Here is a 576716-nt window from a genome sequence, read left to right on the forward strand (position 1 = left end):
GTTGTGTTTTTCAACTCCGTTAGTTCATTTATATTCCTCTCTATATTGTCTATTCTTGTTAGCATTTCATCAAACCTTTTTTCAAAGTTCTTAGTTTCTTTACATTGGGTTAGAACAAGTTCTTTTAACTCCCAGAAGTTTCTTATCATCCACCTTCTGAAGCCTACTTCTGTTAATGGCACACAGTCCTTTTCCATTAGGGCTTGTTCCGTTGCTGATGAGGAACTATAATCCCCTGTAGAGGGAGAGGGGTTCTGATTTTGGGTATTCTCAGCCTTTTTAGGCTGGTTTCTTCCCTTTGTTATAAATTTATCCATCTGTTGTCTTTACGATTACTGCCTTTCTAGTTGGGTTTCTGAGTGGATGCCCAGTTTATTGATTCCCAGTGCTAGAATCCAAGCAACCCACTGCGCCGGCCAAAACAGCAGTGATAAGACTGATGGTGCTCTTCTGCCCAGGAATCTCCTCCGGTTGACTCTGCACGAAGAGCTGCCATGCCGAGGCACCGGCAAAACCGCTGCGCCAGCCACAAGAGTCGCGTTGGTGACCCCTGGGGCCCCTCCACTGGGAATCTTCTGGTCCGTGAGCGACGAAAATTCATCTGAAAGTGTGGCGTCCTCTCGTTCTCTGCACTTTCACTGGGAGCTACAGTCCCGAGCTGTAACGATCAGCCATCTTGGATCTCATTGCCCTGGCCTGGCTCTCTTTCTGTGCTGGGCCACAGGTCATAGGTTGCTGGCCAGCCTGAGTTGGCCGTCCTTGGACAACCAGAGACAAGTGGGACAAAACACCGGCTGAGGAATGTCCCCTTCTTTCAGCCAAGGCTGTTTGTTGAATTCTTCCTTCTAAAGCGTCTGCTGGCCTGAGGCAGGAACACAGCCTGATAGGCCCTTTCTAAATAAGTGTTTTAACTGCTAGAAACTGTTTGTTCTTTATAAATAAGTGTTTTAACTGCTAGAAATGACAACTTACAATACAAAGACTCCAACTTTCACTATGGCGTGATCCCCTTCTCTCTCTTTTTTTTTTTTTTTGAGACGGAGTCTTGCTCTGTCACATAGGCTGGAGTGCAGTGCACACTCTTGGCTCACTGTAACCTCTGCCTCCCAGGTTCAAGCCATTCTCCTGCCTCAGCCTCCCAAGTAGCTGGGACTACAGGTGCCCACCGCTAACTTTTGTATTTTTGGTGGAGACAAGGTTTCACCATGTTGGCCAGGCTGGTCTGGAACTCGTGACCTCGTGATCCACCCACCTCGGCCTCCCAAAGTGCTGGGATTACAGGCATGAGCCATCTCACCTGACCAAGCATGACCCCCTTCTCTTTCAGACTCCTCCCCTCACCCCAAATCTGTCTCTGGGAGCCCCCAACGGTGACTCAGGGGTTAGTCCAGTCTGCAGCCGACCGCCTCCCACTGCAAATACTGCTGGCCCCACGATCTCTGACACTGGGTTTTGGCAGTGGTCACTCTGTCTCCTGGCCCCAGAGTTGCCTCTGCCAACACCCTTAGCCTATCTAAGCCCTGCCGTGATTCAAGGAACAACCATGAGGAGAGCTCTTCTCTCTGTTTGCAGGTGTTACCCTCTATTCAATAGGATTTTAATACTCTGCCTGGATGGCTTAGAGGTTTGAATGCTTAGTTTTTGCTCCAGCACTCATGCTCAGGATCCAGCACAAGTGCCTGTGAGGCCAGGACTGGGGAGGCTGGGACAAAGTTAAGGGCGACAGAGGGCCTTCCTCTGCCTTGGCCTGGGGTGACCGTGCTTGACTTGATTCCCCTGGGAGAAGTTATTTCCCCACGGACTCCTTGGCTTCCTGAGCTGTAGACTTGGGATGGGCCTCCCCAGAAAGTGTGACCCTCAGGAGTGAAGGGGCTTAGAATGGAGCACCCACCCACACAGTCTCCCCACCTGGAGTGGAAATAGTCAGGACCAGCTTTTCTCTCTACGTAGAACCTGGTAGGCCAGGCATGGTGGCTCAAGCCTGTAATCCCAACACTCTGCGAGGCTGAGGTGGGCAGATCACGAGGTCAAGAGTTCAAGACCAACCTGACCAACATGGTGAAACCACATCTGTACTAAAAAAGTACAAAATTAGCCAGGCGTGGTGGTGTGTGCCTGTAATCTCAGCTACTCAGGAGGCTGAGGCAGGAGAATCTGTCTCTCTCTCTCTCTTTTTTTTTTTTTTATTTTTGTGCACAGTCTCTCAGGATAGAGAATCTCTTGAACCCAGAAGGCAGAGGTTGCAGTGAGCTGAGATTGCACCATTGCACACCAGCCTGGACCACAGAGCAAGACTCTATCTCAAAAAAAAAAAAAGTAGAGGGAGAGACCAAACAGCATGGCAGCATGGCCAGGGGCCCGGCCCTGGGGGCAGACAAGCCTGTCCTCTCCTGCCAACCCCCTCTCCAGCTGGCTGTTTGGCTTCTCTGAGCCTTGGTTTTCTTCTCTGTAAATGGGGGATAATCTTTCCTCATGGGGTCATTGTGGGAATTAAACTGAATGAGGTCATGCACCTAAAGCACCAGAGCCTGTTTTGTCTGGTCCCTGATGAGAGCTGTATGGATGGAGATGCTATTAATATTACAACCCTAGGGACTAAAGTCAGATTTGGCCATGTGTGTGAGGCCCAGCGATCCCACTGCAGCAGCTGTCCTGGTCATTGCCTCCCAGGAGGAGCAGGAGGGAGACTCTTGGGATGAAGAATACCATGCAGCCAGTGCCCAGCCCCAGGGTTGGTGGGAAGGTGATGAGGAGAGAAAGAGGCTGGCCTTTAAGTTTATACATGTCCCTTCCTTTGGCACCTCTCTGCCTGGTCTTGGAGTCACATGAGAAGTAGAAACAGGGTAGGATACATTGGGTGGGAGGGATAAGGGAATGGGAGGCTGGCAGCAGTGGACCTGGGGCAATGGGTTAGGACTTCAGAGGTGCACTGTGCATCTTACTGAGTTGATCGCTCCCTGGCAGCCCCTTTGTAAGGGACATGAGCCTATCCCTTGGATGTCAACTGCAGATGGATGGTATGTTATGCTTAGGAATACATTTTCAGGAGCCAGACTGTCTGCACTGAAATCCCAGCTCCACCATTCACAGGCTGTTTGACCTCGGACCAGTATCTTAGTCCATTTTTGCTGCTATCACAAACTACCTGGCCGGGAGCAATGGCTCAGACCTACAATCTCAGCACTTTAGAAGGCCAAGGCTAGAGAACTGCTTGAGCCCAGGAGTTTGAGATCAGCTTGGGCAACACAGCGAGTGAGACCTTGTCTCCATGAAAAATTTAGAAATCACTGGGCATGGTGGTGCATGCCTGTAGTCCCAGCAACTTGGGAGGCTGAGGTAGGTGGATTGCTTGAGCTCAGGAGTGCAAGGTTACAGTGAGCTAAGATTGTGCCACTCTACTCCAGCCTGGGTGGCAGAGTAAGACCTCATTTCAAAAATCAACCAAACAAACAAAAAACTGAAAAACAAAAATATCTCTGAGGCAAAGGAATTTATAAATAACAAACATTTATTTCTCACAGCCTGGAGACTGGGAAGTCCAAGATCAGGGTGCTGGCCAATCCAGTGTCTGGTGAGGGCTGCTGTCTGCTTCCAAGACGGCACCTCGTGCTGCCTTCTCACATGGCAGAAGGGGCCAATAGCTCCTCCAGCCTCTTTTATAAGGACCTTAATTCTATTCCTGAGGGGTCCACTCTGAAGGGCATTACTCACCTCTTTTTTTTCTGAGACAGTGTCTCATTCTATCATCCAGGCTGGAGTATAGTGGCACAACTCAGCTCACTGCAACCTCCAAGTCCTGGGTTCAAACAAGTCTCTGCCTCAGCCTCCCATGTAGCTGGGATTACAGGCACATGCCACCACTCCCAGCTACTTTTTGTATTTTTAACAGAGATACAACATGGTTTCACCATGTTGACCAGGCTGGTCTCAAACTCCTGACCTCAAGTGATCCTCCTGCCTCCGCCTCCCAAAGTGGTGGGATTACAGATGTGAGCCACTGCGCCGGGCCCTCTCACTCACCTCTTAATACTGTCATATTGGTGATTACGTTTCAACACATGAATTTTGGAGGAATACCTTCAGACCACAGCAGCCAGCTCCTCCAAGCCTCAGGTTCCTTATCTGTGAAATGGGAGTCACAATAGTACCTTTTGTGTAAAACCGTTGTGAGCAGTTAATCAGGTAATACACATAAAGTGCTCAAAACAGCACCTGGCACATGGCAAATGTACTCATTAGTTGTATTGAATTCACCTGTGTCTTACCTTCTCTAAATAGATTGCAAGTTCCTCAAGGCATTTTAATTTTTTGTTTTTCTCATTATAGACCAGTGTTGATGATGAAAAAAATGAATGAATGAAAAATAAACTTACACATTTCCAGTGAAGAAGACTTTTATTAACAGGGCTTAGACAGGTGTGGTTTCATGCATTTAGAGAGGCCCCTCCCTTCAGTGTGATGCAATGTGACACAGACCTACACCCACAATTTTCCCACCTCCCCCCCACACTCTCCACCACCTCCCATTCCCATATACCTACCCACATCTACCCACCCACAGGCCCACTCCCGTTTTCACACAGTCCCCTACACGCACACCCCACTTCCATACTCCTCACGCACAAGCCCACACTGCCCCTCACCGCATCCCACATCCGAAAACCCACACCCATTTTCCCACATATTCCCCCTTCACAAACCCATCCACATGAGGGCATATGTGGGCACATACACACACACACACACACACACACTCTCTCTCTCTCTCTCTCTCTCTTTCTTTCTCTCTCTCTCCCCCATCCTGAAGCAATCAAGGAAAAATCTTTTCCTTCTGTATCCCTTAGAGGAAGTCAGGAAGAGGAAACCAGCCCTGCTGAATGTTCTGAGTCTTCAGCCTCTTACCCATTTCTGCCCCTGCTCCCCTTCACATCTTCCACCCTCTCATTTGAAAGAACAAGCCCTGGGTGGTCTGGACCTGAGTCTCTCATATGCCGCTGAAATGATGCCGTGGTTCAGAGGTCACCAAGAATAGGAGTCCTCTTCCATTTCCTCCTGAGAGGAAAATTCATTTCCTTTTTGAGAATACCTGGAGGGAAAAGGTTCTTTTCTCAATCCCAGAGGAGTAGAGGGAGGCCCGCTACAGTGCAACTCAGCTATATCTGTTTTTTTCCCCTTCAGGGAAAATTCCAACCACTCTTAGTTCATCTCTGCAATGACATTTGCATTGCCTAGGAGAGAGAGAGAGAAAACTGATGTATTTAAGGTCTTCTATTTGAGCAACCTCACTGAAAGCTCATTACACTGTGAAGTTGGATAGGTCTCCATTTTACAAATGAGGAAGGTTGCTGGGAAGCAGGAAGTTGAGGTTAACTTCCCCACCTGCCCCGCAGACTCTGTATCTCAGGAAGAGGAAGCTTGTCCAATGTGGAGCTATAAAATCCTCCTATGGGGCTTTGATGTGTCTTCTCTGTGGGGAGCCGGGGCCTAGTTTCAGGGGGAAAAGAAGATGAAAAGGTTAAGGCCTGGGTTTGGGCTGCTATGAAGAAAGCTGGCAAGGCTGCGGCCTGGACTGACTCCTGAAGATGGTGGCAGTGAAATGGTTCTACCTGACACTGGTACAGCAGTTCAAAGTTTGCACAGAGTTTGCACCTGTGCATGCGCCACGCATCACACCCGTGTGTCAGGAAAGACAGGCAGGCTTTTTGTTGTTTTTTTTTTTGAGGCAGAGCCTTGATCTGTCACCCAGGCTGGAGCGCAGTGATGCAATCTCGACTCACTGCAACCTCCGCCTCCCGGGTTCAAGCAATTCTCCTGCCTCAGCCTCCTAAGTAGCTGGGATTATAGGCACATGCCACCATATCCAGCTAACTTTTGTATTTTTAGTAGAGACAGGGTTTCGCCATTTTGGCCAGGCTGGTCTCAAACTCCTGACCTCAAGTGATCTACCCACCTCAGCCTCCCAAAGTGCCAGTATTACAGGCATGAGCCACTGCACCTGGCCAAGACAGGCATTTTTATACTCATTATAAATAAGAAGAAACTAACACTCACTGTGACAACTGGATATCCACAGGGCACCCAGGCTTTACCTCTGCTCTCCTGACTTTGCCTCCAAAGCCCTCTGCCCCGTTCTAGAGGTCCTCTTTTGACATGGCCTCTAGACACTGGGAGAAAGTTACTTCACCATATCTTGGGCAGCCTGTAACTTCCAAAATTGTTTGGAGAGAACCCTCTTAGTCTGGTTGCTGTTGTTGTTTAAGTTTTAAATTAATTAATTCAAATTGATTTTACAGAGTACCCGCCACATGTCTGGGAGCTCGGCATTGAGTGCAGTGAACTAACCAAATGCAGACAGTTGCAATTCAGTGGATGGGAGCCAGGATCCGGGAACTGGCCACCCTGGGAACATGGAGTTACCTTGCCAAGAACATCCCCAAAGTGACTCAGCAGCTGACAGGTAGGAGAGACTCGGGCAAAGGAAGAGAAGAGGGTCCTGGGAAGAGGAAACCCCACTGCAAACACCAGGAAGCAAAGAAGTGGGTGAGTCTGGCAAATTGAAGGAGGTTCAGTAGCTGGAGGGAGGGGCGGCAGGAGGCTGGAAGAAGGGAAATGGGGAGTGGTGAGACCCCAGGCTGGAGGAGGTCAGGGACCAAGGCTGGAGGACCTCGGCGATCGGCGATCACATCAAGGATTTGGTCTTCATCCCAGGAGCAATGGGAAGCCCCGGAAGATTTGAGCAGGAACTTCAGATGGCCGCATTTGTGTCTACTGAAGTGTGAAGAATGGCTTGGAATGCAGGAGAAATGAAGACCAATGCCAGTAAATTTTTGTTTTTCTGGTTTTTGTTTTGTTTTGTTTTTGTTTTGCGACAGAGTCTTGCTCTGTCACCAGGCTGGAGTGCAGTGGCGCGATCTTGGATCACTGCAACCTCCGCCTCCCAGGTTCATGTGATTCTCCTGCCTCAACCTCCTGAGTAGCTGGGAATACAGGTGCATGCCACCACGCCCAGCTAATTTTTGTACTTTTAGTAGATGGGGTTTCACCAGGTTGGCCAGGATGGTCTCAATCTCTTGACCTTGTGATCTGCCCACCTTGGCCTCCCAAAGTGCTGTGATTACAGGTGTGAGCCACTGCTCCTGGTCCTGATGTTTTTTGTTTTTTGTTTGTTCTTTTTTTAAACTTGTCTTCACCACTATATTGAGAACACCTGAAAGTTAGAGAATGAGTCAAAAAATATGGTCCTGAGATGTCCAGGGCTCCCACAGAAGCATGCTTCTGGGAGACACAAATCTTTGCAATCACTGCTAGGTTGGGTGCCCACCGTGTGCCAGGCAGAGCTTAAGTAGACCCAGACCCCCAGACCTTAGGGGAGGTGACAGCTGAACTGCATCTTGAAGCATGGAGAAGAGTTTGTTGCTGGTGGCTATTGTTTGGTCAAAGAACAAAGATCTCACCTTTCTTAAAGGACAGTAAAGGAAGAGGTTATTTCTGTCCCTTTCTAATAAGAAAATCTTTGCCTGTAGAGCTGGCAGAGTCAGTGATATGAATGTCAGCTTCACAGCAGAGCTTTTCAAAGCCAGTAGATGTTCAGTGGCATGTTGGAAGACTGTCAGGACTGCCCCATGCCTCAGTTCCCCACCCATCTCGTCACACCGAAGCTCTAACCTGACAGCACTGGGCCTGAAGTCTGTTCTGTCCTGACATATTTTGTACATAAACATGTGAAGGAAACTTGGTAGAACATAGCCATTAAGAGTGAGGGAGACCAGGCATGCTGGCTCATGTCTGTAATCCCAGCATTTTGGGAGGCTGAGGCAGGAGGATCACTTAAGGTCAGGAGTTTGAGATCAGCCTGGCCAACATGGTGAAACCCCATCTCTACTAAAAATGTAAAAATTAGCTGGGCATGATGGTGGGCACCTGTAATCCCAGCTACTTGGGAGACTGAGGCATGAGAATTGCTTGAACCGCTTGAACCTGGGAGGTGGAGGTTGCAGTGAGCCAAGATCACACCACTGCACTTTAGCCCGGGCGACAGAGTGAGACTCGGTCTCAAAAAAAAAAAGAGCAAATGGACCTGGCTTCACATCAGGGCTCTGCAACTTGAACTTGGCTAGACAAGTTACCTTGACTTCCCCAGACCCTCAATTTCCTCATCATAAATAAGAGTAATAGCAGTGTATTACTGCATCGTGGCATTGGCGGGAAGATTCCTGTACCGGTTGTGCAGTCATGAGGTCTCAGTACTCTGTACTCTGTACTCTGCTTTGTGCTGCTGGGCCTGGGACTCTGCAAACCCCATTTCTACTAAGCCAGCTGACTCCCTCTCAAGTTCTGCCAGTCGGGGTGCTAGAGAGAGCCACGCATTTGGAGAGGGAAACAGACTTGCTCCCTCTTGTGTGAGTCCTGTGGGCTTCTTGTTTACTTTCCTCCTAGGAGTAGCAGCACCTCAGCAGTGCCTTTTAACCCTGACAGGCCTTCCCCATGGCAACAGCGGAAGCCAATTTGCAGTTTTTCCAATGCTAGCGGAACCAGCTTCATCACATCCAACTCAGAGACATCAGCACCCGCCAGCAGTATCCCTTCCTCGGGGGTCTGAGTTTCAGCTCAGAGTCCCCCCTTGAAGCCTCTAAATGTTAATCATTCTAACTTTTCCCCATGAGGCCTCATCCCTGGGATGATCGCTGCTTTCTGCTGTTACTGTCTCTATTATTTCTTATAGTTCTTGTTTGTCTGAGTATAGCCTGAAGGTTTATGTCCCCCAAAATCCAGACGTTGAAATCCTAACCCTCAAAGTAGTGGTATTAAGAAGTGGGGCCTTTGGGAGGGGACCAGGTCATGAAGGTAGACCCTTCATGAATAGAATTAGTGTCCTTTTTGTTTTCTTGAGACGGAGTTTCGCGTTTGTTTCCCAGGCTGGAGTGCAATGGTGCGATCTCTGTTCACCACAACCTCTGCCTCCCAGGTTCAAGCGATTCTCCTGCCTCAGCCTCCCGAATAGCTGGGATTACAGGCATGCACCACCATGCCCAGCTAATTTTGTATTTTTAGTAGAGATGAGGTTTCTCCATTTTGGTCATGGCTGGTCTTGAACTCCCGACTTCAGATGACCCACCCACCTCAGCCTCCCAAAGTGCTGGGATTACATGCGTGAACCACAGTGCCTGGCCAGCATTAGTGTCCTTCTAAAAGACCTCAGAGAGCTGCCTTGCCCCTTCCGCCATGGGAGAAGGTGCCATCTATAAGCCAAAAAGCGGGACCCTCACCAGACATCAAGTCTGCGGGCACCTTCCTCTTGGACATCCTAACCTCTAGAATGGTAAGAAAGAAATTTCTGGTGTTTATGAATTATACTGTTTATGGTATTTTGTTGTAACAGCCCAAACAGACCAGGCCAGTTCTTGTTTCTTTTAGTTACCTAGTTAGCAACTTTATACCTAGTTAGCTACTTAGCAACTTTCAATTAGCTAGTTAACAACTTTATACCTAGTTAACAATCCTTTACATGACATTCACTCTGTGCAAGAAACTGATGTGGTCTCTGTCTCCTGACTGTCATAACTAATTGTCTGTAAGATGTTTGGTTCATACTAAACTCTGAATAAATACTTTGTGTTGTTATGCCTTTATGCCTAGTGTTTACTCACTTATTCACCTCTGTTGGTTTCCTGTGATGTTTCAGGCCCCGTGTGAGGCATTGGGGTGCAGAGCTGGGGAAGACACAGTCCAGGCCTCATGGGTCACAGTCGGAGTGGAGGAGCCCACCAAGGACATAGACCACCCGGGCTAGTTCTCGGCATCTCCTCCCAGAAACTCTCTTTGATGACTTCACTGCCCAGTTGCTCCCAGATCTCCCAGAATCCTGATGTCCAGCCACACAAACATTCCCCCTCTGGCACATTTTCAAACACCTGGGTTGACATAGCTCCACAGATAATACTTAATGGTGAGGATAACTGGATTGTATTTGATGTTATTACTATTATTTGCACATCTTACCCTCCTTCTTAGATGGTAAATTGCTCAGGACTGATTTCCCCAAATGGCTCATTTCTGTATCAGCTTAAAGGCCCAGCGCAGTGCCTAGGACATGATAAGAGATCCAAAAACAGATGGTGAATAAATTCATTCATCTAACAAATATTCCTTGAGTTTTACTCCCAGGCAGGCACTGAACCAGGTATCAGGGACACAGAACAAAGAAAACCTACAAGGTCCCTGCCCCTAGTGAATGGATGTCTGATTTGCTGGCTGAAACTGACCAGCCTCAGAGGACCCAGACCTCCATGGGGCTGGAAGTGGTGCCATCATCCTGGCGTTCTACAGACTTTCTGGGATGTCCTCTGCCTCCTTCCTGCGGAGCTGGCTGAGCTCTGGAGAGATGGGTGCCCGCTGTGGTTTACCTGATGTCCTGAACACTCTGAGCTGGCGGCCTAAGGCTATATTTAAATAGCAAACATTTGCATTTTTAATGTTGACTGGAATTGGAAAGGCAGTGATAACCTTTCCAAACTGATATTGGTTTTTACAGGATTGAGACAGGCTGGGCCTGAGGCATTTCTTAAATGGAAAATTTAAAGTATTTTCAATATCAGTGAGAGTGCAGAACCTTCTTGAAACATTGTGCCTGTTTGGATTTTCTGAAAATGTCAGCTCCCTCCGTTGAGCACACTCCGCACTTTTGCCCCCTTCACATTTCAGGGTCCTTCCTTCACTGGGTCCTCCTAACCTACTGAGAGGCAGACAGCTGAGGCCTGCCAGGCCTCTGTCACTGGCAGGGAAGAGTTTAGGGAAGCCTAGAGGGAGTAGAAAGGGCTCTGGCCTTAGAACTGGCTCCAAGTAACTTCCCTACACCTCACCGCTTAGGTCTCTCTAAGCCTCCTTTTCTCACCTGTAACATAGTAATAAACAGACCTGTTTAATGGTTTATTAGTTCATTTCCACACTGCTATAAAGAAGTACCTGAAGACAGCGTGGTGGCTGTAATCGCAGCACTTTGGGAGGCTGAGGTGGGCGGATCAGCTGAGGTTGAGAGTTCAAGACCAGCCTGACCAACATTGAGAAACCCCGCCTCTACTAAAAATACAAAATTAGCCTGGCGTGGTGGCACAAGCCTGTAATCGCAGCTACTCAGAAGGCAACAAGAGTGAAATGTCGTCTCAAAAAAAAAAAAAAAAAAAAGGAATACCTGAGACTAGGTAATTTTTTTTTTTTTGAGACACAATCTTGCTCTGTCACCCAGGCTGGAGTGCAATGGAGCCATCTCGGCTCACTGCAAACTCTGCCTCCCAGGTTCAAGTGATTCTCCTGCCTCAGCCTCCTAAGTAGCTGGGATTATAAGCATGTGCCACCATGTCTGGCTAATGTTGTATTTTCAGTAGAGATGGGGTTTCACCATCTTGGCCAGGCTGGTCTTTAATTCCGCCCACCTCATGATCCACCCACCTCAGTCATCTGCCCAACTCAGCCTCCCAAAGTGCTAGGATTACAGGCATGAGCCACCGTGCCTGGCCAAGACTAGGTAATTTATAAAGAAAAGAAGTTTAATTGACTCAGAGTTCTGCGCGTCTAGGGAGGCTTCAGGAAATTTGTAATAATGGCGGAAGGCAAAGGCGAAGCAAGCACCTTCACAAGGTGACAGGAAAGAAACAGAGATAGAGAAGAAAGAGGATCCACCATACATTTATAAAACCATCAGATCTCGTGAGAACTCACTCACTATTATGAGAATAGCATGGGGGGGAACCACCCCCACAATCCCATCACCTGCCGCCATGTCCCTCCCTTGACACATGGGGATTACAATTCAAGATGAGATTTGGGTAGGGACACAGAACCAAACCATATTACATGGGTTTGCTGTGCTGTTCAAATGTGCTCATCTGTAAAAGTGCTCACCACCCCACACCTGGCACTTTGCTAATGCTCAAAGGTCACGAGTTCTTGTCCCTTCCCTGGCAGTGATCTGCCTAAGGTAACACGTCAAAATCAAGTGAGAACTCTAGGCTCCTGGCTCCCAGACCTCTTTCCAAGAAGCCAGTGGACACAGGAAGGTTAAGACATGCATAGCTGGGTTAAAGCAGGACTCATTCCATCATTACTTTATTCTGACCACCATCATTAACAAAGTATGTCATGACATCCTGTCTGAAGACATCTTGGCAACTGTATTTTCCTCCTGTTTTTTTTTTTTTGTAGTAAAAATTGTCGCACTGTTCCATATGGTCAATCCCACATGTAGCTATTTAAATCTAAATTAAAATTAAACACAATTTAAAATTCAGTTCCTTAGCCACAGTAGCCATTTTCAAGGGCTCAGTGGCCACATGTGGCTAGTGGCAACCAGTGCGAATAGAGGGTATTTCCATCATGACAGCAAGTACTAGTGGCCAGTGCTAAGTGAGAGGAGGGGAAGGGAGAGAAGAGGAGGGGAAGAGAAGGGAGCAGGGGAGGAGTGAAGAGGGGAAGGGTGGGGAGGGGAGGAGGGGAGTGGGAGGAGTGAAATGGGGAGAGGAGGGAAAGGGAGAGGTGGGAATAGAAAAGGAGAAGTGGGGAGGGGAGAAAAGGGAAAGGGGTGGAAGGGGAGAGGAAAGGGAAGGGAAAGGTTGTTGGGGGGGAGAAGTGAAGAAGGGAAGGGGAAAGGAGGGGAGGGGTGAAGTGGAGAGGGGAAGAGGAAGGGTGGGGAGGGGAAAGGAAGTGAGGGAGGGGCAGGGAAGGGGGAGACTGGAGGGGGAGGGGAGAATTGACGGGAAGGGGAGGGGAGGGGAGAAGTTAAGAAGGAAAGGGGAAGGGAGAAGTGGAGAGGTAAAGGGAGGGGAGGGGGTGGAAAGGAAGGGAGGGAGAAGAAGGGAAGGAGAAGGGAGACATTGAGGGGGAGAAGTGGAGAGGGAAAAGGTAAGGGAGGGGACGAGAGTTAGGAAGGGAGGGAGGGGAGGGCTGGAGAAGAGGAGGGGAGGTTAGAGAAAGGGTGAAAAAAGAGGGGAGGGAAGGGGAATGGAAAGGGAGAAGAAGGGGAAGAGGTGAGAGGAAGGGAGAGGAGAGCAAGGGAGGAGGGGGGAGATGGCTTATGAGATTCCTACTGTTGCTGTAACAAATTATTACAATCCTAGTGGCTGAAAAATCACAAATTAATTATCTTAAAGTTCTGGATGCCAGAAGTCCTAAAATCAGTTCTCCTGGGCTAAAATCAAGGTGTTGGCAGTGCTGGTTCATTCAAAGGTCCAGGAGTGAGTCCACTTCCTGGCGTTTTCTAGCTTCTAGAGGCCACCTGCACTCCTCAGCTCATGGCCCCTCTGGTATCACTAACTCCAGTCCTCCTCCTCCTCTCTTATAAGGATTCTTGTGATCCTATCAGGTCCACATGGATGATCCAAAGTAACCCCCTAATCTCAAGATGATTAATTTAATCACAACTGCAAACGCTCTTTTGACGCATAAGGCAGGATTTATAGGCATCAGGGATTAGAATATGGGCATCTTCATGGGGCCATTACTTAGCCTACCACAGATGGAAAGAAGGGGAAGTGGAAGGGAGGGAAAAGGAGAGGACAGAAGAGGCAAACTGGTTTTCCAGAGCATTCCTCATTCATGCACATCCTTGCATGTGTTCATCTAGGCATGGAAATCCATTTCTGATATTTGCACAATCTGATGGAAGAGGAACATTCTCTTCTCCGAGAGAACCAGTGCTTGAGCATTTTTCAAATTTAATTTAACTCAACAAATATTATTGTTTAAAACTCAGATGTGATCATTTCATTCCCTGCTCAAAATAGATGCATGATTCTTCACAACCTACTGTAAAAGCCCCAAACCATCAACACACAAACACATGCGGGCATATGCCACACTGGGCTGATAACCTGCCTTCTCTGATCTACCTTGCGCTTTGCAATCCTTGCCGGATCCACTGAGGCCATCATCTCCACCCATGGACATTGGTCAAAACAGAGCTCATAGGCTTTCTCCCCCCCTGCTGCCTTCTCCAGCTCTGCTGGGCTGATGTTCTCATCTGACCAGCATTTATTTCATCTGTTTTGCAGAGCATTTGCCTGGTTGTGCCCTCTCTCTCCCCCACTCTCTGTCCACTGCATTCCTCTTAATCAATGGTGACTCTCAAACTCCATGTGGAAGAAAGACTAGGGGTGTGTGCGTGCGTGCATGTGTGTGTGTGTGTGTCTGTGTGCGTGTTTGTTTTCTGAGACAGAGTCTCACTCTGTAGCCCAGGCTAGAACATAGTGTCACAATCAGCTCACTGCAGCCTCTGCCTCCCAGGTTTAATCGATTCTCGTGCCTCAGCCTCCTGAGTAGCTGGGATTACAGGTGGGTGCCACCACACCCAACTGATTTTTAGTAGAGATGGATTTTCACCATGTTGTTCAGGCTGGTCTCGAACTCCTGATCTCTAGTGATCTGCCCACCTCAACCTCCCAAAGTGCTAGGATTACAGCTGTGAGCCACCATGCCCAGCCAAGACTCATGTTTTTTTTTTTTGGTGTTGTTTAGTTTTCATTATAAAAATTTCCAATCCATTGCATACCTATGATTTTGTAAAATAAAATGAAAGACATAGGTACAAAATACAAGCTTTTGTCTTTGTTAAAAGAAAAAGCAGATATATAGAAAGCAAGCTCCACTTTATTATTGTATTCAAATTGGCCTAAGGATTTCTAAATCCTTACTCTCAATTTTCATACTTTTACCTTCTTTGACCAGCAACAGTTTTCGGCCCACACAGGTCTCTGGGCCACACCTGAAGGAGCACCATCCTCTGGCTCCCAAGACAACTCTGTACCTGGCCAGCTCCTGATCTGCTTTATGGAACCCATTTGAATTTTCCTGCCAAGTGCTCTGCCAGGTGTGCAAGGCGATGAGATTTGCAGAAGAATGGTCCTTGTGGAGAGGCCCTCAGAATGAGGAGGTCCCGGCTGGTGATGTTCACAGGCAGAAGTGGTTGTGGTCCCAGTTCTGCTGTATAAGCCGCTTCAGGATCCTAGGCGTGTCACCTGAATGTGGCCCGGACCTGAAGCTAGACCAAGGTTCTTTTTTTTTTTGAGACGGAGTCTTGCTCTGTCACCCAGGCTGAAGTGCAAAGGTGTGATCTCAGCTCGCTGCAATCTTTGCCTACCAGGTTCAAGTGATTCTCCTGCCTTAGCCTCCCAAGTAGCTAGGATCACAGGCACATTCCACCACACCCAGCTACTTTTTGTATTTTTAGTAGAGACAGGGTTTCATTGTATTGGCCAGGTTGGTCTCGAACCCCTGACCTCAAGTGGTCTACCTGCCTCAGCCTCCCAAAGTGCTAGGATTACAGGCATGAGCCACCGCACCCAGCCTAAACCAAAGTTTGTAAGCTCTCTGTGCCATGGACTGCTCCGATAGTCTGGGGAGGCCTAGGGACCTCATCTCTGGTGGTCACAGAAAGATGCCTGCCTCTCTAAACCCTTCCTGGTGCTGGTTGGGAGAGGCCTCATTCCATTGAGGGACCGTGACTCTGGGTTTCAAGTAATGGCCAGTGGTAAAAAGGGTGGCCCACAGAGGAACTGGGAGCAACTGGGAAATATGCATGGCACCTACTGTAGTGGACAAATGGGAGAGAGGCCAGGAGCAGACCTGTGAGCCTGTAAGTTAAAGATGCTGCTCTGTGAAAGGGGAAATCAGCGCCTCAGTGTCTAGGTTGCAGTATTCTGTACCCTCCCCCACCATCACCCTCTACACCGTGAGCTTTTTTTAGAAATAGGGTCTTATTCTGTCACCCAAGCTAGAGTGCAGTGGTGTGTTCATAGCTCACTGCAGCTTCAATCTCCCAGGCTCAAGCAATCCTCCCACCTCAGCTTCCTGAGTAGTTGGGACCACAGGCACATGCCACCACACCTAGATAAATTGGTTTTGTTTTCAGTGTTTTGTTTTTTGAGACAGTCTTGCTCTTGTTGCCCAGGCTGGAGTGCAATGGCACGATCTCGGCTTACTGCAACCTCTGCTTCCTGGGTTCAAGCGATTCTCCTGCCTCAGCCTCCTGAGTAACTAGGATTACAGGCACCCGCCACCATGCCTGGCTAGTGTGTGTGTGTGTGTGTGTGTGTGTGTGTATTTTTAGTTCAGACAGGATTTTGCCATGTTGGCCAGGCTGGTCTCGAACTCTTGACCTCTTGATTCACCCTCCTTGGCCTTCCAAAGTGCTGGGATTACAGACATGAGCCACTGCACTGGGCAGGAATTTGTTTGTTTGTATTTGAGAGACAAGTTTCCACTATATCAGCCAGGCTGGTCTTGAACTCCGGGGCTCAAGCAATCCTGCTGCCTGGGTCTCCTTGTTGGAATTACAGGCATGAGCCACCATGCCCAACCTCTTCGAGCTTCTTGAAAGCAGAAAAAAATTCCTTATTATCTTCAGTATCCCCAGTGCCCAGCCCAGGGCCTGGCACATAGGAAACCCTTAATAACTATTTGAAGGATGGAGGAAAGAAAGGGAAGTAGCCAAAGTCATCCCAAGCAAAAACAAACAAAGCTGGAGGCATCACACTACCTTACAGTGAGTAAGCTTCAGGGATAGTGTGCAGGGCCACAGTGGACAAAATCAGTAATTCTGCCAAGCAGGCAGGTGGCCAGGGCTGGAGGAGAGGGGAAAGGCCTCACAGAGCCCACATTTGTGTTGGGCTTTGGGTCTGCTGGGGTGAGCACAGGAGAGGAGAAAGGATGGGAGTCAAGAGGCTAAGAAGAGGAAAGGCAGGAAACAAAGGCTTGTTTGGAGAATGGCAGGGTGACCACCTGACTGGAGTTTCAGAGGCTTGGGGGATGGTGGCAGTGGGAGTAGCAGGAGGAGTACAGGAGGTGACTCTGGAGGGGCCAGCAGGCAAGTAGAGAGCCCTGAAAAGTTTTCGAGCAGGAAAGTGGAAGGAACACAACTGTCCTTTAGAAAGATGGCACTGCCAGGTGAAGAGATGATGAATTGGAGGGAAGAGAGGCTGTATGTAAGGAGGGAAAGAAATTCCCCTAAATGGGGCAATGGACTGTGGCAAGGGCAGAGATGGCAAGAGTGTGGGAAAGAGATGCAGCTGAGAGCCGTTTCTGATGACAGGATTCATGAACCCTGCTTCCCACTTCACTGTGCACACATCCTCCTGGCTGGGTTCTGCAGGTGGGGGCGGGGCTGGCATTGGAGTCCCAGTGACTGAAGTTTCAAGTTTGGATGAAAAAACAGATGTTGATGTCATTCCTTAAGAGAGAGAATTCAGGAAGTACTGAGTTAAAGGCCAAAAGGCGGAATTCCATTTTAGACATTCCCACAGGAGAACTGGGAAGACGCCCAGTTTCACCTGGAAATACAAATCTAAAGCTCAGTAGAGTGGAGTTGAGGGTCCTCAGGGTGTAGGTGGCAGTGGAAGCCATGAGGATAGACAACTCCAGGCTAACTGGGGACGGGAGGGCAGCCCCCGTTGAGCAGCTAGAAACCAGCACCTGATGGAATGCATAAGACAAAATGTCCAAATAAGTGACAGAAATAGTAAGTTCTATTGTCAGGAAGAAGAGGGGTGATGAACAGCTGGAATAGCTAAAAAAAAAAAAAAAATTTCTTCCTGGAGAAGGTGGCTTGAAGAGAAATAGCCGGATGTACAGGATTAGGAGTCAGGAAGGAGGGGAGAGAGGACTTTGGATGGGTTTTGCTGGTGGCTGAGCAGGGAGTGCAGCCACAGGGCACTGAGGATGCTTGCTGCCAAATTACAGCCCCAGGATGGTGCAACTAAAGAAAGAAACAAGGAATTGATTCAGAATCCACTTTGAAGAAACCGGTCTCCATGGTTGCCTCTGGGGAGAGGAAATGGGAGTCCAGAGAGTAGGTTGAGAGGGAGACATCTCTCTATACCCTTTTGCATCTTTTGGGTATTTTTACCTTGTGCACCAATTACCTTTTTTGAAGGTTTAAATAAATTGTTTGGTCCTGATGCTGTGGCTTACATATGTAATCCCAGCACTTTGGGAAATAGAGATGGAAAGATATCTTGAGGCCAGGAGCTCAAGCCTAGCCTGGGCAACATAGCAAGACCCCATCTCTATTATATAAAAAAATCATCATCATCATAAAAAACTTTTTGGTTTTGGCAGAACAAGAGGTGAGTCTGGTGCCAAAGGGAATCAGGTGGATCCCATGTCTTTCAGGCATGAGAGCAAGACCAGTCTCTGACTGAGGGACCAGCATTGGTGTCTGTAGCTGTGAGTAGTCCTCAGACAGCTTTTTTTTTTTTTTTTTTTGAGACAGAGTTTCACTCTTGTTGCCCAGGATGGAGTACAATGGCGCAATCTTGGCTCACCACAAACTCTGCCTTTGGGGTTCAAGTGATTCTCCTGCCTCAGCCTCTCAAGTAGCTGGGATTACAGTCATGTGCCACCACATCCAGCTAATTTTGTATTTTTAGTAGAGATGGGGTTTCTCCATATTGGTCAGGCTGGTCTCAAACTCCCAACCTCAGGTGATCATCCCACCTCAGCCTCCCAAAGTGCTGGGATTACAGGCATGAGCCACCATGCCTGGCCCAGATGGCTCTTTTCCACAAATTTGGTTGAATAAGTGAATGAGTCATTCAGAGAGCAGATGAGGACAGAATGAGAAGTGGCTGGACACTGGAGCTGGCCAGCTTCCAGGGACACAGCAGTATGCCTCAAAGGTGGACTGATGAGCCAGTGCTGGATCCTAATCTTATGACTTTTGTGGCTGGGGCCAGGTGAGGTTGCAGGAACAGTGCTGAAATCTCAAGTTTTGCTGTCTTAGTCCATTCTCACATTGCTATAAAGAAATACCTGAGACTGGGTAATTTATAAGAAAAGAGGTTTATTTGGCTCACAGTTCTGCAGGCTGTACAGGAGGCATAGCAACATCTGCTTCTGGGGAGGCCTCAGGAAGCTTCCAATAATGGGGGAAGGACGGGGGAGCAGGTATATCACATGGTGAAAGCAAAAGTGAGACAGAGCAGCAGGGAAGGTGCTACACACTTTTAAACAACCAGCTCTCACAAGAGCTCACTCACTATCACAAGGACAGCACCCAGGGGATGTACTAAAACTTTCACGAGAAACCTACCCCCATTATCTAATTACCTCTTACCAGGCCCCACCTCCAACATCAGAGATCACATTTCATTATGAGATTTGGGCGGGGACACATATCCAAACTATATCACTTACATAGAGTTGTTGTGAAGGTTAAATGAGATCAGCATCATGACCATCAAACATTTCTGAGGACCTGCTCTGTGTCTGGTATTGAGCTAATTACTCACATGGTTTAATCCTCACAAAAATCTTATGAGATAATTTCCAATATTATCCCCATTTTACAAATATAGGAAATAAGGGCCAGGCAAAGTTGCTCACACCTGTAATCCCAGCAGTTTGGGAGGCTGAGGCGGGCAGATCATCTGAGGCCAGGAGTTTGAGACCAGCCTAGCCAACATGCTATAACCCCGTCTCTACTAAAAATACAAAAATTAGCCAGGCGTGGTGGCAGTCTCTTGTAATCGCAGCTATTTGGGAGGCTGAGACAGGAGAATCACTGGAACCCAGGAGGCAGAGGTTGCAGGGAGCTGAGATAGCACCATTGCATTCCAGCCTAGGTGACACAGCAAGACTCTATCTTGAAAAAATAAATAATATAGGAAATAAGGCACAGAGAAGTTTATTGATTTGTCTAACATCACAAAGTGAGAAAGTAGCTGATCAGGATTGAAACTCAGGCTTTCTAACTCCAGAGTTTAGTTTCTGTGTGAAAGAACTCACTTAGCCCTGGGTGAAACATACACAGAGCATCAGTCAGAAGAGGCCAGGTAATGCTGCAGCAACAAACAATGCCAAATCTCAGTAGCATCCCACACAAAGGTTTATTCCTCACTTATGCCGCATGCCTAGTGCAGGGTGGCAAGTATGGCTCATGAGAGTGACTCATAAGCACAGGGGAGCGAGGCTTCACCTTGAGTGCTTCTGCAACAACTGAAGCAGGCGAAGGCCAGGGGAATTCTCTCCATCCAATATGACACACATTTCTTCTGCTTTTCTTTCATTTGCCAAAGCTAAGGCAGTGGGAAGTCAAATTTGACTTTATGTCCTGAAGGCGAGAACCAAAATATTCATTAATGTAGGCACCCACTGCATATTGATTGAATTGAAGTCGAATGACTAGTTCAGAGAGAGATGAAGAGAACTCTGCCTCAGCCAGCTGGATTTGTAAAGAGAGTTCGCAAACATAAGCACTATCAATCCTGCCTTGAAGGCCACCAGAGGACCACTGCATCACCAGTTCTGTATGTCAGGCATTTCTCTGAGAGGCCTGCATGTTGCCAAGACAACACAAATAATTCTGGTTACAGGTCAAAGCATTCCAGGAAAATATCATTATTATATTCCAACCACTGTCATTTATCCATTCGGCCCATCTCAGACCACTCTTTCGTGTTGGCTTTTTCCTTTTGCCCTTTTTAGGGTTTCTCTTGTCATGTTCTTCCATAAACTCACATGAGGCACACACAGAAATGTGGCAAACTTGGCTGGGTGTAGTGCCTCATGCCTGTAATCCCAGCACTTTAGGAGGCTGAGGTGGGTGGATCACCTGAGGTCGGGAGTTCAAGACTAGCATGACCAACATGGAGAAACCCCATCTCTACTAAAAAAATACAAAACTAGCCAGGTGCAGTGGCAAATGCCTATAATCCCAGCTACTTGGGAGGCTGAGGCAGGAGAATCACTTGAACCTAGGAGGCAGAGGTTGTGGTGAGCTGAGATTACACCATTGCACTCCAGCCTGGGCAACAAGAGGGAAACTCCATCTCAAAAAAAAAAAAAAGAAAAAGAAAAAGAAAAAAAGAAATATAGCAAACTTGTACATTACAAAATTTTTTTCTTTCTTTTTTTTGAGACAGTCTTGCTCTGTCACCCAGGCTGGAGTGCAGTGATGTGAGCATAGATCACTGCAACCTCGAACTCTCAGACTTGAGCAATCCTCCCTCCTCAGCCTCCCAAGGTGCTGGGATTACAGTTGTGAGCTGGTGCACCCAGCCAGAAACTTTTCTAAACCATTTGTAAGTGTACATTTTAGTGGCAGAAGTTACATTCACAGCATTGTGCAGGAATCACCAGGAGCTGTTCCCAAAACTTTATTATCACCCCAAATAAAAACCCTGTACATTAGGCAATAACTTCTGATTAAGGTAGAAATTGTTATACTCACTTTAAAAATAAGGATATTTAAGGTTAAGAACTTTGCTCAGCATTATGCTGAAAATAAATGACAGAGACGGGATTTCTGACTTTGAAGCCAATGGTCCTCTTGGCGCAGTCAAGCCTCTCTAGAAGATTTCTCTCTGGTCACTCATAGCAGGCAGTGCGGACCGTCTGCTCGAGGTGGAGTGCAGTTCCTAAAGTTGGAAGTGCCCCTGCACTGGCCTGAGGAATAGACAATCCTTCAGCCACTCAACTGCATTCCAAGATGTTTCTGTATTACTGAGTGCCTATTAAGTACTGGAGAGTCAAAGGTGAATAAGACTCTATGCTGCAGCAGTTCACAGCTGAGAGAAGTTATGGAGATGCTGCTCATTTCCCCCAAAATCATTTCCCTTCTTATTTAGTAAAGAACGAAAACAAACAAACAAAACACAGATTTTTTTAGCTGGGTTCATGACTTCCAGGTGCAAGACTACATTTTCTAGTCTCTCTTGTAACTGGCCATGGCTGTGTGACTAGGTTCTGGAAAATGACCCGTGAGCATAAGTGATAGGTATGTGAAACTTCTCAGGGAGTGTTTGTAAAAGACCAGGGACGATACCCTCCTTTCATTACCTCCCCGTTTATCTCACTTTCTACTGTCTTGAAGTCAAACTGCAATGGCTGGAGCTTGGGCAACCACCTTGGCTCAGGAAGTATAAGACTGAGGATGGAAGAATAACAAGATGGAATAAGCCTTCATTCTTAACAAGGTGGGGTGCTATATCATCCCTAGGCATCATAGTTCTCATTTAGAAGGGAAAGAAAACAAGTTTCTATATTATATGTATCTGTTAGCTTTTGCTGAATAACAAACTACTTCAAAGCTAATGGCCTGGCTGCATGTGGTGGCTCACGTCTGTAATCCCAACACCTTGAGAGGCTAAGGCAGGCAGATAGCCTGAGGTCAGGAGTTCGAGACCAGCCTGGTCAAGATGGTGAAAACCCGTCTCTGCTAAATATACAAAAATTAGTCAGGCGTGCTGGTGGACGCCTGTGATCCCAGCTACTTGGGAGGCTGAGGCAGGAGAATCTCTTGAACCCAGGAGGCAGAGGTTGCAGTGAGCCAAGATTGCACCACTGTACTCCAGCCTGGGTGACAAAGTGAGAACTCTGTCTCGAAAAAAAAAAGCTAATATGCTAAAACAACAGCCATCTTATTTAATTCCTGACACTATGGGTCAGCTGGGTGCTGGAGGATTGGCTGGAGCTGAATGACCTAGGCTGGCTCTGTGTGTCTGGTGGTTGGCAGGCTGGTTGGTCCAGGCAGGGGGCCTCAGCTGGGATGGGGCACCTTTACTCTGTCTGGTCTCACTCTCCGTTAGGCTTAGCCTAAGCTTATTCACATGACAGTCTCAGCCTTCCAAAACAAAAAAGGCAAAAATCAAGAGAAGCCCCAGTATGCAAGTGCTTTGCAAGCCTCTGCTGGTGTCACATATGTTAATATTCCCCTGATCTAAGCAAGTCACCCACAGGCACAGTTACTGCAAGGAGTGATTTATTGGAGGTCGTTACTGCAACAATTGCTATTGTCTAAGCCACTGATATTTTTGGATTTTCTGTCACATGCACCCGAATCTAGTCCTACCTTGTACAGGTGGTGACATGCCTGCGTATCCTCTATGTTTACATTCGTCAGCTCCAGAGGATAAACAGCAGTCAGAGTATTTTTCGATGTCAAGGTCACAATGGTTTGAAAACCTCCACATCTTACTTGTCCTTATCTCCTTATCACGCTCATTTTACAGTATTGAGACTAAACTGGGGAATGAGAAAAAACAGAATTATAGTTTAATTTTCAAGCAATATTAAGAAAACATGAAAAGGTCACTGACTTTTTGCTGTTGCATTTTTGGTTGTTGTTTAATGATGATCAAAAATAAAGAACCTCACGGTTTTGTGTGGTGGCTCACATCTGTAATCCCAATACCTTAAGAGGCTGGCGTGGGAGGATCACTTGAGCTCAGGAGTTGGAGATCAGCCTGGGCAACATAGTGAGACCCTGTCTCTACAAAAAATTAAAAAAAAAAATAGCTGGGTGTTGTGGCACGTGCCTGTAGTCCCAGCTACTTGAGAGGCTGAGGCAGGAGGCTGAAGCAAGAGGACCACTGGAGCCCAGGAGATTTCAGCTACAGTGAGGTATGTTCCCTCTGAGGTATGCACTGCAGCCTGGGCAAGAGAATAAGACTCTGTCTCAAAAAACAATAATAATAGACCGGGCGCAGTGGCTCACGCCTGTAATCCCAACACTTTGGGAGGCCAAAGTGGGACCACTTGAAGCCAGGAGTTTGAGACCATCTTGGCCAACATAATGAAACCCTGTCTCTACTAAAAATACAAAAATTAACCGGGTGTGGTGGCACCCACCTGTAGTCTCAGCTACTTGGGAGGCTGAGGCAGGAGGATCACTTGAGCCCAGGAGGTGGAGGTTCCAGTGAGCTGAGATTGTGCCACTGCATGCCAGTCTGGGAGACAGTGAGACTACATCTCAAATAATAATAGTAATAATAATAATAATATACGAAGTGCTTTATGAGCCTTTTTTAACATAAAAAAGTAAATTTAAATTCTTTATTTTAAAAAAAATTTAAGGCTGGGTGCAGTCGCTCATGCTTGTAATTCCTGAACTTTGGGAGGCCAAGGCAGGTGGATCCCTTGAGGCTAAGAATTTGAGACCAGACTGGCCAACATGGCAAAACCCTGTCTCTACTAAAAATACAAAACTTAGCTGGGCATGGTGGCAGGCACTTGTAATCTCCACTGCTCTGGAGGCTGAGAAACGAGAATCACTTGAACCCAGGAGGTAGAGGTTGCAGGGAACAGAGATCGAGCCACTGTACTCCAGCCTGAGCAACAGAGAGACCCTGTATTTAAAAAAAAATTAAATAAATACAGAGCCTCGCAAACATTCACACTCCCATCTAAGCAATCTCAGGGGTTCCTACAAGGGTATCTCCGCACTGGGGCCACTCTATGTCATTGTCAGGTGGCAGGTCCTGTTTTGCCATCTGCTCAGGAAGCAGGCTGGAGAGGGAGAACTTCTGTGATCACTGCTGACCATGTCCATGAAATCGCCATTGCTGTCACCTGCTGCCCCTGAAGCGCCGTTGCCTGAGATGACCATGTAGCACTGGGCTCCACGTGAGGGACTCTTCTTGGTCTACGCTGAAGCCTCGCTATCAGGGCTTACCATCTCCAGCTGCAGGTATGATTTGCCCCCGGTAACTGAAGTGCACCTGGAATTTTCCATCACATGTCCCAGAGCCGGGAATCTGCCAGCTCACCTTCTGTCCTCTGCTGACCACCTTCTGTAACAGTGGGAGCTGGTCCAGGCCCATCGAGAGCTGGCAGCACATCAGTGGCAGTGACAGGTCTGTTCAAACATAGCCAAGAAGCAGCTGTCTCTATCCTTTTCCTAGCAAAGCAAGAGCTGGGATATAGTTCTGTGGCAATGACACACAACAGTGTCTATCACCAAGTGGGGTGTTTGCTTCCCAGTCTGAAGTATCTACGAATAGTGTGTTTGCTATTTTCCCCTGAGATCCAGGGGGGGACACCTGGCTTATATCCTGGTGCCTTACATCTAGAGGGTACACCCTGGCGATTCTGCCAAAGCAAAGGAACACTCCACTTCAAAGGTGAAGTCAACCTCCATCTCACAGAAGACTGAAAACCATGCCCAGCTCCACAATGGCAGGTTCACCAACACTCACTCACTGAGGTTTCTAAGTCATAGAACTATGTCACAGACAAAGCTCCTTTGGAACAGAATTATTACAATATAGGATAATGAGTGCTTCCACAGAAATGTGAGCGTGGTACGATGAAGGAGAGTCCCTGCTTTGAGCCTCAGTCTTCTCACCTGTAAATTACTGATCTCATCAACTTAATGTACAGTTTAAAAGAGACAGTGTCCCCATGTGCCACAGCCAGCTGGAGATTTTGCCAAAGCAAAAATGCCTAGCACGCACACCTGGTGGCCAGGGGCTGCTAAAAGTCATTGTTATGGCCCTGCAGACCGCCAGGACTCTTCCTGTTTGTCCACTGAGTGTCCTGTTTGTTGCTTTTGCAGGACAGCACAGATGTGGGCTTTGGGAGCCAGGACTCCTTAACTTGGCTTTATTAGGAATTTAATTGAGTGACCTTGGTCATGTCCTTCAGGAGCTAAGAATTCAAGTCAAGTCGTATCTGTGTACTTCTCCGAGCCCTGGCTGATGTGCAAACATTCAGGCCCCATGGCTTTCCCACAGGGCATCTCTTTCCTCTGGTCTGCATGTGGTCAGCATGGAAGGGGTAGGAGGAGATGAACAATAGATCCTTCACTGCTTTCCCTTGTGGATTAATCTAATCCCGTTTTTCCGTTAGTAAATATAAAGCAAGAGTTTCCTGACAGAATCTGACTCCGAACACCTGGCATACAGTTGGTTTAAATTAAGGATATTACATAAATAAAACAGCAGCAAACATCCAGCCTGCCGTGGCGAGGAAAGGCGGGGGAAGGAAACGCACGGATGGTTTGTCCACACACAGCAAAGTAACCAGCTGGTTAGGACCGTGTGAACTTCCCATGGATTTTTTTTTTTCCTTCTTTTTTTGGCAGACATTTATTTCACACTACTCTGGAAGGCGGTGGGGCACAGCAGTTAAATATGAGCTAAAGAAACCAGTTTAGAAAGCAGACCCTGCTACTTACGGACTGTGAAATGAAGGCGAATGACTGATAAGGTGCCCGCTTCCTCACCTACAAAAGTACCTCTTCCCAGCATTGAGCTGTCGCAGGAATTACATGAGAGATACACGCAAAGACTTTAGAATTACCGTGGACTCACAGTGAGCCCTCGAAAATATTAGCTACCACTGTTACGTGCTGGGCCCTGAGCCAGCCAGTGTTTCCCATAACATAGTCCCTGAGTCAAAGTGGTAGCTCAAGATGTTGAGAAGGGAAGGGGATCCACTAGAAAGGATGCTCTATGAGGGCAGGAATTTTTTGTTTCTGTTTAGTTTTCTATTGTACTTTCAAGGCCTAGAATAGAATAGTGCCTGACACATAGAAGGTACTTATTTTTTTTTTTAAGAAATGGATGTTTATTTTCCATCAATCTTATTTCCATGTTGCTTAAGAGCTATGCAAGAACAGCTTAAGACCATTCAGTGGTTGCTCCTACCCATTCAGTGGCCTGAGCGGGGGAAGCTGCAGACTAGTCTTCCGTGGCAGGCTGAGCTCTCCAGTCTTCAGTAGGGAACTGCTGGATAGGCACAGAGGGCATCTGCATGCCTCAGACCAGTCTGTGACCTCAGGCTGAGTAGCAGTGAACTCAGGAGCCAGGCAGTTTATTCACCCTGAATTTCCTCCTTGGTCACGACCTTTTCAGCAGCAGCCTGCTCTTCCTTTTCAATCTCTTCAGGATCTCTGTAGAAGTAGAGATCAGGCATGACCTCCCGCGGGTGTTCACGGGAAATGGTGCCACACATGTGCAGAATTTCCTGAGCCAGCATCCACCATATCAGACCCACTGAGTGAGCTCCCTTGTTGTTGCACGGGATGGCAATGTCCACATAGCATAGAGGAGAATCTGTATTACACAGAGCAATGGGAGGTAAGTTAACATGCCTCTGTGAGAGGCTGATGATCAGCCCTGGGGTCAGTAACCACAAGAAGCTGTGGCTCCCGGACGGTTGCCTGGATCTGGTTAGTGAAGGTTCCAGGAGTGAAGCGGCAGCGATTGGAGTGGCTCCAGCGGCAGCAGCAAACTTCAGCACAGCCCTCTGGCCAGTATTCCTGGAGGATATGACACTGACATCAGCAGGGTTTTCAATGGCAACAATGGCACCAGCTGCCAGCAGAAACTTCTCCCAGGTCCTCTTCAGATTTATGATGTAGATGCCATCACTTTTCCTTTTGTAGATGTACTATTCCATCTGGCAGTCAAGATTGGTGCCACATAAGTGGGTTCCTGCTGTAAGGAACTTAAGGACATCCTCCTCCTTCATTTGCAGGACATCAAGGGCTCCTGACATTGTGAATGTTTCCCTTTAAGTTACCACGGGAATCCAGAACACCATATGGACCCCTTTGTGGATACCGCGGAAAAGCGAAGGTATTTCTTAATATATTCTGTTTGAATGAATACATTGAAACCGTTCTTTCAGGAGCTATGCTAGACTGTGTAGGATACAGGCAGGACACAAAGGAAGGATGTTAATAAAATGATTTTACAAATTAATCAGTGAGATAGGCAAGGACTTAAAATACTTGAAGAGTGTGGAATCTTATCAGGCAATAGAGTTGTAAAATAAGTTACAGTAAAGGTTTAAGAATTTGACTAAGCCCAGCACTTTGAGAGGCTGAGGATCGCTTGAGGTCAGGAGATCAAGAACAGCCTGGGCAACATAGCAAGATTCTGTCTGTACAAAAAAATAAAAACAAAGAGCTGGGCAGGGTGGTGCACACCTGTAGTTCCAGATACTCAGGAGGCTGAGATGGGAGGATCATTTAAGTCCAGGAGGCAGAGGCTGCAGTGGCTGTGATCACACCACTGCACTCCAACCTGGATAACCATACAAGACCCTGTCTCAAAATAAAAATAAAATTAAGAAAAAAATGTGACTAAGTGGAATAACTTCGTCTTGTGACTCAGCATCCATGTCATAACAAAAGTTGGGAACTTAAATTCCCATGATCTTAAGACTGAGTTAGAGAGGTGAACCTCAGTCTTGGGTACCATCAGCGTAGAAGTACTTTCACAGTTGCAGGCCAGCACCTCTGACTTCCAACTTGATCCTGTAACTCAGTTGCAGGCCAAGACCATCGGTTGGCCTGAAATGGTACATCTGCTTCATGTAGTTGGGGAACTGACTTTGCAACTCAGGAAAGTTAATAACAAACTACAGAGATGATAAAGCAAATGAAATCCATTTGCTTTAGAACTCAGGCCCTGTTACTTACGGACTGTGAAATGAAAGCAGATGACTGAATGCCGACATGCCCGCTTCCATGGAATTAAGTCTTCATGGGATGTTGAGGAATAAATTTGGAATTCCTTAAGAAAAACAGCATATAATGGTTATTTCAGGTGTTTAAAACATTTAAGAAAATCTGACATATTAATTGTATGATTTTAATTTGAAATGTTTAATTATTATTAAACATCATTTTATTTTAAAACATGCATGAAGGTTTGTTTAACTTACAAATAGTATTTAACTGTCTAAAAGACTGAAATGTTCTTAAGTCTATGGGAATATCGTATTTGGAACTAGAGTTTCCATGCTAAAGAGTTCTTTGTTTGTCTTATGAGTAAATCGGCCTTCTAGGGTATTTGACATACTTGAGAGAATCAAACATAGTTGACCCTTGAACGATATGGGGGTTAGGGATTCCCCACACAGTGAAAAATTTGTGTATTACTTTTGACTCTCCAAAAACTTAAGTACCAATAGCCAGCTGTTGACCAGAAGCCTTACTGAACTTGCTTGAACCACCTCCCAGGTTCAAGCAATTCTCATGCCTCAGCCTCCCAAGTACCTGGGATTACAGGCATGCACCACATCCAGCTAACAGTCAATTGACACATATTTTATACATTACATATATTATATACCATATTCTTACGGTAAAGTAAGCTAGAGAAAAGAAAATGTTATTAAGAAAATCCTAAGAAAGAGAAAATATATTTACTGTTCATTAAGTGGAAGTGGGTCATAAGGGGCTTCATTCTCCTTGTTTTCATGTTGAGGAGGCTAAGGAGGAGGAAGAAGAGGGGCTGGTCTTGCTGTCTTAGGGATAGCAGAGGTGGGAAAAGGAGGGAAGGGTAGAAGGGAAGGTAGGAGAGGTAGGCATACTTGGTGTAACTTTTATTAAAAAAAATTCATATTTTTAGGGAGATCCTTGCTGTTCAAACCTGGAATGTTCAAGGATCAACCATATATTAAATTTGGGATTAGAGTTTAATATTTAGTTAGTTTAGTTAGTTAGTTTAGTTTTTGTTTTTTGTTTTGTTTTTAGACAGAGTTTTGCTCTTTCATCCAGGCTGCAGTGCAGTGGTACAATCTTGGCTCACTGCAACCTCCACCTTCCAATTTCAAGTGATTCTCCTGCCTCAGCCTCCCAAGTAGCTGGGATTACAAGCGGCTACCACCATGCCCAGCTAATTTTTGTATTTTTAGTAGAGATGGGGTTTTGCCTTGTTGGCCAGGTTGGTCTCAAACTCCTAATCTTGTGATTCACCCTCCTCAGCCTCCCAAAGTGCTGGGATTACAGGCATGAGCCACCTCACGCCCAGCCTATTTTTGTTAGTGTTTTGAGACAGAGTCTTGCACTGTTGCCCAGGCTGGAGTGCAGTGGTATGATCTCAGCTCACTGCAACCTCTGCCTTCCAGGTTCAAGCAATTCTCATGCCTCAGCCTCCCAAATACCTGGGATTACAGGTGTACACCACCACATCCAGCAAATTTTTAAATTTTTAGTAAAGATGGCGTTTCACCATGTTGGCCAGGTTGGTCTCGAATACCTGACCTCAAGTGACTCACCCTCCTCAGCCTCCTCAAGTGCTTGGATTACAGGCATGAGCCACTACACTTGGCCTAACATTTAAAGGGATTTAATTAGCCATGATGGTTAAATTAGGTTAATTATTTAAGAAAATATTTGTTGGCCGGGCACGGTGGCTCACGCCTATAATCCCAGCACTTTGGGAGGCTGAGGTGGGTGGATCACGAGGTCAAGAGATCGAGACCATCCTGGTCAACATGGTGAAACCCCATCTCTACTAAAAATGCAAAAAATTAGCTGAGGCAGGATAATTGCCTGAACCCAGGAGGCGGAGGTTGCGGTGAGTCGAGATCGCACCATTGCACTCCAGCCTGGGTAACGAGCAAAACTCCGTCTAAAAAAAAAAATATATATATATATATTTGTTAAACTTAACTGAACATTAATTAAAGGAAAAATGAGAGTGATGTTATTTTTATACAAAATGACTAGATTCACGAGTAAATTAACTAGATTGGTACATTGAGCTTTAAGGCTTATGAAAAAGGTATAGTTTAAACTTGCAACTTTATTACATTGAATATCAGTGAAAACCAAGCAACTGTAAGTATCCCTTTTCATGCAGAAAAGCTTCTGTCTGATATCTGAAAACGTGAATTGACAAGGGAATGCTTATAAAATCCAGAAGGGCTTGACTGAGTGGTCCTGTTAAAACTGTTGCTATTGTGGGTCTTCCTGGAATATTTTGTATTATTAAAATAAATTAAAAACTGAGGTTTATATACCTGCTATGATATGAATGTGTCCCCCCAAAAAGCATGTGTTGGAAATTTAATCCCCAGTGCAACAGTGTTGGGAGGTCTAATTGGAGGTGTTTAGGTCACAAGGGCTCCAACCTTGTTAACGGACTAAGCACTGATTATAAAAGGACTGTGAGTTCAATCTCTTGTTCTCTCATGCATGTGCTCTCTTACCATGTGACACCTACTATGTGATGCCTTTTACCATGTTATGACACAGCAAGAAGGCTACCAGATGCAGATCCAGCCCCTTGATCTTGGACTTCGCAGCCTCTAGAACCATGAGCCAAATAAACTTCAATTGTTTATAAATTGCTTGGTCGGTGGTATTCTGTTATAGCAGTACAAAATGGCAAAACTTCCATTTCAGTGCCTTTAAAAGACTCTTCTGTTATTGGCTCACTAGATTGTCAGGCTCTCTGGAACAGAGATTGTGTATCACAGATTTGCAGCTCCCTGCAGGAACCTTGACCCCAACCCCACTGACTCCAACCCTCACCCTTTCTCAACTGCCAGATACACAAGGCACCCCTGGGACCATGCATTTGTTCAATCTCCTGCATGGGGGAGTCAGCAGGTCTGGTGCTAATCCTTAGGGAAAACTCTGGAAATTTGTGGGAATATTTTAAATAGGGTGAGTGCAAAGCATGACTATCATTAAATGGGTGGGAACTCAGGATGCTAGATGTCCTGTGATCATGAGACACTCCTATATATGAAGAATTGTTTCATAAATGATATGATTTTCAAATGTTTGCTAGACATTCATGTAGGTGAGAAACTCAGTTATAGTTTTTTGAGGCTAGAATCTGACTCTGTTTCCATATAAACTAAGATGTTTTTCGCATGACTTTAATATATGCTGAATTTTTAATATATGCTGAATTTTTAAAATATATGCTGAAGAATGCAATTACTATGTAAATCAAGAGAAGATTGTACTTTATTATATTTGAAACTTTACCAGGAGTTATTTACTATTTTGGAAAATGTCACATCACCAAAGGCAAAGTAGCTCATAGTATTTGAGTTATCAATGCAATACAACACTATCTGTCTGCATTTGTGGGTGTCCATCATCCATGGCGATTCTGTATACAAATGTAAGAATATCACCACTTTATCCTAACACTGATTAGGGCATTTCCAAGCTTTTCCATACTGAAATACACATTATTTAATTTAAAAATAATGTGCATTTTATTTATCTCCTTTTATTTCTCCTTTATATGACACTTGGGTGTTAGATTCACTTTACAAAATCATGTGTATATGCAGGGTAAATTATCTATGAATTTCAGAACAGTGACAGATATTACACAGTGATTGTTGTGTCACTGCACTGCTCTCCACCCTCAGTCTCTTCTCTGGAAGTTCCTTTTACCTTCTTGAAATGTGGCTCTCCCCTGAGAATCTTGTTTCTTCTGTAGCCCTCACAACCGATGGTTGCTTTCTCTCGTACATCCTCCTACCACTGGACTCAGAAGTGGGCTAGGTGTCTGCTTCTTCCCCACTAAGAGTTCCAGACCTTTGTTCTCCTTCCCCGAAAATCCACAGCTCTGAAGTCCCTAGCCTCAGGCAATAGTACTTCCTTCCTCAGAGCTCTAGGTTTTTGCTCCTTGAGGATTTTAGCCTATGTTCATTGTCTCTCTCTCCAACACTGTGTCTGTCTCAATTCTTAGTGATTTCAATATTCACGGAAATAGTGCTGGATGTTCAAGTAAAGCATAGGCAGTGAAGTCAGAAGCAGCGTCAGTCCTCTGGAGGGTCTCCTGCTGGACATGGTATTACAATTTAATTGCTGGATCAGATATTAGGGTGGTCCTGGGTCCAGGAACAGGAGCCGGGGTAGCCGAGGCAATGGAGGAGCACTCATGGGTCTTAAGCAGTGGCCATTAACCAACTGATATGAAAGAATTTTAACATTTTAACAACTGAAATGGACAGACTGATCCTACCAGGTGATATCAGCCCTGAGTGGAGATGATCCTCCCAAGTTTCTTGGTCTCTCTCCTCCTGTGACTTTGTCCTCCATGACAGCTCAGCCACCGACTCCCATTGTCCTATGCTGGATCCATGAACATAGCTGCACCCCCTCCACGATGTAAGCATCATCCCACTCTGGACCTCTAGCTTCTGTTCTTCCAGCTTACTCCACCTACAGCCCCAACTCCAACATTCTGCCACTTAATCAGAGCCTACTATTCATTATATATCACAGTTTCCACTATGCCTCATGTCCTTCACGCCTTCCATTCTTTTCTAATATAATCACCCAATTTAGATTAGACTAATCTAATCATTCCTTCTAATCTAATCACCAAGATTAGATTCCACCAAACACCCCCATAATCACGCCCTTGTGTACACAAAATCCCCTTACTCTACTCTTTCGGTTTTTTTGTTTTTTGTTTTTTTTTTTTTCAAAAAAGCCTGGCTTTGCCAGGCTGGTCTCGAACTCCTGACTTCAAGTTATCTGCCTACCTCAACCTCCCAAAGTGCTGGGATTATAGGCATGAGCCATTGCACCAGCCTCAAACTCCAAAAAATTTTAATGAGAATAGAAGCACTGTTTTATATTTTTATAAAATCTTTTTCATGTTTGGCTTAAGAGAAAACAACTAGATTTTCATATCTGCTTCTGGATTCAAATTGTTATAAAACGTAGTTTTGAATGAAGTATATTTGGAAAATTCACAGACACAAATAAGTCATTAGAAATGGGAGGAATATTTGATAGCCTTTTCAGATAATTGAGAATATTCTTCTTTGACATTGTACACAAACTTGACAGGTGGTAATTTCTTAAAGGTTAGTCATAGTTTAGATTTTCAAATTTTCAATTTTTCATACTCTGTTACATTAAAATCTATTGATTTATCTTGCACTTTGAATGGGCTTTTTTCACCCATGCATGATTTTGTAACATCATGCATCACCCATTTGAAAATATTGGTTCACAGAACTATGCAGATATTCTAAATGTTGACATATTTAATTATACAAGAGTGTTAAAAAGTCACAGCCATTAGTATCATCACTGATCTCATCAGGAATCTTTAAATATCGAGGAGCTGCCAAGCTCATGGGGACAGATACAAGTTTTCCAAAACTCTAAAGTTTTTTGGCAGAGCGTGAATTTTGTCATTGTCAACAAATGGTTCACAAATAACTCCTGTCAAACAGACTCACTTTGTTCATTTGTTGGTGTCTGCCAAATACCCAAATCTGAATAATCAAAGTTGGCCTGTCAGTTATTCCTTCAACTGGTGTTCCTGTGGTAAAGAGGCAAGGTCAGCTGTCAGTGTCAAACAATCACTCGAGGGCTTTCCCTCGAGACAGCTCTCATACTTTAGTATGTATGCAGCGTAAGTGCTCTATGCATACTTCCTATTCAACAGAGAATATTAAAAAGACATGTACTTTAGGGATTAAATTTCATAAAATTCATAATTTTACTTCTTCCTCAAGGATATTCTTCAGCAAAACTCTTTCCCCCCCACTCCCCACAAGTGCTTAGTGATGAAAAATATAATGACCACTAGAAGAGTTTGGCACCACTGCCTTGATTTGTGCTAAGACACCAGCAGTTTTACCAACCATTGCTTTTGCACCATCAGCCCAATTGTTAACACAGTTGTTACAGGATAAACCAGGCAATTCAAAACAATTATTTAATCCTTTGAACGTTTCAGCACCACTGTGTTTATTACATCCACATCCACATATACAACATCAGTCTTTGATGATTGGTTGGTGCTGAACCTGAACAAATGCAAGCAAAATTGCAAATCTAGGCACATGCATAGATCTGTTTATTTTAAGGCAAAAGTTTAATTTTACAGAGGAGATATTAATTTAGTTTTTATGTTTGCAGATAACTCTTTACTTGGACTTATCGTATCCTCAACCTCCTGCGTTCAAGAGATCTTCCTGTCTCAGCCACTGGAGTAGCCAGGAGCACAGGTGCATGTCACCACATCCAGCTAATTTTAAATTCTTTGTAGAGACAGGGTCTCACGATGTTGCCCAGGCTAATCTCAAAATCCTGGGCTCAAGCAATTCTTCACCTCGGTGTTCCAAAGTGCTGGGATTACAGGGGTTAAGTTTAGCCGGAAGCTACCTCCTTAAATATTGTGTTTTTTGTTTGTTTCTTTTATTTTTTAGATGGAGCCTCATTCTGGTGCTGGGCTGGAGTACGGTGGTGAGATCTCAGCTTACTGCAACCTCTGCCTCCCAGGCTCAAGCAGTACTCCTGTCTCAGCCTTCCGAATAGCTGGGACTACAGCCGCACACCACCACGCCTGGCTAATTTTTTGTATTTTTAGTAGAGACAGGGTTTCACCATATTGGTCAGGCTGGTCTCAAACTCCTAACCTCAGGTAATCCACCTGCCCCGGCCTCCCAAAGTGCTGGGATTACAGGTGTGAGCCACCACACCCAGCCATCCTTACATATTTTGAGTTCAGTCTAAAGGTTCCTCTGTACATCATGAACTATAACCTAAATGGAATTGTAAAGTGGTTGTGGCCTATTCTTGGGCCAATCACTGACTTTTTGCAATCAAATGTGGCCAACTGTTCAAACTGTGTTCAAATAAGGCAAATGCTGAGCTATAGCCAATCTGGTTGTTTCTGTGCCTCACTTCCATTTTCTGTACATCACTTTCCTTTTTCTGTCCATAAACCTTCTTCCATGAGCCTGCTCTGGTTTGGGAGGCTGCTTGATTAGCAAATCATTCTTTGCTCAATTGAACTCTTTTAAATTTAATTTGGCTAAGGTTTTTCCTTTAACACAGGCACGAGTCACTACTCTTTTCCTATAATTTATTTTAATGACTTTTCATCCAGCAGGCATTTAACAATGTCAACTATATAAGTTGTTATTAATCTACTACTGACGTACTTTTCTGGGCAATGTAATATGGTGTATTACCTTGAAATATGCTTCAGTAGCTTTTTAACTTCTAGTTTGAAAACCTGTAACAAACAAGTATTGGATTCTAAACAGTTTATTATATCTCTGTTCAAAATATCCCATTCATTTTGATTTATATTCTGTATGACCAGCCCTAATGTGGTATATCCCTAATGTGATATTTTGTTATGGCAGCACAAAATGGTCTAAGATAAAGATCAATGTACAATAATGAAAGAAATAGTCCACCAGAGAGATGTTAACAGGCCGGGTGCTGTGGCTCATGCCTGTCATCCCAGCACTTTGGCAGGCTAAGGTGGATGGATTACCTGAAGTCCAGAGTTCAAGACCAGCCTGGCCAATGTGGTGAAACCCTGTCACTACTAAAAATAAAAAAAGTAGGTGGGCATGGTGGTTGGCACCTCTAATCCCAGCTACTTGGGGAAACCGAGGCAGGAGAATCACTTGAACCTGGGAGGCAGAGGTTGCAGTGAGACGAGGTCGTCCCACTGCCATCCAGCCTGGGCAACAAAAGTAAAACTCTGTGTCAAAAAAATAAAGTAACAATTATGAACTTGTATGTACTTTGTGCTTATTTAGAAAATTGTCTTCGTTCACTCATGGCTCTACAACAAACTACTCTAGACTGGGTAATTTGTTTTTTAAAAAATGTATTTCTCACAGTGCTGGAGGCTGGGAGGTCCAAGATCAAGGCACTGGTAGGTTTGGTGTCTCGTGAGGATAGTTCCTCATGAATGGTTCCTTCTATGTGTCCTCACATGGCTGAAGAGATGGAAGGGGAAAGCACTATAGTGCTCCCTCCAAACCTCTTTTGTAAGAGCACTAATCCAATCGTGAGGGCTGAGTGTTCCTGATGTAATCACTTCCCAAAAGGCTGCATCTTTTAATACTATCACCTTGGAGTTTTTAAGTTCTAACATGAATTTTGGAGGGACGCACACATTCAAACCATAGCATAAATCTTGCACTATCTCTGTATTCCAAATATATTTTTCTAAATTTTGTCTAAGAATTCTAAAGTTTTGTTTTCATAACTGAAGCTTTAGTATATTGAGAGCATAGGCCAGGCATGGTGGTTCATGCCTGTAATCCCAGTATTTTAGGAAGTCAAGGCAGGCAGATTGCTTTAGCCCAGGAGTTCAAGACCAGCCTGAGCAGCATAGCAAGACTCTATCTCTAAAAAAATTCAGAAAAAGAAAAAAGATAAGAAACATCAAAAAAAGAAAAAGTTAAAAAAAAAAAAAGAAATACATTAAAAGCGTATTTTTTTTAATTGTGAGAAGTAGGGAATTTAGTTGATTACTTTAATATTAAAAAAGCCATTAATACCATTAATTGAATAGTTCAGTGTAATGACTCTATATAATATTCTGAAGTCTGGGCTGGGTACTGTAGCTCATGCCTGTAATCCCAGCCCTGGAGGCCAAGGTGGGTGGATCACCTAAGGTCAGCAGTTTGAGACCAGCCTGGGCAACATGGTAAAACCCCATCTCTACTAAAAATGCAAAAAAATTAGTTGGGCCTTGTGGCTCACTCCTGTAATCCCAGCTGCTTGGGAGGCTGAACCAGGAGAATCGCTTGAACCTAGGAGGCAGAGGTTATAGTAAGCTGAGTCTGTGACATTGCACTCCAGCCTGGGCAACAAGAGTGAAACTCTGTCTAAAAAAAAAAATCTGAGGTCTGATATATGCTATGCCAATGTGAATTTATAGTAGTCCCCTTCTGTTTTACTTAATTATTATTTTTTATTTAGAGATTAGGTCTTGATATGTTCCTCAGGCTGGTCTTGAACTCCTGAGCTCAAGTGATCTTACTGCCTCAGCCTCCCAAAGTGCCAGGATTACGGGTGTGAGCAACCATGCCTGGCCTATTCTGTTTCATTTATATATTTGCATATATCTAACCCATACTAGATTATCTTAATGAATCAAGCTTTGCGTCTCTGTTGTGTAACTAATAATGGCATAGGTCAGAGTAGGTTTCTGTTTAATATTTATTATATTTGCTGAATAGTTTTGTATTCTCTATCTTGTCTTCGTTTTATTTTAGAAATAAATGTGAGACCATTCTCCACTAAAAAGAGCTAGGGCTCCTGAGAGAATGGCTGATTCCAGGACTGTGCAGAGAAGGTTGAGTTTGAGCCTGGAACAGCTTATCTCAGGGAGAAAGGGAATGCTCAAAAACAATGGTGCATGTCAAAAGAGCCCAGGGGCCAGCCTAACCTGGGAGAATATGTACATCAAATAAGTAATGATATTAACAGATTACAATTCCATTGACTCAGATAATAATTCAAGTTCATGCTAATGTAAAGAAATACATTACCAAGTAAATAGGAGAAAAAGAAAACAATATTCCTAGAATAGAATGCCAACTAAGAAATGCAGAATGAATGATAGAGTTAGAAAATCACTGATTGGCAAGTATCATAGTAATAATTTAAGCAAGAATTTTCAATGAATGCTAAAGTTTATGGGTGAAAATTTGATAAGGAACAGGATATTTATACGGTCTCAAAGTAGTTCCCCACAAAATACTAATTGCAAAGCGGAAAATAGTAGCTTCACAGTGGAGAAGACTGGCCGATACCAGCTTGTCTCAGTGATCCAGGTTAGCATCATCAGTAATGGAACAGACCAACATATGTGACCTTTTTGAGACAGGGATGATTCAATCATAGCTCACTGCAGCCTCCACCTCCTGGGCAGTTGATTCTTCTACCTCAGCCTTCCAAGTAGCTGGGACTACAGCCACGTGCCACCACGCCCGGCTAACGTTTGTATTTTTTTTTTTTTTTTTTTGTAGAGACAGAGCTTCACCATGTTACCCAGGCTAATCTTGAACTCCTGAACTCAAGCCATTTGCCTGCCTCGACCTCCCAAATTGCTGGGATTATAGGCGGGAGCCAGTGTGCCCAGCCCATATGCGACTCTTGATATGGTGCACTGCAGAAGACACAGCATCACTTCCCTGGTAATCCTGCCAAAGACACAAAATCTAAACTTAATCACTAAGGAACATCAAATAAACCTGAATTTAAAGACATCCTACAAAATAATTGGCCTCTACTTTTCAAAAATGTCAAGAAAGATGGAAGAACTGTTACAGATTGAAGCAGACTAAAGAGATTATATGCTGATTATGTGCAATAATTTTTAATATTTAAAATAATTTTATAATATTGAACCCAGGATTACATGTTGATTAAATGCAACATGTAATCCTGGGTTCGATATTTTAAAATTATTTTTCGATTACTATATAGATATTACTAAGGTAACTAACAAATGTTGAATGAGGTCTATGGATTAGATAATAAAATTGTCTTGCTGTTGATCTGATTCGGACAACTGTATGGTGGTTATGTAAGAGAATATCTTTGTTCTTAGGAATTACATACAGAAGTATTAAGGAGTAAAAGGGCATTACGTCTGCAACTTACTCTCATACATGTAAAAGCAAATGTGAGGCCATGTAATTCCAGCACTTTGGGAGGCCAAGGTGGGTGGATCACAAGGTCAAGAGATCAAGACCATCCTGGTCAACATGGTGAAACTCCATCTCTGCTAAAATACAAAAATTATTTGGTCATAGTGACAGGTACCTGTAGTCCCAGCTACTCAGGAGGCTGAAGTAGAATTGCTTGAACCTGGGAGATGGAGGTTGCAGAGAGCCGAGATTGGGCCACTGCACTTCAGCCTGGTGACAGAGAAAGACTCCATCTCAAAAAAAAAAAGAAGAAAGAAAGAGAAAGAAAGAAAGAAAGAAAGAAAGAAAGAAAGAAAGAAAGAAAGAAAGAAAGAAAGAAAGAAAGAAAGAAAGAAAGAAGAAAGAAAGAAAGAAAGAAAGAAAGAAAGAAAGAAAGAAAGAAAGAAAGAAAGAAAGAAAGAAAGAAGGAAAGAAAGGCTGGACAAGGAGGCACGCACCTGTAATCCTAGCACTTTGGGAGGCTGAGGCAGGTGGATCACAAGGTCAGGAGTTTAAGATTAGCCTGGCCAAGATGGTGAAACCCCGTCTCAAAAAAAAAAAAAGCGAATGTTAAAGTTTGGGGAATTTTAACAGAGTATCCAGTAGTTCTTGGTATAACTTTTAAAACTTTTGTCTAAGCTTGAAATTATTTCAAAATAAAGAATTACAAAAAAAAAAAAGGTACATTTTCTTTCCCACCAAAATATCTATATTTTAAATGCGACACTTAGCTTTAAAAAAAAAAAATCCCTCTTTGGGACTTCAGTAGTCTTTATTCAATGTATGTTTTGGGCATCTATGTGCTAGAATTTAGGGATGTAGAGGTGAACTAGAAAAAATTTAGCCTTGCCCACATGAAGTTTATAATCTAGTGGGGAAATCCACTATTGCATAAATAATTCTGTAAGTCTAGTGATTATGTGATTCATTTCTGCAGCAACATATATACTTTGCAAAGTCTTGCATATGGGCAAACATTATTATATTCCTTCTTTATGAAAATATGAACTCAATCTCACTTTTTCTTTTTTTTCCTGAAGGTCCTCTCTGTCTCACAATGACACTGCAACCACAGGAAGCCATTAAGAGTCCACCCAACTGATTCGTTCTTTCACTAGTGTTTCTGTTGGAGGGAAGAGAATTAGAGAGGGAAATGGTGGTGGTTATTCTTTTGAAAGCTAAAAAGCTTTCCGTCTTGAAAAGCATTAAAGTCTGTTGCAGAAGTGGGGCACATTTTCAAACCTCCTGTTCATTACAGAGATATGCATCTAAGGAACTTTGGGCTATGTTGTGGGGTGACTTTTGAAATTCAAACAAAAGGGAGTTTGTTACAGAGCTCACAAGGGCAGTTCTAAAAGCGTCCTTTATTTTTGTAATAATTTCCAATTAATCTATTCGTCACATCCTAATTTTCTGAAATCATTCATTTTCTAAGCAGCTACCTTTAACACTAAATGAAATTGAGAAGGCTATGATTTTAACGGATCCAATCTAACCTAACCATTTAGCCATTTAGAAAAATGCAAAACAGAAGCCTGGGCCCAGGTCTGAGATGAGTAATTTGCAATAATACTCTTCATACATTCATCCTTTGGAATGAAGAACCCTGACACTTCCAGGGGATATTAAGGATCTAGGAATAAATAGAATTACACCAGGTGCTTCTCCTGGCTTGAGCCCAAGGCATGATAACAAAGGGGATATCAGTGAGGCCATGATGAGAACATATTCAACATTCTCCAGTTCAACTCACCCATTGAAAATATAGCTCTCTAGTAGAAGTGAGGGGGTGGAGACATGGGGATGGAGATGAGAATGAGAATGTGTGGCACAGGGTTTGGAAGTTCGGGCTGTTCAGGAAGCTTCCCTCCTGCCATTGTAGACCTTGTTAACTGCTGTGCTCACTAGCAGCCCCTCACTCTGTGTCTGGGGTGTGTCTCCTTCCTAGGGTGCCGCCTCCCTGCTCAGACCTGGCCCCATAAGGCCTGCCTTGCCATGGCTACGGTGCCTCAGAACTATTCTGGAATCAGCTGATGTTTTCACTGCATTCCCTGGTCCCCCAACCTCCGGCACTTGGCCCTGTCAGCCATCATGCATAGTTTTTAGCTTAAATGCAGGTGTCTCTCCATTTTTGGAAAATGAGTCACGGAAATACCTCAACCCACTAACTCATAAATCGAGAGAGGAGGCTTTGTTCTATAAAAGGATTTCCCAGAAGATCTTCTGAAAGCTGAGCTTTCCTGATTAGCACAGAGGCAGATTTACCATGAAGCCAACAAACTTACACGACAACATCACTCATTTTTGAAGCACCTCCAAGGCCATGGAAGTTCCCTAATAATCCTAATAGTGCCATTTCATAATTTTTTTTTTTTTTTTTGAGACAGAGGCTCGCACTGTCACCCAGGCTGGAGTGCAGTGGTGTGATCTCGCCTCACTGCAACCTCTGCCGCCCAGGTTTAAGCAATTCTCCTGCCTCAGCCTCCCAAGTAGCTAAGATTACAGGTGCCGGCCACCATACCCAGCTAATTTTTTGTATTTTTAGTAGAAACAGGGTTTCACCATGTTGGCCAGGCTGGTCTTGAACTTCTAACCACTTTGGAGACCTCAACCTCCCAAAGTGCTGGGATTATAGACATGAGCCACTGTGCCAGGCCCCATGGTCATATATTTTTTTAAACAAACTTTCAAAGGCATAGTATCTGAACTGTAACTGCTTATAGCTACCGTCTCCTTCCCCTATATGCCCCTTTCCCTGTGTCCATGGTTTTAGGTGTCTGAGAGCAATTTCAGGATCCAGGTAAAGGAAGCATGAGTTGGGTCTAATCCTATTTACTCTGGGTTTAGTGGGACATTTTTATGTACATCCAAGTCACTTTAATGTAGAGTTTAGCTATTGCTAGACATCCTGGTGTGGGAAAAGGCTCTCAGGAATGTCCCTACCAACCATATATTGACACCCTTCAGACTCATAACAGAAAGAGACTACACTCATAAGTATTAAGTAATGGAGGACAAACATGTTAGAATCAAAACCGGCCTGGCTGGGCCAAGGCCCTTTTGAAAGGAAGGTTCCCTCCAGCCAGGTCTCACTTTCCCCACCAAGGAAGGCCCTTGCCTTCTAGGTATGGAATTCTAGAAGCTTCTCCTTTCAAGGAGACAGGAAGCTCCTTTGCCTCCTCTTCACGGGAGTGAGCTAGAATCGGCCCTTAGCAGATTCTCTGTGCTGGGCTAGTAGAAACCACTACTCCTCTTCTTGAGGCTGTAGGAGCCATTTCTAAAAAACTAAATTTTTGTGAATAAAATATTTAAATAATCTTGAGAGATCTCAGTACTTAAAAGAATCTCAGGATCCTTGGATTGCTCATTCCAAAGGCTGCATGTATGAAGAGTATTATTGCAAAGACTCTCAGGGAGAATCTTTACATAAAATGGATACCTGCTTCCAAATTACTCTACTCTGAGTTCTAGGGTTACAAATAATAGCTAAAATATTTTGGAAACTTGCTTTGTGCCAGGTACTGTGTTAAGTGTATTTAGTGCACATTATTTAATCTGCTTATTAAGGCAAGGAGAAAAATCATTAAAGTTATCCCAATTTTAGAGATGAGTTAGTTGGGGCTTGTTGAGGTTATGTAACCTACCAAGGGCCTCCCAGTTCTGAAGTGGTAGAAGTAGTCTTCAAAAGTTATGTTCTTTTGAGTTTTAAAGACTTTTTTCTTAATATTGTCTTATAATTATGTAAAAGTGAACATGGTTCTCAAGTCAAATCTATAAAAATACAGTCTCTATTCTTTTCCCCCCGTGATATTTTATTCTACCCGAAAAGTAACCTCTTTTTAAAATGATTTATCCTTCTTCTAATTTTTAAAAAATATTCAAGCAAATACCTTTCTTAGATAAATGAGAGCACATTTTTCTTCATTTTGCTAAATCTGAAGGACATACAACCAAATGATGCACTTGAACGTAAATTGTGGATGGTTTAAGCCTACTATAAAGTGACTTTAAAACATAGTTATGGCCGGGTACGGTGGCTCAAGCCTGTAATCCCAGCACTTTGGGAGGCCGAGGCTGGTGGATCACAAGGTCAAGAGATCGAGACCATCCTGGTCAACATGGTGAAACCCCGTCTCTACTAAAAATACAAAAAATTAGCTGGGCATGGTGGCCTGTGCCTGTAATCCCAGCTACTCAGGAGGCTGAGGCAGGAGAATTGCCTGAACCCAGGAGGTGGAGGTTGCAGTGAGCCGAGATCATGCCACTGCACTCCAGCCTGGGTGACAAGAGCCAAACGCCAACTCAAAAAAAAAAAAGAAGAATCAAGACTTTATCCTGCCATTCATTCCTTAAAAAAAAAAAAGTACTCCAAATATGTGTGCGTGTTTACTTATTGATTTACTTACATAAAATATGTATATTTACTTATTTATTTTAATAGTACAAACTACTGACAAGAAGTTTCTCTTCATAGTCAGCTCATATTAGAAGGAATGAGAATCAGAAGAGTATCACTTTACAGCTCCTGTGAATTACTCTACATAGGCGAGGATCACCAACAGATACTAACATCACAAAAAGGAGACAGCTAGATATTACCAGCTGTACCATTTACAATGAAAATAAACACTACCGCCTACAATCAAACCTGATTCTCATCAAGCCTCGTAACCTCACTATCAGTTACAGAAACTACGAGAAAAAGGGAACATGTTAAACAACACGATGGGAGCATAGGACATAATGGGCAAATTCCAGGCCATGGGAAATTCTGCAGGAAAAACAACCTGATTTTTTTGACAAGTAAGTTGCAAGGAATAAAAAAATAAGATGAAAAGGAAAACTCATGAATTGAAAGAAAGTTAAGAGACATAATCAATTTCAATGTATGACCCTTACTTTGGTTCTGATTATAACAAACAGTCAAAAAATATTTTTAGGACCGTAGGGAATTCACAGCAACTACTGAATGGGTATTTGATCAAAATCAAGTTCAGTTTTTCAATATGTTAATGTTATTGTGGGTTTTTTGATTCTTTATATTTTAGATGGAAATATTTATGGGTGAAATATCATATTTTCTGGGATTTGTTCCAAAATGATTCACTGGGGGAGAGGAGTGGCTAGAAATATGGATGAAACTAGATTGACTTTGTGTTTATAATTTTTGAATCAGAATGATGAGTACATAGGAGTTTTTTATATTATTCCCCATTTATATAGATGTTTGAAAATCTTCACACAACAAAATTTTTTATTTTTATTTATTTATTTATTTGCTTTGAGACAGGGCCTTGCTCTATTGCCCAGGCTGGAGTGCAGTGGTGTGATCACAGCCCACTGCAGCCTTGACCTCCCAAGCTCAAGCAATCCTCCTGCCTCAGCCTCCAGAGGCTGGTACTACAGGTGTGCACCACCCACACCCAGCTCATTTTTCTGTTTTTGTTGGAGACAGGATCTGATCTCAAACCTGGCTGGTCTCAAACTCCTGGGCTCAAGTGATCGTCCCACCTCAGCCTCCCAAAGTGCTGGGATTACAGGCATGAGCCCAAAACTTTTTAAAGATTTTAAAAATTATGCTCTTAAACAGTAAGTTGATGCCATCTCATCACTCACCTATTAACCCACAAATGTAGGGTGATTAATTTTCTCCCAGTTTTGAAAAGCAAACATTTATCAATATTATTAATATATTCAAGTAATTCCTCACAAATTATAACAACTTTCCTCCCCTCTTTCGTATTCATTGAACATGATTTACCCTCACTCCAGTGAAAATATCACATAATTCCCCTCTCTCCTAACCCAGCTAAGAGAATTGAGAGATTCCCAAACGCATTCTCAACTCCTTAATGCTGGAAAGGTGAGGCTGAGCTGAGGGAAGTTGGAGGTAATAGATACCAGAAGCTTTTCTCTATTTCTATTAATGTGTTCCCCTTATAGAAGCTTAACAATAATTTTTCAGCTGAGTGAAAATGGTCCCCTAAGTGATTCTGGTGGTCGTAGAGATGCACCCCCCAGATCCCCTTCCGGGAAGGACTTGGTGGGTGTACAGTCAGTGGACAGCTTCAGAGATTGTCTCAGTTGAGGAGAGATGCCTTCTCCAAGGCTATGCCCTGCCAGGGGCAGCTCACATCATGCAGTGTGACATGTGGTGACCCAGCCATAGTGACTCAATGCAGGAGAATCCTTGACAGGCTGTTCAGCTCCGGGGTGGTGGTTGGGGTGTCAGTTAAGGCTGCCACACAAGTGGGCATCTCCTCTATCCACTCCTGTTTCTGTCTCTTCCCTTCCACAGCTGTCACGCATTGAGGTTCTAGCAAAGTAGTTTGACCTGAACACTTATGATCAGCTGGATTTGTGTCACAGCATCTTAGACCTGACCAGTGATCCCAGAGTAGGGCAGGCCTTTCTTGGTGCTCTTTCTTGCACTTCTTTGATGAATATTGATGTTGGCAAGTGTTTCGCTCACCTGCTTATGCATATGGATTCCAAGATTCTAGGGATGTAGCAATCCCTTTATGGATGCAAGTTCACCCTTAAGAGAAACTCTAGGCCTCACACACATTTAGAAATTATTTGACATTGCCAGAAGTCTCACACGGAGTGAACTTGAAGAGTAAATCATTCCAAGTCTTGTTGTAGCTGCCATGTTTTCCCTATAACTGGATTGTGAGACACAGTGAGTATCTGGGTTGTCAGTAATCAAGGAGAGGAAAATGTCATGCTTAGTTTATTTAGTGTAGTGTATTTGCTGGTTTAATTTTAGTTGAGGTGAATATGCAGAAGGGCTTCATTCATTAGTTTGGTCCCTTTTCACATGAGATCTTCTGTCCTTCAACTGTGAATTCAATTAACAAAGAGTTTCTAAGAAATGTAACCATCACGATCAGAGAGGGAATAATGTATAAATCTTGATCATTTCCATTTGCAGATGATTTCATATTTGATTTTTATATCAGAGGCAATGGTTTGGGTCTTTTTCTTTTTCCCAAATGGCACCTTCAGGATGGTAAGGGATATTTCTTTGCCTGAGTGTTCTAATTAACAGTAGTTATAAAAGTAAAGCAGAATAAAAAAGAATGAAATTCTGATATATGTTATAATATGGATGAACTTTGAAAACATGCTGAGTTTTCAGAAACATGAAGTTTTCAACCGCCAAGACCGCGTCTGTCTCGCGAGCACAGAGCCTTGCCCCAGGGGCCGCCCACCCACACCTGCTGCCAGCTCACCATGGATGTTGACATCCATAAACTCTTTGACAATGGCTCCGGCATGTGCAAGGCCGGCTTTGTGGGCAACGATGCCACCAGGGCCATCTTCCCCTCCATCCTGGGGCACCCCAGGCACAGGGCATGATGGTGGGCATGGGTCAGAAAGATTCCTATGTGGGTGACAAGGCCCAGAGCAAGAGAGGCATCCTGACCTTGAAGTACCCCACTGAGCATGGCATTGTCACCAACTGGGATGACATGGAGAATATCTGGCACCACACCTTTTACAACAAGCTGCTTGTGGCTCCTGAGGAGCACCCCCTGCTGCTGACCAAGGCCCCTCTGAACCCCAAGGCCAACCACGAGAAGATAACCCAGATCATGTCTGAGACCTTCAACACCTCAGCCATGTAGTGGCCATCCAGGTCACACTGTCCCTGTACACCTCTGGCCATACCACTGGCATCACGATGGACTCCAGTGATGGGGTCACACTGTGCCCATCTATGAGGGGTATGCCATCCCCCTCGCCATCCTGTGTCTTGACTTGGCTGGCTGGGACCTGACTAACTACCTCGTGAAGATCCTCACTGAGTGTGGCTATAGCTTCACCACCAAGGCCGAGTGGGAAATTGTGCATGATATCAAGGAGAAGCTGTGCTACGTCACCCTGGACTTCAAGCAGGAGATGGCCACGGCAGCCTCCAGCTACTCCCCAGAGAAGAGCTATGAGCTGCCCGATGGCCAGGTTATCACTATCAGCCTTCCTGGGCATGGAATCCTGTGGCATCCATGAAACTACCTTCAACTCCAACATGAAGTATGACATGGACATCCGCAAAGACCTGTACACCAACACAGTGCTGTCTGGTGGTACCACCTGGCATCGCCGACAGGTTCCAGAAGGAGATCACCGCCCTGGCGCCCAGCACAATGAAGATCCAGATCATTGCTCCTCCCAAGCACAAGTACTCCCTGTGGATCAGCACCTCCATCCTGGCCTCGCTGTCCATCTTCCAGCAGATGTGGATCAGCAAGCAGGAGCACAAGGAGTGTAGCCCCTTTATCATCCACAGCAAATGCTTCTAGGCTGACTGTGACTTAGTTGTGTTACACCCTTTTTTGACAAAACCTAACTTGCGCAGAAAGCAAGATGACATTGGCATGGCTTTATTTGTTTTTTTTTTAATTTTGTTTTGTGGCTTGACTTAGGATTTAAAAACTGGAGCAGTGTCGGTTAGAGCGAGCATCCCCCAAAGTTCTACAATGTGGCCGAGGACTTTGATTGTACATTGTTCTTTTTTTAAATAGTCATTCCAAATATCATGAGATGCATTGTTACAGGAAGTCCTTCCCCGCCCAAAAGCCACTGCATTTCTCTCTAAGTCGAATGGCCCAGTCCTCTCCTGACTCCACACAGAGGAAGTAATAGCGTTGCTTTCATGTAAATTGTGTAACGCAACATTTTTAAAATCTTCGCCTTGATCCTTTTTTATTTTGTTTTATTTTGAAAGATTTTAGCCTTTGTGGCAACATCTTTTTTGTCCCTCAACTTGAGTTGTATGAAGACTTCTCAGTAAGCAGCCAGGGCTTACTTGTACACTGACTTGAGACCAGTTGAATAAAAGTGCACACCTTAAAAAAAATGCTCTCAAAAACATAAAGCCAGATACAAAAAGAACAAAATATTGTGTGATTCTCGTTACATGAGATACCTGCAGTGGTCAAATGTATAGAGATGGAAAGCAGAATTGTGCTTACCAGGGGTTGGGGTGAAGAGAGAATGGGGAAATTCTCTGCTATTATTGTTTTAAAAAACCCATTATTGGCCACACGTGGTGGCTCACGCCTATAATCCTAGAACTTTGGGAGGATGAGGTGGGTGGATCATGAGGTCAGGAGTTCAAGACCAGCCTGACCAACATAGTGAAACCCCATGTCTACTAAAAATACAAAAATTAGCCAGGTGTGGTGCCGTGCCTGTAATCCCAGCTACTTGGGAGCCTGAGGCAGGGGAATTGCTTGAACCTGGGAGGCGGAGGTTGCAGTGAGCTGAGAGTGCACCATTGCACTCCAGCCTGAGCAAAAGAGCAAGACTCCATCTCAGTTTAAAAAAAGCCATTATTGCTTAATTGGTACAGAATTTCAGTTTGGGAAGATAAAATTGTTCTGGAGATGGATGGTGGTGATATCAGGCTGTACAACAATGTGAATATACCTAACGCCACAGAACTGTACACTTAAAAATGGTTAAATGATAAATTTATGTCATATATATTTTACCACAATTAAAACAAAAGTAAAGCAGAAGGTCAGAAGGGCAGTTAGTACCGTGGCACCTGAGGGCCTTGGGAGTTAAACAGACCTGGTCCGAGGTCCTGCTTTGCCACTCAGTAGCCGTGTGACCTTGGTCAAGTAAACTAGCCCCGTGGGCTCATCAATAAAATGGGGCTACCCCACATGTTTGTTGGAAGGATTAAATGAGATGGTGTAGGTGATGCCCTTGTCACAGAGCCTGGCACCTGGCGAGTGCTCAGTAAATGCTGGTTGGGATTAGGAAGCAGAATGCACAGTGGTTACACCACCCTGGAGTTGGACCACTTGATGATGAATCCTGGCAATCCACCTTTCACCATCAGAAGGATTGGGCAAATTACTGGACTTCTCTGTGCCCCAGCAGTAAAGTAGAGAAAATGATAGGTCCACTTCAGAGCGTTGTTATAAGGATTACAGCATTTCCATGAATGAACACATACATTAACACGTGAAGCACTCAAAAACATGCATAGCAAGCACTATTTAATATTCACTTTCATTACTAAGAGCAATTCTGGGGTAATGGACAAAAATGATCAAATAGTCTTATTAGAATACACACACCAAGTATATATTTAGGGTATTATGATTTGACTTGTACTGCCTTATTTTAATTGTTGTTTGATATGGTTTGGATTTGTGTCCCTGCCCAAATTTCACGTTGAATTGTAATCTCCATTGTTGGAGAAGGGGCCTGGTGGGAGATGACTGGATCATGGGGGCAGATTTACCCTTTGCTGTTCTTGTGATAGCAAGTTCTCATGACATCTGGTTGTTTAAGTGTGTAGCACCTGTCCCCTCGCTCTCTTCCTTCTGCTCCAGCCATGTAAGACATGCCTCCTTCCTCTTCGCCTTCTGCCATGATTTTAAGTTTCCTGAGACCTCCCCAGCTATGCTTCCTGTACAGCCTGGGGAACCGTGAGTCAGTTAAACCTCTCTTCTTTACAAATTACCCAGACTCTGGTACTTCTTTATAGCAATACGAGAACAGACTAACACATTGTTATTATGGTCAGTTAGCACTTCTTAAATGCTTACTATGTCCCAGGCACTCTGCAAAGCACTTTCTAAGCATTGCCTTTTCAAATCCTCTCAACATTCCCCATTTAACAAGACACAGAGCAGATGAGCAGCTTGCCCAAGAATCAGCCAACTAGAACCACCATGTGTCTGACTCCAGGTTACATCACTCCACTCTACCTCTTATAATAGCCTGTAGCTGTCACCAATGAAAACACATGTATGATAGAACACGAAAAAATGAATAAATAAAGCCTTTGGGATGGGGGTCAATAACTGAGACTGGAACCTGGGATAAAATTGTTATTGCATTAAGCATTAATTTAGAACTAAGCCTCCCAGAGACCAAGGCAAAATGTCATATGGTATCTGATTTTTAAAGAGAAGCCCTGCTCTTCCGTCCCTCACCCCAAACCTGGCACATTCCTATACACATTTACTCATAATTAAAATCTAGGAGCAATCTATATTTGCCAGGCACTTTTCAGTTTTTCAAAAGATATACTTGTTCCTGACACCAAAGTCTCAGCTAAATTGATGGTGTGGATTCTCATAGGAGGAATATTGAGGGACCTGATCAATGATAGCTTCATGAGAGTTGGTGCAGGGACTGTGTGACCGCAACCCAAGTGACTATTCTCGGTGTCAGCCCTAGATAAAGGCAGGCAGCAGAGTGTTCGGTCTGTGGGCCCCGGCAGGGTAGGTACCAGTGGATCACAGGCTCTTTGCCTGACAATGAGCTACTGTGATCTATTCAACTGCAAGTAACCATCAACACCGTTGTGCGGAAAATCATGCACTGCTTTATACTGCACTCTTAAATGGACAAGGAATAGCAGGTCCAAAGATTTAAGAAGAAAGTATAGATGAAATTAAAATTTAAAATGATACCCATTGGCCTAGTGTATTTTCCTGAAAATTGGGGGAAATACAGAAGCACTAGATTTTAGTAGGAGAACATCTTGGAACAGCTCAGAGAAAAGTAGTGATCATAAAATAAGGTTACATGTGAGAGGACAAAGTTCCTCAATGTCTCCCTTAATTTTCATCGGGGCAGGCGGGGGGCAGTCTCTGAAGTGGGAGGTCAAAGCAGTCCACAGGTAAGGAGGAACTGGCCAAGCTGGAGGAGGCAGAGCTGTGGGCTTGCTGCCCTTCCAATCCCTAGAGTAGGGCAGGGGCCACTAGCTCTCAAAGGTCAGCCTTCTTCCAAAGAAAGGATTCCTTTCTGTGCCATAGGATAGGTATTCTATTTCTTACTCTGCCATTGGGGCTAACAGCAGTGAGCTAATGTGCTTTATGAATTTCCAAGACAGAGCAGCTTAATGCTGTCTTTCCCAAACTTTGATCAAGGAAAATCTGTATTGGCAGCACATCTATTAATATCCACAGGACAGGGTTCCTCGCAGTACATTGATCTAATGTAATGGGCAGATACAGGTGAATAAACTCTGGCCAATGACCAAGGTAAAGGAAACATAATCCTTGTATTGTGCTTTCATCTTGCTATTTTAAATGTTGGTTTCTCTTTAAATGAGGCCCTCTGCCCTACAGGGGTCCTTTGTGCAAGAAAGTGTGTTTGCATTTCAAAGTCTTACATTTCCCAATAAAACCAACTTCTGAGAACACATTTTACTTTGATAAAGACCTTCCTGAGATTAGAAAGCTAAACAATAGTACAGTGCATTAAACAGTTCTTTACTATGGAATTAGCCATGATAGACCCATAAATGCTTACTTATACAATCTTCTTTGTCTGTGAATCCACTGGACAACTGCATAGCCAAGATGCTAAGGAAATACGTGTCCATCCATATGTGGGTGGGTTAATGGGTAGTAACTGTGAGGCCTGTGTCTTCCAGGAATGCTAACTATGCACCAGCTGGGTGACTTTCACAAATCATTTCCCCTACATGCATCTTAATTTGGCATCTGAGAAATGAGTGTTGGATTACAGTGTTTCCAAACTTCTCCAAAGATAAGAATCCCTGGGGTAGCGGTTAAACATTGAGATTGCTAAACCAACATTGAGATTACTAACCCTCCATGGGAATTCTGATGAAATGGATTTGGGTTGGGGCCCAGTGACCTGGTTTTTGTTTTTTAGTTGCTTGCTTCTATGTCTGCTTGCTTGTTTGTTTTTAAACAGGAGCTTTAGGTCCCTATCTTCAAGGAAGTTGGGGAAACCTTGGCTAGATGACTGAGAGACTTTCTAACCCTGCCAGTCTGTAATTCTGTGATTCTGCAAGGTAGGTGATCCACCAGCCCCCTCACTACAAGTTAAAATAAGACGTTGAGAATTTTTTCTTTTGTAGGTTCTCCCGATGATGGGGGCGGCATCTGGTTACGTTTGTATGAAATAGATATCTAGTTCTCACAAGTCAGCAACACCATAAGCCCTGTGGGAAGCCGCAAAGTGTGGTTGTTTGTGCTTATTAAAACTGTGAGGGTTCTTCCCATAAACTCTTCCGAGGTTCTAAACTGGTGTCCCACATAGGGTGCTAGTGTCTGTTCTTTTCCCCAAACCTCACATTTACAACTTTCGACATCCAGAAATGGTTTCAGAACCTCATAGCTCCACTAATGGCTCCCGAGGTAAGACGGTGACCTCTTGGTCAAACTTCAAACTCCTACACGCACCAAATCTGTTTGCTTCCTCTTGCTTCTCTGGAAGCCAGTGGGTCCTTGGGACCAACTCAACCATTTGTGAGAACTGGTTGGGAAAATGAAGGCTGCTTTTCCAACCAAACCCTTGAGACAATCTGAAGGCAAAAGGCTAAAAGTTCCTGCAAGTATAGCTTCTTTGAAGGAAAATCTAGAGGATGCTTCCAAACAGTCATTTCTTTTTTTTTTTTTTTTTTTTTTTAGACAGAGTTTCGCTCTTGTTACCCAGGCCAGAGTGCAATGGCGCGATCTCGGCTCACCGCAACCTCCGTGTCCTGGGTTCAGGCAATTCTCCTGCCTCAGCCTCCTGACCAAACAGTCATTTCTATTTGAAGTTTAAGCATTTTTAAGATGCACCTACACTTTCTCAAATCAACGATGCAAGATGGAAAGAAAGCAGAAGATTTTAGAATCTCTTTGAACATCTTTGAAAACAGTAGCTATCCGTTGAGAGAAGAGTTGACACTGGAGAAAGGAAATGTAAACGTAAGACTGGTGAGTGAAATAAAAACCGTGAAGTCCTGAATTAGAAATGCGAGTGTTGGCATGAACCCATGATTTATTTTATCTTTATATATATATATCTCATATATATATATCATATACATGTGATATATATGATATATGTATATCTTATATATCTCGTATATATATCTTATATATAATATATACGTATATATTATATATATCTTATATATCTTATACTGTAAGATATATATAATATATACGTATATATTATATATGTGTATATATGTATGAGATATATAATATATATGAGATATATCTCGTATATAAGATATATGATATATATGTATATCTTATATACGATATATATGTATATCTTATATATATGATATATACATGTATCTTATATATATGATAATGTATATATGATATACATATATCATATATATATCTTCTAGCTCTGTCCACTGAAAAAGGCTAGAAGCAAATGAGTAGAATTTGCAAATGAGTAGAATTCCAGTAGAATGAGCGCAGCGAATACTCCTTGTAATCTCTAAATCCTATTTTCCGTGGTGGCTCATGCCTGTAATCTCAGCACTTCCGGACGCTAAGGTGGGAAGATTGCCCAAGTTCAGAAGTTAAAGGCTGCAGTGAGCTATGATGGTGCCACTACATTCCAGCCCGATGACAGAGACAGACCAGATCCTGTTTCTAAAAATAAATAAATAAATCCTATTTTCCATCAAAAGGAGCCGCGGCTTTTTGGAGAAATAGCTGATTCCAAATCTGGGACAGAAAATTGCAAGATGAGCCTGGATTGCTTTGTCACACTAGAAAGCAAGGAAACTATCAAAGACTAGTAGGGTTGTTTCAGAAAGACTCAGCTGCTAATTTAAATATCATCTCACTAGCCAAAGACGGAATAATTTGAACACCAATGAGAATAATCACTGCAATGTATTTAAACCAACAAATGTATTAAAAATCCATTAATTTATTTAGATAACATTTAAAGTTCCATTGGCCAAAAAAAATGCATTGGTTACATTTGGAGGATCCTAGGGATACGCCTTATTATTTTGAATATTGGTAAATAAAGAAAAAGAATCAAGCACTTAGCCTCATTCCTGCGTAATCTGTGTTTTAGTCAAACAGTGAATAAAAAGAAAGTTTTTTTAACAGAGTATTTTAGCTAACTAAATTACAAAGGAATGATAGAATTTGACTATCATCAATTTGCACTTCCTAATGGATATGGATAGGAATCATTGACAGCTGCTATTAATAATATCACACAGGAGAGGAGACAACCAAACATTATGTACCTCCTGATGGAAGTACACAGTATCTATGGAGTATTCTCACCACAAAACTTAAACTGAAATCTGATCAAGTCTTTAGATCTAATTAAAAATGTATAGGACTTACAGGGATCAGAGGAAGATGAAATCAGCAGAAGACAGATTATAAGGAAAACACTATGACATTGGTCCAGTTTCTCCAATGAATAGGTTGCAAGGAAAGAAAAAAGAGAAAAAGAAAATAGGTGAAGCCTGTAAATTAAAACAGACTTAAACAACCAGGCGCGGTGGCTCACACCTGTAATCCCAGCACTTTGAGAGGCCAAGATGAGGGAATCTCCTGAGGGCAGGAGTTCGAGACCAGCCTGATCAACGTGGAGAAATCCCATCTCTACTAAAAATACACAGTTGGCTGGGTATGGTAACACACACCTGTAATCCCAGCTACTCGGGAGGAGAATTGCTTGAACCCGGGAGGTGGAGATTTCGATGAGCCAAGATCAAGCCATTGCACTCCATCCTGGGCAACAAGACTGAAACTCCATCTCAAAAAAAAAGAAAAAAAAACAGACCTAAACATATCAATTGTACAATACATAGATTTTATTTGGGTCCTGATTCTACCTGAAAATTGTCAAACAGTGATGAGACTTTCCTGTATTCAGGAAAGCTAAATACAGACTGGATGTATAACGATATGAAGGACTGTTAATTGTTTGGTTGGTTGGTTCTGTTTTGTTTTGAGACAGTGTCTCACTCCGTTGCCCAGGCTGGAATATAATCTGTGATCTCGGCTCACTGCAGCCCCGACCTCCTGAGCTCAAGTAATCATCCCACCTCAGTCTCCCGAGGCTGGGACTACAGGCATGCACTACCACACCCAGCTAACTTTTTGTAGAGATGGGGTCTCGCCATGTTGGTGGTCTCAAACTCCTGGGTTCAAATAATCTGCCCGCATTGGCCTCCCAAAGTCTCCCAAAATGCTGGCATTACAGGTGCGAGCCAACCACACCAATTTTTTTGTTTGTTTTTGTTTTTTAGAAACAGGTCTCCCTCTGTAACTCAAGATGGAGTGTAGTGGCACAATCGTGACTCACTGCATCCTCAACTTTCTGAGCTCAAGCGACCCACCCTGCCTCAACCTCTGGAGTGGCTGGGACTACTACAGGTCCACACCACCACACCAGCTAATTTACTTTTATTTTTTGAAGAGATGGGGTCTCAATATGGTCTGAAACTCCTGGATCAAAGAATCCTCTTGCTTCTATTTTTTGTAGAGATGGGGTCTCCAAGCTGGTCTGGAACCCCTGGCCTCAAAGGATCCTCTTGCTTCAGCCTCCCAAAGTGCTAGGGTTAACTGGTGTGAGCCGCTGCACCAAGACTATTAATTTTTTACAGTATGGAAATGGCTCTGATTATGTTAAAAAGTTCCTATATTTTAAACATTTATACATATTTATGGGAAAAAATGATATTGTGCCTGAGATTTGCTTCAAAAAATCTAGTTTGGGGGGGAATGGAAAGCATGGAGGAAATGAGATGGCTGTGAGTCGATTACTGTCAAGCTGGATGGGAGTTTCATGGAGGTTCATTGTGTTATTCTCTCTACTTTTGCATAGAGTAAAATTTTTCTATAATAAAAATAAATGTAGGTAGGATTGATCGTTCCCTCTCTTGAAAGGATTCACCTGGCACATTCTTGAAAGGTGGCCAAGGAAGCCACCCCTTGTCCCCGTTCCTGTGGGATGAGGTATCCCTGGAGCCAGCAGAAGTGGGTGTGACTCTACTCTGTCACTCACATCTATTGAAGTCTTGAAAAATAACAGAACCCAATAAACATTCAAAAGCCACTTTCTCCAACATCAAGTTATTATACCGTTGTCTGTAGGGTAGGGAGCAACAAAGTGCCATGATGTTAGACTCCAGAACTCAAACATTTTTTCCCTGATCTTTACTGAAAACTCAGATCATCTTCATATATTCTTCTGAGACCAGAAGGATGATCTGGGGCTCTTGGCCAGCATCTCCTCCATGTCAGGATTGGCCTCTTTCTTTCCATTTCTTTAAAGAATGAAAAAGAGCAGAAGAACCTGGAAAACATTATGCACCTTTCACAGAAATAAAATACAAGCATACTATGTCAATTTCTCACAGACACTGGAGCCAGGCACTCATTTTACTTTCAGATATGTGGGAGAATCTTTTGTTAGATACTCCGCCCAGCACAGTGGGGAAAAAACAGGATATACATATATGGTAACTAGGTTGTAAATAGATTTTAATCCCTTGAGCCAGCCTGCCTTTAATTCCTAATGCCCTGCCCCACAATGAAATTACATGGCCAATATCCTAGATCTCAGGTTTTCAAAGTTTCCTTCTTTAAGCATCCCTGGAATTTCTTACGTGCATAGAAACAAAAACAATTTTATGATAAATGACTCAAAAAAGAAACAACCTTGCAATAAACTTTCAACATTTTCCTGAACAGGAAGAGTAACAGTCCCAAACAAAGCCACCCAAATTGTTTTTCTTGCTTGCTGAGGTGCAAATCTTTGCTCTGCACACTGATTTCTGGTCCATGGTGACCTTTTCATTAATTTGCTGGCAGATTTGAAGCAAATCTGATTCCCATCCTTTTCACAAATCCTCCGATCTCTCCTGAGAGCCAAAGTCTTGGCCCAGGAAAGTGCAGTTAGAAACAAAAATGAATTAACACTGAGTAATAAAAATACTGAGTAAGGCATGCTTAACCTTCTTCATGCCTTCTTTCTTTTAATACTCATCCGTCCCTCTGAGGTGACTGCTTGAATTTTCTTCATTTCGTACATGAAGAAACTGGAGCTTAAAGGGTTTACAACCAGTGAGAGGCTGAGCTATGACTCAACAAATTTCTTTTTGACTCCAAAGCTCAAGTTTATAATCACTGTAATAAACCTCTTTTATTAGGAGGCTTTGGAAGGACTTTTTTACTTTAAAAGTAGCAGAACTTTGCAGGAAAGATGCCAGGGCAGCAAGACATAGTAAGAAAGGGCACGTATGGTTGTGCATGCTGAGCCCTACAGAGGGCGCTGTTTGTACTACAATTTATGGAACTAGTGTCCTCGGAGTTGTGCTGGGCACTGGCTGCAGCAGGACTACCTGCCTGAATGAGCATGAGCTTTGAAGTTTCAATAAGCTTCTGTGTTCTTTGACCGTGCGTAAGTTGCTTGGGGTTGCCAACAAATGTAGAACAGACAATTCTGCTAAGATGACTGCTACCCTAGTGGCTATTGCAGTGGTTATGAATACGGATTTATGAGTACTGTACACAGAAAACAACCTCTCCCAGTGTGTTCTTCCTGAGGGTAGAAGATCACTTTGTATTATTTGGCCAAGTGCAAGTTCCTTCTCCTCCCTCTAAGCCTCTGAATGCAGAAGTGCTTAATCTCAGTCATTGGGCAGCTCCTCTACCTATACTCATTTTCAAGGTGATCTCATCTAGCCCCGTAGCTCAAATGCCATCCACATACAACTCCCAAATTCTGTCTCCATCTTAACCTCTCCTCTTGGGCATCTGATACAACCCTGAAGTGACACATGACCTAAGACATCTGGGATAGAAGTCTTGCTTTCCACTCCTCACCTGCTCTTCCCCCAGTCTTTCTCAACCCTGTAAAAGACACCACCCGTCACCCATCTGGCTCAGTCAAAAGTCTACAAGTCATTCCTAACTCCTCTCCTTTTGTTAAGTCCGATTTCAGTGCAAGTCTTATCAATTCTGCCCCCCAACATTTATCTTTATTTGGCCTCTTCTCCCCACGTCCACTTGCTGCTTTTGTGTGTGTGTTGGTAAGCTTCATGAATCATATATTTTATTCTCCCAGTATTAGAGACTAGATGTTTATGGCTTTCCAAAATTCATACATTGAAACCTAATCCCCAAGGTTATGGTATGAGGTGATGGGCCTTTGGGAGGTGATTAAGTCATGAGGGTGGAATCCTCATGAATAGGATTGTGCCTTTATTTTTAAAAGAAGGCTCCAGAGAACTCCCTTACCTTTCCACTATTTGAAGACACGGTAGAAAGATGGCCATCTACAAACCAAGAAGCAAGACCTCACCAGATACCAAATCTGATGGCATCTTGATTTTAGACTTTCCCGCCTCCAGAACTATGATAAATAAATTTCTGTTGTTTCCAAGCCCCCTGACTATGCTAGTTTATAATAGCTGCCCACATGCACCCAGATAAATTTTGTCTTTCAGTATGCGGGTTATAATTTTCCCTTTAAAACAGTGTCTTTAGGGGTGGGGGCTAAATATAAAACTTTTATTGCTCTCAATTTCAAACCAATATAAACACCTAATCCTAGTCCTGCTTTGACCACAAGCATCTTATTTTTTTTTTATAGGCAGGATCTCACTCTGTTTCCCAGGCTGGAGTGTGGTGACAAGATCATAGCTTACTGCCACCCTGAACTCCTAGGCGAAAGTGATCCTCCCACGTCAGCTGTCCAGCTACTTCAAAATTTTTTTTGTACAGGTGAGCTCTGTCTGTGTTGCTCACATTGGTCATAAACTCCTGGCCTCAAATGATTCTCCCACCTCAGCCTCCCAGAGCACTGAGATTACAGATGTGAGCCACTGTGCCTGGCCTGACCACAAGCACCTTGAAGGAATTTGTCTCTTCTCACACCAACTGCTTCTTCCCAAGCTGCTCACTATTCCATCCTCTGTAATCTACACTGAACATTGACACTGCTCTTGATGAGGCAATGACCTCCTAATTGCCAAATCCAAAGGCTTATCTCCAGACCTAATCATACTTGACCTCTCCAATGACTGGAAATTGCTGATCCTTTTTTCTGCTCTGAATCCTGTGGCCCCTGCATCCTGCATTGCTCCTTCCCCTCTGGCTCAAAGGTGTCAGACTTATTTGACGACTCTCCTTGCAGACTCTACCTTTGATCTTCCTCCCTTCTCATTCTTCACCACTGGTTCTGAAACGTATTTTTTCAAGGACACCTTTGAAAACGTGCTGAAAGCTATGAGACAGTCATCCCTAAAATAAATAAGTAAGAATGCCTATATTCATGGACACATAATGCCCTAAGTACTTTCAGGAGGTTCTGCACACCCTCAAGCCATGTTAGACCCGACGCTCTACTTTCTCAGCAGGAGGGATGCCAAGCACTCCCGGGGCTTCCATTGTCACGCATATGTTGATGGCTTTCAAATGTGTACCTTGACCAGCAATCGTTTTTCAAAACTCTAATCTTGTACCCCAAATTTCCAACTAAAAAATCTGTTTATACCAAAGGATCTTACGTTCAATGTGTCAAAAACTGGCCTGAATATCTCATAGCCTCTGTCTGATTCTCCTCCAGATCTGCCCATTGCATGATGACATCACCATTCACCCCATCACCGAGGAGGAATTGGCTCTTCTCCCTCCTCTTGCTGCTTCCCAGGCTCTAGCCTTTCTCGTCTCTTTCCTGGATTATGGAAGGAGCCTTCTGCTTGATCTGCCTGTCTCCCTCATTGCCCTCTTTAAACCCACCTGCTGCACTGTGGTGAAATTTGTCTTCAACCTTTCCCTCCATCAAACCCTATTGCTCACAGCGGTACTTCCCCAACCATGTTTCAAAGCATACAAACTCTCCACAATAGTATATGGAAGAAAAACGTTTTCATGGTCAATTAAGTTGAAGAAAAGAATGAAAATTAATTAGGTTTAATTACATCTCAGAGTCTTCAATATGCTAACACACATTTTGGAGCTCCAACTGGGAGATATGAAATAAAGCCGTTGTCAAACTGTGGCAACAAAAGAGCCCAGTGTACCTCAGATACACTTTGGATGTGACTGGTCTCCGAGCTGAACTTGGACTTCCTTGTCCATCTCTCTTCCCTTCCAATTTCTAGCTGCTATTTTTGATAACGTAGACAACAGGAGGAAGGACATCAGTGGCTTCAGGAAAACTAAGGTTTAAGTCTCTGGTCAGATTATTTCTCACTACATCTGCCGACTAGTGTCCCTGGGCCCCTGGAGAGGCTGAGCTCTGTGAGCTGTGCCACTGGGCGTCATGGGCCTCTGGCTTCCCGCTGGGTTTGGCCAATGGAAAGCAGTGGTAGCAGAGGCGAGGGGAGGGTGTTCATGCCTTCCCTCTGGTGGTTCTGCAGTGCTCCCACCCTCTCCCCGCCCCAGCCCTTGACTGGTAGAGGTGACTCGCCCTCTCTTCCCCTTGAGGCCTGGGGGTGATCATGGCTTCCAGCTGCTAGTAACCCCTGGGGGCTTTGTCATCTCTTGTTAGTCCCCTTAATTCCTTAGACTCTCTTCAATTAAACCTTCTGAGTACACCATCCTGTTTTCCCTGATGGAGACAGGACTTTAGCCTCCTTACAAAATGAGGATGGTAACATCTACCTGGCGGAGCAGCTGAGGATGTTCAGTGAAAGCACCTGAGATGTGATGCACCCAGTACAGTGCCTGACTCCCAGCAGTGCCCACTGAATAAGAGATGGCTGCCCCGGTCCTGCCAGTTCTCCAAGTAGCCAGCTACTCAAGAGTCTCTCTGCTCCCTTGCCAGTGATCCAGGCTGAGGTGGGAAGAGGGAAATTATGCCAGATCCCAGTCTGAAGAGACCAAGCTGTCGCCGCGGCGCAGGGTCCAGTCAGCAGTCACAGAACAGGACTGACCTGTGGGTCCCACTCCAGGGCCCCAGAACAGAGGATCCTAACAGGGACTGGAAGAGCCAAGGGTCAGGGCGCCTCTGTGCTCAGCATTCCTCTTGGAAGAAAGCAGCCTCTGTGCCGGGCCCAGATGGTCTGGCCCCCCACACTGGCCAATTGTTTTCCGAGGAGGAAATCCTTCCAGCTTCCAGTCTACTCCTTGTCCCCCACTGAGGTGATGAAGTGGCCTGGAAGAGGTGGTGCTGTTTGGAAAGGGACGACACTTGAACTAGCTTTCCAGTATATTTCCCAACATGAATACACTGGGGAAATTTTAAAAGGGGTTAATAAGCCAGGTGCAGTGGCTAGTGCCTGTAATTCCACCTACTTGGGAGGCTGAGGCAGGAAGATCATTTGAGGCCAGGAGTTTGAGACCAGCAAGACCTTGTCTCTAAAATAATTTTTTTTTAAATAGTAAAAAAAAAAGACCAAGTACAGTAGCTCACACCTGTAATCCCAGCATTTTGGGAGGCTGAGGTAGGCAAAGGACTTGAAGCCAGGAGTTCGAGACCACCCTGGCCAACACGGCAAAACCTTGTCTCTATTAATAATACAAAAATTACCTGGGCATGGTGGTGCATGCCTATGACCCCAGCTTCTCGGGTGACTGAGGCACAAGAATTGCTGGGATCCAGGAGGCAGAGGTTGTAGTGAGCTAAGATCGCACCACTGCACTCCAGCCTGGGTGGCAGAGTAAAACTCTGTCTCAAAAAAAAAAAAAAACATAAAATAGGAATAAAAAAATAAAAGGGGCTAGGCACAGTGGCTCATGCCTGTAATCCTAGCACTTTGGGAGGCCAACGTGGGCGAATCATCTCAGGTTAGGAGTTCAAGAACAGCCTGGTCAATATGGAGAAAGCCCGTCTCTACTAAAAATACAAAAACTAGCCAGACGTGTTGGTGGATGCCTGTGATCTCAGCTACTTGAGAGGCTGAGGCAGGAGAATCACTTGAACCAGAGAGGTGGAGGTTGCAGTGAGCCGAGATCACGTCACTGCACTCCAACCTGGGGGACAGAGTGAGACTATGTTTCAAATAAATAAATAAATAGAAGAGCATTAATGGAAATGATACATTAGAGAATACTTAGTGAATCTGCAGGCTGGCAAATGTATTTATACTAAGCCCTCATAAAGGAAATTAATGTATTGGGTGCATTGAACCAAACACACCTGACTTATGGCACGTAATCAAAATGCAGTTTTATTTTGTTTCCTACCAACTCCTTAAATCAATTCAATGAGTAAAATCTTCACAGTTTCTCAAAAATCAGGGAGTTTTTCCAATCACTCCTAAAGCCAGGAACAGATAGTCTAACTCAGAAGCAAAACAACACAGTATGGTGCTCAACACCTCAAACTTCCCTTAGGGCAAGTCTTCTTTGACTTCTCCACACCCAGGTGCTCTCTGGTAGAAAACTGTCTCCCAGGGCTAGGAGCCCTCCTCTGGCAGAGGTGCCAGCTGAAGGAACTCAGTTCTCCATCACCCTGGGGCCTCAGCGATTTAAAATGTAAAATTTCTCCCAGCATCAGGGAGTCCCCACATTGATCTGCCACAGAGAGACATGACTAGTCAAATGTCAAATGGGAATGCAGAAAAAGAAGCCAGGCAAGGAGTGGGGCAGGCCTCTGCCTGGAAGGGGAGCAGGGAAGGTTTCACGGCTCTCTACCCTGAGGTTCTTTGCCTTCCCATTCCAAGGTGGGTCCAGAGGCCCTGAGGCTCCTGAGGCTCTCCTGGCGATGCAGAGGATCTAGCTATGGTATCACAGGATGCCCTGATGTCAAGCAATCCACGAGTAGGATAGTGAGGTTTTTAACTCCCCAAAAGCCATAGTAAATGCAAGCTTGAGAGCCAGGAGGAAGGAGGTAGAAGGAGAACGTGTCACACGCCAGGGCCAAATTAAATGTCTCTCTCCCTCAAGACACTCTGCAGGACTTCCCGTGACATACTGGCTCAACAGGTGAGTCTCAGCTCCAGAAATCTATTTTGAGAACTGCAGATCTCCGGAGATGGTGAAATTGCAAGTCTAAACAAATGTCTGTGTCAAGCGAGGGCACCGGTGGGTTGTGGATGGTGTCCAGACACCTGGCTTGAAAGTATTTGGGAGGACAGGCTATGGAGGAAACCCTTGGCCCAGGACCTTAAATATTTTTTTAACTTAGAATGAGAAGGTACTGGCCACAGCCCTTCCACTTGATCCCAACCCCTTCAACCGCCCCCCACCAGACCCACTACCTGAAGCCCCTGGTGTAGTGGGCAGAATAATGGCCCCTCAAAGATGTCCATGTCTTCATCTGCTGAACTGGAGAATGTTATCCCACATGGCAAAAGGGACTTGGCAGATGTGATTAAATGAAGAATCTGGAGATAGGGAGATTATCCAGTGGGTACGCCCAGTGTCATCACGAGGGTCCTTAGAAGAAGGAGGTGGGAGTGTGTGAGAGTCAGAGAAAGGATTGACAGCAGAAGCAGAGTCAGAGGGAGGGGACTGCTGGCTTTGAAGATGAAAGAGGCCATCAGCAAAGGAATGGGCAGCCTCTAGTAGCTGAGAAGACAAATAAATGAATTCTCCCCATGGAGCCTCCAGACAGTGCAACACGGCCGCCTCCTTGACTTTGAGCCGGTGAAACAGGCTTCAGACTTCTTCAGAACCGTAACATGATAAACTTGGGTTGTTTTAGGACACAACATTAGTACTTGTTACAGCCGCCACAGGAAACGAACACAGGTGGTAAGAGAACATTGATATGGTCCTTTCAGGTTCCGGAAGCCCCAGTTAAAAATAATCCTGATGAGAAGACATCACCCCACCTCCCCACCCCACCCCTGTCCACTTTACTGTAGGAGATCCCACTTCCAAAAGTTGGATGATTCATGGTCGCTCAAATCCAGTCCTTAGAGTCACAATCAGGGACACCACAGGGTGTTCCAGTGCAGAGTATGGCTGTCCCACTTCATGATGCTCCATCCTGGAGTGGATGCATTTTGATATGAGGATGAATTCCCTTTTAGAAAGAAAGCCCCAATCCAGACTTCTTTTCGCCAATTATGAGGCACTCCCGGCAATGCTGAGGATCTAGCTCTGGTATCATAGGATGCCCTGATGTCAAGCAGTCCACAAGTAGGATAGTGAGGTTTAGTTCCCCACAAGCCATAGTAAACGCAAGCTTGAGAGCCAGGAGGAAGGAGGTAAGAAGGATTAAAAGATCATGGTGACTCATAGGGTGGTGGGAAGAATGAATGGCCAGCCTACATAATTTCCCGATGAGAAACATCAGCAAGTGCTAGATGGAATTGGAGTATTTTTTTTTTTCTGCCTAACCAATGTGCTAAGGTATTCGAGTATTCTTTTCTTTCTTTCTTTTAGAGATGGAGTCTTACTCTGTCATCCAAGCTGGAGTGCAGTGACGCGATCTCGGCTCACTGCAACCTCCACCTTCCGAGTTCAAGCAATTCTCCTGCCTCAGCCTCCCAAGTAGCTGGGATTACAGGCATGTGCCACCATACCTGCCTAATTTTTGTATTTTTAGTAGAGATGAAGTTTCACCATGTTTGTCAGGCTGGTCTCAAACTCTTGACCTTGCGATCCACCTGCCTCGGTCTCCCAAGTGCTGGGACTACAGTGAGTATTCTTGAGGAAGACATCAGAAACAGGAAATACTGGGGATAAAAACACATGCCAGCCTAAGATCAATACTCATGTTAACATTATTAGAACCATGTAAATATTATTCCCAGATGAGCCATATGGTGCATTGTGATTAATTTCCTATATTATACAACTTTTTGTTTTCTGTCAACAATTGCCTTTGTTTTGTTCCATTTCTTAGGTAACCTTCACAATTTAATTTTCAAACTCTGGAACTAAGTATAAATCTCCTAAGATGTTTAAACACATGAGGCAATCTAACCTAGAAGTGTTTCTTTCTTGGTTACTCCTGAATCCTTCCATCACCTGGTCCTCTGGACCATTCCTCTGTAGGCTGATTGATAACGATACCTCTTATGATTAGCTTTGCTTCTGGACTGAGAGTGCCACATGGGCTGAAAGGTATCCTAGAGGAAATTGCCTTCGAGTATGTGTCAATTCCGATTTTTTCCTGAAGAGAATGAATCGCCTCTATTCATACAGGGAACATTCTCAATCATATTCTATTTAGCCTCATCCTGGACCAACCCTCAAACTTTTTAAACTGGCAATGGGTCAAGTAGATTTGGCCAAAGATGGCTGGCAGTGTCTCAGACTTCTTGGAAATAAGTGAACACAGACCTGAAAAGAAGAGGCTGTTAATTGTACCCTGAGGGTAGACCTGGCTCCCACTGTACAAGGGGGCTTAAGCCCAGACCTGGCTCATCACCCAAAGTGGGCAAGGGTAGTGGGGCTTTCACCCAGGAAGGGGAGCCACATTATCAATGGAGTCCCTAAGATCAAATAAATAAATGAGGGTCATGTTAAAATGGTAACATAATGGGGCCAGGTGTGGTGGCTCAGGCCTGTAATCCCAGCACTTTGGGAGGCCAAGGCAGGCAGATCACTTGAGGCCAGGAGTTCAAGACCAGCCTGGTCAATATGGTGATACCCGGTCTCTACTAAAAATACAAAAATTAGCTGAATGTGGTGTGGTTCCAGCTACTTAGGTGGCTGAGGCATGAAAATTGTTTAAACCCGGAAGGTGGAGGTTGCAGTGAGCCAAGATTGCACCACTGCACTCCAGTCTGGGTGGCAGAGTGAGACTCTGTCTCAAACAATAATAATAAAATAAAATAACATGCTGAATTATTTTTTCCTTTTTTCCTAATTTGTTAGCCAATTGTCCTAGAACAGACATTCTCAGTGGGGGTGACAAAACCATTACAATGGTTTGTGACCTTGCAAAGGGCCTTGGTACATACACAGATACACAGTATATCTGTGATATTAGAACTTTACCGGGAGAAGGGTGTTGTTTTTTTTAAAAAATTGGCTAAAAAGCTTCCTTAAGGGGGCAATAAAAAAGACTGAGAAATGTCATTCTAGAGATTACTGAATAAATGCTGATTGTAATTATTGAACTCTTTATAGAAGGCTTTTTAGTTTAATCATTAAAATTAGAGTTGGGGCTGGATGCGGTGGTGCATGCCTGTAATCCCAGCACTTTGGGAGGCCAAGGCTGGCAGATCACAAGGTCAAGAGATTGAGACCATCCTGGCCAACATGTGAAACCCCATTTCTACTAAAAATACAAAAATTAGCCAGGCGTGGTGGCGCATGCCTGTAATCCCAGCTACTTGGGAGGCTGAGGCAGGAGAATCGCTTGAACCTGGGAGGTGGAGGTTGCAGTGAGCCGAGATCTCCCCACTGCACCCCAGCCTGGCAACACAGCGAGATTCTGTCTCAAAATTTTAAAAAATAATAAAAATAATAAAATAAAATTAGAGTCGGAAGTTTTCTGATTTTGTTCATGATTGGAAAAATAATTCCTACAAAAACTACCTCATAGCAGAATTCTTTAACGTCATGGCCTAGGAAACTGAGGTAGAAATAAGAAAGCCTGGTGTTACCTATTGGTAATTGTCCAGGCTAAAGAAACCAGAGAATGAGGGAAAATCTTATTTATGAAGCTCACCAAGTTATGAGATGAGGGATAGCTGTCCTTTCTCCAGGACACCTGGTGGTGAGGCGGCTACTCGTATTCTCAGCAGTCGTCTGGAATAAGATACTAGTGCTAGTGGGTGGGCCTTTCATTTTAAGTTGTGCCATCTGTGGGTGTGACCTAAGGACCCTAACAATCAACTATACTGCCACTTTTGAAAATCTTACAGTAAAAATTGGCTGAGAATAATTATACGTAATCGGCTGTCAGAGGCAAACAGGAGCCCTGGGGTAAAATACTTGGTAGCTTGAATTCATTAATTGTTTAGAAGAAAGAGGTCAAGCTGTACTCAAACCACAGGGGTCTGCAAGCTTTCTGTCAAGGGCCAGAGAGTGAATATTTTAAGCTTTGTGGGCCGCGCATCTCCATCACAACTGTTCAACTGCCATCACAGTGCAAAAGGGGCAATAGACAAATTGTGAATGAATGGGCATGGCTGTGTTCCATTAAAACTTTATTTTTAACAAAAGAGGCAGCAGGTGAATTTGGCCTGCAGGTCATAGTCTACCACGCCCCGCTCGGTCATATGACCCTTTGCTACCATGGAGTTTGCTTTCTTTAAAGGATGTAGCTGTCATCTATGCAAACACTTGTTAGAATGTTCTGGTATTTTTCCTGATGAAAATTGAGTAGAACAAAAAACTGGAAGCTGCAGTTGAGTTTGGTTGAAGCCCCAGAGGCCCATTTTGATGCTAATATTCCTTAGCAAAAGCCCAGCCCTGGGTACCACTCTGAGAAGCAGATATAAGGTAGGTGGGAAGTTTATGATGTGATTATTATACATTGCATGCTTGGATCAAAATATCTCATGTACCCTATAAATACATATACCTACTGTGTATACACAAAAATTAAAAATTTTTTAAAAAAAGAGGTGGATGTAATCCCAGCTACTCAGGAGGCTGAGGCAGGAGAATTGCCTGAACCCAGGAGGCGGAGGTTGCAGTGAGCCGAGAACGCACCATTGCACTCCAGCCTGGGTAACGAGAACGAAACTCCGTCTCAAAAAATTTAAAAATAAATAAATAAATAAAAGAAAAGAGGTGGAATAAGCCTGGGTCAGAGGTGTAAATTTTTTGAGGGGTGGGAAGGTTTCAAGGTCCACACATAGGCCCTTCTTTTGGCAAATGATACATTCTGTGCAGCTATTACACGTGCCAGTTTGTCTGTATATTTCATTGAACTGTATATGGAGAAGGGGAGGATAAGAAAATATGTCTTGCTTCTCTTTGTATCTCAGCCCCTAACACCGAGCCCACCACAGTGGTAGCACTCAACCAAAAAAGGGACATGCAGATCAGGCCTAGGACTCTAAAGAATATATCCTCAGGCAACCAGAATTTTGGGTGAAAGCTCCTTAGGGCCCACTGACCTGAGGCCAGGAGTGACCCAGAGTTTGTGTTGTGTCTGAGATGAAAAAAAGAAAAAAAAGTGGGTCTTAAGTGGTCCCAGCTGTGGGGAGAGGAGGGCCTGAGAGTCTGGGAGCCAGGTGGGGCTGGACAACTATTGTTCTACTTTACTTATTTTTTAGAGATGGGGTCTCACTCTGTCACTCAGGATGGAGTGCAGCGGCGCAATCAGAGCTCACTGCAGCCTCTAACTTCTGGGCTCAAGCAGTCCTCCTGCCTCAACTCTGAGTAGCAGGGACTGCACATCCTGCTAATTTTTACAATTTTTTTTGTAGAAATGGGGTTCGACTATGTTGCCCAAGTTGGTCTCGAACTGGGTGGCAATAAAAAAAGATTGAGAAATATCGTCCTAGAGATTACTGAATAAATGCCAATTGTAATTATTGATCTCTTTATAGTAGGCTTTTTAGTTAATCATTAAAATTTGAGTCAGGGCCGTGTGCAGTGGTGCAAGCCTGTAATCCTAGCACTTTGGGAGGCCAAGCAATTCTCCTGCTTCAGCCTCTCAAAGAGCTGAGATGACAGGAATAAACCACCATGCCTGACTTGTTATTACTTGATGAATGCTTGTTACGAATAAAACCTGGCCAGGCGTGGTGGCTCACACCTGTAATCCTAACACTTTGGGAGGCTCAAGTAGGTGGACCACCAGCCTGGCCAACATGGTGAAACCCTGTCTCTACTAAAAATACAAAATTAGCCAGGAATGACAATCACTTGAACTCAGGAGATGGCAGTTGCAGTGAGCCAAGATCGCGCCACTGCACTCAAGTCTGGGCAACAGAGCAATACTCCGTCTCAAAAAATAAAAAGAACAAAACCTGCAAAGAGAAGCTCATAATTCTCATTCCAAGACCATTTCGAATTCCAAATACATGGATCCAAAAATGTCAAGCCCTCTTAAATGTGGGTACTGTCTGTCAGACTAGTTAGTGAGGTTAGCCTTTCCGTTCCATCTGCCCTCTCTCCCCTCCCAGCTGGGAGTGGGCGGGAGTGAGAGCCTCAGAGGAGGCTGGATTTCCCTGGTGTGCTTGCAGCTAAAGTCATCACTTTGGTGTGCATGTTTCCTGAAGGGAGAATGACATACGAGTTCACCAGTGACAATGTCTCTACAGAGTCCTGTCAGCAGTCAAAAACAGACCCACTGAGTAACTTCTAACATGATTAACTGGTAATAGTGGATGTCAGTGAAATCAAAGCACCCTGATGAGATAAATGCTGGCAGGTGTGGGAAGGTCTAGCAGTCCCTTCTCATCAGCGGACGCCTGGTCTCATCAGGGCACAGCTCCCCCTCTTCTGGCCCTAAGGGAACCTGACCTCCTAGCAGATGAGGACTGTGAATCCGCCCCTAGATTTGGCAAAATTAAGGAGGTTTCTGTGGTGACCTGGGCAAAAGCCTGATTAGAGTAAGCTTAAGGAAGAATGGGAGAAGAGAGAATTGGAGACAGTGAGAACTCACAGCTTTTTCAAGAATTTTGATGCAAAAATGATTAAAGAAACGAGACCAGGCCAGGTGCGGTGGCTCACACCTGTAACCCCAGCACTTTGGGAAGCCAAGGCGGGTGGGTCATGAGGTCAGGAGTTCCAGAACAACCTGGCCAATATGGTGAAACCCCGTCTCTACTAAAAGTACAAAAATTAGCTGGGTGTGGTAGTGTGTGCCTGCAATCCCAGCCACTTGGGAGGCTGAGGCAGAATCATTTGAACCTGTGAGGCGGAGATTGCAGTGAGCCGAGATCATGCCACTGCACTCCAGCCTGGGCGACAGAGCAAGACTCTATTTCAAAAAGAAAAAGGAAGGAAGAAAGAAAGAAACGAGACCGTAATTGGTAGACAGGGGGAGGTGGTGAGAAAGTGCTGGGACCAAATAAGATATAAGATGAAAGGAAAAATGGCACAACTGTATGCTCATAGAGAGTAGAGTAGGAAGAACTAATGTCAGAAATGGATGGAAGGCCCCAGTGGAGTGGTAAGATTATTGAGCTGGGATATTAGAGGGAGAGAGCTGGAAAGATAAGAGACTGTGAGTGGCAAGTGGGATGTTTGACACTGAGATCAGGAAGAGCACAGAGGCCGGACACAGTGGCTCACGCCTGTGCAATCCCAGCACTTTGAGAGGCCAAGGCAGGAGGATTGCATGAGCCCAGGAATTCAAGACCAGCCTGGGCAACATTGTGAGACCCCCATCTCTACAAAATTAAAATTAAAATTAAAAAATAAAGAGCACAGACACTATCCTGAACCTACAGTAAGGCCAACAGAGAGTTGGCCTTACTGCCCGTGTTTGGGCTCCTTGTTGACTTCTGCTGACAAGGCTTCTAGTTCAGCACAGGATCACGAGGATGAGGGGTGTGCACTACGGATGACTGAGCAGTGAGCTGAAATACCTAGGTCCCCAAGACTCTGAAACAGGGCCATTCTATTCACCCTGGGCTGCCTGTCACAGGACTTCCACCTGAGAGAAAAAGCACCTCTCTTTCCTTAGGTTCCTGTTATTTTGGTTCTTAGTTCTTTGCAGCTGAACCTAATTCTACCTAATATGAATAGTAATAGAAAAGAAGCCACTGTAACAAAATTATCCCAAGTAAAATAGAATTTAGGGCTAAAAGTAAAAAACAGAAAGCAGGACAGTATCTGATGGTAAAAGAAATGATCAAAAAATCATAAATCTCAATGGACTTCTTAATATAGCTTGTTAATTTTAATAGACTTTTACCAAAAATGATAGTTTAAGTGAACAAAAAATAGTATTAAATAAGAAAGAGTGTACATATACAAAAATTACCGTGTATTATGTCCTAAAGTTTATTCTTAGTTGCCAAAAAATTAACCTACTCAAGCTAATTTAAGCAGAGAAGAGCTAATAAGATATTCGGTAACTCCCAGTTCTCCAGGTAGGGCTGACAGCCAGGTTTGTATATCAGAACCCATACAGCTAGGAAAAATGCCTGCTCACATCATGAGACTGTCCTAGCAGAAATGTCACTGCCATTGCCTCCACCACTTGACACTCTGCACCTTTGACAGTAAGGACAAGATCCCAGTCCGTGCACCCTGCAGGAGGCGGCAGCCTCATTCTGTCCAGTGCAGAATGGCTGGTTGATGGAAGCTAGTTCAGTAAAAGTCTCACCACGCTCAAAAAGCCACCAGCCCAGACAGTTTTATATGCAAGCTCTGTTACACCTTCATAGAAGAAGTAAGCTCTAAGAGATGTTTTTATAGAATAGAAAAAGAGGGAGTGCCATCTAACTCATTTTATGAGACTAGTATGTTGATACTCCCCAAAATAAGAACAGCACAAGAAAATACAATTGTAAGCCACACTCTCTTATGAATGTAGATGCAAACCTTTTTTTAAAAAGTTAATGAATCAGAAAACAAATGTAGCACGTTCTCATAAGTGGGAGCTAAACATTGAGTACACGTGGACATAAACATGGGCGCAAGAGACCCTGGGGACATGAGAATGGGGAAGGAGGGAGAGGGGCATGGGCTGAAAAACCACCTATGGCTACTGTGCTGACTACCTGGGTGCAATATACCCATGTCACAGCCTCAACATGTGCCCGCTCTATCTAAAATAAAATTTGAAAATTTTTAAAAGTGACAAAGCAAATTTAGTACCATATTAGGAAAAAAAAAAAACCCTTCCTGGCCAAGTAAGGCCCTTGAGAACACCAGATAGAAAGAGGTAATGCAGCCTATGGTTAAGAGACAGGTCTGGAGCCGGTGCATTTGCTACTGTCTCGCTGTGTGGCCTGGGGCAATTTACCTAACTCTCTGCACTTAGGTTTTCTTGCCTATAAAATGAATGTAATAATAGTTCCTACCTGATAGAATGGTTGTGTGAACTAAATGAGTAAAGTAAGTAAAGAACATAGAAGAGAACCTTAATCCGTTGTTGTCACCTCACCAAATGCAGTGGAGACAGAGGCTATTAACAAGGATGCAACACAAGACTGACATCGGCAGCTGATGCCGGCCAAAAATGACAACAAACCAGAAACCTCCTTCTTCCCTTCATGCCACATGAGACTGCGGAACCTGGATGCTACCCTGGGGACCAAGTCGAGCAGGATGGGTAGAAGCTGGAATTAACCAAGCACTGGCTGTGACTGAGATTTTCTGCTATGCTGTTCCTCTACTGAGAATCCCTACTGATCCTGAAACGTGGTCTGTGTCTGGAATCTCCTCCTGACCTGTGGAGTATTGCTATTAGAAGCAAGAAGACTAGAGAGGAGGCAAGTAATGATGGCCACTTGGACCACATGGTGACAGGAGATCTAGAGACAGGTAGATAAATGGAGGGATATTTAGGGGGCAGAACTGACCAGATGGGGTGATACATTGGATATGGGAGTTGCAAGAAAAGAGGGTTACAGTTACAGAGGGTGACTAATCTAAGGTGCAGGCTTATATAACTGGCTGGATGGTGGTGCCATTCATTAACCAGAGAAGATCGGAGAGAACCAGCTGTCCTACAGTAGAAGAAGATCATGAGCTTGGTTCTGGGCAGTTGGAGGTGCATTGACACGTTCAAGTGGAGATATCAAATAGGTGGTTGTATAAATGGCCCTGGAGCCCACAAGAAAGGTGGGGACTCTGGTGGGAATACGTGTGTCATCTGCATGGAGTTCAGTAATTGCTGCCATGGGGCGTAGATGAGCTTGGTAAGAAGAGAAGATGGAAGGAGTAGCGGGTCTAGGACTAAGCCTTAAGGAGCGCTAGTTGGCCAAGCAGAAAAATAAACAACAACAAAACCAGAAACTGAAGAGGTGATGTCCAGACTTAGGAAGAAAGCCAGGAAGGTAAGGGAAAGGTATTAAAGGGGGTTCTCAGTGTGGAAAGGAAACATGGAGGTCTCCAATCACCATAGGGAAATGGTTTTTGATGGAATAATGGAAGTGAAAACCATGCTGAAGAGTAAATATTAACAAAGGGTTTGGTATCCCTTTTTTACATAACTGTAGGTCTACCTAATTCCAAAGCCCATTCTCCTCACTTTTCAACATCCTCCTAAATTGTCCACTCTTCCTTCCTGCTTTTCTTTTCTTTTTTTTTTTCCAAGACAGAGTCTTGCTCTATTGCCCAGGCTGGAGTGCAATGGTATGATCTCGACTCACTGCAACCTCCGCCTCATAGGTTTAAGCAATTCTCCTGCTTCAGCCTCCTGAGTAGCTAAGATTACAGGCACATGCCACCATGCCTGACTAACTTTTGTATTCTTGGTAGAGACAGGGCTTCACCATGTTGGCCAGGCTGGTCTCAAACTCTTGACCTGGTAATCTGCCCGCCTCGGCCTCCCAAAGTGCTGGGATTACAGGCATGAGCCACTGCACCAGGACTTCTCCTGCTTTTCTTAGGCAGTATATTAATTAAACCACACAAGTGAAGAAATGCCCAACTGCCTAGAGTACTAGCTAACAGAATCTGGATAAATTATTAGCAATACTTACTGTTTAATGCAATTCTCTTTTTTGTCCTTATAACAATTACACTCTGCCCTCCACATACATAATGAATGTGGAGAACCATCTTTTGGCCTCCCCAAGCCACTGTCTTTTGGAAAACCAGCAAATTTCAAGACCAGCCAACACTATGATGTGAGCGCCACCTACTGCTGAGAAACTTAAAAGCACATCTCAGAGAGTCCTGTCTTGAATTGGCTCAAAGTGTTATAGCCCACATGTTCCAGAGAGCCTTCCATGGCTGAAACATAGGTGATACTTATTTTCAGTTAACTAGTTAAAAGGTTAAAACTTTAAAAGTTCCCTTTAATTTTCTTTTTTCTGGAGACAGAGTCTCACTCCATTCCCCAAGCTGCCATGCAGTGGCACGATCTTGGCTGACTATAACCTCCATCTCCCAGGTTCAAGAGATTCTCATGCCTCAGCTTCCCAAGTAGCTGGGATTACAGGCACCTGCCACCATGCCTGGCTAATTTTGTATTTTTAGTAGAAACAGGATTTTGCTATGTTGGCCAAGATGATCTCGAACCTCAGGTGACCTGCCCACCTCGGCCTCCCAAATTGCTGGAATTACAGGAGTGAGCCACCGCACCCGGCCAAATTCCCTTTAATTTTTTTCTCTTTAATTAGTAAACTGGTCAATTATCTGTGCATATTCTCTCTTTTAACTAGAAAGCTCTGTCTTTTAACTACTTAAGACATTTTAAGTTTTACAATGTAAATTGTTTTATATGTAATGTTGAATGTTTTAAATAGTGGACATTTTTAAGACCTACTTGGTGGGCTTGCACTTAAAAACTTGAACTAGGCTGGGCACAGTGGCTCACGCTTGTAATCCCAGCACTTTGGGAGGCCAAGATGGATCGAGCATCTGAGGTCAGGAGTTTAAGATCAGCCTGGGCAACATGGCAAAACCCTATCTCTACTAAAAATACAAAAATTAGCTGGGCATGTTGGCATACACTTGTAATCCCAGCTACTCCAGAGGCTGAGACAGAAGAATCACTTGAACCCTGGAGGTGGAGGATGCAGTGAGCTGAGATCACGCCATTGTACTCCAGCCTGGGTGACCGAGCAAGACTCAGTCTCAAAAAAAAAAAAAAAATCTTTAACTCAATCTCTGTTGATTGCTTTTCTTATGCCAGGCCCTAGATACTAGAGATCTAGAGTTTCATAAAATTATCTCAATGTAGAGCAAACAATATAAAAATGTAATAAAAGGCAAAGTGGTATAATGGAAGTCTCTATGAAGGAAAATCAGAAAAGCTTGGCGTAGGCTTTTCTACACAGGCGACTTTTGAACTACAAAATATCAGAACAGGTAAGAATTTATTCATTTGTCCATTTATTTATTAAGTACTTACTGTATTCACAAAGATAAGTATGCAGGATTCATTTTCTAAAAGAGGCCACAGCCTAATAGAGGAGGTAGATACATAAACAAATTATTTATTCCTCCCCATCTCTTTGTATAAAATCAGAATAAAATGTGTTAATTAGGAATGGAAATATAAACATCAAGAGACTCAGATACTCATGTACTCAGAGAAGTCAAGACTTGGTATAAAGTACTATAACAGGAGTAGGTCCTCTGTGAAAGGATAACATAAAGATGACTTGATTAACCTCGTTACTTGGTGAGTCCTTTATGAGTTCCTAAAGAGTGAAATTCGATCTTATTAATTTTGTAACTCCTGCACCAGCATTGGGGCTGGAACGCAGTGGCCAATCAAAGCTGGCTGAATTGTGCTCAGAGGAGGGAAAGGACAAAGAAGGCTCATCAAGAAGATGATCAGCAGGCCGGGCTCTGTGGCTCACACCTGTAATCCCAGCACTTTGGGAGGCCAAGGCAGGTGGATCACGAGATCAAGAGATCGAGACCATCCTGGCCAACATGGTGAAACCTCGTCTCTACTAAAAATACAAAAATCCGCTAGGTGTGGTGGTGCACACCTGTAGTTCCAGCTACTCAGGAGGCTGAGCAGGAGAATCACTTGAACCGAGGAGATGCAGGTTGCAGTGAGCTGAGATCATACCACTACACTTCAGCCTGGCAACAGAGTGAGACTCTGTCTCAAAGAAAGAAAAAAGATGATCAGCTAGGTACAGTGTCTCACACCTGTAATCCCAGCACTTTGGGAAGCCGAGGCAGGTGGACTTCTTGAGCTTAGGAGTTCAAGACCAGCCTGGGCAACATGGTGAAACCCTGTCTCTACTAAAAGTACAAAAAAATAGCCAGATGTGGTGGTATGCACCTGTGGTCTCAGCTACTCAGAAGGCAGAGGTGGGATGATCGCTTGAGCCTGGGAGGTTGAGGCTTCTGTGAGCCATGACTGCACCACTACACTCCAGCCTGGGCAACAAAGTCAGACCCTGCCTCAAGTTTAAAAACAAAAACAAAGCCACAACACAACAAAAAACAGGAATTTAAGTTAAGGAGTTTTCAAGGTTAACAAATGGAGATGGGAATGAGAAAAAAGAATACTCTGAGTAAAGGAATCAGTATGGGAAAAAACAGATCTGTTGAACAGCATAGCTAACTGGGGAAAATGTGAATAACTCAGTATATTTGGAGTGTAGGGTGGGAAAAGGGAAATGACTAGATTGGAGAAATAGGGGTAAACCTACACCATGGAGGGGTTTGCATGCCAAACACGGGAGATAGGACATTAACTATACATAGATGCATGTCTTAGAAAGACAGCCATTGTGGTAAAGGACAGGATGAATCAGAGTGAGAGAGAGACTAAATAGGAACTTGACAGGCAGGTGTGAAAGTAGAGAGTGGAGACTAAACTAAGTCCACAGAGAGCAAGGGACAGGTTCAAAAGTTTTTAGTGATGTCCCTTTTGTTGCTATGAAAGACTAGAGATTCTTAAATTCTTCTGCTGTATATAATCTAAAAATACTCAACAAAATACACACACACACACACACACACACACACACACAGTCTCTGACTCTTAGATGATCAGAAGGAAAGGGAAACCTGAAGAAGGTAGGGATGAAATGGGAACATAAAAGCAGGGAGGGGAGTATGAATGAGGAAATTAACCTGAGAAGTGGATGGTGACACCATCAGATACCCTGGAGGCATATATGGACCAAGGGCAGGTGCACCACTGCACAGAGGAACCTGGGAATAAAGCCTTGGGCCCACCCAGGGCAGAGTGCCAGAGACCACCGCAGAAAAAGCTAGAACACAGAAACAGGAAAACGATCCTGGAAACCTGGGGACAATGATCTTCCCTACAAAGATAGAGAACAGGAAAAATTATTTTGCCCTTGGCTTAGAGAGAAAGATTTAAAAGTTCCCTGAGAATTTTAGTGATTATCTGACTCTCACACAGGTAGTTTGGGGCCTGAGACTGCAACCTACCTTGCCCCATACACACACACAATAAATCATTATTTAAAATGGACTAGGTCTGGAGTGCCACAAGCCATAAGTGAGAAATTGAAGAAATCCTCCTTGGGAAAAATACGGGTGTTTTTTTTTCTATAGTTGCTGTAAAGAATTGCCAAAAATGTAGTGACTTCAAACAACATACATTTATTACCTTACAATTCTGTAGGTCAGACCTGGACCCCAATAGGCTAAGATGAAAGTGTCAGCATAGGGTGCAAACCTGTAATCCTAGGTACTCCGGAGGCTGAGGCGGGAGGATCACTTGAGCCAGGGAGTTTGAAGCCTGCCTGGGCAACATAGCAACCAGCAAGTTTGCATTCCTCTCTGGAGGTTCTAAGGGAGAACCCATCTTGTTGCTCTCGCCGGCTTCTAGAGGCTGACCATATTTCCTGCTTACAGCCCTCTTTCTCCATCTTCAAAGACGGCAACTTTAGACCTGTCTGACCCTTACTCTCTAGTCATATATCACCTTCTCTCATTACAGCTACAAAAAAACCTCCATTTTGGGGGGCTGATTTGATGATATTGGGTACACCAGAGAATTCAGAATAATCTTCCTATCTCAATGTCCTTAACCATAATCATATCCGCAAAGTCCCTTTTGCCATGTAAGGCATTTTGTTCACAAGTTCCAGGCACTAGGACATCAGTGTCTTTGGAGGACCATCATTCTGCCTGCCACAAGGACCCCTCAACCCATGCCTCAAAATATTTTTGAGCTTCCAATTAAAAAAAAAACCAAACCCAAAAAAGCAACAAAACTAGACTAGTAAAGATTTCAGCTACTGGAATTATAGGATAAAAATTTTAAAAATAAGAATATTTGGCCAGGTCTGGTGGTTCATGCATGTAATCCCAGCAGTTTGGGAGGCCAAGGCGGGTGGGTCGACTGAGCCCAGGAGTTTGAGACCAGACTGCGAAACATGGCCGTACCCTGTCCCTACTAAAAGTACAAAAAATACCCAGGCATGGTGGCACGTACCTGTATTCCCAGCTACTTTCCTTCTGCCAAAGTGCTGGAATTATAGGTGTGAGCCACCCACCTGCCTGCCTGCCTTTCTTCCTTCCTTCCTTCCTCCTTTCCTTCCTTCCTTCCTCTTTTCTTTCTCCCTATCTACTTTTTTCTTTCTTTCTTTTACATCTTGTTTAAGAAATCTTTTCCTATCCTGAGGTTAAATGGTTTTTTCCCAACATCATCTTCAAAAAGTTTAAAAATGTGGTGGCTCACACTCATAATTCCAGCACTTTGGGAGGCTGAGGCAGGAGGATCACTTGAAGCCAGGAGTTCAAGACCAGCCTGGATAACATGGTGAGACCCCACATTTCTATAAAATCAAAATGTTGATTAGGTAGGTGTGATGGAATGCACCTGTACTTAGCGCCACTCTGGAAATGAAGCAGGAGGATAGTGTGGGCCCAGGCACTCAAGGAAGCAGTGATCTGTTGATACAGGAGGGGCAGGGAAGTGCTGGGTAGAGAAGGGTGGGGTCCCTGGCAAGGGCTCCACCCTCAGGCCTGTGTCCATGGACCTAAATGAGAATAGGCACTCCTGTTTTCATGCATGAAGATTAGATTTTGTAGAACCACTCTGGTCCACCATGCCCCGATCCTGTGCCCATATACACCGGAGACCTTAGGACCACACACACAAACAGGCTGAATGTTGAGAGGAGCAGAGGGACAGACGGGCAGAGAGAGGAGGAGAGCAGCAGAGCAGCATGGCAGAGACAGAGGGAAGAGGCATCTGAACATCAACCAAGAACAGCCAAACGCTAAGGGAGGAGTATCTTCTCCCTCCCTCCACCTTCTATCTCCCCATTCATCTTGCTGAGAGCCATCTCCACCACTCCATACAACCTTACGTTCATCCTTTGACTCCATGTGTTCTGATCTGATTCTTCCGTGACACTGGGCAAGAGCTTGGGATACAGAGAGGTGTCACATTGGCCCTCTGCCCTTATGATAAGACAGAGGGTCCACTGAGCTAATTAACACACAAGCTGACTGCAGACAGCAAAGCTGAAAGAGCTTTGTAACACTGGGGTTGCAGGCACCCACCCCTAGACACTACTCTGGGGCTGAGGACCTAAAGCACTCACTCCAGCCTCTCCACCTGCTTGTCTGCATGCTCCCTCTATGGGTTTGAGCTTCAAGGCAACTGAACAGGTAAGCCATACCTATGTTGCACATCCTACAAGGAGAATCAGGAAACCCTCCCATTTCACCATTGCACTTCAGCCTGGGTGGGTGAGAGTGAGACCCTGTCTCTAAAAAAACAAAAATTAAAAAAAAAGTTTAGGCCAGGTGCGGTGGCTCATGCCTGTAATCCCAGCACTTTGGGAGGCCAAGGCAGGTGGATCATGAGGTCAGGAGTTCAAGACTAGTCTGGCAACATAGTGAAACCCCGTCTCTACTAAAAATACAAAAATTAGCCAGGTGTGGTGGTGCGTGCCTCTAGTACCAGATACTTGGGAGGCTGAGACAGGAGAACTACTTGAACCTGGGAGGCAGAGGTTGCAGTGAGCCAAGACTATGCCATTGCACTCCAGCCTGGGTGACAGAGTAAGACTCTGACTGAAAAAAAAAAAAAAAAAAAAAAGCTTAAACGTTTTTACATTTGGATTTTATAAATTTTTGTTTTTAAACTGAGGTCTAAACAAAATTTTATTTTACTTTTTGAGACAGAGTCTCACTCTGTCACCTGGGCTGGAGGGCAGCGGCGCTACCTTGGCTCACTGTAACCTTCACCTCCTGAATTCCAGTGATTCTCCTGCCTCAGCCTTCTGAGCAGCTGGAACCACAGGCTTATGCCACAATGCCCGGCTAATCTTTGTATTTTTAGAAGAGACGGGGTCTTACCATATTGGTCAGGCTGGTCTCGAACTCCTAACCTCAGGTGATTCACCTGCCTCCGCCTCCCGAAGTGCTGGGATTACGGATGTGAGCCGCTGTGCCTGGTCTCCCCTATTTTTAAAAAGAAAAAAAATTTTTTTAATCTACTTATTTATTTTGAGACCAGGTTATGAAGCTGGCTAATTTTTGTATATTTGGTAGAGAAGAGGTTTCACCATGTTCCCAAGGCTGTTCTTGAACTCCTGGACTCAAGGAATCCACTACCCTTGGCCTCTCAAAGTTCTGGGCTTACAGGTATGAGCTGTTGTGCCTGGTTGAATTTAAATTTTTGTAGAGACAGGGTCTCACTATGTTACCCAGGCAGGTCTTGAACTCCTGGCTTCAAGCAATTCTCCTGCCTTGGCTTCCCAAAGTGTTAGGATTACAGGAATGGGCCATCATGCCTGGCCTTATTTTTCCATATGGATAAAAACTTATCCCAGGCCATTTATTAAATAGTTTATCCTTACCCCAGGGATCTGTAGTTCTCCTCTGTTACATTTCTACTTTGCAAATATGAGTCTGTTTCTGGATTTTCTGTTCTATTACTTGTATAATTACTATAGCTTTGTAATAAATCTTGATATTTGGTAGGGAAAATAATTATACTGTTTTACTTCAATCATGTTTTTCTAATTTTAGCCTTTACATTTTCATGTATATTTAGGAATCAACTTGTAAAATTCCATTAAAAACCCTGCCTAGCTTATGTGGGTTCGATTTCTTCTTTTGAATTTGGTCTGGCTTTGTGACCTGTATTTCCTGAGAGAATGCAGTAGAAGTGGTAGTTTACCATTTCCAACTTGAGCTTTAAGAGATCTGCAGTTTCTTCTTTTGCTGCTTAGAACACTCTCTCTTGGGATTGAGCTGTTGTTAAAGAGAGCCCAAACAAGCTATTCGAAGAAGAACATTTGGAGAAAGACAAAAAGGTTCCAATCTTCTAGCCACCCCTGCCAAGGCATCAGACACACATGTGAAGTCATCTTGGTGCTTCAGCTCTACCTGCTATCTGACTACAACTTCATGGGACATCCCAGTGAATGCCACGCAAAGCAAAAGAACTATCCAACCAAGCTCTGTCCACATTTTTCACCTACAGAATTGTGAGCAAATAAAATGGTTAATTTTGGGCTGGGCATGGTGGCTCACAGCTGTAATCCCAGCACTTTGGAAGGCTGAGGAGGGGGGATCGCCTGAGGTTAGGAGTTCAAGACCAGTCTGGCCAATATAATGAAACCTCATCTCTACAAAAAAATTTTAAAAAAAATTAGTTGGGTGTGGTGGTGCATGCCTGTAATCCCAGCTACTCAGGAGGCTAAGGTAGGAGAATCGCTTGAACCCGGGAGGCAAAGGTTGCAGTGAGCAGAGATTGTGCCACTGCACTCATCTGGGTGATGGAGCGAGACTTTGTCTCAAAAATAAAATAAAATAAAATGGTTAATTTTAAGCCATTATGTTTTGGTGTGATTTTTATACAGCAGGAAAAGCCTGAAGAACAATACAGTGGCAAAATATTTGGCAATACTATTACCTATAGCAACATAGAAGATAGAAATGTATCTAATAGGCTGGGCACGGTGGCTCACACCTGTAATCCCAGCACTTTGGGAGGCTGAGGTGGGTGAATTGCCTGAGGTCAGGAGTTCAAGACCAGCCTGACCAACATGATGAGAACCCATCTCTACTACAAATACAAAAATTAGGTATAGCAGCAGCTCACGCCTGTAATCCCAGCTACTTGGGAGGCTGAAGCAGGAGAATCACTTGAACCTAGGAGGCAGAGGTTGCAGTGAGCTGAGATTGTACCATTGCACTCAAGCCTGGGCAACAAGGGCAAAACTCCATCTCAAAAAATATATATATACCTAATAAACTCCTCTAACTCTGCTCTCAATGCTTCTTAATTTTTCTCTATATTTTTATGCATATGATCTACATTCTGCATAACTTCTTGATCTATCTTCTATTTCATCAACTCTCTGTTTAGCTGCATCTAGTCTGCTGTTCACCCTGGCATTGAGTTTTTAATTTTCTTTGTAACTTCTTTTCTTTTTTTTTAAATTGAGACAGGGCCTTACTCTGTTGTCCACGCTGGAGTGCAGTGGTGCCATCAAGACTCACTGCAGCCTTGACTTCTTGGGTGCAAATAATCTTCTGGCCTTAGCCTCCCAAGTAGCTGGGACCACCACACCCAGATAATTTTTGTATTTTGTTGTAGAGATGGGTTTCATCATGTTGGCCAGGCTAGTCTTGAACTCCTGAGCTCAGGTGATCCACCTGCCTCAGCCGTCCAAAGTGCTGGGATTACAGGTGTGAGCCACCGCGCCTGGCTCCACTTCAATCTCTTAAGTAAACTTGAGGTTATCTGATACAAGCAGCACAAGCCCTCATGTTTCTTATACAAACCTTTTAAACAGACCTAGCAAAAGTTAGGTAACAAATTTAGCTAGAATTGGCTTGAAAAATCAGGATTCCACAGCAGGGAAGAAAATATGTGGCAGAGGGAAAGAAGTTTCAGAAATTTAAAAAACTTCACCCATAACAGATTTATTCCCACTATGGTAACTTTTATGCTAGAGTTCTTCCTCACCCATTTAGACAACTTTGCAAATATTTTCTACTTATTATGAGCTATTTGAGAGATATGAAAGAATAAATAAAACATGCATGTAAATTATGAATTATTAATAATAAATTAAGTACCTGTGGAGCCACTAACCAACTTAAAAACTGTGCATCAATTGTACTGGAGTCCTGTACTGGGCCCCTTCTCTCTCCCAGCCTCCTGTTTTCCTCCTTTAGGAAAAGCCTCCTCTACTGTTTTGAGTGGCTTTTTTTTTTCATTCCCCTCTTATCTTTATAAATCTATAAAATATGTATGTGCTCTGGGATAGCTATCCCCATATGTTTGTTTTTTTCAGTTATGTAAGTGATATCATTCTATAACTTGTCCTACATTTGCAAAATTCAACTATGTTATTACATGCAGCTATGGTTGATTTAATTTGCAATGCTGTGTGGTATTCTGTTGTGTGAATGTACCTTTATTCCCCCATCAATGAGCATTTGAATTTTTTTTTTTTTTTTTTTAGAAAGAAAGAGAAAGAGAAAGGGGGAGAGAGAACAGGAGTCCCGCTCCCTGCCCATGCTGGAATGCAATCCAAAAATAGGTATCAAAAACCTCCCCCATGCCAACAACCCTGCTCAACAGCGGAGACAGGAAAGAACAAGGGAAGAAAACAACAAACAAACAGCCAACCAACATCCCATCCAAGTCTGCGAAATGCCATGCAAACACTGAAGAGCGATTCACCCCCAACCATGTGGTCACCTTCAAAGCAGGTGCAATGCAACACAGAAAAATGCACGCTCTGTAGACCTGGGGTGAAGAACTCTACAAACATTCGCCGAGTCTACACCTTCCAGGCCGGAGCCCAAATCACAGACACCCCCGTCAATTCTCTATCTCGTTGATCCGTCAAATACCAACAATGTGGTGTCAAAGTCTCCCGCTACCACCATGCAGGAGTCCAAGTCTCCCTACAAGTCACCAAGAACCTGTCCTATGTATCTGGGTGCTCCTACACTGGGTGCACATACATCCACGATCATTGACTCCCGCTGTTGCATTGATCCCCCCACCACTATGCAATGTCCCTCTTTGCCTCCTCCAGTCCTCATCACTATCAAAGTCTATTTTATCAGAGACGAAAGTTACAACTCCTGGTTTTTTTGTTTTTTGTTTTTTGTTTTTGCTCTCCATTTGATTGATAAGTCTTCCACCAACCCTTTGTTTTGAGTCTTTGTGTGTCTTGCTTATGAGATGGATCTGGATACAGTGTACCGATGGGTTTTGACTTTTTATTCAATTTGCCTGTCTGTGTCTTTGATTGGGGCATTTAATCCATTTAAATTTAGGATTAATACTGATATTTGTGAGTTTAATATTGTCACTTAATGTCAGCTGGCTATTTTGCCCATTAGTTGATAAAGATTCATTATGGAGATAATGTTTACCTTTTGGTAAGTTTTTGGGATGCCTGATACTGGTTGTTCCTTTCTGTGTATAGTGCTTCTTTCAGAAGCTCTTGTAAAGCAGGCCTGGTGGTGATGAAATCTGAGTGCTTGCTCGTTCATGAAAAATTTTATTTTTCTTTCATTTATGAAGCTTAGTTTGGCTGGATATGAGATTCTGGGTTGAAAATTCTTTTCTTTGAGGATATTGAATATTGACCCCCACTCTCTTCTAGTTTGTAGGGTTTCTGCTGAGAGATCTGCTGTAAGTCTGATAGGCTTCCCTTTATGGGTAATCTGACCTTTCTCTTTTTTTTTTTTTTTTTTTTTTGAGATGGAGTTTCGCTCTTGTTACCCAGGCTGGAGTGCAATGGCGTGATCTCAGCTCACCGCAACCTCCGCCTCCTGGGTTCAGGCAATTCTCCTGCCTCAGCCTCCTCTGACCTTTCTCTTAAGCTGCCCTTAGAATTTTCTCCTTTATTTCAACCCTGGTGAATCTAATAATTATGTGTCTTGGGGTTGCTCTACTTGAGGAATATCTTTGTGGTGTTCCCTGTATTACCTGGAGTTGAGTATTGTCCTGCCTTACTAGATAAGGAAAGTTTTCCTGAAGAATATTTTCCAGCTTGGATTCATTCTCTTCATGACATTCAGGTACACTATCAAACATAAATTAGGTCTTTTCACATAGTCCCATATTTCTTGGAGACTTTGCTCATTCCTTTTTACTCTTTCTTCTCTAATCTTGTCTTCTTGTTTTCATTTCATTATGTTGGTCTTCGACCTCTGATATCCTTTCTTCTGCTTGATCAATTTGAGTGCTAAAACTTGTGCATACTTTGCAGAATTCTTGTATTGCATTTTTCAGTTCCATTAACTCACTTATATTCCTCTTTAAATTGTCTATTCTCGTTAGGATTTCGTCAAACCTTTTTTCAAGGTTCTTAGTTTCTTTACATTGGGCTGGAACATGTTCTTTTAACTCACAGAAGTTTCTTATTATCCACCTTCTGAAGCCTAATTCTGTTAATGGAATGCACTTGTTCTCCATCAGGCCTTGTTCCCCTGTTGATGAGGAACTGTGATCCCCTGTAGAGGGAGAGAGATTCTGATTTTGGGTATTCTCAGCCTTTTTATGCTGGTTTCTTCCCATCATAGTAAATTTATCCACCTGTCATCTTTGTAATTACCGACTTTCAAATTAGGTCTCTGAGTGGACGTCCAACTTGTTGATTTCCAGCGCCGGAATCCGAGCAACCCACTGCGCCGGCTAAAACAGCAGCGTTAAGAGTCATGGTGCTTTTCTGCCCAGGAATCTCCGGTCTGGCTTCCTTCTTGAGTCCCTTTTTCAATCAGCTGAATAGGTGACTCTGCCTTCCCAGAGCTCCAAACGTCAACCAAAAGGGGACCCCGTCCCGTTTACTCTGCACTAAGAACTGCCATGCCAGGGAGCCGGCAAAACCACTGCACCAGCCACAGGAGTCGCAACCCATGGGGCTCCTCCACTGAGAATCTCCTGGTCTGTGAGCAACAAAAATTCATCTGAAAGTGTGGCGTCCTCTCGTTCTCTGCACTTTCACTGGGAGCTACAATCCTGAGCTGCTAGTAATCAGCCATCTTAGATCTCTCTAATCTGAATTCTTTCCAGTGTTTTTTTTTTTAAACATTACAACAATGCTACCGGAAACATTCTTACGTTTCTCTTCTGATGTATGAGGGTATATATCATCTTTGCTAGATAATGTCAAATGTTTTTCTTTTAATTTTAAGTTCCGGGATACATGTATAGGATGTGCAGATTTGGTATATAGGTAAACGTGTGCCATGGTGGTTTGCTGCACCTCTCAACGCGTCGCCTAGGTATTAAGCCCTGCATGCATTAGCTATTTGTCCTTATGCTCTTCCTCCCCTCAAACCCCCTGACAGACGCTGGTGTGTACTGTTCCCCTCCCTGTGTCCATGTATTCTCATTGTTCATCTCCCACTTATGAGTGAGAACATTTGGTGTTTGGCTTTCTGTTTCTGTGTTAGTTTGCTGAGGATGAGGCTTCCAGCTTCATCCATGTTCCTGCAAAGGACATGATCTCATTCCTTTTTATGGCTGTATGCCAAAAGTTTTTCCAAAGCATCTGTACCAGTTTACACTCACACAAACAACATACAAGAATTCCTGGTTCTTTGCATTCTCACCAACACTTGATATTGTCTAACTTTTACATTTAAATTTTTCTTAAAATAGAAAAACGGTAACTTACTGTGGCTTCAATTCATATCTCCTTAGTGACTCATGATGCTGAGCATCTTTTCATGTGCTAATTTTCCATTTGTACATTTCTTTAATGACATTTCTGCTCAAATCTGTATTAGACAGTGTTCTCCAGAGAAACAGAACCTATAGGCTATATGTATATGGATGTACATATGCTGATGTACATATACATGAAGGAATTGATTATAAGGAATCTGCTGATGTGATGATGGAGGCTGTCCCATGATCTGCATTTGGCAAGCTGGCGAATGGTGGTGTAGTCCAGCCTGAGGTCAGAGAAGACCAATGTCTCAGCTCAAGCAGTCAGGCAGGTGGATTCCCTTTTAGCCTTTTTCTTCTATTCAGATCTTCAACTGATGGGATGAGGCCTCCTACCTGCATTAGGGAGGGGAATCCACTTTATTCAGGTTACCCTTTCAAACATTCCTCTCATCCAGGAACATCCTCACAGAAACACCGAGGATGATATTTGACCAAATATCTGGACACCCTGTGACCCACTCAAGTTGACACATAATATTAATCATCAAAAAGTCTTTTGCCCATTTTTTTGAAAATTGGGGTTTTTTTCTTTCTTAAGTTCTAGGAGTTCTTTTTACATTCTGGATACAAGTCTTCATCAGATATATTTGCATATATTTCCTCTCATTCTGTAGCTTTCCTTTTTTATTAATGTCTTGAAACATTAAACTTTTCAATGAATTCCAATTTGTCTTGTTGTCTTCCTTCATGGTTCTTGCTTTTGGTGTATCTAAGAAATGTTTGCCTAACTTGAGTTCAAAAAGATTTTACCCTATGTTTTCTTCAAGAAGTTTTATAGTTTCAGCTCCTACATTTAGTTCTACTTTATATTTTAAACTAATTTTTTTGTCTGTGATGTGAAATAAAAGTTGAGGTTACCAAAATTTAAATACGCAATATTCCAGCACCATTTGTTGAAAAGCCTACTTTTTTCTCCTTTGAATTACCCCGGCACACTTGTTAAAAATCAGTTAGCCGTAATAATGCAGGTCTATTTCTGAACTCTATTTTGTTTTAGATATCTGTATGTCTATTCTTATACCAATACCACACAATCTTGACTGCTGTAGCTCTATGGTGAGTCTTGAAATCAAGTAGGGAAAGTCCTCTGACTTTGTACTTCCTTTGCAAAATTAGCTGTTCTAGAGTTGCTTTGCATTTCCAAGTAAATTTAGAGTTAACTTGTCAATTTATTTTTTAAAAATTCATCTGTGAGATTTGCCTTTTCACTTTTTATGTTTCACTTTGTTTTGAAGTTCCTAATTGCAATATGGTCAAATTTATTAGTCTTTTTCTTTATGATTTATTTTCTTCTCTTTTTTTTAATTTTTTTGTTTGTTTTGTAGAGATGGAGTCTTGCTATGTTGCCCTGGCCACTCTTGAACTCCTGAGCTCAGGTGATCTGCCTGCCTCAGCCTCCCAAAGTGCTGAGATTACAGGTGTGGCTACCATGCTTGGCCACAAATAATGTTTAGACTTAAAAAAAAAATACAGCCTCAATGACGGGTCTCCCTGTATAAATTGAGATATAGTATAGCCACTTCTGATTATGTAAATACCTGAGGCAATAGGGTAAGACTGTGGACTCAACAAGGCAACATTCTTGAATTCTCCCAGAGATGCACTTGCCAGCGAGCCCCAGCTACACTGCTTCAAGGGGTCTTTAGTGAAGAGGATCGGATAGTTTGTCTTCACACTGAAAGCGTCTTGAGCTAAAAATAGACTCAGTTTGAGTGTGCTGCTACCCTGTGTGAACTGAGAAAATACCCTGGATAAACAAAGATTGAGTAGTCTGAACATGTGTGCTTTTGTGAGAACTGAGATACAGAGGGTAGTTCAAGGACATGTGCATCAACATATGTAATGTTTATATAAATGTTTATTTATAAATGGTGGAAATTAGTGTATCGCAGGTAATTTGGGACAAGTTGTTGCTGTCTTAAGCATACATCTAAAACTCAAGGAGGACACTCCAAGACAGCTGAGAGGATTCGACTGTTAATGGATGAGGAAACAAGGAGTGCTTATAGAAATCTCAGCTGAGGGCCAGACACGGTAGCTCACTCCTGTAATCCCAGCACTTTAGGATGCCAAGGCAGGTGGATCACCCGAGGTCGGGAGTTCGAGACAAGCCTAACCAACATGGTGAAACCCTCTCTCTGCTAAAAATACAAAATTAGCCGGGCATGGTGGTGCATGCCTGTAATCCCAGCTACTCAGGAGGCTGAGGCTTGAGAATTACTTGAACCTGGGAGGTAGAGCTTGTGGTAAGCTGAGATTGTGCCACTGCACCACTCCAGCTTGGGCAACAAGAGCAAAACTCCACCACACACACACACACACAAAATTCAGCTGAGGAGGCTTCAAGAATAGAAAACCAGGTCAAAGTTCTTCAGCAAAACAAGGTAGTCAACCCAGCCTGCTTTTTTTTTTTTATATCCCAGCTGACAAAAAGACAAGAGGGTGATCAAGAGATAGCAAAAATTGTTGTAGAATTTGTAATTCCAGAGGAAAGCAAAACATTTTAAAAACTATATATAGGAGTAACTTTTTTTTTTTTTTTTTTTTGAGATGTAGTTTCGCTCTGTTGCCCAGACTGGAGTGCAATGGCGCAATCTCGGCTCACTGCAACCTCCACCTCTCAAGTTCAAGCGATTCTCCCACCTCAGCCTCCCGAGTAGTTGGGATTACAGGCATGTGCCACCACGCCTGGCTAATTTTGTATTTTTAGGAGACGGGGTTTCTCCATGTTGGCTAGGCTGGTTTTGAACTGCCAATCTCAGGTGACCCACCCACCTTGGCCTCTCAAAGTGTTGGGATTACAGGTGTGAAGCCACCACATCAGGCCAGCATTTTCTTTTCTTTTCTTTTTTGAGACAGAGTCTTGCTCTGTCACCCAGGCTGGAGTGCAGTGGCATGATCTTGGCTCACTGCAACCTCCGCCTCTTGGCCTCAAACCATCCTCCTACCTCAGTCTCTCAAGTAGCTGGGACTACAGGTGTGTGCCACCATGCCCAGCTAGTTTTAGTTTTTTGTAGAGACTGGGTTCCCCTATGTTGCCCAGGTTGGTCTTGAACTCCTGGGCTCAAGCAATCCACCCACCTTGGCCTCCCAAAGTGCTGGGATTACAGGTGTGTGCCACTGTGCCCAGCCCAATATGAATAACTTTTAACATGAGTTAATATGTTTTTCACTTTTAAAGACAAAGATTTGAAAGAGCATGACCCAAAAGCCGTGTAGTTTGTGCAAACGTTTTACAAACTGAGTTTTTGAGAGGTATCTGGATATCACAAGATCTCAAAAAGTGATTGGTTAAAAAGGTTCCTTCCAAGCAGCCAAATAAAATCCTTATGTAACATAAATCTTCCATTGATAAAAGGTATGAAACTAAATTATTGTAAAACATCTGTTTGAAAGAATAAATATGGATAAGCATGTTTATATACAGACCTAAATATACAACTTTTATTGATATTGTGATTAATCAGTAAGGCAAAGATATTATTATGAGTTAAATTGTTTTAACTATTTATCCAGCATACTCTTACAGAAGAAAAAAAATTAACTTACCTGCTCCAAAAAAGCTGAAAGCATTCATACAGAAAAATTATATTACAGTGTAGTAATGAGATGCCTTTACATGGTCATGTGCACACACATACCTACATATAAGATAACATATACACAGTTCCTCCAAGTTGTCACTCTGAATCTTTATACCCAAACACCATAGCTTCTGAATTGAGCATAGGGATGGTTGCCACTCCTTTTCTTTTTTTGATAAAGAAAGAAAAATCATATATAGTTTCTATTTTTGTCTTTCATGCAAATTTTATAATTTCAAATCTTAGAACTTTTATATTGTGTTTAAGTTCAAAGGTAATAAAATATATGGCTGCGTGCAGGGGCTCACACCTGTAATCCCACCGCTTTGGGAGGTCAATGCGGAGGATCATTTGAGGCTGGGAGTTTGATATAAGCCTGGGCAACATAGCAAGACCCCATTTCTCAAATGAAATAAACAAATTAGCCTTGTGTTGTGGTGCACACCTGTAGTCCTAGCTACTTAGAAGGCTGAGGTGGAAGGAGTGCTTCATCTCAGGAGTTTGAAGTTAGTGAGCTATGATTGTACCACTGAACTCTAGTCTGGGTGACAGCATGAGACCCTGTCTCTAAAAAAAAATAATAATAAGGTGAAATAAAATAAAATATATGCTATAACAAATGTAGGAAAATTAACATTTTTTATTGTGGATATTTCCTTAATGGTAACAAGTTAAAAAGAAAATAAGCAGGCAAGGTGGCTCATGCTTGTAATCCGAGCACTTTGGGAGGCCTAATATGGTGAAACCCTGTCTGTACTAAAAATACAAAATATTACCCAGGCAGGGTGGCACACACCTATAGTCCCAGTTACTCAGGATGCTGAGGTAGGCGAATTACTTAAACCCAGGAGGTGGAGGTTGCAGTGAGCCACGATCATGCCACTGGACTCCAGCCTGGGTGACAGAGTGACCCTCATCTTATAACAACACAACAACAACAACAATAAAACACAGAAAAGGAAATTTATTGGTAAAATTAAGCTTTTAAAAATGAAGTTTAGGCCAGGCTTGATGGTTCATGCCTGTAATCCCAGCACTTTGGGAGGCCAAGGAGGGCAGATCATGAGGTCAGGAGTTTGAGACCAGACTGACCAATATGGTGAAACCCTGTTTCTACTAAAAATAGAAAAATCAGCCAGGTGTGGTGGTGCGTGCCTGTAATCCCAGCTACTCAGGAGGCTGAGGCAGAAGAATTGCTTGAACCCGGGAGGCAGAGGTTGCAGTGAGAAGAGATCATGCCGCTGCACTCCGGCCTGGGCTACAGAGTGAGACTCCATCTCAAAAAATATAAAAAATAATAAAAATAAATATGAGCCTTAATATTTTAAATGTGATTTTGTGGTTCACATCATCAGGGAAGATGTAGACCTACAAAAAATAAAATTGGGAATACAAACATGGTTTATTATATTCTTTGCAAAGATTCAGATATTTTTCCTAAAGTAGCTAAAATATTTAGTGGCCATATTGAATAAGATATAAATGTAAGGAATTACATGTAAACATGGGACTACTCTTGAAATGCAATTCACATACCTGCTGTCTTATAAATTAGTTCTGAATCACAGATGAAATGTTAAAATATAAACACAGAAAGCATTTTGCTTAATTTTACTGTGTAGTTTTTAAACTGTGATTTTTCTATGGTAATTCTTAATTTCAATATAAATTATATCATATTTTAATAGCAAATTGCTTCAAAAATTTCTTAATTTGGCTTTGGGGGTGTAGGTGAAGTGAATGTATACATTTATTCGAAGACTTAAAAGAAAAAAGTTAGAGTGCAACACTGAATTCTTTGGTAAAAGATAAAAATGACACTAGGGATCCTGAAAAAAAAGATGGCGTGGTAGAAGCAACTCAGGATTGCAGCTCTCAGTGAAGATGCAGAGGGTGAGTCTAAGCTGCATTTCCAGATGGATCTTTGTTGCCCACAGAATGGGGAAATTCCAAGGTGTAGGAGAGACACAGGATGCCAGCGCAGCCCTTTCAGCTGGCGTAGCCATTTTGGCCGGTGCCACAGCGCAGCGGCACTCCGCACAAAACACAATGGTCTGGGTGCCCTGTTAAACCGGCAATCTGAGATTTGGGTGGGCAGATTAGCATATCCATCTGATTAAATGGGACTTGGACAGTGAGCCAGACCAGGAGATTCCCGGGAAGCGACATGTGAGCCGGTGCAGTGGGTTGCTGCACAGGAAATCACACAGATCCCAGTGTCCTATCAGCAGGCGACTGAAACACCTGGGAGAGAGTCAACCATTCAACTTAAAAAAAAAAGAAAAAGGGCTCTGAGGCAAGGAGCCAGGTGATCAGGCTCGGCGGGTCCCACCCCCACAGGGACAAACAAAATGGCGATTCGAAACACTCGGGGTTGAGAGTTTCACTGCGGGCACAGCTGAATCCAGGATGGTGCAGCTCGGTGGGGGAGGGGCCTCCACCATTACCGAGGCATTCCGCCCCTATTGAGGTACATGCCCATTGCTGATGCAGCCTGCCATTGCCAAGGCAACCCACCACAACAGAGAGACTCCGCCAACAGGGCGGAGCCCATGACAGCAGGGCGGAGCCCATGGAAACAAGGCAGAGCCCACGACTGTAGGGCAGAGCCCACGGCAGCAGGGTGGACCCTGCAGTAGCAGGGCGGAGTCTCGGCAGGCAAATAGTGACTAGACTGCCTCCTAGCTGGGCAGGACAGTGCAATGGATACTCATAAAGAAAGCCCTAACTCCCCAAGACAGAGCATCTGAGGAGAAAAAGGGGTTTTATAAGTTCTGCTGCAGCAGATTTAAACACACCTGCCTAATAGCCCTGAATGAACAACGGAGCTCACAGCTCAGCACTTGAGCTCCTATAAAGTACAGACCATCTCCTCAAGCAGCCCCCTGACCCCTGTATATCCAAAGAGTCACCTCAAAAAGGACTGATCAGACTGACATTTGGCAGGCATCATTCTGGAACAAAGATAGCAGAAGAAGAAACTGGTAGTATCCCTCACTGTTCCACAGCTGCTACAGGTGTACCCCAGATAAGCAGGGCCTGGAGTGGACCTCAGAAGTCATACAGCAGAGGGGCTAGACTGTTAGAAGGAAAACTAAGTAACAGAAATACTTCAGCATCAATAATCTGGGCACCCACTCAGAGACCCAATCGAAAAGTCAGCAACTACTCAGACGACAGGTGGATAAATCCACAAAGATGGGAAGAAACCAGTGCAAAAAGGAAGAAAACACCCAAAACCAAAAGACCTCGCCTCCTACAAAGGACCAAAACTCCTCACCAGCAAGGGAACAAAGCTGGATGGAGAATGAGTGTGATGAAATGATAGAATCAGACTTCAGAAGGTGGATAATGAGAAACTTCCATGAGCTAAAAGAACATATTCTAAATCAATGAGAGGAAACTAAGAACCTTGAAAAAAGATTTGAAAAATGATTCGAGGAAATGATAACAAGAATGGACAACTTAGAGAGGAATATGAATGAATTGAAGGAGCTGAAAAACAAAACATGAGAACTTCGTGAAGCATGCACAAGTTTCAACAGCCAAATTGACCAAGCAGAAGAAAGAATATCAGAAGTCGAAGATCAACTCAAGGAAAAAAATGAGAAACCAAGATTAGAGAAAAAAGCGCAAAAAGGAATGAACTAAGTCTCCAAGAAATGTGGGACTATGTGAAGAGACCTAACCTACGTTTGATAGGTGTACCAGAATGCGACGAAGAGAATGAATCCAAGCTGGAAAATACTCTTCAGGATATTATCCAGGAAAATTTTCCCAACCTAGCAAGGCAGGCCAATATTCAAGTCCAGGAAATACAGAGAACACCACAAAGATATTCTGCAAGAAGAGCAACACCAAGGCAAATAATCGTCAGATTCACCAGGGTTGAAATGAAGGAGGAAATACTAAGGGCAGCCAGAGAGAAAGGTCGGGTCACCCACAAAGGGAAGTCCATCAGACTCACAGCAGATCTCTCGGCAGAAACTCTACAAGCCAGAAGAGAGTGGGGGCCAATATTCAACATCCTTAAAGAAAAGAACTTTCAACCCAGAATTTCATATCCAGCCAAACTGAGCTTCATAAGTGAAGGAAAAATAAAATCCTTTGCAAACAAGCAAGTACTCAGAGATTTTGTCACCACCAAGCCTGCTTTACAAGAGCTCCTGAAAGAGGCACTACATATAGAAAGGAACAACCAGTACCAGCCATTCTAAAAACATACCAAATGCTAAAGAGCATCAACAACATGAAGAATCTGCATCAACTAACGGACGAAACAGCCAGCTAGCATCAAAATGGCAGTATCAAATTCACACATAACAATATTAACCTTAAATGTAAATGGACTAAATGCACCAATCAACAGACTGGCAAATTGGATAAAAAGCCAAAACCCATCGGTGTGCTGTATCCAGGAAACCCATCTCACATGCAAGGATACACAAAGGCTAAAAATAAAGGGATGGAGGAAGACTTACCAAGCAAATGGAGAGCAAAAAAAAAAGCAGGAGTTGCAATTCTCATCTCTGATAAAATAGACTTTAAAGCAACAAAGATCAAAAGCGACAAAGAAGATTATTACATAATGGTAAAAGGATCGATACAACAAGAAGAGCTAACAATCCTAAATATATATGGACCCAATACAGGAGCACCCAGATATATAAGGCAAGTTCTTAATGACTTACAAAGAGACGTAGACTCCCACACAATAATAGTGGGAGACTTTAACACTCCACTGTCAATATTAGACAGATCAACCAGACAGAAAATTAACAAGGATATCCAGGGCTTGAACTCAGACCTGGAACAAGCAAACCTGATAGACATTTACAGAACTCTCCACCCCAAATCCACAGAATATACATTCTTCTCAACACCACATCACACCTACTCTAAAACTGACCACATAATTGGAAGTAAAGCACTCCTCAGCAAATGCAAAAGAATGGAAATAATAACAAACAGTCTCTCAGACCATAGTGCAATCAAGTTAGAACTCAGAATTGAGAAGCTAACTCAGAACTGCACAGCTTCATGGAAACTGAACAACTGGCTCTTGAATGTTGATTGGATAAACAATGAAATGAAGGCAGAAATAAAGAAGTTCTTCAAAACCAATGAGAACGAAGACACAACATGCCAGAATCTCTGGGACACATTTAAAGCAGTCTCCAGAGGAAAATATATAGCAATAGGTGCCCACATGAGAAGACTGGAGAGATCCAAAATTGACACCCTATCATCAAAATTGAAAGAGCTAGAGGAGCAAGATCAAAAAAAAAAAAAAAAAAAAAAAAAAAAAAAAAAAAAAACAAAACTCAAAACCTAGCAGAAGACAAGAAATAACTAAGATCAGAGCAGAACTGAAGGAGATTGAGACACGAAAAACCCTTCAAAAAATCAATAAATCCAAGAGCTGGTTTTTTGAAAAGATCAACAAAATAGACCACTAGCCAGACTAATAAAAAAGAAAAGAGAGAACAACCAAATAGATGCAATAAAAAACGATAAAGGGGAAATCACCACAGATTCCACAGAAATTCAAACCATCATCAGAAAATATTACAGACAACTCTGTACATAAATTAGTAAACCTGGAAGAAATGGATAAATTTCTGGACACCTGTGTCCTCCCAAGCCCAAACCAGGAGGAAGCCAAAACTATGAATAGACCAATAACAAGGTCTGAAGTCGAGGCAGCAATTAAGAGCCTACCACACAAAAAAAGCCCAGGTCCAGATTGGTTCACAGCTGAATTCTACCAGACAAAGAGGAGCTGGTACCATTCCTTCTGAAACTATTCCAAATAATCCAAAAAGAGGGAATCCTTCCCAAATCATTTTATGAGACCAACATCATCCTGATATCAAAACCTGGCAGAGACCCAACAAGAGAAGAAAACTTCAGGCCAATATCCATGATGAACATAGATGCAAAAATCTTCAATAAAATACTGGCAAGCTGATTGCAACAGCACATCAAAAAACTTATCCATCATGATCAAGTAGGATTCATCCCGGGGATGCAAGGCTGGTTCAGCATACACAAGTCTATAAACGTAATTCACCACATAAACAGAACCAAAAACAAAAACCACATGATTATCTCAATTGACACATGAGAAGGCATTTGACAAAATTCAACAGCCCTTTATGCTAAAAACCCTCAATAAACTCGGTATTGGTGGAACGGATCTCAAAGTAATAAAAGCTATTTACGACAAACCAACAGCCAATATCATACTGAATGGGCAAAAACTGGAAGCATTCCCTTTGAAATCTGGCACTAGACAAGGATGCCCTCTCTCACCACTCCTATTCAATATAGTACTGGAAGTTCTAGCCAGAGCAATCAGGCAAGAAAAAGAAATAAAGGGTATTCAAATAGGAAAGGTGGAAGCCAAATTGTCTCTATTTGCAGACGACATGATAGTATACCTAGAAGACCCCATCGCCTCAGCCCAAAAACTCCTGAAACCGATAAGCAACTTCAGCAAAGTCTCAAGGATATAAAATCAATGTGCAAAAATCACAAGCATTCCTATACACCGATAACAGACTTAAAGAGAGCCAAATCAAGAATGAACTGCCATTCACAATTGCTATAAAAAGAATAAAATACCTAGGAATACAACTTACAAGGAACGTAAGGGACCTCTTCAAGGAAAACTACAAACCACTGCTCAATGAAATAAGAGAGGACACAAACAGATGGAGAAACATTCCATGTTCATGGTTAGGAAGAATCAATATCGTGAAAATGGCTATACTGCCCAAAGTAATTTACAGAATCAATGCTATCCCCATCAAGCTACCATTGACTTTCTTCACATAACTGGAAAAAACCACCTTGAACTTCATATGGAACCAAAAGAGAGCCCACATAGCCAAGTCAATTCTAAGCAAAAAGAACACAGTGCAAGGCATCACACTACCAGACTTCAAACTATACTACAAGACTACAGTAATCATAACAGCATGGTACTGGTATCAAAACAGAGATATAGACCAATGGAACAGAACAGAGGCATCGGAGGCAACACAACATATCTACAACTATACAATCTTTGATAAACCCGACAAAAACAAGCAATGGGGAAAGGATTCCCTGTTTAATAAATGGTGTTGGGAAAACTGGCTAGCCACGTGCAGAAAGCAGAAACTGGACACCTTCCTGACACCTTACACTAAAATTAACTCCAGTTGGATTAAAGACTTAAACATAAGACCTGGCACCATAAAAGCCCTAGAAGAAAATCTAGGCAAAACCATTCAGGACATAGGAGTAGGCAAGGACTTCATGACCAAAACACCAAAAGCATTGGCAACAAAAGCCAAAATAGACAAATGGGACCTAATCAAACTCCACAGCTTCTGCATGGCAAAAGAAACAGTCATTAGAGTGAATTGGCAACCAACAGAATGGGAAAAAATTTTTGCAGTTTACCCATCTGATAAAGGGCCGATATCCAGAATTTACAAAGAACTCAAACAGATTTACAGGAAAAAAACAAGTCCATTCAAAAATGGGCAAAGGATATGAACAGACACTTTACAAAAGAAGACATACATGAGGCCAACAAACATACGAAAAAATGCTCATCATCACTGGTCATTAGAGAGATGCAAATCAAAACCACATTGAGATACCATCTCATGCCAGTTAGAATGGCGATCATTAAAAAACCTGGAGACAATAGATGCTGGAGAGGATGTGGAGAAATAGGAACACTTTTACATTGTTGGTGGGAGTGTAAATTAGCTCAACCATTGTGGAAGACAGTGTGGCGATTCCTCAAGGCCTTAGAAATAGAAATTCCATTTGACCCAGCAATGCCATTACTGGGTATATATCCAAAGGACTATAAATCGTTCTACTATAAGGACACATGCACACGAATGTTCATTGCAGCACCGTTTACAATAGCAAAGACCTGGAACCAACCCAAATGCCCATCGATGATAGACTGGACTGGGAAAATGTGGCACATATACACCATGGAATATTATGCAGCAATCAAAAACGATGAGTTTGTGTCCTTTGTAGGGACACGGATGAATCTGGAGAACATCATTCTCAGCAAACTGACACAAGAACAGAAAATGAAATACCGCATATTCTCACTCATAGGCGGGTGATGAAAAATGAGAACACATGGACATAGGGAGGGGAGTACTACACACTGGGGTCTATTGGGGGGAATAGGGGAGGGACAGCGGGGGGGTGAGCTGGGGAGGAATAGATGGGGAGAAATGCCAAATGTGGGTGAAGGGGAAGAAGGCAGCAAAGGGGAAGAAGGCAGCAAAACACACTGCCATGTGTGTACCTACGCAACTATCTTGCATGTCTGCACATGTACCCCAAAACCTAAAATGCAATAAAAAAATGACACTAGGAAGTACATATTTGTATATAAAAACTATAGTTAAAAAAATATTTAGACCAAATTTCATAAAATTCTATATAAATAGTAGGTCATGCTGGGCATGGTGGTGCCTGCCTGTAGTCCCAGCTACTCAGGAGGCTGAGGTGGGAGGATCACTTGAGCCCAGGAGTTCTGGGCTGTAGTGTGCTATGCCAATCGGGTGTCCGCACTAAATTTGGCATCAATATGGTGACCTCCTGCGAGCAGGGACCAGCAGGTTACCTAAGGTGGGATGAACCAAGCCAGGTAAAAATGGAGGTCAAAACTCCCATGCTCATCAGTAGTGGGATCACGCCTGTGTATAGCCACTGCACTCCAGCCTGGGCAACGTAGCGAGACCCATCTCTAAAAAAAAATTTTTAAAGTAGGTCATTGAGCTCAGGAGTGCAAGACTAGTCTCAGTAACATGGTGAAACCCCATCTCTGCAAAAAATATACAAAAATTAGCTGGGTATGGTGGCATAGACTGGTCGCCCCAGCTACTTGGGAGGCTGAGGCAGAAGGATTGCTTAAGCCTGGAAGGTAGAGGTTACAATGAACTGAAATTGCACCACTGCACTCCAGCCTGGGCTACAGAGCAAAATCCTGTCTCAAAAAATTAAAAGATAATATAGGAAGACTGGGGTGAACTATAACATTAGGGACACCATATCCATGCCCTTGTGAACTCCCTCCCACATGGACTTTTGGCTTGGCTATGAGATTTGCTTTGGCCAAAGATGCAATAATACTGAAATATAGGCAGAGGCTTGGCATGTGCTTGTGCATGGGACTTTCCCCCTTGGAATGCTGCTGCCATCACCGTATGGAAAAGCTGGATCTGGCCCTCCTGAGGTGGAGTAATCACAGGGAGAGAGAGGCCCAGCTGACCCACTAGCTGAATGCAGCCACTGAGGGAGCCCAAGCAAGATCAGCAAAACTATGTGGCCAAAACAGAGAATTGTGAGGAATACTTGTTATTTTAAGTTACCAAATTTTGGGGTGATTTCATACCAAGACATATACAAAACCTAATTCCAAGGTATTTCGGCTAAAAGAAGGAAAAATACATCATAATCATCATACAATCCACATATCAGAGCCTATATACTTCTGTATACTATACACTTATGTTGTATATTTCTCTAATTGAAAAATACACAGGCTATTTTCGAAGTCCAAAATGAGGGCCAGATGATATAATTGCCCAACGTGTTCTTCCCACCCACTGCACAGACAAAATCAATTCACTGAGACCATGGCATTGCAGTAGAAAGTTTAATGAATGCAAGGCAGCCAAGCAGGACTGGAGTTTTCACTCAGAACAGTCCCCTTGAGGGCTCAGAGGCTGGGTTTGTCAAGGATAGTTTGGTAGGCAGGGACAAGGGAATGGATGCTGCTGATTGGTTGGGGATGCAATCAGAGGGGTGTGGAAATCAATCCTCATGCACTGAGTATCCCTCTGGTGGGGGACCACAGGACTGGCTGAGTTATGAGTCACAATATGTATGGGGTCAGTCATCTGCCAAAAGTCTGGCAAACATCAAAGAAGAACAATCTTGGGTTCTATAATAGTTATGTTATATATAGAAGCAATTGGGGAGATCACAAATCCTATGATTTCTGGACCTGAGCAGTAAGAGATTAGCAAAAGTGATGCAGGGCAGGTGAGTCCCTAAGTGGAACTTAGCTTTGTCCAGGGAAGAATTCAAGGGCAAGCCAGAGGTAAAAGAAAAGAGCTTTTTTCTTTTCTTTTAAGAACTTCAGAAGAAAACAGCTTTACTAAAGAGGCAGTGTTACATGCAGAGCAGGGCTACCTCTAGGCAGAGAGTAACAGCTCAGGGTAGTTTTGCAGCCATATTTATACTCACTTTTAACTGTATGTAGATTAAGGGGAAAGGTATGCAGAAATTTCTAGGGAAGGGATAGTTGTTATACCTGAGCGAGTAAAGGAATACGCCACACTCTGAGATTTGAGTTGCAAGTCCTTTATTGCCTGGTGACCAAGAGATGGCTAACATCCAAAATTCTCAGCCCCGAACAAAGAGTTAGGTAGTTTCCTTATACCCTAATTTTAAAAGGGAGGGGAAACCTAGCTGAAGCAATTTTTTCCACAGAAGCAGAGCAAGCAAAAAGTTAAAAGATAAACTAGTACATAAGAAGTAAACAGTACCAGGTGCAGGGGCTTAAGCTGTCACAAAAGACATACAACTTATAGATATGGGGCTCTGGGTACTTAGCAACGTCTGCATTCCCAGGGGCTGCTGGTACCGCTTGACTCGGTATCTTATCAGCAAATGCATTCGTGGATGTGCCTGGTGTCATCTGGTGTCATCCTGCCCAAGCCACACACTATAGCTACATACTTAATGGAGGGAAAATAACTATAAGTGAAGAAGCTAAGATGGAGTTTGTCCGGCTTCCTCAATTAAGAATGAGTTGGTAAGGCCAACACAAGTTAGGAGAACACATTCCCCACTTGTGTTTTGGGGGATTTAAATTATTGATTCCTCAGTTATGGTGAGGGGGTTATAGTGGGTTCTAAGATACGTAAGTTTAACAGAAGCTATGTGCTATTTTACAAAATTAATTAACCAATTTAATATACAGGGCCGGAAAATTAAACCCAACAAGAGGAGAAGAGGTCCTGCAAATTCAGTTATCAAAGTAGTTAGCCATGGGTTTTAGTTAAACATGATTTCATACCATGGGGTGTTATTTTCCCACTCCTGTTGGCATTTATCTAGAATTTCTCAAACTCTTTGAAGAGTTTTCTTTATGACTTTAGACTGGTTAGCATAAAAACAGCAACTTTCCCCCAAAGTGGCACATAAACCTTTTTCGGAAAGGAACAGCAAATTTAACCCCCAGCGGTTTGGAGAACCACATTAGCCAGGGATTTTTACCTGGGTATGTAGCATATTTATGGCTGATTGGAGATTTTTAAAGTCAGCATCTACTTGTTGAGTTAGGGACACTGGTTCAGTTTTTTCTTTCACTAGAGCAGCAGTGCTGATTACTGCCAACCCAGCTACACTAAGGCAGGCCGGAAGGGGCACTAGGAATAGGGCACCCTGGCAGATCCTGGGGTGCAGTTCAGGTGGGGTGATAAGAAGTTGTCCATCTGGTCTGCTGTACACGGGGAACTACGTGAACTAACATGCACAGGAGAGGTCCAGGTTCAGTTCCACTGATGCAGTGGGTGAGGCCTGAGGTGCCTGGTAGGAGACTGAAGGGTTTAGGGAAGTAAGCAGAGACTGGTTACAGGTGGCCCGAAGTGGAGAAGCAAATAGGTTATACCCATTACTGACTAGGCAGGAGGAGTTTCCTGAAACGTCTTCTTGTGTAAGGTAACAGGGACAGGCATGACAAGAAAAAGGGCCAATATTAAGCTTAACCGCAACTCCCAATCCAACATAATACAGGGTTTTTTTCCTTTAGGCATAATCAACAATCTTGGGCCAGTTTAGGCTGAGTAACATTACGAAGGTAATGTACTCCATTTAGAATGGACATTAAGCTGGGCTGGAGGTGTTGATGCTGCAGCCGAGGTTGAGGAGGTTAGACTGACAATGGGACAGTTTGGCCAATGGGGCTGACTCTATCTGGGTGTGGACAGAACATAGGGTTTCCTAAATTAGTTAAGGGACCAATTGGTTTAGGGGGGCTCCAGGGGATCAGGACCTTCTTCTGAAGGATAAACGTAGTTCCGAGATTAAACCCTGTGATATAGAGTTACAGTCCCCATGTTATGCCATAGTACCACTGAACTGAGCTAGGGTTATGGACAGTACAGTAATAGAATTACAAGCTCCCATAGTACGTGGTTTAGGATTAGAGGTATGAGCTATAGAAAGGGTCGGGGACCGAATCAGTCCCCCCGGTAAGTAGCCAAGGGGGCTACTCACATGACCAGAAAGGGCAGAAAAACTTGTAATGATCCTGGCAGGTGGCGTCAGGATGATTTCCGGGACAGAGGTAAAAATTTACACGTTGGAGTCCCTTTTCTGCAGCCCTAGAGCTGCCGTTACTCTTACTTATGGTACGTCCAAACCCGGCAGCAAGGTTGACAAGTCCTGCTCCTACCCAGAGGGGCAAACTTCACTGCTCTTTGAGGGTACGGCTCATACCCTCAATCAAACACATAAATTGATTGTAAAAGAGAATTTATCGGAGGTACTCTCCTTCCAGGTGGTGTTCACAAGCACATGGCCTGTTGCAAAAGAAGTAAGGAGGAAGGAGTAGGAGGGGACAGAAGGCTTAATGACCAGAAGCAAACAAGAAAAGTGAATAAGAGGCACTAATTTGACAGCTGCACTTGACTTAGGCCTGACCCAGGCTTGGGGACCGATATTTCTTGCTGCATTTTGTTGGCCTTCTTGATACAGAATGATGAATCCAAGCAGGAATGCTGTCCACTTTGAGGGCTCTGGGGGTGGTGAGAATGACAGTGTGAGGTTCTTTCCAAGTAGGAACAAGTCCTTCCTCCTGGAACTTTTTGACATACACCAGGTTACAGGGACGGAAGGGGTGGCAGGGCCCCATCAGGTCAGGAACCAGATTACGGTGTGCTCCCCGGATGAGTGGCCGGATGATATTTTGAACTTGTTGGAGAGTACTGTAACAAGTTAGCTTGAGATATCTCTGCTAACTGGGGGTCCCTCAGTTTAGGCAAGGTAGGTGGGGCCCTCCCATACATGATTTTAAAAAGAGAGAATCCCACCTTGTAAGGGGTGCATCTAACTTTTAGAAGGGCTAAAGGAAGGAGCTTTATCCAATTTTCACTGGTTTCCAGGATTGATTTGGTAAGAGTACCTTTTAAAGTACGATTCATGCATTTTACCTGTCCAGAGCTCTGGGGGTGACAGGCACAATGGAGTTTTTACTGAACATTCTACGCTTTGCTGACTGACTGCGCTATAGAAGAGGTGAAGGCCAGTGCATTATCAGACCCTATGGCTACAGGCAGCCCATATAGAGGGATGATTTTATTAAGTAAGAACTTCACTACCATAGTGGCAGTTTCATTCTTGGTGGCAAATGCCTCAGTCCATCCGGAAAAGGTGTTTACCGGCACCAGGAAGTACTTATACCCTGCCTGGTGTGGTTTTACTTTGGTAAAGTTAACTTCCCACCTCTCTCCTGGGCTACATCCTTGGAGACCATGGCCCAGTTCAGGTTTTGGACCTCGTTTGGTGTTCACCTGGGCACAAGCCGTGCATTGGGAGGCCACTTGGCCAGTTAAGTCCTGGAGGTATGGAATTTTAAAATGGCTCCTTAAAAGCTGGGCCAACTTTGTTTCTTCCCAGTGGGTGGAAGAATGGAGGCGGCTGATTAAAGTTTCCCCAAGGGACCGGGACAGGAAGATTTTGAAGTCTGGGAGAATCCATCATTCATCCTGATTTTTACTGGCCTGAAGATTCAATGCTTGCTTTTCTTTTTCAGAGGAGTACGTTGGGTTGTCGGGTAGATCAGGCTGTGGGAAAGAGATGGTTGGAAACACAGTTAATGGGGTAACCAGGAGTTCAGCAGCTTTGTGGGCTGCAGAATTTCCCCTGGCAGCAGCCCTGTTTTCCTTCTGGTGTCCTTTACAATGAATTACAGCCACCTGTAGGGGGAGCCAAACAGCCTTTAGCAGGGCTAAATTTTTTTTTCTTGCTTTTAATAGTCTTTCCTGCTGAAATGAGTAGCCCATGCTCCTGATAAATGGCCCCATGAACATGCACAGTAGCAAAGGCATATTGGCTATTGGTGTAGATGTTAACACTTTTGTCCTTACCCCATTGGAGGGCTTGAGTGAGGGCAATTAACTCAGCCTTCTATGCACAGGTACCAGCTGGCACCACCTGGGCCCACAGTACATCAGTCTCCATGGTGATGGCCACACCGGTTTTTTATTTCCCTTGCTTAAGGAAACTGCTACCATCTTTAAACATGGTGGTGTCCACCTTTTCCAAAGTAATGTCCTGGAGATCAGGTTAACCTGTTTCTGTAGTTTCTAGCAGTTCCTGGCAGTTATGGCCAGGGTGGTGAAGTCTGGATTAGGGAATAGAGTAGCTGGATTTAAACGCCTTGTGGGGGAGAAAGTTAACTAAGGCTGATTTAACAGCAAACTCTAATATTGCAGGATATGGGCATTAGACATTCATTTGCCAGGAGTACCTTGTAGTAATGTCTCTATGGCATGCGGTGCCATGAGGGTTAAATTCTGCCCCAGAGTGAGCTTATTGGCCACATGAACTAGGCTTGCTGTTGCTGCAACTGCTCACAGACAACTTGGCCACCTGGAGGCCACAGAGTCCAATCTTTTAGACAAATATGCCACAGGGCGTTGCCATGGCCCCAAGGTTTGAGTGAGCACCCCTTTAGCAACTCCCTGATTTTGATAGACAAATATGTGAAATGGTTTTGAGATATGTGGGAGGGCTAAAGCAAGGGCCTCAGTTAGTGTCTTTTTAAAGTTTTTGAAGTCCTGTTCTTCTGTGTCAGTTCAAACCAAGGGGCCATCTCCTCCTATAGTGGTGTACAGAGGCTTGGAAATTTCCACAAACCCCAGTATCTACAGTTGACAGTATTCCACAGCCCCCAAGAATTTACATACCTGTCTCTTGGTGGTGGGGGTGGGGATTCACAAGATGGTCTCCTTCGAAGCATTGGTGAGTGCTCTTTTTCCTTGGTTTAGGTTATATTCTAGATAGGCACCCTAAAAAGACAAAGCTGGGCCTTTCTGGCTGAGACCCCATACCCAAACTCCTGAAGGAGGTGAAATAAATCTGCCTGTATGTTGCAGGCAGATTTTGGTAGTCTCAGTAGCCAATAACAAGTTGTCCACGTATTGGAGTAAGGTACAGTTGGGATGGCTTGGAAGCTGGCTTGGAAGCTGGCTTGGAATGTTACAAGGTTCTGCTGAAGATCTTCCCCAAAAAGAGTGGGGGAATTTTTAAAACCCTGAGGTAACCAAGTCCAAGTTAATTGGGTTGTGTCTCCTGAACTGGGATCTGTTCATTCAAAAGCAAAAACATATTGGCTCCTAGGAGCCAGAGGAATGACAAAGAAAGCATTCTTTAAGTTAAGGACAGTATACACGGTATCCTCTGACAGAAGCAAACTGAGTGGTGTGTATGGGTTAGGGACAGTTGGATGGACTGTGACTGCCTGATTGCTAACTTTCTGTAAGTCCTGTACAGGCTGGTAATTATTTGTCCCAGGATTCTGAACTGGCAGGAAGAGAGTGTTCCAAGCAGACTGGCAAGGTGTAAGTATATTGGCTTGTAAGAACCATTGAATATGGGGGCTGATTCCGTCTCTAGCCTGCTAACTTATAGGATCTTGCTTGACTCGAACAGGCAGGGCAGTAGCCAGAAGTTTTACAACTACCAGCGGGTGGTGCTTTGCCAGTCCTGGAGGGTTTGATTTTGCCCAGACCCAGGGAAAAAGAATTTGCAGATTTAGTAGAAGAGGGTTAGTTTTGGTTTGTTTTCTTGTGGTGAGGACAAGACTAAGAGATATTCCTCTGATAGAGGGGAAGTTAGCAGGAGCTGAGCAGGAGAGCGCTGTGTGTCCCCTAACTTGAGTTGAATTTGCTGAGCTGAGAAGATGGATGCCTGCAACTTGTGGAGCAGGTCTCACCTGAGGAGAGGGAAGGGGCACTCTGGAACCACTGGAAATGAATGGGTTACTTTCTTTTTACCCAAGTTTACCTCATGTAGAATGGGTGACAGGATATTCCTGAATAGCTCCAGTAGCCCCCTGTACAGCCACCGTCTTGTTAGAGACACTGCCCAAGGGTGCTTGCAGTACAAAATGTTCAGTCCCCATGTTGATTTAAAAACATACAGGCTGGCCCCCGACAGTAGCAGTAACCATGGGTTCCCAGAGGCCAAGTGAAAAGGAGCCCCAGTCCCATCAATCATCAGATTCCTCTGCTGCAGGGAGGGTGAGGACCCTTTTCTGTTCTGGTTTCTTCTCTGGCTTTAAAGGACATTTATTTTTCCAGTGTCCAGTTTGTTTACAATAGGCACACTGGTCCCTTTTAGGGGAGCCTGCTCACCTTTCTGGGCCTTCTGGCAGGGATCTGGGGTTCTCTGGCTGGTGCTCTGTGATGGAGGATCTTTTAGTTCCCTGGAGGGAAGCCACTAAGATTGCTGCCTGTTTTTTTCTGGCTCTGTCAGCTGCCCTATCAGCAGCTTGGGCTGCCTGCTTTTTTGTTTTTCAACCTCTCGATTGTTAAAAACTCTCTGGGCTATTTTTAAAAGCTGAGTGATGTTCATTCCAGCAAATCCTCTAGTTTTTGTAACTTTTTTTCAAATGTCTGGAGCTGCCTGGGCCACAAATATTAAATTAATAGCATGGCTATTTTGGGGAGCCACTGGATTAAATAGGGTGCAAATTCAATAGGCCTTCTGGAGGTGCTCTAAGAACACTCCAGGTGACTCAGCAGGCCCCTGGACAACTTCAGTGATCTTTGACAGGTTCATGGGTTTCTGAGCAGCCCCTTTAATACCCTCAAGGAGATACTGGTGGAAATCTTCCAAAGCCCTCCTTCTCCCTGTGGTATTGGGATTCCACTCTGGTTGAGTAGAAGGAAAAACCTCCTCAAGGAGGTTTTGGGCTTTTCCCTCTGGCCTACCAGCTGAGGTAAGAAAATAATTTCTGACTGCACTTTGAATTTGGTCCCTCTTTTTAGAAGTGGAAGGGTTAGAAGGAGTTGCTGGTAATTGTCCCAATTGGGCCTATGGGCTGGAGCCCTGACTCCATCAGTGAAGTTAGGACCTGGGGCTTTTCAGAAAAGGGAGGGTTTTGGGCCCTCCAATTGTACAGGTTAGAGGTGGAAAAGGGAACATAAACCAGAAAGGGAGCAGAGGAAACTACCTCACTCCTCCCCTTAAGGGAGGCACCACACCCACTCATTACCCAACGGGGGTGGTGCCTCCCTTAAGGGGAGGAGTGGGATAGCTTCCTCTGACAGAGGCCATGGCCAAGAGGCAATAGGTGGAGAGACCACAGAAGACAATGTCTCAGGGGCTGGTGGCAGCAGAGGGGCCACAGGAGGTGCTGACAAAGAAACTGTTGGGGGATCCTTGGGGAGCAGGAGGATTGTTAAGGCAGAGACAGTGGGTGCAGGTAGCTTTCCTCTTTTTTAGAGGAAGGCAGTACAGGAGGAGCAGAAAGTACCACTTGAGCAGTAGGTTGAGGCAGGGAAGGGGTTTTACTTAGAAGGACCTTAGAGATGGGGTTATGAATGGCGCCAAGACTGGAGCCACGGGGAAGGGTTCTTAACCAAACTAAACCATTGATTAATGTAAGGAAACTGATCAGGATGTCCAGGTGTTCCAATAACAACTCGCCACACAGCTTGAACTGTTGTGGGGTTCAATGACCCTTTTGGGGGCCACCTGGTTTTGAGTTTCAGCCATTTCACTTTACAGAGAGTCTGGAGTTTGCTTTTTTAAAGGCTGACTCTGTAGTTTTCTGAGAAGCCCAGATTAAAAAATTTTAACACACACTGCAGAAAGCTTAGCAATTGGGGACGGGAGGAAGAGTTTCCCATTTTGGGAAATAAAGTCAAGAGGATTTAAGCAGAGATATTAAACCCAGAACAGACAAAAGTATTTATGGCCTGTGGGCAGAGAGAACTGGAAAAACAGATTATGACCAGGAGAAACAAGAAAACAACTATAGCCACTATTTTTTGCCACAACATCAGGTATTTTTGAACCTCAAATTATGGGGAGAAGGCAGGATGCCGAGGCCAAGGGGTTCCCAGTTTATAGGATCTGGGTGGCCCCTTCCTTGATTTATATCCAAGATACCTTAGATGCCTCCATGTCTTAAAGGCAGAGTGTTTAAATTCAGCCCTTTCTTTTAAGAGTTTTAGGAGGGATAACAAAGCCAAGTCCTGGAAACGCTGGACTTGCTGAGACACAGGAAAATTAGATGTTTGGGGTAAAGGATGGGGATGAGGAGGAGCTTTGAGAACAGCCATGAGGGAAGGTAGCAGGTGTGCAGAAGAATTAGAGCATTACAGGCATAGGTTTTCCTACACAGTACGCTATTTAGGGGCACTGGGAAAGTTGTGGGGTGACAGAAAAGGTGGGCAAGGAGATCTGCAGGATGGCTATTTTGAATCCACCACTGCTCCAAGAAGAAGGAGAAATGTAACCAGTTGTTGGGGTGTGGGGTGTGACAATCCAGGTGCCAACAATCTTTGTGGTGCCAGAAATCCCAAACTGGTGAATGTTTTTTACAATTTTCCCCATAACAACATCTGATCTGTTTTTGACAGAAAAGACAGAACTGGGATGGCCAGCCCAACCGGCAAATAAGGGACTTGACCTCCTCAGATAGGAAGTTTGTGCTGAGTTTTTTTAAAAGAAGTTTTTCCCCAGTCACTTTGGACAGTAACGATGACAGGACATACAAATTCAGATGTTAGGAACAAACAGGACACCAGACACTTAGGTATATAACCACTTAGGGCAATTTAAAGACAAACAAAGTGGGGAGTCCCATATTGGAATTCTTTAGATGCCCACCTGGCCACGCCCCTTATGGGGACTTAGGCTCCTCTTGGTATCAGCAGGTTGGTATAAACCCCCAGCTCGGATTGAGCTAGGCTCGATACTGCCATAAGCCTTATGAGGTTGCCATGGAACCACAGGTTAGGGCACACTTGGACTCCATAGTTTTCACCATGGAGCCACAGACTGGAGATTCAGGCACAAGCCCCTGAATTCCAAAGTCACTCACTCATGCAGAATTTATTACAATTCCAAAGTAGAGGCCTCTTTAAAAGAAAAAGAGAAAGAAAGAGGGGAGGAAAAGAGAAAGAGAGAGAGAGGGAGTGAAAGAAAGGCTAAATTTAACAAAAAGCTTACTGACAGAAACCCGGACTCTGTCCTCCAGTGTTCTGGAGTGTTGACAGAGTCATGAGGGAGGACCCCCATCAGTGTTGATTCCCTCCCAGAGGCAGACAGAGGCAGATCTGACTTACCTTCCTGAGACCAGAGACCGAGAACTCAGGGGCTGAATTTGGTGGGCACACTAGCAGTCAATCTGTTCCCCTCTGGAAGGCCATGGCCTACAGGGCCCTGGAATGTCTCGGGGGTGCCTCCCCTATAGCCTGCCATTCATCCAGGGAAGACCAGAATGAGTCTGGCCATGCCCAGTGGTGATATAAAATCTCACTGGGGCCTCCAAATGTTATACCCGAGTGAGTAAAGGAATGCGCCACACTCTGAGATTTGAGTTGCGAGTCCTTTATTGCCAGCAAACAAGAGATGGCTAAAGCTTAAAATTTTATCAGCCCCGAACAAAGAGTTAGGTGGTTTTCTTATACCCTAGTTTGAAAAGTAAGGGGGAACCTAGCTGAAGCAAGCAAAAAGTTAAAAGATAAACTAATACATAAGAAGTAAACAGTACCAGGTGCATGCACTTAAGCTCACAAAAGACAAAAAATTTATAGATATGGGGCTCTGGGTACTTAGCAATGTCTGCATTCCCAGGGTCTGCTGGTACTGCTTGACTTGGTATCTTATCAGCAAATGCATTCCTGGATGTGCCTGGTGTCATCCTGCCCAAGCCACACGCTACAGCTACATACTTAATGGAGAGAAAATAACTACAAGTGAAGAAGCTAAGATAGAGTTTGTCCACTTCTTTAATTAAGAATGAGTTAGTAAGGCCAACACAAGGTAGGATAACACATAATAACTTTTGATCATTGGGTCATCACCATGGCAACAGTAAATTGACATGGCACACTGGTGGACATGTCTGATTGAAAGCTGTTTTTGCCCTGGCCTTATTTTAGCTAGACCTCAATCTGGTCCCATGTCTTAGTTCCACCTCTGAGTCCTGTCTTCTACCTTAAAACTATGACTACATTTTAGCAGAATTCAGGCCCCTCTCATAATCCTAATCTTTTGGCCTTTTATTAGTTTTACAAAGGCAGTTTCAGTCCCCAAACTCAGTTTTAGAAAGAGACTATTATTCTCAATTTTTAAAATTCCCCCATGGTTAGCTTGGCCTACCCCCAGGAGTGAGGCAGAGACAGCTAGCCTGCAGCCTGTGATACTAGAAGCAAGATAGAGACCAGTCTGGGCAACATAGCAAAATTCTGTCCTTAAAACAAAAAATTAGCTGGGTATGGTGGGGTGTGCCTGTAGTAGCAGCTACTCAGAAGGCTGGGACAGGGAGGATCACTTGAGCCCAGTAGTTCAAACCTGCAGTAAACTATGATCATACCACTGACTCTAGCATGGGTGACAGAGCAAGACATCTCAAAAAATAATATATAAAACAAACAAAGTCCAACATAAAATAGCAAAGTAATATATAATGAATAGTACATTATGAGATGCTTAAATAAGATTTATTTTTAAAAACTAAGGCTTATAAACCTTTAATAATATTGTGATTTGAACATATAATATGGTAAAACAATATGTTATATGACATCCTCAAGTTAGTAAGAAAATTTCTTTTTTATGATTTAAGACCTTATTAACAGGTGCTTGCAGTTAGTTGACCTTTTTGAAAAAATCAAGTTGTAAACTTTTATTACAAATTAAAAATGAAGTTCTTAAAAATCTCAACTCGACCAGATATGAAACAATTTTAAAACCTTTAAAGGTGTTTTGAGAAAAACCAGGCTTTTTAAAAAAACACATTTGTTATTACCAAAAAGAGACATCTGTTTTTAAAGATGAACCTGGAATTTGCCAGAAGGTAAGGATGCTTTCAAAATGTGAGAGACCCAAAGCTAGTTGAAAAGCAGTTCCCACATATTAAATTGTGACCATTTATGTTTTGCTTCAAAAAGGAAATAAAAATTATACTTAATTAAAGCAAGTTAAGATTGTAAAAAGCCATAGGTCTTTGAGCCATGATACTAGAAGAAAATAAGAATTTATTTTCTCTTCAAATACCTAGTATTATAGCAAATTTTATTCAGAGAAGAAAAAAATATTGTTTAAGTGTAGGTCTCTTGTCAGGATGGTTTAAACATATAACAAATAAGGGAATGTTAATGGCATGAGAAAGACAAGATTCCTCCTGTATAATATAAATAGGTTCATGAGACTTCCTGCAACCCCCTCAGCACCTGCCCACTTACCGGACATTCATCCACTAAATTGTTACCAAACGTTAAGGAAGTGGAGCAAGGCATTCCTTTCCTAGGCCTGAGAGGTCCTCCCACCTGACCCTGGGGCTTGAAACTGAAAAAGAATTTAAAATTCTGAAGCCAAGTGGATTTTACCTTTTTATTTTTATGTTCTCCTTTTTCCTCTAAAGCAACCAGAAAGGCTGAATTTTTACCTTTTAAACAGATTTTACTTTGTGGATTAATCTTCTTTTGCTTAAATTTAATTGCTGAGTAGTGATTTCACCAGTTGTTTCAAGGTTGGTTACCTTTACTAAAAATGCCGGATGAAGGCCAATGGGTCACACACTGAGCCTTTCTTTAACTTATAACTACAGTGTTGGAAGAACTGTCACTCTAATCCAAAAAATCGTCCTTCTCCTGTTGTGCCCATTTGCTCTGACCTTTCTCAGGGGATGAAATAAGAAAACAATTCATTTACAGTGCTTTTTTTTAAAAAAAAGTTTTTTGCCTTTTTCAAAGTTATACATAGGCCAGGTGTGGTGGCTTATGCTTATAACCCGAGCACTTTGGAAGGCTAAGGCAGGAGGATCCCTTGAGGCCAGGAGTTCAAGACCAAATTGGGCAGCATGGCAAGACCCTGTCTCTAAAAATAAAAATAAAAATAAATTCAAAGTTATACATGTACATGAGTTAAGTTTCAACATGTCTTCCTATTCTCCAAGGCAACCACTTTCAACTTCTGACTGATTCTTTGCTATTTACCTTCACATATCTAAATAACATGTATTAGGTCAGGTGTGGTGGCTCACACCTATAATCTCAGCACTTTGGGAGGCGGGGGTGGGTGGATCACTTAAGCTCAGGGGTTCGAGACCAGCCTGGGCAACATGGTGAAATCCTGTCTTTACAAAAACACCACCAAAATATTAGCCAGGTGTGGTGGAGTGTGCCTGTCGTCCCAGCTATGCAGTAGCTGAGGTGGGAGGATCACTTGAGCCTGGGAGGTTGAGGCTGCAATAAGCCATGATTGCACCACTGCACTCCAGGCTGGGTGACAGAGACACTGTCTTAAACAAAAAACAATATGTTTATATTTCTTCCTGATGTTTTAGTTACCATTTTCTGTTTATTTCCCAATATGAGAGATGAGGATTTAGCTTTCTTTTGCACACTCCTTTGCATCTCCACCATACATGTAAACTTTCAGTTAATTCTCCTGAAACTTATAATTTGCTCACCCTGCACAATCAAGAAGTTGTAATTGATGTAGTAGATCAATGTGATGGAGGATGTCCAGAAGGTCCAGAACTTTTCAGGCTATTTTATGATAGAGCGCAGAAATACTGTTAACATAGCCCTGGTGCCAAACTGTAAATGTGTACTTTTTTTGGAGGGGGGGAGGGAGGGAGGAAGGCAGGAAGGGAGGGAAAGAGGAAGGAGGGAGGAAGGAAGGGGTGACGGAAGGAAGGAAGGGAGGAAGGGGGGAGGGAGGGAGGGAGGGAGGGAACAGAAGGAAGGAAATCAAGCAATGAGGGAGACATTGCCAGCCTGCATCTAGAGGTTTACAAGTTGATTTCTTTTTTTTTTTTCTTCCTTTTTTTTTTGAAAGAAGGAAAGAAAAAAAATAAGTAAAGGAGAGGAAGAAAGAGGAAGAGAAAGAGGGAGGGTGAATGAAAATATTGCTTTATTCTGAAAAAAATGGGTATTAATATTGGCCAATCAATGTTTCATTTAAACCTATGAGTAGGTGTGATGTGGTATTGACAAGAATGTATATTTTGTGTATTTGAAGTGGAGAGCTCTATAAATATTTATTAAGTTTACTTGTTCCAGATCTGAGTTTGAGTCCTTGATATCCTTATTAATTTTCTGTCTCATTGAATCTAAGTCTCTATGTATCTGGGTGTTAGGATCATTAGCTCTTGTTGTTGCATTGATCCTTTTACCATTATATCTTTGTTGCTTTAAAATCTATTTTATCCGATACGAGAATTGCAACTCCTGCTTTTCATTTATTTATTTATTTATTTTTGCTCTCCATTTGGTTGGTAAATCTTTCTCCATCCCTTTGTTTTGAGTCTTTGTTGTATCCTTGCATGTGAAACAGGTCTGGATGTAACATGCCATTGGGTTTTGGCTGTGTCTTTTGATTGGGGGATTTAGTCAATTTAAATTTAGGATTACTGCCATTTGACGTTAACTGGCTGTTTTATCCATTCGTTGATGTAAATTCTTCTTTATGTTGGTGCTCTTTACTTTTTGGTGTATTTTTAGAAAGGCTAATACCGGTTGTTTCTTTCTGTGTGTAATGCTTCTTTCAGAAGTTCTTGTAAAGCAGGCCTGGTGGTAATAAAATCTCTGAGTTCTTGCTTGTTCATAAAAGATTTTATTTTTCCTTCAGTTGTGAAGCTTAGTTTGGCTGGATATGAAATTCTGGGCTGAAGGTTCTGTTCTTTGAGGATGTTGAATATTGGCCCCCACTCTCTTCTGGCTTGTAGAGTTTCTGCTGAGAGATCTGCTGTAAGTCTAATAGGCTTGCCTTTGTGGGTAACCTGACCTTTCTCTCTGGCTGCCCTTAGTATTTTCTCCTTCGTTTCAACCCTGGTGAATCTAATGATTATGTGCCTTGGGGTTGCTCTTGAGGAATATCTTTGAGGTGTTCTCTGTATTACCTAGGGTTTAATATTGACCTGCTTTGCTAGTTCAGGAAAATTTTCCTGAATAATATCCTGAAGGGTATTTTCCAGCTTGGATTCATTCTCTCCGTCGCATTCAGGTACACCTATCAAACGTAAATTTGGTCTTTTCACATAGTCCCACATTTCTTGGAGATTTTGCTCATTCCTTTTTATCCTTTTTTCTCTAATCTTGTCTTCTTGTTTTATTTCATTAAGTTGGACTTTGACCTCTGATATCCTTTCTTCTGCTTGAACAATTCGAGTGTTTAAACCTGTGCATACTTCTCAGAGTTCCTGTATTGTATTCTTCAGTTCCATTAATTCACTTATATTCCTCTCTAATTTGTCTATTCTCAACAGGATTTCATCAAACCTTTTTTCAAAGTTCTTAGTTTCTTTACGTTGGGCTACAACATGTTCTTTTAACTCACAGAAGTTTCTTATTATCCATTCCCTGAAGCGTGATTCTGTTATTGGGATGCGCTCGTTCTCCATCAAGCCTTGTTCCTTGTTGATGTGGAACTGTGATCATCTTTAGAGGGAGAGGCGTTCTGATTTTGAGTATTCTCAGCCTTTTTACACTGGTTTCTTCCCATCATTGTACATTTATCCTCCTGTCGTCTTTGAAATTACCAACTTTCAGATTAGGTCTCTTGAGTGGACATCCAAGTTATTAGTTCCCAGGGCCAGAACAGCGGCGTTAAGACTGATGATGCTTTTCTGCCCAGGATTCTCCTGTCTGGCTTCCTCTTGTGTCCATAATAGGCGACTCTGCCTTCCCGGGGCTCCAAATCTCAGTCAGAAGGGGAACCAGTCTCGTTTACTCTGCGCCAAGAGCTGCCGCGCCGAGGTGCCATCACAGCCGCTGCGCCGGCCTCAGGAGTCATGCTGGGGACCCGTGTGGGTCCTCCAAACCTCGGTCAGAAGGGGAGCCAGCCCTGTTTCCTCTGCTCCGAGAGCTGCTGTGCTGAGGTGCCGGTGAAACCGCTGCGCTGGCCACAAGAGTTGCGCTGGTGATCCGTGTGACTCCTCCACTGGGGATCTTCTGCTCCATGAGCGACCAGAATTTGTCTGAAAGTGTGGCATTCTCTAGTTCTCTGCGTTTTCACTGAGAGCTGCAATCCCGAGATGTTAGCGATCGGCCATCTTGGATCAGTCTCCTTTTTTTTTTTTTTTTTTTTTTTTAATAAAAAAGAAATAGGGTCTAGCTCTGTCATCCAGGCTGGAGTGCAGTGGCACGATCATAAGCTCACTGTAGCCTCAAACTCCTGGACTCAAGCAATCCTACTGCCTCAGCCTCCTGAGTAGCTGGGCAGATGCTCACAACTCTAATTTAAAAAAAAATTTTTTTTTTCATAGCAATAGGGTCTCACTCTGTTGCCCACACTGGTCTTGAGCTACTGGCTTCAAGCAATTCTCCTGCCTTGGCCTCCCAAAGTGCCGAGATTACTGGCATGAGCAACCACATCCAGCCAATGTGCACTTTTGTCTGTTTCATGGAATGCCACTATTTCTGATCCTTTCTTATGATTGGAATAGAAAAGAATACATTCACTAAAGTCAGTGGTGCATACCAAATATCTGAGGATGTATTAATCAACTCTAGCAAATACACCACATCTGTCATGACAGCTGTGATCAGACCTACTAATGGGTTGAGCTTGCAGTAATCTACCATCATCCTTTAGAGTCCATCTATTTTTTGCAGGGCCATATGGTGAATTAAACAGAGATATGATGGGAATCAGCACCTCTGTTTTCTTTAAAATCTTAAGAGTGACATGAATTCCTGCTATCTTCTCTCAAGATATAATATTGCTTGATTTCCTGTGTGTGTTTCCTATGTGTTTCCTCAAAATTCATATGTTGAAGCCCCAACCTGAAGTGTGACAGTATCTGAAGGTGGGGGGTCTCTGAGAGATAATTAGGTTTAGACTATGTCTTAGTCTACTTGGGCTGCTATAACAGAATACCACAGACTGGGTGGCATATAAACAACAGAAATTTATTTCTCGTAGTTCTAGAAGCTAGGAAGTCTAAGATTGAGGCACTGCCAGATTCTGTACATGGTGAAGTCTTCCTGGTTCAAAGATAGGTATCTACTTGGATCCAACAAGGCATGGGGAAAGGGGTGAGGGCACTCTCTGGGGCTCTTTAACAAGGGCACTAATATCATTTCTTAATCACCTCCCAAAGACCTCATCCCCAAATACCATCATGCTGGGGATTAGGTTTCAATGTGAATTTTGGGGGACACAAACATTCAGTCTCTAATAGATAAGGTCATGAGGGTAAAGCTCCCACAACGGGATTAGTAGCCTTATAAGAAGAGGAAGAATTCAGAGTTCTCTACACACTCACACTGAGAAAGGGCCATGTGAGGACACAGCAAAAATGTGGTTGTCTGCAAGCTAGAAAGAGCCCTCACCAGAAACTGAATCTGCTAGCGCCTTGATCTTAGACTCTCTAGACTCCAATACTGTGAGAAGTAAATGTCTGTTGTCTAAATTTCCTGGTGTATATCATTTTGTTATAGCAGCCTGAGATGACTAAGAGACTGTGCCATGTTTCGCTGGAGCTGGGAAGCAGTTTCAAAGGCTTTCACTTGGCCTTCCCCACCATTATGGCTTTTACTCCATAGGCAAAGTCCTAATGGAGTTGCATCAGCTGCCAAAAAGGACAACCCATTATACATTTGAAGGGTGGGGAAATGACCATTAAGTGTAGTCACAGATCCAGTAGTAAACTCACTCTGAGCTGGTCCTTGCCATGACTCCATTTATTAACTGGCCTCTTTATGCCCCCATTATAACAGAGGACCACGATGATGCTTGTGGCCTGTGGACAGCAAGTTAAATTAATAACCTGTTTCACAATCCTTGGAAAGTTTGGGTATGCTCATTTCACCAGGGTACAATGACCCAAGTAAATGACTGAAGATCCCTTTGGGGAAGGACTGGGGAAACCATTACCATTTATACTATTGAGATATAGCAAGGTCTCTTCAGTCAGTGGGTTCCAGGTCTAAAAATGCTCTGGTCTGGAAACTAATTGACTATTGCGTGGTTATCCTTAGCGTCCTGGTCATCTATCCTTGTTTTCCCACTAGTACAAAATAATAGAGCTTTGTTGATTGTCTATTTTGCCCCTAAGGACATTACCATCTAGTAACCATTTCTATAACTCTCTTGGTCAGGTCCCCTTGGTAGCTCATAATAACTGCAAGCTCCTGGCTTCTGGTAATTAAGTACTGCCACTTGGTCTGTATTGTTTTGGGGTCTTATCATCTCCATTGTTATCAGTGAGTATAGGTCTGGGAGGCCTCTGCTACCATCAGTCCTGGCTTGCAGAGAGCCACCACTGAACTTTTTAGTGATGTTTATGTCCTTTGCACCAGTGCATTCCTTATGGCCTTGGTAAATGGTGTGTCCTCTGGGCCTTCCCTCAGAACATAATGATCACAACCTTCTGTACATAATATATTCACTCTAGCAGACCCATTTCTGGGAGCCTTTTAATCCCTTTTTGAGCCACCTGCCTACCCTGGCACTTCTGGCATTTCATTTTTTCTCCCATGCTTTTAGGAGCCACTGTAGTAGTGAGTGTTCACATCAAACTCTTGGGGGTCCTTGGCAGAATATTAAATCCTGTATTTGGAAGAATACTCCAAATTCGATGTAACTTTCCCCATTCAATTTTACATTCCAGCTCCCCTTGCTTAAGCATCATCTGAATCCAGGCCCATGTATTCTTCCTAAGTTCCTGTTGCTACATGCTTGTCTAGGTCTTAAATTTTGGGAAACAGTCCTTTACCTATACTCACCAGGCACAGCACCTTCCCAACTAGGTTATGCTATGATTTAACCCTAATTATAGGTCCACTGGCCAGAAGACTAGATGAGAGGTGTGAGTGCTGGGGGAAGGGAGAAGGAAGGGAGGACATGCCTTTCAAGTAGAAGCCTCTGTAATGTTTTCTAATACAGGAAAGTGATAGCTCTTAGGAGGGAGGAGGGGCCACACTTCAGGCATCAGAGGAGCCAGGGGAATTGAAATTTTCATGATCACTACCCGCATGTCCTGTGTGTCAGGGTGCTAGATTTTCTCAACCATGGCCCTGACTTTGACACAACAGACCTATTTTAGGCATTTAACCATCTTTTAAGTTTGGCCACTCTAAAGTGGTCTTGGTGCTCAGCTTTCTCCACTCTTCCCCTGCAGATGAGAGCTGCTTTTTGAGCAACAAAGAGGAGCTCTGGTTTTCACACCAGACCTTCAATTGCTTATTACCTACCCTCAGCTGTTCTTTATTTTTCTGTAATCAATGGAGTTTAGCAATAACCATCCAATTCTATTATCCTCATAGCTACAACTTCCACCGTACATCTTAACTGCCAGATATATCACACCTACTAGTGCATTCTCTTCCACCTGGTACATCATCCTGATTGGACCATTATCTTGTGCCAGGAGCTGACTATGCTTCACCTACCACCTCCTAGGTAGTCTATAATTAAGCTCCCAAACCCCATCTGATTGTCTACTTTTTCCAACCAATCCTTGTACTAACTCATGCAGGCAGGCTTCTTGAGGAGCAGATGTGGAGAGAGACAAAGCTGGAGTATGAGATGTGAAAGGAAGGGAGAGGAAGTAGGACTGGGAAGAGAATGAAGTCAAATTCTAGTACAAGTCCAACAAAGCTTTGGCCAGCTTGGCCAAGAGTTCCGGAGTGAATACTGACCATCAGAGGTGTCCAGTGGTGGGCCATAATGGCTGAGCCTTTATAGTCCAGTCTTGCTTAATCACCCAGTTTAGGCTGCAAAGCGCATGACTGTGGGCAAGGCCACTGTCTGTGGTTAAAGCAGAGCCTGATGGAACTGACAAGTGGAGGTACTCTTTGCAGCTTGGGAACAAGTCCTTCCTTGAAGGGGGATCTGGGGAGCACATCTTCATATCTACCACAAGGGCATACAGATATCCAGCATATTCTCTTTTCAAGGAACCAAAAGGTGTACAGTACTTTTCCATTTTTCACCTTTTGGGGTATCTTCGCCTGCTGACGATTTTTTTTTTAACTTAGTACAGGGAAGCATAGCAGAGAATGCTATTTGTTCCCTAATATCCATTTTATTATTCTTCCTTAATATTATAACCCTTGATTTTTAGTTGGGTATATGGCCACCCAGAATAATGCTGTCATATGACTTAAGCTCTGGCCAATGAGCTATAAGTAGGAATGGTTTGTACAGCTTCCAGGAAGTACCTTTAAAGAGAGGGGACCATGATCATCTTTATCCTTTTTTCTTTCCTGCATAGGAGTGTAGACATGATAGCTGGAATCCAAACAACTATCTAGGACCAAAAAATAGAAGCCACATGTTGAGAATGGAAGAAATTAGGTCCCTGATGGTCATGGAATCACCATACTAATCTAGACTGCCTACTTCTGCTTTCTGTATACATGATAAATAAATAAATGTTAATTTTAGCTAAGGCCACTTAAAAATATTCTGTTACTCATAAACGAACCTATGCCTATTGGATGCAAAGTTTGGTTCCTATAAATTTGTGTTACACATAACCTTAAAAGAAATGTGGTGTTTGTTTAGTAGAAGCATTTGGGCAGTGGGTGGTAAAGACTCAGATACTGCAAGATGAAAAACTGGTGACCCTTGTTGTCCAGTTGCCAGACATTTGGTAAACCTGTTGCCAGCTTTAGAAGGCAGATCACATACCAATCTGTGGCATGAAGGGAATAGTGACGTCGGCGTTGCTGCCGAGCAGCGTGCTTGCATTGCTGGTGCATGAGGCGCGGCACGGGTCCTTCAGTCAAAGCCATTTATCCGTGTGCCGACGCTGTCTGCCAGCCTCCTCCCTCACCCGCCCTCCTTCCCCACATTCCTCCTCCTCCTCTCCTCCTCCTCCTGCTCCACCTCCTCTTCGTCGTTGTCGTCCTCCTCCTCCTCCAAGCTGCTAGCTGACAAATACAATTCTGAAGGAATCCAAATGTGACTTTGGAAATCGTCAGAGAAAACAACCTTAGAAAATGGCACAAAATCATTGTGCACCAGGAGAGAATGTGGGGGCGCAAACCCTTTTCCTCCCAAAGGGTTGTGGCATGAAGGGAAATGGTTGGAAAAGGAAGGAATCCAAATGTGACTTTGGAAATCGTCAGAGAAAACAACCTTAGAAAATGGCACAAAATCGTTGTGCACCAGGAGAGAATGTGGGGGCACAAACCCTTTTCCTCCCAAAGTTGTGGCATGAAGGGAAATGGTTGGAAATGGCGGAGACTAGCCTGGCCAACATAGTGAAACCAGTCTCTAATAAAAATACAAAAATTAGCTGGGTGTGGTGCATGGTGGCGTGCACCTGTAATCTCAGTTACTCAGGAGGCTAAGGCAGGAAAATTGCTTGAACCCAGGAGGCGGAGCTGCAGTGAGCCAAGATCATGCTATTGCACTACAGCCTGGGTGACAAAACAAGACTCGATTCCCAACACCTCCCCCTAAAAAACACCTCATAATTTGAAACTTTAAAGGGCGGGAAAAAAACCACACTTCTTCTTGCCTTCAGACTGAAGTACAGTTGGCCTTCCACATTCATGGGTTCCAAATACATGGATTCAACCAACCACAGATCAAAGAACCTTATGAAAAAAGGTACACAAAGTTCCAAAAAGCAAAACTGGAACTTGCCACATGCCAAGTGTTAAATACTATGTTAAATCCATGTGAATGAAGTGATGTGTAGACATTGTATTAGGTAATTGAGTAATCTAAAGATTATTTAAAATATATGCAGGATGTGCATAAGTTGTATGCAAATTTATGCCATTTTATATATGGGACTTGAGTATCCTTGGATTTTGATATCGACAAGGGTCCTGGAACCAATTCACCATAGATACCAAGGGATGACTGTACATAGAAACAGTGCCTGTGAAACTTAGGAAGGAAATATGCCTGGCATTTACCCATACAAGACTGACAAATATAGGATTAAGAATGCTGTGAACCTATTAAATCCCATTTTTCCAGTGGGATTAGCTGTCATTAAGAGTAGGGTAGCTGAGGAGTGCACAGAAACCAGGAAAAAAGTTTCTGGGCTTAAAAACTAAGCAAGAACTGTGGCTAGAATTTCTCCCACAAAGAACTGACTGAGAGCAAAAGGATGAGAAGGATATTAAATTTTCACATGAATTATATTGCCAGAGATACACCAAGCTTCTGCTATGGCTATTGACAAGCACAGGTGTGGAGGTGTTTGATTTTTCTGAAGCAGCATTAGCAGAAATCTGTGTCCAGCCACTTGTCCTGTGGGTATTGACAGGCAGGACCTAGGACATGCATGGCACTGGTGCAGATCATAGTGGATATAGTGAGGTTCTAGGGTCAGCAGTGCAAGCAGCTTTCTGATGGTGGAGGTTTCCGAGGCATTGCAGTAGCAATGTGATTCAGAGACATCATTTCCGGATCATAGAAGAGTCATTGCTGAAAAACTAATCTAGAGCCTATTTAATCAACCCTCCCAAGTATGCGATACCATTGAGTTTCTACTAGCTGAAATGGATTCTATTTTCTGCAACTGAATCTTAACTGATACCACATATTGAATACAGGAAGAATAGTGGCTGCAGACAATAGGATCTCAGGGATATGGGAAAATAGAATTGCTTATCCGTTCTGGTAGAGATTGAAAGTAGCAGTAATTCTGCTAGTACTAGAAAATGAGACACTGCCAGTCTGTGATACACAATGGCTAAGAAAGACTGACTTACATATTTTCTAATCTTGTCCTTGTGTATTTTGTTATATGCTGGCTCAACATCTGTATGTTAAATAAGCATCTCAATCTTAATATTCTAATGATGATCCCTCCCATTTAGCCCACTAAGACCCCCATTTTAGCAAGGACCAATAGTTATCTAAGTTGCTCAGATGAAACAAGACAAAACAAAATCATTGTTATCCTTGCTTTTTCTTTCTTTTTCTGGGGGGGGACATATGACAAGGTTTCGTATTCTCACCCAGGCCAGAGTGCAGTGGTGCATCTCACTTCACTGCAGCCAGAGATCCTCCCACCTCAGCCTCCCGAGTAGCTGGGACTACAGGCAAGTGCCACCACGCCCGGCCAATTTTTGGAGTTTTTTTCATAGAGATGGGTCTCACCGTGTTGTCCAGGCTGGTCTTGAACTCCTGGGTTCAAGTGATTCACCGACCTTGGCCGCCCATTGGATGCCCGGCCTGTGTTTTCTTACATTATCATACAGCCAATCTATTAGCAGAGCTCATTGGCTATACTCAAAATATAGCTTGAACGCTACCAGTTTTCAGCAACCCACCATCTTATTCCAAACTATCAAAATTTATTTCTTGGCTTATTTAACCAGAATTTTGGCTGATCTTTCTGTTTCTACTTTTTTTTGAGACAGAGTTTTGCTCTTGTTGCCCAGGCTGGAGTGCAGTGGCGTGATCTTGGCTCTCTGCAACCTCCACTTCCAGGTTCAAGTGATTCTCCAGCCTCAGCCTCCAGAGTACCTGGGACTACAGGCCTGTGCCACCACGCCTGGCTAATTTTGTAATTTTAGTAGGGACAGGGTTTTACCATGTTAATTAGGCTGGTCTTGAACTTCTGATTTCAGGTGATCTACCTGCCTCGGCCTCCCACAGTGTTGGAATTACAGGTGTGAGTCACCGCGCCTGGCCTTCTGCTTGTACTCTTGAAGGTCAACGTGTATCCTGCCATTCCCCAGCTCAGAATCATCCAACCACTCCCATCTCCTTACTCAGCTTACCCAGGGCCCTGCCAGTCTCATCCATGTCCCATCTTCTTATTCTTCTTTTTTTTTTAGTGATGGAGTCTTGCTCTGTCACCAAAGCTGGAGTGCAGTGGCACAATCTCGGCTTGCTGCAACCTCCGTCTCCCAGGCTCAAGCGATTCTTCTGCCTCAGCCTCCTGAGTGGCAGGGACTACAGGCGCATGCCACCACGCCTGGCTAATTTTTTGTATTTTTAGTAGAGACGGGGTTTCACCGTGTTAGCCAGGATGGTTTCGATCTCTTGACCTCGTGATCCACCTGCCTTAGCCTCCCAAAGTGCCAGGATTACAGGCATGAGCCACAGCGCCCGTTCTCCCATCTTTTCTTAAACTCACTGTGCTCTAAGCGCCCTGGCCTCGTTGCTCCTTTCCAAGACACCAAGCACATTAAGCTTCAGGACCTTTCTAACTTGCTGTTCTCTCTGCCTGCACCATTCTTCCCTCAGATTCCTCCAAGGCTCGCTCAGTTTTATTCAGCTCTGCTCAAATGTCAACTCAAAGAGATCTTTCCAGACTACTTATACGGATAAGTATCCATCACTTATCTTAGTGTCACTTGACTCCCTCTCCAGAATGTAGTGCTCCTTTATGGCAGGGAATGCATTTCATCCCTCAAGCCTTGAAAAATGCCTGGTACATAGTAGGCGTCTTAAAAATATTTGATTAAATGGATTTGGACTGAACATAACTTACTTAACGGCAGCACTCGCGTTGAGGTCACCTCACCAAAGCAAGCACACAAACACAAAACGAAGCACAAGCAGATGAGGCCTGCCTGCCGCTCCTGCACCCTTTGGGAGGGCCCGCGCGGGAACGCTGGGAAGCTCCTGTGGCCGGAGCTGGGCCTGAAACTGTTCTTTCGTTTCCTTCTGCGGCCGAGGAGGGGAAGGGTTAAACAGGCGCACCGAAATGGGAAAGGGGTAAATAAGAAAAAAATGAGGCGTGGAGGGGCTGAGGATGGGGCCTCAGCTCTACAGCATTCGCCTGAGAATGTACTGTTATCTGTGGCAGCACCTTGTCTCACTGGATGGCCCTAGGCCCACTGGGGCTGCGACTCAGAACCGAAAGCCTCAGCGTGGCGCCAGCGGCTACCCTGGCAGCCATTTTCGGAAGCTGCTATCCTAGTAACCCCGCCCGGGCGCGTACGCACGAACGGGAGGCGGGGCTTGCCGCGAGGGCCTCGCTCCGGAAGCCGCACCCTCCGCGGCGTCCCACCGTCGAAGATTAACAAAACGCCAAACAAGATTTTAACAGTCGGAAGCGAAAGCGCGCACTCGAGCGCCAATGAGAGCGGAAGGAGGGGCACCGCGCCTGAGGAACGCACCGTATGTCGAACAATGATTGGCTAGAGCCCTCCTTTCTTCTTTTTTTTCTATTAGCTGGGCTTGCTGTTCCCGCCCATCTAATTGGCTTTGGTCTAGGTACTTCTGATTGGCTTCCCCCGGGCGGTGGGGGGCGCGGTTTTGGGGACTATTCATCATGGATTGGTGAATTTGGGCTCCTTCTCGAGGCGGTGGCCCGTCGGTCTTTTCTCTGTCCCGTCTCCCGACCCGTACGCTTTCCCTTAACTCGCGCGCACGAATGGTTAAAAAAAGGGTGTGAGGCTCGAGCCCGCCAGCCAGGCCGCTAGCACTTCGCGCGCGCCCTCAGCGAGGACCCGCACGAGCTGCCCGGCTCTGTGCCTGCGCTGTTTGAAACTGCGGAACCGGTTAGGCTATTGGGGAACTACCGTCCCAGTTGGCTCCGGAGCCCGTGCGTGCCGGGGGTGAGTGGCCGTCGCGAGGCAGCTCCTGACTTTCGCGTCTCTGCAACGTGGAGACTAGAACCGGCAATTTCAAAGGACGCCACCTTCAATCGCAGCGCTGGCGCGGGCGGAGGCTAAAACACGGGGGTCCTGAGACTGAGGAAAACGCGCCAAGTTCCCCTCGGTGGTGGAGTGCGAAGGACCCTAGCGGTTCAGGCGCTCAGCGAGTGGGGCCGCTGCTTCTTGCGTTCCTGGCCGTCCCGGGGCGGGCGCGGATGGGCGCAGCTCCGGGGATGTAGTTCGTGCCGGTGCAAAGCGGGACCGAGCGGTGGCCCGGGTTCCCGCTCTTGGGAGCGGATGGTCACTCCCCCGCGGGGAGGGCGATCCGACCAGATTTTCCTGGGGCCGGGGATCCGGCGGGCTCGGGGCAGGGACTCACCTGTCGCACCCACACTCATTCGGGTTGGACTCGCCGGCGTCACCGCCGCGGAACTCGCTTTTGGCCATGACCAGGTAAGAAGGGCCTGGGAGGAGGGCCCGGCGCTCGGGCGCGGGGGCAAGTTCGGCCGGCGCCGGAGAGGTACTGCCAGGGAGACCCCGGGAGTGTGTTGGCCCTGCACCCTGACCAAGCTGCCAGCGGGAGCCGTGTGTGCCCCGGGCGGGGCGCCTGTCTTGCCGCCACCGGGACCCGAGAAGGCAGGTGCGGGCTGGGCGTAAATAGGCCAATTCCACGGCGAGGGCGCTCGGCGCGGGGGTGTGGGCCGAGGACGCCGCCGCCAGCCTCCCCCGGCCCGGTGGCCCGGTGGCCCGGTTGCTGCACGTCCTTCCAGTTTCTTTTCCGTTCCCGAGAGCGGTGAAGGATGGGGAGAAAGAAACGTTTCCACGCAGCTTGCACTGTGTCGGTAATTGCGAAATTTTACCGCGCATTTTCTTTCACTTACACTTTCACCAGAAGTATTTAGAACGCCACGTGTCTTAAACCTTGGCGAAGATATTGTCCTTGTTGTAGATTTTTCTCGAGAAATCGGAATCGAGTCGTGTCATAAAGGAAAGAAATTAAAACTGTTGGGACTGAGTGTTCACGCTGTCAACAGATAATGGTCGATTCGTTGTGCTTTCTGCGGAAGTTGAGTTAGTTACAGGAGAAATATTTTGGATGTAACAGTCCCCCAGTTATAAGGAAAGCTAGGAGCAAGAAATAATAGCGCGGAAGATACTGCATCTGGCAAAATGTTGCATTCTCGGTGTGAGCATTGCTTTGAGGGACCAGGAGTTTGTTTCGTTGATTAAGCTGACGATCCGCTATTTCACCCCCCTAATCATTCTTCTGTGAAGTCCGGTTACTCTGTCAGTTTGAGATCCAGTTTCTATCATCCATTAGAATGGGCTCTCGAGAAAAACCTTTTATCAGAATCATTAATGCTTGGCGATCCCTGAGAACTTAGCGCAGGTTGGTTTATCAGTCAGAAGACAGCGCTTCCTGAGAAGCATTGGATATGAACAGGAGAGTAAGTGGAGTTGGTGACAGAATGGGGAGATTGGTCACTTTACAGATCATCCTGACTTGGGTCTCAAAAATGATTTCAGTGCTGAGTTCAGTGTGAATTCCTAGATCGCTGTCAGCCAAGTGAAATGCCTATTAAGGATGGAATTTGAATGAGTTTTGTCTAGTTCATTTTATCACTCTGCATTTCAAATTTGAAAGTCGTTGCTGAGGTTTTGGGCTTTAAGTAATTTAATGACAATACTCCAGTCAGACAATTTTTCCTCATTTGTTCTACTGAAATATAGGACTGAAGTAGAAAATGTTAACTCCTACAAATGTTGCCATTATTTTTTCATGTGAAAGTTTTACTTTAAAACAGGGTAGGAAAGTTGCAAATGGCAAACAAGATCATCATTTTTCCTACTGAAAGCACTATTTTTAAAAACCAAAGTTTTTTTTTAAAAGTTTGGAAAACGAGTAGAATATTGTAGTTTCTAGTGCATTAAGAGTTTGATTTACGGGCCGGGCGAGGTAGCACACGCCTGTAATCCCAGCACTTTGGGAGGCCGAGGCGGGCGGATCATGAGGTCAGGAGTTGGAGACCAGCCTGGCCAACATGGTGAAGCCCCGTCTCTACTAAAAATGCAAAGAAATTAGTCGGACGTGATGGTGCACACCTGTAATCCCAGCTACTCAGGAGGCTGAGGCAGGAGAATCGATTGAACCCGGGAAGTGGAGGTTTCAGTGAGCCGAGAATTTGATTTACACAGAGTGCATCAAACAGTTTTTTATATCACTGTCTCAACTTTGCATATGTTTTATTATCTTTCACTTGGGTTTTTAGGTATAACTTAACACCATCCCTATGCCTTGAATGCAGATTATACTTTAATAAGCTTTTTAGATACTGATACCTTATTTTCATGTATTCATGTTAGTAACTAGAAAAGGCCTTGGAAAAGGGGACTCATCGTCCAGCACTATGATTTTCTGTTCATCCTTGTTTCCCACCTTGTACTTGGGAATTAGAGGTGGTAGTGCTCAGTCAGTATTTTCTGAATGCATTATTATAATGAAATACTAAGTTTTTACTAATACTACCTTACTGTAGGTCTATTAAATAGGATATTTTGTAATGCGACCCTTAATCCATAGCAGGCTGATTTAAAAAATTCAGTAGCTTTTATTTTTTGTTCTTTATGAATAGTGTGGCAAGCTCCTTCATTTAAACAATAAATATTGAGTGCTTATTGGCAGGCATGAGGTTTTCAAATATTAATTTCTAATGTATCATTCCCTTGGTAAATTTGTTTTCAAAATTGATGATTTTGTTACCTAAAACTGATACAAATTTTTCTCTGCGGTTAACAGATATAATTGGTGATTACAACTTTTCCCTATAAATTTGTTCTTGACAACTCCTTGGGATTTGAAGAAAAAAATGCCTGGTGTCATACCTAGTGAAAGTAATGGACTTTCAAGAGGTAGCCCATCAAAGAAAAACAGACTTTCTTTAAAGTTTTTTCAAAAGAAAGAAACTAAGAGAGCTTTGGATTTCACAAATTCTCAAGAAAATGAAGAAAAAGTTTCTGAATATAGAGCATCTGAAATGTATGTATCTTACATTTCTGTACTGTTAAAATTCTATGGTGAAGCAGCAGTGAACTTGATTGACAACTCCAGTCTGACTTTATAGAGGCAAAAAAAAGTACACCTAAGTGTACTTTTTAGTAAGTCTAGTAGTTTATAGTAGGAACAGCAAAACTGGTGGTTCCCATAGGGATCACATCCATAATGTTTAACTCATGAACACTGTGCTCAGGCATTTAGACTAACTTGGAGAAATATTTATTGACTAAAATTGTCTTTCTGAGTTTAAATTTGATTATTTGCAATGCAAAACATTTGTGTAGGGATAAAAGGTGATATATATTTGTTTGGTTCAGAAGACTTGGCAGTTTACATTTTAAACTTTGTAGTCATATATAATTAGTCATACCTGTTGGAGGCATACGATTGTAAATCATAAAAATAAACCTATAAATAAGTAATGCTTTTGATGCAAATAAATTCTTTAGCTACTGAAAATAAATCAGAACAAAGTAGAATACTTTATTTCATCAACAGCAGCTCTAGCTGGAGTCTGTACTCCTTTCCTGTTTAACAAATAAGCACTCTGCTGGGTGACTAAGGTGGATTTGGTCCCATGTGTTAATTTCCTAATAGCTACCAATAATCAGTTGAGATTGAGAGAGAACCTTTTGTTTATCAGCATTCATGCTTCTAAATACTTTAAGATGCTAGAGTAATGATAGCTAGCAATCGTAAAATAAATGAAAATACTGGGAGGACCTAGTGGGGTTTTTTTTTGATTGTTAAGGAAGTAAAAGAATAATAAACTTGAACTTTTTTTTTTGGAGACAGGGTCTCATTGTATTGCCCAGGCTGGTCTTGAACTCCTGGGCTCAAGCAGTCCTCCCAAGTAGCTGGGATTACATGTCAGTGCCACCACATCCACCTTCTGAACATTGTGAGGAATAGCTATATAATTTTTCTTTTTTTGGCCAGCAGGAAGTCATATATAATTCTCTTCATAGACTTTCTTTCCTCTGAATTCTGACTGATAGAATCTTACTTAGTGCAGCCTCTCCCAAATATTGTCATGGTTAGTTTATTCCCAGGTTTTTATTCAGTAAAACTACTTGATTAAAATGTCAAAGTAGGTGAAACAAATCACAGTCTTAGTTCCTCAATTTCCTACTCTGTAAAATAGGATTAACATCCTTCTGAGGGAATTGTTTTGAGGCTTGTTAAGTGTAATAATGTTTTTAAATACTTTTAAAACTTATTCTGGGCATGTAGCAGTTTTTGAGCCTGTATTTTTTAAAATGTCATGTGAACAAGGTTCACATACTTTTTAGATTATACAACTTTTGGGAAAAGACTAAATCTACGGAAGTAATATTTTCTCCTTGTTTAAGATGCTGCTTGATTATCCTTCTCCCTTCTATACTTAATAGTGATCAAGTTGTTCCTGCAGCACAGTCTTCACCTATAAACTGTGAGAAGAGAGAAAACTTGTTACCATTTGTGGGACTGAATAATCTCGGCAATACCTGTTATCTTAATAGTATACTTCAGGTAAATTGACAATTTTTCTATATAATAAAGCTTTAGTCGGCAAAGAATGATGTAACAATGTAACATTTAATGTTTCTGAGCTATTGAAGGACTTTAATGTTCATACTGTCTTTGCCTTTGATTGTAAATATAGTAGGCTAAAACAATATGTTGCATGTTATTAAACTTTGGGGTAAGAGAAAGTGATACACTAAATAAAGGTGGGATAATAAAATTGAGTAGACCTTGATAAAATGGAAGATGTCTCAAAGCTTTAATTTCTTTCTCTGATTCCTGGTGCTACAGTGATATGTATCTTATCCCTTGGAAATAATGTTGGCATTGTGTGTCCTTGTAACCTTAAAGTCTTAGCAATATCTGCCCAGGCTCAGTGCTTTGTGCCAATGAGGGAAGACACTGGGCTACTACTGATGGGGTGGAGAACAAATTTTGACACAAAGCTTAATCTCAGAATTTTAGGTAATACACATTAAAAGTGCGCTATAGAAAGCATGATATTGTTTTAATGATTTTATGTATCTTGTTGGTTCAGTAAACACTGACACAATCTCACTTTTTATAGGTATTATATTTTTGTCCTGGTTTTAAATCTGGAGTGAAGCACTTATTTAATATTATTTCAAGGAAGAAAGAAGCTCTAAAGGATGAAGCCAATCAAAAAGACAAGGTAGGAAAAATATATAAAAGAACAGAAAATAACATAAAATGCCCAAGTAAATGAATGGAAATTCATTTGCCTGGAAACGAAGAGGATTTTGAGGGGAGGATGACAAAGATTATTTCTCTGTTAATGAACTATTGTCAGAAACGCAGTTGTTTTTCATTCTTTCAACTTAGCTAACTAGATAATTCCCTTTTACTGAGTGTTTGCTCTAGTCCTCAAATCTGTTTATCATACTTTCCTCGTTTGTATACTATAATCACCATGTTATACCCATGTATAACCTATTTACCCATTGTGTTTTCAAATTGACTTTTTAAAAAATTTAAATACACTGTATTTAAAACCATTGTAATTCACATGAATAGTAATTAAAAATTCCTCTTAAAATTACAAAAAAGACCAGGCGTATTGGCTCACACCTGTAATCCCAGCACTTTGGGTGGCCAAGATGGGTGGATTGCTCAAGCGCAGGAGTTTAAGACCAGCCTGGGTAACATGGCAAGACCCTCTCTCTACCAAAAATGCAAAAACTAGCTCGGTGTGGTGGTGTGCCCCTGTAGTCTCAGAGGTGGGAGGATTGCTTGAGCCCAGGAGGTTGAGGCTGCAGTGAGCCTCGATCAAGCCATTGCACACTCCAGCCTGGGCAACAGAGACTCTGTCTCAAAATAAAAAAAAAATAAGGTTGATTTGTCTATCCCATAAAATTAGTGCTATAATGCAACTTAGAAAAGCTAGTAAAGTGAGACAAAGACAAATGAAGAAGGCACTTAATTTGTTCACAAATAAAATTATTGGTTTGTGTGTTTCTTTCTTGACAGGGAAATTGCAAAGAAGATTCTTTGGCAAGTTATGAATTGATATGCAGTTTACAGTCCTTAATCATTTCGGTTGAACAGCTCCAGGCTAGTTTCCTCTTAAATCCAGAGAAATACACTGATGAACTTGCCACTCAGCCACGGCGACTGCTTAACACACTCAGGTATAGCCTATGATATAATTTTAGGGTTTCAATTTAGCTACTTGTTTATATCCTTGGAGGAGAATGATATGTGAACAAACAGAAATAAAGGGCAAGGAAAGTAAGAAACTCTAGGTCCACAGTCCTTTATATCCCAGAGGCTCTGAATACTGGAATTTTTTTTCATAAATTTGGTGCTAAATTCGTTAGATCTGAATATATTAGGCTTTTTATAGTCATTATTCATATTTATCTCTAATGTGAATATTCATACATCCTTCTATAGAAATAGGATCATGTTTAATTATAGAGTACTACCATATCATGTTGGTGATAAATATTTTACTTATACGTCGTATTATCTTTGAATCTGAAAATGTCTGAATTTCTAAATGCATGGTCCTCAGATTAGGAGTTATAGAACTATATTCAAAATATGTGTAAGAACCGTAAGTTCCAAATAATGTATTTTTGTTAATATGTGATTAGAGGAGAACTATTGGATAACTGGATTAGATTGCTTTTTGTTATTTTCTTAAAAATGAAACTTTATATATATAAAATAGCCTTATTCAAATAAAGTTATACTAATAGGGCAAGTCTTTAAAACAATCACTTAAGCATTTAGTTTAGAAATAGAACTAGGTGCAGTGTATTGCTACACCTTAGTTAAGAGGTATTGTAGGCTGGGCATAGTGGCTCACACCTGTCCCAGCACTTTGGGAGGCTGAAGTGGGTGGGTCATTTGAGGTCAGGAGTTCGAGACCAGTCTGGCCAACATGGTGAAAACCCACCTCTACTAAAAATAGAAAAATTGGCTGGGCATGGTGGTTCACACCTAAAGTCCCAGCTTCTTGGGAGGCTGAGGCAGGAGAATTGTTTGAACCCAGGAGGTGGAAGTTGCGGTGAGCCAGATTGCAACACTACAGTCCAGCCTGGGAGACAGAGCAAGTCTCCTGTCTCCAAAATAAAAAAGTATTATAACATGGTAACCAAGAGTGGGGTTTGACTACTGGCTTTTCATCCTAACTAGTTCTGTGACCTTGGGCAAGTTATTTAACCGCTGTGTGCCTCAGTGGCTATATCTATCTGACAATAGTGGTGGTGTAATAGTCCCTTATAGGGTACTATTGCTATTATGAAGATAATGTATATGTAGGAGATAAAGCATTTTGACTAAGACCTTGTATATGGTAAGCACTGTTAGTTATTAATATGTTTAGAAGAGGATCAAGTATATTAAATACATTATAAAATATATAAATATATTAAATATATTAATATATTTGGAAGAGGTTCAAAGTATTATAATGAAAAACAGATAAAATTTACTCTTTTAGTTTCAGGTAAGAAATTTCAAATTAGTGCTGAATGAGATTTAAAAATTAAATAATTTACAATATTCCTTACATGAATTCATTCCTATGTAGAAATAGTTTTATGTACTATATCTTTAAAACTAGAATAGATGAAATGGAAATTTTTATTTATAGGGAACTCAACCCTATGTATGAAGGATATCTACAGCATGATGCACAGGAAGTATTACAGTGTATTTTGGGAAACATTCAAGAAACATGCCAACTCCTAAAAAAAGAAGAAGTAAAAAATGTGGCAGAATTATCTACTAAGGTAGAAGAAATACCTCATCAGAAAGAGGAAATGAGTGGTATTAACAGCATGGAGATGGACAGTATGAGGCATTCTGAAGACTTTAAAGAAAAACTCCCAAAAGGAAATGGGAAAAGAAAAAGCGACACAGAATTTGGTAGCATGAAGAAAAAAGTTAAAGTATCCAAGGAACACCAGTCATTGGAAGAGAACCAGAGACAAACTAGATCAAAAAGAAAAGCTACAAGTGATACATTAGAGATTCCTCCTAAAGTAATTCCCAAGTATATTTCCGAAAATGAGAGTGCAAGAGCTTCACAAAAGAAATCAAGAGTTAAAATTAATTGGTTAAAGTCTGCAAATAAGCAACCCAGCATTCTTTCTAAATTCTGTAGTCTGGGAAAAATAACAACAAACCAAGGAGCTAAAGGACAATCTAAAGAAAATGAATATGATCCTGAAGAGGACTTGGGGAAGTGTGAAAGTGATAACACAGCTAATGGACTTGAATCTCCAGAAAATACTGTTATACCTGTAAATGTTAATGAAGTTAAACCCATAAACAAAGGTTAGTATAATTCTTAGACTTTGATAGGTAGGAGCATTAACAGCTATAGAATTAGAATTTTCTCTTCTTAGATACATATATAATATAATCTATGCATAAAATTGTTTCAAGAGAAGGAAATTTAACACTGAATGTGAACTATGGTGTTCTAAGTGCTATGCTTAAATTAGTGTGTGTGTGTATATATATATAATGTCATGAAAGTAATTTTAACTTACAGTTTATAAAGTAGGGAAGTTCAGCTGGGCCACGGTAGCTCACACCTGTAATCCCAGCACTTTGGGAGGCTGAGGCAGGTGGATCACCTGAGGTCAGGAGTTCAAGACTAGCCTGGTCAACATGGCGAAACCCCATCTCTACTAAGAATACAAAAATTAGCCAGGCATGGTGCATGCCTGTAGTCCCAGCTACTCAGGAGGCTGAGGCAGGAGAATGAGGCCGAGGTTGCAGTGAGTCAAGATTGTGCCACTGCACGGTAGCCTGGGTGACAGAGCAAGACTCTGTCTCAAAATAAAAAAGTAGGGAAGTTCAGTATATCTTAACGTACATTTAAAAGTACATTTCCCTTTATGCAGTGTTTGATGTAAACTCATGAAGGACATTGTATTCAGTGAAATATTTAAAGTAGAGACGAAGTACAGTCATGTTGCTTAACAACGGGGATATGTCTTGAGAAATGTGCTGTTTCATTGTGCGAATGTCACAGTTTACTTATACAACTAGACGGTAGAGCATACTACACAACTAGCCTATGTGGTATAGACCAGGGGTGTCTAATCTTTTGGCTTCCTTGGGCCACATAGGAAGAAGTGTCTTGGGCCACACACAAAATATACTAATGGTAGCTGATGAGCAAAAAAAAAAAAAAAATCACAAAAAAGTCTCATAGTGTTTTAAGAAAGTTTATGAATTTGTTATGGGCTGCAGGCAAGCTTTGAATGGCCTATTGCTGTTAGGTAACCTGTACATCATATAACTATAGTGAATACTGTAGGCAACTATAGCACAGTGGTATTTGTGTATCCAAAACATCTAAGTATAGATAGGTAAACATAGGTATGGGACTACTGTCATACGCAGTCCATTGTTAATTGAAATGTTAGGTGGTACATAACTGTAACTTACGTCATACTTGAACTAAATTTTTACCTAGTTTTGTCCAGATCTACAGATCTCAGGGAAAATGTGTAATATTAACATGATGAATAGTTTTGCTGAAAATATCATCCTTATTCTGGGTTTATTGTATGGGGAGGTGTCTTTAGGAAGGGAGTTACAATACAACTGACTTTTTTTTTTTTGAGACAGAGTTTTGCTCTTGTTGCCCAGGCTGGACTGCAATGGCACAACCTTGGGTCACTGCAGCCTCCGCCTCCCAGGTTCAAGTGATTCTCCTGCCTCAGCCTCTTGAGTAGCTGGGATTACAGGCATGCGCCACCACGCCCAGCTAATTTTGTATTTTTAGTAGAGACAGGATTTCTTCATGTTGGTCAGGCTGATCTTGAACTCCTGACCTCAGATGATTCTGTCTACCTTGGCCTCCCAAAGTGCTGGGATTACAGGCATGAGTCACTGTGCCTGGCCTACAACTGACTTCTTTTGGAGACAGTAGTAATTCATAGTCAAAGTTTTATCTTTACAGGGACCTTAAATTTCATTAATAGGGTACCTCTTATCTAATAATGTTAATAAGCTGATAGATGAAAATGGAACTTTTATTCATGATATACTTTATTTAAATGGAAAATTGGTTACTTGGAGTATAATGAGAAACTAATCTGTATAGACTCATATTTTCCTATTTTCATTTTAGGTGAGGAACAAATTGGTTTTGAGCTAGTGGAGAAATTATTTCAAGGTCAGCTGGTATTAAGGACTCGTTGCTTGGAATGTGAAAGTTTAACAGAAAGAAGAGAAGATTTTCAAGACATCAGTGTGCCAGTACAAGAAGATGAGCTTTCCAAAGTAGAGGAGAGTTCTGAAAGTAAGCAAAATTGGACTCTTGTATGGACCATGGAATATTTATAATTTTTTAACAACACAAAGTCTAATAGTAGCTGGTATAATTAGGGAGGGGGAAAAAAAGCTAGCTTTTGGTATTGATTGTAACCTTTCTGCTTATCTGGTTTCACTTGTAAATAGCATTTGGGAAATAGTGACATTTTTATTTTGACATAGAGTATGTTAGAATGGAAAACTGAAATGCTTTAATAAGTGTACTTTTGGGGACCTGGGTCTTTCAGAGTTATTGAGGTTATTTTTAACACAATAATTGAGCCACTGTTGTGTCTAGTGCTTACCACAGAATATGGAAATACCATAGGAGATAATCATGAGACAGGTTTATCTGTCAGATATTGAAAATTTGTAAACTATTTTGTTACACACCGAGGCACAGAAACTAGGCTTATTTTGTTTTTGCTGTCTCTATCGTAATTTTTTTTTGCTGATCAAATATAGATATTTAAAAGATATGCACTATTGGATGTGCTTATGAAAATAGTTTCTGAAAGTAAAAATCTCTTTAGTTATTTAGGAATGGGTTGGTCAATTGAAATTAAATGGTAATTTTGAACATGAAACTTAGTGGTTTATTTTTGAGTCTGAGAGAGATATTTATTTGTGAGTGAAAGGATTCTCTTTTTTAGTTTCTCCAGAGCCAAAAACGGAAATGAAGACCCTGAGATGGGCAATTTCACAATTTGCTTCAGTAGAAAGGATTGTAGGAGAAGATAAATATTTCTGTGAAAACTGCCATCATTATACTGAAGCTGAACGAAGTCTTTTGTTTGACAAAATGCCTGAAGTTATAACTATTCATTTGAAGTGCTTTGCTGCTAGTGGTTTGGAGTAAGTATTGTAAATAAGAGCTATATGAAGAAAATTAGCTGCTGTAGAAGATAAGTCTTGTTCAAAATGCTGTAATAGAAGGAATATAAAGTACTGAAGTAGATTGTAAAGATTGCTTTAGTAAAGTTCTGTTCTCTTATTAACAGTTTCCCTATAAAAATGCATCAACCTTAAATCCTTTGGATATGAATACATAATCTACTACTAAGTAAGATTTCTTTTTCTTTCTTTTTTTTCTTTTTTTGAGATGGGGTCTTATTCTAGTTGCCCAGGCTGGAGCGCAGTGGCACAACCTCAGCTCACTGTAGCCACAACATCCTGGGCTCAGGTGATTCTCCCACCTCAGCCTCCTGAATAGCTGAGACTACAGGTGGAAGGCACTACGCCTAGCTAATTTTTTGTATTTTTAGTAGAGAATGGGTTTTGCCATGTTGCCTAGTCTGGTCTCAAACTTCTGGACTCAAGCAGTCCACCTGCCATGGCCTCATAAAGTGCTGGGATTATAGGCAGTTTCTTTATACATCTTTTCATATTCATTCCCTCTTAGATGTTAGTAGCAGAATTCAGTAGAACTGACTAGCAGGGAACAAATTTTGTATACATCAAGATTTTTTTGAAGGGGTGGGAAAGGCTAAATTTTTCTTAGTTGTAAGGTAAAGCAGGAAATCAAACTAGTCTTTCAACAGTTTGAAAAAAAATGCTAATTGTTTTGGATAGTCTGTGTTTTTCTGACATGTATAATGTCATTGTGTATGTGACTCCTTTGTATGTTAGTTGCTTGTTTGAAATTACCATGAGGGCTTCCCAGTAGCTCTCTCACACTTGATTATGTCTGAAAATGACATATAGTCCCTTATTCAATGGACCTTCCCTTTGCTAATAGTATAAAATACAATTTTATTTACTTTCCTAAATTTTGGTAGAGAAAAAGTTCACACTAAAAATGACTAAAATGGGCTGGGCATGGGTGGCTCACACCTAGTAATCCCAGCATGGGCAACATAACAAAACCCTGTCTCTACAAAAAATACACAAACTAACCCAGTGTGGTGGCGTGCACTTGTGATCCCAGCTACTCTGGAGGCTGAGGTGGGAGGCTCACTTGAGCCCAGGAGGCTGTGATTAGCCATGATTATACCACTGCACTCAACCTGGGTGACAGACTCTGTCTTGGAAAAAAACAAAAACAACAAAACCACACACAAAAACTAAAATGTAACATTTGGGTTCAGGTTCAGTCTATTTAAAATACCATTTCTCTTCTTACTGCACAAAATTAGGAAAATAAAGGAAAAAATACTTTATCTCCACAGAAATGCCTGAATATTAGAAGTTACTTCAGTATTTTTTTGTTTCTGCATGTATTACAAATATTATTCAAAGATGGGTTCTTGTTTTCTGCTTTTCTGATTGTTCATATGAACACTGAATATTAAGGGTTTACTCAGATTTTTACTTGGTTTCAGACTGGGGTATAACATTTTCAATTTAAAATGGAACTGCAGGAAATCTTTTCTTTTTTTCCTCCCAAAGGTTTGATTGTTATGGTGGTGGACTTTCCAAGATCAACACTCCTTTATTGACACCTCTTAAATTGTCACTAGAAGAATGGAGCACAAAGCCAACTAACGACAGCTATGGATTATTTGCGGTTGTGATGCATAGTGGCATTACAATTAGTAGTGGGCATTACACTGCTTCTGTTAAAGTCACTGACCTTAATAGTTTAGAACTAGATAAAGGAAATTTTGTGGTTGACCAAATGTGTGAAATAGGTAAGCCAGAACCATTGAATGAGGAGGAAGCAAGGGGTGTGGTTGAGAATTATGATGATGAAGAAGTGTCAATTAGAGTTGGTGGAAATACACAGCCAAGTAAAGTTTTGAACAAAAAAAATGTAGAAGCTATTGGACTTCTTGGAGGACAAAAGAGTAAAGCAGATTATGAGTTATACAACAAAGCCTCTAATCCTGATAAGGTTGCCAGCACAGCATTTGCTGAAAATAGAAATTCTGAGACTAACGATGCCAATGGGACCCATGAATCAGATAGAAACAAGGAATCCAGTGACCAAACAGGCATTAATATTAGTGGATTTGAGAATAAAATTTCCTATGTAGTGCAAAGCTTGAAAGAGTATGAGGGGAAGTGGTTGCTTTTTGATGATTCTGAAGTGAAAGTTACTGAAGAGAAGGACTTTCTGAATTCTCTTTCCCCTTCTACATCTCCTACTTCTACTCCTTACTTGCTATTTTATAAGAAATTATAGAGTGAGTGTATTTTCCTTGTGTATATTTAAACATACCCACACAAACATTGGTAAAGTTGGTTACATGAAAGAGTCTTTAGCTTATCTTTTGAAGCTATTGGATATTATTGGTCTCTCTAGGTTTTTCTATTAGTGAAATTTGAATTACTGAAAACCATGTTAATTTTTAGAATTCATTTTCCTCAGTAGAGACTAGTGATGCATTAGCTTCTGGGAACAAACTTGTATAGGTTCTTAATTAAATTATCCAAAACGGAAGCATTTAAACACTTTCGGATTTTGTGTTTGCTTTTTAAAATAAAGTCTTTTGTGTTTGCTTTTTAAAATAAAGTGCTTGTATTTGTATTCTCCATATTTTGGAGTAATTATCTACATGATGTTTATACGTCCTGTGGTTTTTCACCCAAGAAGCAGAATCTCATTCAGTACATTTAGTTTTATAAGAGTCATGAAGCTAAATATTTGGGCTATGTCAGGGGCACAAAGTCTAGAATGTGTGTATTCACAATGTTGTACATTTTGTGCCTTGAATCACTTAGAAAAGTGTCTCAGAAAACCTGGACAGTTCCCTTCTATCTTCACAAGAATTTTATATGTATTTATGAAGATGATTCTGTACTCTAGTATATCTTTTTGGGCATGGACTAATTTGTATCTCTTTAACTCATATTCTGCACGATCTGTATATAGTACATCAAATTTAGAGGTGTGACCTTAAATTTAACTTTTTTTAAAAACTGGGAGGTCAATAAAATTTAAACTGTTTAACAACTATGTATATGAATATTTGAATTTTTTTACTTGTATATTTTTATAAATACAGCTGAATTTTCTTAAAGAGATTAAGTATGTGTATATATATAAGAATGAATATGCATAATTACCTTTATTATTGAATACTTTGACAGTGCAGGAGAAGAGTTTTTCAAAGAGGAGAAATTATGCTTAGTTCATCCATGCTGTCATACTTAAAAGAGGTTTATAATGAAATTTGTTGCATTTGATTGTCCTTTAAGGTAGACATGATTTAATGGAATCCAAAACTGGAAAACTTAAGATGATACTTTGGGTACACATTAAAAATGTGGTTAAAATTTCATTTTAAAATGGTATGCTGAATTGGTAAGTGATGAATTATTTCATGACTTGTTAAGGGACATTCTTGGTACTAAGAGTTTTTCCTAGAAATGATTCTAAATATATAAATGCTATTGGGATAACACTAAAATACATTTCAACGAGTACCTTCATCAACTAAAAAAAAAAATCACAGTTTACATAATGTCTTACGTTATTCCATAGGATGATGAGATGATAAAATCATGGTTCTCCCCACCTTTCAGAATCACTAATGGAAATTCTTAAACAGCCCTGAGCACTACCCATAAATTTCTAATGGAATGGGCCTAGGATAGACAATGGGCCCAGAATACTGAAGAGACAGCCAATGTTAAGAAGTAATACAAATTCCTGATGTGAGAAAGTTGCATTTTAGGAAAAATGAAGTTTGTAAGAAGTTAGGCAGTATTCAGTATCATGCGAATGTTTAAGAGGAAGCCTCTGTTCTGAAGCATATTAGAAAGTAATTGGTTTTGCATGATAATTAAATCAACCATACAAATCATAAAGTCCTTGATACTGTTACTGAGATGTGTGAGTTTTCTCCAAACCCTTAAATAAATGTAACCTAATGAAAAGTGACCCTTAAAGGGTTCCTTATTCTCTCCCTTATGATGTCCATAACACCACTGCCCCCCAAAAAAGGGGGAAATGTCACTTTTTTGGTGGGGGAGGGGTTTCCATTCCCGACTCCTTACCTTTCCTTATTGTTCATCTGGCTCCTCAAATACAGTTTTGAGGTTATGCCCTCTGACTCAGATTTGGCCAACAATGTAGACTCATCTGAAAAACCTTTTTGTGTTTCAGTCTTTGAATTGATGTAGATAAGAATTTGAGATAATATTGCCCATTAAAGTCACATGGAGTGGGATATCAACCATCACTTAGGCTCTCAGATATTGAGTATCATGTTTTTGAATATCTACTGCACTGACTATAACAAAGGCACTACATTAAATCTGACCAGTTCTTGTTTTTTGTTTTAGAGTCACTCTTTCCCAGGCTGAAGTGCAGTGGTGCAATCTTGGCTCACTGCAACCTCCACCTCCCAGGTTCCAGTGATTCTCATGCCTCAGCCACCCAAGTAGCTCAGATTACAGGTGTACACCACCATGCCTGGCTTATTTTTGTATTTTTAGTAGAGATTGGGTTTTGCCATATTGGCCAAGCTGTTCTCAAACTCCTGGCCTCATGATCCACCTTCCTTGGCCTCCCAGAGTGCTGGGATTATAGGCCTGAGCCACTGCACCCAGCCAATCTAATTTTTTATTTTTTTCTTTTTTTTGAGATGGAGTCTCACTCTGTCGCCCAGGCTAGAGTGCAGTGGTTCTTATCTTGACTCACTGCAACCTCTGCTCTCTGGGTTCAAGCAATTCTCCTCCCTCGGCCTCCTGAGTAGCTGGGATTACAGGCTTCTACCACCATGCCTGGCTAATTTTTGTAGTTTTAGTACAGATGGGGTTTCACCATCTTGGGCAGGCTGGACTTGAACTCCTGACCCTGTGATCCACCCGCCTCAGCGTCGCAAAGTTTTGGGATTACAGGCTTGAGCCACTGCACCCAGCCTCCTTGTTCTTAAAAGATTCATGTAACTGGTTAGTAGAAGAAAAGGATTATAAATGATGCCATTCTGTAAGCTGCACTACTACCCAAAAATTATTGGTCTAAACTGTTCCGGAAATCAATATGCACTATTTTGGAATAACTTCCCAAGAAATTAAAATGCTACTTCCCAGTTTTTTTTTTTTCTGCATGACCTTTTCATATAATTTTAGAAGAATTAGTTAATTAAAGCAGCAAATTTTACTTTTTATATGCTTCTAAACTCTATGCTAGTGTCCGAAAATATGTGACTTCTCTCAAACTCAAGCTGTGTTACTTCATGGTGGTACCAAATAGCTTTACGCAGATTCTGTTTTACTGGTTTGCATCATCAAAAACTGATGGCTGGCTTTAATTTGAAACACGGGAATCATTCATTTTAGTTGCCAAGGGTCATGAAGTCCATAGTATTATCATTGGTATAGTAAGATTTAATCATAATGTCAAGCTGTTGTCACTGATACTAGTTATCCCAGTATTTAAATTGTTTTAGACAAAAGTTTTACTAAGTTCTACAATTCTGATTTCCTTTTTTTGGTATGTAAATGGAAAATAACGTAGAAACCAGTTACCAAACTCATTTATTTGATTTGGGGCTATGATTTTTATTTAGCTAGGTTTGGAACTAGTTCTTGAGTCAACTCTTAAATTGTTCTCTGCCATTGTCAATAAATAAAAATTTTAAAGTCCCACTCAGTAAAAGTAGTGTAAACATTCACATATTTAATAGTACCTTTAAAATAAGCATTACTACATTTAAAATGGTTCCAAAATGAATCTATAAATGGTAATATAAATTAAAAAATATGAACTTAAAGTAAATAAATTTAACGTTAGCTATGGTATAAATAATGGTAAATGTATAGTGTACCTTTGAGTCATTAAAATGTCTTAAACGATAACAACTTGTTACCAGAACATTAGAGACCATAGCCATGATTCTCAAATGTTAATCTACATTTGATATTTTCTTGGTCACTGTATTGTTCAATGAATAATAAATTAATTTCCAGAATTCCATTCCATGTTGTTTTCCAATAGATCTTTTCACACTCAATGTTGAATACATGGCTCTTTGCAGATGAATAAAACAAGTGCATTCGGTTTAGAGATCCATTTTGCGAAGGCTCATTCGACTGAAGGAATCTCTGGGAAAAAGAGGACATAGTTGAAACAATTTTTGCTTATACCTTCAAAATGTCTTACATGCTTATTTTCTGCTAGTTACCTCAAAGTTTTGCCACCATTTCTTACTAACTTCCAAGTTTGATGCTCATCCTACATACTCTGCCTTACATATTTTGGCTTATTGATTTCTCTGTAGAGTGTGTTATAGTCACCACTTACTGGTCGTTTGTATTCATTTCTCCAATTGATGCTGCAGATATTGTAATAAACAAGACAAGGACTTAAGGGATAATGAGAGATTTCAGGAAAAGTGTGGAGTTTTTAAATGTCAAAAGGCAGGTGTTTATTTAAATATTAAATTTAAGTCTTAAACCAATTGTTCTCAAACTTTGTTTCAGGTCCTTTTTACATGCTTAAAAATTATTGAGAACCCCAGGAATCTTTTATATGGGCTATATATGGATATTTATCATATTAGAAATTAAAATTAAGAAAATCTTAAGTTAGTATAAAACAATCCATTACATGTTACTATATATAGCATTGCTTATTAAAAATGACTTGCAAGAAGCTTTAGGAGAGGTACTCAATATAAGACTGTAGCTTAATATAAGGCCTATGTTCTTACATCTGATTCTGTAATCAGCCTTTTCCAATCTGTAGAAAACTCCATTGTACCCTCACAAGAGAGTAAGTGAGAAAAGGCTAATATTTGGCATTACTATGAAATTAGTTTTGACTTAGGGAGATTCTTTAAAGGATCTTAGGGACTCTCCTCTCATGGGTCCAGGATCCCTACTGCAAAATATTCCTGATTTCATAAACCAGCAAAATTTAAAATTCAAATCCTAAAGAAGAATTTAAAACTTAAATTCTAAACAAGAGTGAAGGGAATGATATTCCTGGAATACACTTAATGTATTTTCTGTTATCAGTTGGTTTCTTGTGCTTATCCTTCCTGCCATTAAGGTTAAGCCATATTAAGAAGCTTAATAACTCCAGGAAAGGAAAAGGCAAATACAGACAGATCACATAGGCTTCAAATCTCAAAGCTTGCTTTGAAGGGAAACAGCAGTCTTGAAAGCTAGATACTATTCATCAGTAAAAGGTTTCCTTCTAAATTCCACAAAACTGCCTACAAATATTAAGAACTAAAGCTTGGAGGACTGGCCAAAAAGCAGATCGTAGAGGCCTTAAGGCAAAACTCGGATATTATAAGGCAAAGTTTCCTTCAGGAAGAATACAGCCTTTCCAATGGAAAAGAGTTGGAGATCTGAAGGAACTGAAATGAGGATTAGGCAGCTCTATCTCAGGGACTCAGCACCCTGGCTCTCTAGGATCTCTGACCTGGAAAGTATAAGCCTGGGAGGGGAGCGGTGTAAGTAGCAAGAAGGAAAAACTTCCAAAAAGACTGAAGGGGAAACCAAAAGAGGGGATTAGTGTGTTTCCTACTGGGAATTTTGAGGAAACCATCTTCAATACTAGTATGTAAATTTGATTTCAAAATGTAAGAAAGTTTACTTTCTGCAGTTACTGTGTGCTTTCCAGAATTCTGGTAGTACAAAGTGAAATGTCAGGCACTGTCCTAGGAACTTTACATCTGAAATGTCATTTAATCTCCACAACAATCTCTTTAAGTTCTATCTCATTATACAGAGAAGAAATCTTAAAAAATTATCTGCTTAAATAATAGAACTAGGATTTAGTTGTAGAAAATTCCAAGTTAAGGACAGGACTTTGTGCGGTGTCCCAGTTAATAAGAGTACCAACTTTTTGATTTTCAAGTTATTTACCTTGTAGATCATTATAGGTGATATAGGTTGAGTATCCCTAATCCAAAAATCTTAAATGTTCTAATATCAGAAACTTTTCAAGTGCTGACATGATGCTCAAAGGAAATACTCATTGGGGAACTTCAGATTTTTTGGATTAGGGATACTCAACCAGTAAGTATAATGTGAATATTCCAAAATCTGAAAAGGAAATCTGAAGCCCCAAACACTTCTGGTCCTAAGCTTTTCAGATAGGAGATATTTGAGCTGTAAAAAAAACTTACACTAGTTGAACATGTTAGGGTTCAGAGGAAAGAATATCTAAAACCATGTAAAAATAAGCATACCTGTGGCAGGTAACAGGCAATAATGCCTTGTATAACTGAGGGATCTTTCTGTTGATCAGTGGCTGTAGGGCCTCTTTAAGGCGATGATAGTTTCGCTCCAGTTCTCTTTGATACTCCTTTTGATCTGGCCCAATTAAGCTCTTATTTTTTCTTAAGGCATCTTCACACCTAGGAAAAATAGCATGTTATCAAGAGATTACTTCTGGCATAGTTTGTGGGTCTAATAGCATACACACATACACACATGCTATATATATGTGGGCTTGACACAACACACTATAAATGTGGGCTTACACACACAATACAGGCCAGGCGTGGTGGTTCATGCCTGTAATCCCAGCACTTTGGGAGAGGTCGAGGCAGGCAGATCACTTGAGAGCAGCCTGGGCAACATGGCAAAACCTCATCTTTACAAAAAAATGCAAAGATTAGCCAGGCATGGTGGTGCACTCCTGTAGTCCCAGCTATTCATGAGGCTGAGGTGGGAGGATCGCTTGAGCCCAGGAAGTGGAGGCTGCAGTGAGCTGAAATTGCACCATTGCACTCCAGCCTGGGCAACAGAGTGGGACTGTCTCAAATTATGTGTGTGTCTATTAACCACGATGAAGTCATTTAGGTTTTTAGCTGAATGTTAAATAATCCTCTTTTGTTTTAGGTTTAAAGCTGAGTTCCTTTAAAATCTACTACACATTACTTCTAGTTGTCATTAAATTGAAAATTATCTGAAGGTATTTTTTTCATATCACCACTTGACTAGAAGCTCTTTCAGGGATGTAATCATGCTCATTTACGTGGCACAGTGCCATCTTAGCACAGTGCTTTTGCCTGTGTTCAAATATTTCTTAAATGAATAGATTGTGATGATAGTCCTTTATCCAAGTTATTCAAATATTTGAGAAAAATATCTGGACCCAGAGAGACAATGAAGAAAAGGATATTTAAAAATAATAGATCTCTCTCTGTATGTTTGTGGAATGTCACTAAAGTGATGCTTAGTAGAAAATGCATAGCCTCAAATGCTTGTATTAGAAGGCTAAAACTGAAGAGCTGAGCAACTTAAGGTATTAGGAAGGAAATAAAATTTTAAAATATATGAGTATCAGAAATTACAAAAGTTGGTTCTTTGAAAAAACTAAAAAAAAAGACAGCTCTAGCAAGATTAAATAAAAGAGGCCAAATATCCCCAACAGAAACTTAAAATGGGACATAAAGTTAAATACAGCAGAAGTTTTAAAAGGCATAGAAGATATTATGTACTTTTTTTTTTTTTTTTTTTTGAGACAGAGTCTCTCTGTCGCTCAGGCTGGAGTGCAGTGACATGATATCTGCTCGCTGCATCTTCTGCCTCCTGGGTTCAAGCAATTCTTGTACTTAGCCACCTGAGTAGCTGGGACTACAGGCGTGTGCCACCATATCCAGGTAAGTATTGTATTTTTAGTAGAGACGGAGTTTCTCCATGTTGGCCAGGCTGGTCTCTTCTACTGGCCTTAAGTGATCTGCCTACCTTGGCTATCCACAGTGTTGGGATTACAGGGAGTCAGCCACGGCAGCCGGCCAATAAAATTAAACAGTTTAATGTACCCTCCCAAATTTATATTAATTGATAATAGATTAATGTAGATATTTTGCTAAATTATTAATACATAATCTGTTAATCTAGATTAATTTAGCAAAACAGAATGAAGAAAAAATGTCACTAATACTAAAATAAATAAATTGAATCAACTGTCACAAATCTACAAAGAAAACACTAAATTCTACTAAACATTCTAGGGACCAACAACCCCAATGTAACACAATTATTCCAGAATAAAAAAAAATTATTCCAGAGTATTGGGGAAAATAACTATTCTTGAGGGGAGTTCCCAACTCATATTTCAAGGCTGGGATACCAAAACCTAATGGAGACTATAAGAAAAAAATTATAATCCAAGCTCATCCATAAAAAAAATTGTAAAACTTCCAAACATAACACAGTTGGCCTTCCCTATCTGCATTAATGAATTAGACCAATCAGGGACCGAAATAATAATTAAAAAACAAAACTGTGTTGAACATATATAGACATTTTTCTTGGCCTTATTTCCTAAACAATACAGTATTCAACTATTTACATTATATTAGGTATTTTAAGAAGTCTAAAAATAATTTAAAGCATACAGGAGGAAGTACATAGGTTATATGTGCATTACACCATTTTATATAAAATATAGAGCTCATCTGGATTCTGGTATCCACAGAAGGCCCTGGAACCAATCCCCCATCGATACTGATGGACAATTTTAGTACCAATGTATTAAACATACAGGCACACATACCCCCAAAGTATTTTTCTTTTCTTTTGAGACAGTTTTGCTCTTTTGCCCAGGCCAAAGTACAGTGGCTTGACCTCAGCTCACTGCAGCTTTGACCTCCTGCACTCAAGGGATCCTCCCACCTTAGCCTCCCAACTAGCTGTGACTACAGGCATGCACACCATGCCTGGCTAATTTTTATATTTTTAGCAGATAGGGTTTCGCCATGTTGGCCAGGCTGGTCTCAAACTTCTGAGCTCAAGCGATCTGCCTGCCTTGGCATCCCAAAATGCTGGGATTTACAGGTGTAAGTTACCGTACTAGCCAAATTTTTTAGCCCTGGAATAAATGGTTAGGTTATAAAACCAATAAATGTAACTTACCCCATTAAAAAATTAAAGGAGATGCAGAAAAAAAAGCAGTTGATAAACTTTTTAAAAACGTGTCATATTAAAAACTCTTTGCATAACTACAAATAGGTGGGTAGTCCTTTAACCTAATTTAAAATCTACAGGCCGGGCACAGTGGCTCAAGCCTGTAATCCCAGCACTTTGGGAGGCCGAGGCGGGTGGATCACGAGGTCAAGAGATCGAGACCATCCTGGTCAATATGGTGAAACCCTGTCTCTACTAAAAATACAAAAAAAATTAGCTGGGCATGGTGGCACGTGCCTGTAATCCCAGCTACTCAGGAGGCTGAGGCAGGAGAATTGCCTGAACCCAGGAGGCGGAGGTTGCGGTGAGCCGAGATCGCGCCATTGCACTCCAGCCTGGGGGTAACAAGAGTGAAACTCCGTCTCAAAAAAAAAAAAAAAAAATCTACAAAAAACCTTTAGCAAGCATGCTCAGTGGTGAAAACCCTTTTAGATGAGGAACAAGAAAATGTCCTCTCTATTCCTAGTCAACACAATACTGGAGGTACTATCATTATAAGACAAGAAAAAGATTCTACATATAAATTATCAGAATTTATACGTAAGTCTGGTAAAATTCTCACGTAAAAGTAACATATAAAGTCAACTGCAGCTGGGCATAGAGGCTCACACATGTAATCCCAGAGCTTTGGCAGGCTGAGACCAGAGGACTGCTGGAGCCCAGGAATGAGAGATCAGCATGGGCAACATAGTGAGACCCTGTTACTACAAAAATAAAGTAAAAATTTGGTACAGTGGTGAATACCTGAAGTCCCAGCTACTTGGGAGGCTGAGACAGGAGGATCACTTAAATCCAACAGGTCAAGGCTGCAGTGAGCCATGATCACACCACTGCACTTACTCCAGCCTGGGTGACAAAGTGAGACCCTATCTCAAAAATAAATAAATAAATAAAGTCAACTAATTTTTGGTATAGTAGGAAACAAAAAAACATAATTTTAAAAGCTAACTAATAAAATCATTACTAAAGAATAAATTTTAAAAATGTATAAGACCTCTACACAAAAAAGTTTAAATAGCCTTAAGAAAACATTTAAAAGACCTAAGTAAATGGAAAAATATGCCATACTCATGGATTGATGTCAATTCTCTTCCAATTGATCTATAAATCCAGGTTATTTTTGGGTGGAGTGACAAATTGATTCTAAAATTTAAAATTTATGTAAAAAAGAAAAAAGCCAACAATAGTCCTTCAACAAAACAAGGTGAGAGGAATTGCTCTGCCACACAGCAAAGCTTATAAAGTGGCAGTAGTTAAGACAGCATGACATTATCTCAAAGATAGATAAACAGAATACTGTAGGAGAATAAAGATCCCAGAAACATATGCACATAAACATGGGTGCTTAGTTTATAAAGTGATGACATCGCAAACCAGTGGAGAAAGGGCAATCTTTTTAAGTGGTAATGAGTCAACTGGATATCCATAAGGGAGAAAAAAGCCCCTAAACTATATATTATACCATATTCAATAAATGATACTGAGATCATTATCAGTTATCGGTATGGACAAAAATCAAACTGATCCCTACCTTGAACCATATATAAAAATAAATTGCAAATGGATTTTTTAAAGAGATAGGGTCTCACTATATAGACCTGAACTTCTGGCCTCAAGCCATCATTCTACTTTAGCCTCCTATGTAGCTGGGACTACAGCATTCACCACAGTGCCTGGCTCTTGCAGGCACATTTTTTTTTTTTTAATAAAAAAAGCTTGCTTTCTTTTCTTTCTTTCTTTTTCTTTCTTTTTGCCTCCCCCTCCCTTTGTTTCCCTACATAAAGGAAAAGATTGACTCACTTAACTAAATTTAAGGACTTCTGTTTGTAGGGAAAAAAAATGACATCTCAAATTAAGAGAAGATATTTGTGATATTAACAAATGATAAACATCCAGAACACACAAATACCCTTAGAAATCAGTAAGGAAAATAAACCAATTGGAAAACGGCAAAAAACTTGAATATGTAATTTACAAAGGAGGGAAGAAAAATGAGTAACAGACACATGAAGAGATATTCAACCTCTTTGGCAATCAGGGAAATGCAAATTTAATCCAGGACTACCTATCATTTCACATCCATTAGTTGGTAAAAGTTACAATGTTAGATAATATCAAGTATGGGTGAGGATATATTGTAATAGGAACTCAAATGCTACTGATGGGAATGTAAATTTGGCTTAAACACCTTGGGAAAAAAAAAAAACAAAAAGTAAACACATGGAAAAGTGCTTACTGTTTTTAGTCATAAAACAATTCTTTTTTTTGGCTAGAGTCTGGTTCTGTCGTCTAGTCTGGAGTGCAATGGCGCCATCTTGGCTCACTGCAACATCTGCCTCCCGGGTTCAAGTGATTCTCCTGCCTCAGCCTTCCGAGTAGCTGGGATTACAGCCACGTGCCATCACACCTGGCTAATTTTTATATTTTTAATAGAGACGGGGTTTCAGCATCTTGGCCAGGCTGGTCTTGAACTCCTGACTTCATGATCCACCCGTCTCAGCCAACCAAAGTGCTGGGATTACAGGTGTGATCTATCATGCCCAGGCTAGAAATACCATTTTATCTCATACAGAAAATACAGCTTTAATGTGGGTATGGGATTGCTATAAAAAAAAGTACACCTATACACTAATGATTTGAGAAAAAGTAAAGTATGACAAAGCAAAGGGAAGGTAAAGGATCTAAAGCTGGAGGATTTAATGCCAGCCAAGGATGGTTTGATAATTTTAGAAAGAGGTTTGACTTTTTACAATGCCAAAAAATAGGAGAGGCAGTTTCTGCTGACCAAGAAGCAGCTTCTGCCAACCAAGAGGTAGTAGACAAGTTCCGAGATGCCACTACAAAAATCACTAAAGAGAGAGAATATTTGCCTGAACAGGTTTTTTGTTGTTGTTGTTTTTTCTGAACGGGCTTTTAGTACAGGTGCAAAGTGCCCTATTTAGGGGGAAAAAAATGCCACAATGGACACTTATTGGTAAAAAAGAGAAGTGAGTACTAGGATTTAAGGCAAAAAAGGGATAGGCTAACTTTACTATTTTATACAAATGCAGTCAGGTTTATAATCAAGACTGCCCTTATTTATAAAGCTACTAATCCCTGAACCTTGAAGGCAAAAGGTAAACACCAGTTGCCAGTCTCCTGGTTGAACAACAAGAAGGTCTGGATGAGAACCCATTTTCTGGATTGGCTCTATGGGTGCTTTGTCCATGAAGTCAGGAAGTTATTTTATTAGTAAGGGAATGCTCTTTAAAGTTCTTTTGATATTGGACATTGCTTCTGGCCACCCAGAACCCCAAGTTTAAAACCAAAGGTCTTGAAGGCATCTACTTGCCCCCCTAAAAACAACATCTTGACTGGGCACTGTGGCTCATACCTGTAATCCCGGCACTTTGGGAGGCCGAGGTGGGAGGATCACCTGAGGTCAGGAGTTCAAGACCAGCCTGATCAACATGGTGAAACCCCATCTCTACCAAAAATACAAAAATTAGCCAGGCGTGGTGGCAGGCACCTCTAATCCCAGCTACTCGGGAGGCTGAGGCACAAAAATCACTTGGACTTGGGAGGCAGAGACTGCAGTGAGCCAAGATCACGCCATTGCACCCCAGTGTGGGCGACAGAGCAAGACTCTTATCTCAAAAAACAAAAAAAAACCAACCAACCAACCAAAACAAAAAAAGACAAAAAACAATGACAAAAAAAAAAAATCTCTAATTTAGCTTCTAGATCGAGGGTCCTAAGGACCTATAAGGCTCATTACACATGGTACTTTATATTAATAGAAAGGAGTATCTGCACTATGGAAGAGAACTCAGATAGAGAGAACATCACAAGTCTGGAAGAATTATACCATTGAAAATGTCACCAGTTTACAGAGAAAGCCATGAAAGCCATCAGGCCCAAGACAATTCCTGCCGGAGAAAGCTGAGTCCAGAGATTATGCATTACTTTACAGGATTTACAAGAGGGCCAATCAAAGAAATCATGAAACAGACTGTAGATATGGCTTAAAAGGTAGAGAGTGAAGGGTTTCAAGATATGGATCTTGGAGAAATTTGAGAACTAATAGACACTATACCAGAAGAATTAACAGAAGATGACTTGATGGACATGAGTGCTTCTGAACTACTGCCAGAAAATAAGGTAGAAAACGTGCAAGCAGTGGTGCCAGAAAACAAATTGACATGAGACAATCTGGCACAAGGGTTTTGATGACCTAAGACTGCTTCTGACTTCTTTTACACTACGGACTCTTTATGATAAGGGCACAGACACTAAAGCAAATGGTGAAAGAAGGACTGGTACATATGGAAACATTTTTTAAAAACTGAAAAAGCTAAAATGTCAGAAATTATGATATCCATCTAGATGGATTCACAGCTGAATTCTACCTTTCAAACGAGAACTGGTACCAATCCTACTGACACTATTTCACAAGATAAAGAAGGAATACTTCCAAATTGTTCTATGAAGCCAGTATCACCCTAATACCAAATCCAGGAAAGGAAATAAAAAAAGAAAACCACAGACCAATAACCCTGATGAACATAGATATAAAAATCCTTAACAAAATTCTAGCTAACCAAATCCAACAGCGTATCAAAAAGATAATCCACCATGATGAAGTGGGTTTCATACCAGGAATGCAGGGATGGTTTGACATACACGAGCCAATAAATGTGATATACCACAAAAACTGAATTAAAAACAAAATCGCATGATCATCTCAATAGACGCAGAAAAAGCAATTGACAAAATCCAGCATCCCTTTATGATTAAAACTGTCAGAAAAACTGACAGACAAGAGACCTCTTTTATTACCTCAATGTAATAAAAGCCATCTATGACAAACCCACAGTCAATATAATACTGAATGGGGAAAAGTTGAATGCATTCCCTCTGAGAACTGGAACAAGGTAAGAATGTCCACTCCCACCACTTCTCTTCAACACAGTACTGGAAGTCCCAGCCAGAGCAATTAGACAAGAGAATGAAAGGGCATCCAAATCGGTAAAGAGGAAGTCAAACTGTTGTTGTTTGCTGAAGATATAATTGTATACCTAGAAAACCCTGAAGATTCCTCTAAAAAGCTCCTAGATAACTGCTAAATGAATTCAGCAGTTTCAGTATATAAAATTAATGTACATTAGTTAGTAGCTCTGCTATACATCAACAGCAACCAAGCTGAGAATCAAATCAAGAATCCCAGCACTTTGGGAGGCCAAGGCCAAACCCTTTTATAACAGCTGAAAAAAAACAAAAACAACAACAACAACAAAAAAACCCTTACAAATATACCTATCCAAGGAGGTAAAAGACCTCTACAAGAAAAACTACAAAACATCGCTGAACTAAATCACAAATGATACAAAAAAATGGAAACACATCCCATGCTCATGGATGGGTAGAATCAATATTGTGAAAATGACCATACTGCCAAAAGCAATCTACAAATTCAATGCAATTCCCATCAAAATATCACCATCATTCTTCATAGACCTAGAAAAAACAATCCTAAAATTCACATGGAACCAAAAAAGAGCCCACGTAGCCAAAGAAAGACTAAGTAAAAAGAACAAATCTGGAGGCATCACATTACCTGATTTCCAACTATACTATAAGGCCATAGTCAACAAAACAACATGGTATTGGTATAAAAATAGGCACATAGACCAATGGAACAGAATCCAGAATCCAGAAATAAACTCAACTGATCTTTGACAAAGCAAACAAACATAAAGTAGGGAAAGAACACCTTATCAATAAATGGTGCTGGGATAAATGGCAAGCTACATGTAGGAGAATGAAACTGGATCTTCATCTCTCACCTTATACAAATCAAGTCAAGATGGATCAAGGACTTACATCTAAGACCTGAAACTATACTAGAAGATAACATTGGAAAAATCCTTCTAGACATTGGCTTAGGCAAAGATTTCAGGACCAAGAACTCAAAAGCAAATGCAATAAAAAGAAATACAAATAGGTGGGACTTATTTAAACTAAAGAGCTTTTGTATGGCAAAAGAAGTCAGCAGAGTAAACAGACAATGCAGAGTGGAAGAAAATCTTCACAATCTATACCTCCGACAAAGAACTAATATCCAGAATCTATATGAACTCAAACAAATGAGCAAGAAAACAAACCAAACAATCCCATCAAAAAGTGGGATAAAGACATTAACAGTCAATTCCCAAAAGAAGATATACAAATGGCCAACATATAAAAAAATGCTCAACATCACTAATTATCAGGGAAATGCAAATCAAAACCACATTGCAAAACCACTTTACTCCCACAAGAATGGTCATAATAATAAAAACAAATAGATATTGGTGTGGATGCAGTAAAAAGGGAATACTTCTACACTGTTGGTGGGAATGTAAACTAATACAACCACTATGGAAAACAGTGTGGAGATTCCTTAAAGAATGAAAATTAGAACTACTATTTGATTCAGCAATCCCATTACTGGGTATCTACTCAGAAGAAAGTAAGTCATTATATGAAAAAGACACTTGCACGGGCATGTTTATAGCAGCACAATTTGCAATAGCAAAAATGTCCCAAATGCCCATCAACTAATGAATAAAGAAACTGGGGCCAGGGGCTGCGGCTCACGCTTGTAATCCCAGCACTTTGGGAGGCCGAGGTGGGCAAATCAACTGAGGTCAGGAATTTGAGACCTGCCTGACCAACATGAAGAAACCCCATCTCTACTAAAAGTATAAAAATTAGCTGGGCGTGATGGCACATGTCTGTAATCCCAGCTACTCAGGAGGCTGAGACAGGAGAATCGCTTTGAACCCAGGAGGCAGAGGTTGTGGTAAGCTGAGGTCATGACATTATATTCCAGCCTGGGCAACAAGAGCAAAACTCCACATAGATGATAGAATATTAGCCATAAAAAGGAATGAGTTAATGGCATTCGCACCAACTTAGATGGGATTAGAGACTATTTATACTAAATGAAGTAACTCAGGAATGGAAAACCAAACATTTTACGTTCTCACTCAGCAGTGAGAGCTAAGCTGTGAGGATACAAAGACATAAGAATGATATAATGGACTGGGGACTCGGGTGGGAAAGGGTGGGAATGGATGAGGGATAAAAGACTATAAATTGGGTTCAGTGTATACTGCTCAGGTGATGGGTACACCAAAATCTCACAAATCATCACTAAATAACTTATTCATGTAACAAAATACCACCTGTTCCCCAAGAACCTATGGAAAAAAAAATTATGATGTCTGTAAAGTTATACCAAGTGTGCTTGCCTCTTCTGCCTCCTGCTACCTCCTCCATCTCTTCTGCCTCTGCCATTCTTTAGAAAACAAGATCTACCCCACTTCCTCCTCCTCCACAGCCTCTTGAACACGAAGACAAGGAGGATGATGATCCACTTCCACTAATGAATAATAAAATATATTTTCTCTTCCTTATGATTTTGGTAGCAACATTTTCTTTTCTCTAGCTTACTTTATTATAAGAAGGCAGTATATAATACATATAACATGCAAACTGTGTACCTACCTGTATTATCAGCAAGACTTCTAGTCAATAGCAAGCTATTAGTTAAGTTTCTGGAGAATGAAAAATTTACACCGGTTTCTAGCTGTGCAAAGGACTGGCACCCCAAATTCTGTGTTGTTCAGGGCCAATTGTACTTACAAACTTTTTGGAATGTACTACATAATGTGAGCCAATAAAAACGTTCATGTAGGCTGGGCATGGTGGCTATTCCCTGTAATCATAAGGTGGGAGAATTGCTTGAGGCCAAGAGTTCAGGACCAGCCAGGGCAACATAATGAGGCTTCGCCTCTACCAAAAACTCCCAACCAACCAAACATAACTGGGCATGGTGGTACACATCACAAGGCTGAGGGAAAAGGATCCCTTGAGCCCAGGAGTTTGAGGCTGCAGTGAGCTATGGTTGTGTCACTGCACTCCAGTCTAGGTGACAAAGTGAGACCCTGTCTTTTTATTTTATTTTATTTTTTGTTTTATCTTTTTTATTTATTTATATATTTTTTCCTTTTTTAAAATTTTTTTTGACCCTGTCTCTAAAACAAACAAAAAATGTGCATGTACTATGGCTCAGTTATCTCATGCTGAAAATTGTAATTCAACAAAAGAAAAAGATCCATTCAAATTCAACTTAAATTCTAGTATATTAATTTGAGGAAATAATATAACCATTAGAATAGTTTAAGCTCTAACTGAAAAATAAGAATTTAAGATTATATGTATATTATGACTATAGTATATTAATTTGAATAAATATCATTAGAATAAACTTTAATGGAGAATTTAAGATTATACATATGACTAAACCATTATAAAATAAATATATCTGCATAAAGACATACTATTTAGTTACCATACTGAATGGTAACACACAAAAATAAAAAGTGTAGTATTGGCTATAACTCCTTTATATATACCTATATATAAGGTTTATATTATGTAGTTTTTTTTGTTTGTTTATTTTTGAGATGGAATCTTGCTCTGTCACCCAGAATGGAGTGTAGTGGAATGATTTCGGCTGGCTGCAATCTCCGCCTCCCGGGTTCAAGGAATTCTCCCTGCCTCAGCCTCCCAAGTAGCGGGGATTACAGGGATCCACCACCACATCCAGCCAACTTTTGTATTTTTTAGCAGAGACATAGTTTCACCATGTTGGCCAGGCTGGTCTTGAACTCCTGACTTCAGGTGATCCACTGGCCTTGGCCTCCCAAAGTGCAGGAATTACAGGTGTAAGCCAGTGCGCCTGGTCTCTTGTTTGGTTTTTGCAATATAAAAGGAGAAAACCTTCTCTTCAGAGAATAACGCTTAAGGAGACCTTTTGGCTACAGGAATTCAGCATCCTCTAGTAAAGGTATACAAGAAGGAGGACATTTAGGAATTATAGTCATGGTAAAATATTCCAAAAACAAAAGAAACGAAGTAACTGATTGTCTTTTACTAAATGTCTATGACCTAAATAAGTATGTCTATGATCATCTGGCTTACAAAGATGGCAGGGTGTATTTTGTTGGTTTTTTACACCTCCCAAATAATAAAATTAATGCTAGAAATCAGTCAATCTAAAAGTAGAAAACAGGTTTCTTTCTTTTACTGCCACAGTTCACCTGCTGAATACCTGCTTTCCTTCTGAGAGCGCAGAATTTTGATACATGTCAGAAAGGAGGTTCCTACATGACCGGATCCTGGTAAAAACCTTTAGCACTGAGTCTCTTAATGAGGTTCCTTGGTAGACATTTCACACCTGCTGTCACAATTCATTGCTAGAGGAATTAAGCAAGTCCTGTGTGACTTGACTGGAAGAGGACCCTTTGAAGTTTGCTTCTGGTTTCCTCCAGATTTCACTCTATGCACCTTTTCCCTTTGCTGACTTTACTTGGTATTCTTTCAGTGCACTAAATCACAAACACCAGCATAACCACATGCTGAGCCTTGTGAGTCTTTCTAGCAAACCACTGAAATTGGGGATGGTCTTGGGGACCCCTGACAAGCCCATAAATTATTTCACCTAATCTGCACAACTTCCTTATGGGAGGAAGATATATATCCTTACTTTATAGATTAGAAAATGGAGGATCACAGAAATTAAGTAACCTGGAAAAGCACAACCAATGATAAGGTCAGGCTCTGAACACAAACTTTTTGCTTCCAAGTTTACTGCTTGTAAGCTCCCTGGAGGGAGGGAAGAAGAAACTCAAATATTGAAGATTCACAATAAATAGTAGCTTTCAAGTTGAATGATCTTATAGTAGGTTTCAAGTTAATAAAACCTGAGCTTTGGCTTTTCTAATTTTTAAAATTAAAAAGATGGCATTATAGAGTATGGTAGCGTGGTGGGGCAGGAGAATAAGTACACGTTATTAAAGAATAGTAAATTCTACACAGATTATTATTGTAAACCACTTTTCTGTTTTTTTTTTTTCTCTCTCTCTTTTTCTAACATAGGGTCTTGCTCTGTCACCCAGGCTGGAGTGAAGTGGTATAATCATAGTTTACTACAGCCTCCAACTCCTGGCTCAAGTGATTCTCCTGTCTCAGCCTCCTAAGTAGCTGGCACTACAGTCACACAACCTACACTTGGCTAATTTTGAAATTTGTTTTGTAGTGATGGGGTCTTGCTTTGTTTTCCAGGCTAGTCTCAAACTTCTGGCCTCAAACTATCCTTCTCCCTCAGCCTCCCAAAGTGCTGGGATTGCAGGTGTAAGCCACTGTGCCTGGCTTATTTTCTCTTTCAATAGTTCCTTAAGGTCCTTAGGTCATACTGTGGTATTAGACAGTCTCAATTTGAAGATCCTGATGCAGAAAACCTTGAATACCTTTTAGTAAAATCTTTAAAGCAGAGTCGCAGTTTATTATGATGTCTGAAGAGCTTTGGGTCACTAGGTATTTCAGACAGAAAAACCTGGGCAACTTCCAAAGGCCCCTGCAAAATAAGAAAATAAAACAAGAAGTGTTTTTTTGTTTGTTGGTTTGTTTGTTATCTCTAAAATCACAGAGACAGAATTTATTCAAATGATTTTTCTTAGCACTGAGATGGCTGCATTTAAGCTTAATGCATATATGCCTATGCCTAAATTAAAACTCGACAGAGACAGTTTCAGCATTTTCTAATTTCATTCTACATTCCTGTCTATTGCAATTAACTTCTTATTAGTTTATTATTCAAAGAAACAGAATAGGATCTCAAGGAGTGACTACCATGTTCATTAATGTATTTTGCTTTGTATTTTCCACATTCTTTATTGTATCCTGGATGTAAAAAGTTGTCAAGCTACTATATCTGCCAATCTGCTGATTATCAGAGTTGACTCTGCTAAAACAGCTTCCTTCAGTATTCCAAAGGTGTTCCAGATACCATGTTAAAGAAGATAATCTTGGCTGGGTATGGTGGCTCATGCCTGTAATCCTACCACTTTGGGAGGCCAAGGCGGGTGGATCACGAGGTCAGGAGATTAAGACCATCCTGGCTAACATGGTGAAACACCGTCTCTACTACAAGTACAAAAATTAGCTGAGTGTGATGGTACATGCCTGTAGTCCCAGCCACTGAGGCAGGAGAATTGCTTGAACCCAAGAGGCGGAAGTTGCAGTGAGCTGAGATCGTGCCACTGCACTCTAGCCTGGACGACAGAGTAAGACTCTGTCTCAAATCAAAAAAAAAAAAAGAAGAAAAAGATAATTGTTCATAAGCTACATCATTTGGAAATAAAACCTTAAAATCATGTTTCTAGGTGAAGGTCTTAAGGTATTTATTTCAGTTTTGGTGGGGCATTTTTTAGCTTTGTTCCTTTAATCTGAAAAGTAGTTAAGACATGGTACAGGAAATCTTACTTGAAGCCTTTCTGCATTTTCCCTTATCATGGAATATTCCTAAGACTGGGGCCATACCTAAAATCATTAAGAGAATCTGAATGAACCAAGCACAAGAACTAATGGGAATGCCTTCTAATCTGCATATGACAAAAGAACAATAATTTCTTACGTCAGTTATTATTCACATTTAGAAAATGACTCCATGTCACTCATTTAATCCTCACAATTTATTGTAAAGGAGATCTGGGGAAGATAACATCAGGGAGAATCTAACATAGTAGAGGTTCACATATATGTACAAAGCTCTGAAAATGAGTCCTTGTTTTAAAGATCACATTCTTTTGATACAAGTTTTTTAAGGAACTATATTTTAAGTGAATCAATTCCTTCTTAATAGAATATATAAGATCACATAAGTAGAAAAACATAGGCAGTAGAGAAGGCAGATCCTTTACATTTGACTTAACACTTATTTGTGGTATCTGTAAAATGCAATAATAAAATTATCCCAAACCATATTTATGGCTTAAATCATCCAGCGCTAGCAAAAAGCACTAACCTGATTAACTGTTGTGCCTACAGATCCCTGGAGTACCATCTGAAGCATTTTGGGGTCTGCGGGATCTTGATGTGTTGCAAATGCCAACTCCTGTGTCTTTTTCTGCATGTCCTCAATAGCAACTTCAATTGGTGTTAAGATGATCTGGGTAAAAGAGCATCTATTAGGTGAGTGTTCTGACTGAAAACTATTTAATGAACTTTATGTATAATTAACTGAAATTAGAGGAAAAACAGGAGAACAACTGTAAACTTTATGAAACAATAAAATTCCAAACTTGGATCCCTAAATGAAAAAAAAAAAAAATCAACCTTTTAAAGAACAAACTGGAGGTGAATTAGGGTCTTAGAAAAGAAGTAAAAAATTAAGGACTCAAAAACGGGTAAAATACTAGTATGTTATGGTGTAAGGAATGGTACATATCTTCTACTACATCCAAGTTGTTACATGGCTTGAATATATTTGCTTCCCTAATTCTGTTTCCCTATTTATGGACTCACCTCTTCTTTGTGAGTGACATTGACCCTTGTTTTAATATAAGGAAAGGCATGAGATGTAGTCAGAATGGTCTTCCTTTTGAATTGTTCATGAAGTTCCCCATGGGCACGGCCATCTAAAGTAAAGGGTGTACAGTACATGAAGCGGCGAAGATTATAATTTTTGTCGAAGTAAGTGATTCTGTCCTTCATCTCATATGTGTCAAAGTATGGCTCCACATAGGTAATCTGAATATATGCCTAGGAAAGAAAAAAGTCCTTCATTTCCTCACTGTTAAGTCATTATTTAGTCTTACTCAAACAAAACTGCATAGAGGATCTCCAAGAGATGTCTATATGTCATTATAGTCGAATCAACCATACCTTGTTAGGATCTAATTTACACTTGTCTACAGGATTAGAGTCTTTGATTACTTCAACCACATCCTCTCCAAATCTTTCTCCATAAAATCCCTACAATAAAGAAAAAGAAACCTTTTATATGAAGTTAACAAGACTGGGAAATAGAGAAGGCCTCTGAGGGTGACTCCTGAGCAAAATCAAGAGAATTAGTGAGTTCTCTACAATCTTATCAATAATTAAAAAATAATGATTTAGGCTTATAAAAATTATACTAGCTTATGAAGTTGTACAGTCTCAGTCCATATTTATTTAACACTATTACCATCCACAAACTTTAAATAACACAAAACCTCAGAAAATTTTCTCCAATAAAAAATACAGGATTCCACCTGAAGTACTCAAGAGAAACAAAAGAGAAAAGAAAGCATAGACAAAAGAAACTCATTATTGTTTACGTATAAAATCTTAGTTTTACTGAGTTTGTTGTCGCTTGATTTCTTTTTTTTTTCTTCAGATCTCTCAGGCCAAGTGGCTTGATTTTTTACAGACCACAGGTCAATGAATAAACATTCATTTTTATGAATGATTATTTTAATCCCAGAATTTTCAAATAAAACCACTGATCTGTGAAAGTTTAGTATAGGCTTACATTTTGAAAAGGCAAACTTAGGTCAAGAATGTAATGACTATTCCATATGACACTTAAGTGGCAGCATGGGCGATGGATGAAGCTATTCAAAAGGAAAAATCAAATTTGAATCTTCAAAGGAGAAACCCCCACTGCTATCCCAAGGGTAATTTTTATAATTGAGTAAGTTTGATAAATACAGTCTCAATTAATATTTCCCAACACTTACACCTAGTCTCTTGAAAAATAAAAAAGTCACAGTTTGAGCCAATTTATGTAAGTTGGGCCAGAGAAGTCACCAATAGGAATAAAACGTTCAAGAAATTAATATCGGTAAGAATAAAAACAACCCTAAGAGCACTATTTCTCAAACTGCTATGTGAACACAAATCACCTGGGGATCTTGTTTAAATGCAGACTCTGATTCAGAAGGGCAGGGGTGGGGTCTGAGGTTCTGCATTTCAAACAATCTCCCTGGTGATGCCAATGCTTCTGGTCCATGCACCACACTTTGAGTAACAAAAATAGAGGAAGTTTGGAAAGAATAACTATAACAGAAAAATCTGGTTAGCCCAGTAAATAAGAAACTCAATCTTTTATGGTGAAAATTAAGAAGTTATAAAGGTTAAAGGAAGTGTTTTTAAGGTGTGATTTCAGGCTTTTAAGTTCTAAAGATACTTCACCAGGAACCAGTTAAGCCAAAGAGATAATATGCTTGAGTCAGAAATTTCTTGGGGTTCTGGTTCTAGGTCAATTATTAGCTACTACTTCTTTAACTTTTTCAACAAAATGGGGATTATACTACATATTTTTCCATACGTCACAGTAATTCTGAAGGATACAGGGGTTTCTAAAATACGTGTGAAAACAGTCTCAAAAAAAAATTACTATTTTATTGTTGCCATAAAATATTTGAAAGAGAATTATTGTAACTATTAAAAATCCTTATTCTCTAATGGAGTAGTTTATTTCACAAGATCTGGCTTATTAAATGATTATATCTGGATCTGAAAGTCGAATCATCAGAGAGAATACAAATTAAAGATGACATTTTATGAACCACCACAGCATTCACCTCCAATCTGTGAGATATCTCTGCAAGTTTGGTTATTGCAGGCTCCTTGTAAACAAATTCTTGTTCATCCAAATCCCCGAACTTGGTTCCATAAAAACCAACACGAAAATAGGTGCCAAACATCCGCTTACCATCCTAGGTTTAGGAAAATGAAGAAACTTTAATATGAAATATTTCTGCTTTTCACATTATGTTTAGATTGTTAGAGCATGAAATTTCCAAAACATTGCAAAAAGTTTACATTCAAAATTATAATATTTTAAATGAAGGTTTAAACAAAGTAAACATTCTTTCTTTTTTCATTATTTCTAACAAATAACTGCAAATTGGGCTACTAACAAGTGACTAAATCACATATAATATTTTTCAGAGTTTGTACCAAGTGACTTTATCACATTGGTCTATGTTTTTAAAATCTATATAATTGATTTTTCTTATTGCAAGAAAAGATGCTTGATATAAACTGTCTTAATTGTACTGATACTAGAGTATACTAGATCAAGTTAAATTTTAAAACAATGTTTACATATTTATAAATTAGCATTAGCCTTTATATAACCTCTTTACAAATATTAAATGAGATTGTAAAAGTCAGGAGTCAAAAATAGCACCTGGCATAGAGCAATCAGTAAATGTCAAGACCCCCCAGAGGCACTAGAGCAAAAATTCTACAGTTAGCAGCTCTGTGTCAGTAAATTTTTTTTTTCAGATGGAGTCCCACTCTTTTCACTCAGGCTGGAGTGCAATGGCACAATCTCGGCTCACTGCCACCTCTGCCTCCTAAATTCAAGTGATTCTCCTGCCTCCTGAGTAGCTGGGATTACAGGCATAAGCCACCATGCTTGGCTAATTTTTGTATTTTCAGTAGAGATGGGTTTTCACCATGTTGGCCAGGCAGGTCTCAAGCTCCCAGCCTCAGGTGATCCATCCACCTCAGCCTCCCAAAGTGCTGGGAGTATAGGCATGAGCCACCACACTCAGCCCAGTAAAAGAGCTTTATGTAGAAGAGTTACTAAAAATGGAACAGAAAGGGGGAAAAAAATCTGTGAAAGAAAATAAGTAAAACAATTTTGAGATGAGTTGGTAATTCTAAAGCACCCCAACCTCCCAGTGGCATGCATTAAATACATGAACATTAAGGTCACCTTAACTCTCACAAAGCATATCAGAAAACAAATTATTTTAATAAAGATAAATATATGGATACTTTCTATGCAACTTTTTTTTTCCCCCTTAAAGATGGGGTTTCTCCATGATGGCCAGGCTGGTCTTGAACTCCTGACATCAGGTAATCCACCCACCTTGGCCTCCCAAAGTGCTAGGATTACAGGCGTGAACCACAGCACCCGGGCTCTATGCAACTTCTATAATATTTTTTTGAAGTGTCACCTCATCCTCCTACGTAGCTGGGATTACAGGTGTGTCCCACCTTGCTCAGCTAATTTTTATAATTTATTTTAGGATTCTCTGGAGGTGACTATTACACATCACAAGTGTATTTAAAGACCTCTGAATTCTCTTTAAGCCTAATCTTGTTTATATTTATTTCTCCTATACTGAAAAAGAAAGGGCATATAAACCAAGCTAGAAATGTCACACATAACTAAGCAAAATGGGAAGCCCTATGGGAAGCTCTAATCCTTAATTTACCAGTTTTAACACCACCAAAAAAAAAAAAAAAGGTATAGTGAAAAGGCTGGGCATACTGGTTCCTGCCTGTAATTCCAGCACTTTGGGAGGCCAAGGCAGGTGTATCATGAGGTCAGGAGATGGAGAACATACTGGCTAACATGGTGAAACCCATCTCTACTAAAAATGCAAAAATTAGCCTGGCATGGTGGCACACACCTGTAATCCCAGCTACTCGGGAGGCTGAGGCAGGAGAATCACTCGAACCCAGGAGGCAGAGGTTGCAGTGAGCTGAGATGGTGCCACTGCACTCCAGCCTGGGTGACAGAGTGAGACTTAAAAAAAAGTATAGTGACTAAAAATATCTCTATATTTTTGTCCAAAAACATGTAAAGTTTTCAAGAAAAATGTCTTTGGAGCTAAAGAAAGTTGAGGTTTCTAATTTAAAAACATTTTTTCAGTTACTTTATTTCAAACTTTAACACACATAAAAATTAACTGATTTCTACAGCAAATTAATCTGTCTAGATAGAGTAAATGATTTCATACTGATTAAAACCATAAGTAAGCCAATTGAACAATATAATAATAGTAAATTTTGACTTAAGTAATAACGGTACTGCATGAAAAATAAAAAAGGAATCTAAGAAAATTACTTGAAAATTTGTGGTTGTTTTTTAAAACATGTCATACACATATATACATATACATTCCTATTTTTTATTTGTTATTTTTATTTTTTAGTTTTTTTGAGACAGGGTCTCACTCCATTACCCAGACTGGAATGCAGTGGTGTGACCACAGCTCACTGCAGCCTCCATCTCCTAGGTTCAAGCGATCCTTCCACCTCAGCCTCCTGAGTACCTGGGACTCCAGATGCATGCCACCACATCCAGATCATTTTTTGACTTTTTGTAAAGCCAGGGTTTTTGCCACATTGCCTAGGTTGGTCTTGAACTCCTGAGCTCAAGTGATCTATCTGCTTCAGCCTCCCAAAGTGCTGGAATTACGGGTATGAGCCACCATGCTGGGCCCATTCCTACTTTTTAAAACCACAAATATTAATATGCTGCTATTCTGGCTGTCCTCCTCTTAGAGGTTTCCAGTTTAAAACAATATTCCAATTCTTCAATACTGTGGCCCTTCAAATATTTGAAGATAACAATTAGAACTTGTTTCCTTTAGCTAAACTTTCTAGTTCTCAATTAATCTTCCTATGACAGTAATTTCTACTCTTTGGCATTTTATTAGCTTTTCAATGCCATCCTTTAAAGTGTGATATGCCAGATATAAACATAATACTGTTGATGTGATCTGACCAATGAAAGCGTGTTGGTGGGTGGGCTCAATGTCTCCTTGAATCTGAACATTAAATTTTATTAAGGTAGCTTAAAACTAAACTACCTCTTTTTATTATACTTTCTCATAATGACATTCAGTTCAAGGAAAAAAATTAGTGGGTGTTTACTACATTAGCCACTGTTCATCTTCAATAATAGAAAAGTAAAAATAAGTAAGACTTGCTTCCCAAGAGAGTAAAAAGTGTATTCAAATAGTTACAAGACACTATGTGTCAGCAAAGGGATACATGCTATACCAAAAAGAAGTCTAAGAAAGGAAAGATTAATCTTGTTGGAACTAAGTCACAACAGAGGTAACACAGAGGGTTCTACTCAAAATAAATGGCCAAGTGGACAGGAAAGGAAGGAACACTGCAATAGAGGGTGTGGGGAAGGCAGCTACAATATGAGAAAAAGTATTCATCCATTCAAATACTTATTGAGTGCCGACTATGTGTCAGCAAACTGTTCTAGATATTTATGATAAATCTGTGAACAAAAGGGACAAAGAAGGTGGTCAGGGTAGGTTTCATCTGAGCAAAGACTTCATGAAGGAGATAGCAGACTTATTCATGTGGATCCCTGAGGGATGTACATCCCAGGCAGAGGAAAGAGCCAGTGCAAAGATCCAAAGGCTAAAGTACCTAATGTGTTTGAGGAACAGGAAGGTAAGCAGTGTGGCTAGAGCAGAGTAAGCAAGGGGGTGGAACAGGAGGAGATAAGGTTAGATAAGTAACTACAAGGAGTAACTGGATATTTAAAAACAAATGTTTGTGTGCAAAATGGAGTGGGAAAGGGAGCAGCAGGTGATGAGGCTAGAAAGAAAGGCTGAGAATTTGATTATTTTCAACTTAGACTCCTCTAGTGTCAAACTACTATGGAAGTATGTTTCATGGAAGCATAGTCCTATTGCTTCGCCTGTAGGAAAAACATCACTTCATCTTTATTTTCTCTCGAGTTTTTGGACCCCAGGATGATACCTGTTTTTCCTCTGCATTAAAACAAAAACAAAACTTTCCTATAAGAGAGCCTGTTTTTCTAGCATTACCTTTCTTTACTGTTATGAATCCTTTCTGAACTTCTCACACTACAGCTTATCCTTCCTTAGCAATTCTAGTTATTGGTTCCACAATCTTCTGGGTGATAAAACTATGTCCAGGACAAAGAAATCCATCTACCATGTTTCCAAATGGTACAAATCTCTATGAAAAGTATATCATAAATCTATTTTAGTTTTGTTGTCTTTATTTAGCACGAACTAGTCGTTTATTTCCACAGTGACATCATTTCTCTAACTTATTTTATCCTCTCCTAGTTGTTTTCCATTACGCTTCCTTTAAGTTAACTGATTTCCATATAGGCATAGCAATATTTCACACAATGGTCATCTCTCTTTTCTTTTACTACATTTATTCCTCTTAAAGAGCATTTACCAGTTCACTTCTAGTCATAGGTCTCAATTTAAAAATGTAAAACCTCTTAGATTTTATTAACCAAATAGTGTTAACATTTATAATAGTAATCATGATAAAATCATAGTAACAACAACAAAGATAACTTCCAACATTTTTGAGTACTTACTATGTGCTAGGCACTGGTTAACCACTTTACATATATTATATCAATTGTTATCACAACTTTATGTGACAGGTTCCATTATTTTCACCCTCATTGTACAGATGAGGAAAAGTACCTTGCTCAAGGTCACACTATTAGTAAGTGGTGGAACAGGAAGTTAAACTCAAATATTTGACACTTGACTCCAAGTTCTTAATTAAGCTTTATGTTCCCCATATTCTACATATGCTGGTATAAATACCAGGTCATTAGTATAACCCCTGAACTATCTTCCACTTCTCTGGTGTCTTCTTGAGAATTCTTACGAATTTCCTCAAGTAATTCTTTTAAGGATTACCTCCCTCCCTATGTTCTGTCTTTTTCTATATTATATCACCATCCTCTACTGCAATTATTTTTGCATGCTTGCATATTCTTCCTTTATACTTCAGCATAAAAACCAGGTTGGTGGCTTATCTACAAAACACATTCTTCTAAGATATATTGTACTGCATTTCTTATCAGAAGGACACTTCTGACCATTATATGGTCTTTTTCAGTCCCGAAAAAAGAAACCACATCTAATATCATCTACATATTAAATATTTGCTGTCCATATTTTTCTTTCTTTTTAAAAGACAGGGTCTTACTCTGTCACCCAGGCCAGAGTGCAGTGGTGTGATCCTAGTTCACTGTAACCTTGAACTCCTGGGCTTAAGTGATCCTTCTGTCTCAGTCTCCCAAGTAGTTAGGACTACAGGTGCACGCCTGGCTTTTTTTGCGGGGAGGGCAGTGGGGTAGAGACAAGGATCTTGCAGTGTTGCCCCAGCTGGTTTCAAGCTTCAGGTCTCAAGAGATCTTCCCGCCTTGGCCTCCAAAAATGTTGGGATTACGGGTATGAGCCACCTCACTGGGCTTTTATATCTTTCTTTTTCTTCTCAAATGTAGCAGAAGGGGCAGAAAAAAACAATCAGTGGTATGGCCTATCTTATCAGGCGCTCAGTTACAGGTCTATACCAGCCATCAGAGAGTCACTAACTACCAGAAAATATCTCCTCTTAGAGATATTAAGATTCTTCCCATTTACTATGTTTTCCTTAACTTTATTCATATCTAACTTCACCTTCCTGAGGTAAAGACTCACGGATGTTCTATACCTACAATGTTCTGAGATCTTTTTTTTTTTTTTTTTGAGATAGGATCTCGTTCTGTCGCCCAGGCTGGAGTATAGTAGTGTGGTCTTGGCTCACTGCAAACTACCTCCTCAGCTTAAGCAATACTCCCACCTCAGCCTCCCAAGTAGCTGGGACCACAGGTACATGCCCTGGCAATTTTTGTTGTTGTTGTTTTGGTAGAGACATGGGTTTTGCCATGTTGCCCATGCTGGTCTTGATCTCCTGGACTCAAACGATTCTCCTACCTTGGTCTCCCAAAGTGCTGGGATTACAGGTGTGGGCCATTGCACCTGATCTGTTTCTCATTCCTTCTTTAGAGTGTCACATTTACCCACTCAACTATCCAACAGTACTTGTTTTCACTATGTTCTACTCTAGAATTTTTATTTCATTTCCTTCTTTCAGAGTTAATTCCCCTGCTCATTATAATTTGCTATTTCTAATTCTGCTCTATCTTTTAATTGCTTGGATGAGTTACTTTATCTCACTCTGCTTTAGTGTGGATTGAAGAAAATAAAAATCCAACAGAAGCCACTGAGCCAGAACTATGGCTAGTATTTCTGAACATGTAAAAACCAAAATACTGGCTCACATTCATGTCTACTTAGTCCAGTAATAAGAGTTAAGATATAGTCATTTTGCACGTGTCAATCTTAAAGTTAAGGTAATCTATACTTCCTTAGGTATCTAGGAGAGATCTTCTCTAGCCTTTCTGGAAAATGTAAGATATACTTTACTAAAGTAGTGGGGTTTTTTTGTTTGTTTTGAGACAGAGTTTCACTCTTGTTGCCCAGGCTGGAGTGCAATGGCATGATCTTGGCTCACCACAACCTCTGCCTCCCAGGTTCAAGTGATTCTCCTACCTCAGCCTCCTGAGTAGCTGAGATTACAGGCATGCGCCACCATGCCTGGCTAATTTTTTGTATTTTTACTAGAGACAGGGTCTCTCCATGTTGGTCAGGTTGGTCTTGAACTTCCAACCTCAGGTGATCTGCCCGCCTCAGCCTCTCAAAGTGCTGGAATTAAAGGCATGAGCCACTGCACCTAGCCGAGTAGCAGTGTTCTTTAAAGAACTATGTTGTGATCTTTGAAGAAAAAAAAGTGTCACATGACTAATCACTATTTGAGGATTGATTTTTCTGGAAAATTTAAACTTGCATTAGTGTACTTCTACATACAAATTGGTCACTATTTGATAAATGAACAAACTTTTCTTTTTTAACCCTAACTCTAAGACACGGTCTCACTCTGTCATCCAGGCTGGAATTGAGTGACACCACCACAGCTCACTGCAGCTGTGAAAGCCTGGGCTCAAGCAATCCTGCTGCCTCGGCCTCGCCAGTAGCTCAGAGTACAAGTACAGATGCACACCACCATACCTGGCTAATTTTTATAATTATCCGTAGAGACGGTCTTGCTATGTTGTGCAGGCTGGTACAAACATAATTATTTTTAAAAAATACATACACATAAAAATAGAAAATGGTTACAAAAATTTTCATATAGAAATCTAACATTTATCTTTCTGCTAAAAATAATTAAATATGCATCATAAAAAAGAAATGCTCAAAGCATGCTTTTAGGCTGAGTGTGGTGGCTCATTCCTGTAATCCTAGCATTTTGGGAGGCTGAGGTGAGTGGATTGCTTAGGCCCAGGAGTTTGAGATCAACCTGAGCAATATGGCACAATTCTATCTCTACAAAAATACCAAAAATTAGCTGGTGGCATATGCATACAGTCCTAGCTACTCCGGAGGCTGAGATGGGACGATCATCTGAACCCAGAAGGTCAAGGCTGCAGTGAGCTATGTTCGTGTCACTGCACTCCAGCCTGAATAACAGAGTGAGATCCCATCTCATCAACAAAAATTTTAAAAGACAACAAACACATTTTTACTTCCTATTGTTTCAAGAAATACAAAAATGCTTTGGGAAAAGTAAAAATAAAAGTGAGCACTAAACAGCCATTAAAGAACTGAAACTAGCAGAGGAGATAACGGCCACATGATTCCTGAAAGGTTCATGATTTATTATTTGGTATGGTAAACACTTTACCAAAATACTAAGTTTCAGAGTTATCTTTTACACACACACACACACACACACACACACACACAAACACATACCACTAAAAAGCTCTGCCAACTCAAATAATTTGCACTAAATCAAGGAGCATAATAAAAAAAATGAAACACATGACTAATATATAAGCCCAGAAGAGGTTTTCCTATAAGTTAGGGAGAAAGTTGTCAATTCTAAGAGCCTTTCTAATATGTACAGATTATCCTTACTGGACCTTCAATCCAGTGAGAGCTCTATCAGAATACTAGAAAATTAGCTAGGAAACATAGCTTTTAGAAAAAACAAAATTACTGAAGTTTTCATAGAGTCAAAAAGAAAAATATACACAAGATAGAACTTACCACAATAGACAATAGTAAAAGTAGGGAGTAGGGTCAGCAACCAGGGACAAGAGAGAAGAGAAAACAGAAAGCATTTTAATTACAGAAATTTCAAAACAAATAAGCAGCAAATGGTAGAAAACACATTTTTTAAAAATGCAGGCATCCATTTAAGTTTTACAAAGGAAAAGCAAAAAACAAACGTGCAACAAATTTAGCAGCTACAAAGCTAAAGGTCCAGTAAAAGGCAGTGACAAGTATATAAACAAGAAAATAAAGTCTGTGAGACTTTTACCATGCAAGAAAACATGATGACAGAATGATATTAATGTCATAACCAGTGAAAATTATACCTTTCAGGGGTCGATTTAGCATCACGGAAACTACTAATAAACTGCTCAGAGGTTTCAATATCTTCTTTTATGCCTAATTTTCAAGTAATTCTATTTCATGTTAGGAACTTTTTAAGAAATTTTATCCTTCACAGATAACCATGGCAAATCTCTTAATGTATGTCTTAACTGAGCCATAGGAATGAGCATTATAATCTGAGTATTAATATGGTCATATACATTTATTCTGGAGAATTAAGGTAGATTTATAAGAGTACTGGCTTCATCTAAACAAAAACAAGACTTGGGTATAATTTTAGAAATGGAAGAAAACTCAGTAGTAACATTTATTCCCAAGGTTTTCTATCTGGGTCTCAAAATAAGGATTGCAATGCAAAACCAAACACAGAAGCCTAAGCTGTTTGATCAACATAAATCTGACTACAAGTGAGAGACAAAGCACACAACTTTACAAATATACCTAGCTTTAAATAAACCTGACTTGTTAATATTACTACTTTGCTTTACCTCATCAAAATAAATTAAGGCATATTTTATAGAATTATTTCCTTTGCAGAAAGGTTTAAAACAATGGTAATCAATTCTTCCTGGCATTTTTTTCAGGTAATATTTTATTTACGTATAACTTTTTGTGAGTCTTATCAAACAATATATCAAATGCTGTCAGAATATGAGGTCAAATTAAATTAATAGTTCTCTTAATTTCTTTATCCCTCTCCCCAACAAAATTTAAATGACAAAAATGAATTTGCTTATATTCAAGGTGAAGTGACTCAAGATCAAATTAATACAGGATCTCGTCAATTCTAAGATGTACTTCTTTGGCCCACATTTTAATATGTTTGTAGTTACCATTCATCTTTCAACTGATAGGACTTCCTGGTTTAATATACAGGGATTTTTTTCCTTTCAAAGGTATATAAAATACTAGTATGCTTTATAATTGATGCCATCTTAGATCAGATGAAATATAGTATTTTCTATTTACACCTCTGAGCAATAAAACATAAATCGACCTCTGTAAAATAAGGTGAAACAATATGGTTAAAAAAAGAAATCTGTGTATAAACGTTGATGAAAGAAATGCTTCAAAGTATAAAAACTAAAGTGATGACAGAGTGGCTCATTTACCAAAGAATCTCATTAGTGTAACATATGGATTTCCATGCACTGCCTACAACCTCTTAATAAGATATTTCTTAAAATAACTTACAGTATTTTAACAAAATTTCTTTGGTTAATGAATTCAGTTGATAGCAGACAGCAACAGAATGCCCACAGCTAGCACATGTGGGCAAAGCATTGGCATAAGAAATCTGATAAAATCAATCTATTAGTGTCTTTAACTAACTAAAACATTACCTACCTCCCAGCCAGTACTCTGTATAATAAAAAGTAAAAAAGGGCAGGTCATATAAAAAAACTGTTTAAAAAAGAACAAAAAAAAGGCCAAAGGTACCATATACCATAAATTTTTCTCAACAAATAGAAGACAGCAAGATATTTTAAACAGCATATTCATTTACTTAAGATCGGCAATAATTTTATAAACTGCTTGTTCAAAACCTAGTAGCTAAAATTTTGCCTGTTAAAAACTTTAAGTGAAAGTACAAAATTTGGAGAAAGAGAGCCAGCTGCTTATTCCATATGTTTAAATGAGATCTCTAACTAAGGTGAGCTGCACTTCACCAAGTATCCAGGATAAATTAAAATATAAATTGCAACTCTGCTCAAATGCCAATGACACAAATGGATGAAAGTTTCTCAGAAATGACTAGCTCTAAGTATTCCAGACCTAACATTTATAATTTGCAATTTACAGCTTTAGAAACCGGGATGAGTTTCCTGCAATACCATATGTACAACTGATTATTAAAAGACCCACATTTTATGGTCATGAAACCTAATCAATATTTTGCAACTTTTAACATTTTAGTAGATGACGATAAAGTCCTGACATAACAGGATAGCAGCCCTACTTTTAGACTGTCAAAGGCTTTTCAGATTAATCAGTTCATTTAGAACAACTTCATTCATTTCAAGAAAGCGGAGGTCAAGCTGATAGATAACAAAGTAGGACTAATACCGAATACAAAAGTGGACAGTCATAACCCACTTCCTTTGACACTGGCAGCAGTAGGTAACAGCAGGGCAGCATGGGGAAGGGAACAGAAAAGTGGAGGAAAAGGAGACTCAGGATATTTTGCAGTATTTCAGTGAAGCCAAGGATTTAGTTTCAAAGAAATCAACTGCTAATAGTGTACTTCATTTTAAAACCAAGTTTAATTTGATTCTAATTTTAGTGGTAATATGTAGCTTCCATAATGAACTATAAAGATTAAGTAATGAAATACAATTAGAATTAAATATACATTAAGACAACCATTTTATTCATTATTTTCACAAAATTATATTTTTATATTAGAAATATAGCAAAGGATGATTGATTGAATACAAACATCTAGGAAAAATAAAGTTTGGTTGCAGTCATTACAATATTAGTAGTTTATTAAAGTTTCACATCATTTAAAAAGCTTAAATATAAAAACTATTTTCACAGCAAAAGAATAGATTATCAATTTTAAAATCACTCACAATTATGATCTACATTGTGAAACAAAATAAATCACAATTTTTAAAAACTTGCTAATTAGTAATAATTCAAAAATGAAAAAAAAAGCTATGTGGAAAGTTTATGATGATCATCGTTTACTTTAGGTGAATTCATTTTTGTTAATGAGCTTTGCTTTGGCCATGAACTATCATTTTGACCATTCATTTGTAGTCTGATTAAAATGGTCATTTCATGGGATCTAGTTTGACATCAGTACAAAACATTAATGCCTTCAGACAGTTTTTTCCCTTTATAGTGAAGCTAGAAATTGGAATCATTACCTGATGAACAATTTTGCTGAATGCTTCTTGAAGTTTACCATGAATTGTGGACAGTTTCTTTGCATCCCGATTAGCTTCATGAACAGGAATAAGTACTTTGTAAACTTCATTAACGGCTTCATACATGCCAGCCTATAAGAAAAAAAACCTACATATGATGTTGCTTTCTTTACATTAATTAGAAAATAATTACACCATATGAATTCACAATATTTCTATTAAGATAATACCACTGAAGCTTTTCCAACAGGAAATAAAAACAAATACTACTAATTTTTAACTGTATTAAGGCTTAATAAAAGAATTTTGCAACGTCATCTCCTCTAGATAAATGGGTATGTATGTAGGTAAGTGTATGTGTGTGTATATTAATATATATACATACATATATGGGCATATTTATATTCGTATAATTTGAATTGGGCATTTTCCTTCTATCTGCCCAATAATTACTTCACGGAGCTTAAGGGATACATGTACACTTATCTATGCATATAAACTTTTGCAGATATAGAAAAAGAAATTTAATATTATACTGGTCATAGGTACCCAATTCTCCTATAATCAGATAACCCATGGCCTCCTGGGAAACAAAAATCATTTACTTTTCCAAAATCTTAAGTTGATACAGGCAATCTCCTATTGTAAATCTCCTATTAAAAAAATCACCAATCTTTAACAAAATATAGAAAGTTCTAAGCCACCAGATTTTCTTTCACTGTGGGTTAGTTGGCCAGTGGTTGCTATAATTATAATCACAAAATCAGAGTGAGAAATAAGATGTGTTTGTATTAGTCTTCTATTCCTTATCCTTTTTTTAATTATTAGTAAGAGACAGGATCTTGTTCTGTTGTTTAGGTTGGAGTGCAGAGGTGTGATCATAGCTCACTACAGTCTTGAACTCCTGAACTCAAACAATCCTCCCACCCCAGTCTCCTAAGTAGCTAAAACTACAGGTGCTCACCACCATGCCCAGCTAATCTTTTCATCTTTTGTAGAGATGGCAGTCTCGCCACATTGAGCAGTCTGGTTTCAAACTCCTGGCCTCAAGCAATCCTCCTATCTTGCACAGTAATCCTAGGATTACTATGCAATCTCCCAAAGCATTGGGACTACAGTGAGGCACTGGGCTTGGCCCATCCCTTATCCTTAATAATGGATTGGAGCTGTAGTAAGAGAAGAGAGAGAGATTTTCCAAAAGCCATTGAGTCCTCATTGCTTCATGGATCAGCAAACACATTTTCCCAAAGAAAGATACGTGGTCCTTATATTTCCTAGTAAGTTCGTAGGTGTGTAGTAAACAATAATGTAGCTGTAAAAGTGAAATACGTTTAGTGTAACTAAAATGCCCCAGTAATTATTTTAACTAAAATCAGATTAATTAAAAAAGAATACAATTTATAATTATATACAACTGCAAAATAATTTTAATATAGGTTACTGTCCCCCAATCTAAGTGTGCTACTGTGAATTATTAAAATTACACACACAGCCAGTGGGAGGGGGAGGTGGGGAGGGATAGCCTGAGGAGAAATGCCAAATGTGGGTGAAGGGGAGAAAGCAAACAAAACACACTGCCATGTGTGTACCTATGCAACTGTATTGCATGCTCTGCACATGTACCCCAAAACCTAAAATGCAATAAAAAAGAGAAAAAAAGAAAAAACAAATAACAATAAAATAAAATTACACACACAAACACACAGTTATATTAATTAAAATATTCCATCAATGGCAAAAAAAAAAAAAAAAAAACCTTTCCCCCTGCTAGCTTAGACAAGTGTAGGGAAGGAATTGGAATGGTCAAGGTCCTTAAAGGCAAATATTTTAAAAGAGGATTGACACCTAATATTTTAACACTGCAAAAACACTCTTAAGAGTCTCATAATTGCCAATAATGATGAAAATGATGGTAACAGTAAACACACTTGTACTTACTTGGAGCCAGGCACTGTGATAAGCACTCTGCATACATGAACTCACTTAGAATCCTAACAACATTCCTATGAGGTAGGTACTATTACTGGATGTATTTCACAGACAAGAAAACTGAGGCACCAACAGGTTACATAATTTGTGCCTGGAGCAACACAACTACTAAATGGCAGAGTCAGGATTTGAACTTTGGTAGTATGCCTTCTAAAAGTACCCTTAACCAATATATTGCAGGATAGGGATAAGGCTTGGTGAAGAAAGAACCAATTCCCAACAGTAGTACAAATGGGGAAGGAAGGCAGCATTGTGTATTAGCTCAAGCTTCTCTCTTATCCTAACACGAATCTCAGTGTCTCCCAAACCTTAATGCTGAGACACTAAACATTCAGCAGAAACATCAGAGAAAGTAAGGGACCCTACCAACATGGTTCAAGATGGTAAGCATGAATTCAGCTAACTATCTTTTCCTTCTCCAATAAACATCCCATCTGGGTTCCATCTGACTGCTGTAATTCTTCACACAGACAAGGAAGGGAACAAGACTGGGGTTATAGCATGGTAGCAGTCAGGCAAAGAATTCAAGATGCAGTTCATAAAACTAAAGAGTAAGGTGTAGGCCTCCAATAATTACCTAATGAGGATTACTATGCAACCAACAAAATGAGTGGCTTAACTTTCCTGGACATCAGGGCAATGCGCATCAAACTGGAAAGATTCTCCATTTCATCCAACGGACAAGCTCTATTTACAGAGCCCTGTCACTCTACCAACTAGTAACTTCCATCACTCAGACTTTCTGTTTTGTTTTGCTCTGTTTTTTAATTTGTTTTAGAAAATGTTTGGCAGTAAAAGTTTTATGAAACAAAAAATATCTGCTGCAAATTACATGCCTGGTTCATAAAAGCAAATGAAAAACACTGGTGGGGCCAGGCACAGTGGCTCATGCCTATTATAATCCTAACATTTTGGGAGGCTGATTGGGGGAATATAACTTGAGGTCAGGAGTTTGAGACCAGCTTGGGAAACAAACTGAAACCTCATCCCTACAAAATAAAATAAAACAATTAGTCGGGTGTGATGGTGTACCTCTGTGCCCCTGTATTCCCAGCTACTCAGGAGGAGGAGAATCCCTTGAGCCCAGGAGTTTGAGGCTACCGTGAGCCAAAACACTGAAACAATGGGGGAAATGACAGATTATTAAGATGCAAAGGAGTAAGCCAACAATGAATCTAGCAAGAAAATCTATTCCTAGATAGTTTTTAAGGGACTTGGAACAAAAAAAAAAAAAACCTTTTCTTTTTGAGACAGGATTTCACTCTGTTGCCCAGGTCAGAGTGTAGCAGCATGTTCATGGCTCATAGCAGCCTCAACCTCTTGGGCTCAAGCAATCCTCTCACTTCAGTCTCTCAAGTAGCTGGGACCACCGACATGAACTACCATGCCTGGCAAATTTTTTATTTTTTGTAGAGACAGTATCTCACTATGTTGCCCAGGTTGGTCCTGAACTCCTGAATTCAAGCAATCCTCCCGTCTTGGCCTCCCTAAGTGCTGGGATTACAGGCATGAGCCACCATACTGGGTTCAGAATAAATTATCTTTAAAGAAAAGTAGGGTCATAAAACAGAGAGAACAAATATACATGTCATTGATAACTAGAGGTATGAAACGGTATAAAAAGAATTAACAAGAGTCATCTACCATAGAGAAAGAAGCAGCTGCTTGTTCCAGTAATCCCACAAGTCCTGACTCAGTAAAGTATTTTCCAGAGCAGATACCTTCTTCATCTGGAGATACCACATCATCTGAGACTGCAGATTCTTCTAAAACATTAGATGAAATATTCTAGGGAAAAAAATAAATGGTTTTTGAAATGGAATTAATTTTCTAGCATAAAAATGTATAAGAAGAAATATCAGAATATAACTATCAGGTTAGGTTAAAAAAAAGGAGAGTGAGGTAAAAGATAAATCTCCAAAAACTTTCTGTACTTTGATGATGATAATAGAATGATAATGCCATTACTAGGTAACTTTTCTCTTAATAAAAAAGTTGTATGAAACAAAATTAAGAAAAATCATGGGCTAAAGGAAAGAGTAATAGAACATAAGACATCAAAGGAGACATCGATAGTCTTATTTATTTAATTGATCTTCTCAAAACTATAAGAGAAATTAAGGTAAAAAAAATGGTCTCTTGGCTTATCTAATATACACTGAGTTATTGAAAAAACTCAGGTATAATAAAAGCGCTCTTATTTAATGAGACTGGGATCAGCCATTATTTCTAAAGAAGAAATGATACATATATATGTTATTTTAGCCTAAACATTTACAGTAGATGTACACTCATTTATCAACTTTTGAAGTAGATCTAAGGCCTTTTCTTTGTGTGTATGGGTCTCCAGATCAGATTTCCATGGAATCTCTCTTGGTTAAATATCCATAAGGCAACAATCTTTTTAAAGATTTCAAGTTTTTCAGTCATAGGCGGGTGATGAAAAATGAGAACACATGGACACAGGGAGGGGAGTACTAAACACTGGGGTCTATTGGGGGGAAAAGGGGAGGGCCAGTGGGAGGGGGAGGTGGGGAGGGATAGCCAGGGGAGAAATGCCAAATGTGGGTGAAGGGGAGAAAGGAAGCAAAACACACTGCCATGTGTGTACCTATGCAACTGTCTTGCATGTTCTGCACATGTACCCCAAAACCTAAAATGCAATAAAAAATTAAAAAAAAAAAAAAAGATTTCAAGTTTTTGTTTCTTTTGAGTGAAAGCTTGAACTTAAAAGATTATCAAATTATTCTAAAATTTTAGGAGTTCCCCCTTCCCTAATGTATTTGTCTGGGCCAAAATTAATTCAACAGCAATTATTTTGGATATTCATCTTTCCTGAGTCTTTGTAAAACATTCAATTTTTTTTTCAGAGAAATAATAACTTCCTTTTTGCATTCTGATTCATTAGAAGACACAACATTTAACTAAATTGTATAATATGGTAAACCTACCATTAACAGGTTTTGAAGAAAAGCAAAGCAGAACTGACTCTTGGTAAGCACGTAATTCAACTAGTGGGTCAGAGCTATATACCCTACTAGAAGGAAACTCATCTGTGAGTCATGGTATTAGTCATAAAATATACTAATATTTTATGCTGAGAGTGGAGAATATTGGTATGTTTGCTATGTTAAGTTAAAGCCAATCAAGAATTTCTACTGAATTCTGATTCTCAGTAATACATTTTCATAGATGCTAAAGTAAGTAACTGATTACAAAGCAGTAAAGACAAAGAGAATACATAAGCATAGCACTGATAATTCAGAGGTAAGAAACTGTGGAAAGTTTCTTCCCTCTCAATTATGGAAGATTCCTACCTGAAATGTTACACATCCCACAGGAAGATATTTCCGGTCCTCTAGCATGCTCAAATATTCAGCAACAAGTGCTGCTGAATGGACTAGACACTGTGCAGCTTCAGCATGATTGCTTCGTTCTGAGTGCTTGCCAGCCATGTTCTGCAACCAGGTCAATCGCAGATCTGGAGAGGTCTGGTAACCCTTGGCAATTCTAATTAGAACAGAAATTCTTCTCGGTTAGCATATGCTTCCCAAGCTGGTAGGGAGTTTAGATGGTTCACTCAGAGTTTACCTAGATATGTTTTTAACACTGTGCACAACCTATGTAGTTTTAAAGTAGTATGAAAATGTCATTGTGCAGGCTTAGAGAAATAACTGTGGCCCATGGAATGGATAATATCAGTTGAGGGGGCGGGGAAGGCAAAAAAGAGATATGCCATATTAAAATCTGATCATTAAGGAAATGATCACTTAAGGGAAAAACGTATGAAAAAGTATGTGTTCATTACAGAAATACAGAGAAGCTTTATACTCAAGGGAAATAAGAAAACTTATAAAAAGTACTTTTTATCACATCATCTGTATTTCAAAGATATTAAATTGTTTTGTTTGTGCTTTTAATGAATCCCAAAATTGTAAGAACAGAGGATCATATGACAGATAAAACTTCTTAAGTTTTACTATTGTATCTATTAAGTTTTTAATACAATAGGTATTACAGATTTTTCAAAATGTGCCCCAAGAAATATCACTCTTTGGTCATAACTGTATTGAAAATCAGGTAATCAATGTTATGGTAAAACACTCATATACGGTTTTTTCTTCTTAAAAGACTGAGTTGTGGGCCTTCAAAGGAAGTTTGGGGCCCAGTACACCAAGGTATTAAATGTGTGTTATGAATATTTTAAAATATCCTCTTGTTTTTGATAATCAATAAGTATACTTGCATTGTTCTTAAAAGAAGAGACATAGAAGATCTGAAGATGACACCTGGAAAAAGTATGTTTGTACTTTCAATCTACCATTAGAAAAATCACTGAAGGCTTGGCTCATGCCTGTAATCCCAGAACTTTGGTAGTCCAAGGCAGGCAGATCTCTTGAGCCCAGAAGTTCAAGACCAGCCTGAGCAATATGGTGAAACCCCATCTCTACAAAAAAGTAAAAAATAAAAATAATAAACCAAATAGAGAAAAATCGCAAATCATTCTTGGGTGTTTATTTTTTTTCACCTAATGCTTACTGTATATCTTACTAAGTCCCTTATACAAAGCATAAATGAATCAAACAAATGCTACCTGTACATTAGGTCAATCAACATTTCAGGATCCTCCTGGTGTTCCTTCATTTTCACAGTATCAGAAAGGATCATATGGAGATTGAAAACCAGATCCTGAACCTGCAGCAGATAATTATATAAAAAACATTCTTGAATTGTCGTTCATCCATAATCACAAAATTAGTTTCAGAGATATTTCAGATAAATATCTAAAGATGTCAAAACAAGTCGTATCATACTGATATGGTTCTGTAGAGTATAGGTATGTGGGGATATGGTAAGTGAAGGGTAGTAAACTTTATATAAATTCCTCAGCATACTATGTATATTTTTGTTCTTTCACCTGGAAACAAGCAGAACTATAAGTAGAAGTAAAATAGAAGGATACCAGATATACAAGAATACAAAAGAAAAATTCTCTCCTATATTTCTGATTTTACTAAAAGGTAGTTTGTAGAAACTCTAGTTTTTAAGGTATATTATCATTTGATTAATAAGTAGGAACATTTTGTCATAATGCTTTGTCTGTACGGTCGAAGTCTACTGTTCTACTTGTTATAAATGCACAGAATTAACCACCAAAAACATTAGTTATTTCCAAAAAGAAGTGTAGCTTAATAAAACAAAAAGATTTAGTCCTATCTATGGCACACGATGTGTGGACTGAAAATGAAACAAATGATCCGCTGGCAAAAATCAACTTTTGATTTAACAATTTGGAAAGTGCCTATTTAACAAGCCTACTTCAATTAATGATCTAGTAAGCAGTATTTCTGACCTGATCAGGAAATGTTGTTTCCCTCAATTCCAGATCTTCTTCAGCATACGTCAATATAGTCTTTAGAGAACGTCTTAAGAATTCTTCATTAAAATTCTGAGATGTGCCCACCAAGGAGGATAATGACATTGTTACCTGCATTTTAACCCTGGCAAAGTTCTGCAACAGAGAAATTATCAGGTCAATAGTTAATACAGGAACGCTTTTAAAAGTCTGCTATTTTTCCTTGCTTAAAAAAAAAAAAAAAGTATATTTAGTGAAAAAATACCATTCTAAGCAAAAATATTTTTAAAGTAATAAAATACATATATCAAAATCTTATTTTAGGAAGGATGTAAAAGTTAGAATTTTGTTGTGAATAATGGCTACAAAACAAAATTTTAAGAAGTCATGTGTTAGAGCTGAATTAGAAATTCTGCTTATGTCTTTAAATTGATTTATTATGAGGCATATGTTATTAATAAAACATTTTACAGATGAGGTTAAATAGCTTAATTGACATTATAAAACTCTTAAATGGTAGATACAGTATTTAAACTCTAGTCCATTTCATCATATCCATACTATGATGAAAGTAATTTAACACACATCACCATGCGTAAAGTCATGCAAGGTAGAATCTTTTGGAGTGATGGCTTTAAGAACTCGTAACTTACATTCTTTCTTTTTTAGTGTAAATTCACTTCTGCTCCACCATTCTCTACCATGAAATCACTCTTAAGAGATTATTGGGGATAATATATCAGCTGTCCAATCCAATATTTTTTGGTCAATATTCTTCACATCTTGGTATATCTAAATGCATTACTTTCTCCTTGAAAATCTCCTAATTTGTCTTTAATGGCACAACTTTATCCTGATTTGATTTCCCTGTTCTTTTTTGACTCTTTTTCTGTTTTGTTTTTCCTTGGCTCACTTTTCTAAATACTCGTATTCCCAAATATTCTGTCAAAAACTTTTTCTCACTTAACATACTCTAAAGAGTCTCATCCATGTCTTTGCTTCAACCAGTATATACGCATGTTTCTGTCACCAGCTGTTATGTCTCTGGAGAGCTCCAGACTATTGTATTTTACTAGATAGCACCATCTGTATGTCTCATAGGTACCACAAAGTCAACATGTTTAAAATACCTTCTCTTTCTACTGATTATCTAAAACAGTGAAGATACTATTCTTAGAGTCACGCCAAAAATCTAGGGATCAGCCCCTACTCATTCTCCCCTCTCATTTTTCATACCATAAACTCAAACCACACCATCTCCTAATGTGTTTCACTATATCCTTTCTCCATTCCCAATGCCTTCGCTTTATTTTACACCCTTACAATTTCTTATCTGGATTACTGTAATAACTTCCTAATCAATCTCTATGACTTTTTCTTTCATATCTCTCAGTCTATCTTCTACTTAGCACCAGGAAACATTTTGTAAAATATAAATCTGAACATGTGCCACCTCTCCCTAAAATGCTCCAAAGGAGCTGTCCAAAGTTTTGAGGAGAAAAATTCAAGAATTCAACTCAGTAAATATGTCACACTAGATAGTAGGCACTGAGAGTATAGTAATAAAATAATTTGTATTTGGAAAGGCCTAGCTTAGGCCTTTTCAATTACACCTTTATCCCTTACTCTTTCTTCCAGCCATAGCCATCAAGAAGTACTTAAAAAAAAAAAAAGCGTGGGCATGGTGGCTCATATCTGTAATCCCAACAGTTTGGGAGGTCAAGACAGGAGGTTCGCTTGAGGCCCAGAGTTTGAGACTGGCATGTCTACAATTTTTTTTTTTTTTTTAAATTAGCTTGGTGTAGTTGCACTTGCTTGTAGTCCCAGCTACTTGGGAGGCTGAAGTGGAAGGATCTTTTGTGCCAAGGAGTTCAAAGCTGTGCCACTGCACTCCAGTCTGGGCAAAAGAGTAAGACCTAATCTCCCAAAATTTAAAAAAGGTGCTAAAAAATTGCCTCTGTATTTGCCCATTTCCTTCTCTTTTTCCATGCCTTTCCAATTTTGCATGTGTCATTGTCTTTACTTAAAAAGCTCTACCCACTTAGCCAACTGATTGGGTAATTCTTCACCCTTACTTCAAACATCTCTTCTTTCTGAAAACCCATCCCTATTTTTCTATGTGCTTATGTAGTACCCTGTGCTTATCTCTCATTGTATTAATAACACCAAGTACTTATTCAACACTTGCTTAGTGCCATCTACTGTTATGTTTTATTTAATTTATATAACACTCACAAAACCATCTTAACTAGATTCATCTATTATTAAATAAACATTACTTTCTCATCCTCTCCCACTAGGTGCCAAGCTACTTGAAAAAAAAAATTGTTCTTTTAACTGTATCTGCCCAGTGTCTACTAAAGCAGCCAAGACAAAGTTCCATACTTTAATATATTGTACAATATACAGATATAATACTGTATCTGTTGAATAAACATAGGCCAGTTTTAAATCATCTATTCCTTTTTAGAAATACTACCTGATATTAATACTATAAATTGTCCTTTCTTCTTTTAATAAGGCTTTTCTAAAATAACAAAAAAAAAATCAAGAAAACTGAGTGTGGTCAAATTTTAGAGACTTTATTTCAAAAACTAAGTAAAATCAATAAAGTAACTGTATTCTTCTATTCTGGGTTAAGTCAGAGGACTTTGCTTCTGGTAAAAAAAAAAAGGACAGTATGAGATAGCTATTTCCCACTTCTGGATTTCATGTAAAAATAAAAGGTGAATAGAAGAAAAACCTATAAACTCTATCTACATCAAAATGAGGAGTCAAATATAATCCATTTATTAGAAAAATGTGAGGCTGCCAGCACAAGCTAAGTTAGGAAGTAGTTCCAATATAAGGCAAGGCAAGGAAAGCAAAGAGTGAGGAATCCCAGGGCTCAGATTTCAGAACTAATGAGGGAAACAAATATTTCCTCTAAGTAAGAAACTTGGCCAGGTATGATAGTAGCTTACACCTGAAATCCCAGCATTTTGGAAGACCAATACAAGAGAGTTGCTTGAGGTAAGGATTTTAAGACCAGCCTGGGCAACAGAGAGAGATGCCATCTCTACAAGAAGTAAAAAAAATTAGCCAGGCATGGTGGTGTGTGCCTATTAGTCCAAGCTACTTAGGAGGCCAGGGTGGGAGGATCCCTTGAGCTCAGGAATTTTGAGGCTGCAGTGAGCTATGACTGTACCACTGTACTCCAGCCTGGGCAACAGAGCAAGACCTTGTCTCTAATAAATAAATAAATACATATATAAGAAACTCATCTTGAAGTTACAAAACGGTTTGGGGGAAAAAAAGAGCTAAAAATCTGGTAAAATGAACAGAGATGGGTCATCAGAAAGTTTAGGCAGTTAGGCAAGATGTACCTGCAATAGCAAAATCCCAGCCAAAAAACACATTCCTAAAGGAACTCCCTGTAAATACCCAGGCCAAGATAACCCAGTTTATCCTATGTTGAGTAATAAAAAGGTAAGGAACAGCAGCAAAACTCACCAGATAAAGAATACTTAATAGACAAATGTTGTCATAAAACAGATGAATATTCTAATGAAATATTTTGACTTAAATAATAAAAAATTTATGAAGATATTATCTTTAGAAAAAAAAAAAAACAGGGCAGAATATAAGAACACAAGATCACGCCTGTAATCCCAGCACTTTGGGAGGCTGAGGCAGGTGGATCACCTGAGGTTGGGAGTTCAAGACCAGCCTGACTAACATGGAGAAACCCCATTTCTACTAAAAATACAAAAAAAAAAAATTAGCAAGGCATGGTGTTGCATGCCTGTAATCTCAGATACTTGGGAGGCTAAGGCAGGAGAATTGCTTGAACCCAAGAGGCAGAGGTTGCAGTGAGCCAAGATCATGCCACTGTACTCCAGCCTGGGCAACAAGAGCAAAACTCTGTCTCGGGAAAGACAAAAAAACTCAAGGAAAGACGGCAAAAATCAGAAAACAGTAACATATAATTGATTACATGTGAGCTGGTAAAGAAAATTTTTTACTTGAAAAAGAAAGGAAAAAAACAGAAATGAAGATGAAATTTTTAAAGTGTTAAAAAGGAGAAGACAAAAGCACAGGTAAAATAAAATATCTAACATATGTATAATGATACCCAGCAAAGAAACCCCAAACACAGGAACAAAACAAATATTTAATTTTATACTCAAGAAAATGTTCTGAAATAAATGAACTAAAAGTATACATCATGTGCCTGAGAAACTTAACACAAATCAGTCAATACTAAGACAAATATTCTAGAAAAAGACATTGAATTGTAAATATAAAGAAAATCTCAAGAGCAGCTGGGGAAAAAACATTATTTATAAGGGAGAAAAATATCAGGCTATCTTCCAATATAGCTACAACAATACAACAATATTTAAAGTCAGAAGATAATGGTACTCAAGTACCCTTTTTTTTCTATGAGCTATTCTTTATCTGATAAGTTGTGCTGATTTTCTCATGCTTATTATTATTCAAAGTCTAAGGCAAAAATTTCGTAACCACTCTTACTGTCCAAATTTCATAAACACCCTTGCTGTCCTGCAAGTACAGACAACTTTAAACAATCAAGAACTTGGAAAATTGGCCAGGTGCAGTGGTTATTATCTGTAATTCCACCACTCTGGGAGGACAAGGTGGGAGGATAACTTGAGCCCAGGAGTTCTGGGCTACAGTGAAGTACCATCACGCCACTGTAGTCTAGCCTGGGCGACAGAGGGAAACGCTGTCTCTACTTTTAAAAAGCGGGTGTGGGGGGGCAGGCAGAGCGAGGTGGCTCACACCTGCAGTCCCAGCACTTTGGAAGGCCATGTAGGGAGGACTGCCTGAGTCTAGGAGTTCAAGACCAGACTGGACAACAAAGTGAGTTCCTGTCTCTATCAAAACAAATAAAAAACCACTTGGAAAATATTACTCCTAAGAACCTTGATGAGGACAATATTTAGCTAAATAAAAGATAATTACAGCCCAAAAAAACTGGTGGTAAGCAATATTTCATTTTATAACTAAGACTATAAACTAAGACTGAAATGTTACAGCTAAAAAAAACTAGAAGGGTGAGAGAGGAGATGAAAAGAAGTACTTAACTATCTACAGGAGATGAAACAAATAACATTACTTGAAGGTGGCAATTAAATCAAGTAAAGTACATGCAGATTCAGCAATACAAATGTAAACAGTAAGAAAGATACTTTTTCAAAATATTGAGATACAAAGAATGACAGGGTAGAAGAAAGAAAGAAGAAAACCAGCAATTTAATCACTGTTCATTAAAGGGAGTTAACAGATACTTGTTTCAAGTAGTTTCTCAATATTTTTTCCATTATTATCTCCCTAATAAATATTTTTGAATATTTTTTCTAATTATATCCCTAAGATATTTTAATATCAGAGATGTACATATCTGTTTAGGTACTCTATGTATATCTGATTTATATACACACAAGAAAGTAAATAAAAAGCTTATTCTTTTTATTCAATTTAAGGTTATGAATGACTAGATAAAAATTTTAAGTTAAAGGCCGGGCACGGTGGCTCAAGCCTGCAATCCCAGCACTTTGGGAGGCCAAGGCAGGTGGATCACAAGGTCAAGAGATGGAGACCATCCTGGTCAACATGGTGAAACCCCGTCTCTACCAAAAATACAAAAAATTAGCTGGGCATGGTGGCGCGTGCGCATGCCTGTAATCCCAGCTATGCAGAAGTCTGAGGCAGGAGAATTGCCTGAACCCAGGAGGTGGAGGTTGCGGTGAGCCGAGATCACACCATTGCACTCCAGCCTGGGTAACAAGAGCGAAACTCTGTCTCAAAAAAAAAAAAAAAAATTTTTTTTAAGTTAAAAAATCTGAAAATGATTTACATTTAGCTTATCTTTATACCCTGGTTTTCTGAAAAACTTTTAATATAATCCTTAAGTTTAAATAAACTGTAATGTATCAAATTACACAAATAAATTAGCAACTTATATAACTATAAAACAAAAGTAGCAAGTAATCAAATATTTAAACCATTCAAAACTGCTGTTTATTTATCCAGCAAAAGAAAACAATTAAAAATTTCTTAAAAATTATTTCAGTGAACTTTTACCATTTGCTTGATAAAAGAAAGTAAGTTCTGGCTTCTAGATATTCATTAAAATACTGCTGACATTTTTTCTTTTCAGCAACTGACATGATTAAAAATGGGTTGAATAACTTTTGTAGAATGAAGTAATAAGTTGGAGAGGTTTTTTTGGGGGGGCGGGCTTAATTTTCAAAGCCCAAGTCACACATGAATGCACTGAGAACCAAATATAAATAATATTCACAAGGCAGCCAATGGAAGCAACCTCTTGCCACCTGACTCTGAGATCAAGCAACTGATTAAGTCTCCCAATCACAGTCATCTATTCTCCAGTTTCATAAGCCTAATTTTGCATACATTTTGTTTTTTGTTTATTTTTCATGGACTTATTGTCAATGCTGCTCATGTGATACCCAATAAGACCAATGAGAAAAATAAATACTGGGGAATGCCATGTTGTTGGGTAGTGTGGAGCTTTCGAGGACCATAGCTAAGATTTTTCTCATCCTCCACAGAAACCAGTTTTCATTCCCTTGGTGGTAATACTGCCCTGGTTGAGAATGCATGATCTCAAGAAATAGAGGACTAGGGGTATTGCATAACTATAAAGGCAACCATTAGAGCAAAACCAGAAATTTTCCTAAATGTGATAAACACTACATCCCAAAAACAAGGTGAACAGACCAGATAGCATAAGATGAAAACAACCAACACAATTATTTAAAGGGGAGGCAAGAGAGAAAGGGATAACACAACAATAAAATAGAATTCCAGGACATATCTAATATAATAACAAGTATGAGGTTGGATCATAAAGCAAAACTCAACTCTCACGTTGTATATGAGAGGCACACCTAAAATAAAGTGCAAATTAAAGAGCAGGCAAAGGTAATTAAAGTAAGTTCAAATTAAAAAGAAGGCAAAGGTCAAGATCTTAATACCATAAAAGATAAAATTCAGGCCAAAAAATAAAATAGAATAAAGGTTTTAAATGAAATCAAGATGGGTTCTTTTAAATTCCAAAGGAAAAAAACTTTTTTTTTTTTGAGACGGAGTTTCATTCTTGTTACCCAGGCTGGAGTGCAATGGCGCGATCTCGGCTCACCTCAACCTCCGCCTCCTGGGTTCAGGCAATTCTCCTGCCTCAGCCTCCCGAGTAGCTGGGATTACAGGCACACACCACCATGCCCAGCTAATTTTTTGTATTTTTAGTAGAGACGGGGTTTCACCATGTTGACCAGGATATGGTCTCGATCTCTTGACCTCGTGATCCACCCGCCTCGGCCTCCCAAAGTGCTGGGACCACAGGCTTGAGCCACCACACCCGACCGGAAAAAAACTCTTAAGAAGATGGAACAGTTACGAGTATTAGCACACCAAATAAAAGCTAAAGGAGAAACAGACAAACACATTATAGGCTTTAATGTAATTCTACCAAGTAGAATAAAAACAAGGATATGGAGAGACAGAATAATGTAATTAATAAGGTGAATTTATTTGGTATATGTTTAACTCAATTTTCTGAAAATAGAAATACCCCCTTTTAAAGATTTTTTTGTAGAATACCCGTAAAAACTGATTATATTTAGATACACAAATACAGAAATTCACAGTAAAGAAAGGGAGAAACAATATATTTGTACAATCACAATGTAATAAAGCTGAAAATTAACACTAAAAAAAATTTTTTTTTGAGACAGGATCTCACTCTGTCACTCAGGCTAGAGTATAGTAGTCTGTTCATAGCTCACTGCAATCTCAGACTCCTGGGGTCAAAGGAATCCTCCCACTTCAGCCTCCCAAGTAGTTGGGACCACAGGCATGGGCCACCAAGCCTGGCTAATAATTTTTTTTTTTTTAATAGATATAGGGTTTTACTCTGTCACCTAGGCTGGTCTCAAACTCCTGGCCTCAAGCAATCTTCCTTCCTTGGCCACCTAAAGTGTTGGGATTACAAGATGAGCCACTGGAACCAGCCAAAACTTTGAAACAAAAAGGCTAGTCAACTTTTTGGGTTAAAAAGAAAATACAAACTGAATATATCAGAACCAAAGAGATGCCAAAAACAGTGCTTAAAGGAAAATTCAAAACCTTAAATACTTACATGAGCAAAAATAAATGAACTAAATATTTGACTCAAAAAGGAAAAATACAATACATGAATATAATATATAATAAAAATGAAATTCTTCAAAGGTTGTGACATGTAATCATAAAATATCAAGCCAAGACACTTAAACTTTTATTTCTTTTTACTTAGGGACAACTAAAATTTAAAACTGCTCAATGTACATTTATATTCTAAGTTTGTACTAATTTAAATACATACACACACAAACGGAGATTTGGATTTTTGTAAGATATACACAGAATGAGAAATATCAAGACAGTCTATGATTACACTTAAAATATACAAAAACCTCTATACTTTCCCAAAAACTGATTTAATAACTATCAGCAGAAGTTATATTTCATTATGAATACAGAGAATTTTCATGATAAAATACTTACATTCCCAATCTCAAAGTTTTGCCTCATTAGTAGGTAAAGGGAAGCACTGGCGTGTGACCGTATCGTACTGATGCTACTGCTACAGTGTCGGAGAAGCCTGAGGCATAAATCAGCGCACTGCTCTGTCTCTTCTTCAAATAAGAGTTCAGGAAACTGTAAAATACCACCAACAACAAACCACCACTGAATTTTTACAGTAAAAGTTCCTGAAATATGTTAATATAACCTAAACTGGAGATCTGTTAGTATAGCCCAGAAATTAAAAGGAAGGTTAAGACAATATTAGCTAATGGTTAATAGTGTGAGACAGAGTCAGACTGGGTTCCAATGCTGATTACGCCACTTACTAACTAGTAGTGTGACATTGCACAAGTTTTCTCATCCACAAAATAGGCCCCAAGGGATTGTTGTGAAGCTTCTATCAGAATGTGCATAAAACACTTAGTAATCAACATATATAAATTTTATATTTATTATAAAATAATACATAAGTAATTTTCATCAACATCTCTGCATTCCATCTTCTAGGATGATTAAAATGAAATCGCTATCTTCAAAATTTAAGAATATTCATATTTCTGAGGGAAAACAAACATAAGAAGTAAATATTGAAAGCAACTGAACAAACATCTTCTTTTCCATTCATCATAGAATAGTTTCAGTGGGTTCAACTGCTTACATATTGAATGCTATATAAATTGAGTTTTTAAAAAAACAGAACAAAGTGAAGAGAAAACAAGAGAAGCCCCATTTTTAAGACAGGCTATTAATTTCAGGCTCTTCTTCACATCAAAAATACTATTTTTTAAACCAGAACTGGTTAAAGGTGATTCAAATAAATCAAAAATTCCAAAAGGCAGGCAGCAGCAGAAAGGCAAAGAAGAATCAAGGGTCTTAGGTTATTAGTTAAATTGTAACTACACATATTAATTAATATATTACTACATATATTAACCAATGATGTGTAAAATGATTGTGAACAAAGAAAAACGTCTGACAACACTGCAGGTACAAAATAACCTACCTTTGAAACCAAGGCTCTCTGTGTAGCAAAACAGTGTTGTAGATAAACTGCACTTTGGTTACAGGCCATGCTGTGTAGTAGCACTTTTAGCACTCCACCAAGAATGCTCTCTTTGGATTCTGTTACAGAAACGGTCTACAATTTAAAAATAAACAAATAAAATAGAGATGTACCTGCAATTTAGTTGGGGAAGTAGAATATGTAAAGTTTTAAAAGATTAAAAAATGACTATATAAGATCTAGGATGGCTTCAAGAGGGAGCTGAGAAGGATTTGAATAAGAAAAGGAGAAAAAAATAAATATAATTTAAGTGAGAAAAAAGGAGCAAGATACAATGGCAGGAAATCATAAGGTGTGTTTTAGGAAAATTAGTAAGTAAATTTGAATTGACTTGAGGTTCAGTAGAAAATAACTAGAGATAAGGCTAAAAAATGCAATGGTGCCTATAGCAAAGAATATTGGCAGTAAACAAATAACTATTCTTTGAAATACTGAATTTTAGCTGGAGACTTTGAATCCAGCGACAGAGAGAGGTAAACAAAAGAGAGGTTTCATTTTCTGAGTCATGCCCTTAAAAGAAGAAACTACTCTGTTGTTGCTGTTTCTTTTCACAGTGAAATATAGACCTGATGATGGCTGCGGCTCAGGCAACCATCTTGGATTAAGTATCTTGGACTTACCATTTCTTTTGATTCTCTTTGTAGTAATAGCTGAGACCTACTCCAGCTCTCCAGCTAATAAACACCAAATTATAAAGAGCGTTCTAACTCTGAAGTTTCCCAACTTTTTCTTCAGGCAATGTAAAATATTAAATTTTTGGTATTTTTAAAACTTTAGTCAGGATAATGAATGATAAAATCTTTTTTTTCTTGAGCTGGAGGCTCGCTCTGCCATCCAGGCTGAAGTGCAGTGGTGTGATCTCCACTCACTGCAACCTCCGCTTCCTAGCTTCAAGCATTTCTTGTGCCTCAGCCTCCTGAGTAGCTGGGATTACAGGTGCACACCACCACACCTGGCTAATTTTTGTATTTTTAATAGAATCAGGATTTTGCCCTGTTGTCCAGACTGGTCTTGAACTCCTGACTTCAAGTGATCCGCCCACCTCAGTTTCCCAAAGTGCTGGGATTACAGGCATAAGTTACCATGCCCAGCCATAAAATATTTTTAAAAGAAAAGTCTTACTAAAATGTACAGAATGGATGGTAGGAAGAACACAGAGTAACTATCATGAAGCAGACGGCCATTGTAGTGGTAGCAGAAAAGAAATGAAAGGAATAGGTGACAAACATATCCACTAAAACATCTGAGAGATATTGCCAACTGATTTGAATACTGGCTCTTCTACATACTAGTTGTGTCATTATGGGCAGTTATTTAACATCTTTGTGCCTAAGTGTTCTCATCTACAAGATGAGGTTACTGACAGTTTCAATGGCATGAGTTTCTTAGAAGGATCAAATGAGTTAATATTTGTAAAGTGCTTAGGACAATGTTTAACACAGAAAAAAACTAAATAAATGTTGGATATCACATTGTTACTAACAGAATAATACCACCTAGAGGGCTTCTGTTAGGACTCAACAAGATGATTATAGATAAAGAGCCTGAAACACTGCTGTAGGATACAGAAGATACTGCATAAACCCTGTGTATGTATATGTAGCTACAGCTATACAGGCATGTTGAATCTCACATGATGGCAGAACACCCAACTATAAATACTCAGAGGATATTTGGAAATGTAAAACTAGGCCACAAAGGGGAATGACAAGGAGATAAAGATTTCATAATTCTCCTCCATGAAGAAATGGTTGAAGCAATGGGAATTTATAATTACAGAGAATCTCAGCATGTTTGGAATGAAACTTTTAGGAACTACTAATATTTAAATGTAATTACATAAAATGTAATTTTATGGCTCACAGTAAAAACTTTTCCCCCAACCTCAATTTACCAAATCTGTATTTTAAATTTCTCTTCTTTGCGTTCTTACCTGAACAACAATCTCTAATGTATCCAAAATGATTAGGTTTGCTTCTGTAGCCAGGTTTCCATCAATCAGTGCTTCATGTTCAATCTCTGCTCTTGATCTAATACAAAACATTGTAAGAAATTATACTTACCTTTTTAAAAGCCACAATTCTTAAAATATTTAAGGATGCATAAAAATAAAAAATTTGAAACAATTTTCAATATTTGCCTGATAAACAATTACAAGAGAATAAAAAGAAAGGCAATAGTTTACACCTTTACTCTGTCTTTTGTTAACTATGACAATACACATTTTCTCATCCCATTATGGAAGCATAATGCCACTAAAAGCATTAAATGTTTATGTTTTAGCTTTCAAACACGCAGAAGACACAGTTTTATTCTAAGTGACACTGACACTAGGTGGTGCTATGTGGGCTTGTATTTAGGATGCTTCACAGAAAACAACATTCAAATATTTAGTATTCATCTTACTATTTCAAAGATTTCCAATGTTTGTATTCAGGATAAATGTACTTAGTTTGTCTAAGGTTTCATCTAACTTTCCTCAAAATTTTTAATATAAATATGCTCAGATGGTAATTTAACTCTTCAATAAAACTAGATGGAATCACTCATTGGAAAGAAAACAATTTGGGGGGAAAAAGGATGTGAGGTGATGAATATGCTAGTTAGCCTGACTGGTAATCATTTCACAATTTACACATATATTAAAAGATCATGTTATATTCTGTAAATATACACAAATTTTGTCAATTATAACTCAATAAAGCTAGAAAAATAAGAAAAAAAAAGTATGATGCAATAAAGTGGTTTGCTTAAATACTAATATTTTTATAAGTATCATTTAATGCAAATAAAAATTTAAGCATAAACATTTATGCTTTTAATGGCATTATGCTTCTGTAATGGGATGAGAAGTGTGTATTGCCATGGTTAACAAAAGGCAGGGTAAATGTGTGAACTATTGCCTTTTTTCCTATTCTCTATTAATTACACATTATTTATGAATATAGCTGACATTTTTGCTTTAGCAACAATAGATATACAGACACTATATATTATACCAAAGTAGACAAAATAACACATAAAGTACAAGACATATTAAATGCTAACTTTTCTAAGTTTGTAGATCTGTGAGTCTGTGAATCTTTATTATTACCACTAAAGAGAATACTTCATGAATTTACATTTTACAAATTCAGTTTAAGAATAAAAGCACTTAGAGAGGCTGAGGCTGGGGATCACTCGAGCCCAGGAGTTAAAGACCAGCCTGCGTAATACAGCAAAACTCTGTCTCTACAAAAAATACAAACATTATCTGGGTGTGGTGGTGCACAGCTTTAATCCCAGCTACTTGGGAGGCTGAGGTGGGAGGCTCACCTAAACCTGGGAGGTCAAGGCTGCAGTGAGTCATGACTGGGCCACTACACTTCAGCCTGGGTGACAGAGTGAGACCTTGTCTCAAAAATATAAATAATAAAACATAGTTATCAAAATTAAACTGGAAAGTAAAATATTTAATGTTCAAACTTAAATTTTCCAGTGAGATATTATAAAGAAACATAACAAGATGATTTAAACAAAAAGAATCAGGAGAACACCAAAAAAGTCTCCCTCAAAACACAGTAGGTTAAGCCAAGAGAACATGTTCTATAAATGCAGAAATAAAGTAATATACTAATAGTATACTACCTGGCTGCTCTGTGATTTCTAAAAAATAACAACTGTAGAAAAGCCATCAGAGAACACATTCAAAGGTTAAGAATTTTAATATATTTATATTACATTCAGTATCTGATTATTTCAAGCTCTCATACATATGCTACTGAAACTTGTTTCTCTCTGCTGGCTCTCACTTGTTTCCTCTGTTTTAAGCTACTGAGGGCTAACTTATTAATTCTCAAGTGAAAAATTTTAGTACCCTGACTCAATGCCAAATCTCAAGCCAGGCAAGTTCACCTGCAGCCACTTGGGCAGTGAGAAGACTCATGTAAGTGCATTCTAGGTGTTTATGGCAGTAGGGTCAGTCAACGTACCTAGTCTGCCTTTATGACAGAAACAGAAGACCTGCATTGTTTTGTCTTATTTCAATTATATGCTCCAAGAGGATAAATATTAGGTTTCTAATTCTTTGAGATATTTAAAATACTAGTTCAATGTGACACCTAAAATATGTTCGAAATATAGTTGCTGAATGCATTTTCCAAGAGGCTGTGTTGGAGAGAATGGAGTTTAAAATATAACATTTTGCCTTACTATACCACGACAAGTTCTTCCTCCAAATCTTTTTTAAATCTAAAATTTTTAAATTTAAATATTTTGTCCTCTAAGGCTTAATATATTTATTAAATGTAAATACTAAATATAAATATAAAGTAAAAGTAATCATTTTCCTCTTGCATTTAAAATTCAACAAGCCCATAAATAACATAAAATAGAGAGCTCTCTATTACTTGTCAAGCTTCTCTGTGTTTTGACGCCAGTGAGTCATATCTTTTCTCCACCTCAAATTTTCTTGACTTCCAAACGCACTTCCAGATGGGCTTCTCTCTGCCAAATAAATTTCAAAAGTTATTTCAGTTGGATCACATATATGTATACTTGCAAACACATAAGGAATATCATATAATAATTTGTACATAGCCATTTTATCCACAGTACAGGTGGAAAAACCTGACAACAGTGCTTTTTATTAAAAATTTTCACAATAATTTCATAAGAAATGTATTTGGTATATGAATTTTTTTAAATACCCCTTTAAATGCGTATTGTTTATTTAAACAAATGTTCTAACACTGATTTCCTTAAAATTTTAACCATGGTTTATAAGGCTTTACATAATATGACTTTGTTTCCTACCACTCTTCTTGCTTACCGCTTTCTGTTATCTTTGCAAATCTATCAGTATATAGTCTGACTATGTATGCTTCTGACTTACAACCTGTGCAATGGTTGTAAGTTTTTTCCTTTTTCCTAACTGTTCTTCTCATAAATTTTCATTTATTGCCTCCTTAGAAAGGCTTCCCACTCTCCTTTCCTTTTACTTTGCTCTGTTCCTTTCCACTTAGGACCACAACTATATAAGCTTTGCTCTGTTCCTTTCCACTTAGGACCACAACTATATAAGCTCCTTAAGAACAGAAATATGTACTTTGTCCAGCATGTTTTATCCAGGATAATAAAGTGGTGCATACTGAGAGCTCAGTAAGTTTCTGTTAATTACGTAAACAAAATAGGAAGGATTCCTAACTACTTCTTTCAGTCTACATAAGGTAGAACAAGAGGAAGAATGGAGTTTTCTCTTAAGAGGTTTCTAGGTTTGAAGGCAGACTGCATGTATGGATTCCTTTAAGGAGTGGAAGCAATATAAATGTTTCATACAATCCATTAGAAGTGGAAAGAGCATTGAGAATTAGCGAATATACAAATATACATTTAAACAATGGACTCAGTCATGATTTCAACTTTCAGCTACAAAACTAAATGCTTGTTTTTGAAAAACATAAGACTTTAAATTGGTTGGGAGAATGGAAGAATAATACAAGTAAAAGTTTAGAGTTCAAATAGAAATTTTAAAAATACTGAAAAAATACAACTATATATAGGTCAATTGAAGAAATACAAAAATGCTGAGAAATAAGAATAATTTCCTGTACAATAAAGGACATGTCTGTATTTCTTCTAATTTCTTTCCCTTTCCTTTCCTTTCCTTTCCTTTCTTTCGTTCTCTTTCCCTTTTTAAAATTTTGAAATCCGTGTCTGCCATGTGTGTACCTATGCAACTATCTTGCACATTCTGCACATGTACCCCAAAACCTAAAATGTAATTTAAAAAAAAAAAGAGAGAGAGCAAAGAAAGAAAGATAACTGAAAATAATGGGACTTGTACTATGGTGCTAATGAACTCCTTATGGATTCCTTATTAAACAATTAATTTTGGAAAAAAAAAAGAAAAGAAATTTGTGAAAAAAAAAACAAAAAGATATGCCTATATCAAGATAGTTAGCAAAATTAAGATCTATTTACATTTCTATCATTTACATTTTTTTCCCACAAAACTTGTCTCTCATTAGTTAATAATGTCTTAGAACTAAAAGTTAAGAAAAAGAAAATAATGTCTTTAGACCTAATAAACCAATGTCTATTATTGACCTGGCTTAAATGTAGCAATGTAAATAAGACTTAAAAAGGCTTAGGTTTTCTAAGACAAGAAGACTTCAATTCTTATATTCAAACAATAATAGATTTCCTGGGGCCATAGATTTAAAAATATAGCAAGTATATTGTTAATAGCTCCATTCTTGCCAAAAATAAACCTCAGGGCTATGGTATAATAGAAGGAATGCTAAATTAGAAACCCAAAGATCCTGGTTCTGTCACTTAGTTTATAATCTTAGGCAAAGTTATTTACTTCTTTGTGTTTTATTTTCTTAATCTAAAAGATGACTGTAATTATTCATTAGGTTTTGGTAGTAATTAAATGATCTCGGTAAAATTTAACTTTCATACTTTTTCAGAGAATTCCTATACATAATAAATGAATTAAAAGAAAAACCAAAAGTACACTGTAAATTGTATATAACTGAAGAGAAAAAATGGTGCTCTATTATTTTTTTTTAAGTCAAAGACTTTGTTTTGTGGTAACTTTGTTACTATAAAACACATAGTATATAAATGATACTTAAATAGATTATCATTATGCTTATGGCCTGTCAGAAAAAAATTAAAAATCCATTCACACTTACATTTGCATTTTAAGTCAACAAACACATATTTGTGATTATGCTGTTGGCATGTACCACGTACACATATGACCAACCCATGGCCCTGGCCTTAAGAAACTCTTAGCAACAATATTGTCTGTATGTCACTTTAGAATTTGCAAAACGTTGGCTGGGCGCAGTGGCTCACGCCTGTAATCCCAGCACTTTGGGAGGCCGATGCGGGTGGATCACGAGGTCAAGAGATCGAGACCATCCTGGTCAAAATGCTAAAACCCCATCTCTACTAAAAATACAAAAAATTAGCTGGGCATGGTGGCACGTGCCTGTAGTCCCAGCTACTCAAGACGCTGAGGGAGGAGAATTGCCTGAACCCAGGAGGCGGAGGTTAAGGTGAGCCGAGATCACGCCATTGCACTCCAGCCTGGGTAACGAGAGCAAAACTCCGTCTCAAAAAAAAAAAAGAATTTGCAAAATGTTTCTGCATACATGGTTGCTATAAAAATAATACAATCAGTTACAGTAGGTTCTAAATTCTGAAAACAATCACAAATTTGTAAGGAAAAGGAAGGTAGGGAGATTAAGTGACTTGGCCAAGGTTATACGGCTAATGAGTAGCAGACCTGGGATTAGAAAACCAGTCTCAAATGCTACTAAACTGTTTTGTCTCACTGATATTTGAGTTTGACGGGCAATATTTTGCCTTATATACAGGGCATATTAATTCATTTTGCAAATGAAGAGTAAAAAGGGGCCAGTTGTGGTGGCCCACACCTGTAATCCCAGCACCATGAGAGACCAAGGTGGGAGGATTACATGCACTCAGGAATTCGAGACTAACCTGGGTAACATAGTGAGACCCTGTTTCTAAAACAAACAAACAAACAAAAAATTAGTTGGGCATGGTGGCACATATCCGTAGTCCCAGCTACTAGGATAGGTGTGTACTGGTGGGTGAGGGTGTGAGAATTGCTTAGGTGAGGGAGATCAAGGCTACAGTAAGCCACGATCACACCACTGCACTCCAGCTTGGGTGACAGAGCAAGAATCTGTCTCACAAAAAAAAACAAGTAAAAGAGATGTCATACAGAATGAGCCCTAATGTAAACTATGGACTCTGGGTGACGATGTGTTAATGTAGGTTCACCAGTTACAACAAATGTGCCACTCTGATAAGGGATGTTAATAATGGGGGAGACTATGCATATGTAGGGATAAGGGGCATATGGGAAATCTCTGTACTTTTCCTCAGTTTTGCTGTGAACTTAAAACTGCTCCACAAAAATGTAGTCTATTGAAAAAAGGGAGGATGGATGCTATTAATAATAACAAAAGGGCAACAGGCTAAACTGAGACTATCTAGAGAAAACTGGGAAGTATGTTGACTCCTCTTAAATCAGAATTCTAACTTGTATTATTGTAGAGAAATGATTATTCAAGTTAATTCAGTTAAACTTAAAACAATCTTTAAAAAGCATAAGATTGACATTGAAGACTAACAACAACGATCATTCCAATATAGAACTCAAGGAAATTGAAAAAATTCTCACCAGAAGGAGAAGCTATTGTGTACGTACCAAGCTGTCCTCGGCTTCGACGCACCATTTCTTGCCTAGCACCTATGCTCCCAAGAATAGCTTCTTCAAGCTTTGCTCTCATGTCTTTTGATTTCTTAAAGGTCAAGCTGTTCATTCTTTCAAACACTTTTTTCCCCTAAAATTTAAACATTAGAAGAGAAGTGGCATTGAAGACATTTTCTTCTATTTTTCCCACATTGTTTCCTTTCTTGTTCTTTGCACTTACTTTATACTCAAAGCAAGATACACAGAGATAAAGCAGATCTAATAGCCGGTTTAGCTGCAAGACCGAGAGATCTGTAAACCACTTCTGTAGAACTGTTTCATCTGCATTTTTGAGAACCCAAAGTAGACAGATCAAAAGGCTTCGACTTGATTCTGCTGAAAAGGTAGTGTGTTGTCTGCCACTCTGAAAATAAAGAGCAGTAGAATGAGACACATTGATCAAAGACCATTTCTTGTTTTTTGGCTATCAACTCTTTTCTTCTAAAAACAATAAAAGTTGTTTAAAAATAATATATTTAAAAAGAACCATTTGATTTAGACAACATTTCTATAAAACGATCATATACAACCTTAAGGTTAAGAGCCTGAAGTTTAATGAACCTTTCCTGCTAACAGAGGTTTGCTTTAATTTCTTGCATGACTGCCAGCAAAGAATAAATAAATGTTAATAGAAAACGTAAAGAGAAAAACTAAAAGATTCTACCATTAAAAATTAAAGATATATATCATAGAATATCAGATATGATGAAAATAAAGGAAAAAAGCAACTGACTCACAGTAAATAAGAGTGAGCTAAGAATAGAAAGTAATGACAAAATAAGTATATTAGGCTTAGAAGACTATTGTTTCTAATCAATCACCACTGATAGGCTGGGCACGGTGGCCTCATGCCTATAATCCCAGCACTTTGGGAGGCCAAGGTGGGTGGATCACGAGGTCAACAAATTGAGACCATCCTGGTCAACATGGTGAAACCCCATCTCTACTAAAAATACAAAAAATTAGCTGGGCATGGTGGTGCGTGCCTGTAGTCCCAGCTACTCGGGAGGCTGAGGCAGGAGAATTGCCTGAACCCAGGAGACGGAGGTTGCAGTGAGCCGAAATCGTGCCATTGCACTCCAGCTTGGGTAACAAGAGCGAAACTCTGTCTCAAAAAAAAAAAAAAAATCACCACTGATACAAAGGGGAAAAGACTTAGGCCATATAGAAGTAAAAAGCTACTTTTACTTATAGCATTTAAAGTTGAAATGCTATTTTCAATCATCAATCTATATTAGTATATCGTATATACAACAGAAATGAAAAACTAAATAAAAATGTATTTACAGTACCATTTATTGGACATATACTCTGTTCCAGTCATCATACTAAGCACTTGACATACATTATTTGATTTAGTCCTCCAACAGGATTACCAAGCAGACTGTATCATCCCAATTTTACAGATAAGAATACAAATGACAATAACGATGACAAAAATAAAATTTGAAATGTGCAAGAAACTATGTTAATCATATTTTATTTAACTCTCACAACAATTATAAACTATAATATTAAATATTATTATTTCTAGTACACAGGTAAGAAAACTGAAGGCTAGAGATTAATTTGCCTTAAATCATATACTGTACTAAGAAAGGATAAAGCTAAGATTTTAGTCCAGGTTAACCACACTCCAAAGCCTTTACTCTTCACTATTATACTATGTTCTAATATTCAGTTGACTAATATACTAACTAAAAATGAGGAAAAAGTAGAGGGAATGTTGAAAAGAAAGCTGAACATACACAACTGTTGAAGTCATGATCTCACCTACCTTACCAATGTTCCTTCTATACTGGATGATGATTAATGACCAAATGCTTTATGTATATTAACTCATTTATCCTTCACAATCACTCAAATAAGTATTATTACTCACTCCATCTTACAGAAAAAAGAAAAAACTTGAGCAACCAGAAGTATTTTATAATAAGTGGCAGGACAAGAATTTCAACACAGAAAGCATAGCTCCAGAGACACAAGCTCCAGTTCATATCCACTTTTGTTTACTGCCTCTCATGGCTGCCCATGCATATAAGCAAATTCACCCACATAAGCTTGGTTAACTACTTTGCTATACTGTTTTTGAGCTGGGCACAAAAGAACTTTGATCTAAATCCCTGAATCCACAATCACTGTCATAAGGAAAATGCTTGGTTATTTTAAAAACAGACACTTTTTATATCTGAACTTTTAGGTATGCATAAATACAAAGCACTGACTGAATTTTCAAGTACCTATTTTTTAGAAATACAATTAAAAAATTATTCTCAACTTGACAAACAGGCACACACACTGACATCTCTTTATTCCCACATAAACTGCCAATAACACAGTGGCACATTTTGGAAAAAGACATATATGAAAAAGAGTAAGGTAGAGATGTCAGTTTTCCCTCAAATTGTTCTATGGGATCAATGCAATTATTATTATTTTTTTTTTCTTTTGAGACAGAGTTTCGCTCTTGTTACCAAGGCTGGAATGCAGTGGCGCAATCTTGGCTCACCGCAACCTCCGCCTCCTGGGTTCAGGCAATTCTCCTGCCTCAGCCTCCTGAGTAGCTGGGATCAATGCAATTCTAACCAAAATCCCAGTCGGGTTTTCCTAAAACTTTGACTAATGATTTTTAAAATTTAATGGGGGAAAAGCAGAAAGGCAAGAAGAGCCAAGATATTCTTGAAGAAGAACAAGGTGGGATGTTGGGGGAAGGGAGATGAATGTGTTCTACCAGATATCTGCACTTACTAAAAAACTAAAATAATTAAGAAAATTTGATTTTGGCATATGGATAGTCTAATGAAATAGAATAAAGAACACAATAAATGTCCTATGCAAATTTGAAAATCTGATCTGTGACAAAGCTGACACTGCAGATCACTACTGAAAGGATGGACTGTTTAATAAATGATGTTGAGACAATTGATCTTCCTGGAGGAAAAAAAAAGCAGATTCCTACCTTGTACCATTATGCAGAAAATAAATCTAGACAAAGAAAGAACTTTAAATGCAAAACGCAAAAAGTTTAAAACTTTTAGGAGGAAATATAAGACAATATATTTATGATCTTGGGATTAACCTCATTAAATTATTTTTCCCAGTTTGTGTCCACCACCTGAATAGCCTTCAGAAGCCTTCATTCATGCCTTAGACACTAATCACCACACATACAGCTCTTTATATTCTCTCTTCTTACTTCACTTGCCATGTCTGCTCCATCTCCTAAAATTCTTCCACTATGACCTCTGAAACACAAGGTCAATCAACAAAACTGCCTTATATCTATAAGAACATATAGCTTTCGTTCTTATACATCTATACATCCATTAGAACATAAGCTATATGTTCTCATATCCCAGTAGTCTGAAGGCAGAGAGTAATCTTGAAGCTGTGGCTATTGTGATATGGAGGGAGAGGTATGAATCTTGGCCTAGAAAATGTAGAATTCTGGAACCTCTTCCTCATTCCTGGTAATAGTGTTATGAAACAATTCTTTCTGTTTTCTAGAGGTCATCCCTTCTCAACCAGAAAATTAAGAACTAGTGACCTAGGGCATTTATTGTAGGTGATAAATTAACTTCTATATAAGAACATATAGCTAATGTTCTTATAGATGTATAATAACATACGTATCTTTTTCAGACTATACCACCTACTAACCTTCATCACTGCAGCCATACACTAATCCCCAGAAGACTGGCCCTTATATCTTGATGCTTTTAGCTCCTGACTCACTTTCAGTATTTTAAACACTACTTTTTGTCACAATCTTTAGTGATTTCAATGCCTGTGTATTTGATTCTCTAAATATCCTGTTTTATTTTTTCCTTCCTTAACCAACTCTTCTCATTCTCGAGAATACCACTTACTACACACATGCACTCTTGCAGTTAAACCTTATGTCTTTTACTATTATGGCATGTTCCCCTAAATCTCCAATTTAGGCATGTCCCGCCACACCGAAAGAAAAGGAAGGAAGGAAGGAAGGGAGGAAGGGAGGGAGGGAGGGAGGGAAAGAAAGAAAGAAAAAACCTCCATTTTAACGATCCTTCTTCACAACCACCACTTAAACTTTCCATCACATTACTTCTTATACATCAACTCCAGCAACACACACAATATCAAGTGTTAGAAAGAACATGGAGCAACATTTATTTCCGCATGCTGGAGGGAATATATATTGCTAGAACCATGGTGGACAACAATTTAGACAAGTAAAACTGAACATGTGCATAACCTCTAACCCAAAAATGCCACCCTTAGGAATATATATCTTAGTGAAATTCTTCTATAGAGTGAAATAAAAAAACATTCAAAATACCTTTATCTGTAATAGCCCGAAACCACAAACAACCCAAATTTCCTTTGAGAAGAGAATGAATACATAATTATATTTTCTAATAGACTGCTACAGCATTACAGACTATTGCTACACATATCAACATAAATGACTCTTACAAACATACACAAAAAATCAAGTCATAGAAGTACTATGAAGTACAGGTGAAAATCTGTGAAGCTAAACAAAATATTGTTTAGAAATATACACAAAACTGACTGGGCATGGTGGCTCTCACACCTGCAATCCCAGCATTTTGGGAAGCTGAGTCCGGTAGGTCACTTGAGGCCAGGAGTTTGAGATCAGCCTGGCCAACATGGTGTAATCTGTCTCTACTAAAAATACAAAAAATTTAGCTGGGCACGGTGGCAGCTGCCAGTAATCCCAGCTACTCAGAAGGCTGAGGTGGGAGAATCACTGGAGCCTGGGAGGTGGAGGTTGCAGTGAGCTGAGATTGAGCCACTGCACTCCAGCCTAGGCAATAGAGCAAGACTCTTTCTCAAAAAAACAAACAAACAACCCAACGAGAAGTCAATAAATGAGAGGAAACAAAAAAAGCATAATAAAGACAATATAAAATGAAACACAAAATATTAAACACATCAAATTTAATTAAACTAAATGTAAATGAATTAGAAACTCTAGTGAAAGGGAAGATTAAAAAACCAGATTTTTAAGATACAAGAAAAAAAATCTAACTATATGCTGTTTATAAAAGAAATATGTAAGACATAATACAAAAATGTTGAAAGTAAAAGGATGAAAAAAAGTCATGCTATATGCATACACACACACGGCAAAGAAAACCTAACGTAGTTACAACTAATTTTAAAAAGCATCATAGTTCATGTTGATGAAAGTGCAATCCACCAAAAATTATATAAAAGTGTTAAATGTTTCATAATCAGGCCTCAAAAGAAACAAAATTCTGACAATGACAAGGAGAAATCATAAAACTGCAATTTTAGTGGAATATTAGAATAAGCACACGAAACTGAGTAAAGCCCAAAAAGATTTAAACAGTAAGAATACTGACACAGAATGCTGTAACTAACAATGAAAGACTACTCATTCTTTTAGAATAAATGAGATATTTATAAAAACTGACCATATACTAGACCATAAAACTAGTTGCCACAAATATAACAAACTGATATCATACAGAGCTATGTTCTCTGATCATTCAATTAGGCCAAAATCAGAAACAAAAGAATATCTAGAAATCTTCATGATTGAAAATTTAAGACAAAAACAATTTCTTAAATAGCCCAAAGGCCTAAGAAGAAATCAGAATGAACTTCAGTCATTCTGAAATGAATCTTGAAAATGCTTCCTATTGATCATGGTAAACTTGTTCCCCCAGCTAACAATTGAGAAGTCACAGACTATAGAAGGGAGGATGTAGAAGGCATTGTGACCCTAGATGTATTGAGAAGGGATGACTAACTGGCTAAGAGAGAAAGAGCAGATAAAATCATTTGGGGAAGTTGTAAGAGACTGCAACTAAGTTGAAGAAATAAGATAGATTTTTGTTGTTGTTGTTGCCCAGGGTGGACTGCAATGGCACTATCTCAACTTACTGCAACCTCCGCCTTCAGGGTTCAAGTGATTCTCCCGCTTCAGCCTCCCGAGTAGCTGGGATTCTGGTATTACAGTCATGTGCCACCACACCCGGCTAATTTTCTATTTTTAGTAGAGATGAGGTTTCTCTAAGTTGGTCAGGCTGGTCTTGAACTCCTGACCTCAAGTGATCCACCTGCCCTGGCCTCCCAAAGTGCTGTGATTACAGGCATATAAGCCTCTGCACCCAGCCAAGATACACATTTTTTTTAAATGCCCATATAGTCAAGACAATTCTAAGCAAAAAGAACAAAGCCAGAGGCATCATGCTACCTGACTTCAAACTATACTACAAGGCTACAGTAAACAAAAGAGCATGGTACTGGTACAAAAACAGATATACAGACCAATGAAATAGAAAAGAGGCCTCAGAAATAATGCCACATATCTACAACCATCTGATCTTGTACAAACCTGACAAAAACAAGCAATGGGGAAAGGATTCCCTATTTAGAAAATGGTGTTGGGAAAACTGGCTAGCCATATGCAGAAAACTGAAATTGGACCCCTTCCTTACACCTTATATAAAAATTAACTCAAGACAGATTAAAGACTTAAATGTAAGACCTAAAACCACAAAAACCCTAGAAGAAAACCTAGGCAATATCATTCAGGAGATAGGCATGGGCAAAGACTTCATGACTAAAACACCAAAAGCAATGGCAACAGAAGTCAAAATTGACAAATGGGATCTAATTAAACTAAAGAGCTTCTGCACAGCAAAAGAAACTATCATCAGAGTAAAGAGGCAACCTATAGAACAGGATAAAATTTTTACAATCTATCCAACTGACAAGGGCTAATATCCAGAATCTACAAAGAACTTAAACAAATTTACAAGAAAAAAATCAAACAAGCCCATCAAAAAGTGGGTGAAGGATATGAACAGACGCCTCTTAAACGAAGACATTTATGCAGCCAATAAACGTATGAAAAAAGCTCGTCATCACTGGTAATTAGAGAAATGCAAATCAAAACCACAATGAGATACCATTGCACGCCAGTTAGAATGGAGATCATTAAAAAGTCAGGAAACAACAGATGCTGGAGAAGATGTGGAGAAATAGAAACACTTTTATGCTGTTGATGGGAGTGTAAATTAGTTCAACCATTGTGGAAGACAGTCTGGCAATTCCTCAAGGATCTACAACCAGAAATACCATTTGACCCAGCAATCCCATTACTGGATATATATTCAAAGGTTTATAAATCATTCTACTATAAAGACTTGGAACCAACCCAATGCGCATCGATGACAAACTGGATAAAGAAAATGTGGCACATAAACACCATGGAATACTATGCAGCTATAAAAAAGGGTGAGTTCATGTCCTTTGCAGGGACATGGATGAAGCTGAAAGCCATTTCTCAGCAAACTAACAAAGAAACAGAAAACCAAACACCACATGTTGTCATTCACAAGTGGGAGTCAAACAATGGAGGGGTAAATTGCACACTGGGGCCTGTTGGGGAGTGGGGGGTTAGGGGATTAGGAGAATAGCATTAGGAGAAATACTTGATGTAGCTGACGGGTTGATGGGTGCAGCAAACCACCATAGCACATGTATACCTATGTAACAAACCTGCATGTTCTGCACCTGTATCCAAGAACTTAAAGTATTTAAAAAAAAAAAAGGAAAGAAAAAAATGCTACATATAAACAGCATTTAACTAAACAATCAAAGAAAAATGCAGAAGCTGAAAATACATATCAAAAAAGAAAAGGTGAAAATTAGTGAGTTAAGTATCTATCTCAAGAAGTTAGAAAAAGAACATCAGTGTAAACCCAAAGAAAGCAGAAGACAGTAAATAATAAATATTAAAAAGTGAGGGTCAACAGTGCCCTCATATTTGTTCTTTATAAAGACTAACAATATATTTCAACTGTCTGGTAAGACTCATTAAGACGAGAAAAGGTACAAAAATCTAGCCATTGAAAAAAGTTTACATCTAGTACCAATGATATAGACATTTAAAAAATTATACAAGGTATTCTGAATAACTTTGTATCAAAACATTTGAATATATTTCTACTAGAATAAAATTTTTAAAAGTCAGTATAAGAAGGCCAGGTGCAGTGGTTCATAGCTGTAATCCCAGCAGTTTGGGAGGCTGAGGTAGGGGGAATCACCTGAGGTCAGGCATTCAAGACCAGTCTGGCCAACATGGTGAAACCCTACCTCTACTAAAAACACAAAAATTAGCTGGGTGCAGTGGCAGGTGCCTGTAATTCCAGCTCCTCAGGAGGCTGAAGCAGGAGAATCACTTGAATCCAGGAGGCGGATATTGTAGTGAGCCGAGATTCTGCCACTGCACTCCAGCCTGGGTGATAAAACAAGACTCCATCTCAAAAAAAAAAAAAAAAAAAAAAAAATCAATGTAAGAAGAAACAGAAAACTTCAATAGTCTCATAGACAATAAATTACAACAGTAATTTTAAAACTTAATAAAGAAAATATTTCAAGCACAGATAGCTTCATAAGTTCTCCAAATATTCCAGAACTAATTCTAATCTTAAGTACTTGCAGAGAGAGAATAAAAAAAGAAAACTCCCTATGTCATTTTAATTGGCTAGCCTAACCTTGATTCTAAAACCTGAAAAGAATATTATAAGAAAGAAAAATTATTGGGAGGCCGAGGTGGGTGGATCACGAGGTCAACAGATCAAGACCATCCTGGTCAACATGGTGAAACCCCGGCCCTACTAAAACTTACAAAAATTATCTGGGCACAGTGGCGCATGCCTGTAATCCCAGCTACTCAGGAGGCTGAGGCAGGAGAATTGCCTGAACCCCGGGGGCGGAGGTTGCAGTGAGCCAAGATCGCGCCACTGTACTCCAGCCTGGGTAACAAGAGCGAAACTCCGTCTCCAAAAAAAAAGAAAAAAAGAAAAATTGTAGGCAATCTTATGACCATATATATATATACAAATCTGAAAAAAATATTAGCAAACAAAATCCATTAGTACGCAGTTATGAAGAAGTTGAGTTTAATTCAGGATTTCAACGTTGGTTTAAGACTAGAAAATCAATTTAAGTCAACAACATTACAAGACCAAAAAATCAAAATAAAACAGCCATCTCAATGAATGCAGAAAAAGCATTCAATAATAATTCAACTTAGTAAACCAGTAAGAGACTTCCACAATAAAGAAAGATACTTTTTAAAAACCCAAAACTTACAGAACATATATTTAAGAATAAAATGTTGAAAGTTTTACCTTTAAAGAAACAAACATTACCACTTCACATCACAGTATTTAACACTGTACTGGAGATACTAGCCAGTACAATAAATTATTATTTTTTTTAATTGACAGAAAAAAATTACACTGTTATTATTCACAAATTACATGATTACATGTAGGAAAAAAAGAATCTATAGATATGTTATTAGTTTACTTATTCTTATGGAAATAAAGATCATTGTACAAAAATCAATTTTTTTATAATGAGTATTTTGTTTCTGTATAAAAATTGATTCTATTTTTATATAAAACAATCAATGAATTTTTGGAAAAGACACCATTTATAAGAACATTAAAAAATATCAAGGACTAATAATAAATCCACAAACAATATGCTAGTCTTTCTTGATGGAAACTAAAAAAGTTTATGTACTTAACCTAAATGATGAGGACACTTGTGTTAAAAAATTCAGAGATTCAACAGTGTAATCATAATTCAATACAATCTTAACTAAAATTCCAATAGGTTCATTGGTTTTCATTTATTTATTTTAGTGGAACTTTACAAGCTGATTTTCAAATTTGTGTAGATATATGAAGGGCCAAAAAGTAGCCAAGAAAAATTTTTTAAATGTACAGCTTTCCCTACATGGCAGACCATATAGAGGCAGTACTTCAGAGACATAGGGAAAATATTCTGTTAATAAATGTTGCTGAGATAAGCTGGTATAATATGCAATATAAATAAACAAACGAACAAACCTGGACTCCTAAATTATACTCTATGTAAAAAATCTATTTCAGGAAGATTTAAGAATTAAATATAAAAGGAAGAACAAAAAATTTTAGAATGTAACACAGAATACTTCCAAAATTTTGAAATAGAAAAAAATTCCTTAAATAAGATACAGAAAATACTAACTGCAAGACTAATAAATTTAAGTATATTAAAATTAGGCATTCTAACCACCAAATTCATCATTAAATGTGTGAAACAGCAAACCACAGAGAAGAAATATTTGAACCACTTATAACTGACAACAGACTTGATCTAGGAACATATAAAGTCCTAAAAATCATTAAACTAAAGCAAACAACCAAATGGAAAACAAGCAAAAAACTTCAAAAGAGAAAATCCAAATGGTCAACCATACATATGGAAAAGTGCACACCTCATAAGTCTTTGGGGAAATAAAAGAGAAAATGAGATTCAATTATAAATGACCAAATTGGCAAAAATTTTAAAATGTGACTATTGTAAGTATTGATGAATATGTGAAGGAATAAGAACTATCATACTGTAGGTATAAGTATAAATTAAGGTAAGCCCTCTGGAAAATAGTTGGGCATTACCTGGTATAGATTAAGATATCCACAGTCTATGACCCAACAAATTCTACTTCTAGAAAATATCCTAAATAAAAGTGCATACATGCATGCAGAACACATATAAAAGAAAGTCTGTAGGATTGCTATTTGCGATAATCAAGCATCAGAAACCATTCAGGCATCTATCAATAGAATAGGGAAATAAACTGATCTATAGACAGACAATGGAATATCATTCTGAAATAAAAATTAGTTAATTACAGCTACATTTTATAACATGAATGAATATTAAAAACGTAATATAAAACTAAACTATGGTATTTTGGGTGGGAGTAGTAGCTCACACCTGTAATCCCAGCACTGGGAGGCCGAGGCGGTTCAATCATCTGAGGTCAGGAGTTTGAGACCAGCCTAGCCAAAATGGTGAAACCCCACCTCTACTAAAAATACAAAACCTAGCCTGACTTCAAGTGATCTGTCCCCCTCAACTTCCCAAAGTGCTGGGATTACAGGCGTTAGCCACCAGGCCCGGCCTAGATGGTCAAACTCTAAACAAAATTATGCAATTATATCATTAATCAGGACAGTAAGTAGTTTGGTGGGTTGCTGTGGTTGAGAAAGACCATGCTAAGTAATTTCAGGATGGCAGCCAATGTTCTCGTTTTTGTCCAGAGTGGTTATTACAAAGCTGTTTATTTTCTAAGGTTTTAAAACCTCATTCATTTATGTTGTATGTACGTTGTCATATGTAGTATACTTCACAAAAGTTGTAAGAAAAAAAAAGGTCAACAAAATTTAGAACAATGGTCATTCTAAGGGGAGGGAGAAATCAAATTGAGGAAGGCACATTGTTTAGCTTCAAAGGTTACCAGGCTGTGATGTCTGATTTCTTTTTCAAGACAGAGTCTGGCTCCGTCACCCAGAATGGAGTACAGTTGCTTGATCTTGGCTCACTGCAACCTCCGCCTCCCAGGTTCAAGTGAGTCTTCTGCCTCAGCCTCCAGAGTAGCTGGGACTACAAGTGTGTGCCACCACGCCCATCCAGCTAATGATCCACCCACCTATATCTTCCAAAGTGCTGGGATTACAGCTGTGAGCCACCACGCCCAGCTGATGTCTGATTTCTTAAACTGACCAGCGGATATGCTTCTGCTCATTTTATTACTATATTTTATAGGTGTACTGTATTGTTTTGTAGAATGTCACCGAAAATACAATTGATAAAAAAATTTCATACACTGAAATTCATTGAAATTAAAAACTTTCACACTTCAAATGACACCATCAAGAAAGTAAAAAAGATAATCCATAGGAAGGGAGAAAGTATTTGTAAATCAGATAGCTGATTATTTTACAAATCCAGAATACATAAAGAACTCTTTCAATTCAATAACAAGAAGATTAATGATGCTATCTTTTTTTTTTCTTTGGGGGTTTTAAGGAGCAGAGAGTTTAATAGGCAAGAAAGAAGGAAAAAGAAAAAAGCAACTCCCCTGTACAGAGACAGAGGGAGGGGGGCTCCAAAGCCGAGAGAGGAGACCCCAAGTGTGGAGGATAACAGCCAGTTTTCTGAGTAGGCTGGGGGAGGTGGTGTCTGATTTGCATAGGGCTCAGGGGATTTTTTGACCAGGCATGTTATTCATGCAGTGCGTGAAAAAAACTGGCTCTCCCACCTTAACCTTTTAATATGCAAATACAGTGCGCTATGTTTTATACACGTGGGGATATGTGGGGGCAGCCATGTTGACAGGCACATGTGGAGTGTGTCCATGGGTGGTTCAGTTTGCCCCACCACTTGGAGTTTGATGGTTTCACACCAACGCTGTACCTTGGATTTTCCTGGCCCATGCACCAAATTATACAGCTCTGATGAGTGGAGGAACACCAGGGCTCTTGTCTCAAGCAAAGTGGATAAAACAACATGGACACACGTGGAGTGGTTTTAGGAAGTGAAGAGTTTAATAGACAAGAAACAAGGGAGAAGAAAGAAGGAAGAAGCTCCCCTGTACAGAGACAGTGGGAAGGGGGCTCCAAAGCCAAGAGAGGAGACCCTGAAAACTTTTTTTTCCTTTTTGAGACAGGGTCTTGCTCCCTTGTGCAGGCTGGAGTGCAGTGGCACAATCTCAGCTCACTGCAACCTCTACCTCCCAGGCTCAAACAATCCTCCCACCTTAGCCTCACAGGTAGCTGGGACTACACTAGGCACATGTAACCATGCCTGGCTAATGTTTTTGGTTTTGGGTAGAAACAGCATTTGTTATGTCCACCAGGCTGGTCTCAAACTCCTGAGCTCAAACAATCCTCCCATCTCAGCCTCCCACATTTTTGGAATTACGGTGTGGGCCAATCACCTGGCCAATGGCCAAAGATTTGAGTAGACTTTTCTCCAAAGAAGATATACAAAAAGATGTGCCAATAAGCACACCAAAAGATGTTCGACATCTACAGGTCATTAGGGAAATGCAAATCACTAAATGTGTCCTAAACAAAAAGATAATAGTAACAAATGTTCATGAGGATTTGGAGAACAGGAATTCTTATTCACTGCTGATGAGAATGAAAAACAGTACAGCCACATTGGGGAAAAAAAAGAGTTTAGAAGTCTCTAACCATGTTAAACACAGAGGTACCATATGATCCAGCAAATCCACTCTCAGGTATCTACCTAAGAGAGATGAAAACGTATGCGGACACAAAGACCTGTACATAAATGTTCATAGCAGCATTATTCCTAACAGCCCCAAAGTGGAAATGATCCAGCTGTTCATCAACTGACAAATGGATAACAAACTTTGCTATATCAATACAATGGAATACTATTTGGCAAAAAAAAAAAAAAAAAAAAGGAAAGAAGTATTGATACACACACAATATGAAAGAACCTGAAAAATGTATGCTTAGTGAAATAATCCAGACACAGAAAATCATATGGTAAATAATTCCATTTATATAAAATGTCCAGAATAGGCAAATCTCTACAGATAGAAGTAGGTTAGTCACTCCCTGGTGCTGGGTAGGAGTGACTGCTAATAGGTATAAGGAATTTTTTCAGGGTGTTGGAAATGTTCTAAAATTAGCTGTGGTGATACTTGCACAACTCCATAAATATACTAAAAACCACTAAGGTATACACTTATGTAAATTTTTTGATATGTAAAAATAAATAAATCTATAAAATTGTCAAGTAGGGCAGCTTCCTTAAATATTACTGCATTTTTCTGGGAAAAAAAGTCATTTAAAACTTTTAGAACTTGATCTTGCTCTATTGGCAATTTGGTTCCTTCCTGCCCCAATCCTTCTGCCTTTAAGAGAAGGAAAGTTCAGAGACATAGTAAATATCAGTGTCTTAAAAACACGAAAAAGTATAAATCTTCACAGATTAAAAAAAAATCCTCAAATGACTGAGAATCTTTCTTAGGGCAGATAAAGAATAAAACGTTTAAAAAATAAAGAAATAAAATATGTAAAATGAGGCAATTTTCAAAACTCTGAATGACAGAATACAGGACTTTCTCCCATAAACCTTGAGGTAATTGTTTTAAAAACTAGTAGAAGATAGTTGATAATCTGGAAACTTTAATGTTTTCATAAATAAAACTGAGGTCTTTTGCATCAGCTGAGATAATCATCTCAGATATTTAAGGGCATATCCTTGTAAATATTTGTCTTTCTAGAAAAAAACATTCTGTAGGAGGACTGTTTTTACCGTTGATGTGAGGAGGAAACTGCCAGGCCTTGTTAGTTGAGGGACCGATGTCCCCGCGATTGCCATGGCAACAGTCTGGCTTATCATACTTCCACTCTCACTTTCATAGTCATCAGGGGCTATACAAATTGGTCTTCCACGTTGATTGTGAGTTTCTAAAGAAAAATAATCCAAAAAAATAAATAAAATTGTTTAGTGAAACTAGCAAACTAAACACTTATTGAGCACGCAATTCCTTTTCCTATTCTCTACTATTCTTTAAAAGAATAACCTGTTAACATGTAATAGTTATTAGATTTACTTCCTTTAGATAATATTTTAAATACCTTTAATATTGACTCGTTGCTATGGTAATAATTTATAGTTTAAAGAGAACGTTAAACTTATAGTTAATAATTTATACTTAAAGAGAATGTTCTTTGCTCGTCAAAGAACATATAAGAATATAAACATTTCTGCCTTCAGTAAGAAAATTCATTTTAGTGATCAAAATACTAGAAAGACTGCTCAACTATCAGTCTCTTAAAAGCAAATAGTTGGTTGTCTTTGTAATACCAGCACCTATCAAAGTTCTTAATACACATTAGATAGTCAGGAAATGTTTGTTTTACTAAACTGGAAGCACTTTATTGGGCTAATTGCTAGTTTAAATTCCCTCATTTGCCCTAAAGAAAATATTGTTGCAAACTAAATTCTCTAATTCTATAAATTCTAAATATGGAAAGCATGAGCAATAAAACTTTGTAGTAGACATTTTGAAGAATTAATATCACTTCAACTTATTAACCTGGTGTTAGCAATAAACATAATTCTTGATATTCAAGTGAATATTCATTTCAATTATATATATGAATAAAGCAAAAAACTGAGGGTGATAAACATCTGTTAGGTTTTCTTGTAGTTTTTCAGATGTATACTGTATGTTCACATAAACATTTCCTAAAATGTACATATAAAATTGCTATAAAACCATTATTTTAAAATTCATCATAAGAACTACTTAGAGCAATCTTACAGTGAATTCTCTCACACAGTCAAAGGATTTCTGGCAACATAGTTAAATGTTTATGGTTTACTTTTATCAGTGCACAATGCTTGTTTTCCTAAAATAAGATCTTCGACCTTGAGATATTTTCTGAAACTTTTAAACACTGAGCTTTGCCTTTAAAATTTGTCTTAATTCTACTAGGTACCTGTAAAATCATACAGCTGAGGTACAGTTTCCATGATAATACCAATCAGAGGTAGATACAACATGGCCACTCGAGCCTTTATCTGGGGGTCAGAGTACCGTGGGTCTGAGTCGTGACTGGAAAGTAAATTGTGTACCATATTGATGACTTTCTTATGCAATCCAAACAGTCTATTTAAAAAGAAGAAGAAGAAGAAGAAGAAGAAAAAGAAAGCAGTCAGGCCACAGAGATTATCTAATATTTTTAAAACAAACAGGAAGTCATGGTACTGAATAGATATTGTTCAGTTTCTTACCTTTGTCATATATTTGCATGCATTCCATTCCTATAAAACATTTCTCATTTTAAAACAAATTACATGTATAAAAATGTAAAAAATGTGTAAAACAAGAATTGAAGAAAAGGAAATGCTATACAAATTCACTTAGAAGTAAATCTGAATATTTTTATATTAATTCCGTATTAGTGTATTTGATATAAAGAAACTAAGACCACTTATAGTTACATTTTGAAACTAAACAAGGTAAACTTTAAAATGGTATAAATGCTATTTCATCAAATCAGATCTTTTCACATTTACCAAAAATGAATTATTCCCTTTTTCCGAAAGAAAAATCCCCTACCTAATGGATTATGCAGCCCACAGGCTGAGGTTGCCTTTGAAATCTCTATTTAAACTGTACTTCTTTGCTCATATACCTCATTTGGGCCCTTACAACTTTTTTAGACTCCCACCCCCTCCCGCCAGTTTCAAGTGGGCTAATACACTAACAAGGGTCACTTTCACATTTTTGTCTCTTCTTAAACTGACAGCACTTTAACTATGGAAACCATTCTAATTTAAAATTCATCTACTCCAACTTCAACTGGCCCTTAATGCTGCATCCAACAGCAGTTTCAATCTCACTTTCTCTCCTTAAGCCTCTTTCTATCAATCACAACAGAAGACCTTACTTCCAACTTCTCTTAGGAAAGAAGAGCCATTCTGAATTTGCTCTGGCCAGGTCTTTTAACACAACTTTATCTTTACAGCTAACAAATAATCTGTCCTTTTTGTCTCAGAAGTGTACCATCTCACAGAAAATAATTTCTCCGTATGTTCAATGAACCCCATCTTTTTTCAACGGCTTCAATGTCTCTCCTCATCTAGTACTTCCCTTCTTTCTTCAAATGTGTCTTTCCTATCTTGAAAATACATTATCACTTTAAAAGTTGACATTAGAAAACAGGTAGTCTTCCTCCAGATCCCTTGATTGTATCTGCCATTTTACAAAGCTGTATGTGAAATCTAGATGGGGATTCTTTCTTCTCTCTTCGAGCTCTTTATTCAGAAAGTATACTTTTTTATAGAGGCTTTAAAATACATGACAGCAAACAGCTGAGAGAGATGGCCACACACTCTCAGACTACAACATTCAGAAAGAGTCTGCCTGCACTTGGTGCTCTGCCTGCGAGGTGGCACCACTGAGCCTTGCCTGTACCAGCTCACCCAGAAACACAACTGCGACAAGATGATATGCCTCAAGAGTTATGCTCACCTGCATAACCTCTGTGCTGTACCTGCCACAAGAAGTACAGCCACACCCAACACGCTGCACCCCCCAAAAGGAGGTCAAATAAGGCACCTCGCCTGGCTCCTCCTTCTCTCTCTGGGTGGCCTCCTGCCCAAACCCCATGGCTCTGGGACCGCAATGATGTTTCCCATTTATTGACTAGTGGGTAGAGGGAGACGTGGTGGGCAGAAAGTGTACGTTTAAACATTGTCAAGAACCATCTAGTGAACCTATCTCAGATCTCACTCTCCAGCTCTACTTGACACTTTGTCATCTTATATATTTTCTTCTCAGAATTTTCTCCAGTAGTTCCCACCCTTCCCCAGACTCCCCAACGTTATTCTCAAGGCTCAGATTCTGGTCAGTTGCTTTTCACATTCTCCTCTTTGACTTCCTGTATCACTCACTACTAATGATTGCCAAAGGTATTCCTTATCTCTCAGCAGCCTCCAAACTCATACTTCAATCTATCTAAACTCTATCTTCATAAAGCCTTTTCATATGTTTACATTGCTCAATCCCATTCAGTTATTAAATATATATTAATGCAAGATCTGTAATATCCTATTCTAGATGTTGGAGATAAGACATTGCCTCTGTTTTTAAGGAGCTCACTTTAGCAAGAGAGAACCACAGACACAAAAATAAAAATTCTCCAATACTTCAAAGAATTCCGCAATTCTTTATAAATGCTATAATAACAGAATATAAATCCTCTCATCTTCTAAAGAACTACGTACTACAAAACGAACATTAATCATACTGTACCATTTTGCAGTCTTTCTAATTATAATGAAAGTTTCTAAAGAGCAAATCTTTGGCTAATTATAGAACATATGATTGCCACTTAAGGAATTATTCTTGATTACGTAGCAAGCATGTGGATTAAAAGACAAACATTCCTCTCAAGGATCTAAGACAATGCTGCATATACTATATATACCTCTCAAGACAGTAAAATTTAAAGATGAGGTGAGTTTCTTACAATCATTCATTCGTCAAATTAATATACATTTCCAAGTGTCTACTTGTGCTGGACACAATACTAAGGCACTGGGAATACAGCACTGAACAAGAAAGACAAGATGCCTGTTCTCATGCTCTCACATGCTCACATTCTACTATGAGAAGACAGATAATAAGCAAATTTCAGATAAGTGCCTTGTAGAAACTAATACAGGGTTATATGACTGTGACATGGGCAACACAGCTGTTATTTATTTATTTATTTGTTTATTGGACAGAGTCTTGCTCTGTCACCCAGGCTGTGGCGTGATGTTAGCTCACGGCAACCTCCACCTCCCAGATTCAAGCAATTCTCTTGCCTCAGCCTCCTGTGTGGCTGGGATTAGAGGGGTGCACTACTTCGCCCAGGTAATTTTTGTATTTTTAATAGAGACGGGATTTCACCATATTGGCTAGGACGGTCTCGAACTCCTGACCTCAACTGATCTGCCCACCTCAGCATCCCAAAGTGCTGGGATTACAGGCATGAGCCACCATGCCCAGCTTAGTGTGTGTGTGTGTGTGTGTGTATTTACTTAATTTTCTTGAGACGGTCTTGCTCTGGCACCCAGGCTGGAATACAGTGGTGTCATCATTGCAATCTCAACCTCTTGGACTTAAGCAACCCTCCCACCTCAGCCTCCTGAGTAGCTGAGGGACTATAGGCATTCACCATCAGGTCTGGCTAATTAAAAAACATTTGGTAGAAATAGGGTCTCACTATGTTGCCCAGGCTGGTCTTGAACTCCTGGACTCAAGCAATCCTCCTGCCTCAGCCTCGCAAAGTGCTGGGATTGCAGGCATGAGCCCCTGCACCTAGCCAACATGACTATAATTTAGGTTGGGTAGTCAGTGAAAGTCTCACTGAGAAAATGCTCTTTGAACAGATACCTGAAGAACCACAAGCAAGAAATGACTATGTGAACATCTGAGGGCTGTTCCACAACCTTCAAGAAGAGAAAAATCCAAGTGCAAAGTCCTGAAGGTGGGAATGAGCTTGGTGCATTAGAGAAACAGAATGTAGGCCAGCATGGCTAGATCTTAGTATGTGAGGAGGAACAGAGTGGCAGGAGTAGATAAAAGCCACATATATAGGGCCTTAAGTACCCATAAATGGCAGCTATATGCAAGACCATCTTGTAGTCAGTCATGAGAGGCTCCAGCCTTAGGATAAAGCTGACACTTCCAGCAGAGGTAAGAAATGTAAAGAACTAGAATCATGATGATATCATTGAACTGATGATATTACCGTGCTAAAAATCCTATCTTTCGAGGGTTTGTCTGCTCAAAGCCCTCCTCCCTCTATATGAGGGAGCAATTTTCTTCTTTCTTTCCTCTTTCTTGGCCATTAAACTTTCTGCTCCTTAAAACCAAAAATAAAAATTAATAAACAATAAAAATCCTATCTTTCTTCCAATTCTGAAATAGTAAATTTCCTTCCTTTCATAAAGCCAGCTGGAAGAAAAATTTTATTTATTGTAGCCAAAAACACCTTCATATACCAAGTAAAAATATTGAAAATATAGATTCAAATCAGTGAGCAATACCAGTTATTTTAAAAAGCTAATATGTTCAGATAAGTTGTTTTTAGAGTGTTTTTCCCCCAAACAATTGATCCCTTTATTTATTTTTTTAGTGACATCACACTCATTTGTCAAATGGCAAAATATGAAAGTGGCAGCAAGCAGGGGTAGAAGACCCAGAGTTTCACCCATTTAGTCTGCCCTCTCTATACTCGAAAGTCTGCACACACTGCCCACCCCAATCTACATGGAAACCCATTAAGCCCCTCTTCAGAACCCTATAGTTCTGCAGAACACAGGGTAAAAAACTACTTCTTTAAAATAGATTCCAAACTTAGGAAGTTGCCGTAATAAAAAACACATGCCTTTCACTTGCAGATCTGGCCTTTCACAATTTATTCAGTATTAACTATGTTCCTGACATTTTGTTAAGCACTTGACATACCTCCTCCTTTATTCATTCAATATATTTATCAGAAGACCCTTATAAAAACCTGTTTAAAGTATCTCTTTTTGTTCTCTGGAGTTCTTGCATGAGGCTAAACTGCATTATAAACTTGTATTATCACTACGAGAAAAAAAAATTTAAGCCATATGAGTTATGGTCATACTATTAAGATGGGCTTATCCCATATAGGATGCTGGACCACAACACATCAAGCTATTTCTTTTTTGTTGAGACAAAGTCTTGCTCCGTCGCCCAAGCTGGAGTGCAGTGGTGCAATCTTGGCTCAAATGCAACCTCCACTTCCCGGGTTCAAGCAATTCTCATGCCTCGGCCTCCCGAGCAGCTGGGATTACAGGCAAACACCACCATGCCTGGCTAATTTTTGTTATTTTTAGTAAAGATAGGGTTTTGCCTTGTTGGCCAGGGTGGTCTTAAACTGACCTCAAGTGACCTGCCTGCTTTGGCCTCCAAATGTGCTGGGATTATAGGTGTAAGCCACTGCGGCCAGTCACATCAAGCTATTTCTCGAAATTCAAATCATCAGGCCAGGCACAGTGGCTCACACCTATAATCCCAGCATGTTGGGAGGCCAAGGCGGGCTGATCACTTGAGGCCAGGAGTTAGGAAACCAGCCTGGCCAACATGGCAAAACCCTGTCTCTACTAAAATTACAAAAATTAGCCGGGTATGGTGGCACACACCTGTAGTCCCAACTACTCTGAAGGCTGAGGCAGGAGAACTGCATGAGCCTGGGAGGCAGAGGCTGCAGTAAGCTGAGATCATGCGCTGTGGTCCAGCCTGGGTGAGGGTGACAGAGTGAGACCTTGTCTCAAAAAAAAAAAAAAAAAAAAAAAATCACATCACCAGACAATATACTTTTCTAACTACATCAATTTCCAAACATCTTTTAAAAATGTATACAACTTTGGAAGTTTTTAAAACCTAACAATATTTGTTTATAAGGCAATTTTTGAAATAAAATCCTACACAGTATGATGGCAAATTATAAATTTTTGGCTGGGCACACTGGCTCACACCTGTAATCTTAGCATTTTGGGACACTGAGGTTGGTGGACCACCTGAGGTCGGTGGACCACCTGAGGTCAGGAATTTGAGACCAGCCAGGACAACATGGTGAAACCCTATCTCTACTACAAAAAGAAAAAAATTAGCTGGGTGTGGTGATGTGTGCCTGTAGTCCCAGCTATTCGGGAGACTGAGGCAGGAGAATTGCTTGAACCCAGGAGGCAGAAGTTGCAGTGAGCCGAGATGGCGCCACTGCACTCTGGCCTGGGTGACAGAGCAATACTTTGTCTCAAACAAACAAAACCAAGACAAATTTTCCTGACAAGGAATCAAATTAAAGGCCACTTTCCTCATGTGAAAAGCACTTACTTTATACCAACAAATCTATCTACTAGTATGCTCAATTTATTTTATATTCTATTAAGAAGAAAAAAAATGCTACCAAATGAATCATAATATGCCATTAAGACAAATCCCAAATTCAGAAGTGGCAAAATATGAGAAAAAGTCTTTCATAAAACGGATTAACTAGAGAAGTAACATAAGTGAGAAACATAGTGAAGAGAGAAGTAGAAAAAGAGTATGAGGCCAGGTGCAGTGGCTCACGCCTGTAATCCCAGCACTTTGGGAGGCAAAGGCAGGTGGATCACAAGGTCAAGAGATCGAGACCATCCTGGTCAACATGGTGAAACCCCATCTCTACTAAAAATACAAAAAATTAGCTGGGCATGGTGGCGCGTGCCTGTAATCCCAGCTACTCAGGAGGCTGAGGCAGGAGAATTGCCTGAATCCAGGAGGCGGAGGTTGCGGTGAGCCGAGATCGTGCCATTGCACTCCAGCCTGGGTAACAAGGGTGAAACTCCGTCTCAAAAAAAAAAAAAAAAAAAAAAAAGAAAAAGAAAAAGAGTATCAAAGATTATTTTTCTAATTCTTAGGAAATGTGAGTAGAATATTTCTGTCTACTGTTCAAAATCAAACTCATATTCTATAAGGTAAAAACTGGTCTACTCACCCTTCAGCATCAGGGTCTAAAATGACAGCCAACTCTGTTAACACAAGTCCTGCCAAATAATGCTGTTGGCGGAAAGGCACCGACAATTCAAACATATTTGCAATCTTCTGGTCTTGTACATTCGTAGAAAATCCAGAACTCTGTTAGAGAGTGAGGCAGAACAAGACTATAGTTAACCACTGTTTTATATTGGTGGTTAACTATTCTTATATAACCACTGTTTTGTATTAGTGGTTTATTTCTTATATTGCTCTGTCTGTAGGATGTTTTATTTGCACTGCAAACAAAACATCCTACAGACAGAGCAATATAAGAAATGAAATATTTTTTCCTAGGGTGGTTCATTTTATATTACTAACACTGAAGAAAGCAACTGCTCAGACTTTTGGGACAGGAAACTATGATGAGATTATTAATTACTTTATTACAGAAATTAATCATTGAAAACTTAATTTTCCATTTCTTTTTTCACATAGAATTTCCTATATATTTTCCCATTCATTCTTTTAGTCACTTGATGTTTCAATATCACACTCTGATGGAAAAAAGAGGCAACTAAATCCAAATAACATAGTAGCACTCACCTCAAAGTACAAGAGAAATATTCATAGTTACGGCAATTGATTTCCAGAGAAATTCTAAACACCAGTACAGTTGTTTTTCACAGAATATACTATCTCTGGAAAATTACCATCATTTTGTTGTCTACTGAGTTTTTTTTAACGTTTTAATAATGCAAAATATTATAGCATTCTCCAAGATACAGTCCATATTCAAGACTCATGTGGGGTTTCTTAGAGCAACAACAGATTTCACATTTCCCTATATCATCTCTTAATAAAAATTTAAAACTCTTCTTAGCCTTTCGAAAAAAGAGTGATGTCTCTGTTATCTAGCAGAATGTGAAAATTATGGAGCTAGCTGAGAAAGTAGGCACTAAGATAACAGAAGAACTTCTATGAGCATTTCCTGGCTGAATGAGATGCTCAGTAAGTAGTCAGATACAAACAAATATGTCTCCTTAAGGGTTTTAGCAATCATATTTATGCTTAATCTGTTTCTGTGTAGCTACATTTTTGGCAGAGGATTAAGAAAGAAAGAAAAAGGCCAGCCTCATTCACTACACTGAGGGTGTGCTAGCCAGATTGAACAGTTTGTGGAAAAATAGGATCCAGAAGATTTTTTACAAAGATAAAATGAAAAGTTGTGGGTACTCTTTGATGTTTTCTAATCTTTCTAACTGAAATTTAACTTTTGTTTTTTAAATCAGGCATATGAGATATCGCCTATGGAATCCTATTCAGGAATTAAATATACTGAAAACAAAATGAAGAAGTACTAATATTAACTTTCACTTTAAAAATTAAGAACTTAATGAAAGTAGCCTCCTTGCCTCAGAAATAATAAAGTAGAAAGAGTGTTTCACTGGACAAAGAAAGATACACACTTCTCTGATACTAAAAACCATAAAATCTCTTAATTTCAACTTATAAAAGAAGACATATATATTAACTGTTACAATAACACTTTTTATCTGTAGAGAACCTACTAGCTGTTGAAATCAATTGCCAACCAGTGAAACACCTATCAATTTTCATCTAGTTTCCTTTAGGGTTTCTGGATACAAGAGAGTTAAGCAGGGCTTTGTTATGCCTTCACTGCAGTTTGACTTCTCTGTTCAATTAATCTTCACCACTTCCTTCCTTTCACAGGTATGGATCTCTAAAAAATATTTTGCTTAAGACTCATTCTTGGTGTCTGCTTCAAGAGAACCCAATTTGGGTAAACATCTAAATTTGTGAGTTTATTTAGGTGAATTCATTCACATGTGCATAATAAATCTGTGAAAGGAATACAAAACAGTGGTTAAGAATTTGGGCTCTAGAATAAAGCCTTGGTTCAAAGCCTGGCTCTGCCACTTTTTACTCAGTGGCCTTTCTGTGTTTCTGTTTTTTCTAATCTACAAAATGAGTATAATAGTAGACTTGCCTTCTACAGTTATTCTGAGGATTAAACAAGTTGATACTTACAAAGCACTCAGAACTGAGCCTATCATACAGCTATTACTCGATTCATTTGTTTTACGTTCTTCTTCACAAAGGTGACTTTAAATATACGTGTGTTCACACAATTTGCATACCTGAGATGTTGCAGAAGAAACAGAAGGTGATGGAGATGCAGGTGGAGTAAGTAAGCTACAGGGTAAGTTTAATGTAACATAATGCTCATGACTGCAGATGATTCGCAGAAAATCCAGCCTCAAGGACACCAGAACACTCGGATTCGGTAATGAGTAAAGCTTTGAAGACACCTTGTAAGCATTGCATAAGAGAACACCAGTTAAATCTATTATTTCTTTAATACTAATACCAGAACGGCAAATTAGAATTAAATAGTAGTACTTGGTATCCAGTTTGGGTTTTGTGGCTTAAATAATAGTATCACCTTCTTCCACAGTTGCTGCTAAAATTAAAAATTCAAAACCATAAGGTTTACTATATAAATACATATCTGACTAACCTAAAAGTCACATTCTTGTATTTCCAATATAGCATCAATATTTCTACTTCTCAAAAAAAAACAGGAAAAACATATACTACCAAAATAACTTCATATTACTTTCTTAGAAGAAATTATCAATTCTATTTATAATTTGTCTGTTTTCTCAGCTACATCAAGAGCTACTTGAGGAGACATACTACAAACTGATTTAATAGTTTTAGTATCCCTACAGCTTAGTTCAATGTTTGGCAAATATAGGTCAGTGTTTAAAGAATAAAGACAGGACAAATTCTGGTAGTAATAGTACATAAAGTTTTGGGGAAAAAGTAAAAATGATACATATAGTGTTGGAAGTATTTCTATGTGGGTGAGTGCCCATGCATAGTTTTAACTTTTCTATTAGAAGAAACAAACAATAAAGGCATCTAATAGAATATTCAAAATTCTAAATATTAGACTACCAAATAGAACTCCGGACTATTAGTTCCCCAAAATTAATCTGCAGACCAGCTGTGAGGTGCTTCACAAGCACTGTGTGCTCCTCACCCCCACCACCATGAGAAGTTTGAACTTCTCAATAATTCTGGAATGGGACTCAGAGATCTGTATATTTTTAAAGCGCCTTTAAAAGGTAATTCTGAAAGGCCTATACAGCTTACTACCAAAGTGGTCCATCAGAACCATTAACTAATGTTTTCCAGAAAGCAGACTTCACTCATTAGTTGATAAAAATTTTAAAACAAAATCAGCTATGTGTGGAAAAGTTCCAGGATGCTTTTAATTTAGTAAAGTCAAGATAATGAACAACATTTGGCAAACGGGTAAACATCTGTCCATAATTTCAAACTCTACAATTTCCAGGGCTGGATTAGGAGGAATACCAAGCAAAATGCAGCTGCTTTAAAAATCACTCAAGATACAAAGTCCACTCCATATAAATGCTCCACTTGTATGACATCTTGAGACTGTGTTACATTACTATTGACTTGATGGTATAATCCAGAATGGGAATTAAAGAGTCATAAGTAGGCCTGTATAACTCAAGGAAATACTGGCTGTACTGACAGCAGCTTGCCACAGTCCTTGTGTCGTGATAAAACAAATATAATTTATTTTTGCCTTGCTAATAAAAATACGTTCCTTTAGGCTGCTTTTTGTTTTAACATCAGTATATGAATGTGCTCTTGAAGGTCTTTTAGCTCTAACTTTGAAAAGAACTAACATAGTATTTAAACTACTTGATTACTAATAATTCCTAACTATGTATTTATTACCTGTTTATAGCAGGACTTTATAAGGCTAAAAACAAATCCTCTGTCCATAACAGACAACAGATCATTGAGAAAGAATGCAAGGCTTGTATTGAGTCTCTCAACCATTTCTGTGTCCTGTGAAACAGAATATAAAACAAAAACAAATTAAAGTATGATAGTTTAATCTGAACTTGACAGAGAGATTAAGTGGGGGAAAAGTTATCATTACCTTCTGAAATCGCGAAACTATATCACTAGCAATCGTGCTGACAAGAGCTGCAATGTCATCCATGAAACGTTCTGGAAAACGACTTTTCCTTGGAGCATCAAGTTTATCATTAAAGTATAAATGATGCACCATGCTCTTTACCTGAAAAAAAGATAAAAATTATCAGTTTAACTTCCTATAAATATAATTAACAATTACAACTCTAAACACTTGGACTATTTTAAAAATATAGCATGTAGTTTAATAGATGAATGAAATACTTTTAGCTTCTTAAATATTGTTTAAAGTTCCCTATGATGTTTTGTATTTGCCAAAAAAATTTTTTAAAAAATCAAACACAATACAACTCCATCACCATATTACCCTCAAAAAATTATCCTAACAATAGGACAAAAAATTCTGTGTATGTCAACAAAAAAGAAATTTCAACCTTAAAGGTTTTTTTTTTTCTTGAGACAGTTTCACTCTTGTTGCCCAGGTTGGAGTGCAATGATGCGATCTTGGTTCACTGCAACCTCTGCCTCCCAGATACAAGCGATTCTCCTGTCTCAAGTCTCCCAAGTAGTTTGGATTTCAGGCATGCGCCACCATGCCCAGCTAATTTTTTGGTATTTGGTAGAGATGGGGTTTTACCATGTTAGTCAGGCTGGTCGCGAACTCCTGACCTCAGGTGATCCACCAGCCTCAGCCTCCCAAAGTGCTGGGATTATAGGCATGTGCCACCATGCATGGCCCCAAGTTTTGTTTTTTGTTTTGTTTTTAAAGAAACAAGGTCTCACCCTGTCACACAGGCTGAAGTGCAGTGGCATGATCATAGCTCACTGTAGCCTCCAACTCCTGGTCTCAAGTGATCCGCCTGCCTCAGCCTCCAGAGTAGCTAGGACTACAGGTGCACACTATCATGCCCAGCTAATTTTAAAATTTTTTATAGAGACAGGGTCTGGCTATGTTGTCCAGGCTGGTCTCAAACTCCTGGCCTCAAGTGATCCTTCTGCCTAAGCTTCTCAAAATGTTGGGATTACAGTTATGTAATCTACCACATCCAGCCTAAAAAAATGTAATTAAATTTTTCCAAGATTCAACAATTTTGCCATTCCAAAGCTCCCAAACTGTAAGCTTTGAAAGGTTAGAAACCCTGTCTTCACTATAGTGTCCTCAGTAGCTAATACATAGATGATGGCATACAGTAAGAATACAATAAATATTTGAGGACTATATTGTATTGTATTTATATTGAATATTATACAGATTCTTTACTGTAACACTGTGGTAACAGTAATAAAGATTTTAAACTTTAAATTCAGGTAAATTGAAGCTAAAGTCCTATACTTAACATCAAGCCCAGCCAAGTTTTAAATTGCAGTCTTTTGACGATTTTGTATTTTAGAAACCTAAACATATATGTAAGACTATTAAAAAACAGTTGAAATTACAATTTTTACCTTACAAGAGAAGCACATGAAATATAAATTTAAGGTTTATTTTCTGGGAAGAAAAAATGTGTTGTCACTTATATATAGTTCCTGATTTATTTTTTCTGTAGATTATTAAATCTCTAGAAGAAATGTTTTCTTACTCATAATATATGTAGCATTCAATGCTGAGGACCACCCTATGACATACTTTGGAAGATTCTTTTCTGTTTTCCTGTTTTTAGTTGTTTTGTTTTACATTTTTAAACATACTTCTTCTTTGGGAGAAAAAGTTTCAATGATTTCAGCTTTCTAGAGGCTGAAGAGGAAGGTGAAGAAGACAGTCCCAAGTGCTGGAATGCCTGAGTTTGAATCACAGTCCTGCTACCTACAGGCTGTGCATATTAAGACATGTTAACCTCTCTGTTCTTTAGTAATACCTAGGCCACATGGCAGTACTAGCATATTGTGCCCACTTAATAAATGCTTGTTGCCTTTGTTTACATATGCGTATGTTTACATATACAAGTTTATATATACAGGTGACTCTTGAACAGCACGGGTTTGAACTGCATGAGTCCACTTATATGTGGGTTTTCTCCCACCTGTGCCTCTCCTGAGACAGCAAAACCAACCCCTCCTCTTCAGCCTACTCAATGTAAAGACAATAAGAATGGAGACATTTATGATGATCCACTTCCAATTAATGAACAGCAAATATATTTTCTCTTCCTTATAATTTTCTTAATAACATTTTCTTTTCACTGTTTATTCTAAGAACACAGTATATAATACAAATAACATACAAAATATGATTATGTTATCAGTAAGGCATTTGGTCAACAGTAGGCTATTAAGTAGTTAAGTTTTGGGTGAGTCAAAAGTTATATGCAGATTTTGACTGTGTGGGGTACTTCGTTCCCCTAAACCCCATGTTTTCAAGGGTCAATTGTTCATATATATGTATTTACTAATTAAAATATTAATTCACTCATTTTAAAAAGTATCATTTATTTGATTACGCAAAAAGTACTTAAAAAAAATAAAAGAGACAGGATCTTCCTCTGTCATCCATGCTGGAGTACAGTGGTGATCACAGCTCACTGCAGCCTCAAACTCCTGGGCTTAAGCAAGTTCCCTCCTCAGCCTCCCAAGTAGATGGAACTACAGGTGTGTGCCACCAGCCCTAGCTAATTAAAAAAAATTTTTTTTGGTAGATATGGGCTCTTGAGGTGTTGCTCAGGCTGGTCCAAACTCCTGATCTCAAGTGATCCTCCTGTCTCAGCTTTCTAAAGTGTGGGGATTACAAGTGTGAGCCACTGCATCCAGCTAGTACTGTTGTGTTTTTTATTGGCTGTAACTGGCATTTCCCTAAGAGTTTACTAGCCATAATAATGGCAGTGGGTATCTATAAAGCTTTTTTATATCTTTGGTATAAAATCTACAATACTGTCATTATATACTTGCATGTATAATGACTAGCAAAGAATGTATCACAAGTTTCCTTTGAAAAGACAGCTAGCTGATACAACCATCCCTGAGAAAACAGAGTTAAAATGAGCCTCACTCTTTATAATTCCACCTAAACTGTGCTGTGTCCACAGCGTCTTATCTAGAGATGAAACACATGTAATTTTGTCTTGAAGGCACATGTAAAAGCATAAGATGTGCAATAGAAAAAGATGTCTAAGATAACAAATGAGCTAGCATAAAACTGTTCACTAAGAGAAAAAATATTAAAGAACGTGCGCAGTTTTTGCTCACCATTAACTCAAAAAAGAACCAGGCTTGTTGCAAAGCTGATTCCCGAACGCTGCCACTGCAAACAACCCACTGCAAAGCCAGCTCCTCATGAAAAAGCTATCCAGAAGTAAATCCAAAGTTATTATCAAAGTCAAATCTGCTGATAACATAAACCAAATAATAATGCAAATACAAATGAAGATATAATGCGAATAAGCAAAATAAGGTGCATGAACCATTCAATGATGTGTTGAAGACACCCATTAACGAAACGGCTATTTATGCATGTAAGACGGTGGAACGTGGAACAGCTGAAAAAATTACATGTTATCTTGCTGTAAAATGTAATTTTAAAAGGACAGGTAGAAGATAGCCTCCTAAATTGTACCTGCAAACAGAAACTAGACTAAAAACTTACAGTAATACCTTGTTTGTAACTTAAGTACACTTTTTAACATATGCAAATACACACGTGAATTTTGCTGGTACAATTTAGGAAATACATTTTAAAATTTAAACTTTGCTATGAGGCATTAATTTTCAAGTTTTCAGTTAAGGCATTTTTAAAAAAAAAAAAGCAGAAGATTTCTGCCTTATAATGGATATGCATACAAAGCATTTGCAAAATAGTGTATATTAATATGAAAAAGGACTAACAAAACTGTGCATACGGGAAGCAAATCAACATATCTTACTAAGAGTGACAATTTTTCTAACTCATCTTCCTTTCCCTGGAGATTTAAAACACAAAACAGAAGCAGTTACAGAAATAGAATTAAGAATTGATACATCTTTTTGGTACTAAAATTTGATGATCAAATTTGAATTCACTAAATTCTAAAAACAGTCAATCCCAAAGATATAAACATTAACATAATATAAAATAGTCTACACTGCCAAGGTATGCCCCAAAAGGCATCAGACAAGCAATGCTTGCTCAGACATATTTTTAAGCACAATGCAATTACTGTAAATATCTCATCCTGGCTATGTAAATAAATCTTACATCTATTTAATTGGTGAAATTATTTTACCCCTCTATTTGTCTTCGTATGAATCTACCTTTTTAGTTGGTAAGCGTCCCGTTAATGTTTGTAAGAAACTTGACGTCTCTGTGTGCGAAGACATACGATTACAACTTCGATCCATAGCCTATGGAGTGAAGATGAATGAATGACGAGATAACATTAACATTTGCAGTGGATGATTTTGCAGCTGACGGATTATGTACAAGTTTAAAATAGAGTTTTATTATGGTTTCGAAAACCACCTATTTTATTGCTCTCATTTTCACCATTTTAAGCTGCTTTAATGACAGTACATAAGTAGTATCAAAATGGCTTCTATATATTTTTGGTCTTTAAAAAAAGATGAGTATTTCAATGATTATGTAATATTCAGAGTGCTGCAAAGAATGAAACTTTTATCTGTGTGATCTATACACATGCACATATCTAGTAAAAATATATATAAAGTAAAAACATACTTCTCAACTGATCTCAGACCAAAAAAGAAATCAATTTATTTATATTAAATAAAGAAAACAAAAAGTTTAAAATAATTTATCTTACTTTTTCATTATTATCAGAAACTACCATTCAGGTTTGTCATATACTAAATCAAATATAAATCACTTATAATAATAGATATGGAATTAAAAATTTTTTTAAGAACAGAATTTTCCTTCAAAGCCAACACAGATGAGAAGTATATTTTGAGGTATCATGCAGTATTAGCTATCAAGCAACTAGTCTTAAGAAAGCAAAACTAATTCAGCTAAGGTATAACAAATTTCATACTTTGCAACACAGTACAAATTAAAACAAATTTTTGCTTCTGGTATTGAATCTTACAGCATGGGATCATATAGTGTTCACATTTCATTTCAACTTATTGCCAGTCTTTCTATTCAGTGACTACGAAGAAAATAAGATAGTAAATGTTAAATGAAAATGATATAATAGTTACACTTTTAACCAAAAGCAAATATAAAACTGATGGGTTTTTTTTCTCCACATAAAAAATTAAAAATTGCTATTAAAGATGTGCTACCCCTAAAGAAGAAACTGTTATAAAAGCCATCAATTGCATAAGCAGCAGGCACTGAAATACTGATACAGTGTGTAAGGAAGAAGGCAGAGATAGGAAATAGGAAAGAAGAACATTACTGATGCAATTGGTGGTATTCATGCATAGTAGTTGGAAAATGTGCTAAGTAAACAAAAATACACACTTTTTAATGATTAAAAAAAGCAAGCCACTGAAATCATAGTATATACTAAAAAGTAATGTTCTAAAGGGAAACATCAGCAGCCAATAAAGAAACCTCTAATATAAACACCACCTGTGTTGATTCTGCACTTGGACTGGGGTTGGATCCCCATGGGGCAGCCTTTGGACCACCAGTGTTAACCCAGGAATTGGAGCGATCTAAACCCTAAGCATATAATAGAAAGCAGTTGGAAAGGAAAGAAATATTACATGTTGCATGCTATAAATTATTCTTAAAGAAATTCAGATCTTCTATTGCAAACATGTTTTTAATTAGTACTGTTAAAGCAACCAAAATTTGTAGGCGCCTATAGAGTATTAGTTCATCAAAATTATCTTATTATACAACACAATTTTAAAAAATCACCAAGGCCATTAATATAGCATTTAAAGGTATTTTTTCTTTATGTAAAGGGATACTCTCGAAGTACCAATAATTAATGTTCCCATAGCACCACACCCCCAAACTTTCTTTAAATATAGTACAAGTTAGCAACAGATAATATCCTCTGTATCTAACTGAGGTTTAAAGGGAAAAAAGGAAGAAAAACATGCCATTCTTCAATATAAACTTTAATTTCATTCCATCTCTCATCAACTGAAAACTATGCAGTGATATACTCCATAATTCTATTTGACTTTGCCACCACCTTCACTCTCTTTTAGGGACAGACAGGAGAAATTAAGTAAAAACTTCAGAAAAAAAATGATACCTAATATTTACTCCTTCCTAATAATGTATTTTGGGTTGCATTTGTAATTAAACACAATGGGTCACTATTTTTTAAATAAATATTATAAGGAAAAACATTATGCTGGGGTGTCTATAGGAATTATATCTTCATCATCATCTTCATTAATTTAAAATTTCTTCAATACACTACTAAAGTATATGTCCAGAAGTGAATTATTTTATCTTTGTCAGAGAGGGGTTACTGTGATTCCAGGTGAAAGAAACAGAGGCTTTACTTCTATTTCCTCAAACTGACTGATCATCAGAATCACTTGAGAAGCTTTATAAAATTCAGATCCTGGGCTCTATCTCCGTTAATTCGATTCAGCAATTTGGACTGGGGACTTGAGAATCTAATAATTGGAACTGGAGCAGGTTGTAAAAGATTTTTAAAGAATTATTAGGGTAAGCATAGCAAAGAAAACTGAAGACAAGCTGACGTAAATATATCAGGGCATGAGTACGGACCCAAACCAGAAAGCACCAAAGGAAGAACAGGTAAAAGTAAAGCGTTGGAACAATTGTAATCAACTCTGTCTAGACATTAATGTCATTTGGGAAGCTTAACAACAGTAACACAACAAATGTGCAGTGCCCTACCTTAAAACAATTAAATGAGAATTGTTGTGAATACAGCCCAGACATCAGTATTTTTTAACTACTTCAAAAGAAGTTTTTAAAAAGCAAAGAAAGAAAAACTGTAACTCTCAAGGACTTAGGTTATAGAAGAATATTTCCTCTACTTTTTCTCATTTTTTTCCCAAATATATAGAGAAGTTGAAATGATGGCACAATAATCACGCATTTCTCATCATTTTTGATGCCAAAGGTCTAATACAGGAGTTAAGGTTCCAATCCAGGCTCTACTGCTTACTAGCTGTAAAATCTAAGATAAATTTCTCAACCTTTTTTTCAGTTTATTATCTATAAGATAAAAATGATGACAGTGTTTCCCTTCATATGGTAAGAATCAAATAATGGAAGTAAATTACTAAGTGCAATGCCCTGAATATACTAAACTCTCAAAAACAGTATTTATAAAATTTTCCATGCATATTTTTCTTAAAATGCTTTCTATCAAAGTAAATTAGACAATATCAAAATACTAGTAAAATTAGGCAATCAGATTTGTTTTAAATATTCACCTTCTCAGAACCCCATTACAATACTTCAAGTAAAAGCAAACCAAAAGGCACATGTTTTTCAGATAATTTTCATTCATCTCCAAAATTATGTCTTCTTTGTATAAAAGTGTAAAGTTCTTCCTGCCATATTCAATTGTTACAGTCACTACTCATGTTATAACAATAAGCATGAGCATTTGATTTTTGCAAAATTATAACTGTCCTCTTTTCTCCCATGAACTTCCACAAAAAGAATAACGACTTTGCTGTACTCTGAAATTCACTTAACTCATTGTTTAATTTCCTTTAAAACTACAATATATGATAATTGCTAACATGAGAATAAAAAAAATCTCTTTGTGGTACGAATTACAGTCATATACAGAAAAGTGACATTCTGAGCAGTTATAATCATATCAAAGCTAACTATTTAAAGAAAACTTGTAACCAGTTGTTAGGCAAAACAAGTAACTTCCATAATTCAGGCATTATAAAGCTAGCAATTCTATCTAACAGCCCATATTTAAGCAAATTCATCACTTATATTTAATATAATAACTTTATGTTACTGATTTTTTTTTTTTTTGAGATGGATTTCGCTCTTGTTACCCAGGCTGGAGTGCAATGGCGTGATCTCGGCTCACCGCAACTTCCGCCTCCTGGGTTCAGGCAATTCTCCTGCCTCAGCCTCCTGAGTAGCTGGGACTACAGGCACGCACTACCATGCCCAGCTAATTTTTTGTATTTTTAGTAGAGACGGGGTTTCACCATGTTGACCAGGATGGTCTCGATCTCTCGACCTCGTGATCCACCCACCTCGGCCTCCCAAAGTGTATGTTACTGATTTTGAACAAACATGGAACAGACTAACCAAATGTGTCCCCATGTATGTGTAAGTGTGGGATTTTTTTTTTTTTTTTTGCCAAATCCTAGTAACACTATTAATTTTTTCCCTTACATATAGATAAGATTCCAGCGCAAGGCCCATACTGTATTTGATTTGACATCAACTTGTGCTATATTACAAAGATTTTGCTTCGTATCCACAAGTACTCAGCATAGTGCCTAGCATATAGTAAGCTCTCAGTGTTTGAGAAATTAAAAAAAAAAAACAGATGATATATGAGAAAGAAACATATCAATGCAAAATTCCACTGGCACTTGATTAAAACAATAAAGTTCAGACCTGATGTAACCATGTACTTACAAAACCGAATGTTAAAAGACTATTGCTAGAGCTAAGAAAGCATAGCTAGTTTTAGCAACATAAATATGAAGAAGTCTCACAAATATTTTTACATTTACATTACAGCCACTGGAGTAATCAAAACCTGTTCATGTTATTATAAATATTCTTAAATTTTAGGAGTTCTATATTTTATATGGGGGAATAAAATTAATCAAAATTTTCATAAAGTCAAATCTCTGCAGATCTTTAAATATATAATTAATCCCAATAGTAAGAGGGCAAACAAAAGCATAATTCAGTTCTTAAAAGGATGATTTAGTGCTGGGGTGTTTACTCATACTAACATATTGTCAATCGATAAATATGTACTGAGCACCTTGAATAAGTTAGACATTACAGATACTTTGGAACAAATATTCCCTGCCATCATGAAACTTAAATTCTGGTAAAGAAAGATAAACACTTAAAAAAATTAATTAATATGCTGTGAGACCAAAAAAAAAAGACAAAAAACAAAATAAGAGGGTTTGAAGTCCTACAGCCAAGGCTGAGGACACAGCCCCCGGTTACACATTTATATAAAATAATCAGAGTCAACCTCACTGGGAAGGTGGCCTTCAGAGTAAAGCCTTAAAGGACTGTGGGAGTAAGTCATTAGAGGATTGTCCTCAGAGGAATGACATAATGACTTAATTTTTGTGTGTGTCCTAAGTTTTTTAAAGCAACATTCTGGTTGCTATGTTGTGAACAGAGTGTGGGGTAGGAGTACAGAAAGCACCTTTAAAGCCAGTACATTAATTCTAGGAGAGATGATGATAGCTGAGACCAAGATGGAAGTAATGAAGATGTTAAGAAACATCTCTACCTTTCATATATATCCAAATCTGAACAAAGCGATTTAGAAAAAGCAGTAAGTTTAGAACTCCAGAGAGAAATATAATTGTGGGAGTCATTAGCATAACATTTATGTGGTATTTAAAGCCATGGAAACTGATAAGCTCACCAAGGTAGTAAGTGTAGAGAGAAGACAAGAAAAGAGAAATAAGGATGGAGACCTGGAACACATCCAGATAAAGAGATCAGGAAAGGAAGAATCCACAAAGACTGAAAAGGTATAATTAGTAAACCAAGAAGGAAATCAACAGTGTAGTACGCTGGAAGCCAAATAAATAAATCTCAGAGGGAAAAAAATTTAACTGTGTCAAAAGCTACTGGCAGGTAAAAGTAAGCTGAGTTCTGAAAATTAACTACTGGATTTAAGCAACATGAAGGGTGCTGGTGACATTAACAAGGACAGCTTTGGTGGAAAATGGGAGGAATATTTGACTGAAGTAAAGACGATGGGAGTAAAAGAACTGCAGATATCAAGTACAGAAAATTCTTAAGGAATTCTACTACAAAAGGTAGCAGAGAAAGAGCAAAGAAGGTAGCAGCTGAAATATTAGAGAATTATTATTTTTAATTTTTGTGGGTACATGGTAGGCACATGTATTTATAATTTTGTGTGTACATAGTAGGCATATGTGAGATATTTTGATAAAAGTATATCATGTATAACAATCACATCAGGATGAGTTGGGTATCCATCACCTCAACCATTTATCCTTTGTGATATAAAGAATCAAATTATACACTTCTAATTATTTATAACTAAATATATAATAAACATTATTTACTTATTTAATTGTACAAATCACCCTGTTGTGCCATCAAGTACTAGATTTTATTCACTCTCTCTATTTTTCTATACCCATTAACTATCTCCATTTCCCTTCTGACCCCAACTGCCTATTCCCAGCCTTTGGTAACTATCATACTACTCTCTATCTCCATGAGTTAAACTGTTTTAATTTTTAGCTTTTACAAATAAGTGAGAATATGTGAAGTCTGTCTTTCTGTGACTGGTTTATTTCACTTAACATAACAATCTCCATTTCTATCCTTGTTGCAAATGACAGGATCTCATTCTTTTTTTAATAGGTGAATAGTATTCCATTGTATATATGTACCACACTTAGTTTACCCATTCATCTGTTGATGGACACTTAGATTGCTTTCAAATGAAAGGAATTATTTTTTCAAAATGAGATAAATAACAGCATGCCTGTATGTAGATGGGAATGATTCAGTATTTAGGGAGAAACTGGTGATGTAGAAGAGATATAGAAAAACTGGTGGAGTGTAGATTCTGAGCAGGTGAGACTGGATGAGAGCATGAGTGACAGAGATGAATTCAGAAAAATGAATGGCTCATCTATTCATTTTTAATACAGTAGATAGTAGATGGCAATAGGTAGCTAGATATGATAGTAAAAGTTTATCAAAGTTTTCTTCCAATGGTTTCAGCTGTCTCAATTAAATAGAAGATAAAGTGAGAAAAGGAATGAGGGGAGAGGTGTTAGGGGGTTTGAAGTAACAAAAGAAGGAATAAAGTCATTTCCTGGGAGAACAGGAAAGTGATGGAGATAAAGAAATACAGTATAATTGCCCAATAGCATTAAGGGCTCTCTTGAGGTTGATTTCGAATAAGACCAATAACCGTGGTATTTTTAAAGACATGTTTAGCTGCACAGATGCTGACATGGCATAGGCAGTCAATTGAGTTTAACTATGGTTTCAGGTTTGGGAAAGATAAGGGAACCGAGGTTTGATTACAATGAGAATAATCTTTTTTCTTTTCTTTTGTTTTTTGAAACAGAGTTTCATTCTTGTTGCCCAGGCTGCAGTGCCATGGCGTGATCTCAGTTCCCTGCAACCTCTGCCTCCTGGGTTCAACTGATTCTCCTGTCTCAGCCTCCCGAGTAGCTGGGATTACAGGCACCTGCCATCACATCCGGCTAATGTTTGTATTTTTAGTAAAGACAGGGTTTCACCATGTTGGCCAGGCTGGCTTTAAACTCCTGACCTCAGGTAATCCATTTGCCTCAGCCTCCCAAAGTGCTAGGATTACATGCGTGAGCCATCACACCCAACCTGATAGAAATAATTATAACAATTGCCCAAAGACATTAAGCTGGCTAAGGAAGAAGAGAGAACATTAAGGGGGTGAGGCATAGTAAAAACATTGGAGGATCAAGATTAGAGATTGCAAAGGAGTAGAAATTGTTAGGTTGGGGTATTACAGAGAAAAACAGGAGACAGAGAACAAAACACATGAAATCGAGATTATGGTAATGACAAGATTGCAGGAGTGTCCAATCTTTTGGCTTCCCTGGGCCACATTGGAAGAATAATTCTATTGGGCATCACATAAAATACACTAACATTAACGACAACTGATGAGCGTTAAAAAAAAAAAATCCTAACAAACTCATAATGTTTTAAGAAAGTTTACAAATTTGTGCTGATCTGCATTCAAAGCTGTCCTGGGCTTCAATGTGGCCTGCAGGTCACAGGTTGAACAAGCTTGATAGAAAGTAAGACTATGGCTGAGGTGGGGTGGAAAACAAGTTGACTAAGAGTTTCTTGAACTGTCGGGTCAATAAAATAAGAAAAAATGAAGGGTAACTATAAATAAACTTTAGATTCCTTAAAATTTTGAGATAAAATTATACACCATTATTATTAGGGATTACAACTAAATGATAACCCAATATGAAGGTAGCTATCAAAAATTTTACAATAAAAAGAAAACAATATAAAAACCATTTAAGTAATTCTCACCCTGTAATAGCTTTCTCAGCAATTACCTTGTATTTACTTATTTGTATATATTTTTATATATATTTTAAAAATCATTGATCCATTTAAAAAACATCTTGAAAAAGGCAAAAAAATCATTATATATATAGGCCTCTTTGTTCTAAATCTTGAGTTTATAATCTATCAAATGTATAAGAAATAACTCTAGAATTATGCTAAATGAGTCCTAATGCAAATCTTACAAAATTAAGAGACATTTTTAAAGTAGAACCTTAAGGAAATGCTGTCTATAGCAACTTTTCTATAGTAAATTCTTGAAAATCCAAAAATCAAATTCATTCTACTGAAGAACTATGCAGTATATAAATATTCAGTATATAAATAATGCTAAGTACTACCTGTATTACAATAAAATATAATCAAGAATGAAAACAAGGATGAAAAAACCTGGGTTATTTTCTTAAACACAGAAATGTATGTATGTGTGTGTGTGTGTGTGTGTGTGTGTGTGTGTAAGGGGGAAGCTTTCTCTTTTTGCAGCTGCCACAGTACTCTGGTTACTCGGCAATATCCCTTATAAATAACTCTGAGCATCATTCTCTCTAGGAGTTTACAAAAAGGGAAAATTGTTTAATTATAGAAATATTTATATGGATCTTTAAGTTACTGAAACCCACGTTTTCTTATTTAAATCATAAGGCAGCAAAGTATATTTTTGATCTGTAAGAATAAATTATTTAATGAGCAATGCTTAATATGAATGAACATTCATTATGTAAATTTATTAATTAGAAGTTTCTATACAAACTATATATATTTCTGTAACTTTATAAGGCATAGTTAGTTCTGCCGTTTTTGATTAATGTTCAAGTATTTCACCTAACAAACAAACCCAATCAAGATCTTTAAATGTTCTATTATAGTTTAGATTAAAAGTTAAACATAGACCCTAGAACCTATTTATTAATCATTAATTCTTCCTCACAAATAAATTAATAGATTAAACTGCCAAAGAAAAGTTGGTTATCCTTCTGTAAGAATGACATCTTCCTCTTTTCCAATAGTAAAAAAAGTTTGAAACAGTCTGGTCAAAACACAGCATGACATGATTTCTTGGCCTCAGTCTTCCTGTATTTTTGTCTAGCTTGTTTAAACTCTGAGTTGTTTTTGTATTTTACATTCAGAAAGGCAATAACTACTTGTTCTGTGGGTATATTTTGGGGTAACAAAAAGATAAATGCCTGGAATAAAATATAGCTGGATCTTATACTACCTGGCCTTTCCCTTATTTTCCGGCATAATCACTAAACATCATTAAATAAATCATAGCTTTCTAATCCTGGTGTGCCTTACATAGGGTTTCACGTGAAATGTGGCTCTATTACCAACCAAGGTTAATCACTATTCTTGATTTTTTTAAAGAAGAGGATCTCATGATTTAATGATGACATCTATCTTCTACGTATCAGTCACACAGATCTCTTTTAATTCTATATTAACTCAATCTAGCCATTTTTTAGTATAAGACCAACAACAGTAAGTTATATGTGACTAGTGATCCCAAATTTTAGAAATTTTAGTATAGTAATTAACAGCAAGCATATTTAATAGAAAAACAAAACAGTGTTAATAAACTGATAGAACAAAAATGTACAATTCCTAGCTAATTCCTAACTTACATACATTTCAAAATTCAGAATAAATTAAAACAACTAGATAGTTCTCGATGATTCACAAAACAAAAACCAAATTTACAGACGCATGTCTTCAGTTTACCTTACTCCCGATGATTGACCGAACTTCATCATCTGGTGATGTGGGAGTCCCAGATATATCTGGATTGCTATTACTAAGGCTTCGAGAACGATTTAAATTAAGGCTTGCAGGTCTCACAGCAGATCTAGCCATTGTGGCATAATGCACTGATCCTCCCAAACCCCCAGGACCTAGAATTGCACATGAAATAGCACATAATTAAAGCAAATTGTCAGGAAAATATCTGAAAAATATCTCTGCCACTCTAAGAAATTCCACAAAGATCATGATTTGCTTTGGTTTCTAAATAAAAATTATTATACTCTTTCTTATTTTTTTAAAAGGCAGGCTCTTCTAAATAAAACATGTTATACTTTCTTTTTTTTTTTAAGAGGCAAGGGCCTTTTTTTCTTAAGAGGCAGCACTGGAGTGCAGCACTGAGACCACAGTTCACTATAAACTTGGATTCCTGGACTCAAGCAATCCTCCCACCTCAGCCTCCTGAGTAGCTAGGACTACAGGCACACACCACCATGCCCAGCTAAATTTCTCTCTCTTTTTTTGTAGAGACAGGGACTTGCTATATTGCCCAAGCTGGTCTTGAACTCCTGGACTCAAGCAATCCTCCTCTCTTGGCCTCCCAAAGCATTGGGAAATTTTTTTAGAAAGAAAGAAAATAAAAACACTCAAGAACTAATGATTACTGTACAAAGATATTCTATTTTACAGTAGTTTATAAAATCGTATGAACTGTAAATAATCATTATCTCTTCAGTGTTTCTCTGTATATTACAGATACAATAAAAACCAAAACTAATAGGAAATACACATACACACACACACACACACACCTTTCACTTCAGTATAGTTGGTATTTAGGAACCAAGATGCTCCAGCTGGTATCTCTTCCTTTTTTCCCACCTCTCCTACTCTGCCCCTTGACATTCGCTAGTGAGAGCACCAATTTATTGCTAACATCTCTTATATTAAACCATGTTTTATTTCTCTACCTTCATTATTGCTAACATCCTTTAAGTGACAGCATTTTATTTCTCAATCTTCATCAGTGACAATGTGAATAACAAAATAGTATCTTATTATATACATATAAAAAACTAAAGATAATTTTAAGATCCCAAGTGATATAAAAAAGCAAAGACCCCCTTTTTGTCTGACTAAAATCAAGTCTAATACCATCTTCCAACCTGTCTTTTATCTTTAAAAGATGGGATCTCACTCTGTTGCCCAGGTTGGAGTGCACTGGCAAGATCATAGCTCACTCCGCCCTATGAACACAAAAATATCCAGCAATCATAGTGATAATCTATCTTCATCTTTCTGAATGTCATATTTGCAAATGATATTAATACATACCTATTACCTAATTAATTCATGCAATCTTTCAGGTCAGCATGTAAAAAAAAAAGTTTTGTATAATCTGTATAATTCTAATAGTGTACTGAATAAAAGAGTAAATGGAGGAGCACTGTAGATATTACATAATCACTCACACACTCCTGTCAAGTGATATAATTTTAAAAATCAAGATAGGAAATTATAAACCAGAATATAAAAGTCAATTGCTTTTCTTTTTGCAATTAAGAAAATAAATTGGGCTAAAACTTAAAATCGTGTTACTATTATGCCTAGTTTTCAAATGAATGTCACAATTATTAGTCACCATTACCAATATTAACATTCCCAACAGCTGATAAAGGGCACTTACCATTATCATTAGTGTCATAGAGACAAATATATGAGTTGAGGCTCCAACACTCAGAAAGGTTATATTATTTCACTGACCACAAAGAGATCAGAACTTTTCTAAAGAACAATCTTTTATATCATTGTAGGTTTGAAAGGGTTTTTAGGAAACTACCAAGCCACCACATTTCTTTTTTAATGCCCTACAGCATTCTAGATGGCAAATATAAGATTCTATTTTTCTTGTCTTTTTTATTTTTAAAAGATAGAATCTCACTCTGTTTCCCAGGTTGCAGTGCACTGGTAATATCATAGCTCACTCTGGCCTCGAATTCCTGGGCTCAGGAGATCCTCCCACCTCAGCCTCCTAAACAGCTGGGATTACAGGGGCAAGCAAGTCCTTATCTTAACAAGGAATAATAAAATGCTTCCCAAGACAAAGTTATTTTCAAAATTTATTTCAACCAAGAATTCTAAAACAAACTAAAGAAAATTGTATAAAAAAAATGATGCCTAAAAATGTAACTTATTTATCCCTTTAACTTCAGCACCTAAGCATAGTGGATGTACGTAGCAGGTGTTCAATAAATGTTTGCTACTGAATAAATGCATCACAATACGGACTACAAAATTATCTCAATACTGACATGAATTCATAATTTATGAAAGACAGTTTCATAGTAAAAAGAATAAAATACCTGGTGAAGATGAATTAGGGTAAGTATTTGGTAGGCGGAAAACATAATAAATATATGATGCAAGAAGGCTGTTTCTGCCATGCTGGTCATGATTTCCTTCCAAGTTTTTGTGAAGTCGATTTATAATTGATGCCATGGCTTCAAAAGATGCTTGACCTAGATTAACTTTTAAGAAAGAAGAAAATACCTTTAACTTTAGACTGTAAATTTCACAGAGATAAGTTTTGTCATCTCTACATACTTTAAGTACAGTGCTTACATAGTAAGTGTATAAAGATGATTATGATTTGATATCAACTTTTAATGACACCTTGGATTAGCTAAACCAAAAATACTTTCCTGAACAAAATGAGAAAAAACTCATTTTACTAATTTAAGATGAAAATTATATGGGTTTGATTCGTCAAAAAAGAAAACAATGTTCAACAGATATCTATTATTTAGTAGAACAATACAAAGTACATGATAAGAAAAAAGAAAATTCATCATGTGTAATACCTTGAGAAGCAATTTCTCATTTTAAAGATTACTCCAAAAATCTAAACAGCATACAAGGGCAAACATATATTACTTTTGTTTAAAAAGAATTAAAAATATCAACAACAAAATGGATTATTGAAAATATTAACAGTATAGTAAGAAAAGATGACTAAGAAACTTGATTGGAATGAGTGTAAAAGGATTAGAAGAAAAAAAAGGTCTAGAAAAACAGGTTGAGGTAAGACTATATATCATTTTAAATGCCAGGCTAAGCAACATGTACTTGGTCATTCAAGTCAGTATATAACAATAATTTTACAAAAACTGGGAAATTGTGATAGATAGCACACTGAATAAATGGGTAAACTGAACAGCCACTTTGAGCAATAGGGTCTGAGAGTCTATGATTTATTTAATCAAGACAGGAAATTATGAAGAGATAATGAGGCCAATTAAGTTTTCCCAAAAGTGGAATAACCAGATAAAATGGTCATTTAGGAAGATTAATCTATATATATTGAACTAGAAGGGAAAGGGGCTAGAGATAGAAACCTGAGTCAAGTTAAGTGATTCTACCTGAGTTTCTGGTTAATCCTTTTCCTTTTTCTCACAGTAGCTACTCCAAGTTACCAGAATCCTTCTCAAAATTCAGGTCCTCTTTAATCCCTTCTTAGCAATCTTGCCTTCTATCTTACAGAAAAAATATAGAAAGCATGAAAGTCCTCATGTTTTTCTTTTCTTTTCTTTTTTTTTTAAAGAGATGGTATCTTCCTATGTTGACAAGGCTGGGTATGGCCTAGCCTCAAGCAATCCTCCCATCTTGGCCTCCCAAAGTGCTGGGATTACAGTTGTGAGCCTCTACATCTGGCCAAAAGTCCTCATATTTTCCTACAAATTTATCAGAATCTGAAAATACTTTATATCCTCTCCAAAGGAAGTAGTGCCCTCTCTTATGTAAGAGTGATCTATCACATTCACTCTTGTCTCACAGAATTTTTATTAATTCCTTTCTCCCCATGTATTTTTCTCCCTTGAGCATGTTTACATGCTGATTTCTCTCAGCATGTTTACATGCTGAAATGTTGCCACTCTTTTGCCCTACTCAACCCTGCTTTCTCTTCTAACTTAAAAGAGTAGTATATGCTTCTTGTATTTATTTTACCATCTACTATTTGCTTCTTAATTCCCTGTAATCTGGTTTCTACCTTCACTTAGACTAAAACTACTGTTGTTAATTTCATGAGTAGACATTTCTCAAGTATACTAGATAAGAGAGAGACTCTGAAACCAGTCTGAATCTTGGCTTTCAAATATAAATAAAGCACATAGCACTACTCCTGGTACACAGTAAACGGCATGCAAGTGTTTTCAATTACTGTTATTACTATTATTTTAGTTATCTACAACAAAGAACAATGCTAACTTTTTCTTTCCTTAAAACCTTCTTCTTCTATAATTTCTGTGACTGTATACTCTATGATCTCATAAACCATTACCTCTTCTCTATCCCACTGTCACCTACGTTTTAACAGTAACTCATCATTTTTTGTATGAAATTCTGTAAGACTCCTAATTTGTCTCCCTGCCTGCAAGTTTTCCCACTTTTAACTCATCTCTACATACCATAGCCATCTTTTTCTAGTCAAACTTGGTCAAGTTACTTCCCTAACTAAGACCAGATCCTTTAAAGGTTATTTATTCCCTACAGAAAAATAGTCCCAATTTCCTAGTGTGGAAGACCCAATTTCATCTCCCACTCTCCATATTACCTCAAATCAATTTATAACTAATTACATATACTTCCTCCCCCAAATTCATTCTGTGTACTATGCAAGTGATGTTTCATCTCCTTGGAATAATATTTACCTGTCAGACTCCTATTCATCTTCAAATACTCAACCCAGGAATTACTTCTATTTTATAAGTCGCCCCTAAAAAAACTCAAGTAATTGAATATTCCTCTCCTTTGTGCCACTACTCAAACATAAAAATTCTATCTGGTTAGCTGAAAATTCTTTCAACTTCCTTGCAGGATTTTGGTGAAAGCTACTGGCAAAAGTTAAGGCATAAACCTTGAAAAAGGACGGAAATGAAGAACACCTTTCCTTCCAGAATTACAGAAAAGAAAAAGAGAATACAGAGACTTTGAGTAAATGAAGAAGAGCTACATTAAGTGGAGGAAAGTAGATGAATGAAAATGTAGAGTAGGTAGATTATACATCCTGTAAATTACAACATGATTTACCTGTTTGCCTGTTTTCTTAACTAGCCTGTGAGATCTTAATGTCAGAAACCATGGCCTGAACAGTGCCTCTCAGTGTCAGGTACATAGTAAGTGCTTACTAATATTTGGTAAATAAATAAATAGTTTCTCTAATTTGAGTATATATCTATAGGACACATTTTATGAAAACTAAAGTCATCATTTTCTGGCATTATAAACAAGTAAACAACATCCTCCACCCCAAACCAAATGTAGTCCTTACATATAGCAAATAGAAATCATGGTTCTTTTTTTCTTTTTTTTTTTTTTTTTTACAAAATTTAAAAATGTCAAGTTATAAATTTCATGACTCATCCCCAAACAAAAGTAAATTACCTATTTGGCCAGCAATGACAGGAGGTCTAACAACTAAAAGTATCAATTTATCTAGCAGAAGATGAAGAAATCGGACCACTGGTTCCAACTGAGATGTATTCAGTGCTGAAATACTGTTCTTCAATTCATTTTCTAAGTTATTTTCCATGATTCGCATGTCCCCAATTCGTACGGGGAACATGTGTTCATCCAGAGCATTGACCAGAGCAAAAAACTTGTCAAGATAAGGATCCTAAAACAAAGAATGAACAAAAGCACTAAGCACTTATAACTATAAATTTCCCAATTCTAAAGGACCACAGACCACTAGTATGTAATATTAATCGGTAACACTAAAAAGTTCACGAGTATACAAACATTGTTTCCAGTTAAATACATCTATTTAAATTTATTATAAAATGATCACTTCAAATACTATTAGTTACTTAAGGAAATTACTGATACTAACTAAGAATTTTGTTTTGTTTTGTTTTAGTTTTAGTTTGCTTTATTAGTTTGGAGTTCAATAATTGTGGCAGGTACATTAGTAACCTACTTTTGTCCATTATTAATTTATTGTCTTTCAGCTCCAGAGCCTTTGGATACAAGGCAAACTCATCGCCATATCTTACAATCCTGGAGTCACTCTTTTATTGGAGTCTACCTGTGTACAGCTAAATAAAATTTATATACTATCAACTTTTTTCCTAAGGATAGCATAGAGGTGCTGTGTCTTCTTATTTCCCCCTACCTCACTGTGCAGAAAACAATTAACATACTGGGCTTAAGACAGCTATTCTTTGAAAGTCCTGTTTATGAGTTTGGCCTTGGGCTAAATGACTGGGAACTTACATTTCAGGGGAGTTCCCATTGACTCACTGTGCCTAAACTGTTTGTGCAGACGATATGGTATAAGCTATGCAAACAATATGGTATAAGCAAACAATATGGCATTAGGCTCACTGTGCCTAAACTGTGCAAACAATATGGTATAAGCTGAACACCTACTTTCCTTCTGGGAATCTGAAATATTGGTACATGTTAGGCAAAGGGTGCCTATGTGACAAGCCACTAGTAAAAACCCTGGGAATTGAGTCTGTACTAAGCTTCTGTGGCAGACAACATTTCACATATGTTGTTTCAACTTGCCCCATGTGACCAATGAGAGAGGATTCTTGGAAGTTTATTTTTGTTTCCTCTGGACTTCACCCCATTAGCCTTTTACCTTTGCTAATTCTGCTTTCCATTCTTTCACTAAAATAAATCATAGCTGTGAGTATGACTATATGTTGAGTCATGTAAGTCCTCCTAGCAAATCACTGAACCTGAGGTGGCTCTGGGAAGCCCTCCACACCACCCTTTCCCTTTATAGGCTAGTGAAGCCCTGAATTTCATTTTAAATACTTGCTTCTTCTCGGTCTACATATTTATCCTCCATGGAAAATCACATTTATCAATATAGTTTCAGCTATCACACTTTTTCCATCATCTCCAAACCTAAACTCCAAACTAATTACAACCACCTACAGGATACCTCCATCAGAAGTACATAGGCACTTCAAACTCAACACGTTCAAAAATAAACTCAGAGGTACCATAACTCCTTTCCCTTAGCATGGCCCCAAATGTACTTCTCTCATGCTCTCTATTTAGGGTAGAAATTACCATCTACCTGGACTGATTTCCTATGTATCATGATTTCCTATGCACTTTAAACTACTATATCACATCAGGTTACCTGCTGGTTCTTAGACTACTGTAACTCTGCACTTGCTACTCATCAGCTGAGTTGCCCACTCTCCCTTTCTGTGTGTAGTAAATGCAGGACTTTCAAAGAATGCAACATCTCAGTCCCTAGAAAAACAGGTAACTATTCCCTCTGTACTTTAAACAATTTAGTTAATACATGTAACTTTGTACTAATTTCATCATACTTTTTACACTTTCCCATGTAACATTGTAAGGTTTTTGAACCAAAAGCTATCTCCTCAACAGGTAACATCTCTGATCTCATGGAACTTACAGTCTAATGAGGGAAAGAAACAATAAACAAATGTTTTGTATGTGTGTTATACACACACACAAACGGAAAGAATGACAGAGTCAAAGTGCAACAGAGAAGCTGGGCGTAGGCAGTAATAAGTGCACAGGTAAGATGACACACAGTAATGAAGGTACTGTGTTTAAAAGTAACCAAGGAAGACCTCTCTGAGGGGAAGATAAACTCTAATTCATAAGTCAAATGAATACCAGGAGGAAAAGCACTGCAGGCAGAGAAAGGATGTATAAAACCTATTAGAACTTGGTATGTTCCAAAAATAAGGAATTTGGAACAAATAATCCCTAAAAATTCTTTCCATTCTCCAAGCCTATGAGAAATAAAGTAAGCTGATGATGGTTTCTCAATTCCAATTATTCTGCCATGTAACAGAAACTTAGAAAAAGCAAGTCACTTAACTGTTCAAAATGAAGTCAATAACGTTTTGAAAAACAAAATGTTCACTTTTGTTGACATTCAATATTTTGTTGATTCTTTTTAAAAATGTTCTAAATATTGTATGTTTTTAACTGACATATTCTCATATATCTGATAGCAATTACAGATTTATGATAGGTAACAAAACTGGCATCACAAGTATCAGATAATATGTTCAATTTAAGTTACATCTGATAATAAAAATGATTAACTCACTTGTGTATGGACAGATGAAGCAGCAACAACTTCCACATTAAAAACACCTTTGTGATTATCTACCCATTTCATGCCAGGTAGAGGAACCTGTAAGATATTAAATATAATGATCACAGATGCTTAAGTAGATTGCGAACTCTGAAAAGAAACAAAATTTACAATATCCCAGCGAGAAAAATATTGTGAAAATATATTTTTATTCACTGTAAACAAATTAAGAACTTCTACATTTCATTCTTATTTTAAAATCAAGAAATGCTTGATACAAAAGAACTATCCAGAAGCAAAAAGCATAAATTAATAAACACAAAATTTCTATCTTCCCAAAGACATATCCCCTTATATCATTCTAAATCTTCATCTATGTATACATATTTATATACACATTCATATAGTTAACAACAAACATCTTATTTTGAAACCTGTTTTTCATTTATTATATTGTGAATCTCTTCATGTCATAAATTCAAATTTACAATATCATTTTAATGGATTATAATATTTCACTTATTTTAAACATTCCTATTATTTTTTAACTGAGTCTTGAAATATTTGCAAGCAAAAAAAGCCTGTTGGTTTATGTATTCAAAAACTTTATTTTTTTTTTTTTTTTGAGATGGAGTTTCACTTTGTCACCCAGACTGGAGTGCAGTGGCACGATCTTGGCTCACTGCAAACTCTGCCTCCCAGGTTCAAAGGATTCTCCTGTCTCAGCTAATTTTTGTATTTTTAAAAGACAGGGTTTCACCATGTTGGCCAGGCTGGCCTTGAATTCCTGACCTCAGGTGATCTGCTCACCTCGGCCTCCCAAGGTGCTGGGATTACAAACCACCACATCGGGTCGAAAACATTTTTTCTGACATAAATTGCTAGAAATGTCTAAGTTATTTCATTAAAAATAACTTTTAAAATAAAGTACATAAATTCTCTCTATTCCTTTTGCTAAGTACAGCTAAAAACTCTGAAACCTGACATATAAATGAACATAAAGATTCTGAAAGGTAGAGAAAAAAAGGATGATGGGCCAGGATCTCAGGATGTAAGAAACTACGAGTCAGCATTTTCTGGGTTTTGCTTTTGCCTCACATATCCTGGACTGAGTGCTAGAGAGGCTGGCAAGCCAGGATTGCCAAAAGAAGAAGAGAAACAAAGCCTCAAGAAAAGCATGTTCTCTCTGGCCAAAGACATTAATATTCCAGCTAGTTCCAAGGGAACAAATCTTGGCCCCACTTCCCGCCTCCCTACACTAAATGGAGAGCCTAGGGTGCCACCTTTAGCTGCCTGAAATGAGGTACCCCTCTTCGCAACCAACCCCACACACATGGGGGTGCTATCAAAGAAGACAGAGTTGAGATTCTGTCCCTTTTCTGGTGATAATTAGCCCCCAACCAACAAAGGTGTCAGTGGAGGCCATGTGGAGCAGTAACAAGGTGGCCCCTCTCCCTCACTACCAGGAAGGGGTCAGCAAAGGCCTCGTGGGGAGCATAAAATCCCATCTTCACCCAGTAATGAGCCCCCTCACTGGATCCACCCAAGAGAGTAAAATCAGGCAGAGTAGGTACTGTTGACCTTCACCTCTCTCTGACAGCAGCACCTCCCTCCCCAACTGCTAAAATAGACTATTTCAGTAAGATCTAGAGTCTCATGAGTAATTAAAAATTATTCATCATACCAAGACCAGGAAAATCTCAACTGAAATGAGAAAAGACAATCATTGGACACCAATACTAAAATGACATAGATGCTTCATGGACCTCACAAGGATTTTAAAGCAGACATCATTAAAAATGTTTCAACAAGCAATTACGAATAGCTTTTAAACAAATGAAAAAAAAAAAACACAGACTCGCCAAAACAAAAAAAAAATTATAGAAAAATACAAGAGGGAGACTCCGCCACAGAACTTAGCCGGTGGCAGAGACGGCAGCAGAACAGCAGAGCCTGCAGCAACAGGGCGAACCACACAACAGCCGGGTGGCGCCTCGGAAGACAAACAGTGGCTAGTCCTGGGCAGGACACCTCAACGGACATCCAAAAATAAAGCCCGAACCCCCAACACAGAGCATTTGAGAAAAAAAGAGTTTTTTTAATGAGTTCTGTTGCAGCAGAATAAAACATAGCAGCCTAACAGCCCTGAATGAACAAGAGAGCTCACAGCTCAGCAATTGAGCTCCTATAAAGTACAGACTGTCTCCTCAAGCAGCTCCCTGACCCCTCTATATCCAAAAGACTGACATTTGGCAGGCATCATCCTGGGACAAAGATAGCAGAAAAAGAAACTGCTAGCATCCCTCACTGTGCCACAGCTGCTATAGGTGCACCCCAGACTAGCAGGGCCTGGAGTGGACCTCAGCAGTCGTACAGCGAAGGGGCTAGACTGGTAGAAGGAAAACCAAGTAACAGAAATACTTCATCATCAACAATCTGGGTGTCCAATCAGAGACCCAATCGAAAAGTCAGCAACTACGCAGACAACAAGCAAATAAATCCACAAAGATGGGAAGAAACCAGCGCAAAAAGGAGGAAAACACCCGAAACCAGAACACCTCGCCTCCTAGAAAGAACCAAAACTCCTCACCAGCAAGGGAACAAAGCTGGACGGAGAATGACTGTGATGAAATGACGGAATTAGACTTCAGAAGGTGGATAATGAGAAACTTTTGTGAGCTAAAAGAACATGTATTAAATCAATGCAAAGAAACTAAGGAACTTGAAAAAAGATTTGAGGAAATGATAACAAGAATGGATAACTTAGAGAGAAATATGAATGAATTAAAGGAGCTGAAAAACACAATACGAGAACTTCGCGAAGCATGCACAAGTTTCAATAGCCGAATTGACCAAGCAGAAGAGAGAATATCTGAAGTCGAAGACCAACTCAATGAAATAAAATGAGAAACCAAGATTAGATAAAAAAGCGCAAAAAGGAATGAACAAAGTCTCCAAGAAATGTGGGACTTTGTGAAAAGACCTAACCTACATTTGATAGGTGTACCAGAAGGGGATGAAGAGAATGAATCCAAGCTGGAAAATATTCTTCAGGACATCATCCATGAAAATTTCCCCCACCTAGCAAGACAGGCCAACACTCAAATGCAGGAAATACAGAGAACACCACAAAGATATTCCGCAAGAAGAGCAACCCCAAGGCACATAATCGTCAGATTCAACAAGGTTGAAATAAAGGAGATAATACCAAAAGCAGCCAAAGAAAAAGGTCGGGTCACCCACAAAGGGAAGCCCATCAGACTCACAGCAGATCTCTCGGCAGAAACACTACAAGCCAGAAGAGTGTGGGGGCCAATATTCAACATTCTTAAAGAAAAGAACTTTCAACCCAGAATTTCATATCCAGCCAAACTGAGCTTCAGAAGTGAAGGAAAAATAAAATCCTTTGCAAACAAGCAAGTACTCAGAGATTTTGTCACCACCAGGCCTGCTTTACAAGAGCTCCTGAAAGAGGCACTACACATAGAAAGGAACAACCAGTACCAGCCATTCCAAAATCACACTAAATGCTAAAGAGCATCAACATAATGAAGAATCTACAACAACTAACAGGCAAAACAGCCACTTAGCATCAAAATGGCAGGATCAAATTCACACATAAAAGTATTAACCCTAAATGTAAATGGACTAAATGCACCAATCAAAAGACACAGACTGGCAAATTGGATAAAAAGCCAAAACCCATCAGTGTGCTGTATCCAGGAAACCCATCTCACATGCAAGGATACACAAAGGCTCAAAATAAAGGGATGGAGGAAGATTTACCAAGCAAATGGACAGCAAAAAAAAAGCAGGAGTTGCAATTCTCATCTCTGATAAAATAGACTTTAAAGCAACAAAGATCAAAAGAGACAAAGAAGGCCATTACATAATGGTAAAAGGATTGATACAACAAGAAGAGCTAACGATCCTAAACATATATGGACCCAAGGCAGGAGCACCCAGATACATAAGGCAAGTTTTTAATGACTTACAAAGAGACTTAGACTCCCACACAATAATAGTGGGAGACTTTAACACTCTACTGTCAATATTAGACAGATCAACCAGACAGAAAATCAACAAGGATATCCAGGGCTTGAACTCAGACCTGGAGCAAGCAAACCTGATAGACATTTACAGAACTCTCCACCCCAAATCCACAGAATATACATTCTTCTCAACACCACATCACACCTACTCTAAAATTGACCACATAATTGGAAGTAAAGCACTGCTCAGCAAATGCAAAACAACTGAAATCATAACAAACAGCCTCTCAGACCATAGTGCAATCAAGTTAGAACTCAGAATTCAGAAACCAACCCAGAACTGCACAGCTTCATGGAAACTGAACAACTGGCTCTTGAATGTTGACTGGGTAAACAATGAAATGAAGGCAGAAATAAAGAAGTTCTTTGAAACCAATGAGAACGAAGACACAACATGCCAGAACCTCTGGGACACATTTAAAGCAGTCTCTAGAGGAAAGTATATAGCAATAAGTGCCCATAGGAGGAGAATGGAGAGATCCAAAATTGACACCCTATCATCAAAATTGAAAGAGCTAGAGGAGCAAGATCAAAAAAACTCAAAACCCAGCAGAAGACAAGAAATAACTAAGATCAGAGCTGAACTGAAGGAGATTGAGACACGAAAATCCCTTCAAAAAATCAATAAATCCAAGAGCTGGTTTTTTGAAAAGATCAACAAAATAGACAGACCATTAGCCAGATTGATTAAAAATAAAAGAGAGAACAACCAAATAGATGCAATAAAAAATGATCAAGGGGAAATCACCACAGACTCCACACCATCATCAGAGAATATTACAAACAACTCTATGCACATAAACTAGTAAACCTGGAAGAAATGGATAAATTCCTGGACACTTGCATCCTCCCAAGCCTAAACCAGGAGGAAGCTGAAACTATGAATACACCAATAACAAGGTCAGAAGTCGAGGCAGCAATTAAGAGCCTACCACACAAAAAAAGCCCAGGTCCAGATGGGTTCACAGCCGAATTCTACCAGACACACAAAGAGGAGCTGGTACCATTCCTTCTAAAACTATTCCAAATAATCCAAAAAGAGGGAATCCTTCCCAAATCATTTTATGAGACCAACATCATCCTGATACCAAAACCTGGCAGAGACCCAAAAAGAAAAGAAAACTTCTGGCCAATATCCATGATGAACATAGATGCAAAAATCTTCAATAAAATACTGGCAAGCTGATTGCAACAGCAAATCAAAAAACTTATTCATCATGATCAAGTAGGATTCATCCCGGGGATGCAAGGCTGGTTCAACATACACAAGTCTATAAACATAATTCACCACATAAACAGAACCAAAAACAAAAACCACATGATTATCTCAATTGACGCAGAGAAGGCATTTGACAAAATTCAACAGCCCTTTATGCTAAAAACCCTCAATAGACTCGGGATTGATGGAATGTATCTCAAAGTAATAAAAGCTATTTATGACAAACCAACAGCCAATGTCATACTGAATGGGCAAAAACTGGAAGCACTCCCTTTGAAATCCGGCACTAGACAAGGATGCCCTCTCTCACCACTCCTATTCAATATAGTACTGGAAGTTCTAGCCAGAGCAATCAGGCAAGAAAAAGAAATAAAGGCTATTCAAATAGGAAAGGTGGAAGCCAAATTGTCTCTATTTGCAGATGACATGATAGTATAACTAGAAGACCCCATCACCTCAGCCCAAAACTCCTGAAACTGATAAGAAACTTCAGCAAAGTCTCAGGATATAAAATCAATGTGCAAAAATCACAGGCATTTGTCTACACCAATAACAGACTTAAAGAAAGCCAAATCAAGAACGAACTGCCATTCACAATTGCTACAAAAAGAATAAAATACCTTGGAATACAACTCACAAGGAACGTAAGGGACCTCTTCAAGGAGAACTACAAACCACTGCTCAACGAAATCAGAGACGACACAAACAGATGGAGAAACATTCCATGTTCATGGTTAGGAAGAATTAATATCGTGAAAATGGCTATACTGCCCAAAGTAATTTACAGAATCAACGCTATCCCCATCAAGCTACCATTGACTTTCTTCACAGAACTGGAAAAAACCACCATGAACTTCATATGGAACCAAAAGAGAGCCTGCATAGCCAAATCAATTCTAAGCAAAAAGAACACAGCGGGGGGCATCACACTACCAGATTTCAAACTATACTACAAAGCTACAGTAATCAAAACAGCATGGTACTGGTACCAAAACAGAGATATAGACCAATGGAACAAAACAGAGGCACCAGAGGCAACACAACATATCTACAACTATACAATCTTTGATAAACCTGACAAAAACAAGCAATGGGAAAAGGATTCCCTATTTAACAAATGGTGTTGGGAAAACTGGCTAGCCATGTGCAGAAAGCAGAAACTGGACCCCATCCTGACACCTTACACTAAAATTAACTCCAGATGGATTAAAGACTTAAACATAAGACCTGGCACCATAAAAACCCTAGAAGGAAATCTAGGCAAAACTATCCAGGACATAGGAGTAGGCAAGGACTTCATGAACAAAACACCAAGAGCATTGGCAACAAAAGCCAAAATAGACAAATGGGACCTAATCAAACTCCACAGCTTCTGCACGGCAAAAGAAACAGTCACTAGAGTGAATCGGCAACCGACAGAATGGGAAAAAATTTTTGCAGTTTACCCATCTGACAAAGGGCTGATATCCAGAATTTACAAAGAACTCAAACAGATTTACAGGAAAAAAACAAACAAGCCCATTCAAAAGTGGGCAAAGGATATGAACCGACACTTTATGAAAGAAGACATATTTGAGGCCAACAATCATATGAAAAAATGCTCATCGTCACTGGTCATCAGAGAGATGCAAATCAAAACCACATTGAGATACCATCTCACGCCAGTTAGAATGGCGATCATTAAAAAATCTGGAGACAACAGATGCTGGAGAGGATGCGGAGAAAAAGGAACACTTTTACACTGTTGGTGGGAGTGTAAATTAGTCCAACCATTGTGGAAGACAGTGTGGCGATTCCTGAAGGCCTTAGAAATAGAAATTCTATTTGACCCAGCAATCCCATTACTGGGTATATACCCAAAAAACTATAAATCGTTCTACTATAAGGACACATGTACACGAATGTTCATTGCAGCACTGTTTACAATAGCAAAGACCTGGAATCAACCCAAATGCCCATTGATGTTAGACTGGATTGGAAAAATGTGGCACATATACACCATGGAATATTATGCAGCAATCAGAAATGATGAGTTTGTGTCGTTTGTAGGGACATGGATGAATCTGGAGAACGTCATCCTCAGCAAACTGACACAAGAACAGAAAATGAAACATCGCATATTCTCACTCATAGGCGGGTGATGAAAAATGAGAACACATGGACACAGGGAGGGGAGTACTAAACACTGGGGTCTATTGGGGGGGAAAAGGGGAGGGCCAGTGGGAGGGGGAGGTGGGGAGGGATAGCCTGGGGAGAAATGCCAAATGTGGGTGAAGGGGAGAAAGGAAGCAAAACACACTGCCATGTGTGTACCTATGCAACTGTCTTGCATGTTCTGCTCATGTACCCCAAAACCTAAAATGCAATAAAAAATTTTAAAAAATAAAATAAAATAATAATAAAAAAAAAGAAAAATACAAGAGATTTCTTTCCTATAGTTTTATCTTTTTTTAATCATGTATAGAAAATTTAAAAACAATGAAGTCAATTTCCCATCAGCCAATTTCAACACTAAATAGATAAGAAATTCAACATCTCTGAGGCAAGAATAAAGATTTTGAAACATTTTTGGAAAAAAAAGCCAGTAGAGTACGTTGAAACCCATCAAAGCAATAAACACTATTTGCTCTTTTAATCAAAAACACTTGTTTTCGGCTTAAAAAAAAATGATATACAAGGAATACATACACACATACTTCTTTAAAAGTAACAGTTCTCCTCAGCTCTAAATCAAGTGGACCTGATAGATATCTACAGAACTCTCCACCCCAAAACAATAGAATATACATTCTTCTCAGTGCCACATGGCACTTACTCTAAAATTGATCACATAATTAGAAGTAAAACACTTCTTAGCAAATGCAAAATAACTGAAATCGTAACAGTCTCTCAGACCACAGTGAAATTAAATTAGAATTCAAGATTAAGAAACTCACTCAAAACCACACAACTTCATGGAAATTGAACTACTTGCTCCCAAACGACTGTTGGTTAAATAATGAAATTAAGGCAGAAATCAAGTTCTCTGAAACTGAGAACAAAGAGAGAACGAACCAGAATCTGTGGGATGCAACTAAAGCAGTGTTAACAGGGAAATTTATAGCGCTAAGTACTCACATCGAAAAGCTAGAAAGTTGTTTTTTTTTTTTTGAGACAGAGTCTCACTATTCTCCAAGATGGAGTGCACTGGCATGATCTCGGCTAACTGCAATCTCCACCGCCTCCCAGGTTTGAGTGATTCTCCTGCCTCAGCCTCCTGAGTATCTGGCATTATAGGCATGTGTCACCACTCCCGGCTAGTGCGCACGAGCGCGCGTGTGTGTGTGTGTGTGTGTGTTTTATTATTTTATTTTAGTAGAGATGGGGTTTCACCATGTTGGCCAGGCTGGTCTCAAACTCCTGACCTCAAGTCATCTGCCTGCCACAGCCTCCTAAAGTGTTGGGATTACAGGTGTGAGCCACCATGCCCTGCCTTAAAAAAAAAAATAGCTAAAAAGATCTCAAATTGACATCCTAACATCACAACTAAAAGAACTAGAGAACCAACAGCAAACAAACCCCAAAGCTAGCAGAAGGCAAGAAATAACTAAGATCAGGGCAGAAGCGAAGGAGACATAGACACAAAATACCCTTCAAAAAAAATCAACATATCCAGGAGCTTTTTTTTTTAATTGAAAAATTAATAAAACAGACCACTAGCTATATTAATAAAGAAGAAAAAAGAGAAAAATCAAGTAGACACAATAAAAAAAGATAAAGGGGACATCACCACTGATCCCACTGAAATACAAACGACCATCAGAGAATACTACAAACACGTATCTGCAAATAAGTTAGAAAATCTAGAAGAAATAGATAAATTCCTGGACACATACATCCCTGCAAGACTGAACCAGGAAGTTGAATCAGTGCATAAACCAATAACGAGTTATAAAGTTGAGGGAGTAACAAATAGTCTACCAACCAAGAAAAGCCCAGGATCAGATGGATTTACAGCTACATACTACCAGAGATACAGAGAGCTGTTGACATTTCTTCTAAAACTATTCCAAACAATTAAAAAGGAGGGACTCCTCCCTAACTCATTTTATGAGGTCAGCATCATCCTAACACCAAACCCTAGCAAAGATAAAACAAAAAAAAAAGCCTTCAGGCCAATATCCCTGATGCAAAATCCTCAATAAAATACTGGCAAACCAAATCCAGCAGCACATCAGAAAGCTTATCCACCACCATCAAGTCGGCTTCATCCCTGAGATGCCAGGCTGGTTCAACATACACAAATCAATAAACATAATCCATCACATAAACAGAACTGAAGACAAAAACCACATTATTATCTCAATAGGCACAGAAAAGGCTTTCGATAAAATTCAGTATTCCTTCATGTTAAAAGCTCTCAATAAACTAGGTATTGAAGGAACACACCTCAAAATAACAAGAGCCATTTATGACAAACCCACAGTCAATATCGTATTGAACACGCAAAAGCTGAAAGCATTCCCCTTGAAGACTGGCACAAAACAAGGATGCCCTCTCTCACCACTCTGTTGTTGAAACAGAGTCTCACTCTGTCACCCAGGCTGGAGTGTAGTGGTGCAACCTCAGCTCACTGCAACCTCTGCCTCCTGGGTTCAAGTGATTCTTCCTCAGCCTCCCTAGTAGTTGGGATTAGAGGTGCATGCCACCACATCTGGCTAATTTTTGTATTTTTAGTAGAGACAGGGTTTCACTATGTTGGCCAGGCTGGTGTCGAATTTCTGATCTGCCTGCTTTGGCCTCCTAAAGTGCTGGGACTATAGGTGGGAGCTACCAGCGCAACCACCACTTCTATTCAATGTAGTATTAGAAGTTCTGGCCAGGCAATCAGGCAAGAGAAAGAAATAAAGGCATTTACATAAAAAGAGAAGAGGCCGGGCGCGGTGGCTCAAGGCTGTAATCCCAGCACTTTGGGAGGCCGAGGCGGGTGGATCACGAGGTCGGCAGATCGAGACCATCCTGGTCAACATGGTGAAACCCCGTCTCTACTAAAAAAAATTACAAAAAATTAGCTGGGCACGGTGGCGTGTGCTTGTAATCCCAGCTACTCAGGAGGCTGAGGCAGGAGAATTGCCTGAACCCAGGGGGCGGAGGTTGCGGTGAGCCACGATCGCGCCATTGCATTCCAGCCTGGGTAACAAGAGCGAAACTCCGTCGCAAAAAAAAAAAAGATAAGAAGTCAAATTGTCTTGGTTTGTAGATGACATGATCCTATATCTAGAAAACCGCACACTCTCAGCCCAAAGGCTTCTTAAGCTGATAAGTAAGTTTAGCAAAGTCTCAGGATACAAAATCAATGTGCAAAAATCACAAGCCTTCTTATACACCAACAACAGACAAGCAGAGAGCCAAATAATGAATGAACTTCCATTCATAACTGCTACAAAGACAATGAAATACCGGGGAATACAGCTCACAAGAAAAGTAAAGGACCTCTTCAGGGAGAACTACAAACCACTGCTCAAGGAAATCAGAGAGGACACAAATAAAAAAAACATTCCATGTTTATGGATAGGAAGAATCAATATCATGGAAATGGCTATAATGCCCAATGTAATTTATACATTCAATGCTATTCCCATTAAACTACCATTCACATTTTTCACAGAATTAGAAGGAAAAAAAACTATTTTAAAATTCATATGGAACCAAAAAAGGGACCATGTAGCAAAGACAATTCTAAACAAAAAGAACATGAAGGCATCACATTACCCAACTACAAACTATACTACGAGGGTACAGTAACCAAAACAGCATGGTACTAGTACAAAAACAGACACACAAACCAATGGAACAGAAAGGAGAACTTAGAAATAAGACCACACACCTACAACCATCTGATCTTCAACAAACTTGACAGAAACAAGCAATGGGGAAAGGATTCCCTATTTAATAAATGGTGCTGCGGGAACTGGCTAGCCATATGCAGAAAATTGAAACTAGACCCCTTCTTTACACCTTATACAAAAATTAACTCAAGATGATTAATTAAATGTAAAACCCAAAAACTATAAAATCCCTAGAAGAAAATCTAGGCAATACCATTCAGGACATAGGCACAAGCAAAGATTTCATGGCAAAAACATTAAAAACAATTGCAAAAGCCAAAATTGACAAATGGGATCTAATTAAACTAAAGAGCTTCTGCACTGCAAAAGAAACTGTCATCAGAGTGAACAGACAACCTACAGGATGGGAGAAAAATTTTGCAACCTATCCATCTGACAAAGGTCTAATATCCAGAGTCTATAAGGAACTTAAACAAATTTACAAGAAAAAAAAAATTAAAGAGTGGGCAAAGGACATAATGAGAAACTTCTCAAAAGAAGATACTCATGTGACCAAACATGAAAAAAAGCTCAACATCACTGATCATCAGAGAAATGCAAATCAAAACCACAATGAGATACCATCTCACACCAGTCAGAATAGTGATTATTAAAAAGTCAAGAAATAACAGATCCTGGTGAGACTGTAGAGAGATAGGAACACTTTCACACTGTTGGTGGGAGTGTAAGTTAGTTCAAGCATTGTGGAAGACAGTATTGAGATTCCTCAAAGACCTAGAACCAGAGATAGCATTTGACCCAGCAATTCCATTACTGGGTATATACCCAAAGGAACAGAAATCATTCTATTATAAAGACACATGCACGTGTATGTTCACTGCAGCACTATTCACAATAGCAAAGACATGGAATCAACCCAAATGCCCGTCAATGATAGACTAGATAAAGAAAATTGGTACATGTACACCATGGAATACTATGCAGCAATAAAAAGGAATGAGATCACGTTCTCTGCAGGAACATGGATGGAGCTGGAAGCCATTAACCTCAGCAAACTAATGCAGGAACAGAAAACCAAACATTGCATGTTCTCACTTGTAAGTGGGAGCTGAATAATAAGAACACATAGACACAGGGAGGGAAACAATACATACTGGAGCCTGTCGTTGATGGGGAGTGTGAAGGAAGGGAGAGCATCAGGAAAAACAGCTAATGCATTCTGGGCTTAATACTTAGGTGATGGGTTGATAAGTGCAGCAAACCACCATGGCACATATTTACCTATGTAATAAACCTGCACATCCTGCACATGTAGCCCAGAACTTAAATAAAAAATAAGAGTTCTTGAAGTTTCATCTGAGAATCCACAGCACAAACATCATCTAAAAACCGTTAGACATGTAAATACTCAAGCCTCGATCTAGATCTACTGTCACAAAAACTCAGGAAATAAGGTTCAACAATCAGTGTTACAACGAACCCTCTAGGTAATTTCGATTCATGCTAAAGTGAAAAATGTTATCTTAAAATACTCTAACAAGCAATAGTAATAGCAATGGTGTAATAGTAGCAAACACTTCTGTAGCACTGTCCAAGTGCCCAGCACTATTTAAATGCTCTCCATGTTACTATATCATTCAATCATCAATACAACCAGTAACTCTAAGTCTTAATTATTCTCATTTTACAGATGAAAAAATTGAGGCACAGAAAGTGTCTTAGTCACCTCATGCTGCTACAACAAAGGACCATAAACAGGTGACTTAACAGCAGATATTTATTTTCTCACAGTTCTTGAGACTGAAAGTCCAAGATCAAGGTGCCAGCATGGTCAGTTTCTGGGGAGTGCTCTCACACTGGGTTGCAGATGGCCAACTTCTTGCTTATATCCCACACTGGTGGGGGATGAGGGATGTCAAGTGCTCTGGTCTCTTCTTACAAGGGTACTAAACCCATTATCAGGATATCACCCTCATAAATCCACTTACCTTGTCTAAACCTAACTAACTCCCAAAAGCCCTAACTCCAAATACCATCACACTGGGGGTTCTAATATATGAATTTTGGGGGCATACAGTTCAATTCATAGCACTCTGCCACTCTCCACCAATGCTATTTCCTTGCATGAAAAATACATCCATTCCAGCCCCCAATGTCTTAACTCATCCCAGCATCAACTCTCAAGTCAAAAGTCTCACCTAAATACCATCTAAATCAGATATGGGTGAGACCTGAGGTATAAAAATTTACCCCAATGCAAAATTCCCCTCCAGCTGAAAACTGTGAAACCAGAGGAGTTATAACCCTGTCTTCCCAAATACAATGGTGAGACAGGGATAGGATAGACATTCTCATTCCAAAAGGGATAAAGAGGAAAGAAGGAAGGGGTGATAGGTCCCAAGAAAGTCCAAAATCTAACAAGGAATTGGCTCTTAAGTCCATTAACTCTTCAATCTCAAATGATAATGGTTTTTGTTTTTTAAATAAAGTACACTATATATGTTTAAGGTATACACCATAATGTTATGAGATACAAATAGACAGTAAAATAGTTACTATAGTCAAGCAAATTAATATATCCATAATTTCACAGTTGGCTTATTTGGCAAGAGCAGGTAAAATCTGCTCATGTAGCAAGGATATCAAATACAGTGCAATTTTATTAACTACTGTCCTTATGCTGAGTGAGATCATTCAATATTTATTTCTATGTCTAGCTTATCTCTCTTAGTATAATGTCCTCCATGTTCATCCATACTGTTTAATGGCAGAATCTCTTTTTTAAAACTGACTGATATTCCACTTTGTGTGTATGTGTGTGTGTGTATTAAAAAAACAATTTCTACATAAGCATATACAGAATATCACTATATATAACTATATATATAAAACGATTTGTCTCTATATAACAATTTTTTAAATTCTCACAAAGGTGTGAATTTATTCCTAAGCAGTTAAAATGAACCACTGATATGTTGGACACTTAGGTTGTTTCCATATCTTTGCTATTGTGAATAATGCTGCAATACACCTGGAAGTGCAGATATCTTTATAATAAAGTGATTTTATTTCCTTTGAGTATTTGCCCAGAAGAGGATTGCTGAGTCATAGGGTAGTTCTATTTTTCTGCAGGAACATCCATACTGTTTTCCAAGATAACTGCATCAATCTCTATTTCTACCAATAGTGTACAAGGGTTCTGTTTTTTTTCACACTCTCATCAACATTTGATATCTCTTGACATTTTGATAACAGCCACAATAATGGATGAAAGGTAATACTGCATAGTGGTTTTGATTTGCATTTCCCTCATGCTGAATGATGTCAAGCACTTTTTCATATACCTCTTGGCCATTTTTATCTTCTTTGGAGAAAGTACATTCAGGTCTTTTGCCCATTTTAAAAACAGTTTATTGTTTTTCTATTACCAAGTTATATGAGTTCTTTGTAAAGTTTGGATATTAATCTCTTAACAGATATATTGTTTTCAAATATTTTTTCCCAATTCATAGACTGCTTTTTCATTTTGTTGATTATTTCTTTTGCTGTACAGAAGCTTTGCAATTTGATTTGATTTCATTTCATTTATTTATTTTTATTTATTTTTGCCTTTGTACCCTGAGTTTTTGGTGTGATATCCTAAAAACCATTGCCAAGACCATGCCAAGGATTTTTTCCCCTGTGTTTTCTTCTAGAAGTTTTATAGTTTCAGGTCTTATGTTTAGGTCTTTTTTCTATTTTGAGTTGATTTTTATGTAACGGTATAAGATAAGGGCCCAATTTCATTCCTTGGCATGTGGAAATCTAGTTTTCCCAGCACTATTTATTGAAGTGACTATCCTTTCTTCATCACATCCTCTTGGTGCCCTTGTTGAAAATTAGTTGTCTGTATTTGGATATATTTCAGGTCTCTAATTAATTATACTCTTTGGCTTGATGCTCTGCCTCTGGGACCACTGGGACAACAGCATCATCCCCACAGGTCTAAGGTGGGTATACCCCAGAGCTCTGATAAGCAGGGGTCTGCCCCCATTGCCTTTTGAAACCAAGGCAATGGGTCTGATGATCTCTAAATCACCTTCAGGGTCACTTTATCCTCTTTTTGAAGAACAGTACATGGTTACAGCTGAATAGCTCTATTATCCTGTCAAATCCAAAAAGTCCAACATCCTTCCTTCATTTCATCCCATCTCCTTCCCTTCAGTTGAAACTGGCAGTGCTTCTGCTTGTATAATTCTATAAACTCTTTATGAGGTGACAGTCCAGCAATGCCCTTAGTGTTCTCTTCAGAACATGCTTTCTCATTTCTGCAATGTGGATAGGCTAAAAATATTCTAAATCTTCAAGTTCTGATTCCTTTAACATTCCTTATTTAATTCAACTCTCTCCTATCATATTTTCTATAACTAGTCAAGAGGAACCAAGCTGCACCTTCAACAACTTTGGAAAGTTCTTCAGCAAAATATCCAAACAGCACATGTTCTACCTTCCACAAAACATCAGAACAGTTTAACCAAGTTCTTTGCCACTTTGTTACAACACTCACTTTTCCTCTAGTTTCAAATAACATGTTCCTCATTTCTATATGAGATCTTACCAGAATTGCCCTTAATGTCCTTATTTCTACCACGTACCTAAACTATCCCATTCTCTACCCATTACTCAGTTCCAAAGTCACTTCCATAATTTTAGGTATTTGTTACATGAGATGGTTTGGCTCCATGTCCCCACCCAAAGCTCATCTTGAATTGTACTCCCATAGTTCACATGTTATGGGAGGGACTGGTGGGAGATAATTTGAATCATGGGGGTGGTTTCCCCCATAGTGTTCTTGTGGTAGTGAATAAGTCTCATGAGATCTGATGGTTTTATCAGGGGATTCCACTTTTGCATCCCTCTCATTTTTTCTTGCTGCCACCATGTAAGAAGTGCTCTTCAACTCCTGTAATGATTCTGAGGCCTCCCTAGCCATGTGAAACCGTAAGTCCAATTAACCCTCTTTTTCTTCCCAGTCTTTATCAGCAGTGTGAAAATGGACTAATACATTACAATAGTACCCCACTTCCTGGTACCGAAATCTGCATTCATCAGCTCAGGTTGCATAGCAAAATATAATAGACGGCGTGGCTTAAACAACAGAAATTTATTTTCCCACTGTTCTGGAAACTAGAAATCCAAGATCAGGTGACAGCATGGTCAATTTCTTGTGAGGGCTCTCACCCTGGGTTGCAGATGGCCACCTTCTTGCTTGTATACTCACACTGGGGATGTCAAGCTCTCTTGCTCTCTTCTTACAAGGGCACTAATCATATCATGAAGGCCCCACCCTTATAACTTTGTCCGAACCCAACTCCCTCCCAAAGACTCCAACTCCAAATGCCGTCACATTGAGGGTTAGGCATTAACATTTGATTTCTGAGTAGGAACACAATCTGTTCCATAGCAGAGAGATTAAGAAACATACCCAGGGTCACAGAATTCAGTGTTTAGCCAGGATTGAAACCCTAGAAGATTATGATATATTGCCATTTAAAAGCATATGGATTTTTTAAAAATAACAAAAATCCTTTTACAATCCCACACCCCTTCTGAGAGCTAACTTTGCTAAATTTGGGATATAAAGATTTAAATTATTCCTACACAATTACCTAAATACAGAGTTCAATTGTTGCTATATTTTTAAGTAAATAAAATTGAATTAAGAAACCAGAGTGTATCAGCAGCACAGAGGACAGAAGGATTAAAATTCATGCAGTGAGAAAAATGTCTTTTTGAGGAGATGCTGCTGTGTCTACAATTTGAATAAAGCTATGTTAAAATCAAGAAAAGGAAGAAGAAAATTCAAAGGGCTGGAGGCAGAAAAAAGCTTGGAAGAAGCTGTCAGTGCAGAGAGAAAGAGAGATATAGCAACACTTGTAGAAGATGATGTTGGAAAAGTGGAAAAGACCAAATCATTCAGAGATTTGTAGGTAATGGGAAAAAATACTTGAATTATGTCTACATGCAAGAAAAAGCCAAATAAATGTTTTATTTGATCATAAGCAACATAATAAAATCATCTAATGTTAATTTTAAAATTGCTGTTTATATTGTTAGAATGAATTTCAAAGAGGCAAGAACTGAATAATATTATAAAGCAGTGAAAGTAGATGAAATAAGAACTACATACACCAAAAACACTAAATCTTAGTAATATGATGCTGAATGAAAAAACTCAAGTCCCAGAGGATCACATGCCACATAATAAACTTTTTGTTAAATTCATAAAGTAAATAATGTAGTATTTTGGCATACAAATACTTCATTTTAAAAGTAGTTTTAAAAGGCTTGTTTTCAGGACACTGAATATACTTAATGCTACAGAAATGTACACTTAAAATAATACATTTTAGGTTACATATATTTTTACCATACTATTTTTATTTAATTCTTTTGAAGAGATAGGTTCTTGTTCAGTCACCCGGGCTGGAGTGCAGTGGTGCACTCACAGCTCACTGTCAACTCAAACTCTTGGCCTCAAGCAATCCTCCCACCTTAGCCTTCCAAAGCACTGGGATTATAGGTATGAGTCACCATACCAAGCATTTTTACCACAACTTTTTAAATGCTTATTTTATACAGTTACAAGGAAGAAGAGTATGGAATAGGGAATGAGTCAGGAAGTACCTTGGCAGTAAGGGACTGCATTTTGAAGTTCTTTCTTTTGATACTAGACAATGCCACTCGCCACCCAGAACCCTATGAGTTCAACACAGAAGGCATCACAGTCTCTTTCTTGTTCCCAAATGCCGTATTTCTAATTCAGCCTCTAGACTGGGAGTTTTAAGTATCTTTAAGATTCATCACACATAGTACTCAATGGAAAGGAGTGTGAATGCCATGAAGAGAACCCCAATAAATAGAACATTATAAAAGTTTAAAAGGATTACACCACTGAAGATGCTATCATTTTATAACAAAAGTATAAAAGCCATAAAGGCCATCATGTGGCAGGGCACAGTGGCTCACGCCTGTGATCCCAGCACTTTGGGAGGACAAGGTGTGTGAATCACAAGGTCAGAAGTTCAAGACCAGCCTGGCCAATATGGTGAAATCCCATCTCTTCTAAAAAATTAGCCAGGTGTGGTGGCGGGTGCCTGTAATCCCAGCTACTAGAGAGGCAGAGGCAGAGAACTGCTTAAACCTGGAAGGGGAAGCTTGCCACGAGCCGAGATGGAGCCATTGCACTCCAGCCGGGCAACAGGACGAGACTCCATCTCAACAACAAAAAAAGGGGGTGGGGTGTGATCCAAGACGGCTAAATAGGAACAGCTCTGGCGTGCAGTTCCCAGCGAGAATGACACAGAAGGTGAGTGATCACTGCATTTCCTAATAAAAATGAGTTATTACTGCCCACAGTCCAGGAGATTTCCAGGCTGAAAACCACCACAAGTTTCCAGCACGGCTGTTTCAGCTGGTGCAGCAGGTTTCTGCACAAGAACTCACACAAATCCAGGCAGTCATTTCAACTGGCACCTGGAATGCCTGAGAGACAGAGCCGCCCATTCAACTGAAAAAAACAGGGCTGAAAAAGGAAGCCAAGTGATCTGGCTTGGCAGGTTCTACCCTCACAAAGACCAGCAATCAGAAAAACTCTGGATTGAGAGTTTCACAGCAAGCAGAGCTAGACCCGGATGGTACAGTTCTGTTGGGGGAAGGGTGCCTGCCATTACCTAGGCAGTCAACCACTACAGAGGTGGTCCACCATTGCCGAGACAGTCCGCCATTACCGAGGCAATCCTCCATTACTGAGGCAGTTCACCATTACAGAGGCAGACCACCATTACCAAGGCAGTTCTAACTATACATCTATAAACAACATCTCAAGGAAGTTCACACAGCGGCTGGGCAGAGCCAACAACAGTTCAGCAACGCCTTTGCTGGCAGGCTGTGACTTGGCTACCTCCTTGCTGGGCAGAGCAGTTCTGAAAAAAGGCAGCAGCACATCGGGAACTTATAAATAAAGCCCCACCTTCCCAGGACAGAAAACCAGGGGGAAAAGGCGGTTATAAAGTTCCACTGCAGCATACTTAAACGCAGCCGCCCAGCAGCTCTGAACAGAACAATGGAGCTCACAGCTCAGCACCTGAGCTCCTGTAAGGGACAGACTGTCTCCTCTACATTTGATAGGTGCACCTGAATGTGACGAACAGAATGAATCCAGACTGGAAAACACTCTTCAGGATATTATCCAGGATAACATCCCCAACCTAGCAAGGCAGGCCAACATTCAAGTCCAGGAAACACAGAGAACACCCCTCAAAAAGAGCAACCCCAAAGCACATAATTGTCAGATTCGCCAGGTTGAAATGAATGAAAAAATGCTAAGGGCAGCCAGAGAGAAAGATCGGGTTACCCGCAAAGGGAAGCCCATCAGACGTAGAGTGGATCTCTCAGCAAAAACCCTACAAGCAAGAAGAAAGTGGGGCCAATATTCGACATCCTTAAAGAAAAGAACTTTCAACCTAGAATTTCATATCCAGCCAAACTAAGCTTCATAAGTGAAGGAGAAATAAAATCCTTTCTGAACAAGCAATTGCTGAGAGATTTCATCACCACCATACCAGCCTTACAAGAGCTCTGAAAGAAGCACTAAACATAGAAAGGAACCAGTCACTCCAAAAATGTACCAACTGGAAAAGAGCACTGACACAATGACGAAACTGTATCAAATAAGGGGCAAAACAACCAGCTAGCATCAAAAAGGCAGGACCAAATTCACACATAACAACATTAACCTTAAATTAAATGGACTAAATGTCCCAATCAAAAGACACAGACTAGCAAATTGGATAAAAAGTCAAAAACCCATCAGTGTGCTGTATCCAGGAAACCCATCTCACATGCAAGGACACACAAAAACTGGAAGCATTCCCTTTGAAATCTGGTACCAGAAAAGGATGCCCTCTCTCACCACTCCAATTCAATACAGTATTGGAAGTCTAGCCAGAGCAATCAGGCAAGAAAAAGAAATAAAGGGTATTCAATTAGGAAAGGAGGAAGTCAAATTGTCTCTATTTGCAGATGACATAATTGTATATTTAGAAGACCCCATTGTCTCAGCCCAAAATCTCCTGAAACTGATAAGCAATTTCAGCAAAGTCTCAGGATACAAAATCAATGTGCAGAAATCACAAGCATTCTTATACACCAATAACAGACTTAAAGAGAGTCAAATCAAAAACAAACTGCCATTCACAATTGCTACAAAGAGAATAAAACACCTAGGAATACTAACTAACTAACTAAGATTGTAAAGGATCTCTTCAAGGAAAACTACAAACCACTGCCCAAGGAAAGAAGAGAGGACATAAGCAGATGGAAAAACATTCTGTGCTCATGGTTAGGAAGAATCAATATTGTGAAAAGGCCATACGACCCAAAGTAATTTACAGATTCAATGCCATCCCCACCAAGCTACCTATGACCCTCTTCACAGAACTGGAAAAAAAATCACCTTAAACTTCAGATGGAACATAAAGAGAGCTCACAAAGCCAAGTCAATTCTAAGCAAAAAGAACAAAGTGGGAGGCATCATGCTACCTGACTTCAAGCTATACTACAAGGCTACAGTAATCAAAACTGCATGGTACTGGTACCAAAACAGAGATATAGACCAATGGAATAGAAAAGAGGCGTCAGAAGCAATGCCACACATTTACAACCATCTGATCTTTGAAAAATCTGACAAAAACAAGCAATGGGGAAAAGATTACCTGTTTAATAAATGGTGTTGGGAAAATTGGCTAGCCATATGCAGAATGCAGAAACTGGACCCCTTTCTGACACCTTACACTAAAATTAACTCCAGATGGATTAAAGACTTAAACATAAGACCTAACACCATAAAACCCCTAGAAGACAACCTAGGCAAAACCATTTTGGACATAGGCTCAGGCAAGGACTTCATGACTAAAACACCAAAAGCATTGGCAACAAAAGCCAAAATAGACAAACGAGATCTAATTAAACTCCAGAGCTTCTGTACAGTAAAAGAAACAATTATTAGAGTGAATCGGCAACCAACAGAATGGGAAAATATTTTTGCAATCTACCCATCTGACAAAGGGCTGATATCCAGAATCTACAAAGAACTAAAACAGATTAATAAGAAAAAACAAACATCCCCATTCAAAAGTGGGCAAAGAACATGAACAGACACTTTTCAAAAGAAGACATATATGAGGCCAACAAACATGAAAAAATGTTCATCATCACTAGTCATTACAGAAACGCAAATCAAAACCACATTGAGATACCATCTCACGCCAGTTAGAATGGCGATCATTAAAAAATCTGGAGACAACAGATACCGGAGAGGATGTGGAGAAACAGGAACACTTTTACACTGCTGGTGGAAGTGTAAATTAGTTTAACCACTGTGGAAGATAGTGTGGCAGTTCCTCAAGGACCTAGAAATAGAAATTCCATTTGACCCAACAATCCCATTACTGGGTATATATCCAAAGGATTATACATTGTTCTATTGAGTACTGTTTACAATAGCAAAGACTTGGAACCAACCCAAATACCCATCAATGATAGACTGGACAAGGAAAATGTGGCACATATACACCATGGAATACTATGCAGCCATAAAAACCAATGAGTTTGTGTCCTCTGTAGGTACATGGATGAATCTGAAGACTATTAATTCTCAGCAAACTGACACAAGAACAGAAAATCAAACAGCGCACGTCCTGACTCATAGGTATGTCTTGAGCAATGAGAACACATGGACACAGGGAGGGGAGCATCACACACTGCAGTCTGTTGGGGTGGAAGAGGGGAGGGACAGTGAAGGTAGGGAGGTTGGGGAGGGATAACTTGGGACGAAATGCCAGATATGGGTGACAGGGTGATGGAGGCAGCAAACTACATTGCCATGTATGTACATATGCAACAATCCTGCATGTTCTGCACATGTACCCCAGAACCTAAAGTGTAATAATATATATATATTTTTAAAGCCATCAAGCCCAAAACGATAAATTCTTGCTGAAGAAAACTGTGTCCAGAGGCTCTCATGATTTCATAAACTTTGTGACAGAGCCAATCAAGAAAATCATGAAATAAATTGTGGATACAGCAAAAAGGAAAAAAAAAAAGGTGAAGGGTAAAAATTTCCAAGGAGAAATTCACAAGCTCATAGATGCCAGACCATGAATTAATAGAAGACGACTTGATGGAGATGAGTGCTTCCAAACCAGTGCTAGACACTGAGGCAGAAAACATAGAAGAAACAGTGTCAGAAAACAAAGTGATATAACAGAACCTGGAAAAACGGTTTTTCAAGACTGCTTTTGACTTCTTTTAAAACATAGACCCATCTATGCTAAGGTCACTGAAACTAAAACAAACAATGGAAAGATTGGCACCACAGAGAAACTTTTTTTTTTTAATTGACATGGAGTCTCACTCTGTCGCCCAGGCTGGAGTACAGTGGCGAGATCTCGGCTCACTGCAACTTCTGCCTCCCAGGTTCAGCAATTCTTGTGCCTCAGCCTCTTGAGTAGTTGGGTTTAGAGGTGCCCACCATCATGCATGGCTAATTTTTTGTATTTTTAGCAGAGACGGGTTTTTGCCATGTTAGCTAGGCTGTTCTGGAACTCCTGACCTCAGGTGATCTGTCTGCCTCGGCCTCTCAAAGTGCTGGGATTACAGGTGTGAGCTACCATACCCCGCCAGAAACTTTTTTTTTTTTGAGATGGAGTTTCGCTCTTGTTACCCAGGCTGGAGTGCAATGGGGCAATCTCGGCTCACCGCAGCCTCCGCCTCCTGGGTTCAGGAAATTCTCCTGCCTCAGCCTCCTGAGTAGCTGGGATTACAGGCATGCGCCACCATGCCCAGCTAATTTTTTGTATTTGTAGTAGAGACGGGGTTTCACCATGTTGACCAGGATGGTCTCGATCTCTTGACCTCGTGATCCACCCGCCTCGGCCTCCCAAAGTGCTGGGATTACAGGCGTGAGCCGCCGCGCCCGGCCAGGAAACATTTTTTTTTTTTAAAAAGATGGGGTCTTGCTATGTTGCCTAGGCTTGAGGGCACTGGCTATTCAAAGGCACGATCACAGCAAAGTGCAGCCCTGAACTCCTGAGCTCAAGTGATCCACTCAAGAAGCTGGCTCTAGAAACATTTTTAGAGAAATGAAAAAGAAAAAATGTCAGACAGAAATTATGATGTATTTCTGCAAAGTTATATCATGTGTGCCTGCTTCCCTTCCACCTCTGCCACCTCTAAGATAGCAAGACCAAACCCTCCTCTCCCTCCTCCTCAGCCTATGCCACATGAAGACAATGAGGATGAAGACCATTATGATGATCCACTTCTACTTAGTGATAGTAAATATATTTCCTGTGCCTTACGAAGTTCTTGAAAACATTTTCTTTTCTCTATATCACTTTATTATAAGAATATGGTATATAATACATTTAACATATAAAATACATGCTAATTAACTGTTTATGTTACTGGTAAGGCTTTCAGTCAACAGCAAGCTATTATATTAGTTAAGTTTTTAGGGAGACAAAAGTTATGTGGATTTTCAAGTGCATGCTAGGGAGGAGAAATGGAACCCCTTACTGCCATGTTGTTTAAGGGTCACCTGTTAACAAAGTTTTAGTTCTTAATCAGGTGGCTTATTTCACATTTCACGTAACAGGCAGCTGTATTATATGTCTATAGTCAAATCCAAATTATCACCATATTTTTTATCTATGAGCATATATAGTATGGTAGCTAGAAGAAAATCATTAGTCTCCCTTTAGAAAGCTAAACTTGCATGGCAATTAAGTAAAAACAAATCCTTAACTTCAACAAAAATATATGTTCTTTTAAAACATCTCCCTGAAACATAATGCTCTCTGACAGAAGGCCACCTTTCTGTATAACAAAGTAACACAAAAAAGTCATTACTGAAAAGATGTGTCCCTGGAAAAATGAATAAAAGATTGGGAGGAGGGAGAGTCATATTTCTTTCTCTAGTGTCTTTATTCATTAATCTAGTAAGTATATATTGAGTGTCTATGATGTGCCAAGTGCTGTTCTAAATACTTGTAGACTGCAATGAGTAAGACAAAGTCCCTACCGTCATGGTGTTTACACTCTATAGAGAATAAATAAACAAAAAAAATTTAAATATAAAGTCAATGATAATTGGTATGAAGAAAGATAAAGAGATAAAGTGGGACAGGCTGCTACTCAGAATAATCACAGACAACTTCCTTGGTGAGGTGGTATTTGAGTGGAGGTCTGAGTAAAATGAAGAAGCAGGCTTTGTGATAGAGCACTGCCAGCAGAGGGAAGAGGTAAGGGCCTGAGATGGAAATGCACTTTTCATGTGTGAGGAACAGCAGAGGCTCGATGCTATTTGGCTAGGGCAGAGTGAGTGAAAGAACAGCAAGAAATGAGGTAAGAGCAATAGCCTTGAATTGCTTTTAAAAAATAAAAATAAACACAAATTTATTTGTGAATACATTTTGAATTATATTCTGAAAGCAAATGCCACCAGGAAAACACTCACAAGACATATTTTAGAGTAACGTTTACCAGCAGTTATATTCAAAATCATTAAGAGACATTGACAACCACTGCATAATAATGCTCCCAAGAGGAACTTTGGTTTTATGACCAGTGGGCACTGATTCTTGATTGAGATTTTTTCCAATGTTTGCGTTACAAGCCTTTCCAATCACATATGTAATCATCAAAGTTGCCAATACCTCTTGTATTACAGGTTCACAGCTACTTTGTTTTCTTTTGCATCATCATCAATTACAAAAAGATTCTAAAAAATTAATTTAAATCTGTTTTTCTTCCTCCAGTCTTTTAGTGAAATGTTAATCTACTTTAAAAATATATATATTCATTTATTTAAAGAAGTTTCTCGTGTTACAGTATGAAAATTCTCCAAATTCATCTTGTGAGTTTACATTCCATGTATTCTTTTGGTTTTAAAATGAATATACTTTTTTAAACAGGATAAAAGCTTCTATGTTATGTAAAAGAATTTTAATCACTGGGGAAAATACTTTTCCTTCTTCATCTATAAACTTTTCAGTAGAAGAAATGGCAAGAGTTTGTTTGGTAAAAACATCTTTATAGTAAAAAACCCATTTCATTCAATCTGGAGAATGTCAACATAGGAGATACTGACCTCAGGAGACAGTACAGAATAAGCCTGTGGTGGTTTTTCCAATGAGACTGGTAAGCAAAACTGGCCAGTCTTCAACCGTCCATTCTGAAGCATTGGTATCCACTTTTAAATGAAAATGAACAATTTTATTTTAAATATGTTTGCCATAACAATAATTACTTATAAGGCATGTTTTAAGAACTTGGTATAAGCAAAATTTGTCTCATATCATCAGACGCTAAGGAATTTACTTATATAAGTAATAATAATAGTAGGCCTTCATACTTCCTCTAAAGAAACTTCCCTAATGTATTTTTTTTTTTGAGATGATGTCTCCCTGTCACCCAGGCTGGCATGCAATGGTCCAATCTTGGCTCACTGCAACCTCCACCTCCTGGGTTCAAGCGATTCTCCTGCCTCAGCATCCTGAGTAGCTGGCATTACAGGAGAGTGCCACCACACCTGGCTATTTTTTGTATCTTCAGTAGAGACAGGGTTTCACCGTGTTGGCCAAGCTGGTCCTGAACTCCTAACCTCGTGATCCACCCACCTTAGCCTCCCGAAGTGCTGGGATAACAGGCATGAGCCACCACACCCAGTCATGAAATTTTACAAAGAAGGATATCCCCAAAACATGATTATTACTAACCATGCAATATTAAAATCTAGATGCAAAAAGTCAGTCTTAGAAAAAAGCCATAACATAAAGTAAATCAATTTTAAAACTGAGATGGTCATTTCAATGCAAACAGTGAAAGAAATAATTGATTAGATGAGAATGCTGGAAATGAAAAATATGATAATGAATTTATTTTCTTACAGTTAGAGAAAAACTCATGTCACAAACTGCAAGAGACAAAAATAACCAGTCAAATGTTGGTTTTTCTCTTTTGGCTGAAAGGAAAATTTTTCTGACAGAATTGTGTGATACCATACTATGATGTCCTTCATCTTAGGTTTATCTTTGCAATTCAATCATAATAATTTTCTTTTTTTTGAGACAGGGTCTCACTTCGTCACCCAGGCCAGAGCACAGTGGCACGATCTCGGCTCACTGCAACCTCAGCCTCCCAGGCTCAAGCAATCCACCCATCTCAGCCTCCCTAGCAGCTGGGATCACAGGTGCACACCACCACAACTGGCTAATTTTTGTATTTCTGGTAGAGATGGGGTTTCATCAAGTTGCCCAGACTGACAATCATAATTTTGTAAAATACTGAAGGTTTTTCTTTTCCAACAGTCTCTTTTATTCATTTTATATTAAAATCATTCTCTTCTAAGAAGCCTGTGGATCTATTATATTTATATTACACTGTTGAGTATGCACCCAATAATCAGAACCAACACCCAAGTGTTTATACATGTTAGTTAATAAATCAATTAATGACATTAGCTAGTTATACTAATGGGCATTTTCCTTATTATAATGGCTCTTCCTAATCAAAGCAACTTTATAACTGTGGAGACCCTGACAAAGAATATTCAAATAACAAGAAACAGGCCAGGTATCATGGCTCATGCCTGTAATCCTAGCACTTTGGTAGGCCAAGGTAGGCAGATCACTTGAAGACAAGAGTTTGAAAATAGCCTGGCAAATATGGTGAAACCATCTCTACTAAAAATACAAAAAAATTACTTGAGCATGGCAGAAGGCACCTGTAATCCCAACTTTTCAGGAGGCTAAGGGAGGAGAATTGCTTGAACCCAGGAAGCAGAGGTTGCAGTGAGCCGAGATTGCACCACTGTACTCCCACCGGGGCAACAAAGACTCTGTCTCAAAAAAAAAAACAACAACAAACAAAACCACACACATACACACACACACACACACACACACACACAAATAACAAGAAATATCAACTATATCTTAAATATCACCGTTATTTTAGCTCTTTGAGCTAAGCATTTAATCAAAACGACTTACTGTATATCCAACTGGTGTTTCAAGAGGAGTATTTTGTTTTTGTTGACAACTAACATGATAAAAAGTAAAAAGCAAGTGATGATGATCAGTTAAAGTAGCAGGAAGCTTAACCTTGATTTCTTCATGAAAATCAGGAGACCTTCATATAAAAAAAAAATCAACTGTCAGTAATTTTTCCAAAATAATGTATTTGTATATTTGAATAATTTAAAAATTAAGTTTAAGATTCATGTTTAATTTTTCCTCTAGTCCAAAATATTTTTCTTTATCCCCAATCTCTAAATAACTAAATCCTACTTCCATGTAAGGGAGCTGCCACTGTTTCTGAAATTTCTCATCCCATTTTTCTTAATGGGTTGAGTAATCCCACTATTTAAAAGTTCATAAATGATCACCTTGATCCTGAGATCTCCATTGGATCTTCTTATCCCATTTTTCTTCTCATCCCTTGATCCTGAGATCTCCACTAGATCTTCTCATCCCATTTTTCTTAATGGGCTGAGTTATCCTACTATTTAAAAGTTCATAAATAACCACCTTGATCCTGAGATCTCCATTAGATTGGAAGCTCTATAAAAGAGACTAAGGTAGGGAATTCTGCATTTATGAGCCAATTCTGATAAACACTATACAAACATTTTTCTTTCATAGGAGTATGCTTTCATATTAAAACCAATGTGTATCATCCTTTTGTAAAAAAAATAGGGAAAAAAGGCATCTTTAGAGAACTTAATATGAAAATATCACTTTGGAAGCCAGCTGTAGTGGCTCACACCTGTATTCTCAGTACTTTGGGAGGCTGTGGCATCAGGATCACTTGGAGTCAGGAGTTTGAGACCAGTCTGCACAACACAGCCAGACTCATCTCTATAAAAAATTAAAAAAAAAAAAAAGTCCTAGCTACTTGGGAGGGAGGCTGAGATGAGAGGATCACTTGAGCCCAGGAGTTCAAGGCTGCAGTGAGCTATGATCCTGCCACTGCACTCCAGACAGAGTGAGACCCTATCTCTTAAAAAAAAAAAGATCAAGTTTTGTTCTAGAGACTGTCTTCTATCAACTCTTTCATTGTTAAAGAAATAAAAAGAGTTACCAAAATATGAACTAGAATTGACTTCTAAAACAAACAAAAATAAAATAAAATCAGGAAATGCCCACATACTACATTTGTCTCAGAGTTTAGAAGTGCTTCCAGACTTCTAAGAATACAATAAATATCTTTTTTGATCAAACCAATGACAAACTTTCTTCTCAATATTCACTGAGAAGAATCCCAAGAGGTTACTTTTATAGAAAAGCATGGCTGCTATTCATAACAAAAAGGAATAAAACCTTAGCATCCCAACTTTCCATATTCAGATAGTATCTCTCAGAATTATATTAGACAAAAATGCAACCAAATCATATTGCTCCAACTATCTTTAACCAGCAATCAGGTTTTTTTCCTTAGATGTTAATAGGTCAATTATCTTTCCATCTCAAATAAGCCTCAAAAGCATTAAAAGATATAGATTGAACACAGGAATATTAAGTAGAACAAGGCTTTTGATAATATCAACAAGAAAGATAGCTAAGGCTAGCCATCTGAGCACTTGTTGACTTTGGTGGAAAAAAATAAGACACTAGGCATCTTATTACTAATCCCACCAATTACCAATGAATTATGAGAAACTGAGTTTGCCAGCAACGTCAGATGGCATTTTTGATCCCACTAATGCTGAGAACAACAAAAATAAAGACCTAGCAATAAAATGGAATAATTTTTAGAAATTACTATCTTCTTTATCAATACATTTCCTGGTATGCAGTGTTTTAATTCACTTTTGTCCTAAAAATCACATAATGTGAAGACTTTTGTTGAAAATTAAGTATCTAAGAGAGTTATTCATTCAATAAGTAGGTTTAACTGACCACCTTTGGCTAAACATTGTGTTACTTTTGTGGTGGTTTTTAAAGACGAACATTAAAAAACAATTACCCACAAAAAGTATGCAACTTAGTAGGAATATAAATAAGACATATATATATCAATAGCTATGCTATAAAACAGGGGTTGGCAAACTATGGCCTATAGACTAAAAATAATTCACTGCCTGGTTTTGTACAGTCTGCAAACTAAGAATGGTTTTTACATTTTTAAATGATTGGGGGCAAAAAAGAATAATAATATTTCACAACATGTGAAAATTGTATGAAATTCAAATTTCAATGTCTATAAATAAAGCTTTACTGGAATACAGCTACACTCATTTACTTGTAACGCTACTGTCTATGGTTGTTTTTACACTTGCAACATAGTTGAATGGCTGCAAGAGAGACCATATAACCACAGGCCTAAAATATATACCATCCAGTCGTTTGTAGAAAATGTTTGCCAGCCCCTGGTATATAGCATATAGGGTTATATGCTTCAAGAATAGAACTTAACAGATTACTTCAAGTTTGAGATCAGGGAATTGTAACTTAGAAGGTAATATTTGATATGGACCTTGAAGAATAAGTAGGAGTTCAATAAATAAGGGAATTTGGTATTATAATAGAAAAAAAAACCCAAGAATGGCCCAGAAATAGGACAGCAAAGGATATACTTAGTAATTAAGTCAAAGGAAATCAGTAAGACTTAACAGAAGGGGAGGGGAGGGCAGGGGAGGGCAGGGGAGGGGAGGGGAGGGGAGGGGAGGGGAGGGGGAGAAAACAAAGATGTCTTAAATGTTGAGCCAGAGTAACTGGAAAAATGGTGGTACCATTAATAAAAATGGAGAGTAAGAAAGACAGAGGGTCAGGACAAGAGTCAGATATAGATACATGAACACAGACAAGACATCAGGGTATCCAAATGAATATGTCCAATAGGCCACTAAAAATACATATCTGTATTTCAGAAGCAAGGTATTACTAAAAACAGAGTTGGAAACAATCCACAGAGACATTAAAGTAGCAGCATTTTTATTAAATGTAACTCTGAGAGATACATATAAAATTATTTAAGAAAAGAATATATTAAGAATGAGGGTTAAGGAAAACTTTAGTGTTTTGTGTGGAATACCATACACTTATGGGAAAAAGAGTAACTACTACAGAAAAATAGAAGTGTTGAAAGACATAGAAGGAAGCCCAAGACAAGGCCACAATATAAAGATAGGAAAGAAGAAAGTTTTAAGAAGGGTAAGGAAAATACATACTATACAATAGCAGTGAGAAAGGACTGTTGTATTTTTAAATATGGAAACGGAAGCTTATTTTTGAGACTAAGAGACAGAGCCAATGAAGCAGGAGACTCATGCTGCAAGAAATGGGATAACTGATTGACTTATATTCTGGGAGAAGTTAAAAGGATCATTTGAAAGCTGAGGTGAAAAGATTCACATTGAACAGGAAGTGGGCCATTACACCCCTTGAAACAGAAGGAAATGCAGATCAGTATAGAGATAATTTGAGATGAAGCTAGATAAGTTGATGGGTCTCAAGTTGGGTGGTCTTAATAAATAGGATAGCTGAGAGTAAAGCATACAGAAAAAAAGTAGGAGTTAGAAGAAACTCCTATAGCTACTGCTAAATGAGGGCAAAGTGTTAAAAAAAAGACAGTAGGATTACAAAAGAGCTATGAGGCCAAAAAAGATAAAATGAATTACTGTAGCCCTATCATATGATACAATAACATCAATTTTTGATAGTCCTGATTAGTACAATTTTGTGATTTTTCTCCAATAGTATTCAATAATCCCCCCAAAAGAAAGCAGAAATTAAAGGTTATCCAAAGTTAGCAATTTCCCAAGGAAGAAAAATGGCAAGTCACTAAATCGAAGAATTAACAGATACTGATAACTTTACCAATTTAACTGACTAATGTGTTCAAGCTTAGTAAAGGCTTAAGTTACTACAAAGTGTCAGGTGAAAATAACGGGAAAGACCAAAGGACCTGTGGCCACAATGATAATCAATAACAATATAATAAAAATGAAAGGATCAAAGAATTCAAAAGAAAAGATGTTTGGTGTACAAAGTCATATTCGAGATGTCAACAGAGAATGGCTGTGCATCCACAGGTTGAAAATTATAACTGATGTCAGCCTTGAATTGGCACATTTAGTGCAGTAAAGCATTTTGTAAACACACTAGTGTGAGTGCTAACAATGCCACTGAGAAGTGAGTAACTTTGAAAGAAATATTTGAATTCAGTACCTGTTATGATATACTACGGCTGTATAGGCTTCCTTTGAAAATTCTGAACAGCTAGATTTACCAAAGATTACCTGAAACAAATAACAGCACGTTGAAACTTTGTTGTAGTAAATGCTGGATGATTCATATCTATGTAAGAATTTGTCTAATTTAATAACTATTTGAGAAAAATGGGCAAAATCAGCCCAATGAAGAATAATGTGCCTACTGACGTTCATCAAAAAGTTCAATTACTTAAATCTAAGTTTCTTTTCTACAACAGACCCATCTGACGAACATTTCAAAAGTTTCTATCAATTATATTTATATCTACTAGGAAATTAGATACATTTCTTTCCTTTTTATTAAAGAAGGTGAAGAATTCAATTTTAAATTAGATGTAGCATATTATTTAGAATTTATGTAAGAAATATAAATGGTAGCATAAATCTACTATACAAATTGTCAGCTTCAACACTAAAACAGCAGAGTCATTCTGAAAGTCAAATATAAATTATAAACGGTATCAGAAATCCTATTTTAGGGAAACCTATGTACCCTTTGCTTCTAATATTTCCTGCAAGCTACACTACAATGGAGGAGAAGCTCCATTCTTATATTTTTACATATATATATATATTTTTTTAATCCACCACATTAAAAAGAATACAATACCACTTTTGGAATAAGTTTATAGGCAAAGTAATTCAGCCTTGTATATCTGTCTCTTGAATTCTGAAGTAGTAACAGGAATACTGTGAACAATTAGAACAGCTGATTGGATAAATGGCTCAATGTCAAGATTATAGTTATAATTCCTATGTGAGACAGACAGACTTGCAGCATTACCTAGCCAGAGATTAAACTCTAACTCTATATGGCCATCTTTAAATATGCATGAATAGCTATGTGAACATGTCAGCACACTTCCATCAACACAATTGGTAAAACAACTCAAAGTTTATTATTTATATAAAGAGATTAATTTGCATCTTCCGTAATTAGAAGGGCATATTAGCAAGATTTTCTGTTTCTTTTTGCAACATTTCAAGCAGGCTCTTTTATTTTAAAGGTATGTACAAGTGTAATAATTATGACTTTCCTAAGATATGTATTATTTCATCAATTTGCAAATACCTTAGTATGTTTTCATAAATTGTTCCTGTGCCAGAATTATGAAGTTTAAAATTACATCAATATTACATGATCAAAAAATTATCTTAGGACCCATTTAAACAGTCCTTACTTAAAAAAAAATAAGCAAACACAGTATATGTTTATATACGCTTTCAAATCAGCCACTTCACACATAAAAACATATTTTCATATGATTAATAACATACAAGTAAAAGAAATGCAGTACCTTTTTTCCCCTCTGAGTAGCTATCACTTTTCACAAAATAACTTGTTTATTTTCATAATATGAATGACATAGAGCAGACAGTGCTCCTTTTTTGACTATTTGATAGGTATTTTTAGTCATTCAGCAATATGGATTGAGCATCAATTATTTATCCAAAAGTGTGATAGGAGTCAAGATACAGATATGAGTAAGAGATCATCCCTGCCCTCAAGGAGCTCACAATCTAATGAGTGAGATAAAGAAATAAATATAGAATCATAAAGTGATAAAGTCCCATGAAAGAAGTGAGAAGAAGCTATGGTAGCACCAAAGAGGGAGTGGTCTAACAGCCAGTATAGGATGAGTGCAGCTGGGGTTCTGTAGATGAGGCCATATATATATATGCTAAGATAAGGAAGAGTTTGTTAAGTAAACAATAAAAACATTACTTTACATAAACTACATTTGTCATATGCTCAAATTCATATGGCAACTCACACATAGGTGGACAAAGCATCTATTTTCACAATCTAGTACCTTTTCATCAACTATCATAGTATGTTCATTTCTTCAGCAGAAATGAACTAGTATAAAGTATGACATGTGAATTTCAAACCTCAAAAATAAATTCTACAATTATTCCATAAATATTTACCAGTATGTATTATATGCAATAATCTGGAAAAAAAAATGCCATAGGAGAATACAAAGACGAATAATTTGTGCTCACTGTTGTCAAGGAGATCTACAAATGTTGATGTAACTGAGGCAATAAGGTAGAAGAAAATGTATCTTTCCTAGTATATGGAAAACCAGAAGAACTTCATTAAAAGATGGACATGGAAGGATAAAATAAGACTGTTAACAATGCACCTGTTCTTAGCTCATTTTCATCCCACTAGGGTTCTCAGTGGTTCAGCATTGATAGCAATAGCATATTTCTATTCCATATATTACTAACTTTAGCTGACACAAAAATTCACTCTCATGAAACTTGGATTTATTAGTGTCCCACAAACCCTGAATGACAATTTGGACAGTCAAGAATCTCTAGTCTGGTCTCAATCTACTATTTCTGATTTTTCTTCCAGTGCTCTGGTTCACTGGCAACTCACCACTGTCATCACTGTTCACCGGCATTCCCCAACTTGAAATGCTTTCCTTCCCCCACTCTACAATCACACTGCTATTAACATTTTAATGATCTTTGATCACCACAAAAGTGTCTCTTCTATGAGATGCTTGTTACCTCAGTAAGGCATTCTCTCCCACCTCTGAATAACCACCTATTCCTTTGAATCCCTATATCAATCTTCTAAAAATTAGCACATAGCTTGGTTCTCAACATTGTCTGCAAAATGTAATCCCTGGTGAGACTTTAAAATACTGATACCTGGTTCAATCCCCAGAAATTACAGTTTAATTTAAATGAGATTCAGCTTGAGCACTGGGTTTGAAAAGCTCCCCAGGTGAATCTAATGTGCAGCCAAGATTGAGAACTAATACCAGAGTTTGTCAACCAAGATGGGAAAAGCCATACATATTAAAATCACCTGCGGAGTACTTTCAACTAACACAGCCTCACATACCACACATCACTTTCCACCTCCCTTAACTGGCCTTACATTCTAAAGGGAGTTGAGGAGAATAAGAATCATAGATGTCAAAAGTACAGAAAATATATCTCTACTTTGATAGAGTTCTCTAGGTGATACTGATCTGACCCTCTTTTGAAAACTACTATTTTAGATTTATATGTATTTATCTTATACCTTCTGGATTACAAGTCTTATTCATCTCTGTATTTCTAGGTGTGCCTAACATATACCAAGTCTTCTATAAATAAGTAAGGCTTTAAGTAATGTCATTACTATCTATAACTGAAAGTAATGCAGCTAGAAATTTGGCTTAAAAGATCACATTAATTTCCAGGTTGGAGCTGCCAACCAAGTGCTATCAAAAAAAAAAGTCTACTTGAACTGTATGCAAAAAATTGGAAAAGTAAAGAACATTTCTTACCGGCATGGCATTGCTTGGATCCTCTCCATACATAAACTGGACTTTCACTGTTATATTTCTAGCAGAACCTTGACGATTGGCAAAATTAAGACTCTGAGGGTATATGTAGAGAAGATTTCTGTGAAACCAACAATATAGATGATAATAAATACATATCTCTATGTATCACTCACAAAATACCACAAAATAAATGAGCAAATACTGATTTACTGATATTGGCTAGCCATTATGCTAAGCATTTTCATATGTGATGTTTTATTTGATCCTAAGAGCAATCGTTCAAACACACAGCAATCAAATATGTCCCGATTTTGCAGATAAACTGAGATGCAGTAAAGTTAACTGATTTTCTCATGCAACGAAGTAAGAGACAAAGCTGAAATCAGAGTGCAGGTCAGTCAGACTTCAAAACTCATTATCTTCACTCTACAAGAGACTTCTGGAATAAATGAATATGGACTGAAACATTATTAAGTTAAAAAAATAATTCAAATATTTTTCTAGTATTTCTAAATAGCTCCTCCAAGCACATATAAATAGGATGGCATTTATAAATGTGGCTGTTGTATAAATGTGATTAAGAATTTTAAGGAGTATAATATTCCACATCATTTGTTAAAGACATTACAATATAGTGGATATAATAGAGTTAGGTAGTTCCTACAAGTTAGTAAAATTTTAATTTGCATTTATTTGAATTCTTGTCCAGTTTATGATCTTTATCATAGACAAACTTCAATAGCCCTTGCTGCCAACACACAGAAGAGAAATAATTCAAGAAAAGACACCGAAGAGCTAAAAAAAAAAAATCAGAGTTACTTTACCTAAAGACTAGTGCTTAGAGCCAATGAACAAGACACTGAATATAACAGAATATTGTTAATCAACTGCTGGGGCAATGAAAACAGATCTAAATTTTGTGAAGAGTAGTAGGGCAATATAGAAATTTTAAGTAAACACACACTTTGACCCAAAAAACACACCTCTAATCTGAAGAGAAAACTGCACACATGTACAAATGATTGTGTTCGAAGTAATTTACTACAAAACTTTTGATAAAAGAATGATTACACAAAATTATAAAGAAAAACAATGGTCATTAGTACTGAGTTGGTTAATGAAGATACAGTAATTAAGAAGGAATATAATAGTGTCCCCAAAATGATAATGTACAGCCATATTTATTGATGTAGAAAGAGATACCTAGCATATTGAATGGGATACAGGATGGGGGAGAAGCAGGTTCCAGAGCAGGATGTACAATGGCATTACCCTATTTGTGGAAAACTCTGTGGGGGGGTGTGGGGGAAGGCAGAGAGAGAGAATGGATAAAATTATATTTCTAAAAAATAATAGTGATGGCTTGAGTGTGTTTTCTTTAATAGTAATGGTTTTCATTTTTTATACATTTTTATTTAAAATTTTGAAGTAATATATTATCTTCATAATTAGAAAAAGCAATAAAGTAATTTCCATGCTAGAGGATAGGAATGTCTTTGACAATAAGCATACCAACTAGAAGTACTAAAAAAAAATGGAGAAGAATCAGCTGTACTCAAAATAGTCAAAAAGTATAAAAGGCAAATATGGAAATGTTATGACTGGTCAGTTTCTAGTCTGACTATGACTGACCAACCACTGAAATCATCAAGTAAAATTTATAAAGAAAACATTTACTGATTGCTCCAACTAATGTCAGGCATTGTGTTGGGCACTAGAAAAGGAAAAAGGGAGATTTAAGAAGTCACATCCTGGTCTTCAGGAACACAGTATAATAGGAAAAAAATGCCTATACACAGATCACTTCAAAACAACACAGTGTTATAAGACAGGCATGCAAAAGCTATAGGAGTAAAAACTAGGAACCTAGTTGTCTGTGGAGAAGTCCTTTCATTTATAAGATCCCCCATCTTTTCTATCCTTATGATTTATTTGTTGAAGAAATAAATCTGTGTAGATTTCCCAGAGCCTACATTTTACTGACTGCATTCCTACAGTGTCACTTGAGATAATCATCTGTGTTTTTTGTAAATTGAGAGTTGAATCTACAGCCTCAGTCTTATTTCGGTTAGAATTTATTTTTCAAGAAGGTCACTTTATAAAGGATACTGTGTTCTTTTTTCAGGAAATGTTTGGTTGCTTCCTTTTGTGCAATTAGTAGACAATGATGATCAATGCCTAAATCCATTATTTTTCATTTAAAAAATTTATTATTTTTTTTAAGAGACAGGGTCTCATTCTGTTGCTCAGGCTGAAGTACAGTAGCATAATCATAGCTCACTGCAGCCTTGAACTCCTGGCCTGAAGTGATTCTTCCGCCTCAGCCTCAGACCCTCCTGGTCTTAAACTCCTGGGCTCAAGTGATTCTCCCATTTTGGCCTCCCAAACTGCTGGGATTATTAGGCACAAGCCACAGTGTCCAGCCCACCTAAATCCACTAATTCATTAAGGTTGCCAAACAGTAATATTCTATCATTTCTTTTTAATTTAGCAACCGATGTACCTTTATGAAGAGTGCTATCCCTCATCTACTATTTGCTTTGCCAGTGAACCATTATATGAGAGGCAGGAATAAATGCTTGATTCTTCTCCATTATCTGCCAGTTTGCAAAATAATAAATTGGTGCATTACAATCCTCCAAAAGGGATCAATTACATCTTTTTTTTTTAAAGCATCGTTTATAAACTCATGGATGAAACATATTTGATGAGTCTCAGTATATTATAGTTATTATTCTTATGGAGGATTAAATTGTCCCATCTTTGGCAAAAAAAAAAAATTCAAGCTGGCTTTTGATTCAATCATAGTAGTCTGTGACAATTTTCTGTTATGACAAGATGTTCCCGGCTCTTCATATATACATATATATATGTATGTATGTATTTTTTCCCCCAGACCTGGAATCAGTCATTTTACCAAGAAGCTATAGTTAAGTTCTTAAGAAACATTTTTTTCAAACCACAATGAGAGCATTCATTGTGGATTGGTCCCTTTTTCTAGCTGTTTCTAGACCATTTAAGTACAAAGAGTAGGGGGAAATGCTTCTAACAAAAAAATGCATCCTGACTTACCCTGTTATTTCCAATTCAAATTCAGGACTATAAGGTTTCTACTTAATCTTTTCTGTCTTGCATCTATCTATATTTCATTTTTCCCATGCTGAGAGTTGTTCTCAAGGACACAAACTATAAAAGAATTAAAAGTGTATCACTTAATTATTCATCTGTGTTGTTCTAAGAATGGTATCTTAAGGAATCCAAGATTCTATGTTCAGAGAGAGACAGACAAGCCTGCAAAGACTGAAAAGGCACCTGTAGACAAGACGGAAAACCACGAGAGTACAATGACATGGAAACCAAAGAAAAAAAATAAAATAATTAAATATTAAATGTTACTCAAGAGCCATGTTAGACAAGTACTAAAAAAATTCAGTGGGATTTAGCAAAATGAAAATCACTGATAATCTCAGAAAATAAAATGAAGTTCTTAAAAGTAACTGTGAAGGGAAAAAAGATAATGCAATAATTGGAGACAATATGGGAATTTTGGAAGTCTTTTTAAATGAAAAAGGTTTGATCTTGATTATATCCTTATGAAAATACTTTAGTTAAGACAGAGTCTGCATATACTAGAACAGGAATGTAAGATTCCTGAGGAGATGGTGGGAGAGAACAGAATCTAAAGCACGTGATAATATGACATACTGAAGTATGTCTATAATTCCTTGTTGAGTATCAACAGCACACACTGAGAATACAGAGATAAAAATGAAGTCCTTAACTTCATAGAATTCACAGTCTACAGGAAAAATCAGACAAGCAAATAATGATAATAATATAGTATGGTAAATGCTGTGAACACAGAATCACACTGTAGCCCATACAAGGACTTGGGATTAAAGAATCTGTCCACAAAGGACATGAATAGACACTTCGCAAAAGAAGACACATGCAGCCAACAAGCATATGAAAAAAAGCTCAGCATCACTGATCATTAGAGAAATGCAATTCAAAACCACGTAAGATACTATCTCACACCAGTCAGAATGGCTATTATCAAAAAGTAAAAAAAAATAATAGTAACAGATGCTGGTGAGATTGCAGAGAAAAGGGAACACTTACATGATGCTGGTAGGAGTCTGTTTAATTATTGTAGAAAGCGGTATGGTGATTCCTCAAAGAGCAAAAAGCAAAACTACCATTTGACCCAGCAATTCCATTACTGGGTATATACCCAGAAGAATATAAATCATTCTACCATAAGACAGCAGCACTATTCATAATCGCAAAGACATGGAATCACCCAAAATGCCCATCAGTGACAGACTAAATAAAGAAAATGTGGTACATATACACATGGATTACTATGCAGCCATAGAAAAGAACAAGATCATGTCTTGTAAAAACATGGATGGAACTGGAGGCCATCATCCTTGGCAAACTAATGCAGTAAGAGAAAACCAAATACCACATGTTCTATCTTATAAGATGGAGCCAGATGATAAGAACTTATGAACACAAAGAAGGAAACAACAGACACAGGGGTCTCCTTGAGAAGAGAGGATGGGGGAGAGAGAAGAGCAGAAAAGGTAACTATTGGGTACTGGGCTTAATACCTGAGTGATGAAATAATCTGTAAAACTAACCCCTGTAACACGAGTTTACCTAACAAACCTTCACATGTACCCACAAACCTAAAAGTTAAAAAATAATAATAATCTACATTAAAAACTAAAACTCAAAAAATCTGTTCACAAATGTCAATGAGAAATTTTCAAATAAAACAGAAATGCAAAACATACAAAAAACCAAAATATGCTGTGCATGTGTCCCTCACCCCCACTACTCCCAAATCTCTGCATTTGGATTACTGCTACCTTTGCTTTGTGGACATGGACATAACTATCTACTTCCCATCTTTCAAATATAGGAAAGCCTCGCCTTTACCTTTCCCCATCACACCACTTTGATACTTCATTAAGAACTCTTATAGAATCTATAATTATCTTGTTCATTTATGTATTACTCCTCATTTTTTATATCTCCTCTAATATAGCCAAAACATGTGAGGGCAGGGACCTTGGTCTATCTGTGTAACTGCTCTTTTACCAGTGCCTTAAATAGTGCCTTGTATTTACTGAATAAATAAATGAATGAATAGTACAGACTGCATTAAAAAATGTAGTTACTTAACACTGCTAGAGTTTAGATTCCAGGTTAAGTAGAACTTGACTGAACACTATCTATAAACTATGTTTGATTTCCAATATAAGCAATATAATTTTAAACTCATCTCTGAAGGTGAAAGGCATGCAGTTTTGAATTTTGAATCCAAATTGTTTTCCATTTGACTACTAATTCCATTAATAAATTCCCAAATAAGTCTAGTAAGTCTTTATTTTGAATTTAAATTCTCCTTCAAAGAAATTTCAAATTAACAACAAGGTAAATTAATGAAAGATGTTGAGGTAGTTGACTAGTTATCTGGTGAGAAAAAGATGAATTCGTACTTCAATCTCTCATCAAAATAAATCACAGATTAATCAACGGCTAAAATCATAAAAATACTAGAAGAGCTTTAAAGAGACCAGATTTTACAAGTGAGAAAGGCATTTATTAGCATAAGCCAGAACGTTTATAAGATATACATTTTAAAGCATCTATTAATACACAGCAAGTGATACCATAAACATGGGTGGAAGAAAATTACATACTGGGAAAAAAAACTATTGTTTTTTTACATATATGACTAAGAATTAGTATTCACAATATGTAAATAATTCCTAAAATTAGAAAAAGACAAACTTAAAAAGGGGGAACAAAGAGGGGAGCAAATCATATACATACCCAGATAATTCACAAAGAGGTCAACAGAGACGGCCAGCAAAACAAACTAGATATATACTTGTCTATTAGATTTATCAACATTTTTTGCCTTTTTCATTCAAAGCATTCGTAAAAGGATATAGGAAAAGAGGAACTCGAATCTCCTGGCAGGAATGTAAATTGGTACAACCCTTGTGAAAGAAAATCTGACAAAAGCAATCATAAGTTAAAAGTCAATGTCTATTAATGTATATGAAAATATTTATATACATATATAAAAGCATTTGCTATTCATACTGTTTATAATTAGAAAATTGTTAACAAATGATTAAAAGGGAACTGATTAAATTAAGGTTCATCTACATAAGAGAGGATTACACAGCTATTTAAAAGGATGTGGTAACTCTACAGACATTCAGAGGAAAATAAATTTTAAAATACTAAGATATTGAATGACATATAGCTATTATATATAACAGGATCCCATTTGTGTTATAAAAAATTATGTTTATCTAGTCACTCAAAGAGTCTGGTATGATAGACCCAAAAAGTTAACAGAGTCAAGATTTTTATTTTTTAAGGTTTCTGAAATGCCTGAGTTTTCATAACAAGTACTTTCAGCATTAAAAATCTTTACATGTCCAAAGATATGTCTGTTCAATTAAAAAATATACATGTATAAAATAACATATTAATAGTCAACACACAAAACAGTAAGATAGATAAATGATTCCTTCAAAGCTCACTTAACTTCTGGATCTACGATGTCCAATAAGATGGTCTAATGAGACTACTGAGCACATGATAGGTGAGTGGTTCTAACTTAGATATGTTATCAGTATAAAACATACAATAAATTTTGAAGCGTTAGTATGAAAAAATTTAAAATATCTAATATTTTCATCTTGGATCACATATTAAAATGGCAATTTTGTTTTGTTCCAAGTAATAAAATGGTAATTTTTATATTAAATAAAACTTACTCTGAAAATTAATTACACCTGTTTCTTTTTAGTTTTTTTAATGTGGCTACTAAAATTTTTAAAGTACCTCTATAGCTCACACTATATTTCCATTGGGCAGTAACTGTTCTGGACAAAGAAAGGAGAGAGAGAAGTGAATATATTATTCAGGTATTATTTTTTCTTTAATGTAAACATTTCTATTTATAAAGGTTTTCTCAAATAGTTACTTTCAGCATCTTCGTATCCAACATTAATTCAAAAACAAATTATCATAGCTAAAGAGGAAGAAATTAAAAAGACACTATGTAAAAAAAAAGTGCCAAAATACCTTGTGTTTTATTTTAAAGTCATATCTCCATAAGATTACACAACCTGGTAGAGGATAAACAACTTTGCCTTGCTTGGAATTTAAACAATTTAGGCTCTTAAATGTCCTAAAATTCTCTGTAGCTAAGAAATATTTATATTGGTTCCTAGGAACTAGGAATCCTTAAATTAGGTCTACATTTGCTTACAAGTTTATTTTCCTTGGCATAAAACTTTTTAGTTTTTACATTACTGGTTATATTGGATCAAGGTTCTATTTAAATAGGCACAAGTTCAAGCAAAGATCAGATTCTGCTTTTAGCAGTGTGTACCTAGACAGGAAGTATTAAAAGGCAGACAGAACATCATTTATAAAATTACTACTTTCATTGCATTTTCCCATGTTGAAATGATTCTGCAGTTGGTAATTAGGCAAATTACTTACTTTAATTATAATCAATAATGCAGTCCAAATTACTATAGGAAAAAATTATAGATATTTATACCAAAAGACAATATACTAGAAACCAAGACTACGTGACCATTACCTCTATCAGTGTTATTTGTGAGAAATTGTACAAATTGTGCAAAAAGTGTTAGTATCCTAGTATAGTTATCAAATACAGAAGGAAATTTTTTCATAAAGGCTCTCTTTGAGAGCTGGTATTAGTGCTCAGTTACTTCCATGCACTAAAAAAAGGGGCTACTCTTCCAATTCCCTTCTCTAAAAAGAACCCCTACTATATCAAAAGGGGATAACCACTAATACATAAAAGTTTTGCACTTGGAAAATCCCTGTATGTTGATTTTATCATTCTCTTATTCATTCAATGAATGTTATTTCTACAACATGTAAGGCATTACTGCTAAAGCATTATAAGGAATATAAATTAAAGACACATACAAATCTTGCCAATAAAGAGCTTATAGTGTAATAGAGGAGAGAAGCTGGCCAATCTATATTCTCCCTCACCTAGCAAGTGGATGAAGTATCAGGGTCAATAGTCATAAGCCACAAAAGCTGACAGCTTAGTTAAGAGAAGTTTTGAAATACGTCTTTCATGACCAATAATTACAATTGTAACTTTTCTATGTAAAGAAGGAGAAGGCCGGGTGTGGTGGCTCACGCCTGTAATCCCAGCACTTTGGGAGGCCGAGGCAGGTGGATCGAGACCATCCTGGTCAACATGGTGAAACCCCGTCTCTACTAAAAATACAAAAAATTAGCTGGACATGGTGGCGCGTGCCTGTAATCCCAGCTACTCAGGAGGCTGAGGCAGGAGAATTGCCTGAACCCAGGAGGCGGAGGTTGCGGTGAGCCGAGATCACGCCATTGCACTCCAGCCTGGGTAACAAGAGTGAAACTCCGTCTCAAAAAAAAAAAAAAAAGGAAGGAGAAAATTTGAATTTCTTCTCTAGCTTAACACACACTTTTATAATTCCATATGTGAACCACAGTAAAGGGTAGGATGAATATGAAGAATATTTTTTTCTTATCATTTTGTGGTTCTATATTGGACACTTAAAAATCATACACAACCTGATCACTGGGGAGCGGCCAGTAATGGGAAGGTATAATTTTTTTACCCTCTCTCAAAAACTATTACATGCGTATGCTTTAAAAAGAAAAAAAAGTTTATGCCAAAGGTTTTAGTATAAACAATAAAAAGGGAACGATCCAAGATGGCCGATCGCCAACATCCCGGGATTGCAGCTCTCGGAAGGCGCGGAGAACTAGAGGACGCCACACTTTCAGATAAATTCTGGTCGCTCACGGAGCAGAAGATCCCCCAGTGGAGGAAACACACGGGTGGCGACTCTCGTGGTTGGCGCAGCGGTTCCGCCGGCACCTCGGTGCAGCAGCTCTCGGAGCAGAGTAAACAGGTTCGGAGGACCCACAAGGGCCCCCAGCAGGACACCAGAGCCCGGCAGCGGCTGTGACAGCATCTCCGCGCGGCAGCGCTCAGCGCAGAGTAAACGAAACCGGTTCCCCTTCTGACCGAGGTTTGGAGCCCCGGGAAGGCAGAGTCGCCTACTAGGGACACAAGAAGGAAGCCGACAGGAGAATCCTGGGCAGAAAAGCACCATCAGTTTTAACGCCACTGCTCTGGCCCTGGGAACTAACAACCTGGACGTCCACTCAAGAGACCTAATCTGAAAGTTGGTAATTTCAAAGACGACAGGAGGATAAATTTACAATGACGGGAAGAAACCAGCGTAAAAAAGCTGAGAATACTCAAAGTCAGAACGCCTCTCCCTCTAAAGATGATCACAGTTCCACATCAACAATGGAACAAGGCTTGATGGAGAACTAGCGCATCCTGATGACAGAATCACTCTTCAAGGAATGGATGATAACAAACTTTGGTGAGTTAAAAGACCGTGTTGTAGCCCAACATAAAGAAACTAGGAACTTTGAAAAAAGGTTTGATGAACTCCTACTGAGAATAGACAACTTAGAGAGGAGTATGAGTGAATTAATGGAACTGAAGAATACAATACAGGAACTCCGAGAAGTATGCACAGGTTTAAACACTCGAATTGTTCAAGCAGAAGAAGGGATATCAGAGGTCAAAGTCCAACTTAATGAAATAAAACGTGAAGAAAAGATTAGAGAAAAAAGGATAAAAAGGAATGAGCAAAGTCTCCAAGAAATGTGGGACTATGTGAAAAGACCAAATTTACGTTTGACAGGTGTACCTGAATGCGGTGGAGAGAATGAATCCAAGCTGAAAAATACCCTTCAGGATATTATTCAGGAAAATTTTCCTGAACTAGCAAAGCAGGTCAACATTCAACCCCAGGTAATACAGAGAACACCACAAAGATATTCCTCAAGAAGAGCAACCCCAAGGCACATAATCGTTAGATTCACCAGGGTTGAAACAAAGGAGAAAATACTAAGGGCAGCCAGAGAGAAAGGTCAGATTACCCACAAAGGCAAGCCTATCAGACTTACAACATCTCTCTACAAGCCAGAAGAGAGTGGGGGCCAATATTCAACATCCTCAAAGAACAGAACCTTCAGCCCAGAATTTCATATCCAGCCAAACTAAGCTTCACAACTGAAGGAAAAATAAAATCTTTTATGAACAAGCAAGAACTCAGAGATTTTATTACCACCAGGCCTGCTTTACAAGAGCTTCTGAAAGAAGCATTACACACAGAAAGAAACAACCAGTATTAGCCTTTCTAAAAATACACCAAAAAGTAAAGAGCACCAACATAAAGAAGAATTTACACCAACAAATGGATAAAACAGCCAATCAACATCAAATGGCAGTAACCCTAAATTTAAATTGACTAAATCCCCCAATCAAAAGACACAGCCAAAACCCAACGGCATGTTACATCCAGACCTGTTTCACATGCAAGAATACACAAAGACTCAAAACAAAGGGATGGAGAAAGATTTACCAACCAAATGGAGAGCAAAAATAAATAACAAATAAATAAAAAGCAGGAGTTGCAATTCTCGTATCGGAGAAAATAGATTTTAAAGCAACAAAGATATAGTGGTAAAAGGATCAATGCAACAACAAGAGCTAACGATCCTAACACCCAGATACGAGACTTAGATTCAATGAGACAGAAAATTAATAAGGATATCAAGGACTCGAACTCAGATCTGGAACAAGTAAACTTAATAAATATTTATAGAGCTCTCCACTTCAAATACACAAAATATACATTTTAGTCAATACACACCACACCTACCCATAAGTTTAAATGAAACATTGATGGGCCATTATTAATACCCAATTTTTTTCAAAATAAAGCAATATTTCCATTTACTCTCCCTCTTTCTTTTCCTCTTTCTTCCTCTCCTTTACTTATTTTTTTTTTCTTTCTTTCTCTCAAAAAAAAAGAAATCAACTTGTAAACCTCTAGATCCAGGTCAGCAATGTCTCTCTCATTGCTTGATTCCCTTCCTTCCCGTCCCTCCCTCCCTCCCTCCCTCCCTCCCTCCCTCCCCGCTTCCTCCCTTCCTTCCTTCCTTCCTCCCTTCCTTCCTCCCTACCGTCCTTCTTCTCTCCCTTCCTGCCTTCCTCCCCCCCAACAAAAAAAAAAAAAATCATACACAACCTAATGAAAACATACAATTCTTTAAAAAGGTAAAAGAGACTAAAACTCGGAAAATCTAGATTATAACAAAATTTCCCAATTTACATTATCTTAAAATGCAATTAATTTTCACCAGTAAAATACTATAGTATGGGTACAAATGCATTGATTAGTTCTAACTACTAAAATGGCTAATATATAACACTGTGTGTAGTGTTTATGATATACCAGGTAATGTTCTAAGTGCTCTGAAAATATAAACTTTAAATTTTTTACACAAACCTATAAAATAGGTGTTATTCTTACGGGACAGATGAGAAAACAGAGGTTCAGAGAAGTGAAGTAATTTGACCAAAGGTCACAAAGCTGAAGAATATCAAAGCCAGGATCCTGATTCAGGCAGTCTTGCTCCAGAATCATGCTCTTAATCACTATGGAATACTACCTCTACAGTAACTATTATATGCAAAACCCTTAATCCTAAGTCATCAAAAGGAAGGGTGTCTATTTTATACAGTGAAGAAGTATTTCTCAGAACAGAAATTTGGGGCTGAACACAGTGGCTTACTCCTGTAATACCAGCACTTTGAGAGGCTGATGTGGGAGGTTCACTTGAAGTCAGGAGTTGGAGACCAGCTTGGGCAACATAGTGAGACAAAGTCTCTACAAAATATTAAAAAATTAGCTGGGCATGGTGGCATGCATCTGTAGTCTCAGCTACTTGGGAGGCTGAGGCAGGAGGCTCGCTCGAACCCAGGATTTCATGGCTACAGTGAGCTATGATCACACTAGCCTAGACAACAGAGCAAGATCCTGTCTCTAAAAAAAAAAAGAAAAAAAATGGAAATGGTTCATTTTGTATAATAATTTACACTGAAATTCATTACAATAAAACTTTTCCTTGTGTTAAAAAGCTATTAACTTTACAAAAAATTTCTTTTAAGTAAGGTTGATTATATATACACATACACATACACAGGTTAAAAGTTAGTTTCATGTGATTTAATAACTAGGATTTTGAGTACTTCTTGTTTGCCCAACACTGTTCTAAGGGTTCTACATGTACTATTAAATTATCATAATGCTATGAATTATGTGCTGTAATTACTCCAGCTTTACAGATGAGGAGGAATGGAGAGGTTAAGTAACTTGTCCAAGGGTAGAAAGTTAGAGCTGGCTTTTGGACCCACACCACAGTCCGACTCCAGCACCCATATTCTTAACAATTTTACTATATTAATATGTCAAGATTAAGCAGTTTTTTAATTGTACTTTAAATAAGATTAAGCAGTTTTAAAGGATACTATTTTCTCACAAAATCCTTAATATGAACACTCGGTAAGAATAATCAGTATTTAATTTCAGCATTTAGTATTTTTTCTTTTTAACACTAAGTTGGAAGCACAGCAGAAAATTTATTTTTAGAAATATTATTAATTGGCTTGGCTCACGCCTGTAAATTTTGGGAAGCCAAGGCAAAAGAATTGCTTGAGCCCAGTATTTCCAGACCAGCATGGGTAACATATTAAGACATCATCTTTAAAAAAAAAAAAAAAAAAAAAGAAAGAAAGAAAGAAATGTTATTAATCTCTTTTTGTTAAATGCATTTTATCAAATTGTTACTAAGCTCACAAACTTCAGAAAAACCTATGATGGGCAAGTTGCTTGTGACATTGAAAGTATTTAAGATTCAATTCTAGTTTGATCCTAGATGACCACATATCCACTGTTCTTCAGTGAGCACGTGGAAAAGAGCCTAGAACATAGAGACAAAGAACGCAGTGGAGAAAGGATAGTGAAATGTCTTCAATGTCACTTAATATATATGGAATTTTGTGATAATATACAATAATGGTTAAGACATATAAGATGATGCAAAAAAATTAACAATTATGGTGACAAAAAATAAGGAGCATACGTTGACTTATACAAAATACCACAGGAATACAGCATTGAGAGCCATAACACCACCTCAGGGAGTGGCGAAAGGCTTGAGAGAGAAGGTGTTTTTTAGTGATGGAACACTGCTTCCAAAAGAACTAAAGTGTACTGTCGGAAATGTATGCTTAATTCATTAATTTTTTTCTCAACTTTAATAATAAATTTACCTAACAAAGGAGTTTATTTTTGACTTGTCAATCTCTTAAAATCATAAAAAATTAAAATTAGCTTTTAAAAACAGGTAGTCACCATAGCACTAAATGTGTAGTTTATAATATAGCAAAGTTAAAAACAATTTCAAATTACTTACTAAGTTAGTTGCTCATTTCTTTGTTTTTATTTAGCATTGATCTAACTCAGTGTGGAAGAAGGTTACATTCGTGCAAGTTAACACAGCTTACTGATTAACTATATTCACCTGCCAACCTTATTTTTTCTGTGGCAAATATTGGCATATATAGTTAAGAAGTCTAGGTTGCTTCTAGAAGAAAACAGTTCCACATTGCTTGAAACTGAATAATCAGGATAAAAATGTTCACAATTAAGCTCCTTCTTTTTATTGTTCCTCTAGTTATTTCCTCCAGGATTGACCAAGACAATTCATCATTTGATTCTGTATCTCCAGAGCCAAATTCAAGATTTGCTATGTTAGATGATGTAAAAATTTTAGCCAATGGCCTCCTTCAGTTGGGACATGGTCTTAAAGACTTTGTCCATAAGACTAAGGGCCAAATTAATGACATATTTCAAAAACTCAACATTTTTGATCAGTCTTTTTATGATTTATCATTACAAACCCGTGAAATCAAAGAAGAAGAAAAGGAACTGAGAAGAACTACATATAAACTACAAGTGAAAAATGAAGAGGTAAAGAATATGTCACTTGAACTCAACTCAAAACTTGAAAGCCTCCTGGAAGAAAAAATTCTACTTCAACAGAAAGTAAAATATTTAGAAGAGCAACTAACTAACTTAATTCTAAATCAACCTGAAGCTCCAGAACACCCGGAAGTAACTTCGCTTAAAGTAAGTAGAAAATAAAGAGGGTTCATGATTATGTTTTCAATGTGGATGCTTTAAAAAAATATTTCTAAGGCATGTTATTTGAAATACTTTGTTGCACTGTTGAAACACTTTATTTTTAAGAAAAATAATCTCCAGAAAATAAAATTTCCCATTATAATTTCAAGTTGGTTTTTGTTTCCCTAATGTTATATGAAAAGACTGAAACTTTACATTTTATGTGAAAATTACAAATCAAGTAATACAATCTAGAACACTAAATCATTACAGTATTGCAAATTACTGAAGGTAAGTAGAAAGTTAAAAAAAATTAAAACTATTCTCCCATGTTTAAAACAGATTAAGGCAATACAGTAAATGGAAAAGATTTATTCCTATTAAAATATGCTAGGCTTTTTCTCTTGACATTCAAAAAATCAAATTTTAGAGATAGTACAAGTCAAATAAAATATTAAGAACAGAAATATGTACTATTTGAAAGAAGCATACAAGGGGAAGGAATTGCCAATATTCATTTTTCAAATCTATTATTAATTTAAAAATTTAGATTATGATAGTGTTACAGGAAATGAAAACTAATAGAAAAGAAAGAGGAAAGCAACTTTTAACCAGACTACCAACTATATCCAGACTTTTGTAGAAAAACAAGATAACAGCATCAAAGACCTTCTCCAGACTGTGGAAGAACAATATAAACAATTAAACCAACAGCACAGTCAAATAAAAGAAATAGAAAATCAGGTAAGTCAATATGTTAATGGTATGTCCCGTCTTTCACACAGGTTTGTAAAAACACTGAATCCAAAAATTATTTAAAAGCTTTAACTGGATCATAAGTAAAATTATCATATCAACATAACTCTTAAAATTGCAGGTGCTGAAGCTAATAAACTACCTATGTTTAAATTATGGCTGAACTTTGTGTGGCCTTGAATAAATTACTTAATCCCTCTGTCTCAGTTTCCTCACATAGATAATAGAACTTACAGGATTACTGTAAGAAAAAAAGTCAAATCATAGCAGTCATTGTGATCCAATAAAAATTCAAATTAGATCATATTTCTCTTTGCTCACAACCCCACAACAGCTTTCCATCTCACTCATATTGGCTCTTTAGACCCAAGATAACCTAACCGTTCATCATCTCACTGACTTCACCTCCTCTACTCTAGTCATTCTGACTGGTTTACTGGTATTAAAATACATCAAACATGCTACCACCTCAAAGCCTTTGTCCTTGTTGTTTTGTCTATCTGGAATGCTCTTTTGCCCTGGTATCTACATGGCCCACTCTTTAATTTACCTTAGAGTTGTTATCAAATATAAAATTCTCAATGAAGACTTCCAAGGTCACTTAACCAAAAATTACAACCCCCGGTCCCATCCCTGAAAACTTCTACAACTACTTTTTCTCCTGCACACTTACCTTTACTTAACATATAGACATTTATGTCTTCTATTCCTGCACTAACATGTAAACTCTGTGAATAGAGAAATTTTTTCATTATTTTTATATTTTCCATTATTTGTATATACTCCAGAACATAGAATACTGTATGGCACACAGTAAGCATTCAACAAATTTCTGTTGAATTAATAAATGTAATGTCATATTCACACAGAAGCGTGTGCTATTATCACTTGCATTACTAGAAATAGTGTGCCTGATAATTGAAGGTCAACAGTCAACGATGTAATTAATCTACAATGTAAACAACTGGTGAAGTGGGAGAAAGAAGTACTTGTTTAGAATAAAGCTATGTCAGCATCTAAGTATTCTAATACACAGAATAGTTTAAAAATATTAGTAATACTCTTAAACAACCATTCAAGAGGGTTCAGAAGATAACATAAACTCAAGTGAAACTGGTACAAAAAAAATCATTTTCAAGAGATATAAAACAAATGTTATCACCAATTTCCACTAAACATAATTTTGGTAGGTTATGCTAAAAGGTTTTTTATCAACTACTTTTGGTTTCCATACTTTCCCTTCTTACAATGTTATTTTTCTAAATTTTTTTCAACTATATCTTTTACTATGATTAAATAAACCTGCTCCCAAAAGCAAAATGTCACTATGGTAATATACATTATGTCTAAAAATAAAAATGTGTGAAGAAACCAAAACAATGATTTTCTGAGTTGGAAGACGACTTAGATCATTTGATTCAACTTTCTCATATTTAAATTAAAAAAAAAACTCTAAAAATTAAAGTAACTTTAAGATTACCTTGTTACTTAGCAGAAAAGAGTAATAACCAGCAAGTAAACTTTCTAATAGATCCTTTTAAATAAGGTCCTAGGAAATATCATTTATGCCAGCACCAAAAAGTTCACACTAAAAGAATAATGCAAGATATTATATATTCTACTTCTCCTACTGTCAATGAGAAAAACTATCATTCAATAAATTGCAAACCCAAACTTTTTAAATCAAAATGTTATTACTAAACTAACAATGAACTATATATGGAAAATAAGCAAATAAACTTGCCAACCTGCCAACATCTACAGATACATTTACAGGTCAAAAATTATCAAATTATCAAGAAAGCCTGGTTCAAATTATGTACTATGTTTTTACAGCAAGTCTGAAAATCAGTAAGATCTAAAACTGAGAATTATTAAACTTGAAATCTGAACAGAATATCAAATATATTCTATTCATATAAATAAAGAAAATACAATATTCTAAGCAAAGCAGTTGCCTTCCTGTTTTTTGACCAATGTCAGCTTTATTGCCTTGCTTTATTTTAACTTATTAAATAATGTCCCTGATTAAATATTTGGAGATGAGGCAATCTGTACAACCTGAATAGCATTGTTTATCTAAACATCAAATGCCATAACATTATGAACTGAAAGACAAATTGTATTTTTGACATCCTTACTCAGAGTTCCCCTAATTTTATATTCAGTATCATTTTAAAAACAGATTTATATTCTTTTATCAGCTCAGAAGGACTAGTATTCAAGAACCCACAGAAATTTATCTTTCTTCCAAGCCAAGAGCACCAAGAACTACTCCCTTTCTTCAGTTGAATGAAGTAAGAAATGTAAAACATGATGGTAAGACACTTTGGTTGGTTTCCTTCTTGAAGCTATTATCAAATTCCCTATACTTAGGGCCTGTTCTAGACTAAAATATAGATAGGAGATATCCATCAAATACAATGTGTCCATCTAAAGTGGATCCTGGGGTTCTTTTTACACCCTACAAAAGACATACTTAAGACAATCAGAGAAATATAAATATGGTCTTGAATATTAGATAATATAGAGGGTTTACTAAATTTTTTATTTTTTTCTGAGATGGAGTCTCGCTCTGTCACCTGGCTGAAGTGCAGTGGTGCAATCTCAGCTCACTGCAACCTCCACCTCCTGGGTTCAAGCAATTCTTCTGCCTCAGCCTCCTCAGTACCTAGGATTACAACAGGCGTGCGCCACCATGCCCGGCTAATTTTTGTATTTTAAGTAGAGACAGGGTTCCACCATGATGGCCAGAACAGTCTCAATCTCTTGACCTTGTGATCTGCCCACCTTGGTCTCCCAAAGTACTGGGATTACAAATGTGAGCCACTGTTCCTGGCCTATTAATTTTCCTAGACATGATCTAGGACATGATCAGTTAAAGGTCACTGCACTCCAGACTGGGTGACAGAACAAGACTCTGTCTCTAAAAAATATAATTAATTTTTTTAAAGAAATTAAGTTTGGTAAGAACAATTCTTACTTTCTTAAACAACATGCCATCTAAGAAAAATGCTTTAACATAAACATTACTGAAAAAAATGCTACATATGCCACAATTTCACAAAATGTAAAGTGAAATCTCAAGCTCGAAAGATATTACTCTTATTGCTAAATCTGATGTAATAACACTTTATTGATTCTAGGCATTCCTGCTGATTGTACCACCATTTATAATAGAGGTGAAAGTACAAGTGGCATGTATGCCATTAGACCCAGCAACTCTCAAGTTTTTCATGTCTACTGTGATGTTATAACAGGTAAAACCTACCTAAGGAGAAAACAGTAGTTAGTTCAAGTTACTGATTATGTATTTGCAAGATTAACCCAGTTATCATTGTTTTATACATATATCTATATGTGTGTGTGTGTGTAATACATATAACATGAGTATTAGTATAAATCTAACGCTTATCTTTACCTAGTTTATTTATGGATTTATTTAATATTCTCCTTTTTCTCTGTAAAATAATCTAAAGTGACTATTATCAACAAGTTTGCTATGCTAAAATTCATTAATTGCCCTTCACTTAACTTTTTGGGACCATAAAAAAATAATAAAATGTATTGCTATACCATTAGTAGACTACCTTACAAAGCCACCAATTAAAATCAAACAAACAAAAAAAGTTTTATATCTGTCAACATCAATCTACTAAAAAACATGATTTCATTCATTATATTCAGGTACTCCATGGACATTAATTCAACATCGAACAGATGGGTCACAAAACTTCAATGAAACATGGGAGAACTACAAATATGGTTTTGGGAGGCTCGATGGTAAGGTGACTGCATTCAATCATTCATTCAGTTGTTAATCTACAAATATTTACTGAGAACCTATGATAGACTGGGCATTAGGAAACAAGTAATGAACGAGAAGCAGTCTAAGCCTTCATATAATATCAAACAATTACACATTTGTTAGTAAATTACATTTATTAAAACTGTTATAATTTGAATTATATTTATCACAATTACATGTCTGTTCTTATACTTATCACAATTTAATTAGATGGCTTACAATTATCATAACTATAATTATTTAAAATGTTGATTAAATGTTACATGTTATAAGTAGTAACTGTTACATATAAGCTGTGAAAAGAACCACTCCTAGCATTAGTCATTCTATTCTCTCATTAACATTTTAAATATCAATTAATTGGGAGGTAAAAGGACCTGGAAACTCAGACATACAATACAAATTTTAAAATTTCAATTATTTAAGTATAATATATAGAATGTGTGGCTTAAAATGAATTAGTTAATGCAAATTATTCTATTTTGATTATAATAATGTAAAATAAGCAAGATAACATGTTTACAATCCATAAAGTACATATAAAAATCCATATGATGTCTAAGTACTCACTTATAAAGTAGAAGACATTCATTATTATATCAAAATTTTAAATGGTCAGTACTGTTTGACCATTTAAGAACTTTGTGTTCAAACTACCAGTTAAAGTCCTACGAAGAAGGTATATTTAATGATGTTTTATAGCTCCAAATCTTCTAATAGTGAGTGCAACCCCAAAATAAAAGGCTGACAGTTAAGTTGAGAATACTCACTTAATTCTGGAAAAAAAAATAGTAATAACCCATTTGTACTGTATTTACCAGGTGATCCTTAAAATGAAGCTTCCTACTAACTCAATAGCAATAAGAAAATAGTGATTGTTTTCATTAAATACTTTAATAAAAAGGAGTATGATAAAGAACAATTTATATTTTTTATTTGTTTTTAATTCCAAATAAAAATAATTTTTAAAATTTTAGAGAAAAGTTATTAAGAATCATGCTTTTTCAATTAAAATGTTTTTAAAAATTTATTCCCATCTTTCTCTACAAAGAAAACATATATTAAGCAAATATAAAAGGCCAGGTTTACATTTCAGGAAAGTGACTATATTATTACCAGGTCTCTGGGAATACTTAACAAATCTCTTGACTGTATATAGATGCTAATAAATAGCTGATAGTAAAACTAATCATATAAAGACTTAGAAGCAAAATATACCTTGACCAATGACAAGACTTTAAAATATCTATAATAATGTAATACATTTCACTGGTGAAATATGTCTTATAATATGCATTTTAGAAAGGATAATCAGACTTTCAGTTCTATTAATATTTTTAACATTTTTGTGCATATAACTATCTTCAATAAAATTGTTTTAAAAGGTATTTTTTAAGATACTCTAAAATGATCAAGGGATTCAAGACTAAACAACTCAATTAGTTGCACCAATTAAAAAAACACTCAAAAAAGTATCCAACTTGTAGTCAATAATTCACAAATTTTTAAAACTTTTCTTTTCAGGAGAATTTTGGTTGGGCCTAGAGAAGATATACTCCATAGTGAAGCAATCTAATTATGTTTTACGAATCGAGCTGGAAGACTGGAAAGACAACAAACATTATATTGAATATTCTTTTTACCTGGGAAATCATGAAACCAACTATACGCTACATCTAGTTGAGATTACTGGCAATGTCCCCAATGCAATCCCAGAAAACAAAAATTTGGTGTTTTCTACTTGGGATCACAAAGCAAAGGGACACTTCAACTGTCCAGAGAGTTATTCAGGTATACTTTTCTGATACCAATACTTTATTTTCATATCGTCAAAGTATCTTCCCACATTATTAGCTATTATCTACAATGACAATTTTTTAAAATCCTAATCCCAAATAAGTATTTTCTCTCTAGAAGAAAACTTAACTATAATTAATGTATTCATTATAGTTCAACCAGATATTTTATCTCTAATCTTCCTCAGATTTTCTATTTTTGGTGGTATACGTGAGACTTATTTAGACTATTTAAAACTGGGAAGCATGCATCTAAAACACTGTAATATTTATAAGAAAAGATAAACTCATGGGGAACTACAGTAACAGTAACTATATACGAATCTGTACCCATTAAATTGTGTATCTATCTCCTTTAGGAGGCTGGTGGTGGCATGATGACTGTGGAGAAAACAACCTAAATGGTAAATATAACAAACCAAGAGCAAAATCTAAGCCAGAGAGGAGAAGAGGATTATCTTGGAAGTCTCAAAATGGAAGGTTATACTCTATAAAATCAACCAAAATGTTGATCCATCCAACAGATTCGGAAAGCTTTGAATGAATCAAGGCAAATTTAAAAGGCAATAAATTAAACATTAAACTCACCCCAAGTTAATGTGGTCTAATAATCTGGTATTAAATCCTTAACAGAAGGCTTGAGAAATAGATATTTTTAAATCTTAAAGTCACTGTCAATTTAAGACTAAACATATAATCACACAATCTTAAAGAATATAGCTTATATTTCTCCACCAAAATTCTTATAATTTGTTCTGTATTTTGTGATGTGGATATCAATTTTAGATGGTCACAATCCAAATTATAATGAACAGGTGAACTTATTAAATAATGTTCATAAATTAAAAATTTACAGAGACTTTTATTTTAAAAGTTATATGAGCTACAACTTTCCCAGTTCAAAAAACTAGTTTTCTCATTAAAATTCTAAACTTGACTAAACAGACTGATAATTGTACAGTTCTTAAATGCTGTAATATTAATTCCAAAACTAAAAATTGTCAGTCCAGGGTATGTGTAAAAATCTGTAACATAAATAAAAACTGATGCTTCATTTTGCTATAAAATAATTTGGAGTAAATGTTGGATATGATTTATTTATGAAACCTAATGAAGCAGGATTAAATACTGTATTAAAATAGGTTCACTGTCTTTTAAACAAATGTAGATGATGATTACTAAGTCACATTGACTTTAATATGAGGTATCACTATTCCTTAACATATTTGTTAACATATATACTATACACATTTTATGTATTTTAACACTTGATGCTATGAAAACAAATAATTGTAAAGGAATCTTGTCAGATTACGTAAGAATCAACATATTTGTGGCATCAAGTTAAAGTTTTTATTTCCCCTAAACATGCTGTTATTCTAATAATTTTGTGTAGGTTTTCAAGTAGAAATAAGTGTCATAACAAGTTACTGAATGTTTAGATAGCCTGACAAGCATGCATATATGTTTAAAATTCAAAAAATACTCTGTCCCTAAATTATAGAAATTTATATCATTCTTGCACTTTTTTATTGACATCACAACAGATAGATGATTATGTTATTTGTAATTTAAGTAATTTAAACCCTAAGTCCCTAACGATTATTAGATACAAATTTTTTTACCACAGTATCACTTGTCAGTATTTATTTTTAAATATTTTTTTAAATACTACCAGTAAGAAATTTTAAATTAAATCCATTTGTTAAAGGACATAGTGCCCAATTTATATAGTGACCTACCTTTGTCAATATTTAGCATCATGTATTTCAAATTATCCAGTATCCATGTCATATATATTTTCCATGTTGCATATATAAAAGATACGCATGATCTATGTGAATCCCATGTAAATATTTTGTTCCAGAAAAGTCCAAAATAACAAAGGTAAAAATAAGCCATAATTTTTAGGACCACAGACTAAGCTGCCGAAATTAACGCTGATTTTTTTTAGGGCCAGAACGCCAAAATGGCTCCCCTTTCCCCGCAAAAGTGGACCATTTCAAATGAAAAATAATTAATTATTTAATATATGAGTTGCCTCCTCTATTTGGTTTCCATTAAAAAAAAAAAAAAAAAAACTCTCATAGGACATGTTTCATTCTGTTCCTTTTAGGAATACTAAATTAGACTTTTTCCCCATATAAAGCTTTCTCCTACCAGAAAGATACAGCTAGTAGAAGAGAAAGGAGCTCTTTTCCTTATGATTCACAAGACTGTCTCCTGTCCTAACTACACTTTGCTTAAAGTATTCAAATTCCACCACTAACTCACAGTTGTCTAATCTAAGCAAAGTCTACTCCCCTTTGATCTCTCAGTCTACCTTCCCTTTGATCTCTCTACACTCACCAATACTAATACCCTTTTTTCAAACTTGACCTTCATTTTGCTTTCACAATACTACTATACTCTCCATGGATTACCCCTTACCTGAATCAATCTTTATAATCCTTTTCCTTTCTCATATTTAGTACTGTGCTCCAATGGACAACCTTCAATCATCTTTTCTACACTGACCCTCAGACATTCTATTTGCTCTCAAGAACTCATCTATTTACCATAAACAAGATTCCAAAATCTACATATTCATCCCAAGTCTCTTTCCAGTTCCCCTTCTTACATTGCCTATCTGCCATTTCTCCCTTCAATACCCTATACTCCACTCAAATTCAACATATAAAAAATAACAGGCTGGGCATGGTGGCTCACGCTTGTAATCCCAGCACTTTGGGAGGCTGAGGTGGGTGGATCACCTGAGGTCAGAAGTTTGAGACCAGCCTGACCAATATGGTGAAACTCCATCTCTACTAAAAATACAAAAGATTAGCCGGGCGTGGTGGTATGCACCTGTAGTCTCAACTACTCAGTAGGCTGAGACAAGAGAAGCACTTGAACCCAGGAGGCAGAGGTTGCAGTGAACTGAGATCACATCACCACACTCCAGCCTAGGCAACAGAATGAAACTCTGACTCAAAATAAATCAACAACAAATTCACCAGCCCTTTACTGCTACTGCTACCCCTTTCTACCCACCTTTCCTTCCTTTCTACTTTTTCACACCATCTTCCTCACTTCTTCATATCCATTAATATGACCACCATGCTCCCAGTCACAGAAGCCTGGAACCTGAAAGACATCTTTAGCTTTTTACTTAACTTTGTAAACTACCTCTTCTGTATCGTAAGCACCAAGTCCAATATAATCTTCTCTTGAAATGTCTCTTAATCTTACAAGTTTTCTTCCAAAAACTGTCTTTAACTTGAGTGCTAGATTATGTAAGCAGTCTCCTCTTTCCTCCTAATTTTATGTCCCTCTCCCTGTGAATCTTCTGAAAAGAAATTTGTAATGGATGCATACTGCTTGGATCTGTGTCTTTCAAACTCATCTATTGAAGAATAACAGCAGAGGATAATGAAGACAAATCCTTCTGGAGTTGCAGGATAAAATAACTTACTATATTCACAAATTTCTTTCAGAATCATATTGGGATCTTAGCTTAAATCTTAGCATTTTACTTTAAAATTACATGTGAATTGTTTAATACTTTATAAATCTATCTTCATGCCTGCAGTGGCTCACACCTATAATCCTAGGACTTTGGGAGGCTGGAGTGGGAGTACTGCTCGAACCCAGGAGTTCAAGATCAGCCTGTGCAACATGTAAAACTCCACCTCTACAAAAAATACAAAACTGAGCTGGGTGTGACGGTGGGCAACCTGTAGTCCCAACTACTCAGGAGGCTGAGGCAGGAGAATCACTGGAGCTGGGAAGGTCGAGGCTGCAGTGAACCATGATTGTTACTTCACTTCAGCCTGGGCAACAGAGTGAGACTCTGTGTCAAAAAAATATATATCCTCATATAAAAATATTTATTTTCCCTCAAGTATTCTAAAAAGTGATGCTCCTAGAAGATGTGCTGTGTTTATCCTGTGGACTTGCACATCCCATGTAGTTGTGCCCACACAAGAATGTATATTCTAATTACAAGAGTATAGGCCTTCTGAACAAAATCCAAATCCCTTCCAGGTATTCAAGAGTCTGTATCACCTGGTCCCAAATTACCTCTTAAGTCATTTTTTTCCACAACACAAACTTTCTGCTCTAATCAAAATGATCTACTTTTAAACATCTCCTCTATGCCTTCCTAATGTAGTCCATTTGTCTAGAATGTCTTCCCACACAATTCTGATTGGCTAGATTGTGCCATATTTCAAAGTGCAGATATCTTAATTCTTCCACAAGTATCCTAGTAAATGGCAGCTCCTTCCTCTGAAACCATACAGAATTACTGTCTATACCCCTCAAATGGCACTTAGTGAGAAAATACAGAGAGGTAAATATGGCAAATCATAATAATAAAAATTTTGAAAATAGTACTAAAAGCTTCAAAAGCATCAAAGATAGTCAATTCACCTCATTTTAGTGAATTGCTGAAAAATTTCTGTATCAAGAGTTTATTTTGAACTAGTATGAATTTTACTGAAACCAAATACACACGTCTCATTATGGGGTAACCAACTGTGGTGTAATCTATTTACACACACTCTGTCATCCTAGAATCAGCATATTTTCATGCTTGTATCTTTCCTTCCTAATAGCATACCTCATGGAATTCAATTAACTCATTCATTAATTTTAAAAATAATATTCATTAACCAATATTTATTGAGCATCTACAATTTGTCTCCTTTAAAAAACTTATTCCAAATTTGTACTCATATATAGTCTACCTTCTGTTGTAGGATAATCAAATTTCTTTGTGATTTTTTCCCCATCACTAATAGCCATAAGCACTGCGTTTATGTATGTACTACTGAGTGAATTATTCAACAGTGCAGTTTTAAAAATGAAAAGAAAATGACCAAACAACTGGCCCTTTTATCAAAGTCCAAAGTATTCCCATGGCAAATCAACTAGGGTAGAATTACTTAACTGAAATGCACAGTTCAAGGTCATGAAAATAGCACTAATAATCCCCTATTATAAGCCTTAATAAAATGAGGTTTCAATGACATTTTAGGAGATATAAAATAAACTAAGGATTCTATCTAAAATATAAAAGCTATTTTTCTATATCCATGTTTAGCCCTAAGAACAGTCATATACCTAATAAAATGGCTGGGTACATAATTCAAAAGAGCAGTAAATTGCAAACCTTGAAGATGTAAGGTTGTAGCTATTTATCTTCAAATATGCTGCCAAACCTCAGTTTCCACACCCAACAGTTGGGAATAATAATTCTGTCAAATCTATTATGGGGCTGTAATTATCAAGCCAGATACTGCATTTAAATAGTTTTACGAACTCCAAAGTTCTAAACAAATGTATATACTTTTTAAAAACTGGATCTTCCATATTATTTTTCACATTCCTTTAAGTAAATAATCTCTATAAATACTTCCTAACTGAACATACTATAATCCTCAGGACAGAAGAACAAAATTGCCCTTCTCACAGTTTGCATTTGTTTCTGGAACTTTACTCCTTCCCTTCGCCATTTGAGATAACACTCCATCACCTTCAGATGCAAGCTCCTAACTAAAAACTTCTGGATGGCTATGTTAAAATGTCAGGAAATAGAGCTCTCAACTCAAGAACTTTTATACATAAAATAAACTAGGACCAATTAGATGGAATAAACCCCAGAGAGGTATAAATAGGGCAAAACCAAAATAGCAGAGTATGTGGCAGAAGCTTGAGACATCTATGAACTCTAAAATTAAAATAAAACCAATACTTTCTAAAGCAGAGGACCATACACGTGAATAGAAAAAAAAAAAAAAGGTCCTGAATTTTCAGTAACGTTGAGCTGAAATTTATACTTCCTTAAATTACAAATTGTTGTAGTAAACCAACCACAGCGGTATTAGCAGTATATAAGATTTTGTCTTTAATAGAAACATACTTTTATTATACTTTTCACACTTAATACATGTATCTGAAATACATGTGTGGAACGTGCAGGTTTATTACACAGGTATATACACGTGCCATGGTGGTTTGCTGCACCTATCAACCAGTCATCTACATTAGGTATTTCTCTTAATGCTACCCCTCCCCTAACCCTCCAACCCTCAACAGGCACCAGTGTGTGATGTTCCCCTCCCTGTATCCATGTGTTCCCATTGTTCAACCCCCACTTATGAATGAGAACATGCAGTGCTTGGTTTTCTGTTTCTGTGTTAGTTTGCTGAAAATGATGGTTTCCAGCTTTATCCATGTCCCTGCAAAGGACATGAACTCATTCTTTTTTATTTCTGCATAGTATTCTGCATAGTATATATATGCCACATTTTCTTTATCCAGTCTATCACTGATGGGCATTTGGGTTGGTTCCAAGTCTTTGCTATTGTGAACGGTGCTGCAGTAAACATACAGGTGCATGTAGAATGATTTATAATCCTTTGGGTATATACCCAGTAATGGGATTACTTGGTCAAATGGTATTTCTGGTTCTAGATCCTTGAGGAATCACCACACTCTCTTCCACATGGCTGAACTAATTTGAAACATATGTATTTTTTTTTTCACAACTATTATAGACATCTCAAAATATTGTTGATGCTTCTTACTATTTAGAAAATACAATAGTTTTTGGACCTGAATCCAGATCATGTTATTTAACTGATTAACAAACACACATATCAAAATTTTAATATTTTGATAATTTTAATTCAATGTAATTTACTTCTTTTGTTATTCTATATATTTTATTTTATGCATTTAAAAACATGCTTGAGACCAGAAGTCTTTCAAATTTCATATTTGTTTTGGATTTTGGAATATCTGCATTATACTTATGGTATACCTCAAATCTGAAAATCCAAAATGCTTCAATGAGATCTTCTTTGAGTATCATGTGGGTGCTTGAAATACTTTGATTTTGAAGCATTTAACATTTTGGATTTTCACATTTGAGATGTTCAGTCTATATTCCAAAAAAGGGTATCACAGGATTCACAAGCCTATGACAAGGTACACACTAAAAAATTAGAAGCCCATGTTACAAGGACTTAATACATGAAATAACCTAGTTTAAGAAACCTGAATTACATGGCTCTCATGACATATCATGTGGGGCTTAAAACCTAGACTCTGATAACTTCCCTTTTAAAATAATTATCTTATCCAATTATTCCCCAAATGCCTAAAACTCTCATGCTTTTCAAACCAATCTCTCTCAAGTTGTATAGTGCATGAGTAAATGTAATCTAATAAAGCCAAAAACAACAACTTCCATTAAGCATTTAATATGTACTGTATTAATTTGTGCCTCACAATTTACATGTATTTATTCCTCACAGATTTCTACGATATAAGTACTTTTATTACACTAATGTTAAGGGAAGGAAAAATCATTCTTCAGTTTTAAATACAGTAAGTCCTCATTTAATGTCATGGATACTGTGACACTGAACAATATTCTTGGAAACTGTGATTTTAAAAGAAGGACTCTAACGACCAGGTGCAGCAGGTCCTTGAATAATATCATTTTGTTCAGCATTGTTTTGTTAAAACATTGATGAGAAAAAAATGGTTTTGTCACATCATTTTAGTGAAATCTAAATTTCCAAGAACCTATTAACAATTTTAAGTGAAAATGTACTGTAATTCCTAAAAATAAAACACAGTTACAAAATACTGATTATAAGAGCCCATCTCCTACTTTTTCAATTAGCTACACATATAGTTGTACCATTTCAAGTAACACAAAAATTATTTCTCTATATTAATTTGGAGATTAATTATTTTTAAAAGGGAATAGTCAACTTTATAATTTTTTTTTAATGAAAGTTTATTTGGCAAAAAAAAGTAACAATAGGAAAAAAGGCAAGAAAGAATAGTAATCACAGTTCTACTTCTGAATTTTCATGTAGTATCCAATCTTCTCTACTTCACTGAGGACACCCTTATACTAGAAAATTATTACTCTTTCTCAAACAAAATAATGCATCCTTTTTGTTGCAAGAGCTCTCACTGATAACATATTACTAACAGAGAACTAGGATCATCTCCACAAACTAAGAAACCTGGTAGCCTTGACATCCTGTATCACATTTTATCAGTGTCTGCTTACTGGTTAAAGCATTTTATGTAAGTTCCTTACAAACTGTACATAAGGAGGAATAAGGTTATGTAAAACCCTAATCTAAAATCAACTCATTTTGATGAAAAATATTAAAGCCTAAACCAGTATTCATATTCAATAAATGTTTAATAGAAGTAACTCTAATCTTTATGATGAGCTTAGCAAGTTCTATTATTCTCTGGAAATAAACTGCTCAGTCATGAGAGAAAAATGGTTCTTCTATAAACATCTAATAAATCCTTTTTTAAAAGCTTCTTGCCTACAGTATTATTTTTACTAATAATGTCTGGAATAAGTATCAACTCTGTAATTAATAAGAGTGTTTAGATACAGTCCAAACTAAAGGCACTGAGATATGTAAATGATCTTTCAACATCATTCTCAAATTAATATGCTATAATTCATTCCTATACTTGAAAACTTTAACTCTCAGAATAGAAACTAATTATAGTTTTTGGACTATCAATTAGCCTTACCAATACTAATCACTTCAAGTGATTACACATTCCACCTTAAAAAACAAAAGCAAACCCAAATAAACAAATGATCTTAAACAAGCACTAATACATGTTTATATAACTTCTATTAAACTCAAAAAGAAAAACCATACTAACCTACAATTTATAGAATTCCCTTAAATCATTTGATGTATTGACTTTTTATCTCCTCCAGGAGAGGATGTTAGATTAAAGTAGATACATCCTTAAGAGAAAACAATGTGCTACCAACTTCTCACTTGGTATGAGCACTCTATTCAATTCCCATTCAAGTTCTGTAACATGTCTAGATTTTCTATATTGGCCCTATTTTCCATTAATTCACAAACAAGATACCACAGAATGCCATTTTTATCAAGTGTTTCCACCAACTGTTAAGACATTAAAAAATTAAACATGAATAATGGTATAGATTTTAAGGGTAATGTAAGATAAAGGTGTTCTGGTTAGTTTTAACAAAAATATAGCAAACAATTATCTACAAATGAGAAATTTTATTTTTATTCAAATTATATATAATATTCCATGCTGGATGGTCTATCATCCCAAAGAATGAAGAATACAGAAAATGAAATAAGGTGGCTTGGGTTCAAGTCTAAATAAGTCTCTTAATTCAGCCTCTGTCAGTGGAGAAGCGGAAATAATAATACTGCCAGAATTATGTAACGTATAAGATTTCTATGACTGAATAAATTAATTTAAATAAAATTAATTTATATTCTATAAAGCATTAAATAAATGTCATCATATCAGTATGTCAACATGAAACCTCAGAACACCAGTGATAAAGAAAATAATTCAAAAAGTCTTAGAGAAAAATAAGACACAAATGATTAGCAATCAGTATAATATTGGACTACTCAAGAGCACTATTGAAAGCCAGAAGACAGTAGTCATATTTTAAAAATTATGACAGAAAATGATATTGAATTCAGAATTTTATACCCGGCAAAACTATTAATTTGAGAGTAAAGATAAAATAAAGATAACATCAGACATAAAAGAAAATTTACCTCACATGCATCCTATTTAGGAAAGATATGAAAGGCTTTCAGTGAAATGAGTAAACTAAGGAAAATATATGAAAAATAAGGGCGGCTCGGCACAGTGGCTCAAGCCTGTAATCTCAGCACTTTGGGAGGCCGAGCCAGGAGGATCACGAGGTCAAGAGATCAAGACCATCCTGGCCAACATGGTGAAACCCCATCTCTACTAAAAATACAAAAAATTAGCTGGGCCTGGTGGCATGCACCTGTAGTCCCAGCTACTCGGGAGGCTGAGGCAGGAGAATTGCTTGAACCTGGGAGGCAGAGGTTTCAGTGAGCCAAGATCGCGCTACTGCACTCCAGCCTGGCGCCTGGTGATAAAATGAGACTCTGTCCCAAAGAAAAAAAAAAAAAGAAAGAAAAATAAGGGCTCTACTGCAAAAAAAGCAAAGAAAATTTCCAGGATAATGGTAAATAGGCTCTAAGATGACAATTGTACAGTAGCCTAAAAAGGCTACAATACTTTCACCACAAAGGAGGAAATAATTATTTGATGTATTTCACCCTACTATAAGAAGTTTTAGAGTTTTAACAATAACACATAGAAAAGGAGCCAAATCATGCAGAACCTTACAGACCACAGAAAAAATTCATCCTTTTTCTGCTTGTAATAGAAGCACTAGAGGATTTAGACAGAGGAATGAATGATTTGATTTACCATTTTCAAAGAATTATCTGGCTGCAATGTTGAGAAGTGACTGAGACAGGAGTAGAAGTAAGATAGCCAAATCAGAAAGGTATAGCAGAACTCGAGATCAGAGTCTCTGTCCAATATGGTATTCTTTAGCCCCATGTAGTTATTAAGCACTTGAAATGTGGCTCATTAGAATTGAAATGTGCTTTAAGTATAAAATACACACCAGATTTTGAAGTTAGCAGAAGAGAAAAGAAGTAAAATATCTCAATAAGTCTTAACATTTATTACATGTTGAAATGATAATACTTTAGATAACATTGTTTTAGATGACATACATGATGAAAATTAACTTTACCTGTTTCTTTTTTAATGTAGCAATTATAAAATTTTAAATTGCAAATGTGGTTCCCATTACATTTCTATTTGACAGTGCTGATCTAGATGGTGACAGACTAGAATTTTTAAAAGGTGGAAGTGATAAAAAGTACTGAATTCAGGATATACTTTGAAAGTAGAGCCTGCATAACTTGTTGGCTGAATAAATGTGAGGTGTAAGGAAAGGAAAGAAATCATAATTATTCCAAAAATTTTGTTCTCAGAAATTTGGTGAACAGTGGCGAAATATACTATGATGAGGAAATCTAGGATTAAATCAAAAGTTGTTTCAGGATCTTATACCTGAGCTACCCTGTTGAATATCCCAACAGACATGTCAAGTTCTAGTCTCTGCATTCACAAATATAGGGTATACCATTCATAAGAGTACATGCAGATGGCACCCCCAGAGTTATGGAGTGTTCAGCCTGAAAAGTTGTGTCTGACAACTTCAAGTTAAGTATTCTCTAGATAGTACATACTCAACAAATATTGTTGATTAATTGTCAGAACATAATGCAGGCATATAAATTCGATTCATGCGTAATGCTAGATTCTGCTACTAAAAACATTTAAGAAAACATACTAATTAGGACTTTAAATGTTTTAACCTAACAACCCAGGAATTAAATCCCATCACCACCACACTAAGGTTTGATGCTCAGCAAAATGTTTAACCTCTCGGCTAGGCACAGTGGCTCACGGCTGTAACCCCAACACTTTATGAGGCCAAGGCAGGCAGATCATGAGGTCAGTAGATTGAGACCATTCAGGCCAACGTGGTGAAACCCCCACCTCTACTAAAAATACAAAAATTAGCTGGGATGGTGGTGGGTGCCTGTAATCCCAGCTACTGGGAGGTTGAGGCAGGATAATCGCTTGACTGCAGGAGGTGGAGGTTGCAGTGAGCCGAGATGGCACCATTGCACTCCAACCTGGCAACAGAGCGAGACTCCACCTAAAAAAAAAAGGTTTAACCTCTCTAGCCTTCTGTTTACTCACCTCTAAAGTAAAGATATAATTTACCTCAGCCGGGTGTGGTGGCTCACGCCTGTAATCCCAGCACTTTAGGAGGCCAAGGCGGGTGGATCACGAGGTCAAGAGATCAAGACCATCTGATCAACATGGTGAAACCTTGTCTCTACTAAAAATACAAAAAATTAGCTGGGCATGGTGGCGCGTGCCTGTAATCCCAGCTACTCAGGAGGCTGAGGCAGGAGAATTGCCTGAACCCAGGAGGCAGAGGTTGCGGTGAGCCAAGATCACGCCATTGCACTCCAGCCTGGGTAACAAGAGCGAAACTCTGTCTCAAAAAAAAAAGATATAATTTACCTCAAATAATGAGGATTAAGTAAGACCAAATAAGATAATGCATGCAAGGTAATTATATGCATTAATATAAATATAATATAATATTAATATAAATATTATACCTGACACATTGAAAGCCCTAATATGTGACAATTATTAATAAAACTGTTCAGTAAGAGAGTAAGTAACAAAACTCTATGAAGATTTTTGGAGAGTTTTATTCTTTAATATTTTAGAATATTAATATTTTAGAATATATATCTTCTATTCGAATTTTAATATTTAATATTTTAGAATATACAATATCTTCTATTAATATTCCCCAAATTAAAATCTCTTACCTGTAAGTAGTGTTTGGAACATAAACATCCCTTGCAGGAAACTCTAAAATTTCTCTGGTAGGTCTAACTCTACTGTCAGGGTAAAGCTTCACTTGAAGCAGCTCTGGAGTCAGGCAATAATGGGGATTTTCAGGTGCGGGAGAAATGTCTATCTTGAGCTGAGCTGCAAATTAAAATATATTAAAAATCAATGTAAACAAAATTTTAAAACTCCATGTTAAACATGTTTTTGAAAGGACTTAGATCCTTTTTTGCAAGAAGCCTGGGAAGAATACTACAGAAACCAAATTCCATTTATCATCTCAGGCCTCTAAATCATTTCATTTTGCGAAGTCTCAAACTTAAAAATTACCGATCCAGACATAAATGCATGTAAAATAATAAATGCTTATTAAATAAATGAATGGGAATGAAGAAGGGAAGAGGCAAAAATAGAAAAAAAAAAAGAGGGATCTGGCATACAAACAAGCCAACATTTCAAAGGTTATATGACTTAGGAAACTTCAAGACATTTTTACAATGGAATGGTTTGCTCCAACCATAATAGGAATCCTATTTTTAATATTTGCCATTCTAGAAAATAACTGTAAGCTGTGATATTATTCATCATACTCACTTTAGTACAGTTACTCCCTCCCATTACCCGCAGGGGATATATTTTAAGACCCCCCTCCCCGTAGTGGATGCCTGAAACTGCAGAAAATACTCAACCTTATAGATGCTGTTTTTCCCTATACAGACCTGCCTACAATAAAGTTAAATTTATAAATTAGGCAAAGTAAGATATTAATAACCTTAACTCATAATAGAGCAATTATAATAATATATTATAATAACTGTTAATATGATTGTAGTCTCCTGTTCTCAAAATATCTTAGTATTTTCATACCGTGGTTGACTATAGGTAACTGAAACTAAGGAAAGCAAAATAACAGGTAAGGGGGGCTACTGTACTCAAAGTACCAAAGATGCTAAATTCTGCATCCAAACTGTCAGATCATGTGATAGTTAATAAAGTGAAGAAGACTGACAGGCACTGAGCATAGAAAAATGTCTGGGCCAGATAAATTTAAAAAAAAGGAATACATAATTATAATACAACATACTAGTGATAATAATAGTTGCAATCATTTCTACTCAAAATTTTTAAATACCTGTAATAGGTCTTAGTCGCCGTAAGACAGAAGACGGCCTTCTCATATCAGCAAGGAATTTGTAGAGATCTTCATCACTTAAGCGGTCTCCTTCCTGATTTCAATGATAGAGGAAAAAGTATTTGATAAAACAAATACAGCCAGGCGTGGTGGCTCACGCCTGTAATCTTAGCATTTTGGGAAGCCAAGGCAGGCGGATCATCTGAGGTCAGGAGTTCAAAACCAGCCTGACCAACATGGTGAAACCCCGTCTCTACTATAAATACAAAATATTAACTAGGCATGGTGGCGGGTGCCTGTAATGCCAGCTACTCAAGAGGCTGAGGCAGGAGAATTGCTTGAACCCAGGAGGCGGAGGTTGCAGTGAGCCGAGATCATGCCACTGCACTCTAGTCAGAGCCACAGTGAAAACTCCGTCTCAAAAAAAATTAAATTAATTGTGATTATAAATATATTATACCAGTTTATTTCCTTTTTTATGCTTTCAAATTTTACTAAGATTTTTTCTTATTTATAGTCCATTATCTATGCCTATAAAGTATTACAAAATACCCTCAAATAAAGAAAACCAATACAAGTTAGAGACATGAAAAGGAGAAGAGAAAAATAAGAATACAGACATAGAATCAAAAAGCAAACTAATATAAATATACTTGAGTCTTGTAAATTTATTACACTTGAGTTCATATTTCTTTTCAACTTTATATCACAAGTTTCTCCAATACAAAGTCTGCAGCACTGGATAAGCTGGGGAAGAAGAAGGAATAAAGGAGGGAGAGAGAGGAAGAAGAAGAGGGAGAGAGAAGTAAGAGGAGGGAGTTAGAGGGAGGAGGAGGAGGGAAAACTACTGTTAAGGAAAATCACAACTATCCTGATATATACTATGGTCAGAGAAAAAACTCCAAAAGGACTTCAACCAATATGAAAAGAGACCTTGAAAAGAAAAAAACAAAAAAATTACCCATATCTGATTAACACAAAATGTTCAATTTAATGTTAATATTTTTTCTTCTTACAATTAAAATAGGGTTGATTTTATTCTTTTGTTGAAGTCTTTAGATTTTATTAATCTCATCGTCTTGCTTTGATATTTTATTGTTTTATGCATATTTCATACACTGTCCTTTTATCTTATTTGGTAATGAACATATTTAAGGCTACTTTATTACTGTCAACTCACCTTGAGCCATATCCCATTCGTTCATTATATTCTAAACAAGGATATAGAGTTGATCTTATTTATCTCATTATTTAGAAAAAATAAATTTTATTTTCTAAGTGGTTATAGTTTTTTATTAATAACAAAAATTGTTTTTAGTTTTATTGAATTATTAGAAAATTTGACTTTAAAAGGTGTCAGTGACCCAATATTTACTAATTATTGTAAATGTTCCATCAGTTGCAGAAAAAGTGTATTCTTTCCTTGTGTATACAGAAATAATATAAATTTTTTTTAGACCAGTTGCCACACATGAAATATAGATCTTTAAATGGTCTTTATTCATAATATATTCAGATTATCTCTAGTCCTCATTATTTTGATTTCACCCATTAAATTATATTTTCTCTTTCAGAATTTAAATTATATTATTGGTCTCCATTCTTTACTCCCTGTTTCCATGCCTTTTTGGTGAGTGAGGCACAATTCCCTCCCTAGGCTTGGCCACATGCCTTGCTTTGCCAATAAGCAAACATGATGCAAAGAGAGACTTCAAAAACATTTGCACAATTTAGTTTGCCCTCTTTCTTGAACTTTTGTCACATCTATGAAAACATGACCAAGCTAGCCTCCTAGAAGACGAGAGGAGAATTTGAGAGACATGTCACAGAGCTGAGTCATTTCTGTCTTCCGAGTAAAAGTCAGCCTATGTTAGCTGATCCCAGCCAATCTCTAAACTTGTGAATGAGCCTAGTTCACTGGAGCAGTCTAACTGATACCCTTACCTCTACATTGCTTGTTTATTGTCCTGTACCCCTGAAGAAATAGACAACTTATATATCTGTCAACAAATAGAACAAATGTCTTCAAAACTATTATGTGGGTTTGACTTTGTTTTTAAATATCTATATATTTCTAATAATTTTGACTTCACACATTTTATTTATTTATTTCGAGACGAGGTCTCACTTTGTCACCCAGGCTGGTAGTACAATGGCATTATCACTGCTCACTGCAGCCTCAATCTCCTGGGCTCAAGCAATTCTACCCCCTCAGCCTCCCAAGTAGCTGGGACTAAAGGTATGCACCAACATGCCCAGCTAATTTATTTTTTATTTTTATAGAAACAAGATCTCACCATGTTGCCCAGGCTGGTCTCAAACATCTGGGCTCAAGCGACCCCCCGGCCTTGGCCTCCCCAAGTGCTGGGATTACAGGCATGAACCAGCATGCCTGGCAAACGCATTTTAAATCTGTATATAAACACTAATGATTACCATATCCCTACTGTAGACAGTAATGTCTCATAAACTGAAAAAGAAAAACTGTCTTCTGTGTGTCATTCAGGGAAAATCTGTACCTTGAATTATTCTTAATTAAAATGGTAATCTCTTTTCAAATTCAATTTGCATTTGCCTGATGCATAATTTTCTAGCTATTTAAAAATATTTACAAAAATAGTAGATGCTCATGGTTAAAAAAATTAAGGCAGAACTGCATTAAACATTTTCTGTATTGTAAACATTTTCCACTGCTCCATGTTTCCAGCAATCACTTATTTTTAAGTTTTCATAAGTACTTTGTGCTACTTCCCAGTTATAATCACAGTATTCAAAACAGTGTCCAGACATGATGATGAATGCTCAAACACTATTTGTTGGATAAACAGATTGGGGGAGATAGCTTATTGATTTAAGCTTACAACATCAATTTATTGATAAATAGCAGGCTGAAGAAATGAAAAGAAAGCTGTGGAAACAGCAGCAGAAGTGGTGTAGCAGCTGAAGAAGTAGAAAGAGGGGGAAGTAACATACCTGCAAGGTTGTGTCACTGTAGCAAAGCTACTGCCCCCTTTCCATAGCTATAACTGGTCTATCAATTTATGTAAATGTAGTCTTCTCTAGACTCTCTTTTACTACTGTCCATAATAAAGAGAGCAATACCATTTGAGATATTTATCACTGGCGTTTTTTCCCATGAGTCTCTCAGAGCAGCTGGCTATGAATACTACTGATATGTAAAGTGAAGGAGGCTTCAAGTAGATTGCTACCTGTATATTCAAGGTCCATTCAATTGAGGTCTACCCTCAATTCTTGCCCTCTCAAGTTATGAGGTATAAGTAAGACAGGATTTCCTCTTCTTACTTAGAATAACATCTCAGAAAAAGGAATTCTGAAGGAATTGTTAGTATTTTCCCTTAATCCACTCCAAAACACATATTACTCCAGTTTGTTATGCTAATACAAATTTTCTCCCCATTCCTATGTAGTTCTAGTCACCTAGCCACTTACAACAAAGACTTTCAAAATTTTCTGGTCATTTACAACACGGACTTTCTGATATTGATTCATGATATAAAATCCATTTTACATCAAAATTTAGTAAATACATAAACACATATGCACACTCATATAAAACGGGGAGGGGGAAACAATGCCCTGAAGCAATATTTAGCCTTACTACATGCAATGCACTATTTTTTCAATTCTACTCATGTTTTCTTTTTATTTTTTTAACTGGGTGTTATCTACTAAGCCGATTTTCATTACTACTATGAATCATGACTGGCATTGGAAAAATACAGATTTGACTCGTACTTAAAGTGAAGGGAACAGGTTTGCAAAGAATAAATTATATTTGATAGAGAACACCTTGGATCTATTTACATTCATCTCTAAAAATAACACTGACCTCACTTTAGCACAAAATGCACTACTGGGTCCTGAAAGTTCTATTTCATATATTATGAAAATGGCAGTTCAGGTCAGAAATCCTTGTGTGGGGAAGACATGCAAGCCACAGACTCATTCTCATAAACAAAATTCATAAACAACCAATGTTTAAGAAAAGTTACACTACTAACAATTGAGAAATAGGATACAGGCTGGACACAGTAGCTCACACCTGTAATCCCAGCATTCTGCGAGGCGGAGGCGGGTGGATCACCGGAAGCCGGGATTTCAAGACCAGCCTGGCCAACATGGCAAAACTCTGTCTCTACTAAAAAATACAAAAATTAGCCAGGCATGATGGCAGGTGCCTGTAATCCCAGCTACTCAAGAGGCTGAGGCAGGAAGAATTGCTTGAACCTAGGAGGCAGAGTTGCAGTGAACCAAGATTGTTCCACCGCACTCCAGCCTGGGCAATAGAGCAAGGCTCTGTCTCAAGAAAAAAAAAAGGATACAGGTATGAAAGATGGATTTGGAGGCATTATTAGTCTTGGTCAACATTTAAATAAATATAATGCTAAAATAGCAGAAACAATATAAATTATTTCTCATTCTTAATAGTTATTTTTATTCTCAAAGTTTTTAAGTTTCTTGGAATCACCCTCATGTACATGTACAATACAATTACTACCTTTCTGAAACTAAAATAACTTATGCACAAACATCTCCCCAAAATTCCTACATGACAGAACAATACCTGCTTAAAAAAATTTGTCACTGTGAGAGTAGCTGGTCGAAAACTTGTCAAGTTACAAGCATCATCTCCGCTCGTTGTCCTTTCAAGTGATCGTCTGCCAACAATACTAGAATTCCTCCTCTCTGACCAAGACCCTTTTCGTTCTACAAAAGAATTTTAGAAATACATTCATTTCCATAAAATTTAAATTTTGTTTTAAAGTAGCTTTCCAAACACAAGGAAGAATCTACTAAATTGAAAATCCCATACTTAGCATATAAACTATAATTTTGCTTTTAGAGAGCTTGGTTAACAAAGTATCTAAATCTTCTTGTTTTCTTTTTACATCACAAGTGTAAAAGTAAGTTTCTAACATGCAAAGATCTACAGTTATGATCAAAGATGAGCCATGAAGAGCAGCTACAGAGGAAGTATGCATTTACTACAAAATATTTACCACAAGGGAAATTTTAGTCATCATTAATCGTCCCTCAGTCTTAGCTCTTTAGTTTGAAAGAAAATTGTAAGATAACTTGTATTCAAAGTACTTGCAAGATAATCCTATTATTTAAAACCCATAGAACTAGACTGAAGTTTAATAAGGAAATAGAAGACTTGACAAAATTATAAACAAACTAGACATAATGGACATTTACACTACACTACACTACGCAAGAGCAGAATATACATTCTTCTCAAGCACTTACAGAATATTCTCTAAAACAGTCTATATACTAAGCCATAAAACAAAATACAATACATTCAAAGAGGTTAAAATCACATGAAGTATGCTCTTCAACAACAGAAGAATGAAACTATAAATCAATAACAGAAAAAAATTTGGGGGATTTACAAATGTGTGTAAGTATAATTCCACATTTAAAAATAGCTAATGGGAAAAGAAGGAATAGGAGAAATTAGAAAGTATTTAAGATGTATGAAATGCAAAAACAACATACCAAAGCACTGCTAAAGCAGTGCTCAGGGGGAGGACTTACAGCTATAAATGTCTATATTTAAAAGAACAATCTCAAATCAGAAATATAACCTCAGACTTCAACAAACTACAAAAGAAGAGAAACTAAATCCAAAGCCAAGAGAAGGCTATAAAAGAGACAACTGCAGACTGGAAATAAGGGAAATAGAAACTATAAAAGCCATAGAGAAAAATCAATTAAACCAAAAACCGTTTCTTCAAAAAGATAAAGCAAAACCTTTAGCTAAAATGATGAACCAAAAAAAAAAAAAAGACTCAGATTACTAAAATCAGGAATGAAAGAAGAGATACCATTTACAGACTTTACCAGGTAAAAGGAATATACAGCAATACTATGAACAACTAGGTCAACACTTAGATTAGATACGAACTAGATAACTTTGATGAAATGGACAAATTTCTAGAAAGACACAAAGTATTTAATACTAAAACTGACTCAAGATGAAAGAGAAAATGTGAATAGACCTAAAACAAGTAAAGGATCGAATTAGTAATGAAAAAACTTACCACAAAGAAAAGACCAGGCCATGACAGATTCACTGGTGAATTCTTCCAAACTTTCAAAGAATTAATACCAATCCTTCAAAAACTCTTCCAAAAAACGGAAGGAACACTTCACAACTCATTCTATGAGGCCAGTATTACCCTGATACCAAAACCAGACAGAGGCATCAAAAGAAAGAAAAACTATAGACCAATATACCTTATGAATATAGGTGCAAAAATCCTAAACAAAATGCTAGTAAACAGACTCCAACAACACATAAAAAAGATTACATGCCATAACCAAGCAGGACTTTTCCCAGGAATTTAAAGTTAATTTAACATCCAAAACCAATCATTTGATGCAACACCACATTAAAAGGATACAGAACAAATAATTTTAATAGAAGCAGAAAAAGTATTTTAGAAAATCCAACAAATGTTTATGATAAAAACACTTTAAAAAATTAGGAATAGAAGAAAACTTCCTCAATCTACCAAAACACATCTTTGAAAAGCCAACAGCAAATATCATACTTGATGATGGAAGACTGAATGCAGTTTCCCTAAAGTCAAAAGCAAAACAAGGATATCCACTCTTGTCATTTCTATTTAACATTTTAGAAGAGGTTCTAATAAAGACAGAAAAGAAAAAGAAATAAAAGATACCAAGGCTGAAAAAGAAAAGTGAATCTCTTTATTTGCAGATGACATGATTTTGTATACAGAAAAATCCTAAAAAATCGGGGAAAAAATGAACAGTAGCAATTGGAATTTAGTAAACAAATTCAAAAAAGGTTTCAAAATACAAGATCATATACAAAAGTCAATTTTATTTCTATACACGAAAAATGGACATTTTAAAGACAAAATTAAGAAAACAATTCCATTTAAAATATTATCAAAAAATACAAAATTCTAGGGTATAAATTTAACAAGAGAAGCACTTGTACACTGAAAATGACACAACATTGAAAAATATTTAAATAAATGAAAAAAAATCCATGTTCATAGATTCAAAGATTTAAAACTGTTAAAATGGCAATAATCTATAAATTGACTTAGAGATTCAATGTCAGCCCTATCAAAATCCCAGCTGCCTTTGTGTAAAAACTGACAGTTAGTCCTAACTCTATACTAAAATAAAAGAAACTCAAAATTGCCAAAACAAATCTTGAAACAGTATAAAAGCTGGAAGACCCATGCTTCTCAATTTCAAAACTTACTTTAAAAGAAAAGTAATATGGTATGGCAGCAGTCCCCAACCTTTCTGGCACCAAAGGACTGGTTTCATGGAAGACAATTTTTCCACAGATGAGGGTGGGGGGATCATTTCAGAATGATTCAAGCACATTACATTTATCATTAGAGTCACACAAGGTCCATACAACCTTGCATGCACAGCTCACAATAGGGTTCAAACTCCTACCAGAATCTAATGCCACGGCTGATCTGAGAGGAGGCACAGCTCAGGTGGTAATGCTCGTTTAGCCACCACTCACCTCCTGCTCTATGGCCCAGATCCCAACAGGCCACAGACAGGTATCTGTCCGCCACCTGGGGGTTAGGAACCCCTGCAGTACAGCACTGGCATATAGATCAATGGAATGGGATTGAGAGTCCAGAAAAAAACTGATACTTGAATGGTCAATTGACTTTCAGTAAGGGATCTAAGACAATTACATAGGAAAAGAACAGCCTTTTTAATAAATGGTGCTGAAACAACTGGATATCCACATAAAAAGAATGAAATTGGATCCCTACCTCAAAACATACAAATCTTAACTCGAAATGAATTATAAATCTAAATGTAACAGCTGAAACTACAAAACTCTTACAAGAATACATACAAGTAAATTTTGATTTGTATTATATCATGGTTTCTTAGATAAAACACCAAAAGCACAGTCACAAAAGAAAAAAAGTGAAAAAATGTAACTTCATCAAAATTTTAAAATTCTGTGTTACAAACAATACCATCAAGAAAAGTACACTCACAAACTAGGAGAAAATATTTGCTATCATATATTAGGTAAGGGATTTGCATCCTGAACATATAAAGAACTCCTATAACTCAATGCCAAGAAGGTTAAACCCCATTTAAATATTAGGCATCAACTATTAATAAATAATAATAGCCCAAAAAGCCATTAAAAATGAGCAAAGCCATTAAAAATACCTATTTCTCCAAGAAAGAGAAACAAATAGCCAATACACACAAAATGATGCTTAATATCACTAGCTATTAAGATAAAGTAAATCCAAACTACAACGAGTACCACTTCATCTGCACTAGAATGACTATAATCAAAGAACAGATAGTGTAATGAATTGGTAAAGATATGATGAAACTGGAACCTTCACACACTAGTGGAACGGTAGCAGAATCTTTGAAGGTGCAGCTGAACTGGAAACAGTGTAGCAGTCCCTCAAAAGATTAAGCACAGAATTATCATATGACCAGTAATTTTACTCCTAGCTATATATCTAGTGAAAAAAAAAATGCCCACACAAAAGCTTGTACATGAAGTTTCAACACTATGAAACATTATTCATAATAAACTAAAAGTAGAAAACAACCCAAATCAACTGATAAATAAACATTAATACAACAGACTATCATTTGGCAAGAAAAAGAAATAATATCAATACATGCTACAACATGGATGAATTTGAAAAATATTGTAAGTGAAAGAAGCTAGCCACAGAAGACTACATATTATGTACATAATCTGAAATTTGTATGAAATGTCTTGCATAGGCAAATCCACAGAGACAGAATATATATTAAAGGTTGTTTACAGACAAGTTGGAAGACTCTGGGGGAATGAGGAGTGACTACTACTAATGGGTACAAAAGTGTTCCAAGTTGGGTACAGAAATGTTCTGTGGTAGTGGTTGCAGAACCTTGTTAATATACCAAGAAAACACTGTAAGTCCTCATTTAACATCATGAATCTGTCTTAGAAACTGTGACTTTAAGCAACACGTTATATAACAAATCAATTTTACCATATGTTTATTGATATAAGCAAGAGTTAAGTTCCTATAGCACATTTCTGGTCACAAAAACTTCATCAAACTTCTAAACAAACACTCAAAACACTTCTAATATTAAACATTCAAATAAATGTGAACTATACATACATTTAAGAAAGATTAATAAAAATAAGATGGCCAAGCGCAGTGGCTCACACCTATAATCCCAGCACTTTGGGAGGCCAAGGCGGGTGGATCACGAGGTCAAGAGATCGAGACCATCCTGGTCAACGAGGTGAAACCCCAACTCTACTAAAAATACAAAAATTAGCTGGGCATGGTGGCATGCGCCTGTAGTCCCAGCTATTCGGGAGGCTGAGGCAGGAGAACTGCTTGAACCCAGGAGGCGGAGGTTGCGGTGAGCAGAGATCGTGCCATTGCACTCCAGTATGGGTAACAACAGCGAAACTCCGTCTCAAAATAAAATAAATAAATAAAATAAAATAATTATTTGCCCAGTTATCCCAGTTCAGGGTCACAAGTGGCCAAAGCCTGTTCCAGCAGCTCAGAAAAGAAAGCAGTATATGGCAAATGCACCTGACAGAAATAACTTAAATGACATAGGGTCAAACACTGAGAATGACCCTATGGTCTAAAAAGAATGTGTGTTCGGAGGAGTTCCAGGCTAAGGAACCTGGGAATGGCCAAACTTGAAGATTCATTCCTTGTCTATAAGGATAAGGACATCTGAACCACTAGCCCATCTAGTGAAATCCAGGCCATATATGGAATCCAAGCCCTTTGTTTTGGATTAAATGAGGGTTTCCAGGTGGAGATTGCCAGCGGGAGGATGCTAAGTGAAAATGCTATGTCAACTGCATGCTTTTTCAAGTGGCTGTGGTTCTCCTGTCCAGCTCACCACTCTGTATGTAAGTTCCTTCAGTAAACCCTATGTCTCATTCTCTGGTTCTGCATCTCTTCTTCGGCCTCTCTAATATGGTGCTATGTATACTGAAGTCAACAAGGGTCCAGCACGACAGGCAGGAACCCGTCCTGGACAGGACACTATTCCATCATAGGTGGACTCATACACACACACCCCCACATTACCTTACATTGCTACCACTTAGAAATGCCAATTCACTTCATGTGCATAGCTTTAGGATGTGGGAGGAAACAAGTACCCCAAAAAACCCCACAGAGACATGGGGAGAACATGCAAACTCTACACAGACAGTAGCTCCAGCCAAGAATCAATTCTTTTCCTCATCACATTGTAAAAAATCAAAAACAAAATGAGATATTTGAAGACCTGCTGCATTGTACAGTTTAAATGGGTGACTTACATGGTATGTGAATTATATCTTAATAATGGTGTTAAATGAGAAAAAGGCAAAAAAAAAAAAAAAAAAAGAAAATCCTTTTGATGCAATATTACATTGCAGAGTCTGCAAATGAAACAAGCCTATATTTAAAAAAAGAGGCCAGGTGTGGTGCTCACGCCTATAATCCCAGCACTTTGGGAGGCCAAGATGGGCAAATCACTTGAGGTCAAGAGTTCGAAACCAATCTGGTCAACATGGTGAAACCCCATCTCTACTAAAAATAAAAAATTAGCCAGGCATGGTGGCGCACACCTGTAATCTCAGCTACTCAGGAGGCTGAGGCAGGAGAATCCTTGAATCCCAGTGTCAGAGGTTGCAGTAAGCCGAGATTCTGTCACTGCACTCCAGCCTAGGCCACAGAGGGAGGATTCATCTCAAAAAAAAGAAAAAAGCATACATTTAGAAATGTTTTGTATAAAACACTCTTACCTCCAGTACTGATTTCTACTTCAGTAGAATCTCTTTCCAAACTCCCAGCACTGCTAACAATATTCATTAAATGGATTGCAGTCCAAGCAAAAGGCATGCGATATTTCCCAAGTCTTTGGCAAAATTGATCTGCTTGACTCTTCAGTTTCTCCAGTTTTTCCTTATTCTGCAAAACAGAGCTTTATACATTATATGATTACACTTGAAAGAAATCAATTAAAGGCTATTTCATACTACATAAAGGAACAGGATGAGAAGTCTCAATTCTCAGCAAAGATGAAAAAACAATCTGTACGTTACAGAGATCAAGTATTAGTGTAACATCTTAACCAGTGAACAAACTCAACACATTCTACAAATGTACGTGCAGAGCAGGTCTTTGAAATTTGTTTGTGATTATGTTATTCTGTATTATATATTGCAATTATTATTTAAGTACCAAACATGTATTATGTATTGCCAAGTATTATTTAAGGAAGGAAGCATAACTATGGTCTAGTCAGCAACTGGTAACTACAAAATATTCCAGGTTGTAATTTGTTAAATTTTGTTACTCTATAAAAGATGGAAGTAGCTGAGCAACTTTAAAATAGTTCCTAACTTATAACAACCATGAGGTATAAGAGTGGAGAAGCACAAATAGCCCAATGATAAACAAGCTCAGAGTTGTACCAAAAGAAGGAAAGTAAAGTTTTAGAAGAAGACTAAATGCTGGAAAAAGACTAATCGTCAAATATTCAATAGTACAAGCATATCTGGAAGACATCCTGAGGCTGGCTCAACTTTTAGGCTACTCCTGAAACAAACATAAAGGTGTCCTGCAAAAGCCAATCAACACTCTAAGACTGAAAACCTACACGACCTCTCATATACTCTTTGCAGATGGGATGCTGGTGAAGTATACACTAATGACAGTGTCCTACCTTGGGACTCAGGGCTAAAAAAAAAAAAAAAAAAGAACAGTAACTAAATAGCACTATTTATTACTATCTCTATTATATCTAAAACTGTTCTTCTTTTAAGTATACCTCAAGTATACTTAATTCTATCAGTTTATGTTAATATGTAAGTAAAGAGTGGAATAAGCTGCTAGTATATTTAAGAGCACCATGTAACAGACCAAATTTAATTTGTAAAATGACAACCTGGGGACAGCCAGAATACTGTATTTCCACCATGAGTTCAGCCAGCTAATCAAGGATCAAGAAAAAAGATATGTGCTCAAATCTACAGAAAAAGTTCACTTCTTAATAATTTGCTACTCTTAATGATTTGCTATCATTAAGATGTTCTGAATCTTGGGAAAATAGCAAAACATTTTCTGGGATTGGGCAGGTCACCCAGCATTCCTCAAGCATACTTAGCCCAGAAGTTCCAGTATTAACTCTTGTGTTCAAACGTCCAAAGATCACTTGTATTCTTGTAGCTAATGCAGAGTATCTGAAATTTATTATCAATTATTCAACAATTTTTTTGCTTGTATAAGTTTATACACATTCTAGAAACTAGGCTGGTATGATGGCTCATACCTGTAATTTCACCACTTTGGAAGGCTGAGGCAGGTGGATTACTTGTGTTCAGGAGTTGGAGACCAGCCCAGCCAACATGGTGAAAATACATCTCTACTAAAAATACAATAAGTAGCTGGGTGTGGTGGTGCATGCCTGTAATCCTAGCTACTTGGGAGGCTGAGGCAGGAGAACAGCTTGAACCCAGGAGGCAGAGGTTGCAATGAGCCAAGATCACGGCACTGGACTCCGGCCTCGGCAATAAAGCAAGACTCCATCTCAAAAGAAAAAAGAATCTAGAAATTAGCCAACTGATGGCCAAAAAAGCTGGATTTTCTTTTTTTAAGACTATTATTTTATATTTTTACTCTAATCCTTAATAATCTGCAGTCAGATGGAAGCCAGGAATACTTCTATTTTTCTAGGAAAAGTTCTATCAGTATCACTATTTTGTAAATAAAGAAAACCTTTCATTATTTAGGAGTTAAACTGAATTTTCTCCACAAAGAAAAAAATGTAAAGAATCAGCTAGTTTTAAGACAGAGGAGATTTTTTGTTCCTCTTTTTTTTTTTTTTTTTTTTTTTGAGACAGAGTCTTGCTCTTGTCACCCAGGCTGAAGTACAACGGAATGATCTCAGCTCACTGCAACCTCCTCCTCCAGGGTTCAAGCAATTCTCCTGCCTCAGCCTCCTGAGAAGCTAGGATTACAGGTGCCAGCTACCACGGTTGGTTAATTTTTGTTATTTTTAGTAAAGGCGGGGTTTTACCAAGTTGGTTAGGTTGGTCTCGAATTCTTGACCTCGTGATCCACCCGCCTCAGCCTCCCAAAGTGCTGGAATTACAGGCATGAGCCATTGTGCCCAGCCTAGAAGAGATTTTTAAAGAATACCACAGCATATGATACAGTCTAGGTGATAAATGAATTAAAGAAGAAAGGAAGATACAAAGTGGGGCCAACAGAAAAAAATATAGGTCTAGTAAAATTCTTTAATATGCTTTGTATAGTATTCTCCCAAATTACAACAGTAATAATACGGGGGAAATGAGAAGCATTATATTCTACCTTGGTGGCATCTGCTTCTTTGAAAATCATATATGGTTCTGCACACTCTCCAATGTCTCCTTGCTGTAGAACTTTTTCTAGCTGTCAAAGGCAAAAAAAGTTAAGATTCAGCTTTAAAAAGCCTGAAATTCAAGGGTGGTTCAATATATGAAAATCAATATAACACATTAACAGAATGACTGAAAAAAATACAAGACATCTCAATTGATGTAGAACAAACATTAGACAGAATTCAGAACCCTTTCATGGCAGAAACACTCAACAAACTAGAAATGCTAAGAAACTACCTCAACATAATAAAGGCTAACATCACACTTAACAGTTAAAGACTGAAAGCTTTTCCTCTAAGATCATGAATGAGACAAGGATGCCCACTTTAGCTTCACCTGTTCAGCATAGTAATGGAAGCACAAGCCTGAGAACTAAACAAGAAAAATAAGTAAAGCATCTGAATTGGAAAGGAAGAAGTAAAATTATGTCTGCAAATGCTATGATCTTTTATGTAAAAAAAATTTTAAAGATTCCGCACCAAAAAAACTGTTAGAACTAGTAAATGAATTCAACAAAGTTACGGGATACCAAATCTACATACTAACAATAAGGAATCCAAAAAGGATATTTAAAAAATTTTTTCATTTATAGTACCATCAAAAAGAGTAAAATACTTACAAATAAACTTAACCAAGGATGTAAGGATCTATACACACTGAAGACTACAAAACATTGCTGAGAGAAATTAAAGTAGACACAAATAAATGAAAAGACATCCTGTGTTCATGGATTAAAAAGATTTGCTATCATTAAGATGTTAACACTACCCAAGGCAATCTATTAGTTTAATGCAAACCCTATCAAAATCCAATGATTCTTTTCTTTTTTTTGCAGAAATAGAAAAACCTATCCTAGAATTCATAGGGAATCTCAAGAGACCCTGAATAATCAAAACAAATTTAGGGAAAAAAGAACAAAGTTGAAAGTCTCATACTTCCTAATATGAAAAGTTATTTAAAAACTTCAATAATCAAAACAGATATAAAACCTATATATTCCTATTAGTTCTTTTTCACTGAAGAATTCTAATACAGAGTTCAAGAAAAATTAGGTAGCACCTACAGTGAATGTCCAATATTGTGTTAAAGAATATCAAGATTAAAAAAAAGAAAGGTCAAATCTTTGCCCTTGAAAAGTTTACAATACTGACTGACACTACAAAATAAACAAATATATTGAACATTATTCTCACCTTTATTACAAGAAAAACATCTTGGGAAGGATAAGTGATAGAAAAAATTGCTGATCTTGCCAGGGTGGTAATGGCAGCAGGTGGTACATGTGGACGTAACAATCCTTTCATTTGCTCAGAATTAAGGTCAAAATAAAAGTTTTCTGAAATCTAAAAAATATTAATACGTTAAATTTTAAAATCTGTACATTTTACAGGATCTTTTCTATTTCTTTCTATTTCTTAAAAGAAAGTTGCTTCTGCTACTACTTGCTTTTAGAATTCTTTCAATGAAACAATAAACTGTTTTCAATTACAGTAATTATAATAAGAAAACATTTAACTCATCCTAGTAAGTTTCTATTTTTTAAAAAAAACATTCATGTTAAATAATTCTCAAAAGAAATCATTACTTATTTATCTAAAGATTGTAGGATATTATAATATAATGTAAAGTTTATATTTCACTGAGACCAATCTTTACATACCTAAATCAAAGTAAAAGAAGTATACAACAAAACAAGAAAAAAATAATAGAAAAAAAAAGAAGTATACAAGCTACTTGGGAGATAAACATATTCTAAACAATCATATTCCAAATTCCTTTAATTAAAAATGTAACCTCTAATAAAGTATACAAAGAAATTATCATTGTAATGATGGATTCCAAATTTAGTTTTTAAAAAATTATATGAATAATATCTCAGCAGTTTCAAGTTAGCATATACAAGTTGCTAGAGCAGAATTCCATTAAAGAAATCCATAATACGTCTTGTGTTGGCAGCAGAAGTCACTGAAGGCACTTCAAGTTTCCTTTTTTTTCTTCATTTCAAATTGTTTTTAGTAGCAATGGGGAGAGGTCTCACCATGTTGCCCAGGCTGGTCTTGAACGCCTGGCCTCAAGCAATCCTCCCACTTTGGCCTGCCAAAGTGCTATGACTACAGATGTGAGCCACAAGCAACCAGCCAGCACTTCAAGTTTCTACTAAATATGAAGTCTTAGCATATTAAATTAAGAAATGTTGTAAGATAACCTTCTGACTTAATAAAGATATTATAAAACTAAGATGATTAAAATAGAATATTTAAAACACACAAAAATTATCTTTTAGCTGGTGAGATTTGAAAATCACGTCAATAAAAATTCACTGTCATTGTCATTCATATCTTTATGTACTGCCTGCCCAAAGTGCTTTTCTCATATTGTCTTTTCTATTTCTTTTTTTTTTTTTTTTTTTTTTTTTTGAGACGGAGTTTCGCTCTCGTTACCCAGGCTGGAGTGCAATGGCGCAATCTCGGCTCAGCGCTACCTCCGCCTCCTGGGGTCAGGCAATTCTCCTGCCTCAGCCTCCCGAGTAGCTGGGATTACAGGCGCGCACCACAACGCCCAGCTAATTTTTTGTATTTTTAGTAGAGACGGGGTTTCACCATGTTGACCAGGATGGTCTCGATCTCTTGACCTCGTGATCCACCCGCCTCGGCCTCCCAAAGTGCTGGGATTACAGGCTTGAGCCACAGCACCCGGCCTGTCTTTTCTATTTCTTAAAGTTGCTTCTGCTATTTGCTTTTAGAATTCAGTAAAACAATAACCTGTTTTCAATTACAGTAATTTATAATAAGAAAATATTTAACTAGTCCTAATAAATTAAATTTCTATTTCCTTTTTAAAAAGATCTGTTTAATAATTCTCAAAAGAATCAATCTTATAAAACAAACAGGTTTCTGAAACCTATGATTATGACAAATGACTATAGTCAAATTATGTAATCTTACCTTTTTCTTTTCCTTGACATCATATAAAGCTAAACTTGCAAAAATGGGTTCAATTTCAATTTCAAACCTTTATGAAGAAAAAGGACAAAATAATTTAAAAATAAATATAAAACACACAGTTGGAGAGAAACTGATTCCAAAACTAAATTAACACAATATCTGGCACTTTTCTACACCTGTGCCTTTGCCTATATTAGTATTTCTTTCTGAAATACACTCTTCTATGCATATCGCTCAGAGTCTTAAATCAACCTTATCTCCTCTATTTAATCCTAATTAATTTATCCAGCTACAAATAAACTCAAATTGTCTAAAAGCCTAATGACATATTATGTCCATTCTGAGGCACTAATCACTCTCTCACATGGTCATTTATACATGTAGGTATGTTCATTTTAAAATAAATTTTAAAGATAAAAGCCTAATATTTTCTTTTTTGGCTATAACTTTTGGATTATAAATATTATAAAATTCAACGCAACAATCTTAGAAAACACATTACAATATTCAGAGGAAAATGGGAGCATCCAAAGAATCACAATTAACAGTTTAATGGCTAATCCATCTAGACTTTATGCATAAATGTACTTGTTAAATGAATGTTTTTAAATGAAGAGTGTTGCAGTATACATTGTACTTTGCAGTCTGCTTTTTAACTTAACATTTATGGACAAATTTCCATGCTATGAATATTATTCTTACCATCATTTTTAATGCTGACATAGTAATTCCCATTATATAAATATGGCAAAATTGTATACTTAATTGAGATGTCTAATTCATTTCTAAGAACAATGACTTACATACAATAAACATCTAGTAAATATCTGTTGAATGAAATAATATATAATGTGAGGTTAACTAAAACTCTAGAGTAGATGTTCTCAATCAAGGACAATTTTGTCCCAAAGGGAACATTTGGCAATACCTACATAAATTTTTAGTTATCAAAACTACAGGAGTATTACTGTCATTTAGCAGCTAGAAGTCAGAGATGTGACTAAACATCCTACACCACTGTACAGGACAGTCCCTGACAACAAAGAACCATCTAGACAAAAATGTCAACAGTGCTGATGTTGTAATACCCTGCGCCACATTGCATATTTTTGTATTGAAAGAAAATTGAGGACCTTGTAGAAAATACACGTTTACATTAGGGTTGAGAGTTTAATAAAGGGCCATTTACAAGGATTTAGACAAGATCTTGAGAAAACAACTACAGAGTGCCATTCTCTGAGGCTAGCAAAAGCAAGAGTCATTACCAACCACAAACCAAAAAGAGAACATGGAAGTAATAACCAAAAACTAGAAAGGATGGCTATACCCAAGGTCCTTCAAAGAAACTGACCTTGGAAAGAAAGAGGGCCACAGATCTAAGTGACTCAGCAGGGAATGAGTTAGGGAAATGAACATCCCATCTGATCTCACTCTCTTCTACCCTCTAACTTCCTGCTGCTACATCCCTTAGTAAAATCCAAACAGAAGTCAAATGAAAAGAGATCGTCGTGATCCTGTCCATATGTATCAACTTCTACAAAACCTACTCTGCATGCTTCTGATACTGTTGGTCTATTTATTTGGCCAATCCAGTAAATAAGCAGTATCCCACTGGATTTTTCATAGGAATCTTTTCATGTATGCACTGACCATTTGGATATCCTCTGATGGCCCATTTTTCTATTTATTGACTCTTTCCTCATCAATCTGTAGTTCCTTATGCATTCTGGAAATGAGCCTACAGCCAAGTATTATGTGTTGGAAATACCTTCTCCTTCTCTATAATTTATCTTCTCTTACGTCTTTTGATGAACAAAAGCTATCCATTTTAAGGAACCAAAATGTGTCAATGTTTTCTTCTAAGGGTAGTGCTTTCTGTGTTATATCAAAGAAATCTTATTCTTTCTATATCCCAAAATTATCTTCTAGAAACTTTACCATTTTGTTTTTCACATTTATATCTACTATCAATCTATAAAAAAAAAAAAATTGTGTATGATGTGAGGTAGTGGACAAGTTTCCTATTTTCATATACACACACACACACACATGAGAGAAACACATGTAGAGACAGACAGACAGACACAAAGAGAGAAAAGCAGGGAGGAGAAATAGATATCCAACTGTCCTGCCAATTTACTGAAAGGATTACCCTTTCTATACTATAAAAAATGTCGGGCCGGGCGCAGTGGCTCAAGCCTATAATCCCAGCACTTTGGGAGGCCAAGGCGGGTGGATCATGAGGTCAAGAGATCAAGACCATCCTGGTCAACATGGTGAAACCCCGTCTCTACTAAAAATACAAAAAATTAGCTGGACGCAATGGCGTGTGCCTGTAATCCCAGCTACTCAGGAGGCTGAGGCAGGAGAATTGCCTGAACCCAGGAGGCGGAGGTTGCAGTGAGCCGAGATAGCACCATTGCACTCCAGACTGGGTAACAAGAGTGAAACTCCGTCTCAATAAACAACAACAACAAAAAAGTCCACTGTTATTACAAATCAAAAATGCATAAATATGTGGGTCTTTTTTTAGCTCCTTATTTTTTTAGTTGAAGTAATAAATGTTTGATCGATGAAGTTTACATATTATTAACAGCATTCACTTGGCCAAACATCTACATGTTTGTAGAATCCTACTGTATATAAAGTAGGAATATATCAAATACAGACTTCTCTAGCTCTTTCATCTATTCCAGTGCTCTAGCTATCTAATCATGTACCAATACTATACTGTCTTATTACACAGTTTGATACTAGTCTTGATATCTGGTTGGATTTTTTTCATAAAGTTCCTCAAAACTGTCCTGCCTCTTTTGGCCCTTTGCATTTTCAAATAAATTTTAGATTCAGCTAAAAAGAAGCAAAAGCAGATCGAAGGTAAATGAATGTTAATTTACTTATTCAGAAAATTAAAGTCCAAGGTGGGAGAATCGCTTGGGGCCAGGAGTTCATGACCAGCCTGGGAAACTGACCAATATCCCATTTATAATTTTTTTTAAATTTTTTAAAAGAAAGAAACTTAGTATCCCAATGTATAATTTAGTGCCATAAAATTCACATATAATAACTTTATAATACTTTTTTATTTGAGACAGAGTCTGGCTCTGTCGCCCAGGCTAGAGTGCAGTGGTGTGGTCTCAGCTCACTGCAAACTCCGCCTCCCAGGTTCTAGCAATTCTCCTGCCTCAGCCTCCCAAGTAGCTGCGATTACAGGCATGCACCACCATGCCCAACCAATTTTTATATTTTTAGTAGAGACAGGGGTTTCACGATGTTGGCCAGGTTGGTCTCAAACTCCTGATGTCAGGTGATCCGCCCATCTTGGCCTCCCAAAGTGCTGGGATTACAGGTATGAGCCACCGCATCCAGCCAATAACTTTATAATATTCTTAAACAGCATTTAAAGATCCATATTATTATGATGATGAACAAAGGGTGGTATACCGGAGAAAATAAACTAAAGAAACCAACACAAATCCAGTGTGCTCCACTTTAAGTAGATAAGAATTTATAAATTCGACAAGAATTTATAAATTAGATACATTTGATTTTTTTAAGTTTCAAAAGGTTCTTCCATTACAGAGAGACTGCCAAAAATGTGTATGTAGTTTTTCCTTTAAAAAAAAAGTATATTCCACATGCATTCAGTACACAATGTGAGTTAGTAACTTAAAAAAAATGAATGCCACATTATTTCTATACTATCAAACACAGGCATGTTTCAAGAAATGCTACTTGAGGACCAGCAATACTCAATGGCTACTGTACTGCAAAAAGGTATTTTTTATTCACTATAAATGTACCACTCTACATATTCATATATTTAAAATGTTAAGAATACCAAAAACAATGAAAGAAAAAAGTTTTTAATCACCAAAGGCCTATCGTAAGACATTACTAATAAGATATGACTTATTTATAAGGCTTTTTAAAAATTAAGTGTGTGTATTTGTTCCCTTTAAAAGTAATTTATTTAATTCTGATCACAAAATACAGGGAAAGAGCAAGGGCGACGCCTATAACAACCCCTTGGTCGCATATGTTCCCAGTCTATGCGTCTATAAATAACTGTTGTACAACAGCAAACTCATGCTGTCCCCCAAGCGCTGTTTCACATTCTAACATCTTCAGAGTATAGTATGTGACCAGGTGGGAAGTTGAAACAGATGCTTATTCACAAGGTAGAGTTCCCCTCCACACAGTGTTCCAGCTCCCTTTTGCCACTACTGAAACCAAAGTAGCTGGTTGTTCTCATTATTGATCTTCTAAAATTCTTTCATGAACAAGTAGGTCATAGACAAATTATGTCTGCACAATTGTTAGAGGGGCTTAAAGTAACCTTATAGAAAGGCATAGAAATAAAGGCAGGCGAGGCCAAGCATGAGGAATAAACAGGTCTTTACTGGGCTCAGACCAGGAGTCCATGGGTGTTGAGGACCTCTGGGTTGTCAATTTTCTTCCCCACGTTCTTTTTGGCCTGTTTCTGTAGCCTCGTGTGCTGTCTTTTCTTCCAGTAGTGGATCTTAGACTTCTCCTTCCTCTTCTCCTCCAGGGTGGGTGTCACAGCCTGGTACTCCCTCCACATCATGAGCTAGGTGCCCCAGGGAGCCAAACTTTCTCACAGGCTTCAGGCGTCCAACCTTGAGGGCAGGAGGAACCACCATCCACTTTTTCTTGTCATAGGCAAATGGAATCCCATCAAACATCTTGAGGTGGTCCAAAGTAACCTGGCCTCACTTGACCTTGTGGGGCAGCATGCTTTACATGGTCCACCAAAAGAGGTGGCTGGGGTCTTGGAAATGGTAGAGGCTTCAGAAAGGATTGGTGTTCGTCTGCTTGCAGAGGAAGGCCAGGTACTTTAACTTGTTTCTGTAGAAAATGCCAGAAATGTTGATGCCCTCTCAACACATGATCATCACCTTCCAGCCCAGCAGTACCTGCTTGACCACAATGGCCGCTGGGCAACACAGGAGATGGCCTTGACCTCAAGCGCCAGGACCTTCCCCCTCCCAACTTTGGCAGCCGCCTGGGAAAGGCTACATAGGGTGTGTTTTCACATTTGCTTACAAACAATTATAATACAGTTTTGAACATTTTATCAATGGACTTAAAGTCAATTTCGTAAGAAAATATTGTTCCCTCAGCTTTCATTTGGTTAATATCTGTCATTAAACCTTAATATATATTTTTACTTTCAACCTTTCTGAGTGCTTATGTGTTATGTGGATTAAGTCTGTTCTTTAATAAGACATGTAACTGGATTTTTTTAATGCAGTCGGATAATCTGCCTATTAAATGTACAGTTGAGTCCATTTATGCTTATTCTCAACACTTATATGTGGATTCATTTCTAGCAGCTTATTTTTATTGTTCTACTTGTTCTACTTTTTCTAAGTGTTTTTCCATTCTTGCCTTCTTTCTTCTGGATTGACTTATAGTTCCACTTTCAGGCCAGTTTTTCTTGTTTGCCTATAATTTACATTTCTATTTTTTAATGGTTACTCAAGAACTTTTAACATACATAGTAAAGTTTTAATATATAATATTAATCAATATTTTTATTATTCTCCCAAACGATAAGATCTTAGAATGCTTTAACCCTAATCAACCCCCAATTTATACACTGTGTTGCTGATTTTTGGTTCTATATTAATTATTTTATTCTTATAAACCAGACTCTATTACAGTAAACACAGGTTAATCCTTATGTTTTCCATTTCTTTCTTTGTTCATCATTCCTTCTTCCACCCAAAATCTTTCTTCTGGAAGTACTTCCTTTAGAAGTTACATTTTAATGATAAAATGTTGTTAGAAAACACTAACAATTTTCATCAGTGTAAAAAGTTATTTACCTCATCATTTACAGATTTCAAAAAATGAACACAGATTCTTTGCAAATCCTCCCATTAAAAAAAATCTATTTCTCCATACCTTGAATTCAGGCTAGCCTTGTGATTTGTTTTGATCAATAAATGATATGCTGTAAGAATTTTAATCCAAGGCCACAAAAGATCTTACAGCTTCCACTCTCCTTTTTCTGGAAACCTTTCCACCACTATATGAACAAGCCCAGATTAGCCCAATGGATAATGGGAAAAACATGGCTACTTTCCCAGTTGACATTAAGCCAACTGCCAAATATATAAAAGAGAGACTATTAGACCAACCTGCCTGCCAACTACAGACATGCACGAGTCCTTTATAGATTATCCAGTCCCAGCCACATTGGCCCAAACTACAAGAACTACCCAGATAACCCACAGAATCATGAGAAATACTGAACATTTGTTGTTTTAAAGCATTACAACTTAAGATGGTTTACAGTGCAGCAAAAACTAACTGCTTCAAGAATGTGTCTGTTGAAAGACAATTTTACTGGATGTAATTAAATAACTGTTTGTGGTCAACAGTTATTTTCTCTTAACACTGAAGATAACATTCAATGTCTTCCGGCTTCCATTGCTGCTGTGATAAATCAGCTGTTAGGTTAATTGTAATTTCTTTGCATAGGATCTCTTGTTCTCTCTGGCTGATTTTAATATAGTTTCTTGGTTTCTGTATTCTATATTTTAACTATGTTTAGGCTGGATATAAATTTTTTTTTTTTTTGAGACAGAGTTTCGCTCTTGTTACCCAGGCTGGAGTGCAATGGTGCGATCTCGGCTCACTGCAAACTCCGCCTCCTGGGTTCAGGCAATTCTCCTGCCTCAGCCTCCTGAGTAGCTGGGATTACAGGCATGTGCCACCATGCCCTCTTTTATTCTTCCTAGATCCAACTAGACATCCAGAATTGAGAGTTACTACTATGTTTCATAAATTCTGGGGTTTTGTTTTGTTTCATAAATTCTGAACTCTTCAATAACTATTTCCTTCTTCCCCAAGTTATCTCCATTCTAGAATTCAAATCAGACTTTTTGTTGATATCAGTTTCATATTTTCCACATATTTACATCTTTGTGTACATTTTGTATAAATTTGTTCAGTTTTATCGTCAAGATCACTTATTCACTCTTTAGTTTTATTGAATCTATTTAAGCCCACCTAAATGGATCTATGATTTCAATTATAAAATCTTGAAAAAGATTAAATGAACCTTTTTAAAATCTTCCCAGTCAATTCTGAGAGTCTCTTGTGCCTTTTTAATATTTTAAAATAATTATTTACTTAAATATATTTAAAGTACTTATGTTCTAAATCTGATTGGTAGTCCTTTTCAGCTCTGCAGTTTGTTTTGCCATGTTTGTTGATTTATGACTGGAACTGAAACTTTACCTGTAGAAATATTTTGAGGCCTAGATTTTGAAAGCTAATTCCTCTAAAAACAATTAGTTGATGCATGCTTTTGCTAGGTACCTATGGCCACTGCAAATCTACAACCACTTTAAACTAAACTTTTGGAATCTTTTGAAGCACATGTATAGTACGTAAGCTTATGGCTGGGAATTCTCTGAATATACACTGAGTGAACAGCATAACACGTAAATTATACCTCAATAAAGCTCTTTTTCTTTTTTTTTTTCTCTCTTTACTTCTTCCTGTTTCCTACCTGATATTTCCCTGCCAGAGCCAAAGTTGCAGCAGACAAATATCACTACCCCTTCTAATATTACTCTCATGAAATCTGGTGTTAGGGATTTATGCAGGAGTGTTTCCACCCTGCTTGTGTGCCAAGCTCTTTTCCTTGTAGCCCATTAAAACCAGAATAAGCAACAGCACTAATGTAAAATTAGCTGCAGAACACTTACTCCTGTGAAATTATTATTTCTTCACATTTCTTGGCTAAATTCATATCAACTGACCATGCCTAGAAGGTATTTCCCTGAATGTATAAATCATTATGTTAGTAGTAGTCTTCTTAATAGCAGAAATAATTTGCTCATGCAGGATAAAGGAAGGCTGTTCTTAAAGAACAAAATGCAAGAGAAATAATTTTCAAAAATATATCCATTTCTATAATTAGCTAAAGTAAAACTATCATTTCTGACTCTTTCTAAATTTTTGTGACCTCAAGTTCTTCCTCACTTTAAATCTGGACTTATCATAGATTAATCAGATGTATATAATTATTACTTTAAAATTTTTAGTGAGACCTGAACAAATAAGAGCTAAAGAAAAGAGTTGCACAAACAAATCCTTCTATATTTTATTTCTCTATGAGAGAAATAACAAACTTGTAACTTTTATTAATCAAGAAGATTGTAAGTAAAGCTACAATGAGACACCACTTCACAACCACTAGAATGGCTATGATCAAAAAAAAAAAAAAACAGATAATAACAAATGTTGGTGAGAATGTGGAGAAATTAGGATCATCCTAACTTGCTGTTGGTAATGTAAAATAAATGGTGCAGCTGCTTTAGAAAACAGTCTGGATAATTCCTCCAAAAGTTAAACATGGAGTTACTATACTAACCATAATTCCTATCTTACGCATATACCCAAGAGAAATGAAAACATACATCCCACAAAAATCTATATACAAATTATGTACATAGTTCATAATAGCCAAAATGTGGAAACAACCCAATGTTCATTAACTGATTAATGGAGAAACAGAATGTAGCATAAAATAAAAAGAAATGGTAGTACTGACACATGTTACAGCATAGATAAACCTTAGAAACATTATGAAAACTAAGTTTAAAAAAACAGACAAAAAGGACTACATATTGCGTGATTCCGTTTATAGGAAATACTCAGAATGAGCAAACAGGTAAACAGAGAAAGTAGATTAGTGGTTGCCTAGGGCTGGAGGAAGTGGGGAAAACAGGGAATGACTACTGACAAATATGAGATTTCTTTTTGGGATGATGAAAGTACTCTAAAATTTATTGTAATAATAGTTGCACAGATCTGAGAATATACTAAAATCCACTAAACTGTATGCTTGGTGAACTGGGTGAATTCACTGAATTGTATACTAAATATACACTGAGTGAACAGCATAACATGTGAATTATACCTCAAAAAAGCTATTTTTATTTTCAAAGTAGAAAAGGCTCACTGACTGATAAATGGATAAATAAAATGTGGTATATCCACACAGTGGAATATTGTTCAGTCATATAAAGAAATGAACTATTCATATATGCTGTAACATAGATGAATGTTGAAAACAGTATGTTATATGAAGAAACCAGACACAAATGGCCACATATAATTCCACTTACATGAAATATTCAGAATGGGTGAGCTCAAAGAGACAGAAAAGAAAATTAGAGGCTGAAAAGATTGTCAGGGGCTGAGAAAAAATAATACTCATAGTAATGAGTATTGTTATAGCCTGAACAGTATCACCCCTCGAAATTCACATTGGAGCCCTAACCCCCAATGTGACTGTAATTGGAAATAAGCCTTTTAAGTGCTTATTAAGGTTAAATGAGGTCCGAAGAGTGAGGCACTAATCCCATGGAAATGGTATCCATATGAGAAGAGCAAGAAATACCAGAGACCTCTCTCTCTGTGCACACACAAACGAAAAGTCACGTGAGAACACAACAAGCAGCAGTCATCTGCAAGCCAGGAAGAGATGCCTCATCAGAAACCAAACCACTGGCACCCTGATCTTTGACTTTCAGCCTCTACAACTGTGAGAAATAAATTTCTATTGTTTCAGCTACCCAGTCTATGGTATGTTTTTCGTAGCAGCCTGAGCAGACTAATACAGGTACGGAGTTTCATTCTGGGGTAATGAGTATGTTCTCAAGTAAAATAGTAATGACAGCTGTGCAACTTTGTGTATATACACCACAAACTTGTACACTTCAAAAGGGTTAATTTTCTGATATATAAATTAGATCACAAAAAAGCTATTAAAAAACAAAATACGATTATAAGAACTGATTTTAGGTGTCCTGTTATTCAAAAGATTCAATACACTTCATCTATCTAACATGTTTCTGAATAAATCTAACTAAATACACAAAGCCTTACCTTTCAAGGAAAGAAATTGCCAGAATTATATATAGACATGGTCTGACACTATGAGTTGCTTCTTTCAGAAAGCTCTATGAATTGAAACTTCTTTTTCCTTAAGTCAGAACTAATACTTAAACTTCTAATATTAATATGACATAATAAAAAGGACAGTTTGTTTTTCAGTTACCGATAACATAATAATGGGCATATCAATCTCTACTAATCTTTTTTAATCATGGTTTCCTCATTTGTAAAATGAACAAAATAGTATCTCCCTTATAGTATTACTCTGAAGACAGCATGAAATAAGAAAAAGCACTTTGTAAAGCATAATATAAGATATATCACCTCAATGATGTTAGCAGAAGTCAGATCTAACTTTTTTAAAGAAGATAAAAATATGTATTTCAAAGTCTTCAAAAATCAAAGCCTATCTGTCTTCAGAGAATTACTCTGAAGACAGCATAAAATAAGGGAAAGCACTTTGTAAAGCAGAATGTAAATGTAAGATTTATCACCTCAATGATGTTAGTAGAAATCAGATCTAACTTTTTTAAAGAATGAAAAAAATACAGATTTCAAAATCCTCAAAAATCAAAGCCTACTGTAAAATCAACTTGTTGATTTTATATTTGTTACACAGCAAGCTTAGCTTCATATAAATGTTAGGCTTAGAACAGTAGGATTAGCTTCATACATAGGTTTGAATACTGAATAGCACTTAAAATGACATACCGAATTTAAAAGCTGACTTTATGTTTGTTACACAGTAGGGTTAGCTTCACATATATGTTAGGCTTAGCACAGTAGGCTCAGCTTCATATATACGTTTGAATGCTGAATAGCATTTAAAATGATATACAGAACAATATTTCTCAAAAGGACACAAATGCAACTATAAAATCTACTCAGATTTTGTTACACCAGTACTAAAATCTTACCCAGGATAAGTAAAAGACATAAATACTCACTTCAGCGATAAGCATTTTACAAGAAGTCTTTGACCAAAATGTTCTTTGGGTACATCAGGAACACTAAGCCGTTCTATTGGTTCTTCCTACAAATTGACAAGCAACACTCAAATGAATAGGCTTCTCATATTCCAGCCGTTTCATTTTATCTTTTTAAGAACTTACTTTACTAATCTAATACTTTTAATCTGCACAATAGAACACAGAAAAGAATGACCTATCTACAGACAAAAGTTACTCTGACCAGGCCCGGTGGCTCATGCCTGTAATCCCAGCACTTTGGGAGGCCAACGAGGGCAGATCATCTGAGGTTGGGAGTTCAAGACTAGCCTGACCAACATGGAGAAACCCTGTTTCTACAAAAACACAAAATTAGCCAGGCATAGTGGTGCATGCCTGTAATCCCAGCAACTTGGGAGGCTGAGTCAGGAGAATCACTTGAACCCAGGAGGCAGAGGTTGACGTAGGCCTAGATCATGCCATTGCACTCCAGCCTGGCCAACAAGAGTGAAACTTGGTCTCAAAAAATAAAATAAAATAAAATAAAAATAAATTCACTAGTATAAAATGTATTCATTTATAAAAATTACAGCTATGTTTCAGTTGCTATATCCTCTACATTATTGTAATAAATCCTATATACTAATCATAATCCCAAAAGATCGATTTTAATAATCATTTGCTTCTTTATATGCAAACATCTATACCTCATCTGGTGATGGATGCAAAGCAAAAAGTTCTTTGTGACGGTTTGATTTCCTTTGGTCATCATTCTGACGGTCTATTTCTTCATTTGGAGTTCGATCAAGTAAATTGGGAAGCAAAGCATCAGGAAGTGAATTTTTCAAGTCAAAGATACTACAGGCCCAGCTACCCCTTGGGGTATCATCTATTGACATTGAACGTCTTTTAAGATCATCCTGTCATGCAAAACATTAAATATGAATATATTAATTAACAAATAAATTAACAACTATTTTTAAATAACTTCTTATAGTTATTTAAGAATAAAAGTATTACTTGGTCATCCTGGTAGTTGTTGCCATCTGGAGCTTCATCAGACTCAAAGACCTGTTTTGGTAAACCTTTTTGCCTTTCTTTCTGTTTATCTAATGTATTGGGATTAAATCCTGTTCCCAATTTATGATATCTATTAAAGAAAAAAAGTTAAATAAATATCAACTATCAAACTTTGGAATTTTTTCACTTTTGGGGCATCATTATGTAACTAAGCCAAGTGTTCTCTGCATTATTCATATAATAAGAATCTATTCTAGCAATTTAAGTTAAAGAAAATTTCCATTCTGTGTTCCCTTAACCTAACTAGGGAGTATGAGTTTCCAAAAGCAAATATATTCTCCTTCTTTCCATGACAATCATGTGTATACAAATTAAGCTGCAATTTCAATTCAGAGAATTGGTCAATAAAAAGAAAACTTGGGAAGCTAGTAACTAGGGTTAAAGAATAAAATGAGAAAATAGAAAATATACATTGAATTAAGAATAATATAAAATTTTGAGGTTAAATAGGCCAGGTGCGGTGGCTCACACCTGTAATCCCAACACTTTGGGAGGCCGAGGTCAGACGTTCAAGACCAGCCTGGCCAACATGGTGAAACCCCATCTCTACTAAAACAAAAAAATTAGCTTGGCATGGTGGCCGTGCCTGTAATTCCAGCTACTGAGGAGGCTGAGGCAGCAGAATTGCTTGAACCTGGGAGGCGGAGGTTGCAGTGAGCCAAGATCATACCACTGCACTCCAGCCTGGGTAACAGAGTAAGACTCCATCTCAAAAAAAAAAAAGGTTAAATATTTACATATATGCATACAAAATACTGAATCTTAAAATTTCAAATAGCCAAGAAATTTTTTGCTACATCTCATTATCTATAAAAGAGCTTAACTTAAAGCCACAGACTTGTAAATGAAAAACAGCAAAATCTACACCATCACTGTGTACATATGCATATTACTTAACATCACATATATACACACAGTTAGCTAAAAACAACTCTTAAATTAGCGGACTCTTCTTTCTTAACAATCCAGTAACAACCTAATACCCAAGAACATCAAATATAAGCTGATCAAAGAGCAATGATCATTCAGGATTCAACACTAAAGGAGTATTTTAGTTAAAGTAAAACAATAATGTTCACAAGAAGATGGTATGGTTCTCGCTATCACCCAATTCATGAGATAGTGAAGAATCACATTTGATATGAATTACTCACACCCAGTCTTATTATTAAAGCTATTAAAATAGCAATTACATGGTATTAACCATCACAGCATAATCACAAAAGAAAGTATTTTTCTCTGAAAGAACTAAAGACACTTAATATAGTATAACATTAAAGCTATTACTTAGAAGCAGATATCTTAATTTTTAATGGAATGTTTCAAATGCCTTAATTTGTAAAGCTCCACACATAAGCTGCTCTGGTAAATCAGAATGCTACTGAATTATATCCTAAAAAAATGACAATATGAAATTTAAGAAAGCAAAGAATGATTCATGATTCATGATCAATACTCTTCTATATTATCATCCTGTCCTCTAGAAAGTTGCTATGATAAGGCTCTAATAATTACCCATCCAACCACACACATCACCATTTTTCTGACTTGCTTTTTGGCATTATCACTCTCACTTACTGTTCCAGCCACACCGTCCTCTTTGTCTGTTCCTTGAACATTTCTAGTATGCTTTCAATATGAAGCTTTAGCGTGTATTGCTCTTCCCTCTGCCTAATAACATTCTTCCCCCAGAGCTCACTTCCTTCAGGTCTCTGCTCAAAATCACTATCAGTAAGGCTTCCTCTGATTAATTATATAAAACAAAAGGCTCAGCATGGTGGCTCACATCTGTAATCCCAATGCTTGGGGAGGGTGAGGTAGGAGGATGGCTTGAGGCCAGGAATTTAAGGTTACAATGAGGTATGACTGTCCTACTGCACTCTAGCCAAGTAAACAGAGACCTTGTCCCAAGTAAATAACTAAATAGAAACCAAAATAAATTATAAAATAGAAATATTTGTCCCTCTTCTTGGCCTCCTCTATCCACTTCACCCTACTTTTTTCTCCACTTGACTCACCTAGATCATTATCTATTATATATTTATCTGTGTTAGTTTATTGTCTGTTGACAATCTGATCTCCCACTGGTATATGGGAAGAGAGCTGATTTTGTTCACTGCTGTATCATCAGTCTTCAGTACAGTGCCCGGTACATATGAGGCTCTCAATAAACATTTACTGAACAAATAAATAAGTGAAGTACTTTACCATTCTGTGCTAAATCATGGAAGAATTTTGTGGCTTCATCTTACAGCTATTTCACTTTTCAGCAACATCCATACCGCCATTAAGCCCATCTGCTGAGTTTGTAAGATTTCTTCACTAATCAAAATTTTAATTTCCAAAGATAACTAATTGATTTTCATATGGTTAAAATATCCTTTCGCAATTCTCATGTACATTATTCTCATGTATATAAGTACATTCATTACACTTAAAGGTCTTAATCTATGTTCTATTAACTATTTCCTAAATTATTAGTACTTTTATTTGTAGTTGGATAACTCTCTTTCAAGTGTATTGGCTTACATCAAATACTTGGCAATTTGGGGTTCTATCTTAATTTTTTTATTTGTATCCCCCACGTCTGTCTTAAACTACTGTATCTGCTTATCCCAGCCGATATCCAGTGGTTGTGGGGAAAGGGCAGATCACGCCACCAGGCAAAGACTGCCAGTACCTAGTCTTCTGGGTATGAGGATTCCTTCTTCCTCCAAGGTGTGCTCACCCTGGGCACTAACCTATTAGCCTAAGCCTCCACAATTACTGCTCAAAAAAAAAAAAAAAAAAAAAAAAAAAAGGCAGATATCTCTGCTGTCACTGTGCCCACACGGTAGAAGAGGTTTCAAGGTAACCGCATGTCCAGTATTTACCAAGTCTCCCTTTCCACTGCCTGTATTCACTGGTTCTGAGCTTAAGGCACTACTGAAGCTCTTGTATATATCTTCTTAGATTATTCTGGACTATGGTTTTCTCCTACACTCCAATCACATCTATCTTTTTAACTAGAAGTTACCTCGTAACTTCTAGTTCACCAAAAGTACTCCCTTTGGTCTTCCACTTACTAGTGCAAATAATGTATAATATCAAGTATAACAGAAAAAAATAAGAGCTTTAGAATATGATGTTCCTATGTTCCAATCCTGACTACCTTATTTATTGGTTTGTAGGATCTCAAAGAAGTTACTTAACTACTCTGAGCCTGAGCTACCTTATCTGTTAAAACCTTAAATGAGATGAGTGCAAAGTGCCCAGTAAAATGCCCAGAACATAATAAACCCATAAATGTTAATTCTCTTATCCTCTTGCCTAAACCAAGGTTAACAACCCTATGCTTAGAATTAAGTAGGAGATTTCCACAATTCTGAGGTCAATATATTTTACAACTAACCTTTTTATTACGATTTCTGATTACAGGTTTCTAACATATATGCTCAGAGGTAAAGACTTTTGAATTATCTGACAGAGGAACAGTATTCTTCAGTAATGTCTAAAATCTGGCTAGCAGAATACTTATCAAAATTGTAAGTTCATAAAAACAGCTCTTCTATATAAAGGGCAGCAGACTGTGCTTTTATTAGGTCACACTGAAACTAAAAAGCATGTCAGCATTATCCCCCAGTGTGATATTTAGCACTATGTTAAGCTTAGTGAAATAAGACAGCAGCCATGAGGGCAAAACAATAAGCAATGGATATATCACTCTTGCTAGTGCTATTTTGCATAGATTATTTCATGTGTAAAAACTATGTCATAACAGAATTCTCCACTACTTCAATCATATCTCCTTTAGAAAAATAAGGTTAAAAAGCTTCAGTATGAAGACCCTTCTACATTATGCAAATTAGCAAAGGATTATTGTATAAATTAATTTTATTACTTTGATTGTACTTCTTTTATTTTTTTTTCATCAGTTATCATTAGTTTATTATAAAAGAGAGATACGGAAATTATTTACATGATGAAAGATTTCAGAACTTCAGTGGAATGGGCAGCTTCACAATGATGCCATATCAACAGTGACTTATTTCAGTCTAAGTACTTTCCAAGAATATCACCATCTCTAAACAGGAAATAATCCTTGTCATCTAGAACTACTTTGGTGCCTCCATATTCTGGGAGAAGAACTTTAACTCCAACTTTCACGCTAACTGGTTGAATCTCTCCACCCTTTCCTTTAGAACCCAATCCAACAGCGACTACTGTTGCTTGCAATACTTTTCCTTGAGATTTTTCTGGAAGCATAATGCCTCCTTTGGTTATAGTTTCAGCAGCACTCCTTTCAACCAATACTCAGTCAAAGAGTGGGAGAAACTTTCTAAACGCCTGTCCTGCCATGACTCCCTCAGCCTCAGACTCATACTCTCACTTCTTTTATTTTTTGAGACAGAGTCTCGCTCTGCTACCCAGGCTGGAGTGCAGTGGGGCCATCTTGGCTCACTGCAACCTCCGCCTCCCAGGTTCAAGTGATTCTTCTGCCTCAGCCTCCCATGTAGCTGGGTTTATAGGCACATACCACCACATGCAGCTAATTTTTGTATTTTCAGTAGAGACAGGGTTTCACCATATCGGCCAGGCTGGTCTCAAACTCCTGACCTCAGGTGATCCACCTGCCTCAGCCTCCCAAAGTGCTGGGATTGCAGGTGTGAGCCACCACGCCCAGCCTGGACCTCTTAATATGACTTGTTATTCCACAGTTTATTAGGAAAATAAATTGTGGCTAGAATAAAACATTACTTTTTACAAATATTTACTTGATTGGATGTAGAGGTCAAAGACCTATAAATATTAGCTAGAAACAGCAGAGACCTTTCATAGCTTGGTCTGTAAAATGGCCTATTAATTTTAGCTTAGCTATTTAAGTTTCACTAAACTGGATTCTTTTTGAGAAATACAAATTATTCATTAATTTCTACCCATTATTTCCTAAAAGAATTAGACTACAAAATCATTATTATACACTGTTAGTTCTTAATGATTTATAATAATATAAAAATACTATTTTCCCACGAATTAAATTTTATAAAGTAAGTAAAAGTAACTGCAGAATTCCTAAGGAGTAAATACCTATATACAAAGATTCTTCTTTTGTTTCTTCAGCTATTTTGTTTAAATAAATTTTCACGTCTCATAATTATTACAATCTGCCTTAATTCATTTACAAATCTTACTCAGCATTTGTAATGTTGTAATAAATATATAACTTACTTTCTGATGACAATTGCCCAGTCTTCTGTATAACTTCTTATACAGTCTCTAACATGTGGATCCATTTCACTATTTTAAAAAAGAACATATATGTATAACTTAGACAGGACAGCACTGATGTTCATTAATTTGGTTGCTACAATTGTTCAAGTAACAGGAAATGATGATGCTACAAGAAATAGGCTCTAAATAAAATAATGGAAGGTAGCCTTTCTATAGTTACTCTAAAGCCAAAAACAGGTCAATGTCTCCTTACCTTTCTTCAGGTACAGCTGAAACAAGAGTTCTGCAGTCACGAGGACTATAAACAACTTCAATATCATCTGGAGGAAATTCAATCAAATCCCGTAAAGGCCCAGAATCCACAGCCAAAGGATGAGTAATGAGGTAATCTTCCAAATCCACTGGATCTACTGCTTCAGTAAGGGGCACCTTTGTAAAACAGTGGGATAAGAGATGGGGAGAAAATAAGAGGCGAATGTAAGGATTTTAAAACTTAAGGCAAATAACTATTTTTTAAAATATAATAAGTTTTTAATCTAGTTCTTTATAAAATTTTAACAGATATTCAACCAGATGCACTAAAGAAAACACAAAGTGTTAGCCTTCTTACACTCCTTGATGTTTTGGGTCATACTCTCTTTTAACAACCTTGCTGACACTTTGCCCATAACTTTCACATAAATACACTAGTAAGAATTAACAGTTTTATTCTACTTTATAGTTTACAAAGTACTCACTGGCAGGATTCTTTTTGTTTTTTTATATCCTTGGATATATTTTTTAAAAAAGTAAGTTGTTACATTTCTTAACAGTGCTCTTACTTTATTTCTTGTTTTAGTTGATTATCCTAGTAAAAACATATAATCAGACTGGGGTAGGTTTAAAAAACGGCCCTCTAAAAATTCTCCATATTCTAACACATCGGCCCTGTACATGTTACCTTATATGGAAGAAAATAAATAAATAAAATTAAAAACAGTCTTTGCAGATGTTATTAAGGATCTTAAAACTGGGGTATTATACTGGATTATACAGGTGGTTTCTAAATGCAATCAAATATATCCTCATGAGGAGACAGAGGGAGATTTAGGCTATACACAGAGAGAAAAAAAAAGTTGTATAAAGATGGAAAAAGAGAGAGACTTGAATATTCTGGCCTTAAAGATAGAGGTGATGTGACCACAAGTCAAGGAATGCCAAAGCCATCAGAATTTGGAAGAGGCAAGGAACTGATACTTCACTAGAACATCCAAAGAAAGCACAGCCCTGCCAAAAGCTTATTTTAGTCCAGTGATACTGATTTCAGACTTCTGGCCTCTAGCACTGTGAGAGAAAAGATTTCTTTTGTTTTAAGCCACCCAGTTTGTAGTACTTTGTTACAGTAGCCATAGGAAAGGAATACTCAGGCCCTATTAAAACTATCCCTAAACAATAATAAAAGACTGGTAGCATTCTTTAGCCAAGTTTTTAATAAGATACTTTTTAATAAAATACCATACTTCCTATTTGGTTCAAGAAAGAAAAAAATATTCTGACAAACCTATGAAGGATATATAACAAACATGCAGTTGTAGAAGAATGAAAATAAGAACATGTTATTTCTCAGAATATTCATCTGGAATGAAACACTGAAACCTGCCTCTGTGCAGGTATATACTATCAAATAGAAGGTGCTTTAATCTATGCTTCTTTGGACTGAGCTTTTTTTTTTAGACAGGGTCTTCCTCTGTCACCCAGGCTGGAAATGCAGTAGTACAATTTCAGCATGCTGCAACCTTTGCTTCCTGAGCTCAAGGGATTCTCCCACCTCAGCCTCCCAAGTAGCTGGGATTACAAGTGTGAGCCACCATGCCTAATTTTTTTTTTTTTTTGTAGAGACAGGGTCTCACCATGTTGCCAAGGCTAAGCTTGAACTCCTGAGCTCAAGCAGTCTGCCTGCCTCGGCTTCCCAAAGTGCTGGGATTACAGGCATGAGCCATGGTGCCCAGCCTGGACTGAACACTTTAAGATATTGAGTAAAATAATAAATAACACATCTTAAACACTTAAAAGATGGTAGTTATTTATCATTATCAGTATATGCTACCTCATTTAAACCTCCCCCAAACCCTGTAAGTTAGATAAAATTACCATTTCAATTCTACAAATAAAGGCATTTGTGCTTAAAAAGGTTAACTAACACCTGAAAATGAAATAGCCAGAAAAAGGCATGGTAGAAATTTGAAATGGGGTTTTCAAGCTCTAAAATTTTTTCTACAATTTTTTCTCATAAACATTCTATCTCACCTATCCTATTAAATACAAATTACGCTATGATGTTGTTTTTAACAGAGAAAAAGAAAATAATCCAACAGGAAAAGAAAAATCTTCTTTAACCGTTGTTACTAGAACTGGATATCCATATTTAAAAAATAAACCCCAATATTTGTATCACAACATATACAAAAATTAAATTGAGATGGATCACAGACACAAACATACATGCTAAAAGTATAAAGTTACTTGAAGAAAACATAGAGTAATGTCTTTACAGTTTGGAAGTAGGCCAAGTTTTCTTAAACATGAAAAAAGAATGATCATAAAAGAAAACTTGGATTCATTAAAAGACATTGTTAAGAAAATGATTAGGAATTTGAGACCAGCCTGGCTAACATGGTGAAACCTGATCTCTACTAAAAATACAAACAAAAAAAAAAAAAATTAGCCGAGCGTGGTGGTGGACACCTGCAATCCCAGCTACTCTGGAGGCTGAGACAGGAAAAAAACGCTTGAACCCAGGAGGTGGAGTTTGCAGCTAGCTGAGATTGCTCCATTGCACTCCAGCCTGGGCAACAACAATGAGACTCCATCTCAAAAAAGAAAGAAAGAAAATGATTAACAAGCCACACCAAAATATTTACAAAGTGTATTTGATAAAGAACTAGCACTTAAAATATATAAAGAAGTCCTCTATCTCAATAATTTTTTTAAAGCCATACCCTCAAATAAATGGGAAAAAATTCAGTACATAAAAATAGTGCTCAAACATCAAAAGTCACTAGGGGGTACTTTCACTTCTGGGAAAATGAAATAGAAGTACTTTACTCTTTTGACTAAGTACAACAGCCTAGATATTACATAGAAAACAAAAGAAAATTAAGAAAAAGGCTGACTGGCAGGGACATCAGACCCCAAGGAAAGGCATGACAGTGAGTTACTTCAAAATTTCTTTTTACCTTATATATTCCAGACTTAGAACTAGAAAAGCCCACAATGCACAAACACCAAGGAGCACTGGGGGGGTGTGGGGGAAGGAGGACCAAGTGATGGGGAGCCTGTTTTCCCCAGCCAAAAGATCAAGAAAGAAGCAGCCTGACAAAACAAAAAACATTTAGACTATAACTGCTCAAAGGCCAAGTGGGGAGCTCGATTTCTACCCTCACCAAGCTGTAACAAGGCATCCCAACTCTCCCCACCAGGGTAGTATCAGAGAAGCCCAAGTAGGGAGTTCGGATTTTCATAACTACTAAGCAATAATGAGTCTCTTACTCCCATCATGTGCATAGAGACCACTAAGGGAATCTGTTTATCAACTCATATCATGCAGCAACATGGCTCTTCTTTCCTTTGTCATTTGGGCAGCGTCAGAGAAGGTGTAGTGGAGAGTAAGTACTTCCACCAATGCCTAGTAAAACAAGGTCACACACCTCTGGGTGTCAGTGGAGGCCGTGTGAGGAATAGTAAGGAGCACTACAGCCCTTCCCAGCTAAACAGTGTGAGCTGTGGTCCAGTAGAAGTGGGAACTCTCCCTCCTGTTCAACAGTAAGTAACGAGGAGTCCTTCCCCTCCTTGTATACCAAAAGACGACAAATAACAAACCTGAATTTCTACTCCATCTGTCTAAAACAAAATAACATCCATCTATAACTAGGGCAATATCAGAGAAAGCCATCTAAAACATATTTAAGTAAGACCTAGAAATTCACAACATAAAACCCAAAAGGTCTAAGTTCCAATTAAAAATCTCTCATCATACTAAAAACCAGGAAAATCTTAACTCTAATTAATTAAAGTCAATCTATAGATGTTGATACCAAGATAAGAGATCTTAGCATTACATAACAAAGATTGTAAAGCAAACATAAGAAAAATGATTCAACAGCAATTATAAACACTCTTAAAATAAGTGAAAAACCAATAACTCATTAAAGAAATAAAGTCTCAGCACAGAAACAGAAGATATAAAGAAGAACTAAACAGAAATTTTAGAACTGAAAAATACAATAACCAAAATTTAAAATTCAACAGGCAAATACAATAGTAAAATAGAGGGGACAGAGGAGGTAAAAATCAGTTACTTTAAAGAAAGAAAAATCAAAATTATCCAATCTGAACAGCATTAAAAGAAAAACAGACTGAAAAATTTCAGAACAAAAATAAAAATAAAAAGTATCTTCAGGGACAAACCACATTAAAATATCCAACACTGGCATCACCAGAGACCTGGAAAAATGAGGGAAAAGAGGGCAGGACTGAAACAGATCTGAAAAAACAATGGCTGAAAACTTGTATATTTGAAAAAAAGACACAACCCTACAGACTCAAGAAGCTAAGCAAACCTTAAACAGGATAAGGCTAAAGAAACATGTACCATGACACAGCAACCAAATTTAGACTCAAAAAAAAAAAAAAAAAGTACCAGGCACAGTGGCTCATACCTGTAATCCCAGCACTTTGGGAGGCAGAGGCGGGCGGAAGATGTAAGGTTAGGAGTTTGAGACCAGCCTGGCCAACATAGTGAAATCCTGTCTCTATTAAAAATATAAAAATTAGCTGGGCATGGTGGTGGGTGCCTATAATCCCAGCTACTCGGGAGGCTGAGGCATGAGAATCACTTGAATCCTGGAGGCAGAGATTGCAGCGAGCCGAGATCGCATCACTGCACTCCATCCTGGGGGATAGAGGGAGACTCTGTCTCAAAAAAAAAAAAAAAAAACACCTTGAAAGCAGTGAGGGGAAAATGACACCTTACCTCTGTGGGGAAAAATACAGATTTCTCATCAAAAATCATGCCAGTCAAAATAAAGTGGCACAACATTTTTCAAGTGCTGAAAGAAAATAACTGACTACCTGGAATTTTAGATCCTGCAAATACGGCCTGAAGAATCAAGGGGAAGGTGGGGTGCAGTAGCTCATGCCTGTAATCCCAGCACTTTGGGAGGCCAAGGCAGGTGGATCACCTGAGGTCAGAAGTTCAAGGCCAGCCTGGGAAACATGGCAAAACCTCAGTTCTACCAAAAATATACAAAAAATTGGCTGGGCATGGTGGCATGCACCTGTGGTCGCAGCTACTGCAATGGCTAGGGTGGGAGAATTACTTGAGCCTGGGAGGCAGAGGTTGCAGTAAGCTGAGAATGCACCACTACACTCCAACCTGGGTGACAGACTGAAACCCACCACATCTCAAAAGGAAAAAAAAAGAATGAAGAAGAAATCATGACATACTCTAATAAAGAAAAACTAAAGAGATTCTGTCACCAGCAGATCTATTCTAAAAGAAAGGGTAAAAGAAATTTCCTAAACAAAAAGGAAATAATAAAAAGTATCTAGAAGTATTACAAAGGAAAAATAAACAGCACGAGCAAAAAATACAGATAAATATAATAGACTTTCCTTTTCCTTTTGACTTTTCTAAATTGGCCAATATGATTCTAAATGTATATAGAGAAAATGTTTAAGACAATTATATATAGGAGAGGGTAAAGGGATATAGAAATAGGTAAGGTTTCTATACTTTACTCAAACTGGTACTATATTAGCACCAGTACTGTGATAAGATATGTATGTAACACAATACCTTGGACAGACAGTTAAAAAGCTATACAAAAAGGATACTCTCAATGACACTGTAAATCAAAATATAATTCTAAAAAATGTTTAGGTTACCCCAGAGAAGTAGCAAAAGGAAAACAGAGAGATGAAAAATAGAGAATAATCAAAAAATAAAATGATAGATTTCAACCCTAACAGAATATTAAATTATAAATTTATATATTATATTATAAGTGTAAATGTATACAGATAAGAGATTAGCAGAATGGACTTAAAAATATGACCTAACAATGTGGTATTTACAAAGAACTCACTTCAAATAACACAACATAGGTAGGTTGAAAAAGTATGGAAAAAGATATACCAGGAAACCATTAATCAAAAGAAAGCAGGAGTGGCTAAGTTAATATGGGAAAACACAGACTTCAGAACGAAGAACAGTACGAAGAGCAGAACGAAGAATAGAGAAAGACATTACTTGATTGTAAAACGAATGATCCACCAAGAGGACATAGCAATCTTAAATGTGTATGTACTAAATAACAGAGCTATAAATTAGGTGTAGCAAAAACTAACTGAAGAAAGTAGACTTATCACTTATACCTGCAGAAAGCAAGAAATCTCTTTTCTGCAGATTCTAAAAAATCAACAAGGATACAGCAGAATTCAACAGCAACATCATCCAAAAGATCTAATTGGCATTTATAGAACACTTCGCCCAATAACAACAGAATGTACATTCTTTACAAAGGTCCCAAAAGTATACACCAAGACAGACCATACTCTGACCCATAAAACAAACCTCAACAAATATAAAAGAACTGAATCAGACAGAATGTGTTCTCTGACTACAATAGAATCAAACTAGAAAGCGGCAACAGAAAGGTAACAGGAAAATCTCCAAACACTTAGAAATTAAACATACTTCTAAATAATCCATGAGTTACAAAAGTCGGAAAAATGAAATGAAAAAAATACATTGAACTAAATGAAAATACAACATAAAATATGCAAATAAGGAAAATATAAACCAAAAATATAAGTGGGATACCACTTCACACTCATTAGGATGGCTATTATTTTTTAAATGGTTAATAACATGTATGGACAATAATATGAAGAAATTGGAACTCTTGTGCATTGATGGTGGAAATGTAAAATGATACAGTTACTATGGTGGTTCCTCAAAAAGCATACAATAAACATAGAATTACTCTATGATCTAGCAATTCCACTTCTAGGTATACACCTAAAAGAACTAAAAATAGTGACTCGAAAAGATAATTGTACTATCATGTTCATAGCAACATTACTCAAAATAGCCAAAAGGTGGAAACAACCCCAATGTCCATCAAAATTAATAAAGAAACAAAATGTAATATATACATACAATGGAGTACTATTCAGCCTTAAAAAGGAATTAAATCAGCCAGGCATGGTGGCTCACATCTGTAACCTCAACATTTCTGGGAGGCTGAAGAGGATCACTTGAGCCCAGGAGTTCAAGACTAGCCTGGGCAACATAGTAAGACCCTGTCTCAATAAAAAATAAAAAAACTAGCCAGGCATGATGACATGTGCCTGTAGTTCCAGCTACTCAAAAGGCTGATATGGGAGGATCACTTGAGCCTGAAAAGTCAAGGCTGTAGTGAGCTACGATGATACCACTGTACTCAGCCTATACGATAGAGCAAGACCCTGTCTAAAAAAAAAAAAGGAATGAAATCCTGACACAGGCTACAACCTGACTATACCTTTAAAACATTCTGCTAAGTAAAATAAGCTAGACACAAAAGGACAAATATTGTATAATTCCACTTACATCAGGTACACAGAAGAGGCAAATTCATAAAGGCAGGGAAGAGAATCTATTATCAGGAGTTGGAAAGTGGGGGAAATGGGAAGTTACTGTATAATGAGTATAGGGTTTCAGTTTGGGATAATGAAAAAGTTCTGGAGATAAACAGTGGTGATGGTTGTACAACACTGTAAATGTATTTAATGCCAGTGAGTTGTATACATAAAACTGGTTAAAATGATAAATATTATGTTATGTATATTTTGCCACTATATATGTTATGTATATAAATATAGCATATAAGTATATATTATACACATATAAATTTAAAATAAAATTCAATGGTTTTTATAATTCAGTGCTTTTTGTCCAGATATTATTTCTAGGGCAGTATACAGCTCAGAATTTAAAATGTCACAAATAAATACTCAGTGAAAATAATGACAAAACCTGGGAAGTCCCTACATATGTCTAATTCAATGGGTTCATGGATTCTAGGTCCTGGTGGTGTGGAAGGACAAATGGAGTGAGAGTACCAGAACAAGAAGGCCATAAAGATTAAGAGGTGGTGATCAGAGAATGGGAAGCATAAAATTGAGATTACACATGGGTTACAGTTATTCATAATGACAAAAATCTAAGGTCTGATTATAGGAATTTTGAATAGCTATGGTGTAATTCAGTATGCAAAAGAGTATCACTGGAAGAGAGACGTTCAAGACACCAACAGCATTTCAGAAGGATTATCTCCATGTACACTGAAATCAGCCAGAAATCCATACATTCTAAAATGTCTCCAATTAGCATGTAATAAACTTCATATTTTCAAATTTTAGTAATACAAACATAAATATATAATTACAAGTCAATCAAACTGTTATTTCCATTTGTTCAGTATCTGGTACCCTTTCACAGCTAAATGGAAAATGCTAATATATAACTCAACCCTATAATGCTTATTTGCTTTTTTAGTTTTCCACAGCATTTAGTAAAAATGACCTCTAATTTTTAAGACAAATGGAGGTATGTTTTTAATTCATATTTCTAACATAATATTAGTTTTTATCAAAACTCATTATTCTCATGCCAGCTTTTTAAATAAGGGAATATTTACGTCTCTGACACAGTACAAGGCTTATGGTAATAAATCAATAAATATAAATTCATTTATTTTTAAGGGGACAGATAATAGTATAAACCCACATAATTATTATTTACTTCGGTGCCTATTCCTAGAATAGATTCTTAAATTTTCACCTTGAGTCTTTAAAAGTTCTAAATGTAGGGCCGGGCCTGGTGGCTCAAGCCTGTAATCCCAGCACTTTGGGAGGCCGAGGCGGGTGGATCACAAGGTCGGCAGATCGAGACCATCCTGGTCAACACGGTGAAACCCCGTCTCTACTAAAAATTACAAAAAATTAGCTGGGCACGGTGGCGTGTGCCTGTAATCCCAGCTACTCGGGAGGCTGAGGCAGGAGAATTGCCTGAACCCAGGGGGCGGAGGTCGCGGTGAGCCAAGATCGCGCCATTGCCCTCCAGCCTGGGTAACAAGAGTGAAACTCCGTCTCAAAAAGAGAAAAAACTAGTTGTAAACAATTTGTACTCTTTCTCTAAGGAGCTCAAATACAAATAACTTTGTGCAGTGTTCCTGAAAGAGAGAGAGAGATAGTGAACCTAAAACCAAGCCTGAAAGAAAAACAACATGCAGATTTGCCTACTCATAGAGACTTTGCCTATTAAGTATACCAAATTAAAACTCTTGTTCACCTTCTTTTGAGAGTTAGTAATCTTTTGCTTGGTTATACTAGGCTAGGAAGTAATATCAAAGCCCTTAAATTCTTAAGGCTAAAGACTTGAGATTATGTAAAATTATCCAGAATCATTCAACTAATACTATTGGAATATAGTATGTAGGGTGAAAGTTGACAGAAATCTGTACTACTTCAGGAAATCCTCAATTGTAATTATTTTTGAGCATTAATGAAAACCTTATAAAATAGAAAGATTAGAAATCAGCATTGTTTCCTATTATCCACAATATGGATACTTATTTGGTGACCTAGTTAAGGGAGAATTAAGTAAAGTTAGTTATTTTATATAATACCATAAAAATATTTTCTTAAGAAACTGTCGGGGGGAGGGAGCTGGGGAGGGATAGCCTGGGGAGAGATGCCAAATGTGGGTGAAGGGGAGAAGGGAAGCAAGGCACACTGCCATGTGTGTACCTGTGCAACTGTCTTGCATGTTCTGCACATGTACCCTAAAACCTAGAATGCAATAAAAAATTGAAGAAAAAAAAAAAAAGTTCTAAATGTAAAATTCCAGGATTGATTAAATCCTGACTATAAAGTTTCAGAGTTGACTAGGAAATCAGCAATTCTATAACATCCCCTAACATCCTCTTCCAAGTCAGATTTCAACAAAATGAGGTAACAAGAAGTAAGATTATGAGACTAGTGATGGTACCCAATTAGCTCCTATCTTTCCACTATTTTTTCATGGCCTAGTCAGTCACACACCAATAACATACTATAGTCTGAATACGTTACTTACGGTGGTATGATGGGATATATTGCCAACAATATTAAGGTTTTTGAGCAGTTGGGGAGAACCACTATATTGACCGGAGATCTGCTTCCTAACTTCAGCTGCCACCGTTCTATAATGAAGAAAGCAAAAACATTATACACATTATTTTTTTTAAAAGTTAAACTAGTTTAAAATAGAGGGAAGCTAAATACATTCCAGATTCATTTAAAGAACAAATAAACTCAGCATATCAATAAGGCTATAAATTCATAAAATACTTTAGGAAATACTTTACTAGCTTATAATTACATTAGAACACCTTATAATGTTGATGTAGGGTAGAAGAGTGACAGACAACTTATATGAGGCTTTTATATAGCATTTTGGGGAACACACTTTGGCCCATGACAGCGCTGGAACTATAGAGCTGGCTCTATAGTTGGAATCTATAAAACAACATATATATTAAAATATGTATATACTTTATAATGTATATACTTTAAAGTGTGATAAGAATTAGTAATAAAAAAACTCTGGAGTGTTTTCAAGCTAATGATTTAATTCAAAGCCCTGATCATCCTGGTCCCCATTAGAATTTCCAGCTGAGTTTCAAGATAATCTCATTTTCCTAAAAGTATCCGGATTTAGGATATAATCTTTTCTCCTACTTCTCTTCTTCAATTCCTCCTTCCTTCTTTCATATTCAGTAATTTCACACACATTTACTAAGCATAGTTATGAGCCAACTATACAATTAGAAATGTTTACACAAAAATAAGAGTTATCATTCTTTAAGGCTTAAGATACTGAATTAGCTCAACCTTTTTTATGTAGGTGATTTGAGGTACTTTACATAGTATTTGTGTTTTAAAAGGCTAACTTCCTAGTCATAATTGCCAAACCTTGGAAGCAATCAAGCTATCCTTAAATGGGTGAGTGGATAAACTGTGTGACAGCTATACAATGAAATATTATCCAATGATAAAAAGAAATGAGTTATCAAACCATGAAAGACATAGAGGAACCTTAAAAGAATATTGCTAAGTGAAGGAAGCCAATCTGCATGATTCCAACTATCTGATATTCTGGAAAAGTCAAATCTATGGAAGACAGTAAAAAGACCAGCTCCCATAATTCCCATGTGTTGTGAGAAGAACACAGTGAGAGATCATTGAATCATGGGGGCAGTTTCCTCCATACTGTTCTCGTGGTAGTGAATAAGTCTCACGAGATCTGATGGTTTTAAAAGGGGTATCCCCTTCTGCTTGGCTCTCATTCTCTCTTGCTTGCCACCATGTAAGATGTCCCTCTGCTCCTCCTTCTTCTTCTGCCATGATTGTGAGGCCTTCCCAGCCATGTGGAACTGGGAGTCCATTAAACCTCTTTCCTTTATAAATTTCCCAGTCTTGGGTATATCTTTATTAGCAGCATGAGAAAAAACTCATACACAAGATGTTTCAGACAATGAAACTATTCTGTATGATACTGTAATAGTGGATACATGTCATTATATATTTGTTAAAATTCACTGAATGTACAACACAATGAACCTGTTTAATCTATGGACTTTAGTTAATAATAATGTACATCAATATTGGCTCCTCAGTTATCAAATGTACCACACTAATGCAAGATGCTAACTGGAGAAATCCAGGAGAGAAGGGAGGATGTATAAGAACTTGCCATACTTTCCATTCCTTTGTCTGTAAACCAATAACTGCTCCCCCAACCAAAAAAAGTCTACTAGTTAAAAGAAAAAAGTTAATGACAAAGTAGGAAGACAAGAGCACCAAGGCACCAAAAAAGAAACAATAAGAGGTTAGAGCTGAAATCTGGAAAGGCAAAGAAATCTTTGAGAGGGAAAACAGACTGAGGAGAGAGAAAGGGCAAATTATGTAATCCTCTGTGTGAAGACAGGAACATTCACTTCAATTTAGGGTTCCGGCTAGCTGGCAGACTGGCTGGCTGATTGACTAATTGATTATTTAATTTAGAGGAGTGTCACTGTTACCCAGGCTGGAGTGCACTGATTGATTGATTGATTGATTGATTGATTATTTAATTCAGAAGACCCAGGCTGGAGTCCAGTGGTGCAATCTCAGCTCACTGCAACCTCCACCTCCCAGGATCAAGCGACTCTACTGCTTCAGCCTCCTGAGTAGCTGGAATTACAGGCATGCACTACCATGCCCAGCTTTTGTTTTGTTTTGTTTTGTATTTTTAGTAGAGATAGGGTTTCACCATGTTGGCCAGAAGTCCTGACCGCGGGTGATCCACCCACCTTGGCCTTCCAAAGTACTGGGATTACAGGCGTGAGCCACTGTACCCGGACTAATTCCAGCTTTTAAGGAAGCCCATATAATGAGAGTTTTCGTTATTATGTTTAGCTTGAAGTCCTTACATATCCCGATCCTCTCATCAAAGCTGAGATAAGAATATGTAAAAGCCTTTAAAAAGACACAAAATAAACATTCTGTCTACCTACCTCAATTCTACCCAACTCACTCCACCAATCTCAGCACTAGCTCAATGTTTCTGGGGCTAAACCATGAGTAAACTGAATAGTAAACTGCTGTATTTCATCAAATTCAAGATAACACTAATTGTTAAGAGGTGACATTACTCCACATACACTTAATAAATAAAAAGCCAATCAATCATCGTGACATCAGTTAATTGAAGATTTCAGATGTTAAAATGTAAAATTTTAAATAGTTACTTCAAAAAGAAGCAATCTTTTGTTTAATAACAGACATAAAAATGATAATCCTCATATTAGAAATATCTTTTCTATGACATTAATTTCCCCAAAAATGAAAACCCGTAATTTGAAAACAAGCTGTGATAATGCAACAAGAACCATTTCCAAACTGAGCTATAGTAGCCATAAAAATATGTGCAACTCAAAGGATGTATTTACAACTGAGATCTTTTTTTTTTTTTGAGACGGAGTTTCGCTCTTGTTACCCAGGCTGGAGTGCAATGGCGCGATCTCGGCTCACCGCAGCCTCCGCCTCCTGGGTTCAGGCAATTCTCCTGCCTCAACCTCTTGAATAGCTAGGATTACAGGCACGCGCCACAACGCCCAGCTAATTTTTTGTATTTTTAGTAGAGACGGGGTTTCACCATGTTGACCAGGATAGTCTCGATCTCTTGACCTCGTGATCCACCTGCCTCGGCCTCCCAAAGTGCTGGGATTACAGGCTTGAGCCACCGCGCCCGGCCAACAACTGAGATCTTCTGCACAGATCTCATAAAATGGTAGTGAAGAAATCTTCCCGATCGGGCGTGGTGACTCAAGCCTGTAATCCCAGCACTTAGGGAGGCCAAGGCGGGTGGATCACGAGGTCAAGAGATCGAGACCCACTGGTCAACATGGTGAAACCCCGTCTCTACTAAAAATACAAAAAATTAGCTGGGCATGGTGGCGTGTGCCTGTAATCCCAGCTACTCAGGAGGCTGAGGCAGGAGAATTGCCTGAACCCAGGAGGCGGAGGTTGCGGTGAGCCGAGATCGCGCCATTGCACTCCAGCCTGGGTAACAAGAGCAAAACTCCATTTCAAAAAAAAAAAGAAATCTTCCCAGATAAAAAAAAACTGTACCTCTTAACCTTATCATGATCCAAAGTATGCAAGAGAAAAATGTAATGAATAAATATAGGCCCTGATACCAGTTAAAATCCTTTATCATAGGTTACTATTTCCAATCAGATTTTTTCTTACTCCTAGTGATAGCTCAGAAAAAAAAACAAGGAAGTCTTTTTCACTTCTAATAAACCGTTAATATAATTGCAAAGTAGAAAGAATAGGTCAAAAATTCTGTACTTATGCCCCTAAATTATAAAATGAAAAAACCTTCTATCCCTCCCAAGAAAACATGATCCAATATTTGATCCATTTATCTCTTTATCCACTCTCTCCATTCCTACAAGCTACCTATGTTAACACATATTACAGTTTTCACAAAAGAAAGCATCTGCTCAAGCCATTCATCAGAGGATACTGGAAATAACCAGGAAAAAAATCACATTATGAGAGCAAATTATGTTGCATTTAACCTTTCCTCTAACCCACTCCTACTTTCAGAGACACCCTGTCTAGTCATGATTTCCAGAATGAACCAAGGGTGATAAGGCCAATCTGGCCCTGCCTCTCTCATCTCTGATCATTCTTCATGGGACCAGAAATAAAGCCTAAGTAAAGATGAGTAAGGAGAGTTCATACTACACTCATAAGAAAGTTTAGTTGAGCTACTCCTATAAAGTCACAGAAAAAAAGTAACTGCAATGTACTAATAAGATGCAATGTATCAAGTAAGATAATAAGATCTCTTGGAACTAGCACTATTTGTATCTAAGATAGAAGTCAGGGAAGAAATGAAGGGTAAAGGATGTATCAGGGACAAAGAAAAAAAGGGTTTGCTAAATATCTCCAAAAGAAAAGAAACAGAGCAGCGGACACTCCAGTACTGTAGCTATCCAAGTTCAAGACTGGTGAATGATGGATCGTATCGGAGTTCCAACACTGTGTATGAGGTGGTATTAAAGATAAAGAAAACAAGTGAAACCCACCTCTACTAAAAATACAAAAATTAGCTGGGCGTGGTGGTGGGTACCTGTAGTCCCAGCTTCTTGGGAGGCTGAGGTAGGAGAATCCCTTGAACCTGGGAGGCAGAGGTTGCAGTGAGCCGAGATCATGCCACTGCACTCCAGCCTGGGTGACACAGCAAGACTCCAGGTCTCAAGAAAATAAACAAATAAAGATAAAACAATACACTACACAAAAACAACACAGTAACACCTACTAAGTATTTGCGCCAAAAAATGTTTAACCTGAATTGAATCAAACCTTTACATCTAACTTCCAGTTTACGGGGTAATACAGAGGACAGTGTAACAATAACACTGTAAGGAAGTCATCAGACAAAAACTAGAAGGCAGGTCATGCTATGTGCCAAAATCTCTTCAACGGTTTAATATGGTAGGTAAATTTAAAAGTAAAGGCAGTGAGCTAAGTTTCAATGTAAAAAAGACTTAAGACCAAAAGACAGGCTGGGCGTGGTGGCTCACAGCTTTAATCCTAGCTCTTTGGGAGGCTGAAGCAGGTGGATCACCTGAGGTCAGGAGTTCAAGACCAGCCTGAGCAACATGATGAAACCCCGTCTCTACTAAAACTTTAAAAAATTAGCTGGGCATGATGGTGCATGCTTGGAATCCTAGCTATTCGGGAGGCTGAGGCAGGAGAATTACTTGAGCCCAGGAGGCTGAAGTTGCAATGAGTCAAGACTACACCATGGCACTCCAGCCTGGGTGAAAGAGCAAGACTCCGTCTCAACAACAACAAAAAAGACTAAAAGACAAAATAAGAGGGGGGAAGAACAGACTTAAGAGATATAACCAAATGCAACATATAGTTACTACTGGACCCTGATTTGAACAAATCAGCTGTAAAAGATATTTTGGTAGATGAGAAATTTTAACATGGGCAAGGTAATACCTAAGAGTTATTAGGATTTTTTAAAATGCTTTTACTAGGCCGGGCGCGGTGGCTCAAGCCTGTAATCCCAGCACTTTGGGAGGCCGAGGCAGGTGGATCACGAGGTCAAGAGATCGAGACCATCCTGGTCAACATGGTGAAACCCCGTCTCTACTAAAAATACAAAAAATTAGCTGGGCATGGTGGCGCGTGCCTGTAATCCCAGCTACTCAGGAGGCTGAGGCAGGAGAATGCCTGAACCTAGGAGGTGGAGGTTGCGGTGAGCCAAGATCACACCATTGCACTCCAGCCTGGGTAACAAGAACGAAACTCTGTCTCAAAAATAAAATAAAATGCTTTTACTGTGTGAAAACAGCATGTAGTAATTCAGGAAAATGTCCTTATATTAATATTTTAGAGATGTAAATGATGTTTGTAATTTAGCTTAAAAGTCTTCAGTTGGAGGCTCCAGCAGTGGCTCACGCCTTTAATTCCAGTACTTTGGGAGGTCCAGGCAAAAGGATCAGCCTGGGCAACATGGCAAAACCCTGTCTCTACTAAAAATACAAAAAATTAGGCAGAAGTTGTAGTGTGTACCTGTAGTCCTAGCTACTTGGGAGGCTGAGGCAGGAAGACAGAGCCCAGGAGGTCCAGGCTACGGTGAGCCGTAATTCTTGGACTCCAGCCTAGGCAACAAAGTGAGACTGTGCCTCAAAATAAAAAGATTCAGTTATTATTATTTTGCCTTAGTGGGAAAAACCAACAAATGAAATATGAAGATGGGGCAAATAAGCTTCGAGAGGTACACCACATCCTCCATAAAGCCCTGCCTGATTTCTGTTCCATACAATTGAGGGTCTAAATCTGTTTGGACCCTCCTCCCTATGCTTTCAAAGCACCCTGTGTTTATCCGAATACATTCAAGGAAAAGGAGCTTCCAGGAGACAAATTCAGACAGGCAGCAGACTAGCCATTGACCGCTTTCTATTATTGAGTAAGAACCTTGCCTTGCTGATTGAGTTCGATTTGAGTGGTGGGAAAGTCCCATGTTTGTAAGCATTCTCTTTGATAGAAACATAAAAATTGCAAAGGTTTCTATGGAACAGTCTTCATGCAACCCATAAGTATAAAAGTATGGTGGAGGAAAACAAATACAGTGAAGTATCAAGAATCTGGCTTCTCAAGTCTGACACACTAATTCTTCAGAAGGACCTTTGCAACCTCCTTGAGGAATTAGACAAGAAAACTTCACCTCTGATTGGGATATTCTATGCTGTCTATTACTCAGCATAAATGTCCCAAAACAGGTTAATTTCTGCCATTAAAGAAAATACATGTTTTCCAACGCTGGTGGCATTTTTCTTGTCATAACCAAATAATATCAAAGTCACAGCACCTATCAAATCTGTTTTGAAATCTCGAATTCCTGGGCTCAAACAATCCTCCTGCCTGGACCTCCCAAAGTGCTGGAATTACAGGCATGAGCCACTGCTGAAGCCTCCAACTGAAGACTTTTAAGCTAAATTACAAACATCATTTGCAACTCTAAAATATTAATATAAGGACATTTTCCTGAATTACTATCTTTCTATTTGGATATTATTCCTTACAAGGAATTAAGCAAATAAAAGTCAAAACTTCTGCCTCCTCTAGCAGACTGCCTAACACATACAAAGTGCTTAGCTAATGTTTACAGAACTAAAGTGATAATCATAGGAATAGAAAAGAAAAACTCATAATTCCTTCCCCAAGAAAGCAACTGAGCAAGAATATTTGAATGGAACAACTTACATGAGCTCCTTCAGGGCAGGGACCGTATCTTATCAATCATTATATCCTCAAAGTCTAAGACAATGGGGGGAGAGAGAGAGAGAAATGGCGAAATAGATACGAGAATAGAGAGGAAAAAAATAGAGGGAATAAGAATGAACTTAGGGACTACTTAGTACTTTTAAAACACCTTTTGGAGTAAACCAATTCATAAGTGATGTTGGTTTTTAACTGATTAAAAGGGAAGAAAAAAGCATTTTTATTTAAAACCTTTCATCTATTATTGTCAAATAGAAAAATATTTGCGGGGGAAAAATGTCTCAATCCAGTTGAGATCATTATTATCATCTCTGTTACCTGGTAAAGTAAGAAACTACTACCGAAACACAACAGTCTCCTATTTTGCATAAAACTTTTTTTATAAATAATTTTTTTACAGGATATATAATCGGTTTGCTTATCTCAAAATAGGCTCTAATGTGTCTTTAGCATATCTGCAAAGGGCTGGCTAAAGAATTACTTTCAAGCTCTACTATTACATAAATAGTTACTATGAGAAGCAGAGGAAATAAGATTTTCCAAAACGAAGACAAAAAAAAAACTGATACAAGAAATCTTTTAAATAAATAAATAAACGGCATTACAAAATGCAAACTTAGGAAAAAAAATTTCAAACTTCGCAAAGAGGTGCAAACAAAAGGTCCATCTCTCTGCCATCTCCAATCCCCAATCCCAGTCTTACTCCTCAGATGCAACAGTTAATATTTTCTTGGTATCCTTCAAGAAATAGATGTGTATCTATCACTATATATATAAGAAATCCTTTTTTTTAATGTCCACACATGATATCATACAAGTCATTTCTTGATACCTTACATTATACAATATATATTAGAAATCTTTCTATATTGGTTCATAAAACTAATAAAACTAGTACCATTTGTCAGGCACTTACAATGTGCCACATACTGTGCAAAGTGTTAATTTTGTTATACCTCGATCTTTAGAAAATCCTATGAAGTAGGTACTCTATTCGAATATTGTATCAAGAGTTTCACACAACTGATAAATAGAGCCAAGATCTGAACATAAAGACCTCATTCTTAACTACCAGTTTCCTTTATAACGGCTATAAAGTCCCTGGTATGGATAAATGAACACATTTAACCAGTCTCCACTGATGCACATTTAAACTATTTCTAGTTTTTCCAAAGATTACCACTAGAAAGTAAGTTCTATGAGGCAGAGATTTTTGTCTGGGTCAAGAATTATGGGCAATTTTTGAGGGCTTTCTGTATTTCCAAATTCTCTGCAGCAACATTATTTTATAATCAGAAAAAAAAAAGATATTTTTAGATACATTTCAAAAATAAAGTAACTTGCCCAAGTTTATAAAAGGTAGAGTCAGGGTTTGAATTCAGATCCATAAAGCTCCTAAAGCTTTCCATGGAGGCAGATTTCCAAAGATAAAATAATTCTTGCCATTGTTCATATTAATGATTTGTCTATATTCCAAAACCCAGCCTTTCAGGTCAGTTAAAGACAGCCAGCAAAAATATCTGCTGTATATACTAACATAGTAATAGGAACACTAGAATGACTACCACCATTATTATGATGTTTCCTATCCTTCATGTATGGCTAAATAAAACACCAGCTAAGCCACCATCTTTGTGTCATTTGTAAGTTAGCCCATGTTAAAATATTTAGGAACGCAGAAGACCAGACCATAGTAACCACTAAAGTAAAGGCTCAAGAAAACTAAAACATACACAGGTTGACATGTGAAACAAACAAACAAAAAAGAAATAGTCCTTCTACATAATACACTTATTTAAAATATACTTCCTTTTCTGGTAGGGGAAAAGGATTAAAAAAAAAGATGTCAGATGTCTCATATATCCCATTTGACACTATTTTGGGATAACATTACTCAAAATTATTTTTACATTAGAAAGCACTGTATTAAGGAGACTTGGATGTCTCTATCACTGTGATCAACAGCATTTCAATATAAATCTCCATTTCATTAACTAAAACCTGGTGATAATATCGCTCCCTACTTCATGTAACTTATTACTACATTAAAAAAAGAATTCAAAAATTTAGCATCTGTAAATTTTAACACTGACCTGAAACTGGCAATTAAAAAGAGATGGAAAAGAAAAATATCTACTGCAAAAAGTTAATCCTCCTAAAAGGAGATAAATTTATCTTAAATTCCACCCTACTCCATAAAAATAAACCCAGGGCTGCCTTACCCATAAACATACAAAATTATATCCTCGTGTAAAGTGCATATAATTAGTTGCTAAATCGTGTTTATTCTAACTCTTACGTACTTCTCAAATCCTTGTCCCCACCTTTCCTTTTTTATAACATCTGCCTAGAAATAACATCATACTTAACTAAAAGTCTGAATGCATTTCTCTTTACCACTTCTATTCAACCTTGTACTGGAGGAGGGAAGGAGGGAGAGAGGGAGGGAGGAAGAGAGGGAGGGAGGGAGGGAGGGAGGAAGGAAAGAAGGAAGGAATGGCGTTTAGATTAAAAAGGAAAAAATAAAACTGTCTTTACTCACAAAAAATTATCCAATATACAGAAAATTCTAGGGAACCCACAAAAAACTATCAGAACTACTAAACAAGTTCAGCAAGGTTGAAGGATACAAGTTTAATATCCAAAAATCAACTGTATCCCTATATACTAGCAATGAACAAACCAAAAACATTTTTCAATTTCATTCAAAAGATCAAAAATAATAAAATCTTTAGAAATAAAATTATACAAAAGAAGTATAAGACCTGTACACTGAAAACTTCAAAATGCTGAAGAGAGAACTTAAATAAGATCTAAACAAATAGACCCTTCATTTTCATGGATTGAAAGACTCAATATATTTTGTTCAGATGGCAATTCTCCCCAAACCGATCGACAGATTCAATGCAATCTCTATCAAAATCCCAACAAGATTTTGCAGAAGTTGGCATACTTTATATTGATATTGATCTTAAAACGTATATAAAAATGTAAAAAATCCAGAAAAGACAAAACAATTTTGAAAAAGCAAAAAATTAGAGGATTCAAACTTATGAATTCCAAATTTTACTTTAAAGCAATGGTAAACAGAACAGCACTGTACTGGGATAAGGATAGACATTCAGATAAATGAAACAGAACTATCAAGAAGTGAACTCTTGGCCGGGCCCGGTGGCTCATGCCTATAATCCCAGCACTTTGGGAGGCCAAGGCGGGTGGATCACGAGGTCAAGAGATTGAGACCATCCTGGTCAACAAGGTGAAACCCCGTCTCAACTAAAAATACAAAAATTAGGGGGGCATGGTGGTGCGCGCCTGTAGTCCCAGCTACTCAGGAGGCTGAGGCAAGAGAATTGCTTGAACCCAGGAGGCGGAGGTTGCGGTGAGCACTCCTCTGGGTAACAACAGCGAAACTCCGTCTCAAAAAAAAAAAAAAAAATGTGAACTCTTCCATTTATGGTCAACTGATTTTTTTGACAATGGTGCCAAAGCAATTCAATTGGACAAAAATATTCTTTTCAACAATGTTGCAACAATTGAATACCCACAAACTAAATATAAATTTAGAACTTTATCTCAAACCATGCGTAAAAACTAATGCAAAATGGAACATAAACCTTAATATAAGAACTAAAACTATAAAATTTTAGCAGAAAATAGAAAACAATTTCATGACAATTGCTTAGGCAAAAAGTCTTAGCTACAATACCAAAATCCTGATGCATAAAAGAAAAACATTGATGAAATTGGACTTCATTAAAATTGAAAACTTTTGTGCTTCAAACATCACTTTAAAAAAATGAAAGGACAAGTCAAACAAGGAAATATTGTTTATAAATCATATATCTAAAAAAAGGACTTTTACCCAGAACACATAAAGAACTCCTACAACTTAAAAACAAGATAAATAATCCCACTGAAAAATGAGTAAGAGTCCAGGCATGGTGGTGCATGCATGTAATCCTAGCACTTTGGGAGGATGAAGCGGGAGGATAGCTTGAGCCCAGGAGTTCAAGACCAGCCTGGGCAACATAGTGAGAGTCTGTGTCTCCAAAAAAAATTAGCTAGATATGGTGGCGTGGGCCTGTAGTCCCAGCTTCTCAAGAGGTTGAGCTGGGAGGATGGCTTAAGCCCAAGAGTTTGAAGCAGCAGTGAGCTATTATCGCACCACTGAACTACAGCCTGTCTCATCAATCAATCAATCCATAAAAATGAGTAAGAGATCTGAATAGGTATTTCACCAGAGCAGATATGTGAGTGGCTAATAAGCACATAAAAAAGGCCACTAATAATCAGGAAAACACAAATCCAAATAAGAATAAAATACTACTTCACACTCACCAGAATGTCTATAATCAAAGAGGACAACAAGTTTTAGCAAGCATGTGGAGAAATTACAACCCTCATACATTCCTAATAGGAATCCAAAATGGTAGTCATTATGGAACATTTTCGCAGATCCTCAAAAAGCTAAACATAAAATCAAGGTATGACCTAGCAATTCCACTCCTAGATATGTATATACCCACAAGAATTGAAAACAAGTCTTCAAACAAAACCTTGTATTCCCATTGGCAAATTCACAAAAGCCAAAAGGTAGAAACAACCTAAATATCCACCAGCTGATGAATGGATAAACAAAATGTGCTACATACAATGGAATATTATTCAGCCATAAAAGGAGTGAAATACTGATACATGCTACAACACAGATGAACCATGAAAACATTATGCTAAATGAAAGCAATCAGGCATAAAAGGCCACTTATTGCATGATTCTCTTTATTGTGAAATCTTCTGAAAAGGCAAACTGAGAGATTTGACACAAAAAGTAGATTCATTGTTGCCTAGGGCTTCGGGTCAAAACAGGGAATTGCAAACTGGCACAAGGAATTTTTTGGGGTGATGGAAACGTTCTAAAACTAGATTGTGGATGATGGTTTCACAACTCTTAAGTTCACTAAAAATCATTTAATTGCAAACTTAAAATGAATGAATTTTATGATATATAATGTATACCTAAATAAAGCTGGGATTTTTTCCTAAGGGTCTGGGTATGGCTGGAACTGCTCTGCAAAGATAAGGGGAACAAACTGTTTATTGGTCAGAGAAAGAATGATGATGACAGAAAAAGAAAAGCTGGAATGTAGTCACTAAGAAAATGTTGCACCCTGAGACTCTACCACAATCCTGTATCATTAGTAATTATGAAAATTATTAAATGGTTGGTATGAATGAAGGAGTTAGTTGTTTTCTGGCATTGCAGGGCAAACCAGGAATAGCCCATAATGATGAAAGCATACGGATGCTGAAGAAAAAATGAGAACGACAAAAGTCAAAAAGAAAAACCAGGAAGACAACCTTGGGAGGGCTATCAGTTGGTACTAAGAACTGAGCAAAACTTTAGAAAGTTAAGGGACAGGGAAGCCACAGCTAGCTAGCATCAGGTTACACTGGTTTTCCTTGAATTTCTTTGCATTTCACCAGTTCCATTTAAATAGCAGGTAGGATAGCTGTCTATACTACCACATATTTAAAGTAATTATAGTGATGTGGAACAATTTTAAATGACTAATTTTAAAGAACATCGGTTGTTTTGCTATGACCAGCACTCTCATCCTCCTTCTTTAGGTTAGAAACCCTTCTTTGGTAAGGAACTCATTCTGTAAGATGTGAGTGGGGCTAACACGTTTTTCCCCCAAGCCATAGAGAAGGGCAAGTGACCCACAGTGGTCAGACTCTCCTATACCCCTAAACATAGTAATTGGTTCAAGGAAGGACATGTGACCCAAGTCACATCAATAATTGAGTCCTTGGATCTTTTCTGCCAGAACTAAACTGGTAAAATTTGAGCCTAGCACTGTCAAATCTCATTGTGGCCATTTTGTAGAAAACCTACCCAAGATATGAAGATAAGAGGCTGCTGACATCAACTGTATCCCTGAACCCAATATACTCAGTTACATGAGTCAACACTTTTTGTGTGTGTGCAAAATAATCTGATCTGTCACTTGTAACCCCAGAAAAAAAAAAAAAAGAAAATCCCCTGTAAAAAGCCACTGAAAAAAAGCAGTGTTTGCCACATGGTCCGAATGATGCAACCCAGCGTGTTTGCCACATGGGTCCAAATGATGCAACCCCAAAATAAAGAGGAGTTAACTCTGAAGAGATTGAGTTGACTGGAATGAAGAAGAAAAGCTCCAAATAAAGCATCAATTCTCAATTATTATCACAGGCTCTGTTTTCTAGGAAACCCAGACTAAAAGGGTATCTACAAAAACCTGTCAGCTATCATTAGGCTTAACAGTGAAACACAGAGTGGTTTCCCTTTGAGATCATAAATAAAACAAGGAAGGCCAGGCACAGAGATTCATGCCCGTATTCTCAGCAGTTTGGGAGGCCGAGGTGGGAGGATATCTTGAGGCTAGCAGTTTGAGACCAGCCTAGGCAACATAGCAAGACCCCATCTCTACAAAAAATTTAAAAATTAGCCAGGCATGGTTGTGCACACCTGTAGTCTTAGCTACTCAGGAGGCTAATGTGAGAGGACAGCTTGAGCCCAGGAATTCAAGGTTATAGTGAGCTATGATCACGCCACTATGCTCCAAGCTGGACAACAGAGCAAGAGTCCATCTCATAAAAATAAATAAATAAAAACTAAAAAACAAAAAAAGAATGTAAGAATGTTCAATATTAATACAATGTTGAACAGCAATGGTAGCAATCTACACAGTAATATAAAATAATAGTCTACAGAGCAGGATAAAAAATAGTAAGTCAGTTATAAGGTTTGAGAAAGAAGAAACAAAAAAAAATGATGATTTCCTGATCATATGGTTATCTACACAGAAAATATAAGGAATTCACATTCTTAAAATAAACAAGAGTTTAGCAAGGTAGCTGCATACAAAATTGTTATACAACTAGGAATAAATCTAACAAAAGATATGCAAGAACCTAACAGAAAATTATAAAATTTCATTGTACAACATAAAGAAGACCTAAATAAATGGAGAGATACACTATGGATCACAGAGTGGAAACTCAATATTATAAGATGTCATTTCTCCCCCAAATTAACATATATTCAATGCAGTCCCAATCAAATTCTAAGAGTTTTGGGTTCAAGGGGTTTTGTTTTGTTTTGTTTTTGGTATTCTAAAATTTACATGGGCCAGGTGCGGTGGCTCACGTCTGTAATCCCAGCACTTTGGGAGGCCAAGGCAGGTGGATCACGAGGTCAAGAGATCGAGACCATCCTGGTCAACATGGTGAATCCCCGTCTCTACTAAAAATACAAAAAAATTAGCTGGACATGGTGGCGTGTGCCTGTAATCCCAGCTACTCAGCAGGCTGAGGCAGAAGAATTGCCTGAACCCAGGAGGCGGAGGTTGCGGTGAGCCGAGATCGCGCCATTGCACTCCAGCTTACAAGAGCGAAACTCCGTCTCAAAAAAAATAAATAAAATAAAATTTACATGGGAATTCTAAAATTTACATGGGAATTCAAAGGGCTAAAAGCAGTCAATATTTTTTTTAAAGGTGGAAGGAGTTGCTCTACTGAGTGCCAAGGCTGATTATAACTAAGATTATTTATATTTTGTAAAAAATATATACTGTATAAGCAGACAAATAGAACAAAATAGAGATCCCAGATAAAGACCCATAAATAAAGATATATAATCTACAACAGATAATTTCATTGTACATTTTAAAATAACTGAAAGAATATAATTAGATTGTTTGTTACACAAGATAAATGTTTGAGATGATAGATACACCATTTACCCTGATGTGATTATTACACATTGTATGCCTGTATCAAAATAGCTGATGTGCCCCATAAATATATATGCATACTATGCCCACGAATATTAAAAATTATTTTTCTTCTTAAATCTAGGTGGAAAAAATAAAAATTGAAAAAATTAAATTAAAAAATTACTTTTTTTTTTCCGAGATGGATTCTCACTCTGTCACCCAGGCTAAAGTGTAATGGCGCAGTCTCAGCTCACTGAAACCTCTGCTTCCCAGGTTCAAGTGATTCTCCTGCCTCAGTCTCCCAAGTAGCTGGGATTATAGGAACCCACCACCACGTCCAGATAATTTTTGTATTTTTAGTAGGGGTTTTGTATTTTAGTAGGGGTTTCATCATGTTGGCCTGGTTGGTCTCCAACTCCTGACATCATGATCCGCCCACCTCAGCCTCCCAAAGTTCTAGAATTACAGGCGTGAGCCACCACACCCAGCCAAAAATTACATTTGTGTTTTTTTTTTTTTTTTTAATCTACAATAGAGATGGCAGGGCAGATTAATGGGGAAAGGATAATCCATCCAGAAAAAATTAAAATTTCACACCATACACGTATCAAGTCAAGGTGGAATATAAACCTAAATTTAAAAAGGGTAACTACAAATTTATGATAAAATGAATATCTTAGTATCTCAGGGTAATAAAGTATTTATTAAGACCCATAAAGTAATAACCATTAAAAAAAAGACAATAAATTAAACTTCATTAAAACTGAGAACATAGAGCTTTCATAAGACTCCATTAAAACATTTGCTATACATATAATCAATAAACAACTAATACACAGACTGTATGTGAAGTACTCACACAAAATCAATTTAAAAAAAAAAACCCAAAGGGAAAAAACAATGCAGGAAAAGGATAACAGCAAAAGAGTTAAATAAGCAATTTACAAAAGAAGAAATTCAAATAATCAATAAACATACAAAACAGAGCTCAACCTCATTAGTTATAAATTAAAAATTAAAACTTATCATGAGATAGCACGGTGCATCCACCAGATTGTGGCAAAAATGAAAAAGCTGGCCATACCAAGTGATGGCAATGATACAAAGCAACATTGTTGTGACACTGTAAATTTCTACAACCACTTTAGAAAACAGTTTGGCACTACCTAACTAATAAGCATTGCTGTACCAATAAAGATTGCTATCTATGACCCAGCAATTGCACAGGTGGCTATATTCTAGAGAAACTCATGCATATGCATACCAGAATATTAGTATAGGAATGTTCATAGAAATGTTGTAATAATAAAAACATGAATCTAAATGTTCGCCTACTATAGAATGGATAAAATGCGGTATATTTATGCAATGAAATGCTACAAAGCAATGAAAATGAATGAACTTCAACTACTCAGAATATCATGAATTAATCTACCAAATTATAATTCTGTGCAAAGAAGCAAGACAGAAAAGCATATACACAATACAATTCCACCCAAATGACTTCAAAAGGAGAAAAAAACATTTTGCTTAGTAATGCATTCACAGATGGTAAGATTAAGAAAGCAAGGAAATGGTTATCCCGAAAGTCAGAATAGTGGACTGGAGTAGTCCGAAGAAGAGGCAAGATTTAGGAAAGAAAAGGAAGAATATATCTAAAAGAAAAAACATCAGAACAGTTAGAGATGTAAATGAGCATAGCATTTGTGGGGGTATAGTGAAAACACCAGACTGACTGGAGGACAATAAGTAAACGATAGAATAAGTCAACAAGAGGAGGACCAAATTACAGATAACCTTAAAATCCAAGGCTGGGTGCAGTGGTTTACACCCGTAATCCCAGCACTTTGGGTGGCTAAGGCAGGTGTGGTTCACGAGATCAGGAATTCGAGACCTGTCTGGCCAACATAGTGAAACCCTGTCTCTACTAAAACTACAAAAAATTAGCTGGGGGGGGTGGTATGCACCTGTAATCCCAGCTACTCAGGAAGCTGAGGCAGGAAAATTGCGTGAATCCGGGAGGCGGAGGTTGCAGTCAGCTGAGATTGCGCCACTGCACTCCAGCCCTGGTGACAGTGTGAGCTGTGAGCCTCTGTTTTACACACACACACACACACACACACACACACACACAGATCCAAGCAAGGGTTTGGCTTTAGCACTATAAGAAGTCACTTATATTCTTGAACTGCACAATGCCATGATGAAAGCTGTGTTTTAGGGAGATTTAATCTGCAACACACTTGAATGAGAAGAGAGAAAGACAAGATTAGCTAGTAGCTTTCTATGGTCATCTAGAAGTGAAATAATGAAGGATGCTCCAACATTGCTGGATGGCATTCATTTAAACACTTTAGGTGTCAGGCATCCATAGGATCTGTGTGAAGCACTAGAGATAAAAAGTCAAGATCCAGACCTGCCATCAAAGAGCTCAGAAAAACAGTATAAAAATAGAGAAGGGGGTGGAGGAACATAAGAAATGTAACTTTAATAAAAAAAAGAATAGCTCATAAAATCAGTGCTGAGGAAAAGAAAAAAATAAAAGGTTCCTAGCCCTCAAGAGCTCTATAAGTCAGGTACACATAAGGTAAGTATAACTATATAGCCCAAGAATTGATAAGGAAGAGAATTAACAGGAAGTAGCAATGACTATACCACATACATGGGAGAAATGTGACAAGGAAAGGAAAAGGAATGTTTGGTTGGCAGCTGAAAACACCAGAACACTCAACAGATCTTTGTTTTATTATGAGAAAGGTATCTTATGGTTTAAGGGAAAGGTCCACTAAAAGGAGTAGATTGAAGATGTCAGAACAGGGAAAGTTGTGGGATCAAGACTCAGAGAGACGGCAAGATAGAATTTCAAAGTATAATAAAATGGGTAAGCTTTAGGAACAAGAGACCTTTCGGGCTCAAGGGAAAGATGATTAAATCATATATTGGGAGAGTAGTATGCAAAGGTTAAAATGAAGGACTAATGGTAGTCCCAAACTTTTCAGTAAGATGAGGTAGAGAAACAAAAGTATTAAATAAGAGAAATGATTTAAGGTAAACCTCATCTCAAATGGCAAGATATTAAGACATAAAGATCAACTCTGGAATGTTCTAGTCTCTCTCTAACATTCAGAGAAGCAAGTTAGATATTCAGCATTAAGAATTAGTGAGATGAGTACAACAAAAGATCAGGGAAGTATATGTGTCCAGCAAGATAAAACAGGCAGCACTGAAATATTGGTAATATACGGAACTATGAATTGAACAAAGTAGATTATGTAGATTGAAAGACTGGGCCCATCTGTCCAAAGTTACTAACATATATAAGACTAAAAACAACTGAGGTGTTAAATAAGTCTACATGCAGGAAATCCCACTCATGTAAGAGTTTCCTCAGAAATAAAGATCTGATGGAAACCTTTCATTAAATTTGGCTGCTTACACAGCAAAATGATACTTGGTTAACAAAGGAAGGACTAAGAAAGCAGGCATCACATTTGGGATAGTAGCAGTGACACTGTTAGGAAACCTGCAACTACCCACAGAAAATATTCTGCAGAAAGAAAATATAGTCAAATAACGAGTAAGCCAAGCACAGTAGCTCATGCCTGTAATCCCAGCACTTGGGGATGCCAAGGTGAGCAGATCCCTTGAGCCCCAGAGTTCAAGACCAGCCTGAGCAACATGGCAAACCCCATCTCTACAAAAAAATGCAAAAATTAGCCAGACATGGTGCTCGTAGTCCCAGCTACTCCAGAGGCTGAGGTGGGAGAATCACTTGAACCCAGGGGCAGAGATTGCAGTCAGCCAAGATTGCACCACTGCACTCCAGCATGGACAACAGAACAAGACCCGTCTTAAAAAAAAAAAAATTCTGAAATCAGAGAAGTAGGATTTGAGTCCTGATTTAGGCAAATAAAATTGCTCTTTCTAGGCCTCAATTCCCCATCTAGAAAATAACAATAATAACAGTAATATAAAAACAATAATAGCAGTAGCTAATATTTTTGAATGTTTATGTTACAGGCACAGTACTAATGCATTATTAGAACTGTATTAGCTCACTTACACACTTAACTCACTTAATCCTCACATTAATTATATAGAGGCTGTTATCTCCATTTTTCTGTGGTGTATGCAGAATTTCAACCTGCCTGTGCAATCTGATCCCAGAACCTATATTCTTTAGAACATTCTTCTGCCTCTCTGGGTTATGAAGATGAGAATGCAGTAAAAAGTGCTTTAAGTGTACACAAATGTCCACTGCTGAGTATCTAGAGACAGGACAAAATAATCCCAACAAAATCCTAGACGATGTGTCTACAAACAGTCAACATTCCATAAATCCATGGGCCTTATCCTCAAAAAGTTAAGGGAACAGACATATAAAAAGGCAACTACTAGATATAAACAAAATATACATGCTGCTTTTCTAGGTGAGCTGAAGTAAACAGTATAATTAGTGATAGAAGAATAAAGAGCCTTCAGAAATCACCAAATCACAGCCTCAAAAAATAACCGCATTAAATGCAAAGGGCTAAAAAATAACTGAGACAAAAACGAGATAGTTATAATTCTTTTTAAAGTAAAGGTTTCTGAACAATCACAAAGCTTTAAAAAGAAATAAGGTTTCAAACAGGAACAGGCTTTTCACAGAGCAACAAATTTCATATATGCACACTATGGAAAGAATTATCGTTTCAAACAAATGGTCCTAAACCACAATATAAATATTGTAGTAAAAAATAGTTGATACTTACTAGGCATTACACATAGCACCATTCTAAGCACTTTAGAGGTATCAATTTATTTAATCCTCACAACTCTATAAGGTTAAATCCTACTATCATCCTCATTTTCTAAATAGAGAAAATAAGACAGAAGCGTGGTCAAGTAACTCAGCCATGTTTATTCAATGACTGGCTGTGCTGGGATGCCAAACCCAGGAAATTCATATCCAGAATTTGCGCTATACTTCCTCTAATAGAAAACTAAAAGGCAGAACACAGATTGATTCATAAGTATTATTCAATCATATTTGATAATGAGGAAGAACCTTTCATTCACAATAAGCAGTTAATAACTCATTACCCATAGCAGTTCTGTCTTTGGCATTCCTTGCAAGTTAAGTCTGCACATTCTCACTGGACAATCTCATCAAACCACCCACCCACCGGCAAATACAATCTACTTGCTGATATTCTCAAATCTAGATCTCCAGCCCAATCTCTCTTCTGTACCTCCAACCTGCACCAAAACCAAATAGATACTTCTCTCTGAATGATTCATGAGCCCCTCAAAATTAACATGTCCAAAACTGAATCATCGTCTTTCCATTTGTATCTCTGAATCTCAAAGCCTTTTTCCTCCTGTACTTTCTTACCCCAAAGACTGCCATCATCATCCACCTGATCGCCCCACTGAGGATGTCATTCCCAGACTCCTCAATCTTCTTCACCGTGAATGTCCAATTACCAATCACTACCATGTCTACCTCCTGTCTGTCCAATCAGTACACATCTCTTCATTCACATTACCTAACTTAATTTTATAGCCTCTTAAAAAGCTGTTCTTTGCATTTTGTGTCGTTTTGCACAACTGATTATCTTTTTTTCTTATGGTTTGTCCTTGTGGTTTATTAGTGGCAAACTCCACTAATAAACATACAATTTCATATCCAACTCTCTAATGTGCACTTGCTTTATCAGCACAATATTTTCAGAGATAAACTTCTGGTTCTGAGAGAAATTAATACTAGGAATGCATGTCAAGTAGTAACATTTTTTAATATCATCACCATCATTTTTTAGTCATTTTACTAAAAAAAAAAAAAAAATTCCTCTCGTCACAATTCCCTGGAAGAAACTAATTACTACAAGTGTTTGATGACAGGTAGTATAGGCCATGTACTATGCTACACACATTACACAAATTATGCCATTTAATGTTCACAACTACACTATGAGCTGAGAACTATTAATATTCTCATTTGCCAGATGAGGAAACTGAAATTTGGCCTAACAATTTGGCCAAGGTCCCAAGTTAGAAAGTAATAGAATTTGAACCCATGTCAGAGTCTTGACAGTAGAGCCCAGGCTCTTACACACATGCTATTTTGTCCCTTAGGGAAAAAAATATAACAACATGCTTTAACGCTGGAAAGAAAAAAACAAAAATCTCTGTCTCAAAAGTAGCTAGGACTACAGGTGCAACAAAACACCTGGCTAAATTTTTATTTTTATTTTTTGGTAGAGATGGGGGTGGAGATCTCGCTATGCTGCCCGGACTAGTCTTGAACTCCTGGCCTAAGTGATCCTCCTGCCTCGGCCTCCCAAAGTGCTGGGATCACAGGCATGAGCCACTGCACCAGGCCCAAAAATTTTTAAGAAATGTCAGCAAACTAAAAGGACTCAGAGCCCCAGAAATACAACTGTCCAGAAACAAAAAAAGTAATTAATTTGAATGTTTCTTTTCTTGGGACATTATAATTCACACAAATATAATTTTATTAAAACAAAAATATCTACTGTCTTATCCGTAAGTACATTCCACAAAGAAATTCTACAAATATTAGAATCCGCTGTCATTCAATTTTTATTTGGCAGGTGAGAGAAAGGTGGCAACCAACCACAAGTAGGTGAAAGGCTTTGAAACCTACACCTTGATCACTTGCTTTATTTCAAGACTGCTAACATATGAGAGAAAGCCAATGTGTAAAAAACACTGCCTATCATCCATCTTCCTCGAGTGCTCGGAGAAACACAGGCGCACAGTTAAAATTCACATGCGAACTCAGATGGAGCTTCAGCCTGCAATCCGTCGAGGATTCGGCAGCTGGACACCGAAGGTGAAGCCCGCAGCTCTCAACTTTTCATTCTGGCCACACGGTTTCAATCCAGGACGCACAAGCCCATTTAAAACCCGGCCCAGGGTTAAAAGAGGGTTCCTGTCAGATTTCTCAGGAAGAGCGAGACGCGTGAAGGAGGGGCGGCCTCCCACCCGCCCCAAGCCGCCGCGCGCCTCTCCTTTTGTTGGGGTGGAGAGGAGGGCGGACCCCGCACCCTCTCGGGACCAACGGGGGGTGGGCGGAGAGAGTGGGGGAGCGACCCCGCAGCGGCCCCCGACCAGTCTGGGGGTGGGAACACAAAGAATTTGAGAAGCGGTCGACGAGCTCCTCCACCCGCCCTTCCAAAAACCGCCGCGAAAATCCAGGCCCGGGCCGCAGAGGAGCCAGCGGAGGCGGGAGCGCTGGCGACCGCGGCCCTTTCCGCTCCCGGCCAAGGCACAGCGGCGGGCGCGGGAAGAAGGCTCGTGTTCGAGGGCGGCGCGAGGCCTCCGCTACCGCCGCAGCCACCGCGAACCCCTTCCGCCCCGCCGCGGGCTAGGCCGCGGGATCCTGGCGCCGGCCCCGCCACACCCACTCGCCTCCTAGGCCCGGCCCGGGAAGACTCCGCGGCTCTTCCTCGGGCGGCTACGGCGCGCCCCACGCCGGATATTTACCTGCTGATTTTCTGGGCGAAGGCGCGGCGCTCCGCCATGGCTGCTGAGGCCGCGGCGGCGGCGGGCTGGGCGCGGACCGGCGGGCGCGTGCCTCCTCGCTCGTGCTCCCTCCCTCCCGGCCTCCGCCAGTCCCGGCTCCGGACCTGGGAGGCTGGGGCTGGCGGCCGGAGCCGGGAACGAGCCCTGCCGTAATGCTCCTTAGAGGCGCGCACCAAGAAACCGCTCCTCCCCCAGCGCGTCAATCCCGGCGGGAGCCCCGGCTTCGGAAGGCGGCTGCGGCCGGCGGGAGCCGGGGAGAAGAATGGAACGCTGAGGGAGCCAGGCGCCAGCCCTAGTCGCTTCACTGCCGCGGGGCCTGCAAGACCGAGAGGTCGCAGAGAGAAGCTAGAGAGAGCCCAGCGACCTGGCGAGGCAAGAAAATAAGTTAACCGAACGCGTAGGGGGAGCTTGGCTTTCCCGAAATGGAAGGGAAGGTGGGCTTTGCCGAGGGGGCTGTGCTTCACCGCCCTGGATGACTGGGTTCATGTGTCTGCAACACCCGTCTCCGAGCTTTTTAAAGCACTTTGGTTTCTGCTTCGGCCTCATGAATGGGGTCTAACTGGAGAAACAGTGGTTTTTCTTATAGAGAAAGGGACAGAAAATACCTTGCTCCTGGAGAGGTAACAATAGTAATAGTTGACTTCTGGTGCTTAGCCACTGGATTAAAGTTTTTCAAGCATGAGCACTTTGAAGTAGATCGTTACTATCCCCATTTTAGAAGGAAGGAAATTGGCTCAGAAAAGCTAAGTGACTGGCCCCAGATGGTAAACTCTTCCACTGAGGCTCAAACCCAGAACTTGTTCTTTTCTTTTAAGGACATTTGTTTCTGTATGATTTCCCCCTTTTGAGTCTCGCTTTCTCTGCCTCTTTCATTTATACATAATCCAAGTGCTCTCTAACGTTCTCCCCCATTTTGATGTTCTGTTAAATAATCACTGTGTTAACCACTGAAACTGACCTTGTCCATAATACCCTATAAAATAAAGACTAACAGATTTGTTGTCAATCTGTTCTGTTGTAATCCCATAGTGTCTAGAATATTTGGCTCCTAATACATATCTGTTTATTACTGAAATTATGGTGACACTAAGAAAAATATCTTGGTGTCTTGTAGTACCTTTCCTCTTAAATATTGCAGGAACTTAATATGTGTATTTATTTATTGTTATTATATTCTCAGTATGCCCTGGTGGAATATGTTGGATACCTATTTTCCTCTCTTTGACCATTGGAAAATCTGTAGCTTGGAGCCATTAGGTCACTTGCCAGAGTCACACACTGAGTCAAAGGTGAAAGCCTCAATTAGTCAGATCCATAACTTCCTGTCTAGGACTGTAACTTCTGTGGAAGACTGTGTGTTTATATAACAATGCTCATTCCAGTAACATACTGCTTTTATTTGTTTATTTACTTACTGACTTATTTGAGACAGAGTCCCCCTGTGTTGCTCAGGCTGGAATGGACAGTGGGCTACAGCCTAAAACTCCTGGGCTCAAGCAATCCTCTTGCCTAAGCATCTGGAGGAGTAGCTAGTACCACAGGCTCTTGCCAGGGCGTCCTCCAGTAACACACTGCTTTCAAATGCTTGTTTACTGGGGGAAAAGACCGTCTATTCAAAGAAGATTGATACATGGCTTCTACCTAAGTATAGAGCCCACCTAGGTGTTTTAAAAAACACAAAGGTGAGCTAGACACAGTCCTGCTCTCAGAATGTTTGAGTCCATTGGGAGTCAAGGCTGTCACTGTACCTGGCTTTTAAGACCCTCTGTGATAGGAACCCAGACTTATTTTGTCACTTTCTAACTCTGTGACCTTAGGCAAGTTACTCAACCTCATCTCTAAAAGGAGGAAAATAATTATATCTACTCGAAAGGGTGTTGTGAACCTAATATAAAGTTCACAGAACAGGGCCTGGCTCATGGTAAGTACTGTATGTGTCAGCTATTATTATTATTATCACAGTTACTGTCATTATTCATCCTATACTTAAGCTTGTCCTGGGTGTTTGATAGTCCCTGAATTGGTTGTCTGCTCTCATCCTCCCAGCCAGATGTTGCATGCCTTGATCTCTGCTCTCCAAACATCTTTTCACTACTCTCTTAGAGAACTGGCCACATTTTGCTTTGAATAGTTCTTTGTATATATGACTCACTAGTTGCCAAAGTGTCTGAAAGGCATGTACTGTGCAGCCTACTGGAAACATGTAGAGCAGAAAGAGGACAAGCAGGACCATGCTGTAAGCAGGGTAATGCAGAGTTGGGGGAACACTGTAAGCAGGAAGGGTGATCCTCACCTCTGGGGAAGAGCTGGCAGTCACAGACCAAGTCATGTGGGCTGGTATCCCTGCCCCCAAGGGTTTCAATGTCAGGAAATACATGGAATGCAACAATGGGATTTGAAAGTGGAATTATTTCGGCTGGCTAGCATCGATGCTCCCCATACCACCCCTACACACACACACACACACACACACAATCCACTATACTTCTGTGGCGCTCACTCCGCCACCCCCAGTTTCAAGGGTCTTTTGACCTTGACCAAGCAAAGCAGCACACTCTTCTGGCTTCTGTGACTGATTTGGGGATAGGCATCTATATCAAGCCAAGACAATCAGGCCCAACCAGAATTAGAAATTGCATTTGCTATACCAGGGCACTCCAGCTAAAGAAGGCATATCTGAAAGTGAAGCCAAACACAGCAGAGAAGAGAGCAAAAATAGTGAAAAACAAAAGCTCCTTAGAATGTAACATGACTTGAGCCTTGGACTTTGCATGAGCTAAAAATGTGCTGGATATTTTTGGGAGAGGAGAATGGCTGGTTTTTCATTAAGTTTGCTTTCATTAGCAATTCAAATCTCACCTGATACAGGACTTCATTCAGTAAACTAACATTCATTAAGTATTTAATATACTAGACACTGGAAATATAGTGGTAAATAGCACAGTATTTCTGTCCTCAAAGAGTCTAGAGTCTGGTGGAAGGGAAAAGCAAGTAAATAGCAGGTTACATGCTGAGACACAAAAACTTAAGGAAGCTATTGGAGTACATATAAATTCTTGATAGCATCAGTTCTCACATAGGAGGTGTTAAAAACTGGATGGAGTTTAACCTCGTCTTTAGTCCTGTTATATAACCTGGCAGAAAGGCTGGCTATAGCTCTGGGAACCTGAGTAGCCCAATTCAGAATTCAGGACCCAAGCTCCCCACTGATGGAGAGATACAAAGAAACTACTTGCAGAAGCCGGGGCCAATTTGGCAGAGTGTACTCAAAACAGTGAGTTTTAGGTAAGAAAGCCTCAGAACAGTTTTCATTAGACTTCTGCTAAGTCCCTCAAGCAGAAAACTTAGGGATATGACAGAAAAAAAAAAGAAAAGAGAAAAGAAGGTGGGAAAAATATGAGTTTTGCATTCTAACCCTTAACAAACTCAGATCTACCCCCTTTAATATAGCACCAAGGAAGATCATGGAGGGGCTCAGTCAAGGGCTTAAGGCTATATAGTACAAAGGAGTAGAGTTTTCGTGTCCTGACGGATAAAGTTCTGGCTTTGCAAGCAGTATGTGTTCTCTTTTGGGATTTGGGAGAGCATAGAGAATGGTTCCTTTTTTTCAGGCATGGGCTTTTATGAAACACCACTGGTTTCATACAATAACGTCAACATGGAGCTTCCTTCTTTGGAATCTCCATCAAGGCCAAATGAATGTGGCCCAGAGGAAGGGAGAACTGACGCATGATATGTGGGTTTACCTCAATCCCAAACTAAAGCTTAGCCGTTGGACACTAAATCTAAGCTAGGGATGCTTTTGCCTGACTTTGTCCTCTGCTTCACTTCCTCCCAATATCTAGCAAGTATCATTTTTACAATTCAGAGGTCCTAGCCATACATCACAACTAATAGCACCCACATTCACTTTGTTGTAATACTCACTACACTATTCAAGTATTGCCTGTTAATCTTTGTACTCCATTGAACTTGATCTCTTGTTCACCATTATATTTCCAGTTTTTGTTAAAATATATTTTATTGCACTTTAGGTTCTGGGATACATGTGTAGAACATGCAATGTTTATAATAGAACATGGCAATGTGGTTTGCTGCCTCCATCCCTGTCACCTGTGTCTGGCATTTCTCCCCATGTAACCCTTCCCCAACTCCCTACCCCCTGCAGTCGCTCCCCTAGTCCCCCCCAACTAGACCCCAGTGTGTGATGCTCCCCTCCCTGTGTCCATGTGTTCTCATTGTTCAATACCCGCCTATGAGTGAGAACATGCAGTATTTGATTTTCTGTTCTTGTGTCAGTTTACTGAGAATCATGGTTCCCAGGTTCATCCATGTCCCTACAAAGGACACAAACTAACCTTTTTTTTATGGCTGCATAGTATTCCATGGTGTATATGTGCCACGTTTTCCCTATCCAGTCTATCATCTATGGGCATTTGGGTTGGTTCCAGGTCTTTGCTATTGTAAACAGTGCTGTAATTAACATATGTGTGCATGTGTCTTTATAATAGAACGATATATTTCCAGTTTCTCATGCACTGCCTGATCCATTATAATTGCTCAGTAAATGTCTTTGAGTGAATAAATGCCATAACTAAAGTATTGCTAGATCCTGCCTATATAAGTCCATTTTCATACTGCTATAAAGAACTGCCCAAGACTGGTTAATTTATAAAGGAAAGGGGTTTAATCGACTCACAGTTCAGCATGGCTGGGGAAGCCTCAGGAAACTTAAAATCTTGGCAAAAGGCAAAGGGGGAGCAAGGCAGCTTCTTCACAAACAGCAGGAAGAAGTGCCGAGCAAAGGGGGACAAGCCCTTACAAAACCATCAAATCTCCTGAGAACTCACTCACTATCACAAGAACAGCTTGGGGGAAACTGCCCCCATGATTCAATAACCTCCACCTGGTTGCTCCCTTGACATGTGAGGATTATGGGTATTACAATTCAAGATGAGATTTGGGTGGGGACACAGCCTAACCCTATCACTGCCTTAATTTATATTTCCCCAAAAACAGAGCTTGAGGCTTGGATGCAGGTAGTTTGTTAGGAAGTGATACTAAGAAGCTGGAATAAGAAAATGGAGAGAGTAGAACAGAGTAAGTAAAGCCAGTAAATAGTGTTGTTGAGATGTTACCACTGTGGGCAACTGAGGCTCAATCCCACCTGCAACCTGTGTGAGGTTTAGAATGCACCTCAGAATTGTCTCTTTGAGGCTGGGTATTTACCTGATGCCTTCTAGACCCCTTGGTTGAAGGTTTACTCTTGGGATATTAATTACCCCCACACGTAATGCTACAAAAAGCTAAGAGACATGGTATGTGTTTCTAGTGGTCAGCTAACAGTGCCCCTGAGAATTGTTCACCACAGCTGCACCCAAAATCAGAAAGGAGCCATGGGGTGAAGTACAGGGTTCCAATAGTATCAATACAGATCCCCTGAAGGTGATGCAGAGTCTACAATAGCAATCTTGTCAGAATAGAACGTCTTTGTACTTCATGGTTCTGCTGTTTTACAGAGTTGGGAAAGACCAAAAGGCAGACAGACCACCTGAGTCAAAATGGCCCACAGTGCAGGCTCAGTGCCTACTTTAAAAATAGGTCCATAGCACGGTGGCGGGCACCTGTAATCCCAGCTACTCGGGAGGCTGAGACAGGGAATCGCTTGAACCTGGGAGGTAGAAGTTGCAGTGACCCGAGATCATGCCACTGCACTCTAGCCTGGGCAACAGAGTGAGACTGTCTCAAAAAAAAAAAGTCCACAATCTTTTTTCTCAATGAGCTATTGTATCAGTAGAAAAAAACAAAAGTAGCTTTTCCCATATTCTTACAACATACTTCTGACACCAGATATGTGGGACTTTTTTCTCCATACATGAAGCAAGCAATCAAGTATGCAGCAGACACCAGTTGATTCTCCTCCAATTCAGTTCTGACACTGTCTACCTGGAGTTGGCATCAGATCCCACAGGTTAAGGACTCAGTCCCACAAAACTGACCCCCCACATCCAGTGCCAATTGCAAGCCACATGTTATTCTACCAGTGCTTTGAATGAATGACTGTAAATTGGAGTTCCCACAACCCCTTTCCTTGTTTGATTAATATACTAGAGCAGCTCACAGAAAAACATGAATAACCTAAGAAAAATGAGCCAGCCATGTGAAGAGGTGCTGTTTAAATATAAACTTGAATGGCCAAACATAAGAAAATGCATATCCTGGTAATAAGGGGAATGCAAATTAAAATGAGATACTATACTTACTTATCAGATTGTAATATACAAAAATTTAAAGGTTTGGTGATATCAAGTGTAAGCAAGGGTGTGAAGAAATATGAACTGAAACACTGCTGGTGGAACGGTAAATTGATATAACCTCTTTGTGAGAAATTTGAGAGTACCTAGAAAAATACAGAATATATACAGCTTATGATCCAGCATTTCTAAGACCCTTACATATTTACAGAGAAGTTCTCTGTATGTGTGGGAATCACATATACAATAATTTTATTGTAGCTTTAATAAAAAATTGGAAGCAACTTAAGTATTCACAAAGAGGATTAGATGAATAAAGTTATTCATTCATTCTATAAGTATTTATTGAGAACTTACTATGTGCCAGGCCCCGGGGTTACTACTAAAAGTATGAAACAGTCTTTACTCTCAAGAAACTTACAGTCCAACAGATGAGAGACATTAAATAATTAAAAATAATCCCATTATGATATTGATGGTGAAGCATTAAGTACAGGCTATTAAGAAACTGTTAAGGTGAAACAAATCAGAAGGGATATTTTATTGAATGCACATAAGGAGAAAGCTCATTGCAAAATGGTGTAAATAATAAGGGGATTTGTGTTATACGTAAGCAGCAATCCTGAGGGTGGGGCTGGCTCTAGGTTGTTTAATTTGGTGCCTTAGTAAGTAACATCATCAAGCACCCATGTTGTATACATCTTCCTACTCAGTTAATCTCAACATATTGTGGTCACCTCACTCTCCTTATAGTAATAAGTATAAGATATATGAAATAATCCAGTGGAAGGACGTTTTTCTTCTTTGTATTATTTCTCATAAATAATTTTCATTTTAATACTCATTAAAAATCCAAACATTTTGAAACTATGAATTATTCATATTTAGGGGAAATAAAAACATATATGTACACTTTTGGGTAGTAATAGAAATTTATTTATTTTCTGAGACAGAGTCTTGTTCTGTTGCCCAGGCTACAGTGCAGTGACACAATCTCGGCTCACTGTAACCTCTACCTCTCAGGGTCAAGCGATTCTCCTGCCTCAGCCTCCCGAGTATCTGGGACTACAGGCGCATGCCACCATGCCTGGCTAATTTTTTGTTACATTTTTAGTAAAGACGGGTTTTCACCATGTTAACCAGATGGTCTCGTTCTCCTCACGTCGTGCTTGTGAAAAACGCGCACTTTGAATGAAAAGACCTTCCAAACAGGCTTTGTGTGAGCAACATGGCTGTTTATTCACCTGGGTGCAGGTGGGCTAAGGCCGAAAAGGCCATTAGCAAAGGGCATTGGGATAGGAGTTGGTTTTATAGGTTTGGGTAGTTTTTTTGGGGGGTGAGGTGTTGCTGAGTAAGTTTAGTTACAGTGGTGGGTGGTAGGGGCAAGGAGTATACAAGTTCAGTTACAGTGGCAGGGTTGGGTGAGAGGTACTTACATTATCATAAGAACGGTTAAGATGGCACGGTTGGGTGAGGGGCTTGTGGGAAGCTCTGCTGCGCAATTAGGGACAATGGCGAACGCAGGCAGTGGGTGGGAGACTTCAGGCAAGCAGGCAAGCAGGACTTCAGACTTTCAGGCTCCAGGCTTGCATATGGAGACCTGACAGTGAACTGCCTGCCTCGGCCTCCCAAAGTGCTGGGATTACAGGCCTGAGCCTCTGTGCCCGGCCTATCTTTAATTTTTTAGTGAAATATTTTATATTTAATTTTTGTGGGTACACAGTATATATTTTGGGGGTACATGAAATATTTTTGTTATAGGCATGCAATGTGTAATAATCACATGAAAAATGGGATATCCATCCTCATTTATCCTTTGTGTTACAGACAATCCAATTAATTATACTATAAGTAATTTTTTTTCTCTTAGGTATAGATATCCCAGGTCTCTTTCTTTTTTTTTGAGATGGAGTTTTGCCGTTGTTACCCAGACTGGAGTGCAATGGCATGATCTCGGCTCACCGCAACGTCCGCCTTCTGGGTTCAAGCAATTCTCCTGCCTCAGCCTCCCGAGTAGCTGGGACTACAGGCGCGCACCACCTTGCCCAGCTAATTTTTGTATTTTTAGTAGAGACAGGGTTTCACCTTGTTGACCAGGATGGTCTCGATCTCTTGACCTCGTGATCCACCCGCCTTGGCCTCCCAAAGTGCTGGGATTATAGGCGTGAGCCACCACGCCCGGCCCCCAGGTCTCTTTCTAACCAGGTTTTCTTTTTTTTTTTTTTTGAGACGGAGTTTCACTCTTGTTACCCAGGCTGGAGTGCAATGGCGCGATCTCGGCTCACCGCAACCTCCGCCTCCTGGATTCAGGCAATTCTCCTGCCTCAGCCTCCTGAGTAGCTGGGATTACAGGCACGCGCCACCATGCCCAGCTAATTTTTTGTATATTTAGTAGAGACAGGGTTTCACCATGTTGACCAGGATGGTCTCGATATCTTGACCTCGTGATCCACCCGCCTCGGCCTCCCAAAGTCTAACCAGGTTTTCATTAGAATACCTTAATGAAATGCTCTAAACCCTAACATCTCTTTCAACCTTAGAACATGCATAACATTACAGTTTTTTTAAATAGTGTAACCAGGCCGGGCGCGGTGGCTCACGCCTATAATCCCAGCACTTTGGGAGGCCAAGGCGGGTGGATCACGAGGTCAAGAGACGAGACCATCCTGGTCAACAAGGGGAAACCCGGTCTCCACTAAAAATACAAAAATTAGCTGGGCATGGTGGCGCGCGCCTGTAGTCCCAGCTACTCGGGAGGCTTAGGCAAGAGAATTAGCTTGAACCCAGAAGGCGGAGGTTGCGGTGAGCCGAGATTGTGCCATTGCACTCCACTCTGGGTAACAACGGCAAAACTCCGTCTCAATGAATGAATGAATGAATGAATGAATGAATGAATGAATAGTGTAACCTGTGGGTTGTAATGTACTGATAGTGTAATGAAGTGTCAAGAGCTAAAATCGATGTTTTCAGCATTTGTTTGCACACACCAAATTCTCGTAAATTGTAAATGTATGAGACTATTACTATTATATCATAGTAAAAGTAAAAAGGATCTGTGACATTCATGATAGAAAAATGTTGAAAGTCATATTTCACTACAGCTTTTTATATGCCATTTATTTCGATGCTAAGTTTTTTAAAAAATTATTTGTGCATGTGTATCCAATTTTGTTATAAAATAAATCATTAACGTTAGGGACAAGGAAACCCCCTCTGTGCAGGCTGACCCCTTCCCCCACTCTGATTGCTCTGCAGCTGCATTCCTAAACCCCTACCTAGACGCCACATCAAGGCTGCCGCGCACACTGCAATTAAGCAAAGTCTGATTACAGCCATCCGGGCAGCTCCGGGGCAGACAAGAAAAACATGTTGGTTATCCATACTTGTAAATTCCTTTTTAACACTTATCTGTAAAAAAAACTCACGGATTCTCTCTTTTTTTAAAAGACTGCCACCACAAAAGTCACAGGATAATGTATAGTAGGTCTGTTACAAGTTAACAAACTATCTCTGTGCTTGTTACCAGTGGATAGATTACGCCCCTCTCACCCAATATAAACCCCTCAATTTGTAGCTCAGCGCTGCCTCCTCTTTGACTGTTACAAAGCAGCCTGGCAGGTTGATAAAACTTTCTCTTGGCTACCCTTACAATTAATCTGTCGTGTAAGTATAGCATGTTCTGATAAATTTACTCCATTTAAAATCATATATAAATCTGAAATCATTACAAAGCATTTTTTGGATATTAACATGCTTCTATATTTTATAGGCCAGATGCTTACAATTGAAGAGTATTTGCCTAATGTTATTAATTGGATTGTTAATGCTATATCAATTCCAGCTTGGTATGACATTTATAAAAGCATAATCCTAAAAGCATAGTTTCTACCCTTCAAGATGTTCTCTATTGTGGGGGACAGCAAACTTTTTCTGTGAAGTGACAAATATTTTAGGCTTCACAGATCTTATAAAGGTCTCTGCTGGCGATCTTTCCTCTCTCTCCAGTCCCTTTAAACTGCCAAAACCATTCTTAGCTTGCAGATGGTACAAAGACCATGTCCACCCTGGAGTTGCTTTATGACAGCATCCACAGCCACCTTGACAGGTCGATGTCACTTCTGTGCCTGCTCAGTTGTCTGTTGATCAAAAAGACCAGCACATTATTGGTGGGCTTCTTGTGTTTGAAGAATTTGTCAGACTTCTTGATATTCAGTGCAGGCTTGTTGGGACTGGCTTTAGGGAGTTCTTTACCCATGATGCAGCGGCTCCAAACAACCTCAGGAAGACAGCTGAACTAAGAAAGCAGGATCACAAGGTCCCACCACAGTCTGTCTGCAAGCTGAGAGCAAGGAGAGTCAGTCTGAGTCCTAAAACTGAAGAACTAGAAGTCTGATGATATTCGAGGGCAGGAAGCATCCAGCACAGGAGAAAGATGTAGACTGGGATGCCAGGCCTGTTTCAGCCTTTCACGTTTCTCTGCCTGCTTTATATTTGCTGGCAGCTGATTAGATTCTGCCCACCAGATTAAGGGTGGGTCTGCCTTCCCAGCCCACTTACTCAAATGCTAATCTCCTTTGGTAACACCCTGCAGGGGCACCCAGGATTAGCACCCTGCATCCTTCAATCCAATCATGTTGACACTTAGTATTAACAAGTCCACCCCTTGTCAACTTGAACCCATACACATCTCCTGAGATCACTCATAATCTTCAAATGAAGACAATCATAAGGTCATAATTATGCCTAACATAATACAACTATTCTTCATACACCCGGAAACGAGCCAATCCCCAACCCAAATGCCATCACATAAAATTAGCAATATTTAAATGCTGATATTAAGTCAGTAAATCTTATGTCACATGATAAAGGACAAGGAAATCAAATGAGGATATTTTCTTAGTACAAGTGTATATGTGCACAAACATGTTTTTAACAAAAGAAAGAGAAAATAATCATGACAATTACAGTCCTCGTTTCTGCAGCTGGTCAGGTGGTCATAGCTGATATCGATGACTACCTTCTGCTACCCATTCTGTATTCCCTTTGCTGTCAACAAGCACGTCTGCAGCTCGTGGTTTTTTTCCTGGTGGAGTGACTGAAACCTTCATTCCTGAAGGGTCTGGGTCATTTGTAGTCCTGCCTGGATTGGCTGTTGTAGTTTCCCATTGGCCTTAATCACAGGGCATGTAGTACTAAGAGATGCCCTAAGGGGTCTCCTGTATTTCATGCGTACTCTTTCTTCTTTTTTGATACAGTGTCTTGCTGTGTCACCCAGGCTGGAGTGTAGTGGCACAATCTCAGCTGACTGCTGTCTTGACTCCTGGGCTCAAGTGATCCTCCCACCGCAGCCTCCCCAATAGCTGGAACTACAGGCATGCGCCACTATACCCAACAAATTTTTGTATTTTTGGTATAGATAGGGTTTCACCATGTTACCCAGGCTGGTCTCAAACTCCTAGGCTCAAGCAGTTCACCCACCTCAGCCTCCCAAAGTGCTGAAATTATAGGTGTGAGCCACAATGTCCAACCATGAATAATTTTTTTTTTTTTTTTGACAGAGTCTTACTCTGTCACCCGGGCTGGATGCAGTGGCATGATCTCGGCTCACTGCAACATCTGCCTCTTGGGTTCAAGTGATTCTCCTGCCTCAGCCTCCCAAGTAGCTGGGATTACCGGTGCCCACAACCACACCTGGCTAATTTTTGTATTTTTAGTAGATACAGCATTTCACCATGTTGGCCAGGCTGGTCTCAAACTCCTGCACCTCAGGTGGTCCACCGGCCTCGGCCTCCCAAAATGTTGGAATTACACTTGACCGGTCGAGTAAATATTTTTTAAGTGCTACTGTGTGCCAGGGTTTGTGCTAGGGCCTGGTGATACACCTGTGAATGAGAAAATATGTCTTGCAATCCAGGAAGTAACAGTTGATAGGGAAGGAGGGGTGGTGAGGGAAGTAGACAAGTAAACCAGCAATTCTTTGATAAACATATGCACAGAGTACTTTGAGAGTACATAAGAGGATACTGTAACTGATTCTTGGCTGGTCAAGAATCACTTCCAAGAAGAGATGCCCTGAATCCTGACAACTAGAAACTAGCTAACCAGGGAAACTAGTGAGAATTGGGAATGGACATTCTGGGCAGAGCAAACCACAGATCCAGATGCACTTAGGTACAAGAGCTTGGCTTATTCCGTGAAACTGCAAATAGTTCTGCATGGTTGGAACGTAAAATACAAGTTAGGGAGCAATTAAAAGTAAGACTAGAGAGATAAGGCAGAGCCCAGTTTATGAAAGGTTTGGCATGCTGGGCTGAGGAATATAAAATACACACTGAAGGAAATGGCATGGGAGTGGAGGGTCGCAGGGAATAGTATAATCACATTTGAATTTGACAATAATTAATCTGAATTTAAGGAAGAAAATGGGTTGAAGGGAAGTTAAAAGTGGGGGCAAAAAGACCAATCAGAAGGCTGTTGCATTAATCTAAGAGTATTAATCTATAGATTTGGTTACTGTAACAGAAACTCAAATAACAATGGTTTGCATAAGATAAATCTTCTTTCCTCACCTAACAGGCTGAGCATAAGCAATCCAGGGCTGATACAGCAGTTCAAGTGAGCCACCATGCCCAGCCCCCATCAGGCAGAATTAGACACATGAACATTGCCTAGCTGCAAAGATAGCTAGGGAATGTAGATTTTATTTTGTGAGGCCATGTGCCCAGTGTTTAAAAGGGATTTATTACTGTAGACAAAGGTGCCAAACATGATACCCAAGTTTCTGACCTGGGTATTTGAAGGGATGTTGCAGGCAAATAACATTAATTGAGTAAGAGCACAGAAGAGGGAGAAGAGCTTCAGCGAATAAGTGAAGAACATAATTCAGTTTTGCACAAGCTGAGTTTAAAGCGTATGTAAAACAGGCCAGGCATCATGGCTCACACCTGTAATCCTGGCACTCTGCGAGGCCAAGATGGGCGGATCACTGGAGGTCAGGAGTTCGAGACCAGCCTGGCCAATATGGTGAAACCCCATCTCTACTAAAAATACAAAAATTAGCTGGGCATGGTGACGCATGCCTGTAATTCCAGCTACTCAGGAGGCTGAGGCAGAAGAATCACTTGAACCTGGGAGGCAGACATTGCAGTGAGCCGTGATTGCACCACTGCACTCCAGCCTGAGCATCACAGCTCTGTCCAAAATCAAAAATAAATACAATAAAGTGTATGCAAGACATTCAGACAGAAATGTCCAATAGATTAACTTTAGAATCATCAGCATGTACAGGAAAATTTAGAGTGTAAGAGCAGATGTTGACTAAGGTATGAGAGAAGACAAAATGTGTCAACTGAGAAAAAGAAGAAAAGGCTGAGGAGAGAAACCAGATTTTTAAAGACAAACGGTGAGAAGGGGTCCCAAGGAGGGGGATGGTGAGAAAGGACAATGGAAGTAGAAAAATGTGGAGATGTGTCATAGAAGCCAAGGTAAGAGAGCTTTTCAAGAAGGAACAATAAATGTATTCAGGGCCAGGCACAGTGGCTCACGCCTGTAATCACAACATTTTAGGAGGCCAAGGTGAGTGGATCACCTGAGGTCAGCCTGGTGAACATGGTGAAACCCCACCTCTATTAGAAATACAAAAATTTGGGCTGGGCGCGGTGGCTCACACCTGTAATCCCAGCACTTTGGGAGGCCGAGGCAGGTGGATCACGAAGTCAAGAGATCGCGACCATCCTGGTCAACATGGTGAAACCCCGTCTCTACTAAAAATACAAAAAATTAGCTAGGCATGGTGGCGCGTGCCTGTAATCCCAGCTACTCAGGAGGCTGAGGGAGGAGAATTGCCTGAACCCAGGAGGCGGAGGTTGCGGTGAGCCGAGATCGTGCCATTGCACTCCAGCCTGGGTAATAAGAGCGAAACTCTGCCTCAAAAAAGAAAAAAAAAAAAAGAAATACAAAAATTAGCTGGGTGTGGTGGCAGGTGCCTGTAGTCTCAGCTAATCAGGAGGCTGAGGCAGGAGAATTGCTTGAACCCAGGAGGCGGAGGTTGCAATGAGCCAAGATCACACCACTGCACTCCAGCCTGGGTGACACAGTGAAACAGCATCTCAAAAAAAAAGAAATGCATTCAGGAGCACTGTGAAAGTTATTCCCAGAAAAACACAATGGTGCAAAAACTAGAGATTTCTGATGGTAAGATGATTTAGCCACTTGCTAGAGTCAAGGAACCTAAATGAGGGCAATAATGTCACCTATTTTATTGATTGTTGAAAGGATAAAATTAAATAATTCAGGGACTTAACACATAATAAATGCTCAAAGATTAGCTATTTCTGCTGCTAATCTTCATGACTATGATTGTTTGAAATCTGTTTAAGACCTACTAATGCTTTACTTCCTGTCCATGTATCTTCCTCCTGCTGCTTTTTCATTTTTTTTTTTTTCAAAGAGAAGAAGTAGCTATGTTGCCCAGGCTGGATTTGAACACCTGGGCTCAAGGAATCCTTACACCTCAGCCTCCCATGTAGCAGGGACTACACCACTGTACCAAGCTCCCTTCTTCATGTCTTACTTGTCCTTATCATCACAGTGAATAATGCCTAATCTATTAAGAGCCATGTGAAAAACCTAAACTCTTTCCATTGGCAACCATTTTGGCATGGTCTAGTCAGTGGTTCTGGCTATCATACAAACTCACATCTAATCAAATCAACTACTACAAATTCAGATTGGCTAAGCAGATTCCAGCCATTTTAAAAGCTTGTCTCTGCTGTATCCTGTATCTTTCTGCATTTAGATGTAACTTTACTGTGGGTGTCCTTACAGTATATATTTTTATGAGACATCAGACTTATTAAGAATACTTTATAGCATGGTATTTAGGAACTTAGGGGTCAGAATTAAGACATTCTTACTATGTCAACTTGAGAATTTTGTTTAACTTCACAATACTTCAGTTTCCTGATAGTAAAATAATTATAATAATACAAGAGATAGTAGCATCACAGGGTTATGATGGGGCCTAAATAGATAATGTATATAAAGTATTTATCACAGTGTCTGGTACGGATGTTAGCTTCTGTTACTAATGATTCTAGCCTCCTCAATTCTCATTCATTTTTGGGGGGTTGAGGGGAGTTCATTGTTCTGTTTGCTGCTATATTTCAAGCCTCAAAAGACAATGAAGTTCCCAAATGCTCTTCAAGGCAGAATAAATATAAATAATGATTCTCACACCAAATGTGCACTAAGTTCAAATATTGCATTAATGATGCTTTTTATTGCACAAATGATACAACTAACCCAGTCCTTTCTGTGAACATGGATGGGAACAGAAGGATATTTAAATCCTACCCTCTGTGTGGATCAGTACCTGTGAATTTTTCCCTGTTGTCAATACTGATTTATGTACTCTTTCTGGTATATCTGTAAAACCTTTATGATAAAAACATATATTTGAATGCCCACTTTGTGCCTAGTATTTTGCTCCATTCTAGTAATTTAGCAGTCAACATGGCTGAGTAGTGGAGAAGATCACCATAGGCAGGGTGCATAAACTGAAAACTGAAGAATAGCTAGGAGTCGTCGAGGTGAAGCTACATGCTGTGGCCTTAGATTCAGTTCTCTCTTCTCTGGCCAATAAAATTGCTATGTTCCATGAACAGCAGCTGAGGTCCATTCTCTTTTGTGACTTTGGTGTGGCAAGTTACTTTACTTCTCTGAGCCTCAGTTTCTTTATCTATATGATAGAAATAAGTAATATCTACCTCATTAATTGTAAGGATCAAATTAAAAACGTATGCAGTAAAGCACTTTCTGTAGTGCTTGGCACATGGGAAGAGTTCAGTAGGTAGAAGATATTAATACTTTAAGGAAAGCAATTGGTGAGTGGTTTTTAGAAATGTTCATCTTTCTAAATCAAACCCAAGAAATTAATGCTAAATATAGGAATAATGCAGAGAGGTTCTCTTTTGCAGCATTAACCATCATAGTGAAAACTTTGAAACAGTCTAAGTGTTCAACAAAATTACTCACTTTGAAGTATATAAAAAGTAATGTTTTATGGCATGCCTTTTGAGGCATTAAGATCATCTGTATAATAATATCACTCTTATTTATTTGCATTCTGACAGCAGTCTATCTTGAGTAGATAGAATTACAGCATGTGCCATGGATAGCACATGGAGAGGTATCTCACAGGGAAATGTCATCTTTCTTCTTTTCAAGGAAAATTTGGGAACCTGGGAGCTGGTTGTTTTATTGCTTCGTGGTTCCATATTAACTCCTTTAAACTGCTCTGTAAAAATGAATATGTGCCCTTTAAATATATTTTTCCTGTTACAGCTGGCACTGAAGTTTTGTCAGTAGCGGGTGGTGATGGGGAGACTTTGCAGGAGGAAATGAATTTTCCTTCCTGGTCCATGTGCTCCCTCAGCAAGTCCTACAGCACTCCCGGCTTCTCTGGTGCCTGACTTCTGCATCCAGAAGTCATCAGCTTCCCCAGAATTGAGTGAGGCACTTTGGTGAAGTTTTCCCAGCAACCCAGAGGGTGAATTTCTGGCAAATTCTAGTGATCGTGTTCCAGCAAGTTTCTCTATACCTATGCTGCACTACAGTGACTTATCTGCCATCCATTGAGCCACAGTGGTGCCCTCTCCAAGGAGGTCAAAATCTTAGCCTTGTGGGATGGAGATGGGGTTATCCTTGTCATGCTCTCTCAGCCCTAGCAGTAGCTCTTCATAGCCGCTATTTCTATATTCTTTTAATTCTCTTTACTACAAGCTAATCCCATCTTACTCTCATCCCCTTTTTTATATCAAATTTATACTGAACTTGGCCTCCTCAAATTACTATGTAATTTTCTCTCTCCTAATTCGATCCAGACTGATACACCACAGCTCTGGGCAAAGCTGTTTTTATATATGGGTAAGAAACTAGGAAAAAGAATGCTCCTGGAATATGCGATTTCAGAGTCATCCAAGACCTAGTGTTCCTTTGTGGGATAGGGACTAGGGCTGTTGAGCTGAAGGAAGGTAGTTAGAGGTGCCGCCAGCTGGAGCCGAAACCTACTGGAGGCACTTACATATTTAGAGAATAGTGCAGACTGAGGCTGGCTACCAGCAGTTGTCTCCCTTCTGCCTTCATGGTGACTCTACTATTCCCTCACCTTCAAGGCTTCCCTTGGTATTCAGTTTTTGCCAAGTCTCAGAAAAATAAAAATAACAAGATCACTCTACTCAAAGAGTGACTTTCCACTTCTGTTTAGCAACTTGTGCTTCCCATATCTCCCTGGAAACTAGGAATCAATTTGGCCCTGGATCACAGGTGATAATACTTCGCTTCCTATGGGTGCATCCTGAGCAAGCACCCGTCAAGCCTCCTTTATAATAGAAATATGGGTGTCATTTCAGATTGTATCTAAGGTTCCTGGCATTAAGTTGCTACTGGATTGCAGACTCTTTCCAGGGAGGATTGACTGGGAAGTGACTCAGTGTCTACGAGAAGGCATATAAGAAAACTGGTGATTAAAAAGGTGTGGGCTTGGCCAGGCATGGTGGCTCATGCCTTCAATCTCAGCATTTTGGCAGAGGCGAGTGGATAGCTTGAGCTCAGGAGTTCAAGACCAGCCTGAGCAACAAGGTAAAATCCTCTCTCTACAAAAAATACAAAAATTAGCCAGATGTGGTGTCACACACCTATAGTCCTAGCTACTGGGGAGGCTGAGGTGGAATGATTGCTTGAGGCAAGGAGGCCAAGGCTTCAGTGAGCCGAGATCATGCCACTACACTCCAGCCTGGGTGACAGAGTGAGATCCTGTCTCAAAACAAACAGACAAAAAGATGTGGGCTTTTCTAGAGACAATGCGCCTCTCAGAAAAATCTCCACCATTACTTAGAAAATAGATTTAGCCTTCCACCTTCTCTTTCTTCTTGCACCCATATTCATCTTCTCTGAGAGGTCTTCCATTTAAAGTCTCCCTTGATGTATATTTAACCACAATTCAGTAGCTCTTTCCTTTTTCTTTTGGTGGTGGGTTGGAGAGGAGTTCCTTAAGGAACAGATGTGATTTTTCTCCTGGCCATTTCTTTAAGAATAACCCTTTCTGTATGAGGTGTGTTAATCAATTTAGAGTTGGTCATCTTATTCCTTTGTATGATAGAAGAGTAGATTTTAAAATATAAGCAGCTGGGCGCAGTGGCTCACACCAGTAATCCCAGCACCTTGGGAGGCTGAGGCGAGTGGATCATGAGGTCAAGAGATCAAGAGCATCCTGGCCAACATAGTAAAACCCCATCTCTACTAAAATACAAAAATTAGCTGGGCATGGTGGCACGTGCCTGTAGTCCCAGCTACTCAGGAGGCTGAGGCAGGAGAATTGCTTGAAGCCAGGAGGTGGAGGTTGCAGTGACCTGAGATCGCGCCACTGTACTCCAGCCTGGCACCTGGAGAGAGCGAGACTGTCTCAAAAAATAATAATAATAAAATAAATAAAATATAATATAATATAAGCAATGAGTATGCTTTGCTTTGGGGTATCTGGCACTGATTCCCTTCTTCTTACAGCACAACAGTAACTCTCTTTGGAAACCCTTTCCTCTATCTCAATCCATGTCATGGGACTTATCTTAACTCTAGGAATTATTTGTGAGAGCTGACAAATCAGAGTGTCACATTCCCCTAGTCACAGTTATTGATAATTGGCTCAAGGAGAGTCACAGGATCCAGTACAGACCAATGACTATCAAGAGCAACTCTTTTTCTGGAACTTTTGGAAAAATGCTCTTTTACTGTATTTGTTAAACTGATGGAGTATAAGGTGCGCCATCTTGCCTACCAGTGGCTAAAGCCAACAGATACAAAAGCAGAGTGAAGCAATAGTGAGAAATACCATCCAGATGCATTGTTTTGCCTGCACTGTCTGGTGTAATAGCCACTAGGCACATGTGGCTTTTGAGTACTTGAAAGATTGCTAGTCTAAATTGAGATGCACTGTAAGCATAAAATTACAGTGGGTTTCAAAGATTTAGTATGAATAAAAGAATGTAAAATTTCTTATTAATAATTTTTATATTGATTACATGTTGGAATGATATTTTGGATATATTGGGCTAAATAAAATGTATTAGTAAATTTTTATCTATTTTTGTCTTTTTATATGCAAAATAAAATATTTAAAATTATACACGTGTTTCACATTTGTGGCTTGCATTGTGTTTACATTGAATAGCATTGGTGTGAGCACTTGGTCCAGCCATGCCTAAAGTTATATAACTCTGAACCAATATAGGCCAGTAACTACACATTTTTGCTTAAGCTATTTCTTTATATTAGGAGTTGAATTTTTTATACTGTCCACTAAAAGAGTTCTGATTAATACATTAGCTAAAGCCAGGCACAAGTTCTGATGCCTGTAATCCCAGCACTTTGGGAAGCCGAGGTGGGTGGATCACCTGAGGTCAGGAGGTCAAGACCAGCCTGGCCAATGTGGTGAAACCCCATCTCTACTAAAAATACAAAAATTAGCCGGGTGTGGTGGCGGGTGCCTGTAATCCCAGCTACTTGGAAGGCTGATGCAGGACAATCGCTTAAACCTGGTAGGAGGGTGTTGCATGAGCTTCACCAAGATCACACAGCCAGGATTCAAAATCCAGGTCTCATGTCAGAGCTTGGACTCTTTGCACTGAGTTTTATGTTTTTCTTTACTCTATGATGAGGCAATCTTTACTTAATTTGAGGAACCAATAACTAGCCCCTTTTCCTCACCTGACTTACAAATAAATGGGAAAACAAGACATAGGAGTAAGGCAGTGAGAGCCAAAAGAAATCAACCTTATTATGGGTAAAGGTTAAATTGGAGGGCTTTGTAATACTGAGTCCAGAATTATTCAAACGTACCTACCTCGAGTGCAGGCAGTGCTGGAACTGGGCAGGCCCCACCTCTCACCCCAAGCACTGGCAGTGCCTGTCCCTACAGGAGCAGAAAAAAAAAAAAAAAAACAAATCCATGCCTCCTCTCTTCAGCTATTTCCCAGGAGGAAGAAGCTAAACTGCTCATGCCCAGTTTCTTTTTTTTCAAACTGACTGATGACACAAGGGTGGAATGAGTGCAGTGTTGTCAGAAGATCAGGAGCACTATACTGATGTATATGCTAATGGGCTCCTGTCAATTGGAAGAAACATCAGAAACAGGAAAGAAGTTTCTTCAGTAACACTGATAGCATACTCACAGGTTAAATACATCTATTTGTCTACATAGAAGGTCTCGATGGATTTATGGCTCTTTCTAATATTCTTGATAAAAATTTATTTTTCCATTGCCTTATAAAGTTTAAGAAATTACCCTGACTATACTCAGAGTTGTAATAGTGTCATCATTTTGTCATTACGAAGCAATTATACTAAGCACCTACCTGTATGTAACCTTGGATGGATACTTTAATCTGTCATTGTACCACTGCTATGATTTCAAGAGAGGACATTTATTTTAATAGATTATTAAACATGAGAGTATAGAGGAGCTCAATGCTGATGAAAGCTCCCAAAGGCCTTTATTGTCTTACTCAACACTGCTCCCACGTGCCTGGCACATAAAGGGTCTCAGTAAAGATTTGTTGGATAAATTAATAAATGTATTAATAAAGTTCTTCAAATTCTACATTTATTCTGGTGCTCCATATCTTTTTTTTTTGAGACGGAGTCTTGCTCTGTCACCCAGGCTGGAGTGCAGTGGCACAATCTCAGCTCACTGCAACCTCTTCCTCCCAAATTCAAGCTATTCTCCCTGCCTCAGCCTCTTGAGGAGCTGGGATTACAGGCGTGCGCCACAATGCCCAGCTAATTTTTGTATTTTTTCTTTTTTTTTAAGTAGAGGGGGAGTTTCGCCATGTTGGCCAGGCTAGTGTTGAGCTCCTGACCTCAGGTGATCCATGCCCCTCGGTCTCCCAAAGTGCTGGGATTACAGGCTGGAACCACCATGCCTGACCCCTGATGCTCCACATCTAAGTTAGTGTTTACAAGAGGGTGTTAACTATTTTCAAAGGAGTGTGTTCTGGAAGACTTTTCCAAAGGGAAAACTTTCAGTACTGTATGGATGCCTTAAAGAAGAAAGCCAAGGATAGAAGAGGAGGTGAAAGAAAAGCCAAGGATGGAAGAGGAGGTGAAAGAAAACACACGCTGCTCCTTTTCCAAATGGATATTCTCATACATTCTGCTTGCTTAAGAATTTTGTCCTCTCCACAGTTCCCCCTCCTTCTTCCTTTTTATCCTGCTGCTACTTCCTTCCCTCCCCGCCTTTCCCTCCTTTCCCTCCCTCTCCTTCCCCTCCCCTCCCCTCTCCCTTCCTCTCTCCTTCCCTCCCCTCCCCTCTCCCTTCCTCTCTCCTCCTCTCTCCTCCCCTCTCCCTTCCTCTCTCCTTCCCTCCCCTCCCCTCTCCCTTCCTCTCTCCTCCTCTCCCCTCCCCTTTCCCTTCCTCTCTCCTCCTCTCCCCTCCCCTCTCCCTTCCTCTCTCCTTCCCTCCCCTCCCCTCTCCCTTCCTCTCTCCTCCTCTCTCCTCCCCTCTCCCTTCCTCTCTCCTCCCCTCTCCCTTCCTCTCTCCTCCCCTCTCTCTTCCTCTCTCCTCCCCTCTCCCTTCCTCTCTCCTCCCCTCCCCTCTTCTTTTTTTCTTCCTCACCAAGAAAGGGACAGGCATTACACAAGAAAAGAAACCAATTTAGAGAGCCCCATCTATAGCAAAGGAGTTTGAGATTCTCTGGACTGGGGAGCTAGAGTGGGTTAGAGAAGACTGAAGTCCTCAGTTTTTGAAACCAGCCGTGGTATCAATATGTCTCAGCATAGAGCTTGCTCACGAAAAGGTAAGGAATTACTTTTAAGTACTCAGTGGCAAAATTTGGTGACTCATTAACCATTATCTGCCTCTTTCCTTCTCCTCCTTCAATGATTCGCAGTTGTTACTGCTATTTCCTGTCCAAAGTCACTCATCCTCCTTCCATCTTGTCTTTACCAAAGCACCACACTATAAAGTACTCCCTTCTTCCAACGTACTTCCATGTTAGTTAACAGTATTAGAAAATGCAGGCCGGGAACAATGGCTCACACCTGTAATCCCAGAACTTTGGGAGGCTGCGGCGGGTGAATCATCTGAGGTCAGGAGTTCGAGAGCAGCCTTGTCAACATGATAAAACCCTGAGATGCCTGTTTCAGTGTGAGACACTGTCTGAAGAAAAGAAAAGAAAGAAAATGCAGGAACATCTAACTAGCTTAAGTAGAAAAGGAATTTATTTATTTATTGAAACAGAATCTCACTCTGTCACCCAGGCTGGAGGGCAGTGGCACAATCTCAGCTCACTGCAAATACTGCCTCCTGGATTTTAAGTGATTCTCCCTCCTCAGCCTCCCGACTAGCTGGGATTATAGGCACCCACCACCACATCCAGCTAATTTTTTTATTTTTAGTAGAAACAGCGTTTCACCATGTTTGCCAGGCTGGTCTTGAACTCCTGACCTCAAGTGATCCACCCACCTTGACCTCCCAAAGTGCTGGGATTACAAGTGTGAGCCACATTGCCCAGACAGGAATTTATTAAACACCATTAAATAATTCACAGAATTTCTTGGAAGGCATAAAAACCAGGCTTGTAAGAGCCCAAATTACATCACAGAAACACCAGGAAACCATTACTGCCTCCACTACTGACGTTAATGTGAGATTCAAACACTTCCCATGAACCTCTGTTACTGTTTCCTGGGAATCTAGATGCACTTCCTAGACTGAGTTCCACCTGCTTCCTTATCTCTCGAGCCTTCACTTCAAAGCCTGGTACAAATTTATCTGATTAGAGGAGTCTTACTGCAAGGGAGATTGAGAAAGTGAGATTTGGCTTCTATTTAGTAGAGAAATCACCAAATATAACAAGAATATTCAAAGGTGCTGGGCAGCCAATTAGAATAACAAAGGTGTACTACTCTATCCCATTTAACCTCTCAACTGCTACTGTCTGAGCCAGATTTGCAGCAGATGGAAGTAATTCACACCAAAGTGTGGATGACTGATGGTTTCAACTCCAGCTTGAACAGGGATGCTTTAAAAGAGGAGCTTATTAACCCAAATAAACCCCCAGTTGTTAAAATATTTATGTGGTGGAAAATACTTTTAAAATAAGGGAGCTTCTAGTATTTCTTTTATTTCTTAAAAGTGGGGCCAGGTCCGTGGCTCACAGCTGTAATCCTCGCACTTTGGGAGGTTGAAGTGGGAGGATCACTTGAGCTAGCCAGTTCTAGACCAGCCTGGGCAACATAGTGAGACCTCATCTCTACAAAAAATGAAGAAAATTAGCTGGGCATGGTGGCATGCACCTGTAGTCCCAGTAACTGAGGACGTAGAGGCAGGAGGATCACTTGAACCCAAGAGGTCAAGGTTGCAAGTGAGCTGAAATTGTGCCACTGCACTCCAGCCTGGGTGACACAGTGAGACCCCTGTCTAAAAACAAGTTTCTTTTTTTTTTTTTGAGATGGAGTTTCGCTCTTGTTCCCAGGCTGGAGTGCAATGGCACAATCTCGGCTCACCACAACCTCCGCCTCCTGGGTTCAAGCAATTCTTCTGCCTCAGCCTCCCGAGTAGCTGGGACTACAAGCGCACACCACGATGCCCAGCTAATTTTTGTATTTTTAGTAGAGACAGGGTTTCACCTTGTTGACCAGGATGGTCTCGATCTCTTGACCTCGTGATCCACCCGCCTCAGCCTCCCAAAGTGCTGGGATTATAGGCGTGAGCCACCGCACCCGGCCAAAAAAGTTTCTTTTTTAAAAAGTCACTTTACTGAGGTTTGTTTAACATACAAAAACCTGCACATAATTAATGCATACAACTTGATAAATCTTTTATTTCTTTATTAAATACACATTTTATTGAGCCTATAATATGCCATACAATAGGTTAGGTATTGAAGAAACCTTGTCCATGCCCCCAAAATTCAATAACCTTATAAAGGATAGAGAAAAGTTGATATATTTAAAGCAACATAGTAAATGCAGAAAACAGTGATATATATGTGTGGGTATATACATATACCATATGTACACATGTGCATAATACTAATGTATACATCCTTAAATACCATATATTATGTACTATATATACACATAGTTTCTTTATGAACTATTTGTGAATCCTGCAAATCTCACAGCCTGAATTATCCACTAAGCATTGTCTAAATACAGGCTTCCCTTGAAGTCCCTAATTTCACTTTCATTGCATTGACAGAGACTTTAGTGAGTGTATTATTGGAAAAGGAAGCTGTACATAGGGTATTATGTACATGTGTATAAATAATACATAATATATGGGATAGGATGTATATAGGGAATTATGTACATGTGTACATGTGGTGTATATATATATATATATACACACATTATATATCACTATTTTCAGCATTTACTGTGTTTACTCATACACATGTTCATAATACCCCATGTCCAGCTTACGTAGCTTTGTAAGCTTACCTAAAGTATTAAGGACAGCTCAGGCTGGGCATGGTGGCTCATACCTGTCATCCCAGCATTTTGGGAGGCCGAGGCAGACAAATCACCTGAGGTCAGGAGTTCAAGACCAATCTGACCAGCATGGTGAAACCCCATATCTACTAAAAATACAAAATTTGCCTGATGTGGTGGCACACGCCTATAATCCTGGGCACTTGGGAAGCTGAGGTGGGAGAATCACATGACCCAGAAGGTGGAGGTTGTGGTGAGCCAAGATTGCTCCATTGCACTCCAGTCTGGGCAACAACAGCGAAACTCCATCTCAGAAAAAAAAAAAAAAAAAAGGATAGCTTAACAAAGACGTAAAAGAGAAATAAATTCATGGTGAATGGGAACAAGGGATGTGCATTGGCAAGAGCCTCAGGCAATGTGGTCTGACTATCGGGAAACCTAGCAGGCCAGAAAGAGAGATGAAATAGCAGAGACGTAGCCAGGAGGAAGATCAAAAATCACCTTCATGTTCCACTTTCATGAGCTCAGACTCTACCCTGTAGTAGATGAAAAGATTTTAAGAATTCAAGTAGAGAATAAGATCATCAAATTCGTGTTTGAGGTAAATTTCTGTGGCTGGTGGCTGAAAGATGGATCTGAAATGGCCAACACTGGAAATCTGCAGCATGTAGGTTGTTGGCAGACATCCAGCCGAGACATTTTAAGGTCTGAGCTGAGGTAGTGATTTTAGGAATAGAGAGAAGTAAACTTGGCTAACAAATGATATAATCTTGGTCTTGAAGAATGACTAGAAGTCAACCAAGCAGAGAAGTGAAAGAAGGACATTCCCAGACAGGTGTAGAGGCAGCAGGAGTGTGGAACAGCAAAGAATGTTCTGAGAAGTAGAGAATAATCCTGTGCGGCGGGAACACAAGGTCACTACATGGGAGGAGGCAGAAGGAAAAGCTGATTTGGTAGTCAAAATTCAATTCATAAAAGGTCTTTTATATTATGCTTAAGAATGTGGACTCCTTGGTAGCTTATATTTGCTTGCTGTCCACACCCACTTCTTTTCTCCTTTGTGAGAAATGGGCTCTGAACTCCATGGGGGTGCAATAAATGCAAGATATCATTGATAGGAGGGCCACCACTCCTCCAGAAATATTCAGAACTATAATCAAGAATCCTCAAACTGTGAGGACCTGTGGTTCCTTTATAGTTCTGCAAATCTCACAGCCTGAATTACCACTAAGCATTATCTGAATACAGGCTGCCCTTGAAGTCCCTAATTTAATTGCATTAACAGAGGTTTTAGTGAGTCTGTTATTGGAAAAGGAAGCATTTGTGCCTCAGTTACAGGAAATCACCAAACAATTAACTTCCGTGGGCTCATGCAGCCTGGGTCAAATGCCTCAGTGTGCTTATCTTTGTTTCATGTCAGGTTATTGAGGAAATGTTTTGCAGGCCAGAATCTTGGCTTTACTGTGTTGTTTTGCCAATGGAGTCAGCTGCAAGACCTTGAACAGTGACAACTATCTATGGTAAAATCTGAATATAGCAGTCAGTGGTCTCCCACAAGGAAGGGAGGTTTTCAGAGGGGGCAGAACATTTTCTCTAAAATACATTGTAATTTGGGTATTTAGAGTAATACCTAAATTTCTCTAAAATACATTGTAATTTGGGTATTTAGAAGGGCCATTGTAATTTGGGTATTTAGAAACTAACGTGGAAAAAAATGGAAAGGGAAACAGTTATTACATCTCATGGTCAGGGAAGGCTAACCCCTCAGAGGCAGAGAAGCTGGTGTGTGTTGGACACAAGGCCAGCCTTTGGGTAGTAGGCAGAGACAGTTCAAGGGCACTAAAAAACTTCCCTGACCCAGAAAGTGCCTCAGAAGAAGGGCCAGAAAAGTCCCCCGGAGGAAAAACAGAAAGCACAAAATGAAGTGATAAGACAGCAAAGATGAGCGTCCTCAATGTCAGGATATTTTCCAAGAAACCATTTTGGATAACTCATTTTGCTCATTGAAAAAAACTGTACTCATACTATGGGGCAATGTTACATATTAAGAAATTGGCATCTGATTATTACTGTTATCATTATTTTTAATGACAAAGGCAATAGGAGCTAAGGGCACAGGTTTGAATTTTTTTTTTTTTTAGACAGACCCAGAATCCTCGTTTTACCGCATACTGTGTGACTTTAGACAAACTACTTAATTTCTCTGGTATCACTTTTCTCATCTGAAAAATGGGAATAATCATTCATTCCAAAATATTTGCTGAGCAGCTACTACATAAAAGGACAAATAAGATCCGTACCTTCCAGAAGCTTGTTTGTTAGGAGGATAGAGGGAGAGAAAGACACTAAATAAGTAAATAAAAAGATGATTTCAGATTGTGATACTGTAGAAGATGTACGATTTTCAGTATGTACACTTTGGAATTAGACTGCCTGGGTTCAAATCTTGGTTGTGCTATTTACTAGCGGCCTGATCTTTGCAAGTGACTTGATCTCCATTCCTCCATTTCCCCACCTGTAAATGGGCATATTAATAGTATCTACTGCCAGGCGTGGTGGGTCATGACTGTAATCCCAGCACTTTGGGAGGCTGAGACAGGTGGATCACAAGATCAGGAGTTCAAGACCAGTCTGGCCAACATAGTGAAACCCTGTATTTTTTGTATTTTTACTAAAAATACAAAAAAAAAAATTACCTGGGCATGGTAGCGGGTACCTGTAATTTCAGTTACTCAGGAGGCTGAGGCAGGAAAATCACTTAAACTTGGGAGGCAGAGGTGGCAGTGAGCCGAGATCATGCCATTGTGCTCCAGCCTGGGCAACAATGCGAGACTCCATCTCAAAAAAAAAAAAGAAAGAAAAAGAAAAATAGCATCTACTGTAAAACCTGATGGGATTATTATGAGTATTAAGTGAATGAATCATGTAAAGTACTTAGAACTGTATATGCTTGCTGATAAAGATATCCAAGATTGAGTAAAAGAAAAAAAAAGAGAACTGTAAGGCTGGGTGCGGTGGCTCACGCCTATTATCCCAGCACTTTGGGAGGCCGAGGCAGGTGGATCACAAGGTCAAGAGATCGAGACTGTCCTGGTCAACAAGGTGAAACCCCGTCTCTACTAAAAATACAAAAATTATCTGGGCATGGTGGTGCACGCCTGTAGTCCCAGCTACTCGGGAGGCTGAGGCAGGAGAATTACCTGAACCCAGGAGGCGGAGGTTGAGGTGAGCCGAGATCGTGCCATTGCACTCCAGTCTGGGTAACACAGCGAAACTCCGTCTCAAAAAAAAAAAAAAAGAACTGTATATGCCACATAGTAAATGCATAAGAGCTATATATTAATACTATGAAGAAAATTAATTAGTAAATATGATGATAAGTTGGGAGAGTGCTATTTAAGACAGGGTAGTCAGTGAAGGACTTCTTGAAGTTGTGATATTTAAGCTGACACTGAAAAAAATCAGAAGGAGCCAGTCATTATTAGAGTAATTAAGGAAGGGGAAAACCTAAGTGCAAAGGTTCTAAGGCAGAAAGACGCTTAGCATATTTGAAAAAGAGAAATGATGGGGCTGGGTGCGGTGGCTCAAGCCTGTAATCCCAGCACTTTGGGAGGCTGAGGCGGGTGGATCACGAGGTCAAGAGATCGAGACCATCCTGGTCAACATGGTGAAACCCTGTCTCTACTAAAAATATAAAAAATTAGCTGGGCATGGTGGCGCGTGCCTGTAATCCCAGCTACTCAGGAGGCTGAGGCAGGAGAATTGCCTGAACCCAGGAGGCGGAAGTTGCGGTGAGCCGAGATCGCACCATTGCACTCCAGCCTGAGTAACAAGAGCGAAACTCTGTCTCAAAAAAAAAAAAAAAGGAAAAGAAAAAGGGAAATGAGACCTGCATGGTAAAACAGTGAGTAAGAGAGAAAGCTGCATTGTAATTATTTTCTACTTCTGCATGACAAATTACAACAAACTTAAAACAACATCCTCTTAGTAGCTCACAGTTCTTTAAGTCAGCAGTCTAGGTGGGTGGGAATGAGTGTGGTGGCTCATGCTTTAATCCCAACACTTTGGGAGGCCAAGGTGGGAGGATCACTTGAGCCCAGGAGTTTGAACCCAGCCTGGTTCAACAAGGTGCAACCCTATCTCTACAAAAAAAATTTTTTTTCTTAATTATCCCGGCGCGGTGGTACCTGCCTGTAGCCCCAGTTACTTTGGAGACTGAGCTGGGAAGCTCACTTTGAGCCCAGGAGGTTGAGTAAACCATGTTCATGCCACTGTATTATGGCCTGGACAACAGAGTGAGACCCTGTCTCAAAAAAAGAAAAAAAAAAAAAAGAAGAAATCTAGTGGCTAGACCCAGTGGCTCATGCCTATAATCGAAGCACTTTGGGAGACCAAGACAGGAAGATTGCTTGAGCTTAGGAGTCTGAGATCAGCCTGGGCAACACAGTGAGACTTTGTCTCTGCTAAAAATACACACAAAAATTTAGCTGGGCATGGTGACAGATGCCTGTGGTCCCAGGTACTCAAGGAGCTGAGGCACGAGGATCGCTTGAGCCCAGGAGGTTGAGGCTGCAGAGAGCCCTGATCATGCCACTGCACTCCAGCCTGGGCGACAGAGTGACACCTTGTCTCAGGAAAAAAAAAAAAAAAGAAGATATCTAGGTGGGCTTGATTGAGTTCTCTGCTTAGGGCCTCATGAAACTGAAATCAAGAAGTTATCCAGGCTGAGTTGTTACGATTCAGATTCACTATATGAGATAATAAATGAATAATATTTCAAGCCTTTAATGAATGACTTATGTTTTAAAACCCTTAGTTTGTGGTAATATTGATACACAGCAATAGATAACCAATACAACTAAAGTGTAGGAAATACCACATTTCATTATTTTTCTAGATTAAATTAAATCCTCCAAGCCCATTAGAGTTGATAATTTAATCAGTTATTTTTAGAGAGTGCTCTAAGGCTTACATAATTCAGGAAAACCAATGTGAGGAAGAGTGTGTACTGTGTCCTGAATCCACTGATTTGCGGGTAAAACACATTGTCCAAAGCTATATAGTCTATTCAAAGGTGGCTGCCTCTATTAAACACAATGTCTATGCCCTCTGTTGCAAATTTAGCAACGGAGACCTTCATTCCAGAGGGAAGGCTGGAAGCTTAGCGATCAGTCCCCCAGGTACACACAAAGCCATGCCTATCAAAATTCCTGCTATTTCCAGGCCACCATGAGGAAGCAGAGTATAGATCCCCTCAGCTGGAGGAGCTGCCACTGCCCTTCTTACTCTGGAAATCTTTCTCTGCTCCAGCTCCTTCTGTCTTAACACCAGCTCAGTCCAGCAAGTCTCTAAGACCCTAGATTTCAAAAGCAACATTCTCTTAACTAAGGAGAGAAATCCTAGACTTTAACAAACAGAACACCAGGTCCCAAGCTATTCTATCCTGCGAAATGAAAGGAAAATGCTCTCTTATTTTTGGGATGATTTTATAGCAACTAGAAGTCATTTAATTCATCACATAGGTTACTAGCCACACAGTCAGCCAGGGCAAAATGAAAACACATGCTTAATCACGAAGTGTTCATTATCCTGAAAGATTTCCTCAAGAAATGCAGGACTCCTCATAGCTCTAAGTGCTACAGGGGATTTTTTTTTTCTTTCTTTCTTTTTGAGACAGAATTTCACTCTTGTTGCTCAGGCTGGAATGCAATGGCTCGATCTCGGTTCACCGCAACCTCTGCCTCCCAGGTTCAAGTGATTCTCTTGCCTCAGCCTCCTGAATAGCTGAGATCACAGGCATGCGCCACCACGCCCAGCTAATTTTGTATTTTTAGTAAAGGCGGGTCCTGCATGTTGGTCAGGCTGGTCTTGAACTCCAGACCTCAGGTGATCCGCCCACCTCAGCCTCCCAAAGTGCTGGGATTACAGGAGTGAGCCACCGTGGCCGGCTGGGATTTTTTTTTTAAGAAATAAAAGGAAATAATCTATATAACAAACGACAAAAGTTTGCCTATGTAACAAACCTGCATATGTACCCCTGAGCTTAAAATAAAAGTTTAAAAAAGAAGTAAAATGTCAGCAATACTAAGATTTGTAAGTTCTGATCTATCTGAAGTTTGAATGTAGCACCTTGAATGTACCACCCTGGGCCTGGGATCAGTCAGGGTATAGGGTATAGTACCCGAATATGTTTGAGGTAAGGAGAGGATTGGCTATGTGTTAGAGACCATATTATGGAAGGACTTGAAAGCACCATAAAGGACATATATTAAAATTGACCCAAATGTAGATATTTATATTTCTTTCGGGGTTTTTTGGGGTTTTGTTTGTTTTTTGAGACGGAGGGTCTCTCTCTGTTGCCCAGGCTGGAATGCAATGGCACAATCTTGGCTCACTGCAACATCTGCCTCCCAGGTTCAAGTGATTCTCCTGCCTCATCCTCCCAAGTAGCTGGAATGACAGGAACCCACCACCATGCCCAGCTAATTTTTGTATTTTTAGTAGAGGCAGTGTTTCCCCATGTCGGCCAGGCTGGTCTTAAATTTCTGACCTCAAGTGATCTGCCTGCCTTAGCCTCTCATAGTGCTGGGCTGTGAGCTGCTTTGCCTGGCTCACAAGCTTTTTTAAAAAATCTACCACTATAGTCTTGGCTGTTATGTTTTCTGAGTTCTTCCCCCTGTCCACTGAAACACACTGGACAGCATTCCAAATTACCTACTAAACCAAATCCAAGTTCTTCCACACCCTTCCACCACAGAGACAAGAATTTATTTTTACAGCAGTTACAAAAAAATTTCCCCTTTTTTTTTTCTTTTGCCATTTTCTCTGATAATGCTATATTCTTCCTCCCACTCCACAGCCAAGACAACCCAACTACTTCCTCCTCCAACATACGGGAAAGAATAGAAACAATTCCATCAACTCCAGCAGGGGCAGCACAAATGCCAGGAAGCTTTTCTTAGATTTTTGAATCCTACGTGACTCTCACTGTAGGTGCTTTCCAAAATTTTGGCTTCATTTTTCTTGAATTCTGTTCTGCAGAAACCCTCAATTGTCTAACACTGGTGGCATTTAGTAATCTTTGCCAAGTTTCATTCCGATCCAGTTGCTTGGAAGATTTCAATGACCCTGGAAGAAGGTTTCGTAAACCTCCTTGTTTTGTGCAATGGGAATTTGTTCAGCAAGTAGGAATCAGGACCCCTCCCTACCTCTCAGCAAAATAGGTTGTTTTATTTCCTTTTATTTGAAAACATATTGGGGTTTGTCTTAAGACAAATTTTGAGTCCCACTATTGCTAATGATCAGTGTATGCTTTAGGCAAATTCACAAAACTTTCTAAACCTTGGTATTTTTGTAATGTTAGGATAATTCCTTCTCTATACAGTTGTCGACAGAAGCTACTGGATTTAAATCTGGGTTTTATAATGAGTATAGTGTGTGCTCATTAAATTGTAGGCATTGGTTCTTCTTTATCTCATTCTTCCCGACTCTGGTTTACTGTCATTTATTGTGAGTAAAAATCTTGTAGCCACAAAGCAAGCAACCAGCTCCTCTGTCCAACATTAGTGTCAGAAAATGCTGGTGCCTCTGACAAATAGAAAATCTAATGAATAGGGTACTGTTTCAGAAAGAAGGAGATCTGGCTTTCCCCCTGGGCTTACTGCAACAAGTGACTTAATTTACAAAGTAACCATGAAAATGAGCATGTGACTGCCTGCCTTGTGCTTCAAGAAGTAAACCCTCTCACTCTTTTTCTTGGATGTGTGTTTCATTGTCATAGGATTGCTTTCAGCATTAGGAGGCTATGATACACAAGTTCAGTTCAGGTCAGCAAACTTGCTTTTCAGGGTGTCATCTGTATCAGGACTGTGCTTGTTATCAGATACAAAAATGAAGAAGGCAAAATTCTTGAGGTTTCATTCACTCATTCAATACATATTTATAGAGTGCCTACTAGGTAATAAATCTGTGAGTCTTGGGATAACAAACAGAAAAAGTTACTGCCCTCGTGAACTTTATAGTATAAAGAAGAGTGCAGACAGTGTTGCACTGATAAAAAAACAACCAGCTCACCAAAAAGAAAAAAAAAGAGAAAATCTAATTCTGTTTGTTTGTTTGTTTTGAGACTGTCTCATTCTGTCACCCAGCTGGAGGGCACTGGAGCTATCTTGGCTCACTGCAACCTCCACCTCCCAGGTTCAAGCGATTCTCCTGCCTCAGCCTCCAGAGTAGCTGGGAGGGCAGGCGTGCGCCACCACGCCCAGCTAATTTTTGTATTTTTAGTAGAGATGGAGTTTTACCATGTTGGCCAGACTGGTCTCAAACCCCTGACCTCGCGATCCTCCCATCTTGGCCTCTCAAAGTGCTGGCATCACAAGTGTGAGCCACCGTGCCCAGCCATTCTAATTCTGGCTATTTGTGGCCTCTTTGTTTTCTTTTTAGAAATGTTTAGGAACTTTTTTTTTGGTCCCTAGGAAGTAAAATTTCCCATAGGGTGCCTTGGTGTGGCTCTTTTAAAATCTATTATGCTAAGCGCAGTGGGCTCTTTCACTCTAGAAAGCTCTCTCACTCCACAGTTGTGAAAAATTTTCCTGCCTTTGATTGTTGCCTCCCCTCTGTACTGTATGCTTTCTTTTTGAATTTTTTTTTTTTTTTGAGATGGAGTCTCTTTCTGCCGCCGAGGCTGGAGTGCAGCGGTGTGACCTCGGCTAACTGCAAGCTCTACCTCCCGGGTTCAAGTAATTCTTCTGCCTCAGCTTCCCGAGTAGCTGGGACTACAGGCGTCCACCACCACACCCAGCTAATTTTTAATATTTTTAGTAAAGATGGGGTTTCACCATATTGGTCAGGCTGGTCTCTAACTCCTGACCTTATGATCTGCCTGCCTCAGCCTCCCAAAAGTGCTGAGATTACAGGCATGAGCCACTGTGTCCGGCCCTGAAATTCTTATTATTTAGATTCCAAACTAAATCTTTTTCTATCTTTTCTATTTTATGTCTCTTTTTCCTTTTTTTTCCTTTGAGACAAAGTCTTGTTTTGTCACCTGGGCTAGAGTGCAGTGGTGCCATCTCAGCTTACTGCAACCTCCACCTCCTGTGTTCAACCAATTCTCCTGCCTTAGCCTCTCAAGTAGCTGGGACTACCGGCCCCTGCCACCACACCTGACTTATGTTTGTATTTTCAGCAGAGAGAAGATTTCACCTCATCTGTCAGCCAGGCTGGTCTCGAACCCCGGACCTCTGGTGATCTGCCTGCCTCAGCCTCCCAAAGTACTAGGATGACAAGCATGAGCCACCACACCCGTCTTTCATTTTTATTTTTATATTTTGGCTCCACTTTCTCAGAGATTTCCTCCAATTTTGTCTTCTAATTCCTTACATTCCTGAGCTTTTGTGGGGATACACAGCATGAATTAGCTTGTTATTACCCTCCTCCTCTTCAGGTTTAGATTTGAGTTTTCTCTAAATGGGAATATTTGTTCTCACTTATTCCCCTGCTTCCATTCTTCAAATGTTGTTATGTTGTCTCCTCTCACTTTCTGTTGGTCCTTTTTGGGTTATACCTTTTTCGGGTCACATTACTAGGATTTCAGGAAGAACCAGTGGCATATATTTAATCTACCATGCATAATCAGGTCCTTTGTTTTTTGCCATTTTCGTTCCTACTATAACAGTCATACTTCTCAAGGCAGCATAGACACGTTTGAGTTACAGGCAAGATCAAGTGCAAGAAAGTGATGCAGGACAGGCAAGCCCCATGGTGGAGCTGAGCCAGTGAGGGTTCTTAGCCTTGCCCAGGAAAGAATTCAAGGGCAAGCTAGAGAAAGAAGAAAACAGCTTTATTGAACAGGCAGTGTTCAATAAACTGACTGCTCAGTGACTGCTCCTGCAGAACAGGGCATAGAATAGCAACTCATTCTGCAGTCATAGTTATACCCACTTTTAATTGTATGCAGATTAAGGAGAAGTTTATGCAGAAAAGGGGTAGTGACTTTTGAATGGTGGGGTATCATGGAAAGAGGTGATGACCCCTAGGGTTTCCATGGCAACAGTAAATTGGCATGGCACACTGATGGATGGGTCTGATTGAAAACTACTTTCTCCCTGGCAACACAAGCGAGACAATATAAGGAAGTGTCTTGGCTAGTCCTCAGTCTAGTCCGGTATCCAAGCCCCTGGAATCAAGTCCCGCCTCCTACCTCTAAAGTACAGAAGAGAAAAAGCACAAATATTAATATTTCAAGATATTGTAACATTTCCAACAGTGCTGGAGCCAGCTCACACTGGTTCATAAGAATAGATGGTTTATTTTCAGGAATTTTATGAGACAGTGGTTAACTATTATTCAAAATTATATAAACTTAGAATGTTTATTATAACATAATGAAATAAATCATATTAAAAACAAAGGTAATACTCAAAACTCATCTTTCCTAATTATTTTAGTGAATCTTACTATTATCTATCTTCTTGAGGTTGTTTACATCTATCGTATCTGTATCACAGAAATATTATATAATGATGTTCCATATATTTATTTATAAAAAAAAATAAAATAAAACAAAACCCAGATATTATTCTGATTGTCAAAAACTTTTGCCTCTAAACTTTCAACCTATGCATGCCAAGGTTCAAAACCTTTCTGAAACATTTGATTATTGTTCAACATCCTTCACTAATCCCTTCCACACCACATCAACCCAGCTGGGCTCAATGCCCCTCCTACGAGTTCTTAGCATTTCATTCCTACCTACCGCCTTTGCAATAAAATGATCTGCTTATCGGCTTCTCTTTGGCTGAACTGTAAGCTTCTATATGGAAAACCTCCACAAACTCCAGATGAGACTGAATTCTCCTGTTATAATTGTCCACAGTTCCCTACAGTTTTGCTTTATAATGCTTATGCCTGTGATTATATTTGTAACAGGAATGGCAATTAACGCTCTCTAGTCTTACATAACCATTAAGGCTGAGGCTTTCTTTTACAGACCATCAGTACCCTCACAGCATTCATTTTATTTTCAAAAGATCGTCTGAAAAAAAAAGTTGAATGTTTCTTGCTCTTTTATTTAAAACAAGGGATTATATTTGTACATAATTTTTAAAGTCATATAATTCTATAAAGCTTATAATTAAAAAAACAGTACACTTTCTCCTTTTCTACTCCCAATTTCCAGTACTCAAAGGCAACATTGAAAAGATTTTACTAGTTGTGTCTTCTGATACTTGCCTCCATCTTCCTAAACAGCATTCTTGTATTGCTGCTATTTGGAGATTGTATGGTGTCGTATATTTTGGCTCCCTGCCATGGAAGATGAAAATTAAGCTCTCTTACAACTCTCCCCATACCACACCCCATCACAAACACATTCACATACATTCTTTTCCTCCTCCACTTCTCCCTGTATAATTACATCATTCCACAACTTTTGGTTAATTCAACATGACCATGCATTGTACAATGACTACATTGCCTCTCTTGTACAATTTTGTTTGTTTTTCCCGGAATTAGTAATAGCTTCTATTGTTTGCTTAGTTTTCTATGTACCTATAACTAATTCATCCTCAAACATTCCTCGAGAATTATAAATTTTCTTTCATAATGTTGAAATACTTTTTTTTTGTTTAGATGGAGTCTCGCTTTATTGCCCAGGCTGGAGTGCAATGCCACAATCTCAGCTCACTGCAACCTCCGCCTCCCGGGTTCAAGCAATTCTCCTACCTCAGCCTCCTGAGTAGCTGGGATTACAGGCATGCGCCACCATGCCCGGCTAATTTTTGTATATATATATTTTTACTAGAGACAGGATTTCACCATGTTGGTCAGGCTGGTCTCGAACTCCCGGCCTTGTGATCTGCCCACCTCGGCCTCCCAAAGCACTGGGATTACAGGGGTGAGCCACTGCATCTAGCCATTGTTTCTTATTTTTATTCACTTTGTGACAACATCCTTCTTGGAGGTCTCTGTTAACCCTGCCCCAACATGGACAGATTGCTTTTTTGTTGTAGGTGTCACTTTAGGATCTCCTGCATGCTCATCCTGGGGAGTCCTTTCTCCTTGTGTTGGAATCCCTATTTCCTGGATCCTCAATCTTTCTTTTATGTTGGGCCTTCTTGCTTTGTGCTCTCATTCTCCAATAATTCCTGAGAAAGAGTCGATGTTGGGTGTAATTTTAAAAACAGACATCTGCAAAAATCTTTCTTCTACACTTGAATTAAGGTTTGGCTAAATATAGAATTATAGGTTGAAACCAGTTTCTTTGGAATTCTGAAGATATTGCTCCATTGTCTTCTTGCATCAAACATTTCAAACTATGGTGTGTAAAAAAGAAAGCCTCGGCCTTAATGGTTATGTAAGACTACAGAGCATTAATTGCTGTTCCTGCTACAAATATAATCACATGCATAAGTATTATAAAGCAAAACTATAGAGAATTGTGGACAATTAGAATAGGGGAATTCAGTCTCATCTAGGGTTTGTGAAGGCTTTCCATATAGAAGCTTATAGTTCAGCCAAAGAGAAGCCAATAAGCAGATCATTTTATCACAAAAGTGGTAGGTAGGAACGATATGCTGAGAATGCATAGGAGGGGCATTGAGCCCAGCCTGAGTGGATGTGGTGTGGAAAGGGTTAATGAAGGATATAGAACAATAATGAAATATTTCAGAAAGGTTTTGAACCTTGGCATGCATAGGTTGAAAGTTTAGAGGCAAGTGTTTTTGACTATCACAATAATATCTGGTTTCGCTTTATTTTATGTATGTATGTATGTATGTATTTATTTTTGAGATGGAGTTTCGCTCTTGTTGCCCAGGCTGGAGAGCAATGGAGCAATCTCAGCTCAGTGCAACCTTCGTCTCACTGCAACCTCTGCCTCCTGGGTTCAAGCAAGTCTCATGCCTTAGCCTCCCGAGAAGCTGTAATTACAGGGGCCCGCCACTACACCCGGCTAGTTTTTCTGAATTTTTTAGTAAAGATAAGGGTTCACTGTCTTGGCCAAGTTGGTCTTGAACTCCTGACCTCAGGTGATCTGCCTGCCTTGGCCTCCCAAAGGGCTGGGATTATAGGCATGAGCCATCGTTCTTGGCCTTATTTATTTGTTTTTGAGACAGGATCTTGTTCTGTCACCCAGGCTGGAGTTCCGTACTGTGATCTTGGCTCCCTGCAGCTTCCGTCTCCTGGGCTCAAGGTATCCTCCTATCTCAGCCTTCTGAGTATCTGGGACCATAAGTACATGCCACCATGCCTGGCTAATTATTTTTATTTTTTGTAGAGATGGGGTCTTACTTTGTTTCCAGGCTGGTCTCAAACTCCTGGGCTCAAGCGATCCAGCTGCCTTGACCTACCAAAGTGCTGGGATTACAGGCATGAAACATCATGCCTGGTGGTTTTAATATTTTAATATCTCTGGGCTGGGCGCTGTGGCTCACGCCTAGCACTTTGGGAGGCCGAGGTGGGTGGATCACCTGAGGTCAGGAGTTCAAGACCAGCCTGGCCATCATGGTGAAACCCCATCTTAAAAAAAAAAAAAAATTTAATATGTCTTTATAATTTGGTAAAGAGAGAGGGAAAACAGGCCAAATAATAGTAATTTTTGTTTGTTTGGTTGGTTTTTGAGATGGAATCTAACTTTGTCACCCAGGCTGGAATACAGTGGCATGATCTCTGCTAACTGCAACCTCTGCTTCCCAGGTTCACATGATTCTCCTGCCTCAGCCTCCTGAGTAGCTGGGATTACAGGCACCTGTCACCATGCCCAGCTAATTTTTGCATTTTTAGTAGAGACAGGGCTTCACCATGTTAGTCAGGCTGGTCTTGAACCCCTGACCTCAAGTGATCTGCCCACCTTGGCCTCCTAGAGTGCTGGAATTACAGGCATGAACCACCACTCCAGCCTAATAGTAAGTAATGTTTTTAAACAACAGGTGTGGAAAAACCTCTGTTTACTCAAGCCTGAGCATATTTCTTCCAAGTCATATTCCTTTTCTTGCCTTGGAGATACAAGAAATTAGGAGAAAGCAGGGGATATCAAATACCCTCATACTCTTTTCCTAAAAAAAGGAAACTTTAAAGAATGTATTACAATCTTACTCACTTTATATTTCTTACAATGGGAATATTGTTCATCAGTAAATGCTTGGTGCTTTAAATTTACAATTACCATATTTGCAGAAACTTGAAAATCATCCCAATTAAATGAAAAAATGTATACAAAGATTATCTTTCTTTATGCCCTTACGAACTCTATTTGAAGTAACATTTTTACAGCAGTCAAACTTTTAACCAAAAATTCGGACCTGCAGTCTTGTAAGTTTAACAAAATGGCCACATTCCAAGCTTTATTAGCTTAAAAACCCTGACTCTTTAAATGACTCTTATTGAACCAACAGCTTGTGTTGCTGGGTAATAAAAAAGCAAGCAAAAGGACCTCCAGCCCTGCTGTTTTAGCTATTACCCAGCACTCTCAGGGTTTGCTCCAGTCTGGCTGTTCAATCAAATTCATTATCCAGTAGCTTCTGGCCTTTGTCTCCTCTTTCTGGCCATGTGTTTCATTGCCTCCTGGATTTGATGACAAAATTTTCTTTCTTCACTTTGACCCTTGGCCCAGAATCTCACTCTCCCAGCCCCATGGAAAGATGGGAAAAAGATTTCGTTCTGCTGATCAAATTTGTTTGAAGACATTCTTTAGAGTCTGAAAAAATCTATTTCATTAGCAGTTCTTAAGCTGGTGGAATTTTTAGTGATGTTTACTCTTTCTTCCTTGTTCAAATTTTCACCTACTAGACATGGAAAAAAGGCAAGAGTAACCTACCAAATTTAGATAAAGTCTTCTGCTTTTCATGTTCTCTTCAACCAGAACAGCTTTTCTCTCTTTATTTATTTATTGATTCATTCATGTTTGAGACAGGCTGGGGTGCATTGGCATGATCTTAGCTCACTGCAACCTCCACCTCCTGGGACAAGTGATTCTCCTGCCTCAGCCTCTCGAGTAGCTGGGATTACAGGCATCTACCACAACGCCCAGTTAAGTTTTGTATTTCTGGTAGAGATGGGGTTTCACCATGCTGGTCAGGCTGGTCTCAAACTCCTGACCTCAGGTGATCCACCTGTCTCGACCTCCCAAAGTGCTGGGATTATAGGCATGAGCCACTGTGCTTGGCCCCAATTTGATTTTTAACATTCACAGCACTCATATCTCTTTTTGATTCTACTGTATTATCACATTTTTCTACCTGAAGATTAATTATTCCAACCCTGATGCCTTGATAATCATCTTTTCTAAAATAAAAATTGAGGCTGGGCGTGGTGGCTCACACCTATAATCCCAGCGCTTTGGGAGGGGACAAGGTGGGTGGATCACTTGAGATCAGGAGTTCAAGACCAGCTTAGCCAACATGGTAAAACCCCGTCTGTACTAAAAATGCAAAAAAATTAGTCAGCCATGATAGTGCACACCTGTAATCCTAGCTACTCGGGAGGCTGAGGCACAAGAATCGCTTGAACCCAGGAGGCAGAGATTAAGCCAACATTATGCAACTGCACTCCAGCCTGGGTGACAGAGCTAGACCCTGTCTCAAAAAAAAAGAGAGAGAGAGATTTGTAATCTAGCAAAATAAATTATTTATTTATTTTCTTTCCAACTTTCATTATGGGCTCAAGGGGGTACCTATGCAGGTTTGTTTCATGAGTAAATTGTGCATCATGGAGGTTTGTTGTACAGATGATTTTGTCACCCAGGTAATCAGCATAATATGTAATATGTAGTTTTTTGATCCTCACCCTTCTCCCCCATCCACTCTCAGGCAGGCCCCAGTGTCTGTTGTTCCCTTCTTTGTGTCCATGTGTACTCAATGATTAGCTCCCATTTATGAGTGAGAATTTGCAGTATTTGGTTTTCTGTTCCTGCATAAATTTGTTTAGAGATCTTTTCTTTAAATACATGAATTCATTTTCAGGAAAAGCCTTCCAGAGATATGAAGGTCAAAACCCAATAAAGGAATGACCTTTGTTATGGAAAAACAAAGAAAGAAAGAAATCAGGTCTTTTTTGGAAAATCTAGGACATTGAATTGTTAAGCGTAGCATGTGTCCCCCTAGGGACATAGGTCACTTTCAGTATTTGCCAAAAGATTAAGTCAGCCACATTTCAGAGCTTTAATAATTAAAATCTCTGGCCCGATTTATTGAACATATGCTTTTGACAATACAGCATTTCTTTCTTAGACTTTTAAAAGGATCTGGGGAAACAGGAAGAGTCTATAATCTTAATAGGAAAGGAATGAATTATGCAACCAACTAAAAGTGTGTCAATATTATATGCTTCATGAACAAACTGGAAAACGGTGGTAAACTTTAGATCGGAAACAGAAACTCAAAAAAATGAAAGAACCTAGAAACTCAGAGGTCAACTAAGGAGACAGGCATTTTTATAAAAAGAGTTGAAACAAATTTGTGGTGGAATAATCAGAAAATACAGATAAGTTAAAAGAAAAAAGAATTAAAGCCACTTGCAACTCTATCAGCCAGGGAGAAAAATTAATACAATTTTGAGATATAGCTTTCCAGAATTCAAATGCATATATACATATGTATTATATAATAAGAAACTATACATTCTGTTTGCAACCTGATTTCTCAAATTCATCCATATATCATGAGCATATTTCTATGTCAACAAGTAACACAGACAGCTGGGCTTGGTGGCTCATGCCTTTAATCCAAGCATGTTGGGAGGCCGAAGTGGGTGGACTGCTTGAGCCCAGGAGTTTAAGAACAGCCTGACCAACATGTTGAAACCCCATCTCTATTTAAAAAAATACAAAAATTGGCTGGGCGTGGTGGCTCACGCCTATAATCCCAGCACTTTGGGAGGCCGAGGCGGGTGGATCACGAGGTCAAGAGATCGAGACCATCCTGGTTAACAAGGTGAAACCCCGTCTCTACTAAAAATACAAAAATTAGCTGGGCATGGTGATGCACACCTGTAGTCCCAGCTACTTGGGAGGCTGAGGCAGGAAAATTGCTTGAACCCAGGAGACGGAGGTTGCAGTGAGCCGAGATCGTGCCATTGCACTCCAGTCTGGGTAACAACAGTGAGACTCCGTCTCAAAAAACAAAAAGCAAAGAAAAACAAAAATTATCGGGTGTGGTGGCCCTGTAGTCCCAGCTACTCAGGAGGTAGGACGATAGCTTGAGCCTGTGAGACAGAGGTTGCAGTGAGCCGAGATTGTGATACTGCACTCCATCCTGGGTGTCAAGCCAGACCCTGTCTCAAAAAAAAGCAAGCCACTAAATGTCATATTAGTATTTTAGTAGGCAGATTTATCATAATTTGCATAAAATTTTCTAGTTTGTTTCTGATTTTTGAGTTTTTTTAAACATTAAAATTGTAATTTTTTTTTTTTTAAGAGATGGAGTTTCACTCTTGTTGCCCAGATTGGAGTGCCATAGTGCGATCTCGGCTCACCACAACCTCTGCCTCCCGGGTTCAAGTGATTCTCCTGCTCATGAGTAGCTGGGATTACAGGCATGCACCACCATGCCCGGCTAATTTTATATTTTTAGTAGAGAGTGGGGGCTTCTCCATGTTGGTCAGGCTGGTCTTGAACTGCCGACCTTAGGTGATCCATCCGCCTTGGCCTCCAAAAGAGCTAGGATTACAGGCATGCACCACCATAGCCAGCCAAATATTCTTATAACCAAAATCTATGGAATCCTTCATTAGCTCCTGAAGATAAACTCTGAGAGGTGGAATTGTAGGGTGTATTGATTATGATTCTTTGGTTGCAAATGACAGAAATCCAACTGGAACTGGCTTAAGGAAGAAAGACCTGATTGACTTACATTCATTCAATGATTTTTTTTTTTTACTATTAGAGTTTTTATTAATTTGAAACTATGTTCCCAAATCAGAACACGGATCTGCCCAAAATAACCTATAGTGAATGTTGAAGGTTTTTGTTTTTTTTTTCTTGAGGCAGAGTCTTGCTCTGTCACCCAGGCTGGAGTGCAGTGGCTTGATCTCACCTCCACCTCCTGGGTTCAAGGAATTCTCCTGTCTCTGCCTCCTGAGTAGCTGGAATTACAGGCATGTGCTACCATGCCCGACTGATTTTTGTATTTTTAGTAGAGACGAGGTTTCAAGATGTTGGCCAGGCTGGTCGCAAACTCCTAACCTCAGGTGATCCATCCTTTTTGGCCTCCCAAAGTGCTGGAATTACAGGCATGAGCCACCGTGCCCAGCCAGTTGAAGGTTTTTTTTAGAGCTCTCACCTCAGATCATTCCTCACACACACATGGTAATCAATACTTAGCTAAACAATGAAGGGAGACCCTCTACAGATCTCTGGAGCTCTCCTATGCAACAGTGTCCTCCCAGGTCCATTTCCTCAACTCACAAACTGTGAGGCTCCACTTGTGTTCCCCCACTTTGCAATATAATACAGTATCTCTCTAGGCAGGAAAGTGGGGTGATCACTCTCTCTTTAGGGATTATTTTCTTTCACCTCCTGATGTCCAATGTCTGACAACCATTGTGTCATATATTTGGTCTATTTTTTAAAATTGTTTCAGATGGGAGAGTAAATCTGGCCCTTGTCACTCCATCATGGCCCAAAGTGAAGTCTCTATCTCAACAATTGTTTCTGGATAGCCTATTGCGTGCTAGGCCCCTGAGATCTCTGCTTTTTGTGGAGCATATGATCAAATTGCAGAAAGGTCAGAAGTAGAGCTAGCTAGCTTCAGGGACATCTGGATCCAGGAATATAAATGCTACTAAATTTCATGATTTCTCTCTCTCTCTTGTGCTTTCTTTCTCTTTCTTTCCCTCACACCCTCTCTCTTCCTTTACATATCTTCTGTCTCTGCATTTTTCTGTATGCTGATGTCAATTGAAACATCTGTAGATGCGCCGAATTAGTGAAGAACATACAGCCAACACAACTTGGAATTGAATTCTTTCAAGTTTAGTCATTTTCAAACTTAGTTATTTTAGGAGAGAGGGAATTTCTTTTCCTCAGCTTCAGTTTAAAAATTTTCTAGAAAGGAATCATAATCCCCGAGCTTGGATGTGTTATTGCACTTGGGGAAGTGAGTAGCTTAAATTGACCCAGCTTGGCTCCTGCCTATTTTTGGGGCCAGAGATGTGGAATCTCTTACCAGAAAAAGCCGCAGGGGAATCATCAGATGAGCAGCCATTCCTATTTGTGTCTTCAATCCTGGATATACTAATTTGTGACACTTAAAAAAAAAACTACCTTGAAATGATTTCTAACTTCAAGACATTGACCAATAGTTTGTATAAAGGTTTAGATATTTGCCTAGAGTAGTTTTAACATATAAATAAGCTAAGATAGAAATAACCTTAATATTTGAATGAATATGGTACAGATAAGCAGTACATTATAGAATTAAACATATGAGGGCCCAAAAGAACAAGAGAGAACTCTAAGGGGTAAAGGAACCATTTATAAATTTAGTTTAGAAAACCCCAAAAAGAGCCAGGTGTGGTGGCTCATGCCTGTAATCCCAGCACTTTGGGAGGCTGAGGCGGCTGGGCCACCTGAGGTCAGGAGTTTGAGACCGGCCAGAGCAATATGGTGAAACCCCATCTCTACTAAACATACAAAAATTAGCTGAGCATGGTGGCAAGGGCCTGTAGTTCCAACTACTCAGGAGGCTGAGACAGGAGAATTGCTTGAATCTGGGAGGCGGAGGTTGCAGTGAGACAAGATTGTGCCACTGCACTCCAGCCTGGGCAACAGGGTGAGACTGCATCTCAAAAAAAAAAAGAAAAAGAAAAATGAAAAAAATCTCAAAAAGAAACCTATGGTAAGTTTTTCTTTATTTTTTTTCTTTGGTTTTTGTTTTTTGCTTGTTTGTTTGTTTTTACTTGTTTATGGTAAACTTTTCTTAATCAGGGACCCAGGACCAATACATTATTTAAACATTTAGGCTAACTGTCACAGCTTGGGTAAGACAAAACTTTAATCCTGAAGTCTTTTTTTTTTTTGAGACGGAGTTTCGCTGTTACCCAGGCTGGAGTGCAATGGTGCGATCTCGGCTCACCGCACCCTCCGCCTCCTGGGTTCAGGCAATTCTCATGCCTCAGCCTCCCGAGTAGCTGGGATTACAGGCATGCGCCACCATGCCCAGCTAATTTTTTGTATTTTTAGTAGAGACGGGGTTTCACCTATGTTGACCAGGATGGTCTCAGTCTCTTGACCTCGTGATCCACCCGCCTCAGCCTCCCAAAGTGCTGGGATTACAGGCATGAGCCACCGCGCCCGGCCCAATCCTGAAGTCATTTTTAACTAATCCCATCATTTTTTACACATCTCAGCCAGTTATCAAGTCATGTCCATTCTACCTCTTAAGCATCACATGAAGCTGTCCACTTCCTTCAGCCTTCACTGGCCTCTCCTTGTCCAAACCATTCTCATGTTTCACTTGTGTTACTGTAAAACTCTTCTAACTGGCTCCTGACACAAGTCTTACGCCCTAAAATGGATGCCTGTGTTTGCTGCTCAGCATCTATTTCTGCTCTTCTTGGTAGGAGAAATCAAAATTCCCTTTGGAAAAACACCACTTTCCCATTCTCTACCATCTAATTTGGGTGAGATTTAACCTCACCCTCAGTTCCAGGAGTGGGTTCTGGTTAGCTTGGCTACTTAGTTAACTCCTATTGATTTCCTACTGATTTAGTGAATTCACTAACTCACTTAGTGAATTAATCTATTCCCTTCACCATCCTTATTATTTTAGGCCAATGAGATCCCATAAAATATTTGTTGGGGGCTTCTGGGAGGAAGTTTCTTCCCCCAAGAGAGGCATGAATAAAGAAGTATGGAAAGCTACTGCACCCATCTTGGGATCAGGAGGGTAGCCAACCTTAATATGAGGTAGAACATGCAAAAGTCAAACAAGACAAATGGTAAGTAAGACATCATAACATAGTTCATTTTGCCTCTGAACTTACAGTTACATAATCCAATGAGCTCAATTGTTTAAGCCATTTTCTGTTAGTTTTTTTTTTATAATTTATAACCAAAACCATCCTAACTATACTCTCTTTCAAATCATTTTTCGTTCTGAATTCAAAACTGATCATGTCACTTCCAAGAGAGGCAGACAGCAAACTGCTAGACTATGATGAAGCTCTCAGAGAACTACCTTGTAATATCATGAAGATAATGGCACCTGTAAAGCATTTAGAACAGTATTTGTCACATCGGTACGTAAGCAGTTAGAATAAGGCACTGCACTCAATAAACACTTGATCAACATCTTACTCTCAGTTTTAAACATTACAGAGACTTCCCTGTGCCCTTAAGGTAAAGTCTGAAAAACTAAACCTGGCCTGTAACTCTGGCTCCCTTCATAGTGACCAGACGATTGCCAAGAGTTTCTAAGGCCTTTCCTAAACCTGCCATTTGCCTACCACTTCAGACTCTCTCCTTACCATTTCTTTACTTTGTATTTTTGTAATCTTTTTTTTTTTTTTGAGACGGAGTTTTGCTTTTGTCACTCAGGCTGGAGTGCAGTGGCGTGATCTCAGCTCACTGTGACCTCTGCCTCCTGGGTTCAAGCAATTCTCCTGCCTTAGCCTCCCAAGTAACTGGGATTACAGGTGCCCACCACCATGCCCAGCTAATTTTTATGTTTTTAGTAGAGACAGGGTTTCACCATGTTGGCCAGACTGGTCTTAAACTCCTGACCTCGTGATCCACCCGCCTTGGCCTCCCAAAGTGTTGGGATTACAGGCGTGAGCTACCAGGCCTGGCCTTCTTTACTTTGTATTCTATTTCCTTTTCTCCTTATGGAGCTAACTTCTATTTTCCCTTTGGTTAAAATATCACTTTCTCGGTGACAATTTCCCTAATCTCAAAATTTAGGTTATCCTCTCCTGCTGTACAGCCCCATAATTACCTTTTGTAATACAAAAGATGTTACAGTATGATTGCATTTGTAATTGTTTAGAATCTGCCTTCCTTTTTTAGAATATACACTCCCTGGGGGCAGGGCTTTCTATCATACTTGTAGCTGTATTCTCAGAGTCCGGCATACGCTCTGGGACCAAATGAATAAAAAATCAAGAATGAACATGGAGCTCAGAATCATAGTGAAAGCAAAAAGTCTATTTGAATGAGTATTCTACCAAGCCTAGCTTAAATGTCAACCTAAAGTTACTTGATGTTAAACAATCTAAGTAACCAGCCTGGGCAAGATGGCAGATCTCTACAAAATATTTTTTTTTAAACTTGGCAAAGGAGACTATGGGATCACGGCAGATGGGAGGCAGGACTAGATTGCAGCTCCAGACAGAGCATGTGGAGGCTTGTGCATTGTGTATTTTAACTCCAGATTTACTGTAAGGACAAAACAGCAATCCTGAGAGGACCCGTAGACCCTCTAAAGGAAACAGATTGCTCCTGCAGGACCTGGGAGATACCCCAAATACTGTGAATGCCTCAACTGTGGAAGGAGGAAAGGGAGACCCTTCTCTTTCGAGCACATACTCCCACTGGAAAAGCTGAAGGTCTATTTGTGGGAGAAGTTTCCACCGTGTCTTCAGCCTCCTCAAACAAAACAATTATCAGCCAAGAATTCTGTATCCAGTGAAACTAAGCATCACATATGAAGGAAAGATACAGTCGTTTTCGGACAAACAAATGCTGAGAGAATTCACCCTTACCTAGCCACCACTATTAAGAACTGTGAAAAGGAGCTCCAAATTTTGAAACAAATCTAAAAATACATCACAACAGAACCTCTTTAAAGCATAAATCACACAGGACCTATGAAACAAAAATACAAATAAAAAACAAAAGAAATCCAAAGTACACAGGCAACAAAGAGCATGATGAATGCAACAGTACCTCACATTTAAATACTAACATTGAATGTAAACGGCTTAAATGATCCACTTTAAAGACACAAAACCTCAGAATGGAAAATAACTCACCCACTAACTATCTGCTGCCTTCAGGAAACTCACCTACACATAGGGACACATATAAACTTAAAGGAAAGGGGTGGAAAAAGGCATTTCATGCAAATGGACACCAAAAGTGAGCAGGGGTAGCTATTCTTATATCAGAAAAAGCAAACTTTAAAGCAATGACAGTTAAAAGAGACAAAGAGGGACCTTGTATAATGGTAAAAGGCCTTGTCCAACAGGAAAATATGACAATCTTAAACATATATACACCTGACACTGGAGTTCCCAGATTTATAAAACAATTACTAATAGACCTAAGAAATGAAATAGCAACACAATAATAGAAAGACTTCAATATGCCACTAACAGCACTAGACAAGTCATCAAGACAGAAAGTCAACAAAGAAACAATGGATTTAAACTACACCTTGGAACAAAAGGACTTAACAGACATATACATGTTGCATTGAACTTAGCACAGAAAGTCAACACCAGAACAAAAGTATGCCAAATTGCAGGGTTTATTGCCGGCGACCACGGAGGACTCACGTCTCTCCAACCCGTGGCAGAGAAAGAAGAGTGACAAGACCTTTTTATACCCACAAAACCACGGTGGGAGTGGGGGTGAGGAGCGGAGATGAGAATGAAAGCTGTCAATCACCTCCTAGGCTGAGACGAGGGTGAGGGGGCTCCAGGCATTCCAAGGGCCAGGGGACTTTTGTCATTCCGATTGCCACTTAAGTGGTTTACAGAGGTCAAGATAAACATTAGTTTATACATTATTTGGACAGGTGTGGGGTCCACATAATTTTTGGTTACTTGGCGCCAGGATGGAATTATCTGGGGGTGCTTACTTTGGTAAACAAAGGCCAGCAATTCTGGCAGTTACAGATAAGAGAAAGTATGCAGCTTGTCCTCTCTTTGCATTTTGCAAGGTAATCTTAGTAGTTTACAGAAGCCAGGGCTAGTAGTCATTGTGAGGAGAATGGAAACAGTTTTCCCATTTTAAAATGGCATTGTACTGGTTCTAATTCTAGGCCAGCTATATCACATACAGAACATTTCATTCAACGACCATAGAATACATTCTATTCAACAGCGCATGGAACTTTCTCCAAGATAGGCCACCTAATAGACCATAAATGAGCCTCAATAAATTTAAGAAAATTGAAATTTATCAAGCACTTCCTCAGATCACAGTGGAATAAAACTGGATATCAACTCCAAAAGGAACCTTTCAAATCATGCAGATACATGGAAATTAAATAACCTGCTCCTGAATGAGCATTGGGCCAAAAATGAAATCAAGATAAAAATTTAAAAATTCTTCAAACTAAATGACAGCAATGACACAACCTGCAAAGGCAGTGCTAAGAGGAAAGTTCATAGCCCTAAATGCCTACATCAAAGAGTCTGAAAAAACACACATAGACAATCTAAGATCACACTTCAAGAAACCAGAGATACAAGAACAAACCAAACCCAAACCCAGCAGAAAAAAAGGAAATAACCAAGATCAGAGCAGAACTAAATGAGATTGAAATTTAAAAAATTACAAAAGACAAATGAAACAGAAAGCTGGTTCTTTGAAAAGACAAATAAAATTGATAGACCATTAGCAAGACTAACCAAGAAAAGAAGAGAGAAAATCCAAATAACCTCACTAAGAGCTGAAACAGGAGGTATTACAACAGGCAACACTGAAATACAAAAGATCATTCAAGGCTATTATGAACACCTTTACACACATAAACTAGAAAACCTAGAAGAGATGGATACATTTCTGGAAAAATATAACCCTCCTAGCTTAAATCAGGAAGAATTAGATACTCTGAACAGACCAATAACAAGCAGCAAGATTGAAATGGTAATGTAAAAATTACCAACAAAAAAAGGTCCAGGACCAGATAGATTCACAGCAGAATTCTACCAGATGTTCAAAGAAGAATTGGTACCAATGTTTTTGACATTATTCCAAAAGATAGAGAAAGAAGGAACCCTCTCTAGTTCATCCTGTGAAGACGGCACCACCCTAAAACCAAAACCAGGAAAGGATACAACCAAAAAAGAAAACTACAGACCGATATCCTTAATGAACGTAGATGCTAAAATCTTTAACAATACTAGCTAACTGAATCCAACAACATATCAAAAAGATAATCTACCATGGTCAAGGGGGTTTCATACCAGGAATGTGGGATGGTTTAACATATGCAAGTCAATAAATACGATACACTACATAAACATAATTAAAAACAGAATCACACGATCATCTCAATAGATGCAGAAAAGCATTCAACAAAATCCAGCATCACTTTATAACTAAAACTCTCAGCAAAATCAGCATACAAAGGACATACCTTAATGTAATAAAAGCCATCTATGACAGACCCACAGCCAACATATTACTGAATGGGGAAAAGTTAAAAACATTCCATCTGAGAACAGGAAGAAGACAAGGATGTCCACTTGCACCACTCCTCTTCAACATGGTACTGGAAGTCCTAGCCAGAGCAATCAGACAAGAGAGAGAAATAAAGGGCACCCAAATCGGTGAAAAGGAAGTCAAACCGTTATTGTTTGCTGATGATATGATTGTTTACCTTGAAAACCCTCAGGACTTCTCCATAAAGCCCCTAGAACTGATAAAAGAATTCAGCAAGGTTTCTGGATACAAGATTAATGTACACAAATCAGTAGTTCTATATACCAATAGTAACCAATCAGAGAACCAAATCAAGAACTCAACCCCTTTTACATAGCTGCAAACCAAACAAAACAAAACAAAAAAAACCCAACAACTTAGGACTATACCTAACAAAGGAGTCAAAAGACCTCTACAAGGAAAACTACAAAACACTGATGAAAGAAATTATAGATGACACAAACAAATGGAAACACATCCCATGCTCATGGATGGGTGGATAGGTAGAATCAATATTGTGAAAATGACCACACTGCCAAAAGCAATCTACAAATTCAATGCAATCTCCGTCAAAATACCACCATCATTCTTCACAGAGTTAGTAAAAACAATTCTAAAATTCATATAGAACCAAAAAAAGAGCCCCCATAGCCATAGCAAGACTAAGCAAAAAGAACAAATCTGGAGGCATCACACTATCTGATTTCAAACTATACTATAAGGCCATCGTCACCAAAACAGCACGGTACTGGTATAAAAATAGGCACATAGGCTGGATATGGTGGCTCATGCCTATAATCCCAGCACTTTGGGAGGCCAAGGAGGGTGGATCACAAGATCAAAAGATCAAGACCATCCTGGACAACATGATGAAATCTTGTCTCTACTAAAAATACAATAATTAGCAGGGCGTGGTAGTGCATGCCTGTAGTCCCAGCTACTCAGGAGGCTGAGGCAGGAGAATCACTTGAACCCGGGAGATTGAGCCACTGCACTCCAGCTGGGAGACAGAGCGAGAAGCCATCTCAAAAAAAAAAAAAAGGGGCACGTAGACCAATGGAACAGAATAGAGAACCCAGAGATAAACCCAAATACTTACAGCCGACTGATCTTCGACAAAGCAAACAAAATCATAAAGTGGTTAGCCACACGTCAGAGAATGAAACTGGATTCTCATCTCTCACTTTATACAAAAATCAACTCAAGATGGATTAAGAACTTAAACCTAAGACCTGAAACTATAAAAATTCTAGAAGATACCATTGGAAAAACCCTTCTAGACGTTGGCTTAGGCACGGATTTCATGATCAAGAACCTAAAAGAAAATGCAATAAAAACAAAGATAAATATCTGGGACCTAATTAATCCAAAGAGCTTTTGCATAGCAAAAGGAACAGTCAGCAGAGTAAACAGACAACCCACAGAGTGGAGAAAATCTTCACAATCTACACCTGACAAAAGACTAATATCCAGAATCTACAGTGAACTCAAATAAATCAGTAAGAAAAAAACAAACAATCCCATCAAAAAGTGGGCTGGCCGGGCGCAGTGGCTCACGCCTATAATCCCAGCACTTTGAGAGGCCGAGATGGGTGGATCACGAAGTCAAGAGATCGAGACCATCCTGGTCAACGAGGTGAAACCCCGTCTCTACTGAAAATACAAAAATTAGCTGGGCATGGTGGTGCACGCCTGTAGTCCCAGCTACTCAGGAGGCTGAGGCAGGAGAATTGCTTGAACCCAGAAGGCGGAGGTTGCAGTGAGCTGAGATCATGCCATTGCACTCCAGTCTGGGTAACAACAGCGAAACTCCATCTAAAAAAAAAAAAAAAAAGTGGGCTAAGGACATGAATAGACAATTCTCAAAAGAAGATATACAAATATCCAACAAACATATGAAAAAAATGCACAACATCACTAATGATCAGGGAAATGCAAATCAAAACCACAATGTGATACTAACTCACTTCTGCAAAAATGGCCATAATAAAAAAATTAAAAAAAAATAGTAGATGTTGGCATGGATGCAGTGAATAGGGAAAACTTTTACACTGCTGGTGAGAATGTAAACTAGTACAGCCACTATGGAAAATGGTGTGGAGATTCCTTAAAGAACTAATAGTAAAGCCACCATTTGATCCAGCAATCCCACTACTGGGTATCTACTCAGAGGAAAAGAAGTCATTATTTGAAAAAGATACTCGCACACACATGTTTACAGCAGCAGAATTCACAATTGCAAAAGAGTGGAACCAACCCAAATGCCCATGAATCAATGAGTGAATAAAGAAAATGTGGTATATACTACTCAGCCATAAAAAAGAATGAATTAACAGCGTTGCGGTGGCTGGGATGAGGCTGGAGATTATTATTCTAAGCGAAGTAACTCAGGAATGGAAAACCAAACATTGTATGTTCTCAATGATATGTGAGAATTAAGCTATGAGGACACAAAGGCATAATAAGAATGATACAATGGGCTTTGGGGAGTTGAGGGGAAGAGTAGGAGGGTAGTGAAGGATAAAAGACTACAAATACGGTACAGGGTGTACCACTTGGGTGATGGGGGTGCACCGAAATCATATAAATCACCACTGAAGAACTTATTCATTTAACCAAATACCACCAGTACCTCAATAACTTAAGGAAAAATTTAAAAATAAATCTTTTTTTTTTTTTTAAGACGGAGTTTCGCTGTTGTTACCCAGACTGGAGTGCAATGGCACAATCTCAGCGCTCCACAACCTCTACCTCCTGGGTTCAAGCAATTCTCCTGCTTCAGCCTCCCGAGTAGCTGGGACTACAGGCACGCACCACCATGCCCAGCTAATTTTTGTATGTTTAGTAGAGACCGGGTTTCATCTTGTTGACCAGGATGGTCTCGATCCGCCTGATAAACTGTTATCAGGCATAGAGAGGGGTGGGTGTTGTTCATCCAGCTTACCCCACCAAGCCTTACCCAATGGCAGCCCACCCCATGCATCCTAGGCCAGCCCCGCTCTAATCCCCATAAAACCCCCTGCCCTGAGAAGTCAAGCGTGACTTCTCTGGCCCCCTTTCCTTAGGACCACAGAACCTCGCCCGGGAGATAAATAAATTGGCATCTGATTGTTCTCATACTGTCCTCAGTTTCCTCATTTTAAACTCGGCAGTAACCATTACAATGCTAGAGATAGGGTGAATAAAAGTAATGGCAAAAACAGCAATTACTTATGTACCAACCTAATATGGTTTTATAAGAAATTTACAGTTTCAGGCCGGGCGTGGTGGCTCACGCCTGTAATCCCAGCACTTTGGGAGGCCGAGGCGGGTGGATCACGAGGTCAAGAGATTGAGACCATCCTGGTCCACATGGTGAAACCCCGTCTCTACTAAAAATACAAAAAAAATTAGCTGGGCATGGTGGTGTGTGCCTGTAATCCTAGCTACTCAGGCGGCTGAGGCAGGAGAATTGCATGAACCCAGGAGGCGGAGGTTGTGGTGAGCCGAGATTGCGCCATTGCACTCCAGCCTGGGTAACAGGAGCGAAACTCCGTCTCAAAAAATAAAATAAAATAAAAAAGAAATTTACAGTTTCATTAGAGAGATAGATGTATAAACAAAGAAATTGTAATATGAACATTGTGATTACAGGACGTAGAAAATAGTGACTATTGCTTTCTTCAAACATAAGGTGTTGTTAGTGAGGAGTTTTTCCATTGTAAGTGCCAGAAACCCAATTTCGAACAGCCTAAGCAGAAAATGGAATCTATTGGCTCACGTCCCTAGGAATTCTAGGAATAGAGCTATGCTAAGGGACTCAAATAATGTTGTTGGGTCTCCGTATCTCATTCTGGGTTTATTTCTTGCTTTGGGGGCCTCACTTTTTTCTTTTGAAGATGAACTGTGAAGTGAATTCTACGGTGCACTACCCAGATGTCTCCTTTAGAACTGAAGCACGGGTTTCCTTCAAGTTTTGGGAGTGTTGGGTGCTGATGGCTCACAGCTGAGTCTCTTTCTGAGCCAAAGGGAGGTGTCTCACTCAAGTTTATCCCTCCTCCCTGAGAACTGCTTGAATCCAAAGACTGATCAACGCCGGATAAAAAGGCCTGGCCTCTTGCCTTGATTCAGAACGTACCTGAAGGGCCATCCAGCTTTAGTTACCCATGGGATCAGTTTAGGAATCTGAGGAACTTGCCATCTGACTCTTGGCAGAAGTGTTCTATGGAGAAGAGGGTTGAGTTTATTTTTTTTATTCTGGGGATATAGGAATTAAATGGAGAGAAGTAAAGAAGAGAAAATATGAAGTGAAACCAAATGACTGTTCCAACTAATGAGAGACTAGGCACCTTGCCCTGTTACCCCCTTTCTGGAACCCTGCAGACTTTTATCAAGTATTTGGCTACAAGTGGAATTTTAGTGAAACCAGTGGAAGAGTCTTCCCCTCTGAACTGGCCTAGGATGGGTTGGAACTGTAGAGCACAGGCATATTTAGGAATTTAGAGATATAATTCTGAGGAAATAAATTCTAGAACTTTGCAGAAACAGAGGGTGGGGCTATAAACTCTATGTAGTAAGGTTTAACTGGCAAACATCTGGATATATCTGTCACAGCAACTAATGTCTTAGAGAATAAGGTATAGGTTCACCGAACATTTGAGGAACTAGTAGTAAAAGTAATCAATGCTAATAAATGACAGTATAATAAAATCAAGGCAAAGTGCCACAGGAACAGAAAGGTCTTGAACAACTAAATGATATATTAAAGGACAAATAGATTTACCTGGCATGATGCTGTGTATCTGTAGTCCAAGCTACTTGGGAGGCTGAAGCAGGAAAATTGCTTTGAACTGAGCAGTTTAAATCCAGCCTGGGCAACATAAAGAGCTGCCCCAAAAAAGAAAGAAAGAAAAGATAAATTTGTATAAGTCATTACTTGGCTTTATTATAATACAGAGAAAAACTGAGGGAAGGATTAGACAGAGCTAAAGCTATTAAAAAGAAATGAGATAGCAAGAAAAACTGGAATTTTATTGTGAAAAATTTAAAAATAAATTATGTTCATCCACGTAGCATGATGAATAAAAATAATTGACATTCGGCCAGGAGCGGTGGCTCACGCCTGTAATCCCTGTAATCACTTTGGGAGGCCGAGGCAGGTGGATCACGAGGTCAAGAGATCGAGACCATCCTGGTCAACATGGTGAAACTCTGTCTCTACTAAAAATACAAAAATTAGCTGGGTATGGTGGTGCATGCCTGTAATCCCAGCTACTTAGGAAGCTGAGGCAGGAGAATTGCTTGAACCCAGGAGGCGGATGTTGCGGTGAGCCGAGATTGTGCCATTGCACTCCAGCCTGGATAATGAGAGCTAAACCTCTTCCCAAAAAAAAATAAAAAAGAAAGAAAATTGACATTCTAGGCTCCAATTAAAACATTTCCAGGCCAGGCACAGTGGCGCATGCCTATAATCCCTACACTTTGGGAGGCTGAGGCAGGCGGATGGCTCAGGAGTTTGAGGGCAGTATGGTGAAACCCTGTTTCTACTAAAAATTTCAAGAATTTGCCAGGCATGGGGGCACATACCTGTAATTTCAGCTACTAGGGAGGCTGAGGCTGGAGAATTGCTTGAATCTGGGAGGCAGAGGTTTCAGTGAGCTGAGATTGCACCACTACACTCCAGCCTAGGTGACAGAGAGATATCTTGTCTCAAAAAAAAAAAAAAAAAAAAATCCAAAAGTGTTTCCTCATGTTTCGTTAATTAAAAAACAAAAAAACATAGCTATTGACTGAGAAGGTTTCTCTGCAAGTGTGTTTACAACTATGGATAGTAAATCCTACCAGAAAAAAAGGCAAATAACTTAGATAATTCCTGGAAAGCACTCTGATTCATTCTTCCGGGGTTTTGATATGACTTTAATATATTAAAAAGCACAGATTTGAACTCAAAATAAAATAGCAAATTAAGAGAGCCATCTACTGGCAACTCACTGAAATCTGTTTAATTTGTTAGGTTTCTATGCCTAATACTCTCTCATAACTAATTCTAGGGTCAACTTTCTAGACATCTTTAATCTGCCTACCCTTCATGTTATACTTTGTATGAAGGAGGATATCTTTAATGTAATAGCTACAATTTGTAACACAGATACCCAGGTTTAGGGATTATTCTTTGAAATTTAGCCAATTTAACTATTACACTAAGAATGATGATGACAGTATATGTCATGTTTAGTAAAGTGATCGTAATAAAAGCAGACAATATAAGTCCAGCATTGGCCCATGTAGTTTACTTGTACTGATTCTTTTTTTTCTTTTTTTGAGACGGAGTTTCGCTCTTGTTACCCAGGCTGGAGTGCAATGGAGCGATCTTGGCTGACCGCACCCTCCGCCTCCGGGGTTCAGGCAATTCTCCTGCCTCAGCCTCCGGAATAGCTGGGATTACAGGCACGCGCCACCATGCCCAGCTAATTTTTTGTATTTTTAGTAGAGACAGGGTTTCACCATGTTGACCAGGATAGTCTCGATCTCTCGACCTCGCGATCCACCCGTCTCGGCCTCCCAAAGTGCTGGGATTACAGGCTTGAACCACCGCGCCCGGCCTCTTTTTTTTTTTTTTTTTTTTTTTTTGAGACAGAGTGTTGCTCTGTCGCCAGACGCCAGGCTGGAGTGCAGTGGCGTGATCTCGTCTCACTGCAACCTCCGTCTCCCAGGTTCAAATTCTCCTGCCTCAGCCTACCAAGTAGCTGGGACTACAGGTGTGCGCCACCACGTCCAGCTAATTTTTTGTATTTTTAGTACAGACGGGGTTTCACCATGTTGGCCAGGATGGTCTTGATCTCTTGACCTTGTGATCCGTCCGCCTCAGCCTCCCAAAGTGCTGGAGATTACAGGTGCAAGCCACCGCGCCTGGCCTGTATTGATTCTTATAATCTTCACAAGAACCTTATAAAGGAGGTACTGTTATTATTTTCATTTTGCAGATAAGGAAACTGAGAACAGGGAAGTTAGATAATCCAACAACTAATAAGATTTCCTCTCTTTTTTTTTTTTTTTTTGAGACCGAGTTTCGCTCTCCTTACCCAGGCTGGAGTGCAATGGCGCAATCTCGGCTCACCGCTACCTCCGCCTCCTGGGTTCAGGCAATTCTCCTGCCTCAGCCTCCCGAGTAGCTGGGATTACAGGCGCGCGCCACAACGCCCAGCTAATTTTTTTTTTTTGTATTTTTAGTAGAGACGGGGTTTCACCATGTTGACCAGGATGGTCTCGATCTCTTGACCTCGTGATCCACCCGCCTCGGCCTCCCAAAGTGCTGGGATTACAGGCTTGAGCCACCGCGCCCGGCCAAGATTTCCTCTTAAGATCAGACACAAGGCATAGACATTGCTCTTGTCACTTATATTCAACATTGTTGTAGAGGTTCTAATAAGGGCAATTAGGTAAGAAAAAGAAATAAAACACATCCGGATTGGAAAGGAGAAAAGCAAAACTATCTGTTTACAGATGACATCCTATACACAGAAAGTAAATCCTAGGTAAACCACAAAAAAGTTTTAGAGTTAATAAATAAGTGTACTCAAGGTGGTATGATAGAAGATCAATATGCAACAATCAGTTGTTTTTTCCATTCACTAGGAATAAGTAATCTGAAAATGAAATTAAGAAAAGTTTCATCTACAATAGCATCAAAAAGAATAAAATACTTAGGAATAACTTTAACACAATCAATGCAAGATTTCTACACAAAACACACAAAAGTCATTGAAAGAAATTAGAGGTTTAAATAAATAGAAAGACATCTGTGTTCATGGATTGGAAGAATTGATATTGTTAAGGTGTCAATACTCTTGAAATTGAGCTACAGATGCAATGTAATTTCTATGAAAATTCTGGCTAGCTTTTTTGTTTTTTACAGAAATTGACAAGATTATTCTAAACTTTATAAGGAAATGCAAGACACCTAGAAGAGCCAAACAGTCTTGAAAAAGAACAAAGTTGGAGGACTCACATTTTCCAATTTCAAAACCTACAACAAATTGATAGTAATCAAGACAGTATGGTGCTGGCATAAGGGTAGACATATATATCAACAGAATAGAATTGCAGGTTCAGAAATACATCCATAACTCATGGGCAACTGATTTTCAACAAACATGCCAATGCAATTTAGTAGGGCAAAAATAATCTTTTCAACAATGATGCTGAAACAACTGAAAATCCACATGAGCAAGAATGAACGCTTGCCTCATAGCATATACCAAAGGAACTCAGAATGGATCACAGACCTAATTATAAGAGCTAAAACTAGGCCAGGCGCGGTGGCTCACGCCTATAATCCCAGCACTTTGGGAGGCCGAGGCGGGTGGATCACGAAGTCAAGAGATCTAGACCATCCTGGTCAACAAGGTGAAATAACGTCTCTACTAAAAATGCAAAAATTAGCTGGTCATGGTGGTGCGTGCCTGTAGTCCCAGCTACTGGGGAGGCTGAGGCAGGAGAATTGCTTGAACCCAGGACGGGGAGGTTGCGGTGAGACCGCGCCGTTGCACTCCAGCCTGGGTGACAAGAGCGAAACTTCGTCTCCAAAAAAAAAAAAAAGAAAGAAAAAAGAGCTAAAACTATACTTTTCTTTCTACCTTGTCTAAAATATACTTTTATAATAACAAATTGGGAAATATAGTTAAACTTACAGTATTATGTTATTGAATATCATCAAAATGATGAATATCAAATTGACCGAATATCAAAGTTGATTGAGCTTAATTATTATTATTTATTATTGCATATGTCTGTGTATCCTGTTGATAGTCTGGCAGTGTTTGGATAAGCAATAAAAGAATGACATACATAATTTATAAATTATTGCATACTGTATTAGTTTGCTGGGGCTGCCATAAGAAAGTACCACAAACCGAGTGGCTTAAACAACGGAAATTTATTATCTCACAAATCTAGAGGCTAGAGGTCCATGATCAAAGCATTGACAAGGCCATTTCATGCTCCCTCTACAGGAGCTAGAAAAGAACTAACTGTATCATGCTTCTACTGGAAAGTATAATTCCAGTTGTCACATGGAGTTGTCCCTGCATGCTTATCTCTGTGTTCGAATTTCTCCTTTTTATGAAGACACCAGTCATATAGGATTAGCAGTACACCCTACTCTGGGATAATCTCACTTTACCTTAACTAATCACATCTGCAATGATTCTGTTTCCAAATAAGGTCATATTCTGAGGTACTGGGGGTTAAGATTTCAACATATAAATTTTAGGAGTGGGGGACATAATTCAACTCAGCACACATGCTTATTCCATAGGATTAGTTTTCTTCCCTTATTTTCAACAAAATTATTAAACATGTTATTATAATCAATATTTTTACATAAATTATATTGTACAAGGGCTTGAGGAATTAAAAAATAAAGTATAAGGATAAAATTTGCATAAATTAAAAAATATAAGTTAAAATAAATGTAAAATTAAATAATTATTTTTGTATTTTAAAGTTATTTTTCTTCCCAAGTTGTTCATTTCCTTTATTAAAATTCAAAGCAAAAATATTTTTATTAATAAAATAAAAATTATTCAAGTAAAATAAGTTAATTTAATATTTTGAAAATATTTAATTGTATTTAATATTATTTAATTCTTGTTAATATTTTATTATTTTATTTTATTTTTTTGGAAGGGAGGAAGGCAGGAAGGGAGGAAAGGAGGAAGGGAGGGAGGGAGGAAGGAAGGAAGAGAGGGAGGGAGGGAGAGAGAGAGAGAGAGAAGGGAAGGAAGGAAATCAGGTAGTGAGAGAGATATTGCCGACCTGGATCTGGAGGTCTACAAGTTGATTTCTTTTTTTTTTTTTTTTTTGAGAGAAGGAAAGAAAAAAAAGGAGTGAAGGAGAGGAAGAAAGAGGAAGAAAAAGAGGGAGAGAGAACGGAAATGTTGCTTTATTCTAAAAAAATGGGTATTAATAATGACCAATCAATATTTCATTTAAACCTATGAGTAGGTGTGATGTGGTATTGACAAGAATGTATATTTTGTGTATTTAAAGTGGAGAGCACTATAAATATTTATTAAGTTTACTTGTTCTGGATCTGAGTTCGAGTCCTGGATATCCTTATTAATTTTCTGTCTCATTGAATCTAAGTCTCTATGTATCTGGGTGTTAGGATCGTTAGCTCTTATTGTTGCATTGATCCTTTTATCACTATATCTTTGTTGCTTTAAAATCTATTTTATCAGATACGAGAATTGCCACTCCTGCTTTTTATTTATTTATTTATTTTTGCTCTCCATTTGGTTGGTAAATCTTTCTCCATCCCTTTGTTTTGAGTCTTTGTGTATCCTTGCATGTGAAACGGATCTGGATGTAGCATGCCGTTGGGTTTTGGCTGTATCTTTTGATTGGGGGATTTAGTCGATTTAAATTTAGGATTACTGCCATTTGATGTTAACTGGCTGTTTTATCCATTCGTTGATGTAAATTCTTCTTTATGTTGATGCTCTTTACTTTTCGGTATATTTTTAGAAAGGCTAATACTGGTTGTTTCTTTCCATGTGTAATGCTTCTTTCAGAAGCTCTTGTAAAGCAGGCCTGGTGGTAATAAAATCTCTGAGTACTTGCTTGTTCATAAAAGATTTTATTTTTCCTTCAGTTGTGAAGCTTAGTTTGGCTGGATATGAAATTCTGGGCTGAAAGTTCTGTTCTTTAAGGATGTTAAATACTGGCCCCCACTCTCTTCTGGCTTGTAGGGTTTCTGCTGAGAGATCTGCTGTAAGTCTGACAGGCTTCCCTTTGTGGGTAACTTGACCTTTCTCTCTGGCTGCCCTTAGTATCCTCTCCTTCGTTTCAACCCTGGTGAATCTAATGATTATGTGCCTTGGGGTTGCTCTTCTTGAGGAATATCTTTGTGGTGTTCTCTGTATTACCTGGGGTTGAATATTGTCCTGCTTTGCTAGGTTAGGAAAATTTTCCTGAATAATATCCTGAAGAATATTTTCCAGCTTGGATTCATTCTCTCTGTCGCATTCAGGTACACCTATCAAACGTAAATTTGGTCTTTTCACATAGTCCCACATTTCTTGGAGACTGCTCATTCCTTTTTATCCTTTTTTATCTAATCTTGTCTTCTCGTTTTATTTCATTAAGTTGGACTTTGGGCCGGGCACGGTGGCTCAAGCCTGTAATCCCAGCACTTTGGGAGGCTGAGGTGGGTGGATCACGAGGTCAAGAGATTGAAACCATCCTGGTCAACATGGTGAAACCCTGTCTCTACTAAATATACAAAAAATTAGCTGGGCATGGTGGTGCGTGCCTGTAATCCCAGCTACTCAGGAAGCTGAGGCAGGAGAATTGCCTGAACCCAGGAGGTGGAGGTTGCAGTGAGCCGAGATGGCACCATTGCACTCCAGCCTGGGTAACAAGAGCGAAACTCTGTGTCAAAAAAAAAAGTTGGATTTTGACCTCTGATATCCTTTCTTCTGCTTGATCAATTCGAGTGTTTAAACCTGTGCATACTTCTCAGAGTTCCCGTATTGTATTCTTCAGTTCCATTAATTCACTTATATTCCTCTCTAAATTGTCTATTCTCATTAGGATTTCATCAAACGTTTTTTCAAAGTTCTTAGTTTCTTTACATTGGGCTACAACATGTTCTTTTAACTCACAGAAGTTTCTTATTATCCACATTCTGAAGCCTGATTCTGTTATTGGGATGCGTTCGTTCTCCATCAAGCCTTGTTCCTTGTTGATGAGGAACTGCGATCCTCTTTAGAGGGAGAGGCATTCTGATATTGAGTATTCTCAGCCTTTTTACGCTGGTTTCTTCCCATCATTGTAAATTTATCCACCTGTCGTCTTTGTAATTACCAATTTTCAAATTAGTGGACGTCCAAGTTGTTAATTCCCAGGGCCGAAATATGAGCAACCCACTGTGCCTGCCAAAACAGCAGCGTTAAGACTGATGGTGCTTTTCTGCCCGGGAATCTCCAGTCCGGCTTCCTTCTTGGGTCCGTAAGTGGCAACTCTGCCCTCCCGGAGCTCCAAACGTAGGTCAGAAGGGGAACCAGTCCCATTTACTCTGCACCAAGAGCTGCCGCACCAAGGTGCCGGCAAAACCGCTGCGCCGGCCACAAGAGTCATGCTGGCAACCCGTGCGCTCCTCCACTGGGAATCTTCTGTTCCGTGGCCAACAAAAATTTGTCTGAAAGTGTGGCGTCCTCTCAATCTCTGCACTTTCACTGGGAGCTGCAATCCCAAGATGTTAGCGATCAGCCATCTTGGATCGTTCCCTCTTGTTAATATTTTATGAAGATAAAACTATTTGGACTGTTAATGTGAAATGCTTGTCTATCTGCCAGTGTAAAGAATTGTTAAACTACTTCTATGTTTAGATCTACATATATGTGTATATATACATTTAAGAGTAATATGTAATGTTTAATATTACAAAATCTTTCTCATTTACTATATTACTTATTTTGCATAACAAGTTACTCCAACTTTTAGTGTTTTTGAGATGGAGTTTCACTCTTGTTCAGGCTGGAATGCAGTGGCGTGATCTCAGCTCACTGCAACTTCTGCCTCCTGGGTTCAGGTGATTCTGCAGCCTCAGCCTCTGAGTAGCTGGGATTACAGGTGCACACCATCATGCCTGGCTAATTTGTGTGTTTTTAGTAGAGACAGGATTTTGCCATGTTGGCCAGGCTGGTCTTGAACTCCTGACCTTAGGTGATCCTCCCACCTTGGCCTCCCAAAGTGCTGGGATTACAGGCCTGAGCCACCGTGTCTGGCCTCTTAGTGGTTTTAAAGAATAACATTTATTATCTCACACTTTTTGCGAGTTAGGAATTGTCATGGCTTATTTAGGTGGGTCCTCTGCTTCCTGGTCTCTGATAAGGCTGCAGTCAAGGTCCTGGCCAAGCATTTTGGTTCTGGGTCTTATTTGAAGGCATGACTAGGTAGGAATGTTCTTCCAAGTTTACTCAGTGGTTGTTGCCAGGATTCAGTTCTTTGCAGGTTGTTGAACTGGGGGCCTAAGTTCTTTACTGGCTCTTGGTCCTACGCCACCCTCAGAAGTCATAGTACTATAAAACTTAATCATGAAAATGACATGCCATCACTTTTGCTGTATTTTACATGTTAGAAACAATCCACGAAGTCCGGTCCACACTCAAGAGCAGTGATTACACAAGGGCATAAATACAATGAGCTGAGAATCACTGGAGACTGTCTTAGAAGATTGCCTGCCATAGTCACAACACCTAACTCTTTCGAATACCATGGTGCTTCATGAGTACTTAGGAACCACAAATCGGAATAGAAACAAAAGCAAGAAAGTGGATGCTTTGCTTTAATGGAAAATGATTATTTGCTAAGGAAGAATCTATTGCATTCATTCTGAGAGGAAGAATTTGACAAGTTAATTAGTATTTTTTCTTACCTAAGCGTTTTGCTACTCAAGTCCTCTCCATACTCTGAAGCAGTATTTATCTTTGATATTCCCACCAGCAAACCCCACAAACTATTACAGCATTTGAGCACAGTTGCCTTTGGTAGGGCAAGAGATATGGAGAAGCATTTCTCTGGGGTCTGAACAATGTTACAATGTTAGTTGTGAGAATAGATGTTTAAGATGAAGGGTTGCACTGAGCCAGTGCTGAGCACCAATTAGACAATGATGAAGGCACTCATAGGGGCTGTGTGTGTGTGTGTGTGTGTTTGTGTGTTATATGTAAGACCATCTAAAGCATGAGGATACAGAGTAGCAGTTCTTTTTGCTCAGGGATAGTGGCAGAACTGCTGTTTAAGGCACCTGGAACCCAGTAGGGACTAAATATTATTATACTCCTTGACTTGTCTAAAATGTCTCAACTTTTAGGTGATTTGAACTTAGATCAGTCTGACTCCAAAACTCACATTTCTTTTAATTCCTTTCATTCTTTTGAAAGTTACTATTTTCTGGCCAGGCACGGTGGCTGAAGCCTGCAATCCCAGCACTTTGGGAGGCCAAGACCGATGGATCATGAGGTCAAGAGGTCGAGACCATCCTGGCCAACATGGTGAAACCCTGTCTCTACTAAAAATACAAAAAAAATTAGCTGGGCGTGGTGGCGTGCGCCTGTAGTCCCAGCTACCCAGGAGGCTGAGGCAGGAGAATTGCTTGAACCCGGGAGGCGGAGGTTGCAGTGAGCTGAGATCGTGCCACTGCACTCCAGCCTGGCGCCTGGCAACAGAGCAAGACTCTGTATAAAAAAAAAAAATGTTACTATTTTCTAATTATATATATCGATTATAAATGATTTGTGAAATGCAGAAAAGCAGTAAGAAAGAATTATTCAGTTTCATAATCTAAATGCCAACATTGTTGATATTTTGATCTGTATTTTTTGATTTTTTCTTTTAAGTGTAATTTTTCATTCTGTTGTTTAACAGAGGTTTGACCATTTTACAAGCATAATTTTTTGTTTGTTTTTACAAGCATAATTTTTTATCCAGTTTTTTTTCACTTACCATTACAACGTAAGGCACATTTCCATGTTATTATAAACTATTCATAAACATTATTTTTAACAAACCCATGCTACCTTTTCTACATTACTCTGCTTTCCAGGGAAAGACAGTAAATCAAATATTGCTCATAAACATTCCTTCCATTAGTCTAAATTGCAGCCTGGCCCAATTTCAGATTCCTCTAAATCTAAAAATAACCTTTCTCTCCCTTTCTCTGTCTTGATAGAGGATGAACTATTTTTGGTATTTGGAGACTCAGGAATTCAGTGGGCTTGGAAGAAGAGGGAAGGGTCAAACTGAGCCATTTGTTACTTTAACCAAAAGCTAGGTCTCAAACTTTGTCTTGGGGCAAGGTTCAGAAAGGAAGCTACCAACTTCATAAAAACTCTACTTTTAAAACATAATTATAAAAAATCTTGGCTTTAATCTTTACTGCATATTGTGTGTGTGTGTGTGTGTGTGTGTGTGTGTGTGTTTGAGACAGGGCCTCACTGTCACCCAGGCTGGAGTACAGTGGGGTGATCTTGGCTCATTGCAGTCTCCGCCTCCCAGTTCAAGTGATTCTTGTGCCTCAGTCTCCCACATAGGAGGGACTACAGGTTCGCACCACCATGCCCATCTAAATTTTTGTATTTTTAGTAGAGAAAGGCTTTTGCCTTGTTGGCCAGGCTGGTCTCAAACTCCTGGCCTCAGGTGAGCCACCTGCTTTGGCCTCCCAAAGTGCTAGGATTGCAGGCGTGAGCCACCACAGCTGGCCTGCTTTATATATTTTATAAAAAGGCAGCTGCTGGGTGCGGTGGCTCACGCCTGTAATCCCAGCACTTTGGGAGGCCGAGGCGGGTGGATCACGAGGTCAAGAGATCGAGACCATCATGGTCAACGTGGTGAAACTCCGTCTCTACTAAAAATACAAAAATTAGCTGGGCATGGTGGTGCGTGTCTGTAATCCCAGCTACTCAGGAGGCTGAGGCGGGAGAATTGCTTGAACCCAGGAGGCGGAGGTTGCGGTGAGCCGAGATTGCGCCATTGCACTCCAGCCTGGATAACAAGAGCAAAACTCCGTCTCAAAAAAAAAAAAAAAAAAGGCAGCCAAAAAGAACTCTTGACTTTTTGACTTTTCTACAGAAGCAAAAAAGTTGGGCAAGATCATGTTTATTTGGGCCCAGTACTTAAAGGTTATTCGTTAAAAGTTCTAAAGTCTATATCACTGTCATTCAGTGATGTAGACTTGGTGAACTTCTAACAACATGCCATTTTTTAAAATGAATTCATTCTAGGGCCTGGCGCAGTGGCTCCAGCCTGTAATCCTAGAACTTTGGGAGGCTGAGGCGTGTGGATCATCTGAGGTCAGGAGTTCAAGACCAGCCTGGCCAACATGGTGAAATCCCATCTCCACTAAAAAAAAAAAAAATTAGCCAGGTGTGGTGGCACATGCCTGTAATCTCAGCTACTCAGGAGAATCGCTTGAATCTGGGAGGCAGAGGTTGCAGTAAGCCAAGATCACACCATTGCATTCCAGCCTGGGCAACAAGAGCAAAACTTCATCTCAAAAATTTAAAAAAAAAAAAAAAGGAATCCACTTTAGTTTTTAAAATGTTGTCTTTTTGGCATGGTGAGTCAAAAACTCAATTAAATAGAGTTGCCTGTTTTTCAATCGGATTATTATATTTTTTCCTAAGAAGTTGTTTGAGCTCCTTATATATTCTAGTTATTTTTAACCTTAAATATATCCTTGGAGCCAGCCAGCCCTTTTTATAGTATTGAAAGGATAAAGAGATGCTTAAGACCTAAGCAGTCCTTAAAGAAATGATCATCAAAACGAAATACTACTTCATACTCATGAGAGTGGCAAAATTTAAGACTGATGTTAGTACTCCAGTGTTGGAGAAAGAATAGGGAAACAGATACTCTTACATCAATGGATAGAATGTAAACTGATAAAAATTTCTTAAGAGTCAGGTGACAATATGTATGAGAGTCTAAAAATCAGACAGGATTTCAGCATGTTGGCCAGAATGGTCTTGAACTCCTGAAATAAGGTGATCCACCTGCCTTGGCCTCCCAAAGTGCTGGGATTACAGGTGTGAGCCCCCACACCCGGCCATTCTCTACCTCCTTTTTAGAGCCAATAACTTAGATTTGTCCTTTTGAGGCTATTTTCTAGTTCTTGTAGGCTGTGCTTCATTCTTTTTTATTCTTTTTTCTTTTGTCCCCTCTGACAGTATTTTCTCAACTAATGAGCTGTCTTCAAGCTCATGAATGCTTTCTTCTACTTGATCAATTCTGCTGCTGAGACTCTGACGCATTCTTCAGCATGTCACTTATATTTTTCAACTCCAGAAATTCAACTCCAGAATTTTTTTGATTCTTTTTAATAATTTCAATTTCTTTGTTAAATTTATCTGATAGGATTATGAATTCCTTCTCTGTGTTGTCTTGAATTTCTTTGAGTTTCATCAAAACAGCTATTTTGAATTCTCTGTCTGAAAGGTCACATATCTCTGTCTCTCTGGAATTGGCCCTGGGTGCCTTCTTTAGTTTATTTGGTGAGGTAATGTTTTCCTGGATGGTCTTGATTCTTGCGGATATTTGTCATCATCCGGGCATTCAAGAGTTAAGTATTTATTATAGTCTTTGCAGTTTGGACTTGTCTGAACCAGTCCTTTTCTGGGATGGCTTTAGGACTTGGGTGTTGTAATCTAAGTTTTGGTCACTGCAGCCATATCTGCATTAGGTGGTACCCCAAGCCCGCTAGTGCTGTGGTTCTTGCAGACTCATAGATATACCACCTTGGTGGTCTTGGATAAAATCTGGAAGAATTCTCTGGATTACGAGGCAGGGATTCTTCTTCTCTTTCCTTCTTTCTCCTCAAAAAAGGGTGTTTCTCTTTGTGCTGAGCTGCCTGGAGCTGGGGTAGGAGTGACACAGCACCTCTGTTGCCACCACAGCTAGGACTATGCTGGGTCAGACCTGAACCCAGCACAAGCGTTGGGTATTGCCTAAAACCTGCTGTAACAACTATCCGGATGCTGCCTATGTTTGGTCACAACCCTAGGGTTCTACAGTCAAAAGGTGGTGAAGCCAGCCAGTCTTGTGTCATTCCCTTCAGGGCAGCTAGTTCCACCATGCACAGGTCCAGAAATGCTGTCTGGAAGCTAGGGCCTAGAATTGGAAACCACAAAAATCTACCTGATACTCTATTCTACTGCAGCTAAACTGGCACTGAAATGACAAGACAAAGTTCTTGCCACTTTCTCCTCCCCTTTCTCAAGGCAGAGGAGTCTCTACCCATGTCCACCACCACCACGGGCCCATGGGGAGTAATCCAGGGTACTGCCAATGTTCCCTTAAGGCCCATGGGCTCTTCAGTCAGCTTGTAGTGAGTGCTGCTAGGCCTAGGACTCACTCCTCAGGACAGCAGGCCACTTTCTGGCCCAGGATAGGTCCAGAAATGCTGCCCAAGAGCCAAGGCCTGGAATCAGAGACATCAAACTCTCACTTGGTGCTCTTCCCCACTGTGGCCAAACTGGGTACCTGAGGTTCAGGCAAAGCCGACTCGATTCTTCCTTTTCCTTTTCTCAAGCAGGAGTTTCCCCTCTTAGCCACCAGACATTCACCATTTCAACCATTTCAAAATAAACAGCAAATTGACATTTAGTGAATTCTCAGTATTGCACAACCATCACCATTATCTGCTTCCATATTGGGTAGATATTGGGTTCTCATCACTCCACAAAGAAACTCCATATCCACTATACGGTCATTCTTTATTTGCCCTGGAAAGCACTAATCTGCTTTCTATCTCTATGGATTTGCCAATTCTGGATATTTCATATACATGGGATCATACAATATGTTGCCTTTTGCAGCTGTCTTCTTTCCCTTAGCAAAATGTTTTAAAGGTTTATTCATGTTATATCTGTACTTTATTCCTTTTTATATCCGAATAACATTCCTTTGTATAGGTAAACGACATTTTGTTTATCCATTCATCTGTTGATGGACATTCGGATTATTTCCACATTTTGGATATTGTGAATAATGCAGCAATGAACATCAGCATACAAGTATCTGTTTGAGTCCCTGTTTTCAATCCTTTTGGGATTGAAAGGATGCACTCACCCAGGCTGGAGTGCAGTTGTTAGGAGTGGAATTGTTAGGCCATATGGTAACTCTATGTTTAACTTTTTGAGAAATGTCCAAATTGCTTTCCACAATGACTGCATCATTTAACATTCCTATCAGCAATGTATGAGGGTTCCAATTTCATCATATCCTCGCCAACATTTCCTATTTTTCACTTTTTTATTACAGCCATTCTAATACATTCTAACTGCATTTTCTTTGATTCTGTATTTTTCTATTTGGCATCTATGCAGTGTCAACGTTATTTTAACTATATTTTCCTATTTTCTGTATTTGTGATGTTTTGGTATTTGGGAGCCTTACTAACTTGGGGAGAGATGAGCCTTCTCAGGCTAGCTAATTCCTGAAGAAATAACAACTTGCCTAGGATCATGCCTTTCACATAAACCAACCAATCCAGCAGCTTTCACCCTAACACCCGTCTCCTTATCTAATTTTCACACAGAAGCCAATGTTTCGCCTGTCGTGAATCATCCCAGAGCCGGGTACCAGGCAACTAGAGATTGCCCCTATAGCCCATAGCCTCCTGGAATCATTCAAACTAGCCAGTCCTAAACTGTTCACTCTGCCCTGCTTTGTCTTTACCATGGAAACTCCAAAAGAACTCTGGCCTAGATCTTCCACTTGCTCTTGCCTTCTGCTACCTGACCCAAACCTGGAACTTCTCACGTGGTCCTGTGGGACATGCAATGACCACCCTCCCCTCTGGGACTTGTGAGTATGATAAACTTCCTTTCCAGCCTTGTCCTCTTCTCCTGTGGTTGCACCAACTTTACCACAACATACTCATCATCTGTATTCTTAGAGCAAAAGTGGTATCTCATTGTGGTTTTGATCTTTATTTCCCTGTTGATTAGTGATGTTAAGCATCTTATCTTATCTTTTTTTTTTTTTTTTGAGATGGAGTTTCGCTCTTGTTACCAGGCTGGAGTGCAATGGCGTGATCTTGGCTCACCGCAACCTCCGCCTCCTGGGTTCAGGCAATTCTCCTGCCTCAGCCTCCTGAGTAGCTGGGATTACAGGCACGCGCCACCATGCCCAGCTAATTTTTTGTATTTTTAGTAGAGATGGGGTTTCACCATGTTGACCAGGATGGTCTCCATCTGTTGACCTCGTGATCCACCCACCTCAGCCTCCCAAAGTGCTGGGATTACAGGCTTGAGCCACTGCGCCCAGCCTGTTAAGCATCTTTTCAATTGTTTATTGGCCATCTGTATATCTCATTTGGAGAAATGTCTTTTCAAGTCCTTTGCCTGTTTTTTAATTGGGCTGCTATCTTTTTGTTGTTGAGCTATAAGAGTTCTTTATTCTGAATATTAGATCCTTATTAGATACATAATTTGCAAAATTTTTTCCCACTCCGTGCGTTGTCTTTTCACTGTCCTTTAATGTGCGAACATTTTCATTTTAAGGAAGTGAAATGAAACATTTTTCTTCTTCTTTTCTTTTCTTTTTTTTTTTTTTTTTTTAAGAGACTGGGTCTTGCACTGTCACCCAGGCTGGAGTGCAGTGTTGATCATAGCTCATTGTAGTCTTAAAGTCCTGGGCTCAAGCCATCCTCCTGCCTCAGCCTCCTGAGTAGCAGGGACTACAGGCATATGGCAGCATGCCTAGCTATTATTTTTTATTATTTTTTGTAGAGAGAGGGTCTTGTTATGTTGCCCAGGTTGATCTCAAACTCCTGGGCTCAAGCAGTCTCCCCACCTCGGCCTCCCAGAGTGCTAGGATAACAGGTGTGAGCCATCATGCCTGGCATATGTATTTTTTATTTCTTTGTTGTTTTTGTATCATATCTAAGAAGCCATGACCAAAGTGAGGCCATGAAGATTTACTTGTATGTTTTCTTCTAAAAGTTTTATCATTTTAACTCTTACATTTATGTATTTGATCTATTTTAATTCAATTTTTGGACACTGTGTGAGGTAGGGTCCAGCTTCATTCATTTGTCCCACTGCCATTTGTTGAAGAGACCATTCTTTTGTCATTGCATGGCTTTGGCATGTGCTGCCTTTTTTTCTTCCAATTTGTTGTTTGTTTTTTATTATTTTAGAGACAAGCTCTTGCTTTGTCACCCAGGCTTCAGTGCAGTGGTGTGATCATAGCTCACTGCAGCCTCAAAGTCCTGGACTCAAGTGATCCTCCTGCCTCAGCCTGCTGAGCAGGTGGGAGTACAGGTGTGTACTACTATGCCTGGCTAATCTTAAAATTTTTTATAGAGATGAGGTCTCATTCTGTTGTCCAGGCTGGTTTTGAACTCCTGGCCTCAAGTGATCCTCCCACTTCGGCCTCCCAAAGTGCTGGAATTACAGGTGTGAGCCACTGCACCCGGCTGATTTGTTTGTGTGTGTCTGTAGTAAAATACATACAACATTGAGTTTACTGTTGGAATCATTTTTAAATGTGTAGTTCAGTTGCATTTAACTACATTCATATTATGCAGCCATCAACACCATTCATTTTCTAGAACTCTTTTCATCATACAAATTGGAAACCCTGTACCCATTAAACAGTAACTCCTCATTCTCCACTCCCTCCAGCCCCTGACAATCACCATTCTACTTTCTGTATCTATACATTTTACTACTTTAGGTGCCTCATACAGGTGGAATCAGGCAGTATTTGTCTTTTCCTAGCTGGCTTATTTCACTTAACGAAATGTGCTCAAAGTTATCCGTGCTTTACCATTCATCAGGCCCGGGTGAACCTCGTATTTATACAGGATTTCTGTTTTGAATCCTCGACTGGTGAATAATACTACATATTCCGTCCTCTTGGTCATCATCTGTCTTTTTGGGTTGTCATCTGTGCCTTTCCCACAGTCCAGTCTCCTGATATTTTTTCCCTTCAGATCTTTCCATTTGTTATTTGATGTTCTAATTTGCTCCATCCTCATTTTCCTCATAGAATTCTTGCTTTGCCTTCTGGTCTTAATGAATGCCGACTTTCCCCTGAATATTTTGTTCCCTTGAAACCTTGAATTTGTTTTTTGTTCTCATTCATTCGCGAATACTGGGTCAATGGTTAAGTTCAGCTCCCTTTTCAGTCTCCAGTGCTGCATGGGAACCAGTACTCCTCTCCTCTTATGTTAAAATTCCATTCCTTTGAAGGATTTCATGACATTTACATATGTCATTTTCTACTCTACCTGTGCTATCTCATATTGACTTCCTGTTTACTAGCCCATATCCCCATCCGCCTGGCTTATAATCTCACCTAGGTTCATGTTTACAGTTGTCCTCTAAAGTGGATGACTTACAAATCTACACATTCAGCTCAAATCTTCCCCTTAAACTCTGTATCTAACTATCTCTTGGGCATAGCTGTATGGACAAATCTTAAGCATTCCTAACTCAACATGTGGAAAATTGAAAAGCCAGAAATGTGGGAGTCTCCCTTGATTCCTTCTCTCACTCACATTTCCTCTTGATTCTATTATCTTAATATTTCTGGCTAATAGTTTACTCTTCTCTCACCTCTACTGTTGGGGCTTGGAAGATGACACTTGGCATGCTGAATACTTTGAAGAACACTAGAGGGGCTCAGAAGCAAAGCCTCTTCTGACATTCTCCTGTTATTTTTCCTGCTTCCTTTTCTCACCAAGGGAGGCCATAGAAACTAGAATTCCTTTTCCCTGAGGCAGGTCATAGGAACTAGAACTCCTCTCCCCCAAAGTTTGCCATAAAATCTAGAAATACTGGCTGGGTGTGGTGGCTCACATCTGTAATCCCAGCACTTCGGGAGGCTGAGGTAGGTGGATCGCGAGGTCAGGAGTTCAAGACCATCCTGGCCAAGACGGTGAAACCCCATCTCTGCTAAAAATACAAAAGTTAGCTGGGCATGGTGGCGGGTGCCTGTAATTCCAGCTACTTGGGAGGCTGAGGCAGAGAACTGCTTGAACCCGGAAGGCAGAGATTGCTGTGAGCCGAGATTGAGCCACTGCACTCCAGCCTGGGTGACAGAGTGAGACTCTGTCTCAAAAGAAAAAAAATCTGGAATAGTACTCTAACCTTTCCCCATCTTTCAATGTAAGAGCTGGCTTGATAGGAATTCTCTGACCTAACTTGTCTGAGATAAATCATAAGACCCTTATCCCAGAAGGAGTCCTGACCTATACCCAGGAGGGAGGAATGTCACACAAAGAGGGCAGGAAGAATCTGAACAGTCAGGCGCTGCTGCGTTTCCCCACACAATTACTATTAGATCATTTCCTTTTTGTCTAATTGCATTTCTCCATGACTGTCCACTCTTCATCAAATCTAAGCATAAAAATGAGCAGTTTTCCCTGGGTCTTTGGGTCTTTATTTCAGAAGGGTCCCGTGTCACATAAAATTTGGATTAAATAAAATTGTTATGGTTTTCTTTTGTTAACCTGTCTTTTGTTATAGGAGTGTTGGCCATGACTCTTGAGGCAGAGAGGAAAGGTATAATACCTTCAGGCCCCTAGACTACTTTATTTCAGATCTCTCATTGTAAAAAACTGAATTATGAGGCTGGGCACGGTGGCTCATGTCTATAATCCCAGCACTTTGGGAGGCCGAAGCGGGTGGATCACGAGGTCAACAGATGGAGACCATTCTGGTCAACAAGGTGAAACCCCGTCTCTACTAAAAATACAAAAATTAGCTGGGCATGGTGGTGCGTGCCTGTAGTCCCAGCTACTCGGGAGGCTGAGGCAGGAGAATTGCTTGAACCCAGGAGGCGGAGGTTGCGGTGAGCCAAGATCGTGCCATTGCACTCCAGTCTAGGTAACAACAGCGAAACCCGGTCTCAAAAAAAACCAAAAAACAAAAAACAAAACTGAACTATGAAAACAATCTCCCAATTGGTCTTATCAGCTCAATCAATTCTTCATACAGCAACTAGCAGACTGAAATGCCACCTAGTTATGTCACTCCTTAAATGGTTCTCTTCATATTTAGGTTAAAGTCTAAGATCCTTATCATAACACACAAAGTCTTTGTCTTTTTTGTTTTTTTTGTTTTTTTGAGACAGAGTCTCACTCTGTCACCCAGGTTGGAGTGCAGTGGTGTGATCTTGGCTCACTGCAGCCTCCCCTCCCAGGTTTAAGCAATTCTCCTGCCTCAACCTCCTGAGTAGCTGGGACTACAAGCACCCACCCCACCACACCCAGCTGATTTTTGTATTTTTAGTAGAGACGGGGTTTCACCATGTTGGCCAGGATGGTCTCAAATTCCTGACCTCAGGTGATCTACCCGCTTGGCCTCCCAAAGTGCTGGGATTACAGGCGATGGCCACGGTGCCTGGCCTACAAAGTCTTCTTGTGAAATAGCTCCAGTTTGTCTCTCCTGACTTATAGTATTCACCCCCACTCTCAGGTTCTAGCTATGATGAATTTATGGGTTGTCTTAAACTGGCTGAACCTCCCTCTTCTACAGCTAGTTAATTCTTATTTTTGCCATTTAAATCATCTTGGGAACTTTCTCCTCTAGGATCCTCACTCAATTTGAGAGTAACTGACCTTCTTCATTCTCTTAGTATCTTGTCCTTACTTCTATTGTAACATTCATAACATTGTATTAAGGGACCATAAGCTCCTTACTGAATTCTGTCTATAGTTCCAGGATCTAGTATAGTTGTGGGTGTTTAGTAAATGCTAGTTGCTGTGAAGAGATCTCATGCTGCATGGCTATGAAAGGAAAAAGAGAAGATAGAATAGACCAGATTGGTGTGGTGGCTCATGCCCGTAATCCCAGCACTTTGGGAGGATGAGGTGGGAGGATATTGAGCCCAGGAGTTTGAGACCAGCCTGGGCAACATGGCAAAACCCCATCTCTACAAAAAACTAGCCAGGCTTGGTGGCGTGTACCTGTAGTCAGGAGGCTAAGATGATGGGGGAATCACCTGAGCTTGGGAAGTCACGGCTGCAGTGAGCTGTGATCGTACCACTGCATTCCAGCCTGGGCATTGGGAGTGATTGCATTTAGTAGGAAAGCTGAGTCCACTGACGTTGCTTTCATAATTATGGTGATTCTGTGCATGTTTGTTTGCTGAGGTAAAGGGAGCACAGTTGAGAGAGAGAGAGGTTGAAGATAAAAGAGAGGGGACAGAAAAGGAAAGTTTTTCACCAAGTTTTCTTTAAAATAATTTTTTAGCTTTTAGAAGTCTACAAGGTATTCGTTCCATCAGGGTGAGTTCATGTCTCTCAACATAGTATTCTGAATGAAGCATTTATGGTATACATTTATTTAATAGAATCTTCATCTTTTCCTGGTCCAGGAAGGAGATGGATAAAAAATACACTTGTTAGAAGTTAAGAAATAAAAGTTTCTTAGCAAAAATCTGGAGCTGTATCATAATCAATGCTATTAGAATGGCTGGTATGCTTTCAAAGTATATGCCTGGAATACAATGACATTTTAGAAAGAGCTTGACACTTAAGATAAATGTTACCTGTATATTATAAATGTGTTTTATATAAGTACACGCACACACACACAAATATATACAAGGACACACACACACATACATACTAAGCAGTATGTGTGTGTATGTGTACATATATATAAATTGGTGCTTTCATGATTATTGAATGTGACATTCTGATTAACTAAATATTCTGGTTTTAATAGTTACTTTATTATACAACCTGAATTGCTAATTAAAAATATAAAGCACAAGTTAGAAACAGCTTACATTAAAAGTACACAGTATGAATGAGAAGGGAATTTCAAGGCCTCAGTCATCACTATGAATTTTTTTTTTTTTTTTAGGCAGAGTCATGCTCTGTCATCCAGTCTGGAGCAGTGGCATAATCTTGGCTCACTGCAACCTCTGCCTCCAGGGTTCTAGTGATTCTCCTGCTTTAGCCTCCTGAGTAGCTGGGATTACAGGAACGTGTCACTATGCCTGGCTATTTTTTCTTATATTTTTAGTAGAGATGGGGTTTCACCATGTTGTTAGGCTGGTCTCCAACTCCTGACCTCCAGTGATCCACCCACCTCAGCCTCCCAAAGTGCTGGGATTACAGGGAACATGCCACCACACCTGGTTAATTTTTCTTGTATTTTTAGTAGAGACGGGGTTTCACCATGTTATCCAGGCTGGTCTTGAACTCCTGACCTCAAGTGATCCGCCTGCCTCGGCCTCCCAAAGTGCTGGGATTACAGGCATTAGCCACTGCACCCCGCACAGTCATCACTGTGAACTTCCATAAACACTTATTGAGAGCCAGTTACTCTGTACAAAGTACTGTGCATAGAACTGGGAGGGCACAGATATTCAAAAAGCAGTTCCTGCCTTTAAGAAGGTATATTAGCAATTATAAGTTTCAATTAACAAAATGTGTGAATCATTATTAAATGTCAGTGTTATACATATTGTATTTTGTTTTCTATTCTGATAAAGCTCACGTATGCTTTTAATTTCCTTTTAAATCTTAACTGATTTTCAAAACTGTCAGTGTTTCATAAACAGCTTACAGTGCCCAGAGTGCCTTGCCCTTAGTAGCACTCATCATATTTTTGTTGAAATAAAATGAATGAACAGTTTCTTCAGTTTTAACTCTTGCATGGTTGGCAAATGGCTGAATTGGAAAGTGAAAGACAGATTTAGAGAAGAGAATGTTCTGAGTGCTGCAGCTACAAGAATCTCTTTAGAAAACATAAAGTCTATTACATAAATTATGTACTCTTTAAGCTCTCATGTTCATTTACACAATTGATCACTGAAACGACTTTAGAAATATGTGCATCAAATATTTAGCATATTTTTAAAGCTTTCTTAATAACATCACTAATAAGTGGATGCAATTTTGTGTTTACAGCAAACACCTATAAATATCAGACAATCTAATTATAGTTTATCAACATTACCTCTGAATCATTTCAGTGGAAATGTCCTCTCTCACTGCATTCATATTGTTTCGGTGCATGAGCATGGAAAACAGCAGATTATTTTCCATGATCATAGATTTTAAATATTTACTTGCTAGCGCTGCATAATTTAGAGCCCTAGAGTTGGAAAGCAGTTTGTATGATAGCTAATGCCATGTCAGTGTTGGAGAATATAGTTTCCTCCTGTGACCTCTGTGTGAAGTTGAGAGAAGGAAAGATACTCTGCTCCCTTTTTCTAACCAATTAAAATTTGTTGTGGTAAATCCACAGGAAACCCAAGTCTGTAGTATACACACAATTTACTTTTGTATAATTATACAGTTATTTTAAGAATCCAAGCATTGTTTCTGATGGCCTGTTAACCACAATACCAAAAATAAAATATATTCATTCTTGCAACCCAGGTCTTTATGAAAGTTACAAAAAGGCATCTAGATTCTCTCTCTCCTAAAAAAAAATCAGAACAGAGTTTGGGGATTTCAAAACATGAAACTACAGGCTATGGAATCACATAAGAAAACTGCTTTGTTTGCTCACTCTAATAAGTGTGCCATTTGTGATCTTATACCCCTTGTTTTGTTATTTAGTTGTCCAAGTGCATGAATAAAAAATAAATAGATCCAGCTACCTGTTTTTGTGCGAATTAAAAAAAAAATTTAAACCACCAAACACATTACTAAACTGAAAAAATTGCAAGTGTAATTTTGAACTTTTTAACTCTTCAATCTTGAAGATTTTCATTCCCATGTGGTTTCATAGTCCGGTACTATAGCATATTTTATTTCTAGTTTTCAGTATAATTTTCTATGTAATTCAGAAGCATGTCTGGTAGTCCTTGCTCCAGCAAGATCTGCGGTACTGTAAAACTGCATAGGATTACATTTTGTAGTAAGTTAGTATTTCTCTTGACATCATTTAGGAGTGAAGATAAACATTTCCACTTTATTTATTTTTGTTTATTCTTTTTTGGATGGGGTCTCGCTGTCTCCCTCAGGCTGGAGTGCAATGGCACAATCTTGGTTCACTGAAACTTCCGCCTTCCGGGTTGAAGGGATTCTCCTGCCTCAGCCTTCTGAGTAGTTGAGACTACAGGTGCGTGTCACTATGCCCAACTAATTTTTTATGTTTTTAGTAAAGACAAGGTTTCACCATGTTAGCCTGGCTCGTCTCAACTCCTATGCTCAAATGACCCGTTCACCTCGGCCTCTTAAAGTGCTGGGATTACAGGCGTGAGCCACTGCGCCTGGCCAAAAATTTCCACGTTATAAAAAGCATCTTTAGACCTTAGACCGTCCTTTTTTTTTTTTTTGACTAACCCTCCCTCTGTCGTCCAGGCTGAAGTACAGTGGTGCGATCTTGCTCACTGCAACCTTCGCTTGCCGGGTTCAAGCGATTCTCCTGCCTCAGCCTCTTAAGTAGCTGGAATTACGGGAGCCCGCCCCCCCGTCCAGGTAACTTTTGTACTTTTTAAATAGAGACGGGCTTTCACCATTTTGGCCAGGTTGGTCTCAAACTTCTGACCTCGAGCAATCCGCCCGCCTCGGTCTCCCAAAGTGCTGGGATTATAGACGCGACCCATCGCGCTTGGCTGTCCTGTTTTATAGCTTGAAAATAATCTGAATATGGAAAATAAGTGCACATATCCCTTGATGTTTTACAAGTAACCTAAAGTCCTAACTATGGCCTAGCTTAGAGTTCCTTCATAAAAGGGTAAGAAGGTATTCTGGCTTTTTATTTTTTTAATCAAAGTCGGGCTTGGAGTCTATCTTGCTCCGGGCAGCGAGGAAGAATGGCGCAATGCATGCTGGATCTTGCAGTTCCTGCGCCAGAGGCAAGGGCTGCCTGGCCTCTTGGTAGTTGAAGTCCAAGTGCTCAACAGGAATTTATGGCAGCCGTAATGTAGTCTGTCTATCTAAGAAGACAATGCTCACGGACGGATACTTTCTCTTGGTTTTGCACTTGCTCGATTGCCGGATTAGCGGGATGCGGGGGCGGACAGATGGGAAAAAGGGATGGATAAAGTAAGCGTAGTAGAGGCCTCTATTCCGCCGCTATCGCTACGGCCTATCGCAAGGCCTTCGTATCCCGGAAGTGGCTGATCTTATGGATTTGAAGGGGTTCCTCTTACTACGGTGGCCGGGGTGCTCAAAGTACCTGTAGCTGCGGCGCTGAGGTTGGAGCGTCTGCGTTTGTGCGGGCTGCTTTTGTGGTGGCTGCTGCTAGAGCTGGAGCGTTTCCGGGGTTGGTGGCTCCTGCATATTTTTACAGTTCTCCAGTCCTTCTGTTTCGGTGAGGGATCGGCTTGAGGCTAGGAGAGTCGAGAAGGTTGGGATTTAGTGTCTTTGGTCCCCGAATGACCAGGTTTCTTGGGGTCCGCCTTCAGTGAAGATCCTGTGGACAAGCAGCTGGGTTCTCTGAGGGTTTTGGCGCCTCCCTTGTCTCTCCTTTCTAGTGTCATTTGTCTTCTGACTCTTCCTCGCTCTGTCCTGGGTTCCAGAGATAAACCGTAAGCCTAACTGTGGGCAGCTGTTCCTCCTTTCCTCGTGGTTTTCTTAGATGTTCCGGGCAAGACCTTTTCCCCTGATCTATAGCATCCATTTGATCCTTTCTCATACCCCCTTGCTCTCTCTGTCAGCCTTGTTTCTCCTTGTTTAAAAAATTTTAAAAAGGAGGAAAAAAACCTGGATCCCCACGATCTCTCTGTTCCCATTCCTAGCCTCTTTCTCCCTTTTTGATGTTTGTTACTGTTTCAAGCCATAACACACTACCTTGCATGTATTAATGCCTTTCCATCTGAATGTTAACGTTCATTCACTTTATTTGGTTCCCGCTCACCTTGAACCCTCCCAACACCACCCGCATCTAAGGGCTTTTGAAGTTACAGGTGTAGAATAAATTCTTTCCTATGTTGACTATATTTGTATATGAGAACCTTCAGCGGTCAACTCAGCCTGACTCTGTTTATTGAGTTTATATTTCTTATGAGTTCTTTGGCTTACCTTTTCTTTGTATTGATTATTTACCTATATGTGGCTCACTGCTACCCTATAGTTCGAGAATACCTCGTCTTACATCTTTTTATATCCGAATTACTTAGGAGTTTTCTTCTGTTTTCCTGCTTGGACCGTATGTCCCCAGTGGGTTTTCGGCAATGATTTTGTGTCAATTGATGGCAAAAAAAAGACAAGGTAGTGTTCTTTCGTTCTTGTTTGCCTGTGACTTGTAATTAGATTATGAGTCATTGAAAGTACCCAGAGGTATTGGAAAGGCTTTGAAAGGTAAAGTGTATGTATTTTCTGATTTCAAATTGATAAAGCTTCTTCTCGGAACAAAAAGTTTCTAATTAGTCCAATAATCTGGGACTATATTGAATTATCAGTTAATTCGCTATAAAATTTTTAGAACCGCATGTCAAAAAGTGGCCAATCTAAGGAATTGTGTAATTTAGCAAAAAGACACAAAAAGCCATTTAATTAATGCTCTTTTTCATTATAATAGGATACAAGTATTTGGAAAAATATATTTATGGTCATTGGTTATAAAGTATTTCTAGATATTTTGATAGTTCTGGTGAACAGCATTGTATTCTGTTCACTAATGTTTTATAAAAAGGCAGAAATTTTCTGGCTTTCTGGGAACCACATAACTCAAATGAGTTTGCAGCTTTTCTCTTCTGATTATTGCACTAAAGAGGTTCTTATACTAAGATTCTTATTCTTTTTTAAGCAATCAAATATGCTCTATACATGTCAGTAAAGTATAAATATTAATATTGGTACAATGTTAAATTGGGATTATTCCTAATTAATGCACAAAATGCTGAAATGGTTTCAGCCATGCTTAAGATTTGGGGGTAAATATATTTCAGAATAAATTTACTCATAATTTTTTATTGAAAAAATGATAAGCTAGACATTACTCAAACTTTTAATGTTCCTGAGATTTTATTTATTTAGTAGGCACGTAGTGACTACTTCTTACTATTCAATTATTGTCACAAAATCACCAAAACCTTTACTGTAAGAGTATCCTCTAAAAAAAAGAATATCCTCTTGTGCTCAGCTCTGCATAGATGCTTTTAAAGCATTAGCTCAGTCATTCCAACTAAGTAAGCTATTGAGTATTATTTACATTTAGCATATAAAAAACTGAAGCTTGAAGAATTTAAGGAATTTAGTTCTTTTTGACTCTTCCCACTATACAACAGCTGCAAGTATTTGTGCACTATCCTGGAATATATAAAGAGCATTAAATCAACACATGCTTACTGAGCAGACACCCTTCAAATTGCTGGGGATATAGCAGTGAACAAGAAACAGAAATCCCTGCTCTTAGGGAGCTTATACTCTGGCAGAATGTATGAGATGTGGACTTTGTCTTCAAGAAGCAGACAATATAGTCAATATATATGAGATTTTATGTGAGTGTTTTAGAATGTTAGAAGGTGAGAAGACAGATAACTAAGGAATGTTTCATGAAGAAGATGAGATTTAATCTGGACTTTAAACAGTGGTTAGGGATTGGTAAGTAGAAATTAGGACCGTCTCAAAAAAACAAAAAAGTAAAAATCTTTGTTGTAGAATAATTGGGGAGCCTTATAAAGCACTTTATTTTTATTTTTCGGACTATTTATAAATTGTAATCTTTGACATGCATTCAGTCATTTAGTGTTTATTTATTAACTAGGCACTCTTGTAGGCCACAGTGGTTTAGTAGTGAATAAATATGGTCTTTATTCTCATAGAATTTACTGTCTAACAGGAGGCTGACAGGAATTAAATAGTCAAATAAATTTAAAGTTACAACTATGGTAAATGCTATTAAAAAAGGACTTGATGTTATACAGTGGACGAACTGATGATAGAGGGGATAAGAGTGGGAATGGGGAGAGGCCAGTTAGGAGATTGTTGGAGTAGCCCAATTGAGAGATGATCTTTTGGACAAGGTGGTAATGGTGAGAGTGAGAGAGAAGTGGATGGATTCCAGAGGTGTTCAGGAGGTGGAACGAGGTGATGGATTAGATATAGAAGGTGAGGGAGAAGAAGATATCATTGGCTAATCATAGGTTTTTGGCTTATATAACTGGAAAGATTGTTGCGTCCTTCACAGAGGTAGAGAACCTGGAAAGAGGACCGGGTTTGGGAAACATGCTTTGTTTATTAGTATATTTTATTGTTGTAGCAGTGTTTAAGGTTAATTTTCTTAGTTATTTTTTACCCTTTTGTGTCATTGTTTCAGTTTTGTATTTTTGAGTAATAACTATGCCTGAAATATGTTTTTTTGGTATCATTTTTTCTTGATTGAGCAGGGGTGGAGTTCTAAATGAAAGCTTCTAAAAATGTGTTGGTCTCTGTTTTGAATCTATCTGTAATATGTTAAACCATATATATGAACAGGTAACTGAATAATGCAATTATTATATCATCTTTATTTTCACTTGAGATTTGGCAGTAAATTGGCATCTGGTTGAATTCTAACTTCATTTGTTACATACATAAATGTGTATTAGAGAAAAAATACGGCCGGGCGCGGTGGCTCAAGCCTGTAATCCCAGCACTTTGGGAGGCCGAGGCGGGTAGATCACGAGGTCAAGAGATCGAGACCATCCTGGTCAATATGGTGAAACCCTGTCTCTACTAAAAATACAAAAAATTAGCTGGGCATGGTGGCGTGTGCTTGTAATCCCAGCTACTCAGGAGACTGAGGCAGGAGAATTGCCTGAACCCAGGAGGTGGAGGTTGCGGTGAGCCGAGATCGCGCCATTGCACTCCAGCCTGGGTAACAAGAGTGAAACTCTGCCTCAAAAAAAAAAAAAAGAGAAAAAAGACATGCTTTTAATTTTTTTTGAAATGCTTCATTCATGTAATTTTTGATAGATATTGGATTGAAACAGTAGTGACTTATAGTTTAGTTAAATTTTACATTTCATAGTAAAGTGGTAGAATGTAGAGTATATAGAGCAAAGAGACTTTGGTGTCAGACTGCCTGGATTCACGGTCTCTATTTGCTATATACTAGCAGTATGACCTTAAAGAAGTTATATAGCTTTTCCAAGCCATTTTTTTTATATCTAAGATGAGGATAATAATAGTACCAGCCTTATAGAATTGTGAAAATTAAATGAGATGATATATGTACATGGCTTAATAAAATTATCAATACAGATTTTAAGTGTTTATTATCATTATTATTACAGTGATACTGGGTTCAAGATCATCTTGACTCTTGTGACACCATTTCATTTAGGATACCTTGTAACAAATAAAACTCAATTTGAGAAAAAAATTTGTTTGGTATTTAGATTTAGAGAAAATATATAAAATAGTTTTGCTTATTCACTATTATCCAAGATAAACCAGCACATATCATCTTTCACAGAATTCTTAGGAGATTATGTGTAGTTTACAGCCGTGGTAGAAAACTTACAGTGATTAGTTTGTGATTACTTATTGTTTGTTAGGGTTATTACTTTTATTTTTAACTAAACCTTTTGGAACTTTGTACTCGCTTTTAGCTCATATGAATAGGGTGAAGAGTAGTTATGATCAAGTCTGATCAGCTGCTCTAAAGTCAACCTAATTTCTACCTTTTTACCTCATTTTTTCTTTTTACTTTCAGCCTATAAAAACATTGAAATGGTAGTACAACAAATACCTTTATATCCTTTACCTAGATTCACTAGTTGTTAACAGTATACCTCTTTTGCTCTCATTCTTTTCTGTGAGATAAGTGCTCTTTCTGTATAAATACCTACACACACACACACACACACACACACACTCTTTCTTGCTCAACTATTTGAAAGTAAGGTGGAAACATCATGAGACTTTACCTCAAAAAATTCATCATGCATCTCCTAAGAAGTAGCACATTCTCTTACATAACTATAATGCCATTAGCATATCCAAATAATTTAACCTTGATATAGTACTGTCTAATGTACAGTCCATATTCAGCAATTAAATTTTCCCAAATATCCCCGTAATGTCATTATAGCATTAAAAATATACTGAATCCAATCAAAGACATTAGTTGTATTTAGTACTTATATGTCTGTTTTATCTAGAACAGTGTTTACCTTTTCTTTCTTTTTTTGTCTTTAGGTAGAATGCCTCACAAAATTATGTGATTTTTTTTTTTCCCCTCACAATTAGTTTCAAATTGAAGAGTTGTGGGTTGTTTTTTTTTTTCTATTACATGGGTAATGTTTTGAACATTTCATCATGTTAGGATTAACATGATGGTTTATTCCATTATTAGTGATTAAGTTTGATCACTTAGTTTAGCCAGATTTTTATATTTTGAAAGTACACTTTCCCTTTTGTATATAGTAATCTGTGGGGGTGATAAATTGAGATCATATGGGATATTCTGTTTTGCAAGTTTTTAAATTTTCTTATCCAGTGATTTTAGTAGCCATTGATAAAAGCATTGGTGGTTCCCACTTCTGTCATTCCTACATATATTTGCTGGCTCTCTTCTCTAAATAAGAGCTTTCTCTTCTCTTATTTTAGTATTACTTTGTACCCAAGGATCCTTTTGTTTTTTTTTTCCTCAAAATTAATGTGTTATAATTTGCTACCATCATTCCTTTTGATGATTAAATTTTCTTAAATCTGATCAGTAGTAGATCCTTCAAGCTGGTTCTCATGACCTTTGGATATGTCCACATTGGTGTTTGAGCACTTTCTTACTCATATTTGTATAATAAGATGTTCCAGCCTAACCTTGTACATTTCCTGTCCCATACATGGAATCAGCCATTTTACCACAGAATCCTAGTTTATTTTAGTGGAAAATGATACTTAGAAACCAAGATTGAATATGCTGTTTGTTACTGGGGTGTCACTGGTTCTAGACCCTTTAAATGGACACACATATACTGTTTTTTTTTTTTTGAAACGGAATTTTGCTGTTGTCCAGGCTGGAGTACAATGAATGGGGGGATCTCAGCTACCCGAAACCTCTGCCTCCCAAGTTCAGGCAATTCTCCTTACTTAGCCTCCTCAACAGCTGGGATTACAGGCATGCACCATCACACCCGGCTAATTTTGTATTTTTAGTAGAGATGGGGTTTCTCTGTGTTGGTCAGTCTGGTCTTGAGCTGCTGACCTCAGGTGATCTGCCTGCCTCGGCCTTCCAAAGTGCTGGGATTATAGGCTTGAGCCACTGACCCCAGCCAACATATACACCTTTTTTTTTTTTTTGAGACGGAGTTTGCTGTTGTTACCCAGACTGGAGTGTAATGGCACAATCTCGGCTCACCGCAACCTCTGCCTTCTGGGTTCGAGCAATTCTCCTGCCTCAGGAGAATTCTACCACCCTCCCAAGTAGCTGGGACTACAGGTGCGCACCACCATGCCCAGCTAATTTTTGTATTTTTAGTAGAGACGGGGTTTCACCTTGTTGACCAGGATGGTCTCTATCTTAAGAAATCATGATCCATAGGATACCTTCAATTCAGATTCAACACTGCAGAATTCTCATCACTTCCTTCCAAGTCCTGTTTATACCTCTGTTTTCTCAAAGAGAGAATTCTGATTCTCAATTATATCACAATTTTTATTCATCTAACCTATCTTATAACACACATAACATAGTTTTGGAATTACTGGACTGACAGATACTGCTTCCAGCAACAGATTGGCCAAGTAAAGATTTTTTTGCTATTTAATGTTCTTAGAATATATCCCACGAAAGTATATGTAGTCAAAATAGGTGTTCAAAGTTATTTGAATTATTTTTTCTCTGTGATTATGTTATGAATGTAAAATATAGTTGGGGACCTACTAAATTACTTTTTAATAGACTCTTTGTAAAATCAGTTATCTGTAAAACTACTAAAGTGACATAATTTAAAACTTTGTCCTAATATATAGTTATAGGGAATTCTAGAGCAGTTATATCAGCTGGAGAATATTCAATTTTAAGACTTGTAAGGCTCTAAACTTGTAGCTCTATTTTTCAATTGATATAATATTATTTGAAATTAGGAATGACAAAAGTGACATCAAGTGATTCCATTTGTAAGCCCAAACAATTGTGTTTGTGAACATTTTAAACAATGCTCTTCTTTTAACTGATGATACAATTCAAGCGTTAATCTTTAACAATGGACATAATTGTTGGGGGCACTTTAACTAATTCCCAAGTAATAGCTCTAATGTTTTCCTGTATTTATAACCAGAATAGAAAGATTTATGTTTTTCGTTAAGTCCTTCTTCTTTGTATTTGAAGAATGCTTGTTGTGATGGTATTTTACCCTTTGGTATTATTCATGTGTGAATATTCTCATTGGAAAGGGGGAAATATGTCTCTTAATAGTTGTGATACTTTATTTCACTACTGTAAGATAATAACCACATTCAGTCTTAGGGTTAGTTATAAGCATCTTGTTTATAGAATGTAAGATTAATGAGGGCAGGAACTGGGTTTCATGGCTCATTGTATCTCCCTCAGTGCCTTGTAGAAGTAACCCCTCAAATACTTGTTGAAAAAATGTGATGTTTTGTGTTTAAATTACATGTAGTACTAGCTTCCATAATATAGATGCAGCTTTTTCTTGGCAAGAGTAACTAATATAATGGGTCTTGGAAAAGGCCTTATCCATTGTTGTAGTTTGTCTTCCGTTGCTTATAACAGAATACCTGAAACTGGGTAATTTATAAAGAAAAAAATGTATTCCTTATAGTTATGAAAGCTGAAAAGTCCAAGGTTGAGGAGCTGTATCTGGTGAGGGCCTTCTTGCTAGTGGGGGCTTTGCAGAGTCCTGAGGTGGTGCAGAGCATCACATGGTGGCAGAGCTAAGCACACTAGCTCAAGTCTCACTTTCCCTTCTTATAAAGGCTCCAGTCCCACTCCTGTGATAACCTGTTAATCCATAATCCATAAGTGAATTAATTTATTCATGAGGGCAGAACCACCATTACCTAGTCACCTCTTAAAGGCACCATGATAGCATTTATATTTACTTATTACACACCTCAAAATCACTGTATCTCAAACTGAATTTCCTATCTTCACCTTAGTCTTCTCTACTTGGGTTCCCTGTTTTGGTTAGTGGAACCATTTTCCTCCTAAACATTAGACCTGAAATCTCCGAGTCACTTTAGTTTCCTCTCTTGTATGTGGACATATACACATCCATATATTTGTATGATGTTGCTAGGTCTACCATGTCAACTAGCTACTTTTATCTACTCATTTCTATTCCTTTTACCAGTACCCTGATTGAGGTTCTCATTACCACACATAGACAGTCTTCAGATCAGTTGAAGGAACTGGGATATTTAATGTAGAAAAGAGAAGACTTGGGGGCTAGGGAGTTTAGGAGGTATGTCTTTAAATATCAGATGGGCTGTCAAATGAAAGGATTAGTTTCAGAGGTTACAACCAGGAACAGTTAGTGAAAATAATGTGTAGACAGAAATTTGGTTCCACATAGTATCATTTTAGCAAGTCTAGTTGTTTAAAATTAGCAGATAATCCTGTAGTTCCTATGGATACTCTACAACAGCTATGGATGTTCTAGAACAGATATGAAAGTAAACAGTTTAAAACATTTTTGGGCTTTTACATTTATAGCATATTTTGAGTTTAGTGCAATATTCATTTAGTATTTTTCTAGACGTGTTCCATCAGAGGCCGAGGGACTGCAGCTGGCAAGGATGTTGTAAAGGAGATCTCGTTACTGTATGGGTGGTTGAACCCAATTGGTAGTTGATTATTGTGAGTCTGAACCAGAGAGCAAATCAGAACTCTCAGGATGGAAGTGATACTTTTTTCATTCTTTTAAATTTACACATTTTCTTTCACTACTCCTCTCCACCCAAGTACTATTGATTAGGAAATATCAGTGATAGCTTGTACCGTGTGAGACAGTGGTCAGGAACTACTGTTAATATTTACTAGTGCTAGGCATGGTGGCTTATGCCAGTAGTCCTAGAACTTTGGGAGGCTGAGGCAGGTGGACGACTTGAGGTCAGGAGTTTGAGATCAGCCTGAGCAACATAGAAAAACCCCATCTCTATAAAAAATACAAAAAAGTAGCCAGGCGTGGCGGTGCCTGCCTATAGTCCCAGCTACTAGGGAACTGAGGTGGGAGGATTACATGAGCCCAGGAGGTTGAGGCTATAGTGAGCTGAAATTGTGGCACTGCACTCCAGCTTGGGCCAAGACCTTGTCTCAAAAAAGCAAACAAACAAACAAAAGCCGAAGAAAAAAAATCTCCCCTAAAACCCAAAAAACACAAACCACCAAAAAACAAAAAAAGTACTACTTATTAGATGCTTTGTAAATTCTTGAGTCCTGAGATTCTTAAATTCTTCAGTTCTTGTAGGGGTTAATTATACTTTGTTGATGAAATAATTTTACTCACTGTGTTACCTCATATAGAGATCGCAGTCTATAGCTATCTATAGCTTGGAAAGTTGCATATTGAAGTAAATATTGAGGCTCCAAATATTCATAGTTACCTTTGACTTAGAGGTTACTAAGAACCTGACATAATTAAAATTTATTTATCAAACAACTGTGCAGTAAATATTATGTTCTTCTTAGTCTAAGATCAAGGCTTAAGGCTATTTTAAAACAGCCTAGATGTCATTAATAATTCTTATTTTGGGCCGGGCGCGGTGGCTCAAGCCTGTAATCCCAGCACTTTGGGAGGCCGAGACGTGTGGATCATGAGGTCGAGAGATCGAGACCATCCTGGTCCACATGGTCAAACCCCGTCTCTACTAAAATTACAAAAAATTAGCTGGGCATGGTGGCGTGTGCCTGTAATCCCAGTTACTCAGGAGGCTGAGGCAGGAGAATTGCCTGAACCCAGGAGGTGGAGGTTGCGCTTATCGCGCCATTGCACTCCAGCCTGGGTAACAAGAGCGAAACTCCGTCTCAAAAAAAAAAAATTCTTATTTTGGTCTTCAAGTAGGTAATTGAGGTCATTTTAACTCTTTATATCTTATTTAGGTTGGTTATGATGATGACTTTGTACAATCTGTGAACATGTAATATGCAGTGCTGCACAGGTCGAGGTTTTTGCCGCAAGCCATGTGTGAGGAACTTGGTAGAAGTCATGTGTGATGATAAATGTGTGTCTTCTCAATACTTAGTTCCTCATATATATTTTACTTAGATTTAAGAGAAGAATGCATTGTATTTTATTTAAGTCATCATTATAAAGTAGCTGTGCATTGATTTAGTGTTTTCTATTGGAGGATGTGATCCTGAGGAGTCCTAAGAATGTTTATAAGGTTTTTCTGGAGGCAAAACTATCTTATTAGTCTTTTTGCTATCAGTCCTTTATTCTTCTTTTCAAAGCCATTTTCTGAAACTGCATGTCCTGCCTTTATTGTGTTGCTGTTCCTTTTTTGAGTCTTTTGTCTTTATCTCTTACTGCCATCCACCTTGCCTACCCCTTAACTCTGAAAGGGGGACATTGGACATAAATATTATTATTTCTCTCCCTTCATATTTGTTACTTTTTAAAAGGAAAAGAATTACAAACAATGTTTATTGAGTAGAAGTTCAGTGCATGAAGATAGAAGGTTGGCAGGTATAGGTGAAGAGAAGGAATACAAATGGATACAATAATTGATGTTTCTGTAAACAAAGAAGAGAGAGAGAAGAAATGAGAGCAGAGAGGATAGCCCATTGTATTAGAGACCTTCAAGATCAGATAAAGGATTGATATTTGTTAATGAAAATGCAAGCACGCAGAAAAGGTTACATACAATAGATAAAAAACTAGAGTAGACTTCTCAGTTCATTGTATTTGATGATACAGCTAAAAGCACATCAGAAATTCTAAATCAATATCTGTATTTCATCTAGCAGCAGAATATTATTTGGGGAAGATGCCTTAGCATACACAAATTCCAGAGGTCTGCAGTGTTTTTACCCATTGTACGATGTGACTGAGATGTATTCCATAGACTTAGTCCCTAAAGTTCTGCCAGGAGCATTTACTTGGCCTTAAATTCTCAGTGGATAAAGTACGTCTACTTATTGCTAGATGGGAGAGGCTGATTACCTTCATCTGCCCTTCGGGTACATTGATTTGAGTACTCTTTACATTTATTACAAGTTTTTGACTCTCTTAATTCATGATTATTAGTTAGAAAAGTGACTCTGAAAATGACTTCTGGGTCTCAATCGATAATTTTCATATCAAATGTTGTAGCTCTTCTCTCCAAAAGAATTCTGCTTAGTCTTCACTCTGCTTTTTGTATTATTAACAGAAAAGTTTAGCAATAAACTTCATTTGTTAGCTTTATCTTTGTTTACTGAGATACGATAAAATAGTTTTCTGCTCTTTAATGCTGTTGTTAAAATGGATTTGTTAGAAGCCTTGATTTTATCTCTAAGAAGAACATTTGTTAGAATGTTAACAATGAACAGAAATATGAAGATGGCGGATGATAAGGTGGCTGTAGTATGTGTTAGTAAAGAACATCTGCTTGAAAAAGGATTTAGTAATTTCTCTAAGCCAGGGATGGTGATGGGTGCCTGTAAGTCCCAGCCACCTGGGAGACTGAGGGGGGAGGATTGCTGGAATGCAGGAGTTTAAGTCTGCAGTGAACTATGATTGTGTCACTGCACACTCTAGCATAGGCAACAGAGGGAGACCCCTTTAAAGAAAAAAAAAAAGAAAAGAAGATTTAATAATTTCTGATAGTTTTTAAAGAAAGAATTCATAAGCACCTTCTAAAAATAATTTGGAAATTGTGAAGTATATTATTTTGATGCTTTTCTAGACTGAATCTGATGACACCACATGGAATAAACAAGAATTTTGGCCTATCAGTTGATCACTGGGGCAGTGAAACCAGGTATTTTAACTGCTGCAGGAATTGAAATATACTCGATAATGGCTAAATTATTACTTTTCTTTATGCTTTGTAGACACATGCATTTTATTTTATTTTTTTTAACAAAACCAGGGAAGCTTTTGGAAAGGGAGTTTGTGGGTAAGGGTAATTTTAGAATTTTTTAGTGAGACTTTTACTCTTTTTTTTTTTTTTAAGTTATTGAGAAATGCTGAATATATGATAGAGACTTTTAAAGATCATTGTGGTTTCCTCATTTGTGTTTTTCTTTTGCTCATTTTCAGTTAAACTAAAACTAAAAGTACTATTTGTCTTGGCTTATCTCACACAAATATAAATAAAATATTTTAATAGACCAAAGGATTAATTTATTACTTTTTCTCTTTCCAGATGTCACCCCATTTATTTTAAAGAGAACATAAATTATGAATTAGCAAGGAGTAATCCTCCAAGTTATTTTATTTTGCTAGAGTTGCCTTAGGGAATTAAATTGAGGAAGTTAAATTTTCACATGACTAAATAGCTGAATCTGATGTCTTTCAGAACCACAAGAATAAGGTTCTTTATCTTAAAAAGGAGAAAAAACAGGTCTCAGCATTTTGACTTTATCAGCTGTTTAGGAATTTTGTAATAGGATGTCTACAAGGTCGATTTTTTAGTTCAGCAGTTTCGGTTGTAGTGTTAGAATTTAATATAACCTGGTTACATTTGTAATTTAGTGTATTCAATTTTTTATTTGAGCAATTTACTTTTGATTAATTTTGATATTTTTTAAAAGAGGCTCAATGTGAACAATTTAAATAATAAAGAGAAATACAAAGAAGAATATCAAAGTAGAGGCTCATTTCTTAGACACCAACATTATGGGCTGGGAGTGGTGGCTGATGCCTGTGATCCCAGCACTTTGGAATCCACTTTGAGGTGGGCGAATCCCCTGAGGTCAGGAGTTCAAGACCAGCCTGGCCAACATGGTGAAACCCTGTCTATACTAAAAATATAAAAATTAGCTGGGTGTGGTGGTGCATGCCTGTAATCCCAGCTACTTGGGAGGCTGAGGCAGGAGAATTGCTTGAACCTGGGAGGTGGAGGTTGCAGTGAGCTGAGATCATGCCATTGCACTCCAGCCTGTGCAACAGAGCAAGACTCCCGTCTCAGGGAAACAAATGAACATTTTGAACTTCTACACATTGTTTTATGCATATATGTACATGTGTGGGCATATGTGTGTGTGTGTATATATATGATATTTATGCACTGACATGCATAAGTTATATTCATGCAGTTCCTCTTTTTTTCCCACTCTATGCCCTCGATATCTTTTTATAGTGATAAATATAGATCTATATCATTGTAATATGTATATGTAATAATTTAGTCATCAGCCGATGATTTTATGTCTGTCTGTCTTGGCTGTGCTATTCTCTGCCATCAGAGAGTTAATTTGAGAAATAATTATGTTATTATTTATGAGTTAATTTGAGAAATAGTTATGTTATTGTTAATAATTATGCTTGTTTCTTCAGGATTGCCAATTTTATCTCTTGTGATGATGAAAAAAATGAAATTCCTTTAATGTACATTTCTTAGGTCTAGTAAGGTTGAAAATATTTTGTGTGTTTATGGATTTTTCTTTTTTGAGTTGCATTTTTTCTGTTTAGGTTTTTCCTTATTGATTTATAAGAGCTTTTTATATATTAAGGACATTAACTCTTTATATATGTAATTTGTATTGAACTTTTTTCCTTATTGATGAATTGTAACTGAACCTTATGCTGTTTTGTTTTTTCTCTACAAAATTTTCATTTTTATTTAATTACATTTTCCTTTCTGATTTTTGGTTTTGCATACCATGCTTAGAAAAGCGTTTTCTTTTTTTTTTTTTGGAGACGGAATCTTGCTTTGTCACCCAGGCTGGAGTGAAGTAGCACAATCTCAGCTCACTGCAACCTCCACCTCCTGGGTTGAAGCAATTCCCCTGCCTCAGTCTCCCAAGTAGCTGGGATTACAGGCACATGCCACAATGCCAGACTAATTTTTTTGTATTTTTAGTAGAGACAGGGTTTCACCATGTTGGCCAGGCTGGTATTGAACTCCTGACTTCAGGTGATTTGCCCACTTCGACCTCCCAAAGTGCTGGGATTATAGGCGTGAGCCACTGTGCCCAGACAGAAAGGCCTTTTCTACCCGAAGATTTAAAAAATAATTTAAATCTATGTTTCCTTGGAGTATGTGCACATGTAACTATGTGTTTGCATTTGTTTTTAAATATTTGATTCATCTAGAATTCGTCATTTATTGAGGTTGTCATCTAGCTTTATTTTAAAAACTGTGTAGTTTATTATTGTGGCATTTTTTTTAAATTAACCATCTTTTCTCACTGATGTAAAGTATTTTTCGTATTAGGTACTAAATTCTTAAATATGCTTTGGTTTCTGTGCTCTCCAGTATATATATATATATATATATATATATATATATATATATTTTTTTTTTTTTTTTATTGCATTTTAGGTTTTGGGGTACATGTGCAGAGCATGCAATACAGTTGCATAGGTACACACATGGCAGTGTGCTTTGTTTGCTTTCTCCCCTTCACCCACATTTGGCATTTCTCCCCAGGCAATCCCTCCCCACCTCCCCCTCCCACTGGCCCTCCCCTTTTCCCCCCTATAGACCCCAGTGTTTAGTACTCCCCTCTCTGTGTCCATGTGTTCCCATTTTTCATCACCCGCCTATGAGTGAGAATATGCGGTGTTTCATTTTCTGTTCTTGTGTCAGTTTGCTGAGGATGATGTTCTTCAGATTCATCCATGTCCCTACAAACGACACGAACTCATCATTTCTGATTGCTGCATAATATTCCATGGTGTATATGTGCCACATTTTCCCAATCCAGTCTATCATCGATGGGCATTTGGGTTGATTCCAGGTCTTTGCTATTGTAAACAGTGCTGCAATGAACATTCGTGTGCATGTGTCCTTGTAGTAGAACGATTTATAGTTCTCCATTATATTTTAGTCAGTGTCCTCCTGTGCTAATAAGAAAAATAAATTTAAATGGTACTAAACTTTATTGTAGTTTTATAATGTGTTTTAATATGTGGTAAGGTGACTCTCCTTTTCATTAGGAATTTTTTGTTATTCTTTATAAAGTGTCTCAATTTGTAAATGGTTCAAGGGATCATCTTTCAAAATAATCTCTGATTTATCCAAAGTTAAGATTTTTAGGAATAGCCATTTTATTATTTATTTATTTTCGAGAATCTTGTTCTGTCCTCCACATTGGAGTGCAGTGGTTCAGTGATAGCTTACTGCAGCCCTGACTTCTTGGGCTCAAGTGATCCCCCAGCCTCCCTAGTAGCTGGGACTATAGACACATGCCACCATGCCTGGCTAATTGTTAATTTTATAGGGAGAAAAACTCACTACGTTGCCGAGGCTGGTCTTGAAAACTCCTGGGCTCAAGGAGTCCTCCCCCTTAGCCTTCCAAAGTGTGGGGATTACAGGTGTGAGCCACCATGCCTGGCTCCATTTAAATTTTTGTTACAGAAATAAAGTGGGTTTCAGTCTTTATAGAAGAATGGAATTTAATTTTAGTCATATGAAAAGTAACTATGCTGAATTATTTTTTAAACTAGCAACAACTCATCTTTAATCTTATGATAATAATTTTATCATTCTTCACTACTCTATCTGACAATGATAATGAAAGTATTTTCATAGAATAGTTAAGGGTGTGTTCCAAAGGCATTTCAATTGTTTCAAGCTTGGAGGTAAAGTTACTCTGAGTAAATAATGTAGCTACATAGCAGTTTTGACTAAAAAAAAAACACAATAAATTATTGTTATTATTGTTAAGGCACTCTAAGTGCCTTGAGGTTAGAATATATGTTTTATTAATTTCTGTATCTATCACAGCATCTTTTTTTATTTTTAATTTAATTTTTGTGGGTACATAGATGTATATATTTATGGGGTACATGAGATGTTTTGATATAGACATGAAATGTGTCATACTTACATCATGGAAAATGGGGTATCCATTTCCTCAAGTGTGTAGCCTTTGTGTTACAAACAATCCAATTATGCTCTTTTAGTTATTTTAAAATGTTCAATTAAATTATTATTGACTTTAATCCCCCTGTTGGGCTGTCAAATACTAGGTCATATTTATTCTTTCTGTTTTTCTTTTTGTACCCATTAACCATTCCTACCTCTCCCCAGTACTCTCATTACCCTTCCCAGCCTCTGGTAACCATCCTTCATACTCTGCCTCCATGAGTTTGTCCGAGCATCTTACCTTGCTTATTTATTTACTTAGGAGTCATTATCTAAGATACAGACTTCCCCATATAACATGTCTAATTGCTCACTGTCTTTATTTTTTCCCCATATGGTTTAAGGCTTCTCGATTTTCACACTTGCTGAGGACTGTCCAGAATATTACTGGTGGCTGGTGATGGGAACTGTCTGAACCAAAAATTCTTCCCTGTGGCCTTCTTTCTTTTCTGACTTAGGAAGAAGATACATGCATGTACATTCTTTCACTTAAAAATTTTGGACTTAAAAGATTTGAACCTGGTGGCTTTTTAAAAATAGATTTTTTTAATTCTAAAAATAAATTCTAAAAAAAAAATAAATGTGTAAGATTTGGAAAATGTGGGCAATCATGGTATAAAAATAACCACAGAGAAATTACTTTTAACATTTTGGTATACTTGTTTTCTTACTTTCTAACTCCTTTCATTCCTCCTCTGCTGTCCCTGCCCTTCCTGTGTCATATGATACATAAGTTTCAGATTCTGCATAGTGTTTCCCCATTTTAGGAGACATTTTTAATGGATGTATAATCCATCATGTGGATACACTATATATAATTCACACATTTTATAAACTCTCTTCCTTTTCTTGCTTTTCCAGAATTTGCTAAATTATGTATGCAGTTTTCTTGAGGAAAATTCTTCTTTTCTTTATTCTAGTGTCAGTTAAAAAAATTCTAATTCTGGTGAGAGTGCTGCTAGTGATATATCTATATTTCATATCAGTTCATTGATTCCTTTAATAAATATTTTTGAGAACCAATTGTGTGCCTGGCAGAATTTAAGGACACTCAGTTACAGTATAGTGCAATGAGTGTGATGATACAGGAAAACATAGGATCCTATGAGAACTAAGAGGAGGACACCTATCTTAGTTTGAAGTTTGGAGAGGGTAGTCAGGAGATCTTACCAATCTTGCTAGAGGAAGTGAAACTGAAGCTGGGTTTGAGGGACTCCATGATAGTAAGGTAGTCATACAGTGAGAGTGAGTAGTAAGGCACTTGAGGTAGAGGGAACAGATGCAAAGGAATGAAGATAACTGATAACATACCAAGTTCAGGAAGCTTTTATATTAATATTAAATGTGGTTCCAGCATATGCTGCATGTGAAGTAGTAAAAGAGGAAGCTGGTAAGTAGGCAGAGGTTATTTCATGAAAGGTCTTAAATATCATCCTTAAGTACCAGGAACTGTGCCAAGTGCTAGGTGTATAAACGAACAAAGCAGAGTCCCTGAGGAATGGGTTTATAGCTTTCATTCTCATATATACATCAGCAGTTCTCAAATCAGTATGCCTAGCCCAGACCTCTCCTTTGAGCTCCAGAGCTGTATATCCAACTGCCTAGTTGATTGACATCCTGAGAATGTAAATTCCAAGAAAGTAGCTTTTTCATTGCCTTTGTTCTCAGATGTACTTGCAGTACCTAGAACACTACCTGGCAATAATTTATCTAATGATTAAGAAAAAGAATGGCCAGGTGTGGTGACTCACACCTGTAATCCCAGCACTTTGGTAGGATGAGGCAGGTGGATCACAGTGTCAGAAGTTCAAGACCAGCCTGGCCACGGTGGCGAAACCCCGTCTCTACTAAAAATACAAAAAAAATTAGCCAAGCGTGGTGACAGGCACCTGTAATCCCAGCTACTCAGGAGTCTGAGGCAGAGAATTGCTTGAACCCGGGAGGCGGAGGTTGCAGTGAGGCCGAGATTGCTCCACTGCACTCCAGTCTGGGCGACAGAGTGAGACTGTGTCTCAAAAAAAAGAACAACAAAAAACCCCAAAAAACAAAACGATTCTTTGCTTGTGTTTCTCAGAGACATCTTAAATACCACATATCTCAAACCAAATTCATAGTCTTCTCCCTCTAACTTCTCCCTTTCCTGATATTTCCTATTTCAGTGATTGGCACCATCTTTGGCATATCCCTGTTCTTTACCTTCCATATCCATTGTTATCACCAAGACATACTGAATTTTCTACATGCTTCCTCGGATGTCCATTTTTCCATCTTCACTGCTCCAAGTCCAAGCTATCATCTCCTAGTTCTGTATAATATAGGTTGAGCATCCCTAATCCAAAAATCAGGCATCTAAAATTTTCCAGGATCTGTATGATGCTCAAAGGAAATGTTCACTAGCGCATTTTGGATTTTTGGATTAATGATACTCAACTAGTAAGTATACATAATGTAAATATTTTTTAAAATGTAGAAATCCAAACACTCCCAAGCATTTTGGATAAGGGATACTCAACCTTTAGGAGTAAACTCATTGTCTATTCTTGTTCCTTTCCATGTTCTTCTTCATGCTGCTATTGAAGTAAAACAAACCACCCTACTGAATCTGGTTGTGATATTCCTGTTTGAAACAAATTGCTCTTAGGATAAAGAATGAAATTTTTAACCTGGGCTACAAGGCCTTTTGTGCTTTGGGATCTGTATAACCATATAGCCTCATCTCATGCCATTTAAAAAATTTTTTTAGACATTTCTATTTTCTAGTCACATTGGCTTTTTAAGTTCTTCCAATAGACCATGTTTCGCTCCTGGCTCATAACTATGATGTATGATTAGTAACTTTTAATACATATTATAAAAGGGAACGACTATTGTAATAGAAATGAATGTATCAATATTTTTGAGTAGATATTTATAACCCTAAAAGGGTAATGTTCTGTGCAGCATTCTTTTCTTGAAAAGTAAACTGTCTGTGAATTATTGCTAATAAGCACAAGCATTTTCAGTTATAATTTGTTCCTTTTCAGATTATGTCACACATCTCAATTTTCCCTGAAGTCAGTAATAAAACAAACACTTATGAGCTACATTTATTCTATTTTAAAGTAAGAAAATGTTTTCCATTATAAATTTAAGCCATTCTGTTTTTTTCAGTGATGCAGTATGAAGATAGGAAGGAAATGTCTTATTTAAAAAACAAAACAAAATAATTAGACTTTATGTGAAAGTAGTGACTAATAAATGTAAGTAGGAGTCTTCATTCTGAAGACAGTCAAGATTTTTTATAAGATTTCAAATCACCTTTTCTAATTACTGCTAAAAAAATTACGAAAATTCTCACTAGCACCAATACACCAGAGCAGAGCTGTGTTACTAAACTGATTTATTGTATTCAGTTGTGAACAACTAAAGGAGATTATTGCTAGGTTTATTGTATATTTGGTAGTAAAGGTTTTTTGTAATTAAAATATAGAATGTCTTATTCTATAAGATTTTTGTTTGTAAGATGAGAGATTGGTTTTCTGTTTATTTCTGATGGTAAAAAGAGAAATTGTTTTGTTCATTTCCAGTTAAATTGTATTTAATCACTTAAGTAACTTTAACAGGTATGGCCCCATATAACCATATATATACTAATTACTTATTTTTCCTTAATTTTTTTAAAGAAGTTTTTAAAGGAATTTTTAATCAGTTTAAAATAGTAAACTCTACAGAAGAATGCAATCAAGTGATGGCTGTTCCTTTAGAATTTGAATATGGAGGCTACAGGAACAGACGAAGTTGACAAGCTAAAAACGAAATTTATATCTGCTTGGAACAACATGAAATATAGTAAGCATCATGTTTTAAAAATTGTATAAATCCAGAGAAATATTTGGCAATATGCATCATCTTCCTTCTTAAGTCACGGACAATTACTTGAGAACAAATGGATACTTTACTTTGTTTGTTTGTTTGTTTGTTTGTTTTTAAACGGAGTTGGGGTTTCTCCATGTTGGCCAGGCTGGTCTTGAACTGCTGACCTCAGGTGATCCATCCGCCTTGGCCTCCCAAAGTACTGGGATTACAGGCATGAGCCACTGCGCCCAGCTGGCATACTTTACTTTGAGTGAAACATTTCTATAAGGAATATAGTTAAAACTATCTCCTGAAGAAGGAGCCAAGTATTATCATAAACATTGCTTAGAAACTCAAGCATAGGATGTGGTCTCCCCCCCCTTTTTTTTTTTAAGTTGCTAGAGTATATTAATATCTTGTATAGTGTTTTTTTTTTTTTTTAGTATTCTAAAGCATATAGAATTTATTCAGGTGATGATAATACCTTGGCTTTTCAGATACAGTTTCAGGCAGCCTAATCTCTGTGCCAGGAAATAAGCAAAATAGGCCTCTTCACACAGAAAATAGACTGTAAAGTTCCTGCACTGATACTTCTGATGTTTCTCCTAGATCTTATTTTTAACCTAGTTCCTTTTTGCAAACAAATCCAATAAGAATTATATGGAGATTTTTGAAGCTCACCTAAGATGGAGAAGTACTTGGACAGAACCAGTTTCAATAGGAAAATAGCTCATATTCATAAAATAAGTGTGAAAACAGAATTCAGTAAAACACCTTAATGCAAATTCAGGAAAAACACAATTGGCAGTTTAAATTTTGTACCATAAGAACGTGGTGAGAACTTGATAAAGACCATTGTGACCTATCTGAAAATAAATTAAAATTAAATATTTTTCTTTCTTATGTTCTTTAATTGGATAGTTTTAAAAGTGTGTTTGAATTTTTAACTTTATTTGAAACTAGGATGAATTGCCTGTATTTCCAGTTCATTGTTCAAATACTGTATTTTGCAACTGTTGCCAAAAATGCACAACCATAAGTAATAATCGATGGTTTGAAATTAAACAAAAGAAAATGCTGTTAGACTTTTAGTCTGAAATCTTTTAATTATAAGACGTTTTCTTTCTTTTTTTTTCCCGTTAGGTTGGGTGTTGAAAACAAAGACGTATTTTAGTAGAAATTCTCCTGTATTATTGCTTGGAAAATGTTACCATTTTAAATATGAAGGTAAGTGTAAAATTTGTAAATTATTTAAAAACTTTTGTAGAAATCATCATGTAACTTTTCATTGTTTGATTTCTAGATTAATCTACTTTTGCAATATATTTGCTAAGTATTTGTATTTCATATAATCCATAATATATTATGATGTGGTTTGGATTTCTTGTTAACTACTTGAGGATAAGGATCTTGTAATTTTTTGTTATATCCCCATAATTTTGGACTTACAGTATGAGTACTAAGTAAATATTATTTGAATTGATATGTTAATATTCTTTGTCAAGTTCTCTGATAATTAAAAATATCACCTTAGTTAATCTAAAACTGATAATTTTTTTAATTACTAAGGATGTTTCAGTATCTGAAATTGACTTTACTTGATGGTTTTGAATTTCCATGTATACAAATTCTTTCAATAATTATCTTATATTTTCTTTTAATAATTCGTGTTACTCATTGGGTGCCAGGCACCATGCTAGGCTCTTTAGGAAATATCTTTTTTTTAAAAAAATTATACTTTAAGTTCTGGGGTACATGTGCAGAATGTGCAGGTTTGTTACATAGGTATACACAGGCCATGGTGGTTTGCTGCACCCATCAACACGTCATCTACATTAGGTATTTTCCTAAGGCTGTTCCCTCCCTTAGCCCCCAACCCCTGACAGGACCCTATGGTGATGTTCTCCTCCCTGTGTCCATGTGTTCTCATTGTTCAACTCCCACTTATGAGTGAAAACATGCGGTGTTTTGTTTTCTGTTCTTTTGTTACTTTACTGAGAACGATGGTTTCCAGCTTCATCCATGTCCCTGCAAAGGACATGAACTAATCGTTTTGTATAGCTGCATAGTATTCCGTGGTGTATATGTGTCACATTTTCTTTATTGAGTCTATCATTGATGGGCATTTGGGTTGGTTCCAAGTCTTTGCTATTGTGAACAGTGCTGGAATAAACATACGTGTATATGTGTCTTTATAATAGAATGATTTATAATCCTTTGAGTATATATCCAGTAATGGGATTGCTGGGTCAAATGGTATTTCTAGCTCCAGATCCTTGAGGAATAGCCAGACTGTCTTCCACAATGGTTGAACTAATTTACACTCCCACCAACAGTGTAAAAGCATTTCTATTTCTCCACATCCTCTCTAGCATCTTTTGTCTCTTGACTTTGATGATCACCATTCTAACTGGCATGAGATGGTATCTCATTGTGGTTTTGATTTGCATTTCTCTAATGATCAGTGATGATGAGCTTTTTTTCATGTTTGTTGGCTGCATAAATGTCTCATTTTGAGAAGTGTCTGTTCATATCCTTTGCCCACTCTTTTGATGGGGTTGATTTTTTTCTTGTAAATTTGCTTAAGTTTTTTGTAGATTCTGGATATTAGTCCTTTGTCAAATAGGTAGATTGCAAAAATTTTCTACCATTCTGTAGGTTGCCTGTTCACTCTGATGATAATTTCTTTTGCAATGCAAAAGTTCTTTAGCCTTAGTAGAGGGCATAGGTTCTGGCAGTGAGAAAAACTGATGACTTTTGAGAGAGCATTTTTACTAGAGTGGTAAGAATAGAAAAGTTAAAAAAAGTCATATTAACAGCAGCTAGCCTATATTTATTGATGTCCTGATAGGTGCTATTTTCTATGGCTCCATAATATGTGCTAAAACTAAATTGCATTGTTTTATAGAATGAATAGTTATGATATTGAAGTAGAGAAGAACTTACTTTTGTATTTTGAGACAGTGTCTTGCTCTGTTGCTCAGGCCGGAATGCAGTGTCATAATCACAGCTCACTGCAGCCTTGACCTTCCTGGGCTCAAGTGATTCTCCCACCTCAGCCTCCTAAGTAGCTGGGACCACAGGTGTGTGCCACCACACTCAGTTAATTTTTTATTTTTATTTTTTATAAAGACAGGGTCTCCCTGTGTTGTCCAGGCTTGTCTCGAACTCCTTGGCTCAAGTGTTCCTCCCATCTTGGCCTCCCAAAGTGCTAGAATTACAGGCTTGAGCTACTCTGCCAGCCAAGAACTTGTATAAATTGTGAAACACAGTCTATAAAGGGAAATATTAATCAGTTTGACTAGATAAAATTAAAAATATCTACATGATATTTATACAAATATGTATAAATTCACATATATAACATATATATTAATGTATGTATATTATGTATGTATATATACATGTATATTAAAAATATATACACATGTATGTATATATAAATATACACATAGACATATCTAGACATATAATGTATATAATATATATAGTTATTTTATAAAATAAAATATCTATTACTTAGATAATAGATATATAATTATATATGCATATATAATCAAGAAAGATTCGTCTCCAAAATAATAATCACAAATGAATATGAAAAACATGAATAACCCAAGAAAAATGAGCCAAGAATGTGAAGAGGTGCTTTTTAAATAGAAACTTCAATGGCCAGTCAAACATAAGAAAATGCATATCCTGGTAATAAGGGGAATACAAATTAAAATGAGATACTATTCTTATCAGATATAATATACAAAAATTTAAAGGTTTGATTATGTCAAGTGTTAGCAAGGGTGTGAAGAAATACAAAGTGAAACACTGCTGGTGGAAGGGTAAATTGGTATAACCTCTTTGTGAGAAATTTGAGAGTACTTAGAAAAATACAGAATATATATAGCTTACAACCCAGCATTTCTTTTTTTTTTTTTAGATGGTCATTGGGTGACTGAGTTATATGCTAAATAATGATCTTGAGTCACAACAGACTTTGACAGTGTTTCCCAATCAATAATCAGTAATCAAATATTAAAATGAGTTTAACTAACATGTATGTATTGTATACATAAAATACATTGCCACTAATTTTTAAAAATAGTGAATTATCTTCTAGAGTGATTAGAATAAGAAAAAATGTGTCTTATATTTACGACCCAGCATTTCTAAGACCCTTAAGTATTTACAGAGAAGTTTTCTATATGTGTGGGAATCACATGTACAAGAATTTTATTGTAGCTTTAATAAAAAATTGGAAGCAACTTAAGTGTTCACAAGAAGAGGATTAGATGAATAACGTTATTCATTCATTCTACAAGTATTTATTGAGAACTTACAATGTGCCAGGCACTGGGGTTACTGCTAAAAGTATGAAACACATAATCTTTACTCTCAAGAAACTTACAGTCAATCAGATGAGAGATATTAAATAATTAAAAATAATCCCATTATGATATTGATGATGAAGCATAAGTACAGGCTATTAAGAAACTGTTAAGGTGGAACAAATCAGAAGGGATATTATTGAATGCACATAAGGAGAAAGCCCATTGCAAAATGGTGTAAATAATAAGGGGATTTGTTTTATACGTAAGCAGCAGTCCTGAGGGTGGGGCTGGCTCTAGGTTGTTTAATTTGGTGCCGAAGTAACATCATCAAGCACCCACATCATAATCCATCTTTCTACTCAATCTCAACATGTGATCACCTCATACTCCTTATAGTAACAAGTGTAGGATATGTGAAATATATGATATATGAAATAATTCAGTGGAAGGGCTTTTTCTTCTTTGTATTATTTCTTATAAATACTTAAATTTCATTTTAATACTCTATATTATATATCTAAAAATTTTGAAATTACAAATTATTCATATTTAGAGAAAATAAAAACTTGTATGTATACTTTTGAGTAGTAATAGAACTGTACTCAACATAAGAAATACAACATTTTGAGTAATTTCCTTTAATTTTTAAAATTTTTAGTCAAAATTTTTTGTATTTAATTTTTGTGGGTACATAGTAAATGTATACATTTATGGGGTACATGAGCTATTTTGTTATAGGCATGCAATGTGTAAAAACCACATCATGGAAAATGGGGTATCCATTCCCTCAAACATTTATCCTTTGTGTTACAGACAATTCAGTTATAGTATGAATAGTTTTTTTTTTTTTTGAGGCAGAGTTTTGCTCTTGTCGCCTAGGCTGGAGTACAATGGCATGATCTCGGGTCACTGCAACCTCTGCCTCCCGGGTTCAGGCGATTCTGCTGCCTCAGCCTCATGAGTAGCTGGGATTACAAACGTGTGCCACCACATTATTTTATCTTTAATAGAGATGGTGTTTCACCACATTGGCCAGACTGAGCTCATTTTCCTGACCTCAAGTGATCTGCCCACCTTGGCCTCCCAAAAAAAACCCTCCTTGGGTTTACAGACATGTGCCACTGTGCCCAGCCTACTATGAGTAATTTTAAATCTCCTCATGCTTCTACTCAATTGTGTGTCTCTCTGTGCCAAACACAACCCCATTATCCTGAAGTATCTTTCATTATTTAGTGTTTCCCGTTTTTACATTTTTGTAAATGGAATCAAGCTATATTTTGCTTCTGTGACTTGCTTATGGTTTTCCAAGTTGCACTTTTGAGGTTTGTCAGTGTTGTGTGTCATTCTGGTTTATTTTACTACTGCATAATATTTCATTGTATGAATTGCCACTGAGTATTCATTCTGCCATTGATAGATATTTGGGTTGCTTTTATTTTTTGCCATTATAAGCAACAAATGTGGTACATTTTTGTTTATTTTGGAAATAAGACTGTGTTCTCAAAATTTTGGAAGTATCATATTTGCTGTTCACTAAAACTGTCTGCATGCTGGAAGGAATGAGGGGAATTGGTCATTTGTCAAAGAATATCAAATGTCTGTTAGTATTATCCATTATATGAATTCTTTTTTTCTAATGAGTATAAACCAAAACCACCCTATTATACCTTTCCAGAAATTGCTTTGGTATCCACAGGGAGGGAGGCCCTTTTAGTTAGAAGCACACAACTTTAAGTGATACTAATTTCGTAAATATAATTATGAAAACAAGAGGATTACTAGTAAATTAGGTCAAATATGAATTTGAAAAGAGATTCAAATATACATTTTGGAAACAGAGTCACAGTAAACAAGGTAAAGTATAAAACAAGGGAGCCACTGTAAATCTGGTAAAGGGGAGTCCCAGAGGAAACCAGGTAAGGTTAGAGGGAATGGGAGTATTTATTCAGAACAAAGGGTAGTATGATATTGAGAGAATACCATTAAGGATATTTTTGTTAGTGGAGCTTTTAAACTTTTAGAATACATGATATCAAGGTCTGTTGATTATGGGGGACTAATTTCTTTCTTCTGTGGGTATATAAACCCAGAATATATAAAGATTTGTGAATCCTATAATTGATTTTACTTTATTGAATTTCTAGTTCTTAACACATGTCCAGAGGTTATTGTCTTGCCTTGTCAAGACTTTCTTTGTTGCCTCAATGAAAATATAATATTCTCTTCTCCTCATTTAGGATATTTTAATGCTAACTTTTTTTTTTTAATCATTACACACTTAGGGCTTTTCAGACTTACTGTATGTTCGTTGATCTCAACCAATAATTTTTGATGCTCAAATTGTCATGACATAGGCCAGTGGAAGGTCCTTTGAGATTTGCTTCTATATCTTTCAACAAAACCATATTAATCTTACGTAACATTTTGCTTTCTTCCAGAACACATGTTCAGACCCACTTTGTACTTTTTGGTATCAGATAGGAAAAGCTAGCAATTTCCCAATGAGTCCTCGTTTTTTGTTGTTGTTGTTGTTGCTATTTTGTTTTGTTTTGTTTTGTTTTGTTTTAGCAGAAAAGGTGTTACAGACGGTAATCTGAGTGCAAAGATGCTTTGTGGGGATGCTATTGACCCTGGCCGTTTCATTGGACAACCTAGAACAAATAAATGTTTTCAGTGTTTTTCTTACAAAGGCATGAATTCAAATTAATATTTGAAGTCTATTTCTAACTGGATCATATTTCTACTTATATTTTTGATTCTTTAATATCTTTCTATCATATAGAAATTTTCTAGTAGTTACTTTTGTTTTGCTAAGGATTTTAGGGAAGTTACTTTGGCTGGAGTCACTCATCTCTCACATTCTGTGGCATTTATCTGATGGATAGTTTTGTTCATTTGTTTCAATTTCTTTTCTATTTGAGGGCTTTGACAATCTGATGTCTTACAAGTCTAAGTGCTTTGAAGGTAACGGCTTTCAGCCACAGTGGTTTTTTTTTTTTTTTTTTTTTGACAGAGTTTCGCTCTTGTTACCCAGACTGGAGTGCAATGGCACGATCTCGGCTCACCGCAACCTCCGCCTTCTGGGTTCAAGCAATTCTCCTGCCTCAGCCTCCCGAGTAGCTGGGACTACAGGCGCACACCACCATGCCCAGCTAATTTTTGTATTTTTAGTAGAGACGGAGTTTCACCTCGTTGACCAGGATGATCTCGATCTCTCTTTTTTTTTTTTGAGACGGAGTTTCGCTCTTGTTACCTAGGCTGCAGTGCAATGGTGCGATCTCAGCTCACCGCAACCTCTGCCTCCTGGGTTCAGGCAATTCTCCTGCCTCAGCCTCCCAATTAGCTGGCACTAGAGGCTGAGGCCTCCTGAGTAACTGGGATTACAGGCACGTGCCACCATGCCCAGTTAATTTTTTGTATTTTTAGTAGAGACGGGGTTTCACCATGTTGAGCAGGATGGTCTCGATCTCTTGACCTTGTGACCCACCCACCTCGGCCTCCCAAAGTGCTGGGATTACAGGCATGAGCCGCCACGTCCGGCCCACAGTGGTTTTATATCACTACTACCGTCTGAGTTATCTACAATGAATTCATAACATTTTAATACAAAATTCTTAAACTTGATTCTGTCTCTGTTATTGAATTTCTAGTAATATTAGAACATGGTTGCAAAAATTAGATTATTTTAATAAAGTTAAATCTGTCCTGATTTCTCAAGCTTTTAAACTTATCTTGCTACCTTTCTGAGCTACAAACTTATTTCCTTGTGTTATACCGTTTTTCCTTCAATATGCTGTGCACTGTTATGTCAAGGTATCTGGCATATAAATTCAAATGGCCCTCCTGGTATTATCTAGACCAAATACCAAAAGTAAAAAAAAAAATTTACAATTTGTCTGTGAGCTAGCTATGAAGAAAGCAATTAAGAATTTATTTTATTTTTATAAATCTTGTCTTACCACAGATACCATGCTATAGTCTGGCTAGGATTTTTTCAGGGTTTCTCTTAGTCGACCAGGACATGATGGGCCTAAGAGCCATTAAGGAAAAATTATAATTTGGGGTTATCTCTGGTATATTAGTTGTATCTCAAAGACCAAAATGATTTTACATCTGTCATTGTGGATTTGTCTATTTCTTCCTGAAGTTCTATCAGTTTTTGCTTCATTTATAACAATTTCTACTTAATGTCATAGATAGGTTCTTGGAAACCGTGACTTTAAGTGAAACAATGTACAGCAGATCCTCAACATCCTTATGTTCAACTTCATTTCATTATCACAATGATGAGAAAAAAATTGATTTTATTGTATGTTGCTTTGCTAAAAGTCACAGTCTTTAAGAACTTATTGACAACATTGAGAACTAACTATTTTGAAGCTCTGTTATTAGGTGCATAAACATTTAGAATTATTGTTTCTTTATAAATTGACTCCTTAGTAGTTATAAAATGACCTTCTTTATTCCTGGCGATGTTCTTTGCTCTGAAGTCTATTTGTCTGATATCAATATAGCCACTTCAGCTTTCTTTTGCTTAAAGTTGCATAGTATGCTTTTCTCATCCTTTATCCTTTACGCTTAATCTATTTGTGTCTCTACATTTAAAATATGTTTTTTATAGGAAGTACTAGCTGAATCATGCTTTTTTGTCCAATCTGATAATATCTGCATTTTAAATTAAGGTGCTTAGAGCCAGGCACAGTGGGAGCCTGAGGCAGGTGTATTACTTGAAGCTGGGAGTCTGAGACCAGCTTAGCCAACATGGAGGAACCCTGTCTCTACTGAAAATACAAAAATTAGCCTGGCGTAATGGTGCATGCCTGTAATCCTGGTCTTTATGATACTGTTATTGTATATTTATTTACTCATGTTATACACCACTACATTTTACTTATTTATATGTTGTATACCCCATAATAAATTACTATTATTTTTGTTTAAATAGTCAAATATCCTTCGAAGAGGGTATCATGTTTGGTGTTCTTTATTCCTTTGTGTGAGTCTGTATTTCTATCTGGACCAGTGGTGTGATCATGACTCAATGCAGCCTCAACCTCCTGGGCTCAAGTAGTCCTCCCATTTCAGCCTCCCAAGTATCTGGGACTACAGGAATATGCCACCACACCTGGCTAATTTTTTATTTTTGTAGAAATGGGGATCTCACTATGTTGCCCAGTCTGGAGTGCATGATCTTGGCTCACTGCAAACTCTGCCTCCCAGGTCCAAATGATTCCTTTGCCTCAGCTTCCTGAGTAGCTGGCACCCAACACCATTCCTGGCGAATTATTTTATCTTTAGCAGAGACAGGTTTTCACCATGTTGGCCAGGCTGGTCTTGAACTCTCAACTTCAAGTGAGCCACCTGCCTCGGCCTCCCAAAGTGCTGAGATTACAGGCATCAGCCACTACCCCCAGCCGGAATCTTCCTGTTTTAGCCTCCCAAAGAGCTGGGGGTTATAAGTGTAAGCTACCACATCTGGCTAAGTTTTCTTTTAATGCAAGTTGGCTGGTGATGTCTTCTTCCCGTTTTTGTATATCTGAAAAAGTATTTTGCCTTTATTTTTGAAAGATACTTTTGCTGCATATAGGATTCTGAGTTGATGATTTTTTTCTTCTTCAGTACTTTAAAGATGTCGCTGCACTATCTTCTTGCTGCTTTTGTTTCAAGTGAGAAATCTAATAACCTTGTCTATGTCCCCTCCTCAGTTAATTATGTATAGAATATAGGATATTATTCTTAATAACAAGAGTATTATTGATAATACTTTATATTAGTTAACTCTACAGAATGTAAAACATTTCAGAATTCATTCTAACTTGATTTTCATAGCAGCTTGATTAGGCAGAATAAGATTTATCTTTTAAAAGTAGTAAAAAAGGATTAGAGAGATTGTGGCACACTTCACATCTTAAGAAAGTAATGATAATATATTGTTATGATTATAGACGTTTCTCTGATTATGGACTATATGTTTGTTTTTTTAGATGAAGATAAAATGTTACCTGCAACATCCGGATGTACAATAGAGGATCACGTAATTGCAGGAAATGTAGAAGAATTTCGTAAAGATTTCATTTCTAGAATATGGCTGACCTACAGGGAAGAATTTCCTCAAATAGAAGGCTCAGCTTTGACAACAGACTGTGGTTGGGGCTGTACATTAAGAACTGGCCAGATGCTCTTGGCTCAGGGACTCATACTACACTTTCTTGGTAGAGGTAAATCAAATCTCTGTTTTTTTTTGTTTTTGTTATCGACATTTTTCCATTTGAACTCGTTTACAAACTGCATGAATTGCCCTGAAGTTGATTTCTTGACTCTGAGGTTTTCTAAGGAGTTGTAACTAATTTAGTGTTTTTTTTTTAACTCGGTCAGATATGACTTGTATGTAAACTTTCCTGATTCCCTTTTCAAAAATGCACGTTAAATATACCTGTTATTCTTCGTCACCATTATGAGTTAAGTTAGTTCAATTTTTAGTACCCTTTGGATTTTATTGTTGTTACTATTTTTTTCCTTTTTGGTTGAACTCTGGATTATCTCCAGTTCGTTAAGTCCTGGGCAGGTCAATAACAGTGACTCTGGGGAGATACGTAATATTTTTTAAATCTTAAGAGACTTTACTCTTGTTTCTTTATTTTCTCCCTACATGTTAATAATGGTTTTAAAGGATTTTTATCTTTATTAGTGTGATTATAGTCAATTATATTAAATAGATCAGACATATTCCTTTAAAATTTTTTAATTTTTTTTTTTTTTTTTTGAGATGGAGTTTCGCTCTTGTTACCCAGACTGGAGTGCAATGGCGTGATCTCAGCTCATTGCAACCTCCGCCTCCTGGGTTCAGGCAGTTCTCCTGCCTCAGCCTCCCGAGTAGCTGGGATTACAGGTACGCGCCACCATGCCCAGCTAATTTTTTGTATTTTTAGTAGAGATGGGGTTTCACCATGTGGACCAGGATGGTCTCGATCTTTTGACCTCGTGATCCACCTGCCTTGGCCTCCCTAAGTGCTGGGATTACAGGCATGAGCCACCGCGCCCTGCCAAAATTTTTTAATTTTAAAATTATTTCATTTTTATTTTTTTGCAATAGGGTCTCTGTTGCCCAGGCTAGAGTGCAGTGATGTACTTATAGGTCATTGCAACTTGGAATTCCTGGGCTCAAACTATCCTCCTGCCTCAGCTTCCTGAGCTGGGACTACAGGTATATGTAATGCTTGGCTAATTTTTAAATTTTTTTTGTAGAGATGGGGTCTTACTATGTTGCCCAGGCTGGTCTTGAACGCCTAGGCTCAAGTGATGCTCCCACCTCGCCCTCCCAAAATGTTGGGATTACAGGTGTGAGCCACTGTGCCTGGCACTAGACATATTTCTAATAAGGTCATCATACAATGTTTTAGATCCTAAAAAATGTCATTGATACTTAACTTACATATATATTTTTCTTCCTAACGTGCCACCTTTCCGTTGGTCGATTTTTATTTTTTATTTTATTTATTTATTTATTATTTTGTTTTAGGGACACAATATAAATCCACACAGAGGGTATTTTTGGCATGTCACATAAAGCCCAGGTGCAGTGCGGTCAAACATGCAGTCTAAGGCCTGGCGCTCCAGTCTCTGGCTGAGTCAGTCTCTGCCTCCTCCTGGGCCCCCAGTTTTTTCACTGGATCAGATGATTTTTAATGTACTCCTGATGTTTTGATTCTAGGAAAATTAATTCTGCCACCCTTTTTTTTCTAGGTACTCTTAGCTATTCCACACACCATCTCAGTTGCAGAGCTGGGTGCTAGAAGTCAGATAGATGGCATAAACTGGTGGCTTACTTGGTCCACTTAGTAATTTTTGCAGTTAAGAGCTTGGAACTTGGGTCCCAGAGTTCTCTGTGTTTTATATGCTTCTTTGTACGATATATTCACTATAATGGGCTGTAAACCCAAATGCAGCACAGGGGATACCATGCTCCTCCTATGGATCATTGGGGTCATCAGCCACCAATTCTGCATTGCTTGGAGTTTCATGGTTTTCGTTGGTTACAAATATGATTTGATCCTTCCCTTCCTGCCAGCAGTAGGACATGGCTACAGCTCTGCTTTGAAACCTTGCAGAAGCGGCGGTGGCAGTTACAGTTTCACGCCGTGACCTCCCTCTTCTCAGGCAGGGCCAGCGCCTCCGAAGCCCGGGCGGACCCGCCCCCTCCAGGCCTGTGCGCGTGCCTGCCTCGGCAGCCCCTCCGGTCTATTTTTTTTTTTTTTTTTTTTTTTTGAGACGGAGTTTCGCTCTTGTTACCCAGGCTGGAGTGCAATGGCATGATCTCGGCTCACCGCACCCTCCGCCTCCTGGGTTTAAGCAATTCTCCTGCTTCAGCCTCCCGAGTAGCTGGGATTACAGGCACGCACCACCATGCCCAGCTAATTTTTTGTATTTTTAGTAGAGACGGGGTTTCACCATGTTGACCAGGGTGGTCTTCATCCCTTGACCTCGTGATCCACCCGCCTCGGCCTCCCAAAGCGCTGGGATTACATCTATTTTTAATAATATGTACATTTGTCCCAGCTACTCGGGAGGCTGAGGCAGGAGAATTGCTTGAACCCAGGAGGCGGAGGTTGCGGTGAGCCGAGATTGCGCCATTGCACTCCAGTCTGGGTAACAACAGCGAAACTCCGTCTCAAAAAAAAAAAAAAATAATAATAATAATATGTACATTTGTAGGAATATTTTAGTTTATGATTTCAGGATATCAGATTTGATTATTATCAAATATTATCAGATTTTTATAAATGTTAGACAGTATCCCTACCATGCATGTCATATATTTAGTAACTTTACTGTGGAGATTATTGATGAGATTATTTAGAGAGAATGTTTGTTGAAGAATGGTGTTGAAAATGCAAGGTAAAATAATTTTTAAACTGGTTTTCTGGGATGATTTATTTATAGTCTTGTGTAGTCATGGGCAAGGATTGGAATATTTTTCAGTCCTCACTAGATCTCTGAATCTGTGACTTATTTTGTTAACTTAAAATTGCATGCATGTTTGGGGATTGTCTTATTATTCAAAACTTTGACATAATGGATATATTTGACTTTTTGAGATCTTTGATCTTTTATGATTTCATTTATTAACTGTTAGAGAATTGTTATTACTCTGTAAATAATGATTAAGTTATTCTGAAGAAATGTACAGGAAAATTGAAAAAAATTTAAAATTTCCATGGTCAGACTTCTATTAAGACAGAGTCTTGCTCTGTTGCGCAGGCAGGAGTGCAATGCCACAATCTTGGCTCACTGAAACCTCCACCTCCCAGGTTGAAGCCATTCTGTGCCTCAGCCTCCCAAGTCCTGGGATTATAGGCGTGAACCACTGCCTGCCTGATATCCTCTTTACTAGTATTATAATTTTTATTGTGCCTTTGGGTAGTCAAGACTAGATGTTTTATAAGCAGTTTGATAATGAAATACAAAAGTCTTTATTCTATCTCAGCACTATCAAAGAACAGAAAAAAGAACATCTGGGATTGTCCATTTTTACCCAAGGTTACTATTTTTTCTTTCTTTTGTCTTGTATTTTTGTAATTTTTTTGATTATATGACTTTTTAGAAACTACAGAAAAGTACAGAGAATAATACCATTAAAATATAAACATCATGGATATTTTGGCATATTGTTGGCTTCTACCTTTGTTTTTTTAAACCGTTTTATTGAGATATATAGCCTATCATAAATTTGCTCCTTTCAAGTGAACAATTCAGTGGTTCTTAACATAGTTACAGAGTTCCACAATCATCACCATAAATCTAATTTTAGTACACTTTCATCATTCCTTGAAGAAACCTTGTACCCATTAACAGCCACTCCCAATACCTCCCCATAAGCAACCATTAATCTACTTTCTGTTTTCATGTATTTGCTTATTTCTGAATTTACTATCTTATATTAGTAACCCATATGACCATAAATGCTACATATTTATTTTAGTAAAATTGTTGAAATAACTATTATTTAAAAGATCTGAACACTTTGCTTTGGAACTACTGTAGCTTGGACCTGGCCTGATGCTTTGAATATTGAAAATTCAGACTCTGAATCATGGACTTCCCACACTGTCAAAAAATTTACAGCATCATTTGAAGCATCGCTTTCAGGGGAAAGAGAACTCAAAACCCCAACAATTTCTCTGAAAGAAACAATTGGGAAATATTCTGATGATCATGAAATCCGAAATGAAATTTATCACAGGAAAGTCATCTCTTGGTTTGGTGATTCCCCCTTGGCTCCTTTTGGCTTACATCAGCTAATAGAATATGGAAAGAAATCTGGAAAGAAAGCAGGAGATTGGTATGGACCAGCTGTGGTTGCTCACATTTTAAGGTAAATTGTTTTAAAATCTTTCTCTCTGTGAAAGAGGTCCTCAGGATCAAGAGATACTGATTTTTGCAATGTGTATATATAATTGGAACTTTAAAAGTCTTAACTGTATGAGAATGTTAAGATATTTTCATTTGCCAATAGAGAAAAAAGAAGACGTATTATGACTCTAGTTACATTTAATTTATTTACTGACAAATTTTTCTTCTCTTTCTCTTAGGTATAGATATCCCAGGTCTCTTTCTAACCAGGTTTTCATTAGAACACCTTATTGAAATGTTCTAAACACTAACATCTCTTTCAACCTTGGAACATGCATAACATTATAGTTTTTTAAAATAGTGTAACCTGTGGGCTGTAATGTACTGATAGTGTAATAAAATGTCATGAGTTAAAATTGATGTTTTCAGCATTTGTTTGTACACATCAAATTCTCGTGAATTGTAAATGTATAGGACTATTACTATTATATTTATAGTCAAAGTAAAGGATCTGTGATATTCAGGATAGTTAGAAAAAAGTTAAAAGTCCAATTTCACTTAAGCTTTTTATGTGCCATTTATTTCAATACTAAGTTTTTAAAAAAATTGTGTTTGTGTGTATATCCCATTTTTGTTATAAACTAAATCATTAATATGTCATATAAGTATAGCATGTTCTGATAAATTTACTCCATTTCTCCATTTAAAATCATATATAAATCTGAAATCGTTACAAAGCATTTTTTTTGGATATTAACATGCTTCTATATTTTATAGGCCAGACACTTACAATTGAAGAGTATTTGCCTAGTGTTATTAATTGGATTGTTAATGCTATATCAATTCCAACTTTGTATGACATTTATAAAAGCATAATTCTAAAAGCATAGTTTCTACCCTTCAAGATGTTCTCTATTGTGGGGGACAGCAAACTTTTTCTGTGAAGTGACAAATATTTTAGGCTTCACAGTTCTGGTCTTATAAAGGTTTCTGCTGGCGATCTTTCCTCTCCCTCCAGTCCCTTATAACTGCCAAAACCATTCTTAGCTTGCAGATGGTACAAAAACAGGACACAGGTTGTATTTGGCTTGTGGTGATAGTTTGCCAATCTTTCTTCTACGCTAACTCATAGGAACATGAATAATAACACATTTTAAGTGAAAGAATTCCAGATAAAGATATTGTTAAATAAAATTATATTTCCACAATTTGCATAATCACCATTTACAGATATTGTTATTATGATTTTTTCACATCATGTACACCATTGAGAATGTTATACTCAATAATATATATATGCATATATATATATATATATATATATATTTTTTTTTTTTTTAAATGGCTCAAACATGGGAGGACTTTATTGTTCGAATTATGTTTGATTTCTCTAAATTCTGGGCAGGCCTCAGCACATAAGCCACATGACTTTTTGTCCAAGGCCATGTCCACCCTGGAGTTGCTTTATGACAGCATCCACAGCGACCTTGACAGGTCGATGTCACTTCTGTGCCTGCTCAGTTGTCTGTTGATCAAAAAGACCAGCACATTATTGGTGGGCTTCTTGTGTTTGAAGAATTTGTCAGACTTCTTGATATTCAGTGCAGGCTTGTTGGGACTGGCTTTAGGGAGTTCTTTACCCATGATGCAGCGGCTCCAAACAACCTCAGGAAGACAGCTGAACTAAGAAAGCAGGATCACAAGGTCCCACCACAGTCTGTCTGCAAGCTGAGAGCAAGGAGAGTCAGTCTGAGTCCTAAAACTGAAGAACTAGAAGTCTGATGATATTCGAGGGCAGGAAGCATCCAGCACAGGAGAAAGATGTAGACTGGGATGCCAGGCCCGTTTCAGCCTTTCACGTTTCTCTGCCTGCTTTATATTTGCTGGCAGCTGATTAGATTCTGCCCACCAGATTAAGGGTGGGTCTGCCTTCCCCAGCCCACTTACTCAAATGCTAATCTCCTTTGGTAACACCCTGCAGGGACACCCAGGATTAGCACCCTGCATCCTTCAATCCAATCATGTTGACACTTAGTATTAACAAGTCCACCCCTTGTCAACTTGAACCCATACACATCTCCTGAGATCACTCATAATCTTCAAATAAAGACAATCATAAGGTCATAATTATGCCTAACATAATACAACTATTCTTCATACACCCGGAAACGAGCCAATCCCCAACCCAAATGCCATCACATAAAATTAGCAATACTTAAATGCTGATATTAAGTCAGTAAATCTTATGTCACATGATAAAGGACAAGGAAATCAAATGAGGATATTTTCTTAGTACAAGTGTATATGTGCACAAACATGTTTTTAACAAAAGAAAGAGAACATAATCATGACAATTAACAGTCCTCGTTTCTGCAGCTGGTCAGGTGGTCATAGCTGATATCGATGACTGCCTTCTACTACCCATTCTGTATTCCCTTTGCTGTCAGCAAGCACGTCTGCAGCTTGTGGTTTTTTTCCTGGTGGAGTGACTGAAACCTTCATTCCTGAAGGGTCTGGGTCATTTGTAGTCCTGCCTGGATTGGCTGTTGTAGTTTCGCATTGGCCTTAATCACAGGGCATGTAGTACTAAGAGATGCCCTAAGGGGTCTCCTGTATTCCATGCATACCCTTTTTTGTTTTTTGTTCAACCTCTCTCAGTTGCCAGGGCTGGAGTGCAGTGGCACTATATCTCACTGCAACCTCTGCCTTCTGGGTTCAAGCAATTCTCCTGCCTCGGCCTCCTGAGTAGCTGGGATTATAGGCTCCTGCTATCATGCCCAGCTAATTTTTGTATTTTTAGTAGAGACGGGGGTTTCACCACCTTGGCCAAGCTGGTCGTGAATTTCTGACCTCATGATCCACCCGCCTGCCTCGGCCTCCCAAAGTGTAGGGATTACAGGCGTTAGCCACCACACCTGTCCCATGCATACTCTTCCTTACCTCCATTGTGGAGAAGTAGACTGATTTTATCTTGATAGTCTGGGTCAGTCACCGGACTACACTGTAACTCCTTTATTAACTTGTTGACTTAAAGGTAGGAGGAGCCCATTCTGTCCAATCTTACCATCCAGTTTAATGGAATTGTTGTGTCTCCTAGTGGCAGCATTCCTCCCTCTGGATCTAAGACCTCTAGGCCAGCAGAACATAATGTCATGGCAACAGGAAGCAAAAATTTTGCTTACATTATCACTTTCATCACCATGAGGGCAGGAAGCATGCAGCACAGGAGAAAGATGGAGACTGGGAGGCTAGGCCTGTCTCCAGGAATATTTTTTAATTTACAGTTTTACTTATATACTTTTAAGATTTAAAATTAGAAAATTCATTTGTTCAGGTTATGTAGGTTTTTGAATGTAGGAAAAAAGTCATGCTGTTGTTTAAAGAATGAAAACTTTCTTAAGTGTATCAGAGGACATACACAGTAATTGACTCCTAGTCAGTAATGTAAGTTAATTTGCAGCAAATCTTGTAGCATATTCGTTACCACTGGCAAGGTGAGTGAGTGAAAGAAATACTTCTTTTTGGAGGGAGAGGAATAGAGCTTTATACCCAATAATTTTTTAAATTATTTTGTGATTTATGTTTTAATGTTCTTTATGTAATTTAATGGAGTATTCAACTTTGAAAATTTTAATCTGATTTCTGATACCATTCAGAAAATAGTTTTTGACAGCAGACACTATGAGCTAAGTAAGAACAGCACAAAAATGATGACCTTTTTCCTTCTTAAATTAAATTTTTAGTTACCAATAGGAAATGTTAAGATTTTGAATGATAATGCTTGTTATTTTCTCAGAAAAGCAGTTGAAGAAGCAAGACACCCAGATTTACAAGGAATAACTATTTATGTTGCACAAGATTGTACAGGTAAGGAATGAATATAATTCTAATTTTTATCAGTTTTATTTGGTTATACTTTTTATATGTGTTTAGTTTATCATCCCAGTAATACTGCAGTGATTATGAAGGCAGGGACCATGTCTGACACATTTTTGTTCCTAAATGTAGTAAGCACTTAACAAATATTTTTTGATTGAATACATACTTTGAATTTTTTGATGTAATATTGAAATAAATTCTCAAAGAATTTCAGCATTTCAGATGATTATTTAAAAAGAGATAGGCAGGAAAATTCAACATAGGTATATACTTGGGCTGCATGTATGCTAGGTACCATTTCATTGGTAGATGTGTTTCAAGGAAAGAAAATTCTTAGTTTATGTTAAAAGGAATTGAATATATTTCTCATTAATACTTTAGTAAATCATCTAATAATGATGCAGCTATTGTCCAGATTTGCTTTGTTTTATTGTTTTGGGTCTTCTTTTTGATGATCACTCTCTCTACAGGTTGAGTATGTTTTATCCAAAATGTTTGAGACCACAAGTATTTCCGATTTTGTCGTTTTTTGGACCTTTCAATATTTGCATATCTGTAATGAGATATCTAGGGGATGGGACTGAAGTCTAAACATGAAATTCATTTGTTTTGTATATTCTTTATACACATAGCCTGAAGGAAATTTCATACACTGTTTTTAATAATTTTGTGCATGAGACAAGGTTTTGACTATTTTGATTGCAACTTGTCACATGCAGTCACATGTAGAATTTTTCACTTGTGAACAATGTTGTGCTCTAAAAGTTTCAGATTTTGGAGTAGGAATGCTGGATGTATAGTAATTTTGAAACTTTGTTGGGATAAAATAGAGACTTTAATTCTTAATAAAATAAAAATGGCTTAGCCACATCATGCTGTTAAGTATATATTTTTTACAGAAATACTGTTACAATTATAAAATATGTTAATGTTTTAGAAAAGTTAAATATACTTCAATCATGTTTTAATACAAGGATATCTGTAAAATGCTTAAGGTTACCCTGCATTTTTCTTTGGCCTTTTGTTAAGGTTAGTTTCCTTTTAAAGAAAGACTAATACCTGTAATTATAGCCATATGAAAAGAAAAGGTTAAATTTTTAGATAAATATATGAGTTTTGCAGGTACTATGTTTGTTTTTCCAGTAGGAAGTCTTGCAAAAAATTTGCTGTGTTAAATAGTTCTAATTAACGCTAAGGATGTACCTAAACAAGTAATCATTAAATAAATATATGAATTTATCTTTTGTGCTTTTATTGACACAGTCAGCCTAGATCTTTGTTACATATAATTAAGCAAACATTACAATGTTCTTTGTTATAAAAATGGTTTGTGTAATTTGAAGTAGTTCTTAAATTTTTTTATTCATGTTTAAGTCTCCTAAAGGGAGAACTCGTATTTGTATAATTTTGATAGATTGTGAGATTAGGAATTCAGTGAAACCAGATTCTGCCAATGATTTCTTCTCCCTCTGTCTTCGTTAGTGTTTTTAAAGTTTTTGTTTTCCATATATTATTATTTTTTCTTATTCTATGTTCTTTTCCTTTGTAATAGCATCTATTTTCATGGCTTTAAATACTGTATACTAGGACTTTTAACACTACATTTTTAGGTGGCTCATGGTGGCTCACACCTATAATCTCAGCACTTTGAGAGGCTGAGGTGGGCAGATCACTTGAGCCCAGCAGTTTGAGAGGCAGTGTGATGAAATTTCGTCGCTACAAAATATACAAAACTTAGTTGAGCGTGGTGGTGACATGCCTGTAGTCCCAGCTACTCGGGAGGCTGAGGTGGAAGGATAACTTGAGCCTGGAAGGCAGTGAACCCATGTCGTGCCACACTGCACTCCAGCCTGAGCAATAGAGTGAAACCCTGTCTCAAAAAACTACATTTCTAAGCCTACCTGAGGCAATATATGATAACTCACATTTTCTGCCACCTTTCAAATATCTCCACTTACATATTCTACAAACACTTCAAATTCAGTATGTTTAAAACTGCTGTTTCCCTCAGTCCCACCCCTTTTTGCTTTCTGTTTTCTCTTGACTGGCACATCCACATATGTACTCAAGTCCTAAGTAGAACTTCTCATTCTTGACTGCTTTTTCGTTGCTTTTATTTAGTCAGTCACCATTTTAAAAAATGTTCCTGAAATCTGTTTTCTCTTCTTTATTCTTGTTGATTTAGATCAGACTCATCTCTCACTTGAACTTTAACTTGATTTCCCTACTTGTCTGTCTTCCCTTTTTGGTACATCTGATCAAAATAAACTGATCATGTTCCTTTATCTAAAACCAATGACTGCCCACTAGCTCTAGTCTTATGTTACCTTGGCATATGAAGCACCATGAAGTCCTTTATAATTTGTCGTGACCTACATTTCCAGCATCACCGTCTAACACTGTCTTCCATACACTAAAGTATTTTCCCCTCTCAGGCCATTCCTTAGACATGGCGTCGTTATCCTTTTTCCCCATGTCTTTGTACATATTATTGCCTCTGCTTGGCATGTTCCTTTATTATTAGAATGCCTCTTGTTAAGTTTATTTTTTATTTTATTATACTTTAAGTCTGGGGTACATATGCAGAACATGCAGGTTTGTTACACAGGCATACATGTGCCATGGTGGTTTGCTGCACCCATCACCCTGTCATCTACAGTAGGTATTTCTCCTAATACTAGCCCCGCACTCCTTGACAGGCCTCAGTGTGTGATGTTCCCTTCCCTGTGTCCATGTGTTCTCATTGTTCAACTCTCACTTACGAGTGATAACATGCGGTGTTTGGTTTTCTGTTCTTGTGTTAGTTTGCTGAGAATGATGGTTTCCACCAGCTTCATCCATGTCCCTGCAAAGGACATGAACTAATCTTTTTTTATGACTTCATAGTATTCCATGGTGTATATGTGTCACATTTTCTTTATCGAGTCTATCATTGATGGGTATTTGGGTTGGTTCCAAGTCTTTGCTATTGTAAACAGTGTCGCAATAAACCTACGTGTGCATGTGTCTTTATAGTAGACTGATTTATAATCCTTTGGATATATACCCAGTAATGGGATTGCTGGGTCAAATGGTATTTCTGGTTCTAGATCCTTGAGGAATAGCCAGACTGTCTTCAATAATGGTTGAACTAATTTACACTCCCAGCAACAGTGTAAAAGCATTTCTGTTTCTCCACATCCTCTTCAGCATCTGTTTCCTGATTTGTTAATGATCACCATTTTAACTAGTGTGAGATGATATCTCATTGTGGTTTTGATTTGCATTTCTCTAATGACCAGTGATGATGAACTTTTTTTCATGTGTTTTTTGGTCATATAAATATCTTTTGAGAAGTGTCTGTTCATATCCTTTGCCTGCTTTTTGATGGGGTTGCTTTTTTCTTGTAAATTTAAGTTCTTTGTGGATTCAGGATTATTAGTCCTTTGTCAGATGGATACATTGCAACATTTTTCTCCCATTCTGTAGTTTGCCTGTTCACTGTGGTGTCTTTTGCCGTGCAGAAGCTCTTTAGTTTAATTGGATCCCCTGTATCAATTTTAGTTTTTGTTGCCATTGCTTGTGGTGTTTTAGTCATGAAGTCTTTACCCATGCCTATGACCTGAATGGTTTCACCTAGGTTTTCTTCTAGGATTTTTATGGTTTTAGGTCTTCTGTTTAAGTCTTTAATCCATCTTGAGTTAATCTTTGTATAAGGTTTAAGGAAGGGGTCCAGTTTCAGTTTTCTGCATATGACTAGCCAGTTTTCCCAACACCATTTATTAAATAGGAAATCCTTTCCCTATTTTTGTCAGGTTTGTCAAAGATCAGATGGTTGTAGATGTCTGGTGTTATTTCTGAGGACTCTGTTCTGTTCCATTGGTCTATATATCTGTTTTGGTAACTGTTAAGTCTTATTCATTCTTTAAGAACACGCACAAAGGTTATACCTTTGGCAGTCTTTCCCAGCTGTCGTTAGGCAGAATTAGTTTACTTTTCCTCTGTGCTCTGTAACATTTTGGAAATACTTCTATTAAATATTGTACTTGCGATTCAGTTGTGATACCACCTTATAAATTCCTGTTTCTTGTATATAATATTAATGATTGTTGAGGTAGCAAGCGTAGAGGTAAGGTATCAGAATCATTTGGTTGAGATTCTCTGCTGTAATGAGCCTCTGTTACAGAATTGGACTATGTCATAGCCCTTACATATATAGGAAGTGGAGGAAAAACACCAAATGATCAGGCTAGACATTTTTTGAAGTCAGGATCTTATTTATTTTATACCTCTCTAGTGTAGAACACATCAAGAAATAGCAGATCCTCAATAAATGTATGTTGAATGAAGATGAAAGGTAAGAATGCAATCTCTGTCCTGATAAGGGAGAACTACTGTGGCATTTTTATAGCTTTGGTTTCAACTGACTATGGGAGATAGGGGAGTTAGGTAAAGAGAAGAATTTGTTAGCTCAGTCTTAATTTGGAATTTAAAGGAAAGAACTGGGACAGAAGTGGCAGAATTTCCTATTCAGCTCTTCTGGGAAGATCAGAAGAGTTTCATTAAACTGACAAGGCATACAGGTGTAAAGTATGTTTTGAAGAAAGCTACTTCTATTTGAATAAAATAAGATTTTGTCTAATTTTGCTTCTACCAAATGCTACTGTTTTCTCTTGAACTGTGGTACTTAGGCTATCATAGCCACCACTCTATACCACTCTTCTAGAAGTGCTCTTTTCTCTCTCTCTTTTTTTTTTTTTGAGACAGGGTTTTACTCTTTTGACCAGGCTGGAGTGCAGTGGTGTGATCATAGATCACTGTTACCTCAAACTCCTGGGCTCAAGTGTTCCTCCTGCCTCAGCTTCTAGTTATTTGCCTGCCCAAATAACTAGCCTTAAAGGCAGGCATCACCATCTCTGGCTAATTTTAAAATTTTTTATAGAGGCGAGGGTCTCACTGTATTGCCCAGGCTGGTCTTGAACTCCTGGCTTCAAGTGATTCTCCTGCCATAGCCTCCCAAAGTGCTGGATAAGCATGAGCCATTGTACCCACCCCATAACTGCTCTTAACCAATAACTTAATTTTTCTAAGTCTGGCAGTAACTTCTCAGTCCTCATATCACACAATCTATCAGCAGCATTTGACACTGTTGACTCTTCCTCCTTACAACATTTTGTTTACTTGATTTCTAGACACTACTCTGTAGAATTTCCCTCTACCTCCTCATTCACTCCTCCTTTGTTGGTTTTTCATCTCCTTGATCACTAAAAATGTTAGGGCTTCAGTGCTTAGTTTTTAGACTTCATCTCATCTCTTTTTCTGTCTATGCTGATTTGAATTCACCAAGTTTCGAGGCTTTATAATGCAGGTGGTAATCTGCATGCTGGTAACTCCCAAATTTATAGGTCTGTCCTAGTCCTCCAAACTCCAGTTGGATATGTCCTGTCTATTCAACCTTTCTATTTACCTAACAAGTATCTCAAAGTTACCATGTCTAAAACTGAATTTCCATTTCTCCCTTCTATATTTTCCCCTCCTCCATTTTTCCATGTCTTTGTAAATGGCAACTTTCTTTTTTTGGGGGGGTGATGGAGTTTCACTCTTGTTGCCCAGGCTGGAGTGCGGTGGCACAATCTCGGCTCACCGCAGCCTCTGCTTCCTGGGTTCAAGTGATTCTCCTGCCTTAGCCTCCTGAGTAGCTGGGATTACAGGCATATGCCACCACCATGCCCTGCTAATTTTTTGTATTTTTTAGTGGAGATGGAGTTTCACCGTCTTGGCCAGGCTGGTCTTGAACTCTTGACCTCACGATCCACCTGCCTTGGCCTCCCAAAGTGCTGGATTACAGGCGTGAGCCACCTCGCCCAGCACAATGGCAACTTTTTTACTCTGTTTTCTTAAACCAAAACCCTTCAAATCACCTGTGGCTCAATTTTTTCTCTCACATCTTACATTTAATAGTGAGTCCTTTATCTTCAGATACATGAAGATATCACTTTTTAAAAAATTTTTTTGAGATGGAGTCTTGCTCTGTTGCCCAGGTTGGAGTGCAATGGCACGATCTTGGCTCACTGCAACCTCTGCCTCCCAGGTTCAAGCCTCAGCTTCCAGAGTAGCTGGGATTATAGGTACCTGCCACCATGCCTGGCTAATTTTTCATATTTTTAGTAGAGATGGGGTTTCTCCGCGTTGACTAGGCTGGTCTTGAACTCCTGACCTCAAATGATTCACTTACCTTGGCCTCCCAGAGTGCTGGGATTACAGGTGTGACCCACTGTGCCTTGTAATTACGGTGCACTGATCACTTTCTACCTCCTCTGCAGGGCTATTTCCTATCTTTACAGTTACTACCTTTGTTCAAGCCACCATCATCTCTTGCTGGATAACTGCAATGGCTTTCTAACTGTTGAGAGTGCTTTAGCCCTTGCCCCATAGTCTATTTTGGTTTTAGAGTGAAACGAAAGCAAGTTTATTAAGAAAGTAAAGGAATAAAAAAATGGCTACTCCATAGGCAGAGCAGCCCCTTTCCCCTACAGTCTATTACTAACACAGGAAACAGGCTATTAAAGTATAAGTCAGATTAGGACATCCCTAAACAATTCTTCAATGGCTTCCCATCACTGAAAAATTGGTCTTTACAATGGCTTTTAAGAGTTCACACAGTCTGTCTTCATTCTCCCCAATAACTATAATCTTATCTTCTAATCCCATTTCCTGCTATGTACCCCTTGTTTACTTCCCTTCAGAAGACTGGCCTCTTGTTTCTGGGACATGCTAATTATACTTCTACCTTAAGATATTTGTACTTTTTGATCTTTTCACATGGAATGTTTTTCTCTTCGGTGTCAGTATTGGTTTCTTTCATTTAGTCTTGACTCAAATATTACTTTCTCATAAGCTCTTCCCTGGCCACCTTATTTTAAATTGCCTCCCTCTCAGCATTTCCTTTTCACCCTTCTCTCTTTGTTTTTTCAAAACATGTATCCCCATCTCACATATCTTATATTTTACATATTTATTGTCTATTTCCTCCATTAGCATATATGCTCAAGGAGGGGGGAATTTTTCTGTTTTGCCTACTGCTGAAGGCCCAGTGTCATAAAGTAGCTAGCTATCAATAAGTATCTATTCAATACATAAATGAAGTAGTTTTTTTTTTTTAACTTTTATTTTAGGTTCAGGGATACATGTGAAGGTTTGTTAGATATGTAAACGTGTGTCATGGGGGTTTGAGGTACAGATTATTTCATCATCCAGGTATTAAGCCCGGTACCCAGTAGTTATTTTTTCTGCTCCTCTCTCTCCTCCCATCCTCCACCCTCAAGTAGACCCTAGTGTCTGTTGTTCCCTTCTTTGTGTTTGTCAGTTTTCATCATTTAGCTCCCACTTTTAAGTGAGAACATGCAGTATTTGGTTTTCTGTTCTTGTGTTAGTTTGCTAAGGATAATGGCCTCCAGCACCACAAAAGACATGATCTCATTCTTTTTTTATGGCCTCATAGTATTCCATGGTGTATATGTACCACATTTTCTTTATCGAATATGCCAAATGGGCATTTAGGTTGATTCTCTTTCCTATTGTGAATAGTGTTTTAATGAACATTTGTGTGCATGTGTCTTTATGGTAGAATGATTTATATTTTCCTGGGTATATACCCAGTGATGATTACTCGGTCAAATGGTAGTTTTGTTTTTAGCTCTTTGGGGAATTGCCATACTGCTTTCTACAGTGGTTAAACTAATTTACTCTCCCGCCAGTGATAGATGAGCGTTCCTTTTCTCTACAACCTCGCCAGCATCTGTTATCTTTTGACTTTTTGATAATAACCATTCTGACTGCATCTCATTGTGGTTTTGATTAGCATTTTTCTAATGATAAGTGATATTGAGCTTTTTTTTAATATGCTCATTGGCTACATGTATGTCTTTTGAAAACATACATGTCCTTTGCCCACTTTTTAATGGGGTTGTTCTCTTGTAAATTTGTTTAAATTCTTTATAGATGCTGGATATTAGGCCTTTGTCAGATGCATAGTTTGCAAATATTTTCTCACATTCAATAGGTTATCTGTTTACTATTTTGATAGTTTCTTTTGCTGCGCAGAAGTCCTTAAGTTTAATTAGATCCTGTTTGTCAATTTTTGCTTTTGTCGTGATTGTTTTTGGTATCTTTGTCATGAAATCTTTGCCTGTTCCTGTGCCCAGGATGGTATTGCCTAGGTTGTCTTCTAGGGTTTTTATAATTTTGAGTTTTACATTTAAGTATTTAATCCATCTCAAGTTGATTTTTGTACGTGGTATAAGGAAGTGGTCCAGCTTCTGTCTTCTGTGTATGGCTAGCCAGTTATCTCAGTGGTATTTTTAACTTACTAAGACTTTGCTAGTGATGCTGGAGATGAGATGGCTGTCCATTGCTGGGTGGAGGATAAATTTGGGTAAAAATATTTCTGAAAATCACTTCTATAAAATTTAATACATATTCATTATGTTTTTCTCAGTTTACAATTCTGATGTAATTGACAAACAGAGTGCTTCCATGACCTCTGATAATGCAGATGACAAAGCTGTTATTATTCTAGTTCCTGTTAGACTTGGTGGAGAAAGAACCAACACCGACTACTTAGAGTTTGTGAAGGTATGAAATAAGTGCTGAATTTTTTTAAGGCAATACTAGCTAATGTGAAAAATACAGAAGTTTTGCAGTCTTTTTTCTATTAAATGAGTAGTAATGATTTTACAGTTGTACATTGTAAAATTTGACATTAGAGATTTTAAATTTCAGTGTTATAAGACCAATGTGAGTTGAAGAGCACAGTGTTCTATAACAAAATGAAAAGCCTTTTAATTTTTGTAGCTAATCAGGGAGACACAGATACAGCAATAATCATAACCTGTAATATAGTTACAGTTTCATTATTCTTATTTGTAATTTTAAGTATATATCTTTATTCATAAAACTAGCATTAAACTATATCACATTAATTACTGAAAAAACTATTACTGCTATGTTATCTTATGTTTGCTGTGACACCATGATGTCAATAAAAGATGAGATTATTTATGTAGGTAGAAATAATGAAGATATGAAGATAGTATTTGGAGGGGTTCCAACTTTGTTTTTTTCATCTTAGCCAGTTGGAAATCTGTTCTTTTTTGGGACACATTGTTTGGTTTCTTGTACCAAGAAAACCTGTGTAACTATGTTATCTTGTTTTGGGTACCAAGACACTTACTTAGGATAAAATACCTTTGAAATAGTTTCTATGATTAAGGTGGAAGTTTTTAGATTATTTTCATAGTTTCAGTAAAATTCTTCACTTTTTTTTTTTGAGACAGAGTTTCGCTCTTAATGTCCAGGCTGGAGCACAATGGTGCAATCTCAGCTCACCACAACCTCCATCTCCTGGGTTCAAGCAATTCTCCTGCCTCAGCCATCCGAGTAGCTGGGATTACAGGCATGCACTACCACACCTGGCTAATTTTTTGTATTTTTAGTTGAGACTGGGTTTCACCATGTTGATCAGGCTGGTCTCAAACTTCTGACCTCATGATCCGCCCATGTCAGCCTCCCAAAGTGCTGGGATTACAGGTGTGAACCACTGTGCCTGGCAAAATTCTTCACTTTTTAGTAGTCTGTTTTTGCAGCCATAGTTAGAATTCTTCTTCTTCTTTTTTTTTTTTCGAGATGGGGAGTCTGGCTTTGTCACCAGGGTGCAGTGCAGTGGTGCGATTGTGATCTCAGCTCACTGCAACCTCTGCCTTCCGAGTTTAAGTGATTCTCCTGCCTCAGTCTCCCAAGCAGCTGGACTACAGGCATGTACCACCATGCCCAGCTATTTTTTTTTTTTTTGGTGTGTGTATATATATATATATATATATATATATATATATATATATTTATAAATATGTAAATTTTTTATTTTGAAATCTCCAAAAACCAGAATAATTTTTGTATTTTTATTAGAGACAGGGTTTCACCATGTTAGCCAGGATGGTCTTGATCTCTTGACCTTGTGATCTGCCCACCTCAGCCTCCCAAAGTGCTGGGATTACAGGCGTGAGCCACGGCGCTTGTCCGGAATTCTTTAAATGGAGTGTATAGCATATAGTAATGTTGAAATAAAGTCTGGATCTGTCTTTTGTGATTAATAACAATTTGTTCCCTCTATGAGGCATTAATCTCATATTATGGTCTCTATATATTTAGTCAGAACATCTTTCTCAGGCTAGATTATGCTAATTCTAAAAATCTAGGGCAATTGTTTTAAACATATGATACGTGGAAGTTTTTTAGCTGGTATACTGGCTTTTCTTAATAGTTATCTAAGATTTTGGAAGCACATTTGTTACTAATAGTAACAGTACTGTAATATAGCAATGACATCTTAATCTTACAAATAAAGGTAAGGTTTTGATGTCCGATATGTATCTTGAGTACAGTTATTGGTGGAATGTGAGAAGCTGTAAGCCACTTCATCTAGAGAATCTGTTGAGGGTTTTGAGACTTCTGATATGTTGTCATCTCCAGGTGGGTTCTAATCAAATCTGAACTGTCTTATTTTTGCCTTCTCTACTACCATTTGAAGATTAGAAACCGATCCAGTCTTGAAACCGATTGCTTTAGCCAAAGCTTCATTCCTGGTGGAATGGGCTACAGATGGCTTCTAGGCATGTTTCACCTGGCTGAGGACTTTGCTATTTGGTGATATTGATAGTATTTATCTGATGTTAGCACTGCCTAATGCTCTTGAGTGATTCATGGTTAACAGCTTAACTGTGATTTGTAGTGACATGTGGCATCCTGTATGAGGAGAAGGAAATTTGGTGTGTTTTATTAGCCCTTACCACAGGAGGTTTATTTATTTATATTAGTTTTTTTTAAGGGCATAGAATGAGGAAAATCCAGTATGTTCTTTTTCTTCAGCAAGACAAGTTGGGACTTTTCTTTTTGTAGTGAAACAAACTATGGTAAAGCTGTTAAAGTGAATGAAGCCTCAGTGCCTAACATATAGGAGTTACTCAGTATATATTTTTTAACCATAATTTGTGCAATATGTTTTGATATAAATTGATCTCATTTTGCCCTCACAGTAGCTAGGAACTGGATTGTCTTTATGAAACAGAAAAGACATAGAGAAGTTAAGTGTTATATTCAAGTTCAGATAGCAAACTGATAGCAGAGACTAGACTGCAAGTTTATTGTTTTTCATACTTTTCTCTAAAACATGAATGTTTTGAAAGGTAATATTTCCTTGAGCTTCTACTAACTTGATTTACACCATAGTCCACTGAAGTGCAAGATCAGTGACTATTGAAACATTTTGATTTTCCAGTGATCAGATAAAAATGGCTGAAATGGTTAAGTGGAGGAGGTTATATGATAGGTTGTTTGGCCAGAGGGGATGGTTAAGTCAAACCCCAAATCAGAGCATGGAAAGAGGTATTCACTTAGAAGTGTAAAAGTAGGCCGGGCGCGGTGGCTCACGCCTGTAGTCCCAGCACTTTGGGAGGCCGAGGCGGGTGGATTACGAGGTCAAGAGATCAAGACCATCCTGGTCAACATGGTGAAACCCTGTCTCTACTGAGAATACAAAAAATTGGCTGGGCATGGTGGTACGTGCCTGTAATCCCAGCTACTCAGGAGGCTGAGTGAGGCAGGAGAATTGCCTGAACCCAGGAGACGGAGGTTGCGGTGAGCCGAGATCGTGCCATTGCACTCCAGTCTGGGTAACAAGAGCGAAACTCTGTCTCCAAAAAAAAAAAAGAAGTGTAAAAGTGATGTGTTCATTAGCCCTGAAAGAAAAATAATTTTTTCTTTTTTTTGTGTATGGTCAGCCGTTGTATTTTTTCCTGTCAAACCAATGTACATTGGTGAGTCTAAAATTTGCTATTCAGTTCTAGTTTTCAAATTTATTAAACAAGGTAATGCCACAGTATTTCAGAGATAGTGCCAACACAGCATCCTGCTACATTGTATGAGAAGAAGGAAATTTGGTGTGTGCTTTATTAGTCCTTACCACAAGAGGTTTGTTTATTTATTTATGTTTATAGTTTTAAGGGCCTGGAATGAGGAAAGTCCAATATGTTCTTTTTCTTCAGTGAGACAAATTAGGACTTTTCTTTTTGACTGATTACTTCAGTCTTATTTGTTGCTTCATGGATACAGCTCAATAAATTTTCACCATGAGATAACTGTGAAGAAGCTCTTTTAGGAACTGAAAAGTGTTTCAGTGCAAAGATACAGCCTCTTATATGTAATGGCATTCTAGCTCCTAATCCGCTTCTAAGCGTTTATTGCTAAACCTGCTCTAATGCGTTGCAAGGGAAATACAGATGTCAAGAACCAAAGTCTTTCTTCCATTACTTAGAGCCATTCTTTTTCTGAGGAGAGTCAGTGACAATCCTTGCTATATATTTTTTTCTTTCTTTTCTTAGCGGTAAGAGACATAGAACTTTCACCGCCTCACGGGTCTCTATGATACAAACATTGTATTTCAACTGATCAGATTGCCTCAAGTTAAAGTAAGGCACTCTCTAATTTTTATTAAGGATTTTTATTTAGGGGGAAATCAGTAGAATTCTTAATTGATAAGTAACTCTATAACTATTTAGTGAGTTTTTTGGTACAGTTTTAGCTTAATTTATTTTTTAATTATCTCTAAGATTTTAACCTGATATATATACCTTCTCTGTTTTGTTTAATTTTTTCAGTTGCAGCTCTCTGTTTCAGAAAAACCTTTATGATATTTTTACAAGATTGAAAATGTACAAGGTTGTTCTTTAGAGGGTGTCTGAGTCTTTTTTTTTTTTTTTTGCTGCTATAACAGAATACTGGAGACTGAGTAATTTATAGAGAACAGAAATTTATTCTCTCACAGTTCTGGAGGATGGGAAATCTGAGATCAAAGCACTGGCATCTGATGAGGGTCTCCTTATGTGTTCTCACATGGTGGAAGGCAGAAGGGCCAAAGTGGGGTGAACTCTGTCCTCATGTTGCAGAGGAGCAGAAGAGAGAACCTGCTCCTGCAAGTCGTTTTTATAGCAACCTTGAACTCATTCATGCAGGCTCTGCCCTCCTGACCTAAACACCTTCCCCAAGGCTCTAGCTCTTAACACTCTGCATTGGGGATTAAGTTCCCACACATGTATTTTGAAGGGAATAAAAATGTTCAAACCATAGCAGAGGGTTACTTACAACAGTGAGAACTTGACCTACTTAAATATTTATTGTGGAGGTTTTAAAGCGCATTTTGTTGTTGTCATAAAACAGTATTTTTCAGCGACTACATATTGTTAATATAATATAGATCTCTATTGATAGAAAAAGATATTCATGACATAATGAGCAACAAAAGGTTACAATGGCATATGTTGTGTGATTTCACATATGTAACATTGTATTTGTAAATCTGTATGTGTATATATGTAATATAGACAGATGTCAAGAACGTATTTCCCCAAATATTAATGATGATGAGCTCTGGGTGTTGGAATTTGGGAACTGTTTTACTTTTTTTCTAAATTTTCTGTATGCGTGTGTGTTCTCTATTGTTTTGGTTACTTGTTAAAGGAAAAAGAATATTTATCCATATATTCTTTGTTTGTATATCTTTTAGATTTCAAAACATCCTCTCATTTAAGAGAAGGAAAGCTTAACTATTGTTTAATAGTTTTGGGATTTTATAACCTATACTTTATCATTATTAGTGTTTTATATGATTTATCAGAATTATCGCAGGAACTATTGATAAGACATTAATTGATTACTGGACATTTTTAACTTACTCAATTGGATGTTTTTTTTTTTCAGAGATTGTTGGCTCTGAGTACGGAGTTTTTAAAAAGATATAGAGTTAATTTGGCCCAACTTAAATAGAGTTCTGCTTAAAATAGATTGCTGAGGGGTATATTAAAAAATTTATTGTGATGTCCTTGATATTTTTGTGGTTAGTAAAATAAATTGGCCTTAAATACAATAATAATAATAATTTTCATTGGATTAAGTTATTTTCATTACTCTTTATATTTATTTCAAATGAAGTAGCATAAAAAATTTGAGTGAATGCCATTGATTAGAAAACGGCTTTCAGTTTGCGATTCTGACTCAAGGTCCAGTGAAAACAGCAATAGTTCTTAGCAAGGTCTAAGAACTATTTTTAGCATTTCAAAAAGCCTGATGAAAATTTTACATTGATCACAGTGAGGCTGCACCAGCTAACTAGAAGGCTAAGCGTATTGGCTTTGGCAGGAGTTTTATTGCCTTTAGGTGGCAAAATTGATTATGTCTCTATGTAGTAGTTTTTTAATGTTGTTGAGCAACATGCTGATCAAAATATTTGATTTGTTACGTTAATGTTGAATGATTTAAAGAAAAGGAAGGCAGTTTGTAAGACAAGTGGATTTCAGAACCTGGGTGCACATCTAATGTAAATGATAACTGGTAATGGTAAATATGGGAACTATTAATATTAGTAATTTGTTTGCTTTGAATAATTATCATTTATCTCTTGACTAAATCTGTATTAATTTTTTTTGGCAGGGTATTTTAAGCCTGGAATATTGCGTGGGCATTATTGGTGGCAAACCTAAACAGTCATATTACTTTGCTGGATTTCAAGGTTAGTGATTTAGTAAAATATATTTTTTCATTGTTTTCTTTTGAAAGTCAGAAAGTTAATATGAGATTATCTAGAAACGGGATGATTAACAGAGCAAAGCGAGTACCTTATACCTTCATCAGTCCTGCTGTAGCCACTCATTTGTCATTTAGTCCACGACATAATTAGATTCTGTAAAATGTATGTTTAATTTCTGTTATTGCATAAACAAGGCATAATTTATTGGTTGCACTAAACTTCAGAAGACATTGCTGCCACATTCTGGCAGTTGCTATTTACATATTTACTTTTTACCAGTTTTAGTGGTGCAAGTTGATGATAAAATGACAAGCAATATGTTCTTCCTGTCAAGATAAAGAAGTGCAATACATTTTTCATATGCAAACTGTAGAATATAATTGTGTGTTTGTGAAAGTAATTTTATCACCAAAAATTAAATGACAGGCTCATCACTTTATAAAAATTCTGCTTATACAAGCATATTTGATTATGCAAAAGTTAATCTATCCTGTGCAAACCTATGTTTCAGTCAATGAGTATCAGTCTGGCAAGCTGCTACTCCCAGATTTTTTTCAGCTGTTCTACATAGAAATTGGATTGTAAGCAGTGTAATAATAAGGTGTTTTTTGAATTACTTGTCTTCTGTTTTGTCCTTGTAGATGACAGTTTGATTTACATGGATCCTCATTACTGCCAATCTTTTGTAGATGTCAGCATAAAGGATTTCCCTCTTGAGGTACTATGGATAAAGAGCTGGTACTGTTTTCTTGCCTTATGAAGTAAACTAATTACTTAGAGATATGCTAGGTAGCTATGCTTTTATAGTATTATAATTACAGGCTATAATTAATATTTTACTGATTTATAGAACCATAATTAACGCAATGGTCAAAGGTTAAGTACTTTGTTGCTGAATTTTAATTTATGATATACTTTCTTCTTCATTTATCTTTGTCTCTAACTTGTTAGAAACCCTGGCCATACTAAAATAAATGATCAAGTCTCCAAGTCATTTTGTATAAAGACAGCTAAACAGTACTGAAGAATTTAAAATGTTAGGCCTGTTTAAAAAAATAAAAGGAAAAATAGAAGGGGATAGATGGGTTAGAGTAACAAAGCGACTTAATGAGATTGTCTGCTAAATTATTTTGCTTTGGGTACAGTAATTAAATCTTAGCCTTTAGCTAAGAAGTTTTCAAGAGGTTAGTTGGGTTTCTAATTTTGTTTTTGGTTTTCATTTTTTAATATCTTCTTTACCTTTATATAGGTCATTTGTGAGTCAGTATTTTAATTCAGAAAAATTTGAGAGTACATAAATGAAACATGTAGTTATTCCATGATTTTGTTTTCCCAGTTGATGCTTTTACAGACTAATTTTACAGAATAAAATAATTTAAATCACTTGAGTGTCATGAGTCACTAATTTTCAAGGGCTTGATGAGTTGGAAATGTAGTTGAATACTTTGTTTTAGTAATTGCTTGCTAGCTAATACTGACACCTAATAGTATTTAAGAGGTAGAATATGAAAATAGAGAAATCACAAGGTTAAAATCTGGTTTGGAAAGATACATTATAAAACATTTTGGCATCCTTTGTGAACTAATACCTCAATTAAAGTATAATTATTTGGAGGCCAGAGTTCAGGTCTACTTTCTTCTTTCATAGTATCTTGTGCCTTAATAAATAATTTGCTAGGTGACTGATTGATACTGGGGAAAGCACTACAGAATAATTGTGCCATGTGAATCAAATTGTAATTCTCTTTCTGTCCTCTGGTCTTGTAGCACTGATTCTTGTGTCCAAGTGCCAAATTGACTGCTCATAAACAGTAGGTACTTGAGATTTAGACGGATAATTGTTCTCAGTAATTTCGTATTACCTAAATAAGCAAATTAAAAGATTATTGGTCTGATTATTTTGGCCAGTATAAATTATCCATCTGATATTTTGAGAGACTGCAAAGATATCAAGTGAATGAATATCTTGGTTATGTGTATACAATCAAAATTAGAAACGAGGCTTCAGCTCATTATTGGGAGACTGTTGCAACACTCCAGGAGGGAGTTATTAATAGTAAAGGTTTGAAGTAGGCTGGTGATAGTAAAAATGGAAAGGAACAATTGATTTTAAGATTTCACTATGTAAGGTAAAATTTGTTAGAATTGACTTCTTAAATGCACAGAAACATTTCTGATATATTGGAACACTTAGGAATGATTTATCGATGTTATATTTTTGAGATCATGGTAGAATATCTTAATCTGTGTGGATAATTTCTGTTAGAATTTTTTGTTTTTTGGCAATGAAGAGATTTATTTTAGTAGCAGCATTTGTTTTCCTATGAAAGTGTAATATAAAAATTATATAAAGTTGTACAGGAATAAAATTTTATTTCTTGTTTTTATCATCTCTTAAGTTTGTAATACTCCAATTGAAGGTGTTTTAAGTACCCTGTGTTACTAACCATGCTCACTTTGCCATACTGCTTGTATGTTTACATGCTAGTGAAATTTTGTAGTTGATTAATGTAAAAATTGTATGCATATTCTAAAACCACCCTATACTTCAATTATTAAAATCACTTTTGTAGGAAACTTTTTGGATCAGTACTTTTTTTGGTTAATAGATGGAGAAATTGAAATCTTAAATCATTGGTTGATTCCACATAAATAATTGCTGGTAGTCCTCTGAGAGTGCCCTAAATCTGATAGACTGAAATTTTAAGGAAGTAGGATGATACCAGAATATTTGAGATTGAAGAAGAGATTTAAACAGATTGCATCTTTTGTTGTTCTTATGGTGTTGAATTCCTACATTTCTAGAATAGAACTGTTAATGTTTTGAAACCAAATCAGACTGATTTCTTTGTTTTTTAATGAGCTCTAGATGAGTGCAAGGGACTGTCCTAAGCTCTTTGGAGCCCTCTGTTGAAATCTTTTCTTCTCTGTGGTTCCAAGTGTTTTGATTGTATATGTTTGTATTAATGTTTAATTCTTGTGATGTTTTCTTCTGAAATAAATTGATATATATTATTGAATTTCTGTACTAACTTTTAAGAGACTTCCTCATTTTAAGCTATCTTCACTGAGTTTTTAACACATTGTGAAGTGAACATAGGCAGTTATGTTTGGATCCTGAGTCTAGTAGTGAAGATATGCCAGGTTACGACTGAGGAATGGAGCACACGGTTCACTGTGAAGGCAAATTATAATGAATAAACTCACACTGTAATTTTCAAACAGAAAATGGGGTTCAAAGGAGCAGCATGAACAACCTTAAACAAAAGTCATCAAAGAACAACTTGAAATTAGAAGGGAATGAGAAGAGAGCTCAGTTGGGCTTTGGCAGTGAGGGTATGTAAGAAAAGCTTTATTAATAAACACGTTAGCTTGTTCTGATTACTGGGTCCCCAATTTCAAGTGTCAGATTTTGGGAGGTTCTTACAGTGATAACTGTTTTAATCTATCATGGGAAACTCAGAAGTAGTGGCAGTAAAGCTATTAGAATTATGTGATTTGGGCATCTAGATAGATTGGATGAGTGAATTCATCAGTGAAAGATAATACCCTTTACAACTTATACATGTGAACTGCAATTAGTAGGAGGTTTTTTGTGTTTTTTTTTTTTTTGGGTGGAGGATAGAGTCTTGCTTTGTTACCACTCAGATTGGAGTGTAGTGTGCAATCACAGCTCATGTAGTCTTGACCTCCTGGGCTTCAGCAATCTCCCCACCTTAGCCACTCAAGTAGTTGGGACCACAGGTGTGTGCCACCATACCTGGTTATTTAGCAGTAGGTACTTTTTAGTAAAGATATTCGCTACTTAACTGTCTTAGGAAGCTTCATCTAAATCACCAAAATAGCATAGCTGTACCTACAAGCATATGTTTCAGTATTGTTTTTGTATGTTTAGAAAGTTAGACTTCACTATTCTAAAGAGTAAGCCTAGAATAGTGCCTGTCATTGTGTAGGTGCCTAATAACTATTAAGGCAATTAGTTAATAAAGTATCAAAAATGAAATGAATGGGAATTGATTTTCCCTGGCCAGTTTTTCCAGAAACAGTTACAGAAGTGTATCTAGTGAATACTCCTTAAAATGCGTTTGTCAAGTAGAAGCTACTCCTCTTACCAATCATTAGAATTTTAAAAAAAATAAAAAAACTTAAGTGCATAAGCTGAATTAGGAAAATATTTGAAAGGTAACTTGTTCTGCAATAGACAATAATTGTGAATTGTAAGTTAATTTGCCTTAGAATCTTCTTGAGTGAACAAAATAATATAACTTTAAATGGCTGGGTGCAGGGGCTCACACCTGTAATCCCACCACTTTGGGAGGCCGCGGCGGGTGGATCTCCTGAAGTCAGGAGTTAGAGATAAGCCTGATCAACATGGTGAAACCTTGTCTCTATTAAAAATACACAAAAATTAGCAGGGCATGGTGGTTTGCACTTGTAACTCCAGCTACTCGAGAGGCTGAGGCAAGAGAATTGCTTGAACCTGGGAGGCAGAAGTTGCAGTGAGCAGAGATCGTGCCATTACACTACAGCCTGGGCGACAAGACTGAAACTCCATCTCAAAAAAAAAAAAAGTTTAAATGATATAAAAATGCCTCTCTATTGTATGAATCCTAGTACTCATGCAACAATACCCAATAGCAGTTTCAGTGATTAGAGAGTTATATCTGTGTTTTTGTGAATATTTTAACAGTTCTTTGTAGATACTGAAACAACCATGAATAGCAATTAGTGTTTGTTCTTATCTATGATGATTGAGTCAATACAGAGAGTTAGTAATAAGACTATTCTGGTTTAGTATTATTGGTTCCTACATGAAAAGCTTTTTAAAATTAAAAAATTTTTATTTTCTAGAGACAGAGTTTTGTTCTGTCACCCAGGCTGGAGTGCAGTGGCACCATCAGAGCTCACTGGCTCCTCAAACTCCTGGGCTTAAGCAATTCTCCCACCTAAGCCTCCTAAGTAGCTGGGACTATAGGTGAATGCTGCCACACCTGGCTATTTAAAAACTTTTTTTTAGAGATGGGGTCTTGCCATGCTACACAAGCTGGTCTCAAACCTCTGTCCTCAGGCAATTCCCCTGCCTCAACCTCCTCACTTCCTGGGCACAGGCATGAGTCTGGCTCAAGTTCTTACAAGAAAACTTTTATCAGTCCTTCAGTATAATATAGGATACCCTATTAAATGAGTTCAAAAATATATTATTAGACCACCTACAAACTTTCTGGCCCTCCTTCTTATCTCCAGGTAATAAAAAGTTAAACATTCGTTGGTATTATCTTTGGAATGAGCTGGGCAAATGGTTATTTGTAGACACAAAGTATGTAGAATAAGTTATAAATATGACCTAGAACTATGCCGTATACACTAATATACTCATACTCTTGTAAATTGTTAACAAGTTTGTTTAGCTTTTCTATGCTTTTCCAGATCTGTTTTAAATATTTCTTTGCAAACATAACAGGTGGAACAATGTTAGGAAAAGTCCAACTAAGATTATATTTGTGTTGACTAGTGCCGTGGAGGTTCTAGTTTAGCTAAGTCGAATCTCACTATATAAAGTAAGTTAGCCAAGCATTTTGCAGAAGTCATAGTTTTGTAAACTCATTTTTTGGCCTATATTAACTTGACATATTGTTGGATTTGAATCTAATATGCAGTTGAGCTTTTCATTGGGGGAAAAAAAGCAGCTTGAATCTGTACATTTTGCCTGCCTTTTGGTGATGATACGGGATACAAATTGATACAGATCACTAGTATGTACAGGGAGAGAAAAGAGTGATTTTAATTGATCTCACCATGAACATAACAAACATGACAACTTATTTTTTCCACATTTTAATAGATAGTATCAAGTTAAATTGAATGTAGGGAAACTATAAATTTATGAGTTCAAATCCAGCCTACATTCTTGCTTTTTTTTTTTTTAATGGAGTTGGAGCCTTGCTCTTGTCCAGGCTGGAGTGCAGTGGCATGATCATATCTTACTTCAGCTTCACGTCTGTGCTCAAGCAATCCGCCTGCCTCAGCCTCCTGAATAGCTGGGATTACAGATGGGAGCCACAGCACCCACTTCCTAGATTATTTCTTAATTGAGCTTGTTCTTTAATTCAAAAATTTTTCACACCTGTCTCCCATTTGCTCAGTTCTCTCCCTTTCCCACAAACTGGCTAATTTTTGTATATCCTTAGTTTATTTATACAAATATGAATATGTAGTCTTATGTTCTTTTTAACACAAACTTTGTTTTCTACATACAGCAAAAGACCTGGTCACATCAGTGATTTTTAAGGACAGGCTAAGCATTTAAGCATTAAAAAAATATTTTAAACAGAGAACTAAAGTGTGATTGTGAAGAATAAAAATATTGCAATGATTACTTTTATCTTATGCCCTTTTTCTACTTTTGTATTCCCTAAAGATGCCAAACTGTACTAACAGCCAAATCCATTAGCAAGACAGTAGAGAAACTAGGGCAGCCTACCCAGCCCATTTATATCTGTGGCACTGTGACTATTGGAGAAACGTGAACTAAAGAGACAAAAGGACTGATGAGAAGGAGGGCAGGGACCATAATGGAATGGGTTTCACCTGTTCCAGCCTGTTCCCTGAGAATAAATGAGAATTAAAGCGCACTAGAAGAGAAAGTTGAAGAATATGCAGTTATGTACTAATGGTGTGAATTGCTACAACCCTCAAGTTGACCTCTTTTTATGTCAGTATAGAACATTGACCTGAATCTGTGTATTTGTATAACAAGTCTTGATATCTTTGTTAAAAGGTTTATAAACATTAGCCCTAAATCTCCAACAAAACAGACTTAACTGCAGTTTAATAGAAATGGTTAACTTGAATCTAAGCCTTGTGCATGCCTTTTTCATGTTTTCGGGTGTTAGAAATGCATACCACTTTTGACACACTTCCTTTCTTTTGCAGAGTGGCACAAATGTCACATAAGGTTGAGATTTGGTGAATATATACAAATGTTGGCTCTTGTATTTTACAGCTTTGCAGAATGAGGAGGACCATCTGTATAGGATGAAATAAAGCACCCTTTGGAAATCACGTTTATAGTTACGGAAAAAGCTAGATAATAGTTTTATATATGCTTGTCTATCAAATAAAGATAAATTAATCCTAAAGAACTTTTAAAATTACAGACATTCCACTGCCCTTCTCCCAAAAAGATGTCATTTCGAAAAATGGATCCTAGCTGTACAATAGGATTTTACTGTCGAAACGTTCAGGACTTCGAACGAGCTTCTGAAGAAATCACCAAGGTACCTTTATTTAAAATATTATAATAATATTTGTAAATGACCTAATTTTGTAAGAGACAGCCTATCATAAGGCAAAAACCTGTAAATTATGATATTTTTGTAAAATTTCCTCTTGAATGTTATTAGAAGTATTGTAAACTGAAAAACAAACCTATTTGAGGAATCTCAGCGTTTGAGCCAAGTGAAATCAACTAGTGACCAGTTGAAAGTATTGATTGGTCCACTAGGTGGCACTGTTGAAATAAAAATCCTTTTGCAAACTGTAGACCGGTGCAAGCAATTAGGTTATATTTTATTTGAAGAAGATTTTAAAAGGGCAATCCCTTAGGGGTAGAAAAAAATTAATGAAGTATTTGATGAAGCCAAATTGTGCATTATTTCTTGTTAGTCCAAGTGCTTCTTTGATTTTTTTAAAAAGAGAAATGGTATTTTTGGATTTCTCAGAGCTGCTTTATCAAATGAGCTGTGTTGTTACCTTCCAATAAGCTTGTCTAATCTGATCTATTCTACTTATAGGATTGTTGAAAGAGGTTTATTTAACTTCTCATTATGCTTAAAATTCTACCTTTTTTTGGTCCTTGAGTACTGCTAAAACATTTATGGAACCTTAATATCTGTCTATATTTAGTACTTCAGAAAATAAAAAAAGACTACTTTTTAAAGAAGGAAGCATAGTTGGGTAGTTTTCTTTATTAGTATCAATAGTTAGGCTATCATTTTATGGTAAGTAAGACCAATAGTAGTCATTTTTGGGAATTCTTTTTTTGTTGAGATGGAGTATCATTCTTGTCGCCCAGGCTGGAGTGCAGTGGCATGATCTCCACTCACCAACCTTCGCCTCCTGGGTTCAAGTGATTCTTCTGCCTCAGCCCCCCGAGTAGCTGGGGTTACAGGCATGTGCCACCATGCCAGGCTAATTTTTGTATTTTTAAAAGAAACACGGTTTCTCTGTGTTGGTCAAGCTGGCCTCAAACTACTGACCTCAGAATTCTTAACAGGAGCTCATATATAATAGTAATTTATTACTGCTTTATTTCCAGTTACTTTTATTTAGGAAAATGGACATAGTAAGTTGAAATTTTATTTTTACAATGTAAAAATGGAATGATAAAGTTAAATAAATGTTTCATATAAGCTAGGTTTAGTTTACTTGAACTGCCATATGAAAGAGGAAATTTAACAGGAATATGACAGAAAAATGAAGGAGAAAAGGAGCAAATGGGATATGTGGAAACAATTCCATATTCTTCACTTCTCACAGTGGTTCTCTTTCATTCTCCTTTTTCAACATGGAAGGCCAGGTGGGCATAATAAAATACGTATTTTTCATTTTTCCTCCTATTAGTGCAAATTAGTATATGCATTTGTATGTTTTAGTTTGACAGTTTTTTGTCTTTATAAAGTATCATGTATATGCTAAAGTATACAAATACAGATAATACTGTGATATTTATTGATGTTGATGAACATTTTGCATTAAAAAGTCCCACTTTTCTGTTTCTATTCATTTATTTTCTATCTGGATTAAAATGAATATGTTTAAAACAGTAAATCAGTTTACTCCTGGAATAGAAGCAAACCAAATTATTATTATCAAATAAAACAAAACCCGAAATTCACAAATGAGTTATATGTTGATATTTTCTAATTAAAGACAGTTATTATGGCTTTTACATTGGAAAAATACCTAGAAATTATTACTCTTGAGCATCAGAATTATATGCATTAAGGCAGAGAGAAATTATATTGAAATGTCTTTTGGAAGTACTGAGAATTTTGTAAGAATAAATTAACTTTGCTTTAATAATAGTGTTCTTCTGAAGTCAATAGGTTTTTGTAGCAGTATCAAAAACTCACCATGTCAGTTAATAACACTGTCAGTTTCTCATGCCTGGAAGGTTATAAGTTAAGCACTTGCCTTTTTTCCTTAAAAACTGAATTTGGCAATTTTAGTTCAACCATTTTTTTAACCTTCAAAAATTAAAATAACAAAATCATTTGTTTCTATATATCTTTTCAGTTTTCTCATTTTGAAAATGAAGCTGGTAGTCTAGAGTCTTATGTTTAATCCATAATACCCTGTGAATGAATAACTCATGCTATATGATTTTAAAATATTAATAAAAATTGTTAAACCAATTCAGTGTTTAGCAGAGTTTAGGCTAGCAAGTATCTGCATAGCTATCATATGCAGAGCATAAAATGACCAACATATAGTCTCTGCTTTTGAACAAAGTATAAAGCTTCCAATCTCAAGTAATATTTATGCTTCAGGAGGGGGAATAAGACATGTAGACATATATTACACATTGAATATGATAAGCGTCCATATGGAAATAGAAATAAATTGATAGGGGAAAGAAGAGGATTGAAATGAGAGAGATGTCATATCCAAGTCCAAGTACTTTCTTGTGATGGTCATTTTTAAGAAGGGCTTTAAAGTAAAGGCTTAATTTCCACTGGCTTAGGGAAAGAGAGGGTTACTTCAGGCTGAGGAAATATCGAAAGGAAAAGTATAGAAGGAAAGTGGAGAGTTTGTCTAGAGAATGGCAAGTAGTCCAACTTGGTAGGCGCCAAGGCTTCATATTAGGCTGGATTTCTGCTTCTGACTGCCTGAATCAGAATCCTTAGAGGTGTGGCCTGGGAGTCTCCATGCCTAACAAGCCTCCCACACAGTCTTGTGTTCCAAATTTGAGAACCACTAGCATAAGACAGGGCAACCCAAAATGTGACACTTGATGTTTTTAGGTGGCACTAGGACAGACATTTTAATACTTACATTAACTGGCATATTAAATGTGTGATTTATTGATTTGTACAAGGCTATTTAAGTTAAAAATGATGAAAAATCTTCATTAGTCATGATAGAGATGGCTATATAACAGAAATGGTGAAAGAGGTAGATAGTCTCTAAGTTTTGGGAAACTGCTATAGGAAACACTGAAGGAAGAAGCTAGAAAAGTAGATTAGAATAATACTATGGAGAGTCTTGAATTAAGGCTGAAGAAATAGTACGTTAGTAATATGTTGATTTTGTTAATTTTAAAATTTCAGACATACAGAAATATAGAGAATAATGTAGTAAATACCCATGTTTTACCACTGAGCTTAAGAAAATTAGGTATATAATTAGAAAGATAACACACACCAATGTGTTATCTTTCACCAATCTTACTCCTTTTCTTCCTTCCCAATGGCAATCACCATCCTGAATTAGTGTGTCATATCCATATTTTATATATCCATAAACAACACATATTGTTTTACATTTGTTAAATTTTTTGTTAACGATGTTTTTATATAAAGATATATATATTCATCTGCAACATTTTTATTTAAAAGTGACTTAGAGGCCAGGCGCATTGGCTCACACCTGTAATCCCAGCATTTTGGGAGGCCGAGGCAGACGGATCATGAAGTCAGGAGATTGAGACCATCCTGGCCATGATGAAACCCCGTCTCTACTGAAATACAAAAAATTAGCTGGGTGTGGTAGTGTGTGCCTGAAGTCCCAGCTACTCAGGAAGCTGAGGCAGGGGAATCGCTTGAATCCGGGAGCCAGAGGTTGCAGTGAGCCAAGATCGTTCCACTGCACTTCAGCCTGGTGAAAGAGCAAGACTCTGTCTCAAAAAAGAAAGAAAAGTGACTTAGAGATTATCTATGGAACCATGCATGTTGCTCTAGTTTATTCATTTGAACAGCTGAATAGTAGTCCATTCTATAATATATTCTTTTTATTTAAACTTTCTTTCTTTGGTTGTTGGTTATCTGGCTTGTTTCTGAGAACTTAAAACTCTTTGCTTTATCTGTTTAATTACAAATAATGTTTTAAATAATACTCTGTGTATCTCTTTGTGCATGTATAATATTTCAACTAAAATATTTATCTAATGTGTTAGATATACTAGATATATTACAGTGGAATTTCTGGGTCCTAAGATAAGCATATTTTTAGATTTGCTCTCCAGAGTAATCATGCCAAGTGGTATATAAGTTTCTTAACATCCTTATCAAAACTTGATATTGTCAAACTTTAAAATTTTTAACCAGTCTTGTCGATATGAATCATACTTCTTTGTAGTTTTAATTTATATTTCCCTGATTGATACTAAGGTTGAACATTTAATCAAAGTTTATTGGCCCATTTGTTTCTTCTTTTGTGAATTTCCCATTCATTCTTTTTCTCTATTTTTCTATAGGGCTATTTGATATGAAGGAAATCTTTATAATTCTAAATACTACTACTTTGTTGGCTTTATGTGTTACAAATATATTCTCCTAGGCCACTATTTTTACTTGTTAATTGTGTCTTTAATTTTAATATAGTCAAATTAATACTTTTAATGGTTTTTGAATTTTGCGTCAAAGAAATCTTTAATAAACAAAAGTTATAAACATGTTATCCTATACTCCTTCTAGATGCTTTATGTTTCACATTTAGAACATGTATATGTTTTATTTGTTTTTATTTTTTTGAGATGGAGTCTTGCTCTGTCACCCATGCTGGAGTGCTATGGCACAATCTCGGCTCACTTCAACCTCTGCCTCCTGGGTTCAAGCAATTCTTCTGCCTCAGCCTCCCTAGAAGCTGGGATTACAGGCGTGAGCCACCACACCCAGCTAATTTTTGTATTTTTACTAGACACGGGGTTTCATCGTGTTGGCCGAGCTAGTCTGAATTTCTGACCTCAGGTAATCCACCCACGTCGGCCTTCCAAAGTGCTGGGATTTCAAGCATGGGCCACTGCACTCAGCTGAGAACTTGTTTATGTTTTAAAGTAGGTGTCTTTTTTTTTTTCCTCACATGGACAAATGGTTATTTTAGCATCAATTATCAAAGAGTCTAATTTTTCTTCATTGATTTGTAATGTCTTCTTCAAGGACCTAGATTAGTACAGAAGCTGTAGAATTAAAATTGCGGAAGGAAGTACTTTGAGAAAGTTTGTGAAGGTACAATCAATAAGACAGCCACTTAGAAAGTGGCAAGGGAAAGAGAGCTCACAGACAAGTCTGTTTTACATCTAGGTGACCAGGAGAATAAATTCATAGTTCATTAATATGGTCATTCATTTAGTCAACAAATACTTGAGTGCTTTCATCCCTATAATGCCACCTCTTCAAGGTCACTAATGATTCTACATTGCTAAGTCCATTGGTCGAAGCTCAGGGTTCATCCTAATTGTAATAACAGAAGCATTTGATGTAGGTGAACCTTCACTCCACCCTTATACACCTTCTTCACATTGGCTTCCAGGACACCAAACTCTTCTGTTTTTTGTCATTCTTCACTGGTTGCTACTTCTTTAGTCTTCTTTGCCTGCTTTCTTCCCCAACCTGTTAGTGTTAAAGTAGCTTAGGGCTTAGCCTTTAGTTTGGATACCTTCTTCTTCTTTTTTTTTTTAAGACAAGTGCAGTCGTGAGAAGGGGGGAGAGAGTAGAACAAGGAGTTCGATCCGTAACTGACTGTGAACAATCAATTGAGTTAACTCACTACCTTTGGACCAGCCAGTTTGGATATAACTTCTTTATCTTGATGACCTCATCCAGTTGTATAGCTTTAAACATCGCTTATAATCCAAGATAGTATATTTAGCCCAGAATTATTTTCCAGATTTTAGATTGTAATGTTCAGTTGCTATTCAGTGTCCCTTATATGTCTGGTGTGCATATCCAAAATCAAATTCCTGATCTTCCTTCTCAAGCCTGTTTTGCTTACAGTTTTCCTTATCTCATTTGATGGCAAATTTATCCACTGTCTACTCAGACCAAATCCTTGGACTATTCTTGCCTCCCTTCTCTCTCTCACATCTCATAACCAATTATATATTCAAAGTAGATCTAGAATCAGATCAGTTTTCATTACCTCCCCTACTGCTCTTGCAACACTAGTCTGAGGCACTGTCATTACTTCAGTGATCTCTTATGTAGTTTCCAAGCCTCACTTCCCTGTCTCTAGCTGGTTCTCAATTCAGCAGCCCTGGGTGATTCTCTTTTTTTTTTTTTTTTGCCAATCAGTTTGAGGTTCTGAGGTTGCTCAGGTTAGCCTTGAACTGATGACCTCGCCTTCGCAAGCGCCATGACCTCCGGCGGGAGCCACTTTGGACCCCGAGTGATTCTTTTAAAACATGTCATACTGGGCAAGGTGAGGTGGCTCACACCTGTAATCCCAGCACTTTGGGAGACCAAGGCAGGCAGATCACCTGAGGTCAGGAGTTCAAGACCAGCCTGGCCAACATGGTGAAATTCCGTCTTTACTAAAAATACAAAAATTATCTGGGCATGGTGGCATGCACCTGAAGTCCCAGCTACTCTGGAGGCTGAGGCACAGAATCGCTTGAACCCAGGAGCCAAGATTATGCCATTGCACTCCAGCTTGGGTGACAGAGTGAGACTTTGTCTCAAAACAAAATAGAAAAAAAAGGCATAAATCATACCGAAGCATTGAGAATAGATAAAAAAAAAAAAAACAGAAACCATTAGCCAAAGCACAGACATATCCTAAAGCATCTAGAACAGTGCCCAGCTCATAGTAAGTGTTCAGTTTGTTGAATGACTGTCTGGAGCTGGATATGAAATGGTAAATAAGATAGTTGTGACTCCTGGCTTCATGAACTTATGGTCTAGTGGATATTGAACACACAAATGTATAACAAAAATTAAAAGTTTGATCAAGAAGAAAGTACAGTGTCATGAGAAATATAAATAGAATAGACATAATTTGGGGAGTGTAAAAAACATTGAATAGTATATATTCACTGCATTTTCTGGAAAGATCTTAACATGTCCGTGAAAGCTGCCCTGTTTAAATCCACCATACAATAAGTAAGAAATCACCAGGAGGAGAGTGAATGTCTCCTTCTAATCGTAATGGACCTAATTAACAAAGTCTCATGTCTTGTTTTAGGACTCTTGGAAGACTTGAATTGGGAGTAGGTAAAGCGAACAATAGAGTTTGGCATGATAGAGAAAGCAGAATTTCAAGTCGGCTTGAGTAATCTTTTATTTTGTTGAAATGGTCAACTGTGGAAATCCCTGTGGACAGGGAGGCAAATGGTCTGGGAGAGTTGAGAGTGGAAAATTTGAAGGTCAGTTGAATGTGATGATCAGGTTTACTGGGAGTGCCTCCAAAACAACCACTCTTCCGTTCTTCCCCTTGTTCAGACTTCGGTGCAGCTATGGAATAGTTCTGTTTAACACCGTCTCTAATCTTTCTATTAACAGTCTTCCTCCCTACTTCCCCTCATGTCTGAGCAGTTAATTATGTTGCTGAAATCTTTTACCTCCTTTTTTCTTATATGGTTTTTAAATTACAGAAAGACCTGTTATAAAATTCTCCAATTGTGATGGTAGGATTGTCTGTTTCTTCTTTATTTTTTCTTTGTTTTATACATTTCAAGGCTTTGTTATTAGTTACGTACAATCTTAGGACTGTTAGGTCTTCCTGTTGAAGTATAACTTTTATGTGTTCTTCTATCTCTTAGTAATATTTCTTACCTTAAATTCTGTTTTTGTACTTTGTTTCTTCAAAAACTTGAATCCTGTAGGATTTTAAATTCCACAAGGCATTGTGTTTAAAGAGTCAATATTACCCTTTTGGATGCCCTTCATTTTTTCCCTGTTTTACTCTGCTTCCTACTGGGATCATATCACTTGTCTCTGAAGAACTTTCTTTTTTGTTGTTGTTGTTTGTTTTTTGAGTTGAAATCTTGCTCTGTCACCCAGGCTGGAGTGCAGTGGCATGATCTCAGCTCACTGCAACCTCCACCTCCTGGGTTCAAGTGATTCTCCTGTCTTAGCCTTCCGAGGAGCTGGGATTACAGGTGCCCACTACCATGCTTGGCTAATTTAGAACTTTATTATTGCTTTTAGTACCATTATCTGGTGATAAATTCTCTAAGCTTCTGTTTGAACACATCTTTATTATGCCTTCATTTAAAAATGGAAACAATAGCAAATTTATAGAAAAGTTGTAAATATAGAGCAAAAAAAAATTTTTTTTCCTGAATCTTTTGAAAATAAGTTGCTACCGTGATGCCCCATTACCCTTGAATAGTTGAGTATGTACTTCTTAAGAATAAGGGCATTCTCCTACATAACCACAATATAACTATCAGAATCAGGAAAGTAGCATTGTAAATTACCACCATTTAATCCCCAAGAAACCATTCAGGTTTCACCAGTTGTCCCAGTAATGCTCTATGTAGCAAAAAGATTGAGTTCACAATAATATGTTATATTTATACATCTTAAATCTCCTTTAATCTAGAACAGTTCATCATCTTTTTTGGATTTTCACATATTTTTGAAGATAACAGGATACATGTTCTTTAGTATTTTTACAGGACACTTGAAAATTTTGTAGATTGTCCTCTCAATTTGAGTTTGTCTGTACAGTTTCCTCATGAATTTCAGGTTATGCATCTTTGTCAGATATGTCACCAACGTGATGCTATGTTCTTCTGGCTGCTTCCTGGTGATTGGCATGTGATTTTTATTGTCTCTTTATTGGTGATGCTAACTTTGACCCCTTGGTTAAGGTGATGTCTGCTACTCCATTATGATGCTCCTAATTATTATATTAATAAAATTTTGTTTTAGCTATTTCTTTTAAGGTGTAAGATGTGACTATAAACTAAAAATATTTTTAAAATTTATAACACAAAAGTTTTATTTCTGTATGTTATTAGAATTTTACCATGGGTACTATTTAGAGAGAGACATGGGATTAGAATTTTATCTTCTATCTGTCCAAAGAAACTATGGTACTTAAGTAAATTACAGAAGTAAAGTAAAATAAAACAAATAAAAAGAATTTGATTATTATATAAATGACAACTTCATTTTCCTGGGTGCTTAGCCTCAAAACTGGAACCTTTGCTCTGTCTCACAAACCCCATGTCTTATGCATCAGCAAATCCCATCATCTCTTCTTTAAAATGTACTTAGAATTGGATAATTTCTCACCACTCTCATTATTACCCTGGCCCATCATCACATCTTCCTTGAGATTATTGCAGTAGCCTCCTAACTGATGTCCCTTGCTCTATCTGCAGTCTAGAATCAACATAGCCACCAGATTGATTTTGTTTAAAATGTAACTGAGATTGTGTTAATTTCTATTAAGAATCCTACAGTAGATTTTTAACACATTCAGAGTAAAAGCCCAAACTCTTACAAAACCATAAGGCTTTATATAAATGGAATCTCTGCTTCTCCCTGCTGGCTCGTTGAGCTCAGTCCCTACCATTCTTCCATAACTCTCTTGAGCCCAGCCACACTAGTCTCCTTGAAAATGATCAGTGCTCCTGATCAAGGATTTTGTTTCTTTCCTATGCCTGGCATTCTCTTCCTACAGATATTCTCACGGTTCTCTCCCTTCTTTCAGATCTTTACTTAAGTGTCACCTTATTAGGCCTTCCCTGTCCACTCTTTGTACATTCATAATTCCCCTCTTTCATTGTTTTGTTTTTCCTCTTAGCACATATCACTGTATAAATATATGTGTATATTCTGCTGTATCATATATATACATGTTCTGTTTATTTATCATCTGTTTATTCCACTGGAATGTCACCTCAACAAAGGAAGGATTTTGTTTTGTTTAGTTTTGAATCCCCAGTGCTTAGCACTGGATATCACATTGTAGAAGTTCAGTAAATAATATTTGTTGAATGGAGAAATGAATTAAAAAGACTTGGCCAGGCACAGTGGCTCACACCTATCCCACCACTTTGGGAGGCTGAGGCAGGTGGATTACAAGGTCAGGAGTTTAAGACCAGCATGGTCAAGATGGTGAAACCCCATCTCTACTAAAAATACAAAAATTAGCTGGGTCCCAGCTACTCAGGAGGCTGAGGCAGAGAATTGCTTGAACCCAGGAGGTGGAGGTTGCAGAGAGCCAAGATGGCGCCACTGCACTCGAGCCTAGGTGACAGAGTGAGACTCCGTCTCAGAAAAAAAGAAGACTTTGTTATAAGGTTGTCTTAATATTAGTAAAGAGGTCAATGACTGAGTTATAGAAAATCTACAATGCCCTTTTACCTAGTTCTTCTAGTTTCCTTAAATTGCTGTGGATTTATCTTAAAACTCGCAATAGTCCTTTTACTCAATGCATGACTGTTTTGTTCACAAAATTAATTTTATATTTATCAATTTTATATTTATACCCTAACTTTAAATATTGAAATTGCAATAAAAGACTTATGCTGAAAATCAGGAGTCTCTTGTCGTGTTACTCCCCCCTCCAAAGAATACCTCCTCAGAGATAGTCACTTTTAACTCTTTTAACTATTTATTTAGAATTTTACCTCTGCATTTCTAAGAACAATAAGTCTTCCCTTAATATCATTGATAGGTTCTTGGAAACTGTGACTTTAAGTGAAATGATATAAAATGGAACCAGTTTTACCATAGAATAATTGATATAAACAAGAGTTAAGTTTCTAAGACATATTTCTTGTCACAGAAGCATCACCAAACTTCCAAATAAAGATTTAAATAATTCTAATATTAAACATTGAAATAAATGTGAGCTGTACTTATATTTAAGAGAGATTAAGGTATTTCACAGACATGACTGAACATTTAAAAAAAATAAATAGCTTAAAAGAGAACTAAGGAAATGAAAAAAGAGTGGGAGTACTAACTCCAAGAAAAACAAAGCTTAGAAAAAAAGAAATGTAAGGTAATTGTTTATCTTACAGTTGTTGGTGGATCAGTGAGCGATAGCAGTCATGGTGGTGGTAGGTTAAATCAAGCAATAGTTTGCAAAGCGAAAATTGTAAGGAGCACCTCCTACCATAGTATATTTCCAGAACAATCACAAATCTGGTAGGCTCACTGAGCACTTTGTCACCGTGTGTTTATTGTCATGCATTTATATGATTTTTTTATACCTTATACAGTTTTATTTGGCAATAATTTGTATTCATTCATTCATTTATTCATTCTCCAACTGGCTTATTCAGTTCAGGTTGTAGGTGGCCAGAGATAGTTCTGGAGGCTCAGGACGCAGGGTGGGAAGCTACCCAGCATAGGGTGTACTCATACACACTCCACTATTCGCCCAGACTGGATTGGTGCAGACACAGTAGTTCACCTCATGTATACGTGTTTGGGATGTGAAAGGAAACCAGAGAACCTGGAGAAACCTCCTCAAACAGGCATGAGGAGAACATGCAAACTTCACATAGATAGTGGCTCTGGCTGGAAATTGATTTCATGAACATTATAATCACACAGCATTGAATGAAATGATTATTTGGGGACCTGCTGTAATGTGCTTATTCTGCAATTTCTTGATTAGTCCATTGTAGACATTCTTTGTTATTTTTCAGTTATGGTACTTGAGGATTTAACTCTCTTCCCACACTCCTTCACCCTGTTTTTCCTTCTCCCAGCCACACTCCCAGTACGGGTATAACACAGATTTTGGTTAGTCACTATTCAGTGTTCACATTATGCCTCCATAATATTGTTCACTAATCACATAATCTGCTATGATTACATTTCTTTTTTTCCTATCCTTTGTATTTCTTTTCTTTCTTTCTTTTTTTTCCGATACGGAGTCTTGCTCTGTTGCCCAGGCTGGAGTGCAGTGGTGCTATCTCAGCTCATCGCAACATCGGCCTCCTGGGTTCAAGCGATGATCCTGCCTCAGCCTCCTGAGTAGCTGGAATTACAGGCACAGGTCACCACATCTGTCTGTATTTTTGTATTCTTAGCAGAGACAGGGCTTCACCATGTTGGCCAGGCTGGTCTCAAACTCTTCACCTCATGATCCGCCCGCCTCGGCCTCCCAAAGTGCTGGGATTACAGGTGTGAGCCACCCATCCTCCTTCATATTTTTTAGAGTTAGTACTCCTTCCTTCCCCCTTTTTCATTTCCTTAGTTCTGTTTTTACCTATTTATTTTTTCTAAATGTTCAGTCATATCTGTCAACTACCTAGTGGTAAGTTTTTCATAAGTATAAATGGAGGAAAATATCTCTTTTTTTTCCTGGAGATTTGCTCATTTCTCTTTCTGTTCACTCTTGCCTTAACTCTCCTCTAGGCCTGGTGCAGAGTGGTCAGTTTGGAACTTCCTGATGCTACTTTCCATATTTGATCTCCTGTCTCCTGAATCTTTTAGTTTATTCCTTTTCCTCGCTAGGGCATATTTTCTAGTACCTTCCTAAGAAAAAAGATCCATAGATGGCAATTTAAAAATATTCCCGCATGTCAACCAGCTTTATCTTTTAATTTCTTGATAATTTAATTGGGTACAGAATTCGAAAATGAAAATAATTTTTCCCTGAACTTTAGTGGCATTGTTCCACTGCCTTCTAGCATTTAGTGTTGTTGAGAAGTTCAGTATCATTCTGCATTATTTTCCTACCAATGAAAAATTTTTTTTTCTCCGAAAATTTTCAGGTTGGATCCCAGCTCCATCACCTAATTGCTGTGTATCTTTATTGCTTCACTTCTTTGTGCATCAGTTTTTTCATGGAATGAAAATACTGATCGCTACCTTACTCTGTAACATCATTATGAGGATTAAAGATTTAATAGACTAGTGCTTGGTTTATGGTAGCACTAATGTATTAGCTATAATTATTACTGTTATTTTTATTTTTGGGTCAGGGTCTTGCTCTGTTGCCCAGACTGGAGTGCAGTGGTGCAATCATAGGTCACTGCAGCCCTGACCAATTGGGCTCAAGCAATCCTCCCAACTCAGCCTCCTGACTAGCTGGGAAGTGTATCAGGGGTGTACCACCACAACAGCTAATTTTTACATTTTTTGTAGAGATGGGATTTCACTATGTTGCCCTGGCTGGTCTTGAACTCCTGTGCTCACGTAGTCCTGCCTCAGCTTCCCAGAGTGCTGGGGTTACAGGCATGAGCCACTGTACCCAGCCAGCAATAATTATTTATCCCTAATATCTTGAAGCTTCATTATGTATCTTTGTTTGCATTCTTTGTCATTGATTGTCCTGCCTTCTTTCATTATGGGAAATTTCCTTGAAATTAAAAATAATTGTTTCTTCTGTTTTCTTTGTTCTTTCCTTCTGGAACTCTTATTATACAGGTTGGACCTTCTAAATTGCTCCTTAATTTTTCTCTTTTTTCCTTCTATTTTCCATGTCTTCATATTTTTTTTTGTATTGGAAGATTTCTTCTGCTTTACCTTCTACCTGTTCTGTTGTTCTTAAATTTCAATTAGAATGCTTCAGTTTTTAGTTGTTATTGATATTTTTTTCTATTTCTTTTCCGTAGTATTTTCTTTTTTATGGATGTATTTTCTCTTTTCCCCTATAAAATTAATTAAAGTAATTTTGAAGTTTTCTTCTGTTTCTTTTGTTGTTTGTGCTTCCTTCTGGACTCGTTTATGGTTTTGTTTTTTCTTTTAATCATCAGGTTTCCTTTAGATGCTTTCCCCCAAATGACTAGTGACCTTCTCTCTGTTTAATAATGATGCACTAAAAAGCTGAGTAGAAGCTCTGTGTGTTTGACCTTTGCTTTTTAGCTGTTAACGTTCATACTAGGATGATCAGGTAAAGAGCTTGCCTTTTTGTTGGGTGACTCTCAGATGTTAATAAGGGGTGGTGTTTTCTCTAGAGTTGTTTTGTTTTCTCAAAGAAAAGTTCTGCCATCTCTTAAGAGCCTGACGAATGAATATTTGTTGTCTGCTTGTGCTCCAGGAGCAGGAAGTGAAGGATACTGAGGACCCTATAGTTTCCTATTTTTAGACTGTCACTTAATTACTCAGCTTTTGAAGTTATCACTGTGTCTACTGTACTAGAGTTCATTATCATTTTCTATTCAGGTTTTCCAAAGAGTAAATCTTTATTTTCCTATATGGGGGATGGCTGGAGGGTGGGTGAAGAAGCGTATTGGTTGCAAGGAGGGACCTGGGAATTGAGTTCATACAAGTTTTTGTCAGTTTCCTTGTTTGTAGTTTTGGGTCTCACTTCTACTTTCCATGATGTCTTTGGCCTTTATATATTGTTGTTCTCCAAGTTCTGCGAGATGAATTTGCTTACTTTTCATGGATATCCCTCCAACACATCTCCTTCCTAACTCACAAACTGAGGTTGTGTTTCCTCTGCTCTACTGTCTTGTGAATGGCCTGATGTAGTTTATTTTTTATTGTATCTCATACCCCCTTTTATTCTTATTTTTTTCATTTTTTTCTCAATTTAATGATTATTATCAAATAATCATTTGGTAATTCAAGGATAACCATTACCTGTTCATTGCTAAACTTATTACCTAGTAGTGCTGGTGTTTGAGGACAAAAAATCACAAATGAAAATGTACTAGGGAATGAATTGTTTAATTATGGAATGCGTATCAACACGGGGGAGAAATTTACATGTGGCCAGTTGTCTTCTAGCTACAAAATAAAATTTATGTTATAGTCATTGAATCCCTGAGATCTTAGAAGTTATTCAATCCAAAGTCAACCTCACCTATGGTATAGTATCTCATTTAACCAACCAAACTTTCTGAGATATAGGTACTTTTCTCTTCCATTGTACAGATAAGGAATCTTACATTTAGAAAGGTTTAGCAGTGTTCATAAAGGGCACAACTGATAAATGGTGGTACATCAATCCATGTTCTAGACAGTTGAGTATCTAATCTTTATTTCAGGTTATAGTGAGCTAATGACTTTTCCTGGAAGTATTTTCAATTTTCAGACAGACCCTTATTGTTAAAAAATCTCTTCTTATAGTGAGTTGAAATCAGCCTGTATGTAACTTTTACTCTGTAGTCTTACAGAGTAAGAAAATAGGTTTGCTTCCCCTTCTAGGACAATTATTCCCATTTTCTTCAGCGGTACAGTTTCCAATGCACATCACTATTTTGGAAAAGGTCATTTTGAAATCATTTTAGTGTTCCAGGACCTAGAGGTCCTTCTTCTAGTTCTGTGTTTTCCGCTTGAAATCTGAAGGACTTTTAAAATTTCATAGGTCTTTTTTTACTTCTGGGATCTAATGATAGAAACTCTGACTTCATTTAAAATCTTCAGCAGCTTACAGTTTAGTTGGGGAGACATGAAATGGATGTTAAAGATAAATGACTCTACAGTAACGTATTTGATAAATGCCAGGAGACTAATATTATGATAGTGCAATAATGGTAAAGCTAGTACATTAGATGCCAGAATCTTCTAAGTACTTTACATATATTAGCTGATTTAATCTACACAACAACTCTGTGAGATAGGTACTGTCATTACTGACATTTTACAGCAAAGGAAAATGACACAGTCAGGTATAGTGATTTGCCCAGGGTTACACAGTTAATAAGTATCAGCCAGGTTTTGAACTGATACTCCCTAGCTCCAAAGTTCGTGTTTATAGTCCTTACATTATACCAGACAAAGGTATAGGACTTTGGAGAAGGGAATACTCACTGTAGAGTAAGATAGTTGTCAGTGGAACTTGGGCTGAAGCTTTAAGGACTGATAGAATTTGGTAGAGACAAGAAGTATGAAGGATGACTAGTTGATAGAAACATTCTGAGCTGAACCACCAAGGTCAAATGTTGTGGGAAATCTGTGGTAGGATATTTATGAGCTTAAGGGAACAGTGAAACCTAAATCGCGTGTTAATTTGGCTTATAGGGCCTGAGTGATCTGGCTCTTGTATACCACCCTTACTGTTCTCCTCTACCTGCAAGCCACACTGGTTTGCTTTCTATTCTTTGCACATGCAAAGTGTGCTGGCATCCTTGGGCCTTTGCACTCACTGATTTTTCTGCCTAGAGTGCTCTTCTCCCAGAACTTTTAGGTCTGGCTCCTTATTGTCATTCACAGGGGTCCTCAAACCCTGTGACTGGTACCAGTCTGTGGCCTTTAGGAACCAAGCCACACGCGGAAGGTGAGCAGTGGGTTAGTGAGTGAAGCTTCCTCTGTATTTACAGCCACTCTCCATCACTGGCATTACCTCCTGAGCTCTGCCTCCTGTCAGATCAGCAGTGGCATTAGCGTCTCATAGGAGCATGAACCCTGTTGTGAGCTACGTGTGCAAGGAATCTAGGTTTCATGCTCCTTATGAGAATCTAATGCTTGATGATCTGTCGCGGTCTCCCATCACCCCCAGATGGGACAGTCTGGTTGCAGGAAAACAAGCTCAGGGCTCCCACTGATTCTACATTATGGTGAGTCATGTAACTATTTCATTAAATATTGCAATGTAATAATATAAATTACACAATAAATGTAATGCACTTGAATCATCCTGAATCCATCCCCATACCCCAGTCTGTGGAGAAATTGTCTTCCATGAAATTGGTCCCTTATACCTGAAAGGTTGGGGAGTGCTGGTTATTCAGTTTGCAGCTTGGCCTTTTCTGACCACACGTCCTAAAGAAACCTTCCAATCCTTCCTTAGCACATGAACCTGTTTTATTTTTATTGTGGTTCTCATGTCTGAATGGTGTACAAACACCATTGGTTTTTGGTTCAATACTTATCCCTGTTCTTTTTTGCTAAAGAATCCTGGTTTTGTTTGCAGTGACAGTACCCACCAAATACTCATTTTTCTAGTCTTCTGTTTATTTAGAAAGTTTGGTATAAGTGAAATGTAAGTGGGCATGTGCTGGAAGTTTCTGGGAACGCTTTTGCTTTCCTGCTGTCATGGGATGTAGATGCACTGCTGTCACTCCTCTTGCATCCATCTGCCCCTGCCCTAAATTTAAATGAAAAACTTGGGGTTCCACCAGTCCTATTTCATTCAGAGAGAAAGGCCAAGAGAATTACAGAAGCTGTTCATCTGAACATCGATTAATCAAAGCTAGCAATGTCAGACTGGTGAAAACAGTTCGTATTATTTGAAATCATTGTTAGTTGTTGTTCTCTATTTTTTTGTTTCTTTGTCACTTGCAACAAAACCATTCCTAATTAATGTAAATGATGTTGCTATTGATAGAAATGGAGAAGTCTGGAAGAGAGGTGCTTTTGGGAGGAAAAGATGGAAATTTTATTTTGGAATGATCAATTTAAGTTGCTGTTGTAGTCATGCCTCCACTGACTACTGTTGGAGGTGGTAGTGGTTACACCAGAACCAAACTGCCTATGCTCAGATCCTGATGGTGTCAGTTACTAGTTGTGTGACCTTATACGAGTCACCTAATCCCTCAGTATTTCAGTTCTCCCATCTGCAAACACATGGATGACAATAAAGCCTAGCACAGAAATCATTGAGACTGATAGTAGATAATGTTAAGGAAGAGAATATAGAAGAAGTGAATGTAGAGAAAAGATAAAGGAACAATGATTTTTGTCTGCATTTTGGGATGCAGAACTAAGTAGAGTCAATGAAGGAGGAGAGAGAAGAAATTGTTCAGAAAATGGAGAAACAGGAAAGCAAAATGTCGCAGAAATCAGGGAAATGGTATTTTAAGAAAGAAGTACTCAGCAGTGTTGATTGCAGTAGAAATAAGATAATAGGAGCTAATAACAGGCCTTTTTATTTGAGGGCTAGAAGAAAATACTTTTTAAGAGAGTTTTTAAGTACAGTGAGGGGTAAAAGTTGGTTTACAGGGATTTAGGATTACATAGTGAGGAAATAGGATAGTTAACATCATTTGCGCACTTAGTTTAGTTCAACTATATGAGCTCTTGTAATAAAAAGGAATACATTTTTCCATGTATACTCTTTATTATATACAGTCATACATTGCTTAATGATGGGAATACATTCTGAGAAATGTGTTGCTAGGTGATTTTGTTGTTGTGTGAACATAATTGAATACACTTGCACAAACCTGGAATGGTGTAGCCTACTATACACCTAGGCTGTGTGGACAGGTTGAGTATCCCTAATCTGAAAATCTGAAATCTGAAATGCTTCAAAATTCAAAACATTTTGAGTGCCGACATGACACTGAAAGGAAATGCTGTTTGGAACATTTAGGATTTCAGATTTTGGATTTTCAGCTTAGAGATGTGGAACCAGTGAGTATATATAATGCAAATATTTCAAAATCTGAAAAAAATCCAGAATGGAAACACTTCTGGTCCTAAGCATTTCAAGTAAGGAATATTCAACCTGTATAGCCTGTTGCTCCTAGGCTACAAACCTGTGCAGCATGTTACTGTACTGAATACTGTAGGCAGCTATAACACAATGGTAATTGTTTCTGTCTCTAAACGTATCTAGACATAGAAAAGATATTATAAAAAGATGGTATATAGAATAAAAAATGGTGTGCCTGTGTAGGGAATTACCATGAATGGCACCTGCAGGACTGGAAGTTGCTCTGGGTGAATCAGTGAGTCTATGGTGAGTGGATGTGAAGGCCTAGGACACTACTGTGCACTACGGTAGACTTTATAAACACTGTACACCAGGCTACACTCAATGTATAAGAAAATATATTTCTTCAATAATAAATTAATCTTATCTTACTGCAACTTTTTTTTTTTTTGAGACAGTTTTGCTCTGTTACCCAGGCTGGAGTGCAGTGGTGCAATCTTGGCTCACTGCAACCTCCACCTCCCGGGTTCCAGTGATTCTTCTACTTTAGCCTCCCCAGTAGCTGGGACTACAGGTGCATGCCACCAGGACTGGCTAATTTTTTGTATTTTTAGTAGAGACGGGGCTTCACTGTGTTAGCCGGGATGGTCTCGATCTCCTGACCTCGTGATCCACCTGCCTTGGCCTCCTAAAGTGCTGGGATTACAGGCATGAGCCACCGCGTCCAGTTGTTAACCTTTTATCTTTATAAACTTTTAAATTATTTTTAGCTTTTTGACTCTTTTATAAGCCCTAAGCTTAAAACACAAACATAATGTAAAGCTCTACAAAGATTATTTTCTTTCTCTCCTTATTCTATAAGATTTTTTTCTATTTTTAAAAGTTTTAACTTTTTTCCTTTTTAAGCTTTTTGGTTAAAAATGAAGACACAAACATACACATTAGTTTAGGCCTACCTAGGGTCGGGATCATCAGTACTACTATATTCTACCCCCACATCTTGTCCCACTGGAAGGTCTTCAGGGACAGTAACACACGTGGAGCTGTCATTTCCTACGATAAGAGTGCTGTCTTCTGCAGTGCCTCCTAGAGCAACTGCCTGAGGCTGTTTTACAGATAATTTCTTTTTTTGATAAGTAAAACAAGTACACTATAAAACAATAGTAAGTATTGTACAGTAGATACTTAAATCCATAAGTCATTTATTATCAAATATATATTGTACATAATTTTATCTGCCATACAATCAGTTTGTTTACACCAGCATCATTACAAACTTGTGAATGATGCATTGTGGAATGACATGACAGCTGTGGCAACACTAGGCGATAGGAATTTTTCAGGTCCATTATTATCTTACAGGACCACTATTGTATGTGGTCCTTTGTTGATTTAATGTTATTATGTGGCACATGACTGTATTATTTGCGTTACTATGTATTTTACATTTATACATATTACTGAACAGGGTTGCATACACAAGATTATACGTATCACCCTTTAAACAATTCTGTTATAGGTGATTTTTGACAATGCTTGATTTTGCAATGTGGCCTGACCTTAGAACTTAACCCCGACATAGGGTGTAGCTCTAGTGTGGTGAATATATGCTGTATAGGTATAGACTGCCCTGTACTGGGTATAATTCTACATATATGGTGGCAGGGACTAGTGGAAAAGGTTTTGGCTTGAGGAGAAGAGGTCGTCTCCTGGTTCTATTTCTGTCCTACCAAGTAGTATCTTTATTATGGTATAAATTGCTTAACTTCTGTCCTCCAGCTTTTGCCTTTGTAAATTCTGAAACCTGTCAACTCAGTCCATAGGAAAGGTGTGATAAAATATTTGATCTTCTGAAATCTATGATTTGCCTTTTAGATAATAAAGCAGCTTCAGTGTAGCTTTAGCTGTGTTATTACAATAGAACAGAGTTTAGAATTGCCTCTTCTAAAGTCGTTGAGCAAACCACTGAATTCCCTTTTAAAAAACAACTATGAGATGGTTAATTCAGTTATCTTAAACTTTTTTAAAAAATGATAGTTTTTTCCTACTCCATAATAGAAGAATTACATGTTAGAAAGTTTGAAAAATAGGCTGGTCGTGGTGGCTCATGTCTGTAATCCCTACACTTTGGGAAGCAGAGGTGGGCTGATCACTTGAACTCAGGAGTTTGAGACCAGCTTGGGCAACATAGTGAGACCCCATATGCATAAAAAATACAAAAATTAGCCAGGTGTGATAATACATACCTGTAGTCCCACTACTTGGGAGCCTAAAGTGGAAGGATTGTTTGAGTCCAGGAGGTTGAGGCTGCAGTCAGCTGTGATCGTGCCACTGCACTCCAACCTGGGTGACAGAGCAAGAGTCTGTTTCAAAAAACAAAGAAGCTTGGAAAACAGAAGTGTGTGTGTATATGTATATGTATACACACACACACACACACACACATCACTGTTTTATTCAGAGATAACTTAATATTTTGTTATATTTCCTTTCAGTCTTTCCAAAATATGTATTTGAAATTATTTTAACATAATTGAAACTAAATTTTATAGCTTTATATTTTGTTTTTTCTTTTAGGATTTTATAATAAACATTTTTCTAAGTTGTTAAATAATTTAGATTGACTTGTATTTTGTATAATATCTCCATGTCACGTGGATGGCTTAAATTGGATTTTTAAATTTGGATTTTATATCATCCATTATGGAAGGACTTTTAAGGTTTTGACAATGTAGCCATTCTTGTAATATAAAAAAGAACACTAAACTTTTCACATTTTAATGTTTTCAGAATAAAATTATCACTAAAGCTGCTATTACAAACATCCATGTGCAGGATTTTATGTGGACATAAATTTTCAACTAATTTGGGTAAATTTTAATACATAAATTTGATAATCTTTAAAAATATTTTAAAGAAACTCAGGAAAGTTTGGAAAATAATTCACCAAGCCTGAATCAATAAATGTTGTGCATAAGGAGACCTTATATTGCAAGAAGATTTGCAAAAAGTAGATGCTGGTTTTTTTTTTTTTTTTTTTTTTTTTTTTTTTCTTTCTGAGATGACTCTCACTCTGCTGCCAGGCTGGAGTGCAGTGATGCAATCTCAGTTCACTGCAGCCTCTGCCTCTTGGGTTCAAGTGATTCTCCTGTCTCATAATCCCGAGTAGCTGGGATTACAGGTGTGTGCCACCATGCCCAGCTAATTTTTGTATTTTTTAGTAGAGATGAGATTTCACCACGTTGGCCAAGATGGTTTTGATCTCTTGACCTCATGATTCACCCACCTCAGCCTCCCAAAGTGCTGGGATTCCAGGTGTGAGCCACCGCGCCCCATCTGCATTTTTAAATTAAAGGGTAGTGATTTCCCCGCATATTCTCACTCATAGGTGGGTGATGAAAAATGAGAACACATGGACACAGAAAGGGGAGTACTAAACAGTGGGGTCTATTGGGGGGAAAAGGGGAGGGCCAGTGGGAGGGGGAGGTGGGGAGGGATAGCCTGGGGAGAAATGCCAAATGTGGGTGAAGGGGAGAAGAAAAGAAAGCACACTGCCATGTGTGTACCTACGCAACTGTCTTGCATGCTCTGCTCATGTACCCCAAAACCTATAATCCAATAAAAAATTAAAAAAAAAAAAAAAAAAAAAAAAAAAAAAAAAAAGGGTAGTGATTTCCTTACTGCCATTTTTTTCCACCTGGGGCACAGATTTGAATCTTAACTTTGATGAGCAACTCTGTCCTGTATTAAAACTCAAATAACTTCTTTTTTTTTTTGGAGGGCGGCCCCAAGGCCAAACTCCAGGGCCCCTGCCCTTCTTTCTTAATCTTGAAAGAAAGGATAAAGAGATGATAATGTTAACTCTGCTGTGTGGATCTGAAAATGATGTGTGGATACCTGCCCGTTAGATACTGGACTTTTACAAGTGACATTAAATGAATATAAAAATGACAACAAATTTTGGACTATATTCCAGCTATTGGCTGGAGGGGAAAGATGATTAATCAGATGCCAGTACTCTCCGCCTCTTATTTTTCATTTTACATGTTTTTGCTGTTCTCTCTTCCTTTTTTTGTACGATATAAATAAAATAAATTTCAGCAATGTGTAAATAAGCACAATATGAACTGTAGGATCTGATTTGTTAATACTTGATTGTTTTTGAATGGTTCACTTTCATTCAATTAAAATATATTTTATATAGCTATCTCATTGAAATATTTTTAATTTTGTATCATATGCTAGGCCTATCTGGCCATGTTTCAAGAGAATCTATAAATGTAATGTATAAGAATTTGATGATCCTTCAGTTGAATGTTGACATTTGTGATAATGTAGTTTTACCTCTGAAATTATCTTTTAAAAACAAATTACATTTAATTGACAGTGATTATGATGTATATAAATAATTGTATTCTTTTTAGCATTCTCTGAAAATTTCATAGTAACTTTTGGAATCCCTGTGGTCCTGATTACCTACTGAAAATTTATTTTTGCTGGGCGCGGTGGCTCATGCCTGTAATCCCAGCACTTTGGGAGGCCGAGGCGGGTGGATCACGAGGTCAACAGATCGAGACCATCCTGGTCAACATGGTGAAACCCCGTCTCTACTAAAAATATAAAAAATTAGCTCGGCATGGTGGTGCGTGCCTGTAATCCTAGCTACTCAGGAGGCTGAGGCAGGAGAATTGCCTGAACCCAGGAGGCGGAGGTTGCAGCGAGCCGAGATAGCGCCATTGCACTCCAGCCTGGGTAACGAGCGAAACTCCGTCTCCAAAAAAAAAAGAAGAAGAAAATTTATTTTTGTTAAAACATCCTTTATTCAAGATGTTTAATTTAGTTTTTAATGAAAATCATTTAAATTTTTCAATAGAACTCGTTTAACAGAAAGATTTAAAATTGTTTATATTATACTTGTGAATCCCAAATTGATGAGCTATAAAGGTTGTGGGTATCCTCTCAAAGTTCTAGGTATTGCTTTTTTTTTGTATGTAATGCAACTTTAGAAGGTAATGTGTAAAATGTGGATTATTATGGTGTGATAAAACTATTTCTCATGTTGACTAGATTATTGTAGAAATCATTTATTTAAAATATGTTTAAAAATAAAATATTTGAAAAGACCAAAGTTATTTTTAAAAAATAACTTCATATTATTGCTTTTGATCTTCTTAATTCTCTGAGGTGGGGAATTCTCTGTTTTTATATACTTGATCTCAGCCAAAAGGCCAAGCAGTGATTGCCCTGTTTTATAGATGTTACTCAGGTAGAGTGACTTGTCCAAGGTCACATCAAGGTAAGCTACAGAACGGAGGTTAGAATGGACCTTCTGGTTTAGTGCTTAGATTACCAAACACTCTTTTACAATATTTTACCATAATCAGTGGTATCATCTTGTTTCTTTGTCTGTTACTACCTGAAGAATGTAAATTACAACTTAACCATCTAGTATTTCTTCAAACTAATGTGATCAGAACATTTTGGGGAACTGGGAGGTGAGAGTCAGCATATACTTAATTTTTGGATTCAGTCCTAATGAAGAAGCATACATTTACCTATAAATAAACAATACAATGCTAATCATTTTTTGTCTTTTAGCCAGAACAGGTAAAGGAATAGCACTGGGTGAATGTAAATGAAAGAAGCTAACAGGAGAGGTTCAGGGCTAAAACATTAGATTTGTTGTGTGGTCTTAGTGTGCACTCTTGCATCCAATAAGGGATTCTACTATACTTTCTGTTACAGATGCTGCAATTTTCTTCTAAGGAGAAATATCCCTTATTTACTTTTGTAAATGGTCATTCCAGAGACTATGATTTCACATCGACTACAACCAATGATGAAGACCTTTTTTCAGAGGATGAAAAGAAACGATTAAAAAGATTTAGCACAGAAGAGTTTGTCTTGCTTTAAAGACGTTTGTGCTTGATGAGAAGAATTCCGTTGAAAGGGGAAAAGTATATTCGAAACGTTTATTTTCACAAATATCTCAATTTTATATGTTCTTTAAAAAAAGAACATTCGAAAATATAAAATTTAAAGATATTTTTCTAAAAGAAATGATTTAATGAATCTTGCTTTCTAATAAATAAATTGAGTGATTCTGGTTGCTTTCCTATTTCCCTAATATCTACTAATGATAACTCTACCTTAACTGTAAGCCTTTTAGTCTTCAAAGTCTTCCACCTGAGCCCGTTGTTCTCATGGAGGTTTTGTGTTACTAATCCTCCCCCAAAGACTGGGATCACCAAATACTTTCAAAATTCTCAGTTTGTACTAATGATCAGAAGATCAGAGAAGGAGACTTTAATGCTGTCTAGCTGCCTGCTATGAATACAATCAGATAATACTTTTGCATATGTCTTGATAATTAAATAGTATTTGTTAACTGTGATATGCATACACTTATATAAGCAGAATTATGAGTTAAAGTAATACTTAGCAATATGCTTTTATAATGGCTTCTCATTATGCTTGCTGTTGAACCTTTGATGAGGAGTGAATATTGGATTTTCCCCACAAACTTAAAGGTTATGTTATTAATACTATTATAACTGCATCCAATCAAATCAGATAAAGGTAACTATAAAATAGTAGTATTATTTTTTTCCTCTCTCAAGGGTGAAATTTTATGGAAACTCAACTTATTATACAGTTTTTAAATCTAAAGTACCAAGAAAGATGTCACTAGGTTCTCTTCTATGTGATTTTTGTTATTTGTATAAAGCAGTGTAGTGGCGTTTAGAAGCTGAGGCCACCTGTAAGACAAATCTGCCTTAAGTGTATTATGTGTAACTTAAAGGCAAATTTGTGATCTAAAAGTACAAGAGTGATTATGGAGGTAGGATTATAAAATACATAATAAAGATGTGAGAAGATAAAATGCTTTTGGTTTGGTTTTAATGTTGGGATTATTTTAATCCTTTCATTTGAAAAGTCAGTGTCTCAAATGAATTCTGTTTATTTATAATAAATGCCTGTAATATTGCTCTGAAAGCAAAATGCTAATTTTTTTAAATGGAGCTTTTATGTTTCAGTGTAGAAACATGCCTTATAAAGACATAAAATTGTGTATCATCTGAAGTCATTGATCTCTTCCATCAGAATGCCTATTTGTTTAGAGCTGCATGTAAAGCTGAAAGAGGGGGTGGGCAGATTGCTTTATATGCCCGATGAGAAAAATCAGGTTTGACATTTCTCAGTGAGGATGACTTACTGAATTCAGATAGTCTGAAATCTAAAAATTTTCTTTAGTCTGCATACAGTTAGGACAAATTAAGTCCAATACTTATTTTCCTAGAATGTCAAAGCAATATAGGAACAAGAAGCCAGTGGGTATACCAGATTTTATACACAGCAGTCCTTTGATCTAAGCTATTGCAATTTACTGTTCCTACATAGCTGCGTTATTCACAGGATTCTACAGTAAACACATCCAATGAGAGCACCCATACACCTTCAAGTGGGTCTGAACTGGTTGTAAATGTTCTTGCAAGAACTAATACAAAAGCTTAAAAGTTACAGAATAGCACTTTCATTTCCTCAACATATTTAGGCATCGTTTTAGCTAGATTTTTGAAATGAGACAAAATTACACCTGGGCAAAATTAATGTCAGAGGAGGCAGAAATTTCCTTTACATTGAATTGTATGGAAAAAACTTAGTATATTTTACAGGCAAATCTTATAATACAATCATCCTCATGACTAGGAATAAATGTTTGGAATCAGAAATTGTTAGCATAATTGCACACATAAAACTATTGAATAACATGTGAGTGAATGCATGCATGCATGATAATTGTGAGAGGGTCAATTTATCTCACCTGCTAATTCACCTTCAGCCAAAGACCAGCCAAAAGTTACGCTAATCTTTTATTATGAAGGAAGCAACAAAAATGTATCATTAGATTTAGAATAAACGTATTATATATTCTGGTTTCAGACTTTGTTGTGAACACAGATTTCATTTCAAGTTCTGACAGCTAGTAAACTCAGTCAATAAAGCTTATGGATGATCTCTTTCAGCCTGGAATAAAGGAAAGTCAAAAAGGACAAGGTTCTAAGATGAGTGTTCTGTTAGAATTATGATAGGAGAATCCTCCATTTGCACATCAATATTAAGATCCTGGATTTTTACCATTAACATTTCAGAAATGAATTTTTAAAATTCTTGATGTGACTTTTTGATGGTGAAGGTTTCTTTTCGCTTTTCTTCATAAGATTTGACACTTTGAATCCCCTTTTGTCAATGTGTTAACCACCAGCAGGCAATTGTAAGAGTCATAATTTGCTGAATGAGTGAGTGAAAAGATCCTTTACAGTGTAAGTATATCCAGAAGTATTCCTTGAGGTATTCATATTTCTGTTTTTACATTAAACCAATCTCATTAAATCTGTATTAGTGAGAAGACAACTTCAGAGGATTAAAAATTTAGGTTACTTTTGTGTTCTGTTAACATTAGGATTTAACATTGTCCAAGGGCAAACATATCTAAATATATATGTTAATTGCATCAGTTTTTAGAAGAATTAACAGCAAAAATGACTTAGCTATATAATCGATCTAATTTTATATAAGAATCTATTTTTTAGAGCTCTCTAGTTCCCTTTTATTATTCAATATTAGAAAGCACTTTATTCTTTTTTTTTTTCTCTTCAGTTTCTACTAGGAAGAAGTTTCATTTTCATGGTTTGTCACAGATCACCTTTAATAGCTTGCATCTGACATTGTCATTTTGACTATATGTTCTTACATAATCACGAAAAACTATAAAGGATTTTCTAAAGTCAAGAAACAGGAGGAAGGACAGATAATGACAACTTAAAAATATGAAATCACTACATGAATTGTTACTTGAACAGTTATAAGTAGGAAACTGAGGATTTAAAATCATGGTGAAATAGGAGCAAGATATTCAGAATATATGATAGAGGCAATTCTTGGAAAGGATAAGGGATGATTTTCTATAAAAAGAGTAAATGTCTTCCCCCAAAAATCTTTAGGCGAGTAAATATTTATCATGTGATATTTATCATAGCCTCAGTATTGTCAGTCAACCACCATTCAATAGTGTTACCCATTTGAGCCTTCATACTGAGTACTCAGATACAGAACTGAAAAGGTGAAACATCAGGCCAGGAAAATTGGAAACATCCTATTGATTCTAAAATATAAATTTTATACCATTTTAAAGTTTGAATCTTAAGTCAGTTTTAAAATCTTAAGCATTTTTGTGTGGCTTTCATGGTTATTTAAAGACTTTCCTTGCCTATAAACTTTGAAAAATACAGTATTTAGAGTTGGTATTGCAGACACATTTTTGAGTAGCATTTTCCTCTCCTTTCCTTTTTACAGTCCTTCTCGACGTTATTGGTGGCAAGCAATGGCCCAAAACATTCACAACTACAGTTATAAAATTTCACTTATTCTCTCACAATGATAAGAAAAATATGCTAAATGTGGAGAATACATGTTATTAGAAGGGAAGATTACTCTTTTACTATGCTACGCTCTCCCTAGCCAGTTCTTCCATAAATGTAGAGTCTTCCAAAATTGCCATCCAAGAGTGAATGATAAAAAAGTGTTCTTCTCAGAATTATTTTATTTTAAGTTATTTAAAAATTACTTATAGATACAATACATATTTATTTTTATACTGAGATAATATACACAAAAGTAGAGAATTCAAGGGTTTTATAAGAAGTTGTTTTAAAAGCAGGGAAGGTAAACAAAAGTTGAAATCCAATAGAAGTTATAACAAAAGGTTGAGAGAATGACAGCAAGTTTTGAGTGTGTCTAGGCAAATACACCGTAGCAAACTGACACAGATAAAAATACATAAATTAAAAAGTGTGGGCTGGGATGATTTCAGATTAAATGTAGGCAGTAGAAGAATGTAAATACTGATAAGGGACAGTGGATATGGGCTACCATGTTGCAGAACTCCACGGCGCACTATTTTTAGTATATGTTATGTGAATGGTACTTCCTGGAATTGTGCAATGTAGCATTTCAGTTCCTAATATTTACATACCACTTGCTATTTATGCCACACTGTTCAGTTTACTTGTATTGAAATATAGCTAATGAGTCAAAGATGGGGAATTAGATCTGGGATTAACGAGACAACATGAGTTCTGGGACTTAGATGATTGTGTAATGGAACAGGTCAGGACAGTTCATGGTCAACTGTCTGGTTACTTAAATTATTTCTAAAATACTTTAAATAGGTATCATATGGAAATGATCAACCCATACTTACATGATATTCCAATATATTACTTTCATTTTTCTATACTCCCTTCTACTTTAGGTTCATATTCTTCTTACTCTTTAAGCATATTCAATAGGTTGAATTTTGATTCCTATTTTTATAACTATTCTATTAATGAAGAGGGCCACCACTTACTCAGTCTTTCATATTTGGATCTATGTACTGACTGTTTTATGCCTCTGGCTTGCATGTTGGTCTTTCCGGTGACTTGTGATTGTCTCCTAGACCTGACTTCCTATGCTTGGCCAGTTTTATGGCCACTAGCCCTGTCTATACCTGGAGAGACACTCTTGGTTTTGTATGTAATATGTTCCCATCAACACTTGAGACAGCTGAATATGAAGGAACTGAACAATAAATGTTTTAAAACAATGTTTTAAGGAAGATTCTTACCCAGAGAGTTAAAAATATTATTAAAATATTTAAAACATAAAATTATTTTTAATCATATAGGCTTTACATAGTTTTGATGATACACTTCTAGTATCTCACTGATGTTCTTTATTTTTGTTCTTTTGTAGTAGAACATACAATTGACTGACTTAAAGTTGACTTATAATAGAACGTACGGTTGACTGAGCATTTCATTGAGGCTAATGATTATTTCTGTCTTTGTATTAATTAAGTTTATGAGGTCTACGTTTCTTAACACTAGTTTTCGCATTGTGATTTTCTGTTTTCCTGCAAAATAAGAGGGAACGAAATATAAAATCCAACAATCATCTAATCTGCTATACAAAGATTGTGATATTAACTGGCAGGCAGCATCAGCTCAGAGCTCAAAGTGCATCTTTGTCAAAAAGTCCAAATTTTATAAATGTTTAAGATGGTTCAGAGTGTGAGATTACACATGTCTAATGTCTCCATAGGTCTGTTTTCTGTCTTTTTGTTATAGCCATTCTACTGAGTGTGTGAAGTGTTACCTTGTGGTTTTCTTTTTTAGGTAATAGTTTTATTGAGATGTAATTCACATATTAGACACTTCACCCTTTTAAAGTAAAATAACTTTAAAAACCACAATTTAGCGGTTTTTAATATATTCACAGAATTGTGCAGTGATCATCATTACCAATTTCCAGAGCATTTTAATTACCCTAAAAAGAAACCCTGTACCCATTCTCACTTTCTATATTCACCTCTCTTTTTTCCACCCCCAGCTCTAGCAACCACTAATCTTTCTGCCTGTACAGATTTGCCTAATCTGGACGTTTCATCTAAATGGAATAATACACTATATGGCCTTTTGTGTATTATTTCAAGTTGCCATTAATTTCTTTCAAGGTTCTTCCATATTGTTGCATGTATTTGTTAGCACTTCATTACTTTTTTATGACAATAATATTCTGAGATGGGTGTACCACATTTTCTTTATTCATCAATGGATGGACATCGATTTTTTTTCTACTTTTAAGCTGCTATGAATAATGCTGTTCAGAACATTCATGTACATGATTTTGTGTGGGTGTATATTTTCATTTCTAATGGATATTTGCCTAGAAGTAGAGTTGCTGGTCATACTGATAACTATGATTAGCTATTTGAGGAACTCCTAAACTGTTTCCCAAAATGGTTCGCCATTTTACACTCCTAGCAGCAATGTATGAGGGTTCTGGCCTTTCTGCTTTCTTCCTAATTCTTGTTATTGTCTACCTTTTTTTTCCCCCAGTCAACCAAAGGGACACTTTACTGAGGCTCCAGGACCATGGGGCCTCGGCAGGAGGCTGCCCTTCAAGGAAGGAAGAGGCTTATTTGACCCTCTTCTTGGGGCACAGGTTGTTGGTGTGGCTACACTTCTTGCGGCAGTTGACAGAACGGGGGTGCAGGCAAGCACAGCTCTTGGCGGCAGATCATCTTGTCACAGTTGTATTTCTGGGCGAGCTGGCAGAGGGAAGGCTCAATAATGCCACCTCGCAGGTGCAGCACCAGGTGCTGGGTGAACTCTTTCTGGATGTTGTAGTCTGAGACTGCGGCTATCCTCCAGCTGTTTGCCAGCAAATATCAGATGCTGCTGGTCAGGTTGGATACCCTCCTTCTCTTGAATTTTGGCTTTGACATTCTCAGTGGTGTCATTGGACTCGACGTCAAGGGTGATGGTCTTGCCCATGAGGGTTTTCACAAAGATCTGCATCTCTGTGTCTGCAACTTGTCTACCTTTTAAATTTAAGCCAGCAAAGTATGTGTGAAGTGGTACCTTATTGTGGTTTTGGTTTTAATTTTCCTAATTAAACTAATAATGTTGAGTATCTTTTCATATTCTTATTGACTACTTTTATATCTTCTTTGGAGAAATGTATATTTAAAATCTTTACTCATTTTAAAATTGGGTTATTTCTGTTTATATTATTGAGTTGTAGGAGTTGTTTCCATATTCACGATACAAGTACTTTATCAGATATATGATTTACAAGCATTTTCTCTTGTTCTGTAGGTTGTCTTTTTACCTTTTTTTTTTTTGAGGCAGAGTCTCACTCTGTTGCTCAGGCTAGAGTGCAGTGGCATCATCTCAGCTCATTGTGACCTTTACCTCCTGGGTTCAAGTGATTCTCATGCCTCAGCCTCCCAAGTAGCAGCATTACAGGTGTGCACCACCATGTTGGCTGATGTTTGTATTTTTAGTAAAATGGGGTTTTGCCATGTTGGTCAGGCTGGTCTCGAACTTCTGGCCTCGAGTAATCTGTCCACTTTGGCCTCCCCAAATGCTGGGGTTACAGTGTGAGCCACCATGCCAAGCTATCCTTTTACTTTGTTGATGGTAACCTATGAACTACTGAAAATTTTAATTTTGATAAAGCCTAATTTGTGTTTTTTTAATTCCTTGTGCTTTTGGTGTCATATTTGAGAAACCATTGATTAATTCAAGGTCATGAAGATCTATACCTGAGTTTTATAGTTTTGGCTCTTATATTTATGGTTTTTTTTTGAGACAGAGTCTTGCTCTGTTGCCCAGGCTGGAGTGCAGTAGCGTGATCTCGGCTCACTGCAACCTCTATCTCACAGGGTGAAGTGTTTCTCCTGCCTCAGCCTCCTGAGTAGCTGGGATTACAGGCATGCACCACCACGCCTGGCTGATGTTTTTATTTTGAGACAGAGTTTTGCTCTTGTTGCCTAGGCTGGAGTACAATGGCACGATCTCATCTCACCACAACCTCTGCCTCCCAGGTTCAAGCTATTCTCCTGCCTCAGCCTCCCGAGTAGCTGGGATTACAGGCATGCACCTCCGTGGCTAATGTGGTATTTTTAGTAGAGACAGGGTTTATCCATGTTGGTCAGGCTGGTCTCCAACTCCCGACCTCAGGTGATCTGCCCACCTTGGCCTCCCAAAGTGCTGGGATTATAGGCATGAGCCACCATGCCTGGCCTAGGTTTTTTTTAAATTCCATTTTGAGTTGATTTTTGTGTATGGTCTGAGGTAGGTGTTCATATTTATTCTTTTGCATGTAACGTCCACTTGTCCAAGCACCATTTGTTGAAAAGACTACTCTTTTCCCTACTAGTGTTGGCACTCTTGTTGAAAATCAATTGACCATAAATATAACGGTTTATTTCTAGACTCTCAAATATATTCCATTTATCTAGCCTCATGACAGTATGACACTGTCCTGTCTTGATTACTGTGGCTTTGTAATAAATTCTGAAATTGGGAGGTGTGAGTTCTTTAGCACGGTTCTTTTTCAACATTGCTTTGTGCCTTCTGGATCCCCTGTATTTTCATATGAATTTTAGGATCAGCATGGCAATTTCTGCAAAATTTTTTCTCATTTCTTTCAGTCCTCATTTGTCTTTTGTTTATTTGTTTAGACAGAGTTTCGCTCTATTGCCCAGGCTGGAGTGCAGTGGCAGGATCTCGGCTCACTGTAACCTCTGCACCTCGGGATCAAGCAATTCTCTCACCTCAGCCTCCCAAGTAGCTGGGATTACAGGCATGCACTACCACACTCAGCTAAGTTTTGTATTTTTAGTAGAGACAGGGTTTTACCATGTTGGCCAGGCTGATCTTGAACTCCCGACCTCAAGTAATTCACCTGCCTCAGCCCCCCAAAGTGCTGGGACTATAGGCATGAGCCACTGCACATGGCCCAGTCTTTATTTTTAAAACATAAGGTGTTATTGAAATTTTACATAGTATAAAATTGGTCCCAAATGCTGAAGATAGATGTTTAGAAAGTAAAATATGCAAAATATAGTTCTTAGAACTACAATCATGTTGTATAACAACATAACAATTATAGTAGATTACATTATACCATAGCATCATCCGAAACAAGTGCTTCAAAAGTAAGGTTTTACATATTCACCCAATACTACTAGTTTGGAAAAAATTATGAATCTTTATATTTAGGGGAAAACAGATGCGTAATTTTTTTGGTCAAACTCCAGTGTTATACAATGGAGAAGACATAATGAATTGGTTAAGTTGTAGAGTCAGACTGGCTCAGCTCAAATTGTGACTTGAGCACTTACCAGCAATATTGCCTTGAGCAAGTACTTAACATCTATAAAATGGGGATAACAGTAACTATTGTAGTATAGTAGCAGCAGAGGGCTGTTGTGAGGATTAAGGGAGGAAACACATGTGAAATATTTATTAGAAAAATGACTGGCACACAGTAAGTACTCAATAAGTGTTAGTCTTTAAAAGTGTTGTCAAGATTTTATTCATGCCAGTCTTAAGATTTGAAAAGACTTTAAAATTCCTCTTTTTTTTTGAACTGGCATTGGAATGCAAGAATTAGGAAAAGTAAAACAAAAACCCAGTTCCATGCTTATATTGAATGTCTGTGAAGCACTACAGAATACATTGAGATTTTTTTAAAAAGTGACACTTCTGTCAGGGAGCTTAGAAATTTACTTAAGGATGGGGAAAATACAAACAAAAGAACTGTCATACATGATCAATAAAGAGAACGTTTATAATAGAAGTTCTACAAAATAAAATGTTATTTGGTTTTAAAAGAAGACAGCTCATATAAGGTTATGGGGATTAGGCAAGTCTTCCTGGAGGAGGTGGCATTTTGGATGAATTCTAAAAGTCTGATTTATATACAGGCAGCAATAAGGTGAGTATCTGAACTAATAAGAAACAACATAAAAACTGAAAGACAGGGTCCTTGGTACTGTTTTCTAAACAAAGGTGGGGTTGGGGCAGGGGCCATTCCCACAGGGCACAGTTGAGGTGCATGTGGCTGGTTTTGTTTACTGGCTAAGGAGCACTGCTGGTATTTAGTAAGGGGGTGATGCTAAACATTCTGCAGATGATTGAGGACTGTAATGGTCAGGCTGAAATGTATACTTAAGTGGATGCCTAGGGGAGGCACAGGAAGAAGTGCTATGAAGGTAAAAACAAAGGCTGTAGAAATCAGAAGATCAGGGGTTTAGTTTTAACCCTTTATGAAGATTTAAAATTGGAATGTGATTTGTCAAGCCCTATTCTTAGATTCTGTTTTACCTAGATATAATTCTATATATTCTATGCATATATTTAGCGATTTATGCAAATAGTCAATTTAGATGAGGCAGAGAAAGAGTAGGTCATTTAATGCAGGGGTTCTTAACCTGATGAACCCACGAACAGAATTTAGAGTTTCATGAGCTTGGGTTGGAAAACATTTACATCTTTATTTTTACTAATATCTAACTGAAATATAGTATTTCCTTTCATTAAGAATATAGACAACAAAGTGTAAAAGTGTTAACAGAGGCTAGAACATCACCACTCATAGAAATCATAGATATTTTTATATTACAGTTAATATAGATATCTTGAAGTATTTGCACTGCTTTGAAATTTTGGTAGGTTTTGCTGCTAGGATTATTTAGTATGTCGATAGAGAAGCAGAGAAGCAAATATATTACTATAATTACAAATTAAAAAAATTTTTAATAACCATTCCATTTAGTTATGCACATTTTAATTTACATTTAAAAGCATTTTTATGAGAAGAAGACACTAGACTTTACCAGACTCCCAAATGATGTAAAGTGAGGAAGTTTGGGAAATAGAATGGTAGAATATTGTGAGAATGATAAGAAAAACAGAATTTCAAGGCTGAAATATGGAGTTGGAGCATGCTGCATGAAATAGATGATGTAAGCATCTGCAGAAGAGAGTGTGAAGTGATAATCAGCATCTGGAAGTCGGAATGCAAAACTACCTGAATCAGAGGGATTTAAATAGAAGGAGAAGTCTCCTTTCTGGCTAAGTTTAGGAGAGAATTAGTACTGCCAGGAAAATGAAAGTTTGAGTCAATGTTAAGAGACAGAGGATTAATGATTGCCAATGGCAACAACTGACATTTATTGGGTGCTTATGCCATTTTACAGATGAAGAAATTGAGGGTTTGATACATTAATATGCCAAGTTAGCACAGTTGGCAATCTGGAGAGCTGAGATTTAAACCTCTCCTGATTCCAAAGCATCCTCCAGTTTTCCCTACATCATATTGAATTAGATGTTCCAAAAGACCAAGAGGAAGAGGCTAGAGAAAATGGCATGTGAGGACTGAGCCCGAAGGGGATGAAAGCAGGGAGACTGTGGAAGGGACGTCTTTTACATAGTTTTGGAAAGAATTTTGGAAAATGGGTTAAAGAAACAGTCTGGGTGGTAGGCTGGAGGAGGTGAGGCGATGAGGTGGCCTTGGCGAAAATTTGCTTATATTTTAGTGGCATTGAGAATCAAGTTCCTATCTTTTCAGAAACTGTTACACAGATGGGAAATTTACATATGATGCTCCTTTTCTCTCTTCTTTTGGCATAGTATTCCTGCCCACCCTGAGGTGGAGAACCTGCTCTTAGTAGTAGCTTTATGAGGTGACATTTTGAGCCTTCTCTTCTTTGTCTGGCCTCAGACCCCAATTTTCCATAGGCTGCAATTGAGAAAGACCCCCTTTTTTTTTTGCTTCTTTTTTCTGATAGAGCTCAGATGAAAGAAAGACCTTTTGTTACTGTACAATAGGGGGAAAACTCTCAGTGGTATAAAACAGACTGAGGACTTTGCAAAATATAGCAAGTTCATGTCTGCTAATATGTTAAGTTATTTGGCCTCTCCAGTTTAAGTAGTGATTTGTTGTTTTCAGGCTAATACAAATTCTTGTATTAATAGGAGCATGGCCCTGGGTTTCTTCATCTGTCTGGGAAAAAATTACTTGTTCGATGGTAAACAAAGAACAGAAGAATTGGTTCATTGTCCTCATTTTAAAAAAAGACGGTATGAAGCAATAGTGGAATAATTTTAATTGTAACCATCTAACACTTGCCATCAGTAAGATCATTTGTGTTCTGATTTTAGGAAATGGAGTATTAAAGAGTACATAGTGCATTAGAAATGCAAAACATGACCACATGTTCTCAGGATTTTGTCAGTGTTACATGAAAGAGCACTTGTATTGGGATGCTCGGCTCTGAGGGTATTCTCTGTTCACTGTGTATTTACAGAGATGTATGAATATTTGATTAATGAGTCATGGTCTCCGGAGAAATTTAATAACTGTATTGCTGTACAAAGCCAGGCCCTTAACTGTTAACACAGCTGCCAATAGTGTCTTTGACATTGCGGCCCTTTCTGAATCTAATATATTCTGTGGAGTAAATTCCTTGGTTAAAAGGGGATCTGTGAGAGACATTCAGTTATCTGTTTTGAACTTCACTTAATTTGCAGTCTCTGATTTGTAAAGATTTTTCCAGTGAAAACAAGCAGTGATAGGGAAACTTAAAAATGAATTTTTAGAAAATGATTATTTTTTCCAGAAATAAGTTGGAAAATCATTGATAAATAAAAAGCAGTTGGTTATCCTCTTCAAGATTATCTGGTAGGGATTTAGTAATAATTTTTATCTTGTTCATCATCTAAGAAATATCCACAAGAAGTAGAAGATGTATTTGTGATTTGGATATGTAGATCTCAGATCTATTAGAATGTCATAATCTAAATTCATTATTAAACATAATTTAGTGCTTTTTCAGCAATAATTGAAGGCTAATTTATCCTTTCTTCATTCTTTTGTTTTTAATATCTATGGAGAAATCAATTCTAACTTTCAAAGTTAGGTAGGTATTTTAGTAATGTTACTTCAGTTTAACTGCTTGAGTAACAGGGAGAAATGTCAAAAAAAGATAAATTTAGTGCAGGAGCTTTCGCTGGAAGCTGTAACTGCAGGTTAGAATTATCCATGCTATGCAGAATTTCCTGCAACACTTCTCCTTAGGGCCACAATGCATTACAGCAGACGTATAATGAAGCTGCTATAAAATCTCTGGTAATTAAGGGGGATTTGACAGTAATTGCAACAGTGAATCAACTTAATTATTACCTGCTTCAAAGAGAGCTAACCTGATGTTATAATCTAACCTTTTCTACTTTTAAAATGGGAGATTAAACAAGTATATGTAGCATTTAAGAATTAAATCTGTTGAGATAGAATTGTATTAATATACTTCTAATATATACTTTATGCACATGTACACATCAGCTTCTCAAGAACTAGCACCCAGCTCTCTGTGATACATTAAAGTTATTTGGTATGCTCTGGAAATTAAACCAAAGGCACATCTCTTATTCAAGTCAGCTTCTCCCTAAGCCACAAACAGACCTGGGTTGTGGTTAACCTGACTTCCACAAAATAAAAAATGCTTTCGTATATTAGCACATAAAGCAAAGAAACACCAAAATTATTATCATTGCTTACATATAGGTAGACCATCTCAGAGAATCTTAAAATCTCATCAGAGCTGCAAATAAAGCCAGGTGTGGTGGCATATGCCTATAAGCCCAGATACTTGGAACTCAGAAAGCTGAGGCAGGAGGATTGCTTGAGTCCAAGAGTTCAAGAATGTAATGAGCTATGATCACACCACTGCATTCCAGTTTGGGCGACAGAGTGAGACCCTGTCTCTAACTGATCTGCAGGTAAAGATTTAGAATTGTTGAGAGCTCTTATCTAACTTGGTATATCCAACTTGGCACAAGGATGGAGATACCCGCTTCAGCCTAAGTTATGTCGAGGGTAACACTTTTTATTAACGATCTCCTCTCACTTCCTATTGCCTGCTATCTTCCCCCAAGAATGGGAGTGGAGAGAGATAAAAGTAGTGGTTTTGATATGAATTCATGTCATACACCATGTATTACCAGGTAGCTACTAAATGTAATCAATACCAGGTTCTGCATTTATGATTTGGCTCCCTCTCTGGCAGATTTCCCCAACTCTCTTTTCTGCTTTTAAGCCTTATCATACTTGTGTCTTCATTGGTTTTAGCTTTACTACTACTTTCAGTGGCAAGAACCACAATTACTTTTGCATCAACCGAATAGCTCCTTAACTCTCCAATTAAAGCAAGATTGGTCCACAGTAGTTTTGTTTTGGAATTGAATCTTTTGGTTTGGTTTTGTGTGTGCATATGTAGAGACCTAATGAAGTGACCCAATTCACAGAAGGTGATTGATTAGGCATAGGATTGGTACAGTTTGGGGATGGAACGATCTCATCCTCAACCAATGTTTTCCACACTAAAAGTATGTTCACATGAACGTGAACCAGAATTGAGTCTTCATCTGAGGCAGCAATAGGTTAGCTTCCCAGGACCCTTGGGCAGCCTTTGATCATTAATCTTACAAGATTTTGTCTTCTGGTGTATTGCAAATTCAGCCTGGAATTCCTGAAGGAAGATTGAGAGCACAAGTTATATACCTTGTTCTCTAATGTTTTCTTGCCACTAATCAAACTCTCAATGTAGGAGGCAAATAGGGACAGTCAATAATTGACTCATGAATAGGGAAATTAAACAATGTGAATTACAATTTTGATTTGCTCACTGGACTGACCTGGGGCAAATTGTCCAGAACCTCTTTCTGTTTTATTCTTTTTTTTTGAGACGGAGTTTCGCTCTTGTTACCGAGGCTGGAGTGCAATGGCGCGATCTCGGCTCACCGCAACCTCCGCCTCCTGGGTTCAGGCAATTCTCCTGCCTCAGCCTCCTGAGTAGCTGGGATTACAGGCACGCGCCACCGTGCCCAGCTAATTTTTTGTTTAGTAGAGATGTGTTTTATTCTTATGCTAGACTGAAACACACTACTCCACAGGGATCTTCTAAAATCTGATCCTCTTTTTGGTCTGTTAGAACATTTTCATAAAGCAGGGCATCAAAGTAGCATCCTTAACAGGTTAACACAACTTCCAAAGGTGCCCATTTTATGATCAAGGATTCTCCTATTCCATGTGAGGCACGGTTGTCTTTAATTCGTGCTCATAACTTATAATTTACTAGGGATCAGTTACCTACATAGTGGTTATGCCTGATTGTTTTGTCTTTCGGATGATTCATTCCTTGTAAATAATGAACAGAGAAAGTTAAAAGGTATGAAGCTCAAACCAAATGATTTTTACTTGATAATCAATGTAATGAGGCTATGGGAAGAAGGTGGATTACTCACTATTCTAGGAACTTTATATGCATTATTTCATTTTCATACCAGAAACAAATCTGTGCATTATAGAGAAGAAACTTGAGACTTAGATTAAGAAAATTGCCCAAGGATATCCAGTTTATAAATGATACGTTCAGGATTCAATCCTAGATCTATTTGATTCCATAAGTGGTTGAAACTACCAAATTTTGGATTTGTTTGTGGAATTAATGAACCACATTGCTTCTTTCTGAGATATCACAGGTAGAAATGTACAGGTGAATATATCCAGGGTTTCACTGAAGACCTCCCTGAAATACAGTGTATTTTTAATGTCAGCATTTTCAATGTCAGACATACTTAAGGACCAATAAGTTTTGAAACTATTACCTTACAGGTTATTGCTCCCTTTCAGTTCCTCTCAGGTCTTTTCCACAAGCAAAACATGTACTGACTTCTTATGAACTTTTGAAAAATGGGTATCTATTTAGAGATCTGCATGGTAAAGACAAATTGTCATACTTCTTTGTTCTTATAGAATGATGGAGTAAAAAAAAGTTAGGATTATGCTTTCTGGCTTTCTGAGAGAAAGTTAATTATACAACCATCTCAATTATTCAAGGACAGAATATTAGATTAAGGATATATTCATTCTTGCCTTGGGCAATAGAAAAGGATTTTTTCAGTTGGCACTAAGGTGGTCATAATAAGGGATTAAGAGAGAGTTGGGATCACCTCAAAAAATGACTTGTCTTTGAAAGATGCCAAAGTTTTAAAGAACTTTAAAGATTGTCTAGTTCATTGACTTTTTACAGATAAGGAAATAGATGAGGCCCAAAAGGATAAAATTACTTGCCCAAGTTACACAGCTACCTATGACAGAGGTGTTATTAGAATCTGGCTTATTTTATCTGAGAAAATTTATCTCAAAGAGTTTGTTTGGCAACTTTAATATAAATAGCAGAACATCTACTGACACATTTTTAAAAATCTAATCTTATTTAAGTAAATTGGGTTGTTCAGTTGATATTCCAGACTACAAGTTCTGAAAAGGGATAGAATTCTTATTACAGAAACTGATTCCTTTGTTTTCCAATTACAGCATCGATGTAGATTTGGGATATTGAGTAAAGTTTAAAAGAAAATGTAAATAGCAGCAGGAATCAGTCCGAGCATCTTTTCAACAATATTTCAACCCCTGCCTCCAACTTGTAACTTGGCTTTTTGTTTTAGTGTTATTGGGTCACTTCTGCAAGAAGCATAGGAAACTAGGTGATTGCCAGTTGTCATAACTTGAAAAGGAGGGTAGGATATGAAAAGAAAAGGAATGGAGATTTTTATTATAAAATCTCTATTTCAGTTATCTATTGCTGTGTAATAAATTAATGTCTTAGCCTAATAAGGACATGTTATTCCTAATGATTCTGTGGTTGATTGTGTTCAGCTGTGAGGTTCTTCTGCTCCACATGGTGAAGCTGCAGTCACTCATCTAGCTGATTTCAGCTGAGAGTTGGCCTGGAGTTTAAACATAGGGGATGGTCTCTCATTTTTCAAGACTACTCTACAAGTGACTTCTTACCATTTGGCAATCTAACCCAAATTTTTCTACAGCATGGCAGCTGGCTCTGAAAAATGCAAATGCAATAGCTTCCAGGACTTGTTAAGACTTGGGCTAGGATCTGGCACAGTGGCACTTCTGCCACATTCTACTGAGCAAAACAAACCCAGCTCAGATTCAAGTGTAAGGGAAATAGATTCCATTTGTTGATGGGAGAAATGGTAAATAATTTTTTGGGCCATCTTTAATCTATCACTTTTCCATATTTTTAGGATCTTGGTTTTTATTTCTCAACCAATCTTTTATCTAAACTTTCTTAACACTTCAATATCCACATCAAATATTTAACAAATGCCAGTATTTCCTTAGTCCAAGCAGTAACCCATTTCTTTCCTCAGTTCCTCTCAAAACAAAGAAATTCACAGACATACATGACTTAGGAAAACAGTAATATTATGCCTTCATGAAATCCTCGATTTCAGATACGACAAGAAGATTCCTAATTATGTTTTGGAGCTGAGGTAGATTTCCAGTCCCTTTTATGTTTTAAGGGTATAAAAACAGCCTCAAGTCCTAGGAAATTTAAATTCTGGAATAAAAAGAAGTATGAACATGTGAGAGTGAGCCAGAGAGAGAATTTTGGCTGGAAATTTAGACGAATAATTTGGTCCAGGAAGAAGACCCTATCCATTTTCCCTTGGCTGCTTAATTCTAATTTCTCTAATAGAGTCTGAATTTAGAGAATCATCTTCTCTGACCAGGTACCCCTCTGCCAAAACAACAGAAAGTGCCAAACTGCCTCAGCCATGATGGCCAATTTGACATGGAAACATTGTAAAAATAGCAATGAGGGATCAGCTTTGCTTCCCCATAACTTTGTTTTTTATATAATTATGTAAGATCTACATACAGGCACCCATGTCTGCTTTTCTGCTGCAAATGTAGTCATTACAGAACCAGCCAGGCCCACTTACTGAAGCATTTAGACGATGGTGGGTATCGGTGTTATGGAGTGGATTACACTGTAAAGACAGCAATGTGATTTTGAATCCCCCTTTCCCTGTAGGCACCAGCAGAATCACCAAGAGGCAGCCTATTCCCCCTCAAATGAGATATAGCAGTTTATCATGTCAGACTACGCCACAGAGGGTTAAGGCTATACGGCTTCTGGCTGTCAGGACCAGGATTTCATCTTGGGTCCCCTCAGGCCATATGGAGGAAGCCTCAAAAATTCATTCTGCTTTTTCCATTGTCTGCTATCCTTTCTCCATTCCCATCGCAGTGTCCTCTTTTGACCAGCCTTATAGCCTAAATCCAAATCATGTGTGTGACATAAGCTTCGTAAGATTTTCCTTCTATTCATTAAGAGAAGCCTCTCCATTGTATCTAAATAAAGTTAGTATACACAAATATGAGATAATGCATTTTTATTTTACTTTATAAATTTTAATATATCTCTACAAACTTAAGGAACGACAGTTCCTTTAGAACCTTTAGAACAATTCTGTGGAAATAATTTGAAATTATTTCTGCTGACTAGAGACAATCTACAGAGGCAGGATCATGAGAGGAAAAATATACATATGTAATTCTTTTGTGAAGCTACAATATTAAGATTCTGTTCACGGCTTCTATTAGAGTTCATCACGACCTATTTCAGATTTTGCACACCGTAATTGTTTCATTGTGAAAATCTTTTGTGTCTATTTTCTGAATTGCTATGTTGTCTATAAATATTTAGTGATAATTCATGATTGGGTTGTATTTACCCCTGTAGTTATGTATTACAAATGAAATGACAGCATCTGCTGAAATTAAAAGTGGCCACATTTTCACTGGAGCTTAATTAAATGCCAAAATTTATCTACATTAACAACAAAGTAGTGAAATTTATTGATCAATTCACATGATGTAAGTTGACAAATGGCTTAAGCAATTTCCATAATTTTCTACACGTGTTAAAATTTGTAATGAAAAAGAACACTATATTAACATTAAATGAGAGCTGAAAGGGAGGTTTTGTGCTGGGGCCAGTGCCCTGGAGCAGTGTACTTTGTTTCCCGGGCCCTGTCCAGGCTTGCTGTTTGAGCTGCGTACAGATGGGTCTCTGACAGTCCTACAGCTGTTCTCCTAATTGTCCATTAAGTGTTCTATTGATTCTCTGATTCAAAGTACATGTCTTTCAGCTCAAGCTATCGTGTGAAGTGGCAGACACATTCCTTGTAGAATGACAGAGCTGCTTGAAACCTAAAAATGTGGTCTGCCAGTTTCAATTGAGGATTCTGCTTTCAAAGGAGAAGGCTTGGTTAAAGGCGCTATGTAATAGCTGGTTAGGTTATATTTTCTAAACTTTTAGCATCAATCAATTAAAGCAGCAGCAGCATGGAGAGTTTTAATTCCTGGTTAAGCATGTACAGATTGCACCTGGCCAATACAGGGCAGGGCGAGGGAATCAGGACTGGTAATAGAAGATCAGCCTCCTTTAGCTGTATGCAGATGTTTTCCCCTCTGCATCTGACATGTGCAAAGTCATTTTCATTTGACTTCCAAGTTCACTTTTTGCATTTTTTAAAAAATTGAGATCATCTGCAATTCTAGATTATGCCAGTCAGAAGCCTGTTTAAAATCATCTCTCTTTAATCTGGAAAGTGAAAGATAAGATGCGTATCTCTTGCGAGGACCATAAATCTTCAGAGAAACAAATAACCATAGATAAAACTGTAAAAGTTATTTAGTACTACACTGGAAGAGGTTTATTAACCTAAAATTTCCAGTCCATTGTGTCATGATTTGGTTAGCACTCTGTATCTCATTTTGTGCAACTGTACCTCAAGCAAAGATCTGATCTCTTCAGAGTTTGAACTTTATCAACTGTGTAGTTCTGTCATAGTCTAGGTTCAAGGAATAAAACAAAAGCCGCTATCCAAAAAAACGTCCACAACTATGGTTTGGGTTGCCCCCGATAGTATGTACTTTCTTTTCTTAATAAAATGACACATCCTAATGCTTTTACTGTCTAGATTTAGCTCCTAATTACTCTGTAATATATTTCAATAGACAACAGTCTTATTATCTAGTAATCTTTCATCTATAAATGAAATGAACAAATAATGTTAGTTGTCTCCTGTGTATCAGTAACTTAATTAGGAGCCACCCCAATGGCCTTCATCACAGTTGAGGTTCTCTGGTATGATTTTAGCTTACATAAGTTTGTAGATTCGTCAAGATTTTCAAAGGGAAAAAGACTATCAAAAAAAGACTGTATTTAAATCTGTTTTATGTATTAAATACACATATTTCAATGTGTAAACATGAGAAATATATATTAAAGAAAATCACTTTAAGGGAAGGATCAATTAAAAACTGTTTCTCACAATTAGCTGTTCATTTTTTTTTAATGTCACCTTTGTATCTTTGGACAATAGCTTCTTTGGAAGAATACTGTCTTCTCTTTTCCTCTCATTATTGTTGGTTAAGGAGCATGGCCACTAAACTAGTGTTCCTTTTGTCAAAAAGCAAATGATTTGTATCCTGATGCTCTGTCTGAAGCCTGGCTCTTTTTATTCTGGCCCTCCCAGTCTAAGAGCCTCCATGCTGTAGCATCCTAAGTAGGAAGTGAGTTGCCTGCTGTAAGAGTTGATTAAATAGGGAGGCAATATATGTACTTTTAATGTGATGTATTTAGGATTTGGAAGCATCAGAAATTAAATAATTTATTTGCTTTTAAAATATTTGTTTTGGAATTACAGTATATGTGAATGAATACAATATGTGATATGTATTACAGAATCTAATCTGAATTTAGGGATTTATGTGTTTTCAGAATGTGGAAGCTTCAACCAAAATGTCTTCTTACCGAAGGATGATACATCTTCCCTATCTGCTTTTTCTTGGAAAACAAGTGAAAAATCTATTTCTAACATAGTAATATAGTATATATTGATAGCTGCAAAACATTATGTGAATCTACTTAGATGCCAGCACTTTCAATTACACTGTTAGCCAGTTTTTAAAAAAGATTTTTAGAAGCTTTCAACTGTAGACTTTTGTCTTGTTGAATGAACTTCAGCTACACTAAATTTTAAGTAAATTTGTGATGACTGAGCAATATACATTGGCTGAGCTAGAATCCAATAACCCACAGGACAAATTAATTTTCAACAAAAAGGGCAGAAACCTCAAGTGCCATGAGTATATGGAGTCTCATTCTATCTCTCTGGAGCCATTTTTGCAAATCACTACAGCTATTCATAATCTAAATCAGTCTCCTTCAGCGGCAGAAAGATCTTTTTTCATGACAAAACAGAAGATGACATTCATTAGTGCCTAACTTGCATAAGCTACCTTAAATTTATTGGTGCTCTTCTACTTATCTGGGTAAGAATTCCTTTGTCTACAGCTATAGGAAAATTCCAGTTGTACTACTTAAAAATATAAATTGTCACTTTTATCAGAACTTTTGGCAGTTTACTTTATTTTAGAAGTAAAACTGGTGGTTAAGGTTTTAAGACTTCCAATGGGCGTTGTTTCAATCACATTTAATAGGTGCCTAGGATAGTAATAGGATTATGTATAAGCTTCTGTGCTGAAAAAAATTCACATTTTTATCCGTGTACTGCTGGGGAGGTTTGTCAAGGAATCAACCTTTGCAGTGGTGGCTGTGCCTATGTGCATTGTATTACCTGCTAGGCGTGGGCAGACTTAACATCATCCAGCTGGTTTGCTCATCATATTCAAGGGCTATGTATGATTTGAAAAAGGGGGGCGAGATACTACAAGACATCATTTTGAAATGTCCCATAAGCTGTAATAAACCTTTTTACCAGTGAGTGGGAAACTTAGTTTTATATTATGTCCATAACCTTCTGATTAGACTTCTTCTTTTGTTAGTCAAAATTTATTTCCAGTTTATAGGAACCAGCCTTGGATCTATCTGGAAAAATTAAGTTGTTATGGTATTCAGTAAGACCATGATTTTTGTTTTCTGTTCCCTCTTACCTCTACCATGCTGGTTAAAAAAAATGTGGGAAAACTGAGTGTACATACAGTTTGCAATGACAGTTTTGTCTGTCTTCTGACAATCAGACCCTTGGCCTGGTGGGATAGTGAGGAGTATTACCTAGCAAGAGTTATTTTGGTAGGGTGAGATGGCAATGTGGTGCATCTACGTAGAGGAGAAGGAGAGGGAAGAGAATGTGGGTATGACCTTAATAGGACCTGACTTGGCTAGGGGTTGAAAAGAGCCTGAGATAGCAATGAAGATCTGTTTTTCAGGGCTTAAAACATAATTTCTGAGTATTTGGGGTGATGGTATTGTATGATAGCCAAATCCTAAACAAATCTTTCACTAACACTCCTTTCTTCTGTGACTACATAGCATCTCTAACGTCTGAATTCACATTTCTATCTGTTGCTAGTCATCATTTATCATAGACGGTGACATTCAGGCAAGCCTTGGATATGACCTGGAGTGAAGGGAGAATTGAATAATACAAGTGGTGTGGCTCACTACTTGGAAGAAGTCTTATGCTTTAAAAAAATGTATCCTATGTTCACAAGACAGAGTTTTTCTGTAAACCTGACTGGTTCATGTTAACAAATGCATTTGCAACCCCGGTCTCAGTCATTGTGATCTAACCAATTGAGCTAATTAGGCTAGTCACATGTTATTAAATACTCATCCATAAAATCACCACAAAAATGGAATTTTAAAGTCAATCAATACCTTTTTTTTGGTCGTGGAAGATTATGTCAAGGAGCAAGAACAGAAATAGAGCTCCAGCATAATCATAGGTTAAAAGCAATATGCTAGGGTCTTCTCTGCCATGGAGTCAGATTCCCATAAGAGATCTCTCTCCTGTTTTTCTATTTTCCAAGGCAGAGTGTGCTCCAGATCTCCACTTCCAGGGTTCTGATACGACCCCTGCCACTTTCTTGCTGTGTGACCTTGTGCAAGTTATCTAATCTTCCTGTGCCTCAAGTTTTATTTCTGGTGAATTACAGTGATACCTGTCATATAGCATTGGTAGGGGTCTTGAATGAGTCAATACTGTTGGTGTCAACCTACTGCTCTTGTGCCAGGTTGTTATATGCAATGATCAATTCATAGTTTTCTTTTTATTTGCCTCATTAGCACTATTCAAGACAGTTACCACTCTTCTTTCTTGAAACACTCTTCTCTTGGCTTGCAAAATACTCTGCTGCTCTGGTTTTTCTCTTGTTTCAGAGTTCCTCCTCAATATCTCCTCATCTCTCCAATCTGTCAATATTGGAGTGCCCTGGAGGTTAGTCCTTAGTCTCTTTTCTTTTCTTTTGAGCCTTGTTGATGTCCTCCAGGTTCATGACTTTAAATATCATCTATATGGCTGCTGTTTCCAAACGGATAACTCCAGCTTGGATCTCTCCCCTTAACTGGCTGCTTGACCTCTCTAGTTGGCTATCTGGTAGGCATCTGAAATTTAACACAATCAAAGCTTAAGTCCTGATTGCACCCTCCTTTCCCCAAAATTCTAAACAAAGCTTTCACTAACAGTTCTTTTTTGCAGTCTTCTATTTCAATGAATGGCAAGGCTGTCCATTCAGGTGTTCAGGCCAGAAACCTTGGAGTCATCCTTGATTTCCCTCTCTCATTTTCACTCCTTGTGTCAATTCTATAGCAATAGACCTGTAGTGAAAATTGCCAGCACTCTCCCTCCCATCTAGAAGTTTCTGTCTTCATTCTTTGCTTTACATTTCTTCATAGCACTTATCACCATCTGGAAATCTGTGTTTTATTTGTTTGCTTATTAATTGTGTTTTCCCTTACAAAAGGTAAATGTCTAGAGAGCAGGGCTTTCTGTATATTTTGCTTACTGTTGAATCCTAGCATCTAGGGGTTCCTAGCACATAATGAACACTTAATGAATGCAAACCACTATTTTATCCCAATTATAAAGTTGCATTGTGCATAATATAGGATAACTCCATGTAAAGAGGCTCCTTATGCATATTAATAACCCTATAATTCTATATAGTAAAACTCTTTTATGATTTTACTATAGCCTCAAACTATCCCTTTTGGATTACCCCAGTACTTCACCATGCTTTGTATGTAGTATATCCTCAAATGTTTGGTGAATAAGCGTCTCAGTTTTTGACTTGAGAATTTCCTTTTTGGAAAATCAAGACTAATGGCTCAATAGTTTTTGTGACTAACTTCCTGCTTAAAGCTGTTCAAGACAAAAGCAAAAATGACAGCAGGAATTTATGGGTTAAAATTTCCCCTTCTGGCGGCATGCACTTTATGAGGCCAAGGTGAGGAGATCGCTTTGAGCTCAGGACTTTAAGACCAGGCTGGGCCACATGGTGAAACCCCATCTCTACTAAAAATATTCTAAAAATTAGCTGAGTGCAGTCCCAGCTACTTGGGAGGCTGAGGTGGGAGAATCACTTGAGTCTGGGGCTCAAGGCTGCAGTGAGCTGAGATCATGCCACTGCACTCCAGCCTGGGCAACCAGAGTGAGACTGCCTCAAAAAAAAAAAAAAATTCCCTTTCTTCCATTTGTCTTTGATCTTAGCTCTGGGTTCCCTTTATTTAACTTAAAATTACTAAGCAATTTCAGGTGTTTTAATTTTGTTTTCTACCATAGAATCCTTTTGTCATATCAAATCAACAAATACTTGACAGCTCTACTGTGTGCTAAGCACTAGGGCTAGGGATCTGTAGAGGAATATGACTTGGCTCTTACCTTAGAGGAGCCCAAGAAGGTGGAGAAGGCAGGAGTGCAAATAATTACATTTCTTTTTTTTTTTCCTTAGAGATGAGGTCTTGCTGTGTTGCCCAGGCTGGAGTGTAGTGGCTAGCTACAGGCACAGTCACAGTGCCCTGCAACCTCCAATTGCTGGGCTCAAGTGTACCTCCTGCCTCAGCCTCTCAAGTAGCAGGGACTACAGGTGTATGCCACCACACCCAGTTTACATTTTAATATGGTGTAGTAAATGCTATAACGGAACTGTGTAGAAAGGTACAGAGGTAGCATTGGAGGAAATGATTAACTCTAAAGGTGGCATGGGTTGGGGAGGAAGTGAAAAGAAAGCTTCACCGAAGGTTATGCCCAAGCAAACTGATTATAAAAGGAAACATATAAATAGGAGTTTTTCCAGTACATGATGTGGGTTCTGGAGAGGGTGAAGGCATTTCAGACAGAGGGAACAGAATATGCAAAGACACAAAGATGCATAATAGCATACTGTGTATAGAAAATCACAAATAATTTGGTATTGTTGAAGCACAACGTGTGTGCGTGTGTAAGGGGTTGGTGCTATGTATGGGAAGTCACAGAATATGAGGCTGCAGGGTTTTCCATGCAGCATTAAGAGCTGTTTCTATTTTATGCAGTGGGAGCTATTTAAGAAAAGGAGCATGGGTCTGTAATATTTGTGCTTTTTGAAAATTACTCTGCCTGCTCTATTGAGGATGTATTGATGAAGATAAGAGTGGAGGGATGGAGTTTACTTGGGAGGGTATTGAAAGAGTTCCTGGGTAAGAGGATGATGATGGTAGAACCCTCTACCTTTGAACAAGCTCTATTAGAAAATGTTACTTTATAACAAGTCAAAATTGGTATTCTGCCATTTGTTCTGGTATATCCCATAAGGCCTTACAAATGTGATTCTTTTTCATGAAGTCTTACTCAGGAATTAGAAATGACTTTTGTGTTTCCCGAAGTTTACTAATTTCTTGTTGCTCCTTGTGAGACGTAGTTCCAGACCCCTTACCACCGTGGTCATGATCCTTGGACATGCATGGAATATCAGTGTTACTCTTAAGATACAGCCTCAACTATCTATTGTAACACTGTGCACATGATCCGGCCACAAAAATCCAGTGATCCTAATAAGCTTTTTCATCAGTGCAACCTCAGGTGTTTAGTTGTTTTTTAGCAGCCAAATCATTGTCATGTGCTGAATGTCTGGTCACCAAAACCCCAAGCTTTCTTATCCTGTCGATCCCATCCAGTTCAATTGATATTTACAATCTAGGCGTAGGACTTTACATATATTTCTGTTAAATTCATCTTCTTGGCTTTGTAGACCCAGAGTTTTTTTGTTATGAAAATTTAAAACTGATCCAAGATTCAAAATATTATATTAGCCATGCCTTTAGATTTGTGTCATCTGCAGTTAGATAAGCTTTCTTTCTTGATGGTTACCTCTAGTTGAATCCTTTGTCTTTTTTTTTTTTTTGAGCTGGATTCTCACTCTGTCACCCAGGCTGAGTGCAATGGGGCAATCTCTGTTCACTGCAACCTCTTCCTCCCAGGTTCAAGAGGGTAGCTGGGATTATAGGCATGCACCACCATGGGCCCAGCTAATTTCTGTATTTTTAGTAGAGATTGGTTTTGTCATGTTGGCCAGACTGGTCTCGAATTCCTGACCTCAGGTAATCTGCCTGCCTTGGTCTTCCAAAGTGTTGGGATTACAGATGTGAGCCACCACACCCGGCCTAGTTGCATCATTTTTTTTTTTTCTTTTGAGACAAGGTCTGGTTCTATCACCAGGTTGGAGTACAATGGTATGGTCTTGTCTCACTACAAGCTCTGCCTCCTGGGGTCAAGCCATCATCCTACCTCAGCTTCCCAAGTAGCTAGGACTACTGGCATGTACAACTGCGCCTGTCTAATATATATATATATATATATATATATATATATTTTTTTTTTTTTTTTTTGGGTAGAGATGGAGTTTTGCCATGTTGCCCAGGCTGATCTTGAACTTGTGAACTTAAGCAAACCACACACCTTGGCCTCCCAAAGTGCTGGGATTACAGGTGTGAGCTACCGTGCCAGGCCCTGCATTCTTTCTTAACATTCATCTGTTTATACTCCTTTTTTGTCTTGAATTTTCCTAATTTCAGGGTAGCTCAGGAACTTTAATGATGGTTTGTTCTGCTGCTGAAGCTGACATGACTCCACACTCCATTGCCCCTCAACCTCTGTTGCTTTGGCCCCTGTCCTGCTGTCACTCTTGCAGATACGGACATGTGCATATGGATATATCTTTGGGCTTTGGCACTCTGCTTATTTCCATGTTGTTGCTGATGCTGTCATCATTCATTTTACCTTCTGGTTATCCTAGTATTTCCTCTGCTCCAGCAGGCCCTCCACTCACATGGAGGAAGCCTCCACAGGAAGAATAAAGCTGTGTGTGTGTGTGTTTAAAAATTCATCAGTGTTATTAACCTTATTTATTTCACTCCACCTTTAGGCTTTCTATAGGCTCCCTAACTTTCCATAGGATTCCTTAAAGTCTTGGCCAAAAGACAATATTACTTGTAAGTAACAGTTATAAACTCTGTTGGAGTGTTGGCATATAGTTGGTACTCAGTGTCCAGAATATAGTACCCCAAATTGTCACTTCCCACCAGCCTTCCACCAATGTCCCTGGCTTGAACTGGTAACCATCTACTACCTTAAGACAAATTCCCCTCTTCCTCTATTCTCTCCTTTCAGAGCATGAGGAGTTGAAGAATAAACCTTGTCCCCTATCCTTGGCCAAGAGTCTTTGTCCTAGAAGTGAAAAATCAGTTCCAACCTTTAGGGTTTCTTTTCAGACTATTGGCTCTTCACACAAACAGAATTTGCACTGGGGGCTCTGATATGCATGAATTCAGAAACGGGTTCCCGGAATGCTCTCTGTTCCCATCTGTGACACTCATTGCATCTCTTTGATTTAATGTGTGTGCTTCATTCATCCTAAGAGACTTGCATTTGCTTTTTCCATTCAGATCTGACTATAGAAACCTTTTTTCACCTTAGCAGTTCTGACTTAATCTTCCTTAGCATAGCTTCCCTTCTCTATAACAAGAAAATAATAATACTCTTTTCCCTCTTCAAAGGGTTTTTCAGTGGTTCAAATGAAATACTGTAGGTATAATCATTTTACAAACTCTAAGGATCCGTGTAGGTATTATTATTTACTGGAATCATCCATGATCCAACTTAGCTCTAAGGATCTGACTCGGGCTGCTGGAAAATGTGTGATCAGTGGGAGGAAGGTTAGTCTGTTGGGGGCTACAGGGCTCTCATAGGGTCAGAATCACCAGATGTTATAGTAGGATGGGGCCTAAGAGATCACTTGGTCTAACCCCTTCATTTTGCCAGTGAAAAATCAGGCCAGGGAGGAGCAGTGGACTTGCCTTATTCATCACTCGATATTTGCTTGGGTCAGAGATCTGCAGTAGAAGTCACAATTCCAAAGCTGGAGGAGGAGAGGGGCCAGCGAGCCATCAGAAAACGTGTCCTACCCCTCCCTAGGGCAGGGACACCACCAGCCTTTCTTCAGGGTGGATTATTTTTTATCCTTTTTCCTTGCCTTGACAGAAATGTCAGGCTTCCTCTGGTTCACAAGCTTCTCAAAGACTCACCTGTTTCCTTTTATCGAATAGGATTTCCCGAGCAAACACAACTGTGTTGTTTGTCTCTCAGTAGCTCTGCTGTACAGGGAATGAGGGCTCCACTCTTGATCAGCCCAGGGACTCCAGTGCCAAGCCTCTGATATATAGTTCAGGGACTTCAGGGCATCCGAGTTGTAACAAGAACAAGATGAGCTTGTGGCCTCGGGCTTCTAACCTGCTCCTCAACCCACACTTCAAAGAAAGTTATTACACAAGAGTTAGACTAAATCAAACCAAACTGCAATGTTTGCGTACTGTGGCCCATTTTCAGATCTCATTGTATCTCACCACCAATCCCTCAGAAACCCAGTTGGGAGCAGAACAAAACGACCCAATGATAATTTAGTTGTAGGTCTTTAAAAATGAGTCCAACTGATTTATTTTGAAATTTCAGTTAAGCACGATGTCAAGAAAATCTCTCTGGCTATTTATCATCTTTTTTCCCTCTTAGCATAGTCCAAGTAGGCAGAATAAAATTAGAAACTGGCTATTCATATGCTTCCCAGTTTTTGGTGTAGGCTGATACTAGACGATTAGAATGTGGAGATGTTTTGCTGATAATTTTTTGCCAAAAAAATACCCATCATAGCAAGGGAGGCCTTTATTATGCCATTTACTTTCTTTATTGGGAATGCTATACAGCTGCTGTAGGAAGAAGAGGTGTAACAGATGATCTAAAGATATATATTTCACTTCAGTTAGGCCTATCATTCGCATTTCTCGAAAACACCACAACCTGAAAGCGTGAAAAGTTGGATTTTTTTTCTTTGTAACTTTGAACAGTAGATACAAGATCTGTCAAGTTTTTGAATCATGAAAGAAATTAAAGCTTATGTTCATTGTTGTTAAGTATATTTTGCAGGATGGTTTTGAAAACTTTGATAAATATGGAAAGTCTAGTTTAATCCAGTAAACAAACCATTACTAGATTGTACATGCATTTCTTATGTATGGCAGTGAAGCTTTTAGAAAATCCTTTAGTTCCAATCATGAAGCATTACAATGTCTCAGAATCATTCAGGGTTAAAACTGGGAGAGGTCACCACTGTATGAAGAAGCAAACTGAGATCACATGGACAGGTGATTTCACTCAAGGTCACAAAGCCAGCTACTCAAGCCCCAGCTAGAATTCCGGTTAGGTTTGTTCTGTTTACATCCCATATATGGCTCTTCTCTTGTCAGATCTAGGATGACAGACACGAAAACCAAAAGCAAAGAATTTTGCGTGAGTGGAGACAAAAGTTAACGGTTTCATGCAAAACCCAAAGGCCATTAAGAGAAAAAATAGTCAAAACAAGCAACCAGCCTTTAAAAGGGGAAGGAGAGGCTGCCAAGGCCAGGGAAGTTAGTATGGATCTGTGTTGAAGATAATTGGAGAGTAGGCTCTTTTGGCTTCTATGGACTGTACACGTCTATGGGTCAGGCACAGAATATTTTCATGGATACTTATTAAATATTTCTACTTACTGCTCCAGTGCTTGTTTCCCATCCTTAGGAATCAGAGTGAAGCTTCGAATTGCTGTGCTTTGGAAAAATTAAAGACTGAGATGCCACTAGAGAGCTTCTCCACCTCTGCCATGGTCAGCATCCCACTCTGTTCTGTGGAGGTGCTGCCACCACTTATCTCCTGATGCAGAAAGTCAAGGAGTCTGGCAACTGGTCTTCACTAACGCCCTCTGGGTCCTCAGCGCTGAAAGACACAGAGTATCATATCATCACCATCAGTGGTGAGAACATAACTTGATTCAGAGATTTCAAGAGATATTAGCATCTTGAAATTATTTGCAAATTTTCATGTATATATATGCATATCTTTGAGGAGAAAGTCAAAGGACTATCAGATTATTAGAGGAGTCCATGATTCAGAAGAGGTTAAGATGAACTGATCCAGTTGGAGAGACAAGCTAATTTACAGAATCTGCAAAAAGAGAACGGTGGTATAAAATACACTTGTAAGATCAAGGTGGGTGAGTGTGGTCAGGGACTGCTTCCAGGATGAGACAGGATTTTTAGGTGTGTCTTCAAGGGTAGAAGATGTCTGGATAGGTAGACAAGAGAGGGCAAGGGTGCCTGACTGGAAATACACAGTGGATTGGAAACTAAAATTAATTTAACAGAATATCTATTCAACGCCTTTCTACATGTGATCTCATTAAATCTTCACAACAAGCCAGGGAAGCGGGGATTATCATCTCTATGTTACAGGTTAAAAAAAAGATTGAGGGAGGGTAAGAAAGTTGTGCACAGTTAGGAAGTTTGCAAAGCCAGGTTTTGAACCCAGGTCTTTTGACCTCAAAACCTTGTTTCCCGCCCCCCCATCCCACCCCACTGCTCTGCAATAGCTAGAGCATAAACAGTAATGACAAATGAATGAGCATGGCACATATGGATAAGGGAAGAAATATGCATGACTGGAGGAAGGGGTTCCTGTTGAGGAGCAGGGCTTATATGGTAATAGATCCTATCAGGTGAGGCTTTACTGAACACTTACTATGCACCAGTCATGACGCTACTCTTTATCTCATTTAATCCTCAAAGAACTCTATGAGGGGATACCATTATCATCCTCATTTTGCGCTTGGGGCGCCTGAGGTGATAAGTAATCTGTCTAGTCTCACTCTGACAATGGGGTGCTGAACAAGAAGGAGTTGAAATTAGAATCGAATCCATTCACCACCAGAGACAACACTCTTGAATTATATTAGAAAGTTAACCTTGTGTAAGTGTTTGTGATGTGCCAGGCCTCCTCTGCTGAGCGCTGCATACACATCATCCATTTAATCCTCACAGAAACCCTGTGGAGAAGACGTCATTACTGTTTTCTCTGTTGTATAGAGCAGAAGTGAAGCCCCAGGTGAAATGAAGCTCAGGGAGGCTTAGAAGCTAGTTCAAGGTCACAGGGTTTGGCCGGGCTGGGATCTAACCCAGGTCCTTTGGCTCTGGAACCTGGACTTAGAGCTCTTATGGTACATGATTTACCCAAGCTGGGGACTCGGGCAGTGGAGGCTAACAGACACTTCTAACTGCTCCCTGTGCTTCTGCTAGATTCCTTATCTTCTCCTTGTCGGTTCTTTATCATGCTGCTTAGTGGTTCCCTTAGTACTTCAGATCTTCATATACATTGGACCCAAATCACTACTAAAAGAAAGCATGGAGTGAATGTTTTTCATTACGTTATGAATGGAGGCAATGTGGTTAAGACCTCCTTCATTCATCAAACAGTTACTGAGCCCCTACTTTGGGCTTTTCAGGGTGCTGGGAAGATGGGAGATGAAGATATAAGGAAAAGAAAAAGTACTTACCCTCCAGGATTGCACAGTCTTGTGAAGAGAATGGACACATAAATCTATGATTAAAATGCAGTGTGATAATGAATATGACAGAGGTAGGGACAGAGTAATATCAGAACATAGAGAAGGGGTATCTAACTCAGAATGGAGATGAGGACATTGGTGGGGTTGAGGAAGATGTCTCAAAGAAAGTGACACTTCTGGTAACTGTTTTTGTTTTTAGAGAGGAGGTCTTGCCCTGTTATCCAGGCTAGTGTGAGTGACATGATCACAGCTCACTACAGCCTTGCATTCCTGGGCTTAAGTGATCCTCCTGCCTCAGCCTCCTAAGTAGTTGGGACCACAGGTGTGTGCCATTATGCCTGGCTAATTTTTTTAATAAGTGTTTTTATGTTCCTCAGGCTAGTTTCAAACTCCTGGGGCTCAAACGATCCTCCCGCCTCAGCTTCCTAAGTAGCTGTGATTACAGGTATGAGCTATTATGACTGGCAATTATCTGTTTTCAAGCTCAGGTTTTCTTGTATGACATTTTGAAGTTATTAGTTTAAAATAGGCAGTACAATGTCATTTTCTTTTACACACACACACACACACACACACACACACCACACACACGTTTTTTTTTTTCTTTTTTTGAGATGGAGTTTTGCTCTTGTTGGCCAGGCTGGAGTGCAATGGTGCAATCTTGACTCACCGCAACCTCTGCCTCCCAGGTTCAAGTGATTCTCCGGCCTTAGCCTCCCAAGTAGCTGGGATTACAGGCATGTGCCACCATGCTCAGCTAATTTTGTATTTTTAGCAGAGGCGTGGTTTCTCCATGTTGGTCACGCTGGTCTGGAACTCCCGACCTCAGGCAATCCGCCTGCCTCAGCCTCCCAAAGTACTGGGATTACAGGTGTGAGTCACCGCACCCGGTCACACACAGAGTTTTTATGTCACACTACTTATACTTTCATTGCACAACTGCTTTCTTAAAAAGTCAACACAAAGACAATGATTTATGAAGATAACATTTGCTACATGTAGTGCTTTTGTTGGCTGTATTAGATTTTTTATTCTGAAGGCTTTGAATGCTTCCCTTATTTGACCAAAGCAACATGCTCTGTTGATGAAGCACTGAGTCAAGGTTATCTCTCATTACAGCTCTTTTAAACCAAGGAATATTTTCAAGGTCTTCCTATATTATTACTTTTAGATTAAAAAAAAAACACCTCAGCTTTATTTTGATATATTTACATATAATAAAATTCCGTTTTAGGTATAGTTTCATGAATTTTTGACAAATGTATACAGTTGCATAATTACAATTACAATCAAGAAATAGAATATTTCCAAAACCCGAAAAAGTTCTCTTGTGCCTTTTTGCAGTCACCGGATTCAGTCTTGGTAGCGAGAGCTGCAGTGAGCTCTCTCCTAACCTGTAGTGAGAAGTCAACAGCTGGGGAGAGAAGGACCAATCTAAGGAACTAACACTGATTGAGCACTTTCTAGATGCCTTACCTAAGCAGATACAAAGAGATTTATTCATACCCCTGCCAGCCCCATAAAGGTATTCTCTCCATTCTACAAAAGAGGAAACTAAGGCCCAGAGAATTTAAATAACTTACTCAAGGCCATTGAGCTAGAAATGGTGAAGCCAAGGTTCCAACCCAAGTTATGTTTCCTACATTACCTTCCCACTGCTAACACACAGAGGAAAAGATATAAAGAAACCGGGAAGCCAAACGCTTCAGACTAGATACTGTCTGATTCTATTTATATGAAATTCTAGAAAAGGCAAAACTAGTGACCAAAAGCAGATGATTGGTTACCAGGGGTGGGCGGGAGGGGTTAACTGCAAAAGGGCATGAAGGAATTTTTTTAGGTTATGGAAATATTCTATATCTTGATTATAATGGTCATTATGCAACAGGATAAATTTGCCAAAATGCATCAAACTGTGCACTGAAAGTTGAATTTCATTATATATAAATTATATTACAATAAAGCTGGGCTTAAAAAATTTTTAAATGAAAACAATAAGGAAAGACATTGGAAATATCCCTTAGTGTAGAAGTCACAACAACATTATCACATCATTAAAATGTCACTTTTGTCATCTCGAATAATCAGAGTATAGAAATATTTTTTATTTAACTTGATCCTAAAAGTTTTAAAAATCTGGCAAAAATGAATCAGTGCTTACTATGGTTTTGAAATAAAATCAGTAAACTCTGTTTTCTTACACGAAATGAACAATTCAATATACATATCTCTGAATCTGTTGCAAACGTCTGGTGAATGAGGGTCTGATTAAGCATGATCCAAAAAGAGCTTGCAAGTAGAACTGTTTACTAACATTTCAATTTCTATGCCTCATTTATTAGACTTAGAATAAAAAGGTGAGAGGGCTGTTTGGGATTGTCTTTAACCTTGATGATATTTCCATTGAAGCAGCATAATGGCTCTTAATTGCTTAAGTGAAGAGAACATGTTGACGTGTGCTTCTTTGGGCTAAGAGCTTAGAGCCTAAACCATTATGCTAATTCAAGCATTATATACACCAAAGTATTTATGGGACTGACACAAGTGATGTTGCAGGTAAAGGGCTGTGAAATGGTCTGTAAACAGAGAGAATTGATTTGAGGCCCAAAAGCAGTGCTGTTAAAAGTCACAGCCATTGAACAGCCAACCCTACAATTTCTATCCAGATTGTCAAACTGGGTCAGACAGTGTCAGCAGG

The 576716-nt window shown here is 38.4% G+C and overlaps 5 protein-coding genes and 6 pseudogenes across 107 annotated transcripts in view; 4 read left to right on the top strand and 7 right to left on the bottom strand.

Moving 5' to 3' along the window:
* Positions 1-26407: 26407 nt before the first annotated feature.
* LOC100410585 (small ribosomal subunit protein uS2 pseudogene) lies at positions 26408-27271 on the bottom strand (annotated as a pseudogene).
* An 18825-nt stretch (positions 27272-46096) lies between these two features.
* Positions 46097-47249, top strand: LOC100410949 (actin, cytoplasmic 1 pseudogene; annotated as a pseudogene).
* A 76279-nt stretch (positions 47250-123528) lies between these two features.
* USP1 (ubiquitin specific peptidase 1) lies at positions 123529-138432 on the top strand. 3 transcript variants are annotated; one of them, XM_017974804.4, is made up of 9 exons: positions 123529-123788; positions 126969-127208; positions 128618-128738; positions 129301-129405; positions 130221-130381; positions 131854-132539; positions 134353-134523; positions 135188-135389; positions 136923-138432. In XM_017974804.4, the coding sequence occupies exons 2-9, from the start codon at positions 127039-127041 to the stop codon at positions 137656-137658; spliced, it is 2352 nt and encodes a 783-aa protein (XP_017830293.1). In that variant the 5' UTR covers positions 123529-123788; positions 126969-127038; the 3' UTR covers positions 137659-138432. The 3 variants fall into 3 exon arrangements, with proteins under 3 accessions (XP_017830293.1, XP_002750949.1, XP_078188199.1); XM_002750903.6 differs by having other exon boundaries at positions 123529-123692; XM_078332073.1 differs by lacking the exon at positions 123529-123788 and adding an exon at positions 124253-124624.
* A 2650-nt stretch (positions 138433-141082) lies between these two features.
* Positions 141083-380398, bottom strand: DOCK7 (dedicator of cytokinesis 7). 50 transcript variants are annotated; one of them, XR_013520148.1, is made up of 51 exons: positions 380266-380398; positions 357753-357858; positions 347844-348019; positions 347588-347656; positions 342320-342449; positions 342007-342219; positions 341300-341385; positions 330411-330477; positions 328659-328808; positions 327416-327496; positions 324844-325009; positions 318592-318734; positions 314007-314100; positions 312853-313015; positions 280074-280191; positions 276734-276804; positions 272555-272693; positions 270652-270753; positions 245371-245457; positions 242700-242931; positions 239621-239785; positions 237240-237409; positions 228849-228941; positions 227567-227656; positions 227200-227235; positions 226526-226621; positions 223350-223490; positions 223142-223255; positions 221506-221676; positions 219366-219505; positions 212799-212968; positions 211606-211760; positions 197606-197788; positions 197380-197515; positions 193535-193631; positions 191080-191176; positions 189087-189221; positions 188063-188215; positions 179483-179641; positions 178724-178824; positions 177447-177639; positions 175774-175917; positions 172141-172272; positions 168914-170626; positions 160790-160924; positions 159108-159197; positions 158748-158984; positions 158248-158391; positions 156692-156798; positions 143627-143794; positions 141083-141527 (listed from the first exon to the last, which is right to left on the bottom strand). XR_013520148.1 is itself a non-coding variant. In XM_035251665.3 (51 exons), exons 1-51 carry the CDS (start codon positions 380301-380303, stop codon positions 141485-141487), a joined length of 6432 nt encoding a protein of 2143 aa, XP_035107556.2. In that variant the 5' UTR covers positions 380304-380398; the 3' UTR covers positions 141083-141484. The 50 variants fall into 50 exon arrangements, 38 of the variants coding, with proteins under 38 accessions (XP_035107556.2, XP_078188180.1, XP_078188176.1 ...); XR_013520147.1 differs by having other exon boundaries at positions 197353-197515; XR_013520146.1 differs by having other exon boundaries at positions 168914-170668; positions 197353-197515.
* ANGPTL3 (angiopoietin like 3) lies at positions 293634-301637 on the top strand. 2 transcript variants are annotated; one of them, XM_002750906.6, is made up of 7 exons: positions 293634-294202; positions 294830-294940; positions 297157-297271; positions 298099-298212; positions 298640-298735; positions 300285-300551; positions 300916-301637. In XM_002750906.6, the coding sequence occupies exons 1-7, from the start codon at positions 293708-293710 to the stop codon at positions 301098-301100; spliced, it is 1383 nt and encodes a 460-aa protein (XP_002750952.1). In that variant the 5' UTR covers positions 293634-293707; the 3' UTR covers positions 301101-301637. The 2 variants fall into 2 exon arrangements, with proteins under 2 accessions (XP_002750952.1, XP_035107574.1); XM_035251683.3 differs by lacking the exon at positions 294830-294940.
* On the bottom strand, positions 334687-338844 carry LOC103794496 (large ribosomal subunit protein uL13-like; annotated as a pseudogene).
* LOC144577016 (10 kDa heat shock protein, mitochondrial pseudogene) lies at positions 346272-346726 on the bottom strand (annotated as a pseudogene).
* Positions 380399-390633: 10235 nt separating the features above from the next.
* Positions 390634-390992, bottom strand: LOC118143247 (embryonic testis differentiation protein homolog B-like). The gene has a single exon (XM_035253050.3). It carries the CDS (start codon positions 390811-390813, stop codon positions 390634-390636), a length of 180 nt encoding a protein of 59 aa, XP_035108941.2. The 5' UTR covers positions 390814-390992.
* Positions 390993-458764: 67772 nt separating this feature from the next.
* The window catches only part of ATG4C (autophagy related 4C cysteine peptidase), a 189008-nt gene continuing 71056 nt past the window's right edge, over positions 458765-576716 (top strand). Inside the window, exons 1-12 of one of the 50 annotated variants that reach the window (XM_035251702.3) lie at positions 458765-458926; positions 470663-470737; positions 478456-478621; positions 479771-479854; positions 488937-489170; positions 492994-493324; positions 497099-497169; positions 505658-505794; positions 511699-511777; positions 512437-512513; positions 518953-519072; positions 542783-543920. In XM_035251702.3, coding sequence (XP_035107593.2) covers positions 478546-478621; positions 479771-479854; positions 488937-489170; positions 492994-493324; positions 497099-497169; positions 505658-505794; positions 511699-511777; positions 512437-512513; positions 518953-519072; positions 542783-542950 — 1377 coding nt within the window. In that variant the 5' untranslated portion in view covers positions 458765-458926; positions 470663-470737; positions 478456-478545 and the 3' untranslated portion in view covers positions 542951-543920. Of the gene's footprint in view, positions 458986-459057; positions 459412-460002; positions 460094-470662; positions 470738-476952; positions 477227-477816; positions 477895-478455; positions 478622-479770; positions 479855-488936; positions 489171-492993; positions 493325-497098; positions 497170-505657; positions 505795-511698; positions 511778-512436; positions 512534-515020; positions 515172-518952; positions 519073-522414; positions 523473-542782; positions 543921-576716 lie in introns of those variants that run through there. The other 49 variants (XM_078332097.1, XM_078332096.1, XM_078332104.1 and 46 more) reach the window with 49 other exon arrangements.
* LOC118142963 (embryonic testis differentiation protein homolog B pseudogene) lies at positions 494643-495077 on the bottom strand (annotated as a pseudogene). The gene has a single exon (XR_013520158.1). The product of XR_013520158.1 is annotated as an embryonic testis differentiation protein homolog B pseudogene (transcript).
* On the bottom strand, positions 549059-549508 carry LOC118142962 (ubiquitin-ribosomal protein eL40 fusion protein pseudogene; annotated as a pseudogene).

The sequence above is a fragment of the Callithrix jacchus genome, chromosome 7 (assembly GCF_049354715.1).
Source record: "Callithrix jacchus isolate 240 chromosome 7, calJac240_pri, whole genome shotgun sequence".
Classification (NCBI taxonomy): domain Eukaryota; kingdom Metazoa; phylum Chordata; class Mammalia; order Primates; family Cebidae; genus Callithrix; species Callithrix jacchus.

What these genes read in the sequence shown, in the direction of transcription:
- ANGPTL3 (XM_002750906.6), top strand. Translation starts at nt 293,708, where the DNA reads ATGTTCACAATTAAGCTCCTTCTTTTTATTGTTCCTCTAGTTATTTCC. An exon ending in TAAAAGAAATAGAAAATCAG is followed by an intron (nt 294,941 to 297,156) that starts GTAAGTCAATAT and finishes TTCTTTTATCAG; the next exon opens with CTCAGAAGGACTAGTATTCA. An exon ending in AAGAAATGTAAAACATGATG is followed by an intron (nt 297,272 to 298,098) that starts GTAAGACACTTT and finishes TATTGATTCTAG; the next exon opens with GCATTCCTGCTGATTGTACC.
- DOCK7 (XM_078332046.1), bottom strand. Translation starts at nt 380,303, where the DNA reads ATGGCGGAGCGCCGCGCCTTCGCCCAGAAAATCAGCAG. An exon ending in TGGGATGTGTAACATTTCAG is followed by an intron (nt 175,918 to 177,446) that starts GTAGGAATCTTC and finishes TTTTTTCCCTAG; the next exon opens with AATATTTCATCTAATGTTTT. An exon ending in CAGCTGCTTCTTTCTCTATG is followed by an intron (nt 172,273 to 175,773) that starts GTAGATGACTCT and finishes TTTTTCTTATAG; the next exon opens with GCTGGCATGTATGAAGCCGT.
- USP1 (XM_017974804.4), top strand. Translation starts at nt 127,039, where the DNA reads ATGCCTGGTGTCATACCTAGTGAAAGTAATGGACTTTCAAGAGGTAGC. An exon ending in AAGCCAATCAAAAAGACAAG is followed by an intron (nt 129,406 to 130,220) that starts GTAGGAAAAATA and finishes CTTTCTTGACAG; the next exon opens with GGAAATTGCAAAGAAGATTC. An exon ending in CGACTGCTTAACACACTCAG is followed by an intron (nt 130,382 to 131,853) that starts GTATAGCCTATG and finishes TTTTATTTATAG; the next exon opens with GGAACTCAACCCTATGTATG.
- LOC118143247 (XM_035253050.3), bottom strand. Translation starts at nt 390,813, where the DNA reads ATGGGTAAAGAACTCCCTAAAGCCAGTCCCAACAAGCCTGCACTGAAT.